Source organism: Strix uralensis, chromosome 2 (assembly GCF_047716275.1).
Source record: "Strix uralensis isolate ZFMK-TIS-50842 chromosome 2, bStrUra1, whole genome shotgun sequence".
Taxonomy (NCBI): Eukaryota; Metazoa; Chordata; class Aves; order Strigiformes; family Strigidae; genus Strix; species Strix uralensis.
In genome coordinates, this window is record NC_133973.1 from 112,864,493 (window position 1) to 113,441,208 (window position 576,716).

Here is a 576,716-nt window from a genome sequence, read left to right on the forward strand (position 1 = left end):
GTGTAGTATCAGTGTGCCAAATAATACCCATCAGCTCTAGTGGTGAAATTTGTGTGGGGAAATCTGATTTTTAGATTTGTGAAAGCATGGATGAGGCTGCATGCAGATGCACAGGGGGTAACCAGAATACAGCAGGTCTTCAAGCACTGCTTCGGGAGTCATCCAAGTCCTGGCAGAACCCACTCTGACCCCTGACCTCCTAGAAGTATTTCATAGAAGGCCTGGATACAGACTACTATCCTGTTGTACAGTCACTGATTAGAAATAGCAGAACACCTAGACAGAATGCCTGCAGGGAAAATGAACAGCTTAAAAGATGTCTGAAGGTCTGAATCTATGCAGTTAAAAAAAAAAAAAATAAAAATGCCTTCTGATATCAAGACTGCAACAGACAAATTAGACCTAAAAGAAGACAACTTGAAGCAATTTCCTGGCCAAGATGAAATTCCCACTGCTTTTGAAGTGATAGAGGATGAGAGAAATGTGGCTGAAAGACAAGAGAAAGGGATGTGAGGATGAGTATCTCCCTGTGTCTAGTAGAGGTAATGGCTATCAGGAACATCACATTTCATTACCAAGAATATGGAATCCAGAGGTTCAAACAGGGGATCCACCTTGAGAAGCCCCACAGTTGTCTTAGTCATTCATCCCAGGAATTTAAACTGAGGAACACTTTGGGGTTTTTTTTAGTCCCTTTATAACAAAATGGGATGACCCAGCCACTTAACAACTACTTAGAAGTCCTCATCAGTCTTGAGTTTAAATAGGGTGGTAGGTCCTAAGCAGGGATGGCTTCAGTACTAAGTACTACTTTTTCTTACTGAGAATAGGAACTGTAGTAAAGGTGCTGTTTCCTCAGCTACAGACACAAAGTCATCAGTGACCTCCAGACTACCCATGTGGTCCTTGTTTGGGAAGGCCAAAGCCATATCATCTCCAAAAGATAGGGATTTTTGTAATCTACTGTGCCTCTATAGCCCCTGCTTGAGCTGAGAGATCTCAGGGCATATTGGCATAGCAATGAAATGTGTTTATGGTGAGGTATCTTCAGAAGAACATTCCCTGTCTTTAGTACTAACAGTGGAGAAAGTTGTTTCTTCTGAGAACTGGAATGTGCCCAGGCCCACCTAGATATGCAAAGGGACCTGGAAAAATGGCTCTTCTCTAGAGTAATTTTTGAAACATGTCCCTTTCTCTCTTAGTATGGAGGTAAAAAGACTGAACTTCACTCATGAAAACTATTCCCCACTCAAACAAGAGCCCCTGTAGGGTCAGGAGAACAGACAGAAGACCTTCCTCAGTAAAGCCCACCAAGTCAGTTTTAAGAGTGAATTAGTTGCTAACAACACAACAGACCACACAGTAGAAAAATGGCACACAAAAAGCTGTTTCATCAGGAAATTTAAAGAAACAAACATGGCATTAGGCACACTGTCCACACAAACTTACACGGCATGTGAGGGAGAACGAAGTAATACAGCTCCCTGAAGACTGCAAAAATACTCTCCAACTTTAAGCAGTAAGTTCTTTCAGTAAATGTGCATATATGTAGTCAGAGACAAAAGGTTTGCAATTCTATGTATACTATATAGACAATAGTTCAAAGCTCCACCTTCATTTTGCTGCTTTATGCAAAGTACTTGTATATATAAACAACATACGGATGTTATAAGTGTACGTGTATCAAACAGAAGGAAGGCCCTGACTGTTGAAAACCGTTTTACGCAGGCTCCAAGAGAAGCTGGTTTATAGGGAAAACAAGTATCTGAGGCTAAACAACATATAAGATCTGTCTGTGTTGAAGGCTCTGGTATGTACAGCAACACACTGCATATTCCATACTATTAATTCTTTTTTTAGGCAGATCATAATTGGCTCTCTTAGTCCAATTTGCATAAACAGAAAACAATACAAAAGAAAACTGTTCCAAATTCAAAATCAAAGAGTAGCATAGAAACTAAGAAGGTAGAGTCACAAGTTTTGAACAAATTAATGAGTTAAGTATGGTTTTAAAGTGTTCTGCTGATACATCAAGTATTTTATCTGAACTAAACGTGATAGCACTAAGTGACTCTAGTTCTGCATTATGGCCATGTCTCACTTCCTTATGTTTGGATAAATTAAAAAGTGGAAAGCAAGCAATGGATTCTGATCCAATATTAAATACCAGAGTTATAAAAAAACCCCAATCCAAGTAGCAGAGCAGTTTAGGAATAAGGAAACAAAACTCATTTTTAGATCTTTGCAGAGAATAAAATACTATCCCATGCAAAATTAGTGTAATATCCCACAACCTCCTGTCACACATTTGTGGGGATAATACCCAGGTACAAAATCATTAGAAGTTGCTGAAGCGATACATATTTTATGAGTAACTTTTCCTGTTCCTTCCACGAATACAAGAAAATGGTTTGGCAAAACTTATCTTCCCTACTGCATTAATCTTCAGTTTCTTTCATGTTCCTACCAAAGACTTGCTTCTTCTCTAAGACAAACAGCAAGGAGTGAACTGAACTTCTGCCCAAATCCCTCCAAATTATTCCTCCTTTTTGTTTACACTCTGTTTTGTATTTTGGAGCACAGAGTTGGCTACTTATGCTTCAGGGGAGGCCTTACTTGCCATTTCATTGGCTAATGCAGGGCAGATATTGGAAGAGAGCCTCACAGTTTTGCAGAAGTACTATAACCTTGGAAGAAGCTTGGTTCCCTAGACACTGGGAAACTGTGATACCAAAATGTAGCAGCAGTTCAACTACTAGTTCTGTAGTTCAACCACAGAACTTGTACACCCCTTTTCCATTACACACTGCAGTTGAGTAGTAGCCTGATGACTGGTTTTGTTTCACAACTTGCTGGCTGTGAAACAAGCAGCACGATGGCTGCATTTAGGATCACAGAACCTCTTGAGTTGGGAGGGACCCATAAGGATCACCAAGTCCAACTCCCTGCTCCTCACAGGACTACCTAAAACTAAACCATGTGACTAAAATCATTGTCCAGATGCTCGCTGAACTCTGACAGACTTGGTGCTGTGACCACATCCCTGGGGAGCCTGTTCCAGTGACCGACCACCCTCTCAGTAAAGAACCAATGTCACAAACGAGAAAGATTTGGAAACCTGGCTGGTTGGGGCCCACTGAAAGGAATGAAAAGCAGCAGTGACTGGGCATAAGATACACACTGTCCCGTAGGAGAGGACATATATGCATGAGGGAAGGGGAGAACCATCCCAGGCTAAGAAGGTACATTAAAATTAGTAGGAAAGACTGGGTCGTCAGGGTTTCACAAAAAAGAGGTCACGCTGAAAGATTTAGTGAGAGGCACTGTAGGAGACCTCGTTACTGATGGTTATACACTGCTATCTGCAGTGTGCACCTGTGAAGACTGTTGCTATTACGCAGCTTTGTTTCCAGATGGCTTGTATCTTGGCCTCTTTTACCTCATTTTTAGTGCTGCATTTAAATGGATGCTGCCTTAACCTTATCTTCCTACCTATGGAGGTTAGAATCCTTTTTTGCCTCACTATTCCAAATTCCTTACTAATGACATTTGCCCTCAGTAGCAGCTATCGCCCTCTTTCCACAAACACATTCTGGGCACTAGTCTCAATCCTATGCACGTTCTTGCGTATATTTCAACACTCCGACCTCTTCCTCCAAATCAAAGAAAGCAATATACCCTCAGTTCTCCTCTCAAATAGATATTAATAATGATAATATCATCATTGCTAACTTAGCTTCCCTCATTTAGGCCTTCATCTTGAATAGAAGACTCCTATCACTGGTCATCCGGTATCAAGTAACTGCTTTCCCATCTCTTATCTGTTGATTCCCACCCTTTACTCATCTCTCCAGCACCTTTCAAATTAATAACTCATTTCTAATATCCCACTTTTCACCCAACACCTCCACACACCATTGTTTTTCTATCACCTAAACCATACAGAATATAGCAAAGATAAATAGAAGGCAAATAAAGCCATCATTTTTCTCTCCCTTCCTCCTTCAGCTCTTATCTTTTGAAATGGTCATGGAAGGACAACAGCAAATGCCTTCTGGGAAAAAACACAAAGGCAGTTTCTACTGCCTTTCAATACGTTGCAGGTCAAAGGTGGTGAACCTTTGAAATGGTGGTGAACACTGGGTTCATGTAACATATTACTGCATCCATAGATATGGCTATAAAAAACCCTTGCTGCTTAAAATGAACACCTTATTGCTTTATTAAATATGGATTGAAAACTCTTCAGTTCTTCAAAATACCTTTAGTTTACACGAATTTAATTTTGCTGAATAGAAACATACTACAAGGAACACAGAAACCTGCACGCTTAAAATATATCTACCAAAAACCAGCTGTTCCAAACCAGACTATTTCATGGTGCCATGACTATAAAGAAAGCTGTTTTACATTATCAGCATGTCTTTGCAACATATTAAAGAAAAAGCTTTTTAAGGCAAGAATGCTTCATTCTGACACATTCTTTTATATTATAATACCAACAGAAGTTACTACTACTTAGATTGTTACTAAGTTCACGTGTTCTCTTATATTGCATGTCATAATTTGAGCAATTGTCTTCTATCTATAGAAAACTAGTAAAATGCAACAATACTGACATAGTGTTATGGAACCTAATATCTAAAACCTTCAGCTCTCTGGATCCGTTCAGAACCATGTAACAAATTTGTGAACTGCAAATTATTTTTCAATACTAAAATTACTTCCAAGTAAGCAAGCAGTGTATTTAGTTTTTAAAATACTGCATTCCTTTGTATCTACATACATGAGGTAGGATACAAGCACCAGAAACACTGCTAGCCAAATAAAACACCTTATAAGATCTTATCCATCCTCCAAAGAAACTATATGTTAAAACTAGTTCCAACTTGTCACATGATTACTGAAATACTGATTTGCAGGGATAAAAATTTGTATTTGAGAGACTTTCTTCCTTCTTACATGGATATGATATGATGCTGCTATCTCAAAAGAATATACATCATCATAGAAATGAAAGTGCTACTGAAAACCACATGGTGACTGTAGTGAGGCACTGAAAGAAAATGCAAGCGTGAAACCTTTTCCTTACTGCATATACACACTGTAGGATACTATGTTTATCCCGCCTATACAAATAGAATGGCACTTGGTGAATTCTGTGCAGAGGTCAGATCTTTTAGACAGCAGAATTTGAAGAACTTTAAAGCAAATTAGGTGGGTTTTTTTCTGTATTTCTATCCCAGTTGCCAACATTCAGCTTCTTTCTTTTCCACTAGCAACAAAACACCAGGGGCTGTACTGTACGGAACAAAGCAGGCGCCCTAAGAATGCTGGACAAACATACTGACACAGCAGGAAGTCTGCTTATGTTTGTGGAACGCAAGTCACTTCTGTCAGGGTTAGGAAATTGCACCTAAATTAGTAAACATCTTTTGTAAAGGCAACATCCAAAGACGCCAAGAGTGGAATGGCAATCTGTGAGCATAACAAGAAACAAGGATCCATTCTGGTTCTTGTACTCCTGATGGATGACTGGACATAGGGCCTTGGTCAGGTGATTTTTATCATTTTTGTCATCACAGAGCCATCAGACTAGCGGGGTGGCCATCTAGAACTCAATCATGTCTTTATAGACACACTGCCTTGGGCAAACACAGTGGTATACCTGAAGGTGTTCCTTTAAAAAATTCTCCTTAAAAATATGTACTGCACCTACCTTGATGAGGTAGAGATATATCAGTCTCTACAATACATATATACATATATAAATGTACATATATATTTAAACACTGACAAGCTTTTAAAATACTTCCATCCACAAACTCAGAATTTTGTATGTCTGGGGAACACAGTTTTAAGATACATATATGCTCTTTTCATTACATGCCCTGTGTACACAAGTGTTAGAATATTCAAACAGATCAATGTACTTGGTTTTGTACTTGTATTTGCATAGGACAAATGCATTTAATAACTAACCCCACAGAACCACAGGGATGTAAACTTGCAGGATCCAAAATCTATTGTGTGCATTCACAGAAACAGACTTTGATAATCTGTCAAGACCCACACATGCAAAAAAATAGCAAGAAAATGGCACACACACCTCTATGTGAAGTTTGGTGGTGGGTTTTTTTTAGAATATCAGATAAATTCTTGTCAGAATGCAGTATTGAATCTTCAAGTCTAAGTTTTCTGCAAGTTACTCACAAATTGAGCATATTTATTTTCAGTGGAAATGTCTTTAATATGAATGCTTTTTTGTAAATTCTAATGTTTTTGTTCACATAGATCAAAATGTCAAAACAGCAAATGTCAAAATACTTGAAAAGGTTCAATTTTGCTAGAAAAGAAAGTCGATTGGCAGAGTCAAGTATAGTTAATACAGGATTCTAAATTATCCTAGGTGGAATAGGTGTACTCACACTAGAACTTTCAAGCAATTTTATGTTTTCTTCCTATTAGTGGATCAGCTAGCCCTAAATATTAATTATCTCAGTTGGTGACAAGTGAAAAATCCCATGCTTCTGGAATCAGAGTGAATTATTCTTAAACATTAGTATCAAGATCATAGTCACTCCTTGCATTTTGCATATGAACTACAGATCACTGAAAGTTTCCTGTTGCACTGCAGCAAGAAAAGGAAATGTAACACAAATAAGCTTAACTTGCTGCAAAGTACAGCAAGATACTTCGGCAATCTCACAAAAATTTCATACTGGAACTTGTTACAGTGAGTTCAATTTGATCTTTTAATGTAATACAGTACATTTTTATAAACTTAACATCATTGCAGAAGAGCATGCTAACTGAATGTTAGCAATTCATCTTTTATACATAATTATACTCTACTGTAGCTACTGTATGCAGATCTCAAAATGTTAGTACATAAAATATTCATTTTCTTTATATGAGATGAGAATGAACTTAGAAGAGGTTTGATTATAAGAATGAAATATTTGCTGTGCCTATTTCTCAAGAAATAATGAATTACACATTATAACCCAAGAAATCAACATTTAAATTGCAAAACTATAGTTTAAATTTACATTAAACATTATGATCAGTAATGTGCATCAATATTCGATGAAGTTTAACCTAACCATGTTTATGCACATAAAGCCTCAAGAGTCTGCAGCAGTTTCGGCATCAATTTTTCATATTTTTGTAAAAAATGGACTTCATGGTACATCTTCCATAAATGTTTTCAGTGCAATTCTGTCAGAGAGGAAAATATAAAGCTAGCTTTCAATCATTTTATACCATAAAAAAATTCCAACAACTTGCACTTGCACTGCTGAAGCATAAGTAGGCCAGTTCTGTTGTGCCAACTATTTCAAAGTCAATTCAAATCAACCATAGTTGCCTTTTTAGGCAGCATTTCCCTCATATCTACAGGTATAAATGTTGAAAAGCTGAATACTGGGGGTGGGGTGGGGGTGTGATGGGAGTGTGTAGTTAAGCTGAGGCAGAATATTCTAATTGTTTATAATACCTTTTTTCACTGGTGAAAAAAAAAAGCATAATGAAAAAATTCTAAAGGTTTCTTTACTAGTGATCTTACAGTTTGGAAGTCGGTAAATCTGTGTTTTAGTATTAGCCTTTCCTCTAATCTTTATAGGCTACCTTGCAGCTATAACTTACTTATGGATGGATTAGATGAAAATGCTCCATTATTCAATGAGATAAAATTTTCTTAAGATAGAAATTGATTTTTTCACATGTTGTCAACTGTAGGGAACCAGAGGGAGAACAGCACCTGAAATTATAATATGTGCTTGGCTAAGCATAGTGTAGTAACCTATACATTTTGGTTCAAAGACACAGTTTGTAAACTGTAAAACTGCATACAGGATACCGCTTAAGTATTTTCTATTTTTTTGCAGATTATACCTAAAAAAACCCACAAACCAAAAAAACCTCTCTGTGGTAGCACAAAATAAAAATGGAGCTTCATTCAAATCTTGAATACCTTGACTGCAATAATCAACAGCTGGTTATTCAACAAAAACTTAGCTTGTCATACCAAAAAAATTTGGCTCAAAAAACAAAACCAAAAAGGAACAATAAACTCTCAATAAAAGGTTCTCTCATGAGGCAACCTACCATATACTACTGCTAGATACGAGTTTCCAAAAAAACATTACATCCCATTTTCAGCACATTTTTCATAAACATGCAACTTCACTATAAAATACAAAACACTTGGCTCTCAAGAACAGCTTTATAAAGACACACTGCATCAATAAAATTTTTCTTTGTGATTAACTTTACATTGTAATAAGAACTGTATTTTCACTAATGTTTATATATCAGATTTCATATTATAATGTAGTAATAATTTGCTCTTTGTGAACATCATGTTCAGAAGGAAATATCTATACACATTAACATACTAGACTATTAAAAACTCAGTTACAGAATTTTATTGATACAGTAGATTAATAAAAACTGATAGGGGAAGATAAAATGGGTAGGGTGTTCAGTACATTATTTAATAACACACTTTTAATTTTAAAATATTTTAAATCCTTTTTGAATTTTCAATGCCACTAGAAGTCCAGAAAAGTCTGGCATCAATACTGAGGTGTAAAACAAGTCAAACAACTTCTTTCACAATTTGCATCTCCTGTATTATTCTATCCAACATTGTTCAGCTGTAAGAGAAAGTAATTTAGCACCTCTGATGATAGGTAGGTGCCTAAAGGTAAACACTAGGTTAGATTCATGAAGGAAACAAAGACCATTTTTTTTATTTCTTCTTCTCAACAAATAGTGGCAAAAGAAAGTGGCACTATTTGTTCAACTGATTATTTTTTTTCACAGTTAAATGTCAACAAGAGTACAAATACGAACACTGACAGATATTGCTTGAGATCAATTTTCCACAACCTCTGTTCTTTTTTAAAATCAACAGATCCAATAAACAGTGGGGTACTGTCAGTTTAAAGCCGCAGATAAAAGCTATACAAGCACTTTAGAAGTCAGAAACATTAAAAAAAGAACTATTTACAGTTTTCTTCTTTAGTTCGTATGTCTACAAAGCCAGCGCACATTACACTTCACAAAAATCCACAGTTAATGATATCAACATGTGTGTGGCTAAAGCTTGTGACCTAGGGACTGCAAATGCAGGGGCAGTAAAAGTAAAATAGGTTTTGTCTTTTTTTCAGCAACCCCATTTGTGCACTAACAGCTTCATTCAGTCTCAAGCTTTATATTAAAAGCATTCTTCAAAGCTTTCACCTGGAAGGCTGATAACTACATGCTCACTCATCGCCTTTCCCTTTTGGAAGTTCTGCGACGGACCTGTTTGAAGAAAAAGTATTTTAGATGTTTTTTACAGAAAAATTTGAGAATAAATGTATTTCCTAATGGAAAAAAATGCTTAGTCTCACAACAATGTTTGAGTAACTGTATACAGTGTCATTCATTACTCATTTTATCACAAGTACAAGTCTTAGTCAATGACCAGGACATAACTTTGTTTGATGTTATTGAGCCTGCATCCTTCAAGTATTCAAAAATAATCTTGTTTCCTTTTTCGGAGTGTTCATATATTCAGATGCTCCGATCAGATGTGTCCAAAAGCATGAAGGCATTCACAGTTACATTTTTCGTATTACTACTAACATTACTAATGTATTTATATGAAATAAATACAAAAAACTTATTTTGATGTATTTGCATATACTGGTAAGAGGAAGAAATTGGTTTAGGATTTTGCTCCAAGATTGGATGCTTATTTTCCAGTACCATTCATTTTGTGTTCCTGTTTTGTATAAAGAAACATTATTCACTATTATAGTTTAGCTGAGAAGAATGGGCATGAGTTACCTAGAAAATAATTCCCGTGAGGTACTACACAACTGAGGCAGACAGATAACAAAAGCTGTGCAGAACAGAAAATTTAAGATGCTTGACAAAAAGTGACATTTTCTAAGAAATGCAGCTTCTCTGGGAAACTACAGTGCAGCACCACTACAGAAGAGTGGCAGTTGACAACCAACCTCATTCATTTTAAAGGAGGAAGGTTAAGTTTTAAGAACAGGAGAAGTCATTCTCTGAACACCAGTACACAGAGGACACCACAAAGACTCACAGGCACTCCTCTTACATTGATTGTGGAAACTTCCTCTTCTTCCATTACTTCTTCCTGGGGAATGTCATCACTGACAGGTGAACTGCTCTGAAATACGTCCATCTCTTCACTAGATTCATTCTCTTTACTGGCTGCTTGTTTGGAACGTCCAGCACGGCTGCAATCAGAACAAAAATAAAGATCAGTTTCACAGTATATAGGCCTGCACATGTATAAACTGTATGAGAGCAAACATTCTATTTTACAAGAACAGCAGCCTTAACATTTCATGTCATATAATACCTGTGTCTTATAAACCTATCTAGTTCATCCATACACAGAATAGAAGAAGTGGAACTAGGAGGCTGGACAACAGCATCTGAAAACCAAATTCTTCTAGACTAGAGGGCTAGAGTACAAAGTTGAACAATCTTTGCTTCTATAGACAAGACAGGTTTTTCTCTTCAGTGCCAGAATACAGCCACAGAAGATTGACACAACAGTAACCAGTGAACTGGAAAAGCCAAACAGCCAAACACTAAACACTTGTCTTTTTTAAACTCCTATTCAATTCCATGAATATCTGTACTCCTATAGGAGTTTATACACAATAAAATTTGAGTAACTGCATCTATGTTTTTACAGAGCTAAAAGTACCCATGTTGCTATTTAGGAAATTAACACTATAATGAACCTAAATGCAAATCTTCGAAGCTAGCTCATGCTAAGAGCTAGGGATAATCAGGATAACAATACCTTAATCAGGATAATCAAGAACAATCAGTCAACAATATCTTAAATTGTCTGTGTTAGTCATGGGAACTGAACCACAAGCAAGAAGCACCCGTTTGCTTAAAATGAGAACTAGTCCCTCCAACGCCTCAAAAAAAGCAGGCAATCAGATACACATCTAAAACTACACAACGGCACCTACATTACCATTTTGGTTTGGGTCATTAGCACAGTTTAGAATCAAATCACCAAATCATCCCGCTTACTGCAGATGCAGTCTTGGTGCACTCAAACTAGGTGACTTTTTGGATTAAATTAAACCAGAAACTCTTTTCCAGACAGACAACAAACAGAATTCAATCCCCAGTGGGGGCACACACATCCAAAACAACTGTCCTCTGACAGCATCAAACCACACATGTGGTGGGAATTTTCAGTCCCAAGAACCACACCAAGACCCATACAAAATAAAATCTCTGAATTGCATATAGTAATTATAGTATAGTGGGGGTTTCAGCACCAACCAACATGACACCCTTTGAGAAACAATACAAATTAGCCCAACTCAAGCCTTCCAAGACTGATAGAAGCAACAGAAATGAAAACAGAAGAATTATTCAGAAGCTAGGTTCATCTTTTCACATATTACAAAAATAAGACAGTTCACATGCGCTAATTGGGAATCCAATGAGCTATCAGAAATAGGTTATACAGTATCACCTCATAGGTAAAATCCCAAATTCTTATGCCAAATCCATCCCCAAGGAGCCCAGAAAGCTTTAAGCATTTGGATTAAATACATTCTATCTTGTGGTAAACACAGTGCTGCTCAGTCTACCAGATCCCCTCAGTTGAAACTGCTCTATGTGTGTAGAAAAGGGAGAAAGGTCAGACTACAGGGCACTGTGAAGACTGAGGAATTACTGAGGTCTCACCTTTTTCTTGCAGATTTGGAAAAAGAACAGTAAAAATTGGGTGGTCTGATCACAAAAAATAAAAAATACACACAATATTTTTTTTGAATGAAATCTAGAATAGACCCAACAACTCTGGACCCTGAGACAACTCACTTGGGCTCCTCAGGCCAGGAATAAAGTATATACACATGAACAAGAGCTATGCCTGTATTGATCATGTGTACTGATACAGTTTACTTTCTGTTTAAAATGTGTAAACACACACACTGAGTTCACTGATCTCACTGAGAAGTGAATCAGAAACTACCTCATTATTTACTAAAGGACATCTCTGACAAAGGCCACATAGCACATCACCCAACAATGACTTGTTGGCATGTCTTCTTTGCATGGCAGTAGCAATTCCCAACTCTTGTTCCACTGCACATGTAGCAGTGACTTCTGTAGTAACCAAGACAGTATTGGGACCTGTGTTTCTGGTTACAGAGTAAAGGAGCAGAAGAGGTCTGACCTGAGGTGGGAAAACAGAACACTGGAAAGGCTGGGATATTGTGTGTGCAAAATACCAGAACGTGCAATCCGATGTGAAACTAGAATCTGAATTGAGGGTACAAGCTTTGTTCAGGCAAAGATCTCCAGTATGGAAGATCTCTGGGGACAGGCAGATTGGTACATTAAACTGCCAGAGGAAGATCAACACAATGCTAACTAAGTCCAGAAGCCAGAAAAGCAACAGAGCAATACAAAATGCCAGACTGAAGATACACGTAAATAGTGCCCTAAGGAATTTATCACCAGGTTCTGGAAAAGTATCTTGCAAATCTGTTCCATGAGCTGCAGTTTGATACCAGTGGGTAACTAAGTCCTGCCCACTTGTACACCTCTGTTTTACATATATTGCATATACATGTACAGAAAAGGTAGAGATACCTGTAGCTTCCTACAGTAGGCACAAAAAAAATGAAGCTAGCCACAGAGTTTACCTTTATTTTGGAGCTTAATACGCCTCAGAATTTTTAAGAGCTACTACCCTTCATAGACTGTAGCCCATTTTATTAATTTGGAAATGATTCAAGTGGATAAGAAGGCCACAAATTAGAAAGTAAGCATTAACTTAGGGAGTTAATTAACATTAACATAGGGAGAATCAGAATAAACTTAATTCTCCACAATACTGTTTCACCACAGTAACCGTTTGATTCTTCCTCCCTTTCCAGAACAAATGGGAGCACTTTTTGCTCCTTGAAGTCCTAATAATGCCCTATCAAGGCCCTCATGTGCTTTACTGACCTCTCTCCTAGAAGAGCAGAGCTACATATATGCTACTTGAGCACGTTAAACTTACTTGTAGCCTCTTGCTCTCGTTTGAGATGTTCTAGGAGAAGCAGCTAGGGAAAATATTTTAGAAATAACAATGGCAATTTATTTTCTTAACTGTCAATTAAAGTATTCTGAAATATTTTCAGTAAATGATTGTTTGGGGGCACAGAGGCATATTTTTAATTTTCACTAAACACAAATTTAGAAAATATTCACCACTTACACTTTTTTTTGCTGTGATGGTGGTGTTTTTGATGGCCTTCCTCGTCTTTTCTGTGGCGTAGACTGTGCTGATTCAACTGTACTAGTTTCAGATGGTTCTGCTCTGTTTTGAGGAAGACCCAAATTGCAAAGTATCAAATTATAACTAATGTCCAACGATAAAAAAGATGCAGCTTACAAGAAGATGAACTTACCTCTGCTGTGTTCTTTTCGGTGTCCTATTTTGCCTGCCTTTTGGTTTTTGTTCAATGTTTTCAGTTTGCCTTTCTTCCTCCTCCTCCTCCTCTTCTGTTGCAGCTGCTGGTGGCTGTTTTTTTTTGCTCCTTTTTGATGACTTTGCTACTGGCTCTTCCTTTGGTGTTCCCCCATTATTTGCTTTGGGAGGGCGTCCTCTTCTCCCTTTCTTTGGTGGACTGTTCTGTTCATCCTCACTTTCTATTACATCTTCTTTTAGCCTTTTTTCCTCTTGCCATTGTGTTTCATCAGATTCTGAAACAACTGCAGGTCTCTTCCTTCCCCGTTGACCACTTCTAAGTTTCTGCTCTTGACCCAGTTTATTTAGGTCATCTATGCTTAGTTTCTCTTCTGAATCTGTGATAGCTGTTTTCTTCCTTCCTCTAGGCTTCTCCACCTCTGACTGAAAAGGTAACATTACATCTTTAAATTAAAAAGTTCAGCTGCCATATTAAACTGTCACATACACAAAAGCTACAGAAACTTCACCCAACAAGACAAAGTGTCCTCAAGTTACACAAGCTGTCTACTAAGATTGTCTACCACATCCATTTCAAAAACCTTTGCAGAAGTATGAACACGTGCATACATATAAAATGTCAGACAAGAGAGAAAGATTATTTCAAAGGTGAGCAGTTAAAACACTGAAGCGTGCAAGCTTGCAAGCTCTTCCTCATTTGTATCCTCAGCTATGTCAAACACAATTGGCTAGAACACCCGTAACTGCATTTTTATTAATAGGAAAATATAAAGATATATAGGATGGGAACTGTCGACCTGTGGCTTCAGCCCTGTTGTGAGCTGCAGGGTGCTTATGCCTGGCTCCCATGCTGGCAGCAGCAAAGCAGTAACAAAGACAACAGTGGGCAACCTGAATTTATAATTGCAGAAGGAAGTACAGGAATTGGTGGTAGCTGCCAAAGCATTGCTGTCAGAGCTGCAGTAAGACTCAATATTTGCTCTGCACAGCAAAAAACCCAATCGTTGAATCACAGAACAGTTTGGGTCAGAAGAGACCTCTAAAGATCATCTCATTTCAACTCCCCTGCCATGGGCAGGGACATCTTCCACTTTGATCCGCTTGCTCAAAGCCCCAAAAGCCTTGAACACCCTCAATGATGGGGTATCCACAACTTCTCTAGGCAACCTGTTCCTGTATCTGTCATTGTAAAAAATTTCTTCCTTACGTCCAATCTAAACCCAACCTTGTTCAGTTTAAAACCACTGCGCCTTGTCCTGTCACTGCAGGCGCTGATATAAAGTCTGTCTCCATCTTTCTGATAAGCCCCCTTTATGTATTGAAAGGCTGCAATAAGGTCTCCCTGGAGCCTTCTCTTCTCCGGACTGAACAACCCCAACTCTCTCAGCCTGTCCTCATAGCAGAGGCGTTCCAACCCTCTGACTGCTTATTGTGACCCTCTTCTGGACCCGCTCCAACAGGTCCTTGTATTTCTTCTACAGACAACTCCAGATCTGGATGCAGTACTCAGGTGGGGTCTAACCAGAGCAGTGTAAAGGGGGAGAATCACCCCACTTGACCTGCTGGCCACGCTTCTTTTGATGCGGCCCAGGATACAGTTGGCTTTCTGGACTGCAAGCGCACTGCTGGCTCATGTCCTATTTTTCATCCACCAGCATCCCTAAGTCCTCCTCTGCAGAGCTGCTCTCAATCCATTCATCCCCCAGTCTGTATTGATACTGGGATTGCCCTAAACCAGGTGCAGGACCTGGCACTTGGCCTTTTTGAACCTCATGGGCCTACTCCTCAATCCTGTCAAAGATCCCTGTTGATAGCATCTCTTCCCTCTAGCATATCAAGAAAGGTAGAACTATTTCTGAACCATAAGCTTTCAGACCAGAAACTATTCCTTCACCTCTCCATGCTCTAGTTCTCTAAAGTGCACAGTAAAGACCATAAACTGTTCAAAGATTTCAACAAGCAGCTATTAGGGCCAGAAGGATCGCTCCAACCATCCCCTACCAAGGGGCAAATTAAAAAACGTACCCACCTACGATTTCATGGGGACCATGACTATTTCATTTTGGACCATGAAATGGTCTATAAGTCCAAATATTTACAGTACTTCACAGTTTCACACCAATGTTTATTTCACACTAACATTACTACATTTCAACACATACAATCACTCATTTATTAGTATTTGTCACACTGCAATTTAATCTACAAAACAAGTTACGCCACTTAAAACCAAATTGAATTTCTTTTTTTCCTTCACATCTCCTTTGTGACATAAGATAGATGTCAGCTTACAAATATATGTCTGCACTTTATCCATAAACCCTGGTCAAGAAAAGCATGAAGCTAGAAAGGATATGAGGAAAAAAAGTAAAAGAAATTGAAGTACAAAGAACTATACTAGAAAAAAATAAGAAAAATGTTTGAGCTGGGATGACATCTCCTGCCAGTTCATGATTTCAGTGACAAAACTGTTGATCTAGATGAGTGACATGCTCACTATTGTCTGTTCTATTTGCTTTTGCAGTGATTGTGCACAACTGTCATTGCAGCTGCTTTGACCAGTTGTAGCCGAGTTTCAAAGTTTCTCCCTCAGGTTAAACAGTGTCCCACAGCCTTAGAACTAACGTGTTACTCTATCATGTAATCTGGACAAATATCCTGAATAGTGACATCTTTAAAACATGGACTTTCTGCTCCCCAATTAAAATTCTGCTTCTCAGCTAATGCTTGTATAATCTGCTCTCGAGCTCCAAAAACCAAAAACGAGTTCAGAATCAATGACCTTAAGCAGCTTGCTTACATATTCAAAGTGAATTAAAAATGCCCTCAAAAGTACATAAAATACTGAACTCTTATTGTTTTATCACTTAGCTTTGTTGGTTACCAATTCACTCTAATGCTTCTAGGCATGAATTACATGCCAGCAGCTGTTTGGACACTCAGAATTTTCAAGGTTTACAGCTGAAGTGACACATCAATACAGGAAGCATCAGAGTGTCATTTTTTTGACAAGAGATTCCTGATTTTTCTGGTTTTGTTATAAGCTGGTTTGCTTTTCCAACAAGATATCACAGTATAAGGTGCCTATTTACACTTCAAGACAAGCAAAAATTCAGGACATTTTTACTAGTCATTAGCTTATGCCCCAAGCAACCTAGAAAAATACAACAGACTGCAGTAATGGGAGAACAGAGAAATATCAGACACAGTCAACAAAATAAAGCAGCAGTGCCATCAGATATCAGACATCCTTAATGCATTCTAGAAAATCCAGTTGTAACAAACCTGATGTTGTTTGTATTATTACTTTTTCATGCATATACCAAATACTACAAAGTCTACAGACAGCCAACTGTTACTAAGGCACGAAGAACTGAAATTTACCACTGTATGTGAAATTCTTATTATTTAAACTGCTCTTAGAATTACAATGCAATTAGAATTTTCTTTCGTGGTTTATTTTTCTGCATTCTGATATAGGTGTAAACACTGCTTGAGACAATATTTAGCCTGCTTATAATCTCATTAACATATTAAAGCATTACATCTGAGTGAGGGTCCAAATCATTTTTTCTATCCTCATTAGGAACCTTTAGCATTACTGGTCTACAGAAATCCATAAATCCATCAGTAATAATTAGCAAGGACAGGCTATCACTTTCAAGGGCCTACCACTCTCAAAGGCCTTGGTTAGTGGTCATTCACTAAAACCTGTCTCTGAGATAGACACACACATTATTTCTCCTGAATGATCCTGAAACCATAAAAGCACAGCAATGACACCATTCTGCTACCCCGAAGGGTTCACTGTTCTCACAGAACAGTTTGTTTATCTAACAGCACAGGCAACGTACTTGTTAATCATTAAGACTATTTTACATCACATTGGATTGTATTTGTCTATAAGTATCAGTTAGCTAGCTCACTCTAAAAGCCTCTTGAAGACCACATTGCACACAACTAGCTTTAAAATCACACTGCAACTTCTACTTTTGGTAGCTAGCATTCAGAACCAAGCATTTTCCTGACTTCTCTGCAGTACAAGTTGCATACAAGAAAACAGAATCCATATAGCTCTTCAGGTAACTCTTCCCTGAACTTCTAAATCCAATGTCAAATCATGATGCCCTCTTGGTATTCTAGATAACCAAACAGTTCCTTTCAACAGCTGTAAGCAATAGCAAAACACATCTGGCTAGAAAAGAACATGCCTTAGCACCAGTGATGGAACAGTACAAAAAAAGGTGAGAATTATAATGCATCAACTCTAATGAGGTATTATCACTTTGCTAACTACAAGCAAGAAACCATGTATGATACAGACTTTTACAACCTCAGAAGGCAATTTGAAATTTCACATGTTAAACCGCTCCCCCAAAACTCCAATATAGTTGATCATTCTCAAACTAATCCAATTAATTCTTCCAAAGCTATATTTCAAGTAAACATTAAGAACACATACCAAAAAAACCTCTACTGTATATTGGGCAACAGGAGTCCAAGGAAGCTATTAACTTGAACACTGTCCCCAACACTTCAACAAATCCTGAGAATGAGACAAATTGGGGACTAGTTCTCATCAGTCTAGCTCTAGCAGAATATACCCTGTTAATATTACTAATATTCTGCAAATCATAACTGGTAACATTGAAAGCTTACAGGAGTTGTCAGTATGATGCAAAGGTAATGTAACGTACACATGAAAAACAGACAAACTGAACATTTTTTTTCCACTGCGTTTTCATACCCAACCCTAAACACATTTTGCAGTCATTTACAACATCAACTCAGTCTCATGTTTCAGCATATTTTTTTCAATATCAGGTACCACCACATTAGTTTTTATTTTAAAGTCCTGGTGACTTAAAATGAAACATCTGCAATGCAGCCAAACAGCTCACCCTTACAATATCAGAGTCGTCCCTTTTGTCAGTTTTCTTCCCTGGTAAAGGTGAAGTCAGTGTGAATTCTTCATTTTCACTGTGGTCCATTTCAGTACTGTCAAGCCTAGAATGAACAAACATTTATTCTCCTCATTATTATAATACAGTGGGCAATCATTTAATAAAAAAAAAATTAAAAACATCAATCTTCAGAAGAAATCTATTCCTAAACCACAAACAGCCTGTCAGAAAGAACCTTTCACCCACCACATATCACAAGCCAGCACATCTAAGTCTCAGGACAAAGGTGTCAATCGTAAGCCAAGTTGAATTTTCTTTTTTCACTGAGAAAGATAAGCAACTTTTTGAAACAGAAGAGCCTTACTGAGTTTCTAAAGATCTGTGAGCATTTGTATACATTTGCATACACTTTCTCATACCAAAGATCCCCACAGACCAACCAGCCAAAGCAGGCACACTTTCCTACAGTGAGGTTTAAAGACCAGTTTATTCCTCAGCTTTCTGTTGTTATTTAGGGCAGCAATTTAATTTCTATTTCAGTTTCTACATATGTAAATGTGGACAATAATACCACCTGCATATGTGAAACACTGAGACCCACAAATAAAAAGTAATATACAAAAGCTAATTCACAAGTCATTTTGTTTCATCTGCCCTGGGGTAGGTAGAAGCAACATTTTAAAATAACAATGCACGTTCTTTAATGAAAAGAAATACGCTATGCACCAAAATGAAGAGTGGTATTCAAATACACAAACTCTTAACTCCCTGGCCTGGGCACTGCATAAACTGAGAAAGACGTTCTCATTCCTAAAAGTATAAAATCTGTAATAACTGTGATGTAATCAGAAGCTCAGTTTTTATACAATGTCTTAATGGATGCAAGCTTGCATGTATATATTCAGTCAGACTGAATTGGAAACACCATGCATACTGAATCATTACCATCACTTCTAGAGGACTTTTCTTCTTCTTTGGTATCTCCACTCAAAACACCAGTCAGTTTAACTTAGATGAACTGGGAGATCATGAAGATGACAGAATATCTTAGACTGCGAGTGCAGCATATTTTAAAATGAACTGGATGTAGAACAGTAGTGATCTCAGATTCATTTCATTGGATATAGAGAAGAATCTGGATTCCAACCTGTCTTTAGCCAAAAACTGTATTTCAGCATATGAACCTGCATGACTTGTAAGAAATAAGCATTTCTGTGGGCTTTCTTGTATTTCTTGTAAAGCACTGCACTACATTTAAAATTATTAATATATATTAAATAGTAATGAAGTACCAAATGAGAAGTCTTATTTCCAAACATAACATTTTCTCACAGTCTTGAAGTAATGTGAGAAAATATGAATAGTGCAGGCTATGTAATCTCTAAATGTCTGTGAAAAAAAATTGATATGCGACTTCTGTTAAAAAAATGAACATAAAAAGATACAGTAACTGATGAATAACCTAAAAAATTGACACAAAATAAGCTGTAATTTTTAAAGACACATAACTAGAAGACTTATGTAGCATTAGAGTACACACCCCTCTCCATCAAAGAAGGAATCTAAAATCCAGAAATGTTTATCCGCAAAGTCCAGCAAAATGCAGGACAAATTTATAGAGCAGGAAGTCACGTGAGATCACAACGGCCTACCAGTCCTTACTGTCTATGACATGCTGTTAACATTACAGCAGGCCACAAGGTTTCTAGGAACTACAGATATATATATACACACACACACATATATATACACGTGTGTATATACATATATAGATGTGGGGGGGGTTATATATATATATTAAAAAATAACAGAAAATAAACATATGAGGCTCTCCTTCCCTCCTACAGCCAACTCGATGTGATTCTAGGTTTTATTTTTTTTAAAGGCAAATTTATTTAGAAAGCCAAATTCATGGTTTCAGTTATACCAATATGGTACAATATCTTTACTTCAAAATAAGATAATAAAATTCTGTTTCTCACTTAGAAAACATTACAGAAATATTCAAAGTTTCCATTACAAATACTTGAAATATCAAAGCTCCTTTGTTGTCTACCAACCTCCCTTTGATCCTTCCTGGAGAGCTTGGATTTGAACTGCTGCTGGCATTGCTTACAGTTTCCATTCGTGAAGATTTGGATTGAGACTGCTTGCCTGCTGACGAAAGAGGCTTATTAACTGCTCCAAGAACATTGGCTGCTTTGGGCTGAAACCAAAAATATATTTCCTTTATTTTAAGCTACAGGTTTAGATATTGTTAACATGTACTATGCTTAAAATATTCACAGATTTCACTTTCTGCAAACAGTATCTTCATTTTAACACAAAGCACTAAACATTTTCATATGAAAATTACAACAGACATGAGAAGGAAGCTGACAAAGCTGTAATCAAATAGCTAGCTGTCACCAAAAACTGTATTCTTCCCTGTACCCTTACATTCTGTCCTCTTCTCAGTTTGCTTTCTGCTGATCTAGCTGCCTGCAGCAGCTCACCATTTGGATCAGATGAGCATCTGTACTGGCAAAACAGAAATAGCAGAAGGACAGCCCTTTCAGTAAAGAACCCATTAAACTGGCTCAGCTGTAATGGCAAACCACACTAGTTTTAACTGGGGATGAATGAGTCTCAAAAATCAAATACTGTGGAGAAGATTCTGATACTTCATACACAGATTTAAAAACGTTAGGCTTTTAACAGGTGCCAACATTTCCAGACACTGGTGAGCTTCAGGTTATTCATTTAAGTGGATTATCTTTCAGACATGCCAAATACCTCCAGCTCATACTAACTTTTGAAAGTTGAAAGAATTCAGTTACTCCTAAAGAGAATACACCTTTATGCCAAACACCCACATACAAAAAAGTTGGATTAAAGACCATTCCCTACATTTCTCATTATCTAGGATGGTCTATTTCAATATTAGATTCTAGCTATATCTGAAGTTAGGGACAGCTAAAAAAAAAAAAGTTCAACATGCACATCATAGCAGCTTTAAGTGTTCCTTTTTCAGAGATATGCACCATGGATGCGCTGGTTATACTTTTATAGCCAGAGGGAATTTTACACTTACACCAAAGATTCACTCTGCACCGAGTACAAGAAAAACAGCATATCCTTTCTAAAAATAAACCTTGGAGAACAAAATCCAGTTTAAGAATTTACATCTATTAGTTTAGAACTTAACATTAATCAATAGACGAATACAGAAGGAGCTCAAAATCAGAGAGATGTTCAAATTCACACTGGACTGGACTTCCTACTACAGAGGGACTAACACTAACAGGGCCTGCACTAACAGCTCCTCCCTTATCACAGAACCTACACTCAAAGCCTTGCTGCCCTCACACACTGTTCCTTGCTTACATCCACCTCACTAACATCCAGTCAAGCTAGTCTTCTATTCCCAAAAATAACACTCGCGAGACCAACTCTCATTTCATATTGCTCTCATGATAGGGAAGGAATTGAAAATTTTTGGTGGTCAAATACACCTCTGCTGTTTGTTACAAAACTTCAGAACAAAAAGGGAGCTAGAGTACCTGGTGCTAGAAATTTAAAATAATATAAAAGCTACCTTAGGTTTCAAAAGAATTTCCAGTAGGATACATGAGACATAGAGCTACTGGAGAGAGTCCAGCAAAGGGCCGCAAAGATGAAGGGACTGGAGCACTTCTCATATGAGGAAACTCTGAGAGGGCAGGGACTTTGGACTAGATGACCTCCAGAGGTCCCTTCCAACCTCAAACATTTGGTAATTCCATGGTTTTTCATGATAGCATAAACATGTTTCTTGTTTAGTATTGTCACAGTACCCTTAATGTCCTAAAAGTCTGAAACAAGCTAGCAAGACTGTCTTATGTCAAAAACTGAATGAGAGAACTTAGTATTGACTACTGATCAGAAATTGGAAGACACACAACTTCCTTTTAAAAATTTCTGCATCTTCACTAAGAAGTGAATCCCTAATCCGTGGAGTTCAGCTACTCCAATGTGCAATACAGTGATGATATATTCCAATCAGTAAACGTTGGCTTTAAACTTCTACTCAGAAAGATGCTCCTTTTTTTCCTACATCTGCAGTACACCTGCATTTTTTCCTAACTAGCATTCCTCCTCTATTAGTAAGTTACTAGCTTGCAGTGAATGTTTCATTAGCAAAGTTAAGGATAATGAAGATACTGCACTTTTATGTCTTTTGCAAGGTAGCAAATGAATGTTCTCCTGTAATCTAGAACAGGACACATTACTCCAGATGAAAACCACAATTTGTCTTTAATAGATTTTAATTTTATTCAAAAGAGTAGCTGGGTTTAGTTTTAGTGAAGAAAGAACATTGCCATTCAATACAATGCATATTTCATAGAATCACAGAATGGTTTGGGTTGGAAGAGACCTTAAAGATCATTAGTTCCAAGCCCCCCTGCCATGGGGGCAGGCACTTCCAGGGAGGAGGCATCCACAACTTCTCTGGGCAACCTGTTCCAGTGCCTCACCACCCTGACAGGAAAGAATTTCATCCTAATATCAAATCTAAATCTATTCTCTTTCAGTTTGAAGCCCTTACCCCTTGTCCTATCACTACACTTCTTGATAAAGACTCCCTCCCCATCTTTCCTGTAGGCCCCCTTTAAGTACTGGAAGGCCGCTATAAGGTTTCCCTGAAGCCTTCTCTTCTCCAGGTTAAACAACCCCAGCTCCCTCAGCCTGTCCTTATAGGGAAGATGCTCGTGGCCCTCCTCTGGACCCACTTGAGCAGGTCCATGTCCTTACGTTGCAGGCCCCAGAGCTAGACACAGTACTCCAGGTGGGGTCTCATGGGAGTGAAGTAGGGGGGGAGAATCATCTCCCTTGACCTGCTGACCACACTTCCCTTGATGCAGCCCAGGATACGGTTGGCTTTCTGGGCTCCAAGTGCACATTGCTGGCCCATAGTCAGTTTTCATCCACTACTACTCCAAAGTCCTTCTCCACAGGGATGCTCTCAATCCACTCATCACCCAGCCTGTATTTGTGCATGGGATTGCCCCAATCCATGTGCAGGACCTCGCACTTGGCCTTATTGAACTTCATGAGGTTTGCACAGGCCCACCTCTCAAGCCTGTCAAGGTCCCTCTGGATGGCACATCCCTTCCCTCCAAGCATGTCAACCACACCACACAGTTTGGTGTCATCAGAAAACTTGCTGAGGGTACACTCAATCCCACTGTCCATGTCACTGACAAAGATGTTAAACAGCGCTGGTCCCAACACCAACACCTGAGACACACCACTCGTCACTGCTCTCCACCTGAACATGAAGCTATTGACTGCAACTCTTTGAGTCTGACCATCCAGCCAATTCTTTATCCACGAAGTGGTCCATCCATCAAATCCATGTCTCTCCAATTTAGAGACAAAGACATCATGTGGGACGCTGTCAAAAGCTTTGTACAAGTCCAGGTAGATGATGTCAGTTGATATTCCCTTATCCAGCAATGCTGTAACCCCATCAGAAAAGACCACCAAGTTTATCAGGCACAATTTGCCCTTAGTGAAACCATGTTGGCTGTCACCAATCACCTCATTTCCCACGTGCCCTAGCATAGTTTCCAGAAGGATCTGCTCCATTATCTTGCCGGGCACAGAAGTGAGACTGACTGGCCTGTAGTTCCTTAGGTCCTCTTTATTTCCCTTTTAAAAATGGGGGTTATGTTTCCCCTTTTCCAGTCAGTGCGAACTTCACCAGACTGCCATGACTTCTCAAATATGAAGGACAGTGGCTTAGCCACTTCATCCCCCAGTTCTCTCTGGACCCACAGATGCATCTCATCAGGTCCCATGGACTTGTGCACCTTCCAGTTCCATAGATGGTATTAAACCTGGTCTCCTACAGTGGGCAGTTCTTCATTCTCCCAGTCTCTGCCTTTGTCTTCTGCAACTTGGGTGGTATGGCTGGAGCACTTGCTGGCAAAGACTGAGGCAAAGAAATCATTGAGTATCTCAGCCTCCCTCATATCCTGGGTAACCAGAGCTCCTGTTTCCTTCCAGAGAGGGCCCACATTTTCCCTAGTCTTCCTTTTATCACTGACATACCTATAGAAGCTTTTCTTGTTGCCCTTGATGTCCCTGCCCAGATTTAATTCTCTCAGGGCTTTAGCTTTCCTAACCTGATCCCTGGCTGCTCGGACAGTTTCTCTGTACTCCTCCCATGCTACCTGTCCTTGCTTCCACCCTCTGTAGGTTTCCTTTTTGTGTTTGAGTTTGTCCAGGAGCTCCTAGTTCATCCATGCAGGCCTCCTGGCATTTTTGCCTGACTTCCTCTTTGTTGGGATGCATCGCTCCTGAGCTTGGAGGAGGTGATCCTTGAGTATTAACCACCTTTCTTGGGCCCCCTCTTCCTTCCAGGGCTTTATCCCATGCCACTCTGCCAAGCAGATCCCTGAAGAGGCCAAAGTCTGCTCTCCTGAAGTCCAGGGTGGTGAGCTTGCTGTGCACCCTCCTCGCTGCCCTGAGGATCTTGAACTCCACCATTTCATGGTCACTGCAGCCAAGGCTGCCCTTGAGCTTCACATTCCCCACCAGCCCCTCCTTGTTAATGAGAACAAGGTCCAGCATAGCACCTCTCTTCGTTGGCTCCTCTATCACTTGGAGAAGGAAGTTATCAACACATTCCAGGAACCTCCTGGACTGCTCATGGCCTGCTGTGTTGTCCCTCCAACAGCTATCAGTGTGGCTGAAGTCCTCCATGAGGACAAGGGCTTGTGAAAGTGAGGCTACTCCTATCTGTCTACAGAGGGCCTCATCTGCTTGGTCTTCCTGGTTGGGTCGTCTGGAGCAGACCCCCACTATAATGTCACCTGTCCCTGCCCTCCTTTTAATCCTGACCTATAAACTCCCAAATGGCTCCTCATCCATCCCCAGGCAAAGCTCCATGCAGTCCAGCTGGTCACTGGCATAGAAGGCAACACACCCACCCTGTCTGCCCTTCCTAAAGAGCCTGTATCTTTCCATGCCAACACTCCAGTCATAGGAGCATCCCACCACATCTCTGTGATGCAAATAAACGCATAGCCCTGCAGGTGTGTGTACATCTCCAGCTCTCTTGTTTATTCCCCATGCTACATGCATTTGCATAGAGGCATTTAAGTTAGGTCCCTGATGAAGCTGACTCACTGGCTGGAACTCCTTTGTGCTGCTCTTCAGGTGCTCTCCTGCTGACCTGTGACCCCTCTCCAGGTTCTGGGTCATCCATTACTAGCTCTAGCATCAAACTGGTAGGAGTGGGATGGATTGAGATTCTCTTTCCCCGGCAACTTTAGTTTCAAGCCCTCTTCACCAGCTTGACAAGCCTATGACTGAAGATGCTCTTCCCCTTCTCTGACAGATGGACCCCATCAGCCTCCAGTAGACCAGGTTCCTCAAAGCGAGTCCCATGGTCTAAGGAGCTGAACCCCTGGCTGTGGCACCAGTTCCGCAACCAACTGTTGATTTGCCAGCTTCAACTGGTCTTTCAAATCCCTTCCCTTTGACCACGAGGACTGATGAAAAAAACTACCTGCGCTCCAGAGACCCTTACTGCTGCTCCCAGGGCTCTGTAGCCCATCTTGATACTCCTCAAACTGCTGCTGGCTGTATCACTGGTGTCCATGTGAAACAGCAGTGGATAATAGTCAGTGGACTGCATGAGGCTTGGTAGTGTCTCAGCGACATCCCTGATATAAGCCCCTGCTAAGAAGCACACCTCTAGAGAGTGCATCAGGTCAGCAGATGGGCGCCTCTGCACCTCTCAGAAGAGAGTCGCCTACCACTATCAACCTTTGCCTTTTCTTAGTTGTGCTGGTTGTTACATGGTGAGCAGGTCAGGCTGCCATACTCGGCTCCAGCATCTCCCCTGATGTGACAAGTCTTTCCTCTTCAGTCTGCAGAGCAGTAAAAGCAGTTCTGCGAGGGCACCTCAGGCTTCAGGGGAAGTCTCTTCCTCCTGCAGGTCCTTACTGTTGCAAGTTTTCATTCTTCTGCATTATTGGCCCTCCTCCCTTCTACGTGTGCCAGCAGGGGGTTTTGGCTGTTTGGCCATGGGCTGTAGGTCCACAGCAGACTGCGCTAGGAACTAGTTACCTAAGTCCTTCTCAGCCTCCCTGATGCTATGCAGCCTTCTCACTGCCTGCAGCTCAGCACCTGCTGCAGGAGCTCCTCCACCTGGGCACACCTTTTGCAGGCAGGTCTGCTGCCTGCCCCTGCCCCAGGAGAAAGGTCCATGCCCTTCCTGCAGCCTGAGGCCTGCCCTGCAGCCTCTCCCTTCGGCAGCTCCGTCTAGGTGGAGGCATCGGCCACCACTGGGGTATATGGTGCAGACGCCCCAGCCGGAGCTGCAGCCTTTGCTCTCTGACAAGTGCCCACCATTCTGCCTTGAGGGTCAGGCATGATGAGTGCCCTTGCCCTGTGCAGACAGTCACAGAATGGTGCCCAGTTGCCGGGTTATGAGGACTTCAAGTCTCTCCACTCGGCCAGTGGAACGTCCCTCCTTCGAAGAGGCGCCCTCCCACGCAAACTGCCATGCCAGGCCCTGTTTGCCCGGTGCTCCTGGTGGCTGGAGCTCCCTGTTGTGGGAGCAGGGGGTGGCCGCCATCACTCCTGGCCCTACTTGCGCCTCATCAGCTGCGCTCTCTTATGAGAGCTGCCGGCTCCTGGCAGGTGTCCGCGCTCCCCTGGGGTTTCCCCAGCTCAGGAAACACCCCCAGTATGCCATGAACCCCTGCTCGGCTGCGGAACGTGCCTGCACCGGAGCCGATCGCCTAGGCGAGTGATTTAGAAAGAAAAATTAATATAACCATAGAAGAGTCAGTTATCTTGTAAGATACTGTAAAACAGTATTCAAGCTTTGCCAAAGATTAATTTATGTGGTTTTGAAAATAATTTATATTAGAGTTTTCCATAGCCATCACTTCATATACAAAGTTGTAGTCTTCTGCAGAGTTAACTGTTTTGCAAACTTGTCAAACATTATGGGGTGGTTTTTTTTGGACTCTTTCTTTAAAGACAGCAGGCTTTGCCTACCATTACCACTGCCAGCACAGACAGCAGTTTTCCCTTCTACCTATTTCTTTCTCTCTCCTTGTTCACTAACCTTTGGTATATAAACCCTTTGAGCAGAAACAATCTATTTTCTTAAGCTTGAAGTGTTCTGTTAATTACATGCTAGTTTTCTTTAAAAAATCCAAACAAACCCCCAAAAACACCAAACAGAAACAAACCAAACCAAAATCGCAAATACAGCGCCAAAAAAACCACCCCCCCACCATACGTACCTTTCCAGGAGTAAAAAAAGACTTCATTTCTGGAGGAAGATAATTTTTGGTGTTACTGAAATTCTGTAAAGAAAGGAGGGGGGCGTGTATGGAATAAAATCACAGCAATAATCAATGGACAAGATATACACATTTTGGAGGTAGTACTGAAACATTTTCTTTACATCATTTATACTTTTGAAATTTTAAACCTGAACAATAATATTGGGGGGGTGAAACATCAGTGTTTGTACACATATATAGATATTTATGAAAACATATGCATACGTACATACATTTTCAACTACATTATAATAGGGAGAAATCTGAAGTTACAAGAACTATTGAAAAAAAACCCCAACCACCTGAATTAGCACTAACAAAGATCTAAACAGATTTATCTCAAGAAAATTTAAATGCCAAGGTATACCTTGTCAGGCTGAGTAAAATATCTGGCTGGAAGTACAGGGTCTTTAGGGGATTCCAAACTGTATGTTGTACTCTTTGACATAATGATATTCATTGCTACATCACAGACTGTGTATAGTTTCTGTAAATAATAAAATTTTAAAAAACAAATAAATAACACATTGCAAATCTCAACAAAAGACAGTACCTTTCAAGCACAGAAGTACAAGAACTCACGGTTTAAAAGCAATAATCTTAAACATTAGCCTGCTCTTAAACAGTGTATCACAGGGTAGTAAAATACAGGAACAAAAGACAAAAGCAGTGTAGGCCCAGCAGCTGAAGAGAACTAGCTTTCATTATCCTTCTACACTTAAGAATAGTGTATATCACAGCTTCAAAGACAAAGCTAAAAAAAAAAAAAGGAAATAAATTCTAATCTCTGTGGGAAAACCAGATAAGTGACAAATCTGTACATTGCGTAATGTAAAAACCTCAAAAACAAGATCAGGGTTTGATACATTCACTACACAAAACACACTGGAGACATCTTAATGCATGTATTTTTCTTCCTGTACTAAGCTTACTCTTGCACTTTTGAAATGAAATACTACAAAGCACTTTAGTGGATGATTTAAGCAGTAAAAATTATAGTTTACATATACTTAAAGTTAATGTTTAATAATCTTACTGAGATCAAAACAGAAGGACCACAAACTATTACAACTGCCTTGCAAATGTGCAAGATCTACTGAAGCATAGGAAAATAACTGTCATCTAAACTACAATAAATATCATTACAGTATATAAAGTATCTTCTCCCACATACTATTCTATTGAAAGACATTTTAAAGTTGGTATGTAAACCAAAAGCAACTCACTTCCAGAAGCAGGCCAGAGTTAAATGCAATTTCCAATCAAAAAGTATCACCTACTTCATTCATTTTTGGATCATCTGGTCCTTGAGCATCCTTAGTCTGTTTGATATTTTCTACCATTTTCCTGATAAACGCGTGACTGTTGTTTTCATTTTTAGCCATCAATATTTCCAGTATGAACCACAGGCACCTAAAGTAGAAATACAGTACTCTTCATAAATAAAAATGCACAGTTGAGAAAATTATTTACTCTAGGTTTTATTAGTATTATGAATTTGAACCCATCTAACTCCGGGGAAACCACTTCTTTAGAAAAATAGTGGGATGAGCAGAAGGTGAAGGTTCCTCTGTAAGATACCACAGAGCACTAAAAATGCATATATACCATTTCTCACAACATTTTACAGAAATAACTACAGAAATATGTGCACTGGACAGCGTATCAGGGTACCACAACGAATTAAAATTTTACTTAGAATAAAGTTAAGTTGTTTAAACTCTAGAAATAACATTATTAAAAGTAGTCTTACTCTTTAATGTCCTTGAGTTGTTCAATGTCCTGGACTTTGACATAATCTGGGTCATGAGCTAGAAGATGGATAGTATAAGGAACAACGTACTCTGGTAGAAGTGACAACAGTTTCTCTGAAAAGCAGAAGAAAGATGCATCAAAAAACTACATACCAAGAAATATGCTTTTCTACTACAGAGGAAAGAGAAAAATTTAAGGTCAGCATACATTAAGTATAGACACGTGGGCCTATCATTTCTTTATGATGTTGCATCTCATGGTTCATGTGCAGATGTTTCATGCATGCAAAAATTAACATTTCAAGCACCTCTCACTCAGGGCTGCATATTTTCTATCTACCTTGAGAATACAGCCACAGTCATCCCCAACTCCCAATCCTTTCCTCAGTTCAAAGTCAAAGACTTTCAAGAACAGAAGTGAGTATAGATCACAAAATCCATATTAACTGCAAGATGTGAGACCAGCACAATTGCAGGATAAGCTACTATTCTTTCTTTGGACATTGCAGAGTAGAGCCTTGCTGCCAACAGAACAGAAAGAAATGCCCTTTGCAGGGGCTTTGCAGTCAAATTGTCACAGTGTTCTCCAAACCCACAGCCTACCTTACCTATTTAAAGAAGGGACAGGAGGTAACATGAAAGCTGTACCAAAGTAGTAGTGGACTGACTTTGAAAGGCTCAATCACACTTGAACAGAGCAGCACAACTGAACTATGACTATTGGGCCACTCACTACAAAAAGGACGTTGAATTACTCGAGTGTGTCCAAAGAAGGGCAACGAAGCTGGTGAAGGGTCTGGAGCACATGTCGTATGAGGAGTGTCTGAGGGAACTGGGGTTGTTTAGTCTGGAGAAGAGGAGGCTGAGGGGAGACCTCATCGCCCTCTACAGCTACCTGAAAGGAGGTTGCAGAGAGCTGGGGATGAGTCTCTTTAACCAAGTAACAAGCGATAGCACAAGAGGTAATGGCCTCAAGTTGTGCCAGGAAAGGTTTAGACTAGATATTAGGAAGCATTTCTTTACAGAATGGGTTGTTAAGCGTTGGAATGGGCTGCCCAGGGAGGTGGTGGAGTCCCCATCCCTGTGGGGTGTTTAAGAGTCAGGCTGACATAGCGCTGAGGGATATGGTGTAGTTGGGAATGGTCAGTGTTAGGTTAATGGTTGGACTGGATGATATTCAAGGTCTTTTCCAACCTAGATGATTCTGTGATTCTATGACATTCAAAGCATTCAAAACTTTTTCTAGCATCCTCTAAAACTTGAAGTAGTCCTAAGTAAGGGCTGGCTCTGCTTTTGAAAAATTCATGTTTTTGAGCTAGTGAGTGGTCGTGAAAGACATGACCAAGTCTCGAAAAATCTTTTTTCAGTAAGTTTTTAACCATTCCATATTAGGTTATGAATAAGTCCAAACATCTGTAAATCATTATATATAATAAAACTTGAAAACTATTTTAAAATACATTAGAGCACTGCCATTTTTATCTCTAATATATGTATTCACATGAGATATGTTTGACATATCTTGTGCACATCAAATAAAATACATCATTATTGTAAATTTCACAAGACTAAATAACTGCCATGCATAAGTCAAGTCTTACTCAATCTATCCCATTCTTAATGGTCTGCATAAACAGGGACAATGCACAGCCTACATATGGATTCATTCATAATAGCAAGGAAAGTGTTCAAAATTAATAAAGGCCCACAGAAAATAGTGCTGTCAAGTTCCTAGGATACACTTTTAGACAGACGTTGCAGCTGATGCAGTTAAATATCAAAAGTAACATCTTTACTACACAGAGTGCAAGACATCATAAGGTTTGAAAGAAACAATAAAATCACCCAATTTCTTTTTATTTCAAGCTATATTTATGTAATTGAAATCCAGGGTACTTTGTAAAGCAGTTTTTAATGTCTTTCAATTGACATTCCACTATTAACTTTAAAAGCATCCTTCACTTCTTCAAGCACTGTCCTGCATTTTAGCCAGCAGCTGTTTGTGTAACTAAATAAAAACAATAAAGATGTAGCAGGGAAGAAAAAGAACATAATTATGATTTCAGAACACTAGCAAAATTGGCTTGCCTTAGACATGTCCCAGGCAAACCAACCCCCTATTATTTGTATTAATTAGCAGCCTCAACAGAGCTCATGAACTCAGCGTTTCATTAACTTCCTGCCTTGTACAATTCCCAATGTAACTATAGTAATTCCAACTGGGTCTGCAAAACAAAGTGAACCAGATCCAGACAAAACAGGAAAAAGACAAATGTTGACACATATTTAACTACCATCATGGCAAGCATTTATACATTCTTTCCTCATCTCTAACGAGGACACACACAACCCAAAAGGTGGGGTGGCTTTACGGACATGAACTACCAGCATTTGCAACTAGAACGTGTCAAAACCCCTCACAACAGGCCTTTATGAGCATTTAAGAAAGAAACTCATTAAAAAAATTCATCTTTCACTCTTGCAATTTTTCCACTTACTGACTTTCAAGTAAAAGCCCAGCCTTAGAAAACAAAGATTCCTATGCAAGACACAAGTCTCTACCTAGATGAAACTAGTAACAGATACACAATCAAAATAAGTCTCAATCTTGAGTGGCTTCCACTCTGAATAAGCATTTAGAGAATATAAGAGGCCTGAGAGTAATTCCTGCCAGGCTGTAAAAGGTCAGCATAGAGGAAAGAGGCATTTTACTGTCTGGTACCAGCCTTTAGGAAGTTTTCCTTAGGCAAGGTATTCAGAAATTTACCATCTTTTCAACAAATGCTGAAATCCCCCAAAATATCTGAAAGATATCCTCCTCACCTGTACCAAGTTTTCAAGAAAAAACGTATCACAAAACTACACATTTATAGATTCAGAAAGACACCTCCATTAATCCAAGATGCAGATTCTCAGTTCTAGTTTTTTGTGGAAGCTTTTCAAAGGAGGTACTATCGCCATTACTACCCTGAATTACTGCATCGCCAGTATGGAGAATAACAGAGGGACACACATACACATTTAAATAGTATGATCTTACAAGAACTGACCCTCAGCTGTACTACTGCAAGAATGATGTTTTTAGATGCAAACAGTTCAAGACATTTTATTTGTTAAAAGCCCAGACTGGTAAATCCGAATGTCACAAAGTTAACATTGAAATCCTGCAATCTATATTTAATCCAGACTCCTCAAGGATTATAGTAGATATCAAATCAATGGCATCAGTCAAGGCAAGTCTTTCAGCAAGAAAAAAAATAGTCAGGCACACTCTGAGGTCCTACTGGATAAAAAGAATCACACACACCTAGGCTCCTCTTAATTTCTCCTACAGATCTTTGATAGTAACTTTGCAGCATCTATCTTAATACAGTTACGAAATCAGCAATTACTTTTAATCACATGAGAGTGCTTATACTTTCCTCCTACATAACTAAAAAGAGTTTTCAACTTTCAAGAGGAATAGTCTTAGGATGACTTAAAGGCATTTGCTCAACGGATTTTTCTTTTTTACATGTTATTGAGGAGGGAGAAACGCACCACTCTTTTTTCTTTTTTTCTCTTTAAAGTCTAATACACAAAAGGATTTCTCTGCAGACTTATTCTCTGATCAAAGTCTAAGGGGACTAAGGCACACACAGACTGACATGGTTAATATAAAGTCTGTGATTCATAAATGCAGAAGGAAATCAGTTATGTGACAGCATCTGAGAGATCAGATTCACAAAACAGGTCTGGTCTATCCTAAGACTAGATGAAAAAATCCCCTTCATTTCACAAAGGCCAAACCATCAGTAATCTGTCAAAAACTCTTTTTGAAAATGCCCATAGCTCTTCATAAAGGTCTACTTTTTCTATGACCATATACCAGTGTTGTCATACTGTATGGGTGTAGCTTTGAGTAAGTCAAAAGGGAAAAGGATTGATTGTATAAAGAAAAAATAGCTGAACATTAGTCTATAATAATTTATAAAGCATTCTGATGATCAGACCGCTGGCACTAGGAAGAAGGAATTACATAAACTCATCCTGAAGTGTCTTCAAATGTAGCCTTTGACAGCATAAGACAAGATAAGCTACTCAACAGAGCAGCACAAAGACAGTCAATTTAGTGCAGCATTTATGTCATTAAGGTTGCATATTATTAATTAATGAAGTAAAATTAATCATTGTCACTTCCCTTACAACATAATTAACCATTAAGTTCAAACAGTACACACAACTTCCTTTAAAAACTACTTCACTTGCAATATACTTAGGCATAAGCATTTGTACAGCTTCTAACAAAATTGAACGATCTCAGAAATACCTGGTAAAAGAACTTAAGAGAACTTAAAAGAAAATCTGAACTCTACTTTCAGTTTTCATTAGATACTTCTGAGTGAAATTTACAGCCATTCTATTTACAAAAACAGAGAATCATCAATATTTTCACAGTTCACTCATTTACATTTGAACTATAGCACTTGTATCAAAAAGCGACTTCTGTTCTCTTACCGCTAACTGCTGCATGTTGCTTCAGATATTCCCTTCTGACATTTATGTTCTTCACAAGGCACTGCCTAGCATGAGCTCTTCTCTCTTTCACGGGATCTTTTGCACACAGTGCACAAATAGCCATATATTCTAGTGGCAGCCGTAGTCTAGAAAGACCTTTGTGAAGTTTCTGAGCAAATATTTGTCTCACTTGGTAACATTCATCCTATTAAAAAAAGATAACAATAATATTTTCTAAAAGTAACATAGACTGTGCAATAAAACATGGAAGCCTGGGTAAATATGCCTAAATCAATTTCAGACCTTGCAGCCACAGAAACATAGGAATTGTAAGAATGTTTTTTAATGCCAATTCAGAGCAATTAAATTGAATTAATCAGTTGAAGCTTCCCTTAAAAATCAGAAGAAGAGTTAAGGTTCAGAAACTGTACAGGAAGATATCATACACAGGACCCAAGGCCTAATTTAACATACTATTGAGACATGGAGTTAATGAAATTGTTTACAATAGGACCACTTGCTTTGTAGAGCCAGAGATCTGCACTGAAACACTGTTTACCCCCCAGTAACCACTGTGTTGATTTTACTACTGCAATTTCATACACTGTCATCAAGCCATTAATATCAGAAACTGAATTCAACAGATTTACCAGATAAGGTCAAATGCTGAAGAGACTACGAAGCATTTCCATTATACTGTGGAAACCTATGAACTATGACTGACCATGGAAGAGAATAACCTGCGTCTGATAGTTGCCAAGTAAAATAATATGAAAGTGGCAAATGTACTTCTACAATTTATTAAGCAACGTATTTCCAGAAAAAAACATGAACATTAGAATTCTCTGTATGAAAATAACCTACATACTTTAAGACACCATTCAATATACCACAAACCATTTAGTAACACAGGCCAAGAAAGGTTAACAGGTGCAGAAAACGAAAGAAAATGTACAGAAAAGCGTAAGGTAAACAAGGCCACCAAAACAGCTTGGCATGATTAACCTGCTAAAAAAAGGTCAGGAGGAAAGATTTGTTATCTCTAAATATGTAGAAAAAACATTAACAGGAATAAGCAGCTATTGTAGTCAAATGACAGTTTCAAAACAAAAAATAATTGAAAAGGGTTTCCAGTTAATAGGCAACCAGAAGTGCAGACAAAACCTAGCCACTGGTAACACTGAGTCTTCCAAATCTGCAGATGGCATCAAAAAAGATCATGTATTAGATAAAACAAGCCCCCCCCCACCCCCATCCCCCAAAAAACCCTGAATCCAGAAGAAATTTATTAAGCCCCCTTTTCTCTTCCGTGCTTCAAGCCACAGTCTTCCCTCTATGGACTGAAACCCTGAAATGCCTGCTGTAGCCAGAGTTGAAGCAACCCAAGACCACAAACCCAAACCATGCATGAGACCTACTCAAGATCTATTGCCTCTTTATAGCAAATCCATGCACCAGCAGAAGGCTAAGATATAGCCCTCTTTTCCAGCTCAGTAACATTATCTAAGTCTAAAGCCTTTGGAGAGCTTAGAAGAGACCTGTGCCTAGTTGGTATGTTGACAAGGAATGTCTTCCTTGACTCAGAGGACAAAGGAAGGTATAGTTCATTGTTACTGATGGTGTTGTGTGGCATAAATGAGAATTATTATTATTTATCTTTTAATATTGAGAATAACCTTAAATTCAGTTACACTAGTTCACTGAGAAGGGGGACCAGACTCAACCAAGTTCTACATTTTTTATAGCATACAAATAAAACCCACGCAGTACCCCAATGGTATGTATCAACTTCTCAGATTTCAATGCCAATTCATCAGAAGTTCACCATTTAAATATTTTTTAAAAAATAAAATATTTGCAAAGCAGCATGTACCCCTCAGAAACAACTCTGATTCTTGAAAATGGACAAACATTTGCTTAAACAATTAAAACACTCTCAGAGTTGACAAAGGAAACTGAAAAAGCTTTGGGATTTTTTTAACAAATGAAACTTATGCAATCCAGAAGATTTATTCTAAATACAATTAAAATTGCATTTCCAACAGTAAAGCTTATTAGATCTTAAATCTGATTTTAAAGCCTGTTAAACACTGAACTACTTAACACTATACTCAATTATTTTCTACTCTATTCCAATATGAAGCTCTGCTGACATCAAAATTTGTTCTGCAAATCAAAGAACTTAACTGCTGGTGACCTTACAGATTTGGCCAAACACATACATAACTTATATTAAAATGACTAAAACTACATGCATTTAATCATCTCAATGTCTCTGTTTACCAATGCAACCTTAATACAGTAATTAGCAACCACACTTAATTTTGTATTCTACTCATTTCACATTACAAAATGGCAGTCTCAGAGGAAAAAAAAAGAGCCAGCACAGAACCATAACAGAACCTGTGCAACCGCTACAGACCTCAAAAATTAAGCTTTTCCTTTTGTTTAATCTGCTTCCTGATCTGTCCACTTAAAGAGAATTTGCTGTAAATTAAATTATGTAATGCTAGAGTTGGCCTTGACGTCACTTGAATGTCCTAGTTTGTGGCTAGACTTGATAGTAAAGAATGAATAAACTTTAGAATAATCAGTGTCCACCATCAAGAAATGGATTCCAATACTAAACATTCCAAGCATAAATACATATGTATGTGTATGTACACTTTCAAATATCTCAAAAACAAATATACAGATAGTTTCCATTTGAGATTAATACAGTACCACTTGTAAGTGCAAAAGTCACCGAAACCGTTACAGTTATTCTGCATCTGAGGATCTGATCAATAGCCTTGCAGAGCGAAAGGAAACTGCAGAAGATCTCAAGAAGATCTAGAAAAATTATTCATAAATATTCAAAAACCGTTAGGAGCTGCAGAGAAAAATAAAGGCATAATTCCTGTCCTGACAGAGCCTACAATCTAAATTCTAGTAAACAAGAAAGTCACAAAAGGCAAAGAAACATCAATAAATGAGAAGAAAAAGTAATAAAAGTGATACTACAGCAGAGCAGATTCTCCTGGAAGCTACAACAAGGCACATGGATATCCACAGGGAGGCAATTACAGACAGCCAACATGGCTTCACAAAGGACAAATCACGCCTGACTAATCTAGAAGCCTTTTACAATGGAATGACTGCATAGGTAGACACGGGAAGAGCAACTGATGTCATCTACCTGGAGTTCTGTAAGGCCTTTGATACAGTCTCACAAAACATTCTTGTCTTTAAATTGGAGAGATACAGGTTTCATATATGGACTATTTGACATATAAGAAACTGGCTGGATGACCGCATCCAAAGAATTGCGGTCAAAAACTCAATGTCCAAATGGAGATCAGTAACAACTGGTGTCGCTAAGGGATCAATATTGGGACTGGTACTGTTCAATATCTTTATTAATGACACAGCAGGATTGAGTACACCCCTCAGCAATTCTGTGGATGACACTAAGCCAAGTGGTGCAGTGGATACATCAGAGGGAAGGGATGCCATCCAGAGGGACCTTGCCAGGCTTGAAGAGTGGGCCCATGTGAACCTCACGAAGTTCAACACGGCTAAATGCAAGGCCTGCACCTGACTGAGAAATCCTCAGTATCAATACTGGCTGGGGATGAATGGATTAAAAGCAGTACTGCAGAGGAGGACTTAGGGACACTGGTGGATGAAAACATCACTGGTGGTGATGTGAGCCAGCAGTGCGCTTGCAGTCCAGAAAGCCAACTGTATCCTGGGCTGCATCAAAGCAGCATGGCCAGCAGGTCAAGGGAGGTGATTCTCCCCCTCTGCTCTGCTCTGGTTAGACCCCACCTGGAGTACTGCGTCCAGATCTGGAGTTGTCTGTACAAGAAATACAAGGACCTGTTGGAGCGGGTCCAGAAGAGGGTCACAATAAGCAGTCAGAGGGTTGGAATGCCTCTGCTATGAGGACAGGCTGAGAGAGTTGGGGTTGTTCAGCCTGGAGAAGAGAAGGCTCCAGGGAGACCTTATTGTGGCCTTTCAATATATGAAGGGAGCTCATAAGGAAGATTGAGAAAGACTTTATATCAGCACCTGCAGGACATAAGGAAGTTTTCTGACAATGAGAGCAGTAGGACACTGGAACAGGTTGCCTAGAGAAGTTGTGGATACCCTGTCATTGGAGATGTTCAAGGCCAGGTTGGACGGGGCTTTGAGCAATGTGGTGCGGTCGATACACTGGAGGGAAGGGATGTGCCATCCAGAGGGACCTGGACAGGCTTGAGAGGTGGGTCCCTGCAAACCTCATGAAGTTCAACAAGTGCAAGGTCCTGCATGTGGGTCGGGGTAATCCCAAGCACAAATACAGGCTGGGTGATGAGTGGATTGAGAGCAGCCCTGCGGAGAAGGACTTGGGAGTACTAGTGGATGGAAAACTGAGTCAGCAATGTGTGCTCTCAGCCCTGAAAGCCAGCCACATCCTGGGCTGCATCAAGAGAAGTGTGGCTAGCAGATCAAGGGAGGCAATTCTCCCCCTCTACTCCACTCTCAAGAGACCCCACCTGGAGTCCTGTGTCCAGCTCTGAGGCATACAACATAAGAAGGACACAGACCTGCTCGAGTGAGTCCAGAGGAGGGTCACGAAGATGATCAGGGGGCTGGAGCACCTCCCTTATGAAGACAGGCTGAGAGAGTTGGGGTTATTCAGCCTGGAGAAGAGAAGGCTCCGGGGAGACCTTATAGCAGCCTCCCAGTACTTAAAGGAGGCTACAGGAAAGATGGGGAGGGACTCTTGACCAGGGACCGTAGTGATAGGACGAGGGGTAAGGGTTTTAAACTGAAAGAGGGTAGATTTAGATTAGATGTAGGGAAGAAATTCTTTACTGTGAGGGTGGTGAGACACTGGAACAGGTTGCCCAGAGAAGCTGTGGCTGCCCCCTCCCTGGAAGTGTTCAAGGCCAGGTTGGACGGGGCTTTGAGCAACCTGCTCTAGTGGAAGGTGTCCCTGCCTGTGGCAGGGGGGTTGGAACTAGATGATCTTTAAGGTCCCTTCCAACCCAAACCATTCTATGATTCTGTGGTCTTGTGGAAGATGTCCCTGTCCATGGCAGCGGGGTTGGAATGAGATGATCTTCAGAGGTCCCTTCAGACCCAAACTGTTCTATAGCAAGATGTGATACTAACTTGTTTATAACTGTTGATGACCCTATTATGTTCTTCTAATTTAAATCTCAGCTCTCAAAATTCCCTTTCGAAAATTGAGGCAAGATAAGCATTAGACTCAAAGAAAACAAAAAAAAGTGACAATGCATCTGTTATCAATATCCACAAACAGTTAAGACTGATATAGCTGGAAAATAAGAAGTGAAGTGACAGAAGAGAAGGAGCTTGCACATAAGGTATTGGAAAGAGTCCACATAATGAAGGCAAATTCTGAGAGGAGAACTGCAAGGTTAACATTTGCAATAAACAAAAATTTGCCACAGGAGGGAAATGACCGAAGAAATGAACAGATTTCGATCACTGGGATGAGAAGAAAATGGAACACGCAAATACTATACTGGCAAGGCCAGTCTAGCATGATATTATCCAGCTAGATTATCCCTTCCAGAACAGAAGCAGATCTTATTTGTCATTACAATAAGTGGCTATTTTCCTCTCTACTAATTTCATTCTTAAGTGTAAAAATCTTTAAAACTTCTTTTGACCCAAGACTAACATTTCTATTAGGTTTTGGAATAGGAAGACTGAAAAGTATCAGTCCTTGCTTTGGATATAAAGACCTTCAGTTATTACCACTCAATTTCTGCTGCATTTTTGTTAGATTTCATCTGCTTGAGTAATTTTAAGTTTTGTTCCATTTCTTTTTTTTTTTTTTTTTAATAGCATTTGGGAACTGAGTAAGGGCTGCTTTCCACATGAACACAGAAGCTTAAAATCCACATAATCATTGTTAAAATAATATACAAGCCTAATACAGACTGTCTTACTCTGGTATATGGATGATTTTTCTAGCCTAACTGTACCCCCACTCCAGACAACTTAAGAACTTAAAAAGACACTCTATATGAAAATAAATAATATCCACACAGAAGCTATACCTTGTATTTTCTACTATTAAATGCGAATTTCAAATCTTCTGACATTTAAAACGGGTTGCAGCTTTTAAAGCTTTAGCCAGTCACACGAATTAAGGTCTAGAATGGAATATCATTATTACTGAAGATATCTTCTGGAGGGGTTTCCTTCAGAGGATTCTCCTGACTTTACAAAACTTTTGTACAAGTAACATCAACATGAGTCCCTCTATGATCACCTTACTCTTGGGGATGTGAATCAATTTCTGTAGAACTTGCTAAGTCTACAAGACAGGAACACAGAGAATCTCTATCTCTCTATTTAAAATCTGAAAGTTATTTCCTTCCTGCTACTTTGTGCTCACAGGCAGACATCAAGGATGAAAATTCCAACATCTACTGAAAAATCTCTCCCTATCTCTTCTAATATTTAAAGGATGTCCAACTATCTTTGCAGACCCCTGCATTCCAAATATATTCTACCCAAGTATGAAGAAACCAAGGTCCCTGTTGTCACCACAGTCCAACGTACTTTACATCATCTCATTTCAATTTCTAATAATGTCATAACACAGCTGAGGTATTACTTTAAATCAGTACTGAATTCCTTGGTTTATCAATACTCTAACATTTCACTGCTTTAAGTTAGCATTCCCCCACTGGACAGCCCAGTACTGTAGATCTAATTCTTACCCACAATCAGTTTTCAGGATTATGTAGTGGGAAAATAAATTCACACCAAGGCTGAACGTTTTGCATAAAATCAAATTTGAAAAAAATCACAAGTATACACAACATACAGAACAAACAACATGTATACTCATACATTTGCTGATAACCCACAAGTCCCACTTAATTTCCTTACATTTATGGCTAGCGCACACAGCTGGTACTGTTCTAAGGTGATGATTTCATGATAACAAGGTTCTTGTGCCAACTTCACAATAGCATTCCCTGCTGCCAGCCTCAATCGAGACATATCAGGTTTACTGGAAAACAAGCACATGGATTATGAAGGTTAATTAGTAAAAAATTTATATAATAATTATTTGACTTAATGAAATCCCAATAAGTCTGCATTGCTAAAAAACAGATACTTTAAAAAGAAGGGAAAAGTTTCCATCAACTTTGCCACCCCCATCCCCCAAAATCAACAGCAGAAGTAACTTCAAACCAAAAGTAGTTTCCATGTAAGCACATTTTACATCCTATTACCACATACCTATAACTTTGCCCCAGCTTAGCAATGAAAAAATTCCTTGGAACTTCCTAAAAGTTACGTGAGTGTGTGCTGTGCACTGAACCAGCACAGTCCAAATTGCCCCTCCGAGACCTCATTTAGCCTGTAAGATACTTCTGTTCAGCATGCTGGTTTTTCCTCCAGCAAGGGGCTCCTGATAAAGAAGTATCCCATTTCTAGTCCCCAAAGTTGCCAAGCTTTTTCTAGCAATGATAGCTCAAAATCCATGCTGCAAGTCAACATAAATTAATTATATGTTATGATAGATGACTAAGTGACTTGTATTTTTAAGACAACAGCAAAAAGGCTTTGGCAAGTGAAAAACTTTTCAACATGCTGGAAGTATTGTTACTTGACTTGCACACCCAAACTGCATTTCCACCTAGCAAACCATTTGCTAATTTTCGTATCAAAAGATAAATGGGTTTTTCTGTAACCTACAACCATATTTACAAATGTTATCAGAATATTGAAAGCATCTTCACATGAGCTTTGCAAACTGATATCCACTTAACGTGTGCATTAATAAACTTTGGTGAGCTTTCACTGTTCTTAGAAAATTTATTTCAGTAAAGTATATTACTTCTGCTTTTCTTCAGATCAAACACAAAAGAATCAAGTTTTATGCATCTTTCACTTAAAACATCAATGAATTCTATTCAGGAGTCGTAAGTACAGCTTTTTCCTTTGATAACTTGGAGCAAGAATCAAGTCATATCCTTATTTAGAAATAATTATTCATTTAAGCAGGACAAATACTGTTTAACTTTTTAATCACTTGCCCTTTATCCTTAGGAAGAGCAAACACTTAGTCTTAAATCCATTATCATGAAAACCATAGAAAGCATTTAAAGAATGAGATAAAAAGCCATTATTGAACGCAGAGTGTGTGATAAAAATACCTACTAAAAAGCTTAAACCTTAAAATTTATCTAATCAGGCTTTATACACACCTCACTGTTTTATGGAAACCATAACATTTCAAAAAAACCACAAATAGATCACGAGCAACCAAGTGACAGGACAAAAAGCTGCACTAACTTTCAAACAAGACATGAAGATTAACATCGTAACATCTAGTTCTTAACTGCTAAATTTCACATTAAATTGCATCCACTGTGATAAGTGAATCCAATAAAGATTCAATTCTTGCACTTCAGTGACAACTGAGTAGTAATGGCTTACAAGTAGAGAGTGATTGAGCCAAAGGAAAGGATAAAATTAAAAACTTCCAATCTTCCTCAGCTTTGGTAGTGATAACATTTAATTCTGAAAATTGAATCAAAAGATATTTCACATAAAAGTTGGCCAAATCTTTACAGAGAATGTGTATCACAGAAATATGCACAAGCATGTGTGCATGCGGTGGGAAGGAAGAGGAGGACAGTGTCAGTTATGAATATCATTCTTACAGCTGAAGACTAAAATCAGATCTGTCTTACTCCCCAAAAGGAATCTTAGAAGAAACTCTTAATTGAGGATTTATTTTTGATGAAACTTATAGCCAAAAGCTTTCTGATCTACATTATCCCAAAACACACATTTATTAGGGCTGAAATAAAAGCAGCCTTGATATAATTGCAGGTTTTGATTACTTTTAATAATTTTGAAAATTAGTACCAAGGATGCCCTTGTCCTATCAGAAGCTCTCTGAGATAGAAAAGGGACCCAGACATTTGTTTTCTGGAGGTGCTATTACTATTGCTGAAGACCACATGTTTGAAGTGAGAAGTGGAAAGAAGATATCAAGGGCAAAACACAGTCTTAATTAATGTGGTGGGCTGCACAAAGAGACTCCAAATAAATCCATCTTGAAAACGTATCTGGTTCATTGTCATCTTCTCTCACTTTACAAGCAGTTAACATTTTTTCTTCTACTCCAGAGGATAAATGCCAGTGTCCAATTTTCTAAGCATTTTCCATGTTCCATGGAATAAAAAGTGTCTTTTGAATACAACCTTTGAAAATGTTGCATATCAGATGATGTAGCAAATTATCTATAGCACAGAACTATGAAATTATGAACTCCAAAGTTGTTAAGTAGTTTTCTCTTGGTAAGCTTCAGTTTAAGGAAAATGCAGATAGCATTTCAGAAAAATCTCAGTTCAGGTTCATATCTAATATCAATACTTGCAGCAACAGCTAGTGTCCTCTGATACTGAAAAACTCTTATTTTGTGCTTAGTATAGATTAAAATCCTACTACAAAAGACATGCAAAATTCAACTTCACTGTTTTACCTAACCACAAATAGAAAATTTGTATAATCTTGAATTTTAAATTTATAGGACTGTTTATTACTTATAAAATGAAAAATAAAGACCTGGAAAGGACGGTTGAGATATTGTTTATTGACAAAATTCAGTATTAAAAAAATCCGACACTGATGAATTTAACCTACATATGCTAACACCTCAGAGCAATCACTGTTGTCTTAAAAGCAGTTCAACAAAGTCATCAATCCTACTCCTTCAAAGTGAGAAGGATGAACAGGAGTAGGGATTTGTTTGTTTGTTTTCAAAGTGGGACCTTGCCTTCACCTGACACTCTAGGCTGAACCATGCTTTGAAACTGAAAAAAATCTCATTCCCTTACATTGTCACTGAAAAGTACAGTTGTGTAGATTTAAAGAGGCATGGGGACAGAGTCATTTTTATGGCTGATGAGGACAAATAACACCAAGACAATTACAACATGACTAACGGCATACATGACGTCAAATGTCTCCTGAACCCTGCCACTTTCAGTTAATTCCATTATCTTTAGCAAATTATACATTGTTTAAAAGACAAATGCAAGCTATGAACACAAAAATTGATGCTACATAGAATGACATCAGATCAAGTACAGCTGAAAAGATTACGTTCTGTATTGAACAGACAATTTTACTCTTTCCGAAGCCTGCTCTAATTTGGAAGGAGCAATGTCAGATTTGCACAGCAGGAACACAGTAAGCACTGCCAAAAAGATCTGCTCATTGCTTTCTCAAAGGGTGAAGAATAAAGGTCAGGAAGTGCCAACGAGATACCAGCAAGCTCTATACAGAACTAATGTGCCTGAAACATCACCTCCTCTGCTTCAAGTTTTGAGAGTATTTGTTAGCGTATGTGGTATAGCTCACACAGAGACAATGGAGACCTGCCCTCCTTGCAGCTTAGATGCTTCCCAAAACGCAATACTGGGAATCACAGAATAGCTACGGTTAGAAGGGACCTCTGGAGGTCACCTAGCCCAACCCCTCTGCTCAAGCAGGGTCACCTAGAGCAAGCTGCACAGGACAGCGTCCAGATGGCTTTTTAGTATCTCCAACAATGGAAACTACGCCACCTCTCTGGACAATCTGTGCCAGTTGCCAAGTCACCCTCACAGTGAAAAAGTATCTCCTTGTGTTCAGACAGAACCTCCTGTATTTTAGTTTGTGACTACTGCCTCTGGTCCTGTCACTGTGCACCTTTAAGAACAACCTCCATTCAGTTATTTATGGACACTCATGAGATCCCACTGAGCCTTTTCTTCCCTAGGCTGAACAGTCCCAGCTCTCTCAGCCTTTCCTCATCTGTCAGATGCTCCAATCCCTTAAGCATTTTCGTGGTTCTATGGTGGGCACAATTCCAGTAGCTCCACATCTCTCTTCTAATGGGGAGCCCAGGTGTTCCATCAGGGTTCACCGTCAGGCCAACTAGCCTGTAGTTAGTTCTGTGGATCCTCCTTCCTGTCCTTTTTGAAGACAGGAGACACATTTGCTTTCCTCCAGTCATCAGGCTCCTCTGTCGATCACTATAACCATTCAAAGAGAATCAAGAGTGGCCTCATAATGACATCTGCCAACTCCCTCACCACTCATGGGTGCACCATGAACTTACATATGTCCAGCTTGCTTAGGTATTCTCTAACCTGATTATCTTCCCTCAAAGACATATTCCTTGCTCCAGACTCTCCCCTTGTCTGCAGGGCCTGGAATTCCTGAAGTCCAGTCTTGCTAGTAAAGACTGAGGTGAAGGAGGCATTCAGTATCTCAACCTTTTCCATGTCTTGTCTCACGAGGGCTCCTGCCTCGTTCAGCAGTGGGTGCACATTTTCCCTACTTTTCCTTTTGTCACTTGTTTAAAGAAGTTCTTCTGGTTGCCTTTGTTGTCCCTCACTAGCTTCAATTCCAATTGGGCTTTGGCTTTCCTAACTGTGTCTCAGACAGTGTTCTCTGTATTCCTGACAGGTTACATGTTTCTACTTCCACTTTCTGTATACCTCGTAGAACCATTGAATAGTTTGGGTTGGAAGGGACCTTTAAAGGTCACCTATTCCAACCCCCCTGCAATGAGCAGGGACATCTTCCACTAGATCAGGTTGCACAGAGCCCCGTCCAACCTGACCTTGAATGTTTCCAGGGATGGGGCATCTACCACCTCTCTGAGCAACCTGTTCCAGTGTTTCACCACCCACATTGTAAAAAATTTCTTCCTTTTATCTAGTCCGAATCTACCCTCTTTTATTTTAAAACCATTAACCCTGTCCTATTGCAACAGGCCCTAATAAAATGTCTGTCCTCATCTTTCTAACAGGCCCCTTGCAAGTACTGTAAGGCTGTTATAAGGTCTCCCCAGAGCCTTCTCTTCTCTAGGCTGAACAACCCCAACTCTCTCAGCCTGTCTTCATAGAATAGGTGCTCCAGCCCTCTGATCATTTTTGCAGCCCCCCTCTGGATCCACTCCAACAGTCCTGTCCTGGTTTTGGCTGGAATTGGATTTTCTTGAGCTGGGAGGGAGCACAGCTGGAGTGCCAGGCCTGGATTGGTCACTGGAGTCTTCCATATCATGTAACGTTATGCTCAGTATATAAAGGAGGCAGGTTCTCTCTCATTTCCGATCTGATACAGCAGGATCTTCATTCTGTTGGGATCGCTGTCTGGGAGCGGGCTAGGTATTGGTCAGCAGGTGGTGAGCAATCACATTGTGCATTACTCATTTGTACTTTCCCTTATTGTTATTGTTTTATTACAATCACTAAACTGTTTTGGTTTTTTTTTATTTCAACCCACGAGTTCCCCTTGTGTTCCTTCAGTCTCCTTCCCCCATTCACCAGGGCGAAGGGGGTGATCAACTGCCTGTATGATGTTTGGCTGCCAGCTGAGTTCAAACCACGACAAGGTCCATGTATTTCCTGTACTGAGGACTCCAGAGCTGGACACAGCACTCCAGGTAGGGTCTCACCTGTGTGGAGTAGAGGGGGAGAATCGCCTCCCTGAACCTGCCGGCCACGCTTCTCTTGATGCGGCCCTGGATACAGCTGGCTTTCTGGGCTGCAAGCGCACATTGTTGGCTTATGTCCAGCTTTTCATCCACCAGTACCCTGAAGTTCTTCTCAGGGCTGCTCTCAATCCCTCCTTTTGTGTTTTGCCAGGAGCTCCTTGCTCATCCACACAGGACTGCTAAAATATTGCCTGACCTTCTGCTGTGATACTCCTGAGCTTACAGAATATGATGCTTGAATACTAATTAGCTTTCTTGGGCCCCTCTTTCCTTCCCTGGAAGGGAAGGATTATCCAATGGGACTCTACTAAGCAGATCCTTGAAGAGGCCCAAGTCTGTTCTCCTGAAGTCCAGCACTGTGATCTTGTTTCCTGCCCTCCTTGCTGCCCTCAGGATTCTGAACTCCATTTTATGGTCATTACAGCCAAGGCTGCCCTCATCCTTCACAGACCCAACAAGTCCCTCCTTGTTGGTGAGTATGAGGTCCATCAGAGCCCCTCTACTCATTGGCTCTTCTATCACTTATGTCAGAAAGTTGTCACTGATACTCTCCAGGAAGCACACGAATTATTTATGTGCTGCTGTGTTGCTCCTCCAGCACGTATTGGAGTGGTTGAAGTCCCTCATGAGGGCCCAAGGCCTGTGAACATGAAGTTGTTTCTAGCTGTTCATAGAAGGACTACTCTTCCTGGTTAGGGGGCATACAGCAGACACCCACGACAGTGTCACCCATACTAGTCTGCTCTTTAATCCTAACCCATAAACTCTCAGCTGGCTCATCATTCATCCCCAGGCAGAGCTCCAAGGTCCGGGGTTGAAGGGTTGCCTTTAACACAGAGCAACCTTGCATGTCATTGCAGCTTTCTCCCTCCCCAAAAGTATTCTCAGCCCTCCATTAACTTCAATAACGGAGATCTGACCACATCATTACATACAGTTTCTATTATTATTTATAGTTTTGAGTACACAAGGAATGGGAAAATAAAATTTGTAAGACATGGACAGTAAGGAATCATCACTCCAAGCATGAAAATACACAGGACCTACAGAACTGATCTATTCACAAGCACTGGATAAGCCAAAAATATGCTCCAAGCAGTTATGCTGAAAAGTGAAATTACTGCCTCTTAATTCCCTAGTAACTACCATGAATGGTCATATTACAGAATTTATGAAACAATTATTTACAAGGAACTTTAAGAAAGACTGCACAGTTGCTACAAAGGTAACATACTAGACAATTCTCAGGTTTGCAGTTTTGCACACACAGCATAGGCTCTATCTGCATAATCGCTGTATAACATTAAGCTCTACCCAAAAATTAAAACCTTTTTACCAGTACTTATCCTTAATGGCTTTTGTAGAAATTTTCAACGTTTGGCAAGCCATAACGGCTGACAACTTGTCACTTCTACCAGAGAGAATTAAGAAGATACCCAGAAAAACAAATGTTGTCTAAAAATCACCTAAAAGGTAAATTATTTATTGAGACATAATCCTCTTTACATATTTCCCTCTTCCTTTCACTTTTAGGGGCCTCACGGGATTAAAGTTTGCCTTCAAGCAGAAGTGCTCTGTACTAGCTACTCCCACCTGGTTTACTGCAACATGTTATTTTTTTATTAGAAAGCCTGCCAATCAGCCTTTGACAACAACTGCTACATCAGGAAGAGCAAGTTGCATAAATTTAAAACCAATTTTCCACGGGAAGGAGGAAGTTACACAGTTTATTCTTGCAATATGAGTAATGGCTCTTTAAAGAAAGAGATAAAACAAAGAAGATAAAACCATTAAAATACAGCTATATCTACAGTGTTAAAAAACTTGACTCAGCAAATTTATGAAGGAATCCAGCCAAGCTTACCATTAGTTCTAACAAAACACAATGTATAAACTGTTAAGCAGTCTAACAGAATAGTTTAAGTACTACTTTGACTGAAGCTCTCCCACTACATCATCACAGACATCAAAACGTTACCATCTGTTACATACCTAATTTTCCCCTGCTCTGTTAAATCTCCATCACTGTGTAATATTGTTGTTAGCAATCTCAGAGTAGAAGTTCCTGACTTGCTGTGGTTGTTCTTCATTCCTAGCAACCATCGAACCATCATCTTGATGGCCTGAATCTGAAAAAAAAAAAAAAAATGATATGCAGAAGTCAAATCACACCATGAGCCTCATTTTTAAAATAATCTTTATCATAAGTTTAATTACACAGTATTTTTCGCAAGTGCTTTTTGCTGCTACAAACATAAGCCTGTCAAGGCTACAAAACATCATTTAAATACTGAAAGATAACTAGACATATTCTCACTAGACAGCAATTTTTCACTGAAAGTCTCATGCATTTATTACAGCAAATAAAAATCATACAACATTTAGTTAAAGTTTGAACTATTTCTTCTACTAAGCAATCACATATTTCGTCCTGAGAAAACAGTATCTTAATTGAGCTTGCATCCATTAAACACTGTGGAATAGGCAAAACAATTTATACTTATTAAGAAAATGTTACTGGATCAAAAAGCAGAACACATTTTCATCTTCCTACAATTCCTGTGCTTACACAATTCCTATACATTCTTTATTGGTATATGTAATATTTGAGTTAAATTAAATACATATAAATTAAAAAACACTGCATAGACATTTTGACTGTTAGAGTATCAACCTGTATTAAGATAACTCATCCTGAAAAAGAGTATTTCTTTCATGGCTATTTAAAGAAGCCTCAAAGCCTGTTACTTAGGATAACTTCCTTTTGCTAATGGAAACACAGTGTTTTGAGGCAAGCTTCTAAAAGTATGCAGAATCCAGCAGCTATCATAAAACACTAAATAATTTCACATTTCTTCAGTGAAAATAAAGCATGAATTTGGAGATTCAGTTTGGTTTAGTATTTGAATTCCTTTGTCCTTTCATTTTCCTTCTATGTGAGAGCAGAGACAATAAAACAGAAAGAAGAGTATCCTCTTAGAGCAAAATGAAAATGCTCATCTGAATCACATAGACATCCTTGGGAAAAAAAACCAACAAAACCAAACAAACCAAAACACCAAACCCTTAAGTTTAAAACACAAAACTCTAAAGATTTAGAAAAACTAAGACACTTTTTGTACACGGTAACTTAAATTTTTCTTCTTAATAGGAAAGGCAGTTCTAATAACTTTTATATAAACATTCTCAATAACACCAAATGAAACTCATCATACAGTTGATCTATTCCATGTAACAAACTGATCACAATGGTCCCTTCAGATCAAAGTTCTATGATTGTTATCTATACATCAGTTTATTTTTTAGAACTGTAGCCCATTCACTCCACCTACAGAATTTTAATTCTATTGGGTAACACCAGCAAGATGTAGGATGTCTGTCACTCAAGAATTCAAAATGCAAATGGAGCTTCTGGATCAGAAATTAAATTATTTCGCCCTACCTTTCAAAGGGTCTTCCACTAAAACAGCTATAAGTATCCACCAGAAGGTTTTAAAAGCAATAAAACCAGTATTATAATAATAGTAATAAGAGCAGCAGATTATCTTTTGGCAGCTTACCAGTTCTGTTTCTTCGTCATAACCAGTATCTGTAACCATCAGTGACTCCCATTTGTTGGAGGGATGGAAACATGCTAGCTCTATTAGGTATTAAAGTAAATGACGTATTCAGCCAGGGAACATGCTATCTTGTGTTCCGACATCTCTGGTCAGGTCCTTAGCAATTTCAATTTTAACCTCTGCTTCTCTCTTCCCCCTCCACAATTCCCTTTCCACAATTTTACTGTCTGAATCTACTCTAGTCTTCCTTCCACATAGCAAGTCCTAATCACAACTCCTTCAGAATTTACCTCTGAACCCACTATGTTCCCTGTTTCTTTGCTGGTGTTAATGATGTAGTGAAGACATTCCAGCAACCCTTCAGAATTAAGCATTCCCATGAAACTAGTACAGGGCATAACAATTCCCCCAGTCGCTGCTTCTGGCTACCTGAAGACTTAAACAAACATAACACTGAGTTTGCATTGCCCTCATTTTAAAATTTTTTCTTTGCAGACAAACAGGGTAACTATCAAAGGTTAACTCCAGCTGGAAGGAGTGTCAGGAGGATTCCAGTCCAATCTCCTGCTTAAAAGAAGGTCGGCTATGAAGTCAGACAATGTTGGTCTCAGTTTTGTCCACTGCGGTGTTGAAAGCCTTTAAGAATGAAGATGGCACAGGCTCTCTTAGCAACCAGCAACCTCTTGCAGCCTGTTCCATTGCTTGACTGTTCTCAGTTCTTTTCCTTATATCCAGTCTGAACCTTGTTTCAATTTATGTCCAATGAGCCCAGAATTCTCATCTGAGACTAAAAATTATTATACACAAGATGAAGTTAACATCAAAGTCAAAATACAACATGGGTCAGAACCGTATCAGAGGCCACAAATGACTGCTTTGTACTCGACTTCGCAGTACAACATGAACTACATGTATTTGAAGTACAAGCAAAAGTGGTAGGACATTATAATTTCTTTCTGAGATAGTGAATATGTGACAGATCTCTGATTTGTCATATGAGAAAACAGCAATTAACTACTAGCTTTACATAAACTCCCAGTAGTGAAAAAGTATTAATTTTCAAAGATTAAAATTAACAATTAAAAATAATCCACAGATAGTTACAACCCTTTTCTCTGATCTAGAGGTTATTATCATGCCTCTGTTGTAAAAGTATAACGGGTTCCTGTCCCAAGTAGTGATCCTAGCAAGAGTCTTCCTACTACATCAACATTATGACAACAGCTACTTCAGGTTTCTACTGCTTGAGTTTTCAGACCCACAAAAGCTGCAGGTTTGTGCAGTAGTGAAAAATTTTAAAATGCTTACTTAAAGCACAGTTAGAGAAATAGGATGAGAAACCTTATATTGCAGTGTACATAGAAGGAAACAAGAAATATCACTGCTACTATAACTCTCAATCCACTGCATGGTGCACAGAAGTATTCAGTACTGGTTACTGTCAAGAGAGATTACTGCTTACTTAAGTGCCAGGCATAGGAATTCAAGTCTAACTCATACAGTAATTAATCCAATTCATACTTAATACCGTACTGAAACATTTCTCTACAGACATCATTTCATTTAGTTTAGTATCCAAAACTAAGGCTAGCCTACATCAGTCTACATCTGTTAGGCTGGCCAATACTAAAATTGTCTTCATCAGTCCTTCCCCCTTTCATACTTCAACTTGCTAGTTTAAGATCCCCATTAGATACATTATACAGTTATGTTACAAAGGGAGAAAGAGGCTTTTAAAACCAGAGTGAAGAAAAATACACTGTCAGAGAGAAATCGTTTCTGAACTAATGGTGTGGCCTGCAGTGTTCGTTAAATATAGGCTTCTCAGTGGTAATAAATGCAAATTAAATTTGCAAATAAATTCTCACAGTAACTTGTTTTCACTTGCCAATAAATGCTTCTTAGGTTCAACTTCAAATTGCCTTAAGATTTTCTATAAGCCAATTCCTTTCCAAACAGCCAACCGTATGAAAAGTTTTATCAACATAAAAGCGCATTTTAGAGAGATATATTACAGCTTCACAAATCATTAAAAAAAAATTAAGAAAAACAATTAATGTTTACTACTTCAAGTTACATGTATAATCACTGAAGTGAAATCATGTCTATTTTAAACTAGCAAGTCATGAAATTGAAACAAACATGCATTCTTTTAACAGTTTTTGGAGTGTACTGTGTAACTATGGAATTGCACAAATACAAAAAATATCCTTGCTGTAGTCAAATGAATAAAAGCTAATAAATCCACTCAGAACACAACTATTTCCAGTAATGAGTTCTGTACCAAGCTGGAAACTAAAGTACTTACTCTACCAGCAGAGAAGGAGGCATGCTACAAAGAGTTTAACAACTTCAAGAGAGAAGGCAAAGAACTTTTTAAAGCCATCAGAGCAACTTTATTCAAAAGGCGTTGGAAATTAAATGACTGCTATAATTAACTTAGAAACAGCATGCCACAAAGCACATGCATCTTTCTAATTCTAAAAGAAAATGTAAAAGCATAATCTATCCCTGTTCTGAAGAAAGGGCATTTAAAAACAATCATGGGATGTATTTTCCACAGCATAAGTCTTATTTCTGATTGAGTAAAAATATCTATTACCAACTCCAGAAGATTAAATAAACTTACTCCAAAAAAAGAACAAGTTTGAGATGACATTTTTAAGGAAAAAACCCAACAAAACCACCACCATTTAAACTGATTTTTTCTTCTTAAAACTAGGTTTTTCTCTAATACACATTGTACAGAGAGAAAAGCAATGTAACACATTTCATTAGAGGAAGCTGACAAATCCAAAACCAACTTTTTCTTTATTCCAAAACAGCACCAGAAGTTTCTTGGAATGACCTAAACATTCAAAAGAAAAAGGGAAGACTTTGTTTAAAGTCTCTATGGTATTTAACTCCTATGTTAAACAGGAGGAGAAAAAAAAAAATAATTTTACTTTAACTGTGATAATATCTGAAATACTTCAGTGTTCCACACCAAACCTAAGTCTATAAAAAGCTGTAAAAAAATTCAGTAAAGTGTATATGTAAATTCATTTACAAAAGTAAAAAAGTAGATGCTCCCAAAAGCAAATTATTTTCTTCTGGCAATCCAAAAATATGTGTACTGATAAGATCCTCAATTTAAAAATAGTTACTTCTTTTTCACTTTTAGAAAGGTGACAAGTAAACAGTGAAAAGCAGTTGACAGTTTTAGGAATCCAGATATTTAACTTTCTTTATTATTACACACACAATCATAGGAAAATATCTTAAGTGCTACTTACTTTAACAAGAGTTTCAGGAGACACTTCCTCATCTGGGACCCAAAGTTTTGTTGTCTTTTTTCCTGGAAGCTAAACCAAATGTTACATTTTGTTACACTACTGTTACTCTTCAGTGAAACCTGCTGTAATCTCTTTCCTGTTTGCTTCTGGAAACAATAGAGCAGCACTTACTGGTTAGCTTTATGCCTTCTGTATTTTATGGAAGTAACCATTACAGAAGTGAGGTACTGTTCTTACCTCGCTATTAAAGCATCAGCAAATTTAACAACAGTAAAGGGGTTTTTGTTGTTGTTACCTGGAAACTATTGCTTTAGAGTATAATAGCCATTGCTTGTGAAAGTAATTTCCAGTTTCCATATACAGTAGATTGGAACCTCAAAGAGCATAGTTTCAGACAGTAAATCTTTACCTAAACAGTGGCTCACAATGCACAAGTTCATTCTTTGCACTTTATAATCACTATCAATACAGAAGTATTAGAAAAATTAAAATTCACAGTCTTCCACTTAAACAGTGTATTTTAGTTTCAAATGTGTTACGCTTCCTAAAAAGATCACAACTTGCTTGCTCAAGTCAAGAGGCTAAGTGAAGTCAATACAAATTTTCACATTTTTTAACAAAAGACAAGTCATGAGTGATCAAATGCTGTGCTATACAGCTTGTTGCATTTGTAAGGACTACCAAATTAGCACTATCTCCTTTCCTGTACCATGGGTTTTCAATTGAGTCAAACAGTACATGTGGAAATCAGAAGACAACTATATATACAAAAAGAATCTGCAGATTTTTGACTTTTCAAAAAGTACTTGCTGAGTACCATACTACAGGAGAAGTAGAACCTTAATATAAGGTTTTAAAAATACTTACCCTATCATTCATTAGCAAATCTTTAACGATAAAAGTTGCAACCAAAGATTTCAAAGGGGCAGCAAACTGATCAGGTGCTAGCATGGCTATATGGCCAATAGTAACCAACGGCGTAATGAGATGCTCAAAATTGCTTGGATCCAGACTTTTATGCAGTGGCTAGAATATAAAGGCAACAAATTCAGGTATTACTGATATAATCTGTGTCTTATTGAGGGGAGGGCAGTGAGAGTTCTGTAACAAGTTGTCCATGTATATTTCTATTTCAGAAATACATCTTTAAAAGAACTATTAACTATTTACATTTAAAGACACATTCACCAACCCTACAAGTCTCATACAAATCAAAAGAAAAATCAAGACGACAGACAACATGTTTATCACATCTGGGTAGTTCAAAAAGTGGCAGCTCAAGCAGGACCATTTATGAAACAATGGATTAAAAAGCATCTTGTTGAAGAAGTGGGCATACTACATGTCAAGATGGCAATTTCAGTAATGGACTATGATTCAGGCTTCAAGATAAAAGGCCGATGAGCCCTAATAAGCATTTGCAGTTATAACTAAAAAAATCTATTTAAATAGTCTCTACCATAACTCAGTTTTCCATAATTTCTGTAACCATTTAAATAACTTGAGCCAATCCCACCAGGGGTGAGGAGTGGTGTATGGTTGGTCTTTCCATGAATAGTTCATGGTTCTAGCAAACCAACACTTTTTTTCACTCTAGCATCTGTTAAAATACATAACCCTCAACAAGATGGATCATGGGATACAAAAACACCCTCTGCTACCATTTTTCAGGACAAACTGTATGAGAACAAAGGAAAAGGGGAAAAATATCTTCTGTAAATTTTATACTAGTTGCCATATAAATTGCCACTACATCCCTTAGTGTACATATCCAATATAAGATTAATAAATATTAACTTAAATATTTTAACTTTACCTCAAATATCTGTGCAAACTGTGTTTCTTTGCTGGAAAATATTGCATGGATGCAGTGAATAGCATACTTGGCTTGACGAGGGGGTCCCTTTTTAGCTTTATGATGCAACACTGGAAGCAAAGCACTTAAAAAAACAAACCAAAAAACAAACAACAAGAGATAAATAGCTTTTCACAAAATTAAAATCTTCCAAAATATCAAACTAGGAAAAAAAAGTACAGATATACACATATAAAACACAACACGCCTGCAAAAGTGCTAATAGTCCTCGTTTTGGCAATTTCTTCAAAGAAAGAAGAATAAGGGTTAACAACTTGCAAGTAAAACCCCCTGGGTTTTGTTGATAAAATATCATGCAGTAAAACATACATTTTATCTGCATGAATTACTAAATGCTCTTTTGCAAATATCATTGTCTATACATCCCCATTACATTGCAAAGAATGTTGTTACGTTACCATATATTTAATTTTGGAAAAAACATAAGTAATTCTGAAGGGCACAGATAAAAATTATAGTAGTATCAGTGACATATCAGCTGTCACTACTTTGAATATATTCATTTCACTTCCATTTTCCAAAAAGCACTGCATTTTAAGTCATTCAGAATCTCTTTCTTGTTTTACCTGAAGTAATACTTTCTTCCAAAAGAATGAAGGATAATGCTACAGCATGCAAAAGGAAAAATGAGAACTTCCAAAATCCCATATAGTAAAGAACACTACTCAAACAGAGTAAGAAATACAACTTACGATCGTATATGAGGAAAGTCTTCTTCAATTTTACTTCCTGTGTTTTTGAAAATTTGTAATGCAGCTTCTGCCACTTTTTCATCATCCATTTTCAAGCAAGCCAGGAGAGATTCAAAAGTTTCAGCTGAATGAAATGAGATGGGATGCGTAAATGAAAGTACCTGCCAAAATAAGATGAAAGCCATGTTAACATTTTTTAAAGCTCCACTTATATAGAACATTCCATCAAGAGTCATTTTCCACTGCAATACTGGAATATTTGTAACACACAGCCTGGTTTTGCCATGTGATCCACATTTCTCTGACTTTTTCTTTTTTGCACCTCCTAAACTTCTCTGTCTTTATACATTATCTCATTGGTTTTAACTTATTTCTCCAGTCTCAATTTCTTCTCCTATTATTTTGAACATGTACTCAGTGGCTTCACCTACATTAGCAAGTACTGGGTTACAACAGAAGCAGGTCTTAGGAGAAACACACTTGATGCTAAGGAAGCAATATTCACATTTCAGGGGTTTTACTTCAGAGTATTTCTAGACTGACTGAACCCACTTTAGCCACCGCAACACAACATGTGCTTCTGAAGCCCATCTCAATTTTGTTTCTCTAAAAGGAATCCAGCCTGTGTGCACCCAGACTTCATGCTTGCTTGCTAAGTGGAACAACTGGTTGTGCTCTGAGGTGAAGTTCCTATCTCTAAAATAGTAATATAGGCATACCCAACAGGGTCTCTAGTCCCTCAAACTTTCCACAGCAGCTTACCAGATCCTGTACCTCTCTTTCAGATTCTTGGACTCTGTTTTTGACAGTCCTCCCGTATTAAAAATAAAGAAGAAAACCCCATTTGATCCTTCCTGAAAGTCTGCCTTCTCTTCAAGCGGCTGTTGATTATTAGCTTCTTTCCACATAATATTCTGGCCCGTGGCAAAGAAATGATCCTCAAAAATCTAGGCACTTCTTCACACAGAGTTTTCTATTTTCACCTAGTTACCTTCCTCCCCATTTCACTGTATGGCATTCCCTTTTCTGGACTCTTACACTTGTCCTTTCTGGATTCTTCTCATGATGTACAGATCACTTCCTTCAGGGCAATCATACTCCTCTTCCTTAAATGTGTCATGCTAGTTCATATGATTATGTAAGTACTGACCTGGAAGCCTTCTTTCAAATACATAGTCCTTTATGACATGATTCATTCTTACTCAGATTCATTTTATTCTACTGGCTTTTTGTGCTTTTATCTAAATGTGCACATCTGGCTAAAGAGTCACATGCTCTCAGATGAATCTACTAGGCCCTTAGTTGATCTAAGATATTCTGAAAACTTCAGTATGGGAGCCCTTTAGATTTTGAGCCCTCTGAAAAATCTGGACACACAGCTGGACTACTCCCAACACTATCACACAACTGAGGTGGTAATATGGCACAAGTACCTTTCTGTGAAAGTACAAGAAAAGCTGACACTACATAATGCTTTTAGCCTAAAGTCTTTGAGAGTAAGTGAAACAAAAAGCCCTATGTAGTTGCATTTAAAAAGTTTCACACTTTTAACAGTATTTGTAAGTAACACAGTAATCAGCCCTTTTCCTCCTAGGAAAAAGGGAGAACAGAGTAAGAAATTATGTACCATGTCCCCAGAAATGCACCTTGATGGGGTTTGCTATGTTAATTGAGTCTCAAAGATTACACATAGTTGAAATAAATAAGACCCCTATTTATAAGGGCCTCAGGGGAACCATAGTATTGTACTGATATGCAAGTACAGTGCCAAAACTAGTATAAATATATTCACAAACTGATGAATTCACACTCTAATAATCCAAACTCAGCTGCTGATGTCACACATGCAACTACTTTTGAATTCCACAAAAACTTCTAAATTATTTATAAAATAACCTTACTTATGTGCCACATAAGATGAGCATAGAGAACAAAAAACAAACCAGTATTCTTCCAGATAGTGTCTTTAGTCATAAGCATGTGGTAGCTAAATACTAATTAAAAATTTATTTTAACAAAGTTGCTTCAAAAAGTTTCACATGCTCACTGACCACCAGGAGCATACTTGCCTTAAGCAATTCAAGACCTGCTCTGATTGCCTGGTCAGTAGGAACACCCTCATCTTCATCATCAGCTGTTCCATCTATAGACTTATTTACTTGCTTGATAAGGGCACTGAAAAGGAAAACAAAAAAAGGCCTTTTATTTAATGCAATTTCACTGTGTATGACTGTTTTCATAAGTTTAAGACATAGTTTTATTAAAGGAACTCAGTTAAAACATAAGTTTGTTATAAAACAAATACTTCAACTACATATATAATCTGGTTGCCCTTATCTCCTATTTAAATCAAAACTTATGAAGCATTAAGTTAAAAAATGTTTATCCATCACGAATTAAGAACTATATACAAATTACTCTGGAAGGATGCCCAAAGTAAGAGAACAATTTGAGCATTACAAGCAACAAATTCAGATAAGAATTAAGGTGAGGTTACTAGCTGCTATGGATTCTTATATAACTGATGGAAATAACTGTTTATAATGTTTAGTCTATAACCAAGAGAAAAAACCAGAACAAAACACTGAACAGCTGTGCTAAGTGTTGATGAAAACTTTAAAAGACCTGTCTCCTGCATATTTCACCTTGACAGTAATGCTTGTGGTTTTTTTACACTGTACCCTAGGAAAGGAAATGGTGATTATCCAAATGATCCTATTAGTGACTGGTGTAGGCAGCTTCCCTATCAAGAACTGAACAATATTCAGATTCCTTCAGTACATCCTGTAAAACATATTTATAGAAAAAAATAAAAAATAAAAAAAAAGGCCAAAAAAACACACCAAAAATAAATTAAAAAACCCCCAACTGGTAGCAAACCAAGGGAGAGACCTCCTAGTCAGACTTCCCAGACTTCCAATTTTTTTTTTCCCTGCCCCTAATTGGGCAAAAATGACCATCTATTAAAAAAACCAAACAGTCTGAGCCTCAAAAATGAACCAGAAGGTGAATGAAATTTTACAAAGATGGGAGAAGACCAATTCTGTGGCAAATTGAAAATATGTGGGTTTTACTACTTTTTTTTGCTTGTATACTGCATGGCAGTTAGTCAGTAGGTAGAATGTGAAATAAATATTACAACCATAAATAGTACAAGTGAGTATTGCTTTAAATATATTTTCTATTGCTTCTATGAATGTGAAAAATATATCTTCAAATTTCAAGTAAAAATCCAGCTATACATTGTACTTAATCCAAGATCAGAAACAGATTTTTAAGTGAAATCTCAATGGCTCCATTACATTGCATACGTGACAGGCAGAATCGCAAAAGCTCAAGTACTTAAAAGGCAATTACTATAGTTGGAATTAACAGATAAGAATTTATCAGTATTTAGAACTAGTCTTCTCTAATAAGGTAGCACATATCTCAAATACAGCTGTTAAATAATCATTTCAGCAATTACTTTTTTCCTCTCCCATAACTTCACTGGCTTACTCTTCCTTAAAGTCTTGATGCATCATCACCATAATCTTTACTTCCTCAGTTAAATTACTATTTACGTCACTATGAGTTAATTTTCTGGGTGGAAACTTTCCATGAATAGCCATGGACAGAAGTTTCTTTTAAAGTAAGTCAGTCACAAACAAAACTTTGCCCATGAGCAACACATTCATTTTTACTGACAGGTTGTCCCAGCTGTGCTGAATGACAACCCAATTGTTTCTGTGGCTACATTCTGAATGAAGACACAAAAACCCATAAGCAAGGGGAAACAGAAGAAAATACTATAGGTCACCAGACCTTCAACCGCACCCACCCAATCCATTACTGCTTGTGTTTAATGGTGAAATAAGAAACCCCAATTTCAAACCCTATGATCTACAGCCAACAACACACACACAAAAATACCTGATGGATTCGGTATCAATGTGCACAGGAGCAATTCTCTCAAGAAGAAACTTTATCATTTCCAAGAAGGGATTTGTTGGTTGTTTTGGATTGCCCAACTTCTTTGTTATTTCCCTCTGCAATATAAGTTTCAAGTAAATTTATAATCAATTCAGTTCCAAAAATATTCACAGATTTTAAGAGCATTTCTTACCACACATCCTTCAGCCTGTTTGCAAGAACATGTTGGGCTAACAAGCATTTCTAACTGACTTCTTATTTTTTCATCATCTTCCAGGACTTGAGTGAACTTTTTCATGAAATCTTGAGCTTTCCCTGGATCAGGAAGGTTTCCTTTAAATAAGCAAAAGTAATTACTATTTCTTTTAATAAGTATCAGTATTGTAAATTACACAAGTTTGAAGTGTCACACCAGCAAAGTTCCTATGTGTGTTTAAGTTAACCAAGAAGGGGGGCAGGGCCGGGCAGGGCAACAACAAAAACCCAAACCACAAAACACCTTAACATGTGCAGACATAGCTATGAGGACACCAATTCCTAAAAAATTTGTGTAGCCACAGACCTCCCCTGGCTATTTGCTTTCCTTCCCCTTCACATGCATTTTTAAGCAAGTCTAGTTGTTAATAACAACAACTGAAGTTGCCCTCAGAATGCAAAGTCTATACTTCACAGAAAAATATACTCTGTATATAGACCACCTGATACAAGCATGAAAAACATCAAAAGGGTGTTTTTGCTAAATTGCCCCTTCACTAAACATAAGTTTTACAACAGTCTCCAACATTTAAAAAATAGCTTTTAAAATGCATTTCTTAAACTACATATTAATTTTATATTTACATTTTATATATAGCAAGATAATTTATTGGCAAAGTATTAGTATACTATCTAAGATGTTTCATATTTTTAATACAGTAGGTGTTAAGCAAACTTGGTGCAGAAAATGGTATAGAACTGTAGGAGAGTTAGTTCAAAACAAGTTCTACTAAGTATTTGTTTTGCTGTACTGATTTTTTTTTTTTTTAAATGCAACCCACAACTAGAAGGATCAGAAAAATTACAAACTGAACAACCTTTAAATTATAAACAAAAGGAAAAAAGGATTTGGAACATGGCCAAACAAGTAGAAAGATTCAGTTTTTCCTCCACATTTTTTCTAAAATGTACATAGCCTTAAGTAGTATCTTTTTCTGCCAGAATAGTTGGCATTTTTTTAAAAAAGGTTGATTTAAAAACAAAATTTCAGAATTGTAAAGCAAGTTTTTCTTCTTTGTACTGGTTTTAATGCTATTGGCATGGTGGGCTGGGGGGGAACAAGAAGTGGTGCTTTGGGGTTGGTGGTTTTTTCTTTGCCGAGAGCTCAAGTTACATAGAAGTTCTTCAGTTTCCAAACTGCCTTCCCTGCTAAGAAACGCAAACTCTTTTGCATTATCCCAATGGCACTTACAATACCAACACCTCAAAAACAAGTAAGGTAGTAGATAGTTCAGTAGGTTAGTTAACATCACTTAATATATATTCTATAATAAATACTAAAGCAGACATAACACCCTAGGTGATCTAGATTTTGAATTAGTTCACAACAGATGCAGCCAAAGTGTCATGTGATAAGCTTCATGACTGGAGGCTTTTTACAGTAAGAAAGTAATTCTGCTTACAGTTGTCTTGATTTTTTCAAAGCATATTATTACATCATGTTTATCATGATTTGTTATAAGTTTCATCTGTTACAAAACTTTTTATAAGCTTATCTCAAATGATTTTTAAAGCAAGAAGGCAATATAGTTCAATTTTTAGACAGTGTAAATACTTCAACTGACTTACTTGTTATAACCATCACTTTTGAGAATATAGCTTTACTGCTGGCATCTGTCTGCAAGTCACAAAATAAAAATGGATTAAGTAAAAACTTTACATTATGTATTTCCACTTGAATACTGAATGAGCAATTCTATAATGCGTTATCAACAAGTCAGCACCCATTTTGCTAACACATCAGTGCATTAGAAATCAAAACAACCACTGCGAAATTATTGCTAGACAGTTACAGGAAGTAAAAGGTAGATCATGCCTACAGTATCACTCTCTCGCATAAACCTACATAAAATATTTTTATTACTTTTCAATCTACTATAGAACTTATGAACAACACAAATGGGTTATTTCTGTAACTGTTTTCCATCTAAAGCCTCTGCTTCTAAATATAAAACAAACAGCAAGCATTAAATTCACTTTATCTTCTTGTTCAGATATTGATATTAAGTAGTCTTGGTAGTAGTTGCCACCTTATTGTAAGGAACAGAGCAAGTCAGTAATAAGACAATTGCTACCCCTGTTCATCTGAACAGGGAAGACAAATGATAGCAGTGTAATTGTGAAAGTAATAATCAGGTACCATGACAACAAAAAAAGTGAAAACATAACTGCAATTCAGGATATCTGTGAAGCCTCAATTTCAGTGAAACTGTTGCTGATAAAGTCATCCAACAGCACCTTACGAGCAAAATAAGCTACACAAAACAGTCTTTTAATCTTGTTTATTTCCTTGTTGTCAGTAATTCTTCTGGTACAGAATTTCAAATGCCAAATGCAAAGTCCACCTTAAGAGATAGTTCTGACACTGAGTAAATGGAACAGAAAAAAAAAGAAAACAACAAATTTCACAGCCAGGTAGAACTACATAGCAAGTACATTTTCTTTATGAGACTATGTTTCTAACAAATGAGTTATATTTCTACAACATATCACCTTCTACTGAAGGTAGACAAACTAGTTCCCAAGATGCTTTTTTCCCACTTCTACAGACTATGAAGTTTTATGGAATTATACTGAAGTTTGAAATATTAGGGAATTATCAGTAAAAATGACAAAGGGAACCCTTATCTGTATAGTGAAGATAACACCCTAATCATCTTCAGAAAAGTGTTCCAAGGTGGACAAAAGAAGAAAAAAAAATTGAAATATTTCATTGCTGTGCAATAAGTGTTTTTACAGAACTCTAAAATCTTCACAGGTAAAACGAAAATGGGAACATGAAAGAAAATTCAAGCTTACTGCAATGCTGTCAAAAGCATATAAAACCATCAGCTTCCAAACCATAAAGGAAGCTGCTCTTTTGCCAATTTACTTCTGACAAACTTCAGTGACATAATTTACGAAGTCTGCAAAAGTTCATAAATGAATGTAAACAGTATCAGTTATGGGCTACAACTATCAAATTATATTCATCTGAGAGAAGATTTAAATAAGAACACAACCACACTTCATAAGCTTTCACTGAAAAGTATTTACATTTACAAAGAACAGTGTTTAGCCACCACCATTGCTAGAATTGTCCTTTACAGAACTCCCTTTATAAAAGACAAAAGTGGTAGTAGACAAGCCTAAAAACTATAAACAAGAAAATGTCAAATCAACTCAGAAAGGAGCTTCACCTTAGAAGAAAAATAACTCTTCTTATCAAAGTACTTAATGTGAGGCAAATGAAGACCTACAGTGGGCCTTTTCATCAGGTTCATACTAGGAAAGAGCCACTAAGAGGTAGTGTAGCAAAACACTAACATTTTCTCATAAAAACTTCAAGACAGAGGTCAAATTCTTGTTCAGGCACATCTAATGTCTTTGCATTTTATTAATGAAACCTGCACTCTTATCTTAAACACAAATATTTAATTATATGAACTAATTATTAATTTGGGGAAAAAAACCAAACCAAATCAAACAAACAATATAAAGAGCGGCACAGAAATAAAAGTTTTTGTAAAAATAGCTAAGCATCTGCATTGGGCATAATGGGCAGGATTTAGGGTAGCAAAGGGCTGCTGGGGTGACCTGTGCAGGAGGTGGTCAGGGACTGCCCTGTGCCAACCAAAGCTGCTTCCAGCCAGCTCCTCAAGTGACAAACCAACTCCACCAAAACTTCACCCTGTCAGAGAAGCCTATGGTGTCTCTGACAAACATATTTAAGACAGGAAACATTGGAGAAAGTATGATGCTAAGAAGACTGTGGCTGGTGAAGGAACCCATGCTGCAGCAATGGGTAAGAGACAAGGAGCAACAAAAGGAAAGGAACCACCATGCCCTTACCCCCATCTCCTGTGCTGCTATTGCCCCACCAAAGGGACTGAGCATAACGTGTGGTGAGGGCCACACAAAGCAGGGAAGAGAGGTCTCCGAAGGGGAGCTGAAGGCTGTTTCTCTGAGTGTTTATTTGTTCTCATTTATTTCTCAATACCAGAATAAATAATTAAAAGTTTATGTTAATTGACAATAAACTAAATCAAGTAAAATTCCCCAACTCAAAACCATTTTGTTGCCTGCTGTAGCATCTCAGACTAACACAAGCCCCCTGAACTCTCCCATGTAGTCCTGCTACTCAAAAGGATATTCAAGTGCAGAGAATTAGCACTTAATAGTGGAAGACAGGATGAAAGCCACATGGACAAATGCAAACATGTCAGCAGCATACACTGTTCTGAATGCGATGCTTATGCTGGCATTTATCAAAACCTGAATGTTTAATTCCGTATCATATCAAATATTTTACAATTGAGAAAGAATTTCTATTACACCTCCCTGAAAACGAAAGGCAAAATTGAAATTTCACTTTCAACTGAAATGTAGAAAATATCAAGAAACTAAGGTTAAGCTACAGCAAAGAATATTAAACAGTACATGAAAAATATTTCAATAATCACCGAAATACAATGAAGTCTTGTTGTACTAGCAATTACTGCACTTGGAATTTAAAACAACATTATAGAATGTTTTAAATTCACTAAGTCAAAATTATAAATGTCACTGTAATCAGGACTGAAACAGTAAGGGATACATTTTGATTTGATAAGTCTTTCCCTGTCTGCAAGACAGTAGCATTTCTAAGCAGATACATTAAATAATCCAACCACACAGTTACCTACTCTTCCTGGTTGAGGTAATTCCAGAAAGTAGATATTTCAGTCATAAAAACTCATTAAATGGGGATATGAGTATATACGCATATAGAAAATAAAAATCACACACACACACATATATATACAAATGTGAGCATGGCAACACTTTCTACTGTGTATTATTTCTGTTAAAAAAGCATCAGATTAAACTTTTAGCATTCAAGTCAAGTTCTAACGACATTCCAAATTATACCTGTTAATTTCATTTTACGATTTTCTTTTCCCCAACAACATGAGCACACACATACACATAACTAAAAATCTAAATTTTACTTTATGAGAATATCCTAAATGCTCAGTATTTTTTTTTCCTTCTGAGCAAACCTGTAAACAAAGATCTCAATTATAGCCTGAGATCTCCAATACAACATTTAAAAAGTTTCCAAGAGGGAAGAGAAACAAGTAACCTGTTGGGATAAAAATATCCCCGTTTCTTGAATGAATCATACATAAGATAAGAAGTTGCAGCGTAGAGGTACTTTTTCTTAATTAGTCAATTTGGCAGTCAAAAATAATATCCTGGTTTTTACCCTCTTTCAAGAGCCAGAACAATCCTGGCAAGATGTAACTCAAACACTGGGAGCAAATATTTTCATATCAAATGACGGGCAAAATCTTTTTAAAATTTCTATAACACCCCTTCCCTCTTCAATTTTACTAACAAAATGTATATACTTTTCCTACTGCAAATGTAGTCTAATGGAACATCAGATAACTTTCACAATATTTTCTATCTGTCATTAAAAATAAGCTTAAGATAGTCATACAAATAGATTTTTTTAAATAGCATATTAAGTAAAACTGCATATTCACTGTGGGATAAAGATAAATTGAACTCACTTTGGGTTGTTTTATTAGGTCAACTAAATCCTTTACTTGATGTCGTAGCAGATTTTGACATTTCCACATTTCATTCAATGCCCTAAAAAAATTTTAAAAAATTAAGTTGTCAGAATAATCTATTCAATAAATAACTGTTCAATAAGAACCCTTAAATTCTTTTCAACTTCAGACTCAGAAATACACTTATCACCTGAATTTTCACTGCTGTGTGAGCAGAGGGTAAATGTTTCCTACTAGCATGATATGGAAAATTTAATTGGTCATATTAGACTGGAACAAAGTGAGATTTTTTTTAAGCAAATTTCATTTCAGATGCTTAACTAAACTGCCTTTAAAAGAAGTACAAAGTAACTGATGTCTGGCCTATAAAGAACTCATGTGTACAAGCCTGAAATTCCTCTTCTAAAAATATTCCAAGAAGCAGGCTAAAGCAAATGTTTAAGATTTTTATCATCAAAACAATGTTTTTCTTGCACACAGAAAGCAGCTAATAGATTAATAAATTGTGAAAAGTGGATACGATTAGACTTGTAAAAGACGCATTAGAGATATTTGAAAAAAATTGAAAATTAGCACACTTTCCAGGAAAAATAAGCAATATAATTTTTTTTAAAAAGTCACGGGTTCATTTAAAATACTTCCAGAATCCAAAGTAAAAGCAATTTCTATATAGCTAACTCAACATATGATGTCTTTAAAATGAGTACTGCTGCATATGAAAACTGTAGAATTCAGAAGTTATTTGTTGCCTGAAATAACAAGTACCGAAAAGAATCCATTCTGCATGTTTGTTTAACCTACACTAAAAATTACTAGAACAGTAACTTTTTAATATATTATTCCAAGTTTTAGTTTGTTACAGTTGTAGTATCTTTAGGCATGTAATACAACAAGTGCAGGGGATTCAAACATCAGTTTCTGCAGGCTTGAAGGCTTTGGGGGTTTTTTAAACCATTCTTTCATATATATATACAAAGCTTTTTCTAGTCTCCTTATGAGAAAAAAAAACATATTTGATTTTCAAGTGACTGAGTGCTATTAAATGAAAAACAAAGTAAAACTAACTAAATTCAATCAAACTGAACATCACAGCAGCAAAACTGTTATTAGTCAAATTTATGTGCATGTACCCATTTTAAGCTGGAGAAGGCATGTAACGTAACTGTAAGTAAAATGCATATTGAAGGAGGAAAGAAAAACAAGTAACTCCTTCCCACTCTTAAGTCATCCTGGCTGCTAAAACAAGGACTATATTGAGTTGTCAGATAAGATCTAGGGCTAGTCAACACTACTATCTATGCTATCTGTTTTCATACATAAAAGGACTGACATGCACTCAAGCTTCTTTCTAGATCTCTGACATTACTTTTTTTAGCTGTTTAGGGTTTAAAAGTACCACACCTTGTTAGAAAACACCCTATTAGGTTTTTTTCCCCCCAAATCCCACTTGAAAGATAGATACTATTGCTACATTCTGTTTTCTGATAGTTTGTAAACTACTTTTGTCCACTGACTTAGGCTACTCATTACAATTTAGAACTAATTTACAATAGTTGTATTAAAAATTATTTTGCAAGAACTCAAAAATAGCACATACTTCACAGCATTTGAATCCAGTGTTGCATAAAGGTAATACAAACATTTCATTCGTTCATTTGTTTCCAAGTTGTGAGGCACCATGTACTGAGCAAAGATGCGTTCAACAAGTAATCTGAAAGACAGGATTAAAAAAAACTTATAAAGGAAGAAAGTGGCCTTGTATGGCCAAAACATTCATTCAAAAACTCTCAGATCTAGACACCAATTGTTGCATATAAAGATGGGGTTATTCAAAAATGCAAAGGTGAAGTTACTTAACTTCAAATTTAACTCAGCATAAACTAAACAAAAATATATCATTACAGAAGACGCAATGTTAATATTAGCAGTAGGACATTTAAGAGATGACATGATCAAAATCAGATGTATTAATCTAGACAGGAACCAAAGGATTTTGGAGAAGGATATCTCAATTATCAGCCTAAAAAATGTTATCAGTGAAATTCATTATGGGCCAGTATTGGGGTAAATTCATGAACTGACCCAAATTAAGGGCCTAAAAAAAAGAAATATCATGTTGATTATATCACACTATCATGAAGCCCAGAAGGAGAATTCAGGTATTCAGGTACTAGTGAGAAGGAACTGACTTTGCTCCACTTCTTCCTGGCCCCTTCCCCAAGGGCTGAGTTTATCCTACTTCTTTTGCTTCTGCAATAAAAATGTGAGTACATTCACAAGGGAATTACTAAAAGCTTTTACTATAACATGAAAGCTCCTTATTTAGAAACAGGAGGAAAGAAAAGTTTGGGTCTGCCAGTTACCTAGAAGAGATTGAAGGGGGGGAAGAAAAAAAAAACCAAAAAGGAAAACCAAGCCCATGTTGCAATTTTAAACACCAAGAAGGCCCAAGATTCTGCAAATTGAGGTCAGTGTTAACAGAATGGAGTAAATAGGTAAAAAAAAAAAAGTCATGTATATTTAGGCTAGAAAAGATAAGAAAATCCTTATGCAAAATTGGAGCAAGTAGTCAAAACCCAAACTCAGCTAGATCCTGAAATTTAAGAAAAATGTGAGTGGGCAAGACTGGATCTGAAGATCCAGACAGTTCTGTCCACTTCCATGGTACATGTTTATTTTGAAGATGACTTTCTGAGGCCATGAGTTTTTGAAAAGACTTGTAAGGGTTTGCAATGCCATTTTTATCTGTTCATGCTGTGAAGGCCAAAGGCTCATTTCCAAAGCCACTAAGACAGCCTTGATTAGTCAAGGAGGACTAGCTCCCAAACTTGTTCCCCATGTGCAACCATCTATTTTTCAATACAAACAACCATATATAAGGCTATAGCTGGTATGACAGAGGCACTGCTTTCACCACAATTCCTGGACAAGGCTCTAATTCATGGCTATTATAGTAAAGAAAAACTAGCCTTCTGCAGAGCGAGATGCCTTAACCGCTGTCACTACGCATACAGGACTTATCTTTAAAGCATACAGGAACAACGTGCAAATCTAAAGCAAGATCGTTAAAGCAATTTTACTTACTGAATTTTAACATAAAAATTAGCAAGCTACCGAAATATAAACAAAAATCTCCTTTACTGAAGCAGTGGTGAAGTACAGCTAAAAATTTTGAAATATTCCAACTTATCTCACTCCTTAGAATTGCTTTTGGCCTTAAAAATAGAAAAATAAAAAAGTTTAGCTGCAGCTGCACCAGATCAAAACATACAGTATTATCAAGTCTCTTCCTTCTTGTCAGCACTTAAGCACAAAGGAAAAACAAATCTGCACAGTAAGTTACCACACTTATCCACAGAACCACCTAGCTCTCACAACTGACTTACCGGTCATCAATACTGTTTTGATAATATATATGCAGAAGTTTATCTTTGATCCATGATATCTGTTTTGCAGCTTCTTTTCCGGCTTCTGATTGTAATGAGTATTTCTTGTATATCTGTGCAAGTCCCATCATAGCTTCCTTCCTCACTCTCCACTTAAGAAAAAGAAATAGTACCCAGTTTAGCAGTTCAAAACCCAAAACTGAAAAGATGGCAGAATTGCCTGGTAGGTATTTCCTATTCTACACTAAAATAAAATAATTTAATTCACAAAAAAGTTAAAAATTGAGTTCTAAGTGTAACACTTTCTCATTAGGATATATATTGCATCATATCTATTACGCTAAACCTTTCAACATCAGTAACTACTATGCAATTATGCCTTCTGAATTCAGAATTGTTACAAATTTAAGCCAACAACCCTTCTATACTTCAACCCTTCAACCCAGTCTATACTAAATATTTGCGATTGTATTATGGGTGCAACAGGGGAAAGTTTGTCACCAAATGAATAAAAAAAAAAAAATCAGGTGATAATGTTAGTTTTAAAAGTTTGCCATCAGCTGCCTTGTTTACCATGCTTTAACATAAGCAGCAAACCTCAAATTTTACCAAATAATGAAACATACCTGAACTAAATTTCAAGACTATTCAAATTTGAAAGCTACTACACTGGTCTGCAGTCAGAATAATCCAATTAAAAGCAGGTAAACTAGCTAACCTCTGATGATGGAACATTTTTCATCAGTAATCTACAATACATTTTGAAACCTGCTTGAAAAACTTCTTATGAAAAATGTTACAGTGTTTTACAAGGGTCTCATTTTACTTAAAAATTTTACTAAAACTAGACAACCAGAACAACATTGTGGTGCTCCATCTTTTTTTTAAATCATACTGTCTTAAAAACATGTAACAACAAAAAATATGGCATTCCAGTCAGGGGCAAAAGATGCCCCATTAAATAGACTGCTTCGAAATTTTTTGCATTATATTGGTTTTCATTCATCGTTTTAAAATTAGTTCGGCATTTTTTAGAAGCGCTGCTTTTTAGAGAGCTGAATTACAGTCTAGAAATAAAACACACAGCCATTATTAGTACTAATTATGTCTTACCCGCTTGTCCAGTGTTCGTTCTCTGACAAAATTAAGCAGGTGATCATTGACAAGCAAAAGATCTTTTTTAGCAGCAGTAACTATGGATACTATAACATCATGCCTTATGGCTTCTTCAGGATCATGGGACCTTACTTTAAGATATTCTGAAAAAAAATGGAATAAGTATTTCATTGTAAGTACACAAGTTCAGCTACTTTTCTTTCTCCAGACAGTACTCAAGTGACAGAAGCAGAAAATGTGATTTTCTACTGTTCTGAGCATCAACAGTATGAAACCAATACTCTTCTCTGAGATTATCTGGAATGTCAGTAAAACTTTATATTTGCTTAGAATATCAAATATTTATATTTCTGGCATTAGGGAAATAAGAGTTATGAGGTTACATTTTTATTTTTATCATTATTATAATAGTTAGGCTATGTCTACATTAGCAACTATTATAGCCAAACATAATTGGATCTGTAGAGTAGAACAGGCAGCACTGCGAACTTGATAATCACACTATATATATTTAAAGTCTTACTTCAGGCTAGAGGCTACTCTCTTCCTGCAGACTCCATCCCCTTTGGCTGCTGGAGCACATTAGTTGCACTCCTGATCACAACTTCTGTATTATCCACAAGGAATCTAGTTCACATGCTCCAGGAACACTCCACACTGTGAGCCATGTAAGCATTGTAAGCAGGGACAAATCAAGAGACATACTTCAAAAGCATGCTCTTTGACCAAGCTATAATGCTTATTTATCTACACCCTAGTTTATTCATCTTAAAACAATTTTTCTAGACTATTTTGGCCCATTGCTACTTTGGTAGCATCAATTAACTTATACTATCAATATTTTAAGATTACTGCTTGAAGTGTCAAACATGTTAGCTACCTAATGTCATTTTAGAAAGCTGACAAATAAAACAGTGAAGTTAATTTAACTTTTTAGAAGTATGTATTTTAGGTTAATTTCAAAGCACTAACAGGTAGGAAAATGCACACAAAAGTTATTAAGATCACTGTACATAGCATACATCAGTGAAACACTGAGAACATTAAGAAACATTCAAAACTCAAAGTTTGCTCTGAATGAAATATCCAGAGGTTACTGTTCTCTTATTGCTGTTCAATGACCAGTGAAAATTTTCAAGTGTCATCTGAAATACTGGCCATTAACATTTCTGGTAATCAGCACAAGTATCAAAAGAGCATATCAAGGAATAAAGCTTTGCACTTATGGAGGTTATGAAATTTGAAATACAAATAAGGCTTTTTAAAAAACAGTTTTGTTCCCCGGGAACACATAATAAAACAAAACAAATGAAGAACAATGCCATTGGCACAAAACAATTCTGGTCTCAAACACCAGTGAGTCAGAGTTTTTCAACAATTTGACTTTGGTAAGTGCTGTGGGGAGAGAGAGGAGGGGCAAGCAAAATTACATTTCCCAGAGGATACCATTAGAGGGGGCACAAAGTCTTTCTGCAATGTAAAAAAGAAAAAAAAATCCTTGAAAATACAATTCTGAAAAACAAAAAGGAAATATCTTGACCATTCCATTAAGGAAAAGTCCAGAAACTTTTTTTTTTTTAAACTGGCTTAACAATACCAGTAACTACAGAATGACTCTAGCCAGCCTGTATCTGTGTCTAATTTGATAAACACTCAGAAAGCAGGACAGCAGTCCCATGCACTTAACAGCCCTTCATATTCCCTCCTTAGAGCAAATGGACAAAGATATTGCCTCCAAAAAATTACAAGAAGTAGGAGGTTACTGATCAGTGGGAGATAGTGTCTCCATATACACTTTGAGGGGGGGGAAAAAAACAAATCAACCCCTTCTTTTTAATTACACTTTTTTCATGAAGACATCGCGAGCAAGAAACACTAGATGTTTCTATCTATGCTAGTTCCCTTCTTCCTACAGAGGTCCTGAACTACAGGCTGTGTTTGATCTGAAGGAGCAAGAACCAATGGCTGTGGTCACAGTTATGAGGACTGTTTTCATGTTTTAGACAGTGGTTATGTAATATTTACACATAAAAGCTTTGTGAAACTGAAGTCTCCACTGTGCACCCTAATTAATAAATGCCATGATCATTCAGTTAGCCAAGCTGTCTTTGCCTGATCCTACGATGCTTAATTTGAACAGCAATTGGGAATGCAACTACTGTAAGAGACAGAGAGTGATCTCTTTGGTTAAGGCATTCTTTATGTGCAACCCCTTCAACCTGAGAAGCAGCACTGAAGGCAGGGACTCTGTGATCCCAACCTCAGTTACGTACTCCACAACATCTAACAATGTTACTTAGGATTACAACTAACCTTCCTGATTTTTCCAAGAGACTTAAAATTGTATTTTAATGTTACAATAAATCTGGTACCTGTTAAATCTTTTGCTAGGTCAGGATGGTTCATAAGGCAGTGACTTGCAAATTTCACACATTCAAGACGAATAGGTACATGGATATCATTAAACCTATTTAGAAACAAGACAATGCATTACAGCAACAAAAACATCACTTCTACCACAGCAATTAGTTTATTTCTACACAATCCCAAATATCTCTGAAAATATTTGTTTCCCATGCATAGTTACATGCATAAAACATCTCTGATTTCACAGTATTAAGTAGACTGTCTTTAGCTTAAGAAAAGAATTCCTGTACTCGTTTATTAATTCATGTTCTGAACATGAAGAGATATATCCTCTCCTGGTACACCTGAAAAACGCCTAGGCAGACAACAACTATTTATTAGAAATATGTGTGACATTTTAACTCTCTTTTCTGTAATGCTCCACATATCTAACCATGAACCATGTATTAGCAACTAAAAGTTTTATAAGACTGTGATATTCATCCCCTCTTTAAACTGTATGATAAACAGCAAACAAATGGGCATCTAGCCTGGTACAAATTTCTTGATGGACCAGTTCGACTTCTGTAAGATTTCCTTTTGAAAGACTGAATTGGGCTTGATGCTTGAAAACTAGTATTATATTGTGTTTAATTTTGATATACATAATTTTATAATGAAACTGTTGCTGTAATAACAGTTATAACAACTCTTGAAAAATTAAAATGCATTTTCAAGCTATCCTCAAAATGCTTGGTTTTGAACAAACTAAAAATCAAATTTTAGAACCTTCTTGGTGCAGAAAGGCTTATTTATCAAATAAAGAGGTTTTAAGGAATAACTGTTTTAGAAAAATAGATAGGTTTTCAAAACCATAACATTTCAAAAATGGTTCCTTTAATAACACAGCTATTATAATTTAAAGTCCTTGAAAAAAGTAAATACATGCGATTCATAACTAGTTCAAAACAGCAATTACGAACAACAGCTCGCACGTATTCACATTGTTTCACACTATAACACTATGAAGCATTTTCCTTTGGGTCCAATTAGATCCGGTATTTTTTGATGACATGCAATGGTTTAAATAGTTATATACTTTCAAGCGACAGGCCTTCTCTGAAGTAAGCTTCCTGTACTTTTAAAAGCATAATTTTTTTGAGGACTCCGGTTTTGATACAATTGAATATGAAATTATAAACTACTGCATCTGTAATAATTGATAGAATTTATCCTCATTTACTCAAATCAAAACATGTTCATCATAGCAGCCATACTTAAGTTTCTCCTGACTAGAAGCTCCAGCTATATTTTCTATCTCAAACTGGCAGAACATTTCAAAAACAGAAGACTAAGTGTGTTTGCAGCATTGTAAGCACTGCACCCCTCTTCTAAGGCACTTTTACCATTAAAAAAAATTGAAACCAGCATACAAATATTGTACATAAAAGCCTCAAAACCAGTTCTAATACCACCTGATACTGCAAATGTCATTTGATGCTGTTTCAGAATTAATCCATCATTGACCAGTTTCACTTGTGAAGAAATTAAAATAAACAATTCCTTTTACTTGACAACAGAAATAAAGATAGTTGCAAAAAAATGAAATAAGGGATGATTTGTAATTGTTTGCTCTCTGCAGAGTCACAGGTGCAGAAGATGTATGTAAAATAGTCTCTTTAGCATTATCTGTCAGATTTCAGATAAAGCAGCAGGAAGCAACTCACACTTCGCTATGTCACTTCAAAAAAAAAAAAGTTAAGTTATACTTCATTGAATGTTTCTCCCCTCCTACAAAGGGAACTCAACCAGCACATACCTCCCCAGGTAGCACTGCCAAAGTGGCTTGTTTTGAGATGCCAGTTCTGAATCCTTTGCCCCAAACATTTTTGCTAGAAGTTTTACAACCTGCAGGCGTTCTTCATTGTCATTGCTCTGGAAAACGAACACATTTTCTTTTAAATTAAAAAAAAAGCCCCAAACTCCAAAAAACAGAGTTCTGTTTTGTACAGCTTTTATACCAATACACTTATAGACACCTCCAGAAATACCATAACACAGATTAGTAGACTTTCCTTGTATACAAATGTGTATATCAAGACAAAAAGTGTTCACTATTATTGGAAGAAGACAAAATAGTAAAGGCAGTGAAAATGAAAAACAATGTAGAGACAAAAACCAATCTGAACAAAGCCTGGTGAAAAATACACAGATGTATACATTTTTTTAACCCTCATTTACAGGTTACCGATCTTGTCAGGAAGTCTGATACGTGCCTGTACCAGCCTGCAAAAACTCAAGCACAACACAAAACCCACAAAACTCATTGTACATTTGTCTGCACATAAAGGCTTACAGTTCTCTAGAATAGTGTTTAATTACAAACATTTAGTTAAAAAAGAAAAAAGTTTTCAGAAAACAAGTTTTTAGATTAAGTACCAAGATATGAGATGTACAAGATCTGGTCCTATATTTAAGCCTATATTTAAAAACGCTCAATTACAACAGACACTTTTCTTCCATATTTAAAATTAGCACTAACACATAAAACAAGGCCTTCTCCAGCATATTTTTGTTATCATTGGTTTGCTTTACACTTGTTTAATACAAACACACAGTGTTTGAAGCTTAATACATACTTTGGAAATGTGTGCTAACATTTGTGCAATTAGCATGTACTTACTGTTCACCAAATGTTTTCTTTTGCTTATTAAAGAAAAAAAGAAAAAGGGAAAAAATACCTGGCTGCAACACTTCTTTCAAAAGAGATTAGCTAAAATTATCTGATATTAACTAGATATTATTCACCCCTTATTACTTCAGTCTTTTTTTCTGGTAATAAACAAAAGGACTGTTTAAAATACTGTTCTTTTCTACCATCTTTGACATCCTTATTAGTTCAGCATCACCTTTTGGATGTGAACAAGAAATAAAGCACAACGTAGCTGTCAGAGTTCTCTTAATACATCACCACAGTCTTAAGGACCAACTATTTCTCCTGACTCAATACCATAAATGGACTGAAAAGTTTGCCTGTATGTCATTTTAATTCAGCTCCCTAAGCACAGTGAAAGCATTTGTAACATCTTTAAAGTAGCAGAGCAAGAAGAGTTAAGGATTACAAAATCTCTAACACTGATATATTACTACATTATGAAAGACTATAATTCTTTCAAATACACTTTAGTATTAAGTATTAGCAGCATTAACAGTAAATCCATTAATATGTTTGTCTGCATTTGACTAATTTTTCCAATTAAAATTCACATTGACATTACTGAAAGTCACATACAACCTCTTCTTAATCTACAATAAACATATCTTTTTTTTCTTGATGTGTTTCAGCTTGTAAGTGTCCATTACACTACAAATTCTTATTCTGTGCCCTCATGGTTAAGAATTCTAAGTGTTTTTTGTGGCCTCTATTAGTTCAATCTTCATTACTCACATCCCATCCACTCCTGCTTAAACCAACAAAATATTAAAAATATTAAGCATCTCTGAATTTCTGTAGGTAACCAACACAGATCCAGAGCAAGACACCCCAAAGGGTGGGGAAGGAGGAAGATATAGGGGTCAGGAGTACACTAAACATTCAACTATTTAATTGCACAGCAAGAAATACAGAAAGAAAAGAATCATTAAAAAGCCCAACTAAAATATCCTTAATGAATTAGCCACAGAAGAAGCTTTCACTGTATTAGTCACTAATCCAATTTTAAGACAACCCACTCATGTTTCTAGTCCTGTTTGTAGAAAAAATGAATATTTTTTATTATGGACCAAGAGTATTTGGTACTTTCTAAATGTGTGCCTAGATGTTGGTCTCCTTAAAATATTCTTATATAAGCTCCTAAAGGTGATAAAACTCTGGGGCAGGAGTTGGCAGGGCTTATTGACAGGGCTTTAAACTAGATATGAGGGGGGACAGGGAGATAACTGGGCCTGTTAGGAACAAGCTCAAGGGAAGCGTGCCAAAGCTTGAAGGATTGTGGACTGGTGAGGGCTCTCCCTCTGCCACTTCATTTGAGAGACAGGAAAGATGTTTAGGAACCATGGAAGGGTCTGGTAGGGAATGGGGCCCACACTCACAAAAAGGTGTTGGATTCATCAGCTCATCTCAAGTGCATCTATACCAATGCACGCAGGATGAGCAACAAACAGGGTGAGCTTGAGGCCATGATGCAGCACGAGAACTATGACATAGTAGCTATAACAGAAACGTGGTGGGATGCCTCACACGACTGGAGTGCTGCAGTCGATGGCTACAAGCTCTTCAGGAGGGATAGACAGGGAAGGAGAGGTGGTGGAGCGGCCCTGTATGTAAGAGAATGCTATGACAGCTCAGAAATCAAGTATAGTGATACGGGGTTGGGAGTGTTTGGATTAGGTTAAGGGCCAATAGAGCAGATCTTGCTGTGGGAGTCTGCTATAGACCCCCCAACCAAAGCAGTGAGGTGGATGAAACCTTCTATAAGCAGCTGGAAGAAATTTCGCGGTCACTTGCTGTTGTTCTTGTGGGGGACTTTAACCTCCCGGGTATCTGCTGGGATCACAGCACAGCAGAGAGGGAACAATCCAGGAGGTTCCTGGAATGTGTGGAGGATAACTTCCTCATAGAGCTGGTGAGTGAGCCGAGCAGGGAAGGTGCCCTCCTGGACCTGCTTCTTGTGAACAGGGAAGAGCTTGTGGGGGAGGTAAAGGTTGGAGGCCGTCTAGGGTGCAGTGATCATGAGATGATTGAGTTTTCGATCCTTTGAGAAACAAAGAGAGGGGTTAGTAAAACTGCCACCTTAGACTTCCGGAGGGCAAACTTTGACTTGTTGAAAAGACTGATTAAAAAATTCCCTTGGGAGGCTGCCTTGAAGCATATGGGAGTCCAGGAAGGCTGGACATACTTCAAGAGTGAAGTCTTAAAGGCACAGGAGCAGGCTGTTCCCATGTGCCGAAAAATAAGCAGGTGGGGAAGGAGACTGGCCTGGACCTTTGGCTGGATCTCAAGAACAAAAGGAGAATCTATTGCCTTTGGAAGAGGGGCCAAGTCTCTCATGAAGACTAGAAAGATGTAGTGAAGTTATGCAGGCAGAACATTAGGAGAGCCAAAGCACAGCTAGACCTCAACTTGACTACAGCTGTTAAGGATAACAAAAAATGTTTCTATAAATTCGTTACCAGCAAAAGGAGGATTAGGGAAAATCTCCCTCCTTTACTGGATGCAGAGGGAAACATGGTAACTAAGGATGAGGAAAAGGCTGAGGTGCTCAACCCCTACTTTGCCTCAGTCTTTAGCAGTAGAACTGGCTGTTCCCTGGACACCCAGCCTCATGAGCTGGGAGATGGGGAGGGGAAGCAGATTGAGGTCAGCACAGTTGAAGAGGAGGTGGTCAGAGACCTGCTACACCACTTGGATGCACACAAGTCTGTGGGACCGGATGGGTTACACCCAAGGGTGCTGAAAGAGTTGGCAGATGTGCTCGCCAAGCCGCTTTCCATGATTTACCTGAAGTCATGGCTAACTGGGGAGGTCCCATTGGACTGGAGGGTGGAAAATGTGACACCCATCTACAAGAAAGGCAGGAAGGAGGATCCAGGAAACTATAGACCTGTCAGTCTGATCTCAGTGCCAGGAAAGGTCATGGAGCAGGTCATCTCGGGTGCCATTAAAAGTCATATAATGGACAGCCAGATGATCAGGCCTAGTCAGCATGGGTTTATGAAAGGAAGGTCCTGCCTGACAAACCTGATCTCCTTCTATGACAGGGCGACCCGCTTATTGGATGAGGAAAAGGCTATGGATGTTGTTTACCTTGACTTCAGTAAGGACTTTGACACCATTTCCCACAGCATTCTCCTGGCAAAACTGGCTGGTCATGGCTTGGATGGGCACACGCTTTGCTGGGTAAAAAAACTGGCTGGATGGCCGGGCCCAAAGAGTTGTGGTGAATGGAGTTAAATCCACTTGGCGGCTGGTCACGAGTGTTGTCCCCCAGGGCTCGGTTTTGGGGCCACTCCTCTTTAACATCTTTATTGATGATCTGGACGAGGGGATCGAGTGCACCCCCAGTAAGTTTGCAGATGACACCAAGTTGGGTGGGAGTGTTGATCTGCTCGAGGGTAGGGAGGCTCTGCAGACAGATCTGGACAGGCTGGAGCGATGGGCTAAGGCCAACTGTAGGAGTTTCAATAAGGCCAAATGCCGGGTGCTGCACTTGGGCCACAACAACCCCCAGCAGCGCTACAGGCTTGGGGAGGAGTGGCTGGAGAGCTGCCAGTCAGAGAGGGACCTGGGCGTGTTGATCGACAGCCGGCTGAACATGAGCCAGCAGTGTGCCCAGGTGGCCAAGAAGGCCAATGGCATCCTGGCTTGCATCAGAAATAGCGTGGCCAGCAGGGACAGGGAAGGGATCTTACCCCTGTACTCGGCACTGGTGAGGCCGCACCTCGATTACTGTGTTCAGTTTTGGGCCCCTCACTACAAAAAGGACATTGAATTACTCGAGGGTGTCCAGAGAAGGGCAACGAAGCTGGTGAAGGGTCTGGAGCACATGTCGTATGAGGAGTGTCTGAGGGAACTGGGGTTGTTTAGTCTGGAGAAGAGGAGGCTGAGGGGAGACCTCATCGCCCTCTACAACTACCTGAAAGGAGGTTGCAGAGAGCTGGGGAAGAGTCTCTTTAACGAAGTAACAAGCGATAGGACAAGAGGTAATGGCCTCAAGTTGCGCCAGGGAAGGTTTAGTCTAGATATTAGGAAGTATTTCTTTACAGAAATAATATTTCTCCATTCTGTGAGACATTGTGTGCTTAGAAGAGTCATGTCCTTCACCTCTTTTCTTAGCACTCTTTATACTTAGTAGTGTTCCATAACAATTTGTCAATAAAAACTGACATTGAACACTGACATTTTCAGTTCCCCATACGTGCTCCCAACACACAGGCAGCTGCTATTCTGCTTAGATATTTGGGTCTGTCACTAACAGCTGAAGTTGGTCAAATTATCATTGCCAAGTCCAAAAGAATAGGAATCACTGAGGATCTGGGGGGATTTGGGAGTAGAAGTGGACCTGAAACTTGCCAAAAATTTTAACTACCATGTGCAGGAAGAAAGGCAGCGCTACAGCAATAGAAGTCAACATTTTATTGATTTTATTCATCACATTATATTGTCTTAGCGAGATGGCAAAATAAAGCGCTAAAACCTGTTATGGTTATTTCCTAAATACTCTCTTCATGAGCTTTTAATTCTCCTGAACATTAAAATGGTATTCACTTCCAGTAATACAAATTTCTAAAATTCATATATCAAATTTGAATGAAGGAATACCAGCTTCCTTTACAAGCTGACCTACATAACAATACATTCTTACCTCTGTTCTCTCCTGCACCAATGTTTGTGTCAATGCTAGATCTCTAAACATACTGCCTTAAAATGCCAAGGTCAGGCACAAATGACTGACCATCACAGAAGAGGTTAACTTACATGAATTTCCATGTACCTTCTCCTGCTAATCCCCCAGACTCCTTCCCAAAATTAGGTAAAAAAATAATTACCAGTAAGAAGCAACCATGATTTGACACAGCACTCTCACAGTGTTAGAGTTTAACAATACTCCTTTTCTGCCACATGAGACTGTAGGAGCTTTTTCTTTACACAATCTATAAAGGTGTGGTGGTTTGATCCCAGCCAAAAGCCAAAACACCACCCAGCCTCTCTCTCACTCACTCTCCTCTCCTGTACAAAGCGGGGAAGGAGAGAAAACAGAAGGAAGATTAGAAGGCTCATGGATCAAGATAATGACAGTTTAATAGGTAAAGAAAAAGCTGTGGGCAAAAGTAAAGCAAAAAAGAATTCGTACACTACTTCCCATTGGCAGGCAGATGTCCCACCAGTTCCTGGAAAACAGGGTCTCAGAATGCATATCGCTGCTTGGGAAGACACCCTGAGCACAGACTTTCCCATCCTCCACCCCTCTTCCTCCTCCTTTCCCTGAGCTTTTATTGCTGACCATGTGTCCCCTCTCAAACTCCTGCCCTGCCCCAGCCTACTCCTGGTGGGGAGAGAAAGCCTTTACTTATGCAAGCACTGTTCAGCAACAGCCAAAATGTTAGTGTGCCATCAACACTGTTTTAGCCACAAATATAAAGTACAGTACTATACAGGTTGCTACAAAGAAAATTAACTCCATCTCAGCCAGACCCAAAAGGATAACTAGTTTGTCCACTTCTGTTTGGTACGTGACATGGCACAGCACACACCTGACTGCACTTCAATTCTCTTCAAACATACTTAAAAGATTCTTGGGATAGATAGGACAGAAAAAGCAACTGAGAGAGTAAAGCACACAAAAGCTGCACATTTCAGAACACACCAGTTACTGCCAGCAACCTTTCATTCTTCATCCAAGTCAACATGTACAGTTCTCACAGCAGTTAAAATTACCTGGCATTGTGACCAAACTGTATGGTCACTGGTTGTACCAAAATGGCAAGGTGCTTGAACACTAGGTGGCCACATTGTTTAAACTGTTTAAATCCAAAATAGTAAATATGCACAACAGTGTTACTGAGGCACCCAAGCTCTCACAAGTTCCACACTACCAGTTTCCTAACCCCTTCATACATGGTCAAAAATGTATTTGGTCACTGACAGGAAAGCCCTTAGATTTTTCCCACAGTTTGGAACTTCCATAAGACCCTGATCCCATGAAGATAAATCAAGAGGCTTCCTTCCACGAAGAGTGAAAAAGAAGTTCGGGGAGATGCAGAGCAAGAGATCTGGATCCTGTCAGGTAATGAGTTAGAGACACACAGAGATTTGGTCACTCAAACTCCTCAAACTCTTATCAGCCACAGAGGCTGAGAACAAGGCAGCCCAATCAACTGGAAGGCAGTGGAGATAGCTCAGTGAAGCTCACTTGGTTGTTGGGAGGAAACCACCACCACTTCATTATCAAAACATGCCAGAAATTGTTTAGAAGCAGAGAAATAAAGACACTACCTGGAAATTCTGGTTCACATACAGAATATACAACTAGTGGAAAAGTTGCTGATACAAGCAGAAACTGGCTTAGAATAACAAAACCACTATCAGAGAAACACCCAGCACCCACATTGTGAGACTGAGCACCCTAAGTTAAAGTCAGAATGGAACATGAGAACAATCCCTGAAAGAACGAGTCAAGAATCCACCTGGCGGCCGGTCACGAGTGGTGTCCCCCAGGGCTCAGTTTTGGGGCCACTCCTATTTAACATCTTTATTGATGATCTGGACGAGGGGATCGAGTGCACTATCAGTAAGTTTGCAGACGACAATAAGTTGGGGGGGGAGTGTTAATCTGCTCAAGGGTAGGGAGGCTCTGCAGAGAGACCTGGACAGGCTGGAGCGATGGGCTAAGGCCAACTGTAGGAGTTTCAATAAGGCCAAATGCCGGGTGCTGCACTTGGGCCACAACAACCCCCAGCAGCGCTACAGGCTTGGGGAGGAGTGGCTGGAGAGCTGCCAGTCAGAGAGGGACCTGGGCGTGTTGATCGACAGCCGGCTGAACATGAGCCAGCAGTGTGCCCAGGTGGCCAAGAAGGCCAATGGCATCCTGACTTGTATCAGAAATAGCGTGGCCAGCAGGGACAGGGAAGCTATCTTACCCCTGTACTCGGCACTGGTGAGGCCGCACCTCGATTACTGTGTTCAGTTTTGGGCCCCTCACTACAAAAAGGACATTGAACTACTGGAGTGTGTCCAGAGAAGGGCAACGAAGCTGGTGAAGGGTCTGGAGCACATGTCGTACGAGGAGCGGCTGAGGGAACTGGGGTTGTTTAGTCTGGAGAAGAGGAGGCTGAGGGGAGACCTCATCGCCCTCTACAACTACCTGAAAGGAGGTTGCAGAGAGCTGGGGATGAGTCTCTTTAACCAAGTAATAAGTGATAGGACAAGAGGGAATGGCCTCAAGTTGCACCAGGGAAGGTTTAGACTGGAAATTAGGAATTATTTCTTTACAGAACGGGTAGTTAGGCGTTGGAATGAGCTGCCCAGGGAGGTGGTGGAGTCCCCATCCCTGGAGGTGTTTAAGAGTCGGGTTGACATAGCACTTAGGGATATGGTGTAGTTGGGAACTGTCAGTGCTAGGTTAACAGTTGGACTAGATGATCTTCAAGGTCCTTTCCAACCTAGATGATTCTGTGATTCTGTGAATACTGAGAGCTTTCAGCATCCCCCCAAAACAGGAAAAGATCCTCAAAATTGGAACAACCAAGATCAAGAGCACCATGTGTATCATCCTCTCCCCCCCCCGTCACTTGAACTAGAATTTATGAAAGAGAGCGTGGCAGCCCTTGCAGTCATGAAACAGGAGTACATCCAACAGGCTTCATAGATTTCAGTCTGTCCTCAGACATAACTCAGTAGTTCTCATAAGCCCAGGCAAAATACAGATTCACCATAAACCAAGCACATTCATGAGAGAAGCCTGGACATGACCTCCCACTAAGCAAAAGTTACAGTTCTTTGTAGATAATTAGTGGGAGTGGTTGGTAGTTGGAGACATTGGGCATATGAACTGCCAAAACCGGCATACTGTTGACTTCAACAGCTTTCAACAAAGCAGGACTGAGATCTGGTTTTCAGCAACATTGTATGACTTTTAAACGATTGCTTAGTTGTCCATCACCACAGCCACACAATCCTCAAAAAAGACAGCAAAGAGCCCTTCTTAACCAGGAAGAGTCCACCAGCATTACTGAAGCACCCATTCTAATACAGAATGACCGTTTTTCCAGTACGGCCACTATAACACCATGCACTGTATTCTAACCTATGAATCTTTGCATTAGAAACAATTTGTTCAGCAGCTTGGCCCAGTGAATCACCAGACCTTGTTTTTCAAGTACTAAGTGGAACTAAAATGTGCCATTTACTCCATACCAGAGGTGTACTTTTAAGCTCTCTCTTATGCATAAATGATTAAGAGGACAGCACCAAAATAGCATACAATCTCCACTGGCACCTGATAATGGTGGTTAAGCCTGGCAACCAGAGACCATCAGCTTAGATGAGCCAGACTCAAGGGACAGTCCAGAAGTCTTGATAGCACAGCAAGTCTACAAACAGCACCACACTTCAGCATTCTCCCAGAGAAGTGTGCATCAGATCTACAGCATGACCTTAAAATTCCTGAAAAGCCATCTACATGCCTAGACAATTCAGCTCACTTTCCTTCCTTGTCCAAAAGGCAACAGGTTATCTAAAGATATCGGTCACCAGAAGACTTACAGAACAACTCTATCCAATCCATCCAAAGATGTCACTGGCTGATAATGCTTGGTGGTGGTAGCATCAGCCCACTAAGCTCCAGAAATGAATGTCGTTAAGATAAGAGCAGGGCAGCTAATGTGACACTTAAGTCTCTGGCACCTACTGTCCCTGGGAAAAAGTATAGTGGAAAAACTCCCATCAGTGCCAAACACAAGAAAATGGAGGAATCATAGGAGGAATGCGTGCACAGAACCAAAGTGGCAGGCAGCACAGGAATACTTCTCCATCACTATCAATATCTTTTGGTATTCAGCTCAGTAGTTCACGTTGCTCCAGAGAACATCATTGTGGCAGTGTATATCTCAGTCTCAGCAATATTACTACAAATTAATTGACATGAATGAGCAATTTGCTTTGGAGGAAGCATAGCTGGAAAGGCTACCCTCAGTGTAAAGAGACTCATCCCATTCTCCAAACAAGATTCGTCAGTCATCACATGGCTCCAAGACTAGAACATCTCTCTCCTTGATGAATCTTAAGTAAAAAGGAAGGATGGAAGGATGAATGTACTAAACTATAGTTCTCTCGGTGCTCAGTAATGGGAAGCAAGATACATACACTATTAACACATACAGATGGAGTTTCTCAAGGACGATCCTTCAAAGTCTTTAACCATATTATCATTCTTCCAGGAATTCCTGTCTTCTCTTGTTTGGCAAATAATTTCCCACTTTTTTGTCAACTAACACCCCAAAAAAGTGAAGACATTTTTTTCACATTGTCAGTAATCAAGTTCTATAATATTTGCCTTTGGAAATCCCATTTCACATCATTCTTTTCCTATATGAAGGCCTAATTGTTACTTCCCAATTTATTTTTGAAGTCCTGTATCCTATTGAGCTGACCTTCATTGTTCTTCAGCTCTTACATGATAGGGCCAGTAAAAAAAAAAAAAAAAATAAATTGTTTAACATCTGTGTGAAAGTAACCATTTATCTTTACTGGCAAAAAGACTTTAGATAATGTCAAAGGAATTTAAAGAGAAAAGCTGTAGGATAAAACTGGCTTAAATTACAGCAAAGCATAAGAAAATGGTATAAGAAATTGATTTATTTCTTTTAAATTAAATATTGAAATGATCAAAAATACTGGGTTCTGTTCAAATTCATGCAGAACTTGCCACGCTTGCACCTGAAAATATTTTTTTAAAGGATCAGCTTTAGAATGAGCCAGAACACTTAAGAGTCTTGCTCAGATAAGTCTACCATTAGTCTACTTCATTTGGCCAAAATTTTTTTTAACTCATTGCTTTTGAAGCTAATTATAAAGCAAATGCACATTTTTAAAACCTCAGAGAGCAATTGCCCAATTTATCTTTGAAAAGCACAGATCATATGTCCCCTTCCACATGTTCAATGCATGCAAGAAGATATCATTCTGACACATCTTCACTCCTGAAAACTGACAACTCAGTTCAGACAGCCACAGCTTTCCTTCAACATCATCTGCTTTAAGAGTAATACAAACCTCTTTAACAGCAAAGTAGCAGTTTGAGATCTTGGGATACAGTAACTGTCCCACTACCCCATAAGCATTATTTGAGTAGCCTCTAGTATTTGACTTCTATTATCACACCTGTATATTCAAGAGCTGTATCAGACAATCTCATAGAAAAAAAAATGGAAGTACCTGTGAAACTATGCATTTGGCCTATATATATTCCACAAACTTCTGCTTAAATACCTAGTAGAGTCTCCATGGTGAGTGAGCTCAGAAGACAAGGCTTTTAAACTATGGGCACAGATAAAGACGCAATACTATATACCAAATCCAGAAATGTCAAAATCATCTAGTCAAGCTCTGAATGATATGCAGAGCTCACTGAAGTTTGTGGTTATTTTATCATGAACTTTAATTGACCTTTATTCAAAAAGACATAGCCCCTCTTCCATATTTCAATTTGGATACCAAGCATATATTTCTCCTTTACCACCCACCTGATCCAAGGCTTTGCCAAGCTAACAGGGATACTGATGACCAGTTTCTTCTCATTCAAAGCAGCAAAACATTAGCTGCCTTCTGCCATAAGCACTCTGAGTGTCACTGAACCCTCACTCTCTTCTCAACATACTAACATGCAATTTACCTGGACATGAATTAAAAATGCTTGACACTAGCTGCTGCTGTTTAAAATAAAGCCACAGCTGTTGTTGGAGTAGAAAGTATTTAATCATCGCTTGCAGGTCTGTGTAAACAATGAACTGGTGTTGATCTTAGGAAAAAAAACCAAACACATAGGCTGATCATATTTCATTAATATTTGAGAGCATTAATCTTCAAAATACCCTTTTAACTACATAAAGATCTTACAGAACTCAACTCATTCAGAACCATAAAATGGTTTAGGTTGGAGGGGACATCTAAAGGTCATCTAGTTCAACCCCCCTGCCATGGGCAGGGACACCTTCCACTAGACCAGGTTGCTCAAAGCCCCGTCCAACCTGGCCTTGAACACTTCCAGGGAGGGGGCAGCCACAACTTCTCTGGGCAACCTGTTCCAGTGCCTCAGGATTTAAATCAGGATTATCCTCTTCCAAATAGAGGGGGGGTTTTTTCTGTAAAAGGTGGGTCAAGCCACATTTGACGGCCAATAGGACAAAATAGGCATATATTATTTGTCCTTATAACTTAAGGCATCAAAAGCACGCGTCTGAAGCAAAAAGATGACTCAAACAGAAGCCATACCATGCTCTCAGAATAGCTACGAACTGTATCGAGTTCAACAATACATCAAGAAACAAGAGCAGTAAGAACGTAACTATCAAAATGTACGTGTCTACTGGAAACACTGTTAAACTGGATCTTACAAATGTCAAACTTGAACCACCTTACCCTCCTGGTACACTTACCAGACCACAAGGAGAAAACTATACTAAGGATCAAGGAGATGAAAAGCAACAAAACACGTTTTCATCATCTAAAAAGAGTACACTAGACAAAGAACAGAAATGCAAACACAGAAAAAAAAAGTGTTGTAAATTAAGAAGTACAAAGAAAACATGGAAATGCTTAGGGCTGAAATCACCTGGTTGAAGGAAGAGACCAGTTCGGGGAGCCAGGGGGCAGGGAAGAAAAAAAGGTTAACCATGTTGGGCTACTAATGCTGTTGATTTCAATGTTAAAATACAATACAAAGAAGAAGTTTGTATTGAAATAGTGGAGTATGAGAGTCAGTGAAGGAGGAGGAAGACAATTCAAGAATCTGCAGTTTTAAATGGACCTAAAGATGCAAAGGTTACTGCAATTATGCCTATGAAAAAAAAAAAGGATGTGGCAGCAGTTAAGACTAAATCTCTTTAATAACAGCTTCAGCTGCAGAAGTACTGTTTTTATTGGAGTAAAAATGATAATGGTTCACCATCTGTAAGAACAGGAATTAAAGACTGAAAAAGGTCTACTTTTAAGACACAGACAGCAAGCAGTAAATTGAACTCTACTTCTTTTCGAAATGCGAATGGAAGGATAAAACCATTAAAAATCAACTCATCCAACAAGTGCAGCAACATTAGTGAAAAAATAATAGGCATAAACAAGCCACCATGATAATAATTACTGCAGTTACAACAGGCCAAAGGTTCCACAAACCTAAAATCTATCCCAGATAATAAAAATACATGCATATCTAAAAAGTGGCCCACTGCACATCAGACCTCAAGTTTAGTAACAGATCACTTCCAAACTTAGTAGTACAAAATTAATCAAAATTCCCCACTTCCACAGAAACCCTCTGGAATGACAAATAGAATAAAAATAGTGCAGAATAAAGGGAGTACCAGCTGTTATACTGAATTTCTCCAAGTGATGGAGACTCCAAAATAGTAGGAAGACAAAAAAAAAAAAAAAGAACAACAAACAACCCACTACAGATAGCTAGCACCAGCTATCCTTCAGACATAGGAAATAAGCCTGAAAAAACAAAAAAGTCATTGCAGCAATGACTACAAGACATAGTTATGGAGTCCAGGGCTCTGTTTCCACCTGTTACAGACCTTCTATTTGGACAAAATTGTCAATACAACAGTTTCTATTAACACGGAGCCCAAATTTTCCTTGCCAAAAATCACTATTCTGAACAGATGTAGTTTCTCTGTACAGCTAGCAATACAAAGTACTTTCAGTGTATGAAAGCTGTTCACAATATATACTACAGTAAACCAAGGAACAAAACCAATCAGATTCTCAAGTCATCAAAAAAATCAAGTTATTGCTTAAAAGATACAAGCCAAAAAAAAAACCTGCAACCAAAACACAAACATATGCATACATGCACTGTAGGTTAATACATCTGAAGTTAAATTATTCTTTCCAAGGGCTTAGGAGTCTTCCATTGAACAATGCAGAGAAGATATGTTCTACATATAAGTATTAGTTTCATATGACAAATCATTTTATGAACTTGTCAGTAAAAAAAAAATATCATTAATAGTCAAGCATACATGTTTCAAATATATAGAAAGGATAAGTACTGTTTACCTTAAGTTTAAATTCAAGCTGTGGTAGAACAGAAAGCAAGAGGTGACTGTCAATATTGTACAACTCCAGAATCAAGTCAAACACGTGCTCTGACAGGTCACTAATCGACGTTTTACCAAGCATGAGGACCTGATTGAAGAACTGGAAAATAAAACAGAGTATACTTCAATAACGAGCATGTAACTTTCAAAACTAAGAAACCAGACAGCATAATATTTCCGACTTGTGGGAAACCAGTAACAGAAGACTGCATGTACATATTTTCCGTAACAGGAAGATTCTTATTGTACAGACTTCCTTAAAACCCACAAAATGACACCCAGTTCATAAACTAACCTTACAGATGAACAACATTAGGAATATGTTCCCAAACAGCAGGTTTGACTAAGAGGTTTGAAGAAAGAGTTTTCACTAAAGGTTTTTTAAAATCTTAGAAGGTACCCACTTTCCAAGTACCACAAGTGTTGTTACAAGTCTGAAAGCAACAAAAAACATTGAAGATCTTCTATTGCTTTCAAGCTCCTGAGGTTTTGGATAGTTGCCATGGACCTCCTAAATCCTTAACTACTTAAAAAAGTGTAAATTTTTTTTTTCTGTTGTGCATCTTCAGTTAGAGCATACTCCTATATGATCTTTACTTCCTCTCATCCCTCTTCTCTCGCCATGTCTGTGATGTCTACACTTAACTTAGCTACAAGGTTTTCTTCCTTACTATCTATTCTGTGATCTGCTTCCTCTTCTTTTCCTGTGACAATGGCATTAAAATTCTGCTCTATCTTCACTTCTCTTAGCTTCTAAATAGTTTCATCTCTTCTCTAGAAAAAAAAATTTTGCCACAGGAACAATGTATTTATATATTTTTATAAGAACAATACATATAAGTACATTTGGTCTTCCAGTCACATTAAGGATTGAACTGCAAGGTCTCCTAAAACAGCAGAAAGTAGACTACTGTGTTTCAGAAATCAAAATTGTTCTGGTAAAGAATTAGACTCAAAGGGACAGATTACACAGTACTTCATTAATATAACAACTCTCTTAAAGAGCAATTGAAAGTTTGTAAAAAGTTATTTTACAGCCCTATTTGACTATATGCAATTCGTTCTTTTTTAATACAGCTCAGTTAAAAATATCTTCATTTCCATATTTGTTTGCAGTCTTCACTTACATTAGTGATGTACGGTTCAATTGCTTGCGCTGTCCTCTTTAGTAAAGCCTTTGCCAAATCATAGGCTTGCTTGTTTAAATTCTGGGGGGGGGGGGGGGGGGGGAAACAGAAAAGTTTTAAGCACATGCATTAATCTTAAAAATAAATACAAGAATTTAAAGCTACCATCTACTGGTAAAAGGATTTAAAAAATAGTCTCCTCTTCTTATAATTTCAGTAATAAAGCTAATATAGTAAAAACAAACCTTGTCCAAACATAGCTTTGTAGTCTCCACTGATATTACTGAGAAAACTCTTTCCTGGCAAATCAGGGCTTTTTTTCAATTGCCCATGTAAGCCTGACAGTCAAGTCAGTTCCTGCATTTTACTGCTCCTCCTTATCAGCTTCCCCAAAACCAGTGAAGTGATATAAAGCAATAGAGACATTTACAGTCACCACAGAAGCAAGACTCTGAACAGAATTGTGACAGAAATTATGATTCTGTCCTTGCATCAAGCAGCCACCTATGAACCACTACCACAGCCTCTCCATAGTATCTTGAGCAAAGATACTCACTCTGTTTGACTTACATAGCAAAGAAAAAAACACCCTAGAATTTTAGTTCATGAGCAAAAAAGGGTGAAGAACACAAATTAATGAAACTCTAATAAAAAAAAAAAAACAACAACCCACAACATTCCTATCCCTCCATTTGTCTAACTGGGCTATTACTTGATCATTATTTCCTTCCTTTCCCAGCACATATTCTCCACTCTCTAGTTGATGCGTTCTTTCTCCAATTTCTGTATCACAATTATTTTTCAAAAATTTTCAGAAGAAAATGCAACTCCACCCTTGAGACACCCACTGCAGACTTAATACATAGAAGAATGAAGGAAGAGCCTCCAATAAAAAAAAATTATACAGCTTTTAATAGCTAAAAGTCTCTAAAAATATAGTTCCCCCAATTTTGAGTAGTTTTTGCAATTTAAAAAAAAAAAGGCATATTCCATTTACAAGACAACAGTAAAAAAGGGGCTGTTTGTGGTTGTTTTTTTTAAATACATCTCATCTATGAAAGAAGAAAACTCCCTTTTAGCATAATGAAAAGCAAACACAAGATTCATTGCCACACCCAAGGTATTTCTTTGCCTGCATACTCTTGGTTCTTTGTAGCTATCTGGTTGAAGAGATGATTTTCAAAGAGATGGAGAGTATTGTCTGTAATTTCAAAAACTGTAGAGAACTACAGACTTCTAGACAGCAGTGCAAACAGATAAACATTTTCTGTTAATATAAACCAAAAGTAGTTTCTGACTTGCCTACTGATAGAATTCAGCTAAGTGGATGAAGTCAAAAGACTATGAAGATTCATGCCTGAAGTACCTGTTCTACTCAAGAGCCACTACAGAAGGTGAATAAGAAACCCAATTCTGGAAAGATACTTGAATGCTTATATAAGATGTTAACATGCTTGTAATTTCCTTTTCCCTTATCTAATCAAGATACAAGGGTCAACACTGGCAGTCTTTTTACAAAAAAAAAAAAAAAAATTGTACAGCTGTTCCATGTCCCAAAAAAGAGAGGGTTCTGCATGCTAGACTGCTCTTTATGGTTTAAAAAAAAAAAAAGGAAAAAAGAAGAAAAAGCATTTCCACCCATACACCTCTAGCATTTCTTTTCTGTTATTTAGCTAGAGTTGTGACTGTTCAGGAAATAAAAAGCACAAATAACTGTAATGAGGAATGTATGCCACTTGCAATTCTTGCTCTGATTCTTCTTGACTTCCACAGTTCACCTCCACCAATACAAAGAAAACAACTTTCACCTGGGTAAGAGTGAACTCTGGATCACAAGCGAGATCTGATTTATATATAAAGGAAGTCCAAAGAGCAGACCTAGCATAGCAGATTTCCAACAGGCAGATATGTTTTGATTCACATTATAGTTTCAGCTTCTATCTTTCACACAGTTAATTTTAAAACTTTAATGTTTGCCGAGATAAATGCTAGAAGTAACTATTTGCAACCCTAAGTAACGTATTTGCAATACATTTCATTCTATCTAAAAAGGCTGCAAAGAGAAAAAACAGTCTGCATCGCAACTGGCTAAGGAAAATTAGTTGGGTTTTTTTTCATGCCTCATGTACTTGATTTAATTGTGCCAATAGCCAGGGCCCTCAAATATGCAGAGGCTGAACTTTCTGAAAATAACCAAGCCAAAGAAGTCTTAAGAGCACATGAGAATGTTTTCTTCTCCCTTTTCGAGCTTCAAGATAAAAGCAGAGACAAGAAAAAGCAGCACTGCCTTAGTTGAAATGAAAACAGGAGCAACCCAGACCATTACCAAATAGGTTCAAAAATCTCTTACAAAACATCAAACCTATCTTTCTGACTAATTTAATAGCCACAAAGATAGTTTAAACTTTGCCTGAAGGAGAAATTTTATAATGGTAAGATCTAATTCAACAAATTTCTTCTCTGCATTTTTCTAAACTCTTCTGTCATTATCCTCTCTTCAATCTTTCTATACATTTAGGAAAAAAAAAAAAAAGACACATGTATTTCAAGATCTTCTAATGATTTAAGAAAGCCCAGAAAGCCCTCATGATGAGGACAATAACCTTAATCAGGATGCCTCTAAGAGTATGTAAGCACCCAGTGGGGATAAGCTTTTCAGAGTTGTGAATTGGGTAGAAACTAAGCTAGCAGCTGGCAACACTGCCTAAAGTAATCATTAGTAATTACTACATTTTGAAGGAAAAAGGAGGAATAAGTATTGATTGATAAGGACAAACCAAAGAACCACTCATGAAAAAGCAGAACACAGATCTTCTGCAAGAAAATTGATAAGTTACATTTAACATCTAAAACAGACTTACAGGATGCTGCAAACAGACCTTTTCACCCTCTAAAATCTGAAGTTTTCTTTCAGAAAAGAATGTTAACAAACAGAGGATGATGGGGTTTTTTTTATGCTTAGAGGGCCTCCAGCAATAATATTGGAAGACAGACCACTTTCGTCAACCTTAAGTTCTCTCTTTTGTCTCAACTCCTACCATAATTTCTGTGTATATATTGCTAGCATTTCAAGATTTTTACACTTCTGGAAGACATTAAGAATTGTGCAAACTCATTTTTCATACCTGTTCTTCTCTAGAATATTTGACCAACTTCTACTGCAGACACAAGAAGCAGTGGTAACCTCTCTGACACATGACACGTGCATGGCACAGACATTTTTGTGTATATATAGACAAAGGTCTCTGGGACAGTTTGCCACGGAGCCAAAAATCACTTGTACTGGTAGGTACAATGGGGTTGGCAGTGATGGAAATGCATACCCCATTCATTTTTTTCAGTTACGTTTTCCAGTTGCCTCTCAATGTCCAATTTAACATAGCTCAAAGAGATTAAGAGTGAAATAATTTGTGCTCATCCTTTGAAAGAAAAAACAAACAAACCAGAAAACAAATGCATGTCCCTTACATTTTATTCAAAAAGGATGACTAGTTAGCATCCATCCAGTCCTTAATATTACAACATTTTATTTTATTCCTGAAGTTAAGCCTGTGTCTAGAGCAATCAGGCTTAAAAACCATACATTTTAACATATTATTTTCTTGGAATTTAAAAAGAGACTTCTATTTTATTCTTATTATCAATGGCACAGCAACAGAGTTTGCATCCAAGAGCACTTGACAAAACAGTTCTAACAGATTCTCTAGTTCTGCTGGGGGAGGGAAACAGGTTTTTAAGGATGTCTGACAAAGAAAAAGCTCAGCTGAGGTGTTGCCAAGATAGATAACACTAATTATTAAGCAAGTTCCTAGTAGAGACAGTTAGGAATTTAATTGTCAATATCACTTTTTCCAAGAAGATAAGCATGTAAAACATGTAAGATGTGCAATGTGGGATTCCCTGTAGTACTCCTGAGGCTGAAAATGGAACACTCTGGCAAACACTCACAAAAATAAGGTACAATTTGCCTTCTAACACACTGCACAAACACAGAAGTGTTTACAGGTGCTGCCATAAAGGCTTTATAATGCAAAAAGACAATTAAAAGGGAAAGGAAAACTATTAATTTTTCTTGCCTTTTCATATTGACTACCTCTTCCTTGCTTCTGGTCTCTTCTGGGTTTAGTTCACTATTTATTTATTTCATTCCCTCTTAATATAATCCTATCAAAAGAATTTCAGTAGTGCTCATAGAAAAGAGAAACTACAAAAGGAAAAAAAATAATTAAACATCATAGAAATTAAGAGCTGAGCACAGTCAGACAAATTGAATTTACTGTCTTATCTGATACCTGCCGTACTACTCAAGCAAGCCTGTTCATACTCTAACGTACCTGTCCTGTGATATTGGCATCAGTCACTTTCATTCAGGTTTACATCAATGTGGCTTTTATTCTGGCCAGGTGAGATGGATGACAAACTCAAGTGAGCCAGAGCAGCTTAGACTACTTCCGTGACTACTAATTATGGTAGACAGATATTTGATAGTACATCATGTCCCCAATATATGCTCCTTATGCCTGAGTTTTTGCAGCCATCCTGCTAGCACCATTGCTTATTAGACTTACTACTCGGGACTATGGGCAATATCTGTCATTCCTCTTGGGAAAAACATTGACCTTGGTTTTAAGTGGTAACAGCATTGAATTAACCTTTGATAATCTGTTCAATTACTTACTACAACTCTTAAAATATTCATATAATTTTGCATCAATCTGTTTAATGTTGAATTTCAGCCACTGGACATCAGAATCCAGGATGCAAAACTAACAGAGCTGTTTGAACCTTCTGTTCCCAAAACACACTTACAGGCTGCTCTTTCAATATATTATACAGATTAAACTCCTTAAGTCTTCAGCCTAGTGTTACCCAATACAACTGTTTATATACCAAGAGTCATACTAGCTCTGCTACTATTTTCTAGAATACAGTCATTCAGTGCACAAGGGCACTCCACATTCTCTCACAGGTGCAACCTTCCTTCTGGCTGTATTAAAAACACACTGCTTGCCCGTGTCACTTGCTACACACACAGATGTTGTATCTACAACAACCTCTCAAATCTGATCATTTTCAAACCTGAGCTAGTAACAAATCTATGCTCCTTCCACTCCAGCAAAAATATTCTTTCGGTCCCCAGGGAATCTGGTGAGATAAGGGTTCCCTACTCACCATTACACCAACACTTGCCATTATGCCATCTTCAGTGGCCAGTCTGATTTTTCAGTTTTCCCTTCCTACAACTTGTACAGCATATTGACTAAGTGAGCTAAGGCATAGTTCTTCTTTATGGTGGACCTTATCCTTAACCCCCTTGTAATTTTGTGTTCAGTGGACATGAGCAGAAAAAGTCTCACTCTGAACTCATTACACTTTTCCAACATGACATTGGTAGACACAGAAAGTGGTTGAATGACTACGTAAGCTCCAAAATTATAAACACTACATGAAGATATTGAGATTAAATACAAAAGTATTAGAAGCTTCCTTCCATTAGTATGGAAAAGGTTTAAGTAAAACAAAGGTAAAAGTACTCAGAATATGGTCTAAAGTTATCGAACTATTTTAGTTAGAAAGCAAGCTGTGAACTATTAGCCTATCCAAAGAGCCAGTTTGATTATAACAGAAGCAGAAGGATATGCAAAACCCCAAATACCTTATCCTATTAAAATGTTCAGTCAATAACTCTAAATCCACTATAAACCAGAATGGTTTCAATGCTAACAGGATGCAAATTCTTCAACTCAAAGTCAGTTTACTAAACATGAATCATAAAAACATTACAGTCAAATCATGTTGAACACAGGTGACACAAAGAAACAACAAATGCTTAACAACTGAGAAAATACAAACTAAACTATTTTGCATAGTCTTGGTTTTGTTTCTTGTATTCCAAGGCTTTACTTTGTAAATCTGAATTTTAGCCACACAAATTTCAGTCTGGTCCTGGAACAAAAATACTAGATTCCTTGAAGAACACAGCTAAAACATTTCTAGTGAAGGGAAAAAAAACAAAACCAAAACAAACAAAAACCCCCACCCTGATCTATACTAAGCATTTAGTCTTATTTTTGTCTTAGCAATTTATGTGCTGTTTATTTACTGAAATTGATGGCTTGTGGTAAGGCACACTATGTTGTGTTACATGTTATATTCTTCAGAGTGCCTTATGAAAAGTCTACTCGCTTTCTTCAGATACATCACTGTTTCAAGAAAAGGAAAATGCATTCTGAAGCTGCAAAAATCTCTCAGTGAGTACCCACTTAACCCTACTGTAGTTTCTAAAAGATATGTTAGCCCTTTCCTGAATATACTTAAAAAAAAAAACAAAAAACAACCCACAACTGTCAGACGACAGCCAAAACTGTCCAAAATCCAGCTAAGTACACATTTTCTAGATAATTTCCCAGAATCCTTTTTGTCATATCCAACTTACAAGCCACCTTCTACACTGTAGCCCAAGAGATTCCAGTAGGGCCCAGCTAGTTTCCTGAATAAAGAAGTCAGACTTCCTTGCTTTTTAAACATCTAAGTGTCACAATACACACACAGTTTGAAGGTTTTTCTCAGTTCACCTGTCAGACATTTTTTTTTTTTTTTGACAAAACATTACTCATTAAGGAAAGACATTAAGGGCTGCTCTTCAGGCACCACCATTTCTGAATATAGTTAGTTCTATGGCTGCATCAAAAACATACCAATGTGCTTTCAATAACACCAAGTCAACATTCCTGAAATACAACAGAGCCAATTACAAATCAGCAGTCACAACTTCTTTCCCCTCCCACTCAGGGCACTACATTTGTTTGAGCTATTGATACAGCATTACACTAATTAAAAGCTTTCCAAAGGATTTATGTATCTTTTATATTAAGTTCTACTGGTATTGACCATATCTAAAAAAAAACGGTCTAAATTTATATGACATTAAAGCTTTTAGATTACTTTGACCACTGATACTTTGGTTTATGGCAAGGGAATAAAAGCAATGAAACTCTACTGAATGTTCTGGCTATTAAAAATTTTTTGTTTCCTGAAAAAGATTCAGGTAATAGGAACACATTTGCTACAGCTGTTCTCTCAATGAAATCTAAATATCTGAATACATACATCCAATGAATCACGATTACAAAAAAAATTAAGCCACTATTAAGTCTTACCTTATGTGCTGGCACTAGATTAACTAACACTGTATCCAAAAGTTCCTGTGACACAGTATCTCCCTCACAAATGATAGAGCTCATTAGATCAACCATGTGCATGTGTACTTTTTGGTTATGACCATTGCTGAAATTAAAAAACAAGAATTCTTAGTGTACTATTCATATAAAGTGCAACTTCCATTCAGAGTCCTCCCTGTAGTGATGCCAAACAACAAGGAATATAATAAATCACAAGTTCTCTGACAAGTCAAAATACTTAAGTTTCTTTCTTGGCTGCATATACCACTTACCAAAATGTTCTTGGGTCTCATGCTCTCTTCATTTACTACTGTAGTAAAAGAGTAAGAGGATGGTATCTACCCCTGCCATTAAAAGTGTACTAGAACATCCCTCTCCTCTACTCAACACTGGTGAGACTTCACCTGGAGTGCTGGGTCCAGTTCTGGGCTTCCCAGCACAAGAGACATGGACATCCTGGAGTCAGTCCAGCAAAGGGCCACAAAGATAAAGGGACTGGAGCAGATCTCGTACAAGGAGAGGCTGAGACAGCTGCCATTTTTTTTTTTTTTTAGCCACAGGAAGAGATGACTTAGGGAGGAACTTTCTATGTTTAAATACCTGATATTTGGAGTAAAAGAGATAGGGCGAGACTCTTCTCAGTGGTGTCCAGTAACAGGACAAGAGGTGACAGGCACAAAGTGAAACATAGGACATATCATTTAAACATAAGACAGACAAACTTTTAAATCTAAGGGTGATTGAGCAGTAAGTAGAAGGTTGCCCAGAGAGGCCATGGAGTCTCCATCCTTGGAGAAGCTCAAAACCCAACTGGCTACAGTGCTGGGCAATCTGCTCTAGCTGACCTGGTTTGAGCAAGGGAGCAGACTAGATCACCTCTAGCAATACCTTCCAGTGTTCACTCTTTTCTGACTCACATTTTTATAGCAATAATCCTCCAAATTCCTTAGAATTACATACTGCACAATTTAATTTCAAGAACAAAATAAAATAAATGCAGTAAAAGACAATCAAAGTTTCTTAGGAAAAAAAGATGATTTGCAGTGTGTCTTGCTTAATTAAAACAGGCAAAACTGACAGCTTGTTATATTTATACTGCTACCTTCTTTAAACAGAATTACAAAACTAAGCTCATTAACACCAAAAGTCATACAATAGACTGAACACCTAAGTTAGAAATATCTGACCTCAACCATGCAATAATACATTATAATTGGGGGTGACAATACTTACTTTATTACTGAAAACAGTGTTCTGTACAACTGCGTAAAAATCTCATTGCTGTCTTCTAATTCAAAGCATATGTTATAAGACTTGACCCAAGCAATATTCTGCATTGAACAGGAAAAAATAAAAGGAGTAGTTAATACAAGATGAAATTGAAAAGTGACATTTAACAGTTATTATGAAGTAAGTTACGAAGCTTACCTCAAGCAAATAAAAATATCGATTAAACTGGGGGCTTTTTGTATCTTCTAAACCTTTAAGTTGCCTTGTTATGAACATAAATATATCCTGAAAAGAAACAAGTGACAGTTATTTAATCAATTGCAATGACACTTTCAAAATTAAAATAATTACCTTTTTTAGTTACTAGTATTATTCATCACTACAAAATATGCAACCATGACAAACACACTATTTCACTGTCCAAAAGATGATCTACAAATACATCACTGAGTATGTCAAGGAGTAATTTTAAAATGCTTCATGTTTCTTTAAAGGGTTGAGAAAGTAACTTTTTTGTAAGGAAGCAAAAGTTTTTCTTTTCTAAAGAAAAACACTCAACCAACAGAGCTGCAACAGGCTGCCATGCTGCAGAAGTCAAAAAGCTATCCAGAAGGACAATGAATTTTACATCTTTGCTTTATACTGCACTAGGTTTCAACAGAAGGGGAAAAAAGCAGAAGGCAACTGCAGCTTTCCTAGGAGTATTGTATGTTTACACTCCATTGTCTGTGCATTTCTCAGTCATCATGCTACTGACACAGATCACATCTCTTGCAAAACTAATAAACTGTGTTTCTCCTGCTTCTTATCAACTTTCAATATTGAAGACTTCTTCAGAAAAAGTCTTGCACAAAATAAATTCCAGCAGGTTATAAGGAGCAAACAGTCGATTATGGACAGAATGGAAACACACAGGAAGGTGTCTTATTTTAAAATGCTTTTACATTCAGATAATTAACAGGTAGAAATTCATAACTAATATGTTAAATCAAAAGATTCAGAAGTACATATCACCAGAAACAGTGTTCACAACCTCAACTGTATCTATAATATTTCATCTGACAATCTAGGTATAAATCAAATAAATTCCAGAAAGTATAAAATTGCCATAATAAATACAAGAAAGCCTTACAGTCAACCCTGAAAAAAACTATCCCAGAAATAATCCAGAAAGCTTTTCTATAACATTTTCAAAGGACCATATCCCCCTCACCCCACCAAGAAAAATGAGATGGATAAAAGATGGAAAGGGGGTTCTTTTTTTCTAACACTACTACAACAATAATCCAGCCTTAATCATTAAGCTGAGCATTTACTGTCATTCTAGGTAAAAACAAGAATTAAATTACATGTGACATCATCATCTCTTGGCAAAAAAGCACAGCATACACATTGCTCAGAGATACAGCTGCAGTAATATTTGAATTTGGATCAAGGTTGTGTGCCTTTGAAGTATTAAGTAAGGATGATCAGAAGAATCATTGGTTCACACTTCAGATCAGATACAGAGCACATGAACTAGACTCTTCAGCTGAAATTAAACCAAAAGACGCAGTTCAAAGGACACACCTAATGGACTCCAACCATTAAAGAGCATTCAGCCCACAGTCAAAAGCCAATCTGACGAATCCCCCCTTTAAAACTAGTGCCTGAACCACTAGCAGGCCATCAGCTCACCCAAAATTAGTTCCATCATCTGAAAACTGGTACACCAGAAGGTGCTGTGAAGTTTAGAAGACATACAAACTGAGCCTCAGTGAAGGATAAGATTCAATTAAATAAGAAAGGGAGCATCCAAGAGAATGACCAATGCCAAACATAAAAACTATTTCATCTTAGAACTCATGCCCTAGGTATAATTATTCTGTTAGACTTTACTTGTACAGATGAATCTCAACCAGTTCATTTAATAAAGTATCTTCACCTTTTATCCTGGAGCTCAGTATGCCACACTTATTTACTGAATGTGATTCAAAGATCCTATTGTGACCGAAACCAGTTTTCCTATTTTTAATACTCACTGTACTGTATATGAATACATACATTAATGAATAGCATACGTGTACAATACATCTAGCATCTGAATGTTTCACAAATAATAATGGCATCGTTTTAAAAAAAGTAATTATTTACTCCTAATTTTATTTATTTTCTCCTATTCCTGTTTCAAAGAAAGCAAAACAGACTAAACTCAAAACTACTCACTAATTTTTAATACCTAGTGTAATATGACCCAAAGACTTTCCCTTTTTTGGGGATATGGAATATACTATTTGAACATGCATTTATACATGAAAAACACAGGATAAAATAAACTTTGGCTGAAGAAACTGCAACACTTTCACAAACTGGACAATACGGTTTCACATCAGACTCCAGAAAGCAAGTCTACATTAGAACCCAGACTCTAAAAACAGAAGTGCTTATACTTCAACTTGAGGAATAACTTCGAAAGTTTTCTGGATTGTTGTCTTGATACCAATTAACCACATAATGGCTTCAGTAAGCACCAGAGCCATGGCTTTTACCACACAACACATTCAGATAGTTGAAGTTCTGCTACCACATACACCCTCAAACACCTCAATTTCAGCCAAGTCAGGTAGACAGTCCATCTGTCCAAGTGATTTTATTTGAGACATACCAGTACTTAGAACATCTTCCCCCAGAAAATTAGATTTGGGTCCAGGCTTTCCCCAGACTGAGGAGGACTTAGAGATAGAAGCTTCCAGATCCCAGAAGAGCAATCCTGCTCCAGTTCTGCTTCTAGACTACTCATGGCATTTCACATCCCCGTTGTCTAAGCTCTTTCAACACTCAGAGAGGAATCTAAGATTTATACTGAGAATACACATAAAAAAGAGAAACTTGCACAATGCATGCAATACAAAGAGAACCAGAGAGTCTGAAGCAAGGGCAAAAACGTAAGATTTAAGTTTTCCCCTCAAGAAATTATCCTTTTCAGCACTTCCTTTGTCATCTTCAACTTTGGTGCTAAACATACTAAAAAAGATTCAAAGCTGTGGTATGGATATGATATTAAATATTGGGTAAATATAGTGCCAAGATATGGCCAAAGAGGAAGCATCCTTCCTCTTACCTCTTTGTCATAAAGCAGATGGAATTCTTTGACATTTGTATCAGAGCTTGTCCTGCAACCACAAAAGCTGCATTCAGCAGAAACAGGTTTGCAAAAACCTACCTCAGTAGCCCTATGCAAAGGCCTCTATTGTTTGTCCCTTCTTTATTTCTCAAGATGTGTTTAGAAATCTGCATCAAGAAACTGAATTCTGAAATCTGCACAGGTTACAGAACTGAATGCTGACAGTAGAAGTTCCTAGTCTGCTCAGAGCTCCATCCAAGTACTAGTATGTTTACAGTCCAAATATGAGATCAGTAATGTAAACCTTCCAATATTACATACTATAAATTTTGATTTTAGCAGCATTTGACAGATCAAATTCTGTAAGGAGGAATATTCTTATTTGTTAGTCCAACTCAGAAAGAGAGGAAAAAAACCTCTAAAACTAACAAGCAAAGGAAAACATATACTCAAAACTGAAGTAGAAATCAGGATGCCTGAAAACCAGACTTAAATACAGCACAGCAGAGAAAGCTAATGTTTGTCTCCAGTTGAAGATGGTGTAAATCAATAAGTAAGGTAACTAGATAGTGTGTAATCAGAGGTGCAACAATTCAGAATTAAGAAAATACAGCTAACAGAAATCCCTAGGTATCCTTCCAGTATGTCTGGTAACAAAGGACGTACTACAGTTCAAACTGTAGTTTGTCCTACTTATGAAGCACTTCTGGTGCAACCTCTAGATCAGAAATTAAGTGTTTTCTTCTTGAGTGATAATAGATATACATTGCACCACAACCACTTCTTTATCCTACTGTGGAAAAAAACCATAAACAAAAACAAAACAAAAAGCCCCTACACACTCTTAAATCAGGGAGACAAAAAAAGCACACATTTTTCACTGTTATTTTCCCCTGATCGATTTTCTGTAAGATTCGGTTCATCACTCTAGATTCAGACTGTGTAAGGGAAGTAGGTTGATTTTCTGAGTTGGAAAGAAAATTAGATTTCTATTAATAAAAAGTAAAAAAGAAAAATACAAAACAATCTAAAACTTTTTTTTTCTGAAACAAATGGGACAAATCTGTACTGCCTTTTCAAACCTGGAATTCCTCTATCAACCATCTCCATCTAGTGGGATCAGTGATGTTTGTAATTGTAGAATTTTCCAATTCACATCAGAAATCATTATTGAAACAAAGAAAAAGTATTTTTATACAGAGGATAGAGCCTTTATCTATAAAAATACAGTCATAATCTCTTGGTCATTTAATTGGAAACAGCAGGGGTATTTTTCCAATTGAAGGAACTGGCTAACTTTCAAGAGATCGTGATAAAAGCTACAGATATATTAATATTTCTAAACAGACTATTTACAGACCACTACCTGTAAATCCCAATGACAGTTCAGTAACATATTTATTTTCAATATAAATCCAAAACTCTCCAAGTTATTGAATGATGAACTATATATCACTATCTGATGAACATTTGACCTGATCAAAACACCCCTAATCCCAGAATCAAGTGAAAACCTTTGACTGCTTAAGGCTGGATCAGAAATGGGGGGGTGGTGGGGGTGGTCGGGGGTGGGGTGGTGTGTAAGTTATAATCAGTTATATTAATTATTCAGTTTAAAAAACGGATCCAGAAAAAGAGGTTAATTCAATTTACCTTTAGTTTATCCGGTGAAGTATATGGAGCTTCGGGGGCATAAATTCTGAAGATATCAGCAAGACAACATGCTACCAACAAACGTACATCCTTATCGGGATGTTTGAGGAAAAAATCTGAAGCAAGATGTAAAGCAAGATTTAGGTAGAGCTCCTTTTCTTCTTCCGAGTCCTGGTCCATATCCATGAACGTTTTCACAACCATCTAAATAGACACACAGATATCAGTACACAAAATTCTGTACTCTGTGTAACAGGGTGCCTTACTGAAAGTTCCTTCTCTGGTTTTGTGCAACTTCTATCAGAAGCATTATTAGCAATGCAGCAGCACTTACTTGAGTAACCAGTGTCTTATTTTTCAGGGTACAAGAAGGACCTAGTTAAACCCTCTATCAATGGTCCGAACACACAGTCTTCAGAAGAGCTACTGAAAGTCTAGCCGTAGTACTTCACAAATCTTTTTGAGAAACCACATAATCAAGTTGGCCAATTCAAAAAATACAACAGCATTCATTGTTACAGCCATTCACTGAAAAATTTAGAAAATATCAAAGCTTTATTCCAAATATTTATTTCTTCCTAAAGTATTTAGGGTTACAACGTATTTTCCCTCTATTCTCTTTCAATTTCAGGTTTTTCTCTACTACTGCTTTGAAGACAAGTTTATCCCCTGTGCCGCCCAGAAGCGGAGCACACACTTTCAGCAAAAGCATATATAAATCCCATGCAGTCCAGCAGCCTGCACATTGTCCTAGAAGACTAAAATAAAATGCCCATTATTAGGATCCAGTATACTAAAGTTATGGAAGAAAAAGAAAAAAATACACCAAGCATTTAACACCTAAATAGAACAAAGGCAAGAAAAGCCATAACTGGTAGCTGCTAGTTGGTGAGAATTCTTATATTTAAAAAACTTTTTGAAGAAAAACCTATTTACAAAACAAAGTAATTATGCTTTTCTCCAATTTCGTATTTGAATCACAGAGGCAGAGTTATTTTAAGGAGTTCAACTCTTGTTAAAATTAACAGAATGGTAATAAAGACTGAATTACACAATCCTGAGAATTAAAGTCAAAACAGAACAGAAGGAACTGGACATTCAAGGCAAAAAATGAAATTAAACCATAGGTGAAAAAAGTATCAGTAAGGACTGTATGCATTTTCACAAACTGAAAAAAATATGCAAGTGCTTAACAAATAATTTCTTCTGTTAGGAGTCACTCATACATGAAGTTATAAATGTCGTCTTCTACTCAACATCATAGACTTCAGTCAGTATACTGCACTCTATCAGCCCAATTCCCAAAGCACAGGCAGGTTACTGGGGGGAAGGGAGAAGGAATCCTTGGGGTTTTATTGGGTTTTGTTCATTTAACAGTACTTCCAACTGACTTAAAACTACTTCTTAAGAAAACCAACTCCAAATTAAGCCTTTCCAGCTGTTAGAATACTGAAGGTTCCTCTCCCACATCTGTTCCTTCTGTTTCACAGGCAAGCCCAAGCTGCAGGCATTCCTTCTGCACAATACTAACAGGACTACCTTTTTGTGAGGGTACCTGGGTAGATAAAGAACTGTAGCTACATAATTATCCCCCAAATAACAACCTTATTGTAGAATTAGACCAAATAAAGTGGTCAAGAAATTCAGGAGACAGAAACACATAGTATAATGAAAGACTACCTTCATTACAACACAGGCTAAAATAATGAGAATAAAGGGTTTTATAATCAACCCAAAGAGCACAAATGCATAAAAGGAATGTATTCTGAGGCATCCATACTATTTCCAAAATTATGACTCTCTTTTCATGTTTTCCAGTATTTTCTTCTCTAAAAGTACTGACTTACTGCAGGAGCTGAAATAAAATTTTAGTAGTATTTTAAATTAATATAGCTTATTTCCATTTGTGATTTTTTAAACTCATTTAAACATTTTTGGACAAGTCAAAGTGGTAGAACAAAAGGCACAACAGCCAGTACGTTCCTCCTTTTGAGCACAGAAAAGGTAAAGCCCAAAGGAAAAAAAATAATCCTTTCAGACAGAAAATATAGAAATAGGATTGGATCATTGAATGCTGTATACAAGAAACTTCAATCTGCAGTTACTTGCTTACTAACCTTTAGCCTTCTCACCATCTCTTCTTTAGATATTTTATCAGAGATTTCTTTGACTCCTGGAGGATATGTGATTTTTCCGTCATTGGCTCTCGTCTTTGAATGAGCCATGATTTCACAATTTTAACACTGTGGAAAGAAATTAAGAGGTCAGTGTTGATTAGCTAGTTTATGTTTACCTTATCCATCCCACTTTTACAAACAAAATCCAACTCATAGGATACCAAACCACCCCATACAAAAAAAAAAAAAAAAAAAAAGAAAGAGAAAATATGTTGATTGTTTTCAGTAATCTATATGGTGGCAGACAGCAATGGTTTTGATATTCAGGTAGATTGTCCTATACTACAACAAAACTTTAAAGATGTACACAACAGAAAAAAGCTAAAACTCCTCATTATATTTGATCTTCACACAGAGATGCAACCAAGAATCTTATTGTATGAATCATTTCTATCACTTCACAATAATAAGTCCTAGCCAACTTGGATTTTTAAACTCTCTGAGAACACACGTGAAGCGGACTTCGTGTTTTCCAAACAATTAGCTAGAGCACAATTTCCCCAAAAGTCTAAACAGCAGTGCTGTTGAAGTGCTACACATTACTAATTTTAAATTGCCAATACTGCCAGACAAGCAGCATTTACAGAATGAAGTGGGGATAGGAACAGAGCAGACCTCTATGCCATAAAGACAAGTTTTAAGCCAAAGACTGCAGATAAGCAATGATACCTTCTTCCTAGATTCCAGCTATGAAAACAACTCAGTTACATGGTTTCCCAGTCCCTTTAAACTGATGCAAATGCAGACTGCCACCTAATCCACCCTAAACTATGCAAAGTTCCACTGCTGAAGAGCAGGAAGCTGAATTGGAAGCTTTACTTATATAAAAGCAATTAATACAAAAGACAGTGGGGAAAAAAATAGATGGCATGCGTTGGGATAATAACAATTTCAGAAAAAGACTGTATCAAGGCTGTTACAAGTCAAGAATGCAACAAAGGAAACAAAGTTTCTTTGCCACTGCCTTGATATTTTTATTTATTTATTTAAAAGTTTGAAACACTTCCTCACAGTCACCACTTTCCTGAACTGTGAATTCCAAGTCAGGCATTTTCTTTACTGACCTCCTGAACAAGGAGGATCTATGTGCACTTTGAACTTCTCAGAACTATAACATCAGAAATAAAAATCAATCAGAATCCACTAGAAGAGATGGGCTAGAAGCATGTTCTACAACAGGAGGGTGCAACCCACCATAATTGAGACTCATTGGCCCAAGCCACTGTCATTCTACACTGAAGAACAGGAACATGAAATATACTCAAATCCACCCCCAAAAAATAATCCAACATGTTTTGTATTCTTCAGTCCACATTTCACAGTAACAATGTAAATTACAGATTTTGTTTCATCTTTACTAATCTTTTACAAAAGTTAATGTTGACATTTAAATACTTTTAAAGAATACATACTTTTTTTTAAGGAAATGGGGAAATGAATAGAATGAACATAATCAGACAACATTCAACAGGCATGATATGCAATGCACTTCAATAGCTACACAAAAAACAACTCAGTTTCTGTCATCATCTCTGTACCTAAATATACATGGTAGTTGAACTGAGTGCTACATACTTGCACTTGTGGTAAAAACATAGTAAGAAAGCTGGGATGGAACAAAAATCACTGAAGTAACTTTTTCTAACACTCTCAGGAAAATAATGACACCACCTTTATCCCTGTTATATTTTTTAATGCACTGTGATGCCAGTAAATCTAAAACTCCTCAAAAACACAAAGATGTAACCAAATTCACTCATCTTGCTGTTTGACATAAATATTCCATTCTAGCTTTCAGATGAGATGATGTCATATGTCATAGCTAAATTAATTTTAGCAGCTCATCACAGCAGAAGGGAGTCTTGCTCCCCTCAATCCAAGAATGTATAGAAGAGGATCATCCAAACTCACCAACTCAGAAAAACAAGCCTAATTGTTTTTGAAAAGCATGTGACAAGCATCAAAGCTAACTCAAGGGAAGAAACAGGAACTAAGTGAACTGGGGAACAAAACTCCCCTTTCCAGTGGTGGACAGCTGTCAGATCAGATCAACCGCAGTGGAAACCTGATTAGAACATGGTGCTATAGTCCCATTTGGAGTACATTTTGAAATAATTCAAAGACTAAAACTCATATATTATGGTCAAGTTGAACTGTCCAGATGATATGTTCAACTGACATGCAACCAAGCTTTTAAGCTTGAGTGGCATCCAAGGTCTGGGTTTGAAATTGAACATCTGTCTTGTGTTTTTGTGGCAAGGTTTTGGTAGCAGGGGGGGCTGCCCCCATGGTGGACGGAGCCAGTTAGAGCCAGCTCCAAAACAGACTCACCCCTGGCCAAAGTCGAGCCCATCAGTCATACTGGTAGCGTCTCTGTGATAACATATTTAAGAAATGGTAAAAAATGCTGCACAGTAGCTATGAGAGTGAAGCAAGAAAAATGTGAGCTAAACAACCCTGCAGACAACAAGGTCAGTGAAGGAGAGGGAGGAGATATTCCAGGCACTGGAGCAGACTGCCCTGCAGCTCACGCAGAAAACCATAGTGACACAGGTCATTTGGCAGCCCATCGAGCACCATGTCAGAGCAGATATCCACACTGCAGCCTGTGGAGAGGAGCTCACAGTGGAGCAAGCTCCTCACAAGAACTGTGACTCCGCAGGGGACCCACGCTAGAGCAGTCTGCTCCAGAAGGACCACCTCACAGGAAGAGCCCACACTGGAGCAGTTCTTGAAGATCTGCAGTTCACAGGAAGGACCCACATTGGAGACATTCGTGAAGGACTGCATCCCTTGGTCAGGACCCATGTTGCAGCAGGGGAAAAAGTACAAGGAAAGAGTGGAAGAGATGAAGGGTTATGAACTGCTTACAACCCCTCTTCCTTATCTCCCCTGCACTGCTCGACAGGGAAGGGGAACATTAGAAAAGTCAGAAACGAAGGAGTGAAGTTGGGCCTGGAAAGAAGGGCGGGTTGGGGAGAAGGTGTCCTTAGTTTTGCCTTTGTTTCTCACCATCCTGCTCTACTTTTAATTGGCTCTACTCTTCCTACTTTTTTTAATGCTCTACTTTTAATTAAATTAGTCTTCCCCAAGTCAAGTCTGTTTTGCCGATGATGGTTATTGGTAAGCAATCTCCCTGTATTTATATTGACCCGTAAGTTTTTTCATCTTATTTTCTGCCCCGTTCTGTTGAGCTGGGGGAGCAAGAGAGCAGCTGGGTGGGCACCTAGCAACCTGCCAAGGTTACATAATAGGGTACATAACCTATCCCTCTCAAAAGTATAGAAAACACTAGGAATTAATACAGCTAATCTTATAGGACCAAAAATTAATTCCAAAAAGGTTCAATGAAATAGATTATTACTTGGACCATAAGGGACAAAGAATAATAAACCTTTTAAACTTCCTATGTAATACAAAATTGCAGATCACTCCTCAAAGTACTTTAGGATTAATAGTAAGCTTTACTAGGGAAAAAAAAAAATCGTATAAAAGAAATAGTAAAAACCAAAACCTATCATGCAATAAGAGAAAATCCAGTGCTAAACTGCCACCTTGTACAACAATTATAACTTCAACCATTACTTAAAACTGAATTAGCTTGTTACATCCCACTGCTAGAAGTTTCTGCTCTTTCTGGACTTCCAGTATAGGTGTGCATACCTAGCTCTGTCAAAATAAGCCGTGTTGAACACTCAGCAGGATCTAGAATTCGGGGAGGGGATTGTTCTTAACCTGATTCTAGCCAAATAAAAGTCTCTGTGATTTCACATAACAGTTATACCAGCTGTTTCAGTTAACTTCTGTCAGGGAAAAGGAAGACAGTGACAGCTAAGAACAGTAGCCTCAAGTCAAGCTGTATCTAGAACATAAGCATGAAAATCCATAAGCCAGAAAGGTGATATCCAATGACTGAATTTCAAAAAGCTTTTTTTTTCATGTGCAAACCTCATGAAGCTCAACAAGGCTAAGCGCAAGGTCCTGTACGTGGGTTGGGGCAATCCCAAGCACAAATACAGGCTGGGCAATGAATAGATTGAGATTAGCCCTGCAGAGAAAGACTTGGGGGTATTTGTGGATAGAAAACTGACTATGAACTACCAATGCGCATTTGCAGCCCAGAAAACCAACCGTATCCTGGGCTGCTTCAAGAGAAGCGTGGTCAGGAGGTTGAGGGAGGTGATTCTCTCCCTCTACTCTGCTCTCACGAGACTCCACCTGGAGTACTGCATCCAGCCCTGGGGCCCCCACAGAACCTACTAGAGCAACTGCAGAGGATGCCATGAAGATGATCGGGAAGCTGGAGCACCTCCCTTATGAGGACAGGCTGAGAGAGTTGGGGTTGTTCAGCCTGGAGAAGAGAAGGCTCCAGGGAGACCTTATAGTGGCCTTCCAGTACTTGAAGGGGGCCTACAGGAAAGATGGGGAGGGACTCTTTATCAGGGAGTGTAGTGATAGGACAAGGTGTAACAGTTTTAAACTAAAAGAAGGCAGATTTAGATTTGATATTAGGACAAAATTCTTTCCTGTGAGGGTGGTGAGACACTGGAACAGGTTGCCCAGAGAAGTTGTGGATGCCCCCTTTCTGGAAGTGTTCAGGGCCAGGTTGGACGGGGCTTTGAGCAACCTGGTCTAGTGGAAGGTGTCCCTGCCCATGGCAGGGGGGGTGGAACTAGATTATCTTGAAGGTCATCTAGTTCTAACTAGGAAGGCCAACCCAAACCATTCTATGATTGTGTGTGTCCACAGCACCTTCTCAGAGATCCATACATGCGTTTAAATCTTAATCCTTCGGATATTTTTGTAGAAATCTTTTCCAAGAGATGAAGCAAGCTTTAGCAAATCAATTCCTATATTCCTTGCAAGTTGTTCTCCTGCCTTACTATTGCCTACTCTTTAAAATTCAGAATCCAAACATTAGGAATAGAAAGTGCTCAACTTTACAAACTTCATCATGCTCATTTTTCAGAACTTTCAATGAACTACATGTAATTATTTATGTAGTTACATCTTGAGATCAGTATTTTTCAAGTACATATACAAAATTTAAGAAAGCTTACATAAATTTGACCTATACAAGTACTTATACTTTTAAATCTATTTTTTGCAAGATATTTTACAATGAGCCACTGGGAATAACACTTTCTTCACATTCACAAAGCTATTAGAAACCTAAGTGAATTTAATAAATTGCTGGCATGGAAGAAAGTTGCAATCTGTAGGGAGTTTAAGATATGTGTTTACACAGTTCGTATCACTCCAACAATAAGAAAGTGTAGCCAAGAAAAAGGATTTGCAAATATTCATCAACCTGTTCTCCACAACCAAGCAGTGTGACCAGTGGCCTCTCATTGTCATAGGCCACTGCATCAAGAATACAAAGACAGTTTAGAAGACCCAAGAACATTTTCCGTAAATTGTCTCAGGGAATATTTGGAGAAAGTCAAATCCTTTTCTACTTGTAAACTACAATAGAGAGTTCACTCCAAAGCTCTGTTCCTCTGTCAACATGCTGTTTGTTATTTCTTTTTATGATTTATATCTATTTTTTTATTTTTGCACCCTCAGTAGGTAACATCTTTGTATGAATAAATATAAACCATGACAAATACTTTGACAGCACTAACTTTGCTCCAACAATACAGCATGTATGAAGAAACTGGTCAAACTGTAATTTCTACAAAAGACACAACAAGGTACTCAGCAACTTACAGAAGTGGAAGAGGTAGGCATCTTTCTACTTCAGCAGGATTATTAATAAAACACAAATAATTTAATGATTTAGGCCACTTACAGAAAATTTTTACATCCCGGTAAATTCCTGCTGTGTATAGCTGATTGACAACAATTGATCAAAGTAAGAAGCGACTTAGGTGTTAAAGACTTTCAGCATGTAAGTGCCACTAAATTAAATCTATTTCCATAATAAATCTACTGCTAAGGAGTTATAACTCAGCTATAAAAAGCCACTCCAAGATGAAATTTGGCAGTTAATTTTCTGCTGTTGAGTATAACAGAAAACTTCAGAATGTTGGACCAAGTACGTTCATTTAAATCCAAGTCATTTTTCATTCTGATTCAGATACAATGTCTAGATGAATACTTTCCATTCACTTTTAGAAATGTTATACTGTTTACTTAACTATCATTAAATCAAGATACTAGTATTATTCATAGTATCAAGAAAATGTTAGCTTCCTATTTCTGCAAGGCAACACTATACATAGTAAGGTCTGATATAGGAAGAATTTACAGAAATGACTAATTAAAGGTCTTCCAGAATGAAGAACAGTGTAAGGCAAAAAGTAACACTCTCAGCCCAGCAAATGACATGAAAAAGTACTGGGTTTCACTACAGAAGTCTCATTAATAGCAATCCTTTGACAGTCAATATGTAAGTAATAACACCTGTTTAAATTAAGAAATGCTATTTCTCAACCTTCCATTAGAAAATATGGCAAAGTGCATTAAGTTTCTTTATTAATATATTAAGTACACACTGTGGAAAATGAAAAGACGTGCAGGTAGTTACTGTGCAAGAGGAGATATTTTCATAATGTGCAGAGGATTTGGCGGACTCAGAAAAAGAACACGTAAGAATACAGAACAAAACATTAAAACAAGCCATGATACCAAAGTCAGCATATGACTGCTAAAAAACCTCAAGTAACTTACACAGAATATAGTAGTCCCCCTTGCAATCAGTTAGGAAATGATCCCAGACAAATCCCCATTTCTGCTGATAAGATTTTTTTCAAAATTCATTAGAGAAAGCCTCCCAAAGATTAAGGAAGTAGATGGTATTCAGTATCAACTTATCTCAGCATACAGCTCTCTCCAGTGGTGTTGCAGACACTTGCAGCTTCCACAAGATGTAAGTGACCCAACTTGTAAATTTCAGCATTTTCTCAGGTGTGATTGAAAGCAAACATTACAAGAATTAAATTGCGCCTTTTTTTTCCATTTATAATCAGTACTTCCACTGAAATAACCCAAGTTTAAAAAAAAAAAAATAGAGAAAATACATAACAGAATTCACCACTAAACCAATCAACAACCTAAGGAAAAACAAAATTGCCTTGTTACTGTGGGATCTCAGCTTTCATACTTCTACACAAGACTAAGCAGAATGGACTGTAGGCATTACAATTGTAATTTATTTGTGTGCATGGCTGCAGGAAAAGAAGTGACAAGGATATAAAAACTGGAAGACTATAGCAAAAGATTCTGACAGAAAAAGACAAAAACATAACTGACCAAAGAAATACTGGTTAAGATTAAAAGATGTGTAATTACTTGTTTCATGAAGTGGAAAAGAGTAGGCTGACAAAATGTGTTAGTAAATAGGCACCTGCAATATATTTGTCAGTTAGCTAAATACTAGAGAAAACATTCCACCTCATTGCTCGTTAGCTGGTCATATTATGCAAGCATACAATATAAAAGCTCAAAAAAGGCAAGTGCATAACAAGCAGACTATGACCAGTCCTCAGTGTTTAACACTGAATGCAAAGTATGTGAAATAACAAAAACGGTAATATTGCAAAAGAGGTACTATAAGTCATTCGAGTTCATGGCTTGAACTTAAATTTGGTTGGACAAGACCATGACAGTTTTCACCTAATACACTTACTAAACATTTCCAGTCCTGTAGTAAGTAATTTATTTTGCTCTACAAAAATACAATTCCTTAAAGAAATTGAAAAAGAGTGCATAGAAGGAGGTACAAATAGGCAGGATGTCATTATACTCACAAAATCAGAAATGCAGTGTTGGATGTAGATGATTTTGTGAAAAGATAACACTTTTCCAATGGGGAAGAGAAGCAGGGAGAAAGGCAGGTGCAGAAAACAGAGGTGAATTTCATCAAGTCTGAGAAGAAGCCATTAAGTTTTTGACAATGACCTTTTCACCTTAACTCTTAAAGGAGGAAACCTGCTCACATACTAAAGGTCACTATTAAACACTATGAAGTTTAGCTACATTAGAGAGGCTGCTAACACTTATTAAGTTTTCTTGATAGTCTCAATTTAAAAAAAAAAAAAAATCAGTCACTTTAGCATTGAAAAACTTGAAATACTTATAGGATATATCCTATGTAAAGGATCTTCAGTTGAGTGTTAATGGCTCAATCAAGTTCAAGAATAAATCCAAGATGAAGTAAACTAAACTCAATCAATGTTCTCATAAACCTGGCAGAGCTGTCTAAAGAGACGCTACTTTCCCTGTCCTCTAGAGTACAAGTAACAATTTAGGGAAAGAGTACTCTTTAGCATAAGAGTATTATAGCATATTCTTTGACCCAAAGAAAACTTGCCCAGAGCTTCTGAAAAGCCACACGATATACATATTCTCTACAGACTCTTGATTCTAATAATAAAGCCTACAAAAAATTGTCTTTATTGAGTATGTCCATGCCTTGACAGGCTATACTTCAGGATGATTTGAATAGAGTTTAGGAAATAATGCAGTCAAAAAAAATACCTGGAGTCTACAGTAAGGACATGGTTTAAGCAAGACTGAAATTGAAGTTCATATATTGATCTAACTCAAGAAATCAGACTTCTCCTATCCTTCTTTGCTGTTATGACTGTAATAAAACAAAAAGTGAACTCAGTTGCTCATACAGAAGACTCAAACTAATCAGTACTAAACTGAAACACAAGCATCTTGTGTGAAGGCACACTTGAAATACTACTGACAAGATTTGAGAATAAAGCATGGTAATTTACTTATTACAAATGACAGTCAGGGAGAATTATGCAAGATTGCAAAGCTCACAAAAGCCCTTTAAGTCCACCATAGATGAATGAAGACTCATTTCATACATTACCTCACAGGGACATATTCACCTGGCTTCTTCAGGGGATGCTTTGAGATACCCTGCCTTTCTGGTGCTGGTGAGAAATCTGACTACATTTGTCAAGGGCCACACTTGCAATCCTGTTTACACCTCCAGAAAAACAGTGAGTGTAACTCAGTGAGCTATCAGTATCAGTTGAGACCATAAGCATAAACGTTCTGGACATCTTTCAGCATTTCACAGACCATGAACCAACAACATATATCAGTCACAGGATAATTCTGCTTCCATTCCACCACATGAAACTACCACGCACACCAACATTACCCATACAGCTGATTTCCAGAAAGGTAAGAAATGTTCACAACATTCTATCTGTACACTTGAGCTATACAATACTGAGCAGAAGCAGTGAAATTTGTCCATATGAGCCTCCTCTTTAACTATGGCAGCATCTGGCAACACTGCTTTCAGTGGGAAACTTGGAATAAAAAAAACTCTTTTGTTAAGAAAACCACATGCACACACTTGAATAACAAAAACTACCCTCTCTGTCACCCTTAGTCAGTACATAGGTTATTTTCCAGCCTATATACACATGACAAAACTTAAGTTTCACAAACAACATCACGTAAGCATGTAATCCCACAGGATATGATTTTGCCAACATACAGAGACAATGAATGTTTATATTAAATCGACACAAGCAGTGCATAAATAAAGCCTCTCTGTTTTGAAAGGCAGAAATTGAAAGCAGAAGTGAATTGGAGATGTATACAATTCCAACATGGTGGTCACAGGCAACGTCCATGCCAAAGGAATAAAACTGAGTTTTAAACGTTTGTCCCCTTGATTGGAGTGCAAGGAAAGTTTTCATACTACTACGTGAATTCAAACAACCACTTTGTAAAAGCTGTAAGTAGTAATCAGAGCCCACAAGGTAGAAGAGTTGCACCACAAAGATGGGGAAATACAGAAATAAAGAACTGGAGCCAAACTGAGATGGCCATTGTAAACAAACTGAAATTAGAAAAAAAATGCACTTCAGTAGCTAAAATCAAGGAAAAAAGTACTACTGCATAGCAATCATTTGGTATCAAGAAAATATTGAAATACCCTAAAAGGTCAGCTGAATACCCATCTTCAAAGAAAGAGAAGGTAGAGCTTCATTCCTGTGGCAATTGGTAACAGTTACATACAATCAGAAGTTACTGCGTCTACACTTAAGAACTTCACATTTTCAAATCAAAGCAACTGCACAGATGCCACCTGAGAATTAATGAACCAGTGTGGTATGCAAAGCTTTTTAAAGGTATTTAAGACGTACACTTCAATTTTAAAAGTTTAAGTTACTTTTAAAAATTAAGGTGTAGTAAAAGAAAATAAAGGTAGCACTGTCATTAACAATGCAGAGCAAAAAATTAATACTGCCACTACAGGTGCACTAAGTTTGATATCAGTAGTATTCGAAGAGTTTAGAATAAATCTGCATGCTAAAGTCAAAATTTTAAATACAAGCATAAACTTAAGGTTATCATATTACCCCGGGGACAATTTATGCTTGATCAGGCTGTAATAAAACAATTCGCACTATCCTTGCACCGAAAATCATTTATTACGTAAGCATTAAATTGGAAATTACTGACAGATGGATGCAGCAATGGATATGATTGTCATTCAGTAAAACGCTGAAAGAAAAGATTACACATCGAAACATTTCTGTTTCTCTAAAGACTGTGTTTGAACCCCCAAACAAGAATATATGCTACAAGTCTGAAAGAAAGTCATCTTTAAGGGAAAAAAACAGGGCTGAAGGGGAGATTCTATACCTAGGTCCAGGTGTAGAAAATCACCACAAGACTATACAGTAGTGCTATGCAACATTAGTTCTAGACAAGGTACTTCAAAAAAACAAAACAAAAACACAAAACCAAAACCTCAACATCTAACATTTTCAGGTACAGACAAGAACTTGATTGGAATGTTATGTACAACTACCAGCACCTATTGCAGAGATAATTTAAATTGGAAAAAGTGCACATAAAGTCTACTATATCAGGAGAGCATATCTACAGAGGCGACAAGAAGACACAGTCAGGAGGATAAGTGGAAGAGAGGCAGAAATCACTATAAATACCAGAAATACTGAAAGATCCCACCCAAAGAAAGCAAACTACCATAGACAAAAGCTCAAAAGATAAACAGTTCAGACAATGAAGAACAATAATTACAGGAAGACTTCTAGTTTTTAAATTAAAGTTTTGGAACAACTTTCTGGTCGATAACTAGAGCAAAATATCCAAATAGAATACAGCAGAACTAGACCATTATACAAAGGAGATTAGCATCTTGCTGTTGTAGGCTACGTGAATAATTATTTGAAAAAGCAGGCCTTTCACTCCACAAAATACTTTTTACCAGAATCACCAGAAAAACTGACAGAAACTTCTTAGACTGGTACTCTAAAACAGAAGAACTGACAACTAGCCTTGGTATCAAAATTTCACAGTATCACTAGTCTATGGCCATGATTTTGACACCGCACTCTTTTAGCGGGGAAGCTACTTTAAGATTTCGTAAAGCAAGAGTGATTTGTTTCCTTCCTCCAACAGCTGGAAAGGAATGGGAGGAAGGAGGCAGGAATTATTACTTTCCTTTACATTAACTCTATTTTGAAAACAGCGTAACAATTAAAAAACAGTAATAAACCCCTCAGATATCTTGCATTACATTTTAGAAGGCTAACATCTGTAGTATTTATACTCAAGGGGAGAAAACATGCAAGAGTGGCATGGAAGCCATGGAGAAATAAGGGGAACATGACAGAAAGCAGAAGATAACTACAACAGACAGACATTAGGTACAAATCAAGTTTAATCACTGTATTGTCCCTTGGGAGGAAACAGCACTTGGTATTATTTTAGTATACCATTTATTTGGTAAAAAATGCCTTCTTGAGCCTTGCCATGAAAGTTTTAATTCTTACCAAAAAAAACAAATCTCCAAAATGCCACCAAACAAAAAAACACCCCGAACATTAAGAATACTAGCATGATACCACAGAAGCAAAACAACATTTTGTAAAATTTCACAGATGGACAACCAGTGTAAAATTTCTTTAGTAACAAGTCAGAATTTGTATACATGAACAAGTCTCTCTTCCACTCCTAATCTTGTATATAATGTTGAGAAATATAAAATTGAATGCCTCAGCCCCTGCAAATGATTCAGTACAGAATTACTAAAGATCAAACAAAAATCTCTAGTAGGATAGATAGAATTGTAAGAACTAAAAGAAAGCATGGGTATTGCACTACAAAGTTAGATGTGCTAAATAACACTGCAACCACTCCTAATCAATATGAATTATAAACAAACATTTATATTAGGGCTGCATACAGAAATCTTAGTACCAAAATCACATTCAGCTGCATGTTTCACAAATAGATGTTGTCTACCCAGATGGCTTAGATGAGTTTAGCTTTTTTTTTTTTTCCAGCTAACTGGAACATTTCTATTTGCTTTTCCCAAAACTTTGTAAGTGACAGAAAACCACAGACTGAAAAAATAGTTGTGTCCCTGAAGACAAAGGAAGAACCCATAACTGTGATTACACAAAGCACAAATTAGATGAAGACTTACTACAAGCAGGTGCACTAAGTGCATTCATGGTAGGTTAAGACCACAGGACTAGAAGAAACTTCAAGTGACAGAGTCTAGTCATCTGCTATCGTACATGAACATATCAGTAAGATAACTTTAAAAAGTTGAAGATGAAGACTTTTTTGATGTTTCAATCTGCAAAGCCTACCTTAGCTTTGATCTCACCTTACCTATCTCTATACTCAACCAGCATGTAAGCTCTCTTTGCCAATAATCCATTCACTCCTGTAACTTTTGTTAATACAAGTATTCATCCCTTATAATTATTTAGCCCCATAGGGTTGCATTTTCACAGAATGGTTGAGGTCGGAAGGGACCTCTGGAGGTCACCTGGTCCAACCCCCTCACTCAAGAAGGGTCACCTAGAGCTAGTTGATGAGGACTGCATCCAGATGGCTTTTGAGCATCTCCAAGGATGGAGACTCCCAGGGCAACCTGTGCCAGTTCTCAGTCACCCTTGCAGTGAAAATGAGTCTCCTGAAGGTCAGAGGGAACCTCCTGTGTTCCAGTTTGTGCCCCTGGCCTCTGGTCCTGTCACTGGACACCACTGAAGAGAGCCTGGCTCGATCTTCTTTGCAGCCGCCTTTCAGAAACGTATATACATTGATACATTTTAATCCTGGCTTAGCCGCAAACAGGAGTGTAGGTACTATTACAGTTACGCCAACCTTCTGGATAATAAGTTTTCAAACTCGGTGGTTTGTTTTCCCTTTTGAAATTAATGTTTAATATTCAGTTATCCTTCAGTTGCAGCTCATCACTCACATTAGGACACAAGGAAATGGAATCAAGATGCATCAAGGGAAGTTTAGATTGGACATAAGGAAAAGGTTCTTCACTGAAAAGAGTGGTCAGTCACTGGAACAGGCTCCCCAAGGGAAGTGGTCATGGCACCAAGACTGTCACAGTTCAAGAAGCATCCGAACAACGCTCTTAGTCATATGGTTTAGTTTTAGGTAGCTCTGCAAGGAGCAGGGAGTTGGACTCAATGATGCTTATGGGTCCCTTGCAACTCAAGACATTCTATGATTCTATGACATACTTGCTGCACAGTGATAGCCAAACTCTCTGTGTATGTTAGTGAGTAGGTTATGCTTTCACTCAGACTCATATCTGTGCTGATGTAAGGCCACAGACCTCATTTTACTAGACGGGACCACTTCCTTACAATACCCCAATACCACTCCACCCCCCCAAAAAGTACAAAAACCTACCCAGGAGAGCAACCTAAAGCACATCAGAATTAAAAAAAGTCAAACCAGCAACAAAACACCTTACATACTCCCCCTACTTCCACACATATAAAGAGTTAGGAACATACGTAACAACCTATAGGAGATAACAGTAAAAAACTAAATAAAAACTAATCTTTACTTATTGTTAAAAGGATGGGGTTTGTAACTGAAAGGAGCAAGCTTTAAAGTATTAATAAACAGATGTAGCTGCTTGCACTATGCCAGTAAACCTACAATCAAGATATGACAGTTCAGAGAGTTTCCACCTAGTACTTAAGGTACAAGAACTGTTCATGTGCACATTATAGGTTGTTGTCTCCCGACTCCCCTGAAGTTCAAAGGTTAACATAGCCAAACCTCAAGATCAAACACCTCTGGTAAATCCTATTGACAGCTGAATCCATCACTAATCCACCTGTCTGCTGGCAGCCAGATGTTGCTGCTTCTTTAGCAGAAAAAGCTGGAATTGTCCACACTTCAGCCAGATTCTCAGCTCAAGAGCAATCTGTCTTAATTAAGTCTTTAAGGAAAAAAAGCTCAGCTTAGCATGGGAACAGCTGATGTTTGGACACACTTACTTCTACCAACTCCACTGCAGGGACCAACGAGATGTATCAAGCAAATGGAGTAGAAAGTTTTGGGGTTATGGGAAAGGCATGCAACCAATAAGCGAAGTTAATGGAAGGTGGAGAGCAAACCCAAAAAAACCAAACCCACACAAACTCCATACACCACAGTTTAGGAACCTCAAGGCTAAAAGTCTAAGTGTTGAACAAGGTGAGAGAGAAGTAGGATTTATTTGGACAATGAAGGATTGGAATCAGAAGCCTGAAGAGGTATGAGGACAAACTAGAAAGAGAAGTCACTCCAGAGAGAGACCAGATCAGAAAGATCAGCTGGGGGGCAGAACACACGTACAGCAGAACTCAGTACAACGTGCAATCATATGTTACACAGCTCTTCTACTAATAATCAGCATTTGCAAGAATCCACTGAAAAGCTCTTGTACCTCATCCCACTTAATGCTGGTTAAAAGAGAAAAACTTATTGCTACTAATAGCATTTCATTAATTTAATTAGTAGTAGCTACACATAGCTAAAGGTTACAACCTAATGACTCACTGGAGCACATCCATACAGTGAATTTTTTTACTAAGTTTGTTTAAAAAGAAACAGCAAAAGCATGAAAATCAGTGGCAAAATCAGTTATTAAGAGTTAGGAAACATCAGAAATAAGATTTCTTATACAGTATTAAACAGTATACACACAAAGAAGCCAATTTACCTGATCCTTCACTACCTTTTTCCACACAAGACTTCTTTTTCATTCAAAGCAAAGAAGCCACTCAACTTTTCTCCTTGTACTTTAACGTGTGTCCCTTATTACACACTATTTAAACCATGCTCTGAAGAGACTTAATTTCCTGCTGGGCTTCTGTACAGGATTCACCACTGCAGTATGTTAGCATGCCATAAAAATTAACTTGTTTCCACAACACGGTCACAAAGCTATTCATAAAAATGGGTATTCTTCCCATTTTATAGATGAGTAACCTCAGTTACAGACTGAAATTTAAGAACTATCCACCAATTTTGCCTGCACAGTTAATGAAACTTAGGGCATAACTTTCCAAGTACACTATGTTATCCAGCGCTACGGCTGAAACTAAAGCTTCTGTTGAGCCATGCAGAAGTAGTCAGGGTCTATAGCCTGTCTCCTAGGAAAGCAACACACTACTAATAAGCTCCTGTGGAAAGTCTGATTTAAACAGACTTCTCTGGGATCACAAGAAACTGACAGAAAGAATTCCAGTATTCCAAATGACATTCAATCACCCAAATCACTAGATATGATTTCCCTTCCCACAGTCCCCTGTCAACTTATTTTCCAGCTTTTAGAAAGTATGTCATCCAACTCTGATACACAACTCTAATTCCTAAATACAGCAGGTTGAAAAAAAAAAAATTATATACAAATAACTAAAGACTACTATAACATGTACTTATGAGGACCGAAATTAAAACTGTTTCCCATTTTTAAAATGAAATTGCAATTTTAAGGCATTTTTATATGTAATACAGAAGATTAAGGGGGCGATGATCCATTAAGAAATAAAAAGTTACTATAAATGTACTCATATATAGCACTGTACAAACACCCTGATGGAGAGCTTACTACATGCAACATTTGTAACTTGGGAGAAGACTTCCAATATGTTTTGAGTTCTCCAAGTGCAGATCTACCAGTAAAAATGAGCACAGAACATTTCTTTCCAAAAATTGCGCATGCATGAAAATCTCTGTTCTTAATTCTCTCAGTTAACAGAAATGCTTCCAGGAACTACGGACTGTGTAATCTAAGCTGGGCAAATGGAAGGGAAATGCACCTCCTACTTGTTATCTCTCTGAAAAACTCCCTCAGATTATCATTGCACTTATTCATTCTTTCTTTCATCTCCAAAAACCAGGAAAGCAAAATGTTTTAGCCTTACTCCGTCTAGTTTATACTCTAAGAGGAAGAAAACCCTGTGTAAACTTAATTATACACCATGAATTAGGTGTCTACAATCTATCTCCCTTAGAGCTTTGAAAAGCTCTGGGTGGCACACAGAGTGTGCATAGACATCATCCCGCACAAAAGCCTTAACATGGCATAAAAAGCTATAGTCTCTTCCATACACTTTGTTTCTATGTGCAGGCATGAACTATACACAGTGCTTCATATTGAACTGTCAAATAACAAAATAATTACCAGAGACAGTATCACACCTAACAGTAAACCACCTAGCACCTCTGCACATTTTCCCCATGAAAACTCTTTCAAATTTTAAGTAGGTAGATGCACAAAAAAAAAGTTTCCATAAAGTATCTTCTGCCCGCTTTTCATAAGTGACAACTCATCCCAATTATTTAAGAACAGAAACCTAACAAATGTAGTGCCAAAGACTTCCCACTGAAACTCTACATCCAAGTAGAAACTGAACAGCCAAATTCAAGGTGGCTCAAAGATTACATATAGAAAGTTGTGATACAGATTTTTTTTTTTTTGAAGACTTCCTCGTGAGCAGTGTTTGCACTCAGTGGGCATAACTCTTCATTTACTTTTTTTTTTCTTTAAAAAAAAAGTAGTAGTAGTTGCTGGTTTGGGGGGGGGGGGTGTCCCTCCTTTCTAAGACTTTCATAATCCTGACTCTTGATGTTGAATTGACCTACAATGTGGATACACTGGAGATGTCTCAGAGAGAAACAGAGGCTGCTTTGAAAGAAGTTGTGGACAACCAATTGGCATTCTTGTATAAAAGGTGGAAAACCTCACTCAACAGTTACTTTTTAAGTGGTTAACAATTATGCTCTAGCTGAATCTAGCCCTCCTTAGAAGAGCTAAAAAATGTAGCTTAGGTGACTATACAATGGAAGCAATTAAGACAGTAGCATTTTTGACTGCTAACTTTGTGGGGGTTTTGTCCATTAAAAAGTGTGCAAGTGAAGCATCTCATTTCAGCAGCAGCAGCATCCATGAGGATTTCTAATCGAGTCAGAGAAAAAGTACACACAGTTAGTATTGTCTGGAATCGATCTTTAAAGAACATGGTCTAAATGAGAAAACCCCAGATGGGGTCCTGATCCCTGGTTATGGTACTACCATATAAATGGTGACAGACACAAGATGATTAGTACAAACATGCCCATCTGTTCCAAATGAGGTATTTATTATTTTTTGAAGCATATTAATACCGAATTTGTCATGAGCTAAAATAACAGAGCTGAAGATCAGACAGTATAAAACAAGCAGAATGATGCAGAATGTTTTGCCAATGCTTGGGATGGGATGTGAAAGAGTAAATTCAACAGATGGAGACAAAGTAACAGAGGTCTTAAACCTCAGAACCTACGGCAAGGACTTCCTCACACTTTAGAAAAAGCAGTATACGCAGAGACAGACAGAAATAACCTTTAAAAAGATTGAAGGCTTTAACACTTTGATTCTTAAAAACTCAGTAAAAGTATTAGTTCTATTTCATGGAATTGTTTCAAGCTAGACACATTACAATAATTATTCACATTAATAGCATTTTTATTGTGGAATCCAAAATGTTCCAAAGAGTTTTTGAAATAAACCACTAACTTGCTAAAATAACAAAGTTTATTTTCATTCATACACTGCATTTTTGGTATATTTTACCTAAGTATTGGAACTAAGCAGAAAAAAAACAACCACCACGTTTTCTACAAGACTACATCCAACCAAAGATGTCACCAATGGAAGAGCAATAGGTATGTCATTTACACACATGCACAGTCTTAACTTTGAGCTATACAACCTCTGAGGACAAGGAGAGATTGTTCGGGGTTTTTTTAAGCATATATTTTGCAATTCTTTAAAAGCCTGCACATGATTCCTTCCAGGATCTGTCAATGCTGTTCACACAGTCCAGAGGATCTACAAATCTGGTAAATCAAAACAACGCTTCACCACCAAGGATTGTCACACTAACACATCCTTTTAGTTTCCTCAGTTTTCCCTTACCGGTTAGTTTCAAAACTGACTGAAAGCCTCCAGTACCCCCCAAGTCTTTCCAAAGCTTATTTCAGGTTGCAGTATTGACATTTTGTGCTAGGAGTAAAAACACCCTTACTTTAGAAACGTGTTAAAAGGAGTATGATACACTATCTCACTACTTGTCAGTATAAAGAACTTGTCTGAAGGGGGGTAGGGGGGACTATGTCAAGAAAGAGGAAGGTATGTACTTGGGCTAAGTAATACTAAGGGAAATGGATATTAGAATTAAACTGGCAGGGAGAAATAATGAATTGTAGTATCATATTTTCCTCCGTTTCCTACTTTGCATGCTTTTACTGTTCAGCTTCCCATTTTCTTATTCATTGCTCCCATGAAAATTCCCTTGTGCAACAAGTAGTATTTATCACCTCTTCCAAACTCAGGCTTAAAGAAAAAACATTTACGCCAAAAACCTTTAAATGAAAATCCCTTACTAAAAGACCCTACACATACCCATAAACCTCTTATTCTTCGGTGTGAATATAAACTGTGTGACTGAAGAAACAAGAGAGGAAGAAAGCATAACCTGAGAGCCTTACAGAGAGCACCATATCCCAAAAGAAAACGCATCCCTCTTGATTCACAGGGGGTAACAGAGCCTCCTGTTCTAGAACCAGAAATGGATAATGCCTGAGGTCATGCCCATATTTCATTACTACGCTCTTCCAAATGCTAATAATGACTGTTGGGTTTTATATTTTTAATTACAGCGTTATAACGACTTGACTGACTTGCTCAATTTAAGTTCATAAGTAAGCTTGCTAGATACAGTCAAAACCCAATATTTATATGGCACACAAGAAAAAAAAATAGCGTACAAGTGTTATACACATGACTTTCTATTTTAATTTGATTTATTTAGCTGTTTCATCAAAAACTGAACTACAGTTTATTCAGCTTGTATAGTAACTAGTAAAGAGAATGCAAGAGACACATAGGCAAATACGTAGTATAAGAACTATGTTAAAAATAAAGAAAAAAAACAAAACACCACACACACAACCACACACCCCCCACACCTCACAGTAATAAAGTACAACATTGCCTCAAACACAGACGCAAGATGTCATGCAAGTACTAAAGTACTAAACTACTTTCTCCAGTAGTGCACGCTTTCAAATGCCGGTGATGAACACGATACATACACCTCTGTTAAATTATCTTACCTGATTGTCTGTCACTCTGTTTTCTTTTAGCGTAGTCTGAGTGTAGCATACATTCAGTTGTTTCACATCTTTTTGAGGTATTACTCCACACAAGTACATAAAATATTTAGAGCACATCTATATTACATACAAGATACACCAAGCCAAATTTCCATCAACTGAAAACAGAACAATTCCACTAGTTTGAAAGCAGAAAACCTGAAGGAATGCATGCCATCTTATTTCCTTCCTAAAACGTGATTTGACACCCATTTTCAACTATAAAGCCACTCCGATTTTCAACACTCCTTCTATTGCATCCCCAGCAAAGAGAAATCAATTACATCCAAAGCACCTACCCAGCAAGCACAAAACAAAGACCAACACAAGAATACTTCAGCAGTTGTGTTAAATGGGAAAACAGATCACCTAACAAAATAATCACAGCTCTCAGTAAGCAACCGTGCAGGAAGCAAACATAAAAGTCAGAACAAGGCTTGCACGACAAAATCCAGCTCTGTAGGAGCTGGTCTGCTGCAGTTTAATTTTCCAGGATTGTTCACCGTCATTAATTGTTGATTTCTTTTGAAGAACAGATAGTGATTTATTTGCAGCGGGATGAAGTTACAGACCTAGATTCTTGACCAGAGGCTCTCAACGTAAACAATACATAACCTATAAATTAACCATTCTCCATCTGGCAATTCAGATGTAAAATTCATAGTTTTTTATCTACCAGGCGGCGGCAACCACTCCCCCCCCCCCCCTTCCTTGCCGAGCGCTTTCTAACAGAGCCTGATGCAAAGTGGGAGGGAAAAAAAAAAAAAAAAAAAGCCAGCATGAAAGAAACGGGCTCGAACAAGTAGGGACCCACCAAACCGAGGTCCTCGGCGGCCGCCAGCTCCTCCCGGTGAGGATCACTGCTAAGTGCGGAACGGAGAGACCGAACCGGGCGGGAAGTGGGGGGGTGGGGGGGGTCCCCTCGCCGAGCCCGGGCAGCCGCGCGGGGTGGCGGGAGCCCCGGTGCAGCCCCGGCGGGGACTAGGCCGGCTGCAAGGGGCAGGGAGGGGACACCCGAGGGAGTCGCGATCACTCCCCACCACGGGCGAGCAGCCTCCTTCCCTCCTGCCCTGCCCCCCCCGCCCCGCCGCCCCGCGCCGCGAGGAGCCACCGGCGCTGAGCGCGCGACACCGCCCGCCGGGCCACCTGGGGGGGAGGGGGTGACCCCCAGGCCCCGCGAGGGGCAGCGCCCCCCAGCCAAGGTCACCACCCCGCGGGGCCCCGCCGCGCCCGGGCCGGGGGGGGGGGGGGGGGAAAGGGGGGGCGGCAAATTTAATTTGTGACGCCGGCCACGGAAAAGGGGGGAGGGGAGCAGCCCCGCGAAGGGGCGAGGGGGATGGGAAGGGGGGGCTCCGCCGCGAGCCGAGGGGAGGTGTCGTCCCCGTCCCCCCCCCCCCCTCCTCCTCCTCCTCCTCCTTCTCCTCCTCCTCCAGCGCTGGCCGCGGAGCTCGGTCCGAGCGGGCGCCCCCCGCCCCCGCCACACAGAAGGGAAAATGGAGCGGAGACGAGGTGGGGGTAACCGCGGCCGAGGTGCCAGGCTCCCTTACCCCGCCGCAGCCGCCGCTCCTCGCTGGTCCCAGGCGGGTCCGCTCCGCGCTGCCGCTGCTCCGGGCTCGGAGAGGAGCTGCCGCCGTAGCCGCAGCCAATCGCCTCTAACCCCCTCCCCTTCCGCAGCTCGCCCCGGTCCCCCTGTCGGCTTCAAAATGGCGCCAACTTGTCTCCGGCTGCTCCAATGGAACCGCCGAGGGAAGCGAGCGGGGCCAGAGCGGGGCAGCAGCGCCCCCTGCCGGCCCACGCGGCCGCCACGGCGCGGGCCCCGGCCCCGACCCCGGCCTCGGCCGGAGCCACCGGTCGCAGGGCCCGCGGCCAGCGCTCCCCGCAACAGCGGCCCCAGCCCCCCGCGCCGCCCAGCCAGCCGTGCCCTGCCCTGCCCTGCCCTCCGCGCCGCCGCCGGGAGCCGCAGAGCACTGCTGCCAGGCGGGGCTGGGGGTGCGTGCGTGTTTGTGTGTGTTAAGAAGTCACGACCCCTCCCCACGCGTGCCCGCGGCCCAGTCCAGCCCCCGCTTTCCAGCCGGGGAAGGCTCCGACTAAGCCCGTCTCCCGCGGGAGACCATCGGTAGCTGCACAGCCCCGCGCGAATCCTTGCCAAAAGCGGGGAACTCGGTGTGGATTCCCGGGCTGGCAGAGCACCTCGCTCCAGCAGTCCTGGCCGCGTCAGCTGCAGCACTTACAGAATCGGAGACCGTGAAGAGGGGATCAGGCAAACGGCCCGCGCCGAGAGAGGAGCGGGCACTCCGCTGACAGATGAACTACGTCGGCTGTCTGCTGATGTGCACTGTGTGGATTAGCGGAATAAGTATTTCCCCCAAAACACGAATTATTAAAGGAGTGTTGTAACACAATAAGGAATAAAGTTGCTTAACTGCGGAGAAAGAGCAGAAAAAGTAGCAGAAACCGCTCATCAAACCCGTTGGTTTTGCTTCAGTGAGTGCAAGAGTTTCAGGGTCACCCTTACAGGAAAATGCAAACAGAAAAGTGATGTAATTTCTTCTCGCTGCTACAGATAAAATGCTGCATTTGTGAATGACACATCAGGAGAACATGGAAGGGTTTAGAGTGTTATGATTTAAAAAAACATAAATCATACTCAGCAGATCTGCTGATACACTCAGGGCTTTGTCGAGTGTGAGAAACATAATTAAACAGCATGTTAGCCAGGGCATTGTAACTAGTATTTTAAATCTTTAAAGAAGTTCCCTCATGCTTTCTGAACTTGCTGACACATTGTAACCAGCTTGCCTTATCTTCATTCAAGTTTTAAACTAAGTTAAATAGCCTCATCTTCTAATAAAGGCTACATCAGGGTAAGTTGCCAGAACTATTACATAAAAATCACTTTTCAGGCCCCAAAACTCCCCTTGTTTACATTTTTGGGTGAATTATGTTTGTCCTGCTCTTCGTGAAAACAAAAGTACCACTGCACGGGCAGAAGAGAGGAACACTTTATCTGACAATTTTAGATTGCTTATTATTGGGAAGGACCCTGCACTTGCAGCCAAGGATGTAATTTTGTCATGCAGGTTGAACAATGTCCCCTCAATCCCCCCATTGGCATCTATCTGGGCTTACCTAGATATAAAATCTTAGGTTAGGGAACGCATCTTTTTCCTACGGAGCACTTGCAAGTGCGTGCAGGGATACTTACACACCAGCAGAAAAGTTAAGCATTCATATAGCTACTGAAGTTGCAAAACCAGGTGCATAACTGTGAAAGCAACTAGTGTCCTGACATACTTGGTATGCAAATACTCTGCTCCGTTTTACTGATGGGGCAGTTTACAGCAGCAGGTAACGCTTCCAGCTCCTGTCGGGTCGCCTGGAGCGATAAACGCTGCGGGAAGCAGAGCAGGGTGCCGGGTAACGGAGGCCTCCTCCCAGTTACGCTCTGCCCCTCGTTTCCTGCCTGACTGAGACTCTTTCAAATTTCAGAAATCGACATTTTGGAGGTAATTCTTCACTCCTTCCTTCTCCCACCGCCTCTCGGTTTCGCCACCGCCGAGGAGCGGAAGCCCGCAGCCCGGGGCTCGCTGCCGGCGCCGCGGCTCGTGCCGGGCGTTGGGCTGCCGGCGCCCGCCGCAGTAGCGCGCGCGGCCCTCACGAGGGAGCCCGTCCGACACGGCTCCTCCCGCCGGCCGGGGGCCGCTGGCTAACCTTCACCCCGCCGGCCCCGGCCGTTACCCCGCCGCCCGTTCCCGCCGAGGGAGGCAGGCGGGAAGCGGCCCGCCCGGCCCCGGTGGCGGTTGGTGGCGGCCGCAGGGCTGCGCGCCGTGAGGAGGAGGCGCCGCCAGGCCGGGGCCGGGGCCGGCTCAGCGCCGCGGGCGGCAGGAGGCAGCACGGAGCTGCCGTTCCTCAGCTCCGGCGGAATCTATCAACTAACCGGCAAGCCGCCCAAGATCTCTTCACACGCTCGTTTGGTGGCTTAGCTGGACGTGTTGCACAGGAGTTTCCTCAGAAAATAATTTGGAAAGTGTTAGGAACCGGTGCTCTACCCACAGGAGGGAGTGACAAGTACCCAGCGCCTTTTCGATGCAGTCCCAACCGGCAAGAGCTGCGCTGTGCCATCTGTGCAAGCGCTGGCCATGTTCCCGCCGGCCGACTCAGTCTCTCCCACAAGGAGTGTCACATCTCACAGGGCACAGAGGACTGCAAGCAGACTCGTTTTTACTAGATTGGTCACCTCCTGAAAGTGCAGGCAAAAGTAAGGATAAATGTAATGTGTGTGTTGAAGACACTGTCTGCATCTCAGTGTCCAAGCAACAATGATGAGCATCCCAAAGAACAACCAACACAGCATTCTTCTCACAGCTTTCTCTCTGTAAAAACCTTGTGTGAAAATAGCGGACTACAGTGACAAGGGCAGCTTTGTACCTTAGAAATACAGAGAATCTTCTCAACCATTAAAATGTCCTCTGAGTCGGACCAATAGTCCACCTAGTCCCGTATTTGGTAACCACCAGTGGCACCACCATCAGCAACATAGTTTTCCCAGGGTGGGACCCATACCTTACATTTCCCTAAATGCAGGAAACTTCAATGCAAAATTTGAGGTAGTAGTATTCTTCCATATAAAACAAGAATAATAGCAGAGATACTATTTAGGGAGACCTGCTTAGTTGCTGTTGTTCATCATACACTCCCAGCATCTACAGTTGCTGTAATAGGGATCCTACCTGTCTGGTTTGTACATGGATGTTACACACATGTCTATTAGAATCCATTTATGGACCTGTTGTCCACTAACTTGTCCAACCCCTTTTTGAACCTGCTGATACTGTATATTTTCTAGCCTGCTTAGGCAGCAGATTATAGAAGCCCACTACTCATTGTGTCAAGAACTGTACTTCTGCATTCACCTTAAACAGGGCCTTCTTGCTTTGTAAAATCTGATCATATGCCACTCAACCTTGTCTTCCCACAATCAGAATCCAAGCCCTTTTAGTCCCTACTTCGTCAGACTGCCGATCTCTCCCCTTGGATCATTTTTGTTATCTTTCTTGATACCTTTTTTAAATTTGTTGTGTCCTTGCAGACCAGAATTGCACACTGTACTCAAGACAGGAGTACGCTGAGATTTCCCACAGAGCAGCAAACTGCCTTCTGTCTTGCTCTCAGTACTCTTCTGATGATGCCTTACATCTCTGATTTTTAGTGGGCTTTTTTGGTTGCTGTGCAGTTTGAGCCAAGGATTTCAGAGTGCTGACAACAGTGACTTCAAGCGTTTGTGAACTTAAACTTCCAGGACTGACAGGTAATTCTATGCTTTACCTTACACCGATCTACTTCAAAGTCTAACTGCCATCTTTTTACCCATTCACTTTGGTGAGGCCTTCTGGAGTTCCTTCCACCACCACAGCGTTTGATTACCTGAAAGGCTTTAACACCATCCAAGTATCATTCAGTGTGCAACCCCTTCTCCGGGTCACTGATGAAGATCAAAGGTTGTTGCGTAAAACAATATCAGTAAAACCCAAACGTTTCTGCAGGAGAACATTGCTGACTTTTCTCCACCCTGGAAAGTAACCGTTAAACTGTACTCCCTGCTTCCGTCCTTCAGCCAGATTTCCAACTCTGAGTAGGACATTTACTCCAATTCCATGGTAACTTTGTTTAACAGCTTTTAGTGAAGAACCTACACAAATGGTTTTTGAAAATGCAAGTATGTTCCCTAGTTTGTCCACATACTTCCTGACTCACAAACCTGCTGAAAGTCTGTGACTGTGTCAATATCTCCCCTGACAGAAACTATGCTGGTGCTTTCCCAAGACATTATGTGTATCCATGGGCCCAGTGATCTTACTCTTTTATGGTATTGGCCTTTCAGTGAGAATAGGAACAACTGTCAAGCTAACATCACCACCAGAAGATTCACTAAACGTTTTTACCGTGTCTTCTTCCTCATTACAGTAACCCTGAGGCATTTGCATGTATGAATCTCTCTAAATGTTTTACCTTTAAGTTCATCCATTCTTTTCACTCATGGACTTTAACCAAAGAAGTAGGTGAAGACATACCAACCTTAAGGATACTTCAAAACAGAAATAGACAAACATCCTAACTTTAGCAGTCATAACTTTATTTAAGTATGAGCTCTAAGACATACCTCACAGAACTGAACAGACATGGAGCTCAGGAAGAAAGCTGACAGGTGAGAAGTGACATAGACTTTCAATCCACCCCAGCATCCTGCTGTGGGATGAAGAAAGGTTGGAAGGAAGCTGGGTCCTGAGGATGACTCAGTGCTGTAGACCTCAGCAATCCCTACTGGTTCACCACAGTGAAATATTAAAATTGCCTAACAAAATCCTGTAGTCCCAGGTAGAACAAGGGAAGGAACGGATTGGAGGGAGCAAAATCTTTTTTTTTTTTTTTTTTCCCCCAAGGAGAAGCCGATCTTTTAGCTTAACCATATTATAAAACTCTGTCCTGGCTAGCAATCTCAGTCAGCTTACAGGAGAGTGAACTAACACAAGAAGGGAGGAACTACGCAGCAGAGACCAAGAACACCTGCTTTTGATAGCAGTAAGTTGTGAATTGTTTTATTGACTTCCCTACCACCTACAGATTAACATTATGTGACTTCAGAGTAACTTTTGAGCAAATCCCTCCATGCAGTCATCACCAGACTCTGATGAAGAGCCAGCACAAATAACAAAGAACTTGAATAGAAGCCAATTGATGGGGTTTTTATTTGAATGCAAACTACAACATATATTTCTAACATTACATGTGTTACCCCAGAGAATTCAAAACCACTTCACTGAATCCTCAAGTAGCTTTTGTTTCCTTTTGTAAATGATTTGGGCAAAATCAAGGAAGAACAGAAAAGCAAAAATTGAAAAAGTTTAAGAAATAGAAGGGTGCATTTTTTCCTTTTTTTTCACCACTCTTATCTAAACTCCCTTTCTTAATGTAGTTGTGAAAAGCATACATTTGTTTCCAGCATAGGTATAACCACCTTTCCCTTCTGTTTGTTTCTCTTGTAATTATGACTCTTGAACAATTGCATCAGAAATATTTTACTAGAAAAACAATTCAAATGAAATACATGTCATTTGTATACTGAGCCCTTCACACTGAAAGGGTTTTTGCCATGCAGGAGGGAGAGTTAGTGCCTGTATAGACCTTTAACTTGCGGGTGTAGTGATTTGTCTCATAGAAAGAAAAAATAGTTCCTTTATTAGTGTTAGCTCTTCAACTAAATGGCTGACATTATTATGAACATGAGTTAACTTAGCAACTAATTTTAGTATCTCATATGTCTCTTAAGTAATTTGCAGTGAAGCCACATGGAAACAGTGACTTAAGATGACTGGAATTTTTAGACTCTTCCTGTCTCTGTGAGTGCTGTTTCCAACACTGTCTCCTTGTAAACAAAAATCAAACAGCTGAGTAAGACAGTGATGCTCAGAAGCTACTAGCTTTAATACATGTGCAATATTAATTCTAAAGTTTACTAAGTACTGTTTTAATCTTAGTGCTAACAAGTCTGACTCTACCAAAAATACCTATCTGCGTCTGTCTTGTGGTTGTTTTCTAACAAAAAGACGAGAGTCATTAAGTACGATATGATATTTCACCCCCCCAAAAGAATTACTAGAGGTGATATTATGTTACTTTTCAGGGTGAGGACTGTGGGAAGCCTTTCGCTCCACCTACTCATCTGCTTTCTTCATGTAATAGTTAACAGCTACAGTGGGACACTAGTGAGATTAAATGACCTACTAAAGTAAGTCTTTCTATTAAAACAAAAACTATTACCCCCTCCCAAAATGTGCCATCTCAAGTCAGCTGTAGATGTATCTTTCTCTCTGTCCTCTCTTCTTCAGATAGTATCCTAAAGAGGTCAGTGCCTTTGGAGACATGTATGGGAAGACAACAGTAAAATGTTTCATGTTACACTAGACACAGGAGCAAAAAACATCATTTAGATTGTTAATGTTCTGAAACAGAACCTGTCTCTTTACTGCAGTCAGGAAGTGATGGTGCTTTACTTCACTAACAACCAGTGCATTTTTTACACTTTAGCTAAACAGATCTAACCATCTTACTGCCTGATAGGAATAAGTTAGAGACCATTAATACACAAATCTTTACGGCTTCTAATATCAGTTTGTTGTCGGTTTGTCAGTTTGGTTTTTTTTCTCATTCTAGTGTGGCTTAACAGCTGTTTTGTTGCTAAATGTCATGGAATCTTCTTGCTGACCACTGACCACTCCAGCTATTTGCACAGTGTATGCCTACAATTTAACACTAATATAACCTACAGCAGCCAGCATCTAAAAAGCCACAGTAGTCAGGGGAAAAAAAAAATCGTTCTTCCCTTGGTGCCTTGCTGACAGGTATGACAGTAGAGAATTAGTATTTTGGGAGTCTGTACCAGCAGTCTTTCTTTCCCTGGTGACTAGCTCAGTTTGTCAGTAAATTAAATTAGTTTCTCCTCTGAGTTACCTTTAATTGATTTAAATGCTTTCCATCCTTAATTGAGATGTAGGATAGGAGGTGGGAGAGGGAGAGTACATAACCTCAATATTCTTAAGAAATGCTGTTAGTATGACAAAATGGGAAAAGTATTCAAGAAATTTTTACTGTAAGTTGGATCTCAAAGGTGAGCATCTCAGTTGTTAAACTTCAAGTATTCAAATAAAAGTAATTTCAGGTAACAACTGCATAGTTAAAAGGAACAAGTAATTTACAACAGTGGGGATGTTAACATTGCCATACCCAAGCATGTTGCATTAAACTTCTGCAGTACTTCACCACCTTTTTCCTTCTCACTAAACACTGATTAATGTATTAAACATTAAATACTTAAATATATTCTGCTGTGTAAAATGCTGGCTATTTTTCAGTTGCTCTACCCAATGTTCTTTTTCTTCTACTCACTCTTTTTCCTTTTACTATTCCACTGTCTGCCCTCTATTTAAAGCTACTTATTTTAATGTCCCATTGAATTTAAGCCTACTGAAGAATTATAGTCAGTCTCCTCCATTTTTATGTAAATTTAGGCTACTATTTAGATACTCTTGCAGACTAAGCAGTGCCTAGACCTTCACCTTGAGTGTCTCTTCCCAGAAATTCCCCGTGCTCTACTTTGAAACACATAAATTGTTCAGAATTGTGTTTTCTTGGTCTGCTTTCCCCTAATATTTCACAACCTATAAGCTCAGCTTTGCTGTAGGCCAGCAGTTGCTACATTTTTATCTTCGAAAAGTTTCATCCTATACTGGAGGGGAATCAAATAACAAGATTTAAATGAATCTACTTATCATAATCAAAAGAAACACTAGTCTCTCCATGGCTTAAATATTGCATACTAGAATCTGTTACGTATATCAAAAAATACTCCTACCTTCTATAACCAGCAGGCCAGTAGAGGTATTTTTTGGTAAAAAGATAGGACTTTATCAAAACTATAATACAGAATTCCTAACTTAATTCTCAAGTTTAAATTTGAAAATAAAAAACCCCTTTATTTGTGGAAACTAATAAACTGAAAACTGTTACTGAATTTTTATGACTGAAACTTTGATCTGACATTTACATATCAGTATACCTCTTTGCCATAGAAATATTTCAGAAAACCATTTGGCAAACAATATTCCTAGTTGGTTGAGTAAACCAGTTCTCTTAATGTTCACCAGAATTTTTCTCTAGATATAGTTTGATTTAAATTCAAAGAATTATGCAAGAGTATTTCCTAAATCATCTTGAAGCCTCACTTTTTCTAACAAGATTTAGTGAAGTACAAAGCGGCAAGACAAACTAAGACCCAAGGTGATTATCCTTTAGAAAGAGGGATGATTAAATATAAGTATGTAACTAGTCCTCTTGAACTCAAGTGCATGCCTTATTAAAGTGTTATTAGAAGAAGAACAGTGTTATGAGAAGAAGAAAGAATACTCTGCTGCGTCAAGTCTGATAACAAGATCAAGGCACAAGATCTAAACGAGCTATCATTCCATATTAACCCTTAATTGCAAAAGCCAATCTCAAGTGGTGCCCACTGAGTATTTATCTTGATCTTTTTTTCCTTGTTGTTACACATGGAGTGTCATCATTCTGTCTACCTTAAATTTGCCTAATCTTTTCTATTAAAAGGGAGGATACAGGCATTTACTGTTTTGTCAACGCTTAATTTTTTGCATTAGTATTTTTCACACCAGCTACCTTCTTCATGCTAAGTTATGTAAACATTATCTAACATTATCTAAGATGTTTCTAGAAGAAAATTTAAGGAAAATCTTACCTTAGAGAAAATAATAGAATGTTTTTATTATAAATACCCAGTGCTTCCCTTTTATTAAATAGGAACTGGCAATTTGAGAAATCTGAAGAATATTCCTCTTCCTGCTACCATTACAGTGTACCCAAACAATGTACCTCTCTCTCTGCAGAGTATGTTATGTATTTGCTGTAGTTTTCCCTCAGCAAATGGATGCCACTGTGATGTTGTGTTCCAGACTTGCAAGACAAGATAAACGCACCACATTAGTCTTTTGCAGGAAAGAGGGAAGTGATAAAAAAACAGAAGAAAGAAAACACCCTGAATCAAATGGAAAGGGAGGGAAGGGAAAAAAGGAACAACATTCGCAGTAGGAAGTGACACAGGTCTACGGAATGTAAAGGAATAATGGGAACCAGGGAAGAAGCAAGATCATATTGGAAAGGAACAGCAGAGATGAGGAAGCGACCAGCAGTCACAGTAGGTAGAAACACTGGAGTGTAACATTAAACAACAGCAAGGAGGCGCTGGGTAGAGCAACACCGCGGGTAGGGTCATGTTAGCTAGTAACCTTTAGAGTGAGGGTGAGGTGATACAGTTAAACTAACGCAACGGCTGAATGCTGCTGAAAGGAGGGGTACCAGTCCCTGCACGCTCCCCAGCTACTTGTTCCCGCTGCTTCCCTGGCACTGGCCGGCCTGGGCCCACCAGTGCTGCAGGAGCACTGGCTCTCTCCAGGGTCAAAGAAAAACAAAAGCTACTAGGAGAGAGGAGACAGGACAGCAGCCAGGAATCCCCATGTATGGGAAGAGAGCAGCAGAAGCCCCTTTTCTGACAGTAGCTCAGTTTTAGTGTGATCTAGTTATAAGTTGAAATTGCACCTTAAGGCATTTTTTTCCACAGAACCTGAAATTGGGCCCATGCAGAAGAGAGCAGTCTGTTAGTACAACTACTTTAGTACAAGTACCAGTGATCTCTGCCATGGATCTAAAGCATCAACTATACCAGTAAACCATTAGGAATCAGGATGATCCTCCAGAGTGAACAGTTGCCATCTTCCCTTTTTAATTGAGGAAATCAAATGTAAAAACTACCCTGAGAAAATGCTCCATTTGCAAGTTCAGATGTTCAAGTCACATAATGCCAAAACTATTTTTTTCACAGAACATTATTTATTTCCCTTATGTATATGAATTGTGATGCTATCTTAAATGTTCAAATCAACTTAAATTTACACGACACTTGGAAAACTGAATCAAAAACTGATTATATAAAGTGGAAATTTTTCACTCTTCTCTTAGATCAGTTAAAGTCAACATTTCATTAATATGAAGGTGATGGCATAAATGTCAAGGAACACAAGAGTAGATTATTTTTCATAATTTGTTACCCATGCAATAACACTACTACACTCTTCTATTTTCACTTCTATGAAAAGTTTCCACCAAAATCACAGATGAGCTTTGTAAGTTCCAGGAAGTGTGATTTGGGTGACACAGAATAGAGGTACATGGTAAGAGTTCTACTGGATACATAGTAGAGTTCTAAGCAAATTTATAAACATACAAAAAAAATTAAGTTATAACATTCAGGCTCCTCCGCAAACAAATTAAAACCATGATCTGTTAATGTTTCTTTGTAAATATTTTCACCATTACAGTGTTCAGCTCCTTGGATACTACTTTTCCCCTTGGATACTACATTTACGTACCTGATCAGCTTCTCCTGATGATGCTTCTGATGGAACTTTGTAGTGGTTTAGCCCCCGCCGGGGTCTGAGACCACACGGCCGCTACCCCTCCCCCACAAAGGGAGTGAAATACAAAGCCCCAAGACTGAAATAAGGAAAGGTTTAATACAACAGTGCAATAGCAACACAACAAACAACAGCAATAACAATAACAGTAATAGTGACAGCAATGAACAGAGCAAAATAGCTACCAAATACAGCAGTTTGAAGCACTATGTACAAAACCACGAGTGCACCGCGCTCCGCGCCAGGAAAATGTGACCTGCCAGGATGTGATGTCCACATGGTATCTGAATAACCCGGCTAGAGCTCCCCCCCACTGCTGGGGAAACTTAACCCTATCCTGGTTAAACCAGGACAAACTTCTTTTATCATCTAGTGCAGTCTGAGAATTCTGGGGAAATTGTTTGTAGTTTTGTCTCAAGGAAATACAACATCTTCCCATATGGGATCTGTAGCAACTGTAGTAATATCATCAGGGAAAGTATATTTTATTACCCTCAATGAGGCTGAAAAAATGACATTAGGGTATTGTCAGTTGTAACATGTGGCTTATCTAATTATGTACACAAGTACTGAGAGAATTCCCAACATGAAATACATCCGAAACAATTACTAGATACACAACATGAAGCACTTGAGAGCTTGAATCTCCAGATACTACCTTCAAAAGGTCCACGTACAGCACACTCTTATTCTCTCTAAATGGTTAACCTGGGTGTTTCATGATTTAGCTTGTGTAAGGAAGCACATAATTATTATTTCAGATGGAAAATAGTTTTTCCCTTAGGATTAAATAATCCATAGTATTACTATTAGAAAAGATTCTCCAAGAAGTCAAGAATCTTGGTTGCAAAATATTTTTAATATTAAAATTAAGGACTAGCCTTAATGAAAAAGGGTAGAAGAATAAAGCATTGTAGCCCTTTGTATTTCCAAAAATACTTGTATTAGAAAGATTCCACCAACCTGCCATAATATTCTCCTTTGTATATCTTGTGTCTCTACATTTTTCCTGGTAGCAAAGGTCAGTTCTTTATGACATTTCATATTTTCCTTCCTGAAAGATCTCCTCAAAGCAGAAATGACCAGTTCCTTCTGAATTCTTCTTTACTTCAAAATAGCTTTAGAATTGGTCTCTTGACGGTGAATGCCAAAATATGGTGCAAAATGCAGGCCCCAAAGCCACAGCAAGGCCATGTCTAAACATACGACTGCTCCTGCCTTCCAGGAGACTTCAGACGTCGTTTGTCCAGTCGGGAATGGAGTAACGAGGTTATGCCACCCTCTTCTTGAGATGAAGCTGCACACAGATTTCCCAGATCTGGTTGTGGTGCAGGCAATGTCTAAATAACTAGTGCAGCACTGTTAAGTGCAAATCAATACAGAAAAGTATTTGATGCTAAGATTGTGGCATTCGTACAATACACGTTCCAGTAGCTTTTAAATTGGAAGAGCACTAATCTTAACAAAGCATGGGAAATGGGAAGAATCAGGAGATTGATTTCAAAAGCTCACTTCTGATGTAAATTAAAATACTACCAAAGACACTTCCATACCATTTAGCAAAACAAGTCTATCATCTAGCACACGAAAGACTATGTTTTGGTCGCAGGGGTAACTGGAAAGAATGCCTGGTGTGGATTTTAATAATCGTTGTTTTCTTTTTATGATTTATAGCAAATGAACTAGAGATTTTATAAATTATATAAACTCTAAAATATTCATAATTTATTCGGGTTATCTGAAAGCATAAATGTTGCAGGTATTTAGAATGGGCACATCACTTACAGGAGCTGGTTTGTGCACTAATGAAAACTGGGGAATTACTGTTACAAGACTGTTTCTTGGGAAAAATGTGGTTTGCTTTGCATTATACCACAAGGCTTGAAAAAAAAAATAATGTACTCACATCATGGAAAAAATATACTCTACTCATGCTGCAGGGAAAAGTTTGAAGTTTATGTAAGCACAATGCTTGTCTAGGAAACTTGAGCAGCTTTTACATTGGGGACAATCCTCATCAGAACTTCATAATCTTGCTAACATCTTTCTTTGTTGTTCTTACACAAAAATCAGAATACCACTTAAAGCAAAATAAACATTCTGATCCTCAAAATTCTACAGAAGAAAGTATTTTATCCTTCACACAGTGGTCAGAGCAAGTTAATCTAGTACATGGATATACATGAGTAATAAAAAATATGCTTTATTCAAACTAACGTGGACAGGCCCAACATCTGGGCAAAACATGCCTGCAAAGTTCATTTCATTATTTAAAACAAACGAAACCAACCCTCAGTTAGCTTTAGGAAAGCAGACCATACCACAGAAACCAGCGTCAGACTGCGGTGTGGGTACAGCAAACGGCCGGAGCAGGAGAGTGCAAAAGCAGAACAGAGGAAACGCAAACAAGGGTGCCGGCTGGAGCTTCTGCCCTGTTTTCAGTAACTGAGATGTCTTCTTGCACCAAGAATAAAACACTCGATGTTTTAACACTGAGCTAAGGAAGTAAGCCTGCCGATTCTACCGCAGTACAGCCAGCAACCCCCGAAGCTGGGAACCAAGGAGACGGCCTCTGCCCTCCCCGGCCAGGCTGCGCACAAACGCAAAACCTCCCCGCACGCCGAAAGAACGACCCCAAAGTGAGCGTACAGTAGCCTAAAACCCACTCCCCGCCTTGGCTTAGATCCTTTTCCTCCGGGGAGGGGGGAAGGGGCTGTGTGGGGGACACCCGCCCCACCGGGGCAGGCGGCAGCCGCCGCTCCTCACACCGACCCACCGACCCGCCGCCCCTCACAACCCGACCCGTCCCGCCCGGGCCGAGGCACACGCGCGCACAAGTGCCCGCCAGCGGCCTGTCCTGGGCGCCGCCTGCCCGCTCCCGCCGGCCGCGCGCTGCGGGGCGGCTCCGCCCCCCTGGCGGAGGGGATGCTGGGAGCTGTAGTCCGACGCCCGGCCGAGCGGAACTACCAGTCCCATAGCAGCGGGGGGGCGGGGTGGGGTGAGGGGGCAGAAGGAGGCGGCGCCATTTTGAAGGCGAGGGGTTGCCGGTGTTCTCCTACCCCCGCCCCTCCCCGCCTGCCGGGAGCTCGCTGCTCGCCGAGGCGGCGGAAGACGGGCGGGCGCCTCTGCCTTGAGGTTGGTCTTATCACGCGCATGTGGCTATAGCTTCTGTTTAGTGGGGCTTGGCCGGGAAGGCGCTTCTTCCCGCCGCCACCACCGCCGCTGCTTCCACCGACGTGTGGCAAAGGGGGACTGTGGCCGAGTGCTCGGTTCGGCGGGGCCGGGCGCGGAAGGGGGCAGTGCGAGGGAGGCGGTGTTAGCGTGCAGAAGCCGGCTGCTGAGGTGATGGGACATCGGCGCTGGGCTGAGGGAAGGGGAGGGGAGCGGGGTGCCTTCCACTGGGGCGGGGGGAAGGGAAGGGAGCGGCTGACACACCTACTGGGAGCTGGGGCTGGCGGCTCCCGGCAGCCGCGCCTTCGCCTTGGGCATCTCGCTCCTAGCGGCGGCCCCGCTGCCGCCAGCCCGGTGCGGGAGCAGCGCCTGCTGCCCCCGCTCTGAGGTGTGGCCTGGCTGGGTGTGAGGGGCGCTGGCCTACGTGCTTTGTCACCCTCCTACCCAGAAAGAGGTGGTCACGCAAGCAAAGCTAGTCAGTTCCCCCCCATTTGTAAGTTCTGCCATATATGCCATCTTTCTCCATTTGGAAATTTATTATACAGGTGGAGCTTGAGGCCTTGAGCTACCTGGTTGAGTCTTCTGGATGTTTGGCAGGTTAGTTAAAGTGGTAATTTAGTGTTGCAAGCACTAGACTGGTGAATCACATATGCCAGGTCAGGTTCAATGTTTACAACCGGTTCATTACAGAAATACCACAGACCTATACCTGTCCTGTTCAAGAGGCGAGACTGTCACATAGATTGTACTTTCTCAGTACGTACTTGCTTTGTCCCCCCTCCAAGTATGCCAGTGGAGATGCTTTTGCATGCACTGTCCCATGGATGGTCAGAAAGTCTGTTAGGGATTAACAAGGAAGGATATTCCTGTGTGGGGCAGTCACAGAGCAGCATCTGTCACCATGTCATGCAGAAAGTGTTCACATGCTCTGTTTTCATTCCATATCAGAATATGGGCTCTGCTTAACAGGAGCTAATAAAGCAACTTTTTTTTTTTCCAATCCTGTTTTTGAGTGGAGGTAGAGTAACATTTTTGGATAGATGGGGGATAGAGTCCACCATTCATATGATGTTATACTCGCTTTTTAATTTACTAAAAGGAGGAACTGAGAAGTTAGAGGTATGCCACAATGTTGTGTCACCAATTGTAAGGAAGAGGGATAGTTGCATGGCCATGTTTGTCTCTCTTCTGACAGTAGTGCTGTCTTCCAAGTAGTAAAGTCAAATGCAAACAGTAAAATCTCCTTCATTTAGACATTTTGAGACTGAGGATGGGGGAATTATCTTCCTTTGGGTAGTAGGTGAGAAAGTGCCCAGAGTTAACACCTTTTCTTACCAGTTTTGCAAGTTCATGAGACGGTAAATGTTGCTTAAAAATTTTCCTTTAATACTACCTACAAATCCTTTTCAGATGAAGAAAAAAACCTTCATTTGTTGTTCAGAATGAGGAGCATGTGACATTGTATTAATATTTATTCCTAAAAGGTGAAATGTTCACAGAAAGTGGTAGAATAAACCCTTTAGTAGGAAAGATACTTTCTTGTTTGGTATTGCATTTGTTTGGGGGGGGATTTGATGAATAAAGTACGTGGCACTTGATTTATAATGACTATGACTTTTTGTTACATTCTCTCTAGACTTCAGAAATACAAAGGAAAATCCAAGTAATTCTAACTAATAGATAGATAATGACTGCGTGTCACAGTGGTCAGTGCCATCTTGCTTTGTTTTTAATTGCCCTTGTCTCTGAATCTTTCTGGAATTTATTGGCTTATTCTCAGGTTGAAATCTGTTTGGGGCAGGGATTACTTTTTTTTTGTGCTTATTTTTAGAAAGCATGCATCCAAGTGGGCTTTAGTTCTTCCAAACCGAGAAACATAATAATAGATTGCAGATTTAATTTTAAGTCTTATTTGTCTAGTACAAATTATAAATTATATCCAGCATCTGTTTGGTGTTAAATGAATTAGTTGCGTTCAGTTCATGTCACAGAAAATAATCCTTGTGATTGAAGTATTTGTGTTTTTGTTGGTCATATTAGTAGTGATGTCAGGTATCAATGTGTTGGAAATTGGCACATGTTTATCTGTAAGAGAGATTTATAACACTTGGCAGATCAACATATGTCAGCAGAGAACAGAGGTTGTTGATGTAATTAATTTTTTAAATATTCATATTGAAAAGTGTGATTTGTAAATTATTTAAGATATATCATAAAATGTGACTGCTAGACTGGTACAGCACTAATGTAGTTCTTTGCTGAAGATGTGCAATAATGTGGCAATTTTGTTTAAACAATACTTCCAGTAGGTGATATCTGCTTTTCTTCTGGTTGAGTACGTTTTAATTGTGACCGTGAGGGGTCTGAGGGTGTATATCATAGGCCTAAATAACTTCTGCTTTTTTATACGTTAAAAATGTGCATGCTGATAATGTATTAATTTTTTTTTCTAAGATGCTTCATGCTGAAAGTAGAGTAAGGCTCTTGGAGTGTCAGGATGAAATCACAATTGAACCATGTTCTAAAAAAATGAAGTCAACAGAAGGGGCTTACGAGAAACTCTCTGATGATGATGACCAAGGTATTCAGGAGGAGGTGGATGCTGAGAGAACGTCAAGTGATTTGATACCAGTGTATGCCTCAGATAACCAAGGGCAACATGAAATGCAGAAGCAAGAGAAAATACCTACTTGTATCTTGGGAATGCGCAGTGAAGTGCTCCCTGAAGATAATGTAGTGCTTAGTCAGCCAGTTGATTCAGAAACTGTGCAGAATGTAAGTCCTCCATTTGCATCAATAAATGACACTAAAGTTGAAGAAAAGGAGGACTCTTTTATTACAAATAACGCTGGTGAAGATAATACTGAAACCAGCAGAACATCATTCTCGGTAAATAGAAATAAATCAGATGAAGAGTTTTTTACAAGCAAAGAATTTATCGGACCGATTTACAAGCCTGCCGAAAGTAACAAACAGGACAAATCTGGTCGTTGCAATGAGTGTAGAAGCAGTGAGGGATATCAGGATGAATTGCATGAAAGCAGAGCTAAAAGAAAGGAGACAAAGAAGATGCAGACTGTTTCTTCTGCTGTACCAGAAATAGATGATGAACTGGACCAGTTCTATAAAGAAATTCACCAGCTGGAAAATGAAAATTTAGATACTAATTTTCAGGAAAAAGAAACTGAAAGTTCTCGGGAAAAATACTCTCCATATAACTGTAGTCAAACCTCACAGGAGGATTATCAACATGTATTGTTAAGCAGCCCACAACCGTTTTATGAGAATAGACAGTGTTTCTTTGGGGAGCAGAGCAGTCAGAAAACAAGCAATGAGCAGCAGTTTGTCGTGGAAACAAGTGACTGGAAAACTGAAAATACCTTCAATGGACAAGTAGATTCTAAATATTGGAACTACTCAGTGCCTGAATTCAGACCTGCTTGGCAGTCAACAGGGTCTTTCATAGTACCTCAGGGACCTCCTACTCCTGGATTCAACCATCAATTGCATTTTCAGATACTTAATTCCCCACCACAAAAAACAAATGCTCTCCCTTCTCAGGATGGTGAACTTTCTTACAAAAATTATCATGGTTACCATGGAAATACTGATATCAACAATCATGGTCCATTGCTTGTTCAAAGTGCCAACTACGCTGGTGATATTGATATCCATAATACTCAGGTCTTCAGAAATGGAAATAATGGCCAGAATGGACTCCAAAAGAATGGTTTCTGTGAAACCAGGGAAGAGTGTTGGAAGGATCCTAAAGCTGATGATACAGAAGGAATGCACAGCTCTTCTTCCTCATGGTTACCTGAAGAAAGATTTAGTTGTTCACAGAAATTTCTCCTCATCTTAAGAGGCTTACCTGGTTCAGGGAAATCAACACTTTCTCGGTAAGTAAAGACTTAAAGCTAGAGAAGCTTATTCAAATAAAAATTTTTAAGAATTTAAAAAAGAAAATTGTAAGCATTTGGCAAACTTTGTTATTTGTAAATTAGGCTATTAAAATGCAGTAATTTTTACTTAATGAGTATAAATGACAGTAAATATTAAAAATATTTGCTTGGGATTTTTGTCTCCTTTGGAGTTTTGATGAATGTGAGCTCTTTTGTGTTAAATTTAAAATGTTTTGTATCTATTAAATTGCATAATCATTTATTCTGAAACTTGCAGGTGTACCAGTATGTGATAGTCTGCCTCTTTTTTTATTCTTAAATTCCTTAATTTAAAAAAATCTTCATCAAATCTAAAAGCATTAATTTGAACCAGAAGTACTTTTTTATGCCCATGCAAAAAATCTTCAAAGACTGTTAGAAGAATTTTGCTATTCTGAAAATACTTAATTTGTTTTCAGTGTGTTGATGAAACTGAGCATAATCTCATTCCCTTTTTTTCACACAGTGTCTGTCAAATTCTCTGTTCATTTGTGAACAACTCACAAGAAAAGTATTTTCCCTTAAAAATACACTTATTGAAGTCTGACAGGGTTAAAAGCAGGTACCAGCTTCAACTTGGATTTTCACTTTTTTTTTGTTCTAATTTAAAAAGCACATAAGTTGACATAGAGCACAAACACTATTAAGTGAAAATAGGTTTCTCTTATATGCAAAAAAAAATTTATTGTATCAGTACTTACTGATTGAACTTTATCCAGAAACTGTACATCACAAATGGGATGTCTTCTGTGGTTATCTTCTGTTGTATGCTAAGAGTCTATGAAATAGATGGAGTGATCATGTTCTTCCTTGTTTTTTGTATTATAGAGTAACCTTGCTGTTTGTGTGTGTGTTCCTGATATTTAGGAGACCATGATCTCCATATCAGAGAAGAATACCTATTAGAAATCTCTAGCTTATATGTTTGTATAATAACTATAATATTTTCTAGTTACTGATTGGTCTGTTTTGCAAACCTGCATTTCTGGAGCTGCATGTGCCCGTGCGGGTATTAATGCAATAATTCCTTTAATATATGGAAGCAACATAGAAAATTTAACAAAATAACCCTGTGGATAAAGTGCTGCCTCATTCAGTGCAGGAATTGGATAATAATGTGAAGATATAAAATATTGTTTTCCAAGTTTGGTGTGCTGAACTGTCTCTGAATCTTTCTCCAAATTATTCATATTATCTGAAAGATTCTAAATGTCTCCAGGTTTCTATGATCACATACTCATGCTTTTTTCATCCCTCGCTAGTGAGATCAATTACTAATTTTATTTAACAGATGGGAAAGTGGGCACTAGGAGATCAAGGTCAAGAACAGTCACCAAATTTGGGTGCAGAATTTGAACTGTGTGGGACTTGTTTTTCAGTGTATTCAATTTATACACAGTTTCATATGTTCAGTGCTTGGCTGCAATTATTAATTCCCATGAAATCATATCTTAGGGTCTTAGGTACCTGGGGGGAAAGAATCCCAGAATTAATGGCTGCCTATGGGGAAAAAAATATGTATTATTAATTAAGTCTTATTCTTAACAAAGTTGAATATGTTTTTTCCATGTAACACCATCGAAATCTGCAGAGTAGGACAGCAAATACAGTTTTCTGATGTCATAGTAGTACCCACAGGTATCTTTGCAGGCTTCGCATCTTTAGCACCTGCAGACAAACCTCTACCACTTGTGCTAGCAAAATGGCTGTGAAGGAAAAGCAGAAAATTGACATCATCTGGGTGGATCAGCACTAGAAGGGAACAAGATGCATCTTGCAAGTGGGTTTCCCAAATGTGAAATGACAGCAGAGCAGAGTAGTGAGACCCAGGAATCTTGAATTCGTATCTGCTTTTTGTGCGAAGTAAGGGTTTGTAAGTACAGGCACTATTCCTCCTGCTCCCAGACTTAACCCATGTCTGTCCTGAATCTTCCACTGAAGTCTGTGTTTTGTTTTGACTCTTCCATCCCAACTGCTTGGAATCACAGGCATGTTTTTTTGGAAGAGGCTTGTGGAGGTCAACTAGTCCGTTGTTCTGCTTGGAGCATGTCTGTTACCATTGTTGGATCAGATCAGCTGTGTCTTTGTCTAGCCTGATCTTGAAAAACCTACAAGTGCAGAGATTCCACAGTCTCTCCAAGCTTTTCTGGTGCAGTACTACCCTACTAGTAAGGGAGTTCTTCCTAATCTCCAAACTGAGGTTCCCAAGCCATAATTTGCATGTGTTCATGTGTTCTCCTGTGTTATAACATGTGCAGTTACCTGGCACATTCTGGCTCATCATCTTTGCAGCTTCCCTTCAGGTAAGGGGATAGGATTATTCTCTGTAACAGGCTGATATCAGATGGTCTTTTACTGTCTTCATTGCCAGGCTAAAAGTCTAGCTGCTATTAATCTCTCCCTGTAGGTGGCATGCCCTTAGCCATCTTGGTAACCATCTGTTCAGCCCTTTCATGGTTTTCAGCATGTCTTTTGAACTGGGAGGCCCCAAACTGGGCACAGTATTTCAGAATTGACTGCACAAGAGCCAGGTAGAATGTGGATGATGCCTTATGTTGATCTACTGGCTACATTTTCTCTACTAAAGCCCAGCATGTGCTTGCTCTTCTTTTGATGAAAGCACATCATTCACTCATCTCCAGTTTGATGTCCACTGTAATCCTCAGATCCTTTTCAGCAGGGCAGCTCAAGCAGTTGCTTTCCCTCCTGTACTCATGCTTAGGCTTCTTTTTCACCAGTTGCAGAACTTTGTTCTTTCCCTTGTTGAGCTTCATGATGTTTTACTCAGCCCAGTGCTCAAGTTTCACAGTGGCCTTCTGGATAGAAGCCCTACTGTTCAGTATGTCAGGCATCGCTGCTAATTTGGTGTCATCTGCAAGTTCTCTGCCTCAACATCCAGATTAACGATGAAGATACTGCAAAAAATTTGTCCCACTATCATCACTTGCTGTACTCTGCTTGTTACTGACTGGGAGATGATGTTGGAAGCCTTGATAATTTCAAAGTATGAGACATTCATCACTGTCCTCATCCACAAAGGCAGTTGTTTCATCAGAGAGTGCATTCTGGTCAGTAAAGAAGAATTTGTCGGTTGCAAAACCCACATTGACTCTTCTTGATTACTTTTGTTTCCTTCATATGTTTGGAAATAGATTCTGAGAGGATGCACTCCGTTGTCTTTCCAGAACTGAGGTTAGGTGAGGTTGAGCAGACTTTAATTCCTTGGGTCCTTGTCTTTTCCTGCCTTAAATGTGAGCATAACATTAGTGGTTTCCTGGTCATTGGGGAGCTACCTTCATCTCCTCGATTTATTTCCTGCGTTCACCTGACCTAGACAATCCCAGCCTCCTGAGGCTTAGTTGAGTTCCTATCGCTTTATCCATCTATTTCCAGTTTTGTTTTCCTCTTCCTATCCAACCATGGCTTTTGGTCTGTGTTTACTAGCTGTACATCTGCTTCTAAATTCTAAGCTGATTTCTCAGTTCCTTCTTCTTCACCACCTTTCTTCCCAGATTCATCTTGTCCCTGTTTCAGACGGTGGTATTACCTCATTCCCAGCTTCATTGTACCAGTGTCTTGCTTGCGCTTCACTCTTTGCCTTGTCCCAGTTTCCTGGGTCTGCTGCCACGACCAAGTTGCTTGTTCCAGTGTTTATACCACTATGCTTCCCATGTCCTTCCTATTTTAGGCCAATTCTTCCTTCTCTTGCAATTCTTAAGATTGTGGTGGGACAAGTGTGTTCTTACGATGCAGTGTTGGTACTGAATCAGCTTCCTGCCACTGCCAGAATGCTTTGTTCAGGAATGGGTTTACTGCAGGGAGACTCTGCGTTTTCTGCTCTACTTTGTACAAAAATGGGTACTTTGTACTATTACTTTCTGTGCATGTCATACTTTAAAGTTCTACAGCTTGGGCAGTTTTACAAAAAATTTTTGCACGAAAAGTGAACACATGTACTTTGCGAGAGTTCACTTCCTCAATCGAAAGATTCTCAGAGAAAAGCTTGGAATAATGAAACATCATAAACATGCTGTATTTCTTCCTTGGTTTTAGAAGTGATTGACCATTTAGTTAGAAATTTTCTAAAACAATTTGACGAGGCAGATACCTAGCAAGATATCTTTAGCCGAGGTAACAGAAGTCTGTTACAATGAGAAGTAAATGATAATATGATCTTACAATGCTAGAAAAAGTTATAAGAAAACAGACTTGTATTTTTAGGATATTTTGCTACTGAACTTGGCAGCAATTGCAATTTGCCATTCCTCCATAAATATCTGAACATGAATTTGAATAAAAAGGAGCTTTGAGAGTTTGAAAGAACAAATACTGGTGTCATTTTAAAAGTATATTTTGATTTAAAGCCATTGTCAGGAATATATGAAGACAGTCGTCTTTATTCTTCCTAAGAATAAAGTCTCAGTCTTCTGAGTGGAAGAGTTAATATTTATACCTGAATGTAGAAACAATTGTGTGCTGTTGTCTCTAGTTATGTATTTCTTTAAACAGTGTTACAAACAATGCTTTTAAAGTAACATTTACATTGCTTAGTAATACTACAGATTTTTAAATTATATTTAGTTACTATCTATTTTTTCCTCATCTGTGGTATGTTAGCTATTTTAAATAGGTGAGTTACGAGTTTCTGAGAGATCTTTCTTATAAAATCACCTATCAAAATGGGCTAACTCAGATGTAGGTTGGGGGATCATTTTAGTTTTGAAGAAAAGGCAGGATTTGTGTGTGTGTATGCATGCGTGCACTGGAAAAAATGTGTATTGGTTTGCTGAGTAGTTAAAATGAGCATTTTCGGATTCAAGGTGGGTTTTTTATGTCAAGCTAATCTTCTATTAGATCAGATAGCATGTCTGGAAAAAGTAGGTGAGCTGCTTTAATTGTTTTATCTGCTTTAATTTCACTGTCCTACTATGTTCAAAGGTGGGTGTTCAATTGCAGGGAAGGTTTAGGGTGGAAAAGCTGGATTACAGCAGTTGGGTAATACTGCTACTCATTGCAGGCATGTGCACATATTGATGCTGACTGATTTGTAATTTGAGTCTCTTATTAGAAATGTATTTATTTTACTTTTTTCTTCCTCCATCTCTCAAAAGTGGAATATCATCTCTTTGTAGGTTTAGAATAGTAATGATGCTTTCTTTGCATAGATGTGCTTTTTGTCATTTCTGTTTCCTAGTTCATGAGCCTGGGATAATTTTATTTCCAAATACATGTTAAAAGTATGTGAATTATTCCATATGATGTTGACAAGTATGTTTGTGTTTTAAATTTTGCAAGCTTAAATACTACAAATTCTGAAAGAGGTGATTGTCAGGCTTTTAGTACATTATGTTTTATGATTTGATTTCACAGTTTAGGAACAGGCTACAATCATTGCTGTAATAATTAAGTTTCAGTTCATAAACCCATTGCATTGTGATAGCTTGTGGGTTGTGTATAGGGTAAGGGTTCTGTTACTCTGGCCTCTTTGGTAGTCCCTTTGCCTTCCCAAATTCTGTAATTTTAGGATTATCCTTGCAAACATAGTTCACTATATTAAATCTGTTATATCAGTTATATATGTTCATAAATAAGCTGGTGTATTCTGAACTTCAAGGAATAACAACAAAATATTTCAGGAATAAACTTTGATGGGTCTGCAGGATTCGCAAACCCTTGTCTTTGTGCTTCTGTATTGCTACTAATGATGTTTGGAAGATACAACAGAAGATTTTAAGTGAATTATTCTGAGAACACTGAGCAAACAAAGTCAGTTCCTAGAAATAAAAATAAAAAGTTCATATATATTCCTACAGAAACCTGATGATCAGGCTCCTAGGAGCTGTAGGGGTGTGTCTGTCTACTCAACTAGTATAAGAATCCCAGTTATTTGCTAACCCTTTTATTAAGGCAGATGGTTGTTACTCTTTTCAGATGTGTGTATATACATTCAGCACACAAAAAGTGAGTGTGGAAGGTGGATCAATTTTTCTAGCATTATTAGTCGGCAAATGTAGCACACTGTAAATAAGAAAATTGGGCCGTGTGTGAAATCATGGCCAAGTAACTTAATCTAAATTCCTGTTAAATACTTTATACAAGAAAGGAATAGACATTAAAACATGCTGTTGTGTGTGGTGTATGATTTACTGGTGCCATTTTATGTACTTAGAACAAAAACAGGCTTTGAATCCTTCTGTGCTCTCCTAAACCGGTGTAATATGCATCCTATTAAAAGAGATAGGCTCTAACAAAAATAATTATTGAACAATGTCCAAAAAAAGTGGCTGTACTTTTGGTGTATCATGCTCTGCTTTCTGAAATAGCATTGCTATTTGTCCTGAGGTAACCTTAATACTCTGGAAAAGGGAGAAAGAGCAAGACAAAAACAGCTTGTATGCAGCTTTGATCGTGTTACTTGACAGGTGCATCGTTAGTAGTTTCTTCTGGTGCTTGGTAATCTCAATTTTGTTGTTACAAATCTCTATATTTTAAAAGCAAAAATAACCAACAACATAGCTGTGGGACAATAAGTGTGTAGGAATGTAAGTGAATACATAATACAGTGTCCTGGTCATTAAACTATGATCTGCAACAGGTCTGTTGTTGGTGACAGGTGACAAAACATAGCAAATTTCTTGTGTAGGAATTAAGTAGTTCTTCCTGCAGATATATATATGTATATAGGAAAGCTCGGTAACTTAGAACTAATGTGCATTTGTTCCCCTACATTATTTGGGATATGGCCAGTTCTTTTCTGTTCCTGCCACCTCAGCAGTGGTGAAATCCCCCACATACTGCTAGTGCAGTTTGTTTTTTGTAGCCTTTGGGTACATTGCCTATTTCTGAGCCAGAACAGTTGCTTAAATTTCCACAGGACAGTGATATCTGAGTGTTGCAATGGGCTATAAGTGCTCTGTGGCACTAACCGACTGTTTTCTATTTTCAAATTTAAATATACTGTAGAAAACAAATAGTCAAGGAGGTTTTGTAATCACACATATTCTGTAGATCAGACTTTAAACAGAATTGTACTGTTGTCTCAGTTTTATAAGGTTTTCCTTTAAACCCCGTTTTCCAAGGACTTTCTGAAAATAAAGTTTACATTTGACAGAACGGGGATTGCTCATTGGGATGGATTAATGTGGATTTGATTTGGCAGAGATTCTGATGTTATTAATCAACCAGCAGTTAATTATTCCCTGTAACTTTGCTACAATCAGTTTCTCTGAATCCCAGGTATTTTTGTTGGTGTGCCTGGGCAATATTTAGGATTCATTTTAGTTAAATCCAAAAGTCAGCTCTATGATGCTTCTAGAAGGTTTGGCTGTGGCATTTCATGACAATGCTGTCGCGGTTGAAAGTATTAACACAGTAATGATTTAGCAGGAAATCTAGATTTATTAATAACTAACAGCAATTTATCATTACAAAATAATTCAGAAAGGTTGAAAGAAAGAAAAGTGACTTATTTACAGATTCTAAAATGACAAGATTCACACTAACTTCCTTAACGGTACGTTAATTTATACATATATGCATGCGCATACACAAAACGTACAAACACACACAGAGACAAAAGTATCTGGATCCAGTAGAATCAAGTACGTACCCACACACCAATAAGCAGAGAAAGAACGGGTGAAAGAGAAGCTAGCTCAAAAGAAAATTTCCCTCTCAAGTTTAGAGCAAATACTCACAATGCCTTGGCATTCCTCAATGGGCGATAATTGAGACTCGAGCAGGTTGACTTCACCCTGGCCTTCCGTCAGCTCTGGCAGCAGATGACACCTTAAGGGTTTTGGTACCTGAGAGGCGTCCCAGCTCAGGGGAGATGCTGGTCACAGGCCCGCTGTGATCCAGGAGAGCTCAAAGGGTCTCCCTTGTGGTCGCAATTTATAGGGTCCAAGATAACTGACTTTTGTCAGATACCTTCTGGTGTCTTCCAGCAGTTGCACAAGAACTTGATGAATGTGCAACTCTGTTATTGTTCCCATTTGACCACATGCCAGGCACAGGTGTGCCAGGCCCTTAGGAGATGATGGGCTGTTATAACTGTTTTGGAGCAGTCGGGAGGGCAGGAGCCAGGCTTGTTAAGGGGGCACCTTAAAGTTATCAGTCCTTATCTTTGCAGATTGGTGTATAGCTCGGGGGGATGTGTGTGGAATCACACGTAGCACCAAGCAGCCCAGCAAGGAGGGGCGGGGAGGGATGAGAATTGCACCACCACAAATGCAAATACAGAATCCTAGAAAAGCTTAATGGATTTTTGTAGTATTGCTACATCACCCGTTGCAGTAACTTCTGTAAATAATAAACATATTATCTGTAATATAAAACATTACAATATAGAATAGAAATAAACATGTTAAACAGTGAACATTGCAACTTTGTTCCTCTGAGTTCCCTTCTTACCCTCATTGGCTTCCCCAGCATCTTTTATTGTTTGCTAAACTGTACTTATATTTCTCCCATTATCTTTAATGTTAGCTGTGCAAGAAGCAGAATGTAATGCAACTTATTCTGACCTACAAATGAAGTAAATCTCTAGCCAGTAAATTCTCTATGTTGCTTGGAAATAGCAGGCCTAAAGGACTGGGTAAATGTGAAATTTGAGTTGCAATCTTTTTCTATATCTTTATGGGTTCTAATTTAAATCTGGGCATTTTATCCATTTGTTTACAAGTTTGGTTTGTCTGTTTGTTGTTCTTCGCCCCCCCCATATTTTGAGAGAATATTCTGTCAGGTTTTGCTGAAATTGGTCTATATGTCCAGAAGTTCCCATGGAATGGCATTGCCTTAGAAAACCAAGCTAAAACAGTGTAATCAAGTGGTTTAGGTGATTCGAGAAGTGATTATTTTTCTCCTGATTTGAAGTAATACATGCACGGATAATAAAATGCATGGCTCTCCTATCACCCTGTTAGCACTAACGTATGAATGACACATGAAGAGATCCTATCTTAAATTTCTTGTCATCTACTAAACTGAAACTACAGTTCTACAAGATGTGGTAACCCATGTAGCAGCGTACTGCTGCTCAACCAGGGGAGGTCTCCATTGATCGTATCACCTTTTGGGGCATTTTCTTAAATAGACTCAACTGCTAAAGCTTCAGACAAATAACCCAGGGGGGAAAAAAATGATAACAGGATTGCTTTCTTCTGGGCATTGAATTCCAGTGGCTTAGATCCACTGAGTGCCAGAGTTGATGAGGAAGCAGAGGCAAGTAAGACTGTGTCACCAGGACTGGGGGAGAAGACACAGAACTGGAATAGAAGAATACAGGATCTTGAAGGAATATGGACACTCTTCTGTAATCCTGACTTTCATTAGTAGGACAATCTTGAAAGTTTATTGTGATCTTTTACTTTTTCCTGAAAATAGCAAAGTTGCTGTAAGCGTTTGTAGTTTTCTTTTGCTGTTCCTGTTTCACCCACATTGTATGTGCAAGCAGCATAGTCAAAGGTCAGAAGAGGGCATGTTGAGAGTTTAAGGTGCTGAAAAAGGATTTAAACATTCAGTTCATTGCTCAGCAGCATCCACATTCCTTGTGATCAGATTGGTTTCTAGAGATAATTCCAAGTGAGTTGATATGGAAAATGTTAGTAAATACATTCAATTATTATGAAGTACTTAGAACTTATTGCAATATAACCATAAAATAGATGGGTACAAACATCTGGTGAGGGTGGAGGAGAAGAAACAACAAATACAGAAATAGTAGAGTGGGAAAATATATTGCTTTAATTTGGATTACAGTTACTGGTAATACATATGAGTGCACTTTTATAAACCTGTTTGAAGTTTGTAAGAAGTTCAGAAATAGGGCACAGTTAAATTTATTTTACATACATTCTTTTTTCTGTGTCTTTTTTCTATCTGAAAAAGAAAAGTTAAAATATTTTTGCATTTTCCTTTGTTTAACAGTATTCTGCTTGGTCAAAGTCGTGATGGCATTGTATTCAGCACCGATGATTATTTTCGTCAACAAGATGGATATACATATAATGCTACTCAGCTTGGTGATGCCCATGACTGGAACCAGAAGAGAGGTTTGAATGCATAAGAGGAATCCTATTAAATTATGCTTATATTTAGAAAATAGAAATATAGCATAATGTATATACATTAAATTTTGAACTTACAGAAGGTTCAGAGTTAAAAAAGAAAATCTCTCCTCTTTGTGCTATGACCTGCTGATTTGTTACGTTTGATACTAGTATCTGGATGTGGCAGAATTGAACTTCTCTAATGTTGGCAATAGCAGAGTATCCTGTTTTTCCAGTATCTTTACTGATCTGAGGTTCATCCAAATTTATGGAAGAGTTTCTGAGAAAGATTTTAGTTCACTTGTGTAGATTAACAGCTTGAATACGTCATCTTTCTCAATAGCTATCAGTGTCCAAAGGTTGGGTGTAATTGGTAAGGAAATTGTTACCTGGCATAAGAAGGGTAGCAGACAGATTCTTGCTTTTTCTGTCACAATTCTCTAAGAATCTCACTACCTGCTTGGTCTGCTCCAAGGAGCAGACAAACTGAACAACTCCATTGCCTGTGCATGCTGATTACTCTTTGTGCTGCAGTGCCTCAAGCAGAAGCTTCCTTCCTGTCCAGAGGACTACTTCTTTGCATCAAAAGATACAAAGGGCCAAGTAAAAAAAATATTCTTCCCTTTTCTCCCCTCCTCACCCTAATGTAAAATTTATGATACATGGGGAAACGCTTCTGTATGAACAATGAAGGAATTTTTTCAGAGCGGTCATTAGAATATCAATTATAAAAAGCACTTCTGAGGTTGGAGTGCAGCAATAATAAATACTTTGAGTGAAGTTTCCAGTAGGAGCCTAAGGAGCGAAGAGGTGGTAAGGTAGTCGTTTATGGATGAGAGGACCCAACACTTCACAATTATGAGACCACTAAATAATTCTCACTTGATAATGGCTTCTGGCTGTTTCTCACTAGACCTTAAGATCTCTCTAGTTCTGTATCACTTACTTACACAGTATTTTGGATAACCAGAACAGTATATAATTCAGTTATTCAGTGATTTTGATAGCAAGAGCAGCTGTGCTGTATAGAACACCCCCACTGTGAAACATTTGTCAGAATAGCTTTGGGCTGAAGTTATTCTCAATTCTTACCTCCTGCTTTGACTAGATAGAGCTCTCTGACTTGAAGTACTTCAGAAACTCTTGGTTTCATTTGTGTGTGGATCCTTGAAATACATGAAATGAGAACTTCAGGGGAATGGTAATCATGGTAATTGGGATTCTTGTCTGAGGAGTAGGTCTCTGTTAAAGTTTCATATAGATCATATCAACTGCATAAGTTATTTATGTATTTGCTAATATTTGTATGACAACTTCTTTAGCTAGAGTTTTATAATCCTTGTGTCAGAATTATGGAGAAGGCAAAATTTACTTTCTTCACAAATGAGAAAATTATTCTGTAAAAATTATCCTCCCCCCATTTTTGGGGAGGGAGTGAATCTGTAATATAGTAAGTATGAGAAAAAAATAGTTACAAGTGAGACCCACTGGGGAAAAAATATTTTAGATGAACAAAATGTCAAACTCGGAAATGTTTATAAGACAGTGAATTACATAACCTTGATACTAAAACACATACACATTTAATGTGAAGATTTTAAGGTCAAGTGCACAAATATTAGGAAATGCTAGAATTAATTTGCCACTGCAACTTTAAGTGTGAAATCAGTGTCACTCTTTTACAGGCTTTTAGGCCCTTTACATTCACTTTTGTGGCTTTGCTAAGTGTCCTATTTTAATTCATCCTGCCACTTCTACTGGAACTTTTGGCTGCCTTTCATGTCTTTTTAACATTGTTGACTTGACAGGTCGAGTTGGGGTTTATCTGATTTTTAAACTCTGGTTTTGTTTGGTTTGGTTTTGACAGTGACTAATAGAATTAATTAGCTAGTAACTTTTTTACTTCTAGCATCATAGAATGGTTGGGTTGGAAGGGACCTTAAAGATCATCTAGTTCCAACCCCTCTGCCATGCGCAGGGACACCTTCCACTAGACCAGGTTGCTCAAAGCCCGGTCCAACCTGGCCTTGAACACTTCCAGGGAGGGGGCAGCCACAACTTCTCTGAGCAACCTGTTCCAGTGCCTCACCACCTGCACAGTGAAGAACTTCCTTATATCTAAATACACCCTCTTTCAGTTTAAAATCATTGCTCATTGTCCTCTCACTACACTCCCTGATAAAGAGTTTCTCCCCATCTTTCCTGTAGGCCCCCTTTAAGTACCGGAAGGCCGCTATAAGGTCTCCCCAGTGCTGTCTCTTGCCCAAGCTGAACAACCCCAACTCTCTCAGCCTGTCCTCACAGGGGAGGTGCTCCAGCCCCCTTATCAACTTTGTGACCCTCCTCTGGACTTGCTTGAGTAGGTCCATGTCTTTCTTATGTTGAGGACCCCAGAGCTGGACACAGTACTCCAGGTGGGGTCTCACAAGCGCAGATTGGAGGGGGAGAATCACCTCCCTTGACCTGCTGGCCACACTTCTCTTGATGCAGCCCAGGATAAGTTGGCTTTCTGGGCTGAAAATGCACATTGCTAGCTCATGTTCAGTTTTTCATCCACCAGTACCTCCAAGTCCTTCTCCTCAGGGCTGCTGTCAAGTCCACTCATTGCCCAGCCTGTATTTGTGCTTGGGATTGCCCCGGTCCATGTGCAGGACCTTACACTTGGCCTTGTTGAACTTCATGAGGTTTGCACAGGCCCACCTCTCAAGCCTGTCCAGGTCCCTCTGGATGGCACATCCCTTCCCTCCAGCGTGTCAACTGCACCACTCAACTTGGTGTCAGCAGCAAACTTGCTGAGGGTGCACTCAATCCCACCATCCATGTCACCAACAAAGATGTTAAACAATGCCGGTCCCAACACCTGCTCCTGAGAAACGCCACTTGTCACTACTTTCCACTTGGACATCGAGCCATTGACTGCAACTCTTTGAGTCTGACTATTCAGCCAATTCCTTATCCACTGAGTGGTCCATCTGTCAAATCCATGTCTCTCCAATTTAGAGACAAGGATATCATGCTGGATAGTGTCAAAGAGTTTGCACAAGTCCAGGTAGACAACGTCAGTTGCCCTTCCCTTATCCACCAACGCTGTAACCCTGTCGTAGAAGGCCACCAAATTTGTCAGGCACGATTTGCCCTTAGTGAAGCCGTGTTGTCTGTCACCAGTCACCTCCTTATTTTCCATGTGCCCTAGCATAGTTTCCAGGAAGATCTGCTCCATGGTCTTGCCAGACACAGTTTTAAACCAAACTATCTAAGGTATTACATCAGCACACTTAATACTTAGATCCACAGTTAAAACAAAATGGTAGAATATGTCAGTAGGTTGTATCTATAATATAATCTTTCTTCATAAGCTTTTGTAAATCAATGATGGTCCCAGTATCTTTGTTACAGTATTGGCTATTCTCTTGCTACCTTTACGAATCTTTTGAAATGCATATTTCAGGATTTTTCCTTGTTTCTGTCAGCCTACCAGTTTTCTTTTCTAGATTTGGGTTTCAGAAGGATCATTTGTACCAGGTTAATGAAGCCAGGGCAATAAACTTTTCATTTTTTTTTAAAGCTTTTACCATCATTTCTTAGTGCTCTGTTGGAATTTATTTTATCTTTCCTTTTTAAGTCCCTTACATCTACAAAGTTATTTCCCAGCCTGTTCATTTAATTGCTTCCCATTGTATGGATTGATTTCCATCAAGATAAATCCCTAGTTGTCTCCAGTACTTAGAGTGTTTCTTCCTTCAGATCCCTGCTTCATTCAATGTACAGATTCAGCAGGGTTCACTAAATGGGCAGGTATTCAACAGATGTATTTTTTTTTTACTCCTCGCATTCATTGTGGATCTCGCTTTTCATGTAATGCATACTTTTCAACTTTGTTGAATGGATCATTATTAATTCTCTTGGAAACTTTTTTGTATGGGTGATATTTTAGGATTTTGAGCTTCAGATATTTCAGTTCTTTCATGTAGTTCATCATCTTAACTTTCTGTGGACACTAGTGGTATTATATTCTGAATTTTTCATTAGCAAGCTAAGGCACAGTTGCTAAAAACATCTTCCTATTTTGGATGCCAAACTCAGCAATTTAGATATTTTCTTCAGGGTATGTAGTAGTAATTAAACTTCATATATTCAGAATAAATTTTCACTGTCTTCAGATGAGTTCGTATCACTTCTGTAAATGATACCTGTAAGTTTTGAAATTGGACAACCAGAAAATGGAGATCATGCAAAGTAGTAGCCACTTAGAAAGAGGTGGGATGATACTCAAGAACATTCACCAGAAGATGATCCTTCTCCCTTTGTAGTCATTCTGACTTACTTGTTAATTTATCTCACAATTACCCAAGGAATGCTTGAGTCATGCTGATGATCCCCTATTCAACTACAGAAAAATTCATCACATGTGCTGAAAGAGGTACAAGTGTATGGGAAGAAACAGTGCACAAACTGTAATGCTTTTTTTTTTTTTTTTGCTTTTGCACCCAGTGTCTTTTAAAAGGACTGAATCCTTGCTCTTTTCTGGCAAGAATTTTGAAATGTGAAATTCTTTGTGTGTTTGTGGCTTACATTGCTAGTACTGCTTAAACTAACTATAAAATTTTTTTTTCTTGGCTTCAATGTGTAGCATCAGAGCAATTGATTTTTTAAATTTTTTTAATTGGAATTCATCTTCACAATGGTTTTGTAGTATAGATAAGGAATTATTGTTCTGTTTTTACTGATTAACGGAGGCACAAAGAAGCTGAGGAATAGATTTTATAAAAGCCTTACTTTCAGTTGCAAGATGCTTTAGAGTAGTTGTAGGGGGAGTTGAGGAACCTTCTTCATGAACCTGATACTCAGTCATAAGTTGGAAATCTGCTTTTCCATCTGGCTTAGTTTCAGGCTGCAAAAAGAACTCCATTTACTGATTCATGCACAAAGTAGTTGTCTTCTAAAGATGTAAAAGTTGTGTCCCTTTCTGCAAAGAATGGCAGAGGTATTGCTTTCAAAATAAAAAGGTGAAGGAAGTTAAAATAATGAAAATTAACGTAGCCCATTTGTCCCAAAAGTGGGATACTCAAGTACCCTGTCTAGGTACTCTGTTCTGCAGGAGAGTTGCTTCTGAATTTCTGGTAAGAATAATTAACTGCTGTCCCATTTTGTATAAAATGGAGGTGGATATCAAGCTGATAAGGGTGTAGAACTTGAGGTTTTCAATTCCTTGGGTAAGTCTCCTGTGTAGCATTATGTAGAAGCTGAATGTCATAATCATGCTCTCTAGATGTGCTCAAAAAAAGTGGTTCTGCAATGTTGGTGTTTTCAGGGACAAATCCTAGTAATGTGAGTTAGGAGTCCTCTGAGAATGCTTTCTGGACTAACTGTGTAAGGGATTTAGAAGAATGCCTGATCTCAAGATCAAAGTTAAGTTTACGCATAAGAGAGATGCTTAATTGATTTATCAAGACTAAAGCGATCTTGGGGTTATGAAGAGATACCATTTTAGGCATCAAGGTAATGTTAAAATGTTTTCTGTGCTGTGGAGCTGATGAATCTCAGGTAGCCAACAGATCTGCATGTTTTGTCCCCCGAACTCCTCCAACCAATCCCAGTTCTGCACTGTAATCTCTAGGATGCTTCTGCTAGGTAAGAAGCAGTAACTCTTGCTGGTTCAAAGTTAAAAGCATGCCACTGTTTAAGTGTCCTGCCAAACAAATTGCATCATGGCTGTGCTCTGTCTGTCTTTCCATCAATAAAAATGTTAATTTGGGTGTGCCTTCTTAACAGTTGCTGTTTTGTAGAACTGGGAAGCAGTTTATTATTCCTGAAGCTGCTCCCCTCGTTTGAATTTGGTAGAAATGGGCCAGTGAGTTAAAACCATTATTCAAATAGAGAGAACATGATTGTAATTGGGTTTTTTTAATGGATCTCAGAAATATTTCAAATATGTGATGTCTTTCTGTGAAGATCACCTATTTCTTAGCATTTTGTTGGAGAAGAGCTGCAATACCTAACCACAGGTCTCGGTTATGAATGCACCATGCATTATCTGGCAGGACTGGTAAAGCTGGAACCAGGATATGGTTTCATGCTGGGATCCCTATCTCAGCAGGCCACAGACTTTGAGCAGTTCTGTTGCTTTGACTGCTACACTTCCTATTTACCCTTTTTGCATCAATTCGTCACCACCTGTTTTTTATGACCTTCACTTTATTTTTCTTACCTTCTTGCTTCTACTTCTTTCCATTCCTGTCCCTACCTTACAGTGCTTTTATTCCTTTTCAACAGTGTGTTTCAGTCAGGCTAGATTAGTGCAGAAAACATCTGGAACAGTTTATTTACATTTACCATTTTATTTGAGTTACATAGTTAGTTATTAACTTGCACTGTTTTTCATTGCAGCAAAACAAGCAATGGAGCAGGGAAAATCTCCAGTTATAATAGACAACACTAATACTCAAGCCTGGGAAATGAAGCCATATGTGGAAGTGGTAGGTTTTGGTGTGTGATTATATCATCTGTTACAACTTTTCAAACTTACGTTCATATGTGATAAGTTGGTCTGTTTTGTCAAGAAACATTTTCCTTACTCAGGTTTCTGAAGAGAGACTGCTTATTGATACGATCAGTAATTGGTATGGCACTAGTTAGGCCAATTTAAAGATTGACTTGATCTAATCTGCTTAGCCTGGAATGAATGGGTATGAATGGGTTGACAGTAAGAGAAATCCAGCATGCTACCACCACAGAGTTAACTACATTTGTTTATTATACTGGTCTATAAACTTTTTATTACATTTTATGTAATAATGGTATACATATCACATGTTTTTCTTTGCTTGCTTCAGGCTCTAGAAAAGGGATACAGAGTGGAGTTCCATGAGCCAGATACTTGGTGGAAGTTTGATCCTGAAGAATTAGAAAAGTAAGGTTTATATTACAGAAATCATTGTACTTCTATATAGAGATAGATGGGCACACAGATAAATATGCACACCTAAATATATATGTAGTACATTCTGTTTTATTCAGTATCTTATTTTTTTAAATGCTTAACTTCTAGTATAAAATATATTTTATTTAAATAGGCATTTTGAGATATACCTTTAAATGGAAATGTTATGGATAAACAAACAGACAAAAAAATAGAGGTCCTGGCTTGTTGGCCCAGAAAGTCAATATTGAAATTTTGTTGGACATTAATAGAAAAATGATTGACTCCTGTAAGAATCACTGCTATTATAATGAATAATTGTTCTGAGAAATTTGTTGCTGCAAAATGCTGACAGCAAGAAATAGGTAGAAGACAAAAAGAAATTGTGCATTTTGCAAAGAATGCATCAATTTAAGTGCTTTGTTTTGTCTGCATTTATAGATGTCTCAGTGTCAAAGAACAACAGACTGTTACTAAACAGTAAAGGTTAAAATGAAAGCTCATATTTTAGATTAGTCTATTGCAAGATTTGGTGAAATTGTCCCCTGTCTTCAGAGGATCTGACTTAGAGTACCGTTGGACATAGGTCGTTGGAGTTCTGGGTTGTAAGAGCGACTGGGAAGCTGCTTATTATTTCTGGTTAATGTCTCTTTTGTCTTAGATGTATCTGCATTAGAAATCTGTGAGGTATCAAGCCAACTTAGGGTTATTCCATTGTTTGAAATGTAATGTAATATTTTCATGGTTGATTACAAAGAGTTCTCTCACTGATTGTCATTTTATATCCCTCCAACTGACTTGGCTTAGAATTGTTTCAGCTTTGTAAAGTAGCCCCTACAATGCATGAAGTATGTGTGTATAATACTTACATTACTGACTTGGGCTTTGTGTTAATATATCTTTTAAAGTTTTCACCTTTTGCCCCTAAGTTAGCACTAACTTATTTTTGGAGATGGAGCCCTCTCTTTATAGGATGAATTCTAATAAGTTTTTCTAGTTTGGGGTCCAGCACAGCCAGGTTAGGAAGCTGTCTTAGTAATCAGACATTTCTAAGATGTTCAGTGTGAGATTTTCATTACATGAGACAGACTCATTTTCCAGGAAAATTCATGTTTTCACATGGTCTTAACAGGTAACAGGATAAACAAATGTGAAGTGTTGTTACCTTTGTATTTTATTGTTGAATCATTAATTGTAGGAGTAAAGTTTATATCTTTCCTGAAACCAAAGGAAAGCCCTTGAACTGTGAAGTGCTGTTACTAGTTATTAGGAGCTTCCTAGAAATGTTTTAGCAGCTCCAGTTGCTTGAAATATTTGAATAGAGGCCTATTGTCTGGGAACTTTATTTTTTGAGAGTTTAGGAAAGGTGATAATGTGGGGTTTCATTCTGGTTTTCAGTTACTTGGGGAGAGGACTCAATTTTTAAGGTTTAATGTTTTTTTCATATTCGTGTGTTTGGGAAATAGATAATAATAGACATGTAGTTTGGGGATTCCCCTTATGAATTTTGAGCTCAACATTTTTTGCAATACCTGGCCAAATATTATGCTAATAATAAATTTGGGTAATTTTATTAGTTGTCTGGAGTCATACGTTCTAATTCCCTCCGAAATGATCACTTTTTTTATGGTAGTTGAAATAAAAAATACACTACCTCCTACTTTAATTAGCAAAATAATTTTGTTATATTTTGGATACATGCTCCTTATTTATTTGTTTTAGTGGTGCTGTCTAGATTGGTATTAAGGCTTTATCAAGTGATATGTCTATATTTTAGAAGTTAGATGCGTTTCTAGATACTATTTTTATAGGGTTGTTTCTGCTACTGCTTAGTGTGTTTGGAAATCTGTGAAAAGGCTCTCTAGGTCAACACTGAGTGAATTCTTGATGTCAGGAATGTGACAGATGTTTTAGTGTGGAATAGGTGTCAGTGTCTTTTTCTTCCAATGTGCCTGTGAGGTGCAAGTTGTCTTTAGAGACACTCATGAGTGATTTTGCTTTTAGTTTAGTTTTGTGCATGTAACTTCTGTGAAAACATCTTGACTCCACAGATATGTGTCTTGTGGTAGTGCTCAAGACTTCTTGCATAGCATTTAGACCTTTATGTAAAGGATTTTGTACTTTGATACCATTTTTAGGTAATCTCGAAAACTGCAGGTGAGAGAGTAAGCAAGTGGCAAAATCCCTGGTAGAAGAGAAAGACCTTTTTTTTTATATATTATTTTCTTTTTTAAGTGTTTAATTAGTGTTGGATGAAAAAATTATCCTCTGTCATGTTGGTATACTTTCTGAGTAGGTGGTCAGTTGGACTAGAACTTTTTTTAAAAAAAAGTGTACATTTGATTCAAGCTTTTGGGGAATAACAGGTATCCTATGTATAATCTGTATTTTGGGATGGATGTTTTAATTTAAAAAAAGTTAACCTGCTGAGTAACTTCACACAGAAGTGAACTGCGAACATGTTTAATATAATCCTTTTTCCTTCAGTATGATCATAAAACTGCAATTTGGTATTGACATCATTAAATTTGTGCTGATTCTTTGAAGCAGTCACATCTATGCAGGATTACTTTGCCATATATTGATATGTAAGATTCTTCTAATGCAGAATCATTTAATAGTGACAGAACTTCACTTTTATCAATGGATTCCATGTTCCTCCGAGCAAAGCCAGCTCGCAAAGCATAACTGTTAGGAGCTTTTGCTGGTACATCAGTACTGGTTAAGGATAGATGGCTTTATGCTCTTTCAGCATAGCCAAGCCACTAAAGCATGAGTGAAGCCATGACTGAAGAGGAGATCCCAGTATTAAATGACACTATACAGCAGAATTGTTTCCTTTTTTAAATTAATTTCAATGCTTGATGAGATTTTACTGGTGGTGATTTTATTATCCTACCTTGTTCTTTAAGGAAGTACTTGCTCATTTATGAAGTGATTATACACAAGTTGATTCAATTGTGGATGAGTGTGCATTTTATGCCAGAGCACTTCAGCTGTAATCTTTTTCTAGGAGTACTAAGATATGGAAAATATTGAATAACTCTGTGCTTCCACCATTTGACATAAAAGGACTTAGACTTCCTCTTCTCATTTTTTTTCTGTCAGGAGAGTCAAGCACTTTATAGAATCCCTGTATTTCTAGGAGTTTGGCTTTCTTCTCTGCCATTAACCTTGTTCATAATTGTGAATAAAATCAAAACTCTTAAGACTTGTTAACGTATAAGTTCGACATGCTTCTGCTCCTGGACTTCTTTAGCACAATGTAGAAATTAGTAGCATTTAAACAATGAGCTGCTTGTGATGAGCACTCTAGCTTCTGATGTTGTCTCAGGGAAGAGCGTCTGTGAGAGAAATACTCTACTTAAGCCTTTTCTTCCTAGAAGGAAAGCTGATAAAATACACCTTAGCCTTTAGCATAATTCTGAATACTTCTGAGATCACCAAGTCATCTTCCACTCTGAATGTGAAACTAGTGTGCTACCTGCAGTATGCTCTGAACCCTCATCAACTTGATGCATACTTCTTTATTGTAATAATACACACAAAATCCTTGGAGGGGAGGAAATCAGTCTTTTCAAATATTTCTGTATAGAGTATCCTCTTTCCAGTATAGCCTGTTTGTTCCCAGTATTGATTTCTCCTCTGTAGAACTGAGCAAGTTGGTAAGGAGGCCCATGCCTCTTCTGTCCCTGACAGAAAGCACAAGGGTGCAGGCATACATTCCCTATCAGTATGACTTGGAAATAATTCACCTCGGACAAGGTTTCTTGGTGATAAGAATATATTGGGTTATGATAAGTGCTTGTCTACACTATCAAAACTTTTTGTTTACGTTTTATATCTGTTCTTTTAGATTGAGTTCTGTTTACAGTGCTGGCAATTCTCTGACATTCAGTTTGTGCATGAGCCTTGCGGTTTTCTTTATGGCAGAGACTGAAATTTTCTGCTAACGTGGATTTTTAAGATCCTATTCCACAGATACTAAGAAGATAGATACATACTAATGTAATGTCTAATGTCTCAAGTTCTTATTAGGCCAAGTTCTCACTGAAAAGTAGCTGTTCATTACATGCTGCAAGAATAGGACAACACTTTTGGCCTCTCTTCTGTTATATGTGTTTTAGTACACTTCTAAATTTACAGCAAGTATCGATAAGAGCTAGTAGGTAACGGTATCATGAACATGCTTTCTGATTCAAAACTAAAATTGCTTCTTATTTTACATAGATTTATTGATGTGAGAGACAACAATTGATGAGAAAATATTCTGTCATTAAATCTTGAAACCATGTAGCTTCATTTTTTTTTTTATGCTAGTTTGAACATTGCTTTCATAAGTAGTAGTCTATAATATTCTTCCTTCTACTCATTAGCTAGTATATCATGTAAAATCTGATGAACAAATAGAAAGCAAAGTCCTTTTAGGGTTCTTTAAGTACATAGTCCCGGTGAATAGCATCACATTTCTGTATGAAGAAGAATGACTGTATTGTTTTCTGTTATTTAATATATGCAGTGATGAATCATTAAAATAAACTTTAACACAAGTTGAAAACTGAGAGAATGAGGGTACAGTGTAATAAAAGTGAAATTTCAAATATGAAAAACAGGAAGAAAAATTGCAAAATCAGGCTTTTTTCTTAAAGACTGTAAACATATAAACATACCAGCCAATTTATTTAAATTTTTATTTTTGTAGGAGGAATAAACATGGGGTCACTCGTGAGAAGATTGCTCAGATGTTGGAACGATATGAGTATCAAATATCCATACCTATTGTCATGAATTCAGTGGTACCTCCCCACAAAAACACTCAAAGGCCGCCTCTGCAGCGAAGACATAGGTGGGGAGGCAATACAGACTCATGGAATTCTTTCAGTATTTCCAGTAGGCGATAACACAGTTGCAGTCAGTTATAAAAATCTGTTACTTGCACTCGTAAAAAACATCATCACCTCCAATAAAGTAGTGGATCTTCAGTGTTTTAAATAGGCCTATTCAAGACCATTTTCTTCTGGAGGTCATTCCTTTAACAGACTTGCATGTAAATAAAATTGTACATTCAGTGTTTTATAAAACTATATTTGTTACAGTTGTAATAACTTGATTTTAGTAAAATATTTAGTATGACATATAGCAGAGTCTTCCTTCTCAAACTTAAGACGATGTTGTCATATATCAAGTAACTGTTGAGCAGTTTTTTTAAAGAAGAGGTCATATTAGATATCTTTTAAAAGAGAATTAAAGCCCCAGAAGAAGAGGTTATTTATGCAATAACCAATTTTAATGACTGTCATTTAGTCTTCTTATCTTTTAGGAGATTTTTTTGAAAACAATTATGTCCTGGATTGTTCTTTTTGTTCTATTTGGCATGTATTGCCAATTGGCAAAATTTTGGCATGTATTTTCTGGTTTCAGTTGTGGTGTTTGGGTTTTTTTTTGTCTCAAGCTCATTTGGCAGCTGAAGCAACATTCTGCCAGTACAGTATTCACCAGCCTTAAACTGCGCACCCTGAATTATTTTTTTGTTTGTTCTCAGTGGTAGTATATAAACTATGATGGTGGCTGCACACCACCAATTTTTTTTGTGCTGACTTAAAAAAACCTAAATTTTATCACTAAAACCTCAAAATTTCACAGCTATGTCTTTCTAAGTCAATTTCTTTCATTTACAATAAAAATGAGGTATTAAAGCATTAGGCTGTCAAGTCCCAGTCCACAGTTGGGGTGCATCAATTCAGTACGAATAGTGGATACAGTTCTGTAAAACCATGTTGTGTTCCTAGTTTTGGCACAACCAATGTAATCTGTTTACCACATAACAAAGAATGAGCCAGCATGGAGATTGACTAATTTACTGCCCTTTGTCTCTTAAAAAAATGATAAATTTGTATGCTTTCACTTTGCTTGCTTTCCAACAGCTTTCTGTATTAATAAAATGTATTTGTCTTCAGTGTTGTTTTAGTAGTTCAATGCAATGGTTTTTATTATTTTCAAGCTTGTAGGGTTTTATACAGATGAGCATTATTACTAACCTGCTCGCTGAAATAACCTATCTTCGGGTCTAATGACATTGGATTTCCTTATACACTGAATGAGTAAATCCCGAATAAAAAGTTTTGTCAAGAATGTGAGTATGTAGCTAAAAGAATTTTCATGGTTTTCTGTTACTAGTTTGACGTAATAGCCATCAGAATTTTTAAAATTTCAAAGCCAGCATAATTTTGTTTAATTGTAGACAATTTTGAATAGGCCCTAAAAATTGCTTCATCTTTAGAGTCTGAATACCATGAAAGTTGAAAATCCAGATATATAATGAAGTATCTTTCTGTGGTTTTCTAAGCCTATTGCGCAAATCTAAATTTGTACTATTTAATGTATACTTGCAATAACATTTTCAAAAGAGATTCTATTAATTAGAAAAGTTGAAGTGTGCAGTTTCATGTTTTAGTAATAATTTTAATTATTTGAAAAATAATTTAAAATGTTTCAGTAGTGCATGGATTGTTAATATATTGAATTATGTGTATATACAAAAAAAGGTCTCCAACTGTATTGTCTTCCTTCATTGTCTATTATTCATAACAATTATGTTACTGTATTTTATTTTTCATACTTATCTTTTTCCATGTCTCAAAAGAATCATGGAAATCTTTGTAAATGGTCAGTAATATTTTAATTTATCCCAGAATTTTATATTTAAACATAAAAGCATATTTCAAGTGGGAGGAAGATATAAAGGTTTTAGACTCATTTTATTTTCTCTATATTACTTTAAGCCATAACAAAGTGGTAAAATTTATTGAGGCTTTATGTAATATTCACAGTGTGCTAAGGTATGACAAAAAAGAGCTGATGATTGAAAATTGATGTTATGATACCCTTTGGTAAAGTCTTCAGTTTTTAAAGGAAATGGATTTTTTTTTTTTAGCAATATTTAAGTTGATATTTAAGTTGTCTTTAACTGCAATTTGTATTTAAATAGATGTGAATTCATACTATTTTTAAATGGTGCAGCATTTTTGAGTGTTATCTTTTTAATAAATTATTAGTGGATGGTGAGTATTTTTGATATGCAAAGCATGTTGATCAGTAATAGGCTTGCAGTTTGCAAAGGACACATAACAAGAAAGGAATGCTTTGCAACTTGTCACTGTATCAAACATTTCTTGTAAACTGCCTAATCTATAAAGCTGTATTCCAGGGTAAGTACAATGACACGCTAGGTAAAAACACAATGGAATTATTTTCGGTGTAACACATTTTTGTTTCATGGTATATTAATATTTCATGAGAATATCACAGTCATGGTCATACATATATTTCAGACAGAAGTTGCTTTTACACTACAATGTTTATATGTAAAAAATAATAAAAAGATGATGTGAAATACATGTTGCAGGTATTGAATTTCTCCTGCTCCCTCACAAACAAGGAAAATTACTTACTTCGTCAAAAAGTACGTACAAGAAATGTAAGAACTCACTGTTCAGTTAGACTGGGCATCTAAAAATTTTTACTGTCTCGCGTAGTTTTTATGCAGTACACCTGTTGGTGATAATAATGTACCTAGAGTTAAGGTTTCCTGTTGGTTTAGATTTTTAGTAAATTGAAATGAATTTAGTAAATTCATTGTATTTCATGAAATAGTAGTGTAAGAATTTTTTTTTATGTAACTAATGCAAAGAATCTTAATGTTACAAATGCACATTCAAGTATTTGCTGCATACTTCAAACTAGTGGGATGTTTGGTAAGTAAATTTAAACAGAATAGTTAACATACTCAGTGGTATTTTTAACATCTTACTCTTCTAAGCATGAAATTCCAATGAGAATTAATTTGCAGAACATACATAATTTGATTCATATGGCTGACCAGTTAGCATCAGCTATATAGGATAATGTGTTGCTATAGAAAAAAATAATTCTAGTTTTACTGCTTCATCTAAACTACTGTTTCTTGTTTGATTAGTTTGCTTCCTGAATTATCAAAAGTTTTCATCAGCCTTGTCTTAGACAGGATGATTTAGTGTTCTTATTTTTCTTTTGTTTGGAGAAGAAAAAAACCAGAAACAAACAAAATAAAAAACCCGAACTGATAAAAAAAAAGCCATCCCGAAACCCAACCCTAGAAGATCTATGTACTGGTTTTGGCTGGGATAGGGTTAACGTTCTTTTAACATACTTCTAATAGCTAGTATGAGGCTGTGTTTTGGATTTGTGCTGGAAACTGTTGATAATTCAGGGATGTTTTCCTTACTGCTGAGCAGTGCTTACACAACATCAAGGCCTTTTCTCACCCCACCAGTGAGCGGGCTGGGGATGCACAAGAAGTTGGGAGGGGACACAGCCAGGACAGCTGACCCCAACTGACCAAAGGGATATCCCAGACCATGTGAGGTCACGCTCAGCATATAAAGGTGGGGGAAGAAGAAGGAGGTGGGAGGACGTTTGGAGTGATGGTGTTTTTGCCTTCCCAAGTAATGGTTATGTGTGACGGAGCCCTGCTTTCCTGAGGATGGCTGAACACCTGCCTGCCGATGGGAAGTGGTGAATGAATTCCTTGTTTTGCTTTGCTTGCATGCATGACTTTTGCTCTACCTATTAAACTGTCTTTACCTCAGCCCAGGAGTTTTCTCACTTCTACCCTTCTGATTCTCTCTCCCATCCCACCAGGGCGGAGTGAGCGAGTGGCTGTGTGCGGCTTAATTGGTGGCTGGGGTTAAACCATGACAGCCTAATGTAACACTGTTTTATTTTTATTTTTTAACATACAATGTTAAATGATCTATGAGGAATTCTGTCTTCTGTTCTTGTAGCCGTTTCCTCTTTAGGTTCATTTTAATCTAGTTTGCCATATTACATAATTTTAAACTTTTTGTCTTTAAGAAGAAAGCCAAGATTTTGTCATCTATCTCTTGAAATGTTCTGCAGAGATGGTAGTTTTTCTTTGCTTCTCTGCTAATAGATAACTGAAACCGAGGCTTTGTCTAGCTGAGATGGGACCCATAACATTTTTGTGTCCGTCTTTCCTGAAGTAATTTAGACTGTGATGGTATTTTCTTCTTCGAGGTGACCAATAGGACTCATTTTCAGTGAATTAGAAAAAAAATTTACGTTTGTATTTTCATGTTCATCAGTGATACCTGTAGTTTTAGCTGCTACTTCCCCTTAGCAATTGAGTTTTCTGGAAGAAATGTTTTCCCTCTGTGCTGGTACGTCATGGAGATGAGGTGACTAGGTGTAGGTTGAGAATTGGGGGTTTTCTATACAAAAGAACAGAGACATATATTGCAATTCCCAGCAATAAGAAGACGTTGAAATGAAGTTAATGAAATTGAAATTAAGTACTCAATTAAAAGAGTGATCAGATGTTTCATATAGGTCAGATGTGGAAATATTTCACTTCAGGGTTTCTACTCGTCAGCCATAGGTTTTGGTAACCTATAGTACATGTTATAATAGTCTATGAGAAGTTACTGAACAGTTTATCCCACATCTTGCTCTTAACCAGGAAGAGTTTCTGAAGGCCCATGAACCTGACTTAAGAGTGAATTGACTATATTACTTTTCCCCTATTTAGTATTTTTCCTGTATTGCTTGTAAGAAGAATATACCGTTTTACAGAGATCTTGGCAACAAAAGTACAGACATCAGATCTTTTTCCTGAAGCAAGATAGGTATACCTATTTGAGCTTCATTTATGTCTCTTCGCAGCTGTTTTGTACATGTGCTAAATATTCCGTGAAGTATACCTGAGAAAATTTTAAAACTGGTTTTGCTTTATGAAAACTGCAGTTAGAAGACTGGTCTTATGGCTGTGCAGCAAAATTGCATTATATATGGAGTATAAATGGAATTCTGTGTATGTATACATAGAAAGCACAGTTAGAGCCATGTGTTTCATCCTGTTTCTGTTTTATTCCAGCAGTTTAGTGCGAGTTCTTGTTTCAGATAATGAATACCTAGATTATGTCCATAATGCTGCTTTTTGGTCCTAGGTCTTGAGGAGAGGTTTTATTGTGAGTAAAGATGGCTAACTATGGTTTAATTTTCTGCTGCTCTGTAGGGAATTGAACTGTAAAGGGATTGAATGAGTCTGTCTTTTGCCTGGTTAGTTTATGGTGTCTTTGTTGAGAATATCAAGCTTTGAGCTCACTAGTAGAAGTAAATGTGACACACTGGATTGAGTTGAGCACATGGAGCTCATGATAGACAAGTAGAAGCTGGGAGAAACAGCATGTTCAGCCTTTAAGAAGAGAAGGCTTGGCTAAAACAGCTTAATGCTACCTTTGCCTGCCTAATGGGAGAGTATAAAGGTGGATCCAGGCTCCTCTTAGATGAGAAGCAATGGATAGAGGTTGCAACATGGGAGACTCCAATTGGATATTAGGTTGTGTAATCTCCATCCCTGGAGTATTCAAAACTTGTCTGGGCAAGGCACTGAGCAATCTGTTGGTATTGCTTTGAGCAGAGGTTGGTCCATATGATCTACAGAGGCCCCTTCTGACATAAATTATTCTATTCTAATGGATATAGTGAGAGCAGTGTCCAGAATATCAGAAGACTTAGCTGTTATCTATCAGACTTTTAAATCACTAACAGAATTGCTGCCTGATTTCAGGGTGTTGGATGCAGGCTTGCATTAATGCAGCAGTCTATGGTTCTCGTTCTCAGATGGGCGCTAAGTTTCTGGCTTTAACTGTAGCAGCAAAATTGGCCATACCATTTATTCTGGTTATTTTGTTTCATAGCTGTATCGGCAGAGTTCCTCACAAGCACCTGACAACACCTTCAGCTGATTCCCTTTTTTCTCCCTCAGGCAGTATCCGTGGCCACTTGTCTCTTGTCAGTTATATTGTCTTTCCAGACTTAAATACTGGCATGTATCAATGTTTATCTAAAGTAGTGTTTTATTTTCTGTCCAAAGACAGACTTCTGTTGACACTGACTACACTGCAGAATTGAAAGATAGTTCTCTGCATCTATTCATCCTCATCGCTCTAGGAATAATACAGGGCTGTTTTGTAAAGAGTAATCGTCTTTAACGGATAATTCATCATGTCTTTTGTGTATCTCTAGTCCTTCTGGTGAAAGATGTTTAAAAGGGAAATGAGTTAATACCAAAGAGTAGTATGCAGAAATAGTAAGTAAAAGTTGGATGCCACTATGACAAAGTACTCAGATTTGTTGAAAAAGGTGTAATACCTTCCAGAGAATGCACGTTATAATTGAACGCTGTGTAGCTCTTGATATGTCATTTGAGAGGCATAGAATGAGCGCAATAGCTGGAGCAGATGTTCTAAATAGCAACATTGTCTGCAGTTACAAGTATTTGAAGCTTAATGTTGCTATAATCTAGGTTAGAGTCTGGTTACTTAATATTTACTGATACTGTTTTCTTTACTGTATTCCTCCTGTAACTTTTTCCCCCCTTTTCCCTCTTATTCTTGAACTGCATCTTTCTCATCTGTCTGATCCAAGTCCTGTGTGTTCAGTTAGTACAGTTGTCCTTATAAATCTGGATCCATCTCACCCTTCCCTTTTCTTCCCTGAACTATAAATTAGTGTGGAGAGCTACACTTTATTCTCTATTTTTTTAATGCTTCAATTCAAACTGATGCTGATTAAAAACTGAGTATATATATTTTCCTTCCTCTCAGGCTGTCCTTTAGAATTTTTTTCTTATTGTGATGAAAATAATATTTTCTGTCATACAATATATTTTTCTTCATTCCTTTTTTTCTTAGCCTCATTAAGTTTGCAGCATCTTTTTGTATTTTTGAAACTCATACTTTTGTTCCCAGAATTATGGTCTGTGCTTTGGTGGATATTTAATTACATGTCTTTGCTACAATTTTGTTGATTGAAACTATTTTAAATACGGCTAAAATCTGTCATCTTTCATTGAAAGTTCCTAACAGGAAATAGCTTATTACATACCTCTAAATATTCCATTCTGCTCTCATTGTACCTCTGTTGCTTCCTTACCTCCCACTCATATTTTTCCTCAGCTTGATTTTGCTTGTGTCTTATCTCAAACTTCATTTTATATTTGTTTTGTGAGTGAACGTGCCTTGGCAAGAAAGGCCAACATGTCACCCTGTAAATCTAATTTTGACTTTTAAAGCCTTTTTGTTGTACTTGCTTATCTCTATATTCTGTTTTGATGGCTGTCATCTATGTGTTCAAATACTGGAATGATATATCACAATATGTAGTTCTCTTTATTTTCTGGTTAAAATAGTGATTTATTTATTTAAAGAGTAGACTCTAGTGGCCGAAATACACAATGAGGATTTTTTTTTTTTTTAGGAATTACGATCTGGAAAGTCCATCTTATTTGTTGACCACGTTTTAGGACATGATTTATTTCACAACCTCATGAGAGCCTCAGTAAATCTGCCTTTTCCTGGGTAGAGCTTCTCAAGTGGAACTGCATAAGCACATGCCTGGAAAGTAGTAGACTGTAAGGGAGAGGAACTGAAAAAGGATTGTGAGGTGGCTCACAGAATTTAATTTCTGAACGCAGATCTTATTTCTCCTAAAATCAAGGATTCACTCAGATTCAATACTGTCTTGTATTAGAACTGGTTAGATTATAGACATAACTGGTATGTTGTGTCTCTAACAGCAACTCTTGTTTTTCACTTGGAAAGAAGGTGGTTGATATTTTTAAGGTAGTTGTTACAGTTTGTGTGTTTTTTTCAATAGCTGTGAATTGGCCATTAGGCAAATGGGCTTTGTCTTTTTGGTGGATAGTGCTGTTTGTCTGGTTAGTCTGGTCTTCAGCAGTGTGTTTCATGGTTTTCAACATGGACCTCCAGCTTTGTAAGATGTGGTGTGTAAAGTGTGCTCTGGTGTTGCTGAGAAGAGGGTGCTTAGGATTTAGTGAGAACAGGTTGGTTTGTATCCACATATGCAGTAGTGCTGTACTTTGTCCAGAAGTTAATGAGAAACAGACTGATCATTGTGTGGGGAGGTGGGATTTTTCTATCCTGTCACAGATTTTTGAAAGTATTCCTTAAAATCTCATGTAGAAATGTCTTTATATCAATAGAAAAATAGGGGCACTGCTGCACAGCAGGTTACACCAGACTCTTATTAACTAGTGCAAATTTGACTACAGTTCCTGTTTCTTCAAACTACTTCTCAAAGCAGCATATTTCTTGTCTAACCTGGATTAATTTCAATTAGGTTGTCTTCATGCTTGAGCTGGTATCATCCAAGTAATAGAAGTGATGTCATCAAACTTGACAAGATGAATCATACTCTACTTCTAGTGCATAACATTGGCATCTGTGTCCATCATGTTTTCTTCAAAAAAAAAACCACTGACAGAGAGGATTTAAATGAAAATTGATTCTATGAGCTTTTATGGGTGAGAAGGCTGCAGTTTCTTATCTGTATTTTAAGTACATCCCATTAAGATGGATTCAGATCACTTGTAGTATTTCACTTTGTCCTCTTTTTTTCTTCTTCTTAACCTGCTTTTTAACATTGAGACATACTTAATGATGCAGAGAAATCCAGTCAAAGAAAAAACAGTGTTTCTTCTCTGTCTGTTATCATCCATCAGTACCTCTACTGCTGGTTTGGGGTTTTTTTTCCCTTTTCAGGTTATAATTTTGAATTGTGTCAGGTGAGATATTTGTAGCACCTAGATGAGGTTGAAAATGGCTTTTCAGTTGTTTCACTTGTTCAGGAAGTAGATGTTTGATGCTGGGCACAAACATCTTTAGTGTGTATGTACATATATATCAATCAGTGTACTCAGGATTGATTTCCTTAATGTTGGTCAACATATTCTATGGCTAAGGAGCCAAAATAGGAGATTGGCTCTTTCAGTCAGAAGACATTTATGACTTTCATGAACCAGGCAGGACAAAGATCAGTCAGATCACCCCACCTGAAACTTCTTGTGGACTGAATGGACTGTCATTTGAAACTGAATTGCTGTTATTAGCACCTCAGGAACTTGGGTTTTTTGATGAGTTTTTTGGTTGGTTGGGGTTTTTATTTGGTTGGTTGTTTTTTTACTTTGAAAAGTAAAGTGGTTGCACTTTGCCATGTATTTGATTAAATGAACAGCTTCTACAGGCACACTTTGATCAAACCAATTGTATGCTATTCTCTGTATACTCTAGATCAGTGTCACTTGTGTCTGGACTCTAACATGGCAGCAGTCTGGCAGTTTATACATTGCACAGAACTCTGCATTCAGCAGTCCTGTAGAAATGATAAAGATAGGAGTAGGTCTTTGAGCATTGTGATAGAATAGCTATTTTATGAAGGTGAGTATTTAAATCTCGCCACCACTGGCAATGCTTTTGAGAGACAAAATAATAATAAATACTGAGTTACTTCAGATTGAATCCAATTAGTGGGATCTTTACTGATTTGAGGTGGGGAGCATTAGTTTGCAATGCTGTCATGTGTAAACATTACTTATGAATTATTTATGATGAATTCCCTTAAGATGGGCTGTGAGGCAACCTAACGTTGCTGCTGAAAGTAGTCACCTTGCTCCCAACAGCCACGTTCTTTGTCTTAGCTAGACACTTATTTTACTTCTTGCTTTGGTAAGTTAAATCAGCTCAACAGCAAAGCAAGTAGTTGCTTTCTTTTGATGCTGGCTCAGGCAGCTAAATCTACCCACAAGGAGGGTGGTAGAGGCAGCAAAAGACAGGTAGTGGAAGTGCAAGGGCAACATCTGGAACAAAGTAGGAAAAGGCAACTGTTTCTTCAGCAACAATAAAGTGCTAAGTTGGATGCTCAGCTGTCTAGTAGAATTTCACTTTTCAGGAAGCCAAATAATGCTGACAAGTGATTTTGCATGTGTTTTTTTCCAGTTGCTTGATCACCTAATACCAGTATTCCATTTGGTTTTGAGGAACTGGATCTTTATCGCTCATTTCAGTATTAAAGGCAAGATATGTAACAAAAAGGCTGGTACCATGACTTTTTTTGTTACTCCGAAATTATAACTTCAGTTTCTGTTTGTTGCTGAAGTTAGGTCACAAGGAAATCAGCAATGCACTTGGACTTACCAGGTAGAGAAGGTGAAGAGTATCCCAGTAAATGCCATTTTATGTAGGCAGCTCTACTATAATTTTGATGTTGAAAACCTACCTGCTCCAGAGACTTTGGAGATTAATGATAGCACACATTTTTGAAAAAGCATGTACTTCATTGCTAAATGTCATATAGAATTGCTTTTTAAATTTATCAGTTCCTCTGTATTTCATTACAGCAATGACGGCAGCATTTTTTGATATCAAGCAGATATCAGCTTAGATGTGTGCTAGAACTGAAATTTGTACAACTGCAAATAACTAACTCTTTTCTGGTTTTGCCATTTTCCAGCAAAATGTGACTAACTTCTTTAGATTATTTATGTTGCATGTTCTACCTCAGTAATCATGAAAGTGCATTTGTTTCTCCAGTAGAGTGTTATCTGAGCACTGACTCTCAACCAAGCTGGACAGTGCTATTTTGAGCAGTGAAGTCACATGTAACAGAGTTATGGCAAAATACTTTTAGTATTGTCTAAATGATAGGCTGAGAAATTTCAAAGTGTTACAAAAAGGGAATTCCTATTTCAACAAAAATGCTATTACATTTTTTTTGGGTCTGTTTGTTACTAACCAGTTTTTAAATACAGAATATATAGCAAAATTTAAATATCAACAGAAGTAGCACCTTTTTTCTTTTCCCTTTTATGTGTGTTGTACGTGTTTAAAAACAACTCATGAACAAATGCTCCTGTAAAGAAGAGAAGTCTATCTCCATGCTGGTTCTTGAATTTTCTCTGTGTTTGTGTGCCATATGGTTTTACAATAAGGAAAACTCCTAAAAAGTCATGTAGGTGGACTAAAAGAGGAGGAACTAAGATAAAACTTAAGAAAACTAGTAGGCAATTTGCTTCATTAAATGCAAAAACTTTAACATGATAATGGATATACCCCAAGCAGGACGTTTTTTAGCTATGCCATCATGGTGCATTAGAGTGCTGCTCTGGAGTAGTATTTTCTTAGAATCAGTTGAAAAACAGAAGTTGCCTGGAAAAATGAAGAATAATAAATTTTATTATTTTGCATTTAGTAGTTCATCACTTTCCTTTTTGCTTTAGTCCTTTCTTTAGGAAATCCAGACCTTCAGAAAACTAATTTTGCTGAACTGCTATAAAACCTCCATGTTTCCAAAGTATAGAAATGACATAGTTGTGGTATTTATTGTGAACTGTTGGATGTCACTATTGAAGGTCATATCCAGATGTGCTAAATCATCAACCTAGACCAATATTTGCATTCATGAATATTTTGACATGCAACAATTTCAGTGCAATAATAGCTGTTAGTTTCTCTGGATCATCCAGGTTCTTCACCCATTATGTGGTGGATGTATTACTGCTGTTCTTGCATTCAAAGGTGAATCCTGTCCAGTGTAGTTTTCCTTCCTGATTCAGAATTAATGGTAAGGAGAAGAAGTAAATGTGCTGGTGTCTGAGACTTTTTTCTCATTTCTGTAAAGTTCTACAATACCTTTTGTTGTGGCATCCTAGCCTAAGCAAGTTTGTCAGCATTGTCCTGAAAGTGTTGACAGATGTGTCAGGAGTTAGGCACCAGACACGTGCTTGAATCAGTATTAGAGAAGTTCACTTCTATCAGCAGCAGCACAAATTCACATCTGGGAGAAGTGAGTAGTAAGGAGGAGTATAGCTACAATAACAACAAGACTGGAGAAGTCCATTCCTTTACTGTGCCAGTGCTGACATTGGCAATTTGCTTGTCATTTCTGCAGAGTTGTTATGGTAGCACAGGGGCCTTTAGGGACAATACTAAATTCTTCTTGGAATTGGTACACAAGTCTGATGTTTTATTCCCCACTCCATTAAAAACAATTAAAATGGGACATTATTTTCTATTGTACTGGTAAGGGGTTTTATGCTTCTGAAAATTTCGGAGAATTTCCTCTTCTAAAGTCACTTTCAAGTCATGAATTTTTATCACCGAAGAAGAAAGTTAATGTCAGGATTTAAAATGTAATCTGTGATTAGTATAAGATTTCTGCAAATCTGGGTTATATGTAAGAAAGCAATCTCTTCAACTACCATTTCAGATGCTTCACTTTTATATCATTTAATTCAATAGCCAAATAAGATCTATTCAATCCTGAAACTTTGTCTGGCATCCCATGTCTCTCTTTTTGGGAGAAAGGAGTCACGTTGCTGAGTAGGGAATGTATTGTGAGCAGAATTCGGGGTGGAATTTGTCTTGGCTAACTTGAAGCATCTCCAGTATAGACATCTGCGCTTGAATCATAAGGCACTGTGTTGAAAATACACTGATGTGGAAAAGGGAAAGTCAGTTTTCGTTACTCAGAGGAAAGCATCATGTAGACTTAAATGCCAACATTTGGAGGAAATCCCATTTCTTAGTAGGATGTCTGGAGGCCATTATAGGGCAATAAAATTTGTGAGCTTTCCAACAGGATCTTTTCACAGATCCATAGTGCTTGTTGCAGCAATATCAAGGCACCAAGACTTTTGAATCCTGTTCCAGTCAAGGGACTGTAGCTATACTGAGGCTGAGAAGGCTGCTGCTGTGCTTCACACTCAGAGAATTAGGAGGGTTTGCTTTGTAGAGTTCAAATTACAAATTATGAGACTGACAATGAATGAACTGAAGAATAAATGAAAGGTAAGGAGAGGTTTCCGTAGGTGACCTTTAGGTCCTACATTGCCTACTACTGACCAGCTTTCCCTCTGTGTGCAGTCACACCCCCTTTTTTTATTTCTCTCTTAAGAATTTCAGAATACAGCACTTAAAACAGCTTATGTTACATATGAATGCCCAGAAAATACCTAATTTTACCCTATAATTCTTCTAGCTACTGCTTTGTTTGCTTTAGCATGTTGTGTGAAGTACCATCCTGAACAAAGGGATACAGAAAAGCGAAGAATAGCAGAAAAGAAGCAGATCTTTACAAAGATTTATCAAACTTAGCTTTGAAAATCTCATTTCTCTCTGAAAAGTTGCATAGGGAGAGGTTAGATTTCTGGACTAGGCTTTTTTTATGTATGTTCATTTCAGAGTTAGCTGTCTAGTGGGCTAACATCAAGATTTCAGAGGAGTCACAGTTAGGGCTGCTATTAAATTTGAAGAAAGATGCAGAGAAAAAAATCAGACATTCTGAAAGAGCTACAAAATTAATTGTAAATAACTGCCTACAACTGTGTTTTTTCTGTAGTGTATCATTTTGTTGCTAATAAAATACGACATTTTTTTCCAAATACATATGAATTCACACATACTATACTGAGCAGTAAATATCAGAGTTGCTGTAGTCACTGTACCTTTACATTATTCAAGTTATTCATTAGTATGCTTGAATTTGAGTCCATCTTATCTAATTATAGTCCATTTAATCTTAATGGATGGAATTTTCTTACTATATCCTGCTCTTAGTACCTTTCTGCTCAGCATGACATTTAATGAAATTTCAGAATAGCAGTAGCTCTCTTTAGTATCTATTATTCAAACATCATTTAGAAAGACATCCAGAAAGATGTTGTTTGGTCTTACAATAATTTGTGATGCTTTTTGTAAAGCTAAGTTAATGAGACAGCAGCTGTGTTTCTTTAAATTGTTTTAAAGTGTTCAAGATTGTTCTGAATTTCTGAATTGTGAAGTGTACATTTGTTTGATTAATAGGTTTTATCTGAGATTTTATCTATTTAAAAAAGCAGATGGCCTGTGTTTGATCATATTAACATAAAGTACCTATTCTTCAAATTGAACACCACGAATATTATTACTGAAATATATTTCTTTTACTTTTTTTTTTTTTTATTTTCACATAGGGAGAAAATTTTAAAGAATAACCCTGGGCACCTGTTGATAAAAGCAAAGCAGAGGAAAAAGCGAAAAAGAAACAAAAAAATGAAAGCCAATCGTACAGAAATTACGAAGAAAATGTTAGGCAGAGAAGCTCATTGTCCAATTCCAGATGACCAGGATGCATCAGAAAGTGAAGAGGATGATTCAGAAGAAGAAAACAGCAAATCGTTGTGTACATTCAGTGAAGGTTCAGAGGATCCAGTAACAGTTTGTGAGGAGCAGCCTAATGGTGATGATGAAAGCCTAAAAGAAGCTGCAGTGGTTTCAAGAGAAAGGTTTCCTGTCACTGTGTCTGAGGTCTCAGTGATGTCTAACAGTGCATTGGAAAAGGAATTGCCTGTAGAAAGTGACTGTTCACTTCTAATAGATGTAATACCTTTTTCTACTGAAAACCTAACCAAAAATTCATTCAATGATGAGGAAACAAATCAGAAGCACAAAGAAAATCTTTGCAGAAGCAGTTTTCTAAAAATAAGCAGTGAGAAAAATTCCATCCAAAAACCAGAAGGAGTCTCTGAAGATTGTAACATGCCACTGTTAAGCACAGAAAACAAACTCGGATCATATCAAATTACATGTGAACCTGACGTGGAAGCTAAGCTGTTAAATTTAAATGAAGAAAAAGAAATCTCTCAGTGTTACAATTCAAATGTACATGATTACGTGCCTGATAATAACACAGAGGACAAAGGTGCATTAAAAGCAGAAGAGAATAGCTCTAATGCCTGGGCATTTTTTTCACTTAATTTACCTACTGAGGAATTGCAGCTGGGCTTTGATACACAATTTTCTCTCTCTTCTTGGTCTGAGGATAAATTTGTAGGTGAACAAAGACCCAAAAAAATGAGGAAACCTAAACAGACTCATATGAACAGTTCAACACAGCTAAACTGCTATCAGTCAAATGGAGGATTGGTAAAGGAAAACCATCAGGTAACAGTAACCGAGGAGGCTGGCAATGTAATAAGGAATGGTCTGTTGGCATCTCCAGGTGGTGAAGTGCACTTTGATTCTCTTGTGGAAGCCAGGGCCACCTTCATGCAGTGTTCGAGTGAAGTAAATGTTCCAAGAAATGATGCTGCACCAATTACATCAAAGAGGAAAAGATACAGAAGAATTGTCAACTTGGCACCAAAGTTTAATCTACCAAGACAGATTGCTGGTAGTACAGAGGGAGGGAAGGAAGTCCCAATAAAAGATGATGTTCCCCAAAAAAGTGTTTTGGAAGTGAGGCAGAAGAGCTTTCTACGCAAGGACTGTGGAGAGGAACGTGAACAGGACCGTGCATTGCAGGAATATTCTGCACCTTACAGTGGCACTGAGGCAACCTATTCCTTACCCACCCTGGATGAAGATGCTCTGTTACATGATATTTCTTACATTCACGTGGGACAATCTTCTATGCCAAAATATTCCTGCAGGACTTGTGTAGTTTCCAGGACAAACGAGAAGCAAGCTAGAACTTTTAAGCAACAACAGGTAGTTGATAAAAAAGAGGGCAAGAGTGACCAAGTTTCTTCAGAGGTTACAAATAGCCAACCAGATATTTTGACTTCTGTTAAAGTTGTTTCTGAATATCCAGAAGATTTTAGTATATTGGCAAGCTGTGGTGAAAATGTGCATGAAGCAGATGACCCTGAGCCAGCAGAGGCCTCACAACTTGAAAATAATCAAGATGTGAATATGAAATGTAGTTTTCTGGGACTTCCCTTATCATTAGGATTTGCTTTTCAACTTGTGCAGCTCTTTGGTTCTCCAGGTCTTCCACTGGGTAATAATCTTCTTACTACTCCTACGTAAAATAAAAAAAAAAAAAAGAAACCCCAAACAACCCACAGCGCACCCCCCACCCCCAACCACAAACAAAACCTAAAACACTCCCCCAAACCCAAAAAAACCCAAACCCCCCTATGTTTAAATGCTCATTTTTATTGCATGTACCAATTAATCAAATACTACTCCTATTGAAAGGAATCACTGCTGCTTTGGTGATTATTTTGTTTTATTTTTTACCTAAGATCTTCTGTCACTGTCAGAGGTGCTGTTTGGTTTGGCCTCATATTTACAGTCTTTTTAGTAAAAAAAACTTACTAACTTAAAAGTGTGAAGCTCTTGTTGATGTTTTAATACATCCTACTGAGTAAGACTTTACCATGTTGATTACAAAACTAAATGAAAGCATGGTACAAAATGTGTGCTCTTATATAAAGTTTACATGTTTGTTTTTATATTCTACCTGGTTGGTACAGTAGCATTCCTTTTTCCTTATTTAGTAAAGTTTACACACACTCTTATGTGGCTTAGATACTGTTGAAAATATTTCCCAAAATTTAATTTAATTTGAAATTGATTATCAAACTTACAAGATGCATTTTCTGATGGTGAATACCTTCTTTTTAGTCATGCATGGTTAAGAAGTGTCTCAGTGTTGTATAGTTGCCTTCCAGAGCTCCAGTTGTCATATTTTTGTAGTTTTCTGTTTAGTCATTTTAAGTTAGCAGCTAGAAGGATGATGGTCAGTCCTCAAAGGGGTTGTGTGTGACAACCATGATTTCTAAATCTACTGCAGACTAATGTAACCCTACAGAGCTGTAGCCAGCAACAACAACAGACGTTTGTTTGGAAATCACCCTAGGACATGGTGCTGTGTACGCTTCTGCTGAAAGAGCCACGTTCCCTGCACATAAAGTTTTGTAACTTTGGTCCAAATTTAGTCAGTGGAGAAGCAGTAACTTTGATTTGGCCAACCAATAGGATTAAAATCATAGACTGGTTTTTCAGCACATAGACCCTATACACCTGTTTGTTTCAGTAGAATTTAAAGTTAAGAATGTATTTTCATATGAAAACTTGAAGATGACAGCTGAGGAGCAGCTTATGTCTGTTTATCTGCCCAAACTGACCTCAGGATTCTATGTTTTTATTGCAAAAATCGATGACAATGCTACCTGCCAGAACAGTGATGCAATCCCCTGGCAGCATTACTCAGCTTGGTCCCCAAAGAGCCTGCAGTGCTGCTTTAGCCAAATTTGGCACCACACACCAAAGAACTTGCCATATAGAGCTGAAATAGAGCAGAGAAGTACTGCTGATGTCCTCAATTATTACATATAAAACATTTTTCTCCTCCAAACTTGGTAAGTCTCCATATCTGTGATCTTAAATTTCATCATCTTGGAGGGAGTTGGCCATGAATTGAAAACAGGGATCTTCCAGGAATAAATTTAAAAACAGGCATTCAGAAGCACTCAGTAGGTTAGTGAATCAAATATCGTTCTTCTCTGAGTCAGTAGCAGTTGAAATTCTCTGGTATTTAGATGAGTTTCCTTTAGAAATAGACCTTTAAGGAATAGAACCCCACCTCGATACCTCTCTGAAGCCCTGACAGCTTCTGATTGCTTTTTGTTGGAGTTTTTCCATCAAAATTGCAACTGCTGTCTGTAGAAGGCTGGCCACATCCTCATGCCTTCATAATTTTCCTACAATTTCAAAAATTCTTGTGCTTTTTGTGACCTATTATATATTGATAGGCTATGTATTTGTGTACTATTTATTTATGTACACATCTGAGCTATGGTATTTTACAACCCTGGCAATTGCAGTCAATTTTTATTGAAATTATTTTGGAGGGGATATTTTTGGTAAATAAATGTCTTCGGTTATTTATAAATGAAAAATTTAGTTGACAGACTTGCTTGTATGATTCTCATATAAGCACGGAATATATTTTAGACTGTTTTCCTACAAAGAATCTCTTTTCAGCTTCTTAGTGTTAGAGTTAAAACATTTCAGAAAGTAATTTCTTTAGTGATATTACACAAATTCCTATAATAAAACATTTTAAAATTTAAAGATTGTTACTTAAGTTGCATTTTGTTTCATTTATGGGATGAAAGCTTTCTGTTTTTCTTGTTTGTGCCTAGTTTTGGGGGAGTATGTGGGGGAAATGAAAGTATGGTAGGAAGGCCTTTGCCTAAAAAAAGAAACCAAAACCAAATCTCCCTCCCCCTCCTCCCCCTCCCATGCACTGGCCTTAGATTCTAGAAAACCTAAATTCTGACTTTGCTGCTGGCTGATTTAAATATCTGCTCATTCTTTAAAAACTATATATATATAATGTGTGAAAAAATTGTAATTCAGTGATATATTTTGGTTATGGAGAGATCTGAACACTCAACTGCAAAAAATATTTTCTTCTGCAGAATCCTTGTTGCCAGATGATTATATAGTTCCTCTTGACTGGAAAGTTTCAAAGATGATCTATTTACTGTGGAAGACCTCTGTGGAGGTACGAATTTTAGGGGATTTCGGAAGGCTTTCCAATATTCTAGGTGTAAAGAGGAATTCTTCAGTTCATAAGCAAGATGATGTTCTTTGCTAGTAAATTTGCTTTGTTTTTTTAATACCTGCAACGAGGAGATGGATGTTTTATGTACTCTTCTGAATATTTCCAGAATCAGCTCCAGGTCCACTCAGGTTTTGAAAGATCAGCTTCAGAAACTTATACAAAGTAGATGAAGGAGAAAAAAACCCCAACACCTTTTCCTTGATCCTTGTGTCCTGATCTGGCCTACATTCATTAAGTACAACCTACTGTCATCCAGTTGTTTTCCTTCTATGGTTTTCTCCCATCATCAGAGCAAATTTCATCCTCCACTACCTGTGGCTTCTTCATGCCTACTTCTACAAAGAGGTGTAGCAGAGAAGTCATTCTGAGTGACTGATGCCAACTTAATTCTCCTTGTCTAATTTGAAAGTGTTAACTTACAAATTACTTTTTTTTCCCCACTGTGGCTGTTGCTTTGTGAAGGTTTGTTTTTATTTAAGGAGCACTGTAGTGTCTGGTAGTGTAAATGAGGAAAATCCTGTAAATACAATGAAATAGTAATTATAAAATAGAGCATGGACCTTGTTCTTTCCCAAAAGAACAAAATCTCATCACATACTTTCTTCTTTTCTCTGGACTATTATTATTTATCTTAGGAAAAACAGAAAACAGATGGATTGCAGAATGGAAGTGCCTTGGCTGGTAAGTGTGTTCTGTGATACAAAAACTGTATAAAATACTTCTTGTTCAGAAGAGAAAATAGTTAATGCTGAAGTGTGTCGACGGTTTCAACACAAATGAGTGATAGCACTCCTCTTTGGAAAGGCACTAGGATGTGATAAATTAATTTGTGCCTTTGCTGATTGTTTACATAGTATGGCAGGGCTATGGTTGCTGAGGATCATCACTTCTCATTTCCTGATGCAAGTGCTGAAATTTCTTGCCTTTTAACGTTTCCCATATGGAATTAATTCAATACTTAGCTCAAGTTTACCCATTCCAGATCAGAAGGACATTTAGCATGAAGAAGTCTTTCTTCAGACTTTATTTCTCTGAAAGATTGAACATCTTCAACTTATTTAAACTTAATGATCACAAAAAATTGCTAGCTTAATAATGGGTGACACAGTTGAGCGGCAAAAGATATCAGGGCCCACGGGAATCTCTGGACTTCTGCATGCATTGATTTCTGCAGTGTGGAGGTTGTGGGATAAGGTTGCTGGTTGTCTCTTTCCATGATTTCTGTATTAGTTTAGTATAATTTCACAAGTTCTGTAATATGAGATTGAAATGACACAATAGTAGCTCCCTGGAAGCTGATAGGATTTGCCGTCTAAAATAGGAGAAGAGTACACACACACTCTCTCACACTCATCCACTCACTCTCTCTCTCTCTCCCCCCTACTCTTTCTCTGCCACTTAGGAGGCAAAATCAAGACTATTTGATGAAATAAAAGCTTGTTCTAGAAATACTCTATCCTGACGCAATAGAAATGACAGACTACAGAAGATAATTTCAGGTGTCTTTGGCTGCAGTTTGTAATTTGTATATTTTTTTAGATGATACTGTTAGTCTTGAAGATAAAAATCACCAAGAGAATCAAGACTCTTCCGAAACACTTCCAGAAATGGAGCTGTTTCAAGGAGTGATAGAGGAGAACATCATGACATACACTAGCACTGGCTGTCTGGATGCTGTGTTTCATCAGTTATGACTGACCATCTTAAATTCTGCATGAAGGAAAAGGTAATTGGTCACACTTGTGAATGCATTTCATCCTTGTATTATGTTTGACCAAGCGTCTAAAGAACATTGTTATAATTTTTAAGGTGCATTTAGTATCACTCAACTTACTTGATTTTTTTTTCTTCAAGTTAGGGTTGAGGGGTTTTTTAAGCCTGAATGGGAAAAAGAGAAGGCATCATTTTGTTATTAAAGTCATATAATTTTTTTTTTCTCTGAAATCTAAAACCTGCCTGGTGAACTGAAAGCAGTGGTCTAGGATGACTAAGAGCTGGACTTTATTCCCAGTTTGATACTGTGGCAATCTGTTGTGAGTCATGTTGTTTCAGTCCTATTTTCCTCTTCTCCTCATCATGGAGAGCAATGCTGACTCTGTTAAGGGTCTAATTATGAAGAGCACTGTATGAGCAATAAAACAGTATTTCACCAAGTTATGAAAAAGTGACAGTTTTGTTTTTCAGTAGAGAATCAGCAGCAGGAAGTTGCAATAGGACTCCATATATTGAAATGTTAATTTTTCATGAATGTTTTCATTTGGAATGACAAAGTGTGCTAGTCCGTATTAGAAAGTATGCTATTGCGTTCATGCTTGTCTTGTGAATTTTTGAACCCTCTGGTAACTTGGCAAAGTTTCTCTGGTTTGTTTATGTGAGATATTTTAGGTACATTGTGACAAGACGGGAAGGACTTTTGGATCCAGCTGGAAAATGCTAGCTTAACTTCTGTAACATTTTGCATCAGTTGTTCTTTCTAAAGTGAAAAATGGATTAATCTGTAGTTTTAAAACAAGTAAACGGAGGTACATGGAAATAGAGTAACTTGCAACATGGGCAAATGGAGCCAGGAAAAAAATTCCAAATGCTGAGGCTTAAATTATTTCCATCCAGATGTCACAGGACTGCTGGAATATCATCCACTTGGGGTCTGGCCAGGGGTCTGTGTCACCCGGTGTCCTGTGCCTGACCTGAGCATGAGTCGATGGCTGGAGAAGTCAGAGAGGCAGACACACGCTGTGTTGGGACAGTCATAAAAGCAGAAGTTGACATTTTAGAAGGTTTCTTAATTTTCAGTGGAGGTTCATGACAGAAGTAAAGTGGTTGTATAGTTTGGGTTGGAATTGAAACGTCTTGAATGGGGGTTGATTTGATTATATGCATTTTTATATCATTGATGACAAAAATGACATTGCAGGTCATTTGCTGATTAGCCTGTACCAACTACCAATGTAGGAAGATGCGGGGAATCTTTCTGAACCATGTAGTACAGACAGCACTGATCTCACAAAGTGCTGTCAGCACAGGTTATTAATAACATCAAGAATATCTGGTAGCAGTATTGTCCTCTTACATAATCAAATACTAAAATATTTGGTGAGAAAATAAAAAATATTTTCACCAAATACTTAGCCCTGTATCAGCCACAAATTTTTATAAGTTACTTATTTATAATATTGTAAATGTGAACACTCCACAGGCAAGATTTTTGCTTATGATACTGACTGACTGTCTCAGTGTTGATTTGTAACCTAAGCTACTACCTAGAAATGTCCGGGTTTATTGATTAAAATGTTTTTATGCTAAAGAAACAAACTTGGAGAGCTCTGTTCTCTACCCTGAAGAAAATTGTGATTAATCTGGAAATGGATTATTTTTTTCTTTGTGTGCTTCAAGAAAGGAAAGACATATGCTAGCAGAGTATCCTGCCTTATTGTCCATACCTTTATCCAGTTGCTGAATCCAACAAATTGGTTTTTTCTGTTAGATTTACCCTCTTTGTCTTCTGCCATGTTACTTCCAAAACCATTTCAGCGTTGCTCTCCTTGTTGTAAATGCAACAGAAGTGATCCGCAGCTCTGTGTGTGAGCCAGCCACTGACTTCTGGTCTGAAACGAAACGTAGTTAAACCCCAGTTTGTTACATGACATTGTAGTTTAATACTCTGCTGCGCTGCCTCATGTTAGCTCTGGGGAATATAGAATTAAAGCAATGCTTGTTTTGCTGTGACAGAAGACTTGCAGTCAGTGTTTGGTTTTTAAAAAAAAAAGGCATTGCACGCTCTACGCAGAAGGACTTGGTCATGAAGATCTGTGCTGGGGTGGCATGGTGGAGGTCCCTGCTGGCAGACAAAGCCTATGTAACGGTTGATTGCCCTGGTCCTGGCCACACGGCCCCATCCTCCTTGCAGCAGTTTCAGTGCTCAGCAAAGCCTTTGTCTTGGGAATGCCAAAGTGGTTAGGACTTTGTACTGGGAGAAGGAAGGAAGTTAGCTGGGGGGTTTTGTGAGTTTTTTGGTTTGGGTTTTTTTTTAGTTCAACATCTGATAGTAGTTGGGGAAAGTCCTGATGACTATTGGAGGGGGAAGATGAGACACCAGAGGTCAGATGGGTTTAGGCTGCTCTGGAGCTGTGGTCTGCTGCCTCGGGCTGAGCTGGCGTGATGGCTGGCTGCTGCTGAAAGCGGGAAGTGCCCTTCCTCCCAGCCCTGCTCCAGTTGTCAGCTCTGGCACTTGCTGGCTGACACGAAGGCTATAATTTAGCGCTCTAACCCCACAGGAAACAAATGGATAGTTTTCTGCTGGACTGGCGAATTTAGATAAGCCTGTGTAAGGTCCAACTCTGTGCCAGAGCTGTAGCCAGGGAGCAGATGGGGCTGTGCTGCTGCAGACGCGAGGGGAAGACGTGCAGCGCTGCTTGCTTGGGTGGCAGTAAGCCCTGGTACCAGGGACCGCGTACTGTGCAACCGTACCTTCAGATGAAAGACTGCTTTTAAGCTTATACAAATGTTAGGACGTTAAATTTATTTTTCTTTAAGTACGTGAAAAGCAAAAAACATCTCTTAGTTGACTCATGCTCACTGTCAGGCACAGGATACTGAGTATTGCAGACCCCTGGCCAGACCCCACATGGGTCTTCTGGCAGTCCTCTGAAGTCTGCATGTGTAAGTGCTGTAAAAAGCAGATGAGTTTTTTCCAGCCAATGGTGCCCCTGGTTTTGAAGGATAACGTTATCTTTCCTCACTACAAAGTCTGGTTGCTGATTAAAGCAGACTTGCCAAGAATGATGTCCCAGAGTGGTTGTAAAACTACTCAAGTGATCAACTATAAATGTTGAAACAGATTTGATTTCATCAAATGTCAGGAAAAATAAAAATAAGAAAACTGAGACATTCCTACTGAAAGCTTTTAAAATCATAGTAAATAAATGGAGAGCTACAGTCCCTTTAGATTGGAAAGTAAACTAAGCATTACTGACCAAGTGCAACTTAATCTGTTAGCCAGATGATTATGCTGCTGCGTTCATGTCATGTAAGGGTGTTTTGAATTAAAATGGGAGCGTGAACAGTGGTGGTATTCCTCTGTGAAAACACAAGGTTAATCTCAAATTGTTGTGAGAAGTCCTGATTGCAGTGTTGGCAGCACATTAGTATTTGTTCTGGAGATTAAGCAAGAGACCCCGGTTTAAAAATTGCTGAGATCAGTGAAAACAGCATTATTTTGGTGCTCCTTAGACCAGGACTCACAAATGCTAGATGTTATACAAACATAGAACAAGAAGACAAACCCCAATGTCAGTTTAAGCATTTGTCTGTAGGACTACTGCAAAACATGCTGGCATGTTTCTTTTTGAAGTGTAGCGGTCAGTAACTCCCTGCAGGAAGAATTCCTCCATGACAGCCTGGTAGGGTCGTGGTTTTGATGAGACAAATCTCTCGATGACGTGTGTTACCACTCCTCCTTTCCCGGGCCATGCTATTCACTTCACTTCCCTTTGCTGGACGTGATGCTTCCGCAGCCAGAGTGAAGTAGTTCAGCTCTGTCATCCAATGCATGAAGACATCCAAAAAGTTTTCAATCTGGACCATCAAGCTGAAACAAATTGTCCTACAGCAGGATATGGGGCTCTTTGCAAGAACATATAGCTGGGACAAGCAGGACATTCTTTCAGCTGGCATGGGAAAAAAAAAAGATAGAAAGCAGGCTAAAGCAATCTTCCAGTATTGTCACAGAAAATACCATCCCATGACCAAACCTTTTCCAGTTGCTACTTTGATACAACGATAATTAAAAAAAGTTTTCTCTATCCTTTAACATTTAGCCACTAATTTTAAACAAAATGAAGCATGAAAAAATGTACAGAATTATGACCAGAAAACCTCACCTGCCTTTTACAGTGCTTACCAGGAAAACTGGGCCTAAAACTTACTTAAGCAGAAGGTATAATTACCAGGGGGAATAAGAGGCACCCAGAACAGTGTTTCTGGAGCTCTTAGAAAAGGGTAACCATCAAGTTGTGCTGCTGCCTTACATGAACTCTGTAACTTGGAGGCCTGTGAGGTCCTGAGTGAATGTAACAAGGGAAAAAATTTGCAACATAACAAAACAATTATGAGATGTAGCTATGCTAGAGTAGTATTGGTTGAATGGCTATTCATTATATAGCGTTTGTGATGTGTAGAGAAAAGAAAATTCCACTGTGTTACTCTTCTTATTTTTCAGCCTCGAGACTGCTGGGTCCCTACTGTCTCTAGTTTTGACATCCAAGTTTTTTTCTCTTCCTTTTCCATCCTCTTTGCATTTTTTATTTTTCCTTTGCTTTCCATCATCTGCTTCCTCTCCATTCTTTTTAACTTTTTAAAAAAATAACCAGCAGCTGAGTATGAGAAAGAGACTTTTAAAAATATCGGACAGGTGAACTCTCATCAGTCTGAGGATCGATCTGCAACCATTAAAGTCTTTCTACAGTCTGTGCTGTTGTGGATCAGCAGAATCTCTTCTTTTTTTATTTCAGAAACTTCTCACTTTGATTCCACCATGGAAGGACTTCAGTTGGCTGCCAAGGATTTTAAATGTGATGAATAACCTGGAAGAAAGTAACCACTGTAGATTTTTGGTGTGAATCTTTGGCCATCTTCCCCCCCAGCCCCCCAATATCAACTTCTCTGTCCCTGCAATAAAAATCAAAATTGAGATAACTTTGTTTTGTGTGGCAAAAGGTCACTTTTTGAAGCCATTTGGGATTTATACCTTCTCAGTACATCCTTGAGTGTGGTACAAAGAGATTGAGAGTGGAGACCAGTAAGCAGAAAGGAGGTGTCTGTTGGCATGAGGCGTGAGCTTCAGGCTCTGGTATTTAATTCACTTGTATCAGGATCCAAGATGTTGCCACACAAACCAGTACATGAAGTGATAGTGATGCCTACCTGCAGGGAAAGGTGCCTGTTACGTGTTTTATCCTACTTCTGCCTTTCATCCTGTCAGTCATAATTACATCCCAGTCTCTTTACAGTGTCAAGTGACAAAAGTCTTTAATCATTCCTATTCTTTCATCCAGAGGTGCACAACTTACCTTGTTTTCTTCTGAGACCAGGCTTAATGCTTCCCTTCAACTAGACTCATTTGGGACTATGGAAATAAGGAGAAGATTTCACTGTAGACCCGATTCAAACGAACTGGAGGAAATATGCGTATGGTTTGTGGTAGGCTGATAAGACCTATAATTAACATTGGTAATCAGTGATTTGATGTTTTTGTTGGTGTTTTTTCCATTTTTTACTTAAAATTCTGGTGATGTGAGGAGAAATTTAAGCTAAGAGCAGTTGTTTCCTTCTTTTTTTTTTTTTTTAATATTGGGGTTTTCCTTCAAAGTTAAGGGTGGTGTTTGTTCCTCAGATGGAACAGTAACCTTACTAGTAACAACTCCATTACTGAGAAAATTATCCCAGTAACACAGGTGGAGTGTTGGTTTGCTAGGGGAGACAAGCAGCAGAAATTAGTAAAACCTCAACAGTAAAAATCTAAAATTTTGCTCATATAAATGTCTATGTAAGGCCCACAGAGCTATCAGAAAAATGGGAAGCATTTACATATGTAGAGTGAGCTAAATTACATAGATGATGAATTTCATCCCATGTTTTTAAAACACAATTTCATGGTTTTTTTTCCCCAATGTGATTGGATTTATCTATGTGGGGTTTTTTTTTTTGTGGAGACTGTAAGCAGGGTGTGGCTTCTCCACCAGCTCTCTTGCTTTTGCTTTTCTGGAGAAGCACTAAATTGCCCTGATGTATTGCTGTGCTCCATAAAATGTTGTGATGTGTTCTGTGCATCTGTCTTTAAAGCAGTGCTTGTGATGCCCAGGAATGGAGTGCTGAGGGTAGACCCAGTTTGTGATGCCGAGGTGGCTGGCACTTTCACCTGCAGAAGGACATAAGTGTAACCACAAACAGGAGGAGGAAAGCAGAAAGAAAGAGGTGTGGTGGGATGGACCAGAAAAAGGGGCCTGTGGAGACAGAGGAAGTTCATGAAGGATAGCTATGGATGAGAAAAATTGTGAGTGCTTGCTGAAATAGCAAATAATGAAGGTGAGAGGGGCAGTAGGGAATGCAGGGAGCTGGAAGGACAAATCAAATGACACCTAGTTAAGTTAATAGTTAATCAGAAGATTTATCAGAAAGAGCAACCTTTGTCAATTATAAGACATGCATAAAGGTGGAAGTTTCTTTGTAGTGAGAGGGAGTGACAGAAAAGACAACTATCACCTCACTTAGGGCGAAAAGGATGAGAAAAGGTCAGTAAAAGGAGAAGCAAGGAAGCTTAGGTGGTGTGTACTTGTCAGAAAGAATATATCCCACTTTCACACCTTCCAGATCCAGAATATTTATCCATTTATTCATTCATCTCCTCTTCCTCATCTTTCCCTGTATCCTTTCCATTGTGCATCAGCTGAAGAGCCAGACTGCAGTCATGCTGAAGCTCCACTGTGGTCTAAATTGCTGATGTGTCCCTACTCTCCACTTAAACAAATACTGTGTATACATGTAAGCAGTGAAAGATGTATGTATCTCTAAATGTTCTACCATTTTTCTAAATGTTCTACCATTTTCTACCATTGGTGGAATTTACTGGATGCACTTTTTTCATGCATTTCTCATGTATGTGTGATTTCTCTTTTCTCTCTTTTCTCTCTTTTCTTTTCTTTTCTTTTCTTTTCTTTTCTTTTCTTTTCTTTTCTTTTCTTTTCTTTTCTTTTCTTTTCTTTTCTTTTCTCTCCTTTTCTCTCCTTTTCTCTCCTTTTCTCTCCTTTTCTCTCCTTTTCTCTCCTTTTCTCTCCTTTTCTCTCCTTTTCTCTCCTTTTCTCTCCTTTTCTCTCCTTTTCTCTCCTTTTCTCTCCTTTTCTCTCCTTTTCTCTCCTTTTCTCTCCTTTTCTCTCCTTTTCTCTCCTTTTCTCTCCTTTTCTCTCCTTTTCTCTCCTTTTCTCTCCTTTTCTCTCCTTTTCTCTCCTTTTCTCTCCTTTTCTCTCCTTTTCTCTCCTTTTCTCTCCTTTTCTCTCCTTTTCTCTCCTTTTCTCTCCTTTTCTCTCCTTTTCTCTCCTTTTCTCTCCTTTTCTCTCCTTTTCTCTCCTTTTCTCTCCTTTTCTCTCCTTTTCTCTCCTTTTCTCTCCTTTTCTCTCCTTTTCTCTCCTTTTCTCTCCTTTTCTCTCCTTTTCTCTCCTTTTCTCTCCTTTTCTCTCCTTTTCTCTCCTTTTCTCTCCTTTTCTCTCCTTTTCTCTCCTTTTCTCTCCTTTTCTCTCCTTTTCTCTCCTTTTCTCTCCTTTTCTCTCCTTTTCTCTCCTTTTCTCTCCTTTTCTCTCCTTTTCTCTCCTTTTCTCTCCTTTTCTCTCCTTTTCTCTCCTTTTCTCTCCTTTTCTCTCCTTTTCTCTCCTTTTCTCTCCTTTTCTCTCCTTTTCTCTCCTTTTCTCTCCTTTTCTCTCCTTTTCTCTCCTTTTCTCTCCTTTTCTCTCCTTTTCTCTCCTTTTCTCTCCTTTTCTCTCCTTTTCTCTCCTTTTCTCTCCTTTTCTCTCCTCTTCTCTCCTCTTCTCTCCTCTTCTCTCCTCTTCTCTCCTCTCCTTTTCTCTTCTCTCCTCTCCTTTTCTCTTCTCTCCTCTCCTTTTCTCTTCTCTCCTTTTCTCTTCTCTCCTTTTCTCTCCTTTTCTTTTCTTTTCTTTTCTTTTCTTTTCTTTTCTTTTCTTTTCTTTTCTTTTCTTTTCTTTTCTTTTCTTTTCTTTTCTTTTCTTTTCTTTTCTTTTCTTTTCTTTTCTTTTCTTTTCTTTTCTTTTCTCTCCTTTTCTCTCCTTTTCTCTCCTTTTCTCTCCTTTTCTCTCCTTTTCTTTTCTCTCCTTTTCTCTCCTTTTCTCTCCTTTTCTCTCCTCTCCTTTTCTCTCCTTTTCTCTCCTTTTCTTTTCTTTTCTTTTCTTTTCTTTTCTTTTCTTTTCTTTTCTTTTCTTTTCTTTTCTTTTCTTTTCTTTTCTTTTCTTTTCTTTTCTTTTCTTTTCTTTTCTTTTCTTTTCTCTCCTTTTCTCTCCTTTTCTCTCCTTTTCTCTCCTTTTCTCTCCTTTTCTCTCCTCTCCTTTTCTCTCCTTTTCTCTCCTTTTCTTTTCTTTTCTCTCCTTTTCTTTTCTTTTCTTTTCTTTTCTTTTCTTTTCTTTTCTTTTCTTTTCTTTTCTTTTCTTTTCTTTTCTTTTCTTTTCTTTTCTTTTCTTTTCTTTTCTTTTCTTTTCTTTTCTTTTCTTTTCTCTCCTTTTCTCTCCTTTTCTCTCCTTTCCTCTCCTTTTCTCTCCTTTCCTCTCCTTTCCTCTCCTTTTCTCTCCTTTTCTCTCCTTTCCTCTCCTTTCCTCTCCTTTCCTCTCCTTTCCTCTCCTTTTCTCTCCTTTCCTCTCCTTTTCTCTCCTTTCCTCTCCTTTTCTCTCCTTTTCTTTTCTTTTCTCTCCTTTCCTTGGCTGGAAATGTACTGCTGTTACACAAGCAGATTGTTATGCAAAATGTAATGGGGAAGAAGAAGGTAATTCATGCCAGCCATAACTGCAGCTTCGGACTTACCTGAGGTACCGGTGGCAACAGAAAAGTTAGTTTGATTTCAGGAAAATGTCACTCAAATGTTAATACTTTCTTCCTACTTTTATTTATTGAGAGACAAATCTGAATGCCTGTATTTTCTGTTACTTAATACTTACCTTCCAAAATGCTTAAAATAAAAACAGTTTTCAAAATCTCACAGTATTCTCGTATGGACAGAAGGTGTTTAATCTTTTATCAAGGTGTTGCCAGTTTAAGTTTAGTTTTAAAAAAACCTGGTATTGTTGAATTTCAGAGTTTACGTATCTTGTTTTGCGCCACTGTTTTCCCTTTAGGTAGTGTTGGTGTGCCACATTGTGGGGAGCTAAGCTTTCTCCTGCTACGTGAACAGTCTCTCTAGCTGTATTTGCAAACTTCAGAACTAAAAGTTTCCGTGTTGTAGCTGAGTGGCGGTGTGTCCCTGAGGCCTCCCCCGGGCTGACTTCTGACCAAGCTGGGACTGATACTGGGTATGGCTCTGAGAGGGAGAGCGGGACACCACACCAACTACTTCTGGTTTTAGTGGAAGCTGTCATCTCTTTGGCTTCTGTTGTGATCAAGCTTAAAGCAGATCAGGTTCTCTTTAGGGAAAATAAATCTTGTAAAACTTGCTATAGTTCCTCATGTGATAAGACGTTTGAAAAAGGCAAAGTTGATGTAGTGAGTGATGCACAGGTTCATTTATACAGTGCAGGGCAGGTATTTAGATACATCTGCTTGGAATACCTGTCTGTTTGGTTCTTTTTTTTTTTCTTTGGGGGGGGGGGGGAGGGGGGGAAGGTGTTGGGTGTTGACTCCAATAGCTCCATCACTGTCAAAAAAAGAGGAAGAAGAAAAAATAATCGGTCTGTATCGGAGACACTGTAGATAGCTCCACTCCTCTGAAGTGGTTTGTTGATTCCCTTTCTTGATACCCCGTAGTTCACAGTACGTATGGGCAGCATATGGGGCTGAGTATTTTCAGCACTGGCATGCGTTCTCCCATCTGAGAATCTGGAGGTTAATCTTGTTTTTAAATAAAGACGATATCTTGGTCTTAATGTTCCGGGTAGAAAGCTGGTGCCATAACTGAACGCTTTTGCTGGATGAGCCGCAAATGTCCGTCCTTTCCTGTATATTTCCCCTTAAAGTAGCTTTCATTTTCACAGGGGAAGAGTCTCGGAAGCTGAAGATCCCAAACCCGCCCTCCACTGAGGGGACGCCACTTTTCGCCCCCTCCCGCAGGGCGCGGCCGGGCCCGGCCGCTCCCGCCCCACCGGGGCCGCCCCGCCCGGCGCCGGGCCGGGAGGCGGAGGGGGGGGGTGGGAATGGACGAGCGGCTGCTCCGGGCCCTGGGGGGGCTCAGCCTGCAGCCCCCCCGGCGCCGCTTCGGCGGGAGGCTGGTGCTGCTGCGGGGGCTGCCGGGCTCCGGGAAGAGCACCCTGGCCAGGTAAGGAGGCGGCTCCGGAGCCCTTTGCCTTCGGTGGCGATGGCGGGTTTTCCTCCTCCTTTGGCTCCGGGCGCTCCCCGCTGCCGCGGCTCGGCCGCCCCCATGGCGACGGGCGAGGCCGGCTGTGGGGGACGTGTGGCGGGGCGGGGGGTGGCGGCGGGCCGGGCCCTCAGCCGAGCGGAGCGCGGGAGCCGCTGGCTGCAGACCACCGGGAAAAGGCTGAGGCACCGGTTCGGAGCTGGGTTTGTGGCTCGGGAGGGAAGTGGGAGCCTCGCAGGAACCTCGAATAAGCACAGGCGTTATGAAAACCCGTTTGCAGTGATGGCACAAAGCTCTACTGCTCCGGCACCTGTAACTGCTTTCTGGGTATACTGCCGGCATATCCAGAAAGCCCCTGTATATACAGGGGCGTGTATGTCGTTGTTCTGGGTGAGCCGTACTAAAAGGGATGTTTCTAGTAAAATAGACTAATCCCCCAAGCCAAGGTAGTTGTTGTTCCTTCTCTAAAAAGCGCCAGACTTTTTGTTTGTTTGTGTGTGTGTGTATTTAATCACAAACACAGTAAAGTCACTTTCTGACTCTGAAAATTGACAACAACTCTGACTTCTGTTTTCATGATGTCCTGCGCTCCTGGTCAGAGCTGTAGGGGTGTATAAAATGGGCAGAAGAGACTGGTCCAACCTCCAGCAGCTCCAAGACTGATTAAAATAGGTGGAAAAACCCAGAGGAAAGTGCTGGGAGATGGCATCGCAGTCAGCGTGACACAGTGTAGCTGTAATCTAGTACCACAAAATCTCACCGTCTGGTATGTCACAGCTCCCAGCATCACCAACTCTCCATCAGAAGAGGAACATTTGCTGTCTTCCCACTCTGCGCGGGTGAGGACCCATGCTGGGATCACGGGCTGCCACAGCCAGGGCTCTGCTGTGAAAGGTGGCAGCATGAAGCTGTGCGATGCACTGGGTTAACCTACAGTTTCCTCTTTTCGGTACAGTCCTTCCTGTCAGACTGTGCCTTCTGCCTCACAGGGCTTCTGCAAGACCGAGTTCTTCAGTGAACAGCCAGGTGCTATGTTTTTACTGGCACCCAAAATCAATGTCTCTCCCTAAAGAGGTCATGTAAGTGCAGACCCTTCTCAGAGGGGTTTGGGTCATCTTGTAGTACAGTAAGAACATAATGAACTGGGGCCGTGTTCTCAGGCAACACAAATAACTGACTCACCTATTTTTTTTTAGGTCAAAACACAAGATTAATTACTAATGAGTGATTTGCAAAATCAGTTGTAAGTATTGTTTTAGTCCTCTGTGAGATGAACGTTTGCAGAATTTACTCTGTTTCTAGTCCCTGTTAATTGTATCATAGCATTTAGCCATTCAGCAGTATAGAGATCAAAGGACAGCTGTAAAAGTGTCATTTAGTACCTCTCCATTAACTCTGTCCAGATTATGAAAGGACTGTCAAGAAAATTCTGAGATGTGCTATTCCCACATTGTGTTGGTAAATGCAATGTGCTAAGCTAAGCGATGTCTGCAGAAAATTACTGTAACAAAGCTCCGTGCAAGATACTGCTGGAGGAGGAAGGTGATTATTTATTAGCAAAAGCCCTCGGTAAGGGCATTTTACCCATTCAAATTTATTCTCTCAGATTTTATTCACTCATGCTATTACAGCTAAAAACTTGCGAGCACCAAGATGCGTGTGCACAGTTGCTCTGCCCAAAATCAGAGGGGACAAGGACCTTCAGCTGACCCACCCTCACTTTCTCTTCAGGGTTCCTTGGTTGACAGTGACAGGGTGGGTTTTGGTCAGGTCTGCTATGCCATCGCGCGGCCAGCAGTTTCTATGCTACCGTCTTTTTGCCTCTCAATTTTGCTTACTTGGTGCTGCATGAATCTTAGGCAGGATTTTTTTTCCCATTACTTTCATTTTCCCATTTTGGGTGTCTTTTCAGCTGCAGCCTCTCCCCCTGTTGGAACGAGGGGAAGAAGGAAGGTGTGTATGGGCTGGTGTGACCTGCTGGCTGTCCTCTTGCTCTCAGAGCGTGGGTCTTCCTGCCGCAAGTCCTCGTGCTGGGCCTTAGCTGAGTGGTGGCCTTTGGGGGGGGTGGGGGTGTAAACAGCACCTTTCCCAGTTTTATTGCTGTTAACTATGTTCTTGGCTGTCACTGTGTACCATTGTTTTAGCCTTTGCTCTGTTGTTTCTTCTGGTGCTTTCGCACACACCTCCATTCATTCATTTGTTCTTCGTATCAGCCAGTATTTCAGTTACAACTGGTACATCTTTACAGTGCTCAGAAGTGTCACGAACTGTGAATGTTATCACTGGTGATATGGCAACCCGGTGATAGCTCCAGCAGAAAGGCCCCTTTTTGGTTTGTCACACAATCCTAGGAACAACCTTGAATCCATGACTCGTTTCCTTGACCTTTCAGTGTCACCCAGCACAGTTTGAACACAGCTTTGTAAGATTTAGTTATGGCATCTTTGTTAAAATGATTTCCCCATCCTAGTCACTCCCCCACGTCAGAGCAGCCGGCACTGGTATGGATTGGTTGAGGTCTGGCTTTTGGATTCCAGTAAAGACAGCGAAGGATCCATCTGTGATACATTGAATAGTCAAGGCAGAAGGAGGAGTTGGTCTGCTCACCACCAAGCTCCAAACCTTTCCAATTGCTTCACTGTTAAGGATACGCTTCCCTGAACCACGTATTTTAGGTGACCCTAACCATCTCCCTGTAACTGTTCACCCTACATCACCACCAGCAGAAGCCACAGGAGAAGAGGGGGCGGCTGTGAGTTGCATCTCCAATCGCCTCCACCGGGCGTGTGTGACATCCTCCTGAACGCGTTCCCCTTGACTTCACGGTACAGATTTCGTGATCAATCTGAGGCAGCTACTAAGAAAACAGCTATCTGAGGTGCCGTAGCAGGTATAGCTTCCAAAAATGTCTCCAAAAAATCAAATGAGCCACACACAAGCTCATACCTGCTTCCCCAACACTCTTTATTGCACAGTAGCTGTATTTCCAGCTCTTCTACAGTATATTGCTGTGATGCACAACTCAAGTAACATGTAACCCTCTACCTAGCAGTTTTGCTCAAGCACTAGGCTGGGCATGATTGAATGTGTAACTTTTCAGCCACTGCTGTTGATTTATCACTGGAAATGAGGTCGTTCTTGTACTCCCTTATGAAGCACAGAGGGAGCAGTCTTTCAGAACCGAAGGGAAAAAACGCATCGGCACTGAGGCATCACTGTGTGGTGTAATGCCAATCTTCTCCAGCTGTCTCTGCTGCTTTTGCCCAGTTTCTCCCTGCACCTCCAGGCCTGGGCCAGCCCCGCTGCTGTTACCAGTGCCCCAACCCTGCTGTGGCACTGCAGCTCCGATGGGGTTCACGGACTTCAGCTCTGCTGCTCCTGCTTCCAGGCGGCAACGCAGTGCAAACATTTACCTTTGTATAAAACGGCTTCAGGTGATTCTCCTGAATGTGCTTATCAAATATGACAGCCTGTTGCTTTACAAAATACAACCACTGCTCTAACCCCCACGGGTGAGACACAAAGGCATGTATGTGCTCTGCCAGCAGCGCAGGGATCGGCTGGCAGGCTCCCAGCGGGGCAGAGTCCTCAGGGCACTAGAAGCTGTTAAAACAGAGCAGACAGCTGGTAGTGCTGGGCATGGGCTCCAGATCTCATAGTTCTGATTTTCTGCTGAAACCAAAGGCTTTCAAGTGCCCCAGCAAGGCTTTGTGTTGGGAGGAGTGACCGGAGCAAGTGGTTGCATGTGATGTCTGTATGTACTTGTTCTGATCCCTGTTATGTTGGAAGTAGCTTGGGCATTTACCGGCTCTGAGATCTGCCTGACATACTGTGCTGTTGCCTTCTGAGCACTGAAAATGTTCCTTCTGATTTGCTTACCAGGCTCAAACCAGAAATTCATTTCTTTTCAAATTTTCTGATGGAAAAACATGACAGCCTGTGAAATACAGTTACGAATTTATCTCCAATGATATTACTAGTGATCATGGAGACTTCTCCCAAGCACTCTAATGCATCCAGCTAGTTGAAACCCTGAATAATTATTTTGTTGTCTATATGTACAGTTAAAATCAGAAATGGTTGTTTGAAAGCACTGAAGATGCTATTTAGAAAAAAAGGGACTTAAAAATGGTATAAATCATGGGAACAGATCTTCAGATGCATAACGCAGAAGACTCTAAACTCACCTGTCTATTCACTGAGGCAGTTGTTACAATGCTACTGTGGTCAAACAGAAACACAGCTGTATTTTCAACAGAAAGATTCTCCTTTTTTAATCACAGCAGACATAAATTTGACCAGGGTGAGATGGCAGATGAGTGTGCACCAACACTAGCCAAGACACCACGTCGTTCAGAAGCATTCTTGCTACCCAGACTGCCGGGGGTTGGTGTGGGCAGACAGCGAAGCTTGTGCCTCTGAACAGCTTCATGTTTCCAGGGGATTTATCAGTTCCCAGGCCCTGCTGGTGGATATGTGAAGTTTGCTGCTGTTGTGTCAGAGCTGAAGAGCAGAAGCATCTGAAAGTTTTTTTTTGTCCCCAGCTGTATCAGCCAGTCTAATGAGATACGGTACCTGGTGTCTGCTTTGCCTTGCAGAAGGGGGAAAAAGGGTTTGGGGAGATTTATTGCAAGCAGAGGAAACATCCTCCTTGCTCTTCTTATTTTCTTATCCTTTGTATTTTCTGAAACAGCAGCAAATGTATCTAATGCAAGATAGATATCTGCTGTAAGATAGCTGTAACACTGTGCAATTAAATGTCCCAAGTGGGCAAATTAATACTGAACCTTTGACAGATACTGCTTAGTCCAATGCTGGGCTTCAAGTTTGGTGGCTTTTTAAAAAAAAATGCAAACATAGCTCATATGTACCCTTTGATCTTGCAAAGAGATTTCATTTTTCTTTTCCTCCTTAGTATGCTTTACACTTACTGATCTAATGGCAATGGGTAATTGTTTTACAGTGCTGCTCAAAATTTGTTAATTAATAACACTGGTCACAATTCCTCCCACTTTGCATAGCTGGTGTATATTTTGCTACAAGCATTTTTATTGCATGCAGTGATTAGGAGCCTGTTGTGATTATATAAAACCTTTCTTCTAAGCTAGCTTGTGGTCCTGTGTTCGTAGAAGGCTTATTTCTCAAGGAACATACTAAAGAGGTTTTGGTGCCCTTTTAAATTATAAGGGACAGAAGAAACAGGATTTTTATCAGCTTCAGGGGCAATAGGGGATTACAGAAAATGGTTGTAAACTTTAGTGTCAGTTTCATTTTAGAAAGCTAAAAGTTAAAAACAGCAAAAGAAGCAAATGGTAAAACATCAAATGTTTTCTTATGTTGCTGTTAGTAGGAGTTGGTTTGGTATGAATACAGCAAATGTGACAGTAATTCATAGTTCTTAGCACATTTTGTCCATATTTTTCCTCCTTTGAAGCACAAGATTTATGTACTTTAATTATCAGTGATACGAGGAGAGTAGACTGAGTTTACAGATACATACTATTTAGATTGCTTAAGGGTTAATATCAAAGCTCTCATGTGAGTGTGCATATATGTGTCAAAAAACTTGGTAAGGTATATGCTAAGAAAATAATTTTTAGAATTTGCACTGGTTGAGAACATTTTTAAAAGAAACACGGAGCAAGAAAAAAAAATCTTGCGATCTTTTATTAATATGTACAATTTTATGTGCCTATTAGTAGCTAAAGGAACAACGCACACTTTACCACAGTCAGTTTTTTAGAGAAGAGATTGCTACACAGATGGGTAAAACAGTGGGAAAGGTGACATGCTGAATTATAGTGAGAACTGAATATATCAGTTTATGAGCACAAGAGTAACTAGATAAGCATTAGGTGCTCACATGCTTTTCATGATGAGAATTCTTTGCCTGGGACCAAAATTAAAGATAATTTGGCTGTTTGCTAAGAGTTTGCAACGTGACTTTTGTTAGATCTGTTTGCCCAGCAGTAATTATGTGAATAAAACATCCTTTGGAGCTAGAAGATAACAACATGTAGGTGCTAAATGATACCTGACGGTGGCTGCAGCCCAGTCCTGGACAGTCTGTCAGCACTGAGTCTCTGCTCTCTGGGGCTGTTGCTACCACAAAATAATATTAATTAATCAGCAGATGGTAGAAGTTACAGTGGAGGCGGAACAAAGTCAGACGCTGGCCTTTATTCAGCTAAATGCAATGTGCAATCCTAGTGAAGAATTGCTGCTAGCAGGCAGATTAAGTAAATGGTTAGGGCAGAGCTAGAGATGACAAAATTAAGCCTTTTCTGTCTGTGTGTCTGTTTTTTTGCCGATAACCTAGAGGCACCTTTTCCCTTGCTGTTGCTCAATTAGATAAGACATTGAGAAATAGTTGTTTTGCAGCTTATGGGGATGGAAGAGAAGTGTTTTATCAGGGAAGCTGAAATGAGTCCCAGGGACTGGAGACTGTGTGTGGTGTGAGATAGGGCAGCAGCATTGATGTCTGAGAGCCACAAGGTTTCTGGATTGGCCTTACTTTCTTTTCCAGAGACATTTGGGCCTTAGGAAGACAGAGAGTAATGAGATGATGCTGTGGGCTCTCCCTGACGTCTTGCAAAGACTGCCTCCTCCCCCAACACTCCCTTGATGGAAAAAATAGACAGTTCTGTCTGTGGACACAAATAAGTCTGGATTACACACAAGTGGGAACACAATTTTGCATTATTTTCTTTTTCATGCTCTCCAAGGACTGACAGAGTAATGCTTCATATTTCAGCCACCACATAAGGAGCATTTTCACTTCCTAGGGCCAGTCTTTGAGGCAGCCGGTCAGCTTATGGCAGGGCACGTGTCCACCCCCCTGGGCATCCTGGGTCTGAATGGACATCAGGGTGAAGAGAAGGGGGATTGCCCTCTGCCACTCATCACAGGGGACCAGTTTTATGGATCTGTTGCATTTGGGGCTGCCAATCTAAGCAAATCAGGTTTGTTTATAAAACATGTTTAAAAGCTGAAAATAAATAAAAATTACTCAGCTCTACAAGAAGAGGAGGGTTAAATAAAACAGGCACAAGTGAAAAGCAAAAAGAACCATAAAATTGCAACAAATAATAGGAAATATTGACTAATCAGCCAGATACTTATTTGCAAATTTAAAAAATAAGTGCTATGTGCTTTGTAACCAAAAAAACCCAAGACAAACTGATGATAATATCGATTATCTTTACTAAATGATAAATCATTCCTCCTAGTTATCTTCAAAAATCTCTCTGTAGCAAAACTCCCATGATCAAATTGTCTTTTGAGACCAACTTCCATGGGATTAGTAGGTTTGTTTTTTGTTTTTTGGTTTTTTTTTTATTTATTTACAGTCATACCTTTTCAGATAACTCAGAAAGAAAATTGAATATGCTAATATGATTAAAGACTCATGTTGGCAGTCTATTGTAGATTCCTCTGCTGAATTAAAGAAATCAAGGCCGTGCCTTTAAGCTCCATTCCTTTCCTCCTATGTGTCCATCTACTGATTACATTACTTTTAGATCCTTCAAAGGGGGATTTTTCAGATGAAGCACTGTGCATATTTGCAGACTATTAATACAGCTCTTCATTTAATATTCTCTATTAAAGGCATGTGTTAGCATCTATTAATCCTCCTTTCGTTTTTTTTTTTCCAGACAACTGAAACGTGACTATCCCAGTGCTGTAGTTCTTAGTACTGATGACTTCTTTATTGAAAATGGTGTATACGTGTTTGAGCCTGACTTCTTAGAGGATGCACACAAATGGAACCAAAAGCGAGGTGATTGAAATCAATCCAGGGGTTTTGCAGAATTGTTTTGCTTTTCAGTCTGTCTTTAAACCTAGCTCCCAAAATAAAAATATCCCAAAGTGTCATCATATACAGAAGTTCATGGGGTACTGGTTAAAAAACTGTATTACCACTTCTGACTTATCAGAGAGCAATTTATAATGGAAAAATGTTGGTGACTGAAAGATATTATTTTAGAAAGTAAACCAGTGACTATTAGGTAGGACTGCTGAAGCTTGGTAACAGCAGGTGGCATGCAAATACAGCACAGCAGCTGCTCACTGCAGCTGTGTGTGCTGCATCCTTCAGACTGTAACTTCTTAGATGTCTGTCCTGACTTGGAAGGGGGTGTTATGGGGAGGGGGTTTGTGATAGCCAGGAGGAAAATTTGCAAACCTAATTATAAGTTTGAGACTGAAACAACCCAGGTCTTTACTTCAGAGGGAAAAATATAATATGCTTTTGTGGCTGTGCTCTGAACTCATTTCTAGCAATGGCAAACACTTTGAGATCATGTAACAGGGATCTTCTGCAAATAACACTCATTTTCAGCTGTTTTAAATACCTAGTGCTGCGATACTGCTAAGTATGGCCTATGGGAGGTTCAGCCCTTGCTACTGAGCACAGCCAGTGGCTGCATCACCTCCTCCAGGAGAGCGAGCTCCTGCTGGGCACTGACCTCTGCTCACGTTTGGGTGGTAGCTACAGACCCAGGTCTGGTGGGGAGCCAAGAGAGGACACTTTGGGGCTAGGAAGACCTGGATTGGTCTGTTATTTCGTACATGTTAGCTTTACTTAATGTGTTTGTTACATTACAGCACACAAGGCAATGAAGAATGGGAAAAGCCCGGTTATTATTGATAATACCAACATCCATGCTTGGGAAATGAAGCCGTATGTGATGATGGTAGGGAAAAGCTCTGATTTATTGCTTTTATATGCTCAGCTATGACATTTAAGAGGTGATCTGACTGCAACAGTTCATAATATGGCTAAAAATAATTACTTCTGTTTACCTTTAGTTCTCTGATTATAGTTAACGATTGATATTGTGAAAAAGTAGGGGCAGAGGTGCCAGTGTAGTTGTTGTGTCTAGTCAGCTATATATCTCAGTGAAGGCAAAATTACTTGAAAAGATTTTCTTTGAACTTGCTCTGTAACTTCTTGGCGATCAGGATGTCATCCCCTTCCCCAGCAGTGACATGAATTGAATAGTTCCCAAACTATTTGTTGACAAATATATGAAGATATGACTTACAAATTCAGTTTATGACTTGTGAAAAATACACCATAGTTTTTGTAGATGCATTGGTATCTCTCGTCAGGAGTTCTGGCAGACATGGCAATATTTTTAGTACAGTTTCATAATGTGGCCTGTCTGCTAACATTATACTCATGCTTCTGTTCTTGGGTTATGGGCTTGTCAGTTAAAAATTGGGGTCTAAATATTGCTTGTATGGGAGCACAAAAGAGGCAGGAATTAATAATAGTGCAGGAAAGCCTAGACATGCCACTCCAGCAGCAACTCTGAATGCTTGTGGGTGACTAGGAAGCAAGTGAGAGCATGTAAAAAGGTCCACAGAGTTCCTTGCCTCCTTTTCCCCAAATCAAAACAAAAACAACCAATAATTGTGTTAAATACATATACATATGCATGTATAGGTACATTTGTGTGTGTATGTGTATATGTAGGTGTGCGTGTATGTACATATATAGACACATAACACACACAAATATGTTGCTTTACCTTGAAAAAACTTGAGGCCTGTAGACTCAGTGGCTGGAAATAGCATGACTGATAGGTGTTGACCTTATGCTTCCGGAAGCTCCAGACTGGTGTGGCCAACCTGTGGCCCTTGAACCAGCTGTGACTTCCAGAGACTTCAAGTGCCAGGATGCCACTGCCATGGGGGATGGGGACTGGGGCCAAGTTTTGCTGGGACACCCAAATCCTTTGATGTAGAAGGAAATGAACTAGGTGGTACCAGCACCTTGCTGGGAGTCATGGTTATCTTCCTCTTTCTGGCTCCTGGTACATATGATACATCACTTAGCCAGATAAAATCTCAGGGAGGGTCTGGCAGACTGGCTACTCTTGAGCTGGGCAGTCATATGTCTAAAATTCTGTGTCCTTCAGGCGCGTGAAAATAGATATGAAGTTGTATTCCAAGAACCAGATACACCCTGGAAGTTCAATGTTCAAGAACTGACAAGGTACATCTTTTTCTCTTTGATACAGCAGACAGCTTCTCATTTTATTAATGTGCTCTGAGAAAGGTCAGCCCTCTTCCTCTTCATATATCCTAGAAAGTAACCTAGTAAATGACAACAGAAGGATTGTTGTGGAAAATTTCTATTACTCAGTACCTGGTCTGCAGTGAATTCAGTCCTGAAAGAGCCTGACCGTGCTCAAGTGAGTCAGGCAGTAGAAAAAGCAACACCCCTGAAGCATGTATTTATACTGCAAGCAAGCTTCTTGGGGCAGGAACCCTGATTTTCATTCTGTATTTTGAGCAGCACTTTCTATGTTTGGCAACAAAACCACATCTAAACACTAAAGACAATAATCAGGCTTCTGTTCTTAAAAAATCTAACCATAACAAAGATTGTCTTGCTGTAGCACAGTAGGATTGTGTGGTCAAGAAATGGGGTTCTAGAGAATCTTTCTAAATACACACACACAGAAGGGAGACAATGAATGTATCAACTCTGCACACTGTGGTAGGTTATAGAGGCAGCCAAATATGGCTCCAAGTATGTTAGTTTGGCTGGTGGCTGCAGGGTTAATGGTTATATCACAAAAAATTCCGTGCAGGCTAATTTTCTAGCCTTTAACCCACCGGCCGTAAACTATGTTATGGGGGCGAGTGCACTCCCACCCAGTAGATCTGAAAGCTAACATGTGCTAACTTTATTGTTATTGCAAGAGAACAGGACATGGGTACTTCATTCCCACTGATTTGTTTTGTACCAGCTAGGATCTCTAGTCAAAAATCACCACTGCGCCTTTTTGCGCATGACAAATGGCAGGGGGCCGTGGCCAGAGCGCTGGTGGCTCCTGGGCGAGGCAGGACATGGCAGGTGGCAGCCAAGGGCTTGGGGCTGAAGGCAGGAGAGGGCACTGACAGCCTGAGCAGTCAGCTGCCAAGTGTCAGCTCTTCCTTCACCAGCACCAGCTGGGAGCCAGTTGTAGGGCATTGCTGCAGAGGCAGTAATCATTCATTGTAGGCTGAGCTACTCCGTAACTTGTATTTTGTTTTATGCATCATGTTACAGTAGCACTGTAAAGCTAATTCAAATACACTCAGTTTGGAGCAGCTCTTTGGCAAATGATTCAGGGACAGCTGAAGGTGGGTCCCAGTCCGGCCTGTACTGGCAGTGCAGTTGCTGGGCCAGGGCCGAGGCCCAGGCTGCACATGGGTAGGGCACTGCCTGCGGGAGGACCTCCTGCCTGCTTCACACCTGGGACGCTGCAGCTGGCAACCTGCTGCCTTGCTGTCACCTTCATTCCACCAGGAAAAAACCACAGTGAGAGATGGCAGGATTTGCACAATGCAAGGCTTTGAAATATGGGTGCAGGACAGAGTTAGACTCTAGATGATGAATTGTACCTAATAGAGCTAAATGGCAAAAACCAAAGATCGTCAGATTTTGCAAACTCACAGACAAGCAGAAGTCCCTGGTGGTCTTTGGAAAAACAAATCTCACTAACATGTCGGGAGACTGCGGCTGTTTCTGGTCTCTCCAGAAAGCCCTGTATGTTTGAGCATCCTGTTCCCCTCCCTCTCAAACCTGTCGTTTACAAATCTGCCCGGGAGCCTGAGCTGCATCAGGTATGATTTTTTTCCCCACTTCCGCTCGGACAAAGCAACATTTTTTTTGACCTCTATACTTGATATAAGTCAGCATCTGAGCCATCTACAGCCCTTGTCTGTGTTTCTCCAGATGTACAAAAGCTCACCCTGAGGCTAACAAGCCATGAGCACTAAACCCCAGCAATACTCATATAAGATAATACACAGGTCTTCTACATAGCTCTTTCATTTCAAAGCATTTGTCTAACTTCTTATGTCCTGACTGCCCACAAAAATACTTGCATTACATTTTTCAGCAGTCCCAATAATAGTTTTAAGAAGCAGGTGGAAGTGAACAACAATTTGGGAAAAAAGGGCTAGAAATATATCAGCAGGGACATGAACCGTTATCCTGAACTTATCAGGAACCTTTGCAAGCTTAAGATAACCTCTAGTACATGGGCAGCTAAATACTTGTATTTTCTGTTAATGTTAACTCTACAGAAGAAATATTCATCATGTCCCTCAACAAAAGATACAACGGATGAAAGAAGAATACGAGCACAATGTTACCTTCCACAGTGTTCTTCAGTCTGAAAAACCAGGCAGAGCTGAGAGAAGCTCCAGTGGACCCAATGCAGCCTATGGTATGGGTGCCCAGTGCAACCCCCCCTCCAGCCTTCTCAAGCAGACGACCTCACGTGGTGGCACATACAAACGTGCCACTTAAGAGGTGGATTCCTCAGTGTATTTTAATTGTCAGGGTATAAAAAGTCTCTAGTTTTACATTTTTTTCTAAACTGGTTTTTATTCTATTTTTCTACTACATTTCTAAATTACTTGTATTTCTTACAAATCTTTTAAGTATGACTGGATTCTGGTCTTGCAGCTCTAATGATCAATCTAAGAACACTATCATCAGTACAAAATATACTCCCTCTTGTCCCTCTTCCTCCATGAAAATTCATTCAAGCTTACAATGAAATCTAATGGCTGTGCCACACACTTTTTTCTGCATCTCACACTCTGTCACTAATAGATAACAATAAATATTCCTAAATTCTTTCTTTCTTACAGGCCATGTGGCCAGTTCCTTCTCCGTGCAGTTGTAATTTCTTGCCATTTTAATACTTTATATCTGGCTGTATAACCTTTTGTATCTTCCTACTCCATTTTGCCTAGAGCATCACGGCTAGCTTTAAGGGAGGCAGTGAACGGTGGAGAAGGTAGCTCTAACAGATTGTAACAAGATTCAGTGCTGTTCTCTATCTACACCGCTGCTGTCTGGATTCATGCTGGTCTTACCTCAGCTCTAGCACAGCCAAACAGCTCCTTCAGCCTGGAGGTGAAACACTTTAACACACCAAACTGAGCCCTTTATCTTGCTAAGACATAGGAGTTCAACTGATGCTGAGACAAGTCCACGTAGGAGGCTCCTGAAAGGAAACATTAGTGTCAGGCTAGTGCTTGTTAACTTCTAAGTAGGAACAGGGCTACAGGGGAAACTCTGAATAGCTGAAGCCCAAGGCTACCAAATACCTAAACTAACAAGATAGTGACTTAAGAAAGGAGAAAAAAAACATTCTTGTAAGGGGAGAAATCAACAATTTCTACCACCAAGTACCAAGAAGCCCATGACTGGTGGATGAGTGAGAAGAGAAGCTATCCTGCAGTAGTTTTATCCATATTGTAAAATTCTGCTAATTGCATCCTCATCAAGAAGCCTTGTGAAATGTTTATAAAACTCAGCATTTGTGATGGCGGTGTTTTTCAGCAGGTGTGAATTATGAGGCAGTACTTACTGAACAGGACAACAGTGAGTTATTTTGCAGTAGGAAATGAAGACAGCTCACATTGGACATTAAGAAATACGGGTATAGCAGCTATTCATCTAGCACTTCAACAGAGAGAGGAGTGTAAGAAGTATAAAGAAATATGCTGTTTCTGGGCAAAAGCCGAGCTGTCTTCAGGACACAGAAGTTGTATGAGATGAACTGCATTTTGTACTCAAGCTGCATTTAAAGAAGTCGTATCATCATTGTAAACAATTGTGAATTAGGGGGCCCAGGGAACCTGGCTCTGCAGTACTGCACAAAGGTTTACAGAACTATCAGCAGCCTTGTGTCAGCCCATTACAGTTCTCCATTCCTGCTACAACATCCAGCTTCGAGTTCCACACTTGAGCTGCAAATGGCACAGGACCCCTGAGAGGTTGCTGAGGGGGAGCTGGTGGTCTCTGTTCTGAAACATCCTCCCTCCTCTGACCCACATGCAGTAGGAAGCTGCAGTGCAAGGGGCAGCCTGGTAACAAATTAACTAAAAAGGGGACTTGGCAGCCTGTCTAGCAGGACTGTTTCCCTCTCCAGTGGAGAAACTCTAATTCTGAGAAGCATCTACCTGTTGAAATTAATGGGAACAAAGTAATGAATTAAAGTACTAAACTCATGCCCAGCAGAAAGATCTCATGAAATCAAAGAAAGATCTGATTATCTTTCAAAATACTGTGGCCTCAAGTGCTTCTTTAAGGAGTAGCTCAGAAACACTGACCAAGGATCTATCATCAATACCTTTATATGGCATTTTATTATGAATCAAATAATCACAGCTGTTCTCTAAACCTCTTTTAACACTATATGGAAAGTTTGAGGGGAAAAGTACAAGAACTGTGCCAGAATTACAGAGCAGTATTTCAGAACTGAAGTGTTATCTTGGGTAACAATAAACTTGGGGAATTGTTTATTTTGCCCTGTGCCACTTCTGACCGCCAAACAACTATTCTAATACTGCAGAGGGTGACAAAAGTGATTGCTTTAGACTGAAACAAAGATCCTGCTGTAATTTAAGAATACATCAGAATCAAAGCAATGGCTTACAAAATGTCATCAAACCTTCAGCCACAGTGATGCTATTGTACGATACATGTTTGTGTGAGAAATGTGTAATTACTCAACGCCAAATTATTTTGCAGATGAAATGTCATTTCACAAGTCTTTGGTTTAGTAATATAACTTTATTAAATACAATCAGGATTTAATGTACAAAGTGTAAAAATAATTTGAATTTGAAATATATACAATACTGTACATGTGCCTTTAGTAGCGTTTTTGGGGTTTTTGTCTTTGTAGCATTTTGCAGGCTGGTAACAAGTCCTTCGGAAGAGCCTCAGCTACTTCAGAACTGCCTTTTGATGAGTTGTGGGCTTCCCCAGTAGACCTGGAACTGGTTTTGGGTGAAAGATCATCACATAAATTAGTAGCTATTGTTTTGCTGTTTTCATTTACAGAATCAGTCTTCTTTTCTTCTGGTAAATTATTCATGAGTGCTTGTGTATTAATCATTGCAAGTTCTTCATCAGCAACCAGGTCATTCTCAGGAAGATAGACAGTTTCTCTCAGTTTTCTACAGGGGGTGACATGACCTATATTCTGATTTGTTTCTCTGGATGACTTGCTACACTGTAAACCCAAACTTCGTGGAGGCTGAAATGCTTTTTTTAAAGATGGAGAAATTATTGAGCACATTGGTGTCAGTGGTGGAGGGGCAGGTATGCAACTAAGGAAGTCCATAGCTTTTCTCTTTTTGCTGTTTCTGGGATGGTCTTCATTAATTGTAGCAGATGAAGGTGTTTTTGCTGACCCTTGTCTGACAAGTTTCATATTCGGTGTGCTAGTTGACAAAGGGCTTGGATGCTTTATTTCAATTTTAGAAGAGATCTAGTTAAAAAGAGAGAAGTTTTATGTTGAGTAGAATGTCCCATTTCATTAGCTTCCTCAATTACTTCCACAAAACAGAGGGGAAAAAAAACCTGATACAAAAGTGCTATGTCATCTTTCATGTCCAACTTAACTTTAGTTTGGTATCTTCTGATGGTGACTAATATATTCTTTCAAGTACTGATACTTGATAAATCACTGTTTACATGTACATTAAGGCAGCACATTTACATTCTGTTTCTGAGATCTAAGCTAAGTATATGGGAATTTTTCTGTGCCAGATAGTAAGAAATCAAAGCACTTCTGAAAAGGAGTTAAGTCTTCTACTGCATTGGATATATCCTCAACAGGTTGTTAAATAGGGAAAAATGAGGGGAAAAAAATGAAGAAAAATGGGATAGAATACAGACCAAAAATCTTGAAGATTATACACACAAGATAGATGCTGCACATTAAATCATTCAAACACATAGTTAACTTGAGAATACCTTTAATGTCTTGTTTGTTTTAACTTGGTTAATATACTTAAATAAATGGATATAAATTATACCTTCAGAATTAAGTATTAGCACTCTCTCTGAAATGGAAAAGGGTACCTTATAAGCTTAAATTTAGTCCCCAGGAACAGATATCGCATCAGGGTGTTTTGACCTCCCCCAAATAGTGGCAGGAAAAATTTCTGTTCTGACTGCCCTCAGTACTCCACATCAGGAACAACTTGCCACCAGCAGCCTTCATGGGAAACCTGAGTACTCTTTAACTCCATTTTTGTCAAAACTGCTATAAAATGTAAACATTTACTAGGTGACACCTCCTCCCTTTTAAATCCTGGAAATAGTGAAGAATATCTAGGAAAAGAGGACCAACAGGTAAATTCTCTAACCAAAGGTAGGAACTGCAAGAAAAATTTACAGATCAAGATTTTTCCTTCCAGTGACATCGATGTCAGATAATCTTCACAGTGGGACCAAGGAAGTGATAAATCATCTACAGGGAAAGGATGATTCATTTTACTCATATAAAATTCAGAATACTTAAAGTATGCTGCGAAGACACAGGCCACAAGGGGAGGTTTTCATGTATTGCTTGGAGGATTAATAGTCTCACAGTTCCTCCTGGGGAATAATCCTAAACCCACACACAGAAAGCTTCTAACCAGCTTGCATTGCCTGAAGAGAACGTATGGATGAACCAAGAAGTAAGACCATTCCCCACAGCTATCGGGATAAAACTTGCTTATATCCTTACTGTATATACTGTCAGTATAAACACAATATTAATTACCAGAAGCTTACCAAACTTTTATCCTCTGCATAAAGACCTGAGTTGCCGAAAGGAGAGGGGCATTCCAAGACACATCTTTTAGTTAAACTGGGTGTAAGGGAGAGATTTCTTTGTAGCAAATTCATCAGTTTACTTTCTGCATCAGAGCAAAAGGAGGCCACATTCTATAAATGAGAACAGTTTACAATGCAGAATAGCCATTTTTCAAATTCTGCAAGTATTATATTTTCACACAGTATTTAGGACTTTGTTTTCTCATCATAATCCCACTAGAAGTTTATTTTATATCAAACCAACAACTTAGAATACTGCTGTGCTTTCTGTGGAAGGAAGTATCATACCTTCCTTTTATTGTTAACAAGAAAAAAATCCTTTTGTATTTAAACTTATTTTTCAGTAAGAAGTGAAGATACATGACCAAGACATGCTATTTAGCAGAGCTAGAAAATGGAAATAAATAAATGAAATCAACAATCCAACACTGAGTATGTTCAGGTGAGCAAGACAATAAATTTCAACTTTTAAAAGGCTAAAGCCAAACTGCCCATGACAGTTTCCCTATTGAGAGGTACAATATTTTTTGCTAGCCAGAAAAGATTCTGTGGCACGTCCTAAAGACAGTGATGGTTGAGCTAAATTAAAAAAAACAACACCAAAAAAACAAACAAACAAACAAACAAAAAAACCCCACAACAAAACATTCAATAGGTGATATGTAGGGTGCTCCAGGAAAAGTACATTAACACCTTACTCCATCGCCTGGAAAATCCCCTCAAATACAACAGTATATGCATTACTTCTTTTAAAGATTTATTAGTACTAATGGACTTTTTCATGAAGAATGTAATGCAGCCGTAACTAAAATTAATTGTTAAACTAAAAATCTACAGATTTACCTCTATCGTACTTCTCAGTTCATTAACCTTCTCTTGAAGATAGTTTTCCTTTGGACTGGCTGAGAAAACAGAAAGATCTCCGGCCAACAGCACAGGAATTTCTGATCTGAATTCAGACTGCCACTGAAGGTTGCTTGCAGAAATGAATGAACAGCGGACAACAATATCTTCAACAGCAAAGTGTCTGAGATCTGTCCATATCTTTACTGACACTAAATTATAGCTTTCATCAGATAAGTACACCATAGTAGTGAAACCTAAAAGCAAGAAAAGTCTGAATTAAACCTTAAATCTTTAAGCAAAGGTTGATTACTGCAATTTATATCTATAAAAAAAGCCTCACACACATCTTGGAAAAGAATTGATAAATGTAACATGGCAGCCTATCCACATGGTAACAGATGTTTCATGCTTCATTCATACTGTACACTGTCTCCCTACTGATTACAGAAAACAACTCAAAGTCTGTGTTCCAGTACTTAAAACACACAATACTCCTATGGTGCTTTTCCTTTTTATTCAGAAGGTTATCTACCATCCCTACCCATGAGCTCCAGTGCCTGCGTTCCACTCGTTCCATGATACTGTACACAAAAGAGGGAGCTCATGTACATGCACAGTGGTACTTCTGCAGGTGCTGAACACAGATGAGAGAAGTTTCATCCACCGTTTATGGAAAATAATAAAGAAAAGCTTCTCTTGAGCTTAGATCCTCCCTTAGTAAATTCTTCCTGAGCTAATAAGCGAAGACAGTCTTTCGTTAGGAAAACAGAATTAATCTGCCAGCATATCACAGTGATGGGCTGTACTAGCAGGTTTTCACCGGCCTGAGATACAGGTACAACACAAAGATAATTTTGACTCTTGAAATTAAAAAACTAGTGCTTATTCACTGGGAGGACATGAACATGGTCCACAATGTACCTGTTTTGCTAACAGAAACTACAACTCCGACTAAATCAACTTCCGCACATGGTGGCTGAAAAGAAGGATCCGACAAACTGGTGAATTTTAGAGCCTTTCTTGGAAAGAAAATCTGTACCAGCATCTGCTGTGATACCTGAAGAAACAGAAAATTTTTAAGTATTTACAACACAAACACATAGACTGTGATACATTTTAGTGACACATCTTTATGCGGTTCAAGCACTTACCGATAGCTGTAGATACCGAGTTTTCTTTGTTGCTGTTAACTGTATGTTAGTTGAGTCTGATCTTCCTTTGGACTGTGATGTTGAGAGCTGGTAGATTCTGTACCGACTGCCTTCCTTTAACAATGAACAAACATCTAGCAGTGGACGCCAGATACTCAGTATCAATCCTAACAAAATCAGATTAAATTATATTAGCTGCGAAGGCTTTTAAACAAAATAAATCCACACAACACTCCCTCCCACCCAAAAGCCCTAAACCAAAAACCAAATAAAACTGGTAATATTAACATGCAAGCTAGAATATTGTCAGGAAACTCTTCAAACCTACCTGCTATGTTGTTCAGTTACCATGCTTAGATAAAGTTATCTATAATTTTCCAAGTACTAACCTTTATGTTTTTCTTGCTTTCTGTAGTCTACCACACATAATTTCCATACAGTAGACACATCTCTTTTGGAGCAACCATTTTCTTCCTTTTCTGCTGACTCTAAAGCCTTCTTGAATTCTTCCTGTATCTGAATTTGCTTTTTATCATTCATCAACTGCCTGTGAGCATTCAAAGCTTTTAATTGGTCTTCACTGAGATATCCCTATAACCCAGAGATAAATGTATTCAGTATCTTTTTTTATTAATTAAAAAAACCCTGTCAAGATTTTTAGACAGCTGCTTTCTTAAGTGTTTGTCTGTTACAAGCAATTCATCATTCAACTGACACACTACTAGGACTTGAAATGAGGTGTGTAACACAACAGGAGTCACCAGTCTTGACTGGTACTGAGCTGGTGCTCTGTTGTCCAAGTATTACGTTACACACTGTTCTTATGTGATCATTAGTGAGAAGCCTGCTTAAGAGTGCACAACTAAGGTGAATATTTAATATAACAGGCATGCTTGCCTGTTTCATAAGAAGGAAGAAATATTATGAAAAAGTTCTGCAAGAAAAGAAAAGCTGACCTCTCAGCAGGCTGCTATCTCTGAGCTGACACAGTGATTTACACTAAAATGCATCAGGAGCGTTACCTTTCTGACCAAGACTTCAAGATCCAGATGCCTTTACATGTAACACCACAGATATGCATATTTAATAAAATAAATATTTATCAAATATTTATCAAAAATTTATCAAATAAAGTCACAGATCATATGGCTTTATGAAAGTAAAGGACCCTGACTTGCAAAAGGAGAGGCATGTATTTGATTTTTAACAACTGGCAGGGACTAATCACCTGCATCTTTATTAATAAAAGCATAAACACTTAAAAGGTTTGATTGAATGGGAACAGGGAATGAAGAGAACAATAATACAATCCTTCAAACACTTCAATTAACATCATGCAAGAATATGTGTGTGAAACTTAGGAGATGCATTTACTGGTCATATATGCAAGACAAAGTAAAGTAATAAAATTAGAAGTAACATTAACTTTTAATTGTGCTATATCCTGGATTTTTATATCAAGAGAAAACAGCATTCTGTTTTACAATCCAAGATAATATTAATCTATTTCAACAAGCCTTCATTAAAATATTTTCAAAATTTTTAATCTTTGTGTAGCAATAAGCATGCTGTAGAAAATCTTAAAAGGCAACAAAAATAAACAGTAATTTAATGGTTGATTTTAGCAGGAAGTACTAAACTGTAAATTCTTCCACAAGCATTTCAAAGTTAGCCCAGCAGGATCTACATTACCTCCATGTAACCAGGATCAGATGCATTCTGAATTGCTTCATAAAGTTCTGCACCATCTTGCAAATTATGTATTTGCTGTCTTGTGACTATGCATGATCTTGGTGTTCTTCTGCTAGTTCTCTCTGTTGAAAAAAACCCCATTATGTTGGGTACAACCAATACACTTTAAAAGTGAAAGAAAAAATAATTACATAAGAAGCATGGTAGTACTTAGGTCTTGCCAGAATAAAAATATGAAACACTTCTATATAGGAACTGATATGTGTGTGTGTGTATATATATATGTATTAGGAAAAGAAAAGCAGAAAGAAAAATCTTGTTCATTCAAATACACATAGATTAGAATATTATACGAACTTTGGGGGAGCCAGTATCAGCGTCTGCACTTAGGAGAGGGTGGGAGACTTGACAGGCTGCCATGAAACTTCATCGATACTTGACCATATTTTTTATATGTCTTTCAGTTCCTTTTATACAGCAGAAAAGTCTCAAAGATACCAAGATCTGGGACAACAGGTGACCACAGGCCTGCACATGAAGCCTCCTTAGGACACCAGCTAAGAGCCAAGCTAACTTCATTACATTAAACTATTACCCCCTTCTTAGGTAAGTCATTTTGCTGCTAGCATTTCGATGCATTCCTTCAGCATAGTAGACTCCAGTCTAGACAAGTTTACCAGTCAGCCATAAAACAACACAATGAGGTGACTGATACATGGAAGTTTGTATCAGTGAAGCTAAGAATTATAAAGCAATCCCCGATTTCAAGTAAGAATTCAATGGTGGTGGGTTTTTTGGTGTTTTTTTTTTTTTGTTTGGTTGGGTTTTTTTAGGGTACAGCTTTATCTGCCTTTTCCTTGTTATTTGTGAGGGACTCCAGGTTCTGAGAAAGCAGTTAGAGAACATCTCAGTGTTACAGATCACCATGAGAAAGATTTATGGAAAGGGAGAGGCTTGTAGATATAATCCTGTGAAATTTGAACTGCACAGGCTACTGTTAGTGATGGAATCCCAGAATCATCAAGGCTGGAAAAGACCTTGAAGATCATCTAGTCCAACCATTAACCTAACACTGACCATTCTCAACTATACCATGTCCCTAAGCGCTATGTCAACCTGACTCTTAAACACCTCCAGGGATGGGGACTCCACCACCTCCCTGGGCAGCCCATTCCAACGCCTAACAACCCATTCTGTAAAGAAATACTTCCTAATATCCAGTCTAAACCTTCCCTGGCGCAACTTGAGGGCATTCCCTCTTGTTCTATCGCTTGTTACTTGGTTAAAGAGACTCATCCCCAGCTCTCTGCAACCTCCTTTCAGGTAGCTGTAGAGGGCGATGAGGTCTCCCCTCAGCCTCCTCTTCTCCAGACTAAACAACCCCAGTTCCCTCAGCCGCTCCTCGTACGACATGTGCTCCAGACCCTTCACCAGCCTCGCTGCCCTTCTCTGGACACGCTCGAGTAATTCAATGTCCTTTTTGTAGTGAGGGGCCCAAAACTGGACACAGTAATTGAGGTGCAGCCTCACCAGTGCCGAGTACAGGGGTAAGATCACTCCCCTGTCCCTGCTGGCCACACTATTTCTGATACAAGCCAGGATGCCATTGGCCTTCTTGGCCACCTGGGCCAAGCCACTGCTGGCTCATGTTCAGCTGACTGTCAGTCAACACCCCTAGGTCCCTCTCTGACTGGCAGCTTTCCTATCTGCTCCTGGGAAAAAAAAAAAAGCCAAACCAAAACCAACAAAAACTCTCCACAAAAAACAGACCAGAGTATCAAGGCAGCTAGAATCCATAATCACTGTGGCAAGAATCCTAATACCTATCCTCATCCCAGTTTAGCCAAGTCAAACCTAAGGGGAAACAAACACATTTCTGGTGCAGCAGGGAGCTTCATGAAGGTGTAGCCATCAGCAGCCAGCTGCGGCACTTACAACAACAGCAGATTTGAAACTAGTACTAGAAACCACTGGCAGAGGTGTACAGTGTCATCCCATTTCAGGACCAGAAAATGGTTGAAGTTGGAAGGGACCTCTGGAGGTCACCTTGGCCAACCCTCCTGCTCAAGCAGGGTCACCTACAGCAGGCTGCCCAAGACCATGTCCAGTGAGCTTTTAAGTATCTCCAAGGATGGAGATTTCACAGCCTCTTGAGGCAACACTGTCGGTCACCCTCACAGTGAAAAAGGGTTCCAGAAGGAACCTCCTGTGTTTCAGTTTGTGCCCATTGCCTCTAGTCCTGTCACTGGGCATCACTGAGAAAAGCCTGGCTCCGTCACCTTTGCACCCTCCCTTCAGGTATTTATGTACCAGATCCCCCTGAGCCTTCTCTTCTCCAGGCTGAACAGTCCCAGTTGTCTCAGCTTTTCCTCCTACGTCAGATGCTCCGAACCCTTAAGCATCTTCATGGCCCTTTGCTGCGACTCTCTCCGGTATGTCCATGTCTCTCTTGGACTGGGAAGCCCAGACCTGGACACAGCACTCCACATGTGGCCTTACCAAGGATAAACAGAGGGCAAGGATCACCTCCTTAGACCTTCTGGCCACACTCCTCAACTCATCCACCAGGACCCCCCAGATCCTTCTCTGAGGAGCTGCTTTCCAGCTGGTACCGGTGCAGGGGACTGTTCCTCCCCAGGTACAAGATTTGCACTTCCCGTTGTTGAACTTCACAAGGTTCTTGTCAGCCCATTTCTCCAGGCTGTTGAGGTCCTCTAGTGTTATCAGTCACTCATTCTAATTTTGTATCATCAGCAAGCCTGCTGAGAGTACACTCTGCCCTGTTGTCCAGATCATTAATGAAGATGTTAACACAGGACTGGACCCAGTGTTGATCCCTGGAGTACACCACTAGTTACCGGCCTCCAAAGAGGCTTTGTGCCACTGATCACCACCCTCTGGGCCCAGCTGTTCAGCCAGTTTTCAATCCTACTGTCTGCTCATCTAGCCCATGCTTCATCAGCTTCTCTATGAGGATGTTAAGGGACACAGTGTCAAAAGCCTTGCTGAAGTCAAGGCAGACAATATGCACTGATCTCACCTCATCTGCCCTAGCCAGTAATTTCATCACAGGAGGTTGTCAGTTTAGTGAAACAAGACTTCCCCTAGGTGAATCCCTGATGACTACTCCCAATCCCTTTCTTGTCTTTCATGTGCCTGGAAATGGTTTCCAGGATTAGTTGTTCCATATCTTCTCAGGGATTAAGGTAAGGCTGACTGGCCTGTAGTTAGTTTTCCAGATTCTCCTTGCTGTCCTTTTTGAAGACAGGAGACACATTTGCTTTCCTCCAGTCTTCAGGCACCTCTACCAATCACCATGATCATTCAAAGAGGCTCAAGAGCAGCCTCACAAAGACATCAGCCAGATCCTGCAGCACTTGTGTGCTCATCCCATCACCGACCAGGCTTACACACGTCTAGTTTGCATAAGTACTCTCTAACTTGATCCTGTGCCACCAAGGGTATGGCTTCCTTGCTCCAGACTTTCCCCTGGTCTCCAGGGCTTGGGATTGCTGAAGGCTGGTATTGCTAGTTAAGGCTGAGGTGAAAAAGGCATTCAGTAACTCAGCCTTCTGCATGTCCGTGATCACCAGGGTCCCTGTCCCATTTAGCGGCTCCACTGACCTCAGTATCTCCACAGTCCTGCAGCGTTTGTGAGGAAAGATGCTCAGTGCTCAAGTCTTGGTGTTCAGTTCTACCGAGATGCACCCTAAGCAGTGCCCACCTCTGGGTGAAATATTACTGTGTCAGGTCTTTGAAGAGAATGGAAATAACGATTCTACAATTCTGTAGCACTTCCCTGAGCATCATCTCAAGTTTATGAAGAGGTTTCTAGATAGCTGCAAAGCCAAGCAAATAAGTATATAACTGTTTTGTACTTGAAGGTCTTGATACACAGGAAGTAAAAAACCTGAAACAATACAACATAAAAACAACAAAGAAAACAACCCAACACCCTATCTCTGCTTCCCTATCACCAGAATAGTTTTGGCCCGTTTCTTTAAATTCTTCTGTAAATGCCAAAAAAGTTTTTGTGTTCTTAGTACATGTTCTGAAACAATGAAAGCTTTACCTTCATGCTTTTCGTATTCTGCTTGGATTTTTGCAAACAGAGCTTCCAGTTTCTTTTGTTGATCCTCTGCATGCTTGGCAGCTTCCCTTTCTTCAGCTCGGCTATTACGAAACACGTATGAACCAGCTGATGTCTTTTCCATCCACTGAAATAAAAAGATTCAAACAAAAAACAGACTTTAAATTTTTAACCTCGTCTAGCTTCCTTCTAATACTCACTGTTAAGCAAAAGTGTTTTAAGAAAATGAACAGGCAGTAGATTGTAACTTCTTTCAGTATAACAGATAAAAGGCAAAAGCCAACAGCATTGGTTGGTAAATCTTCACTTTTAAGACACACACAGACAGAATGGAGCACTAGTCAAAACTGCATGATTTAACAGCTGCAGAAACCATGGCTTAAAGTTATAGGAATCAACGATGTGATTTAGAAGATAGCTGGATCCCACTGGTAAAGATGCAAACTATCAAACTCAATGCTTTATATACCAGAACTGCATTCTACCCAATTTGTCTTTCCACATCAACTGTACTGTCTGTTTGAACATGCTAGATTAGATGCTGTGAAAGAACTATGATGTTGTTCTGCAGGTGGTCGGTCTTAAACTTCTTCTGTCTGAAATGGTTCCATAGGACTACAGCCTTGTCCACAACCCTGCCAGAACTGGCTTGCCTGATTTGAGGAGATATGCAAATCAAACAAAGAGGTCACTGCTGCTGAAAGCAGTCCCTTCCCTTCCTCTTTGCTGCACAGTCCCATCTTCTCCCTTGCACAGGCTCTAGCACATACCCGACCTCATCAGACCACATCAGTTTGTTAATTCAATAGACAAGTTTGTTGTGTTGGGATTTTTTTTTTTTTTTGGTTATTATTAATTAGTTACTCCTAGTTTAGTGAATTAAATTAGCTGAGCAACAGGATCAGGTGAGGTCCAGCTTCAGCATAGAGAAGCAGAATGAGGAAGGGTTGAAGGACTAATCCTTAGGAGGCAGTGAATTGTTGAAATAGGCTCTGCCTGCCTCATTAACTGCATGCCATATGTCTCCTGCACTATTCACAGTTAGACACCTTTAATTAGGGTTACTGTGATTCCTACACTCCTTGACTCTCCAGGTAAAAGGAGACAGATAGCCCAAGTCTTCCTATCATTTTGGTATGTTTGAGCAAAAGTCTCAGTGTTTTTAAAAAAAAAAAAGAAATCTACATCAGTACATCATTCTCTTGATATAGTGAGATACAAAGCACCACTTTCCTCCCCAGCCTGGAAGCCATTTACCGTGATGCTGTAACAGACTACAGTCCCCTTTCTGGGACCTAAATAAATGTTAGTTCTACCAGAGAGTTCATATAATAAATGCAGCAATTTTGTCCATTAAAGTAATGATCTAAATACCAAAGTAATAATCCAAACCAAATATTACTATTATCTTTGCAGAATTCATTCTACATTGATACAATTATTTAGAAAGAAAGCAACGAAAAAAAACCCTATATGTACATGCCAAGTGTAACATACTCTGAGGAAAGTTAGTAAAATCTGGAAGTTCTATCCTGGTTAAACTGTTAACATTAAGAGGATTGATTACTAACAAGAATATTGTTTCTTTTTTAGTTGTTATTGTTATAAAAACAAGTAATTACAGCGAAGTCTGACCATATTGAAAATGTGTGGATATCAAGTGGTATTTAACAGATCTTCTATTTTACACCACAATCACATCACATTTTCAGTAATATTTTTAAATAATAGATCTTACACAATATAGCCAGCTACATGTAAGAAAAAGTAATCTTACTAATGGTTATAAATATTTAACTTCTTTGCAGGAATAAAAAGGATAGAAAAGGATAGAAAAAAACTGGGTTTCACTTCTACTTGGAGTTGAAACTGTCCCTGTTTTTTTTCTCTCCTTTAAAACAAGCGCTGTGCTTTTTAGATTACAGAACTGAAATTCAACTATCTCTGGCTTTTTGAAGCTGAAAGCAAAGCCAGCCACAAGATACTGAGTACAAACTCAAATTCTTCTTACAGCAGGATACTCCAGTCCTGAAATATTAAATACATGCCCACTGCAAGAACCACTCCTGTTCATTTTACACATAATGGAACCTTTTCTTAAATTTTTTAGCTCTCTATATTATGTCTGGTTTGAGAAATGAGATAGCAATTAAGTAATATAATTTAATCTCATAAACCTGTTAGATTCATAAAATACTTATACCATACCTGAATAGGATATGTTCTTTGAATAACTATGTCAACACACCCCACCGCACCACCGTCACTGTAAAGCGATGACAAAGGCAAAGGAAAAGGTCTGGGGTCCCGATGAAATCCTAGTTTTGCATGCCATCGTGCACGTCGAGTGCTGTTCGCTGAAATCTAAGTTAAATGTTGAATGATAAGCTGTCACTGGTAGGTCAAAAAGATATCCAACTTATATACAGGAAAGACTATTTTCACACTGACCTCACCCAAGAATATCTAATTTTTGTACCTGAACATATTAACATTTTAAGTTTAAGGTTTCTTTTCACATTCAAGAATGTATTTTAAACAGGAACTAAAAAATTGATGAGTTAAAATTCTCTGAGAAATGAGCATCCCATTGCTTTATACCACAGGAGCAAAATTTTTATGCTGAAACTTCACCCAGCACTTTAATCATCCTCAAACAAGTCAAGACCCAATCCCAACCCAAGCCCAGCCTCTCACAACCTGTTTTTTCCCCCCATTCTTCCCTCCACTTCCATGTTGTCTGTGATGGATAAATACTTTCTGTAACTTGGTGCTTAACCAAATCAAGGAGCCAGAACTGTCAAAACGCACAGCAAAACTTGGCAGAATTTTACACTATAAACTTCTCTTCCAACTCTAGTGAGTAGCGTCATGTCTTACAAATCTGGTTATTAAACTTCGACAAAACTTTGTCTTTATAAAGCCCTGACAAAACTTTTTCTGTTTACAAAACATGGGTCAACTAAATAGCATCTATCACATCTCTCTCTCACATCCAATCAAGCTGAACTAATATTTTGTTTTACCTTTAACATAAGGGAATCTGGGGCTTCCAGTGGCGTACATCCATTCTGAGAGCCAACAAGTTCTGCTCCATGCACTATGATCTTCTGACCAACAGAGAGCCTTCCTCTATGTAAGAAAGCCTTGAGAGGTGGATCCAGAAGAGCTCTAATCCCATACCAGCCATCAGTAACTTCAATTATTGCTGCTGCTTTTTTACTTTCCACATTCTTATTGCTACTGCTAGGAGATACAACGGTGTTTAGCGATATGATTTTAGAAACACACAGCACAAGTGTTTTACCTGCCGCATCATCTCTTTCAGTTATTTTTTTGATTGCTGATCGTTTACTTTTATCAACTTCCAAATCATACCTACAAAAAAGAATTCATGATGCTTTGTTAAAGCAAACAAAATCCATCACATTGTTCTTCCTTAAAAACAATTGTACCGAACTACTGCTTAATTAATCTATATGATTAAATACCACTGTAGCAAGCAAATGTTATATGAATTTTTTGCAAATAACATGCACTACATTAATACTGGCATGCACAAGTTTAACATAAGCATTCTGATAAACAGTAAATACAAGGCAGAGGTGCTTATTCTGTAATATTATGAACTAGAAAACACATCGTGTCACAAATTACAACTCCGAATACATTGCTATACACGTACCTATATTTCAACTGCAACAGCACTGTTTCTGGTGTCAAACATCTGTTAGCAAATTCATGTGGAAAAGATGCTTCCATGGCTGCCAATTTCCATACAATCCACCTATAGTGATTGTAAACCCAGGCTTCTGTTATTAGCTTGGGATCCACACCAGGAGTGTCACAGAGGGCTCTGCAGATGAATTGTTAATAAATTAACCTGAAATTCACTGTAAGTTTTTACTTGCCTATTTTTCCCTAGCGTTGAATTCAGTGTATGTACATAGGCAACATTAACACAGAAATATTTTGACAGTGAAAACAGGAAGGTTACATTCCCTAACCTGATCTGATTATTGTCTGAATACTGAAGTTTTGTCCTCTTATGCTTTGGCAGCATGCATGCGCATACATGCATTTATTCTCGAAATGGATATTTTTTTGACCCTAGCAGTAGCTCCAGGGACATGCTCCGTCTGCTTCATGCAGTTATGCATATAGCATAGGGGGACAGAGGTGTGCTCCATTCCTTTTCAGCCCTGGAATTTCCCCTGTGTGCCTGATGAGTCCATTACAATCGAACCCCCTCTACTTCACAGTTTCTGGACTTGTGGTTTGGGTGTTTTGTTGATTCTTTTTTTTAAGCACACATGCGGACAACACATTTCAAACAACTTTCAGCTGCTACTAAAGAACTTTCTTCTCTCCACTGAGTGACCACCGAAATAGACTTTCATTCTGTGTTGAGTCCAAGCTGTACCACCATGACCTGCGTGAGTTGGGTTGGAAACATCTATTTTTTCCAGCTCTTGCAGTCACTAGGAAGGCCATTTAATTAAAAGAGGAAAAGGAAAGAATTAGACCAGAGATTCAAACAGCTGAGTCATTAGACTGATTAGAACACAAGGTTAAGTTCTATCAAAAAGTCAATTTCTGACTTTTCGGAAAGCCTCAAGAAGATTTTAAGGAGCCGTACTGCAGTTGGGTGAGGAAAAACAATGTAAAAGCCAAAAAGTCATATACAGGAAGATAAGGAGCAGGCATGACCATCAGATTAATTACTACATTAGAAGAGAGCAAAGCAATCCCAAACTATCTCCTAAGAGATACTCCGTAATATATTGTGAAGGACAATGCAATTCAAGAGTTAAAGACAATTCAACTGAAGATTAAGATCCTAAATACAGATGATTAAATGAAAGCATATATATTCTAGTTGATGGAGCTCCAATTAATATACTTAGAAGGGATAAAAAGACTGATTTAGTTAACCAACTCTCAACCATATGCTTTAACATACAACAAATCCAGAAAAGATACAGGAACTGAAGGCAACCTCTTGGGGAACAACCTCTACAAATTGCTCGAGAGGCTATCTGGTATGCAGGGTCAGATCGATACTGCCACCCAGAGCAGGTTCTGACACCAACACCACTGTGGCTACTCTGGACTATTTAGCAGTATGTTGGTGGTTTCTCTCTTCTGTTTTTGAAAAATTAATGCAGGGAAAGCCATATATCTGATGGCCTGACCACAGACAGAATCAGGGGCACCTCTGAAAATGATTAAGACAAGCTGCCTCTGGAACAAGAAGTTGGACTGCCTACAAAGGCCGATATTTGGCACATCTAGGTGTAAGATGTTTTGTGCAAATGCTTTAATACCTTTCCCATTCACAGGACAATTATGTGAAATTAATCAAGATTATCTCCAACATGCCTAAGCAGCAGATTGCAAATACACTGATCCAGAGTTGGATGCATTGTTCCCAGAGATCTACTGCTTCTTGACAAAAACAACCTCAAACCTCATGTTTCCTATTAATTTGTGTAGCGGTGTTGCTTGTCAGCCTAGAAATAGCAATTCCACATGAGAAAAGAATGACCAGCACACTTTCTAAAATGGACGCAACTCCAGAGAACTGACATGTAGGCAAGAGGCCCTGCACCGTAATTGAACATGGATGAACACGCCAGACAGTCTTTTTGCATCTACCATAAATGCTTTGTAGGAACACGCCGTCTAGCAAGGTACATCCCCAAAACATTCAACAATTGTGTCACTACTGGAGGGAAGTGCAGAATCAGGGATGGTATCCCCAATAGCAAAAGACTTGCCAAATGGGGAGGAAACGAGGTAAGTAACAAGTTAGGTCAAGGTCTGCATACTCTGCCTTTAAGTGACTACATGAAGTGTATATGCCTACATATCCCATAGCTGTCCATGAAACAGCTGGGGCATGTTATGCCACTGGGTGCAAAATGGAACTGTGGGAGGATTAGTTCTGCCCTACAGTATTTAGAAAGAAACCCACAATCAACTTTAAGGACTGCTCTGAGACAAACTTGGTTTACTGTCAAACAGAGAGACTCAAGAACTTCCATAACAGCATGAAAAAATTCTTAGAAGCAATTTCTAAACAAATGAAAGACAAGAGGGTGACTGGTAATGGCCAACATGGATTTACTAAGAGCAAATCATGCCTTAACCTACCCAATTGATTTCTACAATGAAGTAACTGGTGCTGTGGGCAAGGGGAGGGCAGTGGATGTTGCATATGTTAGCAAGGACTTTGACAATTTCTTACAGTCTCTTTATCATTAAATTGGTAAGATATGGGCTAGATAAGTAGATAAGGTGGGTGGAAAATTGGCTAGACCGCTGAGCATAAAGAACTGTGATCAACAGTACAAAGTCCAGCAGGTAGGCAGTAACTAGTGGCACCTCTCAGATATCAATACAGGGACCAATGTTGTTTAACGTCTTCATTAACAACCCAGATGATGGCATGGAACACACATGCAGCAAGTTTACGGATGACACCAAATCTGGGGAAGTGGTTGATGAACTGGGGGGCAGGGTTGCTATTCAGATGGACCTAAACAGGCCGGGGAAATAAACTGGCAGGAATCTCACGTAATTCAACAAAAGCAAAGAAGCACAAAACCATCCTGGGCTGTATTATTAGCAAAGCCAGGAAGCAGTGATTATATTGAAAATTATATTGAAAAAAGATATTTTCAGCCCTGTCCTGACAAAGCAGCCCTAAGCACCTCCCCAAACAACCTTCATTCTCATCAAGAAACTCTAGAGGCCAACAGAAATAAATCCTTTTTCACTTGAAAAAAAAAATCAAAACCTATTAATGCTAATTAAACAAAATGGTGAAGTGCTGAATTAACAGACAATAAAAATATTTTTCTAGACTATTAACACCGTTGCGGAATCCACAGAAATTTTCTAAATTTACTTTGTATGCTTTCTTTAATGGTCAGTGAAGATCACTAACAACATTAGTCTACGCAGTAAATTTACAATCCTACAATATCTTTATTCACACTAACAGAGGTGTAACTAAAAACGCACAGTAAATAGAGGCTTTAAAAGATCACAGTGTTGGAGTTATTCTAGGGGATATGAAAATCACTAACTAATAAATAGCATACTTGTCTCAAGTTCATAAGTAACAGTACCTGTAAAACTCCTTTTTTCCAGCTTTTCCCTCATCTGTAGGTATTAGCCATCCTCCATCAGCAAGTTGCATCCCATTTCCAGCTAATAAATACTCCTTACTGAAAAAGTCTTTGATCAGGAACTGGAAAGATTCTGCATTTGTGCTGTTAACTTGTATGCAATGTTTTGAAGCACCATATGTGTAAAGCTGAAAAAAAATTAGATGAAAAAGACAAACTAATTACAATACAGTTAGAATTCAGCTGAGAGTTTTTATAGGTAATGTTATAAATTCAGATAAGATATTTCCTTGAGATTGAGACAGGTTTTGTCTGACCTTGTCATTTAGTATGTAATCCAAGGAGAATGAAGGAGTCCCCAGCAATTATTTTAGCAGAACAGCATCACAGCGTGCTTTAAAAGCATTTAAAAAGTTCAAAAGGTTTTGTACTTTCAGTGTACCAAAAGCAAGACGCTTTTGATATACACTTACCTAAGCTTAAATTTTGTTATCATAAAACGGCTCTGGGTTAAAAGTCAATAGTAACTATAATTGGTGGATTTTTTCCTCATTTGATGCTTCTCTTGTTTGATTATAAGAGACATTTATGACCCTTATTATTTGGAATAAAAACTGTGGATATGCAAAGCTACTTAAAAACCGTAGCAACTGGTATAACAGCTACTGTAAATACTTATCTCAAAACTGAAGAATGTATCTATTGAAAAGCTACTGGGTTTTTGCTTGCTTGTCTTAAGGAATAGATCCCAGGAAAGCCACACAGTAGAAAGATATCAATATACCTCTTCTGTAGAATAAAAAGTAGGAGATTTCTCTTCTACTGCAGTTTTCAGAGAGATTCTATTTCCTGCAGACGTTTTAATGACGTAAAGACTGCCTGGCTGTGAGCTAATATTTTGCCTATATTTCTTTTTAATTCTCATTTCCTGCAGATCTCTGGCACAGCGGAGATTTGTCATCATCTTGACCATAGCTGCAAAGAAAAAAAACAACCCAAAACATGAAAACCTTGTTACAGTATGTATTGATTTAAGATCTACAGTCACACTATAAAAGCACATTTGCTAAGCCACTCTGCAGATTTTTAGAAACTGCATCAGTCTAAACATTCAAAGTTTAATGAATTTAAAAAGCACTGTTTACTGAAGGCATTTGAACAGTATTTATATGAAATATGTCATTTCATGACATTCATAAGTCCCCGAACCAAACTTAAATCCACGTATTTTTCTCAGACTGAACACTATCTTAATAGAAAATTCCAAATGAACAGAAATTAGTTAATGACTACAAAATCCACAATCCTGAGATTTTTGCCCTGTAAATAATGGGATCTAATTCTGCAAATGTTCATGCACCTGTTCAAATATACACAATGAGTCCTTCTGACAAAATACAGATTACTTGATTGCAATAGTTACAGAAATTATACACACTGGATCATTCAAGTCATCTTAGAAGCATAAACCAACATGCTAAATAAAGTCAAACAGTTGAGCATTTAAACTCTGCCTCATTGAAAATGACACAATCGGCCATTTATATGGTTAAGCCTACATTTTAATTAGGAAACAATGAAAACAAGCTTCTGTAGAAGTGAATGAAGTATATATAGCAAGGCTCATTTTTCAGGTTCCTAGAATATTTTACTTAAGAGTTATATAAAATCAAGTATCAAATGAAACATAAGACATCTTCTTTCTGAAGTGCTGTGTGAAAACAAATTTGTGTTCTTAATTAACTTTGGAGATGAATTGCATATGCTTTGTTAGGAGCGCAGTATAAAATATTAGGAAAGTAATTATTTCCTATTTTTTCTGTCAAAAAAAAGCTTAAAAAGGAGCTTCTTATTTAAAAAGAAGTTTGACAGAATATGTAAAACCCTTAAAGGTTCAATTCTATCTAGTTAGTATTCACAATAGTTAAGTGATCAAAAGCTGAAGATACCTAAGTTGCTGTTTTCTAGGTCAGTGTCTGCTGCATGCTGCTCACAAGACTGGTGATCAGGAGGTTCAGCAATATTTTGTTCAGTTTTGATCTGATCTAATTCCATCTCTTCAGTCCTACTTTTGCTGATCGGTGAGTCACATCTACTGCTGCTGCTGCCTTGTTCACCTGTAGAAAGTGTCAGCTTGGTTTTGAAGGGTGGAATAAAAGTTTTAACAGTTTTGCCAGATTTGTACAAACTTCTTGTTTCTTCACTCTCCTTTGCTGAGACCTTACATGGAGCAGAAACCACTGAAGTACCATTTGAAGACTGCCGTAGGCCACAGTGCTGAAAAATGGCAGGCTTAGATTTGAATCCTTTGAAGTCTTGATCAGGTAGAGTAAGGGTAGGATTCCTGACTACTTCTTGTTCTTTAGTAGCCCTACAGAGATGAAAACTTTTAAACATACAGGTTTCAGCTTCCTGACAAAAACCTTTGTCAGGATTTTTATATTCTTAATTTAGTAATACAACTTTCAACACTACGTCAATTAAAAGACAAAATATCAGTCTCTTGAGATTTTAAAAACTGAATACTTCATTTCTATCTATTGGGAAAAGAGAAGTGTAAAATTTGTTTAGCATCTCACTGGTCTACTGCAGCAACGTGTAGTGTAATGTATGGTAATTTGTTTATTTTGAAGTAAAATTATTAGTCTTTTATAAAGTTGGGTAGCAAATTATAATGGCAAGGGCTTGCAAGGTTTCAAGAAATTGCATTAGAAGAACTCTAAAATAAATTTCTCACCCAAAAGGTTGACAAGTGACAGGTTTTAAAGGAACATGGTACATAAATTTTCTTCTGTCTTTGAAAATGCCTACAAAATAATTAGAAAAAAGTTTGAAATGGTATATTGCATAGATAGATATTTACAGCACATGTTTCTTCTCTATTAATGTTATATAGAAAAGTTTCCAGAGTGCATTTAAACATCTTCATACTAGTTTTAAACATACTAGATTTTTAAACATACTGGATTTAAACTTCTTCATACTAGTTGCAGACAGATCTAGAGGATAAGTGACCACAATGCAGAACTCTCAAAAGTTCGTATTTGTGAGCCTGCAAGAGGTTTTTAGGCTCCTGAAAGGGAAATGTTTATCATATTTAATTCCAGGTAGGTTCACCATTCAATTTAGAACTCTTTTAGCACCTTTTTTTTTTTTTTTTAAGTTACAACAGAAAAGGGCACATTTGCACAAACTCCTTCTTCCATCATTGAAGGACATGCTTATCTTGGAATTATCAACATAACTAAATCACATCTGTCTGGAATTTAAACTCATTTGTGCTATGCCCTTTGGCTGCAAAGAGGAATTTTCGTATGAGAAATCATATATACAAGATGCCACATGTTCTGTAAGTCAGAAGCAAGACTCTACTGGAGATTAGAACTGTTTTCAGTTGTTTCACCAAAGAATAACACTGTTCAAATCCTGCTGCAGGGTAGGGTAATATTTACATATGAAGGGTATAAAATTATTCTCTGGCAGCAACTTACAAATTCCATTTAAATCTTTAAATCATGGGTTTTATGCTTAGAACAGATCTAGGACAGCATTCAGGAACCAATATACTGGTTAAACCAATACATTTGATGAATCCTGCTACTGAATTCTAGGTGAGAGCATGCAGTGCTTAGAAAGAACAAGTTCCTTAAAGAACACAGCTTATCCCATAACCAAAAGCTGTGCCAAAAATCACATTATCCTAATACCCTAATCACTAACTAACTTCACATAAAGCATCCGCTCAAATTTTACAACCTTGATTTCACTTTTTTATAAGCCTCCATATTACTGGCTCAAAATATTAAAAGCATCTGTAATGTAGACACCTCTCAGTAAGTATATTCTTCATAAATTATTATATGATGAAATTACTAGCACCTTCTCATTTTCCTGCAGCTAGTTTTTAATTGAGAAATTACAGATCAATAAAATATATTCATCCTACTGAGACTAGAATTTGTGAGATTTAGGATTGTGATAAACTGGATAAATTCCTACCAAGCTGGAAATTAAACCAGAGTTCTTGCAGAAGCAGTACATTGTAATATATTTAGATTCTACATAATAAGGCATATCATTATCATGTGATTTCAAGTCATCAGAGACATTATCAAATAGCAGCTTTCCTGAATTTCCATTACTATATCGATAAAGAAGTGGTTAAGCAATTTTATTTCAATTGGAAATTGAAAAATTCTAAAGATAACAACCAAATCAGATTACTGCTTAGAACACAAGACAACTAAAATTACCATCAGGGGTGCTTTTCGAAGCTTTCAAAGATCTGGGGGGATTCTTTGTTCTGTTAAATTCAAGCAGTAGCTGTCTTTTAATCGGAGGTTCTCCTAGGATAAACCACAGATTTTTAAAAGTGATGTTCCTTTTAAGTTCAGTTTCTTACTAATACTGTATAACTTAATTATAATTTCTAAATAAAAATTCAAGAAGTCAGAGCAAGCAGAAATTGCAAGTTTTCAGATCATAGATCTCTATTAAATGGCTGTTTCAAGCAGAGAGCTACTTCACCACAATTTGCAAAAATTTCTTCTGTACCAAATGACTGTATATTGTGTTACCAAGAATGAGATGCCATATAATAAAGTCTGTTGCAGAATCTTTTGTGGTCGGTAGGCCTTTTCTGTCCATATCAAAATTCGTGAGCCTTAAGTTGTCAGACATAATCGAGATGGTGTGCCTCAAAGTGCACCACAGCAGCACAGCTCACCTGCATTTTTTTTTGTACTTTCAGTAATCAGAGTCCCTACAGAATTCTAAAAAACCACGTAACATCTTTCACAGAAGCTGTATCTAGGGATATGGTTCAACTGTGGCACAGCTGTTTCAAGTTGGACTGATAAGAGTCCTAATCTGCCTTTGCACACCTAGCCAAACTTTGCCCCACTAGCCTGCCTGACCTTTGTACTTGAACTTGTGCAGCTAGGCAGCGACTCTGTTTCAATCTCCCCTTCCATAAATAGTTCTCAGATAGGCCAGGTCCCTCAACAGGTCTGGGTGACTGTGCAAGCATTAAGTAGCAACACTTCAGCCTGAAACAGGGCAGTTTTAAATGGTAAAAAACTGTGCTTTTAGACCAACAGCTATTTTTCATGTCAGACTAGTAATCTCAATACAAGTGAAAACTTGTCCTCACCTACAAGGCATAAAAAGGTGAAAATGGAAATACTACCACTCATGTTTCAATGAAAAAACACTAGATTTGTGCAGAGGAAAAAAAAAAGAAGTCTGCTTAGAGAGAAAAGGAGCAGTAGCTTTTCCATACCTTTATGATAAATCAGCAAAACCTGCACACCTTCAAGATTGCTAATCACAAATTTAGCTTGTACTGTGCATTTAAGGCTGGAAAGAGTGAAAGAACTATTGCTTGCAGCAAGAATTTTGTCACTGACACGTAGAGAAAGAACTTCAACTTCTATAATGACCTAAAAATCAATTTAACATGCAAAAAAACCTCAAACAATCCCCTGTGCAGAAATATAAATGTTGAACATATATAAGACAAAGACCTACCAAGTGAGTTTTCTTCTTCAAATTGCCTCTTCCCAAAGGTCTTATTTTGAAAATTTTTATCCAGTCTGCCACTGAAGGACCGTACGTTAATTTGTACTCCAGAATTGGAAAGATCATCTTCCATAAAAGCTCTTGCACTTTCTACAGCCTCCACTTCCAAGTAATTTTTTGGAGTTTGGAGAAGATTAGTATTTGTTTCTACTTTAGCAGCATCACAGCATGAAATTGCTTCAGACTCTGTTTTCATCTCCAGATTCAGCTGCTCTTTTCCAAACGACCTAATCTCCTCTTGCTGAAAGCTATTTTTAAATGATGTTAACTGCTTGGTTTTTGTGCTATGTGGTATGTACTCAGGCATTTTGACATGCTGAGTGCTTGGAAAAGACTTCATTTCCTCAGGGTAAATGCTTTTTAAGTTAAAGTCTTCACTGCAGATTTTTTCAATTTTGGATTCTGAGATCACTTCATCAGTTAAAGATTTTACATGTTGACCACTCTCTTTAATTGAACTAAGTTGATCTGTAATGCAAAGCCCACTGCTCAAAAAGTCATCAGATTCTTTTAAAATTGCCTTCGCTTTTTGATAGGCTGTTTTAGAGACTGTTACCTGCTTTCCACTTGCAGTGCTGAAACCAAAAGCAGGATCTGAAATCAGTTTAGTGCTGGTATTTTCCTCCCCTTTCGGTAACACTATCTGCATTTTCTTAGGCACTACTTCAGTTGACATTTCAGACTGTTCAACATCTTCCTCAACTAAAAATGCTTCTTGTACATGTGATGAATGATTACTTTCCATTTCAGAAAAGAGCTGTCTAGCTTTACTGAGCGACTCTTCTGATAGTTGTACAGGCTTACCACTTGCTGTACTAAAAAATCCAAAATTGCCTGTAGAAGAATCTGACTGCCTTATCTGCTTATCTGGAACAGGCAAGTGCCCTAAAAGCTTAATATTCTGTTCAAAGCATTGACTCTGAGAATTTGAAACAGACTCTGCACCTGCAAACGTGTTTGTATCTTGGTGACCATTTTCACTAGTACTTGCATTTATTTTAATAAAATGAGATGCATCTGAATTAATCTCTTCAGTTCTTGTAGCATTTAAAAACTTAGTGGCATTAGGACATGCAGCATGAATGACAGAAGATGCATTTCTTGCAATTTCTGTTTGATTAGTTCTTGAGTTAGTCTCAATTTTGTATTTTACAGATTCACTGTAGTCTTCTAGAAACGTCTGTTTGACTCTTGCTACTGCACTTTCCGAAACAGAAACTGCTTTATCTTTCGCTGTACTAAACAGGATTTGTTTCAGACCACCCTTTTGATTTTCAACATTAAGTGTTTCTTTTAACCTGGTTAAATTAGTTTTATCTTCAGGAAGACTGACTAGTGACTGGTTTTGGTGATCATTAGCTATGGTGTCTGTGAAGCAGTTTGTATCAGCACAAGGTTCACTTAAACGTTCTAAGTCAAATTCCTTACTGTCACAGTTCAAATAAGAGCTACTTTTTGAAGTTAAGAGGAGGGATTGATTAGATTTATTGTTACTATCCTCAACAAATAAATTATTTTTTGTATCTCCAGGCACTGAATTATCTTCAAGGTCATTTGAGACCTTCATTAAATTCAGAGATGCAGAATGCACAGGAAAATCATGCATGTTTTCTGAATCATCCTTTTTTGGTGAGTATTCTGTCTCCCTGTCTGCAAACAGTTTTTCATCTTCAGACAAACACTTTCTACTTAAAGTATCACTCTCCTGTCCAGGAAGGGATTCCAACTCTGACTTTCCAGGTCTGACATCAGCTTTTTTATACGCATATGAAGTTACCAAACTTCTTTTGCAATCTTCACCTGGATTAACAAATGCATCTACTTTAACGGTATCAAGAATCCCAAGGTGTTTCATGGGACTGCTCTCTACTGCCTGCTTAAATTCATCTCCAGGTTCTTCAGGAACAAGCTTTTTAAGTTTTTCTGGATCACATCGAGCAATGCTTTCAATACATAAATCACAGTCTTTGATGCAGTTTTTACCACATTTCCTTTTCTTTCTGGGGTTCTCAAAATTGTCATTATGTTCCTTTCCTACATCAACATTTTCTGAAAAAAACTGTTCAGCTTTAGCCAAAAATCCATCGGCAATTGTTATTTTCTTGCCACTAGCAGTATGAAAACCAGTCACGTAACTCCCTTTCACTGCATTTTTTTCAACATCCACCTCTTGCTCGAAAGGTATTTGATGATGATGGTAAGAACCCATTTTTATTCTGCTTTCATTCACTAACAGGTTCTTATCATGGGTGGTGTCTTCTTCCGTATTTTTATGATTTGTCTGTTTATCAGAGTTCTCAAAAACATTTACATCTCTTTCTCCACATTGTACATTGAGCAAGTGTAGGGAATGATCCAGAGCTGCATCAGAAATGGATGTATCACCATCAGCTGGAGTTTGAAATTTTAGTGGCAAGTGTTCATTTTCCTTTCTGTCTTCTCCTTTCTGATTAGGAGACAGGTTTTCCATTTCATCAGATATACTTAAACTATGTTCTTCTGCAGTTGTAATAGCATCTCCCAGACATGTTACATCTAATGAGTCTTCTTTCAAACGACCTTCAACTTGGCAATCTCCTTGATTCAAAAACTGTCTGGAAGTTTTATGATTCTGGTTATGCTTTTTAATGGATGACAGACTGTTGATGATAGCGTTAGTACTACTGAAATTAACATTTTCATTTATTGATCTTTTTGATTGATTTTCCATATCTTCCTTGAATGGTGTACTAGTATTTTCGTCATTTTTTTTCTGTGCACGGTGGGAAATGGCACCTACGCTTTTGAAATCTGAAATACAAACCGTTTTTCCTTCATTTTCTTTTGTCAGGCATCTGACAAAATTACAGTCATAAGACATATGCCTATTTGAATTGTGACGTCTAGTACTAGTTTCAGATTTAAACAAATAGTTATCATCATCCAAGTCCCTGAAGAGCTCTGCAGATCTGGTCAAAGCCTCCTTTGAAATATTTATTTTTTTACCTCCAGCTGAAGTAAAGCCTACAAAATTAGAAAAGGTGCTCTGTTTAGCTACTGGAAAGCTCCCATCAGATATTCTACTTTCATTTCTGTCTAAGTTAGTAAAAGTAACCTTTTTGTCATTTTTATGGAAAACCACTGTGTATTCTTTTTCATATTCCACCACTTTAGAGTCCTGATTTATGTCTTCCTGCTTAGTACAACAGTTGTCATTTTTTACCTGATTTTCAGATTTAAAAGTACCAGAAAAATCAGTATCTTTCCCTGTTTCAGAAATATTTTCCACATTTGTTGTTCCATGTGCTTCTACAGTTCCAAACTGTTGAAAGACATGACTTTGTGTCATCTTGCTTTGTTTTCTAAACTGTGTAAATTCAAACTGACTACCTGTTTCTTCCAGGATACTAGAAAGTTCAGCAATTTCAGCTTCTTGGCTTGCTGTTAAAGTTTGATTTGTTTCTTGCAACGATTGTTGACTTTTAGGGAAACTTTTACACAAGCCAACTTTATGTGGAATAAACTGCGTATGCCTGGGCTCAAGAACACTTTTCTGTGAATCTAAAGAATCAGATAAATTACTCACCAACTCGTTTTCTGAATGTGGTAAAAACATAGTCTCCTTTTTAACCTGATTTGAAAAGTTTCTGACTCTTTCCATGGAAGAGGCTTCAAAGTATTCATTTTCAATATCTTTGAATAGCATTCTGCCTTTCGCTATACCGACTTCAGAAAATTTAATCTGCTTATTGGAAGCAGTCTGAAAGCCACCAAATCCCAGATTCAAACTGCATGTATTAAGATTTCCAGATGATTTCCCTTTATACTTTAGGTTCTCCTTTGACTTTGTGCTAGAATACATAGGTGCTATTTGCTTATCTTCTTCAGAAATTACTTCATTTAAAGAATTATCACCTATACAATCTAACAATTCTTTGGAAATCTCTACAGCAACATTATTGCAAGCAGCTGCTTGAGGGCTTTCATTGTTTTCAACTGACTTTGGCTCTTGATCATCAGCTACAACTTCCGAAAACGCAGCTGCATCTGTTTTCTCCCCTTGTTTTAATCCAGTACTATCATTTTCTGAGCAGTTTATTCCCAAAGGCCCAAGTACTTCTTTACAGTCAACTACGGACTGTCGGTCTGTAGCATGACTTTTATCAGTTGGTATTTTATTGCAACAATCACTACTGACTCCATTTATGCCAAAGTTCATCTGACTCAAAGCATTATTGAAACCGCCATTTGTCACAGACGTAGTGTCATGGTGCATATCAATCAAGCATTCATTATCCCTAGAAGACCACGCAAGTTGTTCTTTAAGGCTCCAAGGTACAGCAGCTCCATCATTTCCATTAGCACTCGTATACTTGTCTTCCTCGCCTTTGCCTAAGCCACAGCCTTTAGGGAGCATTCTGGAACGCTTTCTTGCCATTAGGCATGCTGAAGTTCGAACTTTACGTTTTATATTTGAAATTATTTCACTATTTAAAGAATTTGTTGTGTCTTCTTTCTGTGTATTAGATACTTCTAAGCATTTTAGTGATGTAGCAGGTTGATCCTCTCTTGCATTTTCCCCCAAGTCTCTCAGGTCTTGCTGCTTCAGCCTGTTGTTGAAGGGATTGTCGGATGAGTTCTCCATTACATCCATTTTTAAAGTACAAGCGCTGAAATTATTTTCCTTCGTATTCAATTGCAAACGATGTCTCTCAGCAAGAAGCAAGCAGTCTACAAGAGAAGACATTACAGAAAAAAACATGTTAACAAACTAGTTCTCATTTATTCAAACAAATGCAAATTCCGATTTTCATAAAATTTTGGCTCGTAAGATCATTTCTACACATGCTTAACACTGGTACCATAAATATCAGGTTTGTTTTCAAATGTGAACACCTTGACAGGACTGGAGATCTGTTTAATCTAATCATGTTCTAGTAGCCAGAAACAAGTCAGAAGGCTGCAGTTAATGCAGTTAAAAAATAAATCCATTTTTAGTTGTAATGAAATTTGAAGACATGGACTTCCATTCTTTGTGTCTCAACATAAGGATTTGTTTCAAGCTTTAAGAAGAAGTACTTAACTCCTAATACTAAGTAATTCTTCTAGCAAGAACAACAGCTTTTAAAAATAGGAGTATGTGCTTGCTTTCATTACATAATTTGTTTTTTAAAATATTTTGTGCTTCTGAAAGAAACAGATGTACTGTCTTAAACCCCCTAATTTTAGAAAAATAACTATACAATTTTACCATTCTTTATGATCTCTTTCAAGTTATCAACTCAAGACAGCATTGCCTAAACAGCACTGACAAAGATAATTAAGCCAAGCAATTAGAATAGTTGTTCAAGGTGGAAGTTTCTATTCCAGAAAGTAATCTGAGACTAAAACCAGTAAATTAGCACCAGACTACTTGAAAATAATGCTATTCTGTCAGTGTTCTTATAACAGACCAATTCCATATCTTGATTCCCAGTTGCAAGAGCTACTTTATCATAAACACAAGACTTCACACGATTTTATCTGAAACATTTACATAAAAGATTCTTAATAAAGAATCCTCCACAAATGATGAAAAGCTTAATAATATACCTTGTTCGTCAACACTGGCCACATGACAGCCTTTAAATCCATACGAATCAGATTCCAAATGTGGCAATACAGGACAAATAGGTGATTCAGAGGTTACTTCTTTCTGTATTTTTTCTTCTTGATACAGTAAAGTATTATTTATTGCATAAATAAATCTCTTGGATCTCTTTCTCAAGCTGGATAACATATTCAGGCTTTTAAAGCCAGACTTTGTAAGAGTATTTTCACTATTTATTAAATGTAGGCCATTGCAATTATCTGAAGATGTAGCACTAGATACAAGTGGGTGAGACAGAACATCAGTTACAACAGATTTAGAAGTTGCTTTTAAATGCTTGGAAAAGCTGCCATTGTAGACTACAGAATACTCTGTGACATTTGTACTTTCAATTAAAAAAGAATTACAGTTTAAGAAGCTAATTTTGGAAACCTTCTCAGCTGTACATCCTTTTACTAACTTTGGATCTTGAACATTCAGAGACACAGATTTTACTGGAGTTATTTCCGATATTGGGTTATTTTCAGAATTTTTCACTTCACAGCACTTTTCTGACAAATTGACACTCAACAGCTTTTGTGCTTTTATCAAGCCTGAAGTATTCAGTAAAGATGTTTCCACAGCATCATCTTTGGTCATCAGTACTGACTTCTCTTCTAAATCTTCCTCTCTACGCAAGTCAGAGGGTGGAGATCCACATATAGACATCTCCAAGTGAGTTACATCAAGATCAGATAAGTTCAGTTGAGACCACTGGCTTGAGGAAGATGGCATGTCTTCCTTCACAGACTTCTCATTCTCAGATGACTGGTGTATTCTATGATCTTGCCCATCTCCTGTGATCCTAAGTGACTCCAGTTCCTTTTTGTGTCCTATTAAACAGCCATCTTTACCATCCCCTGTATCTTCATCTGTGTTTTGGAGTAAAGAATCCTTCACTGCGATAGAGTGGCTTTTTTCAGTCCAGCTAGTTGTTTTCACTTCCTGTGAAATGCCAGTCTTTCTTCTATTAGGCTGCTCAGAAGGAATATCCCCCTTTCCTTGTGCTTTATCTGTGTTTATCTCACATTTCTCTACTGCATCCAGAGCACCTGGCATCAGCAGAAGAGTTCCACTGGACTTCGCAGGCATGTTGAATGTATCATCAAAGCTATTCATCTCGCCAAATAAGCCATCTAACATCTCCAACTCTAAACAGTTTAGAGAATATGGGGAGAGGAAAAGAAATAAAAAATTAAGTTTTAGGAAATAACTTACCTTTTTTTAATAGATAAATACAGCTTTCAATTTTATGGTAATTACCTTTACTCAGGAGTGAGTTTAGAAAGATAAATCTATGTGTCTTTAAAGCAAGTTAGTCTCCAACAGCAGCTGTTAGAGGAAAACAGTAGGCAAAGGACATACATGCAGATGCCCTGGCCTCCTGAGGACTGTGGTGGTTAAGTAGATTTCCAAGATGAAACTTAGCTGTCTCAAAAGTGGTTTTTGGTTTTTTTCCTACAGACAGGAGAATGAGTAGTGTTTTACAAGACAAGTGTCTAGAAATTTTCTGCCCAAATTTATACCTGATGGTAGGCTCCAAACACCTTGAGAAGCTGCCTATTTTTGTCTGTAACTGGCAGCTAAGGAAACTTATTTATTTATTATTATACTACCTTTTGCTTTGATGTAGAATAGTAGAGTATCTAGAAAGATTTAGAAAATATTCTCACTTTTTTAATTGATTAGGAAGCTTTTAAGAAGTTCCACACGATTAGCACAAATATTAGAAAGATGAGAATTTTTTGTTTGTGTATAGAAAATAATATTCAGTAGGGGAAAAGTAACCTAAACTCTACCTTGCAGACAGCCTTAAAAGCTTATACATACCAAATAAAAACATTACCTTCTCAAATGTATGAAACTAGACCCACCTACAAAAATAGTTCACATTCAAAAGAATTGCTAGGTTTTATTTTGAGGGAACTTTTAAAGGCTTTTTTATATCAAAGAAATCGTAATGAAGTACCTAGAAAACATCATTGTTCTCTTGTTTTCCTTGGGTACATAACCAACAGCTTAACTTTTTCCATAAGCCTTTTTTAGGTACACTTTCTATAATTTAGAATTCTATAATTTTTCCTGTTAGACCTTTTAAATGACCTAGCGTCCGAAAGATTTTCTATTTGGAAGTCCATAGAAAATCTCCCAGTACTTGGTCACACACATCCAGCTATTTGTAATACATCCATTAAAGGTTCATGCCCATGCTGTAGGCATAAAACCACCTCTCATCACCCCTCTTGAACAGTTAATTACTCACTCTCTTTACTTTCTGCTTTTTGCCTGAGTGGCAGAAGGTATCACTAAACAAGATCTCGAAAAGAAAACCGTAACACTACAGATTGTGTACAGGTCCTTTTCCCTTATTAAAGTACATTCTCTGGAGCAACTTCTGTGTCCGCATCCTTTCATCCTGTAATAATTTGTCAGAGCTTTCTAAAAAGACACAGTTGTATTTCTCTTACTGGAGCCATTACCTTTAATCAAAAAAGAAAACCAGGAGTATCTGAAACACTGTAAAGCTACTGGTTGTACACTGAATAAGCGGATGCCAGGGGGAGAAAAAAAAAAATTAGGGAAGTTAATTTTAACTTCTAAACTCACTGGAGGGTCAGGGAAATTACAACCCCAGAAATAAGGACTGAACAGAATTCTCCTGTTTTCCCAGTAAGTGCCCTAACTAGGCAATAACTACTTAATTTGCTTTCTCAGAGCCTCTCCTTCTGGGTAAATAATACAGTACTCAGAAAAAATGAGGCTTATTAGATGTTTCTGCTCTGGAGTCACATATCGACCGATTGTTAGAACATATTGCCACATTTCAGGTTGGAATCCTTATAAGCAGAGGGTATTGAAGCCATTTCTCCTACTTCATGAATAGTTCTAGACACTGAGCTTAAAGATGAACCATTTACTCTGATCAAGGTTATAAAGGGACTGAGTGACATCATGTTGGTTTTTGAATTAAAAAGAGTTTAAATATCAAGTTTTGGGCAACAGGCCAGGGCAAAATACCTAAAATGTTACTGAATTTCATGTTTCCCATTAGTTTTTCAATGTAAATAGCTTCCCAGTCAAATGCTCATTACTATATATTTGACGAATCTTAACTCTGAATCCAGGTTATATACCTACAGCAAAGCTGTGAATTCTGCTACAAGGGCCAGATGCCTAAAGCTTAGTGTTACAATGCTACAATGACCAGTCTTAGATTTACTTAAACTAGGGATGTGAACCTTAGGAATTAATGATTGGGTTATAAATTAATATGCTTAACGACTATATGAAAATTTATCTCCTTTTATGAAATTCCAAAGTGTTCATACATGACAGTACACATCTTGAAGTCCATGGTTATACTAAATGTAAAACACAGTTAAAAGGTTTTCCTCTTCCCCCAAATTATTACAACTAAAAATTAAAAAAAAATCCAGCAAAAAAAATCTTTGAAATATTTGGTACTTCTTTGGACTGAGTGCATGTATTCAGTTTTACTGTTACTAAGGACACAAGTCATACAGTATAAATAATTTCTTCATATCCTTAACATCATGTAGGTATCCAAATCAATATTATGATCTCCCTTATTTTGACTGAAACAAAATGTGCGCCTAATACAACTGATTGCCTTTCATCATCATACAACACTATTCCAGAGAAAAATAACACTTGAAAGCTACAAATGTGGAGGTTTGAGCTATCCTTTTCACACTGCATCTTCAAATGCCAAGTTAACTATTATCAAAAACATAAGACAGAGGGGAAAAAAGGAGACATTTGCAAAAGTTGTTTTGCACTTTAAGAGAAATGGGTTTCTTCTTCCTCTTATTTTTACTCGGACATTGTTTTAACTAGCCTTCTCTACTGTAACATGGGATGTAATAAGCCATCTTGGAACACAGAACCGGACATTAATTTGTCCTTAATTTCTAAAAGTATTTTACTGACTACAGATTACCTGAATATGTTTACTACCAACTACATTTTTCTCAGCACGTTTGAACCTACAAGATAAAAATAGCAGTGTATATTGCTCTGCAAGCAGCAATGCTTCCCCACCTCAGCATTCTCAGCCTTCCTCGTCAAATTCTAAACTGATTATTTCATAATTCTTACATGTACCACCAAACAATATTTTTAGGGCAGTTGATTCAATTCAGATAGGGAGGAGACATACAATCTTAAAGATATATCATCCTGTCTAGCCCATGTCAATCTCTACAGCACCCTTTTACACCCATGCGTGCTGAACAAATTTCTGTTAATATTCTTCCCTTCTGCCATCATTTCTCAACAAAAATCAAAAAGCTTACACTGAAGTGTACATTTCCACTTATCCTCTAACATGATCTAAGAACACAGAATGAAAACATTTGTTTCCCTTGGCTGAGTATTTTCTGCATTAATTTTTAAAAAAACAAACCCATTTATTTTTCCTAAAGAATCTGTCATGTTTTGAACTACTAATAGGTGAAGTAAATGAAGAAAGAATATAGCAAGATCAAAAAACAAGCTCACCACAGAATAATGAGTACTGGGGTGAACCTTCATGGTAAAGCTAAACCTATTCAATAGCCAGAAGTAGGAGTCTTGCTCCCCATTGAGCCTGCACCGTATTGTTCTCTCTCAGCTCTCCCATACAGTCTCACACCTTCACTTACACCAGTACTAATCTAGTTGTCATCCAGTGGCACAGTAACCTGATTTAATTCACTGACTCAGCAGAGTCAGATTAGTTTTACAAAGCTGAATAAATTCAGGAAGTGGGAGCACACAGTTGGCAGAGGAAATAAGCAGAAAGATCAGCTCAAGACATACAATGTAACTTTACCCTCAGTCTTGCTTCACAGTATACTCAGTAGTAAAGCATCAATGCATACCAGAATCTTTCATGTCATCTTCAGCATTTAGCTTTACTGCCTCTGGAACGGACAGCATACTTGTATCACTCATCCCAGCACATTTATCATGGTTGGAAAAAAAGTTGTGCAAAATCTGTAAACCAAAGACATAAGCTATTACATACCAGTAAGTGTCACTTTAACAGTAAGACACACAACTCTAAACATTTCCTGCAGTATCTGAGTAATTCTGCGTCTCTTAAAATGAAAGGTAATATTTCCACAGGTACACTTGAAAATAAGCAAATAATTCCCATTTTCAATGCAAATTAGGTTCCATTCTACAGTCAGGTTAAGGGCAGTCAATGGGTTCAGCAGTTTGCTATAAGCAAGCCTCTCAAAAAAGGAACAAAGGAGAAATGAGGAAGACTTTTTTCTTATTTTAATTTGTAACAGTTTGTTAACAGTGAAGTTTCAGGTAGTTAAGAATCAAATGTAAATTTGTAATTGAATTCTATTAGCACTATACTCAGTTTTCAGTCTGAATAATCATTCAGCTTTCATATACACAGAGTAAAATTACAATTTTGCAGGAACTCTCCCTTTTCTGACAATACTGAAGGACTGAAATGAATACTCAATTTCAACTCTTGGTATAGCGGTTGAGCACAAGAAGTTATTGGACAATAAGTCAAACAGTAACTCCCAAAACTGATAGAAGAGAAAGAAAAACAAACCCTCAGACAAGTAGCATATTGCAATTTCTAAGTTTGATTTCTCTTTGAATGACTCCCACTGCTGCTGAACCCAAATTATTTTGTGCTGCTTTTTTTTTTTTTTAAAAAGCACAGCAAAAAATATTCCTCAAAGGAGGTTATTTGTGAAAATACAGTCTACAGCCTGGTTTTGCAAGTTTAGTTTTGTGAACAGTAACTTTTAAAAATAGCCAGGTAGGAGGGCCTAGAATGAAAATGACAGAATTTTTTATTCTTGGCTCAAGGAATGTAAACATGTAACTAAATAGCTTAACTGAAATTAAAGAACAGCACAGTTCTTAAAACTACTTACTATCTCAGCTCTTTCATCCTGTTGCTTTGCTCCAGAAACAGAATCATTCTCTCTAGCTTGAGAAGAAAGACAAACAAGTCAATTCATTTGCTCCGAAGCAATTTGCTGAGTGTGTTCAAATATGGTTGTGTTCTGGAGGGGTTTTCTTTGTATTATTTTAAATGCAACTGAAATGTATAAACCAAAAACTACTAAAAACTAACCAAAAGTTAGAAGTCCTACAAGTGGGGCTGAGGGACAGCATACAAAAGCAGTTTCACAACAGCACAGAACACCCTAAATCATTGGTTGTAGTTGCTGCTACGTAGGTAGACTGGTTACCACCCTGAGCCCACCTTCACTGCCAATCCCCTTTCCAGCAGTTATTCATGGTACTACTCTCACTTTTTTCTGTCAAGGATCTGGATGAGATCTACAAGTCTCTCTTACAAATTTGGGGTTTTTTTTCCATTTCCTCCCACAAGAACAGTAATATCTTTTCACCTACATTACAGAAGGAGAAAGTGAACCCTATTTTTAAGATGTCTGAAGAGCAGTATCTCCAAATAACACATTTCATAGACGTGGCATCTAGGTTCCATGTAGCAGCCAAATGACTCACTGTTTCCTTTTACAGGTGCCAGATGGCAGAGAGTGGGCATCATTACTATAAAATACTAGGCTCATCCAGGAAGTGGGAGAATGAGGAGAGCTCAAACCACAATTCATCTTCCAGAAGAACATCATTAAGCTCTGGCTACTTCCCCCAGCCGCCTTCTTCCAGTCACATCATTCTGAACCAATGAACACCCAAAATGGCACAACTCAGAAGCCTTGTGAACAGCACCACCCCCTCCCTGCCAACACAGGGATCACAGAATCTCTCAAGCTGGAAGGGACCCATAAGGACCACTGAGTCCAACTCCCTACAACTCACAGGGCTACCTAAAACTAAACCATATAATTAAGAACATCGTCCAGATGCTCCTTGAACTCTGACAGGCTTGGGCCATGACCAGTTCTTACATGAGGAGATTCCCAATTCTTGCAGGCATTCTTAATACACTTTATATGCTTGCATGCTCTACGTGCTTTATACAGTGATCGTTCAACAACATTAACAAGAGTGATGTCAGGAGATAAGCAGACATCCAGGTCTTCCCATTTTCTCAAGAGTTTTCACCAACAAAGCATAAAGTCAAATTTCATCTTGTTTATCATATGCTAATGAAATCCCACTTACAGCAACACCTTAGGTCGGGGCCTGATGTTTTAGCATTAGTGCCACAAGCAGTTATCAGCCATTCTCATTCACAGTTATGCTGGCACAGCTGTTTGTGCAGCTGCAGAGCAAATGAGGTCCAGGAATTACCCTGTCCAAATAACCCAGGAAATATGGTCTTCAATTGGGTCAGTATCTCAGCCTGTCTCACCCCATCAATATGATGGTAGGCACAGTGAGAGGGGTTATGAATGCTGAAGCCAGCACAGCTGCTGGAAGGTTTACTCAACAGGCTACCTCCTTAGACTTCATAAACATATTTACATGACAACCTAATAGTATCTAGTTTTGTCTTACGTGACTTAACCTAATAGTATCTAGTTTTGTGATAGTGCAAAGCAATTATTACCTCATCCTCTTTCTATGCTTTGCTATGTTTTTTCTAAATTTGTATTCCCTTATACAATGTAAGAAAACTTTTGAAAAGCAATGATGCATTTAATTTAATTTCTACCTTTTAGGGCTGCATTATTAAAGTACCCACTAAGCATCACTGCAATTTTTAATAAAGAAAAAAAAAGAAACAGTTCACACTAATTGAACTTCCAGTGTCACAACCAGAAGTTTTTAACCTTTAACAACTGTTCATTTTTAGAAATACCTATTATCACTGTTGCACCAAGTGTAGGAGGTGTGGCTAAAGAACTTGACCAGGACATATCTGGATCCACTTCTGCTCCCAGACTTTCAGAAATACGTTTTGGAGTTCTGACCTAGAAATGTATTTAGCAATTATTATTTCTATGCAGAATTCTAAATTTACTACCTAGGAAAAAGAAAACAAAATGCAGGAATAAAATATTTACCTCCAAAAGTTTTGGTGTGCAAAACAAGCTTCCATATGGTCCTAAAAAACATTATGTAATGCGGACATTAAATAATACCTAAGACATAAGGATTTATATCTACAGATATTTTGTAAAACCAAAAAGTGAAAATACAAACCAGGCATGTTGTTTCTCTGAGGTGTTCTATAAGTATCCCTTAAAATAGTTGGACTGCAAAACAAAACAAAAAAAATCTTACATTTCACTTCTCAATTTTTGAAAGTAAGTAAATATTTCATATATTTATACATATATTACCACCTCTGTTATTTTCTGTTTGCAACTATGGCTATTCCCCTGAGTAAATAAAAAGTAGATTTCTCCTAACCATCAGTCAGTATTCTAAACCTTAACATAAGTTTATTACAAACTGTAAAATGCTTCTTTTGTGAAATATGTTAATCTTCAGTGATGATCTGCCTGACAAATAGTGTAATAGGTTTCAATATAACCATGCATTTCTTAATATGCTGTATGGAAATACAGAAATTGGCTTAATTGATTTTAATTAAATAATTAGTTTAACTGTTCTTATAATCAACGTGAGTACTTTGATCAGATTTATCTGAAATACATTTAAATGTAGAAATCAAGGCTATTACTAAAAAAAATCTCTACTACTTGAGAAGCACGCGATATGTCACTACTACTCTTTTTTGCACTGGATGTTGAGGATTTGGGAAGCTGAAATAACGTCCACAAATGCCATATGGCAGCTGTGAAGGAGTAGAAAAATTGAAAGGAAGAACATCTTTTCAAGGAAAGGAAGTTTTCAAAATTAGCTAGTGTTTTATTTTCAATTCACTTAGCAACTTACGAGTATCATAAACATACAACACATACAAGATTACTGACTTCTCTAAAGAAGTCTATCAGTCAAATATGGTGGTTTTAATACTTCTTTTTGCTTAAAATCCAGTTTGCTTTATATTTGCATAGACATATTTAGTATACCTAGCAGCAAGGCAGTTGTGACAGGTACCAGGAGGAGAAGCAAATATTTCATTTTCTTGATCTATTTTTCTTCTTGTGACACTCGGGCTTATCAAATTCTCTCTGCCTATAACACATAAGACAATAAATCAACACAACCTTGCAGAATTACAAGTAACAGTTTCAATTTTGAAGTTTAAAGATAATCTTTAAAAAAAAAAAGATGCAATGTCTGATTTTTAGTTAAAAAAACCCAAACCCACCTTTTCCTCTAGTGTTTTGAACATGTTCAAGTTCTATATCCAAATAATGCCACATTTCAAATGCACAGCCAAAAATGCTCATTACGTCACTTTATTTTATATGTGTTCCAGTACATTTCCTTGATATTATTCAAGTCACATATTCCATTTCAGTTTTAGTATGCCGTATTGTGCCTTTTGTCATTGCAGAAGTTATTCTTAGGAGAAACTCAATACATGCAAACATGCATTTGTACCAGCCTTCCCTCAAATTTACTTAAGACATACACTTCTTGATTTGAATAAGTAGCATAAAGCAAAAATTATTTCTGGAACTCTTAGTGGAATCACTGTCACTGTAGCAGTAGCTATTTATATGCTATGTGTCTCCAGGCAAAAGAGAAAGCATGCCCACCAAAGCAGCAGAATCCCCTAAGCAGTGAGCCCCTCACATGAACAAGCAACTACTCAAAAGAATTCCTCTTCAGAAATTTCCAAACAACTTCCATATCAGAAATTACACCCAAGTTTCTGAATTTCTGTCTGCTTCTGAGTTCCTGAGTCCATATGTGCAGCACAGCTGCATCTCAGTACCATACCAAGGTGAAAGTCATCAGCTTCTATCCATGCTTTTGTTTTCACAAGAAGAAAACCTAGGCAGACAAACCAGCTGGCTCTAACCAAGAAAACTAGGGGATGATCTCAGGCCAGCCACAGGTAAACTTTGGTAACAGTCATCTTACCTTCCTTAGGGAGCGTATACAAACGTCCGCATGCACAAACACAGAACAAAAGTAACCATTTTGAAACAGAAGAATCATAAGGTTCCTCTGCAGTTTATTAAAGAATTCACTAGGGACTTAACACTGTAAAAGTCCAAATAGCTAAATTTAGAACAAACATGTTCTCAGCTTAGAATAAGTTGAGCAGAAGTTCAGCAATAAACGTAACAGAAATGAACAGGGTAGCAATATTGTATGGAAGCAATATTATAAGGTAGATTTGAACAGTAGCACAGTTCTACACCTTCAAACACTTTGCTTTAGGATCTAAGAACAATTCTAATAATAAAGGGAGCCTTCTGTTCATCTGTAACCTGTTTAGAAGAGCTTCTCGTACTGTTAGGAGAGCACAGACACAGTAGATGCACAAATCAGATACTGCAGGAACAGTGTTAGATATTCCTCCACTGAAAAGACTCTTATATACAATCATGCATACATTCTTCATAGAAAAGATTCTTCCTTCCATCCAAGGAGGATAGGTGCTCTGGCTCATACATACATCAAAAAAGAGCAGTGACATGTACTTTCATGATGTACTTGGGATTTGGAAACAACGTAGTGAGAAGTACCTCATAAAAGTAGCGGAACTCCTTGCCTCTAAATAAAAAAGTGTAACTTCTTTCCATGACTTAAGAGTTTTACTAACTCAAAGAGCTCAGTGCTTTGAAATTTTTCTAAGAAAGATTGAGAAGCGCCCTACAGATCCCCTTGTATTTCAGCATAAGATTTTCAGATATTTTGGATAAAACAAAAATCAGACTGCTAAAAAAGTTCACTCTGATTCTTAGTGACCAGGTTACACTAATAAGGTCATGTGCTCCTTGTATTAACAGCTTTTGGAGTATTAGGACTTGGACAGTATCTTTTCTACAGGGAACCCTGCATGTACTTTGCCAGTTTATTGCAAGGCTAAATTGATTATTAAGATTAATTCTGCATTTTTATAGGTGATCTTCAGATCACCTCTTCATGCCTACCAAGATAAACTTTTCACTCATACAATTTCTGCAGTAGCATTATCCATTACATTAATAATCATCAGCCACCACAACAAAAAGAAAAAAAAAGAAAAAAAGACTCTTGCTTCTGAAGGACTCAAGCAGCCTTTAAGTACCACTATCAAAAAAATAAAAACTACTCACTTGCTCCTGTTTTTTTCTGATCTAGTTCTTTTCCAGGAGAAGAATAAGGTGGCAGAATCATATTTTCTTCTTTAAAAATCAGTGGAGTTGATGCCAGCTGACTGTATGTGGAGGGTTTTGCCCTTGGAGTTTTTAAAGATGTTTGATCAAGCCAGCCAAAGGAACCATCAAGTTCTCCTAACAATTTAGGCTCATATGAGGGTGCTTCTGCACTGAGTTCTTCAAACCAGTTGAGACTGATAGGCCCTAAATCTATGAAGAAAAACATAAAGAAAATCACATTAAAAAAAAACCCTTGCCAAATGGCATGCAAATAACATGTGACAAGCATGAGTTCATATGTTATTAAACCAGGACATAAAATAGAACTCTTCATTCTATATGATACATGTAAGACAAGACCGTAATTAGTTTTAAATGAATACAAAATTAATGCTCCATGCAGGATGTGAAAACACATTATGCATTTAAATGCTAGCAGCAAAATTGCTCCTTCCATTGTCATGCTTCTGTTTATTTTGTTTCTAGATAGTTTTGCACTCTAATATCCACAAAGTATACAAGAATGCCTGCCCAAATTCTCAGACCATTAACAAAACCAATCAAAGAGCAGATAAATATCCGGTTTACTAAAAATTAAAACTATACATCTGGCTTTTAGTTTATCTGTTTTACTCAGACTGGCAAGTTAAACAGGTTCCTTTTAACGTTAATAAATCGTATGACTACAGGTGCATTTGGCAAAAGACTAAATCTGGCCTGCATGCAGGTACATAAGGAAGCCACAGCTAAAAAACAAGTACAAAAAATAACTGAGCACACATTATGAAAAAAAGCTACAAATAAAATTTAAACAGGTATTTTAAAAAGGTAGCTACTAGTGAATACAGGGGCAAGTAGAGCTGCTAACAAGTTGCATAACATTATATGGAATACGCAGCATACAGCAGATGTGTGTAAAATAGCAATGTCCAGAAAGCAACCCTAATAAAAGTTGTTTACTGCAGAGATGCTGTACCTGATTCACTGCAATGTGCCTTAAATATTTCAAAGAAAGTCGGTCTTTCCACAGGTTTGTAAGCCATTTTCTGATCCATAACATTACTGGAGTTGCTGAAAAACCTGAGAAATAAGAAAACACTTTCATACAGTGCTATTCTAATGTCATGGGGCTGCAAGTCTTATGGCCGCTTTCCTTTATTTCCTGGTATGTGTGTTGTAACCCAACCTGTTTAGCTTCAGGGCTGTGATGTGTGTGTTCAAACATCGCAATGATGAACGCAGTATGAAAACAGACAAGAAGAGCATACGGAATTATACCAGCAATAATAAAAATACTCAGCAAATACAGGAAAAAATCAAGATGGAATGGACAGAACACTTCTGAGGTATTTTAAATGTAAATTAAAAATCCACATTCACTACTATATGTTAGAATATATACTATTACATTTAAATTCTTGCAACCATTACAACTTACATGCCAAGAATTTGATTTAAAGTTGTTTTCAAGCGGAGCAGACATTGCCAAGTTTCACAGTTCTATCAAAAAACAGGTGTAAGTGCTACAGAAGCTTTCCTGTTTATTTTAACACATTATTTCCACTGTAAAATCAGTTTCCCACGCGATGGCCGTTTTATACACGCTGCCTTACCAAAACGATGGGAAGAACAGGCATGTAAAAAAGGGGTAGAGGCTCCCCTAAGAAAGTCAAATTTAAAATTGCCTCAGACGTACATTTTAGAAGGCAAAGCGACCTACCCACGCTACTTCCTGTTAGGGAAAGCTCCTGCCGGGCAACCCCCCACCCACGGGGCGCTGCCCGTGAAGCCACCGCCTGGTCACCCCGTGAGGCCGGGAGGCCTCAGAGGACGAGCCCGAGCCCCAGCCCCCCCCCGCAGGCCGGTCACTGCCACCCCCCGCGCAGGCTGCGAGGGGAAGGGCAGCAGCGGGAGGGACGCCCCGGCGGGGTCAAATCCGAGAGGGCAGCAGGGCCGCCGCCCCCCCCCCCCCCCCCCCCGCGAAAAGGCCGCTCCCGGGGCAGGGCAGAGCAGCGCCACGCGCGGGGCGTTTACCTGCCTCCGGCGCCCGGGGCGGCGGGGCGGCCGCAGCATCGCCTCACGCGTGGGGCTGGCGGGCGGGCGGGGGCGGCGCCCGACCGGCGACCGGCGCACTCGCGTGGCGCCCCGGTGCCACCCGGCTCAAAGCTTGGCGCCAACGCGCCGCCGGGCGCCTGCGCACTGAGAGCGGCCGCCGCTCCCGCCTTCCTCGGCCTCCTGCCGCGCGGGAAGGCGGCGGCGTGAGGGGCAGCACCGCCCCCCTCACCGGGGCGGGGCAGCTCCGCGCTCCCGCCTCGGCAGCGCTCCGCGGGGCGGGGGCACGGAGGGGTGTGGGCCCCGGCGACCGCCGGCGGAGGCGTTGCTGTGGGTTTTGTAAATGCTTTCCGTCCGTGGCTGATCTCACAGCACAAAAAGGGAGTGTCCTGAGCCAGGTGTCGGCCACCTTCTTTCATTCACACATCCCTGTATATATGAGAAATGAAGGATCACATCCAAGGCTGACATATTCCAACTTACTGTTTAATTGCAGTTAACACCAATGTCCCAGAAAAAGGCTCCAGAAATCTTACAATGAGCAGTAGTACTGTAATGGGAGTGTCATTGCCTGTGGAGGTCTCAAACTGGTGGTTTTGCAGGCCTTGACACATGAAACTATTATGGTTGTTAATGTTATAATAAAGAGAATATCATTATCCCCCACATACATGTCTGTTCCCATTTTGATAAGTTCTTGGTGTCTGCAATGAGTCCATAACAAGTTGGATGGACAATTCTTCCTATTACCAATTTTGAGTTAGTCGTCTTTCATTTTAGCTGGATGTTCATGAGCTCTTGTGTTATAAAGGCGTTTCTTCCTACCTCTCCACACCAGTCCTTATTTTACACAGTTTATTACACCACCTTCTTACTCATCTGTCACCTTCTTCAGTGTCTCTTCTTACCATAATTTTTCCAGGTCCCTCCTCCTTCCAATGAACTTTAATTTCTAGTCCTGCAGTGTCCTGGGGAGGTTCAGTAACCAGTTCTTCCCAAAGTATTCCAGAGGAAGCCAAAGAATTGTTTTAAATGATGGCGTGTAGTTTCCAATTTAATCTCCATCCTTCTCCCAATGCACCCTAACAACTTACTCTTTTTTCAGCCACACTGCAGTTGTAAGTTTTAACTTGGTCATCTTGAGACCCTGTTTTTGCTTTCAGTTGATACAGATGGTGCTTTGAAAACCCAAGCATAATGTGGAGCCTTGAGCCATCTTTCTTTTAACTATGATGAGTGTGTGTTTCCTGAATCTTAACCTCTTTTTATTGCATAAAACTGTTGTTTCTTACTGATTTATTTCAGACACTTGAAAGGATCTTTCTCAAATAAGATGTGAATGTTTAAAGACATCAGCCCTACAGCTCTTCTCTAGCCCCTATCTTGTTGGCCCATTGAATTTTATAATGCAATACTTTTATAAAGGTGGTGAGGAGTCACGCAAAGAAATTATTTTACACCACAGCAGGTCCAGGGATTTGGGGATTCTGGAGTCTTTAAAGACTCACATACACAGTTTTGATTATTTAATGATACAATTTTAACTATATTACCTTAGAATTGAAGTGACGTAATTATGGAAGAAGGACTATTAGTCTAATATGTAAGTGCTTGTATTGCCAGAATTTATTTCATTATACGGGTATTAAAGTCACTTTTCCCGGTATACCTGTCTTCCCTCTGAAGTGTTGTACAAACTGAAGTATATTCATTCCATCTTTCCTAAACCAACACAGTTGATAGAAAAGCTGCATGTAGAAAATCCCCAATTAACAGAGCAATGAGGATGCTCAAACCTTTTAATGTCGGTAAAGACTTCTATTCAGAGATGTAATTGCCTACATTCTTTGCTCAGTTGTCTGGGGGGTACCCAGTTTATCCGGGATTTTGTTAGTTTCCCGACCCCCCTTTTCTTTCTTTTAAGACCTTAAGCAGGAGTTGTAAGCAAGCACGCTCCCCCTCACTATGAAAGTCATGGTTGTTCCAGCTATGGCTGAATTACATCTATTCATCTTTACAGAGTCTTGCAGAGATGTGCTACTTTTTGAGCGCCGATTACTTCTTGGGGCTTACAGAGCTCTGTCAAGATCTCCACCGAGTTACAGCTGTGTAAACAACTGAGACTTTTTTCGGCCCTGGATTTGTTACTGCAGCTTCTAGCCCTGTGGCTGCATTTCCTGCCTGAAATCACAGATGAAGGCCTCCACGACCAGAGCAAGCCGGCCTGTGAGCACATGCACAGCTGCAGGCTAGCTCTGTACAGGCCTTGACCTTCTGCAGAGATCCTAATAAGGCGAGGAAGGGAAATCTTGTACGTGGTGGTTGAAATGGGGGTTCTGTGTTCTGCCTGCTGGGCTTCCCACACCATGTCCTCGGAGCCATGGCGAGTGGCTGCATGGGGCTTAGTTGCAGGCTGGGGTTAAACTGTGACACACATCAACTCCTGTTTCAGCTCAGCCACCTGCCTAGGGCCAATTTCCCCATCAATTAGTGACAATTAGCAGCAGCTGTCCAGATAAGATAAAGGCAGGGCAGGGCAACAACCAGGGCTGACTTTTCTGTGGCTATCATCATGGAGGGTTTTGTCTATCCCTCTTTCAACATGTACCAGAGTTTCAGGGGCAGCCTCACGCCACGCCGCAGTGGGGATGCAATGGTGAAGCAGCCCAGCTGGAAGCTGAGCAAGAGCAGCAGCATCAGCCCCTTCCTCGGGGGGCCCCTCACCCCCATGCCCTCTGACTACCTGGACAGCTACCGACGGGCCCAGCTCCAGGCCCTGCTGTCCCAGGTGAGCCCCGGGCTGGCACCTAGGCTGTGCCAGGCCAGCACCAAGGAGGTGGGTGTGCAGGTGAACCTGCGGGCTGAGGTCGCTGTGCAGTGCTCGCTGGGGCCACGCACGCTGCCTGTTGGCCGCCCCCTTAGCCCTGCTGCTCTCCGTGCCCAAGGGCACCTTGCCCTCTACTCGCCTGCGCCTGACCGCTGCCTCTTCGTGCTGCCGGAGGCCACCAGACCCCAGGAGAAGGCTGAGGCATCTGAAACGACCCCCAAGGAGCAGAAGGTGGAGGATGGTAGCAGGGAGCCGCAGGAGGGCCAGGCGAAGGCTGCTCTGCCGAGTGAGGAGACAGCAGAGACCCCGCAGGAGGAGGCAGCAGCCCCCAGACGGAGGGCTGCCTTCCAGGTGTGCAGCGCTGGGACACCGGGGCCTGAGGAGAGGCTGGGGCCTGGCACAGTCTGCCCTGAGCAAGAGGGATGGGGGGTGAACCATGAAGCAGGCTGGAGAGAAGTCTGCTCTTGAGCAGCAAAAGGCACAGTGGTCCCCGCTCTGGCTTCCCACTCTGGTCTGCACAACTCCCTGCCTGGGGCTGGTAGTGCCCAGGCAGCTCTGTCTCTGTCACAGCAGTGGAGCTTCTGTGGGTGTAATGAGGGAGCTGAGGTGGCTGTTCTTGAAATGCTGGAGGCTGCTTTCACTTGAAAGTGAACTTTCTCTCTGCAGTTTTTGGAGCAGAAGTATGGCTATTTCCACTGTAAAGACTGCAAGACCAGATGGGAGAGCGCTTATGTTTGGTGCATTTCTGGAAGCAACAAGGTAATTAACAAGTCATTTCTTGCTCCTGAAACTTGTAAGAATTGCATGAAATCTGTGACAAATCAGGTGCTTTAGCACAAATTTTGGTACCTGTACTAAACACCCTGAGTAAGTCTCTATAGTAACTGAGAACTTGCTTTTTTCAGGTGTACTTCAAGCAGCTCTGTCGCAAATGCCAAAAGGGCTTCAATCCCTATCGAGTGGAAGCAATCCAGTGCCAGGTAGGTTAGATTTTGGTATACTGATAAGACTGCCAGAGTTTGTCATATACTCTAGTAGCTTACAGATGCTGAATTTGATATTGACTTTATCTGGAAGAGAACTTGCTTTTATCAAAGTACTAGGAAATACTAATTGGGAAAGGTGTAATGGGAGAGGACCTCCTGCAGATGGCTTCCATGAACGGTTTTCTGTTTGTACAGTGTTATGCCTAGCTACGCGTAGGGTAGGGTTTTGTGCTTCTAGGTGAGAACACTCTTACAGCTTAACTCTACAGGGTTTTTACCACAAGAGCTATTTTTAATGTATCATCAGCCAAAATGTGTTGCTATGATTAAGCAAGACTAAATGTCAGTCTAACATGAAGTGAGCACCTTTGATCTACTAATAAAATGTCTTGTTTCTTAAGACCTGTTCAAAGACCCGTTGTTCCTGCCCTCAGAAGAAAAGACACATTGATCTAAAGAGACCTCATCGCCAAGAGCTTTGTGGCCGCTGCAAAGGCAAGAGGCTGTCCTGTGATAACACTTACAGCTTCAAATACATTGTCTGATCTGTGTGCCCTCTTCTGTTTCATGCTTTGCACTGTCAGTCTCTTGCAATGTTTTGACTTTAGGCTTTTGACCTGGCATTGGATAATGGATAAAGACTTTTGTATTATTTATAAAGTATATAACTTCATTGTATATATGTTGTGAATAAAGTTCAATAAAAGTTTGCATTATTTTGTTACCCCTTAGTATCTTGCTGGGATGAAAGAGCAAAGTATATCTGGAAGGAAACAGAACCCATGTGATTTCCTAAAGCAAATAGGTTTTGCTTTTAGTCTGCCTTTGGGGAACGTTGAGATTGAAACTGCCATATTGTTTTTCCTTCAGTCACTGAAACGGAACTAGGGTGGAAGATACAAATGTTCTGGAGCATGAAGTCTGGAGTAAATGCATCTGCAAGTGTCTCTTCCCACTGCCTCTGTCAAATGTATAAAAAGAAATCACAACAGTTTGATAATCAAAGACTGTCAGTGAGAAGACTATGTTTATAAGAGGGTAAAAGTGTAAGCTTCATGTTTTCCAAGGAGGAGGGGAAAAACCTTTTGAGCTGGGGTATCTGTGATGGAGTGTAACAAATTCATGAGACTTCATGTGTCTCAAAAGAGGTGGAACAAGTCTCTGTGCCCCTGATTCAAATACAGGCTTGTGTCTCAGAAGCTTTCCAGTCATGTTAAGTCTTCTCCAGGATGCACGGCTTAAATATAACTGAAGGGAGTAACAGAGTGTGCTTTCATGGAGACAAAATGCAGTCATGAGAATCCTAATTAAAGTACTGGTGGTGTTGTAGAAGCACAGTGGGGCATTACTGCGTTCATGTCCTAGGACTTCAGTGAGGCTTTGTTGGGAATATACTGATTTCTACTCTACCTGAAGTTTACGAATGATGTTGAGAAAGCTGGATGGTTATATCATGGATTTTGTTGTATCTGTGAAGAATCACAGAATACTTTAGGGTGGAAGGAACCTCTGGAGGTCTTCATACCCAGTGGAGGACCAATTGAATAAAGTTGTGCAAGGTAGTGGTTAATGGGTTGTACTCTACTTGCAGGACAGTAACAAGCAGTGTACAGCAGGTGGTCTATGCTGGGATGTCCAACGTGACCTGGAAGAGGCAACAGAGTGACACCAAATTGGGAGGACCAGCCAGTACAGCTGATGGCAGTGCTGCCATTTGGAGAGATCTCAGTTGACTGGAGGGATGGGCCACCAGGAGCCTTGTGATATTCATCAGGGACAAGAGGAAGTCCTACCCCTGGATGGGTAGACCCTTTGCAGAGACACAGACAGGAGACTGACTGCCTGGCTGGGGGCAGGTCCTTGGGAAGTGCCCTTGGGGTTTGGTTGGCAGTGAGCTGGGTGTGGAGCTGGCAGTGGGCCCTGGCAGCAACGGGAGGTGACGACATCCACACTCTTGGCTGTAGAAACAGAGGTAGAGCCAGCAGAGCAGGGGAAGCGATTGTCCCTCTTTACTCAGCACTCACTAGGCCGCATCTAAGATTACTGTACCCACTTTTAGGCTCTCTGTATGAGAAAGATGTCGATCAACTGTAAGGAGTTCAGTGAAGGCCACCAAGCTGGTCACAGGGCTTGTTCTGTGAGATGTTGGAGGAACTGGGCTTACTCAGTCTGAAGAAGCGAAGACTTCAGGGGGACCTAACAGTAGCCTGCCAGGTTAGGGTTATTCAGGAAAGATGGAGCCAGGCCCTTCAGTGCAGCTCACGGCAGGGGGCTGAGAAACAATACACAGAAAATAAAATGAGATAGGTTCAGACTGGATAAAGGAACAGTCAGGTAGAGCAGGTTGTCCAGGGAGGCTGTGCATTCCCCATCCTTGAATGTTTTCAAGACCCAACTGGATAAAGGCCTGAGTAACCTGATCTCATGGCTGACCCTGTATCAAAGTGGAGATGGGACTAGATGACCTCCTCAGGTTCCTTCCAACCTGAATTGTCCTGTGACTCTGTAAAACATCCATGATTTTGCCAAGTGATAGAGCAGATCTCAGCTTTCACCAATGACTAAAATTTATGCAGACCACCCCAATTACAGTTCTGAATAGCTGTCAAAAGTGAAATGCATAACAGAAATTTGAAGACTTCTCTAACTATTGTGGATTATTTTACTCAGAAAAATAGTTGTGTCATTTCCCTTGCATCTATTTTGTCCTGCAACTGCAACTGTGCAGCAGAGCTCTGTGGAGTTCAAAATCAGAAAACCTGTAGAAGATGATTCTACCACTTTTATGCATCAATACAAGTATTTTTCAAGATCCATGTAAAATTGTGCAAGCATTTTGAAAATGAAAAAGGGGTGAAGGGGAGAGTGCTTTACTGGATTCTCAGAGCCAAGGCTGATATGACAGGCTGGACAGATTTTCTTTTACCTTTAGCATGAGGAAAAAACCCACTGAAACCTAATGCTGGAAGGAACAGGACCATTACTGATGTTTCTAACATAAACCTTCATCCCCATTTTTGATTTTTTTCAGTTATGAAACTGCTTTAGTCAATGTACTCCTCCTGGTTGAGTTGTAACTACAGACTGACAAAAAAATCCTTACAATTCTCACTGGTTTCTCTCAGTGTAATGAACAGTTTCACCACAAACCATGAAAAAGCTGTCTTTTGGGGGCTGCTGATCACGGATACCATCTGCAGCAGTATACATTCAGACAAGAACACAGTCTTCACAACAAGCACACACTCTGTTGTGATTATATATGACTTTTATATTTTAGTTAAATGGATGTACTGATCCAAATATCAACCAAAGTTACTTCACAAAAAACGGTAAGTGTATTTACAGAGTGAATAAGTTACATAGTTGTCAGAATAAAAGTGTCTCAGATGTGCAACAGATTTACATGCATACATTTAACACTGGACAGCAGTTAAATGTAAGAAAAAAACCATACAGGTATGACTTTTATATATACATTACAAATAAAATAAGACATCTCTTTAAAGAAACTTAACATGAGAACTTGCATTTCACGTTAATATTTTTACTTTTTATACTCAAAATTTCTATTAAATAAAAGTATGCATGCATAACAGTTCAAAAGATTTGACTCTCTGATGGGACCTTCTCCTACAAAATGGCAAGTTAAATTAGATCAACCATCCTTTAATAGTATAAATATATTCATAAAAGCAACCCTCTAGTAAAAAGCAGCCAAGATCCTTTAAAAAAAAAAAAAAAAGAAAATCTACCAAGACCATTCATGATGCTTGGGGGGCCTAAGAACAGACCTCTGCAATATGATCCAGTACCTTCAGAGACAGTAGCCTAGTAACATTAGGAAATGTACTTCATAGCAGCTCGTTGTTTTAAGATACAGTAATCATATTCAAATTACAGTGTACATTAAACTGTAGTCCATTTACAATTTGTTTCATATACACAGGCTCTCAGCTTTTGACCAACAAGTTTGTGAGATTCTGTGGCCAGCTTCATTCTGCCCATCTTTCACTCAACCAAGTAAGAGAAAAAGGAAAAAATGTACAAGTTTTTTTAACAAAAAATATTATTTCGTGAAGGAAACATTGCACTTTTGCCAACCTAAAATTAATTTGCTATAAAGGAAGTATTGTTCAGTGTAGTAGGCTTTGGTATGCAATGGAAGTCACTTCTTCAGTAGTGAGTTGCAGTTGCTCAGTGAAATGCTAACTGATTTTTGTGCAACAGAGAACAAAGGATGTTGTCCCAGATGCTCTATGCTACCTTTGTCCTTACAGTATTGCTACACATTTGAAGTTCAGCCCATATCTTTCTAGAAGAAATCCTAAATGTAACAAGAGTGAGTACAGTTTGACCAAACCTTTGTAAGGCTGAGAAGACATTGAGCCACCTCACTCCAACAGGGCAGCACTCCCAGCTTGAAAGAGGACACAAGAGTCCTGTCAGAGACTTGTGCCGGAAATGCTGGAGTCTGGAAGAAAAGTATTGATGACCCGGTAACTTTGAGCTCTGCGAATCATGTCGCGGATCTCTATATTCAGTTCCATTAATTTGGTACAGATTTCAGTCAGGCTCTGGTTGGAGCCCACCAGTGCATAGGTGCCCGTCTGACCCAAGGTTTGGTGCCGGAAGTAAATGTTCAGTAGTGTCTGGACTTCATCGTCAGAGCTACTTCCAAAGATATCATTGGGCCACAAAATCCTGCAATCAAACAGGAAAAGAATGTGTGTATCATTATGGGTTTATTAGCACAGACGGAAACTAGGTGATAGAGATCTCTAAAAGGAGAACTGACTCGCACACACTTACAAGCCAAAAGCAACTCACTGTTTTATGCTACTCGTTTGTTACTCAGACTCTGGTATCAGGCACTGAAATCGCATAAAAGCGCAATTCCTATTATCTAAAAAAAAAAGCTGAGGAAAACCCATTCAAATAAGTGAAAGTGAAACTGGGCTGAATGTTAGCTGATGCCAGTGACATACACCTGTAAGGAATTAGCTCTATAAAAGGATTCTTAAGAGCCTGGCAGAAGTACTTTCAATCTACACAATGTAATTAAACATCTTAATTGTTGCAAGCATACATGTTTGCATTACTGATTTGGTATCATTACTTGTGGCACACCCCTGCAAAAGTTAATAATATCAATGCCCCCATGTACATTGTTAAAACATATTAAATCAATTATGCTGACTCAGCACTTACATTTAGCATAAAGTAAGGAGGATAATAAATGCACACTCTTCTAGTAACATGAAAGTCTAGTATGAGCCATGTAGCAAAACTTGCCTGCATTCTCTTATTTGTCGGACGGCTTTAACAAGTTCATTGTTCTTCAAACACTCCAGCATGGACTGAATAGCTGCTTCCGTAGAATTGAATGTGGGCTCAGATTCCGTTGTCAGAGGCTCAGCTGCAATTGCAGCAGTAGCATCTTTAAGATTTTTCTTCAACTCACTCAGTTCTCTTGACATATTTAACAGCTGTTCCAAGGAGAAAGATGAGAGATGGGTATTTTCATTCTCCACAGGCACCAAAGACAGTATTTCAAGTGTGTTCTTACTACTATATTGGATGTACACGTTATGAAAAAGACCCCATTTTAACACAAGGACATTTCTTGATCTCTGTACTCTGTACAATATAGGGAAAAAATAAACTACAGATTTTTAAGCTTTGTGCTTCCTTTAATACTATGCTGTATTTTTGGCTTGCTAAAATGCAAAAGAACATCTAAACAATCTTTTATCTTTCACCCCTGCTACTTTTTTCATATCATAGTGGAAAAGTTTAAGAAAACACATACTTCTCCTAGCAATGATGTTGTTATTTATTTACAAAACACATATGATTAACAGATGCACAGGAATTGTATAGCCCTTTATCAGGCTGAAAAGTTAATATGGCACAAGACTCACGAATAATTCGTAAGTGAACAGTTAATTTCTAAAGATCTACCTTTTCATGCTCATACATGCTAAAAATAACCATTGTCACATGAACTAACAGTGGAACTTCCTTTAAGTAATAGCTTATGGCTCCTGCAAAAAATGTGAATTTCACGGTGAAACAGCTATTCCTCATATTATTGTTTCCCAGTTTCATAGGCTGCAATATTTATAACAATCTAACAAAATCATAACTGTGAAATACAGTTACAGAAATCAATTATAAGGAAAACAAAATACTTCTAAAATTTAGACTAGTCTAAAACTAGATGCTTACTGTCCTGTCTTCTCTTAAAAGTGAGCAGCTCAGTCACATTACGAGCCAGCCTTCAAAACAGTTCCTTAAGGTACAGTAAGTATTCAAACTCTTTGTACTACTACAGGACATCTGATAACCAAAACATTTCCATTTATAGAGAATCTCTAAACTACTAGAATCTGTCATAAAATACATTTTATAGCTTCAAATGTTGTTTTATGGCTACAAGCAAAATACAGTAACTTCTTCAACTTGACAGTTTAAAGTATGTACACTTTAGGAGGAGAAAAATGTATATGGAATGGCAAGTTAAATCTTTTCTTAAATGATGATCATTCAACTTAAAGGGATTACCTCAAAGATATTTCAAAGATATTTCAAAGTATTTTATGCAATTGCTGAAAGTAAACTTGACTAACGGTATTGTTCTTGTGAAGTGTTTTTTAAAGTAAGATACATAGATTTATCTAAAAACAGAAGGCTGAGTCAAAAGCAATAGTGTGCTGTGTCAAAAATATTTAAAGAATATCTTATAAAAATCACAGAATTAAAAACTCATGACATTAAGGTATTTAGTTAATTATATTTTTTAAATAGATTTAATACTCTTTGGAAATATTAAACTAATTTAGATTTGCTTATCCAGATAACAAGATCAGGCGGTATACTTACAGTCAAAATACAAAATAGTTCCACACTACACACCTTTGCTTGCTCAGGTATGAGAGGATGCAAAACCATTCAATAACTGTCCAAAACTGCTGCTGATGTTTCTAGTGTTATGCACAAGCAACAGAGACAGTTTATATCACTGGAAATTACAATACGTTATTCCAGCAAAAACCTTTTGCACCCGTTTTAAGATTAATTTACCAAATTATTTTGTTGCTGTCATTGATATTTTCTGTATGTGTGAAGAAGGCTCATTTTCCCTAAAAATTAAGGCCTCAATTAAACCAGAAATAAAAATAAGTAACTTGCAGATGTTCACGGAGTGTGAGCACTCTCTACATGTAAAGTGTGTGAGTGAAGTTAAGATTTCATATATCATTCTTGTTTGCTACCACTCACTGAAATGCCTTTTGAAGACTGAATGTATAAAAAAGATCCTAGTCTCTCAAAGTACAGTCAATTACAAAGAATACAGCATCTCAACTATGTTTTAATGTGGATGCTGGTGTATTGAATGGTTTTGTCTGCAGACTTATATTCAGGGTGAAATAGTATAATCTTTGGTGTAAGTCCATAGAAAGAAAAATAAGAACATGAAAGTAAAGTGCTATTTTCAGTATAAGACTTTGTAGTTTGTTACATACCTCTGGCATGGAACTGACTTCATGCACTTGTCCGATAAGTTTACAGTAGGACTGAAAAAGCAACAGCAGCTGGAAGTGCAGTTTATATAATCTCTGACACAGTTCCAATTGCTAAGGAGAGATTTGTAGGAGAACAAATAATTAATGAAGATCAGTCAGGATAATTTTCAATAACTAATAAAACACATTGAGTAGTTCAGTTCTCAAAAAACATTATTTTACTGAAGTATGATCATATACTATTTCAGAAAACAAGTAATGTTCTTTCTTCTGCAGGTAAGTCACATATGACATTGAAAATCAAAATTATGATGGCTAGCTCTCATGTAGCACACGTCAGCATCAATCTCAAAGCAGTTTATATAGGTTAGCTTCACTGTCACCAGTTTGCAGCTGGAAAGCAGAGACAGAATATGGGGGAAATGACTTTGCTGCGTAGAACACAAAACTTTTTAAAACTTTGGAAATGGTCAAAGACCTCTTCTGAGAGGATGGAAATCCAGGAGAGAAGCAATGAAGTAGTTGTCCAAGAGGGTCAAAGCTCCTGCTTGCTTCTCTGAGAGGAGAGGAAGAGAGGCAATAAAGCCAGCCAGGAGTGGGAAGGAGGAAGTGCCAGCTCTGCAACTTACACCTCAGCTCATGGATTTTCCACCATTTTAAAGAAACCATACAACAGATGGATGGAGTTTTGTATGTAAAAGGACATCTGGCTTCTACAGTTTATTCTTCCAGATTAAGCAGATACTGTTCTATGAATATTAACTTGTTTCTTCTAGTGTAATGCGCAGCACCACACAGACGGTGTCAGACACATTGAAGCAACATGCAATGGACACGTCTGCTGGAGAAGTCAAGTTAATATGCCCATGGTCCTGGTATCTGTGTGTCTGTCAGGAGGGGCAATCTTATAGTTCCACAGATGGATCACGGTGAGGAAGGAAGGAATATTTAATCTTTGGTGAATTATGGAAGAAGTGAAAATTCTTCAAGTACAAGTCAGAAGGCCTCCTGACCCTTTGGCAGGAAAGCCTTACAGACTTCAAACCATATTTGCTTTGTCTTGTCTTACAGACACTATGACCAAGGGTGGGCTCAGTGATCTTTCCATTTGCTTGGAGAAACTAGAGTAGAGTTTCATGCCAAACACAGCAGAAAAGAAGAAGATACTATTAATGACTTTGCCTCCTTAAAGCACTCATACATGCTTAGCTACCAGCATGTAGTTCAACTATTTGCTGAATTGGGGTCAGTTGCAAATGCCAGCACAAATACTAATAAAAAGTACTTTAAAAATATCATAACCATTAATTTGACTGAAGTGTTTGTTTACATATGGTTCAATATATGTGCCAGGGTTTTTATTAATAAGCCAAAATTAGAACCATATCCTTAGTGTTCCAGTTCCCAAAATTTCTGTACCAGCCAGAGAAAGCTGAGGGGCTGAGGTCAAAAGAGAGGTTCTTTGGCCAATTTCAGCTTTGTTCATCAGGGAGGGGTGGACACCAACTACCCATCTATGAACAGTCAGCTGAGGGAACTGCCAAAACCAGGTAGAGCTAGTTGCCTTCTGAAGGAGGTTTATGGAGGAGAGTGGGAGCAGGAGGAGAGCGCCAAGACAGCGGGTGTCAACCTGGCAGGGTTTGTCCTGCTGAAGGCCAGGCAGACAGGGCTGCTCGCACCTCAGTGTTGGTCTGCCGCAGCAGCAGAGTTCAGCACTGCTAATTTGCCTGGTCTGAGCTCTGTGCTCTTATGGATCAACTGTTTCTGGTATCTGAGTCGGTATGTTTAATGTTTGTTACTGGTGAATGGGGTCAAGAGTGTTCCTGCCCCAAATGGAAGGGAGGAATCCCACCAGACCTGATACAACAGCAAAGACCCACAGGAGATGAAGGAAGGCCCAGCAGATCCGTGGTGGGGAAAAAAGGGAGGGAACGGATGTTCGACCTGCTAGGTGGGCACACAGGGCGAACTGACTTGTGGGCAGGGACAAAACCTATCTGTGGCCAAGAGAATGAAGCGGTAGGGCATGAGGGGCGCTGCCTGTTAAATAAACCTGCCCAGAGGCTATTCCCTGTAACTGAGGCCACGAAGCACTGCCAAGCTTGCATCTGCGTGGCTAACCGTTCTCCTCCCAAAACAGAGTCACTGTTTAGATACAACCTCCTGGAAATGGATCCGGCTTCTGTCTTCTCTCAAAGCACGCTCGGGCAGGTCCAGGGCTGACTGGCACCCCAGCCAGGAAGGTGCTAACCGTTCACCCCTGACGCCAGCCTGGGGGCACACGCTTGCTCCCTGGTCCTGTTCAGTTCACCAGCAGGGACACAGCCTGAGGGGCTCCAGCAGTGATCAAATTCACTCTACTCAAATTTTGCAGAACTGACAACACTAGGCAGCAGTTAAACACACATATACTTGAAGTTGTCAGGGAGTTAAAAATTAATTGAAAACCAGGACACAGCATAACATAATTTAAAAAAATAAAAATCTCATGGTAGCTTGACATGTACACATGATTTTTTTTTAGTCCTTGGAGAACAATAATTTGGTTTCACCCTTCTGGCTGCTAACCTGAATGAAGACAAACTAAGGTGAAATTGAAGACGCAAGTTTGACTTGCTAAGTATTTAGTTACCATATCAAGCAACTCAACTTTTGTTCTTCCTGAATAAGTATTAGAAACTTAGTGGTGAAACTATTCATCAACATATAAACAAAACCAATTTGAAACATTGCTGTCAACTATAAATTGTAGTTTTTCAGTAGGACAAAATGAAAATTATGAATTTTAAAATAACAAAAAAGTTTATCTTCCACTCCAGCATATTAAATCCATCCAAAGGCTTAATTTTTAAAAATTTATGTAAATGACCATTTAAAACAGCATATGAAGGTGTCAGACTTTCGGCACAGTATTTTTATATTTCACAAAACACACCTTAGTAAATTATTTTAGTCACTGCATGTAGAACCACATATTCTAGAGGAAAATTATAACAAAAAAGGAAAACATGCTTAGAAGTAAAACAGTAAAACTGGGGTGTATTAGTCCATCTACAGATGGACAAAGAATATGAAAGAACTTCAACTTACTGCAAGAGATTCCATTTGCTACACAGCAAGCATGGCACAGGAGAAAAGGAAAGGAAAGAAAGTATAGTGTCAGTGTAATGCATGCAATAGGAAGCACAGCCCATCTTTAATAGCATAACTTGTCAGCAGTATTAGCAATGCTTGCCTCAACCTGATAACTGGTTGGAAATATCACATACAACATGCACAGCATTCTTAATAAAATCAAGCTTTAATTCTAATGGTAAATTCCAGTCTAAATATCCTCAGTTAGATCTTCAGATTTATTAGTTTTGATCTATCCCACTCAGTAGCTCAGGAACTTACAGTGAAATTGTGTTACAAAACTCTTGAAATAATACTTTTATTTAAATTTGCTTTCTTTGTTATTAAAGAGAGCTCATATTGCAAAGTACTCAAAAAATTAGGCAGGGTTTTCAAGTGATGAACAGAACTGAACTTTCCTATTTATAAGTGTTTTGTTATTTATAAATACTTCTATTTTTGGACGTAATAGATCTAATGAAATTTCCAGGATAAGCTTGTGACTGCTGGTTTTATTACATGGCACATTACAATGGAAACATTTTGCATATAACTTTGAAGTTATGACTATCATAAGAAAAAAAAAAATCCGTGGAAAATGACAGTTTGTTTTCACTACATGGCAATGCCACAAGTTGAGACAGCTTTGTATTCCTTCCTCTCACCAGTAATGATTCACTGATTCGTAATTTTTGAGCTATTAAAATGTCAGTGTAAGTCCTGTTGCAATAGTAATAAAATTTCTAATTGATCTACATTAGCATTTCAAAGATTAGGGGACTAACTTCTTGCTTCAAAAAAAGTGTTCCTCTTTTCTTTGCCAAGAACTAACATTTGCACTCTGTGTACATCTAATGCAGCCTTCCTTATTTTATATATATTACATTCTCATGACATTTTAGATGAACAGAGTCATCATGTAAATGCTGTAACTAACAAACACGGTGACATCTACCCAGTTACAGCCTGGTGTCAGTGCATATGCACACAATGTTAATAAGCAATTGGAATTCTTATTAAAATGATTTACCTTACCATCAATACAAAGACAGCAAACACAGAAATGTGAAATAACATTAACTTTGTATAGCTTAACAAAGTATTTCAGTCTGGCTTCTTTCCACGGGCCTTACTATTAAAAAATGTATGAAAAATATTGTCCCAAATCCTGTACTACTCTTCTATAAAACCATTACAAACTAAGCTTTGAGCTCTTGTGATATTTAATTTTATGCCTTTAACATTGCTCAAATAGTTTTTTTCTTCTATTTAGTACTCTTGAAAAAAACCCTCTATACCTTGGCTTCTGTGCAGTTCACGTAAATTAAGCTTTGTAAAGCTAAATTCAAGATAAGAAGAGGACAAGAGCAGACAGATCACTGTGCTGCAGTAAATTCACAGGTGTGCTGGCTTGTGTTTTTCAAATGTTGTTTGTCTCTGACTTAAGTTCCTTCAGTTTAGAATGGCACCAAGTTTCATTTGGACTTTGAAAAATATTGGAATCCACATATAATTTCTAATTTGCCATGGAATTTACTTTGAAGAAAGGGGCGGGGAAGCAGCAAATAAGTGAATTCCATGGTCTTTTTTCCAGAAAATACTGTCTTCTCTGTACTGCTTCCAAAACCAGGGCAACCCAAAAAAAAGGGGTGGGGAAGGGGTTTCACATTACATGCAAAACGCTTCTTCTTCACTGAAAGAAAATATACCAGATATGAAATCTCCCTAAACTACTGATGCTCAACTCCACATTGCTCTACAATTTCATGACTGTAATTTATCTTCCTCCCTCTTTCAGCTTAAAATGAAATATTCCTTGAAAGTTGAAAAGATACTAATTGTTGGACTAAGTGACATTTCTTTTAGTCACCAGCAGCAAGGCCTCAGGCAGAATGATCCTAGCCTTCACTCTTCTTCTCAATTTATAGTTTAATTCCTACAGTAAGGAAAGCATTGTTTTAGATTAGTTGATAGACACTACACAATTAGTGGTTTTGGCAACTGAAAATACTGAATGTTTAGAGTATCTGGATCACTCGCACAGTCCTTTATGTAGCTAGTAAATGCTACACCTAAGAAGGACACATCACCTAGCAGCAAGACTTCGATTTAGTTTTTTATTGAGACAGAGAATTACTGTTCTGTACTATTAGCAGACCAGGAAGATAGCAAAGTAGTAATCTTTAGATGCCAGGCCTTCTTGCTCTTTTCAATAAATCATTTTTAAATACTGAAAGGAGATAAGAGTTACACAGTTACTTCTTAAGGCATAAACACTTTGATGGCAACACAGTCTTTAGTCATTTATTGGCACAGGAGAGTTCCACCATAACAAAACTGCTGTGTGCAAGTGTTTTTAATTGCAAATGCATTTTAGTAAAAGTATTCTATTTGACTTGACATTCCAGCAGACAAAAGTTTTTCCCACAATCTGGGAAAGTGGGTATATATATACAAATTTGTGTGTGTGTATATATATATCAGAGAGAAAAAGAGAGATACAGCATATACTGTGCATTCTTAAATATCCCCTGGACTTGAAGGATAGTAGAAACTATTCTGTCTGGAGAAATCTAAACCACAGCTGTGTTCCTCCTTTAGAACAGCTGCCTACCTGGGCCTATTTCACCTCACTGTCAATTCATGGATTTGTCAAACAACAGTCAGGTAACTGATTATTGATTATTAAGAATTTCTAACTTAACAGTGAGACTCACTGTGCCTTGAGCTTTACTGTAACTCAACTCCAGATGACTATGGTCCCAAGAGGTACATCTCCAGTCTTACTGGTGGCCTACAGTAGGCCTTTAGTCACAGCGAAAGTCATAGCAACAGGTACATTCTAAATTTTTGGGGCAAATTTTTATGAGGTGCAGAATGGTTTAAATATCCATTAACAGTCTGAGTTTGCAAAGCCCACATCCATTAGTTTGTGGTGAGCTTTGGGATGAGCAAGGTTTAAGAAAGGTGTATACTGACTTTGGACTTCCAGAGTAAACAGAGATAAATACTTATTTGAATTATCAGTGCTAATTGACAAGAAAAATAGGATCTTCCATGCATCTCTCTTCCAGAAAGAAAAACCCCAAACAAAACCAGTCTTTGACTAGATTAAAAAAATCCCTGTTCAGTAAAGTTGAAAAATATACTGATAGCTGTACTCATCTAAGACTGTTACACCTGGACAGACAGCACAATAGTATGTGCAGTTATCTGTTGTCTATAAATTGACTACTATGTCCTTGACACTCTTGCTCAATGTAGCATCAAAGCTTACAAATCACAGATGCACCCAAATCATGTAATCTGTTGCAAGAATAAGGGGAGGAAAGACATTCTGGGACATGAAGCTTTTACCCAATTTCAGAAAAGCTGCTAGCTCTAGTAGCTGACCTAGACATCTTCTATTTCAAGCTTCTTAATGTCAGAATAAACAATTTCTGCCTTTGCTCATTTTCAGTAGCAGTAACAATGGTCAACAAATCATGTGCAATTATTTTGAAATAAGATCTGATTAGAGAAACTGGTGCCAAGCTGCCAGCATCAGCAGGCATTTGTGATGCAACCGCTTGTGCTAATGCCGAATTTGGTCTTAGGTCTATCTTATCTGTAGAGGGGACTATTTTCCCCTCAAGCTTTTTACCAGGTGGGGAGTTATGAGAATCTTAAGATTTCTGCCTTCTGTAGAGCAAAGTGTTGCTTTTTCTTCCTTACAGTAATTTCTAGAACCTTTTCCAGAAATAGCCTGAGTTTGTGCTTAGCTAAGCAATTTTTTTATGCCAGAAGTGTTCAGCAGGATTTCAGGCCCTAGCCTAACCCTCAATGACTTTAAGAGTTTAGGCAGGTTCCCTTGTGACTACCACTGTAAGAGAGACTTCTTTCCTACAATTATTACATTCCTTAGCCTTTCAGATTAAGGGAGAAGAGGAGAAAAAAGTTAAGAAAGCAAATACTTGACACTCTAGGAGTAATTTTTCCTTGTCCCTTCCTAATCATATTTCCTCAGTTTCCCTGGACCCTTCCTCCCGTTACACTTTTGTTGAATAAACAGAATGTGCGTTCGGGAAGAGCTGCTTCAATTGACAGATGAATGAGAAGGGGAAAAAAAGAAATAAGCTTGCTGATCAAAGAACTACCATCCTGTCAACTTCCAAGGAATAATGCATTCTGGGATGAAGGAACAATGCTGGGGAGAGACCAGGGATTCCTGAAAGAGTGAGAAACCCTTCTTTTAAGTCTGTTTGATAAGTAGTAAGAATACTAACCCCAGCTTCACAAAACACACATTTAATTCTGAAACAGAGAACACCTTATTAAAAAAAACCCACACAAGTGGAACATGACATTTATTATCTTAGATGCATTTAGGCCAGCTACATGAGCTCCCATCACAGTTTATTCCTTAACTTCAGCATTCTCTCCCCTCTACTTTTTCAAAAAGAAACAATCGAGATTATCAGCAAGATGTGTGATCCTCCATCCCATTCTATGGGTTGCAAAAGAGGGATGAAGAGGCTAAGTTAAGCTGTATACAGTAAGGTATGTAACACTACAGGCTGAAAGTCACTCTTCAGGGTGTTGTGCATCAGTGGGAAGAGAAAGCCCACGCACGTTCCAGTAGTTACGCCTCCCTATGTATACTTTACCTCCCTCTCCTGATGTACTTGCAGGAGAGGTAGTAGCATGTGCTCCAGGTCCCTCTTTTTTAGATTTGAGAACAGCTCACTTGTAACTTCTCTGTACACCATTACAACTACAGAAGAGATAGTATCTTGCTTAAATGCACTGGAAGGTGCCTGTAACTTTTGCTGGTGCAAATGCCAGGTGGGGGAAGACTGAACAGTTTTTCCACAACCTGTGACTTCAGCCTGAGAATTTATTAGCAAATTAGATTTGCTAATAAGGTCAAGGAAGCCAAAATGCAGGGGTGGCAAGGATTTGGGATTCTTGGGAAATGGCATAAAAAATAAAAATCAAGGGAGTTCAAAGAGAGGAAGACAAATACATAGAAGTGGGAAAGAGCTGTTAAGATAAAAACAGAAGAAAATAAAGTGAACTGGGGGAGAAGACAGACAAACTGAAACTAACATAAGAATAAAACAAAGTATTTGAAAAAAAATGGTTACAACAGGCAACTGCGTGTTCTGAAAATGTCATCATTATCTTTTACAGGTTAAAGTAAATGGAAAGAGGAGATGTTACTTTTTTCTACATGCTATTGCTGCTTCCCGATTTTGGCTAATTTTCTCCAGCCCCCTGTTTTTCCCATCCTTCCATTCTTTTTCCTCCAAAAGGAAAAAAACCCAAAATAATACTTCTTAGCTCATTCTACACCACTAAGATACCAGTATATCAAATAACAGGAATGCCTACTGATGGTGCTGATTTCTGAAAAGATCAATTTCTTAACTGGATGCAACACACTAAAAAATACATATATATTTACGTGTATATATATGTGTGTGTGAGTGCATGTAAAATTTTTGTTCAAAAGTGATAATCAGATATTTTGCCTTAGCTATAAATACTGATCTACAGCATAAATTATTTCACTGGCCATTTTATAGTTATTATTTCATAACTACTGATCTAAGCGGATTTCAACCAGGCAAGTATTGCTGTTGGGCAGACCAAGTCTGCAACAGCTGTAGATAAAATGGGTGTAATGTGGAAGCACAGTACACCAGGAGTGATTTTCAGAGACACTGTGCTGTGGGAAACTGCTGCTGTAACATCCTTCTAAAAGGGAGAGCACACACAACCCAGGCAGGGCTAGCTCTGCTTCCTCATCTAGACTAGGAAGGTAGAAGTATTGCCTCTGAATACTTCCCATTTCCTGTGGCCAGGACTGAGGTAACAACAATACCTTTGAGCCTTAATTGTGAACACTGGATTATGCCCAAGCCCAGCAGAGAGACAAGGAGGAAGCGCAGCAGGCTCTTGTGGGTCCAAGAACAAGATATATCACACATGTCACTTTACAGGAGAGAAATAATACTGGTCATTCATTACCTTCTCTTCTGAGTCCCCTGGCTGGCAGGTAATAACTCCATCTCGTGAGCCCCCAGCAAACGTTGCTTTGCAGTTTGCAAGCCACTGTTTTCAGAGAGAAATTAAAAGAAGATATGAGTAAGGCCTATAGTTTGATTTGAAGAAAGTTAAGCAGTATTTTAGTTTCACAGCACAGCATGTATGAACTTGTCCAGAGAAGGGCAACGAAGCTGGTGAAGGGTCTGGAGCACATGTGGTCTGAGGAGCGGCTGAGGGAACTGGGGTTGTTTAGTCTGGAGAAGAGGAGGCTGAGGGGAGACCTCATTGCCCTCTACAACTACCTGAAAGGAGGTTGCAGAGAGCTGGGAATGAGTCTCTTTAACCAAGTAACAAGCGATAGGACAAGAGGGAATGGCCTCAAGTTGCGCCACGGAAGGTTTAGACTGGATATTAGGAAGCATTTCTTTACAGAACGGGTTGTTAGGCGTTGGAATGGGCTGCCCAGGGAGGTGGTGGAGTCCCCATCCCTGGAGGTGTTTAAGAGTCGGGTCGACATAGCGCTTAAGAGATACAGTGTAGTTGGGAACTGTCAGTGCTAGGTTAATGGTTGGACTGGATGATTTTCAAGGTCTTTTCCAACCTAGACGACTCTGTGATTCTGTGATTCTGTGATTTTATGTAAACAAAAATTTGCACTTGTACTTTTCATTTGCACAGACTGTGGCAATTTGCTTTGACTGTAATTTAAAAAGTGTAGTCTTGATTTCTATTAGTATTTGAATTGCATAAAATGAGAAAATGAATTAATTACTGAACAGGAGAAAGGGGAAACCAGGAATATTAAAGATGCCAATGTTTCTAAAATTAAGGGATACAACAGCTATTTTTTTAGTTCTGGTTCCTCTGTTCAGATCTGAGTGTACTTGCAGTCTCCTGAAATAGCATATGTATACACACATACAAAACCAAGAACATAACATAATCCAGCATACCGAGAGTGTTGCTTCTTTCCTGTTGTTGTATGTGTCCAGGTACTCCTGCAGTTCTAAAACACTGAACTTCAGCTTTTCAAGAAGGCCACAAGAGAGCAGCTGCAGAAATTAAATCAAAAAGTCTAATAAATGTCACTATGAAAGAATAAAAATATTAGCAGAGTAGAAAGTATAGTAAAGATCTTGCAAAAGAATACTTAGATTTACAGATACTAATACTGAAAAATATTTATATTTATGCAAAAAATTACATTAATAAAATACTATACTGAAAACTCAATAGCAGAAGTTGCACCTATGATAAAAATTCCACCTCTGTGGAATTGAAATTGTGTTCTGTTTATAACAGTTTTGCTTCCCTAAAACCAAATACTGCACAAATCTTAACAAGTTAATCTCCACAGCTCTCTGATGATGTAAGGCACAGTTCTTTCACGGTCACAGCAGTGACCAAGTAACCTCTGTTACTTCTGTGTGAGGCCACACTGTGCTGATGCTGTTGGATAAACACAGGCCAGAATGAAACAATGGGAAGAGCCATCTCATTCATTCCCTAATATATTTTTTTATCATCCAGCTCACACTACAGTTAGTTGACTCAAATGACACCATATTACCAACTTTCATGCTGAACTATGTAAAAAAAAGCTTCTCCTTTTCCGTTCGTGGAGCCAACTGGGTCCAGTAGGCACCTGTTTTATATTGGTTTTTGGCACACAGGCTCAACACATCATAACTATTCTATGATTCTATATTACCCATCTGCCAGTACTTACCTAATAAAATAATATGGAAAATTAATGGAAATATGGTTAAGAACAAGAGATAAAAATTAGAGATAGGAGCTGAATACCTTTTTGACATATCTGTTCAGGAGTTGCTCAAAAGTGAAACAGTCAGTAAAATAACACGTTGCAATGCAGCACATGCCTTTTTGAAATTAATATACTCACTGTTTCTGCATCTACAAAAAGGGTGGGACATTCTGAACATGATGTTAACATCTGAGAAGACCTCACAAACTTGGAGCCTATTCCTCGCAGGTTGTCTCCCAAGTAACTAGCTGCATCACAGGTTAGGAAGCAGAATCTTTTCTGAATATTCTGGAAAGCAAAACACAGTTTATTACATTCTTTACTCAAGTACAAGCCTCCATCCTTTGTAAACAAATGGCATGCTTTCTTTTCTTCACACAGTGACGTGCAAAAGAGACCATCTCCCTGTGGAGAACTGCATGTCTGCTCAAGGAAACTGAATAATAGTTATTAAGCTGGAGACAGAGTACAGCTGGCTAGCTGTGAAACTGATCATCTACTACTGAAATACATTCTTTCTTGCAAAGACTATTCAATCTTTATAAAGCCTTTTACCCACAGGTGTTTTTTTTTTTTTTTTTTCTTGGCTGTACAGAGTTAACAGAGTTGATCAGCACATTACTTTTTCTGCCCATTCCGGGCATTGTTTTGTTAGTATTCCATGTCAAGTGGCTAATCAGATAATATAATGGACATCCTAATGCCAAATAGCAGCATGGAAAAATTCAGAGAAAACCTTTTGTTTTCCCCGGTGAGAAAAACCTTCTTACTGAAACTTCTCTGCTGCTTGGGAGGACTCCAGAAATACTGCATTGCATCCGGGAATTATTCTTCTCAGAAGATTTTTTTGGTGTTTAGAGTCCTAAACCAGATCAGTCTTCCATAAACATTCTAGTGCTACTACTTCCTTTTCATTTACTAATATGTAAAGTGAATAATAAATAAAAGTAATATATTAGTCTTTCAGGAACTGAAGTAATGATATTGATAAATACACAGCAGGTTTCGCTGCCAAAATATATCTCACTAAGGCCAACTGCTCAGCAGGTGGGAGTAACATGAAAATATTTTTAAAAATAAAAGTATGAAACATTTGTGTATGATTCATTATACTTTACCATAGACATTTTTCTGAGGAATGTAAGTTAGGACCTGTATTACTGTAAGCATGCCTCACTGGAGAGAAGTGCTTCCCAAATACCAATCTGAATGACAGACATATATATAGTCTGTTACTGCTCCTACACTGGAGCATTGAAGTTAAGTACCTAAAATCAGGTGAGCTGAATTCAGACTTTATTGATAAAGGAAGTTGTTGGACTTAATGATTTTTTTTAAAAAAACCTACATAAGCCCTCATATTGTAGGTAGGGTATACATTATCAATAATTTATAAAATGGTTAAAGAGAAACTTCCTTTACAGACCAATTTCATAACTGCTTATTTGTGAATCTCTCTCTAAATCATCTGAACTGGTCATCTGAACATAGTTAAAATCAGAGAGACTGATACTTGTCTTACTATATGTTTTTACCGTCTTCAACACAGAAAAAAAGTGCTATGCATGTCATTCAGCACATGGTTCAGATTCTCTGCTGCAATGAGTCTGTAGTAGAGCTGAGGGCCTCTTACTAATTACCACCAAATGAGGTAGATTATTATTTTTATGAGCAACTAGCAGAATCATCTGAATCATAGGGCTTAGTGACAGTTGGAGATTTACTACTATGATGTCTTCTGAAAAGAAAGATTCAGTCCCAGTCTTAGTGAAACTGTTGCTGACATCTCTTCTGGCAAAGGAAATAGATCTAAATTTGATCCCAACCAACAGAAAAGAGCTAGCTGAGAATGTAAAAGTGGAAGGAAATTTAGAAAGACAGTTTATGGAACAGAGTCCAAGAGATGTGGGTTGAAAAACACCCACATGTTCTGGAGAACATCTGATCCAACCTTCAACTCAAAGTGGCACTATTGCCAACACTAGATCAGGTCATCCATGGCTTTGTCTAGCTGAGCCTTGAAAGCTCTAACGTCAGAGCTTCCTCAGGCTCTCTGGTAACCTGTTTAGGTGCTGCAATGCCCTCCTGGGGAAGAGTAACTGAGTTTATGAACCTGAGGCAGTGAAGGAGACAGATTACAGAAATGATACAACTGACTTCAATGCATTCAGAATTTGCAGAAAGGAGCCCATTAGAAATAGCTTAATGGGGAAAGGAGATAATGAGAGGTAGAGATTTCTTTCGGAAAAAAAAGAGGACAGAAGCACATTCTACACCACTGAAAGACAGAAAATATATTAAGACATACATCTGGCTAAATCACAAATATTTCACTCAGGCAAATACTCATGCAAAAAAGAACAGAAAGTGAAACTATGTTAAATTACTAAATTGGGTACCAAAAATAGCATGTCGATGTAGGCACAATAATCAGAGAGGGAGATACCAAATAAACTAGTAAGAGAAAGAGAGAATGTCAAGAAGTAAACCAGAAATAATTTAAGAGGAAGGCCAAGGAATCACAAGGGAGAGAAATATCTACTAACAGATGCTACTGAAAAGACTGGTGTTTAATGCCTTGTTTTGCCTTATTGCTCCCAGAAAGGGCATCTGTGTACAGGTAACAATGACACATCTATGAAAACTCAGGTGAGAACGGATCTTGCTAGTAAGGGCTTGGATATTTTTACATCTTTGCAGATTAGGGAAATTATAGTTATATGATATGATAATGATATATAACATATTATTATCATAGATGACATGTTACATATATGATACTTATAATACTGGCTAAGGAGGTCTAGGAGCCATAACAAATACCTTTGAGAGCTCACAGAACACAAAGTGTTGTAAAAAACTTGAGGAAAGTGCTTATCTCAAAAAAAACCCAAGAGCAAAAGAATTAAACACAAAGTTCAGGAAATGGGGGAACATGTAAGAGATTAATAATAGGCAGTACAGACTTGGTCAGAACAAATCATAGCAAACTATTTAATTTTCATGAAAGGCTAAAATTTTCTATTAGGAGGAGAAGCAATCAATATGTTATATATTAACTCATTTACTATCTTAGAAGTAAGGCAGAGAAACCCAGTCCAGAGATAACTAGGTGTGCAAAACCATATTCAGAAGTTAATTACCAGCAGCTCACTCTCCAATTGGGAAGATAAATTGAGTCGGATTCCACTGGGAACTGTCTCAGGCACTGACCAAGTCATTAGTGAAAATACTGAATTATGGAATATGCAACATGCTTATTAAATGCATGGATGATTGAGCTGCAGGGGCTGCAAACTCCTTGGAAGCCAGGATTAGAATTTAGACTGATCTTGATAAACTGGAGAAGTGGTGCAGGAAAAAGAAAGAAGGTCAAGGTTCTACACCTAGGATGAAACAATCCACAGAGCACACTCAGGATGGAGAATAACCAGGAAGGCAAGATTTTGTAGAACAAGGTCTGCATACTAGATTGGGTTACAAGTGGAAAATAATTAACTGTATTCTCCTGTACAGCAGTGAGCAGAGTGAAGTTTCTAAAGAGGAATACCTTCTATAAAACAGGTAATCCTCTTACAGTCAGTGCTGGTAAGAATTTAGGCTGAAATACAGAACCTGCTATTGCTTTTCAAGTAATACACACACTAACTGAAGAGAGCCCATAGCAACAGTGAGAAGTTTAGAAAATGTGACTTATGGGGAAGGTTGAAAGAACTGAGCTTAAATAAGAGAAGTTTGGGGTAGGTGAAGACCATGGTAATGGTCTTCAAATATAAGCAGCAACTGCAGAGAGAAATACCACTGTGTATAGAGCAAGAAGCCATAGGCATAAAACACAGAAAGAGAAGTTTTCAAGCAATAAGGAGAGTTAAGCATTGGACTACATTGCCTAGGAATGTTGTGAAGTTCCACCTTAGCCTAAAGATTAAGAACGGTCTAGAGAAAGAAGTTAAAAGACATTTGACCAGAATGAGAATTATAGTTGATCCTGTCCTGGGCAAGATAAGGAACATGAACTCTTCAGGTCCCTTCCAGCACACATCACAGAATCACAGAATCGTCTAGGTTGGAAAAGACCTTGAAGATCATCCAGTCCAACCATTAACCTAACATTGACAGTTCCCAACTACACCATATCCCTCAGCACTATGTCAACCCAATTCTTAAACACCTCCAGGGATGGGGACTCCACCACCTCCCTGGGCAGCCCATTCCAACGCCTAACAACCCATTCTGTAAAGAAATGCTTCCTAATATCTAGTCTAAACCTTCCGTGGCGCAACTTGAGGCCATTACCTCTTGTCCTATCGCTTGTTACTTGGTTAAAGAGACTCATCCCCAGCTCTCTGCAACCTCCTTTCAGGTAGTTGTAGAGGGCGATGAGCTCTCCCCTCAGCCTCCTCTTCTCCAGACTAAACAACCCCAGTTCCCTCAGCCGCTCCTCGTACGACATGTGCTCCAGACCCTTCACCAGCTTCGTTGCCCTTCTCTGGACACGCTCGAGTAATTCAATGTCCTTTTTGTAGTGAGGGGCCCAAAACTGAACACAGTAATCGAGGTGTGGCCTCACCAGTGCATCCACTCATGTTACTTCAACAGTTCTAGTTTATTTTATGAAAATAACTTCCTCAAAGCATTTCAGTCATGGCTTCATCAAAAGCTGACCAGTCTACTGTTCAGATTCAAGAAAACATCTTCTCCCTTTACTGCTTTCCTTTTCAGATATTCATAAAAGCAACAATCAATTTACAGCTAGGAAGATAACAGTTCTGAACAGTGTTTTAAAGTATTAAAATGTGAAACAGCGGGAGACTGTATGTTGGTATCTATGTATAGTACTTCACTAATATTTATTTTGCAATTATATGGACTACCAGTTCTATAATAAGCTATCATCTCAGCTATGTCCTTCTGGGTGCAGATTACAGTGGCTGAAATCTTTCAAGCGAGGTCTGAATGCAGTATATATTTTAGGAAATGAGACTACTGTCGACAATAATGCCAACCACCAGCATGTTATGAATAGGTATATGCCTGCATATAGTCACTGTTCTTTGTGTAAATGTAAATAATAACCAAATATTCTCAAAACATCTTCTTTTTAGCCTCAGGTTTCCTCTTCTGGGAAGAGGACTTTCTGTAACAACAGGGCTCGGTTGTGGAAACTACTTGCTAGCCCTCAAATCTACTTGTCTTGGAACTGTATCAGCTGGTCTGCTGGAAGACATTTGATTCGACTGAATACAAAGAGGGAGCAGTAAAGATAATCCAGAGATCCCTGAGCTATGACTCCTTTACAGGAAAAGTACTTCAATAATTTCAGGAATTTTAAACAAGTTTAGAGTGTCGTAGGCAAACATCCAAGATACTATTAACTTGATGCAGACTGGAATGTAGGTGCCCTGGAAAATGCACTTCTTTCACTTCACCAAGTATTTCGTTGACAAGCTCCTCCAAACAAGGATTTTGGCAGTACTTTGCATTGCAAGCCTAGTACATCTTGGGCTGGTTTCTGACACTTCCTGTTGAGGGTCAAAAGTCTTTTAAGTTAGCGGATGAGTAGCAAAGTTTGATGGTGCAAACACAATACAATTCCAGACAAGCTGGGATCTTATGAAAAAAATCTGGGAAAATAATACTCCTATGTTTTAACCCTGAAGAGGAGAACAAACCTATTTTTATAAACTAAAAGTTCTAGTTTGTTGATACTATTAACACCCTTTTTTTTTTTTTAATTACTGTTGTTCAGGTTTTGCTGTTACTGAAAATTTTTTTGAGAGCAGTATTGCATCTTTCTCCTCCAGTATCAACTGAAGAAAATGAGTAGGCTATCTTCTGAATATAGGGCAAGTACAACAGCAAATGTAGTGTGTGCATGCCAGGGTTTGGAGTTAAACAGGTACTTTACAGGTAATGTCTAGGTCTTGCATTACACAGTATTATTTATTTAGTTTTCAGAAGTGTGACACCAGCTTCTTTTCACCTCTTCAAAGAGAACAGAAAGGTCAAATAACTCTCAGAACACTTGAACAGGGCTATTAACCTCTATGACTGACATAATGGCAGAAAAGCTGAAATAACACATCATGAAGAAACACAGGGCTAATTTTCAAAATGAACTGTCGTGAACTCAAGTCAGCACTGTCTTTTTCATTTCAAATGGTTATTTATCAGTGTTTAAAAGGATGCCTATAAGGCACCCATATTTACAGTGGTGTAATGTTTAAATGAGGACACAGTGCGCAAGCTAGAGAGGACATGCAATTAACTCTAGGGGAGCACAGAAGAAACAGGATGGAGAAGAGATTCTTATTGTATGATGCTTCTTTCTTATAAGGATAGTCTTAAAGATATGGAAAGATCTTGAGATTGTATATTTATTAGCGGGGTACCCATCGCTAATAAAAAATTGTGTACTCTGAGATCATGGGTACTTAAACTCTGCATGAAGTTACGTGGCTGCTGTGTACACTGTTGCAGCATGCTAAACATCCTGCAGCTGCCTCATATAAAGCAGGAGAAACCATTAAAAGAGGCTTTATAACTAAGTATAGGTAAAAACAGTTATTCCTTAGAACAGCTTCTACATTTGACTTTTTTCCTTATCTTTTTGCAAGATTATCTTTTCAAGTATACATTTTTAGAAAGGAGAAATGTATTTCTAGTCTTCAGACTCAATCTCCAGAATCTATGTTACATCATGGCAGATGTATATTTCTATTCAGATGTACAGAATATTTAATAATGTTGACATTTACATGGGCATGATCAGATTTCAACAGTTTGAGATGAAAGAAGAGATTAACAATAGTTTGAGATGAAAAGGCTATTTCCTGTCTCTTGCAGTTATTGTTTCAGGCTGTTTGTAAAGTACTGAAGAAAATAAAGTATCTTTAAAGTGGATATGTATTTTACAACTATCTCCAAACCTGCAAGTATGAGACACATGCTATTTTTATGACAAAACTGGTCCTAGAAGACAATTTTGCATGAAAAGATAGTATGGCAGTTCTGCAGCACGCAAAACTACAATGGTTATATACCTAGTAGTCATTACTGGTACTATCAAAGAACACCCTAATAGCCACACACAATCTAAACATTTTGATTTTGTATCTTAAACTTATTTTCTCACCTTAAACAGGGAAGAGAACACATGAAATGTATAAACTGCACAGGAACCATCAGAGTCGCACATGAGCTGGTTGATATGACTACGCCAGGCTTCTTCTGCATCATCACATGCTGCTGGCTGAAATGCAGCAAGGATGGCAGAAAAAAATGGTGACGGAGGAGGGGAGGTATTTCGATCAACATCTCCAAAACTGAAGGAGAAAAAAAAACCCTGTGATGAAAGGAGAATACCAAGAGCGTGGCAGATAAAATACACTATAAGAGAGAGATATAATAACAGGACCAATTACAGCACCTTTCTAAAAATATTAATGAACTTTCAAATTACTTTTGAAGGTTGGCAAGATGTTGGCTACAATGAGAAAAACCTCCAAATCAGAATCTCTATCTTCAGACCATTATAATCTATCTTCCTCCATCCCAGAATACCTGAATTGTTTTATTGCACCACCTTTTGGAGGAAGAAGGCTGAAACTCCACAGAAAGATAAAGCCCATAAGGAAAAACTCCTCTTCTAGGAAAAGTTGTTTTTAATAATGTATAGAAGAAGTACTGAAAAGAATCTCAGCATGTACAAACATTATATATACTGATCTGTTTGGTTTCCCCACAGTGTAATGGATTGGAGAAGAACCATCCCTTCTCCACACTGTTCTTAGGACAGAGCATTATTTTGACACTTCATGGTCAGTGAAACAGGCTGACTACCATTTTTAAAGGGTACTAAGCTACTTGATCTTGTATATTATTTTTGAGGATGGAGAAATACTTCCTATGGCTCCCAAGAACAGGAACTGTGATTCTGAACCATGTGGCACACAGAGAGCAGGCTTCTTTATATAGCCTCATTCCTCTCCTTTCCATAAATACAGGCTAACTGAATTCTAACACAGCATCCCGAATCTGAAGGAACTCCATAAGGCATGGAAAAATCTTGATGCCTTGCTGCAACATACACTGGGGTCCAGCCATGCTCACCAGCAGACTCGAGCGTACAGATGGGATTCTTGACAATATTGTGACTTCCCTGTGACCCGCAAGAAATCAGAAGCATAAATATATGGCTGATCTGTTGAACAGCTAACTAAAAAGTATTTCCATTACTGTGAATCTTTAAAAATCCTTTTTTTTTCCCTTGACTAAATATATTACATATATAATGACTAACTGATAGATGTATGTAAAAATCGTATCTTTTTTTCCTAGAAGGAAAATCTTGCAGGATTTTTGAACTGTGTGATAATCATGCAGATAATTAGGGCACTGTCTCCTCACTGCTCTAAACTCATGAGAATTTAATAAAATTCAAAACAGCCATTCCATTAACTAACACCTTGTTACCACTTTGTTGTACAGTGTAAAAGAACTTTTATGAATAATAGCATATAGAAGTACCTAGCAAGAGGAAATTGTTCCAGCCTGTCAACTTTCTCTTCAGTCTCTGTCATATCCAGACTAAGGCTATCACTGCATTCAAAAGCTCCAGGGAGTTCATTTGTAGACCCTGAAAGGTCATCCTCATGAACTGCTGTATCTTGTTCTTCATGTACAGCTTCAACCTAGGGGAGTGAATGATGATGTCTTAGAAAACAGCAAATGAATAAGTTAATTCCACTAATAAACAGAAAGCATTTAATGAAAAAAACCACTTGACATGTTAAATTGCACAGCTATAAAGCCACAGATTATAAATTACATGAATCAAGTCACACTTCTTCAAAAATGCTGTATTTGCTTAACTTGTTGTCTTGGATCAATATTATTTTTAAGGCATTTCTTCAACTTAATTTGTCTAGCAAAGAATTTCAGATTTCAATGCATTTGGCAACATAGCAGGGAAGTATTTTTTCAGGAAAAATGACAGGATTCTTGTTACTGTCAGGCTGTCCTTGTCACTTACCACTTTATAGTGTCCAAGAGTGTATTAAAGCCTCCCAAAATATATTGACAACAATCACTGTCTGGAAGACTATATGCATGTTTAGAATTGAGAATTATTTTTAGCATGTCATTTACATAATAACTTCCATTCAAGAGGAATCCAAAGCATTCTGCAGGCCATTAAAAGGATTAAGCTTCTATCATTTCTTTCCTTTTTCATCCATCAGCACCTAAAGCTCTTGATTTCTTTTTGAAACTCTCCAATTTCCCTTACATTTTTAGTCTGAACAAATTTTGTTTCAGTTTTAATCTTTTGACTTTTGTCTGCATCATCCATATCATTCTGCAAAGCAGTTCATGTAGGGATGACTGCAGTGGGTAGCTCAAACTCTTTATCTTTTCTGTTTGGGGTATCTCATAAGGTGTGTGTCTGTGCATATGTGCATACGCGGGAGAAATAGGGGAAAACTTTGTAGAGTAGGGCTGATGGTTGGACTCAATGATCCAAAGGGTCTTTTCCAACCTGAATGATTCTATGATTCTATACGTGCATGTACATACATGTGTTGGGAGATGATAGGGAGGGAAATCCATGGCAAGTGGAATTAAAAGAGAAAAGTGGCCCTCTGCAGGTTACCAGACCTGCTTGGATCTTACAGATAAACCCTGGAGATTTGCATTTCTAAAAATTAAACAAGACTTCTATCAGAAAGGACAGCATCAAAAATTAAGTAGGAGAAAGGTTTTTTTGGTTTGTTTTATTTTCTAAGCAAAGGGATAGGAATATTCCTGAGTCCAGGATGGATGAAATAAATCAGAGCACAAACCATCTTGAAAAGAGACATGAAACCTATATAGCTGAATTACCAGAAGAGGAAACAGAGCAGCTGGCAAGAAGCATAAATGTTGCCTGCTTCTTCAAGAAATAGTATTAACCACTTAAAAATATGAAATATTAGCTTGAAAGGACCACTGGTTTATTCACTGCAATGACAGTGTTTGTATGAGGAAAACACATTTTGATGGGACAGGGTAAGGGAGGAAGAAAGAGGAAGCAAACACCTCACAGCCACTGGCGTCCAATACGCTAAGAAGTATGGTTACTAGAAAAAAATATCTTTGAGGCAAAAAACATTAAGAAGGCATTCTGTGTAAAGTTTATCAATTCAAACATCTTTGTAACACTGGCAAATCCCTGTCAACTTAAGTTATGTATTTCACAAATATCAAACCTGTCTCAGGACTAGCTGAATTTGCCTGTCAATCCCACAAGAAACTCCTGTGATTTTACATTCTTTATTTCCAAAGCTTTTCATTTTTTGATGAACATTTGCACATGGATATTGGGACATTAAAGAAATTTTCACAGTAAAGATTCTAAAACCCCAGGCATAGATGAAACTCATGAACTGTGATTTGCAATTCTTAATGTATCTACCAATATCTACTGCAGCTGGATGCATGAGATTAGCTGCAGTCACCACCTGCAAATGTATCTGTTCTGACTGCAGCTTCCTGACCTGAAATTCTGTCAACTTTTGCTGCTTATGGTTGTTACATGGTAACTTGTCTATGAACAGTTGTTTTGACAAATGATAATGAGTTTACCTTTTCCACAACCATTATTTTGAGAGGTTCCCCTCCTTTCCTATCCTTACCCACATTTCCCTCCTCCTGACCTTTCTTCCTCCTGGGGAGGTTTCTGACACAATTTGTTCAATATTCAGCACAATTCCAACCTCCTTTTCTATCTTCACTAGAAGTTTCCATTACTTCGGTTATATGTAGTGCTAGCAGTGCTGTACCAATTTTTTGTGTGGTTGCATTTGGAGGGGACCAAGGGCACGAACACAAGACGTATTCTTCCCCTGCCCTATTCTCTTACGCTGCTCTTTCTGCAGAAGTCACCAATTTAGACATGACAGAGAAAGCTTTACTGGTAAGGCAACAGTGTCCTAAAGACACTAACCCACACACACATCCTGCCCCAGATTATATTTTACAGAGACATTGAGAGCAGTAGGTTCACCTGATCTCCCACAAAGAAGTATTATCAAAGAGAATATTAAAGAAATTGCCCCCACACTGATAATAACTTACCTTACTCTACGTTCAACTTCTGATACAATTGTCTGAAATAAACTGTGCTGATCATGGTTGTTGTAACCTTGCAAATCCTGCCTCCCCACCCTCCAAAGATGGCTTAATACTGTGGTCATGAATTTAAAATTTCTGAGTGTCTGCCAAAAGGCAAGAACTGAATCCAGTGCACAAAACTGTACAATAGGTTCCCACATTCAAAAAAATCTCAGAGAATACACGCATACACCCACCACATGAGTTGGCATATCATTCTTTTAAATCAGCATGAAGAACAAAAGAATATTCCTTTAGGATTGTAACTTGTAGCCAGTTCATGAATTTGTCTCCCAATGAGCTTCTAGTATCTTGGTGCATATGTAGTGTTATATACTTAAGAAACAATAAAAACTTTTAATGAAGAAAGTATAAGTAGAAAGTAAAGGGTATCAATGTGCAGGAGCATATGAATGTGTTGTACTATGCCATTACACATTAGGAGTCAGAAAGTACTTGCTTTCATAGATCAAATCCTTCATGAAAGCATAGGTAAAATAAACTTGTAAAAGTGTTATGCAAAATACAGTCCAGTTGGAAAAGAAAGTAAAAATGTATTCACCTTGGATTCTTCAGACACTTGGAGATTATTCATATCAGGTAAAGCCACATCAAAGCTGGATGTTCCTATATTAAAATGATGAGGGTCTGCTGAGGTTGTGTCACATGATGTAGAAAGCGAGTCAATATGATTTGTATCCTCAGATGGGGAAAGAGTTATAATCTGTTTAAAAGATAACAAAAGCAAAGAAGAACTGAGTATACAGGCTACCCTACCACACATGGCTTTTATGAACATGCAAAGCAGACCCTGTCTTAAAGGGCAGTGACAGTGGCTCTCTTAGTTTGTACATGCAGGCATATTGTAACCCTTTCAATGTTTCTGTCACAAAAATTGTATGCAAACATCCCAGAAGTGAACAATGAAAAACTGACACAGTTTACCAAACTGGAATCTTGTCCCATTTCTTTAAGTATTAGTTACTACTGGCCATTTGTGCAAAATTGTGACATAGTAATTTATGGAAAAAAGGACAAATAATCAGATCTGATGTTTCCTGTGTTTTGAACTATGCATTAAAATTCCTGTTCACCTCTGCAAATAAGGGAAAATCAAGTAGTGACAAAACACCACACCGAGTGCCACCCTCGAATTTCAGCTTATTAGATTGCACCTGGGTGAGAGGAAACTAAAAGCCGAGCTTATTTAAAAACACAACCCTATCTTTTCTTAAATTGTGAGTTTGCAACTTACTAGGTCTGAGTTCTCCAAGATTTGGCTGGTGGTCAGGTCCTCCTCCTCGGATGACTCATCGGAGTCCTCATGGTTCATTTTGTTCAGGCTGGGCGTGCTCCCTGAGAGCTGGCTCTCTTCCAGCAGCTGCATGTCACACTTGTCCAGGCTATCCAGGGACCGTCTGCGTACTCCCCAGTTGAAGTTGTCCATGCTCTCACCCTGAAATCAGATATAGGGTCAGCTTCCTTGACTGGAAATCCATTGTATACAAACCACTAATCATTAGATCAAAGTTAGCTCAAGAAATATTTTTACGTAAAAATACAATACAAACTTGATATATGCATTATTTTGTTTGTTCACCTGGAGATAAGAGCAGAAGCATGGAAATGACAGTTAAATGAAGATTCATACTGTTCAGCATTAGGTGTCTTTCATGCATTTGCTGATTTAAAAATTTGTTTTTGTAAGTCCACATATACACACACCTCAATACCACTAGAGCAATGACAGGCAAAAGAAAAGTTTAGAAGCAATTTTAAAGGATTTTTCAATGAGGTTTAAAAGTATTAGGAGGCTAGTTCATAACAACGGTTCAACTGCGAAACATGTTAAAGATTTTAGACTCTTTGCATTATATACATAACCATAATGATGAGTAGATTTGCACAAACCCTTCATTTACACACAAAATGTAATCGCTAAAGCAGCACACCTTTTTAAACTTTTATTCTAGGCCCATATTGCTTATTTTTGTAACTTGAATTTGTTTGAATTATTTGAAACTATACTTTGAGAATAACCTGATTAGCATTGCCTGAGATTTCACATTTTAAAAACAACGGTCAAATAGACCAAATATTTTATATTGACTTTCAGTTCTGATCCTGCAAGCAGTTACATAAAACCAAGTGCATTAAGCAAATTGCATAACTTTTGTTAGGATGGTGAAATGATCCAAAGATCACATGGTTTCCTTCATGTATAAAAATTAGTTTTCCACCATTTTCCAACCTGTTTAATTTCTGTATTTTCCAGTGGACTGTATCCTTTTCCCTAATTGCACTAATTCTCTCGCTCCCTTCTTGAAGACTAGCCAGGCTCCTCTTTGGCAAATGCAGGAGCATGTCCACAACTGCTCATGGACCCGCAGAGGCCAAAGGGGCCTTACACAGCATGAAGGGCCTACCCAGAAGTATCCAGTTGCAATTTTGGGTACTTTATCTACGTGAAAGCCCTCAACCTTACCTCAACGTGGGAAGGAAATTTATAGAGAAAAATGTTTCTTTTTAAGGTTTAGGGCTGACTGTTTAAACAACTCTCTAAGATGCAGCACTCTTAAACAAGCAAACCAATTGCTGAATATGCAAGTTGACAGTGATCTTTTAAATATAAACTTGACAAAAATTTAGTTCTGCCTAAAAAAATAATAAATATTATTATCAAATCACTGATTATGAGTATGTCCTGGGCTTATGCAGATTAAAATTATGTGCAATCATAGAGAAAGAGGTCTGAGTTCAGTAAGGTCCCTTAAGCAGATTTGTAATTTTAAACACTTGAGTAGTCCCCTTTCAGGACTACTCAGACATTTACTGAATGGGGACTAAACTGCATAAAGCACAATTAATTCAATTGCAATCTTACCTCCTTAACAATCAACAAACTTGCACAAACATATCTTATTTTGCATTACTGCCCTTTAATGAAATGGACTGTGGAATATGATTAGAAAGAAGGAACGTTCAGTTTTAATGGTTGGACTAGATGATCTTCAAGGTCCTTTCCAACCTAGTTGATTCTGTGATTCATGACACTAAGTTCACAGTTCACAAACAAATAGGCAAAAAGAAAAAAAAATATTTTTTAGGAAAAAGGCAATCCAGAAATGCAATAACTGTAATCCACAGGAACATTCAGAACTAAGGAATGACTATATTCAAGAGCAAATGAACATGAAATTGTTATGAAACCTGACACATTGTTGGAAGAACCCTGTATTTTCATCCTGGGACTAGGATCGTATGGTAGTTTTGTGTGACAAGAGAACAGAACACATCTAAGATTTAAGAAATTAGGTCTCTTTAAGTCATAAAAATGACTATTCAGTTTGCAGGGATTTATTTTAACAAATTCTTTGGTTGTTCATCCTCCCCCACAAAGGCTGGAGGACACATGCAGTAATGAGACATCCTCCACAAACACATCAGTTACTGAACTAACAAATGATAAAATGACATAAATAAGCAAGCAAGCAAAGATGACCATCACCACACCATGATCCTCATGATGCCTAGTACTGCAACCAGTAAACTTTGCAGCCCATGTCTATGGGAATATTTATTGTTGCAGTTTTATTATGCAATGTCTTAAAGAAGGAAGATAGCAAAAAAGAAGAAAAATGGTAAGGGACACTTCCAGGGCATGCAGTTAGAAGGGGGAGTGAATTAGAAGTGAGGGAAAAGGGTAAGAGAGATGAAACACAGTACCCACAGTATTTGGGTTAGCGTAAGCTTGCTACAGGGGCACCCAGAATCATACTGAATTTAAACAAGAGGTCAACACATGTCTACAAAGATGGAATTTATTTCATAGTCTGTTAAGCAATCTTTCTTTCACAGTTAACAAGAAGGAGGGAAGATGTATCTCAGAGGCTGTTCTTTTTTATCTACAGCGGGAGAAAAGCTATCTCCTATCTGAAAAGCCACCAGTAACAAATATCAATTCAAAAGAAAACAGTTACATATTATAAAAGTGTCTGGCCAGCAGAGAACACACAGAAATTCCCACAATCACCACCCTCTGGTAAAGGAGTGGACGTGCCCTTGCAGCCTCTTTAAACCTTACGACAACCCAGGGAAAAAGGAGAGACACAGAAAGGGCAGTAAAAAGCAAAGTAACCCTATGCGTGGGAGAGCAGCATAGTTCCTCCATAGAGCTAGTAAGAATCACGCAACACTTCTTTCACACAAATTGTTATCCTTACTGTATTGACAAAGTATGCAAAGTTAATGGAGTCACACCAATATTGTAGGGTATAGGCAAAAGTATTGTGGAACTCCATAGTAAGGCACTACTTCCATATGGTTGTTATCTTTTAGAGAACAGGCATTTTGAGACAAATATTTTTTGAGAGTTGTGTTTGCATTATAACTGATGTACAAACAATCAGAAACAAATATGCAAAATACTATTGTTGCTGATTTTTGTATAATTTGTACAACTCATCACAGTTCTCTGTCAGTTCAGTTCTCTCTATACATTGATAAACTGCAAGTTTAGGTCCCAAACTGGCAACCACTGATGCTCCTTTTCAGTTTCCTTCACAGGGTAAATGAGTCCAGCAAAGTTGGTATACAGTTGAATTAAGCTGTGTGAATTAATTTATTTAGTCAATTAAATTCAGGCTGGTAGGCAATGATGTAAACTTTCTGGAGATCTCAGGTATCAGCTCTAGCAAGATGCTAACAGGAGCCAATATACCACAACTGAAAAGCTGGAAATTATATATAATTTTCCCATGGAAACAAATGGCCTAAACTTTATTATATTATAAATAATGAAGTTCTTCTTTTGTTTCTACATATTATTATGCACAAAGATACCAAAAGAAAAAATGGCTCAATTTGAAAAAGTTCTGATACTAGATTAAGGTATTTTAAAATTTGTGAAGACTGTTGAACATGTCAAAACCAAACTCAAATTGAAGCAGAATTTTTGAAAAAGACCTCAAAAATATTTCTAATACAAGATAAAAAATGAAGCACCTGTCAAAAGTGCAAGCATGCACACACCAACCCACCTATGCACACACCGAAAGGGGGGAGGGCAACAACAAAACTATGATGTTATTCTATAATACAAATTTGCAAGAAGGCATAACATATGCTGGCACATCTGAGTTCAAGTAGCATTCTTACCTGAAGTTCCTGGGTAGCAGATATAACAGATAGAAAAACAAATAGAAAGAATCTATGTAAAATTACTGTATTAAAGACATCATAGACAAACATTTGCCTACAACTTTAACTAATATTATGACAGAAACTTCAAGTCTTCAGTCTACCTTTTAAGTTTGAAAATAACCATTACATGCTTTCACATCTTTATGAAGTTTCAAACAAGTACATCTTGTGGTATGGGGATGATACAAGCATCCCTGGCCTGTTTGAATCATAAGGGCTTTTTGGCAAGACTGTTTGTGCTCTTGCTAGCTTAAGTTTTCTAACACTGTTTTATTCATGTTTATGAATATATCAAATTCAGACTTGAAGTAAATGATACAGTTTCAACTCAGTCATTAGAGAAGTAGCCTCTTACACCAGGTTTGAATTTGGCTGAAGTATTTATTTATTTAAAACAGTAGTAAGTCAGTCTGGACTAAACCTTGGGATGCAAGGTCTCAGATCCATGGCAATTTGAAAACTGTATTAAGTAAAAGACTACATTTTTCATTTTACTTCACATAAAACTAGAGAAGCTTAGTATCTGTTCCACGACCAACTTAAGACAATTAGTGTATTGATTCATTTAGGCCTCAGTCTTGAAGTTAGCCACATGTATAAAACAAATCTTTGCAGGGCCACAGTCCATGAAGGTAAACTCATTTTGATAGCAATTGTTCTACACAATCATATAGAATCTGGTATTAACTGGTGAAGAGAAAGAAGAAATTCCTGAATTTCACTGGACAAAAAATTATCATGTGATATTTAGTCAAAATTGCAGTCCCAAGTCCTTGTAATATCTTGAAAGCATTTAAGACACAGAAATTATTGCAGCCAGTATACTTTTTGACAAACAACCTGGCATTGCTGTTTTATCATTTATCACTGTTTGGAACATTAAAGCTCCTTCATAATATTTGGCTAATGTATTTTCAACCATTGATGCCAACTGCTTTTTTTGGTTTGGTTTGGTTTGGTTTGGTTTTTTTTTAGCAAAGTCATGGGCAGCTGTGAGCCAAAATTACTATATTTTGATACAGAGATTCCTGACTTGGAAAATAAGGACTCTGTGAAATCTCTTTCTATTCCTTCATCCTTTCTCTTCACTGGAAGAAAAATAAAATTCAGATGTACATGAGTTCATACCTGGGGGGTCTGTTTACCTAAAAATTATTTTGTTACTGTAATTCAACTAGGGAGGAAACTGATTAGTTCTTCTTGTACACATGTTCTTCTCAGGGCTAAGAGTGATGTCTGAGAGAATTCATATTAAAATCGAGTCCAGATTATGACAAGACAATTTATTAAGCTGTTAGGTTTGCTGAATATCTGCACCTTAAGTACTTCAAGAGAGTTAACAATTTCTAAAATTTTAAATAGCAACACAATTGTTAGACTTGTTTGGCAATGGATATTCATTTTTGGCCTTTTCCACCCAAAAAGAAAGAAATACTCCAAGTTTGATATAAGCAAGGTTAAAGGGTGTAGCCCCCCAAAATTCAGCAGTTCAACTTTTTCCCTTCAGCAGTTTCAGCTCAAGGTGAGCTGACAGGCTTCACCTGTTGAGACTTGATCTGGGCCCTCAGGGTTCTGTTTAGCTCCTGCATGAAATGATGAAATCACAGACACCTAAGCAGAGTGGAAGGTAAATCTCTCTAAGCATTAGTGATTTCATCAGCAGTTGCAGGAGTAACGACAGCCTGAAGGCCTGAATTCATGTTTTGGAGGGTTACTCTTGAACCAAGAGATTTGGAACAATTTCATTTTATAGGTTTTTAATCAGCAAATATATTTTTGTTAACAATTTAGACCTTTAAAAATTGTACTTAAAATAAATTCACTTAAAAGTAAATTCACTGAAAAGGTACTAGAACAGACGCTTTATCTTCCAGTAACAGTTCTGCAGTGTTTCCTAAAGTAGATTTGGAAAGGAAGGGTGTGGTACCCTTTTACTGTTATGCTACTGAAAGAAACACTAAGTGAACATTATAAATAATCTGAACTCAAAACTAAGTTTATAGTTATACAGTTAAAGTTTTATGTTACAAGAAGAGTATAGTGTTTAGTAGAAAGAATAACAAACTGTTTTAACAGAAAAGATGTTTCAGAAAAAATATACTGTACCTCCCCATCTTCCAGCTCAACATCTAGGAAATCAAAGTCCCTAAAGACTCTGAATTGTTGTTCACTGTTTGAATCATCCATGTTCTCCTGCTCCCTTGTTCCGTCTTCTGAAGACACCAAGCTCGTCTGGTGCTCAATCAGATCCAAATCACCACAGGAAGAAAAAATTACCTACAATTCAAAGGATTTCTGTTGTAACAAACTGTTCCCTCTGGTTGTTTCTTCCTAAAAGCTGTAATTGCTTATTCGGAAGACTGTATTTCCAGTACACACCTAATTCCTTCACCGAGTATTTTTAGAACACTCTTTATTATTTATGTTGGACAGGTGCCTTCAGATTAAACTTGTACAAAGAAACAACTTCATATTGCAGGAACGCGTCCAAGAATATTACAGCTACCTCCTAATGGCTGCAGACTGATGTTGCCTGGATGTTTATATACATTTATAGGAGCAAAATTCAGAGAACTTAGCAAAGAAAATACTGTCAAGGGAATGAGATAGTAAATTCATCAAAAAATCTCTAGTTAAAAATGGTGTTCAAAAATATGACAAGATTAGAAAATAAAACAAGCTGCAATTTTTCCTTTCCTACTAAAAATAATTATATCTGCAACTCAGTTACAAAAATGCAACATCCCTGTCTTGCAGAAGTGAAGGAACTGTTTGCCATAATACAAGTGGCATACAACATATCCAGAAAACATTCAGAAATTTTCCTGTCTCCATAGAAAATACTTAGTAACTATTTTAAGAGCTTCCTACCCTGAATGATCTATTGCCCATTTCCTGGCACCAGATAAAATTAATTTTTAAAGAGTAACATTAGAACAGCTATCTAATGGAAAAATCAGACACCCTCCCCCTCCAGTTTTACTTCTGTAATTTAATTTTTTACTTTATAAAGGCTCTAGATTGGTAATACCAGAGGTTGTTACTCTCCACTCACTGAGATGGCGTAAGTAAAACCTACATCACAGATCTCTCACAGAAAAACTGTATGTAGCTCTGTAAGTAAATCATCTTTAAGTGAGAGGGCCATTCACTCACTGGTGTATATGCTGACAAATGCAGCATGGGCCAACACAAATGACAGTGATAGTAATGTGACATGAAACTTTGCAAATCAGGTCATCAACTCTGGGAAACAAAGTTCTTTTTAAATTTTAGGACACAATGAAACAAAGAAATGGTCAATACAAGGCTACTTACTGAAGGGTTTTTACTCAGCCCAACTTCCTGACCACATAGAGAAAGGACATGCACCAGCTTTTCCTTTGTTCTTTTCTAGAAAAGAAGATGTTTCTCAATTGAGTCTTTTTTTAACCACCCATTCTCCTGGTGGCTAGAAACATATATTAAGGATTTTTAATTAGGAGGAACCAAAGAATTAGTCATTAAGTGCTCTAAGGGTTGCTTTCAGAGTAACTATGCATACAAGGAAACATAAAAATAGCTGTTAATGATTTTGGTGTTTATTATTTTTTAATTAGCCTATTAATTCTGTTGAGCATAATAAGGAAACATTGGATTGTGTGGACAGTTCAGAAGATTAAAATTAAGCACATGCATAATTATTTTTTGCAGAATTGGGCCTCAGTCACTGCTATATAATCTGCTATATTTAAAAAAAAGAGCAATAAATAAATTTATTCTGCATGGTTTTATTTTAACTGGCAGATAACCAAAAATCAATAAGGTAACCAAACATCACTTCTAGAAAAAGTTTTCCAAGGAATTCTTTTTACCGGATTTCCCAGGAAAACAACACTTAGAAAGCTGCACATGCTGTCTATCTGCTCTCCTTGCTAGTATCTGAACTCACCTGTCATTCTTAACTAAATCTGACCTAGAATGAGAAGTCTTAAAGAGATGTATTTCCTGCAGGTTGAAATTAAAACACTGGCAGGAAGAAGACAGACATAACTCAGTCCATTTCTGAGTCCAAGGAAGACATTCAGAACACACAGCCAGATGTTGTGCTGCCACTGCCCCAACCAGCCAGCAGCACTGCATAGGGCACAGAGGGCACAAGCATTTAAGAACCTAAGTGTGTGCTAATTCAGCTTCTCCAAGGGCAACTTGTTAATGAATAGTGGGCTACTTAAAAGGAGTTTACCTGAGAGTATTGAGGTCTCTTCCAGCTCACAGGAACAAGGACATTGGAGTTGGATCCTGATGAGGTTGAAGAAGTGCTCCGGGTGACAGCCATTGCCCTGGGTTTACCATCTCGTCCAGAAGAACTTTGCAGCTCATCATACCGTCTCCCAATAATTGGAGTCTTAAATAGAGAGGTAATTATTTACTAGTGCTATGCTCCAGGATGAACTTATTGCAGGAAAAGATTACTCTGAAGACCATATACAGGGGTAAAACAAGGAGTGCACCAAATTTCATGCCACTTGGTATGCATGTTATTTTCCACTGTGAACGTCTGAGTAACAGTTGCCATACTTAGTATGTAGTGCTTATGTTCATGAATAGCTAATACTCAAAGCAACTGTCAAACTAGTTTCTAACATAAGAACCATCAAAAAACCCAGAAAGCTTATGAAATCTATTTCAAATGCACATTTCTTGCACATGTTTTTAATGTTTTTTTCTGAAGAGTGTTGAACGCTCTGGCCCTCTTCCAACAAACATTAAAATGCTTTATTGGATCGACGACAGGATGCTCAGCATTTTCTAGAGATATACCTACATGAAACAGCAAGAAGAAACTCTTTATATAAATAGTACAAGATGCCTTTTTATGTTCAGATTTCCTTTCAACCTAGAAGTCTTACTATTATCTATATGAAAGTCTATAATGCTGCAAAGAGTCCTGCAGGTTCATAACTATAAATACAGTGAGTTGCCCACTAAAGTCAATAGGACCATTCAGTTCTACAAAGTTAAAAGGTGTACAGGGTTTGCAAGACAAAGACTGCTGTAAAAGAGTTCAGTCAGAAGTCAGGCAGTACTCCCTTAAAGGACATACTTCTGTGTTTAACAGTTATAGAGAACATTCGTATAAGATGCTTGGAGGGGGATTTTATATATATCATATATATTATAGTTGGCATAACTGCAACACAGCTTTTCTGCCAAATAATTTTAAATACAACTAATAATTCCTTCACAAAAAAAATCTAGTAAAAATCAGAAAGAGCCCTCCAGCATGAATCGTTAAATATGTCACTGTGAATCAAAAAGAATTTAAGAGACCCAGTTTAGTAATTTTCTTTTCTTTCCCAATTTTTCAGCTTTCTTAAGAAGCTGCAACACATGCTTTAGGATTATCAAATGACAGAATTAAGGTTTTAAGTAGCAGAATTACAAACAGTACCTCTGAAATATCAAAATGAAACTCTAAAGTCTTCCCTGGTAGCTCCTTGGAGGCACTGTTCCACACTCGATGTATTTCCATTTTTGAAAGATCACTGTTTTGATAGGATGGTAAAACTAAACTGGCAGAACGAGAAACTACCAATTTCAGGATATTCAAGGCTTCTCTCCAGTGAATGCTCTAGAAATAGGTATATTTAATCAGCAAACAGAATGAAAGATTCACACACATTCAAGATTATTTACATTTTACAGTCATATTTTTTGCCACATAATAAAAATGTAGAATTGGAATACTACTATTCTTTCTCTCTCTTGGCCAGTGACAAGGTACACACTTGCAGAATGATTTCAACAGTAGAGACCAAAACTTGCCTAAGATGTCACTGTTAGGGAAATGGCCTGCAACCTGGGAGACCTGAGTGCAAGGCCAACTTGGCAAAGGATTTAAAATCTCCTACCTGAATGTCTTAATCAGTATGAATAAATATAAGGGCAGAATCCCCACTTAATAGAAAAACTGATTTGACACAGGCTCTTTACAGCTGTGAATTCCTAGCAGAAATACGTATTTTTGCTTGCCAAGAATTAGGTGCAGAAGTCTCTGAAAGGAAGTGCTTATCCCACATCTCCCTCATGCTAATAATTAAAAAGAGTGGTCAGTCAGGCTCTGCCCGGTATTAAGCTTGCTCCTGATGTAGTGTGGCTGCAGCCTACTCCTTCCCACGCAGTGAACGCACAGCTGGGCATTTTATCTGAGGACATGGAGTCTGTGAGGCATTAGGACATTTATAAACTAGATACTACACTGGACAGTTGCAGTCCTCCCTGTGAATCTAGTCTTGAATTCTTATATAAAAAATAAAATTATTATAGTAAATACTGCTAAATTCCTGTGTTAATATAAAGAAGATACAGTATTTACCTGTACGTATTTTTCAATGGTTTTTAGCACTTCCATGTTAAACTGTTTCACAGGAATAGCTGACAGGTCCATATAACTAAGAAGACTGTAGATCATCTGTAAGAGGGACTGTTGCATACTAGGAAGGCCCTTTTCTAGTAGCTGTTAAAAAAAAAGTGAAGATAACTAAATTTGGAAATGTTTCTTCTTATAGAAAAAGCTACTAGTTTCATCAATACCATTTGTACTGTTAATATCTCTTCACTCACTTATTTTGCAATGCCATTTTACAACCATTTTACAAGTGATGATGATACAAGTGTGAAATAAAAGAGCTTTAAGTTGGGAGCCAAATGCTAGCCTGTTTTGATAAGGAAACATACTTTTTATATAAGTCTGGCCTAACTTATCCAGAAAACACATTCAGCAGTTGAGTAGACTAGTAGGCAAAATTTACACTGTAATTGGGGAAGCACATCCAATAAAAACAGGGAGTATCTTTTTATGCCTACCCTTGCTGAAAGTCAGTGAGAAAAAAGAAAACATGCTGAAGAAACAAAACTACTACTATTCAGGCATCAATATATATTTATCCAAATATACTTCACTGCCAGTGCTCACTGGCTGTAACTGCCAAGGAAACATTTTCTGTTAAGGAGGAGATGGAGTCCCTGGGCTCTCTTACTGCAGAGGCTAATACAAAGAAGGGCTTGATCTAAATCCCGGAATTTTGGAACACCTGAGCGTAGATCCCAGAATATCACAATGAACCTTGGAAAGGCAGCTGTGCTCATATATATACATTACAGTAATTCAGAAGGCGTACAGCCATGCTGTGTTTGTACATGTGTGTGAAACATCTCAGCTGAAAATTTCCTGGAAGGTAGCACGTTCTTTCATTGGTGACAGGTACTGTCCCACCCCACAAATTTCAGAGGCAATCAAATGTTATTGCTGGAGGTTACCAGAGGCTCAAGACTAGACTCTATCCTTCCGTTCAGGCTGACAAAAAATTTCTTCTAACATTGGTTACTAGAGATATTAGGATCTAGAAATCAATTACTTATAAAAACTCTATGCTGCCTCATGATTTCCATCAGAGAAAAATATCGATTGTTATCCAAGTGGAGTCTAGTAATTTATTAGATGCCCTTGATGGCCTGAATAAGGTTCCTCTTTTTACTGAATGAGAACGCTTCATGCCAGCCAAAATGGAATGATCAGGTAGGCCACACCTATCTCATCCCACTAAATATCTTCTGATTTCTTTCATCAGTAAAAGTGAGTAGTAATTAGTGATTCATAAAAAAATCAAGTAGGCACATTCCATTAACAGCACAATAGATGGAACTCACTATGCCTTATCTATTAATCTACAAAAAGACAACAAGAGTTTTTAAATTAAAGGTACTACATGGTAACCTGCTTCAGCCCATGGATACCTTTACTGAGAGATAAAATGTGCTTAGCTATTCTTATTCAAAACAGGGTTACAGACTTTTTCTTGCCTTCCATTAGGATCTTGCAATGGAAGCCTTGATTCCTTTCTTTTAAATAGTTTATATGATCCAGCACATCACCTAGTATACTCTTTCAGTGTAGGAATAAAGGATTAGAAGAAACTATCTGGATGAGAGAAGGAAATTTTTTTGTTCTCTGACAGAGGCTACTGCATCTGATAATCACTTTTGTGATAGGAAAAGGAATTCTTGAGAAATAATGGGAATTTTGTCTCTATTGCTGGTTAGAAAGCTATTCTGGGAACTATATCTCTGAAAGCTTCTAATTTCCATTCCAGTTTGTATACATTTGTTATCCACAGAATCCTTTGACTTAAACAGCTTTTGGCCCTTAAACTCTTAACATTTGTGGACTGTGTCAGTTTTTGCTTGTTCAGGTGATTCACAGTCCAAGTGTATACTTAAATACATCATAAATTTGTAACAAGAAAGAATATTTCAGTTTAAAAAAAGAACAGCAACTTTAAAATGCATTTAGTACAATAAGAATTCTTTTGCTGCCAGAAGTGATGGAGTTGTGGTAACATCATTTAGATCACTGTGTTCCAGGACAAAGAGTTTCCACTGTATTTTTAAGAAGATTTTTTTTTTTTTTGACTCTGGTCCATGTGAATTGTTTGAGGAATTGTGGATTCCTCTCCTGTTAGTGTGTGGTAACTATCTGGGTCTTATCTGGGTTTAGGGATCCACATTCCATTAGCAACATTTGACCTCTTTCTGAAGCAGCAACTAACCCAGGACTAGGTAGAGAGCAGAGACTCCTCCTTCAAGGGCTGCCTCAACTGGCTGCTGCTGGTTGATGTGGCTGCTGGGGTGCTGCGACAGGAGATAATCGCCTCTACCCCTCCAAATCTGGCAGCAGGTGAGAAGAGATACTCAGCTCCTAGACTATGCTGGTCAGTCACACAGTTGTTTTCTGTGTCCACTGAGAAAATAAAGAAGGCATTTCACAAGCCACATCTGATAGACAAGCTGTTAGGATAATGCCTCATCTAGGACATGCTTCCCCTTGCAACACAAATGTCTTATTCTCTAGTGATTCCTTGGTTTTGAACAGGTTATGACCGCTTATCTATCACAAGCAATCCTCTATCTAACAGAGAGGAGAAGGAAACATCTACCATGAGCACGTTACTATGCACTATGTGGTCTCTTGTCCCTTCTTCTGTATTAATAGCATTAGCTATTTAATTCCAAGCATGACCCTGGACTTGAATCACTAGTTTAACATGTAAATGTAATGACCCATGTAAATTCAGATATACTCATAGAATGATTATACTCTCATGGTACGAGGTTGATTTTTAAAAATATGCAAAAAACCTAACATAAAATCAATGTGAGCTTTCAGTAATGTGTTTGTATGCTTATTTTGGTAGTGGAGGTTCAAAGTTCTACTGCACTATTAAATAGTGATCTTTCCTCATCCTTGAGGAAATCCTTGAGATCCCCAAGTATTTTTCTAGAAGAAATGATCATTTATTGTGGATGGAGCTGTAATATGTAAAACTGAGTAAGGAGCACTGCTTGTTACTGTAAGGTTTGGATAAGACGACAGTTGAAATGTCTTATTTTATGTCAGGATCATACCCCTAGCACCAGCAACTAACTGCCATCAAATAGGTTAAATGCAATTTTTTGTCTGAATGGCAATAACTGAAGCTTTTACCTTCTGCTGAGAGCATTTGTTCTCATAGTCTTAACTTGTGGTAGAAAGTCCCCTTCTGAAGGTATACCTGTGTCTTTGGAGGGGTCACTGTTGCAACATAGATTTCCTCTGTTATTCTTAAACACTGCATGTCTCACAGTACCCCTCAGGCCCAAGCACTGGGGACTGAGCCAGGACTGTTAAAGCCCAAAACTCTGTAACCATGTATATGACTATAACATTCAACTGTGGATTACCCACTGGAGCTGTTAACCCATCTGGCTTTACCTATTGACAGTATATACCACAGCTGGTTTACAGGAGACAGGAGCACATTGTTTATGCTGGTCTGGGAATTAACTAAGAAGAAAAGGGGAAACATATTCTGAATGCTGGAAAAATCTTTTTCATGGCCACACCAGGCTGAACAAGATCGTTTCTTGTCTCTTGCTCCTCCTCCAGACTGGCAGCTACCCTATGCCCATACAAATATTCCACAGACATGACTCAACAGAGCTGCAGTCAATGTAAATACAGAGAAAGGAAGTCCAGCTTACTACTCTGTCATCCTGCGATGATGGTGCTATGTGAGGAATGTGCCTTAATTACGCCCAAAAACCTGCCTGACTTGCCATTAATATAGTAGTGTGGTGCCAATCCACAGCAAGGGGGAAGTGCAAGGAAAGAGTCTCCAGATGCATGTCTAAACCCGTTTTGAGGGGAACAAGATCATGCAATGGCCTTTGTGGAAGTATTGCAGCACTAATAACTGTATGTAGAGCACTGAAGGGAAAACAGGGGGCAAATGTTTTCCTAAGGCTGGGAAAGCAAAGGAGAAAGATTTTAAAGCTCAATTTTTACAGCATTTAGGAATACAAGTTTCTGCTGTGAAGGAGACTCTGGGGGATTCAGAGAGAGACCTGGGGGTGTTGATTGACAGCCAGCTGAAGATGAGCCAGCAGTGTGCCCAGGTGGCCAAGAAGGCCAATGGCATCCTGGCTTGCATCAGAAATAGCATGGCCAGCAGGGACAGGGAAGTGATCTTACCCCTGTACTCGGCACTGGTGAGGCCACACCTCGATTACTGTGTTCAGTTTTGGGCCCCTCACTACAAAAAGGACATTGAATTACTCGAGCGTGTCCAGAGAAGGGCAAGGAAGCTGGTGAAGGGTCTGGAGCACATGTCGTACGAGGAGCGGCTGAGGGAACTGGCGTTGTTTAGTCTGGAGAAGAGGAGGCTGAGGGGAGACCTCATCGGCCTCTACAACTGCCTGAAAGGAGGTTGCAGAGAGCTGGGAATGAGCCTCTTTAACCAAGTAATAAGCGATAGGACAAGAGGTAATGGCCTCAAGTTGCGACAGGGAAGGTTTAGACTAGATATTAGGAAGCATTTCTTTACTGAACGGGTTGTTAGGCGTTGGAATGGGCTGCCCAGGGACGTGGTGGAGTCCCCATCCCTGGAGGTGTTTAAGAGTAGAGTCCATAGTGCTGAGTGATATGGTGTAGTTGGGAACTGTCAATGTTAGGTTAATGGTTGGACTGGATGATCTTCAAGGTCTTTTCCAACCTAGATGATTCTGTGATTCTTTTTGAAGAGCTAATAGTTCTTCAGAGTTTTTTGAGTTTGAAAATACACTGAAAAACCTCAAGGTCCTGTTTTAGTCTCCTACAGGAGAGTTATGGCTTTCACCATCAGTTAAGATCTGATATGATTGTTTACGTAGAGCCTCCATGTGCAAACAAGGTGAGGAACTGGAACTTGAGGTAGCAGGGCCAAGTGTGCTCTGAAAGGCTCTTGAAAATCAGAGATGCTTAGGCAGTATCAGAGATCCTTTGGCAGAAGGGAGAATGAATCTGCTCCAAAAAACAAAGCTGCTATAAAGAAGCTAGTGAATTTGGTCATGAATACAGAACTGTCTTCTCCCTGCACGAGAGGGGAGGCTGAAGGCATCTTACTACAGCAGGGAAGTGAAGGGATAAATCTGAGAACTCTACAACAAAATGGTGTCCTGATATCGATCCAACACACAAGGCAGAAGATCAAGTGGCTTTAAGCTAAAGAGCAGAACTGAGTCTTGGAACCCCAGCAACAACACTACAACAGCTCTATACTCCGCACACGAGAAATGTTAGGAGTAAGTGATGAGCACAGGGGAAAACCTGGGCAGCAAGATGATCCTATTCAGTGTTAGAGGAATGCATACAAATTTGTATCAAGAACCAGATCCTTATATAGTAGATGATATCTTACCTCTGTTGCTAAACCCCTTCTGGAATTAGTCCTTCCCTTATTTTCCTCAGTGGAATCTAAATAAATGTCCAGTTTCTCTCTCTTTCAGAGTGGAAAATCTGACTGGCTGATGAGGGAAGCTGCTTTAAGACGTATCAGCCCTGCAGACCTTTGCTGCCTTTTGTTTTAGCATTCAATATTGATTTCTTACAGTAATTCCCTTTCTTTCTGCTAATTTTTGCTTTTTATTCTTAACTATAAGTAACAGCTACAGGGATTCCCTGGTAATCTGCAGACAGACTTCAGCTCTTTGGGTTGTAAGGGAACAGAAGAGTTAAAACAGTAAAAAGTTTTTGAAAACTTACCTCAGCCAAATATGTAACCATACTCAAAGTAATATCAGCAAATGCTTCATGAAGGTAACGGCAAACCACATTTACCCAGGTAGCACAGTCCCTTGTATAGCTGTGTGTTTTATAAAGGGTCATGACATGTGCAAGATTTGATAGCTTGGGGTTCTTCTCCTCCAAACAAACCTAATTAAATATAAATGTCAAAACACATTAAGAACAAGGCAACTGCATTTACAGGATTTGAGGATGTATGAAACAGTAAATAACTTTGATACCTGAGCAATCCTTTCGGCTATATCTTTACAAAACTGGTTTGGGCTGTCAAAATGCTGAATTAAATGGGGCAGGAGACACAAAACATTCAGTGGAAATCCTAGAACAGGAAAACACAGAACAAAATGTGTATTTTGGACAGCAAAAGCCACAGTGATCTTTAGGTTGGTGTTTCATGGGAGGTCACGGTTTCAATATTACATTGGCTGTAAACTCACACAGACTCTGTCAACTTGTTCATGCCACTGGCCATGCCACATTTGTCTTAAGGAGACCTTAATTTGAAAATAGAGTATATCTTTTAGGCAACAGTACTGTTATAAAGCATGAACCTGTTTCTGCAAACACCACTGCACAAACAAGTATTTACAGGATAAAATATCTCACAGAAGTACGTATCTTATTTCTGTTAGAGAGTATGTGTATCTTTTCCACTTAAGTGGCTTACTGACAGTCTTAACTGGTGGCATTTTCATTACTGCTGCTAAAACACAAAAAGAAATTCAGTGAGTATTGACAAATGAACAACTGTTTTGGTCAGGCTGCCAGGCACAGCTTCCATTGTTTTATACTGTTCAAGTTGTTGTTGTCGTTACTATTATTAAAAATTCTGATATAACTGGTCGGATGAGACTACTCAAATGGGTATTTCTGAAGCCAGGAGATGGCTCCTGCACCAAGTACCAGCCGCTGTCATTAGTGTAAGAGCTCTGTCTGGAGCTGGGATTCAGCTCTTCTGCACCAACTCATAGCTCAAGGTAGTTGATGAACTACAGGTAGTGACTGTAATGGGGAGCTATAACAAAAGCTGCTCCAGTTCAGGTGGGAGCTCAGAGCTCAGAAGTCAAGAAACTGTACCCAGACACAATCTGTTTTTTGAAAAGCAAGAATTTGTTCTATGAAAATAACTTTCTAACCGTTCATTCCATCTTCTCCTACACAATTAAACAAGTTGCCTAAGTTAGGAGTGTAATTTCCCTAGGCTTCCTCTATACTCAGGGAAAAGAAAAGATACCTCCAGATGGTACTGTCACAGCCCATGTGTGAATTGCCCAACTGAAGTCTGGAACACAGGCACCACACAGGTGCTTAGAGATGGGCAGGCTGTTCATGGCATTCATCCCCTTAGTCTGTGTCTAAGCTTGTTATGACTTAGTTGTGACACCTGCACAGTTGTCTTAATATCTGTGTTTCTGACTGAAACACAGTAGTAAAAATCTGGGACAATACAGAAACTCTCTTCAAGAAATATAATTAAGAAGTGGTCACATCCTCAGCTAAATAATTTGGAATTTCAAAATGTTGCTTTATTTCCTTATCACCCAGGCCTCTCTCCTCACTCACTAATGTGCTATTGCTGTTTATCTAAAAAGTGTACAAGAGTTTTTGATATTTATATTTCTAGGGAAAATCCCATAAAGCACTAATTTAAAATCAAGTCATTTGAAATATTCTGAAAATAATTAAATGGAAAAACTGGCCAAAATAGGTTCTAGAAAATTTGACAGTATCTCCTTACATATGCTTACTTTGTCAGCACTCAGAAACTTTATATGTTGCTAAGCCCTAGAAATGAAATGTGAAATAATACACGACTGCTCTCTTCTAAAACTTCATTGTGCAATACATTTACTTTTCAGAAACATGTTATACTGCTACGAAATTTCCAAACAGCCCACCCAGCTCAAAGCAAAAGTACATTATGCTATATTAGAAGAGAAAGAAAAAGTGCCATTTTCGGTTTTGTTCAGATAGCCTGATGAGGTCTGTCAACAAATGTCAAAGCACCAGTAACTGATAGAGAGGAAAGTATACTGATTTTACCTATAGCTTGAGAGGAATCCACCATGGATATTCTAGAGACTGGTGTCAGCAAACTAAAGAGCTGTAGTGTGAGATCAGTGGTAGTAAGGGAGGTGAATCCTTTCAGGAGTAGCTGCTGAAGCCCTGAGAAGTCTGCCCACTTCAGCTGCCCTTGCAACTTCTCTAACTTCTCCCTGTTTTCAGCTTTATCTAGTGGCAAATGAGCCAGAAGTTTATTCAGTAACCGCAATGCCATCAGATACTCGAACTCAAAATCCGATTCCATCAAAGCCACAGCAACCCAGAAGATGGTGGCTAGTAGGTTGGTTGGATTGTTAATATGGGATGGGTCAGTGAGACTGTCCTTTAGAGAAGATGAACTTCTTGTTTTAGAGGACAGGCCTTGTTGGGTGCATGCCTGAATTCTGTCTAGTGTGGCACTGCGTGGTGGGTCTGAGGACTTGTCCACATCTCCAAACTTTTTGGGTACAGAGAAGCTCCTCTGGTGCCTGCTTCGTTCAGCAGTGGCTGTGTTACCACTTGCAGGATTCACATTCAGCTGTCCTGTGCTCTTCCGGTTAGCAGTTAGTTTGGTGCTTGATGTTAAATCTGGCGAAGATGAACTGAAAAAAAAATATATAACATACATTGCAGTGTGTGAATGCACAGCTTGAAACTTGTACAAACTGGATGCAAGTTAAGTATTTATGAAACTGTAAATAAATATTTAAATGGAAAAAGTAAAACACCACACTTTCTATTGCAGCCTGTCTTTTTTTTCCAGAAGTGGCCACAGACATGACTAAAGTGAGGTTCACAGGGCACTGCACCAAACCAGAGGAGGACAGCCTACAGTCTAGACAGGTAAGAATGACACGGGGATAAGAGATACAGAGCTGTGAAGTGACTTGTGGAAATGCCCATATAACGGAGCAGTGGTAGAACTGAAAACAATTTTGGTCTTTAAAATGCCCTCATCAGTGGAGCAAACCCCAAACTTGGCAGAGCTGGTAGACAAAACACCCAATGGGTTACTGGCTAATGTGAGAACTATGATCAGAAAAACCAGCATATCTTAAGCAGAACCACAAATATGCCACATTTTCTTCAAGAAACCTGTCATGTGTCTGCCGAGGTTCTTGCTTGTCATTGCATCCTTCTCTGCCTGTATGTATCCTAAGACCTCTTCAAGATGGTTTACAGAAAATGGCACTGTGACATATGCCTCCTCATGGACTCTCATGTGATGACCCAGAAAATCCCTATTAATTATCTGTACAGATGAACATGCTATGTTGATAACACGCAAGGGAAGTTTGTTTTGGAGAACGCCTAATTCCTGACTCTCTGGTCCCATTCCTACCTCATATGCTATGAGTCCCTACTGCCTATAATATTTGAAGAGGATCTTATGGAATCAATAGTGCCAGGGTAAAGAACACTGCATCCTACTGCTTTCTGGAGTGTTTCTTGCCCTTTCATCTCGCTCTTTCCTGAAATGTGCACTAAAGAAAGACAAATAGCTCTTAGTTTACAAAGTAGAAGCTGTATTTGCCTACCTCTACTCTATCAAAAGGCAATACTTGTGTTCTGCCATTGCAGTATAATACATAGCACCCTGCCTACTAGCTTCAGAAATGATAGCTCTTGTATTTTTGTTCTGCATGTAGCATGGTTACTTATGGACATTCTTCAAAAACGTTCCCTATTCTGTTGTTGCTATGAGGACTCAGATAGACATTAATCTCCCTCAGTACTGTCAACAGTTGTGTTATGGAAGGAGCCTGCAATTTCGGTCCATGCACAAAGGTCTACTTTAAGGCCATGGGTTTCACAAAAATGGTCTACACGTCTGGCAAAAGCCATGGGTTATGTACACATGGGACAAAATTCTCCCTAGTTTTATTGAGGAGAACAAACTATGATCATTTACTTCTTGGGGAATACTTTATCTGAGAATGACAGGTTGAATGAAACCAGTATTACAAAAAATATGTTTCTTCCCAGATATGTTTTCATGTACGTGGTACAAAGGTGCAAAAAATACAATATTTTTAATGATGTTAAAGTAAGTTATAGCCAAGTGGCAGCAAGGCAGAATTTACAATGCATTGTAAAGTTCCATTAGTTGTACCAACGTTATTTTAACTATCGCAAAATTTGACTGATATGTGCTCTTAGTCTAGTTCTCTAAAGGTTACAAATGAGCTCAATCTTATCAAAATTATTTTATGCTGTCAGACTGCAGCACTGCACACTTAATATCATGAGACACTGAAAAAAAAAAGGTATAGTTAGAACAGGCTCTTACCGTGATAACACCGTCAAAAGATCACTGTTCTTCAAACAGTCAGACAGATTATCCACAGCAGCTTCCAAAGTAAGTAGTGCCTCCATTACATACCCCTATCAATGCATGAGGTTAACCATTTCAACAAAAACATTCAAAATAGTGAACATTTAAACATCTTCAGTTCATAAAAGGAATAGGCACCTACTGAAAACCTGTAATTTCTCCTGAAAAAAGAACAACATTCACATCAATGCCACTGCCCTGAACATTAAAATGTCACTACAAATGTGTTTTATTTTCTGCCACTGCACTGAATGATCTATGAAGGCATGCAAGAAGGGCACATATCTCATCAGAGGGCTCGTAATAGCATACAGAACCTCTGACTTGCAGGTCACTGACACAAATTCTGCACAAGCAGTTGTGACAGAAAATTACTGTCGTCTTGTGGCAGTTTCATTACCTAAGTAAAACATGGAGGTGATGTCAGTCTGTTTCTTATTAAGAGATAGTAGTTCTCCTTACTAAGTCTTGAATCTTGCAATTAATAGTCTCTGACTGTAAAATTTTAGTCTGCTTAGCTAAACCAAATGAACATCATAGTTCACTAAAAGAGGACTGGATCAAATTGGGTCAGTGTAAGTTTTGTATTGTTATGGGTGGTGTGGATTTCTTTATTCCAAAAGATGTTAACATCTGAGAAATGAGGTGGTGTCTACTTCACGTTGTCAGATTACATCAGATAGGATGATGGGTTCCTTAAGCACAAATTAATGATGTGAAAAGGGGAAAAAAGATTTCATTTTGAGTGACGTTTACTAAATGTTTTCTAGTTGTTCTCTTTAGAGCTATATAAGATTGCAACAGCCTGACGAAGGCTTTGATAAGGTACATACGGATTCAGTAAACTCAGAGGTAACCTTTTCCAAGGCCACATTCTACTTTGCATCACTTAACTCCAAAACACCTTGTTAAAATGGTAATTTTAAATTAAGTATACATTAAATCAACAGTACCAAGAAGCATTATGTACACATGCATACCTGAATCTCATCTCCATGCTCTCCAATAACTTCCACCAATCTTGACAGGAGGTCAGACAACGCATGTGCAGAAAGGGGTTGCTTTAGGGCCCTGAATATCTGGAAGGAGCGACCTGCGTAATGTCTTGAAGAGCTTGAAAGAGCTGTTTGTAAAGCAACTTCACTCAGATGCTGCTCCAAATGGAAGCCTAAGCAAAAAACAGTATGTCAATTTTTTTTTTTTTATGAAGGACTTTACTGTGGGTCATCAACAGGCTGAACCAACTCTGTGGGGAGGATATGCACTGTAGTGTATCCTGCAAACCCTGTGAGAAATGGAGATGCAGAAATGTCTGTGTTTGGGAGAACTTCCCACTGTTTATATTTATTTCACACAGAATATAAGAAAATAAACTGCAAAATCAAAATTCTGAATCTGCAAATGTTTTTCAGCAAAAACCTGAAATTCTTATTGTGATTTAAATTTTTTTAGAATTCCTGGACAAACTTTCAAACCATCCTTTATTTTTGCTGGCAGCAACACAGTAACTTCTGAACACTCCCAAACCTAAAGCCAAAGCGAATTAGGAGTCTTTCTACTAGCTTCAGAAGGCTTTCGATAAGATCTTAAATATAAATACTGATGCTGCAGTCTGCTTTGATCTTAGAAGATACTTAATTAGTGACTGCTGGTTTTCAAAATACAATCAGTACATTTCCTAAACTCTAAAAACATAATAAATTAAAACTAAACTTCTGCTGCCAGAAGAAATTTAAGAAAGTACATTTACTTAGTAACTGTTATGTATTTTACCAACAGGACATAAAGGAGTTTTTATCTGGCAGAATCAATCAAAAGGCTTCCGGCTTCCTACCAACAGCTTTGAAGAAATGTTCAATTTAACATTCAGCCATAGTCCAATCTAACATGATTTTTTTAAAGCAAGTCTTTCATATGTCATACATCCTTGTTAAGACACACAATATGTCATACTTCTGCATAAGTGGATCTACTAAGTCACAGGATAAACATTCAGTGTGACCTTGAGGCAATATTCTTTGTTATGAAAGGAAAAAAAATTACTACCTGACTTGGAATCTTTAAATACAGATACAACATGACGCAGAAAATTAGTGAGCTGTTCAGCACTCTTGGTGTTCTGATTTTTGGGTGTGATATCTTCATGGCACCAAAGTGGACCAAATGCCCTTAAAGAAATACATAACAGTGCAAAATTTCTTTGAGTTTTCTGAAGTTAATGTAATCAGTTAAAATATATAAACTGCAAAGGCAATTAGGTATTTCCAGGGGCATAGCCTGGAAAATAGGCAACCGAACATAATTTTATGAGCAAAATACAAGTAAATAAATATTCCTATGCTGTATTTTACAAAACCTCTCTTTTAAAATATAAGTTATACCATTTAGAGAGCAGCATAAAGAAATCCCTGGTTTTTTATTTAACATTGCTTCTAGAATCTGCTGGCTGTAGTTGGTAGTTAATATTAGTTTCACCATGACCTTTCACTATGACCTGTTCACTTCCTATCTAATTTTATAATAATAAAACTGTCTTCTTCCATTAGTTCATTGTTGAACATAATACTATCAGTCAATTAAACATTTTATTTCTGTCAAGCAAGATTTTTTTCTTTTGCTCCTGACACTGTAGCGCTTTTAAGTACCTACCTACTTCTGTAAGTATTCATAAAAGAGGAATGGGAGTCTGTAATTACTCTAAAAGCTCAGTCATTTTCCTTTGAGTCTTTTAAGTTGCTACAGATAATTGTAGAGAAGACATGAAAGTATGTGTTTCAAGTACACACATATCCTCTGCTTATCTCCATTACCTGGTTGTCAGAAACTCAATTAATTTGTTTGCTTTTTCATCTGTTTCAGCAGCAGTGTCCATGTCCTCAACCTCTTGTGTAATCTGTGGGAGATTTCCACTGCTGCCTCCCAGACTGATACTGGAGGAGGTGGAGCTGGAGCTCAAGCCAGAGTCTGGCACCGGAGATGACTGGTACTCCCGCAGAAAGTCAAAGCCACCTGCCAGCCGAAAGGGAGGAGATAAAGATGGAATGCACTGTTGGGCAGCATTACAGATGGAAGTGTCCACCAAGCAGCTCTTTTCAGAGTCAGGAGCAGAAACCTTCTACTGGGAAACATGAGGAAAACCTGCAGAACATAACAACCCTCAAACGGCTATGGGAGTGAAAATGGTACTGTGTTTCTAAATGTGCAGAATCCAATATAAAATGAAAAATATCAAAGTCAAGATTTTTTTTTTTTACTGTATGAGGGCTACAGTACTTGAAAAACAAATGTTTCAGGACATTTTACGTTCAGAAGTACAACTTTTTGTAAAGGGAATTTTGAACTTGGCTAAGTGCATGCAAAGTTCAGCTCACTTCTCTAGGCTACTCTGATGAGGAAAAAACCTCTGCAAGGTGGAATTTTTAGGACAATAATGTTGTCCTAATTTTACAAATGTAATTGAAACGAAGACATGAATGTTTAAGGCTTCTGTTCAACACCTTTAGTAATTGGAAACACTGGACTACTCATACTAAATATTTTCAGCATTAAGATTAAACATTTGAGTAAGAATTTTGCTAAGTCAAAAGCTCACCACACAACTTCCAGGCTGAAATTAGAAACTAAGACCTTTTTTCTTCAGGCTGTATCTACAACAGAAAAACTGGCCTTGCGAGAAGACTGAGAGCAGGAGGGGCCTCTCTACTGACAAAAGCCATTGCAGGAGACTGTAAATTTAGTTGCCTGACATTATGTGAAACAAACCTGAGCTGAAGTATTTCCAGTTAGGATTCTTTGCTATAGCTACTCACTCATATTCTCACTTTTTACATTAGCTGCTCAAAAAAGAGTCCAAATACAAAGTTTTGATAACTTCTTGGGCATGAGAGGCCCAGACAAAGGGTACCAATTATGTTTTTCAGACACAGGAATGAAAACAGTTTTTCATTCTGGCAGAAAAACAATAATATAATTTTAATGTAAGAATTTTATCCTGTATTTAATAGTTTATGGACATGCATTGGAAAAGAGATCTACACAACTCAAGACAGGAAATTTACATATGATGTAATTTTGCACAGACATTACTCAGAATGAAACCTCGATGGCCAAACTAATTCATTAATCTGAAATACCTATCCCTTCTTCTCATTGCTTTAAAATAATTTTTTTGGGTCTCATAAAAAAAAATCAGTTATCAACTAATATTCTTTATAAAGCCAAACTATTTGTTTTAGTTATATTCCTAAAGAACCACTAATTTGATAATTTTCATTTCCCACTGTATGGTAAAGTTCCTCACCCTTTCCCAGACAACTAATGCTACCTCTGTAACTCTACAATGGTTCTATGATTCCTTCAAATCTCAACAGTATGCTTTCTTTTAATAATATTACATGACAACAGTAAATTTAGCTAGCAGCTTTTTACAAACTGTTCCCAACCAACCTGTTAAAAACAGGTAAATTGGCCAAAGTTAACAGAACACCCATCTCAGCAGAGGTCTGAAGTAAGCCTTCTAATGCAGAAACAGATTTCAGGAGAGAAATGAAGTGTATCTGTGATATAAAGGAGGGTGTATATCATGTGAAATTTAATTTAATAATGGAAAATCTGAGCTGCACATTTTGCTGCTCTTCCTGTGTGGGAATTATTTATTCATTTCTTTTGAAGGTTGAGGAGTGATTGCCCTCATTTAAAGTAGTCCCAGCTCCCTGAGGGGGAAGTTAGGAAGTTATTAGCCGCATTAATGTTTAAAATTCTACATTATATATTTTGCCTTACATCAGATAGCTTTCTCACTATCATGAAAAGTTATCTAATAATAATTTGGGCACATCTCTAGGGTAGTTAACATGGAATTAATATTAATGGGAACTGTTCATATTTGCCACTTTACTACTCTAATTTATCAAAACTGTTACATTTTAGGAAAGTAACCTTGACTTCCTACTTCCAAAAACCTCACAGTATAATGCAATGTTCTTTTCTTCTTTTGCTTTATTACCTGTATAAAGATATTCAGGCAAGTATGCTGGCTGTACTGTCAGAGTCTTGGTCTCATTCATCTCTCTGGTCTGAAGAAGCACTGATGCAATGGCTTGATAGTTGCTATTGCAAGATAATGCAATCAAAAGGTGAAGCAGTAACTTTTTACTGTGTTCAAAGACCTCAGGGCGGTAATGGTCAAGACCTAAAAGAAAAGGTTACAGCAATCACTGAATATGAAGTAGTAACAAACAAGTTCACATTCCAGAAACAGCAAAAATTCCAAGGCAATTCATGGCAACAGTGCAAACAAACAAAAGGTGTAGTATTTCCAGATATGGTTACTAGTGTTTTTGTTTAAATGTATGTGTATAGTTAAGTTTCCAGACTGAGGTCCCATACAGGAGGTACAAAACAATGTGTGGCAATACAACTTTATACATTGTCTTACTGCAGTGTTAACTGGACGGGCTGGAAAACCTCTAAAGATGAGAAATTCTTGGTGATGGTTGTAATTACATTGCTAACCTCAGTAGCTGGCTTTCTTGCACAGACATCAGTTTTACAACAAGTGCAAACTGTAAGAGGTAGATACTGATTTATTAAGGAAGGAACTGATAGACAAAATCCCTCAAAAAAGAACTTCAGCTACCAGTGAGCAGCATGAGAAATTAGCCACCAGCTCAGGGTGCTGAACTGAAACTGAAGGTCTAGAATTGAAAGACTCTGATCTGGTTAGCACTACGGCTGTTTGTAAGATTTTAACACAACCTGAATAATTCACAAATTGCAAATATAAAGGAAACAGATGCTTGTAAAATAAACTGCACTCTGTGGTAGTAATCTCTTTTCAAATCTCTTTCAGTACCTTTCAAGATATTTAAAAATACTGTCTTCCATTTAAGGGCAGTTTCAGTGCTGAAAAATTGAATTGTTTGCTTCTTCAGCTCCTCTCTCCTCAGGACATATTTCCCTTTAAAAAACAGCTTCTTCATTACACTAAGTGGCAGCAGCCAACAGGTCTTTCAAGTCAAGTGTTTTCTAATATATTCCAGTCACGCTGGTTCTGCAGTCTGGCCTGCAAAAATGAAGCTGCTCATACTGCCATATTCTCAACAATGAGTTTTTGGCTCCTATGGGCATGTCTTTGGGGGTTCTGTAATCCTTGGTCTTACTCATCTGTCTACAGGGTTCTCCAAAAGAACCATGGCCAACCTGACCACCTCTTTTTCAGCTTCTTCAGCTTTCTGCTCCTATTCTCCTTTCTCCATTTCCTTCCACCTGCCAGGAGATAATGAACCCATCCTACCCTGTTCTAACATACACTGAAAAGGATATAAAAAGTTCTTTTAATTAAAAATAAATTCTATATTGGCAGTACTTGTGACTGAATATATTGGCAGTACTTGTGACTGAAATCCTGTTAAACCCTAGGGTTGTATGAAAGTATTGACATAGATATGTTAACTATGAAGTGAGAAGGACAGTTCAGTCTTTGTGCTTGTCCAGTTGCTGGGCCCTTCTTTAACTTGGAAATGTTCCCGAGCGGGTAAACTTCTGTGATGTGGACACATTTCCATGGGAAAGGAATCTAGCTGCTCAACTAATTTCGCACTGGTTGCAAAAGAGTTTTTAAACAGCAGTGATTTTCAGGCACTACTGACAGGCAGGTTCACACCAGCAGTCTGCCTCTCTACTTCACTATCAGTACTACAAACCATCCAATAGCCTATTAAACACATACACTGCCAAATTCTTTCATTTCAGTATTTTCTCACTCATTCCAATAAATGGAAGGATACAGGGCTCTCCAGCTAGCCACCATACCAATTTCCAATTTCCAGTTTCCTTTTCAGTCAGATGCATCTGCCTGCTCACAGTGCAGCAGGACAGAAATACTTCATTTTCAATCACATTCACACCTTTGGCTAACATGTGTAGCATAACTTACACCATCACAACAGAGCTCTACTGCAAAACACAGAACAAGTTTCCACAGAAGGTATAACAACTCTAGAGAAATTGAAGTCTGGAAGCTGTGATCTCATTTTAGTTACCACTAAACCAGTTACATTTAGCTACCAGTTACATTTAGCTTTAATTTCACATTTGAGATTTGAGAGTTCTTAACCAAGGGACTATCTCAAATGGTATTCGTAAATTTCTATTTATTTCTTATGAAAAACTGTAAAGTTGAAAAATTATTGCATGAACAAATCAGTAAAGATATTTTCATAATGGATTACTAATACTGTAACTCTGTTTCTGCATATGTTTATTTGCATGGCCCCCTGATGGCTCCTTACAGCTGTCTTAACTGAAGTGGCCTCACTGCTGCATACTACCCTTGTCTTAAGTTATTAATCTATTCTTGTGAGAATTTCTTACTGTAAACACCAGTTTTCTCACACTTGTTGCTGATCATACTAAAGATGTTGTTCGATCAGTTGAAGGTTATTGATTTGATTCATACACCTATCCAGTTCTCTTTCAGCTCCCTCTTACACTTAGAAAGTTCACAGCAATATAAAAAGAAGTAAAAAATTGTTATGGGCAGCCACAAAATAGCTTTAGTGAAGAATATATGTGAAACATCGTATTGAAACCGACCCTGGGAGTCCCATCCAACACAGTCTTGGCTCTTACTCTTGTGGTTCATTAGATGTTTGCTGAAATCAATATACTAATATATGAAGCTTGAGTATTTGATGAGTGTGCATTTTAAAAAAAAACCCATTTCATAAAAAAATTTCAAACAGAACAGCAGGTAACAGAGTAGCAGAAAAGGAGAATGACGTATCTTCTTCAACTATATACAGAAGTATACCACATATATTCTACCATTGTGCCTGTAACCTCCCAATTTAATCTTTTTTGCCTGCTGAACAACAGACTCTTCCCAGATTGCCAGTGAATAGACTTAATGGTAACTATGGTGACTGAATGAGAAGTGGACTGTGATCTCCAGTTATAATAAATTTATTTCACAAATGCCTGGCTGTGTTTATTTGTGAAAACTATTATCAACCACAGAAGTTAGGGAATGGCTTTATAATTCTAAATACTCTTGTGTGCTAAAAAATTAGGCCACTCACTTTTCATAATGTTAAGTGGCAGGATAAGGAAAGTATCACCCTCCGGCTGACCTGTGTTACGGTCAAGAACAGACACAGCAGTGGGGAAAAAGCAGTACCTCTATGCTCAGGTATATAAGGGAACACACTGATGACAAAGTATTCCATTAGCAGTGAAATTAATGAAGCTTGCTTTCCAGTGGTCTGTGTCCTACCTTCACTGTCTCTGCAATACAGTAATCTCAGCTCTCTTACATAATATTTTTGCAAAGGCTAGAGACAGCACTGGTGTGTGTAGTCGAGGTCTAAGGCATGTGCTGACTGCCCACCTGCCCATCACAAACCAGACTGTACAAAGGCTGAGTTTTGCCTGATTTTCTCACAGGGGGGGCTATGGGTTTTTTAGAGATATTTTAGGAAGTGAATCACCTTCAAATTTCTACCCACCTCTCAAATTTGGGTGAAATTGGCCAAAATATTCAAAAGCTTCAAAGTTTTGAGACTAATTCACAGACTGCATTGCCTCGGGCTTTTTTTTTTTAGGAAATCATAATGAAAAACATAAGGCACACAACTCTACAGCTTCAGCAAAACTAAACTAAAATGAGAGGAGTACATTTATACTTAATTTCTTGTTCTGTTGCTCTTACCTAAAAAGAGAGCATGTAGCAATAAAGGGAGGTGAAGAGCCCAATCTTCTCTCACACTGTGATCCACTACCATCTCAGTCATGAAGATGACAGCAATATTGCACCTGGAAATTAAATCACAGTATCAGTTTGAAACCTCTTGCAGATATGAAAACAGTAACATGATGGCAATTTCTGAAGAAATAAACAATCTTTACATTTTCAAATTTGTAGCATTTCTTCTCAGTATGATTAATGCTGAAGCACCTTAGTTACAGTATTAAGCAGGTAAGTACCCATTACTGAAAAGAACACTATTACTGTCAATACAAATTATGTAAAAGAGGAATTTCAGAATATGCACAGCCTAGTTAGAATAAAAGATCAAGGGCAAAAAAAGTGTTATGAATAGCAGCCACAGAGACTTGGGAAAGAGAAATTTTCCTTTTCTGTTCTAGTTGTCTCTTCAGTCTGATTCTTATCAGAAAGTGATGTCCTACATTGTAAACAGGCTTTCTGGTAGAAATCTGGTAGAATTGCAAGCCTTCACTGAATGCTGATTTTAGCACTGGAAATCAGCAGAAATTGAAGGTATGATTTTCTGATGTTCTTAGTGGTGGGACAGTTGGATTGGTGTTGGTCAACCAGTAAGAGGAAGCATCTCACTGTCTGACACGTCAGAACAAGAAACTGCTCACCTATGAAGGGGTCCCCGGGGTGTGATGGTTTCTGGGAGGTAGTCCACAAGCGGTGCCCAACATCCTCCATTGTAAGGCATGGGCAGGGGATGTGGTTGTTTGGTTTCAACAATATTCAATAACCAGCTTGTATACGGAGAAACAGGATCATCTGTGTGGAAAAGCATTAAAACAGAGTGCATAAGAACCAAGTCTGGTTACCTATTTTGGAGAAATAATAAAATAGAGTTTATGCTAATGTATCAGCTCAGCTGTTTGGAATGATGTGATAAGATGACATGAGGTTTTCAAATTCCTGTGTTCAATAACAAGTGATGCATTTTTAATCTCTCTTTCACGCTGCTGGAAATTAAACAGATTCCAGGCAGCACTGAGTGGTAGAAGCTGCAGCTGAATCCCTGCTGTCAGTAGCTTTGGATACAGATCACAAAGCACCAAGCAACAGACTTTCTCTTCAAAAATGAGAGAAAAGTTCAGCCAATGAAGCTGCTGTCAGAAGCCATCTGCTGCAAGGAGCTGCATACCAGTGACACATTCTTGCAGCTCCTCACCAGTGCCCTGCTAAGCAATGCTACAAAGGCAGAAGTTAAATGTCCTGAATTAGGAAGGAGGCATAAGGAATGCAAAAAACATCTTCAGGGTAATTTTCTTTCAACAGGGACGAATTACATCTTGAATTTCTCAAAGATGTATTTAGCTTTGCTTCAGTATGACAGCTGCTGTGTTAATAAGCAATAGGTTTTTTTCTTCCACCTGTTTATCTGCAATGATGTGGGTCAAGTAAGTTATTTCTAGCACTTTCTGTCTTCTCTTGGCTGCACAGCTTTGTTCCATCTCTCCTGTATTCTGTTCTCTCTCATTCTCGATTTTCCCATTGGTCAGCTTTTGTTTCCCAGGTCTGGCAGTCTGTGATACACTGCCACAGAAAGTATCCTTTCCAGTCCTGTTCTTGACATATATCCAAACATTGCCCTTTGTGAATTTTTAATGAGAGCATTATTTTTTGCTCTGTTTTTTTTGTTACACTTTTGCTTTTTAGGTAGGTTTGAAACTCTCAACACTTTCCTTTTTTGACAGCGTGTATCTGATGCTTGTTGGCTTTGCCACAGGAAACAAAACTGCTTTGATGCCTACAAAAGTATCAGAGCTAGCTTCTTCTAATACACATCACTTCTTGGTTCTGACAAAAAGTCTTCAGGTTTCCAGATATTCAGGAGCCCTTCAATATAGTAGCTGTTCCTCCAATTATTACTGAAATGTCAACTTTATCATGCCCATTCTTCAGTGTTAGTCTTCCAAGGAGCACGTTAGACCTTTATGATTTAGACCGCTACTTATTTCTCTCATACTCTGGAGGATGACTTATTAGTTACAGATAAAGAAAAACAAACTGACCAAATAATGTAGCAAAGTATAGCATTTTCACATATTCATCTTATATGGATTAACCAGGTAATGTTTCTCAGATGCTTTTCACATAAAAAAACACTGCCCAGTCACTACTTATTACTACCAACTTAAGTGTTTCACATAAAACTGCTTCATGAAGTCCACACTAATACCTAGCTCTTCGCTCATGTTTTCACAGGTTTATGTGCAGACGGAGAAAAAAAAAGCACTTTGCACCTTAACATACAATCTTTGCCTGAACAAAGCAGTTTCTGTGCAGAGTTGCGTTCCCTATTTATATCCTCAGCAATACATGTATGCTCAAGTGAACTGGAGAAGCCATACCACCAATTCCTTTGCAGCCTGGGCTGCCTGCCAGAGGGAATAAGTTGCACTTTCTTAATGGAGGTTGCATTATTTATCTTGTAGAATCACAAATGGTATTAGAATTACCCTTTCTTTTAGAGTTATACATAAATGTCGGTAGCAAAGTAAAATGTATTTTATTTTATATCTAGGTATTTGTATGCTTGCAGAAGGAACCCCTGTGAGAAGCAAACCTTGCATAAATATTCACAGTACTATAAAGCTTGCAGGCACAGGCAGGAAAAAACATTTGGGCACTGGCTTGAAGAGACATTCCAAAGGAGCGAAGAAAATTTCAGAATTCTTTAACCTTTTATTACTCTAACTCTTGTCAAAACCAGCAACTGGTGAAGAATGTTCTGATAATACATTGTTTTGTTTTGAAAGATTGTTCATGCAGATCAGATTAGTGCTGTGCTCCAATTAACATGTGCTGAAGAATTTTTAGTAGCTGCCATAAGAAAAACAAGACAAGTCTACTAAGAACCACTGAATTTAATGTTACACACTTTTCTGTGTATTTAAATACTACACTATGTACTTACCCAATATTTTGTAAATATTGTGCTTCATTATTAAAAATAGTTCTTGATATACGTTAAATTTTCCTATCGTATTGTACTTGACAGTGTTTCCATATTTTGTAGAAGAGTATTGCCAAAAAATTACTTAAAGAATATATAAAATCTTTACTTTTTATGTCAAATTACTGTCCCAAAATGGTGTCCATAGCACCAAGACAAGACATTATGGCCTCTATATTATTTGACCTGGCTTTATTGAGCTAGAGATGAAAGTAAATTAAAAGGTCTTGCCTTTTTTACATTTGGTTAGGGCCTAGCTGAAACCTGTAAATTGGCTTCCTTACAATTCACATCTGAAATGAAGTCAAACCATCCAACTCCTAAAATTTACACTGTTATTCAGTAGTTCACAGAAATAGCTTGGTTTTCTTTGGAATCTCTGCTGAGCATCAAGTGTCCATTTACAGTCCATTTAGCAGAAACACATAAAGAACAACAGGTGTGCTCAGGAGCACTATCTCACTCTCCCCTCTAACAAAGGTTTGCACAGTGCAGCCAGAAACTGGTTGCAGACAGCAGAGAAAAGCTGGAGGAGATAAGACCTCATTTTTAGAAACTTTTGAATCTCTTCTTCATGCTCATATAACATCACTCTATTTGGAGGGAAATACTGGCAAAGGGCGCAATTCACTCCCTGTAATGCTCTTGGAAGTCTTTTGCCTTGCCATGAAAGAAAGGTTCAGGGTGATACTGTCTGAAGGATTCTCTGCTGCTGCCTTCTGTGAAGTTCTCTGGCCTTTAAATAGGTTTGACTGAGCCCAGGTTAAACAAAGGAAATTAATTAAATGAGGTATGAAGGTAAAATAAGGACACTCCTTTTACGGTGATGTTACATTACTGTTTATACAGAACTTAAATAGCCTCCACCATCCATAAGAATGTTTTCCTCTCCCACCAAAACACCAGAAATTTCATCAAAGTGAGTAATAGAACTTACTTTTGTCATCATCATAAGATCCTCCAGAGCTATTACTGTACCTTGATTCTAGTCGGGTATGTGCTCTGATTACATTACTGAACCTTCAAATACAAGAAAAATCTTAATTAAAAATACAGACTGGTGTTAAACATCTGGACTATATGCTTACTCTACAAAAAAAAGCATTTCCTTAAGCATGCACTTTTATATGGGAGTAGACAGCAATGTAAATGAAATGCTGTTTCCTTCCACAAAAGAATAATTTTGCAGCCAGTTTCTGAAAAGTTCTAACAGTGTGCTCCTGTGTCACAAGCTTTTAAAATTTAGCAGAGGGAAAAATCTCATGCTGCAAACGTGTGATTTTCTTGAAGCAAGAAACTGTGCTAAGGCTGAACTGAGATATAAACTGTTCACAACTAGTATTTTGTCACAGCCCATGTTCCTGGGTAAAATTCTGGCAACCTGCTAAAGCAGTAACTGAGGGAATAGTCCAAAGTCAAGCTCACACTGGTATCAAACGCTGCAGCAGATCACTCTTCAATAGGAAAATCCAGCAACTGCCAGAGCAGACCTAGCAGAATAGTTAAGGTATATGAGAGCCAGAACAAACTGTTCACAGCTGTTCTCAAATCTGCCACAGATCCACGATAAGCTAACATTTACTGGTGATCTCCTCTGGCTTCCTCCACCTCCTTGTGCTGTCAATGTAATCGGGCCTGAAGTGGAGTGAGAGAAGCCATACTGGAGACTCACACACTAGCAATGATGTAAAAACATAATTGTTTCTTCAAAGCTAGGAAATTAATTACAAAACTGCATCAACTATATCAAACTAAACAAGATTGAAGGTTCTCTATGCAACATTCAATTTCTTACTAATGTGCGTACATATTATTGCAGGGTATTTAATTATACATTGACATATTATGCTGTTTCCAAAGCACATCTGTCTCATAAGAGCACAATAAATTCATTGTGGAGGTGACAAAAAGGCATCATGAGCCATCTTATTTCTGCTGTTTTCTGTCTTTTCAGTATTTGATTCACCTATATTTTAATAAATTCCCTTAATAAATGTGTACAAACTGACAATTACTGACATAGTTATCTGGCATAAAAAAATATAAAAGAAGAATAAAGTTAAGGAAAAATTACGAAGAACTATGCAGAGTTTAATTCTGTCCTGTATGAAACAAATGGAGAATACAGGTCATAGAAATTATTTGAGGGCAGGGCATTTTACATCATATTGCATCAACATAAAAACATAGGTATCTTCTGATTAGATTTGTATTATTAAAAAAGCGCCCACATTTATGAGAATAGTTTGTTTATAATCTATTACTTTCTGTAAACATTATTTAATATGTCTTGACACATGAAGTTAATATTAATGGGCATTCTAATGACACATTGGTTTTGAAGTGCAGATGCACTTACAGCTAGTGTCTTTGATAACATAAATACCAGCAATGAATTCAGGCAAATTATTTTACATTTTTTTCTGAGGAGTGTTTCAGCACGAATCAGAACACCAATACCAGAACTTTGTAATCTTCCTTTCATTTTTATCATCAGTCTCTGGCAGATTTGAATGCCAAAAACCTTTCTGGAGTCACATTTAAAATTTACGTAAGACAAGAAACCCTGAAAAACAGTAAGATATAAGATATAGTAGGAGATGAAGTTTGCTCAACTTATCTGCAAATCAACTGAACAAAAATCTAACTTCAAACTATACAGCCATAAACATTTATGTAAAGAATAATAAAAAAAAAAATCAGAGGAAAAATGGGTTGATCTTCCTTTTAAGTACATTTCTAGTGCGTATACTGAAAACCATCACTTTTGAGTCAAATCCTCTTTACTATCAGTTTGAAACCTTACTGACTACTAAGATGAGTGACATTTTTTACTTACATTTAAATTAGCAGACAGACATAACTAACGTGACAAAACGCTACTCATGTTTATAACAAGAAGAAGGCAAGCAATTCAAAAGGTTCTGAAGTACAGAAAAGTTTGCTCTGTACTTCTAAGTCCTGAACCTATGGAAAATGGGTTGGACTTCTGAAGTGATACTAGCGACTATCAGGAACAAGGCTGAGGAAAAGGCTGAGGTGCTTAATGCCTTCTTTGCCTCAGTCTTTAATAACAAGACTAGTTGTACTGAGTGAACCCAGCCTCCTCAGCCAGAAGACAGAGACTGGGAGAACGACCCCCCCACATTCCAGGAGGAGACAGTCAGTGACCTACTGCATCACATAGACACATACACGTCTATGGGACCAGATGGGATACACCCAAGGGTGCTGAAGGAGCTGGCTGGGGTGCTTGCCAAGCCACTTTCCATCATTTACCAGCAGTCCTGGCTGACCAGGGAGATCCCGACAGATTGGAAATCGGCAAATGTGACACCCATACATAAGAAGGGTTGGAAGGATGATCTGGGAAATTACAGGCCTGTCAGCTTGATGTCGGTGCCCGGGAAGCCGATGGAGCAGCTCATCCTGAGTACCATCACACAACACATGCGGGACAACCAGATGATGAGGCCCAGTCAGCATGGGTTTATGAAAGGCAGGTCATGCTTGACAAACCTGATCTCCTTCTACAACAGGGCGACCTGCTTATTGGATGAGGGAAAGGCTGTGGATGTTGTCTACCTTGACTTTAGCAAGGTCTTTGACACCGTTTCCCACAGCATTCTCCTGGCAAAACTGGCTGCTCGCGGCTTGGATGGGCACACGCTTCACTGGGTAAAAAACTGGCTGGATGGCCGGGCCCAAAGAGTTGTGGTGAATGGAGTTAAATCCAGTTGGCGGCTGGTCATGAGTAGTGTCCCCCAGGACTCAGTTTTGGGGCCACTCCTGTTTAACATCTTTATTGATGATCTAGACAAGGGGATCAAGTGCACCCTCAGTAAGTTTGCAGATGACACCAAGTCGGGTGGGAGTGTTGATCTGCTCGAGGGTAGGGAGGCTCTGCAGAGAGACCTGGACAGGCTGGAGCGATGGGCTAAGGCCAACTGTAGGAGTTTCAATAAGGCCAAATGCCGGGTGCTGCACTTGGGCCACAACAACCCCCAGCAGCGCTACAGGCTTGGGGAGGAGTGGCTGGAGAGCTGCCAGTCAGAGAGGGACCTGGGGGTGTTGATTGACAGCCGGCTGAAGATGAGCCAGCAGTGTGCCCAGGTGGCCAAGAAGGCCAATGGCATCCTGGCTTGTATCAGAAATAGCGTGGCCAGCAGGGACAGGGAAGTGATCTTACCCCTGTACTCGGCACTGGTGAGGCCGCACCTCGATTACTGTGTTCAGTTTTGGGCCCCTCACTACAAAAAGGACATTGAATTACTCGAGCGTGTCCAGAGAAGGGCAACGAAGCTGGTGAAGGGTCTGGAGCACATGTCGTACGAGGAGCGGCTGAGGGAACTGGGGTTGTTTAGTCTGGAGAAGAGGCTGAGGGGAGACCTCATCGCCCTCTACAACTACCTGAAAGAAGGTTGCAGAGAGCTGGGGATGAGTCTCTTTAACCAAGTAACAAGCGATAGAACAAGAGGGAATGGCCTCAAGTTGCGACAGGGAAGGTTTAGACTGGATATTAAGAAGTATTTCTTTACAGAATGGGTTGTTAGGCGTTGGAATGGGCTGCCCAGGGAAGTGGCGGAGTCCCCATCCCTGGAGGTGTTTAAGAGTCAGGTTGACATAGCGCTGAGGGATATGGTGTAGTTGGGAACTGTCAATGTTGGGTTAATGGTTGGACTAGATGATCTTCAAGGTCTTTTCCAACCTAGGTGATTCTGTGATTCTGTGAAAGTTCTCTTACAAAAATAAGAGGGTTTCAGTGAGAGAAGAAATATGTATCTGTCTGCGCTCGAGGATTTGAAGGGCCTTAAGCTTTGCATTTATTCATTCATCATTTGTCACTATGCAACATAAGTAGCAAAAGACTAAATTGAATATATGATTTCTAAGCAAAATATTTTACATAGTTTTCCTCTGTAACACATTTTATCCAGACAAAGGAAGTACCCTTGCAATCATGGATACAAATCTGCATACTAAATTTTACTCACTGTCCATGAAATCAAAAGGTGTGATCAAACCTGATTTTTCATAAAGATTTTAGTTGTCATTATTTGGTAGACACTCTTATTTTCCTTCTCCTTTGTGGGTAATTCCTACAAAACCATGATCTACTTAGCACAGTTCATTCAATGTAGGTTTAACAGATGTTTCTCCACAATGTATTATTAAGCAACAGTCAGGAACTAGAATCATGTGAATAGCTTTTTTTTAAAACTTCTACATATGCTCATTTTAAAATGATCTTACTGGGATAACAGCACTTAGGATCAGTCTGAGCATCAGAGTTCCTCTCAAAACAATGCAAAATATCTCACCCTTAGCATAGCAAAACACATACGTTTTGGAGAAAAAAAAAAACAAAGCACAAACCTTTCATCAGTCTCTTTCACCATTCTGTTCTCCTCTGCATCAGGAAAACTGTCTTGACCAGCTACAACAGTGTTACTGCTAGAGGTGGTTCCTGTACATGGGATGTCGATAGGAACACCTGTTAACATGCAGCAGACAGTATTTGAAAGGCAATAAAAGCCCATAACTTAATTTTTTTTAGCAGCCACAGTCAAAGTGATCATCCTGCAAGTATTTGAGCATATGAATGAACAGTTACCTCTATAAACCAGGACCTGCTTGCATGGCTGAATGCTTTGAGGGATAGATTAACATAATGATACACTTCCACTTTGTTTTTCAAGAATTTGGCAAAACATTGACAAGGTTAAATTATGGACTGGTGTCTCTTAAGTATCTTTGACTACTGCAGCTTGGAAATAGCATCAGGCCTTTGAAAACAGAACTGCCACACAGTTGAGGCTCTCAGTTTTCAGGAAACTGCTTTGGTGTATCTGCTGTGATCACAGCATTGATGATGTCTTTTTGTTCTGAGAAACTAGTGCTAGAAGAATCACCTCATATGAGTTCTGAATAGCACCAAACATTGCTAATATCCTATTAAAACAGTTGAGAGAATTAAGCATATGTTTACAAAGCATATACAACATTAGGAATCAAAAAGAACTGTAATTTAGATGTGAAACAAGGCCCTGAAACTTGCACTTTATATATACACAGATCTGAATGGGTGCAAAAGTAAGAGATTGTTTTTTCAAAGCGATGAAGACTCAAAAGAGCAGGAGAGCATAACTGAAAAGTATATTTAGGCCATACCAGAAGCTGCAGCTGAGGCTTTGTTACTGGCAGCAAAACGGTAAAATGGAGGATTATCGCAATGCTGGACTATTGGGTTCACTGGGTCAGTTTGCTGAAGCTCAAAAAGCAGCTCTTCCATTGTCTGAATAGTGTTATTGCGACATAGATATATCGCAACTTTTTTTATCTAGAGAAGAAAATAACAGTTATTAAACTCTGTTCAAAGTGAATTTCCAAAGAAATCAATACATGTTACACTGCAGTACTGAAAAGATCCAGAATACAAATGTTACTCCTGAACAGACACCACAACCACACAACTGCATCCATCTTGTTCATACAGAAATAAAACTGCTCACTTTGATACCAAGATCATTTCCCCAGCAGAGTGAATCTGTGATCTAATTACCCCACAGTTTTTGCTTACAATCCACAAATGAGCTGTTTGGGTATATAACTATATAGCATACACATATACAAACCCCACCTGATTTTGTACCTAACATTTAAGGATATCAGCATTAACTCTGAATCACACTCAGGGATGTACAGTTTGAGTATGTGATTTCCACTGAAGATGAATCTTACTCTCTTGGATGTAGCAAACTTCTCATCTAGAAAGCTAGAACCACCCAAAACTTCATGCCTGTATTTCCAGATACAGTTGACGTGAAAGAGGTAGCTGTAGCCACAAAGAATAAGCCAGGCTCTGAGTAGCTACCTATATCTGTAATCAAAGTAATAGTACATGGAAGAAAGGCAGAACAATTATGTATAGAGACTTCATGCATTGTGATTTGAAAAATCTGGGAGTATAATTTAGAGAACTGCTGGGACTTTCTATACATCATTTAACAAGAACTCAAACATTATTGTATGCACTGCAGCAATGAGGACTTGAGATACTGAGATCGAATTAGACTGAATTCTTGAGGAAAAAAAACCTGATGGTTATTAAAAGCAGAGACTCTGGCTCAATAACAATTGACTCCTAAACTGTTGGAGCTGGGAGATCATATGGAGAAGCATCCCTCTGTGCTTGCCTTCTTGTTTTTAAAGATGTCCCTAAACAGATGCTTATAGTGGAGCTAATACACTGAACTGAACAGACTGTTGGCCTCACCAAGTATTGCTGTTCTTAAACTCTTAAAATACTTCCATTAAAATAACTTCCCGACTGCTTCTCTTTCCCTCTTTTTTTTCTCTCATTTTCTTTTGCTTAAAGTAGAGAAAATGCACATATTCAAAGTCTTTTGTACTGTACTGTGCTAAACATTTTTCAGGGACTTTCCAGATAAAAATATACCTTCTTTCCAAGGCTCATTTCTAGTTGGGCTCACAGTGCCACTTCAGCTTCTTTCACCCCAGAAGGGGTCACGTTCCCTACACTAAATCTTCGCTGATAAGGCTTCTAAACTGCAAATAACGTAAGAATTTTTTCAGTATGTATGTGAAAGAAAGGACAGCTCAGCAACTTGTCCTGGGGCACTGGGAAAAAATGCTTAAAGGAAACAATTATAAGAGACAAAGCAATGAATTTAGCTGATTGGGGAAAAAAAAAAAAGTAAGTCAGGCATGCTTTTGGCTTGGACCCACACAGGCAGAACAGATGGCTGAAGGCATGAAGCAGCTGGTGACTGCCTTGGGGCACAGAGGGCTCCAAAAGGAGATAGGTAAACTGGCAATCTTGCAACTGCATGGTCTTTTGAGTCCAGGTGAGCTGCAACAGTGCTGATAAACTGCTCAAATTACCTTTATTTGCTAATGTGTGAGTGTTATCTACATGATAATGGAAGATACATGTTTATGGTATCAGTAGTCTTATGTAGTTAGCAGTTGGGTATGATTTATCTGCAAACTCCAGGGCATTATCAAAACACTGAGCAGATGTGTGTGATGAGCCCGGTGTATTTTCCTACTCCAGACAAATCTATCAGTTAAGGGGTGACTCATAAGCACAGTCAGGCTTCCTACAGAAGTTGAAATTTTTTTCAGATTTTGCAAAATCTGAGAATCAGACTTTTAACTCAACATTACAAAACACAGACTAACAGGGTGGCAGAAAACACGGGAACCTTGTCAGCTGCCACCACCAATGAAGACCTGATTGTCTTGTTAACAGTCATCAGAAGCCTGGGAGGGAGAGCAGAAAAGTCCCACAGACAAAATAGGAGATGCTGAGCAGATGAAGCTGGAGATGTCAAAACAGACTGCTCTGTTTGTGGAGTAAGAGGACTGTATTGTCCTGGAGGATGACAGGACTGTGAGAGCCAAGGCTTCGAGGCAAGGGGGTTTGGAAAGAGTTCAAGAAAGAAGAAGTGCTGTACGTAGGAAGGGGGTTTGAGGTACACTGCTCAAAGCTGTGGGATAGCAATAGTTTTGGAAAAAGGATATGTTGAAAGCTCTGGGTTGACAAGTATCTGAATGGGTGGACAAGGTATGAGAGGGGCTCCCGGGCCAGAGGGTTATCAGGCATTTCCAATCAGGCTACAGACTTAGGTGTGAGACATATACTTAGCACAGGACTACTCCTTCCTCTTAGAAAACTGTTTCTTTTCTGTTTGCAAATTGTCAGAAATACAACAGTCCTCATTTTGCTTCTTACCTCTGTGATTTCCACTTGTTGCCTGCCAACATAGCTCCTCCTGATGGAGGCCACCTTTGGGCCTGATCCCAGTTCTGTCACAGACTGTAGGATCAGTCAGGTTAGAAAGAACCTGGTCTCTCATCTAACCTCCTGCTCAAAGCATGGTCAACACTGAGTGGAGAACCTCTGACACTTTGTCACAACTGATGGAAAGATCTTCATTACCCTTAAGATATTTGGGATCAACTGCTTTGTCTTCTCATATATAGCTTGAGCTTGTTCTTACAGCAATGCCACTTTCAAATCTTTCTTCTTTTGACTAGCTAGGCAACACTGACTTTGCATATATACTGATTTGAGAAAACAGAACAGTAAACCCTACAAATAAAAGGAAACCAACAGGATGTCTATGGTACAATAACATCATCTTGAAAATTTTTATGGTCTTCTATATTTCGTTTATTCTATTATGCAGAGCAGTCATCATAAACACTTTAAGCAAAGTATTTCAGCAACTGTACATGAAGTATGTTTATGAGGCTTGTTAGATAAGTTTGATTCACATTAATAGTAATTTCAAATTTATTTCAGGGAAAGCAATAAAAGGGACTAACTAATAAAACAGCATATTGTAAGTATGCTAGAAGATTTACTAAATTTAGATTCTGTTTCACCCAGCAACTGAGCAATAAGGAACATGGGAATGGGATTATCTTGCTTTTCTCAGACAGCCCTGATTTTATTTTAACTTGAATAATAACAATATCCTGCACAGTTTGACTTGAACATAGCAGGAACAGTTATATAATTCATGACAGCCATGCAAAGGCAAAAGTTGATACGGTAAGGAGCTTATAGAGGTTAGCTATTTTGTGCCTCTTGAGATGTCCCACAGAAAGCCTTAGTCTGCTAAAGGAGAAGAGAATGTAACACTTTCTTAAAACTACACACTTTTCTGAAGGAACACCTAAATCTTTACAACAAACAAACTAATAAGATCATAACATGTTATGTCCCATTCATGATATAACATCCATTACTGAAAGAACTTCCAAAATTTAACTAATAGCTTTGTAAACTAATTGATTACTGAGAAACATTATAAGCATTTAGTATTTTTACTTAATTTTTCATGCAAGTTATTTAACCTCTGAACAGCCATTCTGTCTTTCTAATTAAACTTTAAATATATATATAAATTGTGTATTCTGGCAATTTATGGCTGGTCCCTGTTACTGGCCCCTTACACAGACATGCAAAGTTGCTCTTTGCTTGAGGAGGAGCCCACCTCTTGCTTGAAATGAGGTGTGCTCCACGGATGGAGACTGAGATTCCCACCACTCAATTCCTTTCTTGAATTTCAGTTTCTTGGCTCCTTCATTCCCATGATTTAATTTTGTACAGTATGTTGGTACTTCTTATTTTTGAAATAGAAATTAATTTTCTGGAGGTAATATCTGTTTTCTTCATTAAAACCTATGCCACCAATAGTAAATAAAATAACATGCAAACACTTACATAAGGTAAAAGGATGGTATCACTGCTAACACCACATAAGCTAATGAGAAATTGCAGTGTTATCCTAAGGTTGTTACTCCATTTTTCATTGTTGGCCAAAGCATTCCAGACATTTTCCATCTCTGGGCCGGGAATTTCATCTCCGTACTGCAAAGGATCATAGAGATACATTTCTTGAAATACACAGACCTCCAGACTAAGGCATGCTCTTTTAGAGCATTTTCTCATACAAAACCAACAGTAAAATACTGTAAAAAGCAACAAAACAGTAGTTTCAAAAGCTACCTGACAGACTTCAGAGCATAAATTCTATTAAAAAGTATTCAGGTTCAGATCCACAAAAAGACTTAAATCACACACACAGAGAAATCTTTCAGGAATGTAAATTCAACAGGTGATCCTAAAATCAAGCAGTTTATTTGGCTTCATCTTTACAACTGTTCAAGGAACTCAAGTTTTGTTTCTGCATTTCTGTACCTAAGTGCTTTGGCCTTCACAGTAGTGAGCAATTTGGCACCTCTCTCCTGAGTAAATCCTAGCAGAATTAAGCATTAGACAGCCCTTTGCTTTCACATGGGAACCAAGCAGCTTTTGCTCTCTTTTGCAAGACACAGTTATAGGAATGACTCCCTTTTGTCCAGCCCATTAAATGGTTAGTGCATGCATCCAGGATGTGGGAGTCTAGAATTGAAGCTGCTCTGTCTCCTATGTAAAATCTTTGGCTCCCACTTCAAGAAGACTGTTTTAACCACTGCACAGACTGACATTCTGCTAGGAGAGGAGTAGTACTCTCCAGGTCATGTTATTCTACTGAAAATGATTTAATACATATTAGCTACATCTACTGTCATCTACACTGGCACTTCCAGGTGCCAGTCCCTTTATCACACATACAGCCTCAAAGCTAGGTCAATCAATATGGTTTGAAGGAAATATACTTGTTCACTCTGGAACAAAAACTTCCTGTGGTTTTGGAAGCAACTTACTCTGAGGACTGCTGCTGATAGGTAGAAAAGGTGAGACTGCATCACATCTGTTTTCAACACATAAAATTCCTCTAACAATATCATAGAGTCTCTGTACCATCACATAATTCACAAGCCAGTATCATGCTCTGGATATGCAACAAGTATCAAAAAAACATTCTGAGGGGCTGAAGCATATCCCCCACTTCAGACATGCTCATATGACAAAATGCACGCAAAATAATAATTACATTTTACTTACAGGGCCTCAACATGAGGCAAGATCCATAATCAACTGCTATGTAGCATGGATACAGACATTCTGCTCAAGAGAGGATTAACTCTGAACACGTTAGGAAATGTCTTTTATCAGGACCTGGGATGTAAAATATCTTCCCTTTTACAAAAGAATGCTTTAACTAGCACCTTAGAAATGTATACTAATTTTTTCCTTTTCTTTACCTTAAAGAATATTTAAGTGTTTCCTAGAAAGTATAAGAGCTTCAGTAGGACAAATTCCAGGTGCTCATTCTCATCCCGAAATAAACTTTCATCTGCTACCTTAGATATTAACCCAGGAGGTGACACAGGAGGGAACTGAACTTAGTTCCTCTAAGTTATCCTTAATACTCTCGCTATCAAGGTTTTTTTAAAAAGGGTAAAACACTTTTCCTTGTTCATGTTTTGAAAGAGAAGCATTTTAGCATTGTCCTTAAAAGAAAAAGTGAAGGAACTTCAAAAACAAGGTTGTATCTGATTAGTACAGACTTTGCAGTGCAAAATTGCTGGTATCAGACAGAAGAAACCTAAGCACCTTTTGCTTAAGAAACCTAAATTTGAATATTTCAGAAATCGTTTTATAGGTTGGTTTATTTGTTTGTTCTGCTATTTTACCTTGGCTGTCATATACATGAGATTATTAAGAACCAGCGAAGTGGCTTCAGGAGAGCCCCAGCCATTGCCTTTTAGTCCACTTGTGACTGCTATTTCCCCATCCTTGTCCTTCAGTTCATCTTCTGGAGTGGTAGGGCTTGAACCAGGGAGGAGCAGTCTGTTGTCTACAAGTTCAATATTATGAAGCCATGGTAGCAGATAGGTAAGCATGATCTGTCTTCCATTTGGATGTGTTGTTGGAAATCGCTGGCTTACCTCTAAAATAGTAAAAGTTGAAAAGGACATGTTAGTTTATGAAGGAAACCTTACATACACAGTTTAAGATCAGATTTCTGGTGTGTGTTAGACCACCTGCTGGTTTTTACCTTGCAAACCACAAGCATAGAAAAGCATGTAGTCGGGCTTCCTGAATAGAAACATTAGGGTCGACATAGCACTTAGGTGTAGTTGGGAACTGCACGTGCTAGGTTAACGGTTGGACTAGATGATCTTCAAGGTCCTTTCCAACCGAGATGATTCTGTGATTCTGTGATTAACTTAATGTCCAGTAATAGGTCTTCTGTCTAAAATAACTAACATAGGGCTTAGAAACAGAAAGTCACCCCTTGTTACTGTGCCATATTATGTATTATGTGAAACAGATGTCAATAAAGAGGAAAAGGGCTAATTCAGTTACTGGCAGTTATTCTAGAATTTCAAGAGCTTTTGGAGAATTAAAATAAACATACCGAAGTGTTCTGCAGAATTACAAGTGCGCCATCAGCCTCCACATTTCTAAGCTGTAGTTTAAACCTTAAGACACTTAGTATACTGTGTTTACAAAACCACCTTGCATATATTAGGAGTCTTCTTTCCTGTGGGGAGGCCTATAAAATTCATAGTCAGCTGCCAGTCCAGGAGTGCTTCTATACAGCACTTTATACAGTTTATAAAAAAAACAACTGGCATTGTAAGGGAAAGAGATTTGGAAATTCTGGGATAAGAAATACAGTGACAGGATTCCTGCCAAGGTGAACCACATTAGCTCTCTTTACCAGAATTCTTCTGTAAAATCAGTACAGTTAACATTTCCTTTCTTTCCTTGCTACCTGTTTTTTAAAAATCTTCAAGACATACACTGTTCTCTCTCCTTATGATTCCAGATGTATAGAAAGGGGCTCTGATTTGGACTGTGTATCTGAGTTCTTTTAAATGACACAGCCACTACAGCAACATGAATAGATGGTAACAGCAATAATGAACAACATTTGCTTTTTTTTTTTTTTTTTTTAAGATAAATGAGCCATCAGGATTTCCCTACACCAGTTATTTATAACTCATAGTATCTTGGGCACTGAGAAATGGATGATGCATTCTTCCTTCACCCTTCCTTCAGCCCCTACAGACTGACTAAAAACAACAGAAAGGGATTTTAAGAGCCAGTAAGAATTCCCACAATTACAGACATTGCATTCTGTTATTTAAAAGCTAGAGCAACACATTAGATGGATTAAAACAGACAGATACGTCTCAAAACTTCATTGTTCCCAGGAATGGTCTCAGAGTAGGCATACTCTGAATGGTGTTCCTGCAGGTCTGATTCTTTAGCATTTTTCTTAGTAACCCTGACAAAATGTATTTCTGATAAAATTAAAATGATACTAAGACTTGCAGATGTGGTAAATAACAGAAGGTGGAGATCACTCATTCAGAGTGGTTTGAATCATTGGTAAAACTGGACACACAGAGTCAATCTTCCCAAAGTTAAAGTCATGTTTATATAAAGTGAAAAATTCTGTCCTCACAAGTATCATCTATATAAATGTATGTATAAGAATCACTATGCTTAACATGAGGACTCATTATAGTAGAGTTTGCCAATGTCACTTTAACTTATTCAGGGCCCTTGCAATTTCAAAGTTACCCTACGATGACACAAGCAGCACAGGGTCCCAAAACAGGGTTTTTAAATAGCTATTCTGTACTTTGTGTAAGTACCTCTAGGAAATATATATTGCATTCCTAAATCTGATTTGACCTGAACCAGAAAAAAAACAGGACAAGCTAAATTTATAAACAGAATTGCTGCTCACAGGTAGAAATGTCTTATCAGTCTACTATGTGTATAAAAATGTAAAGTAGATAATAAGTCAAATAGATATAGGTACCTGAAAAAAGTGGAAGGGTAAGTTCAGGGTACATCCTTGCTAGTTCATATGAAAGAAGGGCAAGTGAGACACTGTAAAGAGGTGGCAATGGACCATGTGTACCATACAAGATACTGCCCGGTCTTTGCTCAGCTACCTTTTTTGAATAAACAAAAAGCTTTGATTCAAGGATCTATAAAAGACAAAAAAATAATGTAATGACACAATGAAAATCCATTAGCTCAGAAAATGTCAGCATTTCAAGTTTAGATATCAGAGAACAATCTATATGCTTCAGAGTATACTCTCCAAATTTTAAAGACACCATAACTAATATTTTTCTATTCATTTTAATATAAATATTCCCATAAGTATTTATAGTCAAGACAAAACTATTTTCAAAACAAAACTAAAAAGCAAACAAACAGTACTTTGTAAGAGGTTCACAAAAAAACTCCCCGAAGATAGGAAGACAAAAAAAAGTAGCTGATACATGCCTGCATAAGTTGCATGGAAATTTCATAAATCTCTCTGTTGGTGTCAGATGCCTTGAACAGCACCAAGTTTAAAAGCGTCACTATATCAAAAGGATAGTTCCTAGAAGAATAAACAGCACATTTTTGTGAATGTTGGTGAGGAATGCAGGTTATATTCACTCTGATTTACTCTGTAATATGGTCTAAAGAGAATGTCATCTTTCTTTTCTCTATTCTACCACCAGAATATGGGAAAGGGACCTCTTATGAATACACGCTGCTTGATCAAAGGGCCATCTGGTGAATGGGAAGAAAGAAAGGATTATTTATAATTACCTTAGTCTAATGCTTAGCAATACACTGAGTTGCCCACAGTGAGAAATGCAATACCTGTGTCTGTAACTGTCAATTAATTTTAATTTATAACATAAACTGTTTATGGAACAGGCCAACATCCATGACAGAAGATGGGTAGCATGAAAATTTCTAGGGATAAAGTACTTCTTAAGCCAAGCTGCCGTTAAAACAGTCCCTTTGGAGAAAAGACACTATCTCTGACACGACCATTCCCAGATGTTACACAGTTCTATCAAAACTGTTTTCAATGAGTAAACATGAAGAACTGCTTCAAAAAGTCCACTATCTACAAAGTCAACATTAATTGAAAGGGTAAATATATTAAAGTGTTAATGAGAAAATTGCTAGAAAAGCAGTTCCCATGTCACAATATTTGGATTTTCACTAAGTAAGTTTCTGCTTTCTCATGATGATTTGTAAATGCACCACCAATTTCTCATCCTAGATGTGAGCTACTGTGCTCCTGGATGGCTACAGAATACCTATTTGGACATTTTAGTGTTAAAAAATATGGCAAAGACATGCGTGGCATGGGACATTTTGGTAATTCCAAATACTAGCTGCAATCCATCCTCTATACCTGTCTCTCTGTCCTTCCACTAAGTTTAAAAAATAATAATAAAAAAGAAATTAAGGGAAGTAGCTTCTTTGTAGAAAGATGGACATCACTGAGATGAGATACATCACTGTTCATTTTACAAGGAGTTTAAGCAGTAGCTTCTCTATACATGTTGATAGATAATACAGGAAAAACTGTTAACAGCTTTCAAATATTAATAAAAATCCCCAACTTGATAGAAATCAGACTTTCAGAGTAAATCATGCAGATCATATCCTCAATTTTACTGTAGGTATGGGAAAGATTGATTTTTAGGACACAGTGGCATTGGTAACACAATCTGAGGACAAAAGACTGGCTGAAAACCTGGTATGCTTATGTGGTCATTAAACAAAAAAAACCCGCTTAAAATAACTGAATTTGCAAACACAAAATTCCATTCATAGTTTTAAAATCTCAGTATAATGTAGTCTATGGTCTAGTTGTTCCTGTAAGAGCAAAACAGACAAATTCTAAAGTACTTGTTTTGATTTGATATACCCCAAGTATTTCTCTGTTGAACTATGTTGATCAAACATCTTGCCAAATTATTTTTGTCAAGAGTAAATTTTTCAGATTTGTTTTAATTAGATGCAAATTATCTTTTTTTTTAGACTACCATTGAATTTCTCTATAAATTTTGTCTTGAAAAAATACCAAAAAAATAGGATAGATTTCTATGAAGGCCTGACACAAAAGCAGTATTTGTATTTGTGTCTTCATGTACCTTGTGTTTGCTTAGCAGCAATGATGACACCAATCTACAGAAAAGGATCTGGTATTCAAATCAAATGAAAGTCAGTTAGAGAAAGAGCAAAATAATGACTTTCAAGCTAGTAAAGTTTAAAACATTTTTCCTTTTATAAAGTAAATGAAAAATCATGCCAAACCTTTGAAACTAGACCAATGACCTGTATTCAAATTGAAGTGTTGTGGTTATTTTGTACCTTCCTGAGCAAAATAGCATAAAAATGCCACAGATTTTAAATATACATATAGTAAGAACATCTTCTACCAGGCACATCACTTTGTTTTCAGAATCATGGAAATAAAGTGATACAGTCCCCAGGAATTGTTTGAGAGGATATAATGTAAGAGTGTGACTAAAAATCCTTTACAACACAAGCTGAACCTCCAGTTTTTTACATTTGAAAGTGTAGATTAATAGATTAATTAATACCTGCTTCCACACACAGTTGCAATGGCTTTGAAACATCCAGAGGCAAGCTGGTATGATCCAGTATAACATCGATCTATAGCCCAGTTGAAGAGATTGATTTGATCAGGATTTAGTTCTAGCAACAGGACTACAACTTCACAGCCAAGCTGATGAACCTGAGCATGCAAATACATGTCAAAACATGATTGGTGAGATCAGGTATGTTCATTCTCTACAATTCGTAGAGTGACATAGGCAAAACAAGGGGAAAACGGAGTATTCAAAGTAAGCAAGAAGAAATCAGAAAATTTATCGTAAATTTATTTTAGGGATAGCAGAGTTGAAATATGACTCAGTTTTCAATACTCCTCACTTGAAAGAAAATTGTATGTTCAAAGACTACATAAATGAAATAAATTTTCAAAGGAGGTTTCCAAAATTAACCATGGAAAAAAGCAGAATCTTTGGAAAATCTAAGATACTTGATAGGTGTTCTTGGACAAGTTCCATTTGTATTGGTTAACTGATTTGTTAAAAGTTTATTTCCTGCTTCCTTTCATAAAGAGTTTCATAAAGTGACACACTTTCATGTTTATCCTTCTTCTAACACAGAAGCAAGGCACACAAATACCTTTTGCAAGCCTGGGGGTATGAAAACTTGTATGTTTAATTCAACTACATCAAGCAATCTAACAACTTTCCCTACAGACTTTGTATCACTTAATCCTGGTACCACCACTGCTACAAACACATCACAACTAAAGCTTGGACTGTGCCTTTGTGGTCCTTCAGTAGAGGATAGTACTGCAATACCAAACACTAATGCCTATTAATATTCTGTCACCAAGTGTAGGTAACTACTTGCAAAGACTGCAAATGATATTTAATGTCAATGGACCAGGTATGATCCTTTTCATCTAAATATGAACTAGTTGTATAGGCAATGCAGTTTAGGTACAGTCCTTCAATACAATGATTAATGATGGATTATAGTGATTAATTTATGGGAAGCAAATTTCACCTATCATATCCAGATTTTGCATTTCAAGTAAAAAAAAGCTAATTTTTGTCCCCAGTTACTTTATGAGTGGTATATACTGATGACCAATTAGACATGGTGTTATAACATTTGTTGATGATAATGAAAAAATGTCAGGAGGAAAAATGTATCTTTTCCTTCTTCTTGTTCTGTGTTTCTTTCCCACATTCGTAAGAATTTCAATTATACATATCACTTACACATAATTTTATAGCTCCATCCATACCAACTTTCCAAAAGACTTTCTCTGTAGTTATCCCTTCTTTCTTCTATTTTGTCCAACTTTTTTTCTCCCTAATCAATTACCATTTCTACAGCATGTATCGTCTAGCTGCTCCACAACCTTTAAGTTTTGCTGTCCGCATTTTTTTAGCAATCACAGTCACCTGTGCTGGTATGAGACTTTTAGGGAGAACAGCAGGTCAAAGTTCAAGATACTACAAAGTGAATTATTCTCTCTCTCTCCACTTGATATAAATCACCAGTCTACTCCTCCTCAATCAAAGAGATAGCTAGGAATATGACTGGGTAGTTACAAAGTCAAAACCCATCTTCACAGAAATGGAAAAGAAAATTGCAAGAACAATCTATTACATGTTCTTTAAAATGAAAAAAAAAAAAATCTTTACTTCCTCTCCTGAACCATTTATCCTCTTGACTTCTTTGGAAGATCTACCCACTCACTTTCACTCAGATTTGTTTCACCAGCACCTATATTACCAAGCAGGAAGGGATCTTACATTCTTATTCCACAGAAACTTGAAGCAGGTGGGTGGAAGTACTCCAAATAGAAATACAAATATTTTTGAGATCATGCCATTTTTAACCTTTCTTTATCAGCAGATGAGAAGCCTAAATTTCTGTTGCAAGCAACCCTGAGCCATAAGGTATTTTTTTTAGCTTATTATTCACCTACATTATATTTTCAGGAACAGTAATACTTTTACTGTTTAAATGCTTTAAAATTAATTACACTTTTGTATTAGAACTTTGCATAAAGCTGTTGTTTCCTGCTCAAAATAGAACGCATACAGTCATAGTTCTTACAGTCACAAACTCTTTACTCACTCAGTACAGAGATTGAAATTAGTCATCGATGTTGCATTTTGGTGAGTACTTACACGTAGATCTTGACAAGCCAGAATGTTATCAAGCCATTTGTAAAGATATCCGTCAGGGGAAAGACCAACGTTATCAAATACAGGTCCACAGCAGAGCACAGCTGACATGGCCTAAAACCACAAGGAATTTTATTACACAAGAGTAACATGAATGAACCTTTCAGAATTATTTGAGCCCAGATCTAGGCTAACAGGACTGCCACTTGTTTTTCTTTTTGATGGACCTATGGTGAGAACGGCAACAGCTGAAATTTAAGAATTATGTTGCTATAGATGTTACTGGATTCAAGATAATGCTTAGTTTAAGCACTTTGTAATGAATACTATAGCCCAGTTTCCCTATTCTTCAAGATACATTTTGTCATTTTACCCAGTGTTCACAAATAAAGCTACAAAACCAATTAAAATACACAGATGTTTCAATGGTATCTTTCTGCAAAAATTAAAAGTCTTTTACACCAATTGATGCAGATTATATAAGTATATAAGCTATTATTTTCCCAGCTCACTTATGTGGGGGAGTTGCAACTGGTTTTGCTGCAAAAGCATTTTATTATTATTAAGCGTGTCTCCAGGCAAGCGTGGGAGTCAATCCTGAGATGCGCATGTGATACTAAATTGGTACTATATTTAATTTCAGAGCCTAAGATCCTCTCACTGAATCTGATACCCTGTTAATGAACAGCTAAGTAAAATTTTAAAATGCATTCCAGTTTTGAAAGTAATTAGCCCTGAAAAGTGTCTATAAAGAAAAAAATGTGTAAGTTCAGCGGGTCATACTGCTATATAATATGATACCACCGTACATATACATGTAAGTATACAATTCTGCATCAAATATGCCAATTCAAATTTCTGTGAAACAAAAGGAAATAAACCCCACAATTATTTTGACTGGAAAATTGCTATTACCGATTTTGACAGTGAAACTTTAATACCTTTAATGCACAGTACTGGTATCTTGTAATCTGATGATTTCTATCACTGTAACGGTCCAGCGGTGTGAACATAATACTGAAAGGTCCTGCCCACTGGCTGAATAAGATGAACAGGTGATGCCTCAAGCTCTGCTGAGGGAAGAGAAATCTCCTGTGGTGAACTAAGTGAACAGAAATAGAAATAGTTGTGATTTGTTAATGTTAAATACACATTCAAGTGGCAGAGATGATGACATGAATTTCAAATTTCTACAATAAGGGAGTTTTTCATAACTATTCAATATACACTTACTCCAAAGTATCTAAGCTCCTTTTAAAAATCTAATGAAGTGAGTAAGATGCATCTTTCTAAGAACCTTCAGTTCTGAATGAATGCATAGTTGTACAAACATATACATCTGACTTTAGAAACAGCATGCAAGAAACTAATTATAGAATCAGGCTTTTCACTGCCTCTTGCATTCCTTTAGTGGCAAATATTTACTTGTTTTTTCCAATCCTTTGAATGCAAGCCCAAACTATACATATGTCTTATTCTAATAGAGTAATAAGTAGGGACAAGAAATAAAAGCAACTTGGTGCCTGTTTGTTTATGACAAAGATGTATATTTTCTGAACAGCTCAATTACCTGAGCAAATGAAAAAATCTATGAATTTTTATCCATGTGGAGAAAAAAAAGAGAAATCTTCTAAACAATAATTTTAATTCCCCTAAGCAAAACATGATGGCAGAGGCAGTACTACATTTACCAAAGAGACTGGCAAACTGCTGCTGGCAAATTATTTTTCACCTAGAAACTGTGCTGGAAGCCAGAAACGTCTAACTAGACAATACTAATGCAAATTAATATGAACAGTAGCTAAAGATGATAGATGTTGACACAATAAACATTTGTTTGCTAGGAGCTAAATGTCATGGCTCTGTTAGTTATTGATATATTTTAAAGCTGTCTTGTTAGCAGAAAATACATCTCTGAATTATTGAAATGCATCAGTTATTGTATTCTCTCAAAACATATAACATGGGTGTTTCATGGTGGAAAGTTAATACAACATGCAGTCTTGGTCATGTGCCTTGTAGAATATGAGAATGATTGCAAAGAGCAAATTTTAAAATACTCATGGCAAAGTAACTACTAGAGACATTCTGTATTGTTAATGATCATAATTTAGAAGAGGACTAAAGGAAAGACATTCAGTATTTCATTTATCAGCAGCTAAGAACTTGACACCACTCACTTCAAAGGGATTTTTTTACTGTCTTAAATGAGAGTAGCAGGGATGCCAGTTCTTCCTTACTTTGTTCAACTATTGTATGATTGTTATGTATCTTATAGCTGAAAGCAACTATACAACTTTGACAAAATTTGCACACTGCAAACTTACATGAAAGTATATGTACATTATTTACTCCCTTACTTTACTCTTTTGAATTCCTTTGTATTTGTTGCTACCAGTGCCACTATGTCCTGTCATAAATGATCTGGAGACAGCAGATTTACATAGACTGAGTAAACTCCAGACCGTATCCTCAAGTAATTACACAAAGGCCTTTAAAGCAGACTCTTAAAAAATTTTTTGCTAATGGAATCACATTGCATTTCTGAAGTGATCTTGCAATATAAAAAAAGCATGAAATCAGTTGGAGAAATCTTTGCTATACAACTGGAGTCAGGTAACATGGGATACAGTCTTAACACCTCAGGCAAGTTTTTCACTGCATTTAATATTGTACATTTTCTGCAACCACCTACGTTCTTCAAGGCCTGAGTTTATGAAAAGTCTGGCAATAAAGTCAAAGGGACAAAAATAAGGCCTTATGTCAAAGAAATCTGGAAGACCCTAGAGATTACAGACAATTTATTTGCTGGGCTTTTAAAGAGGTGATTCTTATATATAAATATTACAAGCTTCATCAAGGTTTACTGTTTTATATTTGACTCTTAATAGACTTTTGAACACATTTTTGTCCATGTTCCCCTTTACATTCATTATATGACAATTCACAAGAAGTGAAAAAAGCACAGAAAAAAAAAGAAATAGGAAATTACTTTTTCAATCCATATATTAAATGAAATTTCATTGTACATTGAGATAATTTAGAACCATACCTGGAACACACTGAATCAAGTTGGCAATCATTGCACTGAAATGTGCTCTCATATCCTTAAGGATTTCGACTTCTTTATCATTTTCAGCCTCCAGAAGCATGCGAGTCAGATCAACATACTCTAAGAACAAGGCTCCAAGGGCTAACGTATCTCTTTCTAAGGCTCCATTTGTACTAGCATAAAGGAAAGTTGTACATTAATATAGAGTAACACTATAGTTATACTACAGCTTTCTGAAGAAATGCATAAAAATCTTTCCATATCTGATAGATTACACAATTCTTCGAAGAACATACTGACATAAAATCAGTGTTGTAAACACTGACAATTATTTCACTTAAAGATCAGTATTTCTGATACAGTCCTACCTGTCACTTATAACACCAGCATCAGCAAGTAGTTCAAATATTCGCAGTAACTGCAGTCTTAGTAGATCTCGGCGTTCTCGACGTTTCTTGTTCTTGGAATTTAAAAAAACCAACCATTTTTTATATGCATAGGTGCATACATCAAAAACTATTCAAAAATGTCAGTAGTGAGATTTAAGAACTCCACTTAAAACATTTTCTTCATAAAGGAACTTGATTCTTTTTGGATATTTCATCATAACTGTGCTTATGCACCAACACAGAACTAAATATGATCAAATTTTTGTCTTTTTTGAACAAACTGTTAACAGCTACCTTAGTCTTCACTGAAAATGTGGAAATGAAATAATGAAATACTGGGTAAAAATTAATTAATATTCAAGGTTCCTGTGCCATAAAACATGCTATCTTTAATAGCAAGGATATTCATGTTAGCTTAACACCATCTAGTTTGGGTGCTGGAAGCATTGTAAAGTGCAGAACAGATATCCAGACCCCAGGAAAACATTTTAGTGATTAGCCATTCTTGAACTTGGCAATGCTGCAGCTCCATGATCACCCATAATGAAATTAGCTTCTAGCAGACACCGCTCTAGTACACTCTTGGATGTGTTGACTGCAGTGGTTGTACACACAGTTAACATACTCCTCCCACAGAACAGGACTGCACTGTGAACTGGTTCATTGTATCTCATTATTTTCTAGAAAGCTGTCCTTTCTGTCTTCTATCTTGCCTTGAAAGATGTGAATGCAACAAGGCCTGTTCTTTGCTGAAGGGCTAAATTGACTTGTTTCTTTGTATCCTGCATCTCCACTAAGCAAAAAACATGAGAAGGTCAAAAAGCTGCTATTGCAGTCAAATGAATTTTCTGCCAGAACAAGAAAAGCTCTGAGAAAGCTCAGATTTTCCTCTTCAGAATGTAAGAACGGCAATACTGAGTCAGATCAAAGGCTTATCTCACCTAGTACTCTGGCTCTGCCAATGGTAGGTAGCAGATGTTTGGCAAAAGGAAGTGATACTTTCCCTGGTATTCTGACCCAGGACTGGCAGTCTGCAGCATCCTAGCCAAAGATTTTATTCAAATCATTATGCCATTTGATTTGTCCCATTCAGAGCCCTGTTTTTCTCCCTTTTCACCTTAAAGCTTCCAAGAAGCACATGTAGAGAAAAAAGCAGTTTTACTGTAACACAGTATTTAACAGGCACAGCTGCCTCCTGCAACAGTGTCAGAGGCAATCTGGCAAGCTCTGTGCCAGTGCCCACATGGTGGATCTTGTGTAATGTCCATTTTGGTTTACCCCTGCAGTTCTTGGCTGTGTTGGTAATTCTCTTTCTAGTCATAGCATATGTCAGTTCCAGGATGTTATTTCTGATGTGTTGGATACCTGTCTGCTGACATGGGGGCCCTGCCATGTTCTCTACAGCCGCACAACTCATACAGTCACTCCTGGGTTTACTGGTGGTGCTGCTTGCAGGAAGGTGGCCCAGTTCTTCGTATCAGGAGCAATACAGGAATTAACATTGCAGTCTCTTGTTCTCATATTCCCCTACTGACATTTCCATGTGCTACATTTGCTCTCACAAGCATACTGTAAACCTCTGCATTCTTGTGATTCCTTTCCTGAGGGTAGACTGGATATATATGTCTCCAGAAAAGGCCTTTCAAGTCTAAGTTGTCTTCAGTGGTGCACAGGCAGAAATTCAGAGCAAGTGGCTGCACTAACCTGTATTAATCCACTTCTGCCCAGTAACAAGTGACCTTCAAATCAATGACTTCATAGAGATGGAAGGCACACAAGTGAATTGAGGTGTGAAGCAACACAGAGTGGAAATGGTAGTGAATGTTTGCCAGACACAGAATTACTAAGAATTGTCCACATAAAACTTAATGTGAATGAAGTGTCCGCCAAGTGAATTAATTTTTGTTTATTTCCATATTGAGCATAGCTGAGAGCCTCTGTCCACCTATTAATGATTTAACGTCTTCCTGACCACCATTCTGCACCAAAGACTATGACTTGTCAGATAGGAACAGCACACCAGGTCACTGTGATGATACCCCACTGAAACAGCTGTGGAGGACAGAGTAGTGAACACACTGTTTGAAATTGCTTGGGAACTTGGTAAACAAGGCTGGGTAGAGGACAGTATTAATGCAACAACATTGCTTTCTTTATGCAGCCGTGCAGACTTCTCAGCAGAGCTGCATGGAGACAATGGCTGTGTCTACACTGGTAAACAGAGACGGGGCTGTTTGTGGCCCTAAAGGCAAGTAGTACAGGCTGCCTCATATTCACATTGCTCCAGAAGACCTGAAGAAGGCTGGCTATGTCCATGTTGCCTAGTGGGACTCATGCAATGCTTCTCTGGCCCAAGGCATGATCACTGCCTGCTTTCTTATCACAAACTGCCTGCTCTAACCTGAGGGCTGTGCTTCAGCCAGAGCAGTGGTTTTGCAACTTGTTCTGTAGGCTGCTGCACACAGGGAGGTAGAGGATGAGGAGAAGCACAGCAGAGCAAAAGCAGCTGGGGTAGTTTGGAAGACTGTGTCTGGCGGCTTGGTGCCTCCTGGGGCTTGTTCCTAGGCTCCTCCAGAGCCATCGCAGATTTCTGTCCTGAAGCCAGCTGGAATGGTCCAGAACTGAGCCAGGGAGGGAAAACTGAGCAGAATGGCAATTCAGGTCCAGTACTGAAGCCCTCCCTACGGCCTTCCCATTTAGCTGCATAGACACATCCTGTGACTAAACTGCTTACTGAAGCTATAGAGTCTATCACCAGAGGTTTTTAAGAACAGTTCAGACAACATCTGTCAGGAATCACACAAGACTATTTTTCATCCTCCCTTGGACAGATCAGATGATCTGTGAGATCCTTTCTAGCACTACTTTTATTATAACAACAGAGAGTACTATAATGAAGGTGAAAACACTGATGGATTTGTCAGTTAACCTGTTGTATTTAGAATGAAAAAATGTAGTCAATTGAAGTTGAAATAGATGACCCTCCCTACCCTGAAAACAAAAAGGGCATCTGAACACTGCTACAAAATATGCTTGTAGCCCAGCTGTGTTACAAGGTATTTTTGACACTTCCAGAAAGTGGATTTCCAATACATCCGAGTCCCATAGGAGAGAGCTCCATATTTGACTGGAAATTTTTTCTCAGAATGGATTCTTATATTGCACATTTTGCATCAATGATAGAATTTAAATTAAACCAAGTTTTAATGGAATTATGTTCTCATACACAATTATTAAAATTCTTGTTGCACACAGAGCTTAACTTGTTACTCAGTACAAAAGAATATCTTCGTATTTCAAAGAGACAGAATTATTACTTTTAAATTCATTTTGCAGTTTAAACAAACTAGTACATTTAATTTCTGCAACTAACCTCTGGTCTTCTTTCTAGGGCTTCTTTCATCAGTGGGTGAAGTTCTTCTACTAATTCCCTAAAGTAAAAGAAAATCTTTGTGAACAACATCTAGTCTCCTCTGAAAAGCATCAATATTTTATTCAATACATAAAATCAAATGTCTAAAGTGCAAATCAGATTTTAGTATACTTAAATTACAACAAAAATAATGCATATGGATTAGAGGCAAATAATTGAGAATATGGTAAGTGGGGAAGTACCTGAAAACAAGGGAATTTGTTCTTCCAAATCCTAATACAAGTGACTCTGTTATTTCTATGCTTTCAAGTCTCATCAAAGGCACTAGCTGCTTTAGTAAGACTCCAACAGATGGAGTTCCAATAGCCTAAAATATAGTAAGAAATTATTGACATTTGTCAGGATTATCAATATTAAGTAAATACAATGTTTTTTTAACAAAAACCCCATTGTCCAAGAATCAATATGTTTTTTTAAAATGTGCTGAAATGATTTTACTATTATGGATATCAATACAGCAGTCTAACTACATGTCTGCTACACCACAATCATCTCAATAAGGCCTAACAAGCAACCACATCTGGGAAATCTCTTTGCTTTCATTCAGATTATTGTAATTTACTTGATTTGTTGTTTCATTAAAATATTCCAGTAATTCCATTTGTGGAGCTACTGCTCCTCTCAGGTTGCTACTACATGAAACTGTATTTCATAAAATATTCCTTCATGTCTGACAGGTATACAATGTTTATTCAGAAATCTGTCTTATTGCTTAATAATGTTATAAATTTACAAATTGGAGTGCTCTACAACGAAAGAAAGAGGATGACATACTTAAAGTTAACTTCAGCACATATGTCCAGAACTTTTGTATTTTGAATATACATCACTCAGAATGTGAAAAAAGTGATATTTTGAAAAAAGCCATAGCTTTTGCCAAATATTTATGGACACATCATCTTAATACAGATTATACAGATGTTTTAATTGCCAAATATCTGCCTTAAGCAGTTTGCATGTACCAAAATATTCCCCTAGCTGAAATACTTTCATCGGGATATGATTTTGCATGCAGATGCAGTTTAAAACTCTCCTAAATGAATAATTTGTTTGAAATAGGATGCATCACCTTATTATCATAGTTCACTGTTCCATCAGGAGTGGTAGCCATGATCTCTGGTGTTGAAGCACGCAAGTGTCCTGGGCTCATAATACTGGGCTTTGCTACTCCAAAACAGAGAATAAGATAGTTTCTCCACAAAGTAACATAGTTGTCTCCACTGCTTGCTGTACTTGTTTTCTTTGCATTAACAGGAATACTAGAATTTAAAAATAAATTAAAATTATTAAAATAATTTCCCGGTCTTAATTACACAGCATCTCAAAATATTTCAAAAGAGAATAAAACACATTACGTATCCACCAGCCGCAATTCAACAGGACAGGCTACATGGGAAAAATCAATGAAGGTAGAAAACAAGAGTTTTCCAACTTAAAAGTTGCAATTATGAAGCTCAGAACTGAATGTCTGGGTAGCACCTTACAGGACTTACGGACTGATACTGAAACATGAGACTAAAAAAAGCTTGTATTAAAATCACACAACCCATAAAAATGAAAGTTAAATGAAGATTGGCCCTTACTTTGGATCCACAAGAGGCATTATCAGCTGTAGCCTCGTGAAAGCGTATGGCCAAGCATAGCTGAGAGCTGTAGGACAATGTTTTGGTAAATTCTCCTGCCTAAGAAAACTGAAGAGGCAGAGAACCCATGGGTCTTTAACAGACTGTGCAAATATCCACACGTGGGAAGGACTTTTCACATCATAATGGCTATTTACTAGGACAGCATTCCACTCCACCAGCCACTGCAAATCCACGCTGTGTGTTAATGGGATTGTTGTCTATGGAGAGAAAATATAAAAAATCACAGTGACAGTCATTTATTCCCTGCCATGCTCCCCCTCAGTACTTGTCTGTATTTTCAAGCTCCATGGCCAACTTCTGTTGGATTTTTTCGGCCAACGCTTTTATGCTTCCCATCACATTGCCCTTTCACTCAGGAGGAACTTTTTACAAATGCTGATAAGAGCTACCTCATTATTTCCCCTCTGGTTCTTCCTTAAAGCTCCTACTTACTGTGACAGGCACAGTAAATCGTCATTAAACTCTAAAATAACTAACGGTTATGCTGACTAATATAATCTCATTGTTATTTTCTATTCTCCTTGCTGCCTGCGCCCATCCACTGTCTCTTGTATGACGTTGCAGTCTGTAATAGGTATAGACTGTCCTTATGTTCATTGTCTGAACAGCCAGACAGAGCCTTAGACCATGATTAAGACTCGTGCATGCTATGGCAATATGATAAATACCAATTCTATTCATAAATATTCTTCAGAATTCATCAGGGCATTTGAGTATGTGTGTAGGGAATTAAGAGGCTGAAGCAGACGCTTAAGCAGTTTTAATCCACTTTAAATCCTGCTAACTTCAGTGGCAAGTAGGGTTCTCATATCAACAAACCATTTCTCTACTGTAATTTAAATTTTGTCTTAAGAAAACAACTTTGCGAAATGAAAACTTAAAACACATGTATTTGGGCATTCTTATTATTCACTTATCAGACCTCAAATAGAGTGTAAACAGTTGCCTGCATCCTGCATCCACTGTTACAAAAGTAATCACTAAATTACCACACCCTGCTGTAGTTGTCCAAAACCAGGTACACAGGCTTTGCTATATCATTAATGCAACCCAAACCCAGGTGCTGTTATTTCAGCCGAATTTTCTAATTCCTGGGTTGCAGAGTCAGAATGTCTCTTGCTTGCTCATTTTCTAATCCCTCAACTTTCCTGTTCTGAGTTGCACAGTGGCCTGACTTCATCACCAGTTTGATGTCTTCTTCCTACCCCAGGAACAGGCACTCATGTGGCAAGGTCTGATTGTTGCTTTAAACTTAATCAGGTTGAAGAGTGCCCCAAACTGATAGTTTCTGCTCTCTGGACAAGGGCACTAATCTCTAAAATAGTATGCAAAACAAGCTGCACTATATATCAGTTCTGCTGATACTTTTTCATTCAAAATGCTTACTGCATCTCTGCTTCCTCTGGTGGCATGTTAGGTACATTAAACCCATGGGAGACTGAAAGCAGGGATTCACCTCAGCTGTGAATCACTCTAGAATTTAGGCTTAGGTTTTCAGGCAGGGCCACTTCTGAGCACACAAGGAAGCTAAAGCTTATTCTCTTCTGGAACAGAAAATAGAAGTGAGTGACTTCCAAGCATCCCGAGCATTAGGTGGTGCTGGAAATAAGACTTTCTTAATGGTTCTTTTGGATGCAGGTCACAGGTCCAGAATCTAGGTAGCTTTGATTATTTTTATTTTTTTTTCTCTATAGGTAGTATCTTCTGTACCCGCAGTGTGATTTTTTTCATGGAACAGATTGTCTGGGGCACTGTGGAGCCTTGGAGCTCTTGGGTAGATGGCTGGAGCCTTAAAGCTGTATGATTTCTTTGATTTCTAGCAGCTTTATTTTTAGTATTTCATGTCTGATATTTGTTATGCCCATGCACTATGTAAACTTTAGCAGTAACAGTAAAGTAGTACTTACTGAATCCGAAACAGCCACATGAATAAAGCTTTCAAGAATAGAAGAACTCAACTGATCCATGACATCAATCATAGGCCTGTCATCATCCTGCATAACACAGAGAACACAAGTTAAGTGCTCTCCTGACAAAATTATTTTCCTTCTTGTTTTTCTGGTACATGAAACAGAACCACCTTAAAATTATGACATGAATATAAAATGGCTAAAAAAATTCATTGGTAATGATAGGTGCATTTTATCTTTTTCACATTAATCGCAGAACCAACTCCAGGCTGTGGTTTGAAATGAAGTTAATTTGTGGTTATAGCTCACTGCTCACTGAACAAAAGCACATATCAGAAAATCCCAAATGACTTTGGATAGCTCGTATCAAAAGACTGAAAAATTAGCTTACTGTTTATTAAAGCATTCCTTTGCCATGAACACACATATTTGTGTTCTCAGGCATTTAGATGGCTCACTGAGCTGTGACCGCCAACACACAACATGACTCTCTATATCCATAAAAAAGACTTAGAGGTCTTTACTATACAAGGAAAATGTATGTGAATAATCTTAGATGTGTCCTATGCTGTGTTTTTTTATGAAATGGTATGCTACAGGAATGAGTTTAATTTCCAATACAAATTTATAATCCTGACAATACAAAAACGATCCACGCAGTAAAAAGAGATTTTAAAGTATCTTTCACATTCACATCATGCCAAGAGAAAATATTAAGTTGCTGTACATGTTTCCCTTCAAATTCTTGTACAGGGCACATGTTATTAATGTTGCATCGTTGACTACACAGAAAGGTTTGCAGTGCTAAGGCAAAAAGAAATGGTAAACTCAGACCAAATGTTTTTTATAAACGAAGTTCATACCTGCTACACCACAGCAATTATGTTAAAAGCAACTGTAATAGCAGTTTTGAGCTCTATCTTTGGAAAATTTTAATTCAAAGTTCCAGAAAAGGAAAATCATACCTCTGCCTGGCCAAGGGCCAGGAATAAAGCACGGATCTCTCTGAGAATTAAAACAGCTAGTTTACGTGTCGCAACCTGGAAACTACACAACAGAACCAGTGCAAATCCTTCGACTGCATGTAGCACATTAGAATAGGGACTTCTTTCAGACTGTATCCTGTGGCTGGATCCATTTGGTATCAACTGTAGAACAGTGCAAGGGGGGAAAAATGGAATGATGCTGTTTGAAAACCAGGTGTCCAAGAATCATTCTATTTAAGCAGGACACATAAAGAAACAAAATGCAGAGGCCATGTAAATGCTGAAGTAGGAGACTGAGAACATTCCCTCAAACAACCAAGTTTTGTTGCTTTAAGTTATATTGTTCCACAAAACCAATATATGAGCAGAGTCCTTTGGCCAAATCCCTCCCTCTAATTTGTAATTCAGCTACCTGCTTTGTTCCACCCTCCACTAAAAAAAAGAATGGGTACGTCAGACTATGAAAACTTCACACTTTTTCTACTCTAGATAGCACGTCCTCAGATCCTTCTTTGATCCTATAACAGGCAACACCTTAGGTAGGTGGTCTCTAGAACCTGACTACACCAGTAAAGAGTAACAATATTTACTGAAATGTATGTGAGGATTTCTTTTCTACATTTTCTGTAATACTATTATTACCTATTAATTAATTGTCCTCTATGATAAAAAGCAGACATCATGTTAGCCCAAAAGAAAACATTTCCAATGTGATTGAGTTAGGAGATAAGAAACCTGAAAATCATCTCTCATAATGAAAATATCTGTGGGACAGTGCAGATGGGAGGAGCAGGAGCAAAGTTGTTCAGTTCCCAGGAATGTTTGTAACACATGGAGACAGCAGGCTGTAGAAACAATTGGGTTCTTTGATGTTTTTGAATCAACGAGATGAAATGGCTACAGGAAAGGAAGATCCACTTCACTCTTCTCAGCATTCCCAGCAGCATTATCAATCAGTTTCAGTCCTGGGAAAATGTCCTTCTGCCACATGTACATACACTTATTTCACTTTATGTGCTTTTGCTGATGTGCATATTTCAGTTTGACATGCATTCTCTTATGTTGCTCAACAATAATAACATCTGCTGTATTACATAAGGACATAGCTGTCCTCAAAAGCCACCTGAACTAATTACCTTAAAAAAATCTTACGCAGTGAATTCTTCTCAGGTGACTAAATACAAAATACATAAACCACAGCAATTCCAATGAACATAATTTCTGCCTTCAATTAGTATAAATGTTAGGACACAGATCTCTTGATTTCATACCTCTGCAGATCTGGTTTTTGCCTGTTCAGAAGCTTTTCCTGGAGTGTGTATTACAAGTTTCCATTGTGTAAGCAACTGCAGCAGCAACTTCAGTGAAGTATCAAGAAGGGTATGATGCATATCGTTCACCTCACGTAGCAGAAAATTAGTAAAACCAAAGAGTACATCCTCCCGCCAGTCCACAAAGTCAACAAGTAGACCCTGAAGAGAATTCTGTGCAATGTGTCGAAGTTCATCATCCATATGGATAGACAGCCTGTAAGTAAAAGTAAATGTCAGGTAATGAAAATCTAAGGAGTGTTTATTGCGGTAAGGAGCATATGTTTCTCAGTAACTTAACGCTGATGGAAAATTCCCAATGATAATGTAAATTTCAATGACACTACCATGGTTTCATTATTACTGACCACAATTAACCTCCTTAACCTGTTTTTATACTGTAATTCTTGCTACAGCAGTGCCTGAACATATTCATGGATCCAAAAGAAGTCTTTGTTCCACTCCTAGAAGACAGTATCTTTAAAGTACATTATTTGGCAACTTTGCTGTCTCCCTGAACTAAGAATACTTTTGATTTACTCAGTTAGAAAATAACTTCTATTTATTTATGGTAACAAAAAGCTTACAGGTTAATACATAATTTATGTAGTTATTTGCTTACTTTCAATATGAAAGAATCACAACACCTCAGCTGCCTAACAGTTAAAACAAATCTTCAGCCAAGAAGAAAATCACAATTATTGAAAGCAAATCTTCAAAAGAAATACAAAGAAGCATTTGAGCTAAAAAACTGCTTTATGTTTTAAACAACTTAGAATAGGGAAACGGGAAAAAACAGTGTCAGGACTTCCCATAGTTTTAAAAACACACTGGACACCCTCAAAGTCTTTCTCAAAGATCGTACAATTATTTTAGATCCCATTTTCAAATTTTATTTCATTTTGTATTTGCATCAAGTTGAAGTTCTTTTCAACACAAAAATAATTTATGCTTTCTTTTGACACAAAAATTATCAAACCACTTCTGTGTTGGTAGCTTGGCAGAGTAAATTCAGATCAGTGTGTTCTGCAATTTTTGGTTCATTGCCTTTATGATGTACTTTGTTTTAATTACCCATGAGACTGTAATTTTCTGTAGTGTGTTAGAACTCACTTTCAAAGTATTTTATCTACATTTAATCTATATAGTTGAAAATGAGGATGCATTATAAAGAAATGGACAGAAAGCTAGGAGAAAAAAAACCAAAACAGCCAAATGGAGTGGAACCAAATTCCATTCAGTTGGAAGTGTATGATGAGATGTGACTCATAACAAATTTGGTTCATTATATCTGCCTAATTGGAAGGCAGGGGACATTTCATTTAAGTCAAAGGAAAGCCACTGACATGAAACATCACCCCTGGTGAATATGACTCCAAAAATAACTGTTATGCTTCAATAACCACGTGTCTTTCTATATAAATTTGGAAACACAGTATTTTGTTGTGCTAAGAAAGGACCATTTTTGTCTCCTCTTTGGAATGCCAAAACCAGAAAAACCAGCAAAACCCCCGAGACTATGATTAAGTCATCCATGAAATGACTTCCACAATGACATGAAGAAGTAACGGAAAAGAGGATACAAAAGACATACGTCTCTAAGCCCAAGTTACTGCACAACGGCATTATCAAATGAGATGAAATTCAAATTGAGCATAAAAATGCATCTATGTATTACCACGATATGATAGGCAGCTTGAGGAAGCAAGTAAATGCTGGTTTGTTTGTTTGCACATTGATTCATTTAAGACCTACTTGGGAATTTGTAATGAATGGTTTCAGTGGGCAGTGAAAGGGCAAAAGGTACAGTATATACTTGATATCTGCTTTACGGCTTATAATTTGAATACAGCTGTCCTGGAAGAAAGTCTAGCTGCTGAGTTACAGACTCCTTCTGGAAACCGCTGAAAGACACATCTGTTGTGAGGATGAAAAATTCAAGCCAAACTGTGAATAAAAGAACCCACTAACCAAAAGATGTTATTTTATCTTTACTAAAAGAAAACAGCTTTCCATTCCAACAACACAGCCCCACACAAATCCCTGGCAGAACAGCTTCTCAGGTTCTTTTCAAAACCAGGGAGGAACTGAAACCTCACCTCTTCGAAGTTTATTACCCTTGTATTGATTTTAGTCTCTGACCCAGAAAAGACACAACATTGTAATGCAGTGTTCTCTAGAACAGCAAAGACTTACCTCCTGGGACTACTTTTTCATAATTGGGAGAAGTAGTCAATCTGGACCCAAATAAACATGGGATAGTACAGAAAATGTAGAAGCAGCTCTGGTGCTGGAGTAGTCTGGAGACTTATATTAAGGCCAGGTATTAATTCCTTGAACAGTTTATTACTTCTGTCTCTGAAGCAGTATGTTTGTAGACTGTTTTCAGTCCACGCTGTCCCAGACTAAATAGACCTAATTCTTTCAACCCACTGATCTTTCTGTCCCTTGTTCTCTGGTCAGTCTCTTCTGCAACTACAATGACCCAGTTTGGACACCGTTCTCAAAAGCAGGCATTCCTGATACTGATTCGATCAGAAGAACTTTTTAAAAAATCTATTAGACTTATTCCTATTTATACATGTGAATAAGGTTTGCCTTTTCATAGGAAGATCACTCTTTTTGTGTGTGTTCACTTTGTGATCCTGCTCTGCAATACTGAGACCCTACCCAGTTATTTCAACACTACATTATACATCTCCTGAACCATGAACTGTCTGTTAACTGCTTTCCAACCTATTATGCATCCACTTACTTTTACCTAAATTGTATTTCCCTTGCTTATACTGGAGAATCCTTTTAAAATGGTATCAAAGTCTCAGAGATGCTGTAGCATGAGTACATGTAGGAGATGTGAAGAGTTTCCCGAAGGTCCCCTTGTTGGGCAAAGGCTGAGGATGCTGTCCTCAGCTCCTCTTGATGTCTCACTTCTTCTCACAGTCAGAGTCAGATAACCCAGCAGACCTACTGCTTGCGTTGTCCTGGCATGGAAATTACCCAAGAAATGCTTACAAACTGATTGTGGCTAAAGAATCACAACTGACCTTTCCTGCGTGAAGTTTGATGATAGAATAAAGACAGACCAATGGTTATATTGACAATTGTGAGACTTAAGGAGGGAAGCACTAATTTATGAAGACATCCACATTGGTCTCCAAACTTTCCTAAGTTGGGGTCTGATGGGTCTGATCTGGACAATGATGTGTGATTGAAGAGCTGTGACCAGAATGGGTATGTGCTTTCTACCAGCTCAGTTAAGGGCATGACTAAGGATAGAAAGCTAGTTGAAATATTGGATTAAAGGAAAACCTGTCCTTTTTCATTTCCCTTAAGCAGAATTGATGTTAACTATTTAATACGGTATCTGTATAATATGATAATATAATGATTTAAAACAACCCACAAGTGATTTACAGCAGAGGATGTAAACACAAGGCAATCAAGCTGGCCACGCAACACAGCACACCTACTGCTGGCTGCAGTTTTGGCTTGTTTGGCTGTCTGCACTCTTTACTACTAGCAGAATTAATTGTTTCACTGTTTTAGCACATCACTGACAGTCAGGTGTTCATAGAGCTGAAAAAACTGCTTTTGCAGTATATCTGCTATTCCTCACAGATGTTTCAAAAGCAAGAACGGAGTGGCAAAGATTGCTTTGTCATAGTTACCTGAGAGCAATACGCTGCAAGGGCCTCATGGCTCAATTTACTACCATAATATGTTTACATAAATAACACATGCTGGAATCTTTGACTTGGATACTAGAACTGAAATGTAACAGACTCTTCAGTACTGACCAGTACCTGTTATAATTATTTGCGGTAATTCACTGATTTGACATCCTGAAACCTAACTGTTTTAGCAGTCATGTGATGCAGACTACCTTGTTCAGTGAAGTCTTTCTAGATAAATTCAATGGATCCCAAGCAGGGAGGATATTATCTTTTTCTTTATTTTATGTCTTATAATAATAATAAAATTAAAGTAATTATTATAGATGTAAAAATTTTTTTAGAAAGGTACCACATCTAGCACATTCTTTTTTACCAGACAGACATGTGAGAATCATAAATCAAAACTAAACAGGTATCTCCATGTTTTTCCACTACACAGAAGAGATGGCCTCTCCTGTTAATCAGAATGCTATGATGGTTAAAAAGAGGTAATAAATGGTGAGTATCATGAAGAATAGTGAATAACATGTAACCTACATACTGATGGAAAAGAGTTCTGGATGACATATCTACTCTCTTTTAAAATTAGGAGTCTATAACATAAACACAATGACTAAAAAGATGCTAGGACTTCTATGTCTTATCCATTAATAAGAGATTACCTTTTATAAGTATATGGTTTTGTCTAAGAAACAGTGACACATTCTGCAGCTCAGTTTTTCATTCTGTTCCCTCTGAGCAGTCATTTAATGCTTGAACAGCTTACCTTGCCAGCAAGTCGATCAACTCAAGTTTTGACATTCCGTCAGGGAGCAAACGAGGAATAGCAGCAACGCATGTTCTGAACAGATCAATTTTTGGTTTTCTTTCACCACTGAAAAATTAAAACAGAATTTTGACTGAGCTTAACAAGTAACTGTTTTAAATGATCCACCTACAGTTTTTCAGAAAAGGGCTGGACATAATGGAGTGCCAGAGGCCTACTGAGAACATCAGGACAGAAAGCTAGACGTTATAAATAAAATAAGAAGAAAACATGACTAACTCTTTCCATTGAATGAATGGTTTTGATTCTGACAATTTTCATGCATTGTATCTATACGGTACTTGAAAAATCAATTATTACCGAGTCATTTCTTTCTTTCTGAGAGGAACTGGCAGATATATCAAGATGGAGTTATAATGTAAGAGGATTCATCCATCAAGATCAGCATTTGTGTGATGCAAGCTTCGGATGAGGCAATGAGGAAAAAATTGGGGTGTTCCCCATCACAGTGCAGCTATATTACACCAGTTGTATAAAGCAAATAGCAGATATGTAAGAAGCTCAAACAAGAGTGAAGATCCAAGCTGTTGCCCTCAATAGGGCACAGATCTGTGGAAACTGCACACCACACATTATTACACTGAAAAAGAAGCATAATGTGGCCAGAGAGTATGGTATGGCCAGAGAGTCTGTTGATCCTTCCCTGAGATAGATCCCTTTAGCAACCATGATCAGCTAAAACATGTTTTAGTAGCCTCAAGCCTGCTCTAATCTATGGCATGGCTTGACTGCTCCCTAACAGCCTGGAAAAGTGGTTGAGTCTAAAGTTCAGCATGAACCAAAAACTAGGTTGGGAGTCCTTAAGTCTTCTAAAAGTAGCTCAGGTTTCAGCTGCTGGTTATTTTCACAACAGACACAGTTGTTTTTTGTAATTTTGTAAAACATTTGTTTCCAATGTTTTTTCTAAGAATGTAGATTAAAGAAGTCTTTCAGACAGACCCCAAAATGTGTTTTTTTTATTTGCTGATTTTTAACTCAATGATTTAACAATTGATTATAGAGGAAATAACCAAACCATAATAGCATTTCAAACTGTACAGTCTTTCCCACAATATTATTAATTATTAGCCTGTAATATGTTTTGGAGGAATCAGAAGAGCAAGGTCCTATTTAGGGACCCTACTATAAACATGCAGAGAAAGACTGTTGCTGCTTTAATATGCTTCTGGTTGAACTAGAGAAGAATGGGGGGAGAAAGAGAGACACCGAGAAGCATTGTAAGCTACTTAACACCACACTGAAATTCAGTGACAAAACAGAAAATGAACCTAGTTTTCCTATACCTCGGTCCTATGCCCTGCTTACTACATTACTTAGCCTCTCCACCCAACAGAGAACATTGCATTTGGATACTGTATTTCTGTGTTCAGTCACAGAGAAATCCTGAATGCAATACCATCTCACAAGTTTAAAATAAGATTTTTTAAAATAAGATAGAGTAACACTGAGCATTCACTGAAATAATGGGTACAGAAAAGGCATAAACTGACATTAGGCTTACTGAATTCAACGATTAAGGACAGTTTTGTAGTGAACACCATTCTTTCTCTTAAGAGCCTATCTACTTATTAGCTTTGATAATACACTAATAAAATGATGGTATGATTTTAATCTAGTGACTTAAATTGTACAATGAGGGGAAACTATTTTCAAAAATTAATTATCTCTGTCACTGTATCTGTATCCTAAAAGATAGAACTTGAAAGAAGGTGTCAGCAACTGACTTGAAAAAGAGTAAAATACAACATCTCATCTGAGAATTTGGTTATAAACAAATCCCTTTGAACTATTATTACTAATGCAAATATTAATTTGATTAACAACTAGTGCAAAATACTATATTTCTATAGTTGCAAACAGTAAAGTTCCATTGGTAATTTTATCTGCAGGCAAATCAATGAGTCTTCCTTGCTGACCTGAAATGGAAAAGGAACTTTGCAGAATTTCCTTATTATCAGTCCACAGTGAGGGTAAACAGTTAGTGCATTTAAAATGGAGACATGTAAAATAATAGTCAGAGAGGAAACTCTTCTGAAGGCAAATAAGTAATTATTTATAAATATAAAATCTGTGGGTGTTCTGTGGCTTATCAGCTGCTCAGAAGACTAGCAGGAGAAGATCCAAATCTGAGGCTCAGATTCCCAACTTATCTGAGCTACCAGGCACAGCATGTGAAGTGTCTGGCAAAAGGGGCCTAACAGGGCTCTGCAGTCATCTCTGGCTGACTCAGGACCCAACAGGACAAGCTCTGGATGAATACACCAACAGCTGTCCTCACCTGGAAGCTTGTGTTTCCATACCATCAGTATCAGATTTTAGTTAGGTATTGTCAGCAAAAATCTTTGAAGTACTTTGAAGCAAGAACAAGTTTGTATGTCAGAAAAATGGATGCCCTATTCTGAATAGATGTTGGAAAGTAATTACAACCAGTATTGAAATTCATATCCCAGTGGACGATGCAAAGGACGCTCCTTGGTCGGGATTTTAGTAAGACTCTCCAGAGTGGCATTTACGACTTCAACAATAAATGCCTAAAGGATCAGTCATTAAATACAGAAGCATGTCTAACACTGCCAAAGAAAATTCTAGAATCTGTATACTTTAAAATGTTATGACTATTCATCGCCTAGCTAATTCACTCTGATTCTTACTTTATTTATTATTAAAAATATCATGATACTCAGCTTACACAGTAACACTAACTATATGTAAATATGACAAAAGCCATAACTTTAAAATACAGATAAATGTAGTGTTGGTATCTATGTATTAAAGCCCGTAAGAACTCAAAATAAATACATAACTCTAGTGAAGCATGAAGTTCTGTGAATAAAATGATAAGCAATTACATAAACCTTTTGTACATAAACTTTTCTGGTTACGCACAATGCCGTTTTTAAAAGGGCCATTTTAAATGCTTATACTAACAGCTAATAATGTTTTTCATGAGTTCACGTGATTTTAGATGACTATTAATTGAGCATCCCAGATATATTTTTTTTCCTTGGAAGAACAACTAAAAATGTGTTCTAATGTGTTTCTCCTTTCAAGTATATATGTTAAGTTACAGCTCATCTGGATATAAAGTACAACACAAAAGTACAGTAACTTACATGTCTAGATCTTCCAGCCTTAAAATCTTTATGTCTGTGACAAAAGTTACTACCAAACCATAAGAATTCCTGAAATTTAGAACTCTTTTAAGCCTATCTGTTCACTGACTTTAAAAATAAACAAAACGTTGGTGATGCTGAGAAACCTGAGAAACCACTTACAGCTAAGGTTAAGTACACTTCTTATCTAAGTGCTCAATGTTTTACTGTGCAATTATCTTTTGGGAATAAAATGTGAATTTCAGAACTCACTTTCCCTCTCTCAAGAGCCTGGATACCCAAAATGGTTATGAAAACTGGCTGTGAGTACTGAGCATTAGACTGGATAGTACTGTAAGAAAAATATGAAATATTATCAGATAGTAATATTAGTATTTAATATAAATAAAGACAATTCTAAAGACACAAAGAGTTTACAATCTCATCTACACTGTCACAGTAACAAACAAGGGCAGAGGAATGACATTAAAACTTAAAGCTTTTATCAGCTGTAGAAGGTAGCTGAATTTGGCCAGTTGTTGCAGTCTATCTACGACTCATGGTACTTTTAGCAAGTTGTCCTTTTTTATTTTGATGGTATATGAAAAAGAAAATCTTGAAGATACCAATGTCCTTTTCATTACACCTCAAACTTTTTTCCGGGGGTTGTCTGTCTTCTAGCATAACTACCATGCCCACCCCTCTAACAGGAAAGATATGCAAGGTCTCCTTACAGTTGACATCTCTACAATCTGCACTCTGCATGTGTCAAATGATGTCTCTGTGCCTATAAAGTCTACTAGATGTCAACCTCACTAGAACTTTCCCCAGGAAACTTCCCTCATTAATAATTTTGGATGAGAGTGTAAAATGCTGCTGTTCAACACTGCTTGAGACATACTGGTTTGATTCTGTTCCGGTGGGGTAGTGCTTAAATCCAAGACTCTTATCACAAAAATACTTGCATGAATAGTAATGGGCATTTTGAAACATTATTATTAATAGGGATTTACAGAATTTGTTGCATTCATTTTGAAGTTCAGTTGTGCAAATATACCCTAAAACAGGGCTGAGAGGTTTGGGCATTCATCTTCTACCACCTAAATGTTCATAGGATCTGCATGCGATTTTCGCTACATCAAGAGCACCAGTTCAATTCCAAACACTGCAACATGCAAAGAAGTACAATCAACTTGTCATACAGTTTTTCAAAGTGTATACTAAGCTAAATGTTCCTGTTTCTTGCTGTTACTCTGATGACTCATGACAGACACAAATAGAGAAAAAATTCTGAAATTACATCTCAATATTTTATGAGATTTACTGTTCTTTAGCACTCACGTAATCATGTCTTCAGGTTCTTTGTTAAGCATCTGTATGTTGGTTAGCATCATGCACCGACCCACTTCCTTGTCAAGGTGTCTGAGTATGTTGTCCACAGCTTTTCTTACTTGAGAATAATATAATGACATACCTGCAATAATATGCATTTTTGTATAATTCGGGATATTTATAGATACGTGTATTTTGAAAAAGAAAGCTGCTTACTCATGCTGTGCTGCATGAATTAAACAAAATGTCTTCCTCATGAGATAGCATATTCCACTAGTAATGATATCCTGATTCAAAGACAGAGTATGTTGTTCTCTCCAAAAAGAATGCTACTTTATGTAAAAATAGCCCAAGTGATATATACATAAACACACATATTTTTCCTGGAGAAAAAATTTAAAAATACCTAGTCAAAATATGTCCCTACATAGTCAAATGAAGTCTCACAGTTTGCCAAGTTTTACAATATATTTTGTGACTTTCCATGACAGAAATAAAAGCTCTGATCCAGAAGCAAGGTTTAAAAACTACAGGCAAAGAGAAAACAGGAATCCGACTGAGGTCTGCTAAAACTTATTTGGTATGGAAATTAATGGCATGACATTTCATGTGAAATACAGTATTAGACATACAGCTTTACAGCAGCTGATGGACATTTTAATGATGGACACTTTAAAAATAAAACCTGAATTAACTCTTAACTAATTCATCAAAGCCTAAAATTTTAATTTTATTAATGAAATTTTATATATTAATACTGAACAATATATTTTAATCATCTATTTTCCGGTCATTTTCTTCCCTATCTGATAAAAACAATGTCAGCTTAGAATTTCAAAATGACATAATCAGATCTGATATGACCAAAAAAGTTCAATGGCAGAGTAGAAGGCAAAAGAAAATACAGGAATTACCTAGCTTAATCTTACATGTTATACATGGAAACTAGAATATTGTGTCATAAAATAGTGAAGAAATTGCTAACAAAATATAAGGATTAAATAGTGCAAGCATTTATTATCAAATGCGTAAGGAGTAACCAAAACGAACTGAACTAGTGACAGCACTAAATACTATGTCTGTTGTACATTTCAACAGCAGTGGGTCTTACACGGCTTGCTTTCTTGATATTACTACAATGATCTAGCAACAATACAACACTGGTCTTTGCTGCTAGTGAAATATGTAGACTTTGTTTCATTCAGACATATGTAGAAATATGTAGACTTTGTTTCATTCACATAATTTTGGGGACTTAATGAAGTGCTAAGATGAGTAGCCAAATTTTCTTTTTTTGCCAGCAAAACCAGAAACCTTCAGGCCATGATACAGAAGCTCTTCTACAGCACAGGATTCTCTCTCTACATTGACTACGAAGGAAGACAAAGGTAACAGTGCTTTTAATTTAGGCACTTCAGTTCAGCTCTATTTTACACTTAGAAGTTTCTGCCATTTTGAAAGTTTCACTTGGTGTGATATACTGCAATTAAAATGAAGACATCAGAGGAATCTTTGCTGGGTTTTAAAGCTGGTACATTTTCTGAACAGAGGCAGTGTTTCTAATAAGATGAATATCCGTGCATTAACACAGATATTCAGCAACGAAAGAAGCTAATTCTCGACTATCTGTGTACTTAAGTCCCTCCAAAACCAAGGTTGCTACCACTTGTGGGGCATGACTGAGGACTTTCCTGAAATAATTAAAAAAAGCAGTATTTGTCAAACTAAACCATACATTTCATTCGAACGCACAATAAAGTAAATGTTTACAATAAAGAAATCAATTGAATACTTAACAATAGTAAATTATTCTAATCAGGTACTGAAGACTTTTTCACATTCTTTCTCATCCTAGTTTCTATATTGTCCATTTCTTACTGACCTATCATTTTAGCTTCCTCCTCTGTAAGAGTTTTGCTCAAGTACGTTTTCTTCACTCTGAGAGTGTTTCCAGAGGGAAGGACAGCTCCAGTCACTGGCATTGGAGGTTCACCGTCTTTTTGCTGCAAGCTGTCAGCAATTACCAAGAAAGCTCTCAGACCAATATTCATTCTCTGTGAAGTTCAGAAGATGAATGAGTATCGTAATCAAATAACCATATTCTACTCATATTCTTCAATCACTCTGAAATTTTGAGTATTCACTTGCCAGCATTTTTTTCTGTATCTTCGCTACATTGACTAGTCTGACATATTTTATAAAAAATGCCCAGGAAATAAATAGCGAATTCATATCTGCACTATGAGCAGTGTTCTCTCCTCTCAGAACTTTATTTCTAAGTACTTTCATTAGTACATTATCTTTTTGTCTTCAGTATAAAACACATGGACATGACCTGAAGTTTAGCAATGCATCTTAACTGGACCTTCAGCTAAACACAAATATCCTGTGTGGTCCATTACGAAAAAAGATCAGTAACTGTCTTGAAAGGTCCCAGGGCTGACCATACTGAGTGCATAGCCTGGAATGGTGCTCAGCACCGAAACTGCAATGTGAAAACGTCCGGAAGATGAGGCTAAGTGACCTGAATGCCTTCTGGGAATTCACCAGAGAAAAACTTGCAGGCTTTGCATTGCAACGATTAAAAGACCAGAATGTTTTCAATTTCCCAGGAATGTATTCCAAAAATGCAGAGGCTCTCCTACTGACAGTCTCCCAGAGATGCATTTACATAGATTATGGGTATTTTTTTTTAGAATGCTACAGTGTGTGAACATCAAAAAGTAGCCTTACTATTTAATTGTTTTCGGACTTACATTGTTGTTGAGAAACAGTAAAATTTCAAATGTTGATTCATCAAGAAGCTAAGGACTATGTCCATTCTCTCAATAAGCTCGGCTTCATGCAATGCTAATACTCAATGTCCTTTGCAGGACCTTCCTCAATACTGCAGGTGACTGACCCAGAACATGGTGGGGACTGCCTGCTCAAGAATTCTGTTTCATTTTTCTTTACTCTGCTCAGGAAAGATGAAAGTTGTGCTCAAAGTAAAGCTTGCCTTTCACTTCTGCTGCTTTAGACAGTAAGAAGTTTCATCTACTCTTCCAGATAATTTTTTGCACAAAATATCATTTCCATAAGGTAACTCATTCTATTTTAACATCTTAGTGAATAGATATGACTGTTTAATACTGCAAGATTAATATGGACATATTTTATGAGATGATCACAAATGCTTTTCACTTTTCATGTTTATTCTTAAATTTAAAATTAAAATGTTTTCAAAATTTTAAGCAAATACATTATTTTAAAGAGATTTTTTCAATATTTTATCACCTTTTTTGTTTGTTTTTGTTGAGTTTTTCAAATTTCTGATTGTTTTCTCTAGGGAAAGCACTAGGAAGCTGACTCATGACACTAATGCTAGTGGAGCTTTACCGGTCAGAGTGGTAAAACTTTATAGAGTGTTTTCTTTTTTGTCATCTTCAATTATTCTTCCATCATGTACTTTTTTTCAGTAAAACTGTTTTGAAAAACATTGGAATTGTTACAGAAAAATTATTTTTATATTAAAATAGTTTAAGGCATTGCATATAACAACAGCAGAGTGATAAGGAAATACTGTGATCAATAGTTTTATTTATCTTTTTTTTTTTTTTACATTTGCACTACTTCACATTTGATAATCTTCACCAAGGACACATGAGATAGACAAAAACAATGTGACATTTCACAGATCAAAGTCCACAGATGTATTTTACCAACCAGCCAAGTTCAAGATTTGGCCTGAAAACTGGACAAAGGTAAAAGCATGCTTAGAATGTAACCAGAAAGTACATGTAACAAAATACGATATATACTAACTCAAAAAAGTGCAGATGCACATCATACCTCAGGGTTGAGACTGAAAGCTTTGGCTGGTTTTCCGACACAAAGGAAGTCAAAGATAATTTCTTTCATTGCAAAATCTAAACGTTCCTAAAATCGTAAAAATATTGCAAATCATTAAGCTGCTCACTTCTGATACATATTTTAAGGCAACAGAATGTTGAAAACTAGTTTAATCAGGATTTACTTAAATGTACAGAAAACCAGATTTCCAGAAGTATGCAGAACATATTATCAGATCTAAGCTTTCAACACTGCTGTATGTTGACAAATTCAAAAATTTATAGAAAACGATCCATTTTGGAAATAAAGCTTTTAATTATTTCATTTAAACTGTGGTAATTATGATACTAACATAGTATTTTACATAAAAGGAGCTTGTTCACAGATGGCACAGTTCAGGGAAGATTTTAAGCATCTGTTTAATTCATTCCTATTCAGAGACTCTAAGTATGTACTTAAGTGCTTTGCTCAATGGGAACGTTTTCTGAATTTAGGTAATAAAAGAGATGAAACTCCCAGCACTGAAGGTTAGTTTATTTTAGCAATTCCCATTTGAACTGATGAAAACTAAATGTTTCAACTACATGCTGAACTAGGTTTTACTCTGACTTACTGCTTTAAAAGCAGTGCAACTCATTGCCCTATATAGCAGGAATGATTGAGTATCAGGACAAAATATGGCTTATTATTTTGAACTTTACCGACATTCAGAGCCTGTCAACAAATGCATTTTCTGACTTGCTGGCAATTCCAAAAACTGACAAAAAATACATGTGAAGTGAGAACGTTTTTATCCATTTTCAGTGAAACGGAGTTAATCAAAACCTGTTGTTCAGAAGAAGTCTACCCCAGCTTAATCTATAATTCTATCACTGCCTAGATGAAAGATACTGACAATGGGGTTGCAGAAAACTCAGACAATAGAAGATTACTTATTTGTTAATTTGTTACTGGGAAAACAAGTTATTCATTAATTGGAAAGACATATGCATGGTTCCCCCATACCTGTGCAATAAACTGTATTATCTTCACAAAGATGTTTAGAGGCATATCTCTTGGCACAACACCACGAGACCCTTTTGGGAAAAGTGTTGTGACAATAGTAATAAGTCGACTGTAAAAGAAGGAAAAAAATCATTAGACATTTCTGGACTTTGCAGAACTTCATTTACCGTGAAATGTAAGTTGGAAATCCTACTCCATTTAGAAAGACTTGAATGTATTTCCTTTGAAATGAAAATGTAATGGGGTATCTTGTTCTGATATTTTGCTACATTTTCAATGTAATTATTTTATTTCATTACTACATTACAAGTAACAATAAACCAGTCAATGACAGGCCACTACAAAAATATTTCTAACTTTAACCAGGCAAAGAGAGATTTTTAGTTCTTCCAAAAGCAGAAACACTTAATACAGTAATTTCAATAGGTGGGAGAATAACAGACAGTGCCACAAAACGCATTGCATACAGTTGAGTTTTTTATTAACAGCAATAGAATCACAGAATCACAGAACCATCTAGGTTGGAAAAGACCTTGAAGATCATCCAGTCCAACCATTAACCTAACACTGACAGTTCCCAACTACACCATATCCCTCAGCGCTATGTCAACCCGACTCTTAAACACCTCCAGGGATGGGGACTCCACCACCTCACGGGGCAGCCCATTCCAACACCTAACAACCCGTTCTGTAAAGAAATACTTCCTAATATCCAGTCTAAACCTTCCCTGATGCAACTTGAGGCCATTACCTCTTGTCCTATCACTTGTTACTTGGTTAAAGAGACTCATCCCCAGCTCTCTGCAACCTCCTTTCAGGTAGTTGTAGACGGCAATGAGGTCTCCCCTCAGCCTCCTCTTCTCCAGACTAAACAACCCCAGTTCCCTCAGCCGCTCCTCGTACGACATGTGCTCCAGACCCTTCACCAGCTTCGTTGCCCTTCTCTGGACACCCTCGAGTAATTCAATGTCCTTTTTGTAGTGAGGGGCCCAAAACTGAACACAGTAATCGAGGTGCGGCCTCACCAGTGCCGAGTACAGGGGTAAGATCACTTCCCTGTCCCTGCTGGCCACGCTATTTCTGACACAAATGTTCTGATACAAGTAAGTTCAATTCAAAGGAATTCAGGAGAACTATAAAACCTCTCCACTGGCAATATCCACTCTACAAGGTCTGATTATCATTACAAATACAGCATCTTACCTTTGGGTAGCTGTGTTGCTTTCACATTTAATTCTGATCATGTAAACCCACAGTAGTCTGTACAGAGATTCCAGTGCAACTCGAGCCATTTTTGGGTCCTTATTCTAGACAAATATGTAATGTAAGAATAAACTTCAGGCACAAATTAGAAAGGAAGTTCTACACTTAATGGATGTTAAAGTTCAAGTTTTCCTAATGACACTACAAAAAGATAGAGCCTCACAGCTGCCCAGTACCCCATTCCTGTAGCTGCAGGACACTTATGCATCTGACCTACCTCTCCTGGTATTACTTAAGTTGTTGAAAAACCCAAGTATCAAGTTAGTTAAATTAGATACAATTTAAAACCTCTATTTGAAAACCACCTCAACTTGACTCTGAAGAGAAAACCTCATCTTCAGTCAATTCTGTCAGTCCAAAAGCTGTTGACCTATGAAGGAGACCTGGTATGAAGAACACAGCAGATAAATAAATGTACTGCATATATTAAAAAGTGAAAGGACAAAAATCTGTGGATGCTTAGGCTGACCTAATTAACATGGCATCTGGGATCAGTTGGACTGAAGTGGATTATCTGTCTGGATTGCTGTTTATTTTTGGAAACTTTTGAACTAGTACAAGATTGGCTTTGGGTCTCTTTCGTCATATGCAGTTTTCTGTTTCCGTGGCAGTTTTAAGGGCTTCTGAGTAGGGTGCAAGTATATGCAGTCCTATCAGATGGTGTCCCACATGCTGGGCCATCCGTTGGGTTAAACTCTGAAGGAGTCCAGTACACTTTGACCCGACATAAGTTTTGCCTGGCCCACAGTGCAAATCTCCATGGCAGAGCTGAATTTTTGTCTGCAAATATTGAGTCACAGATCAAAGACTGTGGTTTGACTGAAAAACCTGAGATCAATGCCATCAATAATTTTTGACGTGTATTGGTCTAGGGCCTGCAAAATGGAAGGAACACAACTTGCTAAAGATACAGGATATGGCTCCAAATTCCAGTGTGGCATCAGTCAAAACCTTAGACTTAGAACACTGTCCTTGGGTTGCAATTTCCATTGACAACACATTTTATAAATAAAGCTTTATATGCAACAGAAAATTGAAAATCCTTTTTGTTTATTATAACAGCATACAATGGCTGTAGCACATGATAGAATAATTAGTAAAAGGAATGCCAAAGTATATGTGGTCTATTAAGCTTTGCAGGATTTTAAAATCATAACGTTTGTTACAATTAATTTGTTTAATAACCTGTTTACTTTCAATCCATTTTTCATCACATATCATCATGTCAGTCCTTGTAAATTTCAGTCCTAAGAATTTGATTTCTTCAACAGGTGATGGAGTATGTTTAGCAAAGTTTATTATTACCCCAAAGCTTTCAAGAAAACAGAGGACACTGTGGCTAAATGAGTTAAGGTAACAAGAGCTTGTGCGGCAGAGGAGGAAGTCATCCCTATAAGCAAAAGTCCACATATTCCAGCCACAAAATAGTTCAGCTGTGAGGGCAGCCAAGAGATGGAGAAGAAAAAGGCTGAGACCGATATATCATTGGAGCTTTCTGAAAATAGTAGACTAGTTTTCCATCAGAAACAGCAACCTGCATAGCAGAAGCAGGATTTAGAGGAAGATGCTAAAAAGCCTGAGAAACATCCAAGCAAATCATGGGCATGTCCACAGGCGAGATCTGTGCAAGTGCATGGTGGTTGGGTGCCCAGTGCTTTGGACAGCACATAGCATGTCTCCCTTTGGAAAACTGAGAGAAGTCTACCACCAATTGAGCCTCTTCAGTATTTTGAGGATTTTTGTCAACAAGCAAAACCCAACCAGTAATCCTATTAGGACAATGAGTATTTGGCCTAATACATTTGACATCTTCTTCACTTTCTCAACAGGAGATACTGGCACTGGATGTGGTTCCTTTACCACTGCTGGCTGTGCCCAACTCACTGTTGGTGCTGAAAAATTTGTCAAAGTTGATGTGGGCCTTTTGAACATTCAAGCAGTTGGAAACAGAGCTCTGCCAGGACCTGCTCTGTTTCTTGACTAATAAGTGCTGCTGGCTTTTGTTGTTGTTGCTCTTCTAGAAATTTCTATTTCAATGCCTCTGCCTCTTCTGTGATTGGTGGAGGAGCCACGGGCCTGCCAGGAGTGAGACCCATTTTCTTTAATTCCTCCTTTTCTGTTTTCCAATAATATGGTGTTAGGTCTGGCCCACTCAGGCTGAAAAGATATTGTGTTGGTACCCATGGATTCATTCCTGAGATAGGCACTGTTTGACCCATTCTTTGTAAAGTAAGTTCTGCACTCTCAGCTCAAATTGTACTGGAGCTTTCTCCTTGTCCCATGTGGTTTGGAGATAAGGAACTGTTGCTCCCACTGAAAATTTTGCCTCTAAATGAAACACAGTGTTTTGACTCACTCGTTTATAGAATTCCTGTCTTGAAGAGTTTTTTGTAAATAAAGTTTTGTTAATGATAAATGTTCCATTTCAAAACCACGATACTTATTAACTTTTACACTGCTTTCAACAGGATAGTATGAAATGCCCTTTGGCTAGGATCAAATATTTCCATACCCTGGCAGGAGTCTCCTTTATTAATTCAAGAGAAAAGTTTGCTTCTGTAAAATCAGAGATTTGCCAGTTTATATTAAAATCAGAAATATGATTAGAATATAAACCTTTTAGCTTTTCCAGTGTATGCTTGACCTTAATGGTTTTGGGAAAGAGACTGTGCTCTATGGGGTGTGGAGGCTCTTGAGAAACCTGATCCACTATGTGGTTCACGGGAGCCCACACAAGATTGTGGAGTCCCATACACTGTCCTGGTGTGCACAACTCTCCTTCTAATGGAAGTTATTTCTCCTTCTTCTTGATCTAGCTCTTCTTCTACCTGTATGAGTTTGGTTTGGGCTCTGAGGTGCCACTTGGACTGGTAAAGTGATTGCTTCAATGGTTGGGGCATCTCTTCCTCTGGACTGAAGAGTGGTCACCCGTGTTCTTAATTTAGCCATGTATTCAACTACATCACCCCAAAACTAAAGACTGAATGTGCCACCACATTAACCTATGAGCCCTATGAATCGAAGTATACGTCAATCAATTATAGGTGGCGAGGTGAATTCCAATTTGATTTTCAACTGGTAAGGTAGGAGCAACTTTACTTATATTTTCTTTAATGGTTTCAAATAATTTGTCAGGATTTCCCTAATTTTCAGAAAAATCTATATTCCCAGATTAGTAATGATAACTAGCATATGTGTATTGAACAGTATGTGCTGGCCAGGAACCACAGCAGATTGCAGTGGGCAGTTAAGTCTTAAACTTCAAAGGTCTAACAAATAGTAAAGGAGTAAGAATAGATACATGGAGGAAACAAAACAGTTTAGGGTTTTTTAATGCAACTTAACGGAGTGAAACAGTTAGTGGAATCAGCATCCTGCAACTAGTTCCATTCTGATTAATAACAAGTGCTTTGTTTGAGAATGCCTTTTGTGAAAAAAAGCGAGTTAATATTGGGTCGGTTTTGGTATGTCACTCAAGCTTATAACAATCTTCCCTGTTTCACAGCTGTTTGACTCAGGCTTGGTTTGAGTTAAGAGAAACAGCAGAAATTCAAACTAGGCACAAGAATACTTTTTTGTTATTGAAAAAATCTGTACAGCTAAAGAATTTGTACATTCAGGAATAAAATTATGTGTGGAATCAGATAATAGCAATAATCCAGCATGTTTAACTAAAATGGATTTGCAACAGATCAATAGTGCATGCTGAAGTTTTAATATTAAATTATATTAAATTAAATTATTATAAATTAAATAATAAACCATATTAAAACCAGAAGATACTAACCTTGAGATTGGATAGGCAGTTGTTGAGGAAAATATGCCATCTGTTTAAAAAGAACTGCTTCTGACTGACACAAAGCAGGCATGTTACCAAAGGGTACAACGCCTAAACAGGAAATGGATGTCGATACCATATTATTTGCATGTCTACACAACATAAAATTAACTTAATAGAGCTACTGTAAACTTGAAGTTCTAACTCCTCCATTTTGTGCAATACATGTTAGCCAACATAAACACATTGTTAAGTAGTACAGTTTAAAAGGAACCTTTCTCTAAAGCTGTTACAGATATGTTTTACGGATGAACTAAAAGCAACCAAATGCCTACTTATAGAAGTATAATAAATCCAAAGATGGGCCACAATTTTACAGACTCACAGGGCTAAGTTCTGTCAGTTAACTGAGAAATGATAGCATGGAAATAACTAAACTTTATTATAATAACAACAGGACCCACAGAGACTGTTGGGACTTGTGAATACTCAGATGCCTATTACTCTCCAAAATCTGCAGTCACAATATGTTCTGAGAGACATGTCAAACACACTAAAGAATTGAGTTGAAGTACAGGCGATGCTTGGATCCAATGGTCATTACAACTTGCAAATTGAAAAATAAAAAGAAGGAACGCAGAGCACAGAAGTTCAAACACTGGAACTTGGTCTCTTTGTCAGCACTTACTTTGACACTCATCTTGTAAATGTTATACTAAAAAAAGCGCTAAAATGCACCTATTAATTTTGAAATTGACTTTGCTATTTCAGCAAGACATTTCTGTTTCAGTTGTCATGCTAATATACCCAATCAGGACTTTAAAGTTACTAGTCAAAAATAAGGTAACTTTATATCTTAAAGACCAATGATTCCCAAAACTAACCCTAAAATTCTAACTTCAGACACAGCTCAAAGTATAAACACACCATAAACCCCAACTTCTGTTCCTGTAGTATACAACATAAATTGTCTATAGCTAGGTTAGACCTAGTCTCTTGAGCAAATAGCAAATGTACATTAATTTGTATTTTTATAATCTTCATGTCCAAAATACATATGGGAGAAGATAACTCAAGTCTTCTCAAGTAAGACTTTCTTACCGTACTAACATTAAGAATGTAACAGTTGAGTACTTGACAGGATCACAGAACTTAGTAATATCCCAAGAGTGTTACAACCCATCCTAAGGAAGAGCCTTAGGAGGGAAGATACAAACCATCTCCTGGAGTTTCCTAATGATTTCTGTTCACTATCAAGAGAACCTCAATAACTAGCTCATGCGAGATACTTTCAGATAGAAAATGAGGCAAGATGAATGCCCCCATCCTGCCTGTACCGTGAGTGCACTGACTCACAAAACACTGATCCTTGGAAAGGAAGGTCCTCTTCAGACTCTAAAGAGTGTGCTTTCTTCCTGGAAGCCTGGAAATATGCACTGCAGCTATTTCTGCCAACTGTTTGCCTTTCCCCTCCTCCTCCTCCTCACAATGTTTGTATTTCTAATCACACCCTCACAAGAATCTCTTCTATTTTGTCACTTTTAACTATGTAGCCTCCAGTGTGGTATGTGTAGACAAGCAATCAAACGCAAAGCCCCAGCTGTGCAATGCTTTCTCAAGCACGTAGTATTGACTTTGGCAAGTACAGCCACCAGTTTGGGGAAGCTCTATTTAGTGTAAAAACTGTACAGCAAAGCTTTTACCCTGCTGCATTTTCAACAATGTTTCATTAACTCAGCGCAGTGGAACAGAGCGACACCAACACAAGCAGAGTGAAATCAGAAATCCAGCCCAAGACTCCCACTAATTCAAACTGGATCAGGACTGCATCCCAGGGGATGCTCTGACTGGCACTGGTGAAACTGGTGCCCTGGGACTGGTGTAACTTGGCAGACAGCTCAAGGACACTCCTGCAGTCCTCCCAGCAGATTCTCTACCACTAGTGACCAGCATTTGCTGAGACTGCTGGGAACAGGGAAGTCTTTTTGACTTTCTCACAGAATGAGGGAGGACAAACGACAACTTTCTTTACTTAAAAGGTTCAAGACTTCAAAACGGATTAGCTAACGCTGCATTGCTGACATGCGCTGACCCAGTTGGAGAGACAGACTGCTTAAGGCAGCCAGCATCAAACTGACTCAGATCCTCATTTAATTCAGATCAACTCATGCTTCCAAAAATACACTGTAGTGCCACTGTTCATCTCACAAGAAAAAAATTAAATAGGGAGCTGCACAGTAGCCAAGTTACGGATTTAAAAGGGCATGTGTTATACATTTTTTTGTTCCTACAATGTATTATTTAAGCCCCGTGAAAGAGTTGTTCCCACATGCCTCATTTGTTCTCGCTTGACAAGAAGTGAACTCTATTCTTTCTCCTCTCTTCCTAATGTTTACACATAACAAGTATGAGAAAACCTAACCATTTAATAATCACAGAACCAGAAGCTGAAAACATCTGTTTGATTCAGATTGATTTAGATCATATTCTGAGTAAAATAAACATGGCTATTTCTGCAAACACAATAACCTTCCCTGCAAATAGAAATGTATTGGTTATAAAGCCAAACGCAGAAAAAAGTTTTGCAATTTCCCAAGAGTCTTGCTCAGAGATATCTCTGACAAAGAAATTTAGCCTCTGCTTCTTAGGGTTACTAACCAATGAGTGCTTCTTTCGTGAGGAAAGTTCAAGTGTTGTATCATACAGGCTTTCAACAAAGTTCCTCAGACAGGGGACATTCACTTCATTTTTAACAGCCTGAAAGAAAATGTCATGTTAATAAAACACTATTTCACAAGCTGTTTTATCTAATTTAAAGAAATTATGCAAACAACCTGAAAAATAAACTCACAGCAGCTACGGGGACAAGAATTTCAACAAACAGTCCTGCCAGTGCATGCTTGATATCTTTGTCTTTAACTTCAAGGAAATAATGTGCACATTCCTAAAACAAAACAAAAGAAACTTCAGTTGCATATCAGCTGGAATAAAGACCTCTAAATGTTTGCTGAATGCACATCAAGTGTCAGGGACTATTTTTATCTTGCAAATCCCACAGAAAACATCTGTCTATTAACTTCTAAATCTGCATTTTGCAGCAAGTACAAAGCAAGACTTAAGTCAAGATCAAGAATCTGTTAACTCTAACCATGATAATACACAAAGTCTCCACTGATGCCAGCTGAGCCCGGTGGTGTTTTGGGGATGGAAAGGGAGTTGGACTCAGGGGTGGACCTCATGCCTTCTCCTTCAGAAGCAGGAGCAAGAGCCCACATGGACTGTTTTACACAATGCTCTGAGAGGCCAGAAAAGGAACATACTTCTCTGGTAAGACACTCAAGGCAAGGAACAATCTTACTGTAAATATTTTGGGATAAACTTCACTGCTAGGATCCATTGCAGATTAAGTCAATATAGAACTGTGCTTTGTGAGGGAAGAGACCTGTGGTGAAAACCACCAGAATTTCCAGCCTGCAATTGGGGACTGAGAGAGAAAGTAAAAATGTACTTTTGTCCTAAATATGCAGTGAACTACTATCCACACAGCTGTGCTGCTCAGGAAGTGAGGGAGGGGAGATAAGCATCCACCCACTCGTGTGTTTCTGTACAACTTCTCTAAGGACAACAAATCATGTTGTTCCAGTTATTTCTTCCTCTCTGGGTCCACGGCCCAAACAGCCACTGACTTTACAAGGAAGGTCCCCACTGACATTTTTTCTTCCACATGCATGCAGAGCAGTTTACACTTTAGACCATGCATAATCTTTCCTGGCTGCAATCAGGATTCTACACCACATGACTTCAGTCACTCCAGCCATTTCTGCCGCACAGCTGAGGCCCCTATGTAAAGGCAGTAGCCTTCCTGAGCTGCTTCTGCACTCCATGGTGGAAGACAGGCTTTTTTGGAGCTCAGTCCTGAGATTACCTCACCCTCTGAAAGTGCCTTTCTTTACTAGAGGAGCTGGTATGACAGAGTTTATAGCTGAAGCACTGCATGTAGATAGTCAAACTAACAAATGAATCACCACAAAAATCAAACTGTATTTCACCAAATTGAGTAAAACTGGTTTTCCTACATACACAGTGCATCTTATGATGCATTGTAGCATATATAAGAACTAATTTCCTGATGAGATACTGTAGTCAGGGAAGGTAGAGATCATTTGCACCCAAATTTTGAGTTCCACTATATGGGAGCTTTACCACTGATTTCAACAGCAGTGAACACTGGAATGCAGCAGTGCCATGCCATAAAGCTGTGCCACAGTCATTCACTTATATTAGCCATGTGCACTGAACACACACTGCTTTGATATCTTGCCAGATCTGGATAACTTACATTAAGTCAACACATACTAAGATGTGTTCATATAATGAAGCATAAGGTAAGAAGAAAAATGAGCTGTTTCTGTGTTGTTAAATTTGTTGTTAAATATGGTTTAAAACACTTGGCAAAACTGAAATAGAATGTGCTTCCTGGTCAGGACTTAGAGAAATGGCTCTGTATGCCTGTACGCCTGTGTATTTGTATTCCAATGTCAAATCCTTACTTACGGGCATCTAACATCGATTTTTTACTCCACTGACATCATCAATAAGCAGATCTTTACATGGAGGTTTATATAAAACATGTATTTTACTGGATGAGTGGCTACAAACCAGGTAGCCATGAGGGTGATTCCAACAGGGAAACAGGGAAATGAAAAGATTAAACTAAATAAACCTGTTCATGGGAACAGAACCCATTGTACAGGACCAGCAAGAATGTGGACTTTTAAAATGTTTAAACATAAAGTGTTTTCTTTCCTTTTAGAAAATGATGCAATTATTAATTTAAAGTATTCATGATAGTCAATCTATGCTCTGTACTAGTTGCTCTCAAACTGGTTGGGTACAGAATGTACCCTACAGGAAGGGGGGTGAAGGTGTGGTGGAAGCAAACAACACATCCAAGGAAAACTCCAACCAACTTTTGCCTCAATTCTTTGTCTCTTCCTCTGTGTTCTTCTCCATCAGAAGTTCTTCTGCTCTCTGGCAATCATGTCAATGGTGGAAGATTCACTTTGGAGGCAGTGAGCAGCTAGGGAGACATAACTAGGCAGGGACACTGGGCAAGGAACAGCTGTGGGATGGCAGGGTGGAAGGTCTGGGGTCTACAGAACAAAAATTCTTTTTGTTGGAGGGCAAGATGTAGGGACTAGGGGTATATGGCTGATGAAAAGTTGGTATGGAATGACGCACTCCAGAGATTGGAGACTGGAGCGCTGAGGTTCAGAACAAGCAGAAAGTAGCTGCACATACATTTATGTGGGAATGTCACATGGAAAATCTCCTGGAGTATTACAGGAAAGATAAAGGGGAGTCCATTCTAAAAGGTCTGGGTACTACAGTTATATACTTAAGAATTTTACCTGCATAAACTGAAGAGAAGCTTCAAAGTCCTCCACAGGATACATCTTAATGCGAAAGAATTTCATTCCCATTATAAGACTGATAATGCTTTGAACTACATATGGGCTTTGTTCTTTATGCCGTAACTCTTTTAACTCTGCCATAAATTTCTTCTTTACAGCAGGAAATCTATGAATTCACATTGGTTAGTTACAAAAAAGTACACATTAATATTTGAAATGTATTGTGAGGCGTATAAACAGGGAAAAACCTAAAGAAAATTCAACTTTGGTTGTAAAATACCATTTCAGTCAGTATGCGAATAGATTTCTTTTTGTTTAGTTTTCCTTCACTTCTGATAAACTCAGAAAACGAATTGTACAGCCTGATCTTAGTCCCTTTAGATAACCACATCTTTCAACTTATTTTCTTACCATGCCCCACTTTTAGAAAAGAGCTAATATCATTAGAATAACCCCCTCACATGTTTTTCAAAAATCCAAGATGAAAGATAGTTTTCTTGCAAGTACATGCAATGTTTTCAAAAGAATGCTTAAATGATAACCATGAAAATATTCAGATAAGCTGTTCCTCCATTCAGGTTTTTTCTAATAGCCATTACAGTAACACTTAAGCATTAACTACAACAACTTGCAATGGTGGGGTCTGTGACCATTTTTAATCTCCCCCATGAATCTACTGGAGGTCTCTTTTGAGACACACTGTCCATAAAAATAACATACAAAAAGACCAACAGGACCTCCTGTCTTTTTTGAGACAAAATGAAAAGAAAGTAATTTTCATGGGCAGGTGTAGCACATAACAACCTTTTGTTATCGCCTCTGACAGAGAGCAGAGGAGAGTTGAAAGAAATAGATTGGCATCTTAGCAATGCCCTTCAGAATTGGAGAAGAAAAGCAGTATTTATGGAAAATGGGTATGTTTTGACAGTCAGCTTGAAGCTTTGGATCCAGATGTCACTTCCTCTTTTGCCTTTAACCCAGGCCATTTAGAAGCCCAGGTAAGGCCTTGAAGTCTGTGAAAGTTATATGATTTCCAGGAACTCAAACTGTTTTGGCTATATCAAGCTAAATTGACTTGTTTTGTAGAGCAGACTCACCCGCGGCAATACCAACAAGTCTGGAGACAGAGACCACTGTGTTGAGGCAGTAGATTTCACCCTCTGCTTAGTTTGTGGTGTAAGTTATGATGAGATGTTATATCGGGTACATGAGTTTCTGAATCTGTCTGCTTCCAGATTCAGAATTTAGGGCCTGATCCACAAAGTGTTTTATGTCATCTGCTTTAAGAAGTGCAGGACAAAGGAATTCAGAAGCAGTTGCATTAAGTTCTGAACTGAAATAACTGCAGAGAGACTTAAAAATGTTGCTATGCTGGAGGATAGCAATTTTTAGGTTTGCCCAGCTAAAGAAAAAATAGCATACAGAAAAAAAAAAAATTAAAAGAGCTGTCTTCAGCACTTTAGGCTTTCCACAGACGTCATTGCTGAGATAAGAAAAATAATGCTGCTGTAGTCGAGTTGAATTTATTCAGTATCACCAGACTAGATGCAGAAAGCCCGTGATTCCCTAGAGTTCTGTGCTCTAGAATACCTGAATGAATAGAAGGCCAATGAGCAGAAACGATTTATTCCTACACTATCTTTTAAGAAAGTGAGAAAATCAGAATATTCACATGCTAAGCAAGCAGAACTCAGATTTATGGGGTAAATATGATATTCAATTTTGCTTACTTTGCTTGAGCTAGAACACCTATTACTTCTGCATACAAATCTGCAACAATGTGCATATTTCCAGTGTTAGGACCAAGGTACCTAGCAAGAGACAAGAAAGAATTATTGGCTGAGAAAGCATACTGCTTAAACTGCTACTACTAAAAAATTAAGAAAGTAATATTTTTCACAGAATTTGTCTATGAAAAAAAGCCTTACCCTTCCTTGTACTTAAAGTGCTTGAAAGCCAAGTTAATAACATCATGTACCAAACCATCTATTACAGGATGAAGTGGAATCTGAAAACACAAAATAAAACATAATGAGCACACTTATACTACACTTCAAGCTGCATACCTTAGTGCTAATATTACTCATGGGTATCTTCCATACAGAAATATGGTACCAGCTGAAACAGCATCTAGCTAACGAAACAGCTGAAATGAGCCCGCTATTAAAGTGTATGTAGTACTGAAGAGAAATACTTTAGCTCCAAAGACTTGGCAAAGTTGAGTCTGTATGAGCACAGAATACTATGCATCCTACAGGTGCAAGAAAGACAGCAATGAACAAGCATGCAGGATGTATCTCGTGTTTTTAAACTCTTAAAAATGGAAATCGAAAGAAGGTTCCTAAAATTCATTTGTATTGGGAATTTTCATCATGTATTAGTTAATGGATAATTTAAGAACTCCATACCTGTTTCAAAACTTCTATTAATACTAAAGAAAAAATAAAATCAATAGCCAGATCTCTTCTCTCCATTAAATAGTCCCTCTGCTGTTCATCACTGCAAAATCAAACCAGGAAACACAATATTTACATGTGTCATAATTCATATTATATGCCTTAATTATACAAATACAGATAACATGGGATTGTATTCTATTTTTTAAACTGCAGTTCATCATTTCAGAAAGTAATGCACTGATACGCTCTTAAAATCTGAGATAAATAGACCATATCTAACTTGTTACTTTCACTTTCTTTCAAATGTTTAAATGTCACTCTCCATTTCCTCCCACTTTTTTTCCAGTTTAAGATCAACACAAAGCTTTTTCAAAAAATAACCCAAAACAAAAACAAGAAAACTTTTGGATTCTATATTCTAACAAATGGATTTAATTTCAATTTCCTTGCTGATGGTACCATTTAGACAGTTCTCAATTACACTTTGGAGGCAAATGTAATAGATTATTTTGTGCTATCAAATTGATATTTAGACTTGTGATATATTTTGAAAAATGCATTAAAAGTACCAATGGAGAATTCATAACCAAACTACATTCTCTTTTAAAAACTGTTCCAGTGTTACTTTTTTAACTTTAGCATCATTTGTCAAATGTTTAAATGCATTCCTTGTGCAGAACAACATAGAGGAATAAATGTCTCAGGTGAGTATCTTGCAATACAAATACCAAAAATATCCATTTGGATCACCTGATCACAGTTTCAAAATGTACTGAAAAGATAACATGAAATATACAATACTTTTTGTAAAATTATACATTAAAGGGACAGTTCTGCAGTCTGTTTGAAGCAGTTACCACTGACTTCAGTGAGATTTTTGTTTGCATAAATTCAGCACAAATAAATATTAAGAGCTTTAGTGATTTCAAATGTGCTTATAACAAAACATGCATTTAAGAGTTCTGCTTGATCAGTGATGAAATAAATTATTTGCATTTTGGTTTTCTTGGTTTCACATTAACTGGAGAAAGGACTGGTTATATGCTTGTTCTGTAACACTATCAATTGACAGAGTGGCCTTGGTTCACTGCTAAACTGACTTTCAACTAGATTTTGGGTGGAGTTCCTGAAGACATCTATGTATGAGCAGGGGGTCCTGGAACAGGTTGAGAGAAAGAGGCACTTCAAGGCAAGGATTTATCTCATCCAAAAGCAGACATCTAATTGATGAATCATGCCTTCATATTGCCTACTTCTACTGACATAGAGAGTCTGGAAGATTCAGGTTCATGTCTACCTTGATATCTAAAACTAACACCTACCCCTTCATCCCAGCAACTACTGCCTTCAGTAGTTACTGGATTATAATGTAATCCTAATTTGAAGAACTGCCTATGCATTTCCAAACACCAGATCTGCCAGTGTTGATTCTCCTGCTGCTTTATTAGAGTGTGTAAATGTACTATCAAAGTATTCAGAAAAAATCAGAAGTTTGAAGAATATACCTGTACCAAACCATCAGATCTCAATATAAACCAAGATCAGTCTGCTGCTTTATCACTGAAGAACTACTGATACCGTATGAGAGCTCAATATATTTGTTTTGGGGTCTTTATTTTTGTTTGCTTGTTTGTTTTAAGAGCTAAATCAATATTGCTAAAGCTCTATGACTGATTCACGATTTTTTGGATTGAGGATAGGTGTATGTGAAATTTCTATGACTAAGCAGAACACTGTATATAAAGTCCTTTCAAGTGTCATGGAATTATTGCCTGGTCACATGAGTAACGAAGACAGACACAGTTTATACAAACCACTATTGAAATGACATGACAACATCCAAAGCATCAGTAAGAAACAGTGTTTGAGCTATCAGGAGCATAATTTTGAAGATACAATTACTTTATCCATCTAGAAGCTGAGAGGAGAGTTCCAGGAACAAGTAAAAAAAGATGACAACAACTTTCAAGCAACTGTAACCTCACAAAAGCTGATGGGTGAAATGTAATACATTTTACCTTAGAATCTGTCAATAACGTATGCATGCATATTCAAAATCATACCTTTTGGATTTAGTGCTTGTTCTTGGTCTGTACTCATGAGATTCATCTTCTATGCCATTCTGTCTTTTATACCAATCAAACAAAGTGCGCAGGATAGAGGGTAGGCAATATTCTGAAAGTGAGCTCATTGAGCTTATTACCTATGGGAAAAATACAACAAATCAACAAAGGAACGGGTGTCCAAGCTTCCCCTCCTCCTTAAAAAACAAGTACTAATTCAATGGTTAGTCTCGTTATTTCTTGTTTTCATTGAATTTTTGAGATCAACGGTGCAAGCAATGACTTGATATTCTGCATTTCCTGTTGAAATGTAAGAAGAAATACAATAATGGGCTGTATGTCAATAGTGTCTTTCCACTGATGGTACTAAAATGCATTAAATATGTGTATCACATCTTACAACACACCAGAAAACTATCTAGTTCTTCAAGCAGTTTACATTTATTTGTTTTACAATGTTGATTTGAGTTTGAGCACATTATAAGGAAAGAAAAAGTGATGAATCAGAGGTACTGTCTTCATGGGTTGTATCTGACTGCTGGATGCCCCTCCTGAAACTCAGAATGTATTGAGAAACTGAACATGCAGATGCATGCATCTCACTATTAGGTTCACACACCTGATAACTTAGACATCTCTTTATATATAGGAAAACATTTACAGTTTCCTGTGTCTTTGCACAAATAAATAAAACAGTTTAAAATCATTCCTTAAAATTTCCTGATTAAACAGCTCTAGCAGCATACCGGAAAAGAATATTACTGCTCACTCAGTATAAACTGTGCCACTAATTACAGAAATGTTACCGAACATGTTACTACCAAACTATGATTTAAACTTCTTATTATAGGAAACCATAAAGCTGCAAAATAATGAAAAGATCAAAAGCTAGGGTGAAAAAAAATGCCATTGTTATACAAGAGGATTATATATGTATTGCAACTGAATGTTCACAGCTACAGCATTTACATACATTCTAATAAACTAGAGAACAACTACTTAAAATAGGAATAAATTACTGATCTGGAGATTTGTGACCGCCTCAAGATCAAGCAAGGCTTGATCCTGCGAAGTGCTGAGTAGCAGGAGCAAAATGCTGAAGTTATGTACTTCATGTCAAGTACACTGATTGTGTCATTAACTCTGTCAGGTTTATCCACCTGCTTAAATTTAAACCAGCACGTTTCAGTGCTTGTGGAACAACAGTAGAGTTTAATGTCTCATGTAAGACCAAGCTTGTGTGAACTATGTGACTAAGACAACAGCAAAACTGGGAGACTGAGGACCTTACATACAATTCCCAAACATTACTAAAGCCTTAAATAAGAACTTTAGTGGATGACAGTTAGTTTAGATCAGTAACTCTGACCTCTTTTGCAATTTTTCAGCCTCAGAATTCGACTAATTCACAGTGATATTGTGGTCTAAAGTTAATGAGACACTTTGAGGATAAAGTATTATTGTTCTGTTATTATGGCCTAAAATTAAACATGGAGCATTAGAAAACTGTAACAACTGTCCCTGTAAAAATGAAAGTTCCTATAACAGTTCTATTTTAGGGAAGCTTTCAATCCAGTCTTTCCAACATATTTTATGACCTGAAATACGAAACAAGTTGCTGTGGAAGATGGCATGAAGGCACTGCTTGCAGCAGTGACAGGAAGCCTTTCATGAAGAATTACTACAGCAGCCCAGGCTCAATTATACCAAAGTCTTCATGCATAAGACTTCAGATAAATACTTAGAAGGCATGAATCACCTAGGGTCAGTGCAAACTATTCACTACCAACTCAGGATGCTTAGACATTTCAATTGCTTCTCTGTTGTCTTCCAAAAGTTTTTCTGAAGCTGGCATTAACACTGGTTGTTAATTATGAGAGGCAGTGAAAAAGCATTTGATGGGGAAAACTAGAATAGAATCACAGAACTACAGAATTTTGGGGTTGGAAGGGACCTTTAAAGGTCATGTAGTCCAACCTCCTGCCATGAGCAGGGACAACTAGATCAGGTTGCTCACAGCCCTGTCCAACCTGACCTTGAACATTTCCAGGGATGGGGCATCTACTACCTCTCTAGGCAACCTGTCCCAGTGTTTTGTTGCCCTCATAAAAAATTTCCTCCTTATATCTAGTCTGAATCTACCCTCTTTTAGTTGAAAACCATTACCCTTTGTCCAATCACAACAGGCCCTGCTGAAAAGTCTGTCCTCAAATGGACCTAAATATCTTTTAAGAGAGCACAATATTTAACTGTAAGTGAAAAGTTATTTCAGTCAGGTCTTCCTGCATGTTCACCAACATATTTATCAGTGCTGTTCTCTAAATCCCACAAAAAGTCAAAGTGATTCCTGTTAAAGCTCCTCAAGACATACTTTCTCTGCTGAATTTACAGTGTGTGTCTTTAGTAAGGATAAAAGGTCAATATAGCTTTTTTTAAAATCTTTCTGTCATTGCACTTTTAAGACAGGAAGGAAGGGTGGACTGGGCAAAGACCTGGCTCTCAGGGAACAGGAAGGGAGGGAAGTCTAGCCAGCGTGTTGGTTACTCAACCCTTTCATTTACTAGAAGTAAGTCCAGGAGTGAGATGAATTCTAGCTCTGTGCTGCTCCTGAAAGGGAGTGCACAGATGTACAAATATGTCCTTGTTGGACAAATGATCATGTTCTTCCATCATAAATGAACTACCTACTGTATAGCTTAAGGATAAGAAAGCTGCACAAGTAGGGAGCTGTTTAAAACTTGTGTTGACAGAGCATTAAATATACTTTATGTAGATGCTTAATATTTATTTTGGACTAGCATGTAAGAGTAAATTTAATGAAATTCTGCCCAGATAGTTTGCTACAATTTATATAATTTCATAAAAGTCTTTCTATATTGTCAAAATACAAATATAAGAAATGTTTCTGCTAACAGCAGATAGATGTTCATTACTTTTTTATTTCACTAGTTTTCATTTATGGCCTTCGGTTGGTGAATAAAAAACCAGGGGTTTTTTACACTATAATTTGGTAGATGGGTAATTTCACCTAGCTTGCTTATACATTAGGATTGTTTATAACTATTTTACTGCCAGGATAACAGTTTACATGAAAACACATTTATTTCTAGCGTGTAGCAAGTTCAGTTCTGAATGTGTTACCTTTATTTTTGCCTTCAGATTTACTTCTTTACACACTGTTTGAACCCAAACCTCTGATCAGGAGCCAAGGGATGTTCTGTGACCCCATCACTACCATTTCTTATACTTCCTTTACCATGTGCTGTTCTGCTGGTGAAGAAGGACAATGCGTAAAACGCAGGGAAGGGAAAACACAGAAAGGGCCAACTGCAGTGCTACTGTGATGATGATGATACCATTATTCACTTACTACATCTAATAAATACAGTATTGAATAGGAATGATTACCAGCATGTCATTTACCATGTTTAGGCTGTTATGAAAAAGGGACACTTTAATCATTAGTATGTTGCTTAGTGTCTTATTTATATTTGTATTTTCCACATTTTTTATTATTATTTTTATTTCCCCTTTTTCGCTTGACCTACTTTTTGTTTACATCTCCTAAAAGTATATAAAACTTCAAATGTTTTTGCTTTCCAATCTGTATTCTCCAACCTAGCGCACTTCTAAGAAAAGAGTAGTATAATTAAAATGAGCACAAATTTTTGTGCAGTTTACCTGAAACTCCTGCAACAGGCACCTCATATAGACAGTTTCATATGAAAACTAAGCCTTGCTGTTAAGTTTTCACTTCCATAGCCAAAACATTACATACATTTTGTATTTTCATATGGAAAAATGTCTGCAGGTTGGTCCAAGATTACACAGCGCCCTTTTTCTGCCTCCAGTCTTGTCAGTTCACAGAACATTTATATACCGTGGTAAGAACAGAATATACTTTAGCAGGCACTAAGAAAAGACTAATAAAAATGTTTCCTTGGGTGAGGATAAGCCTCTTGGATAATTATGGGTTTTTTCACCCTAGCTTTTGATCTTTTCATGTACTGTAACTTTATAGTTTCCTGTAATAGGAAGTTTAAGTCATAGTTCAGTAGTACAATGTTTAATAACATTTCTGTAATTGTGGATACAGAGCATGCTAATGCTGGAGCAGTAATGCTCTTTGCCAATAGGCAACTAGAGCTGTCTAATCAAGAACTTTTGAAACATGATTTTAAATACACTATAAAGATATTTAAAACCATATTAAAAACTACATAATTTCCTGTATATATTTTCTTTATATACATGCACACCTAAAAAGGAAAACACAGTCAGTGTAAGAAATCCAGTTTATCAGGCTAATGGTGAGACATTCTGCAAGTCAGGATAAGTAAGATTACTTCATACATTGCTCAAGATACTATTATGAGTTTGAGGAAGGTGATGCAATTGGCAGCCAGACAGGGCCCACAGGATAATACTGTCTGCCTAACAGGAGGCACTGACACTACCTCCTTATAGAGCTCCGCCTGTGCACAGTCAGGTCCCTAGACACTGCATCCATCACCACCACCACAACTAGCATTCCTAAAATGGTGCTTGAGAATGGGCAGGAAAAAATGCTAGTTCTCAAAGAGCCTGAGGTAAAGCTGTTTAGGGGAAGTAAGCAATGTTTTCATAATAATTTTAAATGGTTTGGGGGTTTCAATGTTAAACTTGATGCTGATTACTCTGGGTAGCTAAAGTTCCAGTCTGCTCACTATAAGTTACTGCAAAGGGGGCTTTTTGGCTGTTTTTTCCCACCTCTGAAGCTGACTTGCAAAAGGCAAATTTTAAATCAGGTTATGCCTTACTTTTGCTGCTTTTTAATTTACAGTTAGAAGATGCAGCTCATATATTTTAAAGTGACTAGTGACCTGGTCACTTCAGCATCACCTATCAATTCCACTCAAATCGAACAGAGATAATTTTGATAAAGTCAAAAAAGAAAATTAGGTTCTTTTGACAGTGTGTCACTTTCGATGCCTTAAAATTAGAAGTCAAAATTATTAGACAACCCTTGAAAATGTTTGTTCACGAGGGTTTTCCCTCTTTTTCTCCTTCATGTCTGTAGTAAAGATGTCACGAATGTCATGTGTGGCCTTTCCTGTTTTTGCTAGATGACTTTATGTGTTCCAGGAATAAACAGCAAAGCTTTCCACACCTTATCTGGAAGGGAGAAGCAAGGGATTATCAACCTGGTCTTCCTTCATCCCATAGACTGTTTAAATATTTGAGTTAACTTAAAAAATAAAACTTAAATGGTTTTACTTAAAAGCACATGCCCTCTTACTTGGATTTTAGTATCATGTGGAATCATGTTTTTCAGAGTTTTCCAGGTAGACCACACCTTTTTTTTTCATATCAGCAAAATTATCCATACTTCTGTGACAACTTTGTAATACTGACATGTTATCATTTGCAAAACAGTTTTATAATACTCCGATGTACTAACTTAATCTACTGAGTGAAAAGAAAGACTTTTTGCTCTATCTTCCTGTCTCTACTCTAGCTGAGTCTATCAAATCTCTGCTGTGTATTACAAATTTTTCAATGAAAATCTAACTACAATTTAGCCAAACCAAAATTATTTTGGTAAGAATGAACTATTTTCCTGAATACAGGCTCATCAGCCAGGTTCAGGTCCCATCTCCCAATCACAGGCATACATCAATCCCAGGAGCACTAGAACATCTCAAAAGGATTGTGCTGTTCAAGAAGAAAACAATGTGAAATCTGAAAAGAGAAACATTTTCACCAACTCAGGCTGAGGCAGACAGTCTGAAAATTTCAAGGAACTCAAATGAAGATTTTTTTGACAGGATGTCTAAGGCAATCTCAGCTCTATACTTTTCTATCAACTCTACACATAAGTAGGACTCTAGGTAAGCAGTTAGAATACAAATGTTGTGTATAACAAAACTTGCCTTTGTTTTTTGTCTGCATCTGTTTTTTTTTCCCCCCAGCATTCAGAGTAAACTGCTACAGTAGGAAATACACAGTTGTTTCACTCTAGGAAGCATTCACTGTTCTCAGTTGATCTTGACTTAATTGTTCAATTTTCTGTCTACTTACCAATAACTAGGAGAAGCGTGTATCTTCTAATTCCTCCTTGTAAAGGGCCACAGTTTGCTTAACCATGAATATTTAATCAAATCATGGCCACCCATTACGTGTTTGTTTAATACACTGCAGGAACAGTATCACAAAGTTTGCATATGGGTAGCTTAATTTGTTTTTCTTTCCCATTTATGTGTGACACTCTTCCCACAGGAGGGAAAAAAAAATATGTAAAATTAATGTCAGAATACCACAAGAAATTTCATTAGATAGCTAGTGAGTACTCACAAAGCAGCCTCCTTTAGCTTACAGTGTCTGGATCCCCTGCTGGGTCTCTCTGTGGTCAGCGAGGCAGGCAGGGAGCAACTCAGTGCAACGCAGAAGTCCCACCGTTCACCTCCTGCTCTGAACAGCCCTCTGAGCAGGCTACCTCTCTCCAAAAACAGCTACAGAACAACCTAGAGAGTGTCACTTTGTCACGTTAAAATTATGAAGCGAGGCTTTGTGAACGCCAGTGGGGTCTCACAAGGCATCTTCGTTTCAGGTGCAACGTATCTAATGTCCCAGAAAACACAGTTACATTCATTTGAGGTTTTGAAGTCCTACTCATACCTATCTCCTCTCCCAAAGTTAAGCTAATCAATATGGTACCTGCAGCTTAGGGCATTAACCACAGTTGCTGTCTGTTGCTGCTGCTTCTGTCCTGTATTTCTGGCACCGCTTGCAGCACAGTGGTGCAGGCAGCCATGGAATTAGCAGCAATGGTGACAGCAATGGCAGCTGAAGCAGGAACGGCAGAGAAGCAAATAACTTTGTTGATTATGATACACCTTGAGTTTATCCTTCCTCTTTGTTGGGAGTGAGTTTTGGTATCCTTTATGCAACGTAAACTCTTTAGCACCTATCTTTCTTTATTTCAAAATAGGCTACTTATGCAGGAATTTTTTCTAGATGCTTTTCTTTTTTAAGAAAGACTGCTGACAAAATTAATTCTTATACCATTATTAAAAAGTGTGTATATTGCTGTTGGTTTTATTTTTGTACTTGTCCCATTTCCCTTACATAATAAACTTATTAAACTAATGCCAGATATAAATTTAATTTTATTAATTACAATTTCATTGTTTTATTAAATGAAATCTAATTCATAATATAAATTCTATTTTAGCTTTTAATTCTTTTTCCCTGCCAACCATTTTTCTCTAATTATTATTTACCTTGTCATATAGAGGCATTTATCCTGACAACTGAATTTATGCTTAATTTTAACAGATTGGCTCAGCCTATGTGAAGTGCAGCATACATGTAAGCGATGCGGGGTCACAGCTACAGAGACAGACTGATGAGACTGATGGCAATGACAATGATTCTAAAGGCAATGAATCTGTTAACCGTAAGAGAAACCCCATAAAAGAAAGACTGGGGGCCATGCACCTGTTTCAAAAACCAGATAGTCTGGAAAGATACAAAGTCTGATTTGAAACCTCCATCAGGGGAAACAGTCAGGAAATAATACATGTGCCTAATACACTGTAAAAAGCAAGAGGTTCTATGGCAAAAAAATATTGACCTTGTAAACAGTGGAAAAATGCTCCTAATTTAAACCCAAGAATGGTAAGGCAAAGCACCCATCATTGTACGAAAGCACATTGAGAGATACCACTTTTGCAGTATGCAATGATAGCATAAGAACACTAGACTGCCTTCCAAGTATTTGTCTTACAGCCTGAGGAAGGGAAATAACATCATCTCAAGTGTCTTACTTGATCAAACTGGGGGTCTTCTCCTCGTTGCAGAGATTTGGTCAGTGGCTTCTCCTAAAAGAAAATATATTAAATATGTATTACTTAAGATCAATACTATGATATATTCTATCAACTCTACGAATATTTTTCTATTAGATTTTTACTCATGTAATATGCCTCCTGATTAGTTTCATGCTGGAGATACTGTTTGTTTCATATGCAAGGGAGGCCTCTGTATACATACGACCTAATACTGACAGAGTGCCTTTAGTGTCTTTCCGAGAAAGAAAAGAATTTACCATTTATTACACCTAAGTTACTTGGTGCTCACACTGATGATAAATTCTTTCAAAATACTAAAAAGCACGTGGTATTTCCTCTAATACATAACAAAGGACCTCTATTTAGCTACAAGATATACCTTCTTGTTATAATACTAGCAGGCAATACAAACATGTCCACAGATGTAGTGCATCATGCAGTGCATACTGAAAGGAAGGTGATTTTAGAAGAATCAAATACCATAGAGTTCATTTTTAAGTAAGATAATTGTGGAAAAAAATGGCTGTATTACTCAAAAAATAAAAAAGGCATTTTTGGAATGGAAGCAAATTTTCAGGACATGTTCTCAGAGTACCTAGGAAGGCCAAGGACAACTGACCAGCTCAGAAAGAGTCCCCACATGTGAACATCTATTCACATTTACGGCCTTCTTGCCAAACATGCTCAATTACTGAAGCATGTAGAAGTACATAGTCCAGTATTCTATATATATGCAACAGTATAGAAAACATGAATCTCCTAAAACACAATGAAAATGAACAATACGTGAAGGCAGATGACAGTCTGAAAAACATGTCAGTCACATCACAATTCTGCAATGAATTGTACTACTGTTGCTGGTGTCTGAAATGTGCCAGCGCCTTATTCTTCTGTAGATCATGCATCTTCTACAGCTGCAAGATAGTGGCTCTCCCACCAGCTCAGCATGAGATTTTCAGTTTAGCTTTCAGCAAACTATTACACTCATCATCTGTTAATGTATCAGGCAAAATACCATCACTGCCAGGGGATGTGAGATGCAAAACAAAGAAATCTGTAAAGCTGCTGAGATAATGGAATGGAGAGACTTGAGGCGGGCCAAAGATTTCTATTATTTAATGCTTCTCTCTGGAGAAAATGTTGTCCAGTATAATCCGCTGACTGATTTTGAAATTAATTATGCTGATCCACTCGTAATGCCAGCTGGCAAGGAGGCTGGCTGGAGGGTGACCACAGTATCCCCTGACTACCTACCAAATAGAAAAATCAACAAAATGTGTTCTACTGAGTCACTGATTTATCCAGGACAGTCATCAATATTTTTCATTGTTATCTCTAATGTCTAAAGTGACTCCTCCAGGTTACGTTAAGGGCACAAAAACTATTAATTAGAACTTTATGATAGATTATTGGTAATCAACAGACACAATAAAACCTTGTAGCTCAGAAACAGACACACGATACTACCCCACCCGCAGTCCTCCTCCTCAATCAGTCACTTGGTGCTACCCTATCTAGTTGTGTCTTATGGGAGAACAATACTTATTTTGTCTGCTGCCACACACTGAAAAGGACAGCAGATGATCTTTCAGAAGTTCTGTTCAACTTATTTAAAAGGAAAAAGATTTTTAAGTTTTCATGGATCATGGACAAATCATTGTACTGAGAATTAGTGCAGTTTAGAAAACAACTCACAACCCTTTTCTTTTTAATTAAATTTCTGATTCTGTTGCAGAAGACTTGTGTTACCACAGAGAAATTTCTTAAGGTCTGTTTCAATACAAAGAGCTTTGGCATGCAGAAGCTTTGTGTTCCCGTGCCCGACACTGCAATGCTTGGCTTTCAGAGTAGTATCTAAAATCCTGCAGAAATGCATTCAGTGTTTCAGGCAGAAATGAAGTGTGGAATTCCGTGTCACATGCTTATCTGTAAGGTGGACACAATTAAATGAGACAAAACATGCTCTGGGAACCCAGGTCTGGAACTACAATCCTGAAAATGTCCTTATTACCTGTTGCCCTACTCTGGAAGTACTCACACCTAACAAATACTTCAGTTACTGATGATGACGTTCCCCAGGGGCTGTGCTTCTGAGTTGGTGAAGATCCCTCCATTCTGACAAGGCAATATAACTCAACTCATGCCCTCTTACAGGCAACTAGATCAGGGCTTCCCAAACCGTGGTACGTTCACCTAAAAAACCATTCACAGGCCATGTCACAGAGTTGGTTGCAGCAGAAGGCAGCCCTGGGATGGAGACCAGCCAAGGACACCTACCAAAAGTCAGGAAGGGTTGTGTTGCCATAACTTCTCAATGTGTCCAGTCTAGGGCTTTAACTGAGGCCTTTTTCTTCCCTTCATCCCATCCTGCACCTACTGCTTCCTGCCACTCCCCCTTTCCTCATGCTCTTGCCAGGCAGCAGCTGCTGCTGCAGCTGTCTCTGCCTCTTCTTCGTCCCCCTGTTCAGGTTGCTGCTGTTGCTGCTTTTTCCTCAAACTCTTTCCAAGTTCGGTGCTGCCACTGACTCTGCCTGCAGCGACTGAAGCGATGGCTCAGCCTGGCTGGACCCAAGCTGACCCCGTGAAGCCAAGTGTCTTTGCACATACCCCCCTGTTCTGGGACTGGGGTGCCCATGTCAGAGGGACTCATTGTCCTCCTGCAGTGAATGACAATAACCACAGAAAATTACATTTGGGGCTTGGAGATTTGAGAAAATTTGAAGTAGAAGTTATTACTATTTACTTTATTACTAATGATGAGTACTGAATATATAATGGACTGAATAAAGGTGAAGGGCCAGATACAAATATGGTTTTTGGTGCCTAAGCATTCCTAAAATATGAAAGGGTGATTGCTTGCCCGGTGAGAGTAACAGGAAGACACTGATGCATAAATTCAAAGACAGCTCAACTACATGCAGGTGCTTCAAGTATCCTTTGAAAACAGCATCTTTTCTTTATGCAATAGATAATTTCTTATCATCTACTGCAAACAACTTGCCTATTCTGTACCACCTAGTTCTAATATCCTTACAAATCTTATAATTTCATTTTATGCAGTATTTTCAACATGATTGCTCTGGCAGCTACTATGTAGTTATACTCATGTTAGACATTTTCATTACATACCAAAGGTTCGGGACTGGCAAAGGTAAGGTTAAAACATATAATAAAGTGAAATTGCCCCTCAGTAATAGATTCCATAGCAGTCTATTTACCCTGGAGATACACTTATTTAGAAGTTTTTTAAAAAATCTTAAAAATGTTTTCCAGCCTCAAGGCACTATTTTATTTTTATTTATTTTCTTGCCCACCCAATTCAGAAATGCCAAAGAGGCCCTTTTATGTTATGAGTTGACTCTGTTTGAGTCTCTGTAGCTGTAATACATTCTACAGAAATGTCTTCCAAATCTTGGATGAATAGGTAGGCTGAATTTGGAGCCAAAGCCAACAACCACAAAATATGAATAAAGAAAGTTTTGATTAATCTAAAAGAGCCCATAGCTTTCTGGGCTATAAAAAAACATCACAAAGTTTCAGAAGAATGGACTCTCAATAATAACACTTCCATTTTTAATCACTAAGTTAAACATCCGTATTTCTTCTTTGAAGTGCTGCCTTCAACTGTATACTCTGTTCATGCTGGAAACTCCCATGATGTGAATACACATTAGAGATAAGCAGTAAAGATCAGCAAAGACAATTTTGCATTTAATACGTGAAACTATTGTTTTTCAATGAAACTATCTAAACTTCTTGCATTGCCAATGCTTACAAAACAAAATGCTCGCCTAAAAATTAATTTCCTTCCTCTGCCTCATTACTGTTGTGAAAACATTAATAGAATATAATAAAACAGAATATGTTGAATATGCAAATATATATTTTATCACATTTGCATGCATCACCTAAATATAATATTTATAATTTATCTTTAAAATAACGTATCAGTCAAACCCTCTATTCACATAGGCACACTAAAACATTTCTCCAAAGACTGTCAGACACTTCTAATGGTTACTATATTAATGCTTTTCCAGGGCTGCTACACAAATATAATTGGGTAAATTTACAAAGGAATAGGTTTTCTCGACCACCTGTCACGGAACTGAGTGTTCAGAGAAACATGAAAACAAAAGGATGTTGTAGTGCCTATTAAGCTTCACTATGTCACCATGTTCTAATGATATCAACGCCCCTCAAAATTATTTCTAACCTCACTGACCATTAGGCATGTTATTCCTACTGACAGGGCACTGTATTACTGACTGAGATAAAACTGATCTAAGAGCATGGAGGATGAAAGGATATTTTGATACAAAATATAACTTTTGCACTGCATCTTAAAAAGCAGCCACACATACTCTACTGAGTAGTCTGCTGGGATAGAGGAGCATAAGAAGGGACCTTTTCACATAAAATGGAGTAGACATAGACCACGCTCAACTCCTACAGCTACAATATATATAAAATGCATGTAAGCTCAGTCTTAAGAAACAAGAATCCCCAAGTGTAATTCTTTCCTGCTTATGATGAATCATCAGGTAAGTCCCCCCCCCCCAAATTGAACATCTTTGTCTTATATTCTTTTCAGCAGGAAAGTGGTGTTTTGTAGGAAAAGGTCTGCTCCAAAAATAGCTGGATCAAACACGCTAAATTTTTAATTTTGCCATGGGCTATTTTTTACATATAAAGATCGGAAACCTTATCCCTGTAAATCTTGCGCTCATGGTGTGTAAACCTTTCTAGATCATCTAGGAGAAAATGCCATGATGGCAATTTGCCTCTGAAGGCTGGCTGTGTGAAACTTTATTCCACAGAGGAGCACCTACCCTTTAGATGCAGCTGACCTACCAGCCAGTTGCCTCTGAAAGGTGCAGTTTGTCTGTCTGGTTCCTGCCTCCACTTTGGCTGTGTGCTCCTGCCTCCCAGAATGGATCTATGCTGATCCTGCATTGAGCAGGTTCATGCAGCTGAACTTGCAAGTTATTTACTTCTGTTTTGCCCTCTAAAAAATGGATAGAACAGTCTATGGACCCATAAAAAAGTTAATGTACTGAAAATAATTCTGAAATTCTTGTGAAGTAATTTTCATCTCCTATTTACCTTTTTACTATTTGGGAATTCCCCAGGAAACCTAGTTAATTTATACCTAAGCAATTAAGATAGCCAAGCTTTTTGACTCAAAAGCACAATCTGTTTACTCTAATAGTCTCCCAAATGTCTCCCATCTGAAACTTCCATGAAACAGGCAATTAGTGTCCTGTTTTCACAGCCGTTCTTTGCAAGTCAGCAGGTCCTCATGCATAAAAATATAAATTGCCAGTTCAGTAGATGACAACAGAATTTTTGATTTCTCTTACTGCTCTGCTCAACATCATTAGCTGCTAGATACCTCTTTTAATAGACTGTGTCAGTGACCATGGTACACAGATAGTAAAATAAACAGAAAAGGGAATTTCCTATATTAACCTTTGAAATTCTAAGCATACACCAAAAGAAAATTCTAAATGCAAACACAATAAAAAAGATAGGATAATACAGCTTCAAGAAAACACCACAACTCTGCATAAGACAAAATTATAAACTCCAAAAATGTTAAAGAAAACTCTGATGAACTTCATGTAACTTTTGAAGATTAAATAAAAAAGCAATGCTAATTGTACATGGTATTTCATATGGAGGAAAAAAGCGTATTTCAAGTGGCGATGAAATATATGTAAAAATATTTTACATCTCCCATAAATTTTTATTTTAACAAACTCAGGTCAAAAACCTACTTGTCATTAGAGGTATTGCACAAAAATAATGAAAGGTGTGTTTAGAAGACAGGCTCAGCATTACTCAGCCCATTCTTTCTTCATGCAATTGCTCTTTCTTTGTAACAGCTCTTCTCTTTCATTCATGTGGAAAAGGATGTGCCCAGTGCTGCTGTACTGCGGAATACAAAATTGTATGAAAAAACATCAGTGCAGCTTCAAATACAGGTTTTCACTCACTGGCTCTGACTCTTGCCTCTTTGGCATCCACGTCATGTACTGTTCTGACTTGGTGATAGCTTATGTCATCACATCAGGTATTACAGGCTAATTTTTGTCTGATTATCACATTCTCTGCAAAAGGCATCTTTTACCTATGCTGTCTACTAACAAAACTAAAATGTGGACACTCAGAAAATTTGGTCATGAGAATATTTAATCTGAAGTAACCGATGTATCAGAAAAAATGGCCCAACAAGCCAAACAAATAGCAAATTAATTAGTGGAATAAATTCCAAGCAGACTGAAGAGAGAAGAAAAGCCACTGAATTAAGAGTTTGCTTTCCAACTATTAGATGCACAGTGCAAAAATTAGCACTGCAACTTTCCCAAAATAACACAGAACTTAAGAAAAGAAACTCACATAAAACAAATATGGAAGTTTTCTTTCTTTCTTTCACTTACCCCGAGCAAACAACTCAAGAACTCTGACATTCTTATTTGATCAGTAAAAAAATTCCCAGACATGCCCTCAACTCAGTGTTGATAATAAATGGTCACAGACTTTAAACAAAGGTTAAATGCTGTTACAGATATATGAATAACTGCAAAAAACCCCAACCAATGAAACAAAAACCTACTGCTCTCAGCATTTCCATCTTCTCTAACATTTTTCCATTGTGAAGTAAGGTGTTTTCTTGTAAGCAGGAAGAAAAAAAATTCCTTTAAATAAGGAATTTTAAGCCCAAATAAGCTGATGTCTACCACTTCCGAAAGAAGTATTTTAAAAACACGCTTTTGTAAAATCTCCGAAGTTGAAAGGAGTATTAAGGGTGACTTCACTGAAACCTGAGATAGACTAGCACAAGTGAGAAAGGAAATTCTATTGGCTGTTTATTTTCAGAATTGTGTGTTAATGGGAATGCCTTTTTAAAATTGTAACTTAATAAACACATCAAAAGCATCTGTCTGAATACATGCAAGTTGAATACTTTCCTTGGTCTTCCCTGATTTTAATTACCCCACTACTACAGTGTACGGAAAAAGAGGTGAATTTTACAACCTGTAAGTTTGATAAGTTTAAAAAGAGCATCTAGAAATGAAGTGTGGACACTTGATGCTGACACCATAATTCCATCATAGGCCTGTGTTAGTAGACTGACTGATTCTGACTTAAAAACTTCTAATATAGTAAGATAAAATTTTGCTAATTGGAACATAATCTGATGGGGCAGAGAGTATATAAAGTTTTAGTGGCACCTTTACTTATGATGAAAATTCATGAAGGACCATGACGTACAGCTTGGTGAAGGTCTATAAAGTTAATATATTGGATTAATTAAGACAGTGCTAATTGAATTTTAGGTACGGGGTTTAGTTTATTAGTAGTCCCAAGTCCAACTAATGATTTACACATGTTAAGTTTGATGCTATCAATATTCCCAGTTTCTATACCTAGAATCAATTATTACAGATTCAGTGATTTACACTCCTCAAAGCTATCGACTAAACTGATATTTGACTGTAAATCTGAATACTCAAAAAAATCCTAAACCATTTTAAGTCAGTTATTGCTAAATTAACTAAACCAGTATTAATGAAATGAGAAAGGCCTGTTACAGGAAGCAGCAGTAATAAACTGTGGCAGGGTTGGAAAACAGCATGGCTATTACATTGCAAAGCCTTACTGCAGCAAGACACAAAAAAAGGCAGTTTTTGCCTATATGATGCATTTTCTTCAAGGTGAGCAAGATATATAGGATTTACTTCCCAGGAACAATTGAAGCAAATACAGATTTCTTCTTCTGTTGTTTGTGCTGTGATCCATTACAATGCATTTTCATAAAAATGTTTCCCCATAAGAGGAACAAGAACATGCTCAAAATACAGACACCCACAGAAAGCTATGCGATGGGCCAAGGCCAGGCAGGGCAGTGGGGAGCTGGAGACTGGCCCTGTTGCAGTGTTACTGTGGCAGGGACTGACCACCCTGGGGGCTGTAATGGGGCTCTGGGCTGTGGACAAAGGTGGGCAAGGCCCAGAGGAGGCCATTAAGGCTTATTGGTGCCCTCAGGGCCCTGACCGCTGGTTACCTATTCAGAGTAATGTGACCTAATTTAATCAAAGCTATAGGAAGCCCTTATCAGTTGATTTGAATAAATTTAGAGTTGTAATTGCAGGGCTGCTCCAGGAACAGTTGAGAGCTCTATAAACAAGAACGACATTTCTCTTAAGCCTCAGACAGCTGGGGGTAATAAACGACAGTTACTGACCCCGGTAATGGTCTGCTGTTTTACAGCCACTGCTGCTTTAATATCAGGTAGCTACTTACCGTCACCAACTATGCACCTATTTTCATAGAATAGACCAATAGAGGAGGAAAGGTATATTTTTAAAGTGAACTTGAGAAATTCTGGTGACACTCAGTAGTTTCCTTAAAACTTCCTTTATTTTGCACTTTCTTGGCTATGTGTTTATCTCAAAGGCTGTAACCATACCGTAACAGATGTGTCCCCAGGTGACTCCTTTTCCTTTTCCTCCTTTTAAAAAAACCCCCTTTTTCTCCCAGTTACTGGTACTGATCTGACAGACTTTCAAGGAGGATTACAGGGTGCCCTTGCAGAGCTAACATCAGCCTTCACTGTTCTTTTGCTACAAGTATGATGGCCATAAAAGCCATAGCTTCCATCCATACTACATGCCCAGCTAAGGAAACAAGACCTTACTGGGTGGATTTCCAAATTGGGAAGGTAGCTATGTGACGTATTTAAGGTTTTCTCATATTTGTTGTGTCACCAGATATGCAGGGTCAAATATGGCATAATTCAAGCTGTCTGATGTGTAAACTATACCACGGCAGAATCAGGCCCAGAAAAGAGCACATAAAATCAAATTTAAAAACATATAGCAATCCTGATGAAGCAGTACCTCACTGACTTCAAACATGACTCTGAAAGCATGCAAAGGATGAAGTTGTTGCGAAAATATGTAAAGATATCTCTTCAATTAATTGCCACTTATCTGGCAAAATGCTACCGAAGTATAAACTTGATTTTCTTTCTGTCCTTCATGATGACAGACCAGTGATAAGACTGAGATGACTGTAGCATGACTTTCATTTTCTTGATAGCGGTAATAACCAGTATTTTTAAATGACAAAAGATGTGATTAGGGGCATGTGGTAGGTTCTCTGCTATATTTGCAAGCATTGGCCAACGCTCAATGATATAGTGTGACAGCCCCGGTAACCTTGGATTGAATCTGCCTTTCAATGTTAAATCCTCTTAGCGATTTGAACCATATGTGCCATTGACTATCCTCTAACTGTATCCATGCAGTAGTGAGGTCCAGGGACAGCGAGCATCCTTGAGAGTTTTGCCATCAGAATGAGATCTGAAGCCTCAAAGAGCATTCTGCCCACACGTCCAGCTATGGAAACCCTGAGGTCACTGAGAAAGCTCCTGTTGACATTGCCTGCCTCTTGAAATGTGTGTTTTTGTAGAGCTGTACCTAGCTGCAAATGCCTATGCCAGTGGCTATGCAAAAATGTGTCCTTTTCCTTCTTGGCTGCTAAAGTGGCATGAACTTTTTCCCTCCATCTCATATGGATGCTGGAGTCTGACCCACGCTGCATCCTGTCTCCATCCTCCTGCACTTCCCATGATTACTTCCAAAACCCTACATTTGCCTCTTCCTCCAACTCTTTTTCCAACTCTTCTTCATACTTTTTCCCTCAACTCCCGTGTTTCAATTCTACGATATGTAATATTGACCTGGGATCCAGTCAATGATCTGCAGGAAAGAAGCTCTGCTGAACTGACGCTTGCTGGGAGCACCAGAAGAGGAGCCTTCTCCTGAGGAGAATGACTGTCCTTGGTCCTCCAGACTGTCCTATGACAGACACATTCTGCCCATTTACCAAGACATTTAATTCATCCACTGTAATGGATCTGTAGGGCTCCTTACAATAAAAGGATAGTATATTCAGGTTACATATCAAGTAGTTAAAGTAAAATGGTGCATAGATGCTTTCACTTTCTTATGAACAGGTGACAGTCCTCAGTACAGTATAATAAAATGAGGCAGAATTTCATAAAGAAGCATCTTAAGTACTTCAGAGACAATTAGTGAAACAATAGATAATTATTCTTAATGTCCTACACATTATTCATCACAAATGGATCTAAAAGAACCTAATCTACTAGTATTTATTTATATAATTGAAATACTAAATGAAGAATACAGTAGAAAAAAAGAATTATGATATGTTAGATACAGAGCTATGATATTATGAACTATGAGCTCCTCAGAGTTGGGATGGACTGCCCACATGCTTTACAGAATTTTGATTACCACAAACACTAGTGGAATAAAACAATTATATTAATGATGAGTGACATAATCCTTGAGTGACACAGAGGTGGATAGGGACAGACAGCAATGGGAACCTGGCATGTTTGTAGCATTTATAGAGGAAAGTCCTAGGGAAGATATTTTTTGTATGGGAAAAAAGAACATTTTCAATAAATACTTGCATAAAGTTATTCAAATAAAGTTGTCTTCAGTTTATCTGGGCATACACATACTGAGTGGATAGTTAGAACAGAGCAAGACAAAGTTTGTCCTTCCTCTTTTCCATGAAATTACTTACAGTAACTTCTGTCTGTGCACTGTGAATATCAGGGGTCCAAAGTCCCTGTGTATGCCAAACTATTCATGAGGACTTCAAATGTAAAAAATGTGTCATGCTAATGTGTTTCATTATAGATGAGAACAAAGGAGTCATTCCTCATGTTATGCAGCTGGAATTTTAGTCCATGTAAACCAGAAAATTCTACATTACAGCTATGGGATAAAACTGCTTGGTATTATTATAGCCTACATAAATCTTACTAGTTATCACAGCCCAGCCCTCAGAAAGCAAAAAACCTTCTACCTCCTTTTCTTCCAAGTCTGTCCTTAGCATATTTCTTCTCTCACCTAGAGAAACTGAAGCCTAGATGACAGTTAATTGAACAGCAGTGCCACTATACATGTTGGTTGGTCAGTCTTTGCAAACACAAACTTGCATCATTCTTGCTCTTTCAGAGTCTTCCTAACCACCTGCTTGACTGTTATCACCAGCCCTGTTTTGAAATAGGTCTGTACTTTAATGTCTTTGAGCTTCTAATGAAATGGAAGTAATAAATACACTAGTATCAACCACATCACTGCTTTCAGTTTTTTTTCCAATGGCAAGATAAAACCTACTCAATCAAAGGAGAAAGTTATGAGCAGAATACATGACTATGCTTACAGTCCTGATCCTATAATAAGTAAATTCTGTTCTAGAGTTCAGTATTCAGAGAGATCCTGAATTTAGACAAGCTCAGTAAAAGAAGATGCTTGCAGGAGAAAAGCATAATGAAAGTTTACCAACAGCTAAATTAACCATTAACCACTGTCAAAGCCTGTAGCTCACTATGTTTTATCAATGTCTACAGCTGTGTGTAAGTACTGCTGAAAGCCGTATTTAAAGATTAGCCTGATCAGTATGCACAGGATGAATTATTACCCTAAGTGATAATCAACAGTCCTAAAAAGGAAACTATTTTCTGGGTTTTCTCCTTACAGTGTTAAGATACATAAACACATTTTATCATCTGAACTGCAAAAATATTTCCCTGGCTTCATCATTCTAGCTTTGTTTTAAGGTCACCACTGCTTCAAAAAAAAAAAAAAAAAAAAAATCAGTAGAAATAAAATATCAAATTGCGTTTGTAAGTTAAGCAATGCAGAGAAGATTTACAATATAAATTGATAAAAACTAAATATGAACGCAATCAGCTGTGGAAAAAGGTCTGCAGAAAAATTCTTAATATTCATTATAAAGGGAACAATTATTTACAGAAAAGAAGCAGGAAATTATTAAAGGTTACCAGGAAGAAATTATTTACATTTCATTTATGTAAATTTAATTTTATAAACTGGAAAAACCCTTTTAATTAATTCTGCCATCAAATACCTTTAATTTGGATTAATATAACTTGACGATCTGGGTAGTTTAATCATTAAAAATTAGTCACATAATAGTGAACTTAACGTAGTTATTGAAATGTTTGTTATATTTCAGAGACCCTAAAAAGGTGAAAAAATTGACTTGAAATTCCAGATAAAATATTCTCCAGGCAAAGTCAGAAAACCCCATATCTGGAAACAAAAGGTTTCCATTCTAAGTTATTAAAGACTTAGCAGTGGATAGACGACATTAGATTCATGCCTAGAAAACGTATTAACTGGGGAGTGCGTTTTTTTATGATGATCGCTGCCAGATCCATTAACCAAAATGTCAAATCATACTTGGTTGACAGCCAAGGCAGAAGGAGGAGTAGGTGACATTGCCCTCTGCTTTCTCCGCTGCTGGAAACTTGCTATCCCAGCTGAGATTTCATGGGGCTGCAGGAGGGGGTGGGTGGTGTGCCCTTCACCGCTGCCCTAGAGAACAGCAAAAATTTTTTGTGCCTTGCTAGCATCTGCAATGCATGGTGGGACACAAACCTGGTTTTCCACCACAGTTGTCAGAACACTGTAATGTACAGTTGGGCTCTGTGTACATCACAAAAGAAAGAGATAGATATATCAAACAGGCATATGGAACCCAAAGAAACTGAGAGAAAAATTCATAAAAACAACAGTAATGATAATCAGAAAGGATAAGCAGGCAAAATGTGTGTATGAAAAGAAATATCCAGGTAAAAAATATATCAGTAAATCTTTAATTTAATCCCATATTAACGTCAGAGCTTGAATGTGAGCTAGACTGTGATAAAAGAGAGGAAAAAGCAATTATATTATAAACAGATCATTTTAGCTTCTCTAAAAGAAATCTTAAGTATTCATCACTCATTATAAAATTAAACTGTCATATCTTGTAATGACTTAGAGAATTCAAAGTAGAAACATCTCAGTGTTAGAGCACTTTGCAAGTCTGATTTTCTTTGAAGTACATTTGAGTTTAATTAGAACAGAATCTTCAAAGAGCTCACCATTTGACTACCTATTGTGAAAAAAGGCCAAAGGGTGGCTCTGCATCATCAATTTATAATCTTTGTCTTGCAAATCCCTGGGACTTCCTGGTCACAATTCTAGTCAGGAGAGTAGAAGTGTGGGAACAAAGCTGCTAAACATCCAACAGCTACCCCACAAAAAGTGTAGACTTAAATTCTTAGTCATTATTCCAGAATAATTTTTTCCATTTTCCCTTGTCACTTCTTTCGTTACAACCTAATTATTTCAAGAGCATTTTGACTGAATGTCTACAAAATCCTGCTTACACATTTGTCACAGTCACCCTCAAACAGAAGCATGCCATGACTTGTAAATCGTATTAGTATTAATAAGATGTGAGTATGTCATTGAATTATTGTTAGCGTCTCATGGTTAGACCCCTGTAAGAAATACATTCTGAAAATGTTGACAAGAAGGTAACATTCCAGTCTCTTGTCATATTTTCACATTCTATGTTGAATTTACCAGATAAAATTTCACTAACAACTTCTGGAATAAGGAAAGATCAACATTCAGATATTCATAGTTTCACAAAGTGACAAAACTAATGTATCAACACACAGAAACTCAAAATCATCTTAATACAAGGTGAAATTGGAATAAATCAGGGTCACTGGTTCATATATATGTCTGAAATATTACATGAAAATGCAGAGGTTAGTGTTGAAGAATAACAGAGGTGCCGCAAGGAAATTATGTTCTCAGTTCTGGTCTTCTTGTTTCCCTGATCTTGTCAAGTAATTTTACAACACATTTTGCCTTAAAATTTTAAAAATGTTCACTGTGCGTCACATGAAGACTGGATGGTAATAAATAGCTGCTGGCATTTTTTTTTAAAGGACCTGCACTATGACTGTCAGTTTATTCTACTTGTGATTTAGAGTGGACTCATGAAAGAAGAAAAAAATGGATCTTTGTCAAAATATTCCTTCCTGTTAGCTTTTTTTGGTGTTATTTCCAAATTACGTAAGATATTTCTGTCATCTTGCATCTACCTGATGTTTCAGAGGAAAGTTGGGAAAAACCTTCCAAGCATCAAATGCTTCTGAATCTAAATCAAGAAACAAAGCTAAACAGATGCCACCAGAATCAAGACAATCTTAATTTTACTGTTCAGAATAAACAGATCTGAAAATGAGGAACTGAACTAAGTATTCTATACTGTGCTTTATAAAAAAAAAAGTTACAAAATTTTATAAAAATTCCATTACAGCTCAGGAATGCAGGTTCCTGGTTGTTTTTATTTTTTTAGTTTTACCTTGTCAAAACTAAAATATAGGTTACAGAACTATTCTTCCCTAATCAAAATAACTAACAAGAATGTATATAAAATGTAGTCTCAAGTTAAAACGGCAGACTCCCAGAAGTTCAGTTACGTAAGACAATTTGCAACAGACATACTTGTATGTTAAATTTGCCTAAACCATAAATAACGATGGCTCTCTCACTGACTGTGCAAGACCTTGTAATGTAGCTCCTTTTTCAAATGCTGCATGCTTTTTTGTATCTGGAAAATAGGTGCTGTAGCACTTTGTTAGATTATTAAATCTACTACTGTCAGAAATAAAACAGGAATCAGCAGTACTATTAATTTAAATGTTTTAGCTGAAAAACAATAATGTTCAGAAATACTGTTTTTATCGTATTCCAGCATTTTCTGACCTATTTTGACTCAAGTGACTGCTCTGCCAGCTGTGAAATCTATGCTGACACCCTTTCTGCCTCTCCATCACATTAACATGTGCCCGTATTGCAAACAGAGATAAAATATTCATTCCTTTTCATGTCACCCCTTTGGCATATCTTGCATACCTCTGTCCTCTCCCACAACCTTCTAATTGCCATAGTAGTGTATCTTATAGTTTGGGAAACACTATCAAACTCCAATGCAGATTACAAGCAAAATATTCTTCATTGCACGGCAAGCAAGCCCGATCTGAAAATAAATTCAAAGCAAAGTACATATATACTTAGAGATTCTTTTTACTCACAAGAGGTTCTGCCATGATGATGCGAATCTTGCGTTCAGCCTGAGTAGTAAAGTTAACAAACAAGCTCTTCAGGACATATTCGCCTGGTTTACTGTCTGGGTCAACATTGATAGGCAACATGGCTGGAGGTCCTTTTTCCCTTTGTGTACCAGAAACAGGTGGGACAGGTGGCTTGATATATCCGTTACCAACTGGAGAAGCTGAAATGTAGAAAAAACACATTTACTTTTGGGTAATTCAACATGTCTTAACTTTTCCAGAACATCCCAATCACCCACTATACTGTCAAAGCAAAACTGGAGACTAGTTGATAAACAAAAATACACAACACATGAACACAATTTCCATTGTATAGTTATAGGTAAAATGTACATAATCTAGACTGGATAAAGAAATCAAAGATGAAATCTTATGTATTAAAATTGACTAGTGTTTACTACGCAGTGCACACTCAATCCTCTTTTTCTACATGGTAAGACTTGCTGATACATTACTCTTTGAATAACATCCTCATTTCTTATCTTTTTTCTTGCAGGCCAGATCTGTAACTCAGTTGTCAAGTAACAAATTTATTGCTATACAAACTGACCTATCCTTGCAAAAGTCAGGAGTCTGGTCTCTTGACTAAGGTGAGATGTAAAGGGCCTGATTTTCCTCTCATTTATACTGAGGTCAATCAAGAATGACTCCTTTAAAAACAGTGACATTTCACCAGTGTAAATCTTATATGAAGAGTCAGACATGAAATGTTTTCCATGGACAAAAAATATTCATTATGTATTAGTTTTCCTGAATGAACCAAACACTACAGTCCCATTTGGCACTTGAGAGATCACATATGGGGTACTGTGTCCAGTTTGGGGCTCCCCCATACAAGAATGACATTGCTGTTGTGGAACAAGGGCAAGGGAGGACCACAAAGATGATCAAGGGCTTACATGCTTCCTACATGAATACAGGCTGAGAGTGTTGGACCAGTTCAACCTTAAGAAGAGAAGGCTAAGGGGAGATCTTATTTCAGTCTTCAGATACCTAATGGTAAAAGCAAAGATGCAGCCAGACTCTTCTTTGAGCGCAGTAACAGGATGAGATGCAACAGACACTAGTTGGAATGTGGGAAATTCCAATTAGATATATGGAAAGAACTTCCACAGTGAGGGACCGATCAAACACTGGTACAGGTTGTCCACAAATACAGCACAAATTCCACTCTTGGAGATAACTTGAAACTTGACTTGACAAGGCCCTGAGAGACCTTCTCTAGTTGGGGAGCAGAGGTTGGACTAATCAACCTTCAGAGATGCCTCCCAATCTAAATTATCCCATGATTCTGTGAATTCCCCATAACCAATATCAAGATATTATGTACCAGGCTTAGCTCTACTTACTGTTTTTCTGGGAAACTGAAGGAAAAATAAATTGAAGTACTATGAAACAAAACCTCATTAATTGAAATGTTACCATTCTATGCATAAAATTTCCTTAGCTCTTATCGGCAATAAAAGTCATGTCTGATTTCAGGCAGGTACTCGTAGCACCCTCTGTTAGCTTTGCCAGAGACTTTAAAAGCAGCAAATTAAGTAACACTGAGAAGACCAGCCATTACTCACTCTGAATGCAATGTAAGTGTTGTAACACCCGTGAACACTGCTGGTGATTGGGACAGAGGTGCTTTAACGCAATATAAACTGTGGAAAATATTGTGAACTAATACCATTACAGCATTTTTCCACAGCATTGTATTCCAGTGTTACATTGTATGTTGCATCCAAGTTGCAAAGAAAGAAAGAAAGAAGAAGAAAGAAGAATGAATTACAGTGATGGATGACACACATCTTTAGCCTTTCTTTTTGAGGAACAGAACTGCAACTACTACTGAAAGTAATTGTCAACTATTAATTACAGGAGATATCTTTAAGAATAAATGAGATTTTAGATCTTTCCTAAATTCATTGATGCAAAAACATGAAAAAACTAAATCCCAAAGACTACATTATTGTTTGAGAGCATTCAAGACATGGCAGAATCAGAACCCAAATTCATGCATTGAAAAATTCATGCCTTGAAAAATAAAAAAGATACGTTGGAGAAAAGAGAACACGTTTTCCTTTAGAAAAATCAAAGTTTAGAAGTCCACTATATGACTATAATGCAAGATAGAAATGCTTTTGTTCATGTAGCTATTATTCTGCAAGTGTAACACATCTATACTTCACTTTGAAAGTAACTCCCCTGATTGACAAGGTATGCCATCACCCTTCAGAACAGCAGCATCATTTCTTCCCCTCCAGGAGATGTTTGCTGCTAAACTTCTTTCCCACAAAGTTTCACTTGATTTTTGAGGCCAAAAGCATAATCACAGAGTCTTGCTGGCTTTATGACTCTTAGCATAAAACACAGTGTATAGAATAGTTCTACATTTATATTACACAAAACTGTTTCCAAAAATACACTGTTGTTCTGAATAATAATCTACTTCAAAGTAATGAAAAAAAGAGCCACCAGAGAAGAGTGTAAGCGTCACTGCTCTCCTGTCATCACCTAGGGTCTCCTAAAGTTTAAGCATGAAGACAGTGGGATGCAAAGGATCAGATGCAAATTTATATGGACTATCAAATATACTAGATAATGGAAATTTCTCCACAAATAGCTTTAGGAAGGAGTCAGACAATATTTTCACAATCACTAATAATTTGCCAAATGTCTGGTTTTCACTGGCTCACATCTATCCATGAAATCAATCTGATCACCAAGTGCTCAGTTAGGAAAAATGGTTTTTTTGTGAGCAGTAAAACTGATTTTCTTAAGGATTTGTGTCCTTTGTGCAGTAAAAGCCCTATCCTTCCCCCCCGCCCCCACCCCGTCATCATCCCAAGCTCCCCCCCGTCGTTCCCAAGCTCCCTCCGGAGCTCTGTGCCTGGGGCTGGGCAGGCAGGCTGCCTGCCAGCCAGCCTCTGCCAAGCAAAACACACCCGGACTGGGCTGCCTGCCTCTCTCTGGCTAGCGCAACCTTCCTGGGCTCCCTCGTGAAGGATTCTGTAGGAATCTAACCAAATGCAAACTTGCCTTCTGTTTCTTGGGCAATTTTGGTTTAAACTGGCTACTAAGTTCAAAATTTACTATGAAGGGACACGCAGCAGGGATGGAGGGAAGGAAGGCAGTGTGTGAGATCACGCACGCCTCGCATCCTTACAAAATTAAGTTTAAGAAACCCTAGTCGCACTACCTGGGAGCTGCCACCCTTATCTTCAATCATCATGGCATTCAGCCAGGCTTTTGAGACTGGAATTTAAATCCACATAGTCATTGTTAGTAGGAAGCCTTTTAACAACGATGCTGTTAGGTTTGTGACACAGACTGATCTCATTTTTTTTCCAGACATCTAACTGAAAAATCAGTTATTTGCACGATGTAATAGAGAAATGCAGTTATTTGTGAGATTTGTCACTGCACCAAAAATTTTTATTCTAGCTCTTCTCTGAAATACAGAATTGTACAGCCTTTCCCCCAAAGGAAAGAAAAAGGATATCCTGGGGGTTAACGTCTATCATTACTACAATGATTACAGCAGTTATAGAAATGACTGACATATGACATTGATTTAGTTCAAATTTTGAAAAGATCACTTTGTAGCTGCTAACTCCATTTAAGCATCTTCAGTGTGGAAGTTAACACTGCCAACAGTGTGAGGGTTCCGAGTTGATCATGAGCTGGTCATGAACTATTATATAAAGGTTTGGGTTTCTAATGAATCTTTTCAGTCCATTATCTCAAGTATCTGCATATGCTTAATACTTGCATTGCAAAAATCTGGCCCAGTGACCAGACCATCACCGACATCTATACGGATGATGCATGAGCTTTAACAGAATATAGTTCTTTTTCCTAGACTGAGAGCCCTAAAAAGCTCACTAAAAAAAGTTGTCTCCGAGACATAAAACTGCATATCAAGGCCTCAAAATTTAAGAAATAACTGCATTAAAGTCATCCATGACTGGTCCTGTTATGTTGACACATTATAATGTGGGCCTTAAAAATAGGATTAAAAAGGGTGTGTCCACTTTTGCCATCTATGCCAGTGAAACACTGCCCCATTAAATAAAAGACATATTTTTTACATGAGAAATCACGACATATACTTTGTATGGGTTTACACAGAAGATATCTGGTGGGGGTGGGGTGGGAGAAAGGGGTTATACTCAATTCTTAATATTTATTTCATGGACAAATTAAGTTTTTACTACCTGATTTAAAGATGTGTTCTGCAAAGAGAAGTACCAGAATAGACCACTGAAACATTTAGTCTGAACTCCTAACATATTGTAGGGTACCAGTCACTACACAAGTACTGCACTGAACTAAACCCTTCACCTAGAGAAAAGCAGCTCATTCCCAAGGAGAATGAATGGTGATGCACATGCAGGAGACCATGGTAACCCTGATGCCCGAGGGCCCTGCAATAGCAGGGAATCTATAGGTCAATGTTATTTATAAAGTTCAATGCATATTTAAAGCTCCTATCCTAGGAAAATCTGTAAAAAAGATTAACTATGCTTGATTAACTATAAGACGTCTGTACCATTCTGGGGTGAAATTCTGTCTGAGGGCTACTTCTCTCAAGCAACCCATTTTCTTGTTTCCAAGACATGTTCCCTATTTTTCTACTGTATCTGTCATAAACTGTATTTCAAATGATACTCTTTTCCTACAGATTACTTTCGTTTAGTTCAGGCTATAACCATAAGATTTTCTCAATGTTATGTATTTTTTAAAAATTTAAAACAAGGAGTAAATATGGAAGTAGCAATGCAATATCACATATGGTTGTCACTACAACTATATACTACTGGCACAGGAAGGATTACTGAATGAAAATCACTGCTAAATTTTTTCCTGTATTGATCATTTCCCTGATCACAGAAATAGTTGTAAAAAAGCACAGTAGTTTTAACACAGTCACGGTCACCAAGCTGATAATGGGAATGAGTACAAAATTAAATTATCATATGATCTCTGCCACAATTTACACCACAAGCATTTTTCTTAAAGCTCTAAGGTGAAGCAAATCAACAGAATGATCATAACGCAAAAGCCAAGAGTCTGTGCTACACTGGATACAACTTCAGCCAAACACAGTTACTGAATTTTCAGTATCTTTAAGAAGAAACAGAGATTGAATTTTTTTAGTTAACTGTGCCAAATTTACACTTTAGCAACAACGAACAAACTAATAACACAAACCCAAACATGTATTTGCAGTATTTCCATACCTACCGAGCCCCTTTATAAAGCCGATCACACTGGATTTTCTCCAACATGCTACTGTAATATCCATGAGCCTGTGAATACCTGAAATGTTCCACTCCTTCAGTTAGAAAAGTTAGAATACTTTTCTAAGTAAAATCGAAAAGGAAATTAGTTGTTTCATAATCCTGTTTCATACTTCACTATAAATTTTTCAGCATTTAGGCAGACATTTATTTTAGGTATTTTGGTTTTGTTTTTTAATACGTAAGTGCTGAAGACCTACAATGTGTGAGCTAGAGCAGGCCTCCGGATCAGATCAGCCTTTCCATAACCAAAGGAGTAATTTTTAGCTTCAGCATATGATGATGACCACTCACGGAGTGGCTGCATGTCTATATTTATCCACAAGTACATACTATGCTGACAGATTAGCGAAACTACTTCAGGCACTCCAAGAACATGAGACAGGATAATGGAGTTCGACATAAACAAACCATGCATATCAAACACATGTATTATCATACAATCCAAGTTGAAAGCAATTAGTATAGAAATGCAAGGCACAGAGACAACACAGGATGGATTTTGTTTTGTAACTAAGGTCTTTTGGCCAAATTTACAGTTTAAATTCCTTGTGATAAAACCAATGCAGTATCTTGTCTTTTCCCATGCCAAGAGTCAGCAAGAAACCACATATCCTTAAGGATAATTATACATCTGCTGAAATAACTCCTAAGAAAATTTGCTTTGTTTAAAACTGCAATTATAATATTAAAAAGAAAACACTTTATTAAATAAAGCGTGAATTTACAAGGATATGATACATGTGCCAAGGTTACCAAAAGGTGGCTTTTTCACCCTTTGAAGGAGAACATTCCCAATTAGTTTGAGCTTGATAGACAGAATAAAATTCAAAAGCAACTTTTGCTGAAAGAAACAAACTAAAACTCCAGCAGATCCACTTTTATCTTGAAAGAAACTGTAAGATTCCCAAGGAAAATGTTATTCCGGCACATTAGTAAGATACAGTAGTAGCACTATTTTAATGTAAACATTATTTTAATAATTCATTTGCATGTTTCAACAAAAAATAATCATAAAAGCATAAAGTTAACCAATAAAACATAATGTTAATGACTTGCAATATATATAATAGGAAATAAATTTATTTAAAATACAGGACTTTATGATGAGCAATTGATGGTACTAATGTCTGATCTTTTTGTGTTTCTGATCCTCTCTTAGGAGGATTTATAGTCAAAAATGTAGTCAAACAAGACCAGGAAGAATTCAGAGGATATCTGAGTCCCACATCTTGACTATTTGGAAAGTAAAAGTGGTGGTACTGGTGTTGGCCTTGCTCTTCACAGGGAATCAATTTCATGCAATATGAGTATCTGCCTACCTGTTTTGTTTACTGTTTCCTTTCCATATTTTATTAAAAGAGTTGATAAACCAGGGAGTAAATATACCTTTTTTAAGATACTTCTCCCCTCTTCTCAACTGCATGCTTATCTAAATATAATTTAAACTTTATTATTAAAATAAATGTAAGAATTGTATGATTGCATGGTCTATAGCAATTTTTAAGGTCCATATAAAAGCTGCTGTATTAATCTGCCATAAGCAACGGCATTGCAGACATAACTTTCCTTCTCTAGTGCTGGAAACCATTTACACTTCCAACTGTAGTGAGGCTGGCATACATTGGAAAGATCTGTAATAACCTTTTGCATATGTATGTCCCTGGCAGCGAGTATCAACTGTGGAGCTTTGATACTACACTTAACTGAACATACTGTTGCAAAGTTCCTCTATTTTAATAAAAAATTTAAAATAAGCAGTAAACAAAACATGTAGATAAATGCTCATATTGCATGAAATTTATTCCCTGTGAAGGCTCATTTGCAGGTGAGGGAATTCTTTGCAGTGAAAAATTCACTCACTGACAGCAGTATGTAGACGCAGACAGTAGATACAGGCACATACAGATGGTAAGAATGTATGAAAGTCTACACGGCAAAAAGTTCAAGCTTTTTCCCTCTTAGTAGAACAAAGTTGTCTCCAACGCTACATATATTAGAAATCTCAGTGAACTTGTATTTTAAAATTCCAGACTCTGAAGACTCTGTCTAAAACTGTTGTTCAAGCAACTACTGGGAGAAAACACTAGGTCATTCTGTGTAACTGTCTTGACACAAGAACATGACATAAAACTATCCCAACTCTGTCTTTCAAAAGCCTATTTAATCCAAATACAGGATTCTTCAGGAATAGTTGCTTTGGTTGAACAATTAGATAGTCTGCAATGCAACAAAGATAAAACCCAACAATTCCATGCAAAACAAAAGCCTGGGCATAGCATGCAAATCCCTATGCCAGAGGAAATACTATCTAGTCTAGAAGATAAAATGGAAGGGGCTGTGAGGACAGCTGGAAAAAGTATAAAAGAAGTTCAAGATTCTGGAGCAAAACGGCTCATTCTGAAAACAGGTCTGAAGGGAGTAACAGATTTGGGAGGATTTCCAAAAAGGTGGTGAGAAATGACCTAAGCTCTTCCAAATGGAAATTCTCAAACTACTTGATTACGCTGAAACTATAATGGAGAAAAGGCTAATTTATAAATTTCATATTCCTTCATTTCTTTAAAAAGATATGCCCAGGGAGAGTCATCTGTGTAAAATGGCATGGGGAAGAGAAAGGAAGGAGGTATCTTCAGTGATAAAGGCATTACAGGACTTGGTCACAGATTTAACTGAGATAAAACCAACATTTTAAATTATTTCTGCCTGAAGACTTAGTGAAAAAATGCTGTTGCCAGCTTTAGGTATATTTATTCCACTCTTTTCAGAATACTTGTGAACTACAGAAGACAGTTCCAACCCCTGTAGACGTGGTTGGGCCATCCTTCTCCAAACTTTCTATTCCTTTTACCACAACAAGAGAGTGTAAATTCTATGTGAGCACAAGGAACAGCAAAGCCAGAAAACAGGAGACTAATTAGTGCATCCACTAAGAAGTGGCAGAGTTGCCGATAAAGCGTAAGCTTTGGTCAACTCAACTACTGTAGCCAAGAAAAAGGAGACTTGAACTTCATGTATGTGTTTGTGCATGTGCCTATGCATGCCATTATTCAACTTCTTTTCAGTATCTTCAGGGATGTTATAAAACAGCAGGCCTAAAACAGACTGTATGGTATCCTCATTAAGATTGAACATTTCAGGACATTAGGCTTTAACTCCTTGTAGCAAGCCCATTCTGCCCTCCCCTGAATCCAGGGGTGGACAACCATTTGCAGAACAGAGCCTCAGAACAAATCCCAGATGTGGTAATTTCTTAACAATCAGATCCAGTCCTCTGCAGGATAGAAACAAAATGCACCATCCATGAAAATAAGTGTATGGCCACTCAGTAGGCCTGATGGATGCTAAAATACCACTTGTGGGGGATGCTCTTCTCTGCACATCTGTGAAGAGCTCAAATGCTCATTTCACTCAGAGATGCTTATGAAGCAGCCATCTTCTGAGATGAACCCCATTAGGAAATAACCAGTTTAATACAGGTATCTTTGCCCAAGTTCAGGGAAACATTAGAACAGTCCTTACACACACTGACAGGTCTTATTTGAGATGGATGTGGTGAAGTGGCTGCTAGCTTTGAAGCTAAGGATCTTGTTCAGCCTAGCACCTTCGAAAGGTTAAAACTGTTGGTTTGGCTTTATTAGCCACTAGCAACCTTCCATCCCTCACATCCCAGCTGCTGGCAGGTAGGTGTTAAATTCTGTAATCCTCAGATGTGCACTGCAATTCTGTGCAAGAGAGGGGTAATTGATATGAGACCCTGTAGAGGAAAGCAGTCAGTGGAACACATTTTCTCATCTTGCGAGAGACTGTGTCTCCATATGCAGGGGATTCAAGAATGATGACTGCTAAAACAAACAAACAAACAGGAAATCCTGTCATATACATCCCTCTGCTTTCAAAAGTCATTTTCACCAACCTGGCAAAGCTCCTAGCAAATATGATCCCTTAAGATGTAGACTTTCCCTCTCTCTTTCCTTAAACTGCAGGTCAGGGTTTGAGCAGCTTAACATTTCCTAGGTTCTTATCTCAGATCATTGCAAGACATCTGAGTGAGGCAGGAATGCAATTCTCCTTCCTGCCCATTCTCTTTGCTCACCATTTATTTTTCTGCTCCTTTTCCTCGAGATCATTACTTCCTTGTTTACATATACCACCACGCTGAAGATACATGACAATCTAGGCATTTAATATAAAGATTTTTAGCTACACTGATTTTAGAATTTGCTTGGGTTTTGATGAGGTTAAAGACTGCAAAAGCTAAAGACATGGGAAATCTTGTGGACAATCTCAAAACAATTTACAATTGCCATCCGAGTGCTCCATTTCGGGGCAACTTCTCACTAAAGGAAGTTTTTGTGTTGCTTCTGATGGGATCCAAATCAAAGATAAATATTCTCAGTTTCTGTGTTTTATATGGTAATGACATGCTGCCTCTTTGAAGGCTGATTTGAGATTATCAATATACTTTCGAAATCTTGGTATCTTTTCTAGATTAGTTCAAAAGTTTTGTCAGGTTTCCCAGTTATTCCAAAAGTAAAAACTCCAAATAAGGGTGGAAAGATATATTCTGACCATCATTTTCAGATGAGTAGATTAACTGATTTTTAAAACATTAAAACAAAGAAAAAGTTTATTTCTGAAACTATGTCAGAATTTCTTTGGGCTCAAATAGAGCTTCAAAAGCATTTTATTTTAAATAAAGATTTTCATACTCTTCTTTCACACTTTTTTATGTACTAGGGGAAAAAGCTAGCCTCCACCTTGGTTTTGTTTTATCAGAAAACAGCTTTCTGTAAGATTTTTAGACAGACATTTTGTTGGGTTTGCTTTCTTTTTCAGGGACAGGGAGATGAAGATAGTCCCATCGTTTTGTGGTTGATGGGTGTTTGCGGAAGAATTATTTTTAGGGAACTTGGAAAAGTGCCAAGGAAGCACAAGGCTAAAAGAGTCCAAAAGAGAAGGTATAGTTACTTTCAAAAGAGGGACCAGCAAACAGGGAGGATGTGACCTTCATCGTCCTTCCCTACACATTTTCTCTTGAAGAGAGTATACTTTTCCTTTTTTCCTTAAATGTTTTACAGTAAAACAGTCAGAGTCTGGATAAGATGGAATTTTAAAAAGATAGTTAAACTGGTTTATTTTTTACTACAGAAGGACATTAAATGCTTGCATCTGAGTCTTATTCCAATTTCAATAGGTACCTCAGATTTTAGAACAGGACCCATCCCTGAATTTTTGTTGTCTGTTTGTCCACACTTGCTCTTCCAAACCACTGACAATGTTGGTTCATGCTGTTAAAAACTCATGTGTTTCATTGGAATGAAAATGGCATATCACTTATGGATGATGTGGTTTCTCTGCATTGTACACATGTGAATGAAAACCCCAGTGTGTTGTAACGCACTTGTGCAAACATAAGCAGTGTTTTATTGCTGATGCACAATAAGAAAGAGACTGTAGCTCATATCCCTCTGAAATTGCATGGTCAGTCCTACTGATCTAACACTGTTCAATGTCTAAAAGTTGATTTCCTAAAGAGTTTTGCTTACTTCATGCCATAATAAATACAATGACATGTTTAGTTACGTTTCAAAGTGTAGTACTACACTGAAGAAAAGTCTTTGAAACTGCAGTTGCTTCCTTGACCTCATCTTCTGATGCACCTGATCTACTCTATGGCTGCCTTTTAGGGAAAGGTTCAAATTTAGCCACCTACTGGCTAAATATTGAATTTAATCTAGCCATCTAGGCTCCGAGTAGAATAAATGAAGACCGACTGACATTTCTAGGTGATTCATCATATCCTTCTTAGTTTCTTAGCTTAAGACAGAATAAATCACTTTCTAGAGGTGCCTATCACTTGTCAGTGATTACTGAAGGAGAACTGACAACAAAGATATGCATCCAAGGTTATAAGAGATGACTGTCACTCTCAAGTCTGTAGCCTCTTCAAGAGCATCTTGTACAGATTGAACTGCATCGTGGTGCATTTCAGCTACTGCTGGCTAGGATTCATACCCTTGCTCGTGTGGGTGGAAAATGGCACAATACCAGGAGTAAACCAAGCCACAAGCTGGCACTGTGAACTGGCAAGCTAAACCTTCACAAACCAAGAAGACTTTTACAAAATTCTGTGAAGCTTTCTATGATGAAACCACAGGAGAGATTTCTGTGAATAAAGACTACCATGAGAACAAGTCGGATATCCATTCATGTTTCCCTCTGCAGTGGAGCATACAAAGTAACATCTATACAAAGAAAAATGACAGAAAAAATTTTGCAGCCAAAATCTGGATTAATAATTATCATTACCAATCCCCTACTCTATGTCTGATTGAATCATTATTGCTGGCTGTGGCAGCACACTCACAACATTGTCTATCTTCTATATTAAATTAAACGCTATTTGGCCTCTTTGCTTACAGACAACCCAACACAGGATGTGTCATCCTTTATTAGCTACAGACCATTATGATGGTGTAGTATCTAATAACCCTTTATTAACATTACATTAACAACTCTTTTCTTTGAAAGTGGAGTTCACTTGTTTCTTAGCCACAAACCTAAATGCAAATGTAAATATTTGCTGCTTTGCTAGACCCAGAATCCAGGACATAAGTATTTCTCATGGTGACTCTGAAATATAAAACCAGCAGGTACAAGATAATGACTTTTACCATCCACATGAGCTCAGTGAGGGTTTTTGAAAGTTTGGCTTGAGTACAGCTGCCTACTGAAAAACTTTCACTTGAAGAGATGAGTGAAGCGCACGGAATTTTGCTGCTGTTCAAGGGACCTTCTGCATGACCAGACAGTTGCAAGTACCAAACACAACATAGACAGGACATTGCTCTCATGCTGGCCAGTGGGCCGTGACAGAAAACATCCATATATTGAAATGTCTAAATGTTTTGGAATAAGTGACTTCCAGAAATATGTTATTAAATTTGGAGAGGTACAGGCACCTATAGAGATGAACTCTGCATCAGCTAGTTATGAAAATAAAGAAGGAACCCTAAGTTTAAAATTGGATTTTCCAAATAAACAGCTTAAACACTGAGAAAACAGAGTAACTCCTTAGAAAAACTTAAAGAGCCTAATTACATCTGAAAATAATTGAAACATTCCTTTTATGGGATATTCAAAGGGAAATTCAGTATTCCTGAGGGCTAGAACAAAACTAATGTATCAGGTTTTCTTGAAGTGTCAGCAAGGACAATCCAGGCAACCACAATACAGCTGGCCTCATAATCATTCAGGAATGGCTGCATTTGATAAATAAAGAACTGAAGTATAATACAATGCCATAAGCATAGGCTTATGGAAAGTAGATTTTATTAAACTAATTGTATCTTTTGAGGCAATCATAAATTTGGTTAACAAGGTTAAAAGTGTAGTCTTACATTTCTGTTTGGCAATTGGATTGGTATCTTACCAAACTGTAAAATGAGAACCAAAGAATCGATGTTCACAACAAGAACAGATTAAAAGCTGGTAACAGATATTCTCAACATGGGTTAAGGGAGAATCATACCCTAAAGAATGTACTTCTAGTGCAGGTACAGAAATCAGTTCTCGGTCCTGTACCTTACTGTTAATGACACAAAAGAAAAAAAATTGCTATAAAGTTTAGAGGAATAACACAAATTAAGAGTGGTAAGACAGAAAAAATAGTAAAAAGGTCCTTCTATTTTGAATAGCATTTTGAAAACTAAATGCAAGCAAAGAACATATGAAATATTAATTCTAGCCTATGGAGATTTGCATAGCCAGAGACAAAGAATGCATGGCACATGGACAGAATAAGGCTTTCTATTCCTGGGAAGCACTGATTAAGAAAAAAGTCCTGAGACCAGGATGACTAATGTGTCGAAAACAGGCTGCTATCCTTGTGACCTGAAGAGCTATGGAGAGCCTGTTCAAGCAGGATAAACAAAAGGAAAAGCAGGAAAGCTCTACTGCTTCACTGCCTGTGTCTCTGCAACCACTGCTGGATGCTCAGTCCTGTTCTGGTGTCTGCAACTTGAAAAAGATGCTGATGAACTAGAGGACATTCAGGAAAGGCAACTATAAATACTGACTGGAAAACTTGCTTTAAAGCTTAGTTTAGTTTGACCATGAGAAACTTACACAGTCATTTAATCATATCCTCTAATGGCAGGAATCTCCATCTATTTGCAAAACATATTTACATGGAGCCACTCAACCCAAAAATGCCTTTTTAGACAATACAAGTACTCAGGCACTTCCAAGGTGTGATTCATTACCTCCTAATAAACACATCTAAAGCAGCTCATCTGAACTGTACCCTGAAAGTGCATATTTCTCTCCACTGGCTATCAGGAAAGCCAGGCTTGACTATGTCAGATGTAATATAAACAACAAGGATGCCTGAAAGTTAGGTGAGATGACTTCCATGCCTGCTAAGCATGAATATGAGGAACAGAAATTTGCTAACAGACAGTGATTCGTTCAGTAACATCCAATGTCTGGAATTTTAAACTAGACAAATGCATTAAAGAAGTTAAACACAAATGGAAGGAAATTAACTGCCAGAATGCTATTAAGGCTGGTGCTGATTCTTTCATTAGTGGAAATTTTAAATTAAGATTTTTTTTTAAGATGTGCTTTAGCTCAAACAGAAATTAATTCAGAGAAGCCAGAAAGCGTGCTCTATGAGGAGAACAGATTGGATGACACAATGGTTTTTCTGGTTGTATAATTTATGACTCGTTGAATACATTAGAGGAAAACATATTGCTGAGAACAATCTTTCATTAGTAGAAGTACGACACAGATGTTCTAAGAAGAATTCTTCTATCTCTAATCTTGATAATATCAAGAAGCAGAAGTCTGAATGCCTATCAGTACTTGACTTCTCTTTGCACATCCAGGTACAAATGTAACTTGTGTGAACAGGCTATCATTGTGATATATGTAATAATCTCCTGTCATGATGGTTTGCTTGTCAAACATGCTTTGCCAAAATATAAGCTGATTTTAAGGGTTTTATAGAATACACCTTGGGAGAACATGAAAGTGGAGGCAACTTACTGGGATGATTCGATTTTCAGGGAATATTTTAAAGTAAAAGTACATTGCCAGAATAATTTATAAATATGCCTTATAAGTAAAAGTAATAACCATACAAAAAACAGGTTTGCCTTAAGAGAAGGCTTGAATAGAAAAGTGAAGCTCTCTGATGACACAGTGATACACTCCAGGGAAGCCATATTCCACGGTCTGAGGAGCACATAAGAACCACGGCTGAAATGCTATTACTGAAAGTATGTTCACAAGCACATGAAGGCGGACTGTCCTGAGAATCTGGAAAAGGCTAAAATGACACCTTAGTGCATGTTACAGACCTCCAACAAATGCCTGGTCATCTGCTACAGAACAAAGCTGAATCAGTACAAAGATTCAAGGTCTGTTCCTTATATAGTAGCACAGTCTGAAATAAAATTCAGTTTCATACTTGGGTGTATAAGAAAGGTTGTGGTAATGCTGTATGTATTACTGAATTATGTATTACAACTATTGGACATAATTTTCTTCATTCTTGTGGTGCCTAAGAAGTTCAGCAAATCCAGTAAATTGTCCTGCCTCTGGCCCAAAGGGAACTTTATAACACAAAATTGAAGCTCCAAGGGGGCAGGAGAGCTCAGAAGTAAAATACATTTCAAGCATTAAGCAAATAGGCCAGAATTGTTCTATAAAAAACCCCTGGTTCTCAATGTAGAAGGAAATCTAAAACAGAACAATACTGATCTAAAAATGCCTAAGTGGTTTTGTAAATAGGTATGGAATAAAAAAGATAATTCAAAGAAAAGAGGGTAGGTAATGTTTGGCAACGCTGTTCCATAAACTGTGATCTTACCATAAATTGTATTAGTTACAAGCATCAGCTGTTGTTATGGGACATCACTTCGCATCAAACACAATGACAAGCTATATTAGCATAATGGGTTATTATTCCCAGATCCGTGTGATCAGTACTCCATGGCAACCCAATGATAATGAATGGCTTTGTCAGTAAGAAAGCATGTACAAAACTATATGAAGCACGAACTTCAAGTACCTGAAATGGTACATAAGGCTGTTAATAAATTAATAATCTAAACACCAGCATTGACATTTCTTTCCATATATACATGGAAAGAGGCACTGAAATTTTCAGTATATTCTCAGCCAACCACCGCCACTGTGGGGACCTGGCATTTCCAAGACACTTTCACACAGGGCTCAAGCCAGTTAGAAGTTGGGTGCTTAGACCCAGTCTGTGGAACAGAAACCAGAAAACCGACCCAAATGATCGGGTGAGTCAGGCAGCAGCTCAGAACAGAATCCACAACAGCCAACCTGGGCTCGACACTGCTTTAGATACACCACATTTTTGGGCCACTTCAGATGTACAAAGCAGAGCAGAGAAGCAGCTCCTCTCCTTTTCAATTTGGCTGTAACTGCTTTTTATGTAACAGCATAATGGCTAAAGAACTCATCCAGAATGTGCTAGCTTTGGGTTAAATGCTTAATTAAATGTCAGGGTTTTGAACTCTCATCTCCCACCTTCTAGGGAGAGCACTCTCATTTTCTGGCTATCAGCCAGAACAGTAAGGATTACCCATGTCCTGCTTGTTCAAGGTTTGACAAATTTGAAGAACGAATTCAATGTGCTTTGAATTAGAGATGCAATATAACAACAAGTATGGCTCTAGCTCAGTACTTGCCACTTAGTTAATCAATGAGTGACAACTACTAAAAATTATGATGAAATTATAATAAAAAGTAACATTAAACGATAAAGGTATTTGGGCAAGGGAATGCCTACATTGGTAAATTAACTCTTGTTCTCGTCGCTGTGTGTTAGATATGCTTCATGAATCAGAAGCTTCATATTCCTACCTGTTTTCTGCCTGAGTCTGAGCCATGCTAAATCATTTCTGTCATACTCAGCCTTAATCTAGGCTTCTTTTTTTAATCCCAGTTTCTTGTCCTACAAAGCAGAGCAACAGGTAGGGCAAGAATCAGCCGCCAAAGCAAGAATTGTTCCAAATGCCCCTCTCTTCCTAGTAAAGACATCTCTGGTTTGGCACAGTGTATCCTTGTGATATTAAATGTCACTAAGTAATAGCTGCACAAAAAACATATAGGAACTTTTAAATGCTATAAAATGGACATTATGCTTTCTGAGTACCCAGTTCAGACAAATCAGGACCAGGCTACTAATCTAAAATAAATTACTTCCACGTGAGATAAAAAGATGCCAGGATAATGACCAATAGAATGAATGTCCACTTACACCAATTTATTTTCTTCTACTTCATTCTAACAGTAAAAGCTTGATTTGTAACAGTAGTATTTGTTGCATATAATTTTCTTAACATCTTTAAGTAAGATAAAAATGTGAAAGGTTTACAGTTAATCAGATTATTTTAAAGACCCTGGGTATGTTAAATATGACCCTCACATATACTAGGCACTTAACCAAAATCACAGGGATGGATGGTCTCTCCTGCAGCTAGACCCAGACTAACTGTCACCCACTCTCTCTTTAGGTGGAGTGAAAACCCCAGGACTCTGCACTTTGTACAGAGGCCCACTTCAATAGATTTTAGCTCCTGGGCAGATAAGCACTTGAGCCTCAGATCTGACACATGACAGAGAATGAAACACTCCTGAGGAACTGGAAGGACAGATGAGAAAAGTCACTGTTTAAAGAAACACGATTACCTGGTTCATATGTTTAGACACATCTCAGATATGTCTGTGAGGTACACACACTGTCTCAATGTTTGATTTATGTACTAAAATCAGTATGCTCTTTGCCACCTTAACTATGCAGCAGACACAAGCTATTCTGAGTTACTTTGAGTTGACCAACAGAAGAGCACAGACAGAAGCAACCAATTGAGCTATTTCATGCAGCTGTCTAACTCTACCATAAAGGCAACATAATTAATGAATTACTTGAAGGTAAAGCTGGATAAGCATCCTGAAATGCTGAAATCTATAGGGTCATCTTTTATGCAGTATTTCACAAAAGATGATGTCATAGAAGTGAGTTACAGTAGATGAAATTGCAAACATCAGGCATAAGCACTGATAAAAATTGTATTATGTGCTTTAAAAAAACTTTATGTTGTATTTTATGATTCTGTAAAAAGAAATCAAATATAATCTTCCTGAAAAAAGTACAGTCTAAAACTTTATGTGGAATATCTTAATACAATAATTTTAAAATATAGTTTGTAGGTTTTTAAAAAACACACATGAAATCAGTCTAACTCCAATTCCACTGATGTAAACAGTTAAATACTCCCTTGTCTTCAGTGAAAAAACCTTAGGACAATGCTCATCTTTCAGAAAATGCTGCTCAGTATATCTTACTTACTTTAATTACCAACACAGTTATTTATCAGAATTTCATGACACTGTGCCGGTTCTTGTACAGTTTATGGAAAACCATAGCTATAATTTGAATCCACAATGCATATGATGCTTCTGATTCAAAACATAAAAAAGAGATTGAAAAAGATTGTCATTGATCACACTGATCATTTGTGTCATAAGAAGTTTAATGACTAAAGATAATTATCTGTATTAATTTGCAAGACATAATTTGTTATATTTATACACACACATATATAACAGTAATGTATGGATTCAAACCTCCCAGCCAAATGTTTCAAGCTCTGCTTCTATAAAGTAGGTAAACACGTCCAAAATAATAAATGTAAATTATATCAACTTGAAATGTAATTTCTGGATTTAATATTATAAAAATGAAAACTTTATAAGAAAAGTCATGCCCTGAGGATATCGTCATAATATAAATGTAATCTTGAAAATGCATGACATCGGAGTCAGGCAGGCTTTAGGAGAATTTACCAATAAGGTTGTAATCTGGTATGTAAATGTTTAGGATATGTGCTAGCTGTGTAAGACGATCTGACTAGTATTTTACATCCCTTTGTACTTAATTGAGAAAAATGCTTGATTAAAGTCAGTGGCAGTAACTTTGTAGAAACTCATTACTCTGCAGAAATAGATTCCTTTTTGTAACAAGAAAATGACTGCAAAAAGTAATAATAGCCTTTATGGTGAACTAGAAAGAATGGTATTAATATTAAGCAGAAAGCCATTCTAAGTACCTATTAATATCATAAGCACATAATAAATTTTAAAAAATATCTAACTTGCCAGTAGTGTGATGCTTCCATTTTATTGCTTGAAGGGCTACTGTTTGTCCTCAAAGAAATTAAAAAACCCTTATTTGTAATTACCATTCTCAGCAGCTCCGCTGTAATAGACAGACCTCTGGTTTCCCGCTTTTGGCAAAACAGTGCTGGGAATTGGCCCAGGTGCAGCTATGAATGTACAGGGACCCTCTCTCACTGCAGCTGCAGAAGAAAGTCTATGCCTCTTCCTCCAGTGAAGAGCTGGCCCTTACACTACAGTTTAAACATGTAGCCAGTCTTGCTTTTCATGTTTCAAAAATGAATTGTCTTGAAAGTAATTTACAGATTCCCTTGCTAAGTACATTTTCATATTTTTACTCAGAATAACCCTCCATTTGATTATTCTTTTTTTCCCTCCTTTTTCTTTGCTGATACTTACATATTCTAATGTAAGGATTATCACAAATGTCATTAACATGTTATTTACCTTCTTCCAAATCCCTAACAAGGTTATAAAATAAAATAAAGCCTAGAGTCCATCCCTGCAGTACCCAACGGTTTAGCTCAATCTAATGTGACAACAAACCATCAGCAAGGATACTTTATTACAGTGCCCCTTGCCAGTTTTTAACACATTGCTCATAGAACTATTATGCTTGAAAGTATGCTGAGTGACACTCAAATACTCACTAATACCCAAACACATGGTCTGTTTCTTCATTCACCAGAGAACTCTGTCAAAATCTGGGATCTGTCCGACATCCTCCCTTAGGAGATCCTAGGATAGTCTAGCTTTCATTGTTAGCTTATACACTACCTGCTGTATTGGAGAAGAAATGCGTTTGGAAGTTATTTGCTACTGCATTACAAGTAATAATAAATACAGGAATAACCTGATAAGAGTATCTGTACATCTACGTGTTTTCCACTGTGTGCTGCACTACCTCATTGGACTCAGGCTTTCAGAAGTGAAAATGATAAGCAAGGTAAGATAGTGGACGTATGATTAATCTGATGCCAAATGAATCAACTCTTGACCCAGTTACCTTAATGGCCACACAACGCACTTGCTGCTCTCCTCACCTGATAAAAGCAAACACTTTCTGCCACCTAACCCAAGCACTAAGGCAAAGCAAGGCATATCCTTTGCTGGAGGGATCTGCTATAAAGCAAGGATGCAGGAAGGAACTCCTGCACTGTATTATGTGCTTGGAAGGGGATTTCTCTGTCTCTCACCTCCCCCATCTCCCCAGCTGCTCTCTTCTTACTTCAGTTCTACAATCTGGTGTCTCCTCACGGCTGTGTCTTCCACTCTTCAGGTTCCCCATTTCAGTCCCAGACTCCCATGCACTGTTCCCCTTGCCCAGCCAAATATTGTTCATCTCGTCCATCCAGTCCTCTCACTCCCATTCCATCACTTTTCCCATCCCTACCCCTTCACCCAACCCTTTCCAGTTCCCCCTTGGCCCTGTCTCCTACCAGTCACTCTTCATTTCCACTCCCACTGTCCAGCAAGTATCAATTCCCCTATTTCTGATTCCTCCCCCACAGTAACTCCCCTGCCTCTTCTCCCTTCATGCCTGCTGGCTCTTTGCTGGGCTTTTATTCCAAATTCACTCTCTCCTCCGCCCTCACTGTACAGAGGCAGTCACTGCAGGCACTGTACAGAGGCAGTTAGTTGGCTGTTAGGTGTCTCTGTCCCCCACCCACCCCCAAGATACTCTTCAAGAGAATTCTTAACATGAACAAACAACAGTGCTTTTGCATTTTCTCATCCTTAAGAGAGAGTAGAACCATTTCTGCTGAAAATTACAAAATTCACCTTCAGGGACATTAAGTTTAGAAATGCTTTAGCCCAAACTGCAGAGCTCAGGAAAAATTACTGGCAATAGAAAGAGGGCTTTTATATAAATAAGGCATAGCAATATACAGTCATAATCATTAATAAATATTCTCTTTCTTTCCTACCTTTTTATAAAATTCAAACCTGTCTATATTAATAATTTAGTTTTAAAAGTTCATTAAAATAATAATTCCAATGGTTCCAGTAATCTTTCTTGACGTAGATTTCTGCAGCTCCCTATAACATCCACTTCTACTTGCCCTGTCCCCTCCTGCTTGAACACATGACAGACAAATGAGTAAAAATAATCAAAATTTTAAATTTCACTCTCCCTTTGAAAAACTTTCCATCTTCTATTTTATGACATACATGTTAAAGATTCACTATGGACAAGCTGAGACTTTGCTTAACCCCAGTGACTTCTGCATTTCAAAAGCAATAATTTCCAACTCGTGATTCCCAGAGAGCTACTGCTCTTGATCAAGCACGCATCCCGGTAAAGAATACATACATTGCTCTGCCACATTTTCCTGCCTATGAGTAATAGAACAAAAATCAAAATAACCACCTAGCTTTGGTTCAGATGGCACACAGGTAAAGGGTGTGGTGAGGTTATTTGTTTCAAACATCTGCCTTCAAAGAAAAAGAATTATAGCTAAGTAATTTTCTCCTCATTTAAGGCATCAGTAGCAACAAATATGCACCCTGTGGAATTTAAAATAATCCAAGAACATTTCCATTTTAAAATTACTACTTACCGCCAATTAAAAATCTCATTAGAAATAATAACTAGTTGAGTTATGATTCACCATGTGTCATTTGGCTACCAAGAATGTGAAGGAAGAAAGCTTCTTCCAGTAAAGGAATAGAAGACAGGGTTTCATTTCCAGCTCTAACACAGGTTTCATGTGTAATCTTGTGTTTCTCAGTTAATTTATCTGTTTCAATTTGCCCAGTAGTAGCAATAAAGGAATAATACTTCCATCTTTCATATTCATGTAATAATGCTAAAAGAATTTAAGTCTGTAAAGCTTCCAGATGGGAAGCACTGTATGAATACCATCATAATGTAGACCATTGCAAGCAAGGTATTTGCAGCAGTTTCCCCGCATCTGAACTAATGAATGTCAATTTGCATCTTGTGAATGTATTTCAAAATAAGCAACACTATGAGTTTTGTGTGCATTCCTCTCAAAGGTGTGACTGAAGCTTGTCTCACAGCTGGGGTATTTACAAAGGCTGTCACAGCAAGGATTTTCTTATGTCTCAGACAATGGGAAGCTTATGCTGTCATTTTTCATCAGGTGGACCTTCCTCTTCACTACCTAACAGCCTTATTTTACAAATTCTGTAGAAACTTAGGTATCTTTAAGAACTCTACCCTTCTCTGAATTGTTCTGAAATTGGTCAACATGTTTAAAAAAGGCAGGCAGACTGAATAAGCTTTGCTTCCACTGGAAAGCCGACTAAAAATAGCTCCAATTACAAGGGAACAAATCGCAAAACCTGATGTCAGGTAGCTTAGCCCACTTTCAACACGTGGTATCTCTGTAATACACACAGAATAAACCTGATTCTGAAAATATACAACAATTTATTACTGTGAGTATATGCAGAAACCTACTATACAAACTTCTCAAGGAAGAACTTTGTCTAGAACTCTATATAGGTATCCTTCTGACTAAAAAGGCGAAGTGATTGAGACATTTAAGCCATTCATAAATAACAATCAGAAATGCAGTAAAAAAGGTAATTGTTCTGTTCAACAAAAGTTGTTCAAGGGAATCAATACCAAAACAAACAAGTTGATAAACGGACTTCCTTTGAAGTTTAATTTACTCCACATCTAAGTTAAGACTCTTCAAAGTTACAGAGACCGAGGGAAGATAGATAGAGAATAGGAATAAATATTAGTATAATGATTGCTTAATTACAGAATTACTGCAAAACAATACCTTTGGCAGGCTACTGTGCTGAGCCAGGTACTTGGTTACTTAAGAATCCAAGGCAATATAAACGAATCTTTCAAAGTCAAGCCTTTCAAAATAAAACTAAAACCATCTGCAACTTCACAATTATAAATAAAAACAAGAACAAAAATAATCAAGATCTGTTACATTCTTTTGATCAGTCCTTGTCTAATGCCAATCCATCTAACATTTCCGCCATACACAAATCATGACTTCTGACCCCCTCACTGACCAGTGAAAACAACAGCAGCCTCTCTACTGGTATGCATTAGTGCTACATTTGATGACAGCAAATTTCTGAAAGCATAGAAAATATTCAGGATAAACACTTTATAGTATGTCTCTCAGAAGGGTCTCATTTTTTTTGTGTGTGTGAAATTTCTCTGCTAAGGGTCCAACCACCTAATTAAGCTCTTTATCAGCAACACATTCCCCTGGAGACACATGATAACGTGTCACTACAGCAATCCCACAGTATTTACAAAACAACACTCAGATTTCTCTTCAAACCAGTGGCCTGAAAAGCACCCCAAAACCTCTCTTCTGGGACATGACAGAGCTGAATCTCTCAGGCAGCTCTGTAATACCAGTTGCATCAGTGGCCTTGATACTATGCACAAACATCAACACTGTTGGTGGCCTGTCTTTACTGGTCATCTCTGTATTTCATGCAGAGGAGGAAGCAAGCAGCATTTGACAACTCTGTGAAACCACTGCTTCTTGGCCGAGAGCAAACTAGGAAGCCAGTGTTTCCCAGATGTGTTTCATTCAGCCACTTGTTTTTTAGCAAGCTTTGCTGTCTGCTGTGTATAGAAAACCTTTGCTGTCCCTCAGTTTTGAATGTGACTATAATTTGCAATAGATAAAAGACCATAAATATATATGGAATTGCCAGGCTTCTCAGTAGTTCCTGCAAAGAAATGAATCTGTGCTCCCACACTCTGGACTTGCAAAAGTTCTACCTTCCCCCCTTATCAGAAGTGCCATATCAAGGGGCACTCCAGCACCTGGGCAGACAGAGACTGGAGAGACCTTGCTGGTGAAGACTGAGACAAAGGCAGCATTCAGTACCTCAGTCCACTAAATACCTTGCCCCATTCAGCGACGGGTCCACATTTTCCTTGTTCAGCCTTTTACCACTACTGAAGCAAGAGAAACTCTTCTTGTTGCCTTTGATATCCCTTGCAATTCCCATCTCCAGTTGAGCTTTGGATTTCCAAGTACCATTCCTGCATGCCTGGGCAATGTTTATAAATTCCTCCTCTGGAGCCAACCCCTGATTTTGCCTCCAATATACGGTCTTTTTTGCATTGGAGCTCAGCCATGAGGTCCCTGATAAGCCACACTGGTCTCTGCATATGTCTGCTTGTTCCCCTGAGTATCGGGGTGTCCCACCCTCATGCTTGGAAGATGCTGACCTCAAAGACCTGCCAGCTTTCCTGAGTTACTTTGCCTTTCAGAGCTGCCCCCCATGAGATCCCACCTAACAGTTTCTGAAATCTGAAAAACTTAAATCTGCTCTCCTAAAGTCCTCTGCCACCCTCGTTACTCACTCTTCTCAAGATCTTGAGCTCCAACCAGTTCTTCCTTGTTAATGGACAGCAGACCCAGCTGCACTTTACCCCTGGTTGGTCCATCATGCATCAAGAAGCTACTTCCAACACCCTTAAGAAATCCTGATTGCTTGCGTCCTACTATGTTGCACTTCCAGCACACATCAGGAGGTTCAACTCCAACCTCAGTAATGCATCAACTTCCTCAAGTTGCTTAATGAAGGCTTTGTCCACTTCCTCACCCTGATTGGGTGGCCTGTAACAGATTCCCACTATCACTCTGTAACTCTTAAAGTACTCTCTCCTGATCCTGACCCATAGACTCTCAAGCACATGTTCACCCATCCATCCCATAGAAGGGCTCCATACACTTGAGTAGCTCCTTCAAAAGGCAGCAACCTTCGCTCCTCACCTTCCTGCAGGTCCTTCCTGAAGAGCTTGTATCCATCCATCACAGCACTCCAACTGTGTGAGCTGTTAACACCAAGCCTGCTACTTCTGCAGTCTTGTGACCACATGCAGCACGTGACTTCCTTCTGCATGTTTTCCAGAGTCCATGTATTTGTATGCATACACTTAAGGTGGGTGTCTCTTCATCCTGTTTTATGGTTCCTGAGGTCTCTCTTGCTCCCTTTGCCCTGCACCCTTTGCTTTCCACCCCAGTTCACTGCTACCTAAGTGGGTCATAATGTCCCTCCATTGTCATTCCCAGTTTCAAGCTCTCAGCAGATTGATGAGCCAGTTGGCAGATGTCTTGCCCTGCTTTGTCATACTATTGAACATCTTTCCATTCATATTCTTGAAAAATATAAATACTACAAGAACTTAAAATATCTGGCTGAAAGAGCTGTTGCAAAGTTTGAACACTATGTTTAGTATTCCTTTTAGCTGGTGGAATACACAAAGGATTGGATGATTTCAGAAGAAAGTATACTAGAGGGGAAAAGATTTTCTTTCTATGGACAACTGATTCAAATCTAGTTTAGGTAACTACAGTGAATAAAAAATTACCAACTCACAAATAACTCAGCTACCTACCTCTGTGAAGTTATCCTGCAGTCCAAATTTATCATGGAAGCGAATAATAGCAACAACAACTTCCCTGTTGATGCTCTGAAGCATGGAAGCGAGGAATGCAAAAGCTAGCTTGGCCTGGAGAAGGAACTAGCTCTGATACTTAAATGCATGCACAGGTACAGGAGTCACTATTAAGAAAGTACGATTTACCATACAGCTCCACCAGTCTAACAGCAGAAATCAGCCAAAACTGCCTCTCACTTGTAGTTGTGTATCCTTGTCCCCTTCCTTATGCTGACACCAGCATCTACACCATTTTAGAATGTTTAACTGGAAGGATATTAACTCTGTGGGTAATTAGGGTGGGAGAGAAGGGGTAGGAGCATGGGGACAGGGACAAGGGGCTGGTGTGGGACTGTCCCTCCCAGGCACAGCTACTGCAATGCTACATGTACCCAACCCATAGCAAGTGTCAGAGAACTTACTGATTGCTTAGAAACTCAGGAATTGAATACAGAAAATAAAACTGGACAAACACATGAAATCATAAATCTGGAGGTGTGGAGACTGTTTCCCACTGTTCACAAGTCAATATAGAGAAGAGATTTTAAGCTATTAATGAAATGAGTGCATAAAAAGTGAATAAAATACAAAAGGAATGTTAAGTAGCAATTCGGCTTATATCCTCCATTACTAAACTTGGAACATTTTTGTACATTTTATACACCTAAGGTAACCTGCACATTATCACTTCTCTTAAATACATTCCCTTGTATATAATTTTATACATATAAAAATAAAAGATACTAGAGCTTATTCAATGGTATTTTATGTGCATAGAGGAAACCACAAGGACTGTTAGATCTTTTCCTGATCCTTTTGAATAGTAACTAGCTATACTGGAAAAAAACAAACTGCTGGTAATTTGATAAAACCAAGGATATTCACAAATTAATCACTCAAAGTGGATACTAATAGTATAACAGAATAGTTTTGTTTTTACCACAAGTAAAATTATTGGAACCTTTGTGGAATACCTACCAGTGATTATTTATGCCTGGTTTATGCTTAGTTTCCAGACTATCTTATATTTTGAGATTAGGACTGAAGTTTTACCAAAAAAATTTATGTACTAAGATTGCACTCAAACTATCTTTAGATTTTTACTACAGTAATTCAAACTTCTTAATGACAAGCAAACTCATTCTGTAAATAAACTGAATTTTGCAACAGAGCATTTCTGATTCTTTCATCCTTTTTTCCTCCCAATATGGTAGGAATGATTCTGGAAGGTCCTGAACAGAGTGGCAAACATCAAACCAAACAAAAATCCTTTTTTGAGAGCTCTCAGGTCCCCAAAGTCATAAAACTTCCACTTTCCCTGACTACTAAGAAGAGCCATGTAAAAATGCAAGTTCTAAAATGGGTACCACTAGAACACAGAGTCCAAACACTCTGATTTAATGCCTCGCCTTACAGCTCTGTGGAGAAGAGGATCAGAGCTACAAATACTAAGAAATTTGTCCTGGGAGATTACAGTCACAACTATCAAGAAAGTCACTTTTCTGCTGACAATCACAGACTACTTAGAGATGAAGAATACACTAAGCACCCTAATTTCAGGCTCAGTGGATAGAGCACTCAATTCCCTTCATGTAGCAAGACAGCTTGAATTAATAGCATCCTTTGTCCAAGGCAGGGTCACATGCCAAGGCCTGAGCAGATGCTAACCTTTGTCCCCAGGGCTCCCTAAAGGCAGAGGCTGTGGAAGTGGCCAGCATTCTGCAGGTGTATTAGGGTGAGACCTCAGTAGCAAGCAAGAGGAGCAGGTCCAAGCGTGGCCCCAGCCAGGCTGCAGTTTCTCTGGCAGTGCCAGCCTGCTCTCCTGCTTACCGCAGCCACATGCCCCTGTCCCTTCCCCATCTGCAGGCCACCCACTTGCTTCAGGCAAGAACTGATCCTTTCCCTGCAGGGTGAGTTTGCCACACATCAGCTTCTTGAATCAGCTCACTTCCGGTCTGCAAGAGTAGAATGCTAGTGTAAAAGACATGTCAGGGAAGGATAGGTCCTTCTTGTTCAGTGATTGTGTTTAAGTGGGCACTGAGAAACAGGAAGGAGGAGCCTCTTTCGTTCACTGGTATCTTGCTACAATCACTAAGCCTGATAGCATAGTGTGCATAGCATATTCAACTTTAAAACAGGTGCATGCTTGCCTGCAGATTAAGTGACGCCCTGCAAAACGGCTGTTATCATCTTCCTGCACCATAAATTACTAGAATATCAAACTAGTGCACCACAGAACTTAAGACATAATGCAGACTTTTACCTAAGAAACTGCCTACAGGCTTCTCTTTCTCTTGCTCATGGCCACAGGACTTCACGAATATTCTCTGTAAAAAGGTTCAATTTTACTGCTAAATGTATTACATTCATTTAATGAAGGACTAAATGTATTTCATTAATTTCTGTTCCTGACATGGTAGAAACACATCTTGAAGAGCAGAATAGAATATGGCAAACCACTTGGCAGCCAACAACCCGTCAGGCTTCCTACTGGCCATTGAGAAGTTTCTCGAATACCCGATGCTCTTCTGACAACGTAACTTGTTACGATACCAGCACTGTGTTCAACTCAGTATGTGACCAGCAAGCCGAGGAGGAGCCAGACGTTCTCCTGGGACTGTTGTGGGATGCTGCTGTGTTTGAGCAATGCAGGCAATAGCTGATGTGGGTGCCTGTGTGCCGCCAGGATTAAGCTGCCTCTGAAGTTACCACCACTAGTAAACATGGAGTGGCTTTTGCCAGCCACTGCTACAGTGACTGGGCACACAGGACCACAGAGGAAGAGACCTGTGTAGTAGTAGAAGGATTGCTTAAAAGCCTTTGCACAGCACAAAGGTGAAGAGGATGATGGTATGAGGATTTTGATATGGATGGTGGCTACTGTGGAAGAAGACAGGGAAGTATGAGCCATGGGAAAGAGACCTGAAGTTCAAGGCCTTATTCCGAGTCTGAATGAAATGCAAGTCTGCAGAAAAAAATCTTGCCATTCAAAGGTAGATTAAACAAGTTTTGTAATCCTTAAAATAAGGCCTTGAAGATAACTATGAGAAGTAGCAAATAAAATTAAAATGTTCACTATGCAAAATGTGCACTCTCATTTCATTACACAAAAAGACACCTTAGAATTTATTTCTAGTAACTGGGAGACAATGAAATAGCTTCTGCTAGCCCACCTAAGAGCTGACTTGTGAGAGCACAAGTGAGCCATCCACCTGTGCCATTTGGATTCTTCTACAGAATCCTTTCTCCAATAAACTTAATTGCTGATCTGATCTAGAAACTGCAAAAACCGGAATTTATTATAGAATTTCCTGCAGTCTATAGTGATGGCACTCCAGCTTCTTGTAGCTTGATTCTTAAACTTTTATTCAGATTTTTTTTTTGAAACTATGAATTTGAAAAATGCATTTGGAAATAAAATTCAGAATAAATCTAATTATCTGATTCATTCAAAAAGTAAAAGCAGTCTAAGGAAAGAGCAGATTCAAATTCTTATCATTTGGATTCATGCTATTCTTCAAATAAATTGCAAATATTTATTTACGAAAAGTATTTTGCAATATTTCCATAACAAATCTGAGGAAAAGACTCTTAATCATCCTACTGTTGGTGAGCCCTATTTTATTCTTGTCATCTTACTGACCTCAGTGGGCCAAGTGAGCACTACTCACCTTGAGTAAGCATGACCATTTTAGCAGTAATTTCAAAAAGAAGTAATGCAAATGACTAATGCAGTTGTTGACTAATGCAGCATTGATCAAAAATACTTGAATATTTAAGAAAACATCAGAACACAAAAAGATGATTATTCTTATTTCCCGAACAGTGAATCCCAATTCTGATCCCATCTCCAACACATTACAGGAGTACTTTCCAGAACTGCATGACATGCACAGTATCTTATTGACATGTGCAGAGCAAAAGTCTGTTTTGAGAGCTGCACAAAGGAGCATTTTGAGGTCTCTCAGTTTGGTGGGACAATTCAAAGGCCAGACTGTGACTTGGCTTTTTTTGTCCCCTAGGAATAAGAGTGCACGCTCACTGAGAATACACCACTGACCATATCATTCTGACTACAGTAGTTAACAGATACCTAAAATGAACTGACTCCAGGGCCCATAAACTACCTGCCTCTTTAGCTGGCTGACGAACATGAAAATCCAAGCAGTATGCTACGTGAACACCTCTGCAAGTGCTGTGTGACACTGAACTGAAATTCTGCTCGGCATGTCAAGAATGCTAGTATGTTAAACACCCTAGATAGCAAAATCAGAGAAAACTGTCATTCTAGGTAGAATAACAGAGTATATTTCATGGTATGGTATGGGCAATGGGCACGGTTGGCAGTCTGTTAGAAAATGTTAATGCTCTGTGTAAGCCAAAACACAAAAATCAATAGAAAGGGCTGGGTCTGGTGGGACTATAAAGACTGGGAAGGGCTTTACTTACTTAGAAATGCTACTTACAGGCACTGTTTTAAAGTGTCCATTTACAGAAACATACATGGACAGAACCTCTACACTATTACCATTTGAACAAAATATCTACTGTAGGATCCAAAGTTATTTTTCTTTTAAAACAGTATGTTAGACCTCTTTCTACTAGGAAAATGCCCCAGCATAATTTATAGCTTACTTCTGCTCTTGGGTATGCAGACACAACACCTATTCTCTTAAAAACATGTTCCTGTGCATGCATGTACAGGCTTCCCAGCAGTTTCTCAAGCAAGGGAAGTGTTTTGCTCTGCTCCACCCATCACATAGCAGAGCTGAAGAAAGCCCTAGGTCTTTTGAACTCCCTACTGTGTTCTTATCAAATTGTTTTTCAGCTAGAAAGGATATGTACAGATTTATGAACATAACCTTCCAGATTGAATGCAAAAAATATAATTGGTAACAAGTTTAAGTCAATCTGGATTAATTTATTGTATTTCCTTAGTTTTTATTCAAATGCAGTAGAAAGTGTGTTTATCATCTAAAAGAGTGTCAGAAATACCAATTATTCATCTACTATTTCCATTTTCCTAAAACAGAATTTCGTTTAAGGACTTCTAATTTCAGACCAGAAACACCTTTGTTGTTTGGAAATACTTTCAATATACTTCAATGTAGAGGAAAAAGAAAAAAAATATTAAAATGTTATATTTAATTCCATAATGTAGACATTTTTACATTCTTAAGTGCTAGTTTTACTAAGTCTTAAAGTTACAGTAGTCTATTGCAAAAGTAATGCCAGAAGTGATTTGATTTCTGCACCATGAAGTGACTTGTTTTTATTCTGTCATAAACTGTGACTAGCTTGTTATAAAATATGTGTTGTCACAATACACACTTATGTTCTCAGTATTGGATTAACATTAGTCCAAAAAGGTAACTAAATCATAAAATTCTCTTCCAGTCCTTTTGGGATCACTGATTTGAATAAATATGCACTAAATATTTTCAAAGGAGGGCAGATAAGCAATGCTGTTTAGGTAATACTATTATTCCCTGGTGGCTTCACACTTGTGGTAGAAAAATAGATTCAAACAAGGACTACAGTGTTACTGAGGTTACAAATGACCTGGAAAAATACAGTTTCTGTGTATATCATTTAATGAAGACAAGTCACACATCTAATATAGTGTTATTTCTATTTCTTTGCAAGTATTCAAATACATATCTTGTATTAAGCAGATTTTGAAATTTTTTATACCATAGAACTTTAAAATACTAGTCTTTTATGCAGAAGTTATTAAATTAAAGATAGTGGGATGATCAGAACCTTACTGCATACGTAGCCAAGTTGGATTTTTCCAGAGACATTGTGTTTTATCTTTTAAAAGCAGTTAATTATAGAGATTTAGCACTGTCAGTACAGCTTCTATCGAAAAGGAATATACTGTTCATGTATTTTAAATCAAAAAGCAGATTTCTGCCAGAGTTATCCCATGGCCTTACCTAATCTCAATGTATTTGCAAGCACTAAATTTTATTCAGAAATCTTCATTACATAATATTGCTAAAAATCTGAAGAGTGACTGATTTAAACAGCAATGGAAATCAGGAACAGCAATACTGAAAAGACCAAAGAAGACTAAAATGCTATTTGTTTACATTCTGCAAAACGCAGCCTGGATTAGATAAACAGATGGATTCTTTCTGGATGGAAATATTGCATAAGATTCTGAAATTAAGCATAGAGAGTGGGAAGTGCAGCTATAAGCAACTGATGTTTTCCTTTTATGATATTAAAATAATGACTTTCAGACCTTAAGTATAATCATTATATTTTTGTCCTCAGTGCACAATTAATAAAAACCCACTTCTGAGCAATGCCACACCCTTGTGATTAAACAGCATTTCCACAAATATTAAGATAAACCCTGAACAAATCAAATAAACATGTAGGCAGGAAACACTGTTTGGAATGCACTCCCTGCAATGTACTATTAGAGACAGCCAGAAAGCAGCCTAACTTCAGAATTCAATCAAGCAAAACCTAGTATAATCTCATTACAGCCTTTGCAGTTAATGAAACCTATTTAAATCTCTGACATTCTGATTTTTAGAGCTCACAAAAGCAAAAAATTATTTGGTTTCTATAACACAAACATATAGAAATATAAGATTTTATCCTTTAGGTTATCCTAGCTATTTACCAAGCAATGCGTAATATGAAAAGATTACTCTTCTGCTACTCACTATTGCTCCAGGATTTCAGTAAATATTTGATACTGATTTCAAAGAAGCCTGAATCCTGCTGGCTAGCCATGTCTGCTGCATACAAAGAGGCTTCTATAATTCTGAGCAGCTGAAGTGGCAGGTACTATGTATGTAGATGTGACTGTCACCAGTTAGTGATGTAAACGAGGGGTCAGAGGAGGAAATGAAGTCTCCGCAGATCCACTTCTTCCGTTCATGGTAGGTAAGCTCATTAAAAAAGAAAAAAGCTCAACAACAACAACAAAAACACACCATGAGATTTTTGTCCTTTGCTCTTCCTCCAGGGCTCGTACTTAATTCTATCTGCAGAGTATTTTATTCCCCCACCCCCTCAGTATGTATTTTCATTTATTCCATTCCACAACTGGGCAAATTTCTTCCGGTCGGTTAAGGCATATGCAGTACCACAGCACTTGTTCCATAAGCACGGTTAGAGTATCTTCCCGAAGGGTGTCTGAGCTGTGCTTTTAATAACGTGCAGTCTGCTTGTCTGAAGCTTTTTTTCCATCAGAAGCTGACAGCCGGAGCGTATGCACCTCCTCTTGCGAACTGAGTATCAACTTGAAGCCCCGCTGAAACAGTCTCTTCTGCAGCTGGAGGAATTTCACAAGTACTGTTCAGCTTTAGGAAAAAACCCACCCTCTAATGAATATCCTCTGCATGCTCTGGTCAGCTGCTCTCCTTCCGCCTGTTTCCAAGAAGAGCACGCTGAACTATACACAACTGCATCATGCTGCGGTAAAGCAGAGCTGCACCCATATATCTGATTGCAGTGACGCTGGAAAAAAAAAGGCTCTCCCTCAGCCCAGTTGCACAAGAGAAGCCCTTCCAAAGCACTAAAAACACAGCATTCAGACTGGCTGCTTCTGCTTTTCTTTCACCGCTACAGAAAAACGTGTTGTCATTTTTTTCTTGACTTTTTTTTTTCCCTCTTAACAAAGATGAGAGACAGCAAGCTGAATTCATAATGGCATATAAACCAGAGAGGTCAGTGCTTGGTATTCACCTCCAAAAGAACCACAGAAAATTCTCAGTTTGATGTCATTTTAATCTTGAATAATGTTTTTTTAAAAAGAAACTGAATTCACATAAGTCATTCACATAAGAAAATGAGGCAGAAGCAATTCACTGCTTGTTAATCTCTCTGTATTTTCTGCAAAATACTTAATTGCTAGCTACAATTTCCACACTCCTAAATTCAAATAATCACAGTACATCACTATGCATATTTTAACGGTAATGAAGAAAAATATGAAGAATCAGTTTCCCAAATATTTTTAGTTCCATATATTCTTGGTATCATCCTTTCACATATTATTTCCTGGGAATAACAGTACTTCTTTTCACACTTAGTGGAATAAATTTCCTGCAGCTTCTCATAATTACAGTATGTGAGCCAAAATAGAGCTTGTCTGCTGCTGATTCTTCTAAAAACTTTGTCAGCAATTATATTTGCACATTATTTTTAGTTTCAGTATGCAGAATATTTGATGTTTGGTTTGGAAACTGAAGAACACAAGCATCATTGAGGCCAAACTCCCATGGTTCTCACTGAAAATATGCTAAATGTCTTCTGTAAACATACCTCATCTAGAGATAAGGTTTTGTGTCTTCACTAAGGGAAAGCTGTTGTAGAAACTGATTTTATAAACCTTCCAGTTCCTAAATGAAGTTTACTCAAAACCAGTTTACACCCTTTTGTGAACATGGAGTATCAGAAATGTTGAGTATCTCATGTTTGGTCTCACCAGCTATCAAAGAAATCTGATCAGCTCTTTCTCCCTATACTCTTAAATATTATCCCACTGCTGTCACTCTGAGCCCTCAACTTCTTTCCCGAGACCCCCCCATCCTTGTCCCCATCCCTGTCCCCATCCACTGACAATGCCTCTTCATCATAAAATCCTGTTCTAACCAGCACACTCCAACTTTTTACAATTAAGGTTAAATTTAATACCAAATATGGCAAGTCCCAAGACCTACCATCCCCCTAATAGATTTTTTCAGCAGAGACAATGCCAGGTAGGTTTGGAAGTCCTTATTCATCCTCACAAATGCAAATTCCTATGTTCAAGGATTTAAGTAATAATTTCCCCTGTGGTGCTACATCAGATGCTTTTCTGAAGATGACCGATATATATATTTTATCACAATTCTCCTGTTGAAAATAAAAATATAAGGCTAATTTGCAAATAGTTGTCTTTCCTAAATCTGTGTTGGATTCTATCCAGTTTTCAACTAAATCCAAACCTTTAAATTTAATCTCCCACCAAATTTTCTTTCAAAGCCTTGAGTGTGGCTGAGGTCAAGCAGCCTCTCTGTTGATACAGATCCTTTTCCCCCATAAATTCTGTGCTTTAATTTATAAGGCAGAATCTCTGTTTTGATAGATTCAACAAAAATTTTATTACCCAAGCTGCAATTTCATATGCCTGCTCTTCCATTATTATCAGTGGGAAGTTATCTGGTTTTTGTAATATGAATTTGAAGATATTTGAGGTTTTTTTTCCACCTCATAACTAATTTTTTGTTTTGTTTGTATTATTTCTCCTACCTCTGTTCCTCTACAAGGCCCCATCCTCATGGAAAATAAAGGCAAGGCATTCACTTAGTGGTCATATCTTATTCTTACTCTATCTCTCATCCTCACTGGATACTGAACCCTTTAAATTTGATGTTTTTGTTTCAAAATTGTAAAGGACCAAGGACTTTTAACAATTTGCTTTTCTTTCCTTCACATATTCGTACTCTGCTGAAATTCTGATAGTGCTCACTTTAAATCAACAACCTCTAACATCCAAGCCACAACTGTCGTTTTGCTAAGAATGCAATGGGGACTCTTCCAATAACTCTGCAGTCCTTTTCAAGAATGGTGCAGCATTCAATGAAATGACTGGGGTATCAGTTTAAAACAAACAAAAGGTAGTATCTTCTTTCTTCAGGAAGTTGTGAGCTTCTGGTACTTGTTGCTACTGGAGGTTGTAGAGGTAGACAGCATCAGCAGCTTCAAGATGCTGATAATAAACACAAATTTAGGATACTAAAAGGACCAGGCAAAGAGTACTCCCCTCTAACATCTCCAATATGGCAATGCATGCGCTGGGGTGTATGAGAGGGATGGGGTGTATGAGAGGGATGGGCTGCAGAAAGTGGCTACGCCCATGTGCACTCTTCCCAAACAGGATCTTCTACTGCTGCTGTTGGGAGAAGAACACCAGGTGAGATGGGTGACTGGTGGGATTCTGTGGGGTGCTCCTGAGTGTCTCACATTTCCCTCCCAGGCAGAATGGTTCAAGATTCTGTTGGTTGGTTGGTTTTGGTGCTTTCAAGAAATTTCAGACATGCCCTGTAGGCAAGTACTTTATTTCTTCATTGTCACTAACCAATTCCTTTTATTTCTCATAGTTTGTCTTTTCAAAACTGCAGGCCTACCTTGCTTATCCTGAATCAGCTTGTGCAAACACAATCCCATAATCTTCCTGTCACTTGTCCTTCTTGGTCTTCACCAGTTATCAAGTCTAACCAGCACAATCTCTTCTTGGCTTTGTGATCATTTGGCGAACAAATAAAGGGCTATCACATCAAAGGATATCTGGATTGGACTACTTAAGTGGAGTTTGTGTCTGGGATGTTAAAGTATCAACCAGTGCCTACTTGCACTTCCCTGTGGCCTAACATTAAAAAGGCTATAGCTACATTCATCCTCTGTCTAGGAGTGGCATATTCCATAGCACCTTTTTTACTTACTTTCTGTGAAGTGATCTGGAGCCAAAGTAATTCCATTTCATGTATAGTAGTCTTTTTTTAACACTGCATCACAACATTAATATACAATGCAGAATCTCACTGCTTTCACCTTTTAGTATTCTTTCTGAAGAACACATTTACCTGTTGTGCGCTTCCACTGACAATATGCTGTTGCACTGAAATACTGAACAACCGAACGGATGTTCTAAGACAAAACAGATTAAAGAAAAATGTCATCACTCTCAGATTTTATATTTTTGGCATTGTATGAAAGAGTTCATACAGAATACAACTTTTACATTATGCTTCCTGATCTCACAACTGTACTAAGGAGATGTAGAGACTAATGAACTGCTTTCAGTCTACAGAGCAGCCTCATCAGCTACAAGAGAAAAAATTGCCCCACTACTTAATACAGGTGTTCCCAGCACAGTATTCAACACTATTGTTAAAATTTACTGCAGGGTTGACACTCCTCCGTTACCAGTTCTGCTTTAGAAAGTACCACCCTGAACATAAATGCTTCTGAATTTAACTTTTGCCCTAATAACATCTTTAAAATTAAAAGTATAACCAATTAAAATCTTAACTAATTTCTATCATTAAATAATCATAAAATATTTAAAAAACCTTTTAAATTATAAACTTCCTTTAAATATTTGCCAGTCTAAATTTGTTCAAATAGGACATTCCTCAGATAATACCATGGTTCTGCTCACATTTTGGAAACACTTCTAAAACAGGTATAATGCACTGAAATGGCAGAAACAGCAGCATTCTAATCGGAACTTATTTTAGGGAAGCTGACAAGTCTAAGAAGTGTTGAAATTATACAGCTTCCACTTTAATTCTTGTTGATTTTATGGTATTTAGAATTTAATTACATATTCCAGGTTGTGAAAGATAGACAGGCGTAAGCATACAAAATCTGTCAGTGTAAGTAAGCTTTCTGATGATGGATATTACAGTCTTATATTTAGAAATACAGTGGGCTTCTTCTTATGATATTACTACATGGGAGTTTACGATAAATTAATGACAATGTAACATTTTTTTCACCATAAAAAATCATAATCTGTAATGTAAGGTTTTTCATAGATCTACCATGAGGAAGCACCTGCTAATTACGATGATAATAGAAGCATGGTTTCAATTATAAACATTTGTATGTAACTCAAACTCCACATTTGTTACATGCAGTGCACCTTCTGTTCTCTCATCTGCTTTCTGAGATCAGAGGTAGCACATATCCAGGACCCTTGGGTACCTGGCTTACACCCTCTCTGCCTGAACAAAGTCTGTGGAGTTTCCATGTCCCAACTTTGGAAAAAACAGGTTGGGAGGAGCTGTTTGTCAGCATGCTCAGAAGTGTTCTCGTGAACACTGCATGAACAGCTATTTTTATTGCAAAATATCTGAAAAATAGACTTCCAAAACTTTCACTCAGTAAAAGAAAAAGAATAACACAAATACATACCACTGGAGGTATTCACAATATCTAACTTGAGGGATCCAGCTTAGATGCCTATGCTGGGAGGTGAGTGCTTTCGGCATGACTCAAGAGTTCCCACAATCATTTTCCGAAGCAGCCTATTTCTCCTCACTGTCTATACATGATAACTAGGGTAACAACTTTTGTAAATTGGGTTCTTTATTTAGATTCTTAATATTTAGTAGCATATACCCATTTTGTTTACATTTTTAGTGACTACTATTTATAACAGTCATACAGGCAGTTTAGTCCTCTACATTCTGAGCAATGCTTGCAGGAAAGAGAGGGACCTGGGGGTGTTGATTGACAGCCAGCTGAACATGAGCCAGCAGTGTGCCCAGGTGGCCAAGAAGGCCAATGGCATCCTGGCTTGTATCAGAAATAGCGTGGCCAGCAGGGACAGGGAAGTGATCTTACCCCTGTACTCAGCACTGGTGAGGCCGCACCTCGATTACTGTGTTCAGTTTTGGGCCCCTCACTACAAAAAGGACATTGAATTACTCGAGCGTGTCCAGAGAAGGGCAACGAAGCTGGTGCAGGGTCTGGAGCACATGTCGTACGAGGAGCGGCTGAGGGAACTGGGGTTGTTTAGTCTGGAGAAGAGGAGGCTGAGGGGAGACCTCATCACCCTCTACAGCTACCTGAAAGGAGGTTGCAGAGAGCTGGGGATGAGTCTCTTTAACCAAGTAACAAGCGATAGAACAAGAGTGAATGGCCTCAAGTTGCTCCAGGGAAGGTTTAGACTGGATATTAGGAAGCATTTCTTTACAGAACGGGTAGTTAGGTGTTGGAATGGGCTGCCCAGGGAGGTGGTAGAGTCCCCATCCCTGGAGGTGTTTAAGAGTCGGGTTGACATAGCGCTGAGGGATATGGTGTAGTTGGGAACTGTCAGTGTTAGGTTAACGGTTGGACTGGATGATCTTCAAGGTCTTTTCCAACCTTGATGATTCTGTGAATCCTTAAAAAAGCACATGGAGATATGAATATAGCACTGTCCTTGCACAATCTTTCAGGGCTCATTTTAGCTTGGTATGAAAGGACCTGTTTGGATTTTGCAATCTGAACTCTTCAGAATCTGAGGCTAAATGCAGAGAGGAGCTGAAGGCCTCTAAGGGATGACAACAATAACAAAGCAAGTATAAACTCTAGATTCAAATTTTGTGCACATAATTTCTTTCCTAGTTCTCACACACTTACTGTCTTCTAGTTGCAGAAACCAGTAAGTATAACAGTGTGTTCTGTATTTGCTGCTAACAGAATGAGTCTTTTAACTTATGTAGCAGGTGATTATATTTTTGATCTCTGAGGACTTTTATTCAAACTCCATCAATACAGTGATTGTATTTATAAGTGCACAAATATCTGCTAACAGTACAAAGCCTCTCCTTGGTCTGCAGTGATAGATCTTTATAATCCAATCTCTCCGACTGTCATCCTGCAAGACAGGAGCACTTCAGCCCTAATCTAGCAAAAAACATACGCAAAACACAACTTTTTATTTGCCCAGCTTGTGCTTAATACCTTGTTTCTATCTTTGCTGGCGTCAATCATTCTGCTCCTGCCCAGCTCTCCTCAGCTTCCAGGTAGTGATGTGGACACAGATCCCAAAGCCAAAAGTAGATTTACTGAACTGCTGGACCTTTTGACATGCTTTTTTATTTTCTATGGCTTCACCAAGTCATACAGCTTTGCCTTGTAATTTGGGTCAATTCCTATGTTCTTTTAGCCAGATAGTGCTGTATACTGAATTAGACCCGTGTCTCTGATTTTCATGGAATCAGCTTGGATTTACACTGGTACAGTTTATGTAAAAGTTTGGCTGTCTGGAGTTTTTCCCCCAAGGAGCAAGCAAGGGCTGCTTATTAAAAAGGTCTCTGGGGTTTTGATATGATCTAGTCCTTTTGGGCAAAATAAAGCAACCCTACAAAGAATGATTCCCAGATCTATTTGATTCTAGCGCAGAACACACCTAACAGAAGAAAACAAAAAGGATCTATTGTATTATCACATCACTGTAGTGTATTAATACACTGTATTGTATTAATACATCACTCGTATTATCACTGGGATAGATTGCATTGCATTCATGATTTCACATTCTCTTCTTTAATAAAACTACTTGGAACCTCTTTATAATCTACTCTTGAAAGACTGCACTGGCTTTCAGATGGATACTGGTCATAGTCAAATGGTATTCAGGTGCCTAAATATGGTGTTCAGTGTGATTATAGATACCTTAAGGTATGTGAGCTATTCACAGAGACTGGCAGATATGACTTAAGACCTACATTAGATCCACAGCAGTTAGAGGCTTTCTCCTAGACACCTATGTTGAGGTATCTGATTTGCTCCCTTTGGCTTCAGGAGGAAAGAAAGGAACAATGAAAAAAATTATGTATTATTTGTGAAGTGACAAGTCCATGTATAAGCCAGCAATAAAAAGGAATAATATTTTTATATTTAAGCAGAAAACCCCCCATAGTATTTATATGTCATTTATTTTCTTCAACTTGGCATTTGTTGAGTTTAAGCTCTTCTTTCCTTATATTAAAATATTTACAAGATTTTTTTACTTTTCTTATTACAGCTTGCATAACACAAAACAATTCAAGCCAAACATTAACAAAGTAGCTTGTACACATACTTTACTAATGTCCTTTGTTAAAATAAAAAATTACCTGAATCGACTGTACTCTATGTACTATAATGTCCCTTGATTTAAGAAGGTAAATATCTTGCTGGGGTCCAAATTAAAAGTACAGAGTGACAGAAAGCACTGCACAAAACAAGATTTCATTAAGCAAACCTAATTTAATGTGATAAGCTCTAAATAAACAACATAAATCCTTCTTAGTTTATGTCTCACTAGTTTTGCTACACCATTTTGTTTTGCCTTGTGTTTGTAACTGACTGTTAAAATATTGCCACCTAGTGATGAAAAGCAAAACAAGCGGAAGCAGAAGAACAGTAAATAATGCATTGGGAATACATGTTTACATTGTAAACTGTGTCAGAACGGAAGATAGGAAGCGCATGTCTGTATTTCTAAAGAATATCAGGTAATTGGGGTGCAATTATATAAAATATGTTAATAGCAGCCTATTAAATAGAATTTAATAGAGCAAAATTAAAGTATTTTAATAGATACATGATAGATTCGTGTATCACCCAGCTCCCATTCTCAGCTTGTTCAGTGAATTCATAAGAGTAACTAAATAGGTTGTAAGGGGTTTGTGACTTATCTGTAAATTACAAATGATAACTACCTACTAGGCATTTTGCAGAGGATTAATTAGTTAATGTTGGAATTATGCCTTCAAGATTCAAAGTACTATTATCCTTTCCTTGACTGCTTTGGAGCTGTCAAACTGACATGTCCTCTTAGGACTCCGCCATTCACCTCTGATTTTCTCCCTAGCTGAACAGTCCCTGGAAGCATCAGCCAGCCAGGAACAAATTTCATTTGCCCAGACCTACCATACATGTGCTAAGAATATACCAACCTATGAGCCAATTTGAAATCTGCACATCTACCACTGGGGCATGGATTCAGGCAACACTGATGCAAGAAATACTGCTGTGCAAGCCAAAATGCAGCCTGAGTCCTGCAAGCACAGCCTACAGGCATCAGCTAGCATGAAGAATAACTTGAGTAGTATTTTCTTCCTGCTCTTCACCTTAGTTTCCAGGAAGCATCCCTAAACTAGCTGTTTTCCATTACTGGAATCCTATAAACTTATTTTCTTCTCAGTTTTGTTACAAACCCTTACCTATATTTTAGATAAAAGATTACACAGCATACTCTCCAAACATCCCAGCATGATGTGTCAGAACTTCCTCATAGCAGTAAATTTCCAAATGGCCACTGATGGTGCCTCTAATTCTGAGTGCTTGGTTCAGAGATGAGATTCAGTAACTGAACCCCACTCACGCACTGAAAGTGTAATTTGTACTAGGTAACTTATGCCTAAGAGATTGGTACTAGGTCACACAGAGCCTAGGACAGAGGGAATGCAGGGGTTGTAGCTGTCCCTTTTTTCCTCAAGTTATGAAATTTCATTATACAATGCACAGACTGAACGCCCAAATACTTCCCTTCTGCGATGTCGTCGTATCTATTCTACTCTCCTCACAGCAAGCTCTGCAGGAGGGCAGAAAACTGGAAGCCAGGAAGGTGAAGGGTTGGAGCATGCCCATCACTAGATATTCATAGAATCATAGAATGGTTTGGGTTGGAAGGGACCTTTGAAGATCATCTAGTCCAACCCCCTGCCATGGGCAGGGTAGTCTTTCACTAGATCAGGTTGCCCAAAGCAACCTGCTTGTTTCTACAGGGTCTCTAGGGATGGCTAACGATTACTGCATGTTACTATAGCTGAGATCATAAGACTTCTCAGCTTTTCTTCTCCTCATTCTTGTGCTTGCCATTAGCAGGTGAGCTAGTGAGGTTCAGGAACAGATGTCCCTTTCTTCTCCCAGGGCCAGGCACCATGTCAAACCCCCTCTCCACCACCCTCCCCAGGCATGCAGGAGGCAGCCAGCTGGGAACCTGCCTTGGAAACGGAAAAGCTCCCAACTCTTCAGACAGGTGCCTGAGATGTGATGGGAAGCAGAGGGAGGCAGACAAGGAGGGGGTTGTACCCACTCAGAGTGGCAAGCTGATGCCAAAACCAAGGCATCCCTGACCCAAATACAAGCCACATCACACTTGTAGAATGACGTGTTCAAAATGCTCATTTTCCACAAGATACGTCCCTGTAACATGCTGCACACCTATGATGTTTTCATTGATCATCTAATTAGGAGGAGGAATTTTCAGTGCAGTAGCTCCAATTTGTTCTCAAATACTAGTCCACCCGTCAGACAGTTCTTAACTCACTGTATGCACTTCTTGCAGTGTGATTTTTAAACACAAATGTTTTCCTGAATCTCAAATACATTTACAGATGTATTTTCTTTCTCTTAATTCTGCCACAGCAGTTCTTAAAGCTTTCTGTGACTTTAAATAAGATGCTCTTGTGATAAGCTACTTGCTTACTTGTTCTTTTTTTAAACTTTCCTTTCCATTCTCTAGTTTTGTCTTTAATTATTAACACTTCTTCCTTTCTGGCTGACCTATCTGGATACTCACACCTCAACGTTTTCATTACTCTGTAGAAAGGTATCCTTCTGCTTATGTCCCTTTGCTCCACTAGCAACATGAACCTTAGAAGTTGATTTTTTACCTCTCATAAAATTAGAATAAACATGTTGGAAGGGTTTCAACCAACTTCCATCTACTACAGATCAAGATGAGATGGACATGGGATCAGACTGTACTACATTTGCTGCCTCTTACACCTTCCTATCAGGTATCGTGCTCTGCCTGCTACCAGAGAGAGGCCGTCAGACCAGCCAGGCATTGGGTCTGAGCTGGCACACACGTGTCCGTGTAACGCAAACACCTCCACAGTTCCCTCAGATGGGTCTTATGCATACAGCATTCACTCTGAATTATTAAAAAAATGCTACCTCTTGCAACACCTGTGTAAGAATTACCTGTCTGAAACAGGGAAACTGAGCGCCGTCAGGATTAGCTGACCTTAGATAAGTAACACCACCTTTTACCACTCTTTCAAATGATGAAGTATCAAATTGTATGTATCACTGCCTTAACTTTCCCCACTTCCCTGACACATACTGCCACATACCATCTCAAACAAGACCGTACATCCTTCAGAGAAGGACTCAGGCCCTTTCTGTGAGTGAAGTGCTTGGCATAGCTGGAGCCTGGGCTCATTACAGGATAAGGAGCTTTCTTATTTCACTCAGAAGTGCTAACAGAAAGATCCAAAGTTCAGGTTCTGGTAGCTCAGGCTAGCGCTACCTCCAGTTAGACCAGGACCTAATGACTCAGCTGGATAACATCTACAAGTTCTAAAGCTTCTTTCTTGTTTCGAGGTGGGAAGAAGTAATGCTTCAAAAATCGGGATTACCTAAGAAGTCATGCCAGGTGGTAGACCAAAAAAAAATTCTTTCTTTCACTGACTGCAGTTTATAAATAGGGCATGCACATGAACGTACACTTCTCAGCTCAGTTGATACCTTCAGTAGCTAGGCTGTCAATCACCATGCTCTTCATCCTTTTGAACATATTTCTGTATATCCAAAGTAAAACTAAATAGCTATCAGCAAAAATCTTCATGACTGAAACCACTGGCTGTTTTACAGCAACTTTATATAAATGACTGCAGTGAGGCAGTGTCAGGAAAAATCAGGCCATATGATTTTACAGTGAAATTTCTGTTTCTCATTGTAGTTTTTCCATCGCATTTCTCCTCATTATGTGCAGATGACCCTTCAGTTACAGCTTCTGCCTTAGCTCTCTCCTGTTACTACTCAAAATATTCTTCAAAGAACTGAACGCCAGTAAACCATCTCAATTCTAATCAGCTGTTGAAGGGAAAGTTTCTTGGTTTATGTAGCTTTGAGGTCCCTTTCCATATAACCCTCCCTAGGCAAGTGCTCGTGAGACACAGCATACAGGGTTTACTATGTAATACCCTTACTTGCCCAATGGTGTGATTAGGCGCTGGCTAAAGAGGAAGTAACACTTTGGTTTAAAAAAAAAAAAATCTCGCCAGTCTTACATAGGAACACTTGTTCTGACTTGCAAAATCTTTTCTGCATTTTTTTAAAGTATAGGGAAGCAAAACATTTTTTTTAATTACAATGTTATCTATAAGGATGTTTCACCTTTTGAAGTAACCTGTGGCAGGAGAGATCTCAATTTCAGAGATAGGGTTTTTCTTTGCTGTTTCCTCCTCCTCCGTCAACATAGTAATTTTTAACTGATGAGCACTTGTGCAAGGGCTCTCCCCTGCTGTGGTGAAGGTTTTGCAACAGCAACTCATCCACCTGGGCACACGCAATAGACTAATAGAGCTCCAGCATCCTCCAACTTGCTGCTTCTCTATAGAAGCACCAGAGTCCTCACAGAGGCCAAGTTAAATATACATGCAGTCTTTCTAATTGGGTCCTTTGTATCCTTCAGAGTCCATCCCTTCCTGCTAACCTGAAAAACATCTTGGTTTTCGGAGAGGTACAAGGTCTAACACAGCTCCCTGCTTATGCTGGAAAAAGGCATATTACCTTCTTCCTGTTTAAAAGGGTAATGCTACTCAAGGTTTCTCTCGTGCTACATTTGAATGGAAATTGCAATTTAGTGAAAAAATGTACTGAACAAAACTTAAAATCTGCCTTTTATTAACTAAAAGAAAAAACACTATTTTGGGCTTAGTACCCAAGGAAGAAGGCACAAAAACATAAGTCACATTTAAAATTGAATGATTTCCTAGTAAAGACCATAATAGTTATAGTTACTTTAACTACACTTAAAATGATTCATGATTTTGAATTACCACAGGTTAGATTTTCAAAGGTATTTAGCTCCTGAAATATCTAACAGTTGCTTTGTAGATTTTTAAGTGCCTAATCTGCTTAAGTATCAAAGTCCTAATACTTGTTTGTCCACTGCATCATTAAAGGCTTTGAAAATCTAAATTCAATTCTTTAAAAGTTATTAAAATGAATAGATCTCATCCTCTCCCATGTTTTTTCTTTAACCAGATCAGAAAACGGGTTCTTTCTTTTTCATCTCTGGATTGGCTTCTCAGCCATGAAATGAAATCCAAAATAAAGGACACATAACCAAAAACAATACACGGATACAGAATACTTTTCTTCAAGTATTTGAGTATGATGCTTAAATATGGAGAAAACCCAGTTAACTTCTGTAACAACCTAATTCAAAAGGGAATAGTGATCATAAAAAGTAACAACTGGGATACACCTGCTTTGAAATCTTGCAGTGGAGCTGCAAGCGGTGCTGAGCTGCGGTTCTGGGTGTGGAACCTGAGCTCATGCTCAGTCGGGTACTGGTGCTCAGTGACACTGTATCCTCCTGACTCACACAGGGCACAAATGCACGAACCTTGCCTGAACTCTTCCACAGATCAAGGGAGGTCATCGCTAGCTACTGACTAATTCAGTGAACTAAAAACATAGCATCAGCACAGACAGAATCCTTTATAAAATGGAAACTTCAACAATATAAGGATACTTCTTCCCCTTCTGATAATACAATAGATTTGACTCAGGGTGTGCTTCTATGTTTGACTTAACCTAATCGAAGATTGTGCTACTGTTGGAAAAGCTGTGAAATTTTTCCATCCTCTCTCTTTCCCCCATAATTTCAATCAGGTCTCCTTACAGTGGCACTAGTTAGGAGCAGAAATTTGATTTGGGTGGTGTATGTGTGTTTTTGGGAATACGGTTGGGGATAGTGTTACCCTCAGTTGATGAATGAGGTTATGAGTCTCCAGATGGAGGCACATGGTCAACACAAGGGAGGCTGCATGGGTGTTTGGGGAGGGGAGAAGAAGCAATACTTTTCATAGGTATTACATGGTTAAATAGCTTTCCTAACTGCTCATATGCATTTACAAATACTTAGAGTGGATTATGAACCAAAGTACTTGTAGAAGTAGTAGGGGAAATACTAAACAAAACTGTAGTAAGATCATATTAACTTGAATTTTCTTTTTGTTGAACTTCCTAAGATTCCTGCTAAACAGTACTGGCCTGAGTATCAATCCCTGGACTACACTGTTAGTGACTGACCTCCAGCTAGCCTTTGTGCTGCTAATCACAACCCAGTCAGCCTGACAGCTCAGTGCTCAACCCACCTCACTGTCCATTCATCTAGTTTGTATTTCATCATTTTGTCTATGAGGATGTTGCAGGAGATAATATCAAAAGCCTTTCTAAAGTCGAGATAACCAGCATTCTGTGCTCTCCCACCATCCACCAAGCCAGTTATCTTGTTAATGCATAATCTCCCCTTCAAACAAACACGCTGACTGCTCCCAGTCATCTATTTCTCTTATGTTTGGAAATGGGTTATAGGATTATTGGCTCCATCACTTTCCCAGGGATTTTGGTGAGGGTGACCAAACAGTAGTTCCTTCGATCCTCTTTCTTGCCAATCTTGAAGAAAGGAGTCACCTTTGCTCTCTTACAGTCCTTGGGAACCTCTTCCAGTTGCCATGAGCTTTCAAAGACTATCAGGACTGGCCTGGCAGTAATGTCAGCCAGCCTCCTCAGCACTTGTGGTTGCATCCTATCAGGTCCCATGGACTCATGTATGTCCAGTTTCTTTAAAATGTTCCCTAACCTGTTATCCCTGTTCCAGGGGTAAGTCTGCCTTAGTTCAGGCCTTCCTACTGGTCTCTGGGACGCAGGATTCATTAAGGCCTCCTGAAGGTAAAGAATGAGGCAAAGAAGGCATTGACTACTTCGGCCCTTTCCACCTCCACCACCATCATCATTCTTGCTCTTGAGTGAAGTTTACGCAGTCCCTGAGACTTCAGAATGGGCTTTCAAGTTGGAGGGATCAAAATATAACAACAGATTATGCAGAAGTATTCTTAATCCTGAAACCAGATAAAGGATAAACTGTAACACTAGTCTTAGCTAAGAGTCCCATAACATTTAGTATGATGAATCTAAACTTGAATTACATTATTACTAGCTTCTAAAGAGAGAACTGCTTATTTTCTAGTTCCAGGATGGATTTAGAATTGGACGTACATATGCTTTGTTTATCATCAATCCACTCAGCAGAAAATGAAATATATTTCAGACCCTGAAATTCCACTTTGTGAGATTAATTTAGTTTCTGGTATTCTGCTTTTCTTGTCATCGTTCTTTCGCACTGGCATCTTTGTGTGATAATAAAACTTCTGCTGCAGATTAGACTTTTTACTTCAGGGTAGAGCCTCTGCACATAGGGGAAGTATGTCTGAATGACTCTCCATACAGGAGGCAGTGACTGTCCATGATAAATCTAAACAAGTCCTCTCAGAAGTACTTTAAGGTGACTCATTGAACAAACTGGTACTGAGTTTTATTGACTTTTATAGTCTTAAAGTTATGTCTTGCTGGACAGACTGGTGTTTCAACTACGTTAGACCACGAATGCCATGCATATATTAATACCTGGGGCTGTTCTCTAGCCAAAAGGCCAGACAGCACAAGCCTACAAGCATACAGTAAAACATTATCTAAATGCTGGTGGCAACACCCAACTGTCTCTCAATTTTTCAGCTCTTGCCAACTTCTGAACTGTGCCTGAGCATTGTTAGGGGAGGCTGCAGGTTGGTCCAGGCAAAATAGGGATGAAGTGGAACACCTTTGCTAGGGAGGATTTCTCTGACTTGCATACGAGGAACAGGAGAGAACAGACAGGCTGGCAAGAGACCGACTAGTTTAAAGATCCTAAATAAAGTAGGAAATACAGAACACCTGAGGTTACAGTAAGAAAGATGACACTTGTTGACTGCCCCTCTCCTTACCAGTATGCAGACTAAACATTATGATTAAAAATTATTTTGCCAACCCTTTATTGTTTGCATCACAAATTACCCCAGAAAAGGTTTATTAGGACGAGCAGATAATTCACAACAAAGTAGGCATGGGGATGCACGGTAACATGTTCTGCAACTAAAGCATGTTGTCATTATAGCCACTGTGAAATTACAAAACCAGTAACTCCAAAGACACAGAGCAAAACCCCACAGAAAGTCACAGCAAATACCCTCAGGCAGTTCTAAAACAAACAAACAAACAAAAACCCCACTACACAGCCAGGTCCTTGGAAAAGGAGCCACCTGATTGTATCACACTTAATATATATTCCTTATCTACAAAAAATTTCTCCTGGCAACAGTAATGTCTTCCAGTAACAGATGGGAAAGATTTCTTATTTTAAGAAATTTTAAATTTAAATGCAACTTAAGTATATGATTAAAAAGCATGAACAGCCGTTTGTTGGGTCTTCAAAATTGTATCTGATCATAAAACTGCACTGCAACATTGTATAGCAGCTAGATATTAGTATATCCTGTGCAAGAAGAATTTAAATTGATCTTGTGAAGCACTGCGCAATTTCAACTTCCCAGAAGACCCGAATCTAATAATGGCCTGAGCTCCTCAAGTTCCTAATTTAAGATCCAATCCCCAAAATTAATAAAAATCACATTCCAAATTAACCACTCTTAATTAGTTGCAATAAATAAAATTAATATGAGAGACACAGTTGATGAAATTCATTATGAAAACATAAATATATGAACTCAGTATCTATCTGCTTACAGCTGATTTACCAGAAATGCCATAAGGATTTCATTTCACTATTAGGGCATATTTCATCGTGAGAAGCAGTACAAAATAAATCTTCCAGCTAACTTTAGCTGCATTCAAAGAGTTTTCATTAGGTGGTCTCTTGCAATTAAGATAAATTTTATTATCTACACCCATCTTCAGGCAAAACAGTCTCTGAACCTAAACAGATTAATAAAATATTGATTTTTTAAAAATTCTTATTGAAATTAAGCAAGTATTTTCAGAAACTCCTAAACTTTTGTGGTACAGTAAGACAGAAAATAAATTAAAATTAAGAAAACATTGAGAATTTTTATTTCAGAGATTCCAAGATTATCAGGTGATTTAACTTAGATATAGTATGCTGCTATTAAATGTGTAAGGCCAGGTAAAGTATAAATAGCTGAAAGAAAACTAGTTACCTACCAAGTGCACCCAACAAGTCTACAAAAGTATCTACAAGTAAACAAGCCCTACAGAAGAAACATATTTTGAGTGATTTATATGCAGTCCATAAACCTATCTGACTGTCAAAAGAACATACCTCAATGTCATTAACTACATTAGCTTATGTGAAGATTGCACTTCAGAAGAGGAACAAAATATACATCAGGAAGAAGGTTGAATCAAGGCCATTATGATAACCTTTAAGTCTAATTCTTTTAAAACATTTTACTTGGTTGATAAGCTTTTGATTACAGTAGATGCACTACTGTAAGACTTTGAAAGTAATGTCTGTCTTTCATGTAATTAAATGATAGGTATTTCTCAACTCTATCAAAAAAACCCTGTAGACAATCTTTCCAGTCCATTAGCACAAAATAATCCTTTATGGGCCAAAGATGGACATATTTTTATGGTGAGTCTGCCCTTTAAGATGCATCTTGATCAGATAAAAAGAATAGAAGATTCTATTGTCTCATGATAGCCAAAGAAAGATTTACTTAAAAATAATGTCAACAAACCCTCCTGGATCTACTGCACATGAAATGTAGTTAAGGCTACTACCATTTGATGTAAAGAGTGACTGCCTTGTTCTTAAATCTTTTAAAACATTTTTGTATGTTTCCTATTTTGCTAACATTTCTCAGGACTTTGATTTTCTGTTTTGAAAGTCAATACATTTCATATTAACATACTTTTTTGGAGATACAACCAGTGTTGAATATTAATTCAATGCTCTTTCTTGAAAATTATGCACAATGTACAAAAGAGCGAGCCTGTTATGTTTCCCAGAAGGCAAGCATTGACCACAAGTTTTAAGATTTCACTCTACACTTTAATCATTATCCTCTAGATAGGACACAGCAGATAACCAAAGGGCCAAACTGGCAAACCATGTTACTAAACCAGATTCTTTTTCACATGCTGTTTCTACAGCAGCACACACAGAAACTTGTGCTGAAATCAGGAAGCAAGGGCTGTAATTGCTTCACAAGGTCTTTCAGCATAGTGAAGTCTATAAACCCTTAGACCTCATAAGATTTGAGGTATATTACTGTGTGTACAATGGGTTTTGTTCACTTGAACACTGGATTCTGCTTTAAAGTGGAGTTTTAACATCTATAACAACTGATGGTGGCAATCTAAATCTAAGAGACAACTAAACAGTTTTTAAAACAAACAACAAATCAGAAAACAAAAATCCAAGCCACAATAGCAAAAGGAGCCTTCCCTATCTTAACCTCATCGTTGTCCCTATCTTCCCCCTCATCTTCATGCTTAAGTCACTCTCCAATGAACATAGAGAGCTTCCTTTTTATCCTAAATACAACTTAAAGGTGAGGCAGCATCTTCATCCCTTGTCTACAAGAATATGAGGAAATCAATCTCCACAGTCCATAAAATATCAGTGAACCCAAGAAGAAAACAAGTTTGACAACATGCATATATTACATCAGACTTCAAAATGCAGAATCCAGTCTTCTGAATCACCAACCCATCCTTTCTGAAGAAAATAACACTTTAAAAAAACATTCAAGAACTAAAATGCTGAAGAGTATATTAAGTAATATATGTAGAAACATGTAAGTGAGCATAAAAATACAGAAGGCTGAGAGAAAAGCAAGACATTATCAATTTGATAATTTCTGTTAATAAAGCAGTGGTCACTCAACCAGATCAATGGGTGGACACACACTCAATCAGCAATGTAGCAATTTTATAGCATGGTGGCATATCTTAACATAAAACTCAATAAAACACAGTAACATACAGAACTAATGCCAGTTTGCAATATGAACAGTAAACAAAAAGATGCAACATGCCCCTCCCCCTGCATTTTCACTCCAAAGGAGGTCTTGCTAACAGTATTAAGGGGAAACCAAGCCAATCTTTTTTCAAGTCAGGAAGAGAAGAACTTTGGCATGAGCCAGTCTTGCCTTCCCTCTGCTGTCAGTGGATACTTGTAAGATGCAGCACCAACACAAGCCATTCTACCAAACTTCAATGTGCAGGGTGACACTAGGGGTACCATAAGTGAACAGCAATTATCCTATGCAGATTACAAGCACATGTTATTATCATGCAGTACAATTTATTCAGAGAGGAGGTAGGATATTCAAATCTTCACTAAATTAAAATACTGAACACTTCATTATAACTCATTCGAATCAAGACACATACTGTACCCATGATTTTAAGCATCCTTATTAAAAGTAATTAGATTTTGGCAAGTCTTTCCCAAATAATGGAGCCAGTCAAAAGAAAAAAAATAAATCATACATACTGGCTGTTTTATCCTGATGTCTCATGAAAAAATAAATAATTTATTCATATCACTATTGGATAACTTTTAAGTATTTTTCTTATATACAAATCCCTTATCTCTTTAATTATTTTCAGTATTTTAATTTACATACAAATATGGTGTCAAATCAACTTACTTATTTTAGAAAGTGACTTTGCTAGACTGTATGCTGGTCTGAACTCCAGAAATGCTTTGAGAGAGTACCTCAAGACTTCTAACTGCGACAATATTTTCACTGAAAAAAAAAAGCAGTTAATTTGTTACAGAATACCAGCTATTCTGTTGTAAAATCACAGACCAGCAACGTACATTCTTACTTTGAGTAGCTATATACAGTACTGTTAACCACTGGCCTTCATTACATTAACTCACAGCAACACCACAATGCTTTTACAAAAGTAGAGATAACTTGCTGTCCCACAGAATACGTAAGAGCTTATTTTGGCTGTGAAAACAACGCGTGACTCACAGGCATACAGCCATGAAATGGAGGTATGCCTGGTCCTGGGAGAGGCAGAAAATCCAAAAAATTTTTCTCACCTTCTGTCCATCAAAACTGACACATCAATCAACAAGCATTATTCAACAGTAATACAGGCTACCTGCATATGAAAATGAAGAAAGAGAAGAAAAAAGCCTAATAGATAATAATAACAGTACAAGAAGTGGATTTTCAATGGTACTTACTTAAACGAACAGCTCCAGCTCACAACATGAATGGCTTCCAAGTAGAACTTAAATATTATATTCTTTTTAGTAGTTCGACCTTTGTAATTTCTGTATTGTTTATTCTGCTTTCTTCAGAAAAATAACAATCCCAGCCAAAATCTCACATATCTTTGCCATGTATGGAGAGGGAACTCAAACAACAATATCAGCAGCCTTCTTTTGAAAAGAAATGAGAGTAAAAACTCACCCTATGCTTCCCTACATTAAAATTAATAAATACAGACTAATTTTCTTCAGGCCATTGTGCTTTTGAACGTGAGTCAGCATAGACATTTAATGATGTTTAGCTAATCCATTTTAGTCTCATGTCCCTTCAGTTAGTTCAGTTTACCTTTCCTAAGTACCTCTGTAAAGACGTGGCCTCCTAATGCCCCTTCATTGCCCACTCTGTCTTTCTACAATTCTTTCTTTTCTCATTAACAAGTCACAGGTTTATCTTCAGGTTAAGAGAAGATACCTTTTTTTTTTTTTTTGTATGGTCCTGCCAGGGTAAGGTTCAGTCATGGCTATGACAGTATGCTGAGCTGAGGGCACATCAGCAGTTCTGTATAAACTCAAGTAATTAAGGTAGTGAACCTCTCTATTGACAATAAATGGCCCTATAATGTTGATTATGATCACTTGTGCCTGTGTCGTTTTCAAAAAAAAAAAGGGTAACCATGAAGTAGTAAAAACAAAAATTTAGGTATCAGCAGTTGATATTAACCAAGCCCTGAAGTATGCAACAACTCTAAACATTTCGAATTTAAAGAACAAGAAAAAATGAAGTGCTTTGATGAAAGAAGAAAAAGGTATCTCTGTGCAGTGTATCTCTTTGGCAATGCCATGGTTTCTCCTCACAGTCATAGCTTCTGTCTTGCCCTTGCCATGTAGGAATGAACACAGTAACCCAGTGATACCACTGTTTGGACAGTCCTGCCTAGGCATACATGAATGAGTAACTTCATGGTGACAGGACAGACAGATGTGTCACTCTTCTCAGGTTTCAGCTTTCATTTTTAAAGAGTGAGCTTCTAGCTATCACAGTTAAGAAAAAATTGTAAAACAAGCCTATTGAATGCAAGATGCCTCCCTGAGTCTGCACCAAGTCTGAAACAAGAACCCCCATGTAGGAACCGACTTGTATCCTTGCACCTAGATACCTTGATGTGTCACTATTCATTATTTTATTAGTTAAGCTCTTTAAGGTAGAGTAAAAGGAAAGAAAACAAGATGTGCGTGACTTCAGACTAAATTGCAAGCATGTCCTAAAACTAAGACAGGTTCATGGTGATATAAAAGAATAAGCAGAGATACAGAGATTAGAAGATGATGGAAGAGTCAAAATGATATAGAGTTAAAATATTTATATTAATAGATGACTAGGCTGAAACAAGGAAGTATGAATTAACACATTCTTCAGAGGGCTTCAGCAGTGATCCAAAAGACTGCAGAGCAAGTATATCACTATGTACATATATTTTTTAATATATATATTTAATATCTATCCATCTATCTTAAGTGTTCAAGGTCAGGTTGGATGGGGCTTTGAGCAACCTGATCTAGCAGAAGATGTCCCTGCTCACAGCAGGGGGGTTTGACTGTATGACCTTTAGAGCTCCCTTCCAACCCAAACCATTTCATGAGTCTATGATACAGCTCTGTTTCCATTCTAACCTACATTTACAGCACAAAAGACAATGGTCTAGAGGACTTCAAGCTTACTTTGTTAACCTGTTTTCAAAAGCAAATCAAGTAAAGCTTCTCCCATGTATACTGCTGACCTACCAAATGAAAGACTACACCCATCTTTCCACCATGCTCCATCAATTGCTTATAGCAAGCAATTTGCATTACCTTTGAGTTAAGTGCCCCTGAGTGTACAGTAACACAGCCGCTGTGGATTTCATAAGTGTAATGGCAGCGTTCCAGACACACAAACTACATTAAAGTGCTCATATCTGACGCAGCACAAATAATGGAGTATTACGGCTAGTGTGGCAATTTGGGAGGGTGGAAAGAGAACAGAGAGAAATAATTATATTTAAAAAAAAAAAAAAAAAGATAACAAAATAAAGGAGAAATCTGGGTGGGCACAACAGAGTACAGGTGTTGGGACACCAAACTATTTAATATGTTTTTTTCTAAAAAAAGTTGATGTTCAGGAAAAAAAAAGTGAAAAGTTACAGGAGAAGAAAAAAACCAACACAGAAGTAATTAAGGAGCAGAAAAAGTAGCTAGAAGACAAAAAGCAGCAACTGAGAAAGCATACAATACAGAGGACCTATCATGCCCAAAATAATTTGCTTTGACAAGTCACAGACATCACCTCAGCAACAGCCTGTTCAGGCACTGGGAAGCACAGGAGCCTTGAGCATGTCTGAGTCACCTGATTTAAGATCCGATAAGGCTTTTTGCCTTTTTTTAAGCTGGGGAAGTAGAATAGGAAGGAGGAAAAAAGCTTTATTTCCTAAGGTGTTGAAATATTTCAAATACCTTAACAAAGGTACAATGGGGACTCTAAATCCCACACAAGAAGTGCTGCCCAGTGTCATCTTTTAACATTGTATTCCCATTCCTTCAGCAGTGTTTCAGCTCAAGAGAAGGTAGCCATGTAAGTTTTAAAGAATCACTAAGAAATATTATATTAATATTTATATGATCAATAACACTTTTTTATATACTTCATAGCTCTTTAAAGATCTGTATGATTGTACTATTTCCCCCTAGAAATTTAAAAATCCTCATTTTCATCTGGAAATGGAGATACCTAAATTGAAAAAACAGTATATTTTTCTTTCTATAAAGGACTTCATTTCCTCTGATCGCCTCACAGAAACACATCTTTTTTCAGTAGGGATGAGCTAGTATGGATTTTTCTCCCTCCTAAAACCTTTTAAGTCCTCCTAGTAAAGATGACCTGATTGTTTTGCAACAAATCCTATGCTGTCATGCTAATCTGCTGCTTATTTTTAGGCATATTTCAAATAGTAAAAAAAACTTCAAGAAAATAATCCAGACTTGCCATTAGCTTGATGAAATCCACTCTTACACCTTGTTCCTACTTCTTAACAACTAGAGAGTTAAACTGAATGATTAACTACAGACATTACAGGCTCCAGTGCAAGCCAGGAATTCAAAGCATGCATTTGACTACTTAGTGATGTTAATTTCTGGATACACACAAAAAATCAGCTACACTGAAGAAGTCTGCATATCACCAAACCACTCTCCTCCAGAAAAGCAATGTGATACAGTACTAGAGCAGCAAGAGAGATACTGCAGCTATTGACTGCATTGCTTATAAGTGGGGTTAGTCAAAATACAGTTTAAAGCTCAAGAAAAACAAATGGTTTTCTTTAAATGCTAAGTATTTAAAAAAAAAAAAAAATCCCCACCAGCAAGTGACATGAAATCAAAAGTATGAAGAAAGTCTCTCTTTTTGGTTCCATCACTTTAATAGCTGACATAAAATAACATAAATGCCATTTGATTAATCTACCTGTGAAGACTGTCTTAGTTTTTGAAACAGACAAATTCTGACTGGAATCTGCTACTGAATCCTTGAAATATTACCAAAAAAGTTTAAAAGATATTGCAACAACACACTATTAACATAGCATTTCCTACCTGAAAATATAGAAGGTCTTTTCTTAGGGCGCCTTGGATGTATAGGCTCTATATTCCTAATATTTCGTTGAAACTTTCCTTTAAAATCATTTTCTAGCAGGATGTCTGGTGGTAGGCTTCTCCGTCTTGTTGATTTAAAATGAGTCTGATAGGAATTCAGTTTACTCTTAGTCCTAGAGTACAAGTTGCTGTCATCAACTGCCATTATAGAACACTAACTGTTAAAGCCACTCAGCACAAAGCCAATCCCAACATCCAGAAGTATTTGGACTAGTGGTTACAGACCCAAGCAATCTCGGATGTTCTCATGCTCAACTCGGCACTTGGCACTCTTTGGGGAAGTTGAGCAAGTTAATAGGCGTGTGCTGGAACAGGTGTAGAGTTACTGCATCGCCCCTCCTTGCATCAGTGAAACAGCGCAGGGAGGAGACATGCTGCAATCATTCGTTTGAAAGTTTTGAGGTAGTTAAGAAGTTCAACACATGAGCTCAGCAGCACAATCTCTGCAAGGGGGAAAATACAATTTAATATGAGGCACTGTCTAGGGCTACTATGGTTTATATTATACCAGCAGCATTTCTCAGATCAGTTCATTAACAGTTCATTAACTTGGCAAGCTAAACAAGTGTTGCTAAACCTTAAAAAAAGAAAATAGACTGAGAGCGAGAGAAAAAAAACCAAACAACAAAACCCCAACCCAGTCCCCAGCCTTGGGACCTGTCTAGGGAAAGGTACAACCTGAACAGGATGTTTGGGTTTCCAGTCCTGTCCTTTGACAATGTTACATTTCAAAGACAGTCCAAACCTCAAAGGTTTTTATGGCCACAACTATCAGTTTGGGATTTCTTTCCTCAGGAAGGAATAATGTTATTTCCTACTGGAGTCAGAATCAAGGATCTGTCAGTGTGACTGATTTTCTCTCTATGTAACTGCTGACTAATAGAAATAAGCCATTTAAATATGCATATAACAAAGATGGTCTGTAAATTCTGCATTTAATTAAAAGCCAAGGTATGTTTCTTGTTTTGTTTCAGTTATCCCAATGAAATCTTTTGAGCTTCCCAAGGACATCATGGAATCATAGGATCACAGAATGGTTTGGGTTGGAAGGGACCTTCAAGATCATCTAGTTCCAACCCCCCTGCCATGGGCAGGGACACCTTCCACTAGACCAGGTTGCTCAAAGCCCCGTCCAACCTGGCCTTGAACACTTCCAGGGAGGGGGCAGCCACAGCTTCTCTGGGTAACCTGTTCCAGTGTCTCAACATCCTCACAGTGAAGAATTTCTTCCTTATATCTAATTTAAATCTACCCTTTCAGTTTAAAACTGTTATCCCTCATCCTATCACTACAATCCCTGATAAAGAGTCCCTCCCCATCTTTCCTGCAGGCCCCCTTTAAGTACTGGAACGCTGCTGTTAAGATCTTCACAGAGCCTTCTCTTCCCCAGGCTGAACAACCCCAACTCAGCCTGTCTTTATAAGGGAGGTGCTCCAGACCCCGATCATCTTTGTGGCACTCCTGTGGACTTGCTTGAGAAAGTCCATGTCCTTGAGAAAGCTGGGGGCCCCAAAGCTGAACTCCAGATGGGCTCTCACAAGAGCAGAGTAGAGGGGGAGAATCACCTCCCTTGACCTGCTGGCCACACTCCCCTTGATGCAGTCCAGGATACGGTTGGCTTTCTGGACTGCGAGCGCACACTGCTGGCTCATAGTCAGTTTTCATCCACTACTACTCCTAAACTTTTCTCTGCACAGCTGCTCTCAATCCACTCATTGCCCAGCCTGTATTTGTGTTTAGGATTGCCCCGACCCATGTGCAGGACCTTACACTTGGTCTTGTTGAACTTCATGAGGTTTGCACAGGCCCACCTCTCAAGCCTGTCCAGGTCCCTCTGGATGGCACATCCCTTCCCTCCAGCGTGTCAACCACATCACACAGCTTGGTGTTGTCAGCAAACTTGCTGAGGGTGCACTCAATCCCACTGTCCATGTCACCAACAAAGATGTTAAACATTGCCAGTCCCAACACCGATCCCTGAGCAACGCCACTCGTCACTGCTCTCCACTTGGACATTGACCACAACTCTTTGAGTGTGACCATCCAGCCAATTCCTTATCCACCAAGTGGTCCGTCCGTCAAATCCATGTCTCTCCAATTTAGAGACAAGGATGTTATGTGGGACAGTGTCAAATGCTTTGCACAAGTCCGGGTAGATTATGTCAGTTGCTCTTCCCTTATCCACCAACACTGCAACCCTGTCGTAGAAGGCCACCAAATTCGTCAGGAACAATTTGCCCTTAGTGAAGCCATGTTGGCTGTCACCAGTCACCTCCTCATTTCCCATGTGCCCTAGCATAGTTTCCAGGCAGATCCGCTCCATGATCTTGCTGGGCACAGAGGTGAGACTGACTGGCCTATAGTTCCCTGGGTCTTCCTTTTCTCCTTTTTTAAAAATGGGGGTTATATTTCCCCTTTTCCTGTCAGTGGGAACTTCACTGGACTTCAAGACTTCTCAAATATGGTGGATAGTGGCTTAGCCACTTCATCTGCCAGTTCCCTCAGGACCTGCAGATGCATCTCATCAGGTCCTATGAACTTGTGAACCTTCAGGTTCCGTAGATGGCCTTGAATCTGATCTTTTCCTACATTGGGCTTGATCTTCCATGACCTACATGGGATATGATCTTCCTTTCTTAAATGTTCAGAAAGAAGAAAGGACAATTCCTAACATTTTCTATGAACCTGCTAATTTCTACTTGAATTCTATCATAACTGAGACAAAAGGAATCAGCAAATTAAAATTAACAATCTTCTAACTACATACAATTTGATGTTAAATAACAACTTTTAATATGGCAAAGTGACTAAGCAGAGTGGTAATTCAGAGTGAGAGTAACTAATGTTTCAACCATGGAAACCTAGGGCAAACTGATTTTAACACTTGAAGACAAAAGTTGATTTCTCCAAATCATTTAAAACACTTAAAGCATTCATGGTTTAATTACTTTTCGAAAGATAGGGTACAGTATGTAATTGGTGTGATGATCAAGAGGTTGGCTGCTCCAAATATAGTCTTTGTATGAAATTCAGTACAACATTTATTATTGCTGACAAGAAAAAAACTGTTCACCTACATGCTTTTGAAAGGGAAGAGGGAAAATGATGTATCTTAATATATATCTGTGTAAGTTTTTAAATATTTTATTGTGTTAGAAATGCAGAAGGATGCAAATAGACTTCTAGATTTTGTCTTCTTCCTCTGGAAATTAAATTGCATTTGGCTAGAAGTTGAAATTATGAATGTAAGAATCCAGTCTTAAATACATTGGACACAAATCATACCTTGCATTTAGAACAAACTGATTATGTAAACCAAAGTTATTTAAACCAAGTGAACACTAACAGTAGATAGCAAACTGATTATTTCTGGTCTTGCTGAGTATTCAAATGATCATGAGCTCTGTTTATATGCAGAAATAAGCTTTTGAAAATCCCACTGGACTCCAATATAGGTTAGGTGGTGGGAATTTGGTTATAACCAAAGGGAATTAGATGTCTAAATTGCTCAAGTACTTTTTAAAAATTCCTCAAGGTCTTCATCATTAGAGGCCGAAATACTTCTTTCACGCCCTTCGAATCTGTAGGATCTATTGATCTCATCCTCTTTTTTTTCCTCAGTTAACAAAAAAAACAGGTCAGAGAAGCTTTCCTTTCTTCCCCGTATCTTCCAACTCCACTTGCTTTTTCAGCTTTGACTAAGACCAACATAAAAATATTCAATCCATTCCTGATAGTCCAACTAAACCAAAGTAACTGAATCAAAAATTTTTCAGAACAACAGAAAGTGCTTAAATCTGAGCAAATATAAATATGTTTGAACCATGTGTGAAGACTGAAAAAAAACAAATACCAAATGCACAATTTGGTACATTTGACATTTGAGGACCTTTAAACTGAAATTTGACAGAAGCTTTAAATAAAACATCAACATGTTCAGTAAGTGACCTAACCACCAGGCTGTACAGAATACAGATGGAAGTAACTCTTAACTTTTCCTGCTGAAACTACTCCAACATGTATAAATAATTAAATATTCATTAGAAGAGTGACTTGAAAATGACTGTCCCATATTCTAGCTGAGTGATACAACTGCTGCACTATACAATCTTACCTTCTCCAGCCCAATGAATATTCATGCCAAGTGGAACATTTCCAATGAGAGAAATCGTCACTGTTATAGTCAAGGTGCGATAGTGATCACACTCCTTCAGAGTCAAGGGTGCAAGCCCCATACCCTGCAGCGGTACCCAGGAATCTAAGAAGAGTCTACCCTTGAGGGGCCTTTAGGTGGAAATCCAGAAAAGGACAGATGAAAACCCCAAACATCTCATCACTAAACTGCCTTTTGTAGGATCCACTCTAGAACACACTGAAAATTCATTCAGACCTAAAAATCAAGACAGGCAAATACTTGTTCTGAAAACTGAAAAGGTAAAGTAAAGGAATATGCAGCAGTAGAACAGAATCTGAGGGTCCTGGTGGTGTCTGAAAGTTGTTGGAGTGAGGTGTCAAAGTGCCATTTTAGTAGCCTAACTCTTTTAGAGATTTAGTTTATGTATCTCGTGTTCGTCATTTTCTCATCTTTGAGACCTATGTGTAAAAACGTGACAGTCTACTCCCAAGTGAGACCACTAAGTAACAGTACAATACAAAGAACAAAACTGGGAATGGGAGGAGCAAGAGGGACTTGGAATAGCTGATTATTAATTATAATACCAAAGAAATAAAGCAGATGCACTGAGCATTTAAAAAAGATTTTAAGATTCAGCACAAAAAGAAAAACTGAGATTCTTCTCCACCGAGGTTGCAGTGACATCACTCTCAGACCTCCTATTTTCTACTTAAAGATGGAAGCTTTGCACCTTTATAGATGGAAATAAAACCAGAAAAAAAAACCCCAACCAACAAAGAATGCAAGCATGATGTGTGGAAATAAACTTGTTAACTTATATGCGATTAATCACAAGGTTCCTATCATGTCCATCCAGGAATCCAGACGGAAATCAAGAATCAAATGGTTTAAGTATTTTGCAAAATTAAGTAAACCATAGAAAATTACAATAGAGACTGGAGAATGAAATATTTCCTTGGGGTTTTTTTTGGAGGATATAGCATAGTTTAAGGAATTACACTTCACCAAGCCTTTTATCTGACAGTGCGATTAAAACGATAATTAAGAATTGAGTAAAATGTCAAGATTACAACACAATAGAACTAATCAACATGTTTGCTAAAGAAAAAAAAAGTGTCATTAACCTATTACAGTTGTTTGATCTGTAGATCCTTCAGAAGAGATTACTACAAGAAAGTGATCACTGTGTTACGTTCAGAACTGAATCATGAAAGTGCTCAAAGCAGAGGAATTATAATTTGGCTACATTTTCAGGCTGGCGAAAGTCGATACGGCTTCAGGCTTCTCTGGTAGGTTCTGTGTAGTTCAGTACGTTTTTACAATTTTGAAAGCTCAGTATAATAATTATTGGATTTAGCCATTATGGTCAAAGGCTAAATCAGAACATCATACCCCTTGCCTCCAGCAGACTACCCAATTGTAGTGTCAGCAGTTTCTATTACTATTTATTTTTATTAAAGTTTAGTAAATAAAAGATAAAGGAAACTGATGTTTGGTAACTGATTTGTGTTTGGACGATACTCTGTAATGCAGAAATACACATTTAAGGCTACAAAATTAGCATGGTCCAGGTCACAGAAAAAGAAGTTTTCTCGCAGGAGGAATTATTGTTAGCTTTTTTCTTTAATAATACAGCTGCAAATCTTTTTATAATTCATGTGCAGTAAGCCACGTGTTATTATGACTGCACAGAGTGTCACTCTCATCTTCTAGTGAGGAAAAATTTGTGTTTATCAACGATAGAAAAAAGAAAAGGTTTCCTAAAGAGTGCTCTCTGTGTGTCAGCCAGTGCAGGCTGGCTCAGAAAAATCTGTATAATGGAAGAAAAAACCCCACACCACAATGAGTTTCTGTCTGGTTTGGTAAAGTAACTTCTGTATCAGTGTACACTGATTCATGGACCTTCCCACCATGCTATACATACCAGAGTAGAATGATACATAAATACCTCCAAGGGAGGATGATAAGGCCTCTTAGCCATGTATGTTGGAGGAACTGCAATGGCAGGAAAGGAAAGTTTGAGCTTTACTTACATTATAAACCAGCACAACTCAATCAATCAATCAATCATTTAAAGCCTCATCCTTCTTGCTTGTGGCCCATGGAGCTTCCCTCCTTGTTGCACTAGCACTCATTTTATGATGCTGCACAGCAAACCATGGCACAAAACTAAGTTACCTTTCATTTATTTATTTGTAGCCACGCTGCCACAAGGGACAAAAAGACAGGAGTAAGCATCCAGGACAGGGATATATGAATTGTTTCTTTGCCAGGTTACCCTTAGTTAAAATCTTTGTAAAACTAAGGTTACAAAGGCAGTGTTCAGGCTACTTACTGTGTTTTGGGTGGGGTTTACAGGTGTCAGAAGTGTTTCAGAAGTGTTTCTGAAGTAATCAAGTTGGTAACAACCAAGTTGAGTATTCTTGGGTACCTGCTTGCTTAGGACACTGTTTAACAGTACATACCCATTTAGAAAACTTTTCCTTTTTTTTTCATGTAAGCACTTATTACCTTGGTCTTACCCGCTATACATAGCAGAACAGTCACAGATCTGCAAACCTATCCGTACTATGAAGTCTCTAACCTCTTCTGTTTTGAGTCTCAAATAGGAAAGTTAAAAAATACAAGAAGATAAAATAGGGAATCAGAAAGTGAGGAAAATATACAGCTGTTCAAACCCTCCAACTGTTACTCAAAAACGATTTGTTTAATTTTCTGGAATAACCTGGTTGCCTTAATCCATAGAATGTGAACATCTGACACGTTCTCTGCTTGAATTAACCTATTTCTTCCAGTCTAATGCTGTTATAAGCAAAGAGCCTGGATTTGATGTAGTCTTGGCATCCAAAAAATCTCTCTTTAGTCAAGCATCATTTTTCAGAAGTGAGTATAGGAGGAAAAGGTCAACAAATAACTAGTCATGGTCATACTCTCAAAGACAACAGAGAAATCAGTTTAGGTTCACATTAATTTCTACCCTTGTAGCAAATGCTTGACTCATAGAATAGTGCAATTAGGACTTAGTTGCCAGGCTACACCTGACCTTAGAGCAAGCTAAATCAGAGCATTAGATGCTAGTCATACCATGCACCACATTTACAATTTTAATTTGTGATAGATAACTTAATATTGAATTACAGTCACAGAAAAGAGAAATAAGCTTTCAGCCCAGCCAATCCCTCGCCTCCCTCAAATACAAACAGATAAAACATGAAAAAGAGAATACAATTTTTCCAGAGTTGCTTTCTATGCTTGCATGCTGTTTTTAATAGATGAATATTGACAAGAGATTTGGCTGAGTGTTTCAACTGTATTGTCTTTCAGCTGAAAGAAGATAAGCACCTTTAATTTGTAGTCATATTCTTGTTTGCTAACAATAAACAAAATATATGGCTAAAGCTGTAATCTGGCTCTAAAATAATATTAGTCCCTTACTGATAATCCATAATGCACACTTCCCATATTAAGAGGGGAAGATGACTCATGTCACAGCATTTCATAAGCAGAACAATTCATATGCTAATGTACATTTGTAATAATTTCACTTCATGGTGATGTTCCCATTACATGATAGCTGTCGCATCCTTATCTTCACACGAACTTGAAAGCTGATCCTTCTCCGACAGAAAAGCAGCCCAAACCCTGGAAACAGGCGTTTTCTGGCCGCATAGTGTAGAGGCACAGCGCAGGAACCCAGCCAGCCGACAGGGCTCCTCGCAGATGGCCTCAGAGCTGTCCGGACACACGACTTTGCCCAAGTGGCAGCCCAGAGGCTGGACATCTTCCAAAGATCAAAGGCTGAGGGTGGAACTTGCCAGAATCTGCACAACGGTAACACTCGCAATTATAAAATCATGCTTGCTACTATTCCATTGCAATCTGTGACATCAGGCCTGGACTCTGGGTACAGTGGTTAGAGAAAGACCTAGAGGCTATGCAGGAATTTTATTTGGTAGGCTCTAGCGTTAGTCCTGAATAAAACACAGCAGAAAGCGAATACTGTGAGCGACCTATGAATATAAAGGTTACAGATTTCCGAGACAATTTTCTATTTAAAACCACTTCTGAGTGTTCAGTATTTTACATAAATTAAATTTTGTTAGCACATAACTGTGAGATAATAACTAAGCATTTCAACGTCTTAAAAAAAAAGCGTTACAGATATAGAGGAAAAAAATTCAGAACATTTGGAACTTGAAAGTACTTTTTAGAATTGTTTTAATGCAAGTTTCCATCAACTACAAAGAGTTTATTCTATGCTTGCTGTTAAGCGAGGTCACTGTTCAAAGTGATCACAGAGATTTAGGAAATCCAGTCTTCTTCCTTTCCTTGTCATGAAGACTAAAGGATAATGAAAATTCTGCTTTTCATGGACAGGCAAATATATATATGCAGCCTATTAATAACATACAGACTTTTAAAAATAACCAACATATTAAAACTGCATTGTTTCAGTACTACATGAGATGCAACATACTAAAGCAGGCTGCCCTGTGGCAGAAATAGTCCCTTGCCCAAGACTCTGTATTGCCTGTGTTACATGAAATTCTGTTAATGATGAGGAAGCAAGAAACCCAAAACTTATCTCACCCTTCAGTATACCCGTCCTATGCAATGTAATGGGACAGACCTGAAGTAGGTTTCACATGTCTTTCCTATGTAGCAAGGAAAAAACCCAAACAAACCAGGAACAGTGTATCAGTAAACACTTTGAAATAAGTACCAGACTGAAAAGAAGGAGGAGAGAAAATTCAGCTATACAGTCCTGTTGAGTCCTCGTGAAGATTTGATTTCGCATCTTTTCCCTCCCTCCACATCTTCCTATAATGTTAGACTCTATTTAATTCATGGTCACTTAACTTCCATCACATCCTCCCTGAATATCCAGGCCTTAGGTCTTACTAGGCTGTATGTTACACCTTGATGCAAGCACATGGTCTTGAACTGCTGGGCTAGTACCTGGTGAGTGTTGTGTCATTACTCACACAAACAAAAACAAGGTAACAAACTACCACCAGTCTTTGAATCCAGTAACAATATTTAACTCTTTAATGGGTGTTTCCTATTCTGAGTCTAGATACTACTTCTACATCCACATAATGAAACACATTTTGTATCATCTATTAATAATTAAGGGTGAGATTCAGATCATTTGACTTCCACTTCAGTTCAGATTCGAGTGAAATCTATGTGCCCAAATCTTAGGGATCAAGGCTGCCTTCCCTCCAGCACCTTTTAAGTTCTGAATCAAGGCTGTCATGATCCCACATGTCATGCAGGCCAGGAGCTCTAACTTGCTTGTGGTTGTGGGATTAAAAAAAAAAAAAAAAAAAAAAAAAAATATCTTTTGAGCCTCCCAAGAACATGATCTTCCTTCCTCAAATGGGGGAGTACTGTGCTGCCTCTAGTGGGACTGGGTTCCAGAACAGCACAAAGGACTACTGCCCAGGCTCCTACTGGTCTGAGCTTCACCTGTACCCTCGTGTTGGGGCAAACTGTTCCCTAGATCCTCAACACTGACACCTGCTCATTTTCAGAAGTTTAGCAGTCCAACCAGCCAGGTATATTTTACTTTTCCATTTAGGACAAATACGTGAAGTACCTATATTTTGCCTGAGTCCCCAGACAGATGGATCTTCTATGTGTACTCGGGCCACACCTAAATTCACATGCACAAATCACACTGTTTTCAGAAATAAGCATACTCATAACTACTATTAAAGGAATTGAAGCATAGAAAGTTTTATTGTTCAGTATCAGCTCAGAGCACGCTTGATTATATGCTGAGCCTGTAGCTTTCCAGCTTCTCCATATTCTCCCCAAAAGCCCACTTCATTTTCACGAATGGCATGTTGCACTGAATACAAAAGCCACATTTAGCTATGATAATTCTAGAGTTTTAATAACAATGCAATAAATGTAGATGGATCCCTAACAGTGATAGAAACATAACCTAGTTTTATTCAACTGATTCTCTAAATTAGTGCTCTCAGTTTCATTTAGCCATCATAAAGGTATCTATTAAAGCAACAGTACTGGCCAAAAGAGCACACAAACTGCAAGGTACGAGCCTATCCATCAGTTTTCCGCAGAGACAGAAACAGTCCCTACAAAAGCATCTTAAATTTTTGCCTAAGATGACAAATGCTTTCTGTCTCCATCAGTCAGCAAATCATCCTCCTTCCTAGCTGTCACACTTGCAAGGGAGTCAGAACCATGTACATATTCTTGATGTTTGGCACACAGAAATACGTTTAAAGTTATTTGTCTGGCATGCTTTCAGTGCATCCCCTTTCATGGGAAGTGTAACATACAGATTTATACACACTGACTTCATTTTATTCTCTCTCTAGTATTAGGGAAATACTCAATTTGCTCTCTATATCCTTTGCTGTATTTCAGCTTCCTCAGAACCACCTATAAAACTGTTCCAACTGTGAGACCAATCAATAGAAAAATGAAGGTCTTCCACCTGAGGCCAGAGCTCTAAAAACACAAGAACACATCTTACCAGCTACTTTAAATGCCTGATTGAGGCACAACCCCAAGGACATGACTTTCAGCTTCTGACACAGAAGTCAGCAGTATACAAAAACCAACATGACACTGCTACAGCATTGTAAAGCATGGATGTGAAAATTATCTTTAAAGCCTCCAGATACAGACACAAACACCCCACACTTGATTTTTACACGTTTAATAGTACAGTATTCAACTTCTGCAGTATTACTATAAATATTTGTTTTGAATTTGATCGGTATTAATAAAACCCACTTACTGCATTTAACACTACAATATGAAACTTCTTTCATAGAATAAGCATTTTTCTGTGGAGACTTATAACAGAGTTCTGTCACTTCTGTTATCAACTGCATCTGAATTAGACAAACTCATGAATTTGAACTTCATATTGCAAATAAGTAGAGTGTCTCTCTCTCTCTCTCTGTGCCCGTCTCTTCTCCCCCTCTCCCTCTTCCATTTGTAGTAAGCAAAGCATTGCCTGGGTAAAATGAGAGTCGATGAGGGAAAGTTTCTCTACAAAGGTTCATAAATGTGAATTTAGAACCAGTCTGGAGCTCCTCTTACACTGTCATGGAAAGAAAGACAGAAAGCAAGGAAAGGAACAGCTACCTGAATATTAAATGTAAAATTTCTTCTCTTTTTTTTTTCCCCCATACTCAGAGATAAAAGATGACAGCCAGTATACATGTCAAAAAATAGGAAAAATGAGAGGATGTGAGGAAACTCGGGGTCTCCAAACCACAGGAAGCAGTGGCCAACAGCAAGTAACTGACAGACAGTGGTGCCTCAAACAACAGCAAGTGCCACTTGACAAGCACAAGCAGGGGCTGACCCCTAAAGCAAGCTTTAAGGTAAGTGAAAAATTCCAAGTGCTTAAAGACTGAAAAAGGGGAAAAAAAAACACAAAACACAAAAGGAAGAATAAGATTCCCTGTACAGACTTACTTGAAGTAAGAGATATTTTGAGGTTCTCTTTCCTCCACCTTGTTTCCTGAAGATATATGAGAACCTAACTAGTTAAAAAGTACCACCTTTTAAAACAATTACATTAAAAGATCCCAATTTCACTGATTATTTTCCTCTGACTTTTCAAAGCATCAGCTGCATGACAAGATGGTGTCCAAATCATGCCTGAAACACTATTCCTGGACAGGACTGGAAAAACATCATGCTATATTACACTGCTACAAACCTGACACAATTTATATAGCCTGCATACCAATGTTAGACTTAAGGGAGTATGCCTGTGCATTTTTTATAGATATATATATTTACATATTTTTAATGTAGCTAATAAAACTGTACAAATGTATACTGATTATTCAATTTCCATATGATTATTCATATTAGGACCCTCAATGATCACAGCTATTATTAATACAAGCAGAACAAGAATGAATTAGAAAAACATTTAAAGATTTGGATGAGATTCTTTGCAACTATGTACTGGCCTGAGTTAACTACAATGTAGACTAATTTGACAATAGTCAATTTGCAGGAATGACGGTAGATGCATTCAAAACAGTATTAGCAGAAGAGAGTAGTTGTGTCCCCTTTACAAGAGTTGTAATACAGGCAAAATGGCAAAAGAGATCATGTGTTTAACAGACGCTCCGTTTACGGACTGTGTTGCTGAAAGTGTGTTCCTGCACACAGCTGCAGTGGCCCAAGACTCACCAGATAAACACCAAATATACACACACACACACTATTGTACACTATGAAAATAAGAAATAAAGATCACTCAACAGAACAGAAAAGGAGAGTTACTTCTCTGAGTGTCAGCTGTGCAACTGGTAAATTTTAAACTAAGACAACACAACCTTACTCAGACTAGTAACATGTATGAAAATAACTGAGAAAAACATAGTGTTACCGTTAAATGAAACAGTGCAATCACCTAGTTTAGGTCAGATGCTCCCTGTAGCAAGTACATATTTTTAGACACCTGTTTGTCCACTGACTGTGAACATTAATCGACACGTATATCAACTCTCAAGAAAAGGAAACACCCTTCCACTCCTTACTGTCTACTACCATTACCTCTATACAGGGATTCAGAACTGGGGAATTTATTTTACCCAAAGTCAATTAAGAGCTTAGTTAGAGAGAAAAAAGCTTGCCAAGGGAGATAAACCCAGCAACACTCCCAAAACATAGCAAGACTCCCTCTGAACTCTTCCAGTAATTCATTCCACAGTCCAGAGAGGTACATGAACACCATTACTCTCCTGCTTCTTGCAAGTTCAGCTCCAGGCTTTATAACCACCAAAATTAAGATGAGTGGCAAAAATACTGAGGACTGGGTTTTCCAGCCGGACTGTAGGCCATTTAGGGCTTTTAGGACTCAGGATGATAATCCTGAAATTAATCTAGATTCAAAGATACTGAACGACTGTGCAGCCCTACTGCAGTATCCTCACATAGCTCAGATAATTTCCTGACGTTTCAGATTAGTTTCAAGAAGAATCTGAAGAATTAATGTCTGTAATACCATGATCTGGCTTATCTGTGGGAAGTCAAGTTGTTACCAGTCTCTAGGACAGGCAACGATAAAAACTACATTCTTGAACACTTCTGTAATTATGCAAACATCCCAAGAAAAAGTGGTATACTATAGAAACTAATTATTTTCAGGAAGACATATATCAGTAAGATAAGTCATTCAATCAATTTGCGTTAGGAATCATTATCCTTACATTTTTTGTAGTTAAGCACTACTGTCATGTTAGCGCTATAAATTTAACTGATGAAGCAACTCTGCATCTGAGAACAACTTCCAGCTATGGAAGTGAAAAAGTACAATAGCGAGGATCAGACCTACTCATGGCGCTTTACACCGCTGGGCATATATCTATCTTAGGTGCAGAAAATTATTTGGGACTTATTCTTCCAAGTCTTGACTCCAAACAGCAGAGTATTAGGGAAACAGCTCTTTCAGCATAGTGTGCAAATGTAATAAATATTTTGGGGGAGGGTAGAAACTAATAGGGGGTCCCAAGGGGACCTAAATAACCTGAGATCCCCTTGGTTCCTACACAGATTGGAAGCACATGGAGAAATGGATGAAGTACAGATCACATTTCAGCAGAAATGTGATTCCCAGATACGTTTCTCAAGTATAACAAGCAGGACATACCTGCTTGCATGGGAAAGAATACAGCACAAGAACATAAAAAACAAGAGGTAAGTGTAAGTGAGGGTCATCCAGACCAACTGTGTACAGAAGGCTGCAGAGTTTTTTCTCCTAGCTAAAAATAGGCTTTTGGAAAGTAATGGAGACTTGTAGGAATTCAATCACAACACCTAATTTCAGCCTGGGAGCCTAGTCTCCCATACCTCTTTTACAGCCAATGGACAGACCCATTGAATCAGGGCTAGGAATAACTTCTGCCTCTCCACTAACTGTACTGAATAGTGGCAAGGTTAAAGTTACTTTTTAACAAGGTTAAAGCTATTCCTCCTTGGTAGAAGATGCTACAACTCATCTGTTTCAATGTTAGTATTTCCTTCTTGTGAGAAAATTTAGGTTTGGATGGAGCTAGTTCAGCTTCAACTTCCAGGTGTCTTTATGAAACTGAGAAATTCCTTGGTTTGAGATGGCTTAACTGCAGACTTTTACTGAGACTTACAGATGCTCAACCTTTGTATGCTCATACAGGTTACATGAGAGGAATGCCACACCAAGGCCTTCTGCACTACAGTCATTGTGAGTGAAGCACAATAAACTAAAAAGGACTTTCTTCCACCAGCAGAGCTGCTCTGCTCAGAAGAGCTCACATGTGAGAGCAGTGTTATCAGAGCTGATGAATTTTTTCTGCCCTAAGCAGAGGGCAGAAGCATGTCTTCATCTCTCATTATTTGCTCTTTCATAATTTGTTCATACAATTCCCAAGCTCTATGTATCATTATTTTAACTGGGAATGGCAAAGTAATGGGATGAACATTCTTTGATGGTCAGAGTGCTGAATAAAGAGATGCATGGAGTCAAAGTAAATGATTCAAAGGCATTTTCTCTTCCAGTCTCTAAGACAATGCTGAAGAAACCAGAAAAAAATATAATAACGAGATTCTTACAGCAATTCTGGATGTTTCTACTTAAGTATCAAATTTATTCAAAGCTTTCTTATCATGTAACTCTGAATAACGGCACCACTAGATTGGAAACATCTTCCTCTCAAATCCTCTAAAGGAAGGTATCTAACAGCAGATTCCTGCTGCTATTAATGTTGAAATTGTACCAAAATTGGCAATCTTGATTTGCTACTGTACATCAACCCCCACATTAGCCAACGTGTGTGTCTGTGCGCATATCTATGTGAAAGGATGTACAAAATTCTACAGAAAAATAAAGCCAAATTTTTCTGCAACCTGAGCTAAAGTTTTTCAGCCTGCTTTCTGGAAACATAGAAAGTAGGTCAGCACATATCCCAAAATAGCACATCAGCACTGAGAGAAAAAAGTAGTATATCTGTATCTTTGGACTTTTTAGCTCATTTCTCTGTAGGGGGGAATGGAGAATGAAACCCTTTCCTTATTCTACTATATGAAGGAACACACACAAGAAAAAATTGCTTATACTTAAAAAAAGCCCCCAAATCAGCCACCTACATGGGGAAAATACTATCTGTTTTAATCAAAGCAAAATAGCATTGAGTGGAACCATTTAAGCTTTATCTAAATATAAGCAACGGAAAAGCCAGGAAGTTTAACATGTGTTTAAAAAGTTGTACTGGCTATATCACATCCTGTTCCTTGTACATCTTGTTCCTTGTATCAAAAACCTATTTGGTAAAATATTTACTTTGGAAATAACGGCATACTTTCTGTGATTTTGTTGTTCATCTTGTGAGGTTTTTTTTCTAAAAGTATTTGCTGTTTCAATAAGAATTGCTGCCCGTTTTGTAATATTTTTCATGCTATGCACACTCCTAAACAAAACATGTTTTCTTTAATACCAGATGCAGGTCTCCCACTTTTTCTTTTTTCCCCCCCCCTGTTTTTAAGGAAGTAAACACATACTCACACATTTATTTAAACACTCACACATCCTATAGCTATAAAGATTCTGAAGAACTCTTCTGGGACTAATATTGACAAAATCCTTTCATGAACTATTACAGTACCTTAACATGATCAGAAAAACAAAAACCACTCTTAGGCAATATAAAATGATGCTTATCAGCCCTAAATTGTTATTACCTTATTCAAGTCAATATCAATACTGTTGGCTACAACATGCTGAATGTTGCTGACCCGTTTCCCAGAACACATTTCAAGCTAGAACACTGATATTTTTAATTAGGAAAAAATGATATTGCCTCCCCCAAATTCCAAGTGTCAGTCTTCATTTGGATCTCTGCACTAGATTAAAATGAATGTTTGAAAGGTACTGAGCATTGGCAGTATGACCTTTTAAGTTCAGTGATTTTTATGCAACCAGCCAAAATCCCTAAAAATAACAAAACAAATCTATTTGTAGTTCTTCCTTTTCTTTTCTTTCTCTTTTTTTTTTTTTTTTTTTTTTTAAATCTTGTGTTATTTTTTAAGTTACCAGTCTATTCATGGTGTCTCAATTCTTGGAGACCCAGCTCTCATTTATTCCCCTGTACCAGTTCAACCTGTTTAAAGATCTCATCCATTAGCTTGTGAAGTACTATAATCCATATATACATGTACATAGCTTAGGCTATTATAGAATTGGACTCTTCCACACAGCCAGGCTTGAGTGTCTCCAAAAACAGAGATCAAAATGGAGAACAACTTCCTGAACCTACAGCTGCTGGGATCTGCACTTTTCTTTGACACTCAATAAACCCATGCCTGCTATCAGAACTTAAGTAAAAATTAGGACCTTCATAGGTAACACAGGCTTCACAGTTAACTGAGTGAAGAAATTATGGGGTTTCTCAAACTTTGAAAAATTATGTCAAATCACTAAAATAAAACGGTTGAGTTTTTATGTCCTGTGAGGCCCCCACCTTGCAAAATTTTAAAGTTCTAACCTAGCAAACAAAGTGCATAATTAAACATGCTTAATTGCATTCCTAGATTAGTGCCAGATAGGTTGTCACATGCCTTGGTGGGTCTAAATAGCCAGTTTTCATTTGTTACTTCCAAAAGCCAAAGGCACAGAACTGATTGAGTTACATTTAGAGCTGGACAAATACACTATTAAAATATCATCAGATCAAATAAATCAAAGAGCATAAATTTATAGTGCAGCATTAAAATAAATATGAGGAAATAAGGCAGTTATGTTTATGACTAGCAACTGACAGGATCTCCCCTAGCATTCTCTCACCGATGCCAGCAAGGTCATCCTCCAAAACCTGAGAGAACCTATGGAAAGATAACAGGTCCCACATTCATCAGACTTTAGTACTGCTGTTTTTTTCTGATATGCCACCAGCGTAATTAAAAACCAACACTGTTCTAGTTAAGTGGAACTAAATCACTCCCTCCATGCCCTGGGATTTTTTCTAAACTGTAAAAGTCAAGAGATGTCACAAGAGCACATCATGTCAGTTGGTCTCATCTCCCTTTTAGAAAATAAAAGCCCATGAATAATGTTTGTATATTCATGTAATTCCAACTCTGAGTTCAAGGACATTTACAAGACACCTGCTAATATGCCAAATTTGTATTCATTGGAGTGGGAAGCCTGCTGCCATGAGATACTGTTTTCACTCAGAAGCCATTAGCTTAACTGCTGAGACATTTTATCTTCTTAAATTGCTTTGTGAAGAAGAAGCATTAATATAAGCAGTTGTTTCAAGGCACAGCAAAACAGGTAAACTAGCCCAGAAGTGGTCAAATCTAGCATTTTGAGTTTACTTAACCAGGACATAGGAGGTCCTAGAATTACAGTCACAAGGTATTCTAGGAAACAGCTCTCATTTCCCAGTTTAGAGCCTGTAATTACATATAGTTGTACTTTTCCAGACCAGAGTCATCACGAATTCCATCCTGGCTCACGTGGTGCAACAATACGTGCTCAATCTTGTGCCTAGAGCACTAGTGACCGTGCCCCAGGCTCCTGAGGCTGCATTATTTTATATGGGTTAGCCGTCTCCCTTACACCCTTCAGTGACTGACACAGGAATTTCAGCATGTTCCAATGGTACACCAGGTTGAAATTGAACATGCTGCTGCAGAGGTGTGTCTTAGAGCCCTACCAAAAGTCAAACTGAACTTACAGACTGGGACATATGGAGCCCTTTTCCTGTCAGCATGCATGTACAAAGCACTGCTGCATGGAACAGCTTATCTCTAGGCTATGAAAATCACCATCTTCATAATGGTCATGTAGGTCACATTTACAGATCTCTGTGCTCTACTGCATATATAAATCCTTCTCCTTTTTTGATCTGCACTCTCTTGGACAAAAAAAGACTATATCGAAATAAAATAGGCACTGAATAATAATATAATGGTATTATAATAATTGTCCCAATGTACTGAAAACCATCATCCAAAAATCTAGAAAAGCTGAAACTGATAAATCTGTATTTAAGCAATCAAAGAACATGAAAGTAACTACTCAGAATGAAATGTCTGAGGCCCTGTCAAGAGCCTTTATAGTACTGCTCCTTAAAAGCAGAAGAAAATATTTCACTCTTCAGTGGAATAGAATTGGGACCACTGTGGAAGCCAGTACTCCAGGAGAAATACTGCTAACAATATAATGTGCTGTGACTTACAGCCGACTACAGAGCAAAATTAATTGACTCCAAGAAATTTTATTTTTATATGACAGAAGAACTAACTACAGCTTAATGATGATAGGTTAAAACTCATCCAACCTTTTTTAGTAGGGAAAAAAGGGTTTGATTTGTTCAGGAGGACACTAATGAATTTCTATCGTGTTGCGCTCTATTTTTCCCCTGGTTCCTTGAGATATAAATGCATGGCAGCAATTGCAGCTATTTCAGTAGTTATTTAGTACACATGCAAAATGCTTATTCATCTGTTTTCAAACATGTATCAGCATTTACAAAACCAAACATAGCCAACTGTTTTCCGTAAGGAATTTCAGTCCCAGGAAGGCTTTAACTAAACCCTTGCACTGTATCGTATTAGTTAAAACCCACAAGTTTCTTCAGCTTCTGGCAATGGTTTGCCAGTTTTCACTAACATTAAGACAAAGAGTCCATAAATACTTGTAGTTAAAGTATATGCACAATCTCATGTCACATGTGATGGTCTTAATATAGCTTTGTAATTCATATTTAAAGTGAGGTCCTAAGAAACCAAAACCTGTCATTGCCAAATATTTTAATTTATGCACACAGTCCTCTTCACTAAGAACTATATATACATGAGCTTCCAAATCCCAATATGCATGTTTTCTATTTTTCACCTATGCAAAAGAGTTTTAACTATTTATTAAAAAAGGATAGTAGTTGCACATTTATTCAAAAAAGAAATGCATTCATACATAAAATTCACTATCATTCCAACAGAGAAATCTCATGTAAATCTATAATTTCTAGGTAATTAATGCAAAGTCTTACCTTTCCCTGAAGTGACAGTTTCCAGTAGTGATCTCTTCTAATGTTTTAATTTTACAATGTAATTTTCATAAATAGTTTTCTAGCTCAGGCAGAGATGGGTTAACTGCAAGCAGTCTGGATGCTATCTTGCTTGCTTCCTGGAGATCACTGTTTGGCATTGTGAGCCATCACAACTACCTAGGGAAAATAACAGTCATCTTAACCTTCAATCACCTGGACAACATGATATATTACTGCTCCCAGATTAAGCAAAAGATTAAACAAAATCTAAGTCTTAAAATATGACCTTAAAAATTGTATTTACCTACCAAACACTTCATAATTATACTGTTAAAAGAATTGTTGCATACTTTCTTACCAGGAATTAATGCTATTGGATAGAGATATAAAACAAGTGGGAAAATTTTAAATTACAACTTGCCTTTATGCTGACAATATGAACTAGACTTTTTTTTTTTTTTTTTTGTAGATTTCTGGTCAGAAACCATAAGCAACAGCAGAAACTGAGTTATGCTGTAATTCCTTAAGCAGAAGTAAACAGTGGTGCCTCTGGAAAACAAAAATGCTGAGAGCACGAATCTACTTTTACTATTTTGGTATAACTGCAAGGTCCCTATTAGAACAGGAAACTTTATATTCTTATTTGGTGCAACTAGAGGCATCTGGCAGCCAATGTTTTAATTCAGTCTAATAACAGCTGCAGGCTCAGAAACAGAAGTTATTCACGCATAACCTTTCTTTGAGCCAGGCTATGTACATTTCCTCTTACGCTATGTGGAAGATGCACAAAACTAGCACTGCAGCATTTCCTCACTTAGACTGGCTAAAATCTTCTCAGCCCCTAAAAATCCCAACACAGAGATGGCTTTTGGACTGTTCTTATTGTATATCAGGTTTATGTCCTGGATTCCCTGGTCATGGTCCCAAAGGAGCATGAAGTTGTCTCTAGTGCTCCTCCCCGGAACAACACGCTCATCATATGATGCCATGCTACTGTCAGTGTGTCCTAGGTTTTAATGCTGTTTCAAAAGGTGGTGACGGAAAAGAAACTGAGAGTTTTTGAGCAGATCCTGTCATGCACAAAGGCTCTGAAGCTGAGACTGCCACCTGCACTATGTCTGTGTTCAAAATCACTAGCGGCAGATATGGGTACCACACTTCAGAGGGAGTCAATATTAGCAAATGATACTCAGTTTTCTGCTGTCTCATAAGGCGGTGTTTTACATCCCTGTCTCCTCTCCCCACCCTTCCCTTAACAGGAACCACCCTCACCACATATTATTAAAGGGCTTACACATTTTTATTTCTCTCTCTCCAGTGCCTTTTTCCTTCTACATAGCCCTTTGCAGCTGTTTTCCATAACAACACATCAGTAGTTCTGCCCACACTTTAAGCAGCACTACTGTAAGTCTGGATAATTCTCTTCTTGCATGTTTATGCAAGAGTTCAGGTTTCCTGAACGTTAAGAGAACTATCAAACTGTGGCATCTGAGTCAAAAGTCACTGAGATAGACAGGGCAGTCGTGGCTCAGATCTGCCCCTTCAAACTTTCTGCAAATTTGGGAATCTTTTTGTATGCTATACTCCAGATGCATTTTAAAGATAAGGCCTCATTGTTTAGGTGCTGTTTGGTTTTGGAAAATGAGAAGTAATAGATAGTTGATCTGACAGGTTCCTGAAATGACTCTAGTTCCTTATCTCCCTGCTGAGATGTCCCTTCATGTCTGCAAGGTGCTGTCAGAGACAGACAAAATTTCTGGACAAAAATGGGTTATCATGTTTTAAACTCATCAAAGAAAATCCCAATAACACAGAATACTTCAGGTTATCAACAGTACAACAGAGTGGATTTAGTCTGTCATACATCACATCTGTGCAGTAATGAAAGACTTAAACGCAATTGCCTGGTTTTGCATATCTTTGTGATAAATTGCATTTTCCAATCTCTGGTAGCCTGAAGTCATTACCCTCCACTTTGGGGGGAGAAGGAGGGTCAGGAGGAGAGGAAGGGAGTGCTTCCATAACAGACTGTCAGGCAACACTGTAAATACTGACTTTCATGGACACACACTACTTCAAAGAATTGGGCAAGCTGAATCAAGCAGTCTCCAGCCAAATGTTACAACCATGTGCAGACACACCACCTTTTCAGTCCAGTATATAAAACCCACAGTCTTCTCTACAACCAGAGCAGAAACCAGACCCTGAACAATGATAAAAAGGAGGAACTTCAAATAAAGTATGGATATAATTAGTTTAACAGTCAAGTGTTTCACAACGATTTGTCAAATGCTGTCTAACTTTTTATTCATCCTCCTTGAGACATTTCTTGGTAAGTATGTTTTTTCTACACAGATGTTATTTACACCAAACTACGACTTTCACAGATCAATGCTTTGTTACATCAGTCTCAAAATACGTTCAATACAACATGTGTAAGTCACAGGGATCACTGCCACTTCCACTATGCCCAACTTTTGTTTCTGAAAAAGCAAGATTTTCATTTGTATCTCTTTTTAGAGGTAAAGAAAATTAATAAATGCCCTAAGTAGGTTCACATTGCTATTATAAGAATTATTGCTTAACATGCATTTTTGAAATAATCTTCATAACACAAAACAATATTTAAAAGTATGAAAATTATGGCATTAAATCTACAAACAATGCAGTAACTCCACAGCTGTACAGTAAGACATCCCAAAAATAAGGAGGTTGGTCAAAATACACATTGTTCTCCAGAAAACAAAAAAAAACCTAGTGAAGGTAGGAGCTGCATCACTCCAGCACCCTCTGTTGGCCTTCCTGCAGCATGTTACTTTGTGTACTCATTTAGCTTAAGAACAAAACAAATGACACTATGACAACGATTCCTTTATACAAAAACACACATGAAAAGCAAAAAGAAAAAAAGCCACCCCACAACCCAGCCCTACTGATAGAAACTTGAGATATATAGCATAGCTTAATATCAGAATACTCAGTACTGCTGGACCTGTCGTGCATTAGCCCATCTTTGCAGATGGTCAGAATTGATCTAATTACAAGGGCAAAGTGTTCTTTATCAGTTCTCTCTGTGCCTGCTATTTCTAATAGTCACCAATAATAAACGGCATCTCACATGCAGCTCCCACTAATAGAAATGACAGCTCTACAGAAAGAACAACTATTTTTATGGAACATCTTTCACTGTGGCAACTGAGAACTGAAAATACATACATTACGTAGAATATCATCCACAAAAGAAAGTGCTCAAACCATGTCTCATCAAGCACGCAGATAAATAAAGTCCAGATGCCAGATACAAGGTGATCTAAATATAAACTCCACACACTGCGTTCTGGTGTACAGCCAGATGGTGAAATTTCCAGAAGCAAAGGCCTTTAGCCCAGTAAGCCCAACGACTGCTTCACAAAGCCAGCTCACAGCTTTGCAACAGCAGATGCAAAGTTGCAGTGGGGAGCAGAGAGGAAGAAGGAGAGGGAAGCGGTAGGGCTGAGATGGAGAAGCAAGCGTGCTCTCATGGCGCTGGGGGAGGTAAGGGTGGTACAGGCTTCTTCTGAGAAAAGACACCCAGGGTGTTATTGGGACTGCCTTGTCCTTTCCAGGCCCCCGGAGGGTGAGAACAGCAGAAATCAGCCTATGCCCAGCTGTGCAGCAGGAGGCAAAGACCTGCTGCCTGGCCATCTTGCAGTCCTTGAACCACCACTCAAAAAAAGCCACAGGCAAAGAAAAGCCAGGACCAAAGGAGGTCTTACTGAGCTGTCCGGCTGCTTCCACCAGCCAAATGGTCAAGTAACTGCCTACTTTACTTACCTACAGATAAACCCTAAAGGCAAGAGTGACCAGAATCCAAACAACCAAGAAAAGAGCTTTTATTAGCTGACCTCAAGTTTAATTTAGGAAAAATTTAGTCTCAGAAATGTCACCAGCTACTGCTGTCTCTTAACTTTGCACTTTTAAGCTCTTCACAGTTTTGTACCTGCTTAATTTTGTTTTCACAGCAACCTGTCTGCTCACCTGAAATTCATACCCACTATCTCACCACCCTTCCAAGGTCTGCTCTCTGCTTCTCTTCTTTCCCGCATACAGCTTCACATTATTCTCTCCTAATATTCTGTGTTTATCAACTTTAAGACAGTGCTAATAAAAACTGATGGTCAGATAATAATATCCAGAACATGCTAAAATGCACACAAACTTTTGCCAACCAAATCTGTAGCACTATTTGTCAGAAAGCATTACTACCCTATTTCAAATATTTACACACATGCTTCTACTTTGGGTAATTTATATTTTACCACTTAACAGGGATGGAGAAATCACTTTGATTTGGAATGTCAAGATCTGAATTATTGGAGTCAAATATTTATTGCACAGAACAAACCAGAAACTCTCTCACAAAATCTGTGCAGTTCATTTGAGGTCACTCACTAACCAGTCCAGAAGCCAGAGGTGGACCCAAACTGAATCCACATCCCTAAACCACAAAACTGAAAAAAAGCAATCGAGCATTTGCAATGCAAGATGTTATCATCCATTCTCAGGAGTTCCTATTCTGGAAGTTATTTTCAGGCATCTATTCTTACTTTATACTAGTTTGTGCTGGCAAAGATTTCTCTCACATTAGCTGTTTTGTTATTTTAAAAGAAATTTACCGCTTTGTTTTTTCCATGTTTAAAAGGTCTGGTTCCAAACAGTAAATGGTAGAAGTTATTTCCTTTAAGACTTGGCTGTTCATTAGATGGCTGGTTAGGGCTGCAGTAGCCTGTTCAGTAACAGGTTACTTACGCAATGAAGTTCCTCTGCCTAGCAACCCTAAGGGTGGGGTTCAAAACAGCAACTGCACCAGTCACATTTTGCAACTAAAAGTGAGGGAAAAAAGAAAAAGAGATGCAGGAATGGGGAGTGCAAGAAATACTGCTTTTCTTCATAAGAAATGTAGTTTACTAAGAAAAGAAGGTTACAAACAACATAGAAGAATGAATCAAAGGCAGCTAAAATATTTCCCCAAGTTGTAATTAATTCTGAGATCATAACATGATAATGATTATTAAGAGAAATAATTCATGCAGAGAACACGTTAATCCCTGCAGAGGATCGTGTAAATACTTTGCTACTCTGGCACTAATCTCCCCCTTCCATTGAATACTGAAACAATCTTCACTCAAAAAATTCTTGCTAAAACACATTACTGGTAAAATAGATGGATATTCTGAATACTTACAGAGAAAGGTTCAGTATTAATATCTTTATGCTGAGATGTTAAATTGAAAAAAAAAGGCAAACAAAATTACTGTTGACTGAGTTTTTATTAATTTCATTCACTAAGTTTGTGTCAGTTAAAAGTTGGCAAAATCACAGGATAAAATACATTATTTTGGAGATTTATAAATATTCTGTGAGAGAATCAAGGAAACCAGTACTTCAAACATTAGTGAATGAGTAAAAGAACCCACAATTATTTGGCCATGTATTACTTAATTCTTCAAATAAATGATTCCATTTGATGATTTCCCCACCCTCCCCAATTTGAAAGTCTTTCCCTTCCTATGGGTTTGCCCAGAAACTAAGTACCACAGTGAGAATAAGTTTACCTGGGGAAGTTATCCATTTATATTCATATAGAACTTTTATTTTTCATTTTTTAGAGCATTTAATGCAGAGGGGAGAAACTACCTCCCAAGCAGCAGGGATGCACTCATCCAGTCTATGGAGTGCAATGACACACCCAGAACATCTGCACTTGCTTCAGACCAGCTACTGCTGTGCAGCACAACATAAAGCTTTTGGTTTGGGTGCTGGAAGGAGCAGAGCTCTATCAGTTGCCTGCATCTACCCAACTAACTGCATTCTCATTTGGTTTCACCCGGCCAGGCCTGATCGGTCTGCAGGTCTGAATTGGTGCAAACTGCTCAGAAAGGCAGCGTGAGCATTTCTGCACAGTGACACTGCTCACACTGTACACACACCTCTTCTTCATGCTTTCTCCTCATGCTATCAAAGACAACTAGTATTAGTCTTTATTTATACTTCAATTCTTATTCCAACATACTGGTCTCTTATACAGGAGCCTTTTCTGGTAACTATGTTGCTTTACACAGTAAGGAGATGCACTAAATGCATTTACTAAAGGAAGAGTCTGAGATGCATCTTTCATGCTCTGAAACAGATTGATAAACATACCAGTACTTGGAAGACACTATTCTCTGATGTGTTATTATACTGTCTCTAGAGCTCAAATTAGCAGCTCATTTCTTACCAAACATACATAAGGTCATGTTTTTCTTTTACATTTACATGATTTGTGACAAAATGTTCACCTTACCAATTGACTGTATACCCACATGACCTGATTGCTATTAGCAAAAGCAGTACTCTAAGAAACATTCTGTGGTCCTAAAAACATTTACTTAATTCACTAGTAGAAAAGAAGATAAAGTGATACAAAATTAACACCCTAACTATTAAAAAGTGGTAAGTGAAGGCCAGGATCAACCCTGCTTGCCAGCAGGGTGGCAGTACATGGATTATTGCCTCCCACCATGGTCACTCATAGCTCCATGCTGGCTCTCTGGAGAGCTCCACATTGATGAAAATTTTTAAAATTATTATCAATAAATGCCATCCCATTCTAGTTTTAACCTCCTGTGTCTCTGGCTATTTTATGAAGAGAGCTGTTCAAAACACCACCGTTCTACATAAATTTCACCTCAAAACAGCCCATCAGTCTTGAATAACTTGTATTTGTCAAGGATTTCAAAAGTGAAAAGGACAGAATCAGATGGTATTTTTAAAAGACCTTAACATCTGAAGTAGAAGATTGAAAATAACAAACCACAAACAAAAAAACCCCAACCCTCCTGCTACTTCACATTAACTTTTGTTGGGAAGACTTGAGCGTGGCCAACATGAGAGAGCTGACAGGACAGAACACAATATAGGATGAAGTGATCTCATTTTCCAGCATCAGCACTAATTTCCTCCTGGTGAAAGTGATCATATAACCATGGTCTCATTGGGAGTCAAAGAAATATTGCTTAAAAGGTAAGGAGTTTTCTACACATGCCTAAAAAGGAAGGTAAATGGTGGTGTTGCCACCAGCAGGACAGTGCCGCATTCTGAGAAGAGTTTTGTGGCTTGCTGTCCTACTGCAAGCATCTCTAATCGTGCATCAAGTGTAGCTTTGGTGACTACAGCAGGAGTGGAGGTCCACTTGAACAAAAATATGAAAAATAATCCTTTTATAAAAAAAAATTGGATTTTTAATTTGAGCCAAAAATCTGATATTTATTTTAGTAGGCGTTTGTGATGTGGCTGGCTGCAATAGTTTTCAGATAGGAGCTACTACTTTTGTTTTGCCAGTTTTAATTAAATTTGATCTCTAAACTGGCATTTCATTAAATAGCTTTCCTTTTTCTGATCTCCTTCCACACTCTGTTTTGATTAATTAGATATGCAAGCCACTTCAGTGACCCGGACACTGCAATTTTCAATAAATAAACTCTGGATTAAACTCTTACACAATCTGTACAAAGAATCCCGAACAAGATTTAGACCAGAACTTTCTCAGCTTTTCTTGCAGGCACAAGCAGGAAGAACAATTTGAAAGACAGGTATCAAAAATTGTAGAACAGAAATCTATTTTCCAGAGACCCTTTTCCTGTCATGATCTACATAAATTTTTTCCCCAGCTAAGTAGCTTAAGGATAAAAACAAACTAAACACCCACTGCAGCCAATATCTTCCCTTCATGTTATAAAATTAGCCATCTCTTTAATTTCGTTTAAATTTCCTTTGTCTAATTAACAGGCAAATTCTGTAGAACAGCATTACTTTTTCTTTTTCCATCTCAAGTAATTATTATTTTAGATAAAAAAGAGCAGAAGTTGAATATAAATCTAAACAACAACCAAGCAAGGCCTCCCCTTGACTTACAGTTGACTTATCCATCTGTTATGCGCCTTTATATATAAAGGCCTTTAGAGTGACTAATTAAGAAGAAAGACTAACAGAATTAGCATGTAAGTAACTTTTTTAGTTTGGAATACCGATCAGTTTGCTGACCACTTACTTATTAAGACATTTAATGCCAAAAAAAGACAAAAAAGAAATACCAATCCCAACGTGAAGGGAAAAATTTGAACTAGTAGAGCTGAAGTTTTTAAATATGAGTAATCCGCCAAAAAAATACAAACCCAAACTCCAGGTGACCAAATTTTTCAATAATAGTGTTCTGAATAATACCTTTAGCAACTGCACTTTCTAGCTGTCATGTATATGACAATCTCAAAAACGAAATCAGAATCAGACTCATGAAGACCTCCAAAACAACAGATAAATTTTAAGAAAAGATCTTCAGTTGCAAAATTCTTTAAAAGATGACTTCATTTAGAAAAATGAAATAATTCAGAAAGCATCTGTAAGGACGCCTTTATACTTGCAATCAATATTGCTTTCTTCGGTCATACAATAAACCACTGTTAATCATGTTGCCAGCAAACTGCTTCAGAATTAAGCAGAAAACACTTTATTCAAAACTTATGTTAACAAAACAAGATGAACATCTATCCTGACTAAACATCCTCTTCTCAAAAGTATTAAGAGTGAGCAGAGCCCTTGATGCGTTCTTCTCCACTGTGCTCAAAGCAAAATCCAGATCTGTTCATCTCTGACACTGAAGTCTCTGACAAACATCTATCACTCTATTAAAGAAACAAGTGGAAAAACTACATAATACAGTTTTTAGTTTTGAGAGAGAAACTTGAGAATATCTGTGCTTTACAATACTCAGCACTATCGGCTTTTCTGTAAGAAATCACGTATAAGGAAATAATGTAAATAAATACTAACGAATGCATGCAACTTCAACGTTAATGTTCTCCCATATGCAAATTGTAGATAGTAACATACACAGAATTCATTTGCTGATGCTTAGCAACCTATGTGGGAAATAAGGCATAGAAAAAAATAATCTAAATTCCATGGAAATATAACAGAAGAACAGCAAATACCAGGTAGCTGAAACACAGGCTTAACCCTTCACTGATCTATTAAAAAGAAGATATCCCCTTTGCCTTTCTTGGAGGCATGTGCACATAAACAGACAGGCTTTGATGCTGCCATTTTTTCCAAGATGTTACTTCAAAATTTCTGAAAAGCTAATTAAGGAAAATAACTGTGTCTGTAATGTTCATGAAATAACACAGCTTTCCTTCACTGTGTATAATTTTATCACACAATTTTAACTGATCAGTAGACCTCAAAAGCCAGCCCACATCAGCTCCACCCAACAGACCTTCACATCATAGTGTAGGGCCCGTCCCAGGAAATGCACCTCTGCTGCCAGCATGGTGACCCCAGCTCTGTGCAGCACCTGAGGAAGTGCCGAGGTCAAGATCCAGAGGGAAACCTTCACAGACCTCTGACTTTCATTTCAAAGGGACAAATAGGAAGGCAAGGACCAGACAACAGCTGCATACACTGAAATCTCCCATTAAGGATGGGGTCATGCTAAAAGATAAGTGCTGTTCAATTTTGAGGTTAGTTACGGTTATTAGCTTTTGATCTGTATCGTTTTCACATCTATTTTAACTGTCAAGCTAAAACCCCCTCTCTCTAAAATAAAACTTCACAAGTCTTTTCTCAAAGGTACCATGTACTAGAAAATCCTACCCTTTTTTGCAATTAATAAGGCTCTTTTTTAATATCTAATGTAATGTTGACTGAAGAATGCAGGAAGAAACAACCATTCTACCAAGCAACTACATCAAGATCTTTTTGAAGAGGACACCACAAAGTATTAACTATTACATATATACGGATCATTGCTTCAGACAACACAAAGCCTCTTTCCTGTTCAGTACAAATCCATTGTTAAAGCATTGTGCATATAATACAAGTATGGTAAACATACAGGTTTTGAATACAGTTTCTTCTACACAGACCATGATTGGCCTGTATAAAACCATCAATGTATAAAACACCAATGCAAGTTGTACATTTGAGTCGGTTCTGGGACAGACCTCAAAAATCAAGTCTGAAAACCCAATCTTGAATATGTCTATCTGTGGGAAATACGAATATTTAGGCATCCTACAAATCGGCTGACAAAAATGCTGATGACTTTTATACATATCTAGTACCTCTATGATCCTTTATCCCTACTACATTTAAGAAAGACAACCCCGCTCCTTCTCCTCTCAGCTTGCATGTCTTGGTTCATTTATAACCATTAGTGGCAGTTTGCCTATTTTTAAGCAGAAAAATGCGCAGGAAGCCTGTGCAGCGTTAGAAATTAATGAAGGAAATCAAGTGCCTCATGATGTAATACAAATTTGAACTTTTTGTTATGTGCTATATGCGACTCCCTACTTATTCTAGGCAGCAAATTAACTAAAATTGAACCTGATGCTGAAGGTTGCCATCCTTCTTTAAGGCTTCTCTCAATTCTATCCCATGATATTTGCCATCACTATTTTACAGTAACTATTGAATTAGTTTTGTTTTGTTCTGATTTGTCCTTTTTAAAGTTCTAAATAAATGGTCATAATCTGGTTATAACTTAATTTACGTTAGAGAACATGAAGAGATGCTTGCTTTAATAGGCATTTACTGTAAGATGGTCTGGAAACTTAAAGCATTAAGAGTGAAAAATATTTGAAATTAAGTGCACAATGTTTATGCAGAGATTACTTCATATCAGTAATTTCTTTCCCCCCCCTAAATGATTTCATTCAGCTTGCAACAAAAAAAAAACCACACCCCCAACCTCAGGATTGTTGTATACAAGCCAACTGCACATATTTTATTTATTTTAATGGGGCTAGTTAATAATGAAAAATAGCTCTTGCTACTAGGATTGCTAAAAAGGAATTTATGACAAATACAAGTTTACTACAGGGCAGCTAGACTGTATTTTGAACTATTGTGTTCACTGATTCCATCATACATTTATAAAAATAAATGACACATTTATTAAGCAAAACTGTTTATAAAGGCATGATGCCTTCAGTTTTTTGATCCAGCAGATCTACAATGTTTACCTCAGAAAACAGCTTTCCATTACTTTACTCAGAGATAGATACCTTCACAACAACAGTCAAATTTTTATCCGTTTTGAAAAACCATGTCTTTAAACTTTATCAGGACACTTGTAAGTACTGTTCCTTAACTCAGGATGGCCTAGGACACCTTATTAAATTACTTCTAAAGTTTTAAAAATTAAATTATGAGCTCTTTTGTAGTTTTCTAAGTACACAGGCACAAGGTTACAACTTGTCTTAATGAATCTTATGATGCACATTCTTATTTATGTATTATATTTTTAAGAAATATAGTAACATGCAGCCTGGCCAAATACATCCCATGTTAAAAGCCTTCTGTTTTTGAACTTTTTTGTTTATGCCTGAATTCTCAATCTTGGCACTGCAGTAACTGTGTATTTGTGTGTTCTTGCACACATAAGTCATTGGTACTTTTCTTAAAAGTTTATGCAAAAACCTGTCACAGTCTATGCTAATGTGTTTCTCTGAGGTTTTTTCAAGTAAAAAGCATGCATGAATATCAAAGAGCACACTGTAAATGATCGTTTCTAATCTTAGACATGTATCAATTATTCACTAGCTCGTTCTTCTTGTGCTTTATCGTATAGACTTCACCATGGCAACGCTATTCTTCACTTCCTAGCCTTAATCAGTGAATCTGTAAACTAATATTAGATTTAGCTGTTGGATTACTTGATATTCTACTTATTACACCATGAACACAGACACCTCTCTCCTTACATCATCAACCATACACTTTTATTTGCTCAGCAATATTGAGACGGTAACGTGTCTAAGAACTAGGTAGTTCCTCTTTTACTGCTAAGTATAAATATGTAGCTTTGAATTACCACCAGCAAAATTCAGAGTGGACTTTAGTGTGTGGATGCACTACCTGTCCTATGGTCCTTATACAAACTGGGAGATGGTCCACCTTTAAAAACTATACATTTTAAAATCACTATTTAGCTTTAGAACTAAATCACTTGTTTTCAGCAAGTACCTTAATTTAAAAATATCTTCCTATCTGACAGTCTTCTTGGTACTATACAATCTACAAAAGATGCAATTTATATTTCAATGTTTTCTTTCCCTTTCTTCATGTTTTCCAGCATTGTTAAACGTATCATTTTGTCTCCTCAAAATAAACGCATCTTTTTCTAGCAGCTTTTGGCCCAGCTATTTCTCCTTTCCAGTGAGTTTCTTCTTTCTGATGCGCTCTTTCTTCACCCCTTTTTCCTGTGTTTCTCCAGTACTCTTGATCTTGTTAATTCTCACCTTCCTTTTGCTGTTCCATCACACAATCATACGTCCTTTCCCCTCTGCTTTGTGATGATTGTTCATGTATCTCATTAATCCAAAAGAGACATCTTTAATGTTTTAATGCTGCACCATTCCTTTGCTCAACTTGTAAAGCAGAACAGCAAACATTTCCTGTTTGCCCCAGTCTTACACTTGCTTTTTCACATGGGTGTTCAGCTTGTGATATCTCTGCTGGGATCTCTAGGGAGCACTGATTCAAGTTGTGCATTTGAGCATATCATTATCATACTTTCTAAGGATTCTTTAATATGTAAAAATCTAACTGTAGTATTACCAGCACAGAAACAGTGATATACAGAGAACTCGTAGCCCTTCCCAGTAAGTGCTTAATATTGTTCCCTCGTTGTTCTTTAACATGATGAACCGTGTGATATTTCCCTAAGCATTAATTATCTTCCCCACAGTTAAAAGGAAAAAAAAGGTAGAATTCACTTTTCTGAAGGAGGTATCATACCACAAAAACTCAAAAATATCAGACATTTCAGTCTTGCAGCAGGATGGATATCACCTAGAGAGAAAAACTGTTAGTGGTTTATGCTTGGCTGAGACCCCGCTCTCCTTTATAGATCTGTAAGCCTTGGTGAGCATTCCCTCAGGTCTGGTCTGATCATCAGTGGACTCCTACTGCCTCTTGAAAGTAGAAATTATGAGCTTTGTACTGAGTGGGTGTCAGTCGTCTTGTGACAGAGCTGAGCAAGTCACATTGGTTTCCTTGTGCTGCTCTTTTCTCCAAAATCTTCACTTGTGGAGTCCCATAGGGATCCACCTTCTTCCCACCCAGCTCAATACACATGAAGATAACAGGGTAAACTGTAAGCAAATTGGATCAGAAGTTTATTAATATTTTCACAGCCTCATAGTTGTCAATGAATATGTCCAGGAACACAAGAGAAGCTGACTGAAGTTACCTCCTCCAGGCAAAGAGATGATACTCAAAGGTCAGCGTCAAGGCTCTGTGCACTACCTCTTCACCCCTTCTTAGGGCATCAGCTGGTTGTGCTCAAAGCTTGCTCCACTGTGATGCTTCCAGAGTGCTGTGAGAAGAGTTGTGTGGGAATGAGCTATGAAAAGCCTTGTTGAGGTTTGCCCGCTTTTGCTCGGGAGCTACACTGAAGCTCAGTCTTGCCCTTGGTCCCTGCCTGAGCCATGCTCCAGGTATGCCTGTGCGGCCACGTGTCCTGACTTGACCCTGGACTTGCTTCATAACTACAAGCCTGTCTGGTGAATGGGGCTGTTGGCTGTCCCTGAATACTGTCACCAGACTGCTCCACTCTTCTTGTTTGGGTAGTGTGGCACTATGTTCTTTGTTGTCACCTTTGTGTGCCAGCAGTCTCCCCTGCAAGCCAATCTCATCCTGCTGCTCCCTGACAATTGGGCTCAAACACAGAAAAATGTTAAGGTCCCAGTAAGGTATGATGTTAATGTCCTGCCTAAGAAAGCTGCAGCCTCAAATACCACTGAAAAATGCATGTAGTTACACTTTTTAAAATACTTTTTCCCATCCATCAGTGACAAGGTCTTCACACCTCCTTACTGTATTTTGAGTCAGCCCCAGGGATGCACACACTCACAATACACAGTTTACCATAATTCTCCATATGCAGAAATAAAACTACCAGCCTTCAGTACATTGCACTTCTTTCATACAACAGAAGCTGCTCTACCAGCAACAGAGGGCACTAGGATTACACTTACAGTTCAGTTCAGCCAAACACACTGCCACTCCTCCTCCTTCAGCTTCTTTGCTCCTGCTCAAGCACTGGCTAAGTCACTAATTTTCCTCAGAGCTAACTAAGAAACTGCACAGTCCTGACCGCCTTCCACACACAAGGCAAAACTTACACTCTTGATTCAATTTCTTCATTAATACACTAGGTAGTACCTACACCAAATGACCTCAGGAGCCAGTTCTTACTCCTCACATATAAACCATGCAATTTGCACTAGGCAGAAATGTAGATTACAGCCTCAGTAATGAAGTGTAGTACTCTTAGATCACAGTACAATTTGCAATTATTTCAACAGGGAAAAAAACCCCAGTCCTTTGCTATGACTACAATAGTTTGAAGAGACGGTCTCACAGCCAGGCAAGCTCACCTGGCAAACAGACTGCACAAAGCTAATCAACTAAAATCTGCTCCAGAGGCTACTACGTTAACCCTAATGCCTTGCAGCTATTACAGGGCCCATCAGAGAGGCTTCACAAGTAATGTCAGAGGAGAAAAAGAGTCATACACTAACATGAGACTGTCTCCTATGACACTTTTGTAGAAACACTGCTGGAGGTTTATCAATAAAACTGAATGAGCACTTGTGCACATGCTGTCCTCTTTGCATAAATATGATGGGCAACCCCTACGTTTGCATCTGCTCTCGGCATCTGGTACCAGTCATAAGATGGATGCTACACAGAGAAAGTTTTCTTCCTCAAACTTCAGTCACTTTCCTAAATACAAGCTATGAACAACTCCATAAATAGGGCATGACTGAAATATATCTTGCATTAATTGACTTTTTGTGGCATAAAATTAAGATAATAAGATTTCAGAGCTTGAACTTGCAATTGTTTAGGCTCTCGTTCTTTGATCCAAAAGGAGAACAGTATAAGCCTACCTACATGAATTATACTTCCTAATTAAATTATAATGGTAATTATTCAAGCAAATAAGCAGAATTTTTTTATAAAAGCCTAACCACAGAAACTGATAATACTAACAAATTTCTGCTGGAAGTACTGAAAACTATCAGCATCCTGAAATGAAACCTTATTGTTAAGCCTTGTCATAAAACTTAGATCGCGTTAATTAAAAAAATACAGAAAATACTTCTTTAGAGAATAAAATGTTTATTATTTGTAACAGCAAATAAACTGCTACTTGAAAATCTTTCCTTGAACAAACTTGGGTATTTTGACATTGTTGTGTAAAAAATGCTATGTTTGTTATCCTTCACTTTGACCGCCAGCTAAGTCTCAACAATGTCTTTGTTTAAGTGGTCAAACTCCTATGATGAATATTAAACAAGGCTATGCTGGATACGGTTATTTTCCCATCTAACATATTTTTCCCTCTGACCAAAATCCATAGGGCTTTCTGAATCATATGTAGCATGATGAAGACTCACTATTGGCATTCTTTTGTTCAAATTGTACAGCAATATTCTACAGCTGATATTCATAAGTGTGAGGTCAAATAAAGCAAGCTAGAGTAGATTTATTTTCAATCTTTAGGAAAAAAACTCTAGAATAACAACCCACCCACCTTTCTGTCCTGCCACAATCTGCACTATACACATTAACAAACAGTTTTCAAATCTTTTAAACTGAAAACAAAAAAAGAAAACTCCAGGCAGTTACTGGCTGCAATACCTCCTCATTCGGACTGCTAAGATTAAATGGAAGCTAAATCAAAATAAAATAGTTCAAACTTAATTAAAAATAGCAACACTATCTATTCAAAGACAGATATAACTACACTCCAAATTTTAAGATGTTTTTGATCTAGAAGATTACTTGTCATGATAGACTGGATCTGGCCCAAATTGCTATTAAAGCTTAATGCACTTAGTGACGTTGAATGGGACTGCTCCTTCCAGCAGCAGTGAGGATACAGACAAATTTAAAAGAATTACGGTATAGCAGCCTGTATCTTAAAAGTTCATTTAATGATGTTCCTAGTCTCATTAAAAACATCTGATGCTATAAAATTTCTGACCTTAGTATTTTTCCTTGAGATATTTCTGAGGACTTATTTCATAAATCAATAGGATTTTGTAGCTCCAAGATACTGTAACAGTTTTGCAGCCGCTGATAATGGCAGTAGGGGCTTGATTCAGTTGCCCACACACAAGCATCTAGTGCCGGTTGAGATGCTGCAGCAAATCCTGGTCCCCAGGTGTGAACTGAGGAAGATCCAGGTCTCACACAGGTGAAACTACAGTTACCCTTTACATGGCCTTGCTTGGGACAGAAAACCTACTTAAGACCTATAAATCAGTCATGTCCCCCCCCCCAAATCCTGAAGGAATTTGGACATGCTTCAGGAAACTCAAATGTTTTTAAAGCATCTAAACTGGTAAATAGAGAGGCAGAGTGAGAAAAATAAAAAAAGAGAAATTTGAACAGATTGGTCTTAGATCATTTGGTTATATTTTGTGTAGAAATTAAACAGACTCCCTACAGAATTGCATTATACAATATCACTAGTTAATCACCAGAATGCTTATGATCAGCAACTTTAGTTTCTGGGTTTAATTGACATCCCCTCAAATAAAACAATTAAAATAAGTATTTACAGAGATGTCAGAGCCTTTTCAGTTACAAAATGGAGATCACAACCCAGTTACATTAAGTACAGGAAGTCCCCAAATCTACTTTTAACTTCTATGGATTTATGCACAGCTATGGGAGATGAGGGATGACAAATGAGCTGCGACAGCTCTTGCCCTCTTTGAGAGTGGTGTAAACTAAGTTGGTCAGTTTATTGAAAGTAGGCACATTGAAAATATGAAGTCACTCAAGTTATGCTAGGACAGAAAACATGGACTGAAATAGGTTGATCTATCAGTAATACCTGTAGCTCTTTTTTCAGTTTGTGTGCTATCCACATAAAACTTACTGTATTAGGGAAGTTCATTAAATACATCAAAGAGAACAGGCTGAATATCAGATTGTATGAAAAATTAATTGCTCCAAAGTTTGGTTATTAATGCAGTGTACGTGGGCATAATGCACAGACTGTTCCAATATGACCATAATGGTTTTTCACTTTGTGGATCTTCTCGCAGTGGCATAACTGCAAGGTCACAGTTGATTTCGCAAAAGTTTTAAGCCATCAGAAGTGCTGCTAGCAAAGCAGCACACAGTGTATCTGTGGTGTTGAGGAACACCTGGACATGCTCACTCTCTAACCCTTTATAAAAAACAACAATCAAACAAAAGAAAACAATTGCATTGTTGATGTACATGCAAAATGCCAATAACAATGACCAAATATTATTGTCTAAAAGAGAGGAAATGTAATTTAGCAAAAGACTCCAGCAAGGAGTCTTGATAGGCCAACACAGATTCAGTCCAACTGCTTATAACACTGGGTTAGCAGGCAAACCCACAGCTACTGTATTGCAGGAAGAGCACCACCAGTGTTCAGTGACCACCTTCTGCTTTGATCATGAGCTGGTCTAGAGACTGAAAGCCACCAGCAGTGCTGACAGCTCCGATGGTAACACACCTGGATGCCAGTCACTTCCACCCTACTGTTGTTGGTACTGGACCTCTGATCCTTACAAGCAGCTCATAGTTCAACAGTAACCATAGGAATCACTAGTGACCAAATGGCATCATTAACCTTTTTTAATCCTGACAAATACAAGAATGATTAAGTTACAAAGTAAAATTGGACACCTCACAAATACTCCTATGAAGGATATTTAAGAATACTTCAAAAGGGCAGATGTTGGAATTAAATAAAGAAATAAATACTTTCTCTGCTAGTCTGTACACAGCTTCAAACACATCTGTGTCTGCCACCGCAGGAAAAAAATGTTTGTGTGGTATCATGTCTAGAGCCGCAGCAGGAAGAAACTCTAAGAGGCGATGGTGGTGCCTCCTCAGAGACAGAGATCTCAGGTACATCCCAAAATGAAGCTGGTATTTATTCTAGCTAGGCTGTAGCTCCAGCAGCGATACCTGCTTTCTACTATGGAATGATGTATGATGTCTGGAATTATGCAGATCCCCCAGCCCAAAATGGGCACAACTCTGCACTCCTCTCAATTCAGTCATTACTTCCCATGGGCACCTGACAGGGGTTACTGAGATGTTCTTCTGCTAAATGAAGGCTTATAAGAAAACATTGAAATGTGCTTCAAAAACAGTGATGTGGGTTTGTCACCCCTCTCTGTCAACAGCACCCTGCAGTGCGGAAGCTCATAGCAAGAACACTTTGCCCACCCCCCCCCCCCCCCAAAAATTTAACTCTAAGCTTCATTAACCACAGAGTTCCCACTGAAAGGAACACAGGAGCTATCAAAATACCTCATACGAGTGCTTCATCTAATCCAGCATGCTGTCTGTTCATTAGCCTGTAGCAGATGGTTTGACAGAAGGTGCAAGAAATTCGTCAGTGGACAATTCTGGATTGGAAAAGTGGTTTTTTTTAGTTGCTCCATCTAGTTTGCTTATATTTTGAAGCAAAAGGATTTATAGCAGAAGCAATCTGAAAAATACTGAAGTAATTTATATATTGCATACATATATTACATTTAAACATCTAATCTTTTGTTGTAGAAATATCAGCATCTTATCATTGCTCGGATATTTTTGTCAGTTAATGACACACCATCTAAAAAGAACTTCTTGCATACTTGAGGTTTTTTTACTTTATTACACAGTCTTTACTCTTCCGTCAAAAAGGGTAGACAGAACACACAATTCCCTTTCTTCATAAAGGCTAGTATTCTGCATATAGTTCTAAGTGGAAAAAGTTGAAAAGTGCCAATCTTCTCAATCTGGTTTTATATGGACTGTTTTCCAAAGCCTATTTATCATTGTTGCCAGTCTCTGACTTCTATTTCTGCTCTCTTTCTGGACAGCAAATGACTGTACATAAACAGTAATCTTAATGTCTTTGCTGACAACTTATTCATATGTTTGGGTCAGGAAAAAAATAATCCTGGGGCCTAATTTATCTATTAAGCCAGCAACACAGAGAATTATTTACTCTGATGTCTCAATGGTGTATCTGTATTTTATGTTATTCCTTTTGTTGAAGAAGTAGTTCCAAATACATGTCAACACTGAATTTCACACAACACAAACTTATTCAGAATCTTCTGTAATTTCCAGTAAGCAAAGTTACCTGCCATCTGCAAGCATACTGATGTTAACTTTTCAACCAGCACAATATCACAGTACTCTACCAATAGGTAGCAGTTTAATCATTGCCTTTTGCACTTTTTCAAACAGTTTTTATGATATAATAAAACACTAATCTATAACTGCTACTGTAGTAATTCCAGAGCCCCACAAACTGTATATAAAGAACTTACCTGCCACAGCAAGGCTCAAATATGGCTTATGTGGCATATTAAGGATATATCTATTCTTCTCCATCTCCCGGGGGGGGGGGGGGGGGGGGGGGAACCACCACCAAACTATACAATTTATCTAAATCTTTGAAAACAACAGAAAACCAGCTCAGACATTTCCTCCTTTCCTTCACCTTTTAACAGTAGCAGAAGTAAGAAGCAGAGTCTTAATATTACAGATTGCTTTGAACATCATTTCAATACTCCTCTTTGTCAGATGGATTCAGTGGCCTAAGTAGCACCAGACTTTCATCACTCACAAATTGTTCTAGAGTCCTGGAGGCATTGCGTGGATCCTCCCAAGGGAAGGGGAACATAATCAGATTGTTCAGAGAATGGAGACTCATTTGTGAATACCAGGACCTTAGATACTGCTACCATATACCTCAAAGCTAGGTATTAGCATGTGAATTGCTTGACCAGAATTATTGAGGGAAAAAAGACTCCACAGCAATGTTTACAAGGTAGAAGAAAGCAAGCAGTGATAGGAAAAAGACAGCATAGCAATTTAAAGACAATGAAAAAAAGGCAGCTACACAGTGTGCTTCCCTCCACTAATAACTTTGACCGTAGGAACTAAGGAAATCTTAGTCTTTTCCATTTTTATAATTAACAATGCCTTAAAGAAAACCAGAACTCTTTAAATATGCTTATAAATTTAAATTGTAAATTCACTCAAAAAATTCAGTGGAAAGCTGGCAAAAGCTAGTCATGTCATAATATTAAATACCTGCATTTACAAAGAACTTTGTGCACTGTTCAATCTGTCAGAGATAAGAACATGTTCTTGACTATTCCATTTTGCCTCATATTTGTGTTAACTGCATTAGCATTTGCAGCTGAAACCCAATGCAGACTTCAGATGGAACAGTCTTGTTTCCCCATCCCACTTTTAAGTGAGACTGTTAAAAAAAAAAAAAAAAAAAAGAAAAAAGAGAGAAAAGAAGAAAAGAAGCCCCCAAACTACAACTTTTGGTCTCTAAAGTTGTATTTTATTCCAATACAAAAATAGGAACCTTAAGCAATGTAACTGCACACAAGAAGAATCCAAGCTGGTTTGTTGCCTGTTGACGCTATTTAAAAAGCTCAAAACCAAATCTAACCCATAACTATGTCCATGCAGGAACTGTTCTTTCCTCTGGACCTTATTTCCAACCCACCAATCTTCAGCCACTTCCTAGGGAGAAAAATATCCACATAGTCTCCTCCAAGGACTAATAAATCATTTAGAACAACTTCTTCCAAATAACATCACTAACAAATTGGCTTGTATAGCTTTAGCTCCCTAAAACCCAACCTTTTATTTTCCCATTACTTCTGAGCCATGTCTACACTGGAGAAGAAAAGGAAGGACACGAAGCAAGCCCAAACACCAAACCCCAGCTGACTATACCGCTCACCAGTCAGCTTGCCCTTGGATCTGATTTCATTCTCTCTACGACAGAGCTGCTCCAGACTGAGGTCAGCTTAGCATCGTGTCCAGATCCAGACCTGCGGACATAGTGGTACAGAAGTAGCCACTGAGGACTTGGCTTCCTCTGGAGGCAGACCCATGCTCCTCTGTCTCAGCCTTTAACTGCAGCTTCTGGCTCTCTCCCCCCTTCCTCCTCTTCGTTACACCTCAGAAGCTGCTCATCATAAGCTGGATCATAACTTCCTGGAGGGTAACTGTCCTTCCCTCCTCCTTTCAGAAGCATTCAATATGACCCAAAAGACAACAGTCAGGGCTAAATATATAGGCAGCTGTTCTCTCTTCCTTTTATGATGGCAGCATTTTCCATCTAGTATACAAGATACTGTATATATACAAAAAATGGAAACAAATTATGTATTTTTACCTTACAAGATGGTATCATTAAGCATTTTATGAACTGCAAGAGCAACATAAACCAATTATTTTTGTTCTGAAGGGCACCTGCTGTGTTCTCATGAGACTACTATAAAAGGCCATAGTCTATTTGCTTTCCACACTTAGACTGGGGAAGAAGTATTACTGCAGCATGACTTTCCTAAGCTTATGTGGTCACAGAGAGTCCTAGTTACACCTTCCAGTGTTGTCCCTAAACAGGGAAAATCAGCCCTACAGAATTTTCACGTGGTTCTGACACTGACTGCCCAGACTTAACAATGTTTGTCTACTGAGAAGAAAAAGTAGAAAACTTTTGAGAAGAGTGAAGAATCAGTCCTAGGTGATTTATGACTAACAAATTGGTTACAGCTAATAAATAGTGCAATGAAATGTATGAAGATACTCAAAAAGTCATCTTGACATGAAATAGAGTAACAGACTCTTTTGAAGAATGTATTCAAATTAGTAGATGCAGAGTTATATGCTGTACTTCAACTGGGACACTGCTGATTTTCAAAAGGCTTCACCTGCCCTCATTTCTCTTCTTCCGTAAATGGCAATTTCTCCCCCTTAATCCTTTATTATGCTCTTCATTCACCCCATCCCCATCTCATTCTCACTTCCTACAATGCCTTCAAATCAGTCAATTTTCCTTAATTTAGAAATTATGTTTATTTTAGAAATCTTTGCTTTTCCTTTTATCTCTCCGGGATTTCACTTCTCATCTCCTGTTTATACAGTATGACTAAACTGTTGAGAACGTACAGCATGTCAGTACCAATAGCACACTTCTCAGTGCTGCAAGGTTTAATTGTGATTAATCATTATCAACAGAAAAGAGTTTTATGTTCTTCTTTCTGCAATTAAAAAAACCAGGATATTGATTTTCATTTGTGTTGGGACAATTTCCTATTTGCATGGTATGGATTAATTTCAAGACAACTTCTGTAATATGACTTCCAGACAAGATTGCTAAACAACACTGCAACAGGCCAGACTGAAATAACATATCATAAAACCCATCCCTACTTAAACTGAGTCAAACATTGTGTTAAGAGTATATGACTCCACAAGTACTTCTAATAGGAGGAGCAGGAGCTTTATATTTGTAGCATATGTTAAAGCTATAATTTCTGACAGGTGCCCCAATCCCACATGATGCAGTGACTCTGCATTCCTTGTACAAACTCTTGCAAAGATATGCAGGATATTAAGCTGTAAAACACACACTCATCAGAACGTCTTGCCTGAATAAATTGTAGCTATTACTGCTTTCAAAATATCCATGGAAACTTAGAATTCATGAAAAAATATTTTAAATGTATGTCTGATATTTTATTAAAAATAAACCAGGATTTTTTTGAGTCTGCTGTTGACACTAGGCATTTCAAGAAATATTATCTGGTTTCAGCACATTTTTTAAACTTCTCATACACAAACCATTTTCTTTTTTGAGATATATCTCTTTAAGGAGAGCATCAGAATCCCAAGCGCTGCAGAATAATTAAAATACAGATTTCAAGTCTGCTTTGCTAAAGCTAAGAAGCTTATGTGATCACAAGGTCTGCAAACATCTCTCTCTTCCCCTCCCAGTAGTTTTCAACCACTTGGCAGATATTACTGATTTTTGACAGGATAGCAACCTCAAAGGTAGTTAAATTGCTACATGCTTTAGAGAAACAGATGGCCAAGTGAAGAACAAGCTTCTGATGAACAGCTCCAGTAAGTGCCCTGAATGAGATAAAGGCTGGAGTATGGATTCACATCATATTACACATTAGCAGAGCATACATGGAGACAAACTTTATCATGTCTTCAACATAGTAAAACCATTGATCATAATCATCAGATGAACCATAAGATAATAATTCTAAGAAAATGAGCTTTACTAGCTCCAGACGTCACATGAGGACAGGCTTGCACTACAGTTAATCAGGAGACAGAAGAAATAGGCAAATATAATATGAAAGATGCAGATCATGTTATTTTATTTTTAATTTAAAATCTTCTAACAAAGATTGTCTAACGAAACTTTTAACAGACAAACCAACCTCTCTCAGAATATGTACTGCTACAAATATCTCAAATAAGCAATGCATACAACTGTTTATCTATATAAAATGTAGAATTTTAAGGTACTGCAAATGTTCTTTTAATAATAACCAAGATCAAAGTGCATCTATAGACTAATCGGGATCCATTAAACAATTTCAGAACAAATTCTGATTAAGTTAATGCATACAGCTTTCCTTCTAACTCATTCCAAAACTCACCACACTGGGGCAAAAAGAAAAGGAGAGATTGATGAATTCTGTGAAGTCTGTTAAAATTACTTGTTAAAACAGAAATGTATGGAATTACCCGCTTAACAGCAGTCTACACTGATGTAGTACAATTACAAACAATTATTAGGTTACTTGTCTGTCATTTCACCCTCAGTGCCAACACTAACTGCAGGATCATTTGTGGTATTTCATCACAGAGGTTAAAATCACACTCTTGCCCAGCAGCAGTAAGGTTGTCACTCTCAACAAGTAAGCCTGCTTCTACCATAAGAGAAAATCAGCTGCTTTCTGGAAGCATCAGTCTGTACTTTCTTTATACCAAGTACAAAACTATGTAGCATTTTTTCCAAAGAACAATAGCATCTATTCAAATTATTTTTGCTTTTGCATAGAATTAGATTTTTTGTAAAGACATCTGAAAGAAAATATTAATAAAAAGGATGTAGTAGCTGATTTAATCCCTAAAAGAAAACACCAGAACTCCACTGTGTTATTTTTATACAACTTGTCCAGTACACATTTGATCAGAGTGAAAGTCCTGCAATGAATGTAGGTGCTCTGTTCCTAAATAAAGTCTGCCACAAGTTGAGATAAAGAATCTTTTTCAGAGACCTATTGTGCAAAGAGCCTATCTCTGACAACCAATTCCTACCCAAATAAGAATGCACCTAGTATTCAACTTAGAAGATAGCAATATCCTATAGCACTGCTGAATGTCTTCCGCTCCCTTACGTATGTAGTGTACAGAAAGTTCCAGTCTCACTCCAGAGAGGTGTTCTGACATGGAACCCTAAGCCAACTTTGTATGCCCTGTCATGGCCTGCTCTGGAGGCCTTGCAATTTCTGTTCCAAGACATACCACGTGCTATGATGCAAAGAATTTAATAAATCCACATCCTAACTATCACTCATTTACAATTATGACTGACACTTGTATTTAAACTCCTTTCAATGTACTCTAATTATCTGTGCCCTTACATAACTAAAATAAAAAAAAAAAGCTCTACCGTGAATCATGAGCTAGTATTTTATAGACATTAGTAACACTATTTGTATTATCACATGCTTTGTCCCAGCTCATTTAAAAATAGCATGAGGGATTTATGAGAATTTTTTTTTTTCTAAAGTACAAATTTTCAAGAAACGAGTCTGTGAGAGACTGAAATGTCCTATGACTGCCTCAAAGCTTGCTTGTGTCAGTGCAAACCTCCAAGAGATGCTGCTGCGGCCTGTGAATTGGTCTGGGGGATGTCGCCCAGAGAAGCGGGAGTGTATTGAAGGATGCACCCCCCCACTTCTTTGCGGTTGCATTGTCCAGACTCTTTAGACAAGCCTCAAAGGGGCAGAGCTGTACTGAGCTGGCCCCATCCTGTAGCCATTTGTGGCTCTATTGTGTAGGCCAGACCCCATACATGCGTTGGTAATGAACTGACAAGAGGCAAACGTTCCTGCCCTGAAGCCAGATGCAACAAAACCTGTTGGACCAGAGGAAAAAAAAAACCTAAAGGTGAGCAGATATGCTAATCAGCAGATACGATGAACTTAAAAAGGCAGCAGAGAATTTTGCTCAGTGTGCATCCACCATCGAAGCCAGATCGGTGTGCACCCACCACTGAAGAACTGAAGACTGAGGACCAACCTGACATCGCTGGATCCATGGCGGTGACTATTCTTGCAGCCCTATCCCGCATCTTTGCTTTATTTCTGTCTTTTCCTTCCATTCTGTCCTATCGCTATCCCTCTTCACTTTTTTAATAATAAAACCTTTTTTGAGTATACGGCATTTGACCTCGTTTGTATCTTAGTCTCGCTCTTGGGATCATATGGAAACCTCCCCCGACATTGGATCAGGACAGAGTACAGAGTCCTAAGTATGAGAGTGAACATGGACTATGTTTTTACCTCTATGCTTTTAGAGATTTGCCTAAAATATCTAAGGAGATTTCTTGGTTGACATGGATAACATAACAAAAAGTCAATAAAAGCGATGATTTTTACCAAGGCTATATTGGGAAAGAAAACTTCAATTATCAGGGGCAGAAATCCAGGTTTTAAATTTAGTTCTCACCTCCTGTGACTGTAGTCACCAAAAATTCTCCCTTCGTTTCTCCTGCCTGACACTGCCATCTATAGCAGTCTCCTGCTATAGATGCTTGCAGCAACGATGCCACTAGCACAGAACAAGTGGTTGTGTTGCAAACACAAAGTGTTCTGTGAAAAACAGGTTTGGATGATACATTAATATAAATATTAGCAACCAATCACTTAAACTGGTGGAGCACAGTGGCCTACTGATTTCTAGTCTAGGAGAGATAACCCTCGAGCAGGAGCTATGGCACTCCTTTCAGGGCCAGTTTGGTGTGTGCGTACATTTATATAAAGTCATGGATTTCTTTCTAGAAAAGAAGAAATGTAAAGTCATCCACCTCACACAGAAGTTGAAGGAACACTGATTTGGAACAGCACTCTGTGCAATTTCAATCAAAGTTCAAACACCTAAGTCCTCAAATGTAGCGTGGAGCCTGTCAGGAGCTCCTGGAAGGTACTGCAGAATTTCACCAGCAAACCTTTCAAAAGCCTCCACAGGGCTGCATGCAAGAACTATAAAGTTCAGAAAAGTCAGCAAAAATTCCTAAGCAATACTACAATGAAATCTATGCTTAGGTTCACAGGTGTTTACTGGATAACACTGACTGGTACCATTCTACCACGTAGTATTTGGACATGTTCATAAATACATATTCAGACAGCACACAACTTATTTTTACCAGAAGCCATCAACATCAGGAATATAACAGTATTCAGAAACAGACTCTAAGGATAAATGTGAGATGATAAGCATCCCACATACAAGATGATACTGATACTGGAATTGAGCAATATTCAGAAATAGCCTGTACTATAACAACACTTCCCCCCCCCCCCGCTTTTAAGTCAAGCCCATAGTTCAGGAGACTCAACTAAGTACGTATCAGGCTAGAGGGTCATTTGTTGTTTGATGATGCTGTTTATATATAAAATACTTGAACACCCACTAGGACAGCCATTGGAACACAAACTTCACAAGTTTCCCAAGTCCAAAATAAAAGACCTGACTAGCAAGCATGGGCACGGTCTCTATTTCAATGCCATGGGAGAAGCTGAGAGATACACACCCCAGACCATCCTACAAACTGGTGATAATGGGAAGCAGTTTCTGTTCCAGACCTTGCTCCAAAACAAACAGAATAGAAATCTGCAACTGGGCAGGTTTCATACCCAGATGAGTGTTGTCCCCACTGCAGTTTGAAGTTTAAGGACGTGGGCAGAAGCACCTCTTTTTCCCAAATGTCACATTAGCCGGAATCGTTGAATCTGGTGGAAAATATTCAGTGAATTTGGCCTGAGTCTGTAAACAGTCTGGCATCAAGCAAGCAAGCAAAACCCCTGCATAAACTAGCTGCCCCCCAAATTAATCATAGATCTAGACTGGCTACGCATATCAGCAACAAGCATATCCAAAATTATCATAATTATGCATAATAACATCTGAAGAAGCTATTAAACATTATTTGGGTTTTAAGCCAATTCCAAAGCCACAACGCATCGGATTCACCTTGATTGTGGGATGCAAATTATCTCACATTTGTTCTTACAATTCCCTCTGAAGCATCTGGTATTAAGTCATTGTCACAGACCCCAGGTTTAATTCAGCACAGCCGTTCCAAGATTCAGTCCTCCAGGCCATAAAACTGAAAAGCATATGAGCTGCATTATGAAATTCTATTCTATAACAACAATGTTAAAGCCCTTCTGTACACACTACAATAAGCAAACCATTCATGAGTCTAACAAGTGCATTCCCAGTTTTATGTTCTCGTCCAAATTCAGACTGAAATTTATATAAATCACTGCTATCCTGGTTCACTTGCAGATATATGATGATCTCCCCTTCCCAAATTTGATCTTAACAGTCCAATATAAACTGGTTTAGCAACTATGCAAATTATTCTCAAATACTGTCAAATAAAATAAACCCTTTATACCCTACCAAAAAGTTTTATTTTAGGGAAATGTGTCATTAGTTTATTTATTTTGCCATAATGACATGCTAACAGGAGATCAATAGAGACTGGGAAAAACATAAATAAACTAAGTAGACCACTTCTGAAACAGAAAATATTATCTTAAGAGTCCTAAAATATTAGTAGTAAAATCTAAAGTCTCAAACATATAATCTAGAGTTCAGTAAGCCTACAGAAGAGGTTCATACAGATCAAGAATATCTAAGATTCACATAAGCATTACAGGACTAAATAAAATAATAAAAACCAACAGCAATAAAAAAACACCACACATTTGATTTCTCCCTGAGTGGAAGCTCACTACAATTAATACAAGCCAATGAGCATAACTGTCAGGTGTTTCCATCATTATAAAATGGCAGATGCTATCTGTAAGAGTAAGTTAAATTATTTATCAAATGATTCCAAATATCATCAAATTCAGTGCAGCCAGCCATTCAAACAGCTTCTAATAAATGATTTGATATGGCTCTAATGGAAAGCATGAGTTACTCAGAAGCATTTGCTATTAAGCAGCATCACACTAATGTTTTGAAATTCTACCCAGACACATCCAGAAGTGACATACTATGAACCACATTACAAATATATTCTCCTGCTTTTGAAATATTACCAGCAACATCCAAGAATTTACACAAATTAAGAAACCAGTAATTTTGGCAGTCATGTGTCATGATGAAGAACATGCAGATTTCTATTCTGCACAGCCTAAAAACATTTTTTTTTCTGCTGAATGAAGAAAGGTGCCCGCATCATTTACCACATCAACAGCATCATAAATATCAGCCAAGGCTTCTTCAGAGCATTAAACAACGCCTATGTAGTATAAAGGCAACTTCCCAGTAATAACAGGTTGTACTGTATTGTTCAAGGCACATCCCTTCACAAGGAAAATCTATTTCAAGATTAAAGTCAAAAAGCTTTCCTTCTATTAAAATGAGTAGACTCTGTCATTCCAAGAGACTATATGACACTGTTAATGTAATATAACACTCTAGCAAAAGTTGGGAGCAAACTGTCTCAAAGTCACGTTAAGGAACACAAGGCCAATGGACAAACAGAGATGGGTAAAAAAACAGAGATTTACCCAGAGATGGGTAAATTGAGACATTTATTTGATTAAAGAAAGAAAACAACAAATAGTCTTCATAAGGTATTTATGCATTTTAAATTAATATGCTAATCTGCTATTAACCACATTCAAATAAATAGGAAATGTTAAGCAAATGCTTAGGAAGAATAAGTTTCCAATACATGAGAATAAAATCTAGCAATTATACTTAGAACAATGTCATGAAACAATCCACCCTTTGGTCCAGCACACTAACATGGTTTTTACTAGCTTCTAGAACTACAGATGCACATGACTACGATCACCCACAGATGGATATGAGATGCACAGTGGCAGGACAAGAGGAAACACAAACAAACTGCAACACAGGAAATTGCCATTAGATTAAGAAAAAAAAAATTCACCACAAAGGTGGTCAGACACTGGCACCACCATAACCAGTGGGACTGGAATCTCCATCCTTGGAGATGCTCAAAGCTCACCCAGACAAGGTCTGAGCAACCTTATCGAACTGGACCTGCTTTGAGTGGGGGGACAGAACTAGAGAACATTCAAAGGTCCTTTCCAATCTAAAATACTCTACCGTTCAATTCTTTTTTCTCAAAATTCCTTTCTCTATTGGAGATACTCCTTTTTCATTTACACAAGTCTCCCATATATTTGTAGTGGTTTTAAAATAAAAATCAGAATTCTCCTCTGTGAGCAGTCATGATGAGATCATTGATACAAATTATGTATTTTTACACATTTGGCACAGTAAGACCCGCTTATTTTATGCTAGTTCTGACACCAGAATCAGCTGAGATACAGTAACTAAAACAAAACCGAAAGGTTAATTTACAACATAATAAGCAGTCCTGATCCTTGCAGCCTGCTATCACTCCTTCAACCTGCATCACCCACATGTTGCAAGGCGTTCCAGAGAGAAGTGACAGGACAGAAAACGAAGAAAACAACAGATGAAAAAAGCTCGAGTCACCCCACAACAAGTATTGCGTGGATCAGGTGTGCATGTGCGCGAGACCTTGCATCTCACGCTGAAGACACACTGCGGAGGACAAAGCCATGAGTACCTTTGTTCACGTGCTTACGGGGTGACCTTAATGAAGATATAGTTAAAGCATCCTGCGTGCACCTGTGGGTGTTAACCAACCCACAGCTGCTTATACCGCTGAAACGATTTTTTTCCTTTAAAAATTGCCTTTTAAAAAAGACAAAACCACCACGAGGCCTCCAGAACCACTTTCTTTCCCACTCCTTAAATAAGAACTATGCTATTTTTAAGATGCACTGAGATGGGAGGCACATCTAAAAATAAGTTTGCTGGCGCTCAGCGGGCCCCTGTCTCTCCGCACGCCCGTCACTGACAGGGCAGCCGGCCCGTGTCCCGCTCCCCGCCGTCTGAGGCGGCCCTGCGGCGGGGAGCGGGGCCGGGGCGGCAGGTGGGGCGGCGGCTTTGTCTCCGATCGGGCGTTGAGCGAAGGCGGCGGCGGGATGGGCGCCCGCCGGTTGGCGGCCGGGCTCTGTGGAGAAGGCGAAGGGGCGCGGGCGGGCGGCTGAGGGGATGGGGGAGCCCCCACCTCACCGACATCCCCAAAACTTTCTTCCGGGCCGCGAGGGAAGAGACGACGCCGCCGCAAGCCCCCGGAACGGAGCCGGGGATCGCCCGGTGTCCCCGCCTCTCCTCGTTCACCGGGGCGCGGCCGAGCGCCGCCTCCCCGCCCCAGCCGCCCGCCATCCGCCGGGGACGCGCCGCGCCTCAGCCGCCCGCTCCCCTCCCCACGCCGGCCGCCGCCCGCTCCAGCTCAGCGCACTCACCCGCGCCCGGCGAGCGCAGCCACCGGCGCCTCCTTCCCTCCTCGCTCCCTCCCTCCCTCCTGTCAAGTTGAGCCCGGCCTCCCTCCGCCCGACCCCTCCTTCGCGATCGGGAGCCGCCGCCGCAACCGGCCGGGCCCTCCCTCAGCGGCGCCCGGCGCCGCCCCGCTCTCACCTGGGTCCTGCCGCCGCCGCCGCCGCGGGGGGAGCGGGAAGGCGGAGGCGGCTCCGGGCAGCCCCACTCAGCCGCGGAATCGCGCCGCCCCGCCCGGAGGTCCCTGCGTGGGGCGGGGCGGGCGGCTCCTCCCCGCCGGGACGCCCCGAGAGGCGAGGGGGGCGGTGGGCCGCGCCGCGCCGGGCGTGAGGCGGGCACGGCACGGCACGCGTGCGGCGGGCGCGGCTGCCTTCAGCCTTTCAGGGAAGCGAAGCAGCCCCGGGAGGGTCCACCGGCACCACGCCGCTCCGTGGGGAGGGGGCGGCAGGCGGCCGCCGCGCTGTGGGGCGGGGCAGGCCCCGGCGCTGGGGTGGTGAAGCCGGGCTGCCGGCGCCGGGAGCGGCCCAGGGCGGGCGAGCCGGCCGGAGACGCTTCCCGCTGCGGCGGCGAGTGCTCGGAGACGGCCTGGGCGCCGCGTTACGCGATGCCGGGGCCGATCTCCGCCAGGACAGGCAGCAAGTGTCGCGGGTCACGTAACCCCGCTTGGGAGGGGAGATGCTCGGGGTGTGAAACAGAAGAATGGAGAGTATCGAAGGACGTAAAATCTGGGATTTTCAGGGAAACGTGCAGTGCCGGTAGTATCTGCCAGCAAGGAGGTCTTAAACCCGAATCCTAGCTCGGGGTGCAGGTCTATAATGAGTCAGAAGGGTGACGTGAAATCGTAAAGCAGAAAAAGGAGACGCTGCAATCGGTGCTCTGCTCTGTGGGGAGAGGAGCGGGACTGTGGTTCGGCTGCCGAGAGGCTCCCGGTGAGACCGTGCTCCTTGGCCGCTGACTGTGCGAGCCAGCGGGGCACTGGTGAAAGATGGGGTCTTCAGTCTGCGGTGGCAGTGACTTGCAAGGTGACAGTATGTGTGAAAGGAGTCAACCAGCAAAGACTTAAACCCATCCATGTTTTAGATAATTTTAAAAAATACTGAGGAATACTGCTAGGAATACAGGCAAGTTGTGAGAAGGTTGTTCTTACAAGGGTGAATGTGTTGGCTTGGGAAATAAAAAGTTTGTCAGTTGTAAGATACTAAGATATATACCAACTTCTACACAGCTTTAGGAAAACTGGCATGTAAAAGCAGCTTGGTGTCTTTCTCCTATGAGAAACACGCTGTTCCTTAAACAGCATAGGTGATGAGGCCTGGTTTCCGAGGCAGGGATGTTTTTTCTCCCCATATACTTCCACTGAATCTTCTGCATCTCCCCCTCGTGCCAAAGTCACCTGTAGTTTTTTTCCTCCTGTGGCTGGGCTGGCATCCATGTGCAGAGCCGCTGGTCAGGAGATGTGTCATTAATCTCTCCAAATTAATGAGAGGCTCAACTAAACCTTTGAAATTAGTGGCGACATTAATTAGTAGAGAGACTAACTGGGGTGTCCTTTATACTTCTATCTGAATTGTCATGACATTTGAAAGAATGTAGTGCCTTTGAGACTTGTATCTCACTTGACCTGTCAAACTGGCAAAGGCTTAAAAATTTGTTAGGGGCATGTGCTAACAGCCAAAGGGCAGAATAACAAAATAAAACATAAGCCTCACATTGTTTAGGATTGGTTCCAGGCTAAAACCAGACCATATATGACTCATGCTAGTTGGTCATCAATTATAAACCATATGCTATGCTACAGTTAGACACCTCTGTGGCAACTAAACTATTGTGTGACATAAAACATATATTCATATAACTCATTGCAATTAGTTTGGAAATTAAAACTCTTGATCGCAGAGAGTAAATATGAATGGGAATTCTTTAGCCAATAAGGATGTATCGAACAGGGTGGTGTCACAGACTGATGAAAAAGTAGGCATTATTGTCTCTACATCATCCATACACCATTTGTGCTGCATGTTACTGCCAGGCAGCACAGACCCTCCGCCTGCCTTTTAGTGCTGCTCAGCATTCTGCAATGCAAGCTCCTAAATATTTTGTGTCGATGTCAGAGCGTTCAGAGTGAGGAGGTAAGAGACAGTGTTTTCTGCACCGTCAGCTAATTCAGTGCTTCAGCCTTCCCTAAAATCTCATCTTTGACATTCTATAGGAAAACTGCATGATACATGCTTACATCTGAGAACCAGTATTCCCCTTACTGAGGGTTTGCGTTTTCTGTTCCCTTTTCCCGATTAACCAGATTTACAGTGTTCCTCATTGCATCCCTCTGTTCTGCACGGGAAGTCGGTTGTTTTGGTCTGGAGCCATCTCATCTCCCCAGACCTGTATCTCGGGGATTATTTTATGAGAAAAATCAGCATCTTCATTTTAGACTTTGACCTTTATAACAATTAATTAATGAAGATAAAGTATAATTAGCAGAAACAGAAGGATATTCTAAGGAGATACATGAAAAGTGTTGCTATTATCTCTAGCAATATGATGTCTTTGCAAGCTGTGGCGTCTTGTAGGTTGAAACTCAGCTCTTGGAAAACATCTTGGATTTTTGTAGGGGTGTGAGGTTGCATGAGAACCCCAAATAAATCTCTACACATACAAAAGCCACTGGGACCCAAGAATGTAAAGGTTACACACACAATACTAATCTCCTTAAGTGAGTAGTGTGGGCAAGAAGTTAAATCATGGCTCATTCTCTAGAGTACACTAACCAATGTAGCTGAACCACTACGAGATTGGTTGTGATTGTGCATACTGGGACAAAATTTCTACCCTTTGGAAAAAAAGGAGGAGCAGAGGGGAAAATGTGACTTAGAAAGGACTGGGTGAGCCCCCTTTCCCTCAGGGCAGCTGGAGTTGTAATTACATTTAACTAGGATTGCTCTTAAAGCCACAGGTTAGACTAAATGTATTTCTAATGTTTGTAGAAATCAGTTTTGAGAAACAGTGGCTTCCTGTAGAAGGCAACTCTATCCCATCTGTTCTTTGGGCATGGAAGGAAGGGGCTATGCCAACATAATATTTTATCTATTAGTCTTTGAAATACTTGACTTTATTAAAAAGAGACTGAAACCCATTATGTCCTATGTCCCTGTGTCCCATATTTGACAAGTACTAGAAACAGACACAAATAGGGAGTTGACTATCAAGTTGTGATGTGTTAGTGACTAGAAAAGGGCCAGCATTAATTGTGTGTCACTGAAGTGTCCCCCCACCATGAGATTTTCACACCAAGAATGTTTTAAAAGATTTTGGAAGGGTATAGCTGGATATTCATGAGTTTAGCTCTATTTTTTTTGTGTTAGAACTATTTCAGATGGGGTTACGATGATCTTATTTCAGGTATTGTTATTTTCATTGTTCACTTAGTTAGGAAATCTTATTCCTCAAATGCAGATGGGCATCATCCAGGGTGGTTTTTTCTTTCACCATCCTGCCCGTAAAACATGATCGGCTTTTTTATGAACACAAAAAATATGTTATAATGAAAGAGTGAGAGGTGATTATTTCAGCTATCAGGTAATCTATTCAGTAATTTGTTAAACTGTGGATCAACACCTTGCTAGAAGGCAAGAGCAATCTAAGCTGAAGGAGAAAAAGTGGATTAACAGGAACATGATGTTGAAGGAGTGTATAGTGATGAAGGACTATCGGGTGTTGGTGTATATGCTTCATGAAAGAAATTAAGGGAAAGACTTTCAAAGAGCAGGAAGAGTCCGTTAGAAGTGAGGAAGCAGCAATAAAACTCAGGGGAACAGGAAGATGGTTTGGAAAGTGATTGAAATGATAGGGAGGGTGAAGGGAGACAGATGGACTGAGAGTATACAGAGGAAGAAAAGGAATAAAAATGCTTTGAAGGAGTGTCCTGGTTTAACCAGGATAGGGTTAAGTTTCCCCAGCAGTGGGGGGGAGCTCTAGCCAGGTTATTCAGATAGCATGGGACATCACATCCTGGCAGGTCACATTTTCCTGGTGCGGGAGCGCGGTGCACTCGTGGTTTTGTACATCGTGCTTCAAACTGCTGTATTTGGTAGCTATTTTGCTCTGTTCATTGCTGTCACTATTACTGTTATTGTTATTGTTGTTGTTGGTTGTGTTGCTATTGCACTGTTGTATTAAACCTTTCCTTATTTCAGTCTTGGGGCTTTGTATTTCACTCCCTTTGTGGGGGAGGGGCAGCGGCCGCGTGGTCTCAGACCCCGGCAGGGGCTAAACCACCACAAGGAGAAACAAGGAAGGAAGGTAAAGAAGAAGATCTTAAGGGGGGATACTGGGGAAAAATATTGGGTGACTGAATGTGGGGACCAGGACAAAAAGGTATGAAGTGGAAGGTTGAAGGACATTGTAAAGGAGACAAGCTGACATGGGGGAAATATTGAACTGGAATCTGTGCAAGAAAGGTCAGTGCATGGAAGAGGAAGGGAATGGAGTATCTGAACTCTTTGGGCCTTATTTTCTATTATTTATCTAATAACAGTGGCAACTCATCATAATACTAAGTAATGATACTTAAGTCCCTTGCAAGCAAATTAGGATACCTGTGTTCTTACAAGGATACTGAAGGTTGAATTTCCAGCCTGAAATGATTACTCACAAGGTGTGCATACTGGCTGAAGGGCTGGGAGCTGGGCTGTCATTTAATGAACTGGCCTGCACACTTTTAAAGATCACACAATTTGTCTGGAAGCTCTCTGTAAAACTCAGTATATTTAGAGTAGGAAGTTGGGGGTTTTTTAACATGTTATCTCTCTGTCTTTTGGCTTTAAAACTGCATATTTTGATGACTTAACAAATATTCGGAAGCCACACATAACAGAAATTTTATACCACAACATTTAATGGGAAGGAATTTTGTACACTGACAAAAAGAGTGATACGCTATGGCAGTTTGAGTTCCTTTGGTTTCTTCGTTTCTCAGTTTCCAAGGAAACATGCTTGAAATGAATGTCTGGGAAAATAAATCAGAGTTGCAACCAATTTATCATTTTGATGAAATTAATAAATAGTTTTCCTAGTTTGAGCATTTTGGTACACCTAAGAGCAGAATATTGTTACAGTGTCTTTTTGGAAGAGAGAGCAACTCTCACAGCAGCTAACATGGCTTGAACTTCCCAACTTTTCTGCTTCTTCCCACTTTTTCAGTTAATGCCCTACCAACAATGAAGGACAAGGGAAACCTTCAGAAAATTTCAAAATTATCAAATTCAAATGATTTGATATGATGACAGAGAGAAGGCATTAAGCACCTTTCTGCTTGGCTCTTCCCTGCTTTTTCAAAGCTTAGAGTACAAGTGCTCTTCAGCTGTTGTATTACATTTACTTACACTTTGGTAGCACTCAGAGGTCGACACTTTTTGCTCAGTTGTGACAAGTTCTGTCAAATACATGATTTTGCAAACTCCTTTTCCTATGTTAACAAATGCTACATTAGCAGAGAGATGAAAGAGGAAGTTGTTATTGCTAAGAGCTGACACTTCCTTTCTTCCCTGACATTGAGAACTATTTTTAAGTAAAGTGTAAATATCTAAAATTACATCATTTTATCTTAGACAGAGTTTGCCCATTTCTTTTCATTTAGGACAGTCCAAGAAAATCCTGTTTCCATTCGCTGAAGACCAGGATCATGGAAATTACATTCTTAAATACAGTCTTGGTTATTTCCAGTGACTGGAATGGGTCTTACCTTTTAAAAATTTGCATTTCCCCAGCAGAGTCTTTAGTCCAGAAGTGTTTTATTCCAACAAGGAGATTTCAGGAAGGACGTTGACAACTACTAACTCATCAGATTTGTGAACTGACCTCTGCCAGTTTCTGTTAGTTGGGCTAAGTGTGGACAGATTGAATGGGAGGTGGTAGTGGAGCTGACTTCAGCATCTGTGAGGAGGGAAGGGGATGTGTTTGATGACTTCAAAACACCACCTGCCACATGGCGATTCATCTTTTGGAGAATAATGAAGGAAATGCATTTTGATAACAGCCTTCATCATTTCATAGAGGGAGGCACTATCTTGAGGTACTCGCATTCGCCATTCTTCAGGTGTCTACACTCCCTCAGATGCCTTCCACAAGCTCTGCTTGCTGAGCACTTGCATCTAGTTATAGTGATTTTTCTGGCAGGGGAACCAGAAGGTAGAAATTGGTTGCCAAAGTCTAAATAAATAAAATTTATTGTAATTGTTCGTCCCCTCTAAAAAAACCAAGCGTGCAGTGCAGTTCTCTGTGCTTCTTGCCTTTCTTTGTCATTTTTACCAGTGAAAAGGGGGTGCAAAAAGGTTTTGTTTTATGACACTTCGCACAAGCAACTTCTCTAATAGCATGATTTGATTCAGAGCAATTGTGAATAGGGTCATAGCTGATTGGGAAATAAGCCTTACTGAATTAATTACAGTTGTTTAACAGGAACTAGAATACTAGACCAAGCGCTAAAATTATATTCCCCATGTTAGGACATTTCATGAAGCATAAGTAAGACGATGCTACTCAGTAAATATGTACTACACCAGCTTCTATGCTACTTTCCCGATCTGCACTGGTGAATGACATTGCTGTGCCTTGAACGAGATGTATGCTTGGATTTGTGTGTAGTAGCATGACCAAGGTAATGACACACAAATCCAGTGTGTTTTACTTGTTAAGATTTTGGAGACAACAGAGGCCCTGATTTTAGAACTAAGACTTCTCATACTCACCTGGAGACTCTGTCAAGAGCGGTAATAAGCCTAGTGTGTGTTAACACATGGGCTCTTTGAAACTCGTAGAAACAGCCACTATCTCTGACTGTTACTATATCTCATATCAAATGTTCTGCTGTCTCAGGAGTGCGAGGGCTGGCTGGATATTACTGCATAATGAGTCAAATAGCAAATAAGAGACCTTTCTCACATTTTGCAGCATATACTGTTTGGTTTCATAGGTGTTAATCTGTGGAAGCTGAGTTTCTCCAAAGTGGGAAGTGAGACCCTTTTTAATGAATTAGTGATCTTATTGGAAAATACAGGACTGAGGTGACATGTTGAGGTATGAACTACCTGAGGAAGAGGGCCCAAGAAGGTAACTGTATGTGTGTGCTACTCATGTAAAACTAGTTCCCTTTGCTGCCTGAATCATCGCATTTCTAGAAACTGTAGAAAGAATTTAGATGTTTGTGCTTAGAATCCAGGTGACTTAAGCAATTGCCCCTTTGCTTACATTTTTTCTATTTATTATGAATGATGAAACTGTTTTGCCAATATACTAAATAGTGAAGCAATAAGCAGGAGAGGCTTTTCACCTCAGGGCAAAACATTTATTCCCAATAAATCAGTTGGACAAACAGGTAAAAGTTGGAAAAGTAGCATAAAGTGGACAGACTTCAGCCCTAGACCCTAGACTTTGAAATATGTTGGCTGCATATATCACAGGCATATGTATGTACTCATGCACAGGCACAGCCCTGTGTATTTTCAGCCTTTTTCTCTAACTATGCTTGTGGTGAACTGTAACACAGAGCATCAGATCCTCCTTTGTGCTCTAGAGTCCTCCGGGCTGGAAGGAAGGTGAAGGCCTAATACAGTCTGCTTCAGCAATTGCTGTAGCCTTTGTTTCTCGTTTATGTGAGTGGAAAACTAATTCTACAGCCCCCTCTGTCCTACTGCCTCCTGTTCCTCTACATCCCTCTGGTGTAAAGTAATTATGTCCTTGCACAATACCTTTCAGTATAAAACAGACAGCAGTGAATCTCACCTTTGCTAAGTGTGTGCTAGTTGACTGTAAGTGCAAGGATGACACAGTATAAATCACCAGACAGTGTTTTAACCTTTATGAACAAGTAAAGATAGGCAGAACTGCACATGTTTCCTGGACCTCTAGACTTAGAAATTGTTACAGATTCCTGTTTCTTCTTCCTTCAGACCCAAACATGCAGCAGAAGTTTCTAGGCTGCCTTTCTGATGTCATTTAATTCTATACCTGAAGTCACCATACGATGCACAGGGCTGTAATAATCTCATGCTCTCTGTTGCTTATGCTCATTTCACATAAATGCTTAGTGTGTCACCATCCTAAATTGAAACTGCTTATTATCAAAGGCTCTGTTTTCTTATGCAGTACAGTCTTTGACATAGGACTCATAGTTTTTAGAGCTATTGACAGAAAATACAAACCTAAAAACTCATGAGTATGTTTAGATGGATTAAAAATGATTAGTTTCTTTTAAAAAGGAGGTAGGGCAGCTTCCTTTGGACGTGTTTTGTTTATGGGATAAAATTAACAATAGTTACCTTTTTCATTCCAGAGCCTCCTTAAAGAAGAATTTTAAGTTGTCCTTAATTGCAAGGTGGACACTCTGGGTGGGATTCAGCTGCCTCAGCACAGACACCTGGTGCCCTTTGAGAAGCCCTGGGGCAGCTAAGGCATCTGCGTGGGGTGGGGACCTGTGGAGACGCCCTGTTCCCCCAGTGACCATACCTAGACTTCTCAAATGGCACTAGACAGCTATGTTTAGACAGCTGAATTTTCCCCTTTCTGGCAAGGACTTGGTTGGCAGAATTCCCCTCGTACACATTTCCAAGCTTTAGAAGTCCTAATGCTCATTTTGGGTTTAATTTTAGTGGGAGTTTTCTCAGCAACATACAGAGGTTCCATTGCTGTCCACTGTCATCCTCTTTTCAAGTGACTGCTAGTTTAATGTCTGTCTGCTCAATGAAACTAAGTGTGGGGGAAAGGGTCTGAATCTTAAACACAAGGAATTTTGTTTAATTTAGTTTTTTGTCCAGAGCTATGCCCTTAAGAAGCAAGTATTTAAATCCGGGTTAGGATTTAATTTGTATGACTGAAAATTCAGAATAATTTCATCAGTTTCAGCAGCATCATTTCAGATATTCAGAGGGACAGATTGACAGGCTTGAGAGGTGGGCCCGTGCAAACCTTGTGAAGTTCAACAAGGCCAGGTGCAAGGTCCTGCACATGGGTCAAGGCAATCCCATGCACAAGTACTGTCTGGGTGATGAGTGGATTGAGAGCAGCCCTGCAGAGAAGGACTTGGGAGTAGTAGTGGATGGAAAACTGACTATGAGCCAGCAATGTGCGCTCACAGCCCAGAAAGCCAACTGTATCCTGGGCTGCATCAAGAGAAGTGTGGCCAGCAGGTTGAGGGAGGTGATTCTCTCCCTCTGCTCTGCTCTCATGAGACCCCACTGGGAGTAGTCTCCAACTCTGGGGCCCCCGATGTAAGAAGAACATGGACCTTCTCAGGCAAGTTCACAGGAGGGCCACAAAGATGGTCAGGGGGCTGGAGTACCTCCCTTATGAGGACAGGCTGAAAGAGGCAGGGTTGTTCAGCCTGGAGAAGAGAAGGCTCCGGGGAGACCTTATAACAGCATTCCAGTACCTAAAGGGGGCCTACAGGGAAGATGGGGAGGGACTCTTTATCAGGGAGTGTAGGGATAGGACGAGGGGTAACAGTTTTAAACTAAAATAGAGTAGATTTATATTAGATATAAGGAAGAAATTCTTTCCTGTGAGGGTGGTGAGACACTGGAACAGGTTGCCCAGAGGTTGTGGATGCCCCTCCCTGGAAGTGTTCAAGGCCAGGTTGGACGGGGCTTTGAGCAACCTGGGCTAGTGGAAGGTGTCCCTGCCCATGGCAGGGGGGTCGGAACTAGATGATCTTGAAGGTCCCTTCCAACCCAAACCATTCTATGATATTCAGCAATATGAGCGAGTGCAGAACAAATACATAAATTTATACAGTACTTCAGGTATGGTAATCTTCCTATATAAACATATAAATTAATCCCCAACTTATGCCCTCTGTCTTAATGATAAGGACAAATGCTCCTCTTGTCACAAATATTTATATTATTACAAGTTTTGATCCATTGGGTTTGTGTTATGGTATTCTTTCAAGAACTGGCTATTTTATATCCCCTTGTATTCAAGTCCATTTGGCAACACATTTATCACTGCATCAGTGTGGTTTGCCATTTCTAGTAGAAATTTGGAACCAATTTTGGGGTATCCTGAGGTGCATGATTTTAGTAGAGCCATCAAAGGTGTTTGCAAGTGCATCTAGTCCCTGTCTCAAAAGATTAAGAAGCAAAATTCACTGAAGACTGATGCTTGGTTTCACATTCAGGGTGAACTGATCTGGTGATTTGCTGCTGCCAAAAGGAAGAAGACTCTCCCTTGTCCCCCACTGTTCTCCTTTCCAAGATTCTGTTTGCACATTTCTGTTACTTAACCTTATGCCAGCTCTGGTACTCACTGAACTCTGCACAAGCTCATTTAATTAACCAACCCGATAGAAAACTAATCCATAAAAAAAAATGAGTCATTTTCTGGTGGGTTAACAATTTGAATTGGCTCCCAAAAAGATCAGACAATTGCCTGTGGGCCACATAGCTGGGCATTGAAGAGCGACAGAGAAGAGTAGGGTAGCAGTGAGAGCAAGACATTCCACTCTGGTAAATCATGATCAAGTCAGCTGCTGGTATAACCACAACCAGAATTCACAACTGGTAGAGCACTTGGAAATTAAGGTATCACTGTTACCCTTAGCTCTGTAGATCTCATGGCCAAAATACGTGCTGGGCCATGGATTTAAGGAGCAGTTAATATGGATCTGTGCAGAACCACATTCCCTAAAGGAGCCAGTTAAGGCATATAAGATTTCAAATGGTCTCTGCTGGATTGACAAAGTCAGAAGATACCGATTCCTATGCCAGCCCAAATATTTGGCATGCTCTTTTCTGTCCAACTTTGTTTGCATTTGCCTGTCACTTGGCTTCCATATAGATTGCCAGGTGCTAGCCTTGTTGCAGAATGCAACTTTTTGGTGCAATTGGTTCAGCTTTTCACTACCAAAAAGCCAAGGCTAGCACTTTGACCAACTGAAGGGATATTTCAGAGCTCAGATTGAAAATATGAATGTAGATTTTCTGTACACAAAATATTTGCTTTTAAAAACTGAAGGCAGCACACCAACATATGCAACAAAATGTTTCTGGACACTGAAAACTTGTGAAAGAGGTATGATGCTTTGAGTGGATCAGTAATTAAGAGAGCTATTGTTCTGTTATTCATAAATCTTCTTTACTGCAGGAGAAACTTAGGCAAATACATTTCATATGTGATTTGAGGGTCTTGGCATTCTAAAAATCTGGCATTTTACATATCCTGAGAGCAAGGTCTGGGACTAAAAGTTTTGAACATAACTATGCTCAATTTAGCGTTCTCAGGAAAACCAAGGATGAGTCAGTTCTAAAGGGATTTCAGTCAGTGGTGCCAGAAAGTCTAGATAGTCCAAAGCAGCACCCTAGATAGCTAAATTTACCAGTGTCAGGGTTTTTTTTATATCTCAGAATACTGAAAGTCCTTTTATGTTGGATTATAAATGGTTTGTTGGGGACGCTATAACTTTAAACATATTTATAGTTTAAGTTTTTGTGGAAATGCTAATAATGACACAATTTTATTTTTTCCCCATTTTATTTCTTCTTGATTTCTGCTTTCTGAAACCGTGAGCAATACTTCTTTGAGATACCAAGATACTGGCTCACAGAATATCCTGACCCAATTCTGAGTCCAGTTTTCTAAAGAACTTGGTCCGCCCACCCACAATGACTGAGGACATGGGTTTGGAAACAGAATTTTAAAAATTACCTTGATTAATTGTTTAATAAATTAGGAGGAAATTTAACTGCTTGCTCGTGGTGGCTTCACAAATAATTCCATGATTTCTCAAAAGCTGAAAGTAATCTAAGAAAAACCAAAAGCTTACATATGCTTACTAAATTAACACATAAAAATAAGGTCATAAGATGCAGTTTTCTGGGCTGTTTTGAAAGGAAGCCAATATGCTTTTTGAAACTGTCTTAAATTTTTTCATAACTTCTATTTTAAGGCTTCTGAGATGAACTGTGGGTTCAATGATTTGTGCATTAGTAGAAGCCCAGAAGTATACACATGCCTTTTGGAGGATTCTGTTATTAGCTGTCTCTTCATTAGAAAATGTAATTAAAAATATTGATGAACAATAAATACTATAATATGTATCTGCTTTCAACAGACATTGTCAGTAAAACCTCATACTTTATAAAAACTTCCTGCTTACTGTGTTGCTAATATAATCTTAAAATATTAATAGTGAAAGGAACCTTATTTATATCTGGCTGCTTATTTACTATTTCACCAGATTTACCTGATGAAAGAAAATATTTTTCAGTCTGTTTTCAGGGATCTTGTGTGAATACTCAGTTTTAATTTTGATATAGCAGAGAAATACTTGTATAAAAAAAAAAAAAGTTTTTGCATTAAAGAAGTCATTAGTAATGGCTTTTAGATCTACAGATGAAGAGTAACACATAGGAAAAGAATGTTTTTTAGTATTTTCATATTAAATATGTCTCTTCCTTTTTTCTTCATGCTTTTTAAGCTATTTGTTAGCAGTGGTCTGAGGGGAAGAGAGGCCTTTGTTTGCAGCCCTCCTTTCTCCCTTACTTGCAAATAATAAAACTTCTGTTAGTGCAGCTCCAAGGGGTCTCACCCAAGTCTCCAACTGTGGTCTCATGACCTGTTTAAGCTGATTTAAATATTTTCAGGCACTAAAAGTGGCACCATGCATTCTCCCATCACCAGTTGCTGATTCCTGACCTCTCCCTTGCTGTTTTTAATCTGATATTCAGTGAGCTGGACCAGGGTAGTGATATGGCTGAGAGACAGCCCTGCAAGAAAACCTGGCTTGGCACCAGGCTAGGATGAGGGCAAGAAGGGGAAGCTGCATTTCAGCACAGAGGAGTGGAGGATGTGGTGCAGGGAAACATCTTGGCCAAAGCTATTCCTCCAGGACACGTTTTTCTGATGCGCAGCCCATCTGCTGCAGCTGTATGCTGATGAGATGATCTGAGCCTGTGTGTGCATGTGTGCATGTGCGTGTGCATGTGTGTGTGTGTGTAAGAAGGATCAGTAAAACTGTTCCAGCAAATCTACTTGGTGACAGAGCTTCAGCACTGGCAGAGCCACAACTGAACGTCTCAGGCAGTGGACCTCAATTCTTTACCATCTTCCCTACATGCCTAAAGCTGATTTATACAGTGGTACTAAAAGACACCAGAATATTAGAGCAGAGGAGTTTTATACCCCCAAACAAGACTGCAAACTCCTCTGTAGGTATGAAGCAATGGAGATTTATTCAATGCGTGATCTCAGCTCCTGTGTTTGGATATTCTTGTGCTAGGATAACATTTCTCTCATGCTGAGTGGAGCTGATTTTAGAGAGTCGAGGGCCAGTTTTATGGTAGTCAGCAATAGAAGGACATTTTCTTATTTGTCTCTTTTCCTAGCGAAGGTGCACAACTGATTGAAGGAGGGGAAATGGTAACAGAAAAGCCACAGATATTTCAGTTAAAACACTTCCGCCTTGTGCCATCAAGAGCCACACTTTTGGGTCTGTGTCCCTTTTGGTTTTCTCAAAGGCTCTCACAGGTGGAGCCCTGGTCCCACCTCATCCTTTTCATCTGGGAAACTGTATCTCATCAAAGATCACCCAACATCCAAAAGTGAAGCTGGGGGACTCCTTCCCTTTGAATAAGTATTTTGTAATAGAAAGAAGTGTCAGAAAACATTTGCATGAGCTGGCAAAGAGTGCTTTACCCTGACATAATCCCCTCAGTAGCTTTTAGGGTGAAAAGAGACTTGGATTCTGAACGGTTATATATGGGTGATTTATAAGATTTATGGAATTAATGCTTTTTGCCGTGACAATAAATACTGATAAGTGCAGTGTTCAATAACTCTTTTGCACTTCGACTGCATATTGGTTCATCTATATACACTATTTTTAAAAACGCTGCCTGCATACAGTTTAGTTTCATCTTATCTCTTCATACTGTTCATAATCCAAATGCCTCCAGTGGTTTAAATTTCATACTCCCTGTGTTGAAAAGCAAGACAGCAAGCAGTCCCTGGGTAGCTGGATTTTTTCTGGCCAGCACAGTTGTGTGGGGAGAGGTCAGATGTAGCAAAGCTACCTTGAACCCTGGAGGTTGTTAGGGATTTCATGCTGCGGTCGCAGCTCTGCTACCCTTTAAATAGGTACAGTGTGATCTCTCCTTGCTGTGTGACCAGCTGCTGCTGATTGATATAAAAACATTGAAGCCTTACAGGCTGTGTCTGCAGTCTCATTACACGACTTATGCCACTTCCCTAACTAATAAATTGCCTGCCTCTCCCCTTTGCCTGGTAGCCCTCAGATAACCCTCAGCCATGCTCCCAAAGCATTGGAAAATGTCTGACCCTAAATTTGTGACTGTTGTCAGTTTTGGTGGCATGACTCCTCAGTTATTCTATGCATCTGGCCTTGCAAAATGACAGATGGTGCTTTGTCCAGTGCCTGGAGCTGTTTGAAGCACCCAGGTCTCCTCTCTCCCTTTTCTCAGTTTCATGGGTATGTCACATGGGGACAACTGGGATCAGTGTGGATGCTGAGAGACTGCAGCCAGAGCAGCTGTATGATGGCAGCCTTACCTACAGCTGTATGGTGGCATCCCAGGGTGTGATGGGGGAAGTATGAGTTAGGGCCATGGGCAGCAGGGACTTATTATGGATGTCGCAAACCCTGATGGCACATTTTTAGTGCTGGAGGGCCTCTCAAGGAATATATTGCAGATTTGCTCCAGGCAGTCGACATGGAGGTGCTTGTAACAGCCTTAGAGGTGTGGTCTCTGGGAGTGTATAAAAGGCATTAATTGTTAAATGGAAATAAAATCCAAGGACTGCTGTTATTTTTGTAGTGCTATCATGAAGGGCAAAAACATCTCTAGTAAAAGTGAACTCCTTTCTTGAGACACCTTTTCCCTTGCAGTGAAAATCTCCCACATGTTAGAGAAGTGATTAAAGAGCTAAAAAGCTGCCATGAATATCTTGTTAATTCCTTTGTGTTGTGTTGCTTGGTGAACCTTTACAAATGAGATTATTTACTCTCCAATTCCTCCATTGTCATTATCCTTCTATGTGTGGTAGCAGAAGCAAAGCAAAAGTAACTGGTAAAAGTAAGTGAAAAGAGCATTTCATTCAGTTACACGATGCTGTTATCAGTGCACACAAAACAGAGCTGAAAAATAATACAGGTGTAAAATGCAGATGGATAAAAGACAGCAAACAGCAGGGAGCATAAAAATGTGGATAACAAACCTTGAAAGAGGAGAACATCTTCCTTCTTCACATTAAACTCTTTAACTTTAGTTTTCTGGAAAAAAAGGATAACAAACCTTGAAAGAGGAGAGCATCTTCCTTCTTCACGTTAAACTCTTTAACTTTAGTTTCCTGGCTTGTCTTGCAATAAGGTGATGAAATAGTGTCATTACAAGCATTACAATTATGCTGTGCTTCAGGAAGTGCAGGGCTGGTTGCAATCCCTGAAACTGTTTTTAGGCACAGGCAAAATTCCCAGCATGTTTTTGGGGTTTGCTAGCCTTTTCAAGGAAGGAGAGATTTCATGTAGGAGATACTTGCACTACTTTGCACCTTTGCTTTTATTGGCGAGAGTCAATTACAAACAAAGACATTAGATTAAGAATTAATTTTCAACTAGTGTGCACAACCAGCATTGCAACATTTTACCTTATGTGGGATGGGTATTCCAGTGCTTTGTTTTTCTTACATTTTTAGGCTGCAGAACAGATAACATTGAAATACTGCTCATACCAGTGAACACATCATCTTGTTTGACCTTTCAGAAGCTATTGATATTATTGATTTTTAAACAGTAGAATAATAGGAGAAGGCAGCCCAAGCCATGAATATGTTTTGTTGCAGCCTTTTTTTAGAATTAAGAGGCTCTCTTTTGATACATAATTTATTTAAAAGGCATCTGTGTGCTTGAATGCAGAGACATAGTTCAACATTCTGTCCACCATCACCATCATCTATCATACTGAAGTACTTTTAATAGATTTATGCAGACAGGAAGGTGACTAACTTTACTTTCTGTTCCATTATTCATGTATTGTCCTGAGGGGACCTTTGTTGATATTACAGTGTGCCTCCTGAACAACCTTTGTTCAGAGTAGGAAAACTAAGTGTTTTTATCCTGGACAAACAATGAATAATGCACAGTATTGTAGAACTATCCTAAGGGCACATGCTTGAAAACATTGAAGATGCTGAATAAAATGGGTTTCTGCAAGAGTTTTAAAATCCCTGTTTTAACATACATCGTCTTCTGGACATAGTTTAGTATCACTGCAGCCAGTCCAGTCCAATCCATTTTATTTTTTCTTTTGAGTAGGGAGATAATATAAAGATTACCATTTAAAAGATCTAGCTCTGAGTTAGAGTATCTCCTGTTAGAATTTCCAAGGCTGAAGCATTGGTTGATCAGTTGTTCTCTGATAAAAGGTACAGGAAAATGTTCTTAGCCGCCATCAGGCTCATAATAACCTTAAAAACTTCCCTGCATTGCAGACAATTCAGCTGCACTTGGGATTTTCACTATTCACCTTCAGTTCCTGCTTCTGGCTTTCATTTGTCATTGATCACATACTAGCTCTGAGAGACAAGAAATGATTTTATTCATCACTGTGTTCTGTCAAAAAAGTGATGTTGTAAAGCCAGCTGTTAGGTTTTTCCTATTTGATTGTTAAACAGATCCCAGTAACAACACAGTAAAAATGCTTAATGCAGTACAAAGGCAACTCTTCTTTTAGTTCTTCATGGTGAGCAATTATACGAGCAATATTTGTTCAGGCACAGCTGTTTGTTCTGATTTTATTCTTGGGGGGTTTTTTTCAAATTAAAAGTTAGACAAATAGCCATGGAAATGTTTATAAAGAATTAGAGTCATAAGAGGGGAAAAAAATCCCACAAATCTTTTTAACACCCCAAGTATTTTATATGCTAAGAAACTGTGTAATGTCACATGAGGGGATGTTCTGGAGGACCGGAAGGAAGAAAATGGCACTCCTATATTCAGGAAGGTGAAGAAAGAGGATCCAGGGAACCACAGGTCAGCCAGCTTCACCTTGATCCTTGGGAAGGTGATGGAGCAAATAATCCTGGAAACTATTTCCAAACATATATGAAAGACAAATAGATGACTGGGAGCAGTCAGCATGTTTTTATGAAAGGGAAATCACACTTGACCAACCTGATAGCCTACAATGAGATGACTGCCTTGGTGGATGAAGGGAGAGCAGTGGATCCTGTTTATCTCAACTTTAGTAAGTCTTTTGACACTGTCTCCCATAACATCCCATAGACAAACTAATGAAATATGAACTAGATAAATGGACAGTAAGGTGGATTGAAAACTGAGCTGCCAGACTGAGAGGCACACAGTCCAGCTGGAGGCCGGTGACTCGTGAAGTACTCCAGGGGTCAATACTGGAGCCAACACTGTTTAACATCTTCATTAATGACCTGGACAGTGGGACAGAGTTTGCATAGGATACAAAACAGGGAGGAGGGTTTGATGCACTAGCTGGTTGTGCTGCCATTCAAATGGATCTCAACAGGCTGGAGAGATGAGCTGACAGGAATTTCACAGGGTTCAATGAAGGAAAAAGCCAAGCCCTGCCCCTGGGGAGGAATCACCCCATGTACCAGTGCACACTGGGGACCCACCAACTGGAAGGCAGCTCTGAAGGACTTGGGGGTCCTGGTGGAGAACAGCAGGTCATGAACCAACAATGTCCCCTTGTACTAAAACAGGCCAAAGCCTCCTGGGCTGCATTAAGAAAAGTGTTTCCAGCAGGTCAAGGGAGGTGATCATTCCTCTCTACTCAGCCCCGGTGAGACACATCTGGAGTGCTGGGTCCACATGTAGGTTTCCCAGCGGAAGAGAGATATGTACATACTAAACTGTGACCAAGGAGGATGTCCATGAAGATCATTGAGGACGGGAACATCTGACATACAAGGAGAGGCTGAGAGAGCTGTGACTGTTCAGCCTGGAGAAGAGAAGGCTCAGGGAGGATCTTACCAACATGTGCAAATACCTGTTGGGGGGGGAGTAAAGAAACAGAGCCAGACTTTTCTCTGTGGTGCCCAATGACAGGACAGGAGACCATCAGCACAAATTTTAATACAGATAATTCTGTTCAAATGTAAGACAAAAAAATTCCTTGCTGTACAGTGATCAAATACCAGAAGAGGCAACACAGAGATGTTGTGGAGTCTGCATCCTTGGGAGATATTCAAAACCAAGGTGGATATGATCCTGGAAGACCTGCTGTAGCTGATCCAGCTTGAGCTGGACTAGAGATCTCCAGAGGTGCCTCCCAACCTCAATTTTTCTGTGATTTTGTGATTCTGTAATCTCTTATTCTGTGTATAATTCATCCTTTTTTGCTTTATAACAATTTGTCTTTCATTTTTTTACATCTTATCAGAGGAGGACAGGGCCATCAAGGTTTATGACTTAGAGAAAAAAGAGTAGTTGAATTGCAAAGAACAAATAGCTTTTAAGGTTTGACAATGATACTTAGATGTTTGAGACATTTTAGTCACCAAAAGCAAAGCTTTTTTCTTATTTCGTATTCACAGGCGATTCAGTTACTGCAAGTGGAAACCCAGAAAAGACAAATTTGAATTAATTTGTTTCTTTAATAAATGACATACTTGAAATAATAATCTGTTGGAACAGATTACCAGTGAATGTGGAATTGTATCCTGTCTTTTTAAATCAAATCTGGGTGGACAGTCAAGGCTGGATAAAGATCAAGTTCTACTTTATCCCAAAGTTCAAGAGAAAGAACCACCTTAAGTGAAGATTTTGTCAAGGAGAGGAAAACACTTCCTATAGCACCTACAACAGCCAGAACCTACTTCACCTCCACAACTATGAGCAGAGAAACCACTGATATGAACCAGCAAGCTGCTCTAGCTCCTCTGTCCCTGGACTCCAGCTCTGCTGCCACCAGGCACATGCTGAACTCAGGAGGCTCCAGGGACCGTTCAGGCCAAGCAGGACGGTGTCTATCAAATTAAGGCACCCAGTGGGTTGGTCAGTACTGGAAAGTAGGTCAACTGGGTCACTGAGAGCATCTTCTGATACCTAAATGGAAATTCAGATTTCTTCAGAGAGAATTCCATGCTGAAGTGTGTGCTGTGTGAATACTTGGGTCAAAACCTCACAGCTGGGCTCATTGCCACAGTACAGTGACCTTATTATTGGACTTGACTTCCTGCCTTCATGGTGGTTCAGATATATCCGTCGTATTTCATGGTCTGGGTGGGCCTGAAGCACATACTCAGTCTTGGCATCTTGGCTGAGAAATGTTAACTCTTCAGGCTCCTCCTTATTTTCAGTGATGTGCCCATAAACTCGAGGGTTTTCCTCCCTTTCTGCATCTTTCTCATTGCTCCAAACCCCTTTTGTTTGATGACACTTCAGAATGATTTATGAGTTAGAGCTTCTAAAACATTTTCTGGAGCTTTATTTATTAAAAATTTTTTGAAAAGGTGAAAGTTAGCTGAAAGTTTTGCTTTACTCTCTTTCTAGGAGCTTGATTCTTGCATTTATAACAGGTAGGCCGCTCATATGCACTAAGGCAAAATATAGCTAAGGTGGTTATGAAAACATAACTAATAACGGGGACTTGTTCTTCCTTGTAAGTACCTTAGTCCCATAAATGCTCCCCCAAGCATGTGCTTACCATGCTGCCCGGATGCCTATGCTTCATAAAACCTGGTGCAGTGAAAGCTGAATTGACTGCTTTCAAGGGTCGTTCTGAGAGCTTCGTTATTTAATTTTTATTTCAGTCTGGGCTGTGTTGCTTACACAGGAAGTTTCACTTGACTTTTAGTACCTTAAAAATATTGTAATAACACTGCTTAGGTCTTGCAGTTCTGAGTAGTGACTTTATGTGCACAAAGAGACATTCACCACTCTGCAGAGCTCATGTATTACTTAAATCTTACAAGTTTAATATAGATTTACACATTGCATAGAATGTTCTGGCCTTCTCCCATGAAGGACTTCCAACCCTGGGAGAAACATCTCTCCACAAGGATATATCCTGAAATTGGTAGTACATACCAAATGAGACAAAGGTCCTTCCCCTCAATCTTTATGGATTTTATGAAGACTATAGCTAGCAAATGCAGATATACTGACTCTCTGGGGAAGGGGGATGAATAGTAGAAAAGTATTGCTGTTTTTAGCCCCAGTACACAGTCTGCCCGTGTTTCAATCTGCAATACAAATCTCCCCTGATGAATGCAACAGTTGTGATTTTATTTTCCAGGAAGATGAATGCAGAGATGGTAATGGCCAAAGAGAGTCTACATATGAATCTCAAAGAGATTAATGCAGCTGTAAGGCAGTTAGGTCCTGTTTCTGTTATCTTGCTAAGAAACTACCACTTGTAGATTGGTAAATAGAAGTTAGTACTGTCCTCAGGAGTTACTTTTTGAAAATCCAAGCATAAATGAAGAGCTAAGGGTGAGGGGATCGTCTGTCTGCGTGACTGAAGTGGCCAAAGTTTTTCCACTGTTTTTGAAAATTGCCCTCCTTCAATGGCTGTCCAGTGATTACTTCAACTTCTCCTTAAAGAAATTAGTTGTGAGAGTATAGAGAGTGGTGTTCAAGGCCCTGTGCGTTGGCAGAACAGATATCACTATCCAGGAAGGGACAGTGTCTAGGACAAAAGGTAAGATACTTTGTATGCTCTGTTGTAGGAATGCTAAAGAAGCAGACATGTCTTTATGTAATTTTTACTTTATGTCCTTTATTTTACTTTATGTCACGTCACTTTATATAATTCTTTGTGGAATGTGACCATAGTATTGTTTTTCTAAGAAAGGGGTTTGAATTCAACATTGCTTATTGTGGTTTTCATTTTGTTCACCATGGGTTTTCACAAGAAGGGAAAAAAAAAGAGCTTTTCACCAGAGAGTGTCTTTCTCTCTATCTACTGGAATTTAATAAAAGCACTGATCTGAAGTCCATCTCTCTTTAGGATAGCATTTAATATAAATCCAAATCCTATACCTACTTTTCACATGACAGTTTTCATCAGTAGGTTTCAAAATGTCTTACAAAAGCTATCATTATTATTTTACAGAGGGGAACCTGGAGCAGAGAAGGGTGAAGTGACTTGCTCAGATGGCTGGGAGCTGGGCTGTGTATAGAGCCTGACCATCATGCACCCCACACCAGCCACAGTCGTACATCTTCTGAACAGCCTCATGATGACCGTGTTTTATTTTTCACAACCTACATGTAATCACTTTTCTCCTGGTTATGCAAATGGAATTCAGTGCTCCCAATGAGGCTAAATAGGTTTTATGATAAAACCGTTGACAATTTACTACATTTCTTTAATGCCTTTTGTGTTATGGGGAATTATTTACCCAATTTTCTACAAACATGAGGTATCAATTTTCTAGAATTATAATGAGAAAGCAGGCTGTCTTTATTACCATGTTATCTGTTAGCAGCTGCAAGGTTAGCAGGGCTGCATATAACCAGTGTGGTGACAGAGAACTGTGACACTATACAGCTCCTCTGTGGACTGGCAGGGGAGAATGTGTGCTGCCCTGCCTGTAGCCTCCTCGGGACCCCGTGGAAATCACTGCCCGCACTTACAAACGTGGCATCTGGGTAGCTTAAAGACCCTCCTGTTGCAGTTTTGTTTTCCAGGTGATCAAACTAATGGACTTATACATATTACCATGGGTTTTGCAGCTGTAACAGAGGAGAACCTCTCCACTGGATAGCCTGTTCTGGTTTTCACCTATATACATGGATTGAAGATTGTGTGTATGTAGTTTAAAGCTCTATTTCTGAATGTAGAAAAAATCAGATACTTTGGACAATACTTACTCTTCACCAATGATTAACTAGAATTCCTCTGGCAGAATTGGTTTGGTTTAAATTGAAATTTAACAAAAGAAACAACATACACACAGCGTTACCTGGAATAAGGAGATTTCAATGACAAAGGCAGGAATCCAGCAGATGGCATCAGTGAATACTATTTTAAAAAAATATTGATTGGCAACAGAAACATCCCTGTGTATGTGACTCCTTACCTCTGATGTCTGAAAGGCAGTTTTTTGAATGGAACAAAACATGCCAACCTATGAAAACACGGTGATGATAGAGGCTAGCAGGTTCATACCTGTGGAGAAACAAGATTCGAAACAAATGGTTCTGAAGTGGCCTTTCCTCTCTTCCCTTTCTCCCAACCACTTCTCTGTTTCATTCTCTTCCATCATTTTGTTACAATTTTTACATTAATGTGTATGTAGTACTTAGATACCAATTTTATGTTAGAAACAGCTCCTCAATATTGTCTAGTGTCACACAGCCTGCTCACATACCACGTGTTCCCATCTGTTACACAGCGAGATGTGAGTAAGTTGTAAGAAGTTACTATAGAAACACAGTTAATGCACAGCATGGGTGGGCTCATGATTCCACAGAGATCTGGTCTCCTGACTAGAAATGCTGCAGTAAATCTGAAGCAGAAACCACCTGCAGGACTCTCAAGTATTATGGAAAGAACAACATATTCCTCAGTGAAGTGACAAACCAATCTGAGGCATATGTTAATTTCAGATTCGATTCCTTGGTTCTGTATAAATATCCATTCCAAATTACTGGTGGAAGAACACGTGCAGAACAAGCTGTGCAACTTGGATTTTAATCACACTGCGCTGTGTTGCATAGCAAGGCTTTTAACAGTTCATCAGATGGCAACTCCATGGACTGGAGTACTCCAATAAGCTGCTGAGAGCAATTGAAGGAGCCATTTATGCCCAGATCCCAGCACCTCTGTACTGGGTTTGCATGGCAAACTTTTGGTAGCAGGGGGGCTACAGGGGTGGCTTCTGTGAGAAGCTCCTAGAAGTTTCCCCTGTGTCTGATAGAGCCAATGCCAGCTGGCTACAAGACAGATCTACCACTGGCCAAGGCTGAGCCCATCAGTGATGGTGGTAGCACCTCTGGGATAACATATTTAAGAAGGGGGAAAAAAACCCAAACAACTGCACAAGACCAGCAGCAGTCAGAAAAGAGGAGTGAGAGCAACAACTCTGCAGACACCAAGGTCAGTGAAGGAGGGGGAGGAGGTGCTCCGGGCACCAGAGCAGAGATTTCCTTGCAGCCCCTGGTGCAGCCCATGGTGAGGCAGGCTGTGCCCTGCAGCCCATGGAGGTTAATGGTGGAGCAGATCTCCACCTTCAGCCCGTGGAGGACCCCACACCGGAGCAGATGGATGTGCCTGAAGGAGGCTGTGACCTCATGGGAAGCCCACGCTGGCGCAGGCTCCTGGCAGGACCTGTGGACCCATGGAGAGAGGAGCCCATGCTGAAACAGGTTTGCTGGCAGGACTTGTGATACTCTGGGGGACGCACTCTGGAGCAGTCTGTTCCTGAAGGACTGCACCCCGTGGGAGGGACCCACACTGGAGCAGAGGAAGAGTGTGAGGAGTCCTCCCCCTGAGGAGGAAGGAGCAGCAGAGACAACATGTGATGAACTGACTGCAACCACCATTCCGCATCCATCTGTGCTGCTGGGGAAGCAGGAGATTGAGAAATTGTGAGTGAAGTTGAGCCCAGGAAGAAGAGAGGAGTGGGGGGAAGGTGTTTTAAGATTTGGGTCTTGTTTCTTGTTACCCTACTCTGACTTCTAATTGGCAATAAATAGAACTAATTTCCCAAAGTGGAGTCTGTTTTGCCCGTGATGGTAATTGCTGAGTGATCTCTCCCTGTCCTTATCTCAACGCACAAGCCTTTTGTTGTATTTTCTCTCCCCTGTCCAGCTGAGGAGGGGGAGTGATAGAGCAGCTTTGGTGGGCACCTGGCATCCAGCCAGGGTCAACCCACCACAACCTGAAGACAGGCTCTTGCTCAGAAATATGGATTCTTACACACTAAAAGAATTGGAGAGCGTAACATAATAATTTTGCTGACGGGAAATCACTACATGAATCTCATTTGACATGTGTATTGCCTTTTTTATTTCTACTCAGTATAATTCTAAAAAACTAGTTTTATCTTTTGCTTTGTAGCTTTTCAATCTTTTTTATATCAAGACAGAAAACGGGGAATAACTGTTAAATGTATGTGTACTGACAAAATAACCCTCATGGCTCTGCAAATGCAGGTCAGAGAGAGAAGATTGTTTGATAGCAGTTTGAATAATTCTCAGTCTTTGCTGTGAGTAAATGCTCAGAGGCTGGGCATGCCCATCTCATATATATTTCAGGCTGAAGTTTCTGGGTTTATTCTGTTCATTACCAGTTTACATATGTTTAATCATTATTCTCTTCTAGTATACTGCACATAAAGCTGTGCTTTTAAGTTTCATTCCATATAGACCACCCAACCAGGATAAAGAGGCAGACAAAATATTCTATAAGCAGACAGGAGAAGTCTCACAATCGCTAGCCCTTGTTCTTGTGGGGCACTTCAACTTACCATATGGCTGCTGGAAATACAATACAGCAGAGAGGAAACAGTCTAGGAGGTTCCTGGAGTGTGTGGAAGACAACTTCCTGACAGCTGGTAGTGAGCCAACTAGGGAAGGCGCCCCACTGGACCTGTTGTTTGTGAACAGAGAAGGACTTGTGGGTGATGTCTTGTGGGTGATGTGATGGTTGGAGGCCGTCTGGAGCACACCAATCACAAAATTATAGAGCTTTCAATTCCTGGAGAAGTAAGGAGGCAAGTGAACAGAACTGCTACCTTGGACTTCCAGAGGGCAGACTTTGCCGGTTTAGGAGACTGGTTGACAGAGTCCCTTGGGAGGCAGTCCTGAAGGGCAAAGGAGTACAGGAATGCTGGACATTCTTCAAAAAGGAAATCTTAAAGGTGCAGGAGCAGGCCATCTCCATGTGCTGAAAGATGACCTGTCAGGGAAGAAGACCAGCCTGGCTGAACAGAGATCTTTGACTGGAACTCAGGAAAAAAAAAAGGTTTATCATCTTTGAAAGAAGGGGCAGGCCACTCAGGAGGACTGCAAAGACATCATGAGGTTATGCAGGGAGAAAATTAGAAGGGCCAAAGGATAACTAGAACTTAATCTGACTACTGTCACAAAAGACAATAAAAAATGTTTCTATAAATATATTAGCAACAAAAGGAGGGCTAAGGAGAATCTCCATCCTTTATTAAATGTGGGGGGAAACACAGTGACAAAGGATGAGGAAAAGGCTGAGGCACTTAATGCCTTTTTTGCCTCAGTCTTTAATAGTAAGACCAGTTGCTCTCCAGGTACCCAGCCCCCCTGAGCTGGAAGACAGGGACAAGGAGAAAAATGAAGCCCCCATAATCCTAGGGGAAATGGTTAGCCACCTGCTACACCACTTAGACACACACAAGTCTATGGGGCCGGATGGGACCCACCCAAGGGTCCTGAGGCAGCTGGTGGAAGTGCTCATCAAGCCACTTTCAATGGTTTATCAGCAGTCCTGGCTAACTGAGGAGGTCCCAGTTGACTGGAAGTTTTCAGATGTGATGCCCAGCTACAAGAAGTGCTGGAAGGAGGATCTGGGGAACTACAGGCCCGTCAGTCTGACCTCGGTGTAGGGGAAGGTTATGGAGCAGATCATCTTGAGTGCCATCATGTGGCATGTACAGGACAATGGGGCAACGAGGTGATCAGGCCCAGTCAGCATGGGTTTATGAAAGGCAGGTCCTGCTTGACTCACCTGATCTCCTTCTGATCTCCTGCTTATTGGATGAGGGAAAGGCTGTGGATGTTGTCTATCTAGACTTTAGTAAAACCTTTGACACTGTTTCCCACAGCATTGTCCTGGAGAAAGTGGTTGCTCATGGCTTGTACTCTTTGCTGGGTAAAAAGCTGGTTGGGTGGAGCCCAAAGAGTTGTGGTGAATGGAGTTAAATCCAGTTGGCAGCTGGTCACAAGTTGTGTTCCCCAGGCCTCGGTATTGGGACCAGTGTTGTTTAATATCTTTATCAATGATCTGGACGAGGGTATTGAGTGCACTCTTGGGGAAGTTTATAGACAACACCAAGTTGGGTGGGAGTGTTGATCTGCATGAGGGTAGGAAGGCTCAGAGGGATCTGGACAGGCTGGATTGATGGGCGGAGGCCAATTGTATGAGGTTCAACAAGGCTCAGTGCTGGGTCCTGCACTTGGGTCACAACAACCCCATGAAATGCTACAGGCTTGGGGAAGAGTGGCTGGAAATCTGCCTGGTGGAAAAGGACCTGTGGGTATTGGTCAACAGCTGGCTGAATATGAGCCGGCAGTGTGCCCAGGTTCCCAGAAGGCCAATAGCATCCTGGCTTGTATCGGATATAGCAAGGGCAGCAGGGCGAGGGAAGTGGTTGTGCCCCTGTACTTGGCACTGTTGAGGCCGCACCTTGAATCCTGTGTTCAGTTTTGGGCCCCTCACTACAAGAAAGACACTGAGGTGCTGGAGCGTGTCCAAAGAAGGGCAACAAAGCTGATGAAATCTTATGAGGAATGACTGTATCTGGGGTTGTTTAGCCTGGAGAAAAGGAGGCTGAAGGGAGACTTTTTCACTCTCTAGAACTACCTGAAAGGAGGTTGTAGCGAGGTGGGTGTTGGTCTTTTCTCCCAAGTAACAGTTATAGGACAAGAGGAAATGGCCTCAAGTTGCACCAAGGTAGTTTTATATTGGATATTAAGAAAAATTTCTTCACTGAAAGGGTTGTCAAGCATTGGAACAGGGTGCCCAGGGAAGTGTTGAATCACCATCCCTGGAGGTATTTAACAGACGTGTAGATGTGGTGCTTAGAGACATGGTTTAGTGGCGGACTTGGCAGTGTTAGGTTAATGGTTGGACTTGATGATCTTAAAGGTCTTTCCAACCTAAATGATTCTATGATTCTATGATTATTTGTATTACCACTGTTTACTGCAATCCAGACTATACTGAGTAGTAGTTGAAGGTTTATATTTTACTGATTTATGAAAATGAAAAGGTTTCAAACCATTGAGTTGTACACACAATATAGCTAAGTAATTGCATTACCTCATTGTTATTCAAATTACTATTTCCTACTATGCCTTCTCTTCTTTTTTATACTGTCCTGATTTTGGCTGGAATAAAGAGAATTTTCTTCCTCGTAATTGTTATATTTCTGTGTTTTGGATTTACGATGGGAAAAATGTTGATAACACTGATGTTTTAGTTGTTGCTAAGCACTGTTTATAATAAGTTAAGGACTTTTCGACTTCTCATGCTGCCATGCCAGCAGAAACTGGGAGTGCAAAAGAAGCCGGAAGGGGACACCGCCGGGACAGCCGACCCAAACAAGCCAAAGGGTTATTCCCCTTTGTTTATATGGTGATATGACGTCATGCCTGGTATATAAACTGGGCGGAGTTGGCCAGGGGGCACCTTAGCTCAGAGATTGGCTGAGCATCGGTCAATGGGTAGTGAGCAATTGTGCATGCATTGTGCATCGCTTGTTTTGTATGTTCTATTATTATTATTTTCCCTTCCTTTTCTGTCCTATTAAACTGTCTTTATCTCAACTCACAAGTTTTACTTTTTTTCTTCCCGAATCTCTCCTCCATCCCACTGAGGGGAGGAGAGTGAGCGAGTGGCTGTGTGGTGTTTAATTGCCAGCTGGAGTTAAACCATCACATACACTCACTTGTGTTTTGTTAAAATTAGATGCTAAACTCTTCAGGTGACACAGACAAAAAAAAAAAAATAATAATCCTGGGCTGCATCAAGAGAAGTGTGGCCAGCAGGTTGAGGGAGGTGATTCTCCCCCTCTACTCCACTCTGATGAGACCCCACCTGAAGTACTGCATCCAGCTCTGAAGTCTCCAGCACAGGAAAGACATGGACCACTTGGAGTGGGTCCAGAGGAGGGTCACAAAAATGATCTGAGGGATGCAACACCTCTCCTATGAGGACAGGCTGAGAGAGCTGGGGTTGTTCAGTCTGGAAAAGAGAAGGGTCCATGGAGACCTTCCAATACTTAAAGGGGACTTATAAGAAACATGGGGATAGACTTTTTAGTAAGGCCTGTAGTGATAGGACAGGGTGTAATGGTTTTAAACTAAAAGAAAGTTTATTCAGACTAGACATAAGGAAGAAATTTTTTATGACGAGGGTGGTGAAACACTGGAACAAATAGTCCAAAGAGGTGGTAGATGCCCCATCCCTGGAAACATTCAAGGTCTTGTTGGCTGGCGCTCTGAGAAACCTGATCTAGTTGAAGATGTCCCTACTTATGGCAGGGCATTGGACTAGATGACCTTTAAAGGTCTCTTCCAACCCAAACCATTCTATGATTCTATGATCCTATGATTCCATTATAAATGTGCAGCCAGTGCGCAGCACATGAGGTCCTTTTGTGGGCCTTTGGGAGGTATTACAACATGAACGTTAATAGTGTAGTGAAAAGTGCATCTATCAGTGAAGGTTCTGTAGACTGTCAGTTTCTCTAGTAATATAATATTAATCAATAATTACAACATAGTAAACATTCAATTTACTAAGAAATATATCAAGACAATGAGTACCTGTTGCCTCCAATTTCTTCTATTCAACCAGAATTCAATGGGCAACAAACTCCATTTTCCCTGTAAAAATTTCCAAAAATATTCTCATCCCAGAATGGGATTGGCGTTATGGCAAATCCAGCAATCCATATGGATAGAAGAATCACTACTGTCTGCTGTTTTCCAGGATGGATATTGCTGAAGGGAAAGATAATCACTAAATATTTTGCCATGGTCGGATATTGCAACAGCAGGACTGACACCTCTGTAGGTAGCATGGCAATGAACCCTGTGATATGACATGGTAAACTTTCTATCCACAGCACAGCATAATACTGTCCACAGTATTTAACATCAAAAAATCCAGTGAAGAACAACTACACCCCCATTAGACAATCAGCATCTACTTAAGAAATAGATTTTATAGTTTACTGAAAATAGCACTGAAATGCTTTATATATAGTATACATACACATTTAGGCAAACCCTGGCTGGCATTCAAAAATAATTTAACCCGGTGTTTGTGGCATTAGAATTCATGTGCTATGGGGCTATAAGCTCCCTGGACACAAATGGAAGAGTGGAAGCTGGTGTCAGGATATGAGTGAAAGTGTTGCTGAACAGGGCTCGCATGAGCATGCAATGATCCCGGATTGAGCTCCGCTGTGACCAGCATGTTGACTCAGACAACAGAATATTGAATCACTGCAATATTTGGCACACAGGCAGCCAGCCCTGGAGAGAGGATACAGTGGTGTCTGGGCACTGCTCAGGGTACAGATACTGCAGCAGTGGAGTTTCAGCCAGGATCAAGCTGAAAGAATCTCAGGCAGAGTGTATGAGACCTGGCAGGTCTATGCCACTATATAGTATATACATGACACTATATAATAAATGCACAGAAGAGCTCTGATATCTTGCCTGGGATTCACCTCTTCTGATTTTACATATCCACAATATATATCTATTAACAAAGTGAATTCATTTTACCTGACTTCAGCCATTTACAAAGCTGAAGATCAGAGCCAGTTATGCCTTGGCTGTATTTACAGTCAATGAAGTCAGCAGATACTTTTGGGACATGATTCATTAGGCATACTTTGGTGTCTTTTTTTAGAGTTAGGTAAATTGCACAATTCATTGACTATAAAGAGATCACAAAGTTCATAGACATCTGCACTGTAAGCCTCTGAAGTCATGCAAGATAAAATCTTTGCCATGTGAAGTTAACAGAAAGGGAAGTTTGTAGGCTTGGCTAACGAAGAGAGGGAAGGTAATAATAGGTATCATATGTTTTTAAAGGCTTAATCACCCGAAACCAGTGTCATACTATTGCACCATAAGCTTGCAAGGAAATAGAAGTTGGCCACAGTAAATATGAAATTGGTCCCATGTATGTATTGGCTTGAGGATTCTTAATTTGGGAACACCTGCTGGGCAGGATATTGTATGATCATTTGGAAGTACTCACATTTTGAAATATAAAATTCAAAAATAACAGAAGCACTTATTAGTTCCTGTGCCAAAAAAAAAAGGAGATAGAATAGAATAGAATAGAATAGAATAGAATAGAATAGAATAGAATAGAATAGAATAGAATAGAATAGAATAGAATAATTTCAGTTGCAAGGGACCTACAATGGTCATCTAGTCCAACTGCTTGACCACTTCAGATGATGATGATTCAACACATCACAGAATAAATTCAGACAGCAAGTAGTCTAACACTAGCTAGCTAGGTGGATGTTCTTCATGCTAAGGTTCTTTAAAAGCAGATCTTTTACTGTCCTTGGCAGAAGGATTTTGCCTGCCTTAACAGACTGTGGAATGTCTGTGGAATTACTTAAATTTGGTAATGAACATTATCACATCTTAAATGTTTCAATTCATTGACCATTATTCTCATAAATAGTTCTCTGCTTCAGTGGCAGTGGTCTCATAAAGGAGGCTTGTGGAACAGGACATAAACTCTCTAATACAGTAAAGCCTGCAAGAACAGGGTTGTTTTGAAATGTATCCTTACATCCCATTGACTTCTACAAGATTTAAAAATATGTTCTGGTATATAAAAATAATAAAACATGAAGGATAGATCTGCAGATAAAATTCTGATGTGATATAATTATGGCTGTGAAATATATGAACAATGATATGTCAAATTTTGCATGTTGATGTGGTCCTATTGGTTGTATCCACCACCTGCTGGTAAGTAAGTGGACAGTAGCTGATGTGAGTTTTATTTTTCAAGAAGTAGTAAAGGGTGGAGGAAAGATTGTAATATGAGCTCTTTAGAAATAAAGTCAAAGAGAACATTGCACAGTTGAAGAAGATGCTTACACTCATGTCATAGAATTAGCAAATACAAATATTTGGGAGCAACTCTAGAGTGTAAGACCAAAACCAGTTGGAAAAACTAAGCCTGAAGATTTCTCATCAAGAATGACATTTTAATTATTTAGAGAGGCAAGAGGCATCTGAGTATATAAGTGTGAAAGTGTGACATTCCTAAAGCCCTTTGCCTCAGGTCAGGGATTGTAGTTCAGAGGCACTTGGTGTTACTGGCATGTAGCTGTGACATACTGTGAAGGAAAAAGGCATGCTTTATGACAGTGAATTAAAATGTCTATACAGTGCACATTCTATCTTCTCTACAAACATATATGCTTTCATTCATGTTCAAAATATAATCACTTTTCTGTTTCTTAATTTGCCTCCCAGTTTTGGTGCACACGAATGAGGTATTCTACTTCTGCCTGCTAAGTTTAAGGTTACAGTAACTCCTGAGTGAGCAAATGGTTTTACTTATTCTGCTTCAGCCACAAAAAGAAGTGTGAAGGGAAGAAAAAGAAGAGATATGATATGATCTAGAAATGAGGGAACAAAACGAGGAGCATGTTTCCTTTCTCTGTTTAAAATAGTGAAATGTTTCATCTATTTTTGCAGAAATTGGGCTACCAGTGGAATTAATATGGAAAAGCAACACCATGGGGTGGTTTTGGACATTGTAATATGGACCTCCTGCTCCCTTAATTATCCCTTGTTTTATTTTGCACACATACATACATGTAGGAGAGGTCCCTCGTATGTTGAAACGTTCTTCCATTTATATTTAGAATCTCAGTCATTTCCAGGTATCTGTAAAATACGTAACTGTTATGATCTGTAAATACAATATATGAAATAAGGCTTTCTATAGTTATCAAATTTGGAACCACGCAAACAAGCCTTTTCTTAAATTATAGGTTTTAAAGAAACTATGTTATGGAAAAATCCTGACTGTATTCAGTAGGAATGACCCTATGACTGTTTATTACATTGAGCTCTTTACTGGAAGATTCTGTAATAGGGATGTGCATTTAGCCTGAACTCCCTTTGTAGTTATGCCATTTGACGACTGATGCAATATCCATTAAGGGAAGCACAAGAAGTGATTGCACAGGTTTTTGTCTCTTTCCCTGGGTGCTAAGCTCAGCTGCTCACAGCAGTGTGATTTAAAATCTTATTATTATAAACCTTGGCCAGGGGGCCTTCCGACTAACAAAGGAGTCACAGAACTGAAAGCACTAATAAGCCCAGAACAAGCAGAGATAAAAGACAGCTTCTGCTTCTGCTATGAGAATCAGAAGAAGAGAGGAAGAAATAAGACAAGAAAGCAAAATGTATAACTCTCTCAAGTTTTCCTTGGGGAAGCAAGAATTCCCCTTCATTGTTCAAAGGAAGATTGACCTACAAGCTTTTGAGAAATCCAAAGTGCTGGGATGTAGCTGTGGGCCAGCTGAGGAAAGACAAGGCTGAAGATCTTTTGGGTTTGAATTACTGGAAGCAGCTGCTGTTAGACAGCTTCCCTTTGGAAGGACAGACAAACATACAGTCTAGTAGACTGAGGGAAGCCGAATATTTAGTCACATTTCTGGAGTTTGCACAAACCATAGGTACTTGATGCCCAGCTGCAGCAGTGAATGATTCAGCAGCAGCGTGTACAACTAGAAGTACAAATCACTGCAGGTGAGAACCTGGGCCTTCTTCCATTAGCCATCCGAAGCACTAAGATGATTTTTTAAAAATTATTTTATTTTTTAATTTTGTAGATTCAGGCATCTGGGTTGGCTTTTGTTTCACCTGTCATCAGACCTCCTCACTGTTGCTGAGTTTCCTTTAGTCAGTGCAGAAGCACCTCCTCAGACATGACTAGGTCAAATGACTCTTGTCTTGCAAGGTTACTTGTTTTCTGCTGACTGTAGAGGGAGCCTCACAGAGAAGAAATCTTTACAAAAAAAAGATTAAAATATATCACAAAATTTAACATTAGAAAATATTAGTTTGAATAACCAGACCACATAAAACATTCAGGTTATATATTCATTGGTAAAATGAAGAGGGCCAAGATGTGGGCATAAGCAGCTATCCATGATACTTCATTGTTTTGCCCCTTGTGAGCTAGTTAGGCCAGACTGTTATATTTACTAGCATAAATGGAGCCTAGGGACCAAAGACACCTACTAGGACCAGTCACGTGGTGAGACAGAAGGATGTTTAGTGTGCAAGTAGCTTCCTCCTTCCCACCCTAAAAGTGAGAGAGAAACACAGAACTGAAGGAGAAGGGTATAGTCAAGGGTAGATGCGGTGTGCTTGCAGCAGATGTAGACTGCCTTACATGAGAGATGCAGAGCATTGAAAAATGTTTGTCTGGAGTGCCATGGGGCAACCTGCTTTGCTCGTGTCATGTGCCAAGAAGAAAGCACAAGGTGTGGAGGTACAAGGCAGGCAACCAGGGACACCTGTAAGCAGAAACGTTATACAAAATTTTGACTTCTGTTCTGCTGTAATACAGACAAGAACAGGACAACAATGGGTGTATGTGACTATCCGAACAGATCCTGAGGAAATGCTGATAACAATTAAAATGAACCCTGAAAACAAAATAATGGAGAAATATAGCCCTTTGCCTCTCTGTGACATGGCATGATTCAATGGGACTTGCTGGCTGGGCAGGACACATGCTCACATCAGGGAAACGTGATATTAAATATCAGTGAAAGAAAAAGATTTGTATAATATTACATGCATGCAGGCAAAACCAGTACTGGCACTGAAAGCCTTAAAAGCATTCAACTTGATAAAATCCAAATGATGATAAAGCCATGAAAGGACACTTTGTGTAAGCATTTCCTGAAGTGTCTGAAAGCAGAGCTTCATTCTGCAGCATCCCGATAAGCCTTCAGTCTACAAATTCAGTGTCAGGAGTGCATGTGCTAGAGGATTAGCAAACCCAAAAAGGACAGAAACAGTGACAGAACTTAATTATTTTGCACATTTGGCTATAGTGGAAAATGAAGAGAAGCCACTGGAATAGGTTGTTTGATTAGCTGGGATTAAAACAGGAGGAGGAACTCCTGGAATAATCAAAGACAACCATGGCCACCTGACAGAGGCAAAAATGCTAACAGAAACCTGTGATACTGAGTGAGTCCATTGCAGTAGATACTCAATGCAGGTACTGGCATACTTGGACTGCAGTGCATTATTTTCACCTCACCAGTTGGGCAATAACATTTCAAGGGATTTGGTACAATATCTGCACAGATGATATTTTAGGGAAAGGGGTGAAATACTGGAAGAGTGACAGGAACTGAAATCTTGTCAATAATGCTCTAGTAACATGAAAAACAAACCCCATTCTATTCATACAGTGCAGCTGGCATAACCTGAAACTGGTTCACGGCAATGACAAGACAGTGTACAAAAGATATATTTTGATCATGTTTTAGCAAAGGGAAACATCACAACTGAACAAAAAGAAAAATAACAAAATTACCAAGTCAGATGATCTGCTTAGATAACAGGCACTTGAGTTGTTGTATCCCTCTGACATGACTTTGATGAAAGGAGAAGAAAAAACTGATCCCAAGGATTCCAAATATGGTTTATGAAGAACATATTAATCTGATAAAATGGGAAAGGAAAGCCTGAATTTGAAATCCCTGACAGAAGAGGTGAGTAATGACTTCTGCATTTGTAAAGAGTACCACAAACGGAACTGCAGGGAATCTCTATCAGATGTGACTATGTGTGTGTAGCATCTACCCAGGCCTTACAACCAACACAGTGTTAATCCTATGGCTGTATCAAGATTGCTCAGAGAAGCAATCCAGTCCAAAGAATTCTAGGATTCTATGACTCTATGAATAAGACAATTCTATGAATAAGACTATGAGTGTTCACATCCATTATAGGAAAAGATTAAATCCCAAGTTGTCCTAGGGCAGACATGCCTTTGATACCTAATCCAGCATCAGGGATTCCTGTATTTCCAAAGAACCTAGTTGATGTTCCTGCCTCAGCTATTCCCAGCTGTATTGTCTGTTTCACTTCTAGGAAGACACAGGAGATTCTTTCTGACAATAATTTAAAATTTTATTTCAGGATTTAGTTTGTCCTTTGTCCTCGACTGAGACAAGAGGCATTTTTTGCCCTGAGATTTTAAAATTTAAAAACTCTTTTTTGGATTATTGCTGTCTATCTAATGAAATAAAATGCCTGTCATCCTGTCAGCAAGGCTTCTGGAAAAATGAATGATTGCTGAAATCACTTTATTCTGGTTAATTCTAGCCTAGTTAGAATTCAGGAGGGGGGGGGTGTGTGTGTATGACATTATGTCTGTCTTACATTCTTTGTTTCTGTACTGGGTGTTCTCAGTTGGAAATGTAGATCAGACAATCATTTTGACAGGCAGGCAGGTGGTACTATTACATTGGCAGTATCATATCTATCATGGTTAATGTGCTCTCAGATTGAAATAACTACACTTTCCCTTGCTGGTCAAGGTTTATATAGCAGCAAAGCATGTCTGCATCCATATTTCAAAGCAATGTCCTGTCTTATGATTACTGTCTTGTTCCTGTGGTGGCTTATGGACTAGAATATTGATACTTGCTGCATTTAATTCTGTGAATAATAACCATAGAATTGTAGAATCATAGAATGGTTTGGGTTGGAAGGGACCTTAACGATCATCTAGTTCCAACGCCCCTGCCATGGGCAGGGACACCTTCCACTAGACCAGGTTGCTCAAAGCCCCGTCCAACCTGGCCTTGAACACTTCCAGGGAGGGGGCAGCCACAACTTCTCTGGGCAACCTGTTCCAGTGCCTCACCACCCTCACAGTGAAGAATTTCTTCCTTATATCTAATATAAATCTACCCTCTTTTTGTTTAAAACCATTACCTCTTCTCCTATCACTACAATCCCTGATAAAGAGTCCCTCTCCAGCTTTCTTGTAGGCCCCCTTTAAGTACTGGAAGGCTGCTATAAGGTCTCCCTGGAGCCTTCTCTTCTCCAGGCTGAACAACCCCAACTCTCTCAGCCTGTCCTCATTGGGGAGGTACTCCAGCCCCCCAAGTCATCTTCATGACCTCATCTGGACTCACTCCAACAGACCCATGTCCTTATACTGGGGGCCCCAGAGTTGGAGACTACTCCAGATGGGGTGTCACGAGAGCAGAGTAGAGGGGGAGAATCACCTCCCTTGACCTGCTGGCCACACTTCCCTTGATGCAGACCAGGATACGGTTGGCTTTCTGGGCTGCGAGCGCACACTGCTGGCTCTTAGTCAGTTTTCATCCACTACTACTCCTAAGCTTTTCTCTGCACAGCTGCTCTCAATCCACTCATTGCTCAGCCTGTATTTGTCCATGGGATTGCCCTGACCCATGTGCAGGACCTTACACTTGGTCTTGTTGAACTTCATGAGGTTTGCACAGGCCCACCTCTCAAGCCTGTCCAGGTCCCTCTGGATGGCACATCCCTTCCCTCCAGCGTGTCAACCACATCACACAGCTTGGTGTTGTCAGCAAATTTGCTGAGGGTGCACTCAATCCCACTGTCCATGTCACCAACAAAGTCGTTAAACAGCACCAGTCCCAAGGCTGGCCCTGAGGAATGCCACGTGTCACTGCTCTCCACTTGGACGTCGAGCTGTTGACTGCAACCCTTTGAGTGCGACCATCCAGCCAATTCTTTATCCACTGAGTGGTCCATCCATCAAATCCATGTCTCTCCAATTTAGAGACAAGGATGTCATGTGGGACAATGTCAAATGCTTTGCACAAGTCCAGGTAGATGACACCACTTGCTCTTCCCTTATCTTTCAGAGCTGTAACCCCGTCATAAAAGGCCACCAAATTTTTCAGGCGTGATTTGCCCTTAGTGAAGCCATGTTGGCTGTCCCCAATCACCTCCTTATTTTCATTGTGCCCTAGCATATTTTCCAGGGGGATCTGCTCCATGATCTTGCTGGGCACAGAGGTGAGACTGACTAGCCTGTAGTTCCTTGGGTCCTTTTTTATTTCCCTTTTTAAAAATGGGGGTTATGTTTTCCCTTTTGCAGTCAGTGGGAACTTCACTGCACTGCCACAGCTTCTCAGATGTGATGGATAATGGCTTAACCACTTCATCTGCCAGTTCCCTCAGGACCCACAGATGCATCTCATCATAATGAAACAAAGAGCTGTAATTCAACTTTAAAAAGAATCTAAAAGGAAATTATTCTGGCACAGCTGCTGCATGATTGACTCGGTTATCCATCAAAAACCACTGAGGTGCCCTGGAGACACCTGTTTGAGATGCCCATGTAGAGCTGTCTGATCAGAAATAAGACCTACAAGAGACCTGTGGCCTTATGGATTAGCAGGTGACAGCCGGGTGGGATAGACACCTAAGGGTATCTCCAGAAGCGCCAGACTTCTATACATAGTCAACTGAATAAAACAGTGGTGAACAAAGTCACTGAGATCTGGAGAAAGGTTTATCTCAACCTAGATAAGCTTTTGGTTTGCTGAATAGCTCTCCAGACTAATACTCCATCTAGTATTATTTGGCATGTCCTGTGGTATCTGAGATATCTATGTGGGCAGGTAGACATGACACAGGACCCATGAGAGACCAAAGGCTTTCTGGAGCGGGGCTACCATGCAGATGTCAAATAGAACTAGACATCTGACCTGTCAGCAACTGAACCCATTGCCTAAATTTTGCCCTTACTGTTATGACTTGACACAGTGATCACCCAGTTACCCCTGGACACTTAGGGGGGGTCTGCAAAAAGGAACTGAATATTACCCTGTGTGTTGACTTCCTCACAGTGTTTTTCACTGTATAGCACAGGGAAAAATATCAAACAATGCGTTGCAGGAAAGCTGTTCAGATTAATCATTCAGATTAATTCAGGATGTTTTCCTTTTGCTTAACAAAAAAATAGCATGAATTTAAAAATAACATTTGCTTCTTCTTTTGGACAGCTTTTTAAGAAAAAAGCCATATGGCACAGAGTGAAAATTTTAAAAAAAGTTGTTGTAGTCTTGCTGTTCAACCTTGAATCCAATGGAATTATAAAATGTACTTTTAGATGAGGATGAATCTTTGCAAATTAAAGAAGAAATAAGAAAGCTTCTGAATTCAAGCTTTATGTAAAATAATTTTTTAAAAAGTGGCTGAATCCTGAGCCCTGGAATGTATTTTATAAACCACCCCAAAGAAGAGTTTATAGAAGTTCGAAAATACTTGTTACCATTTATTTATGTCTTTATCTGCCCAGGTGTCCTAGCTGTACTTGTGTAATTTATTCTTAATTTTTATATTTTGATTGCTCCTATTATTATTATTTGTGAATAGCAGAAATACAGAGCAAATTGTATGGCTGTTATTTGTGTATTTTGGCCTGCTACCTTAGGGTGTTGAAGGAATAGAAATTAGAAGTACATTCAGCATCTTATAGAATGTCATTCAATACTTCAAGCCTTCTGTAATTAAGGAATATTTATCCTGGAAAGAAAGGATATTATTTAGTGCACTACGTCAGTAAAATGTTTCAGGTTTTACTTAAAATGACTGAAGCTGCTGAAGACTTTTAATGTGATCCTCAGAGAGGTGAGAAAGTGGATTGAAAGACAGATTGCCAAAAGAAATAAAAACTGTTTCTTATTTTATTTCAGGAAAAAGCAAAGCTAAATTAGTACATTTTTAAATTCAGTTGGGAATTCTCATTTATAACTTACAGATTTTGTAAATACTTGCCACAATAACCCCCAGCAGTGCTACAGGCTTGGGGAGGAGTGGCTGGAAAGCTGCCAGTCAGAGAGGGACTTGGGGGTGTTGATTGACAGCTGGCTGAACATGAGCCAGCAGTGTGCCCAGGTGGCCAAGAAGGCCAATGGCATCCTGGCTTGTGTCAGAAATAGCGTGGCCAGCAGGGACAGGGAAGTGATCTTACCCCTGTACTCGGCACTGGTGAGGCCGCACCTCGATTAATGTGTTCAGTTTTGGGCCCCTCACTACAAAAAGGACATTGAATTACTCGAGCGTGTCCAGAGAAGGGCAACGAAGCTGGTGAAGGGTCTGGAGCACATGTCGTACGAGGAGCGGCTGAGGGAACTGGGGTTGTTTAGTCTGGAGAAGAGGAGGCTGAGGGGAGACCTCATCGCCCTCTACAGCTACCTGAAAGGAGGTTGCAGAGAGCTGGGGATGAGTCTCTTTAACCAAGTAACAAGTGATAGGACAAGAGGTAGTGGCCTCAAGTTGCACCAGGGAAGGTTTAGCCTAGATATTAGGAAGCATTTCTTTACAGAACGGGTTGTTGGGCGTTGGAATGGGCTGCCCAGGGAGGTGGTGGAGTCCCCATCCCTGGAGGTGTTTAAGAGTCGGGTTGACATAGCGCTGAGGGATATGGTGTAGTTGAGAATGGTCAGTGTGAGGTTAATGGTTGGACTGGATGATCTTTAAGGTCTTTTCCAACCTAGACAATTCTGTGATTCATGTCTTTAAAAAGATAACGTGGCAATTCTGTAATCATGTTGCTGGACAGATCCCTCTGAGAAATACAGAGAACAAAAGCAATAGGATTCATCCTATTTCACCTGTCCCTTCAATACACAAACTTTAAGAACTCTAAGACTCAGATTTTCTCCTTTTTACAGGGGAGGAGGCATGCTATCTTACTTAAAATTTTACTAGCAGCAAAATTAGCTTTTATCATTACTTCAGTTCATCCAATGCTTCCTTGCTCTGATTTTATCCATAAGTCACTTTGAAGCCAGTCAGCACAGACACCAATGTTTGGTGATTGCTAAACATGGATCGTTTTAGCTCTAATTCATCATAACTAGTTCAGCTGAGGTATCTAATTTTGGAACCTGGTTGCCTGAGGGTCTCTCTGTAATTTATGAACTTAATAATTGCTGAGAGGTGAGATGAATCAAAGCCTAATTACATAGATGTGAAGCTTTCACATTTAATATAGGGAAAAACAAAAGAAAAAAAACACATTTAAAAAAATCTCACAATAAATTCAATGCTGAAGATTGGTATTAGTGAATGAGTTTTCACAATGCCAACACATCAGTATCTTTAACAAATAATGTTAGTTGCTACTCTCCTTCCACAGCCAGTAGCAGTCTGTATCAATTGCTCATGTCACTCCAGTGACTGGAGCTCCCCTTCTCCTTCAAGCTTTCCCTTCTCATTTCCTCTACTACACTTTCTGCAGCTGTTTTATGTTTCTGCCTAAACATGTCATGCCAGATAATGAGGCAACCAAAACCCAGATGCAGTGTGATTACTTTATATGCAGATGAGCCTAATGCGTACATGCTTATCCTCAGGGGAAGTGGCAGTCTCAAATCTTAAAGGAGGTGCGTAAGTTCCCCAGACAGCTACTGGGAGAGGCTGGTTGACCTTCACAGCACAGAGATGCTGCCCTAACTATCTTTGTATAGACTGTACAGGGAATATAGATACCCTCAGTGTGTGAGCAACTGAAAAATGTACTATTGGCTCCAGAGGACCCTGGTGAAGCTGAGCACTCGTATGCCCAGAGGAAGGGAGCCTGGCAGTCACTGGGACAGATGGAGACCTTGTTTTGCAGACCATACAACTACGTCTGTTGTAAAACCTGGCAAATCTTGGAGTAAATTTCCTCCCCTCCCTGTGCTGCTGCCCTGAGCACTACCTGCAGCTCCCTCTTGCCGGGTATTTTTCTATCCTTCCACCTTTGATTCTGCATGGCCTCCTGCCTCACCTTTGGCAGGAAAGGTGCAGTACACTCACAGATTACAGACATGTAATAGCTCACACTCTAGAATTTAAAAATAGATTTTAGAAAGCTCACAATTCCCCCAAATCTTTTAATGAGGAAAAGGTGTTTGCGGGCAGGAAGCAAACTTGATTTCCATGAAGAAACCTGTAAAGTAAAATATATATTAGAATAAGTGCTTAATGACTCAACTTAATATGGAGCGCTAATTTCATGTTTCAGTATGACTACTTGGCTTTTTAATTTTCTAGTTGGGTTAGAAGTTACACAGGACCCTGGTTAATTTTTCCAGGTTGTAACAAGTTGTGTTACTGTAGTCAGTGCAAAAGAAACCTACACAAGACTAAGTAGTTAGTTAAGTAAAACTTCCCTTAGTTTTAATTAAAACTAAACAAATTACAAAGTAAAAGAGAAATATGGAATTTTGTTTGATTAAAGGCTCTGGGATTTGTTACCCAGACAGAAGTTTTACATGTTCAAATTTAGCTTTTTTTGCTTTTGCTCTCATTGCGATTGATACAGTCCCACTGAAGGGAAATCCTGCTCCTCACTAGTAAGACACCACATGTATAACACCAAGAAACATTTTATATTTCTTAACACATAGAATTTTTGTTTATGAACGTGATCCTCTGTCAGATTCTGCTATTCTTGTCCTATGTATTATAGGAGATATAGCCAAATATAAAAAATATATAAATGTGAGTTATTACTTTACACCAATATATTTGATTTTAGCAGCAACAAAATGTTTTGGAAAATCCAGTCTGAAGGAGGAATGGATTCAACAAGGAAAAAATATCTGCAGGTTGAGATACAGGCATACTATATTGTTTCTGCTTCATGATCACATTGCAAGTCCCAGGATCTGGTGGAGTTTAAAAAGCACCCCGGTGCTCATGATCTGATCACAAGAGGAAATAATACAGTATGCCTGTTTCTTAGTCTATTTGTTGAAACACGTGATTGTGACAATTGCCAAGATGTGCCATGTGACTGCACATGCAATAATTCAGTTAATTGTAAAGAATACCTCCTTGACAATAGCACAACTGTCCTGATGAGTCTTTATGCATTGAGACAAATCCTGTGCTGAGGACTGAAAGTCATGCATATTCAAAAGGGTTTTGTTGCCTTATTTTCATACGTCTTTTACTTACAATACAGTGAGCGCATCACATTCCAGGAAGGTGGTATTAGTTAAGGCCTTAATATGATTGCCTTCAGAATCCCTGAAGAACAATAAGGAAAGTGTTTTTATTCATGTATTGTGTAATAGTTTTGCAGGAGGGAGTTTAAGCTCTGGGCTTATCTTTTTTTTTTTGACCTTCTGTAATTTATTTCTTCCAAAATTAGCCCAAATTTATTACCTAGTTTTGAATATGAATCTAAATATCAAATAAAGCAAATTATTTTGCTTTATTTTGTCCTCTTCTCTATTTCTATATTTTTAGTTACACTTTTCTTTGTTGTAATTTTGTCTCTATTTATGGCCCAGCTCACCAGCCATTTCAACAATAATAGGCTAATACATTGGCGTTTCTTATGTGGAATCTGCATACCAGAATAAATAGAGACCACTAGGTGGAGATTTTACATTTAATTGCAATATATATCTATATATTCTAAGTTATACTTAGGATAAACATGCATTCACAATAACCAATTTCATTTTCACTGGGAAACTAAAGTGAAAGACAGAATTTTGCTAAATTCATGGGAGTCATGAGAACAAGAAACAGCTCTAAAGAGTGGTTGGCAGAGGTCTGGTATTTTTTAGACAGTCATTTGAAATACCGTGAGATTCAACTTTGGCAAGGTTATACTTTTTTCAGAATGTCACACCTTTAAAAGTGTCTTGGTGTAACATAATAAACAAATGAATTTTTAGCTTCACAGAAAAAGATATATTAATTTATCAAATGACACTTTTGCATAATTTATTTACATCCAGTTAATAAGAGTAGAGATATTCTTGGGAAGCGTCTCAAGTGAATTGTTTATCATTGATCTTCATAAATTAAAACATGGTTAGAAAACAAGATGTTTTATCATACTTCATAACACAATATGTAAGTGTAAGAAAGATATGCAAATCTAAACTTTTGAGAGAAGAATCCAGTATTAGATTTAGCTACATTGCTTTGGATTTTAAAGTAAATATAGATTTTATGTAAACTACACAAGAAAAAAGATTTTTTGCATTACCAGTAGCAAAACATAGAACAAAATAGTTCCTTTTGATATTAGATTATTAATGTGTTTTATTTATAGGCAGTGGATTCATTAAATGATGGAGAAAGATGCTAAATTGGACAACTCAAAAAAATGTGTTTATTAAATAATTTACACTCTCTGTGTGGTTACTATAGGTTTTCCACACATGCTATGACCTTCCTCAAACTCTTTCCCATGGGAGCTGGTAAGGGTGGAAAGGTGTTTCAGCTCCTGCTCCATCCATAGCTTTAGCACTCCCTCTGTGGAGCCTGGTCCAAAGGCTACTGGTGCCAGCTCTGATGCAGCAGCTGCCTGCCAGGACCTTGGCTGAAACAGCTGAGTCAATGAATCATTAAAGACGCAAAGTTCTTCCTCTTCTTTGCCCTGAGCCAAGGGACTAGCAGCAAAAACTTAATTTTTTAATAGCAAAACCAAATAATTTATTTCCCTGGATACTATTAAAACCAGCTGTTAGCTTTTCTAAGAAACCAAGATTATACATGCTGCTGGTTTAATTGATGAAAGTGATGGCAAATGCTTATAAGACTTCACTTCCAACCTGGTATTCTATGATTCTATCATTCAGATCTCACTCCCACATACCGTAAGCTCTGCCTTATATGGAATTTTCTGTAATAGTCATCACAGCGATATCTGCATGGGAAATTGTCCATATACCTAAATACTGTTTCAGTTTTCTAAAAGGAGATACTGGGTGTCTGCTGGTTGTCTCCAAGGATTTCCAGTTTAGATTGTGAGGTCCCAGTAGGCATTCTGAGAAAAAGTCTTAAAGAAAGAAAAGAACTTGAACGAAAAACAAAAAGATAGAAAGGAAAGCTGCTTGGATATTGAACAATACCAATATAAAAATGTGCAAGAGCAATACCCCAAAACCAAAGACTGTAGCCTAGTAAAAAACTGCTTTGAAATTTTTGCTATTGGGTTATAATCTAGAATTCCAGAAAGAAATAATAGTTTACTACATCACCAATCCTTGTAAAGAAACAATGAAAAAATGACTGAGGAGCAAATCATGAGGGAGCTTTTCCTCTGCAAATCCAAAATAACTAGACCTAGATATTATGTCCAGAAATTGAAACATAACCTGTGTGATAAAGAGTTGCAAGCTTCAACAGTCATTCTAATTTTTTTGTGCAGAAAGTCATTTGCAGACATAGCTTTACTGCCTTGTTCCTTTCTTTTTAGATCAATGCCATAAACGCATACACTGCCAGTGATGAACGGTGCTTTTACAGACAGGGAGAAAATGGGCACTGACAGCCATTTCAATTTGTGTAGATCTCTGAGTATCCCAGGTTCAAACTAGTGATACATTTATGACTGAGATACCTGTTGACAAAAACATATAATGTGGAAGCTAAAATAATATTATCTAAAACCTGATAGACTACTTTTAAAGACAGGAAACAGAAACCTTTCAGTCAACTGATGAAAACAACCAGAAAGATAAAGAACTGTGACAAGCAATATTTGATTTTAAAATGCTGAGTGGAAGTATTTTAAGGTTTCTATCTCATAAAAGGCTGACTGTTACTGCAAGGGCAATAACATTTGAGTTCATCTTTTAAAATATTTTATAGTTGGAATGATGCTGGGTAAAGCGTTAAAAATGTGGTTTTATGAATAGTTCTGCATTTCACTGGGATGGATATGTTTTGCTAAGATGCAGTGGACAACTTTTGCCTAGGTCTTATCCATATGATTTTTTTAGACCAAGACAGACATAGCAAAAATGCTTTGCATTTATATACACTAATCTATCAAAATGTCAATACCTGTAGTTTGTTATTCAAAATTTGATAAGGAACTGGAAAGATTAGCCAGATGTTCAAAGGCTCTGAGCTTGTATCAGCTGTTAGAAGTGGTAGGGGTACCTGGGTGCCTGTAAATACTGACATTTAAGTACTGTAAATGCTGTAAATACTGACATTTGAAAAATCTGGCCAATATGGTTTATGAACATCAGCTAATGAGGCAGTGTCAGGTGCACATAGTAAATGAAGTTTATAATGGGTGGATAATGATACAAAAAGTTCAGTGATTTGTCTTTGCCCCAGTGTGTAATTAGAGTCACAGCAGGAGTTAAAATTCATGAAGTGCTCACATCTTTCTCAAGCTACTGGAATATGCAGAATAGTGGTTGGATGAGACTTTGAAGGGCTGAAGTTTAGATGCCGTTTCCTGTATTGTGGAAGGCTGGTTGCTCTGTGATACCCAAGATGCAATCAGTTATTTAAAAAGGCAAAATAGGGCAATAATGTATTCACAATTTCTGATGTTTGCATAGTCCAAAGAATGTTTTCCTTGATATCATCTGAATGCAACTGTGTTGTAGAAATCTGGTACAGGTAAAGAAAGCCAGGATAATCATAATTCATTAACTTCTTAGAAATGCAAATATCTTATAATGCCATATTTATCCCATTCTGCTATTTTAAGCACACTACAATATTAATGCCTGGTGTAACACCACTGAAGTCAGATTCAATATTTTCCACCAGAACAGGACTTCCTAATGACTTCTTTGAGGCTATTCTGTATGTGTCTGTCTCCAGGGTGTATCGTGTCCCATTTCTTGGTTATGCTTTTGGAATAGAAGATCATGGGGTATAAAAAGTAAGATACAAACCGGAAAGCACTGGAGGCTGGGGACAAAAGCCAATACTGTTCCAGGCTACAGGTATATTATTTTGAATTTTATTAAAAGTGAACCATCACTAGCCATCCTTCTTGGCACACTTATGTTAACATACATTGCACCTGCTGATGAGACTCAGCTGAAAATTAGTGACATATATATTTTGTTTATTAAAAATTGTTTCAAGCACTCTGTCCACTCTTCAAATGATACAGTCCTTTCTCATCGCTGTTGTTCTTGCAGGCTGATAACTGCTTTTGGATGGAAGGCAGTTTGAGCTGTCATTAGGAACTGTTGACAAAAAGGCATACACCATCCAGTCAGAAGCCAGATCTAAACTCAAATACTATATACTTAGGGGTTTTATGAGAATTTATCTTAAGTCTGATACATGAATGCTTGCCCTTGGAGCTATCCCTATTTTCTTATGTAGACTTCATACATTCTAGCGTTGCGTGGTTTCCATGGTAGCTTAACATCAAACAAGAAAGATAAAAGGGAAAAATTAAAAAGATGCTTTATTTAACCTTTTAAAACAGTAAGGTGCAGTTTCATGACAAAGTGGTGGTATCTCTTATTAGACAGACTTATTTTCTGCTTACTTATTTTTCTGTGTCAGGGAACAAGACTACATCTCTGTGTATTGCATATAAAACTGCCTGCATCTGTGCACATTAGGCTACACTGGAAGACCAACGTGATCAAAGGCAAATGCTGTGCTATACTGTTAAAAAAGTGATCACACAGGTGACTGTATATTGATTTTGTTCATACTATATACTCCATCACTCGTAATAATTTAATAAACCTTTCTTCACCTTTGTACACTTGCTGAAAACTTAATCTCAAAGAGAATGGATCTGGTTGTGTGTGAGTGACCTAAAAGTAATTGGTAACTGATGTTTAAATTAGGTCTTAAGTGTTCAGTGTTGCAAGTTTCAAAAATCAGACTTTACATCTGGGTGCAGCGGACACAGGGGCAGAGCCCGGAAAGGGCTTTGGGCACATTCCATTATGTTACACATGTTGAGTGCATTACCTTGCCTGTGAAGCCTGGGTAACCTCAGCTTCTTTGTCATCTGTCCTTATTGTTTAAATCCTGAGCTGAAGCTTGAGTGCCCTCCTGGGATTAGCTGGGAGAAGACAGGCCTCCCTTTGGTCTGTTTGGAAAGTAAATGTTCCTGACTGCTTGAACAAGCTAGGTGAAGGCCAGCAAACTTCATTAATGAGTTTTAAGACTGGCCTCTTTTAAATATTTTCCTTTGGTGATCCAGGCAGATCTTTGAGAATTTCTCATATTAACAAGTATTCAGCCATATATAAATTTTGACAACCTGTAGGACTGGAGCTGGCAAAATTAAATAGGGAGCTGTCAGTCATCATTAAAAATGAATAATCCTGAAATTCCTGCTTTGGTAACTTCAGCAATATTTGGTGGGTGCTCATTACACCAATGCTGGCTGCACAACCAGTGATCTTTAGTGAGTGGCCTGGAGCTGATAGGCTTTAAGCCATAGGAGTGATGAACCCAAATAGCACTCAACTCACCTAATTGTAAACATCTACAGTGCAAAATACACATCTTGACTAACACCCCAAGCTCTCTTTAGAGGAGAGAAGTAAACATGTTCTGTGTGCAGTTCATATGACCTGTATTAGATGACTGGTTTACAGTGTTGCCACATATATTTGTTCAGAATAATTCCACACTGAAGTGGGCCTTGCAGCAAAATGCTCACAGCATTCACTACATACTAGCAAATCACCTAGTAAACTTCTATAGTGGGTCAACCTTTTCTGCAGTTTGTGAATGCAGAGGGCCCATACTTGGTAGTATAGTACTATGCAAAGTGTGTTTAGGTATCTCTTTGTAAAAAAGCTTTATGCTGGAGAGGGAACTCTAAGGGAACTCTACTTACAGGAGGGTTACATTACTTGAAACAAGTGGAACAGACTTTAAATTGACAGAATGTCCTGGTTTGAGTAAGTGGCAGGGGTCTTTTGGTAGTTCAAACCACAACACAGAAGCACATTCTAGTTCTGTTTCCATGCAGCTGCAACCTTCTGGGTGTTGGTGGAGACCCGTGAAGAGGAATTCTTGAGCGAATGGCTTACATATCTTTATCAATGATCTGAACAAGGGTATTCAGTGCACCCTCAGGGAAGTTTACAGACAACACCAAGTTGGGTGGGAGTGTTGATCTGCTTGAGGGTAGGAAGGCTCTACAGAGGGATCTGGACAGGCGGGATTGATAGGCAGAGGCCAGCTGTATGAAGTTCAACAAGGCTCAGTGCTGGGTTCTGCACTTGGGTCACAACAACCCCATGAAATGCTACATACTTGGGGAAGAGTGGCTGGAAATCTGCCTGGCGGAAAAGGACCTGGGGGTGTTGGTTGATAGCCATCTGAATATGAATCCACAGTGTGCCCAGGTGGCCAAGAAGGCCAATAGCATCCTGGCTTGTATCAGAGATAGTGTAGCTGGAAGGACTAAGGAAGCGATTATCCCCCTGTACTCAGCACTGGTGAGGCCACACCTCGAACTCTGTGTTCAGTTTTGGGCCCCTCACTACAAGAAAGACATCGAGGTGCTGGAGTGTGTCCAAAGAAGGGCAACACAGCTGGTGAAGGGTGTAGAGCACAAGTCTTATGAGGACCAGATGAGGTATCTGGGGCTTTTTAGTCTGGAGAAAAGGAGACTCAGAGGAGACCTTATCACTCTCTACAACTACCTGAAAGGAGGTTGTAGCGAGGTGGGTGTTGGTCTCTTCTCCTAAGTGACAAGTGATAGGACAAGAGGAAATGGCCTCAAGTTATGCCAGGAGAGGTTTAGATTGGATGTTAGGAAAAATTTCTTCACTGAAAGGGCTATCAAGCATTGGAACAGGTTGCCCAGGGAAGTGGTTGAGTCACCATCCCTGGAGGTATGTGTAGATGTGGTGCTTAGGGACATGGTTTAGTGGTTGCCATGGTTCAAACCTGGCCAGCAGCCAAACACTACACAGCTGCTTGTTTACTCTCCCCCACCCCAGGGAATGGGGGAGAGAATCGGAGGGGTAGGGAGACTCATAGACTGAGATGAAAACAATTTAATAATGGAAATAAAATTTAATTAAAATGATATTTATAATAATAGTATATACAAACGAGTAATGCACAATGTGATTGCTCACCACCCACTGACTATTGCCCAGCCCATTCATGGCTAGCGATCCCAGGGAAGAGAGAATCCTGAAACCACAATCCTGGAAGCAAGAGTGAGCTTCTTGATCAACCCTCATCAATATACTGAACATGATGTTATATGACATGGAATACTCCATTAGCCAATTTGGGTCCATTGCTTCGGCTATGCTCCCTCCCAGCTTCTTGTGTACTAGCAGGACATGGGAAGTTGAAAAGTCCTTGATTTCTTAGCAACAAGTAAAACCATCAGTACATTATCAATGTTCTTCTCATATCAAATCCCATACTGAATCCAAAACACACCACTACTGTAGCTACTAGCAAGGGAAAAAAGATTAGCTCTGTCCCAGCAAAAACCAGGACAGTGATGGACATGGCAGTGTTAGGTTAATGGTTGCACTTTATGATCTTAAAAGTCTATTCCAACATAAATGATTCAATAATTCTATGATATGACCCACCAAGTACATCTAATCAGATGGAGTGTCATTCTGAGACCTCTTTTTAGAAAGGGATTGGACATCTAGATGGAAGACCCACAGATTACATTAGTAAGGTTCACTTACCAGGAAGGCTATAAAACACCAGTGCTGCACTTCCTAGGACTACAGTGCTTTACATGTAATGAAAGCAAACATAAGTAAAACATAAATCAAGTTTAATATCCTACTGTCCATAAGCTACAATAAGAATAACTGAAACACAACATGTACTTGATGTACATATAAATGAGAACATCTGAGAAACTGCTGATGGAACAGTTTCCACCGGACGATGCAGAATTTTTTAAGTCACTACACTTCACTGAGAAATTGGATGCTTTGATTTTAGTGCTGACCAGAGGGAACACAGCATCTAAACTTGCTTCTTGCTTGCCAAGACACTGTCTTTGCTTTCTGGGATTTAAGGGAAGGGCTTTTTGGGTACCTCAGCTTGGCCATCCATCTGAAGAGCTGTCCCACAGCTGTAATACTTTGATTGAGCTGAGGCTTTTTGGTTTATCGTTCTCCATCAGTAGGCAGGAAGAAATATTTTAGAAGGGATCAACAGAAAACATTTCAAGACTTCCTTCTTTTCGTGTAATGTTTCATAGAGAAGCCTTTTTTTTTTCTTTTGTTCCTGAATGGAGTGAAAACGAATACTGACTTTCCAGAAGTTTCCAGAAATGTAATTACTATTCTCCTGCAACTTTGTAAAGCTGCAACCTGGCACTAACAAGTAAGTTCCACGTTGCAATACTCTGCTCTGGTATTCATGCAAAAAGCTCTGGGAAAGTAAAGGAGTTCCCTGAGCGCATCTAAAATTCCAGATATCTCTATAATTATAGCAAGTATATGTATGCAGTGAAAAGCCTTAGAAGTGTAAAATAGTTTAAGGATATTAATAAGGGCATTAGGATTAAGTTAGAATTCTTCTGATAAACCCAGATAATTAGGCTTTCCATGAACCATATCAAAGATACTTGCCCATCCACTATTATCTCCTATAAAAAGTGTTAACATTTGTCAGCTGTACTTTAAATAGTCCATCATCTTTTAATGAAAACCAGAACATTAATGCCAATTTGTCTGCAGGGTATATGTGTTTTCTTATATGGGATGGAAGCAAAATTAAATCTTCAAATGGATTGTTTTTATTGTCTTTTCTGCTGATTATGAATAGCAATTATAAACCTAAATTAAGAAATCTCATGTAAATTTAACATCAGAAGTATACTAGACTATAAGCATGGCAGACAGAGAGAGAAAGAAATAGATAAATTTAATGTTATATAAAATATTATTAGAAGATGTGTTGATAAAAAGAACTGAATGCTAAAGTAGAATGATTAATGTAGTGGAGAAACTCATACTGCAGTACATGGTATAGCATGGAGAGTTACCAACTATTTACAGTGGAAATCTACACATGATAATGGAAGTGTTCTAGGCCAAGACTGTAAGTCAGAAAGTGAGTCAGTAAAAACCAGAAAGTTTACACCAGTTTCAGTAAATTAATATGTTTGCTGATCTCAAATTCCAGGCAAAACCATGGAAAATTTTGAGAACAGATAATTACTAGACGAGCTAAATGTATAGGCTATTGTACAAGTTATATGAGATTTGAGAGAAAAATCAGTTAAAATTTATAAAGTTTAGACATTTATTTTATTTTAATATATTGGCAGAAGGTAGGAATCTCTATTCCATATGGACAATATCAGTCTTCGGGGCAATCCATGCTAGTACACCAGAGTGCAGTTTGGAGCTAGTAATAGCACTGATACGTAAGTGAATAGTAAGTAGGAAAGGTACAGTGTGGAAAGTCATAAACACAAACGACCACATCCAAAGATGATAGCTGAGGGTGATGGTAATGGTAATGGAAAAGGAAGGACGCACAGGAGGATGATTTGAAGTACCTAGAAAGAAGAAAAGGAAGTGAAAGTGATGTAAGAACTTCACTAGGAGGGAGGTGGGGAGGGAGGATACAGAGCAGGAGATGACAGTGGAGTTGACACATTATCTTCTGACTCAACATGTTTCAGAGTCACAGAAGAAGTCAAATGTGATGTAGAGGTGATGCTCCAAAATAGGGATCATTTATTAGCCAAAAAAGGATATCGGTCTCATTGATCTGACTTCCTCATTTGCAGGAAATCTGCTCTCTTGTTTCATTACAGGTATGGAGCTTATGTCCATTTGCAAAAACACATTTTCCCTTTCAAAGTTTACAGGAGATTTTATGGCCATGAAAACCTAATGAAAGAATGCTAAAACTGCAAAAAAGCAAACCAAACAGAACAGGGAAGTTCTTCGTATTGTACAGAGATGATTCTGGTTTTACTCATTAGCAACATCTTTGAAAAGTGAAGTTAAAATTTGACAAAGTGAATTTGATTATAGTCTTAGTTGAACAGGTAGAAATGTATATGGACCCACCTTGCAAAGACAGACATGCTGACTGTAAACACATGAGACTCCTGTGGGATTATATACAAGATTAAAATGAAACTTGTAGGCTAAAACTATGTAGGGAGGAATGACAGAAACAAAGTGAAGTAAACCAATTCCTATGAGGCTGATTGACAATTAGGGGCTATATAGTATCAGCAAGGATGGAAAGAGCAGAAATTCAGCTAAATGGTAATCTTTAAAAACTGAGTATGTTTTAGTCTTATCTAACTAACACTGTCCTAATAATACTGCTTTTCGTATGATGCAAAAAAAAGGAGGTTGAGACACGATGATAGATGAAATACATAGTTGATTCCAAATTCAGTCTTGAGATCCAAATTCGATTAATTTTGGAAATCTTGTCAAGATATGCCTGGCCTTTTAAGTGAAATACCTCTAACATTCTCTTGCTACAAAACTTAAAAGATGGGTGAAGTTTAGACTAGCTTTTCTGAAGGCTTTTGTTGGGATCTACTACGTGGATAAAGATAGATAGTTTAGACTGGTTAAAGTATAGATTTTTGTATATCAGTATTCTGAATAATGTTACAGTTAGACTCTGATAGTTTGCTGTTTTCATCAAAGTCCTTATGGTATGGCCAGTATTTTTAGTTCTAACTCATTTTTTCATGTATCAGATATTGCAGAAAGGTTGGACTGGAAAAAGCTTTCTTTTTGTATTAATTCAGGGACAGAAAAAACATTTTTTCAAAGTACATGTATACGTTCAGTATGGCCTGACAGTCCCTTTTAAAGAACAGAGTGTCTCCATGACCTCTCAAGAGAAACAAAGCTACAACAGAATACATGTGAGGTAGCAGTGCTGAAAATGAATCCTGAGACTCTCTTCACTCTCAGCATTCAGTTAATTGCCCTTGCAGACAAGAAAGTGGTTATTATCCAAACAGAAAGGCCCTGCTCTTTTAGTTTTGTCTTTGAGTCTCTAAATTCGTTTTAACTTGTCTTAATTTGTTCTTTTATCAAGCACAGTGCATTTACTGCTCTGATGGCTGCGGTTGTTCCTGACACACTTTCCAGTAATGCTGACACCCAAACAATGGGTATCCACATCTATTCTCATCAACGTCTGCAGTATTATGTGGAATGGGTCCATAAGAATTGTGATTTACTACCCCACAGACAGCACTTTGGCTGATGAATAGAAACAGATAGAAGTGGAAGCTTCTCTTTTAAGGCAATACTGCCATAAAAGCAGTTCTTTATTCACCATGTGATAAAATTCAATCTTCACATTTCTGACTACAATGGAGTTGCTCCTTCTCTACTTACTACTAAATTTCCCCTATTTATCACCATAAATTTCTGAGTTGCAAAAATTGACCAAAGCATACCACGTATTACTGAGGATCAGCTACATTCACGCAATGTGCACGTCATGGTTATTCAATGTACGTTAATGAAGCAAGTCTATAAATTGATTGCAAACTTGTTAGTGCAAGCAAGGAATGTTGTCTCTTTCAGTGACTGCGGTTTTAAGAACAGTTTTCTTTAAAGCAGAAAAACTGAAACATTCCCTGCAAATGTCCAAGTTGTGCAAAAGCTCTCCTTTGCAGTAAGACAGATCCAGAGACTTCAGCACTGGTTAAAATTGGTTTGGTGAAAGAAAGCCTCTTGTTGAATCAATACTGCTTGAAGCTGTAGTAGCACGTGTAATTAAGGCACATTTCAGATGATAACAGAATGGGGGTTTTTTGATCCTGTTATTACTGCTCTCAGTTCACTGTGAGAGCAGACAGGCCAGTTTGCTTTACTTAGCTTCAAAATCACTGAAATGTTATTGATTGAGAGCTCAGTGGAAGTGCAGGTGTTGCTAAGTTCACATACTGCTTAAGAAGAAAGAAATTAAAAGAAAGAAAACAACTAAGTCAAATGAATCATAAACACTTAGAAATATTTAAAAAAAAATGCAAAATGAAGAGAAATCTTTGCATTTCTGGATCCTGTTTCAGTGAAGACATATGCTAAAACGTACACAAAATTATTTACTTGTGCACATATTTAAGTTTTCATAACCATTCTTTTTCACCAATATGTTTTTTCTAGCTTGGAAACAAAAGAAAAAAACCTAACTTGATAGATTCAAACTACAGGTTGAAGAGATTATTGATGAACTGCAAGAACTATTGTCATAAAATTTTAAAAATGCTGTGGATTGTCCACATGAAACATCCATGTAATGGCCTGAACAGGGAGCAGGATTAAAGCAACAATGAAAATTAGATACTGTTTGTTTGTGAAATTTAAAAAATCTACAAATAATGACACTAGTCATCAGGTTTTCACATTAATCTAAAATATGCTTGTTCCAGGGTTCCTGCATTTACTACAGTGACAGATATCTTTATCCATAGCGTTGCACAAGAAAACAACATCCCTGAACTCTCTTCTTGAGATGAAAGGATCCTTTACCGGGTTAATATTTTCCTTGGTTAAAAAGTCACACTATAAATTATGCTCAGTAGTTGTGTGACACTTAAATATGATTGATTGTTACATTTAAAATAGCTGAGGTTTTTTACTGAACTGAACAACTCAAGTGATCACTAGCCCGCATTGGTATTATTAAGGTCTGGACTGTAAAATCCCTTCCTAACACTGAGAAGCAGTTACTCACTTGAGAAGATCCTATAGCTGCTGTGAACAGCAGTTTATCATAAAAATAAAAGGCTTAAAAGTTTGGATTTAAATATTTTATCCTAAAATTTGTCACACATAGAATCTCTAGGCAGTGATATAAAGTCTGGAACTGCTGTTAAAGATACCTATTCTCTCAGCTACATCAGAAGATCCTCCTGGGCTTATCAATTCTGGAGACTTATTCAAGTGCTGAAATTTCAGTCAGTAGTGTTTTAGACGGGTTTGGCTAACTAGTGTCAGTTACAAAGTCACAGCTCTGATTTGAATAACCTTCTTTCCACTCAGTAGCATGTCAGTTTTGTTTCTCCAACATGCCCAGGATGATGTATAATTACTTTCCACAGGTCTTGGCATGTGAGGATAATTGTGTGGAGGTTTCTTTCTGGCTGGAAGAATTTGTGTCACAGTGGCCTGTTGGAGAGATTTTTTGGGGGAATAAAAGCAAAAAAAAAAAAAAAAAAGGGAGCTGCTCATCGCCAGCCGTAAGAGGGCAGTAAAATACCGTCTTTTTATACAGCGTCAGCTTATTCATTCTAAGGGCACTTTTTGAAGGTTAATCAGCCATTCAGATATCAACAGTATTTATAATCGAGTGATGTTTTCCACTCTTTTGGAGTGGACTCATATGTGTGTTCTAGGAATTGTACAGTACATACCTAGTGAAGCCTAAAGAGCCTGTATTCAATACCCATTCTACACTACAGATATTTTCCCCAAAAACATGCAGCAGATGTGGGTTTCCCAGACTTAACTGTGTCCTCTGACATTGCTGAAGCTGCTGTACTGAACATGTATATTTGTAGACACATTTGAAAGGACAGGGCAAGACAGGAGCTGATCAGTCAGTCATTCTCTTCATATTTCTATACTGCTTGGAACACAGTTATGTGAGGGCTGTGAGGACTTGTCCACACAGGAAAAATCTCTCTGATACATGTCTCCTTCCCCACGATTTTCACTTGTACCTGTGGTTATCCAAGGCTTTTGAGCTGGAAACTGTTTAGGATGGTGGCTGCACTGTCTCAGAGTGTCCAGTCATCTTGGGTTCAATCCCTCTCTGGAGTAGCCTGGACTAGTCTGGTTTGGCGAAAGGGAGCAAAGAGGTTGCTTTTTAATCAAGATAATTTATGGCAAAATTGTTTCAAACCTTATTGTCTACTATTGCTAGAGAGTATATGGAAAAAGAAAATTTGAAAGAATGGTAAGCTGGATATTTGTATTTTTTTCTAACAGTTCGAAATAAATAAAGATACATTTCATGGTGTGTAAATAGGAAACATAGTAAGGGTTGTTTTGGTAATAAACTATTTCCAAGTTTTGTTTCTGCTAAACAAATTTGTGACAATGAAAGCAATATATTAATCTGTATAATGAAAAGGTCAGTCATTGTATGGTTTTTATTAACGACATTGTCTTAAACCAAATGTTGGAAACATAATAAAATAAAGTTTATGTTAAAATAAACACTTTACATGAGTAACATTTCCTTCAGTGATAACAAAACATAGTGATTTAAAATAGTTATTTTCAAATAGAGTATTTAGTAACATTCAATACATTAAAATCCTGCATATTCCACTCCTTTGTAACAGGTTCTCTACAGAACAAATAATATATTCTCTAATACTTATTTTCTGTCTCTAACAGGCTGGCAATTAAAAAAATTTATTTTCTTCAGACTAATATAGTTTCTGTTTCAGTTTCTTATTTTGGTTACACTGTAACCTGTCCTTTATGCATTATTAGAAAAAAAATGCTATTTCATTAGAGAACTTTTTACAAGCTGAGAAATTACCATTCATGAGCTAATTACAATAAAACCCATTTATTCACTTTTCTGTAATGCTTCAGGAATTACTAAGCAGAAGAAAACTAGTCATTATTAAAAAAAAATTGTGCAGGAACTGAAAAGTCTTAGTTTTGAAAAACTTGTATAAATGCATACTGTAGCTTCTACTTATATATTGTTATATACACTGTTTCTATGGGAAAGAACTTTTCTTATAGAAGCAATCTTTTAGGCAATCATTTCTGAGATTCAAAGTGCTCTATCACATGTGTAATTCTAATTTTAATGTACTGATACTGAAAGGATTTTGCTAAATTACCATAAATTTTATTGCAGTAAAGAAATATTTATGAAAACTCAGCTGCTAAGTTAAATGTTTGGTTTTTTCACCTAATATGTGGAAAATGTGTTATGATACTGGTGTGAAGCTTGCTGTTTGCAACAGTGTTTTATTACCTTAAGTACTTTTCCAAAAAGCATCAGTTTATCCTTTAGTCTTACATTCAATGAGTTTAATTTCATCAAAATTTAAAGTAACCTGGTTGGACAATCCTGTAATTTTATGAAATCCTCACGTGCTGTAAACATTTTTTTTTTCTAACAGTGTTTTTCAAAATAATGTAAACGCAAATTCCTTATTGATTCTTTACTTCAGATGAAATTCCTTGTTAATTCCTTAATGTAAATGAAAATTCCTTACTGTGTCCCAAAGGGCAATCAGGTTTATAAAGAATTAAGAAAGAAGTGGTCTTACCTTGAATTTCTAACAGAGGAACAAAATGGAGCAGAAATAGCATTGCTGACAGTCTGAAGTCAGTAGGATTAAGAGAAGGGCAATAGTTTGATTATGGCCATCGAGCAGTACTTATGCTCTGGACATCTTAGTAGCTGCTCTCATAAGGAAATCACCAGTTTGGCTATGTGTGGCATTGAGCATGCTCACAGCCTGCTGCTTCCCAGCTCTAAAGGAAAAATCTCTTGTCACCCACCAGATTGTGGACAATTTTTTAAACCATAGTAACAGTTTTGTTTGGCTTCTGGATTACTACTGCTTTTGTCTGAAAGAGAGCATAAGGGATTTTCATTCTACTAGATTCATGAGTGATTTCTGACAAGGTAGTTTTGGGTTATAGGAGAGGTTTCTTTTCTAAAAATAGTAAGTTACCTTTGTAAAGGAGATTAAATTCTTGGCAGTTTTCTGTTATTATATTGCAACTGGGATTACAAAGATGTCAGTTTGATTTTTTCATTACAATGTCATCTAAGTATGAACATCCAAATACTTAAACATGTAATCAAAGACTGCATAGAGTTGGCCCACTGAACTCAGTTGCCTAGTTGTCTCCAAAAGTGATTTCTGAAATGGCAGTTTCTCAAATAAAGCTCATTACCCCCTAATTATTATTCTGGAAACTTAGTATTTTTCTGCTCCATGTTATGGCAGCCTTATACATGTCCCTCACTTAATGAAAACTTTTTTTTTTTCCCCAAGAAAAAGATACCACAGACATGTAGAAGATATTTAGCTACACCTCTATTTGGATTTAAAATTATGCAGAACAGACACATTTCTCTAACATTAATACATCAGTTGGTGTAAATTTTCAGTGCATTTAACTAATATGTGTGAATAGTGGCACTGTGTTCTTCCATGGTATATTTTGATTTAAATGGGGAAAACAAATGCAAAAAGACCACAATGAATTCTTATAAAATCTCACCAGAAATTATTGCTAACTTTTGTCTAGAATACTTCAGAATACACAGGCTAACAGGAGGAAAGTGAAAATCCCCAGAAATAGGGACTACAAAATGCAATGTGTATGGGTGGTCCACTCCATAAGATACAAAAAAGGTCTGTCATGAATTACCAGTGTTAAAAGGCCAGACTGTTGTTCACATCTGTGTAAGGAAATGAACAATTAAAATGAGGAGGACTAGTCATACCAGAAAGTATTTGACTTCAGTAATCAGTAATATCTGGGATACATTTACCATCCCAGCCACTGGTGCTCTTTATATTGAATATGGGAGGCAAATGAAGGTGGGAGATGGACGTGACATACTTACACCTATATTTCTTAGTGCTGTGTAGCACTGTAGATTTTCTGCACTTTCTGAAACAGCAGATGTAAATGTGCAGATTTGCCAACGTTGCAACATGGAAGGTGATTGAAGTTGAAGGAAATGTCTAAAAGCTCTTGGCCACCACAGTAAAATTACATGTATGTCTTGCTTGGCACTGTTTGTCTCTGTTTCTGTTTTCTACATACTGTCCCCCCAGGCACTTGAAGAGTTCCTAGCCCACGAGGAGGGATGGATGGCACTTAGATTCAACACATGCAAATGAAAAGTACAACTGAGAATAGTAGTCATGCAGAATTATTTGGGGATCACATGAAAAAGCGAAATAACATTGGTAAATGTCCTTGTTGTTTGTTGGCATCCCATTGCTAGTGTGTACTCAGCAAGTTGTCTGCTCAGAGGACTGAGATGCAATCAGCTGCAGGTCACTAGCTGCAAAGGAGCAGAGCCGCCCTGCCTGTCATTGTTCTTTGGGACTGTGCTACATATCACACATAGGGGCCTTCTTGAGGCCTTCTCAGCAGTAACAGAGATAGTGCCTTGCCTGTGGTACAGGTGAGACTGATGAAATCACCAGGAGATTTTTATGCCTCTGATTACCTGTCATCACATCAGTGAGGAAAGTGGCAACTACCTATTACCAGAAGGTCATGGCTGATTTTGCTGTCTTGACGTAGGAGTCTGGCTTACAGCTCAGCATAGAAGATCCCGAGTATAACTGATTTGAGCTATGTACTTAGTGGCATTTTTAGTGGGATTGTGTACTTAGTGGCATAGTACTAGGTTAATAATACATTTGGCTAAATGCTGGTCTCTGCCCAGGTGAAATAAGTAGTCTGTGTACAGCAGACTTTCTCTAGAGACCTCAGACCTTTTAAGTTTTTCTTTTTTGTGGCCAAATTCTCATGGCTACCAACATTTTTCTTGATTCCATGTAATCTTCCGTTTCCTTTTCAAAGCCACATGTAGTCAGGGAACAAGAAAGACTGAAAAGACCTTTGCATCCTAAGAGCTGGGGGGCTGCAAAATAGCAACATAGGACTGCGTCCAGGAACACAGAGACATGACTTTTGAGGTCTATAGTTCTTAACTAAATCCTGGATATGAGGGAAACGTGTGGACTGAAGTCAGCCCACAGAGGAAGTGCACAGGAAGCCTTTCCCCACTTGATGGGCCATCTATATTGCAGAGAGTGCTGCTTGGAGACTCAGCAGTTAGGACCTCAGTCCTGTCTACCACTAGCACAGAGGAGAGAGTAAGATGGTTGTAGTGATGAACTGTCCTGAACTGGAGAAGGCAGAGCCAATTGGAGGTGAAGAACAGGAATCCAGAGGAAAAAAAGAGCGTCCGTCACTTTGGATGCCAGCAAAGACAGTGGTTTTGCCAGTGTTCCCAGGCACAGAGCCAGCGTGGAAGAACTGAGCTCATCTGCAAGAGATGATGATCAAAAGCAAGGTCCAGGGAGGATACTGGCATAAAGGCAGTGTGTTGCTCAGGCAGGAGTTAGATGATGAACACCAGGCAATGAAGTGTTTGCATAGAATGAACTGTGATGTGCCCCTCGAGGTAAAAGTGTACGAGAGTGCTCAGGAGGATAAGAGATGTTGAGGAAGACCCTTGGTAAAATGGAAGGGAGGATGGCTGCATTTCATATTGAATCCCTGAAGCAAATATGAGATTCCTTTTGAGGAAATGAACCTCCAAGATGAGATTTTAAAAAAATGAAAATGGAAATTTATGACTTTAAGCCAGTCCCCTAACATTTTGGCATCCATCTAGTAATGTTTGAATGTTGCTGGACTGGGGCCACTGCTGTTTTTCATCAGGCTGTGAGGAACAGCTATATGTTTCTAATGATATTCTGTTTGTTGGCTAATTAAAACTGGCATCAGGAAAGTGGCTGAACCATCACAGGGAGAAATTGTTTCTATTCCTGTTTCAATCTTTTAAAAACAGAAACCAGATGTTTCCTTCATTTCCTACTGCTAAGCTGTAGGGAACCCCAAACAAGAAAAGCATCCATGATGGAGACAGCACTGTAGAGCCTGTAACCATGGCAGAAATAGCGTTGTGGACAGGACATTGTCTTGTGCAGGGTTTCTGGGTTACAAGAGACAGTTGATTTCAGTCTCTTTTTTTTTCTCATTTAACTCTGTTTTCTCAGTGTGTTTTCTCACATAACATTGATTGTCATGTCCTTGTGATGTAACCAGAACTGGTTAGAAGTTTTAAAGAGAAAGCATCAAAAATGTTGATTTGCAACTGGTGACTTTTTTTCTCAAATTTGTATCAGCTACACATTGGTTAACTCTCTCTAACACTTCCAATATGCTAGTAGACTTGCAGGTAATGCCTCATGATTATTTTTCCAGAGAACTGTAACCTTTTAGAAGAAAACAGGTTTCACCTGTAGTTAAAAACCTATCTGTCAACATTCACACTATGGAGTTTTTTGAGTTAATGAGTGCACTATCACTCCTTGCAAAAGACTCATTCCAGAGTGCTGTCAGCAGGTACTTTTCTTGCTCAGATAGTGCAAGACTGGCCTAAGGCATGGTATGACATTATGTTGTCTGCAGTGTTGTGGCTTTCCATTTTAATAACTCTTTCCATGTGCAGGGAGAGTGGCTTGTTTTGATGCTTCACTATAGCCTGAACAATGTCTCCTTAAAACTGTGTTTGCTTGCTATATTCAGTTGTAGTTGTATTTATCTAGTACAAGTTTTTTGAAACCCAAAATATAGCACTGCTTTAAGTAAATGGGAAAGTAGAATAAAACAGTACTGAACATGACACATATATGAATGATTTCTGAGGAAGAAAAATTTAATTTTCATTCATAGTTTTCAGGAGTTTCATGTGGGGAAACCCTTTTTCCTGAGATGTCAAAAGTACACACAATTAACTGCTCACCAGCCACAGATCACATTACCAACTCACTATTTCCATGAAAGCCAGTACAAAATTCTAGATAAAGACTTTGTAACATATTTCAAGGGAACAAGTGAATCCCCTGAGTCCCCTGAATGCTGAAGTGACTAACTTCGTTGACTGTCCTGCCAAAGGATTTTGAAACCTCAGTTCATGGAAATAAGAAAAAACCCCAAACTGGTTTTGCCTTCAGTTAAAAATGAAGGCAACAGGATATAAAAGTGAGTTTGTTGCATGTTCAAGATGCATATTCATTTTTGGTATATCCAAGAAAGCTGTCAGAGACACAATGCCATTGGGACTTCCATGATGTAGTCCTTTCTAACTGGCAAGGGGTGTTGTCAGAGAAAACTGAAGTCTCTGTTGAAACTGTTGCTGTTTTATGTGCTGCATTTTATCTTAATACAAATATGGCATTGCTTCACAGCCTGAGTCATTTCAAGTTGAACTGCTCCTTGACCCCTTAACTAGAATTCCTATGTACAACTGACCCTTTAACGAGAATTTATATGTGCAATTCCTGCAATTCCAAATATCAGCATCAGTGTTTGAAGTTGCATTTAGTTTATCACTGTCTCAGGAACAATGCTTGAGAAGTGTTCCTCCTGTCTTCTCCAGTTGCTTATTTCTTTCTGCATTGCAGTATGCAGCTGCAGCAGCTGTCTGGAGGTTACACCGTACAAGCGAATTGTTCCAGCACTGCTGTGCTGTGCTGGCGGAGTCCTCCATCAGTAAAGCAATGGTAAGCTCCAAAGCTTCACACTGCACACTTAAACCTGCTATGTGATGTGCAGAGTGGCATGCACGCAGTACAAAGGGAATTATCTAGAATTCATACACATGACTATACAAGACTGCTGCTTATAATGGCATAGCAAATTGGACAGAACTACTCATCAGTAGACTCAATTTGACCCACAGTTCAGCTCATTCTTCTAGTTGACTGAAAAGATAGCATGTGGAGTTGAGGGCTAATGCCTAAGAAACTGGAAGGAAACATCAGTCTGAGAAGGTCGTTAATATAAAGGATATGGTCTGTTGCTGAGAGCAGAGGACTGGGAGGGCATGGCCACCCCCTGCTCCATGTGCATTGGTCAAGGCTCCCTCAGGCCCTGCTGGGCTCCCTTGGCTCCACCCACTGCCTCTGTGGCTGAAGCAAATGTGGTTAGAGGGAAAGAAAAGACCACTCTTTAAAAACAACATTTCACACAAGAAAATATTCACTCCTCCATCTCCCTCCCCCAGCAATCTCCTTCAGAAGGACAGGCTCTCTGCTAGGCTCCCCCGCAATGGTGCCTCAGACCTTACCAAGAGCTCCCTGTCTGGGCTGAGGCTTTCAGGTCTGCCAGGGCTGCAGGATGTGGATGGGCAAAGCCGTTTGGCTGCTCTCGGGAACTTTCCTCTCACTTTCCTACAGGCAAGGCATCTCCCGGGGATGGGCTCCTGGGCGTCAGGCAGGAGGTCTGGCAGCAGCCTCCACGGTGGGTTGCAGGGCACTCGGCCACAGAGGACAGCTTGTCGCTGTTGGTGAAACTCAAATCCAAGGCAAGCTCCTTTTAAACGTCTGGTTAATTAATCTAATCAAACTAAATTTGAACACTGGCTTATTAAAAGGAGGAATTATCTGGTATTAATGCACCTATATGCCTGAAAATGCATAAAATTCTGTCCCTGTCAAGGAGAGAGAGGCCCACATGGTCTTTGTGATAATCCTGACCTGAATTTTCAATATCAGATATAAATCTTTGCAGTAATGTTTGTGACAGCCATACGCATAAAAATTCACCAGAATTGCGGAAAAATAGAGCTTGAGGAATTAGAGCTGTCACCTATCCTGAAAGAAGGAATAAAAGCAGCGCTTGTGCTTTTTGTGATGAATGATTCACGCAGCTGTTGTCAGCCCTTTCCTCGCCCCCACTGGTAAACATTTCAAAGCTGCTGCCTAGCAGAAGCGCAGTTGGGTACAGACACTGCCTGCAAAGGCAGTGGAAATGGTAACGGTTTCATCTGTGAGGGTCTGAAGACCCTTCCCACTGACTGTGAGATACCCCCAGCTGGCATGGTCTGGGCTGGCATCACTGCCCATTCCAGCTAACAAGGGTCAGCTTATTTGACTGCTGCAATGGCAAGTGAGAGTGGTGTCCATGGCCAGGGATCATAGCCAGGAGTGGGGTGAGCTGGGCATGGGGACCTCCTCTGGGTGAGAAGTGTGCGGACAAACCCACAGAGTTTTCAGTGCAGCAGATACATGCAGGAATTGGTCAATACTGACAAGTGTTCCTATGTCTTGCTGAAAGAAGGCATTTGTCATGTTGTATTTTTAGTGTGATAAAGCATTAACTGCGTGCAGGGAAACATCTTGCTGTGAAAGGCAACTGCATGGAGATGGTGTGTTTGTAAAACTCCTTGGTTTCCTGGTACACAGAGAGGGTCAGCATGTTCTTGCTTTGCCATTCTGGTGCTTTCATAATTCTGCAGGGTATGTGTCAGCTCATTTATAAATGCTCCTTTTGCTCTGCTGTTTTATTTATGAGTATTGTCTGCACACCTTATTGCTTTGGACCATCTCTTGTTTCTGAGGTGCTTCTTAGGGATAATCAACTATCCATCCATTTATTCATACATTAAAAGAACCAGTGATTCACCTCTGTTTCAGCCCATGTTCATAACTAAACATTTTCATCATCTTTAATGTGACTTGCTAATCCATGTAGCTCCCTGTTCTCCTTTATGGCTTTACAGGAGATGACAGAGTCTCTCCAGTGTCCTGCTTCACTGCAAGATGGGTAGACCAGGAACGCAGCCGGGTCCCAGGATGACATTGGCCTCAGAGCTCCTGCTGACTTGCTTTATACCACACTTGGCCAGGACAGAGCTTGTAGTACCTGACCTGCCTGGAAGCTCAGGTGCAACTTCAGGGTGACAACCAACTTTACAGTGGTAACCCAGGCTGTAAGGACAGGAATGTCTGTGAAGCACCGTGTTGTGAGAAAAAGTCCAGAAAAGTCCTGAAAGAATTAGCAAAATATGTCTTTAAAATAAGTTAGTGAATGTGCTATCATTTCAATGCCAGATTTCTCTGCAGTTTTTCCTATTTATTTCATGGTCTAAACTTTTGTTGCTCTGCTCTCCTGCAATTTCTTCACCTTTCTAGCCCCCAAAGAGCCTGTATATTCCTTAGTAAAAAGCAAGGCCAAAAAACCCATTGTCTGCAGCTCTCTTTAAACTCTTGTTTACATCTTTTCTCTGGTAGCATAGTACACTTACTGACTCACCTAGATTATCAATTTTTATGCCTTCAGCTATTAGCTCATCATATATCTGCTGGACGAAGCTAACTTAGTCATCTTCATGCTCATATTTTATCCTTGTGCCTGTTCACTTTACCTAGATTTTGGAAGTCTCTGGATATTTTTAAAGACAGTGGCACAGATTATTCAGATATTGTTCTTGACTTGATTACTGTTGAGTGCATCCAGGAACTCCATGGAGAACTGAGATCTCAGGGAAACTGAGGTTTTACTTGCATAAAGACAGAGCTCTGTTAAAGAGTGACATCTGAAGTGGTTTTCTGTTGGTTATTTTCAAGGAAAAAGGATTCTACAATGGGTAATGCTGGAATTAGATGGTTTCTTTTCCTATTTGTTTCACAGGTTTTTCCAAATTTTCTGTGGATAAATGCTATATAGTTTGTAAAAGGAATGAAATTTTTTTACATACAAGCGCTGTGTGCTGTGAAATGGTTGTCTTGAACATGACACAATATCAAACCAGTGCAATGATGTGTATTAGATTTTTTTCCAGGGAGTGATTCTGGGAGGTTGGAGAATTGAAAGGAAGGTCTGCTAATTTTTTCTCAGATTTCTCATGGCATTATGTGCTGCCTGTTCTTTCACAGACTCTGGTATGTACATTGTTCAAATCCAAAATTACTGAGGTAAGATTCCAGCTTCATTACCCTTCTGCCAAAAGCTGAATTCTGACAAAAAACTCTGGTGTAGCCCATCCATTCGGTTGTTTCCAGAATGATCATGCAGCAAACTCAGAGACAGATTGTTACTGGCTGGGAACACAATACCTGTATTGCAAAAGCATCGCATATGAAATGTGGCTGCACCAGCACCTGCACACAATGTGCTGTCAGGTAAAAAAACCACCATACCCTCAGTTTTTATTTATGTGTGCTTCTGTTTTCTTCTTGGTGTTGGAGAGAATTTTTGAGCTTCACGCTTGTGCTCACAGGGCCTGGAGCACTTGGTCAGATCAGAGTGTGGCTGTGGTTAGATTTAGGGCTGGAGCGGACAGAACCCCCCATCTCTGTGCCTGCTTTTTCATGCCCCTCTGTCTGCCTCTGCTGTTGGGCCCACACCAGTGTTTGCAGTGAACCTCAGCATGGCTCCAGCTGAAAAATAAGCTGTCAAAGAAGGAGCAGGCAAGTTCCCCATTGCAAATGGCCACACAACCCACAGATTGCTTTGCCAGTACAATAGGAAGACATTGTAAAGGTGAGCTGGCCCTCACCAGCTGGCCCTGACAGCAAGAAATAGCAGCTGCCTGGCTCACCTGTAACAAAAATATGGATCCTGGAAGGGTAAGACTGTGCTGTACTAACACTTAAGTAGCCTCTGCATCCTGCTCAGTGTATTTTCCTGTGTCTGGCCATGCAGTATGCAAGATTTGTGGGCCAAAGCTGCAGGGGATAGAGGGATTTGGATTTAAAGTTGCGCTGTTAACTTGGTTTGTCTAGAGACTTTAAGGCAGGAAGTAAAACTGTTAATTAATTAGGAGTATTCACTGGCCTCCAATAGATGTTTTATTCTTTAATTAATTGCTGTGTTACCAGGCTGCTCAGTGAAGGTGAGGTTTCTCCTTAAGGCTGAGCTGACCTGATAAACTGGTCAGGCCCCTCTTCTCCAATACCACAGTCACATCCACTTTGTCATGCCAGCTCTGGCACAGGACTGTGAGAGTAGTTTTCTGCTGGTTTAGTTTCCTTTGTGAGCTCAGTGCTGGTCCGCCAAGCACCAGGGAAGCGAGAGAGGTGGTGAAAACATGCAGCCAAGAGCAGGTAGGTGTAGACAGGACAGGCTGTTCCTGCCAGAAGTCACTACAAGATCTTCCTCTGGTTTCGAGATCAAGGATTATCAAACAAGAAGGGGAGCAAGACCCCTTCGCACGCTTTTTTAGCCAGTCTTTGTTGACGATGAGTTAATAAAAAAGAAAAAAAAATTCCATGTAGTGAGAGACAGAATATGACAACCTGCAAAGCAGCAGAGGAATGCTGGCAAAGTTGTGAATCGCCTGTTTTCTGAGTGAAATTTGGGCTTGCCCAGGTATTGCAGGGTGGATGATGACTGTCCCCAGGTATGCCACTGACTTTAATTCATTGTACAAATAACAAGTATGGACAAGGGCTGGCTTTTATGGGAAGCTGACTGGTCAGTAATCTGGGGGGGCAGAAAGCAGATGGGGTGGCACTGGCACATCACAAGATTGTGTTGTAAATTCAGAAGTGCAGGTAGTAAGCTCCCTCCTACTCTTCCAGGAAAGGGTCAACTACCCTGTTGTTGGTATTTTTACAGGCCAAGAAAAGCAGAAATAGTTTAGGCCCATAAAAACTTGTTTCTTTCATAGCATTATTGATAGTATCTATCTTGTATCATGGTCTTCAGTTTGCTACACTGAAGTGTGAAGCCCAGCCAGAGTGGTGACATGCTGGTGGACAGCCAAAGCCCAGCCTCAGTAGGAAGAGTGAGCAGGCCGTGGGATGTGAGCTGGGATTATCTGCAAAATAACCAGGGGAATCCAGAGCCTTGAAAAGTCAGTGGAGATGTACAGATTCTGCTGACTGCCATTTGGGAGTTCCTCATTAGGTGGTGATGCCCAATATCCAAGACTGGATTAATTTTAATTTTTTTCAATTTAACATAGTGTATAAGCAAGGGAAGCTGCAGCCTGCTCTATCAATCCCATGCTGAGTGTCACAACCTCCTTCACTCCTAGTCAGAGCTGATTAGGTAGATTCTTATAAGTGCTTTTGTAAAAGTCACCACAGATGCCTCCTTTGCTCACTTAAGGAGGCGGTGGCTGGAAACCAGCCAGGCTTGCAGTGCCTCTTGCAGTACATTACCTAGCACACAAAGCTCACTCCTCTGTGCTGAGGCAGAGGCGGCCTGGGAGCGGCTTTCAGGGCCTGCCGTAGGTGGTGCTGCAGCTCCAGTTTGGGGATTTGCTTGTGTACCTGCTTTGTCTGGCAGAACCTATAAAGTAGTATCCAGTGAATGCGTTGATATACACAAGCATAGGTTTACTGACAGAGAGCTATCAGGTCAGAAGCACAGTTACTTGCTGGTTACCACAAAACAGGACTGCTAGATGATGTAGAAATACTCAAGATATGATGAGATCATAATAGGTTTGTTTGAAAGCTGATCTGTGATTGTTAAGGGAGGAAAATGCCCTCCCTAGTACCTGCTGCTGAGGTACTGCTGAGGTTCATGCCTTATTTAGTGCATTATACTGTGCCAATGGCATGCAAGGAGACAGAAGAAAACCACAGAGTCAGAGAATAGGGTGAACCCAGTACTTACAGTAAATTAAAAGACTTTACACTACTGGGCTAAGGTTAGGTACAGTGAATTCAAAACCAAATGTAAGGAAAATGGTGTTCACTACACAGGAAGAAATGAAATGTTATCCTCTGGCTGAACTGTTTCAACAAAAGTTGCTTTTATTTTAAAAATAATTGCTGTGTTCAGGTTAAAAACGTGCAATATGAATCACAGTAATGCTTCTCCAAATATTGTATAAGCTATTTGGTTTACTGCCACAAAGGCATGTAATGGAAATTAAAAATAGAGATATTAAAAAAAAATAAATCCAAGAAATCTGCATATATTACTGCTGACATTTGTTGAAATGAGAAGGGACATCAAAAATTATATATAGATTTTGTGAGTTAGAGCAGGAAGTGAAATATAATCAAAATGACACTTGGGGGAACATTTTTATGGAATATGGTAATAAGTGAAAACATTTGTGACATTAACTCAAAGATAAAAAATATTCAAAGAATTATTGAAGGATTTAACACAATAGAACCATATGCTTAGTTTTAAAATGTAACTGTCTACAAATGTAACACATTTTAATGTTTTAAAAATATATTCATCTGAAAACATCCAAAGTTGCTGAGAAACTGAGCATAACTCCCAAAGCCCCCAGGCACTAAAAAATGGATATAAAACATTGACAAAAAATATTTTACACTGTGTCTATGGTAATAAAAATAGTTTATTTTTAAGAAGTACAAAGAAACTCTTGGGAACTTACATTTCATTTGGAAATAGAACCTAGTGGGCAGGATTTTTGTTATCAGAGGTTACCTCTGTCTTTAGTTTATGATCCATGTTGTGACTTGACTAAAGAAGCATAAACTGAGTTGACATATTTTTTCCTGGATTTTAATAACAAGAGTGAGGAAATGAATAGACGCTTGAAGAAGACAAATTAAAGACATAACACTGCAAGGACCAAATTAAGTTTACAATTAAAATTTAGTCAATAGGCTAAACTGATTACCAAATTAACACAACAGGCAATCAATACAAACTTTGTGGTTGACTCTAGCAGGGATTGTATTATTTTGCATTTAGATTTCAACTTCTTCTGCCTACATACCTACCCAGAACTCTAGCTGATATATTACATTTATATACCTGATGAAGGATGTTGGTATGTGTTGGATATACAAACTTTACAGAATCTAAGTATCAGTACTGGTCTTAGACATTTGTCAAGAAATATTTTCTGGTTCTTTTCAAGGAAGCACAGATTTATGAGGGCCTTAAATGACAATAATTTAACACTTAAGGACAGAAATTAGTTAGTATGGCACTTAACATGTAAATCCTGTTCTTCCAGAGTGAGACACAGACACCTATAATTAATGTTTTATATGAGTTTTATGGAAATTTGGACTCCCTCAGATGACAATTCCCAGCTCCTAACACACCGAGCTCACTAATTCAAACTCAAAGTCAATGTGATTAGCAAGCAGTTTCCAAAAAGATAGGAAGAGAACAGAAGATTTCAACCCCTGGGCCTTCTAGTGTGAGAGTACCTTATTTCAGATGCATTGAAGCATCTCCATTTATCAAGCTTCTGATATCCTGCACAGAGATACTTGTAAACTACCCTGCACTGAAGTGCACAAGGATTTCCCTTTCGAAAGCCATGTAGAGAAGGAAGAGAAGCAGTGACATCATTTTATGTGATGACCAGTTTGTCATGTGGGAAGGAGAAGGTCTCTACTCTGTTTGCTCCTCAGCTTGCAGAGATTGACATCTGTAGGCCAGGTAGAAAGCAGTTTTCAGCCATGTCTTTCCTAACAAATCAAACAGCCCTCAGCCATGTTCTTGAATGCCGAGACCAAGTAATACAGAATGGCCCACACCTATGCTAGTAAAACCTTAATGAGTAAACCCTGATTTAACAGGGTGATGGTGTCCAAGCTGTATGCCTGGAATGATTCCTGGAATTTTATGTGCTTGAATACCTTACCTGTGTCTGAGAATTGGGAGACTTAGCTAGCACAGGCCAAAATTGTGTCTGGGAAGAGTATAGACCATTGCATTCTTCCATAACCCTTTAATTTACTTTGCAAAGGGTAATCTCTTTGTCTGCTAGAAAGCTTTGCTCCTCTGCATGGAGAAATTAAAAGTCTACTTGTTAGTGAAATGAAAGCAAAGGGACTGAAGTAGCAGGGACATGTATCTAATGCTTAGGGCAGTCAGTGTTGTTGTCATCCTTGTCCTCAGAACTTTGTGCTACAAAAAGCATTGGATAAAGTACACAAACAACCCAGGGTGCAAAAAACTGGTTTCTTTGCTTTCAAATGAGCACTTAAATCATCTGTACTTCAAGAATCATGATCCTTCTACAAAAAACTAGCAAAAACTTCTCCACTCTAACCCAAATGGAGAATGTTCCACCCAGTGAAGTCTACTCCTCAAGCATT

General features: G+C 38.6%; 7 protein-coding genes and 1 long non-coding RNA gene across 16 annotated transcripts; 5 read left to right on the forward strand and 3 right to left on the reverse strand.

The window, feature by feature from the left end:
• Positions 1 to 6,225: 6,225 nt before the first annotated feature.
• On the reverse strand, positions 6,226 to 125,875 carry PDS5B (PDS5 cohesin associated factor B). Of its 3 annotated transcripts, none has more exons than XM_074859849.1 (35): positions 125,759 to 125,875; positions 104,685 to 104,810; positions 102,568 to 102,771; positions 98,010 to 98,096; positions 97,815 to 97,912; positions 96,561 to 96,687; positions 89,401 to 89,481; positions 88,233 to 88,373; positions 74,274 to 74,389; positions 72,481 to 72,575; positions 70,106 to 70,251; positions 68,993 to 69,144; positions 67,204 to 67,317; positions 65,604 to 65,685; positions 61,636 to 61,684; positions 60,005 to 60,144; positions 59,812 to 59,927; positions 57,969 to 58,074; positions 55,900 to 56,060; positions 55,148 to 55,271; positions 54,199 to 54,357; positions 53,332 to 53,400; positions 48,489 to 48,625; positions 40,877 to 41,000; positions 33,977 to 34,181; positions 29,479 to 29,593; positions 29,006 to 29,138; positions 28,093 to 28,212; positions 27,684 to 27,746; positions 20,454 to 20,599; positions 18,397 to 18,496; positions 13,470 to 13,912; positions 13,277 to 13,378; positions 10,121 to 10,262; positions 6,226 to 9,312 (listed from the first exon to the last, which is right to left on the reverse strand). In XM_074859849.1, exons 2-35 carry the CDS (start codon positions 104,790 to 104,792, stop codon positions 9,277 to 9,279), a joined length of 4,341 nt encoding a protein of 1,446 aa, XP_074715950.1. In that variant the 5' UTR covers positions 104,793 to 104,810; positions 125,759 to 125,875; the 3' UTR covers positions 6,226 to 9,276. The 3 variants fall into 3 exon arrangements, with proteins under 3 accessions (XP_074715950.1, XP_074715949.1, XP_074715952.1); XM_074859848.1 differs by having other exon boundaries at positions 18,391 to 18,496; XM_074859851.1 differs by lacking the exon at positions 13,277 to 13,378 and having other exon boundaries at positions 18,391 to 18,496.
• Positions 125,876 to 139,242: 13,367 nt separating this feature from the next.
• On the forward strand, positions 139,243 to 167,726 carry N4BP2L2 (NEDD4 binding protein 2 like 2). Of its 2 annotated transcripts, XM_074859854.1 has the most exons (7): positions 139,243 to 139,384; positions 139,966 to 140,017; positions 141,875 to 143,319; positions 153,289 to 153,413; positions 159,798 to 159,886; positions 160,244 to 160,320; positions 165,032 to 167,726. In XM_074859854.1, the coding sequence occupies exons 3-7, from the start codon at positions 141,875 to 141,877 to the stop codon at positions 165,228 to 165,230; spliced, it is 1,935 nt and encodes a 644-aa protein (XP_074715955.1). In that variant the 5' UTR covers positions 139,243 to 139,384; positions 139,966 to 140,017; the 3' UTR covers positions 165,231 to 167,726. The 2 variants fall into 2 exon arrangements, with proteins under 2 accessions (XP_074715955.1, XP_074715957.1); XM_074859856.1 differs by lacking the exons at positions 153,289 to 153,413; positions 159,798 to 159,886; positions 160,244 to 160,320; positions 165,032 to 167,726 and adding an exon at positions 143,828 to 143,996.
• Positions 167,727 to 176,673: 8,947 nt separating this feature from the next.
• Positions 176,674 to 190,275, forward strand: LOC141939670 (uncharacterized). 2 transcript variants are annotated; one of them, XM_074859852.1, is made up of 6 exons: positions 176,674 to 176,808; positions 179,198 to 181,005; positions 183,437 to 183,522; positions 184,218 to 184,263; positions 185,122 to 185,308; positions 190,092 to 190,275. In XM_074859852.1, the coding sequence occupies exons 2-5, from the start codon at positions 179,277 to 179,279 to the stop codon at positions 185,274 to 185,276; spliced, it is 2,016 nt and encodes a 671-aa protein (XP_074715953.1). In that variant the 5' UTR covers positions 176,674 to 176,808; positions 179,198 to 179,276; the 3' UTR covers positions 185,277 to 185,308; positions 190,092 to 190,275. The 2 variants fall into 2 exon arrangements, with proteins under 2 accessions (XP_074715953.1, XP_074715954.1); XM_074859853.1 differs by lacking the exon at positions 176,674 to 176,808 and adding an exon at positions 177,929 to 178,034.
• Positions 190,276 to 195,453: 5,178 nt separating this feature from the next.
• N4BP2L1 (NEDD4 binding protein 2 like 1) lies at positions 195,454 to 209,820 on the forward strand. Its single transcript, XM_074859857.1, is given in 6 exon segments — positions 195,454 to 195,601; positions 203,296 to 203,420; positions 204,248 to 204,336; positions 205,567 to 205,643; positions 207,728 to 207,899; positions 207,901 to 209,820. Coding segments are annotated over 6 exon segments (678 nt in total). The 5' UTR covers positions 195,454 to 195,479; the 3' UTR covers positions 207,994 to 209,820.
• A 393-nt stretch (positions 209,821 to 210,213) lies between these two features.
• BRCA2 (BRCA2 DNA repair associated) lies at positions 210,214 to 250,594 on the reverse strand. The gene is made up of 26 exons (XM_074859858.1): positions 250,497 to 250,594; positions 249,479 to 249,730; positions 247,331 to 247,436; positions 246,495 to 246,547; positions 246,356 to 246,396; positions 246,151 to 246,262; positions 244,289 to 244,344; positions 243,260 to 243,374; positions 238,340 to 239,527; positions 232,718 to 237,478; positions 231,442 to 231,534; positions 229,926 to 229,995; positions 229,138 to 229,559; positions 227,973 to 228,163; positions 227,189 to 227,376; positions 223,738 to 223,908; positions 223,079 to 223,430; positions 222,261 to 222,416; positions 220,035 to 220,179; positions 215,963 to 216,084; positions 214,660 to 214,861; positions 214,271 to 214,437; positions 214,041 to 214,176; positions 213,117 to 213,373; positions 212,232 to 212,384; positions 210,214 to 210,936 (listed from the first exon to the last, which is right to left on the reverse strand). The coding sequence occupies exons 1-26, from the start codon at positions 250,573 to 250,575 to the stop codon at positions 210,316 to 210,318; spliced, it is 10,209 nt and encodes a 3,402-aa protein (XP_074715959.1). The 5' UTR covers positions 250,576 to 250,594; the 3' UTR covers positions 210,214 to 210,315.
• LOC141939674 (uncharacterized) lies at positions 223,177 to 246,092 on the forward strand. The gene is made up of 5 exons (XR_012627687.1): positions 223,177 to 223,188; positions 228,123 to 228,207; positions 229,157 to 229,269; positions 234,299 to 234,397; positions 244,905 to 246,092. It is a non-coding gene; the product is annotated as an uncharacterized LOC141939674 (long non-coding RNA).
• Positions 250,595 to 254,144: 3,550 nt separating the features above from the next.
• ZAR1L (zygote arrest 1 like) lies at positions 254,145 to 255,930 on the forward strand. Its single transcript, XM_074861021.1, has 4 exons — positions 254,145 to 254,750; positions 255,066 to 255,158; positions 255,305 to 255,379; positions 255,787 to 255,930. Exons 1-4 carry the CDS (start codon positions 254,145 to 254,147, stop codon positions 255,928 to 255,930), a joined length of 918 nt encoding a protein of 305 aa, XP_074717122.1.
• Positions 255,931 to 258,635: 2,705 nt separating this feature from the next.
• Positions 258,636 to 476,265, reverse strand: FRY (FRY microtubule binding protein). Of its 5 annotated transcripts, XM_074859864.1 has the most exons (63): positions 456,856 to 457,173; positions 452,654 to 452,752; positions 401,667 to 401,866; positions 386,627 to 386,680; positions 378,819 to 378,958; positions 376,765 to 376,855; positions 376,285 to 376,364; positions 376,087 to 376,167; positions 374,354 to 374,522; positions 371,794 to 371,886; positions 371,601 to 371,699; positions 368,952 to 369,053; positions 365,105 to 365,208; positions 363,902 to 364,010; positions 362,897 to 362,983; positions 360,948 to 361,119; positions 359,075 to 359,207; positions 354,582 to 354,689; positions 350,103 to 350,358; positions 348,811 to 348,993; positions 347,843 to 347,929; positions 345,873 to 346,132; positions 345,359 to 345,548; positions 344,472 to 344,596; positions 344,230 to 344,287; positions 340,836 to 340,927; positions 340,468 to 340,640; positions 338,357 to 338,517; positions 337,419 to 337,529; positions 335,280 to 335,434; positions 333,166 to 333,265; positions 332,690 to 332,861; positions 330,543 to 330,799; positions 328,684 to 328,830; positions 324,597 to 324,765; positions 323,802 to 323,892; positions 319,363 to 319,445; positions 316,087 to 316,237; positions 315,410 to 315,513; positions 311,705 to 311,890; positions 309,510 to 309,708; positions 308,746 to 308,867; positions 307,680 to 307,867; positions 306,655 to 306,749; positions 304,365 to 304,966; positions 302,543 to 302,640; positions 302,280 to 302,450; positions 296,538 to 296,678; positions 295,614 to 295,793; positions 294,405 to 294,566; positions 293,498 to 293,572; positions 292,286 to 292,456; positions 286,233 to 286,433; positions 285,540 to 285,701; positions 282,356 to 282,519; positions 280,962 to 281,151; positions 273,965 to 274,114; positions 273,012 to 273,110; positions 272,041 to 272,124; positions 266,005 to 266,022; positions 262,915 to 263,025; positions 260,681 to 260,874; positions 258,636 to 260,089 (listed from the first exon to the last, which is right to left on the reverse strand). In XM_074859864.1, exons 1-63 carry the CDS (start codon positions 457,058 to 457,060, stop codon positions 259,831 to 259,833), a joined length of 9,273 nt encoding a protein of 3,090 aa, XP_074715965.1. In that variant the 5' UTR covers positions 457,061 to 457,173; the 3' UTR covers positions 258,636 to 259,830. The 5 variants fall into 5 exon arrangements, with proteins under 5 accessions (XP_074715965.1, XP_074715963.1, XP_074715961.1 ...); XM_074859862.1 differs by lacking the exons at positions 452,654 to 452,752; positions 456,856 to 457,173 and adding an exon at positions 476,089 to 476,265 and having other exon boundaries at positions 323,802 to 323,919; XM_074859860.1 differs by lacking the exons at positions 452,654 to 452,752; positions 456,856 to 457,173 and adding an exon at positions 433,307 to 433,995.
• Between the last annotated feature and the right edge of the window lie 100,451 nt (positions 476,266 to 576,716).

Excerpts from the sequence above, each read along its gene's own strand:
- PDS5B (XM_074859848.1), bottom strand. The coding sequence starts at position 104,792 with ATGGCTCATTCAAAGACGAGAGCCAATGACGGAAAAATCACATATCCT. Across the intron at positions 74,390-88,232 it reads AGCTTGAATTTAAACTTAAG|AGCAATGACAATGAAGAACG; the intron begins GTAAACAGTACT and ends TTCGTTTTCCAG. Across the intron at positions 61,685-65,603 it reads ACCTAATAAAACAACCCAAA|ACAGATGCCAGCAGTAAAGC; the intron begins GTGAGTTCAATT and ends TGTGACTTGCAG.
- N4BP2L2 (XM_074859854.1), top strand. The coding sequence starts at position 141,875 with ATGCTTCATGCTGAAAGTAGAGTAAGGCTCTTGGAGTGTCAGGATGAA. Across the intron at positions 143,320-153,288 it reads GGGAAATCAACACTTTCTCG|TATTCTGCTTGGTCAAAGTC; the intron begins GTAAGTAAAGAC and ends TTTGTTTAACAG. Across the intron at positions 160,321-165,031 it reads GATCCTGAAGAATTAGAAAA|GAGGAATAAACATGGGGTCA; the intron begins GTAAGGTTTATA and ends TTATTTTTGTAG.
- LOC141939670 (XM_074859852.1), top strand. The coding sequence starts at position 179,277 with ATGAAAGCCAATCGTACAGAAATTACGAAGAAAATGTTAGGCAGAGAA. Across the intron at positions 183,523-184,217 it reads TGTGGAAGACCTCTGTGGAG|GAAAAACAGAAAACAGATGG; the intron begins GTACGAATTTTA and ends TATTTATCTTAG. Across the intron at positions 184,264-185,121 it reads GAATGGAAGTGCCTTGGCTG|ATGATACTGTTAGTCTTGAA; the intron begins GTAAGTGTGTTC and ends ATATTTTTTTAG.
- BRCA2 (XM_074859858.1), bottom strand. The coding sequence starts at position 250,575 with ATGGATCAGAAAATGGCTTACAAACCTGTGGAAAGACCGACTTTCTTT. Across the intron at positions 246,548-247,330 it reads CACAACTGCCTTGCTGCTAG|TCCAACTATTTTAAGGGATA; the intron begins GTATACTAAATA and ends TTTGTTTTGCAG. Across the intron at positions 214,438-214,659 it reads AAAGCAAGAAAAACATAAAG|GATTGATACTGAGTATCTGG; the intron begins GTTAGTACTTGG and ends TGATTTTGTTAG.
- ZAR1L (XM_074861021.1), top strand. The coding sequence starts at position 254,145 with ATGGAGGGTTTTGTCTATCCCTCTTTCAACATGTACCAGAGTTTCAGG. Across the intron at positions 254,751-255,065 it reads GACGGAGGGCTGCCTTCCAG|TTTTTGGAGCAGAAGTATGG; the intron begins GTGTGCAGCGCT and ends TTCTCTCTGCAG. Across the intron at positions 255,380-255,786 it reads TGGAAGCAATCCAGTGCCAG|ACCTGTTCAAAGACCCGTTG; the intron begins GTAGGTTAGATT and ends TTGTTTCTTAAG.
- FRY (XM_074859864.1), bottom strand. The coding sequence starts at position 457,060 with ATGGCAGTTGATGACAGCAACTTGTACTCTAGGACTAAGAGTAAACTG. Across the intron at positions 337,530-338,356 it reads ACCAGTACTGTGCATTAAAG|GCCATGTCAGCTGTGCTCTG; the intron begins GTATTAAAGTTT and ends TTGTGGTTTTAG. Across the intron at positions 311,891-315,409 it reads GCTACATGCTCTCTTTTTAG|GTCTTGACCATTACCGCCCT; the intron begins GTAAGAGCAACA and ends CTTTTCTTTTAG.